This window comes from Gopherus flavomarginatus, chromosome 4 (genome assembly GCF_025201925.1).
Source record: "Gopherus flavomarginatus isolate rGopFla2 chromosome 4, rGopFla2.mat.asm, whole genome shotgun sequence".
NCBI classification, from domain to species: Eukaryota; Metazoa; Chordata; order Testudines; family Testudinidae; genus Gopherus; species Gopherus flavomarginatus.
Window position 1 is genome coordinate 216,167,217 of NC_066620.1, and position 566,394 is coordinate 216,733,610.

At 54.8% G+C, this 566,394-nt stretch overlaps 2 protein-coding genes and 2 long non-coding RNA genes across 12 annotated transcripts; 2 read left to right on the forward strand and 2 right to left on the reverse strand.

Moving 5' to 3' along the window:
* The first annotated feature begins 13,545 nt into the window (after positions 1 to 13,545).
* On the forward strand, positions 13,546 to 297,866 carry DNMT3A (DNA methyltransferase 3 alpha). Of its 6 annotated transcripts, none has more exons than XM_050948759.1 (24): positions 13,546 to 13,606; positions 26,099 to 26,330; positions 66,903 to 67,010; positions 125,941 to 126,280; positions 150,647 to 150,693; positions 151,893 to 152,039; positions 156,460 to 156,492; positions 239,103 to 239,315; positions 247,138 to 247,296; positions 247,403 to 247,510; positions 247,982 to 248,138; positions 249,999 to 250,148; positions 251,381 to 251,425; positions 253,214 to 253,293; positions 262,446 to 262,558; positions 263,050 to 263,233; positions 266,792 to 266,876; positions 267,665 to 267,810; positions 269,233 to 269,323; positions 269,427 to 269,575; positions 292,068 to 292,168; positions 296,018 to 296,087; positions 296,928 to 297,046; positions 297,635 to 297,866. In XM_050948759.1, exons 2-24 carry the CDS (start codon positions 26,262 to 26,264, stop codon positions 297,774 to 297,776), a joined length of 2,856 nt encoding a protein of 951 aa, XP_050804716.1. In that variant the 5' UTR covers positions 13,546 to 13,606; positions 26,099 to 26,261; the 3' UTR covers positions 297,777 to 297,866. The 6 variants fall into 6 exon arrangements, with proteins under 6 accessions (XP_050804716.1, XP_050804718.1, XP_050804719.1 ...); XM_050948761.1 differs by having other exon boundaries at positions 292,068 to 292,153; XM_050948762.1 differs by lacking the exon at positions 156,460 to 156,492 and having other exon boundaries at positions 292,068 to 292,153.
* On the reverse strand, positions 113,999 to 115,357 carry LOC127048900 (uncharacterized). Its single transcript, XR_007773799.1, has 5 exons — positions 115,274 to 115,357; positions 115,128 to 115,200; positions 114,678 to 114,975; positions 114,532 to 114,604; positions 113,999 to 114,452 (listed from the first exon to the last, which is right to left on the reverse strand). It is a non-coding gene; the product is annotated as an uncharacterized LOC127048900 (long non-coding RNA).
* Positions 254,108 to 262,536, reverse strand: LOC127048899 (uncharacterized). The gene is made up of 2 exons (XR_007773798.1): positions 261,384 to 262,536; positions 254,108 to 261,282 (listed from the first exon to the last, which is right to left on the reverse strand). It is a non-coding gene; the product is annotated as an uncharacterized LOC127048899 (long non-coding RNA).
* A 48,165-nt stretch (positions 297,867 to 346,031) lies between the features above and the next one.
* On the forward strand, positions 346,032 to 456,004 carry DPYSL5 (dihydropyrimidinase like 5). 4 transcript variants are annotated; one of them, XM_050948830.1, is made up of 13 exons: positions 346,032 to 346,078; positions 380,170 to 380,434; positions 405,989 to 406,147; positions 408,241 to 408,420; positions 408,835 to 408,903; positions 409,884 to 409,928; positions 413,596 to 413,671; positions 421,777 to 421,933; positions 422,175 to 422,316; positions 422,937 to 423,079; positions 424,178 to 424,385; positions 441,817 to 441,985; positions 455,499 to 456,004. In XM_050948830.1, exons 2-13 carry the CDS (start codon positions 380,174 to 380,176, stop codon positions 455,582 to 455,584), a joined length of 1,695 nt encoding a protein of 564 aa, XP_050804787.1. In that variant the 5' UTR covers positions 346,032 to 346,078; positions 380,170 to 380,173; the 3' UTR covers positions 455,585 to 456,004. The 4 variants fall into 4 exon arrangements, with proteins under 4 accessions (XP_050804787.1, XP_050804785.1, XP_050804788.1 ...); XM_050948828.1 differs by lacking the exon at positions 346,032 to 346,078 and adding an exon at positions 346,091 to 346,143; XM_050948827.1 differs by lacking the exon at positions 346,032 to 346,078 and adding an exon at positions 367,630 to 367,804.
* The last annotated feature ends 110,390 nt before the right edge of the window (positions 456,005 to 566,394 follow it).

Sequence of the window (566,394 nt, forward strand, 5' to 3'; positions counted from 1 at the left end):
ATACCTCACAAGACCGGACATACTTGGCAACGTCCTTGCCCATCCCCTCCCAGTGGAAGGACTTCCCCAACCGGTCCTTGGTTCTGTTCACCCCAGCATGGCCACTGGGATGATCATGGGCTAAGCTTAAGAGCTTCCCCCGGTACTTAGTTGGAACCACCAACTGTTTTTGCGGCTGCCATTCTTCCCGGTGTCCACCAGAAAGAATTTCCTTGTATAAAAGTCCTTGGTCTATAACAAACCGGGATCGATTAGAAGAGCTGAGAGGCGGTGGGGTGCTCCGTGCCGCCGCCCAAGCTTTCTGAAGGCTGTCATCCGCTTCCTGCTCAGCCTGGAACTGTTCCCTTGAGGCTGGGGTCACCAGTTCTTCCTCAGACTGTGGACTTGGGCTTGGTCCCTCTGGAAGCGATGTAGGTGATGGGGTTGTTTCCGTTGTTGGTGAACCGCTCTCCGCTGGTGCACCTGAGGGTATTTCAGGCTCTGGCTGAGCCTTTTGGGTATGGCTGTCTGTTGCTTCTGCCAGTTTTGGCTCGCTGGCGCCCTCTGGCGTTGAGTTTGAAGATGTAGTTGCACTTGCTGGTGCTGGTTGCTGTTCCAGTTCCGGGCCTGGGACTGGAGATGCTGTGGCTGTTTCAGTGGTAGGCATGGAATCTGGGTCCACTACCTCTGTCTGGGTCTCTGGTAACACAGACGGGGCCTCTGTGGACGGTTCAGGAACAGGAATGGGTCTGGAAGCTTGCCTGGTTTGGCTACGTGTAACCATTCCCACTCTCTTGGCCCGCCTCACCTGGTTGGCCAAGTCTTCCCCCAGTAGCATGGGGATAGGATAATTGTCATAGACTGCAAAAGTCCACATTCCTGACCAGCCTTTGTACTGGACAGGCAGTTGAGCTGTAGGCAAGTCTACAGCTTGTGACATGAAGGGGTAAATTGTAACTTTGGCCTTTGGGTTGATGAATTTGGGGTCAACGAAGGATTGGTGGATAGCTGACACTTGTGCCCCCGTGTCTCTCCACGCAGTAACCTTCTTTCCGCCCACTCTCAAATTTTCCCTTCGCTCCAAGGGTATTTGAGAGGCATCCGGGCCTGGGGATCTTTGGTGTGATGGTGGTGTAATGAATTGCACTCGCATGGTGTTCTTGGGACACTTGGCCTTGATATGTCCCAGTTCATTACACTTAAAGCATCTTCCATCTGATGGGTCACTGGGCCGAGGTGAGTTACTGGAGATTGGTGAGGTTGAAGGGTAGGGTATCTGTGGCTTTACTTGGGTGGTATGTGGGGTCTTTGGCTGTCCTCGGTTGTAGGGTTTATGGTCTGTGTGCCCCCTGGGGTAATCGTTCCCCTTGACAGTAGCTTTCTTGCTTTCTGCCAGTTCCATCCATTTGGCTCCAATCTCCCCCGCCTCAGCGATATTCTTGGGGTTTCCATCTTGTATGTACCGTGTGATGTCTTCAGGAACACCATCCAAGAACTGCTCCATTTGTATGAGGAGGTTCAGTTCTTTCAAGGTTTGAATGTTGTTTCCTGTTAGCCAGGCCTCATAGTTTTTTGCAATGTAGTAGGCGTGTTTGGGAAATGACACCTCTGGTTTCCACTTTTGGGTTCTGAAGCGCCGACGGGCATGATCTGGGGTTATCCCCATCCTGTATCTGGCCTTGGTTAGAAAAAGTTTATAGTCATTCATTTGGTGCTTAGGCATTTCAGCTGCCACCTCTGCTAAAGGTCCACTGAGCTGTGACCTCAATTCTACCATGTACTGGTCTTCGGGAATGCTGTACCCAAGACAGGCTCTTTCAAAATTTTCCAAGAAGGCCTCGGTGTCATCACCTGCCTTGTAGGTGGGAAATTTCCTGGGCTGTGGAGCAATATTTGGCGCCGGGTTGTTAGGGTTGGCTGGCACAGGCAGCCCAGCTTTTGCCAACTCCAGTTCATGTTTTCTCTGTTTTTCCTTCTCTTCATTCTCTTTTTGTTGTTTTTCCATTTCTCGGTGGTGAGCCGACTCTTCTTCTGCTTGTTTCCTTCGGTAGGCCACCTCTTCTTCTTCTTGCTTCCTTCTGTGGGCCAACTCTTCTTCTGCTTGTTTCCTTCGGTAGGCCACCTCTTCTTCTTCTAGTTTTCTTTTGTGTTCTGCCTCCTTGGCTGCCTCTTTGGCTGCCTGTTCTCTTTGGTAGGCTGCCTGTTCTCTTTGGTAGGCTGCCTCTTTGATCTGTTCTTCTCTTTCTTTCATCTCCATCTCTTTTTGTTTTATTTCCAGTTGTCGCCTGTGTTCAGCTTCTTTGATTTGTTCTTCGGCGTCAATTTTTGCCTTAGAAGTCATGGTTCCTGTTTTCTTGTGTTGGGGTGCCCTCCGGTGTTTATCTTCTGAACTGCAGGCTCTGTTCCCTCCTGGAGTCTGCCTAGCAACAGTGCTTTTTTCTTTTTCTCTCTCTAGCTAATGTTCAATGAAGGGAAACCAGAAAAACCACTTTATTTGCATGCATATAAGTGCCGGTACTTGCCTCCTAATGGGAGGGCTATTGCATGACAAAAGACCCTTAACAGGTTCTTAATGGCTTCTCGCTTAACATGCAAGCCACAAACTGCGAGAGAGAGCAGAAAAAAAAAAAATTCTCTCTGGTTCCCTTTTAAAACCAACTGTTTCTCTCTGCTAAAAAGCCCTTAGCAGAGAAAAGAAAAATATAATATTCCTACTGGCTTCTGGATTCTAGTCCCACCAGCTGCACACCATGTAATAACCTTAGTCCCAGATTTGGACCTTAGCGTCCAAAATATGGAGGTTTTCATGCTAACCCCCATATTTTGGACGCTAAGGTCCAAATCTGGGACTAAGGTTATTACAGCACCAATATTTGTGTCCTCCACAAACAATATCCACAGAGATTTTATATTTACTTCTAGGCCATTGATGAGCATGGTATGTAGAATCAAGACAAATAGTGATCCCTATGGGACCCCAGCAGATACACCCCAGGTGATGATGATTCTGCACTGAGAGCTGCTTCTCATAGACTCATAGAAGATTAGAGTTGGAAGGGACCTCAGGAGGTATCTAGTCCAACCCCCTGCTCAAAGCAGGACCAACCCCAACTAAATCATCCCAGCCAGGGCTTTCTCAAGCCAGGCCTTAAAAACCTCTAAGGAAGGAGATTCCACCACCTCCCTAAGGAACCCATTCCAGTGCTTCACCACCCTCCTAGTCCTTGAGTGGGTCGGAGGGACCTGACGCTGGATGTTCCTCTTTGGGGGAGGTTCTCCATAGGCCCCTTTGGGAGGTCCCATGATGACTCTCTCTCTGCGTTAAGGCAGGCCTGCTCCTTCGAGACTCCTCCCTGGCATCCCCTGCCCAACTGTCCACAAATTGGTCCAGCCAGCTGGCCTGCGTGCTGTGGGTTCTCCGGCTTCTGGTCCATCAACCACAGCCTCAGGTCGGACGGGCACTGCTCGTACAGGTGCTCCAGTATGAATAGGTTAAGCAGGTCCTCTTTAGTTTGGACCCCAGCTGTCCACTTGCAGGCATACCCCTGCGCCCGGTTGACCAGTTGTAGGTATGTGACCTCACGGGTTTTACGCTGGCTCCGGAACTTTTTCCGGTACATCTCAGGAGTCAGCCCAAACTCGCGGAGCAGGGCCTGTTTGAACAGTTCATAGTCCCCTGCCTCCGCCCCTTTCAGTCGGCTGTACACCTCCACGGCTGTGTAGTCCAGTAAGGGGGTGAGAACTGCGATCCTGTCTGCAGGGTCAACCCTGTGCAGCTTGCAGGCATTCTCAAAGGCCGTCAGGAAGGTATCTATGTCCTCCCCCTCCTTACGCCGGGGCAGCAAGTGCTTATCAAAGCTCTTTGTAGGCTTGGGTCCCCCCTCACTCACCGCAGCTGTGGCCTCACTGCTCCTCAGCTGGGCCAGCTCCAGCTCATGTTTACGCTGTTTCTCCTTCTCCTCCCGCTCATGTTTACACTGTTTCTCCTTCTCCTCCTGCTCATGTTTACGCTGTTTCACCTTCTCCTCCAGCTCTTGCCTCTTTAACTCGAGCTCCTCCCGTTTCAACTCCCTTTCATATTTCAGCCGCGTCCGCTCCACGGATGCCGAGCGTCACCGGGAGGATCCCCTGCTGGCTGGGGGGGTCACGGTGCCCTCAGTATTCACTGGGCTCCTCCTCGCCCTTCCCCTAGGCCTAGGAAGGGGGGGTCTCGGGAAGCCCTCAGCCGCCAGCTGACCACTCCCAGCGGGGACAGACACTGGTGCCTGCGCTGCATCTGCCCGGCTGCTTCCCTCAGAGACAGGGCTCCGTTCATTCATGCGGTCTCCCTGCTCCAGCTGGGCAATCAGCTGGTCCTTGGTGAGCCTCCCCGGGCGCAGCCTCCTCTGCTTGCACAGCTCCAGCAGGTCACACTTGCGCAGCTTGGCATACATCTTCCTGCTGGCCACTCACAGGCCGGGGTGCTCGCCGCTCCCCACGGTTTCCAGGGGGACCCCTAGTGCACCAGCCCTTTTTGAGGTCACCACCTCTCTGCCAGGGTCGAGCTGCAGACTCCTCCGCCCCGGGACCGCTCGCTGCAATCCCCCGGGGGACTCTGTTACTGCAAAGTCCTTCTCACTGGGCACACACTCCCAGGGGTTAACCACCCCTTCGTTTTACTGCTCCCCAGTCACTTACTACAGGAAGCGTCGTCCACGGGGTGCAGTATATCCCACTGCTACCACCAGTTGTCACGGAGTGTGGGGAGTCCAGTCCTGCACCCCTCTTCCTGGGACCCACAGTGACTCTCAGCCAGCCAGTAAAACAGAAGATTTATTGGACAACAGGAACACAGGTTACAGCAGAGCTTGCAGGCACAGTCAGGACCCCTCCATCGAGTCCTTCTGGGCTTTCAGGGTGCTTGGATCCTAGCTAGGATACCCTGAAGTTTGCCCACACAGCCCCAAGCCCAAACTCAAAACTGCTTCCCTCTTGCCACTCCCTTCCTCTGTCCCCCTTCCCGGGCAAAGGTGTTCACCTCTCCCCTCCCTTACCTAGCTCAGGTTACAGCTCCGGTGTGGTCCATCCCCTAAAGTCCTCCCCTGCTCTCCCATTCCCCACACAGACAGCCCCTACTCCATCACACCTGGCCATGGTGCTTGAGGTACTGCGTGATGCCTTGGATCCCATTGCTACCGCAACACTGGAGGAAATGCCCTCGTGGAAAGGAGCAGTTAAAACAACAGGGTTGTGAATAGGGGGCCCACAGTGGTCACTGGGAACAAGCATAGAGGCCAGCACAAAGGGCTGGACTGTAGAGATTTCAGGGAGACCAGGTCCTATACTCTGCCACCTCTCTGCTGATCCAGGGGGACGCTAAGCCCTGGGTGATGGCTGAGTGCAGATACCCACCAGGATGCAGTGGGAGAGGGGAGTCTTGTCCATGGGTTTGGAATGAGCTGTGAGTGATGGAGAGCCCTGCAGAGAGGGAGAACAGAGGCTTCTGGTCACTATGGCGTACGTCACGACAACATCAGGGGCAGCCTGGGCTGTATTAAGCAACTGGAGAAATACATGGTACCAAGTGTGATACCAGACTCGCTATATAAAGGGCATGGGCAGAGCAATGCCACAATTCTCCACCTGACTTACCAGGCTTCTGCATTTCTAAGGGGGCAGATCTGTGCTGGTAGCGTGGATACATGCTGCTGGCAATACCATCATGGCCCTGCTCCACAGCTGCAAGGCCCAGGGAGCCAGCGAGATAGAGCTGAGTATGCCCTGCATCCCAAGGATACCACATCCCAAGGATACCATATTCCAGGCTTTGAAAGTGCTTTTCCAATGGGCCTCATCTACCTGGCCAACAACACAGGAGATAGGGTATATCCAAATACCCTGGAGAGGACACATGATTGTTCATCTCCAACTCGTTTCTTCTAGCAATAACTGGAACCATGAGAAGGGATTTCCAGGCACAAGAGTGACAGCCCCTAGTTGCTGAAGCAACGACTCCATGGTAATTTGTATCAGAAGCTGCTAAAAAGGCCAGACCCCACAAAGACATGTGCTAACTCGTCCCAGTTGATATAGACCCATAGATTCCAAGGCCAGAAGGGACCACTGTGATCATCTAGTCCACCCTTCTGTGTAACACAGGCCAGAGGACTTCCCTAGATTACTTCCTGTTTGAACTAGAGCATGTTTTTTAGAAAAACAGTCAATCAGCATTGATGGAGAATCCACCATGACCCTTGGTAAGTTGTTCCAATGGTTAGTTATTCTCACTATTAAACATTTCCAATCTGAATCTATCTAGCTTAATTACCAGTCCCTGGATCTTGTTCTAGCTGTCTCTGCTAGGCTGAAGAGCCTGTTATCAAGTTTTCATTCCCCATGTAGGTACTTCTAGATTATCATAGAAATATAAGGCTGGAAGTGACCTCGAGTGGTCATCTAGCCCATATCCCCATGCTGAGGCAGGACCTACACCATTCCCAACAGGTGTTTGTTTAGCCTGTTCTTAAAAACCTCCCTTGGTAACCTATTTGCAGTACTTAACTATCCATATACTGAGAAGGGTTTTCTGCATATCTAAGCTAAATCTTTCTTGCTGCAGATTAAGTCTGTTACTTCTTGTCCTATCTTTGGCGGACAGGGAAAACAACTGATCAGCATCTTCTTTAGAACAGCCCTTCATGGATTTGAAGACTGTTATCAGGTCGTCCCTCAGTCTTCTTTTCTCAAGACTAAACATGCCCAGCTTTTTAACCTTTACTCCCAGGTCAGGTCTTCTAAAGCTTTTTTTTTCTTTTAATTTATTTGCTCTCCTCTGGACACTCTCTCCAATTTGCCCACATTTTTCCGAAAATGTGGCACCCAAAACTGGACACAGTACTGCACCTAAGGCCTCCCCAGGGCCAAGCAGAGCAGGACAATTATTTCTTGTGTCTTAGATCTGTCACTCCTGTTAATACAGCCCAGAATTATATTTGTCTTTTTTGCAATTGCTTCATGTTGTTGCTCATATTCAGTTTATGATCCACTATCACCCCCAGTTCTTTTTAGTAGTACTATTGCCTAACCAGTTATCCCCCATTTTATAATTGTGCATTTGATTTTGCACTTGTCTCTATTGAATTTCATCTTGTTCATTTCAGATCAGGTCACTCCTTAACCTTCTCTTTGTTGAGCTAAACAGATTGGGCTCCTTGAGTCTGTCACTATAAGGCACATCTTCCAATCGTTGCATCATTGTCATGGCTCGTCTCTGACCCCTCTCCAATTTATTAACCTCTTTCTTGGATTGTGGACACCTGAACTGGACACAATATTCCAGTAGTGATTGCAGCAATGCCAAATACAGAGTATTATAACCCCCCTATTCCTACTCCAGAGTCCCCTGACAGCTGTATGGATGTTGAAGCCTCTGAGGGCTCACACTAGCATTGCTGAAATGACACCAGCTATGAGAAATCCACCCCGAGCTCCCCCATAGAACCTGGTGGTGTCTATGACAGCGGAATCATAAGCTGTATTGCCTTGGGAGGCAGGAAATGACCAGATATTTGAATAAACTCACCTCTAAGGTTGGCCGCATCATGTGCTGCAAGCAGAATGAAAATATCACAACTGTTTCCCCCTCCCCCCGGTTCTGTGTGAGGTAGGTGCATCACTGAGCGTGCAGGTGGCACCGGCAGCACAGGAACTGGGCTGCAGCACCCTCCAGTCTGGGTGTCAGTGAGATGCTAAATCTGGGTGTCAATCCAGTATAGAGTGGTGAAGAGTGTCAGGCTTATTCACAACAGAGAGCGCTAGCATTTCTAACGAGGAGAGGGAAATCAAAGGAACATGACTTGAAAGAGCCTGGTAATGCTGAGAACACCGTGGTAGCTGTTAAACAAACGGAGCTGGTGAAGCACCATCTCAGGCTTGTAGATTCATGCCAGGGTTGAAAAGACCCAGTAAACTAAAGGCTGCTCATCCTGAAATAGAGATCAGTTGGCACTTGAACTTGGGGAGCCTTATTATACAGGCAAAGGAAGTGCTGCGGCGGGAGATCAAAGCCTGCCCTAGCACCATCGCTACATGCTGACCTAATATGATGATCAGTTGAGACTCATAACAGAGCAGGAAAATGAGCATTAATCACAGTTACACAGCAGTAAATAGGAAGCAAGGCCCTGGCATCCCAGCATAGCCGGACCCAAGGGAAGGCAGTGAGAGAAAGCCAAGTAGCAGCCTGCTGAGATGTGGAAGCAACTAATCTCACGTCCTCATTCATGTCAACTGTATCATAGAATCTCAGGGCTGAAAGGGACCTCAGGAGATATCTAGTCCAACCCCCTGCTCAAAGCAGGACCAATCCCCAGACAGATTTTTACCCCAGATCCCTAAATGGCCCCCTCAAGGATTGAACTCATAACCCAGGGTTTAGTAGGCCAATGTTCAAACCATTGAGCTATCCCTCCCCCAAAAGCAGGAGGTGAAGTGGCCACAGGACTTTGGATGCACTTACTGGATGTTGGGCTTCAGAGTTCCCTCCTGGAAATGGTGCAGGACGAGAGGTGGCTTTCAGGGCACCGCAGCATGTCACTCTCAGGCCAGGCCTCGAGAAGGGTGATGGAGACCAAGGAGGAACTGGGGCAAGCAGAGGGGATAGCACTATGTACAAGGTCTCGAGTGGACAGTGCTGGACTGCATCCACTGTGAGCATTTCCTTCTTGGCTGAAAACACTGTGGGTTTAAAGGCACGTAGAAAGAGGAGTCATCTCCGTGTGAAAGAGGGAGAAGCTTTGCCCCTTCCTTACACAGCCTAATGGAGCAATTGGGTTTTTTGGCCAGCCCTGCTCATTGAGCAGTGTCGTCACTAAGCTGCCCCCAGCAACACCCATGTCCCTTCCCTGAGTGGAACTCAATCAGGTGTCTAAGTTGTTCACATTATTCCCTCTAATGTGGATTGTGTTGCATCTGTCAGCCCTGAATTCCCTTTCCCATCATGTTGTCCATCCCCTTGGCGTGGGTCAGTCCCTCTAAAGTTCCTCAGCGTCCAATAGCCTTGACAAACCTACAGAATTTAGTGTCATCTGCAAATATCGGCTTCCCCACCCTGTTCCAGCACTTTAATTATTGCATTCACCATCCTGCCCATGGTACTGAGTTGCCAAACTTATGCATTCTGGAAAGATAAGACCATTCAAAAAATATGGTTAAAAAATCATAATTGTTTAGAAGATAACAAAGGTTCAGTCCTTTGCTTTCTGATTTCTGAGCCTGTAAGGTGCACTTGGGTCTGGTTTGCAGCCTTTTCTCAACCACCCAGAAACTAGAAACTTAAGAATTCATCAGGTTCCTACATGGTCATATGCCACCTGGAGCCTTGTATTACCGGCTGGGAGCCTTTGGCCAAGAACAAAACGGACCCTTTATTCCTTTGTTCACTGTCTCGGCCACCACTCAGCTGGCTTGGACAGGGCGCCCTGTGTGTAGGGAGAGGGGTGGAGGGCACGTACGGGGAGAAGCAGCCAGTCCCTGGTGCAGTGGAGAGAGGATGCACCCTGAGAACAGGCATGGCAGGCTCTGCCGGCTGGGGTGGAGTTGGGTTGTGTCTGGAGCAGGCCCAGTAAACTCAGAGGGGTGGAGAGGGGGGATTTGGGAGATCTGGCTGGTCCGAGGAGGAGCGGGATGCTCTGGGTGCTGCCCCCAAAGCAGAGGGAGGGACGGAATGCTGGGACCGGAAGGTTCCATGGCAGTTGGGACTGGACCTACTTCCCCCCATCCCCCGCTTCCCTGGGAGGCCATCGTGACTAGACCCCCCCAGGTGGGGGGGCAGGTCCCCATGGAGGAGGTGATGGGTTCTAGTGCCCCCAAGTGGGGGGGGCAGGTCCCCACAGAGCAGGCGATGGGTCCTACTGCCCTGTGTGAGTAGGGCAGGTCCCCACGGAGCAGACGATGGGGCCGGTGCCCCTGAGTGAGGGGGGCAGGTGCCCACGGAGCAGACGATGGGGCTGATGGCCCCTGGGTGAGGGGGGGCAGTCCCCATGGAGGCAATGAGCCTTAGTGCCCCCGGGTGAGGGGGGCATGTCCCCACACAGGCAATGGGTCCTAGTGTCCCCGTGTGAGGGGGGGCAGGTCCCCATGGAGGAGGCAATGGGTCCTAGTGCCCTGTGTGAGGGGGGCAGGTCCCCACGGAGCAGATGATGGGGGCTGATGTCCCCTGGGTGAGGGGGGCAGGTCCCCACACAGGCAATGGGTCCTAGTGTCCCCGTGTGAGGGGGGGGCAGGTCCCCACAGAGCAGGCGATGGGGCCGGTGCCCCTGAGTGAGGGGGGCAGGTGCCCACGGAGCAGACGATGGGGCTGATGGCCCCTGGGTGAGGGGGGGCAGGTCCCCATGGAGGCAATGAGCCTTAGTGCCCCCGGGTGAGGGGGGCATGTCCCCACACAGGCAATGGGTCCTAGTGTCCCCGTGTGAGGGGGGGCAGGTCCCCATGGAGGAGGCAATGGGTCCTAGTGCCCTGTGTGAGGGGGGCAGGTCCCCACGGAGCAGATGATGGGGGCTGATGTCCCCTGGGTGAGGGGGGCAGGTCCCCACACAGGCAATGGGTCCTAGTGTCCCCGTGTGAGGGGGGGCAGGTCCCCACAAAGCAGGCGATGGGGGCTGGTGCCCCCGGGTGAGGGGGGCAGGTGCCCACGGAGGAGGCAATGGGTCCTAGTGCCCCCAGGTGAGGGGAGCCCGTCCCCACAGAGCAGGCGATGGGGCCGGTGCCCCGGGGTGAGGCAGTGGTACAAGGCTTTCCCCGTAGAAGGCAGATGACCAGAGGTGAGGGGCTGGGGCAGGCCCAGTGACAATGGCGGGGGTCCTCCAGGAAAGAGCCAAAGAGGGAGGTTGGCAGAGGGGTCTGGTAATGAGTGAGAACAACAGCGAGAGGCTGGAGCCAGAGGACCCTGGGAGGCTGTGAGAAGAGAGAGGACAGAGCAGTGCCTGTGAGTGGGAGCCCCTGACACGGAGGGGGGGAGGGCTCAAATGGCTGCCTAGGCCTGGCCTTGGCCTCTGCCCAGGGCTGAACCTCACCCTGTGCGCTGGCTTGTCTAGCTGTAGACACGTGTGGCGGGAAGGACTAGCTGGTGCTGCAGCGGGGCAGGGTGAGGTGCAGATTGGGTGCCCAGGGCCAGATGCACTGTAATGGGGGGTGTTGAAGGGGAGCCGGGCAGGACTGAGGGTTGGCCCGATGGGGGGAGAGAAGCTGAGCAGCTCTGGGCCAGGCGTATCCCTAGTGGAGAGCTGGGTGGGATGCATGCTGCTGAGGGGTTACTATGTGCATACCAGGGGGTGGAACAGGGGTCCCCATCTGGGGGCCGCGCAGGGCTCGGAGAGGGTGTCCCTGGGGGTCCCCATCTGGGGGCCACGTATGGCTGGGCATGGAGTCCGTAGCTGGGCTGGGGCGGGTGTGGGCTGGCGGGGTGGGTCCCCAGCCAGAGCCAGCGGGGCAGGCCAGTGGGGGTGGCCTAGCCATGGCCTGCGGAGGGGGGTCCCGAGCTAGGGCCGGCAGAGTGGGTCCCTAGCCAGGGTGGGTGCGGGCCAGCGGGGGGAGGTCCCTAGCCAGGGCCGGGACGCGGGGGGAGTCCCTAGCCAGGGTGGGTGGGGGCCGGCATGGGGGGTCCCTAGCCAGGGTCGGCGGGGGGGGTGTGGGCCAGTGGAGGGGGGGCTACCCCAGGCAGGTGCGGGTCGGTGGGGGGGGCCCTAGCCAGGGCGGGTATGGGCTGGCAGGGGGTGGGGTCCCTAGCCAGGATGGGTGCAGGCTGGCAGGGGGGGCAGCCTGGGTGGGTGTGGGCCAGTGGGGGGGATCCCTAGCCAGGTCTGGCAGGGGGGGGTCCCTAGCACGGGTGGGTGTGAGCTGGCGGGGGAGTCCCTAGCCAGGGCCAGCAGGGGGGGTCCCTAGCCCAGGTGGGTGTGGGCTGGCAGGGGGGGTCCCTAGCCTGGATGTTGCGGGCTGGCAGGGGGGTCCCTAGTCTGGGTGGGTGTGGGCTGGTGGGGGGGTCCCTAGGCAGGGCCGGCGGGGGGGGTACCTACCCCGGATGGGTGTGGGCCGGTGGGGGGGGTCCCTAGCCAGGGCTGGCTGGGGGGGAGTCCCTACCCTGGGTGGGTGTGTGCTGGTGGGGGGCGTCCCTAGCTAGGGCCGGCGGAGGGGTCCTTAGCCCGGGTGGGTGTGGGCTGGTGGGGCGGGCCGACGGGGGGGTCCCTAGCCAGGGTGGGGGTCCCTAGCCAGGGCCGGCGGGGGGGGGGGTCCCTAGCCTGGGTGGGTGTGGGTTGGCTGGGGGGTCCCTAGCCAGGGTGGGGGTCCCTAGCCAGGGACGGCGGGGGGAGTCCCTACCCCGGGTGGGTGCGGGCCGGCGGGGGGGGAGGTCCCTAGCCAGGGCCGGCGGGGGGGGTACCTACCCCGGATGGGCGTGGGCCGGTGGGGGGGTCCCTAACCAGGGCTGGCTGGGGGGGAGTCCCTACCCTGGGTGGGTGTGTGCTGGTGGGGGGCGTCCCTAGCTAGGGCCGGCGGAGGAGTCCTTAGCCCGGGTGGGTGTGGGTTGGTGGGGCGGGCCGACGAGGGGGTCCCTAGCCAGGGTGGGGGTCCCTATCCAGGGCCGGCGGGGGGGGTCCCTAGCCTGGGTGGGGGTCCCTATCCAGGGCCGGCGGGGGGAGTCCCTACCCTGGGTGGGTGCGGGCCGGCGGGGGGGGGTCCCTAGCCAGGGCCGGCGGGGGGGGAGGTCCCTACCCCGGGTGGGTGCGGGCCGGCGGGGGGGGGGTCCCTAGCCTGGGTGGGTGTGGGTTGGCAGGGGGGTCCCTAGCCAGGGTGGGGGTCCCTACCCAGGGCCGGCGGGGGGGGTCCCTAGCCTGGGTGGGGGTCCCTATCCAGGGCTGGCGGGGGGGGTCCCTACCCCGGGTGGGTGCGGGCCGGCGGGGGGGGGTCCCTAGCCAGGGCCGGCGGGGGGGGAGGTCCCTACCCCGGGTGGGTGCGGGCCGGCGGGGGGGGGTCCCTAGCCAGGGCCGGCGGGGGGGGTCCCTAGCCTGGGTGGGTGTGGGTTGGCAGGGGGGTCCCTAGCCAGGGACGGCGGGAGGGGTCCCTACCCCGGGTGGGTGCGGGCCGGCGGGGGGGCAGGTCCCTACCCCGGGTGGGTGCGGGCCGGCGGGGGGGGGTCCCTAGCCAGGGCCGGCGGGGGGGGGGGTCCCTAGCCTGGGTGGGTGTGGGTTGGCAGGGGGGTCCCTAGCCAGGGACGGCGGGGGGGGAGGTCCCTACCCCGGGTGGGTGCGGGCCGGCGGGGGGGGTCCCTAGCCAGGGCCGGCGGGGGGGGAGGTCCCTACCCCGGGTGGGTGCGGGCCGGCGGGGGGCTCCGTAGCTGGGCCGGGGGCCCGTGGCCGGCGCGGGCGGGTTTGGGCGACGCCGGGCGCTAGGACCGCGCGGGAGCCGCGCTCCCGCTCCCTCGCTCGGGCTCCGCTGGCTGGGCTGTGCGGCTCAGTGCTGCAGTGGAGGCGGCGGAGCTGCGGGAGGAGGCCTCGCCGGGCAGGGCAGGAGGCGGCGGCGGAGAGGGGGACCGCAGCGGAGGGAGCGGCGGCGGCGGCAGCTCCCGGGAGGAGGTCCAGGCCCGGGACTGGCCGAGGTAGCAGCGGGCCCAGGCGGCGGAGGGGGGCAGCTTCCCTAGGGCCGATCCTCCCCTTCTCCGCCTCCGGGGTGGGGGCGGTGCCATGGGGCAAGCGGGCACGGAGAGGGGGGGCTTGGCACCCGGGCATGGGGACGAGAAGCTGGCAGAGCCCCCCCTCCTCTGCACTAGCTGCAACCGCCCCCTCCCTGGGCTGCGTTTGCCATGCATCGCAAAGAGATCTGCCCTAGATGTTGCATTGATTCCCCCCCCCCTTGCTTTTTTTGGCAGTCGGTGCCTTCCTCCTTCCAAGTTCAGGTGCCCCCAATCCCACTGCACACAGATCGATGGGGGGAAGGGGGCGGTACTCAGGGGCTACCCCCTGCCTTGCACCCGGACTCCCCGATTTGAGTACATTGAGGGCGCACGAACTTGTGACACCCCCCCCGGGGGGCTGTGGGGGAAGATTGCCCCCCGATTAATTAATGAGCCGTCAACGCCATCCCCTGAGGTGGAGATACAGATTTTATGTTTAATGTTTTTTGGGGGGATTTTGGGGGGGGACCCAGATACCCCCTTCTGTGTGGGGGGGATTTCCTTTATTTCACGTACATGTTTGCAGGCGTGTCTCGGCTGCTTTGCATTGCTCCTGGCTATTATTTTTTTGCAGCCGTGCATTGGGTTTTGTAAAAAAAAATAAGGTGGGGGAGGAGAAGGGTGGGCACGGTTCCAGGGCAAGGAAATAATCCCCCTCCTCCTCCCTCAAATCCTTCTGTGAAGTGGAATGTAGAGCCGTGGTTGCAAGAGGGTGGTGGGGAGGGCAAAGCAGAGAAGCTGGAAAAATGGCAGCCTGGCATGACCCTTGTTCTCTCGCCATCCTCCCCCCTCTTCATTCCTATCCTGTGCCCTCCAGAGAAGGGGGCTTTAGGAGACAGGCTGCAGCCTGGGGGTTCCTGTCAGGGAGTCAGGATGGGAGGAGATAAGGCGGTTCTGCAGACAAGGGTAGGGTAGAGTAGGGATGGGGGAATTGCTCCGATCTGCTGGGAGAGGAGGCCATCCCTGGGGAGTGGGTCCCTGTGCACCCCCACCTGTGGCTTGGTCTGTTTGTGTGGAAGGTAGGAAACCCTTTGAGTTTGGGCAGGAGATGCTGCTCTGCCGTTGGATTGTGCCTGCCGAGGGCCAGGGTTGGGGTGCACGGAGGTGTAATTCCTAGGCTCTGCTAACAGCATCCTCTTGCCCTGAAGCTTTGCTGAGGGGATGGGACAAAACCTGCCCACTCTTCCCCACCAGACACTGAGTCCAGGCCAGGGAGGGTGTGGTGCACTGTAAAGAAGGTGCAGGATGGTGGTTGTTTTGGGGGGGAAGAGTGATGAGAAGGCAGGATTCTTCCCCCTCCATTCCATCATCAAACCCAAGCCCAGGGGAGTGTTAGTGGGACAGAGACCCTTCAAGGGGCAGAGGAAGCTGCTGCATAGCCGACTGGATTTGGAGGAGCCAGGGTGGTTCACAGCCCCCAATGAGGCTGGGTCTCTCCTCCTCCCTATGAGGAGCTGGGTGCAGACGTGTCCTTGAACGCTTTGCATCTGCACTGGTGAAGGGCAAGGCATCACAGCTGGGATTTGGGGGAAGGAGGGAGGCTGCATCATGGATCTGGCCCCCTCCCCAGCACATACACATTCACTGCAGGGAAATTGCCTCCATGGGGCCATTTAATCAGCCCCACAAATTAGCCCTGTAAAACTCCACTCCCTTCCCTCCTGCCTGTGCCTCTTTCTTCCCTGCATTGCCTGCTTGGCTGGTTTATCATCCTGGGCCTGGCAGAGGGCCAGGCCCCATTCCCCCCCCCCCCCCCGCTCTCTTTTCTCCAGCCTTTGGGCTGGGATCTGGCAGGCAGTGCGTGTGTGGTGGTAGTGGGGGGAGACACTTTGAAAATCTCTATTCCTCCCACCCCAAGGCCTCCTGTCTTTTTATTTGTAAATGGCCTCCCTCCCTCTTTTCCATCCTCAGCAGCAAGGCTGGGCTGCCTGTATTGTGACAAGGGCTTTGCAGCTCCCTCCAAACACAAGAAGCCTAGAGAGGTTTTGCAAGGCAGGCTGGCAACTGAGATGGGCATGTTACCCATTCTGTGCACACAAGTGTCATTGACTTAGCCTGCCCATCTGTGTGTGTGTATGTGTGTGCGCCCGTGCGTGTGTCTGTTTCTCTTGCGCTCTCATCTGTCACTTGGGAGTGACAAAGTCCTAGGGGATCTGCATGGAGATTCTTTTTCTTATACACAGTCATTTCAAAATGATCTTTATCAAACGCTTGCCCTGCTGAGGGAGGGAGCGCTGCTACCTTTAGCCTCTGAAAGCTCTCAGCCCAGGATTGGGGCAAAGGGGGGAAGTTGGCATGCTGTTTAATCTCTGGGAAACTTGTTTGACGGGGGTGCTGTTATACAGAAATATTGGGAAATGCACTAAAGATCCACTTTGAAGCCCCATCTGTAAATTCTGGGGTTTGAGTCTTTGCAGGACTGTGTGGTTTATTTTCTGCCTGATGATTTTGCTATTAAAGAATAGTCAGATGTCCAGCTAGAATGGGAAAGAATCAGATTGTAAGTCATTAGAGGCTGGGTAGTTTGGTCTCATACATACAGGAGCAAAGTTCATCTCTTGTATTGATTGTGCTAGTTTTCATCCATTGACCTGTTTCCTTCTGTAAGTACCATGCAAAAGTCTATATGGAGAAAGAAAGGCTTCTTCATGGCTTGGAATTGAGGCCTGAAAGATTTGTATCTGCTTATGACGTGTACAGTGATGCTCCTACTGTTACCACAGACTTCCCTAGCTGTCTCTTTTTATGTTTATTGATGAGATAAGTTCAAGTTAGTGACGCCTTTTTTTCAGTGTTCGAGTGTGTGTGTGTGTGTCTTTGAGCAAGTGAATTTTCCTCTTAGCCTAGTTCCTCTTTTTTTCTTCCCTTTGTGCTGTGTAGATGGCATCACAATGATTGGTTTTACTGTATTTGCATTGCTTTGCTAAGTGGATGATTGCAGAAATAAACCAAGAGGTAGGTCAGTGGCTATGTTTTGATAAACTGCTTGTAGCCCAGTAACCTCTGGAGAGCCTAGGCTTTGAAAACATACAGTGCTGTACATATATGTATATTTTTAACTCCGCTGCTTATATAGGCCTGGAGTACCACTTAGAGAGGTGAGGTTTCTGTCTGAAATCCTATGGAAGGAGAAGGCCTGGAAATTTGTAAGCAAATTCTTCAGATCTAGTGGCTGTGAAGTTCTTAACAATAATGGACGAGGAATTGACCTTTTTGTGTTAAGTAACTGCTCTCAATAACTCTTCACACACGCAATAGCCTTTCATGCTGAGTCAGCTCAAAACTTCCTAGCAGGAGGCTTTTTTCTTAAAATGAAATGTCCACAAACATCTCTAGGAAATAATGGATATCCATATATAACACTTGACTAAGGGCTTGCAGGCAGTTCTGTAGTAGAGTGGCAGTGGGATTAGAGTCTAAACAATGTTTCCTTAGCTGCTTAAATAATCTCTAAATTTATAAGTGTCTTAAAAACATCTCTCTGGGTTAGTTGGAATGAAAGCAGAGCAAAAATGATTTAGTTCCTAACTTCATTCTCAGAGAAACGGGCTGGGTAAAACCCTGGAGGGATGTTTGCATTTAAAAAGTTGGCAGAATCCACTAATTTGATCCTGCTTTGCAAAATATTTTCGAGGGTGGGCACCACCCCTTTCACCAAAGCACCTCCCATTGCTTACTGTAGTTTGTTTGTTTTTGGGATTTTATCCAACGGATACTTGAAGCTCTGCTTCTGGGCAGCAACTCTGGGCACCTCAGGTGATTTAATATTCATTCTGCATCATCCTAAAAATATCACTATGCAGTTGTGCATCACTGCTTAATTGCTTCCGTACTGGCATCTCCCCGCACTTATACCAAACCATGGGCTGGCTTTTTCCTTGCCCTTTGTTACAGTTGGGGTTCCTCTAACCTCCAGCATCCCTGCTTTGCTCCGTCTATGATTCTCCTAATCTTCTTAGTGTATGCTTGAGAACAGTTTGAGAGGTTTCACTTATAAATCCCTTGAGTGTCTCCGAACAGCTAAGGTCAATGGTAGAAAGTAGATTTGGCTGCAATTCTGATGTATTGGTGGTGACGTAACAGAAAGGGGTGCCCTGCTTTCTGCTCTAGGCTTCTTTGAGCCTGTGGCAGAACTGAAAAGGAAAACAAACTGGCACAGTGATGCTCTTTATTACCCTGATGAGTGTGTTTAATTTTCCATGTGGAATCGGCTGTTTTGATGTATGGCATGTGTTTCATGTGAGGGTTGTACAGAATTGGCTACACGTAAACAGTGAAATGTTTCATACTTCTGAGTGCAGTTTTCTAGAGAACAAATAGTAGAGTTTGGGACCAAGTTGTTCATGAATGTTCTTGTAGATTTTAGGCCGTTTAGTTTTGTAAATGACGGTCTTCTTGACCTACTAACTAGGAACTTCTCTAGCAGCCATTCCGTTAGTGTTGGGGTGGGTGGGGGAGGGCTGGGAGATTTCCAGGGACATGTAAAGCAAATGTTTCATAGATTCATAGAGTTTAAGGTCTGATCAACTAGTCTGGCCATTAACTTTTGCTCAGATACCTGTGTTCCTTGTTCCTAGATGTATAACTTTACATTGTTATGTTTACAGTGTAGGAGAGGATCTTGACTACTTTGGTTACAGTACAGGAGAAAAGAAAATCTTGTTGTGTAGAATAACTTTCCATCAGGCTAGTTTTGGGACTTTTCCCTTCTCCTCCTCCTTTCTGTCTAGTCTGTTGCTGAGAACCAGCCATTCTTCCCCCCAACATACCTGTTTTTCTGTGTATTTTCACCTGCAGTGTGTGCTATCACTGTCCCCAGCACTTGGCTGAGTTGATGATCTGTTTTTGCTGAAATTCACAGGGTATAGTATGTAGTTTTATATAGAACTCTGTGAAGGTAAAAGCCAAATACAAATCGAGATTTTGACTCCTTTGCCTAACACAGACATGTAATTTTGAATAATAAGCAAAATATTTGACCACAGAAGTTTATAATTAGCTAAGTGTGTTTAACTGGATCAAGCCAATACTTTTATTATCCATGACAATGAATTTATTACAGCCATCCGTCGGGAGTAGTAGCATAGGTGATGCTATCACTTCTGACCCATTAGTCCTGAACATTTTTGACAAATATGGCTATGATTTTTTCTGTACCTCTTTCTTTTATCAGCCTTGTTGTAATGAAAAGAGAGACTCTCTCTCCCAATTTCCTTCTTTTCTGAATGTCCAGAGTTGTGATTTGCAGCAGCGTTTAGTTGTTGATACCATTTTGGTATCTGTCTTTGGGTTTTAAGGAGGGATGGATTTGGTTGCTACTTGCCTGGGAGACCTACAAGGAGAGCTCAGGTGCAGTAGATGCTGACTCAGGGTAGGTACCACTCTTGCCTCTGAGTCAATACTCAGGGAACGCTACAGTGTCTTGCTGCTGGAGGGGGTGGTAGTGACTCGTCTCTCTGAATCAGTGCTGAGCTAATGCCCCAGTGTGATTTAGGATGGTTGTTGGTGGCTCAGTAGGTGTGTCTCAGTAGGGGAAGGAGGGACTGTGCTGTCAGAGGGGGTGTTGGTGACTCAGAGTAACAATAATCATTCTTTGCAGGACTTGTCATGTTTCAAATGCTTTGGACAAGTTCCCTAACGAATCCTCACAGCCCCCTGGAAAGCCCCCTAATTTTACAGGTGCAAAGTGCACCCGTCTAAGTGCTAGGTGGCCCTTACCCCCCATGTCTGTGCTGCACCACAGTGCCAGGTACATGTGACATGAACTGTGTTAGCAGAGGTGCTATCGTTCATATGAGGAGTGAAGCTCAGGTCTTAAGTATTTGCGGTCATTAAAGATCGCTGAGCACTTACTCCTAGAGGCAGGGTGTCATCTCTGTGTCATGACCAAGTGCCAGCTTGGGTAAGGGTAACTGCATGCTGGTGTACCTCAAATTCTGCATGTACTGTAGTGTCAGGACAAAGAAGAAGCTACCTGCAGCTGCTGGGGGGGCAGGGGAGGAGTGTGTGTGTGTATTTGTAAACGTAGACTGGAGGTGGCTGCATTTCAGTGATCTGTGCACACTGCATGTGTGTCTGTGAAAGAGCCTTGGGGTCTCAGTCTTTGGGATGAAGCTTGCCCTCATTATTAATAGCTGGGGCAGGAGGCTCATGAGCTCTCCTCTTTGAAATGACTTGAAATAGAATGCCTGTTATGTTTCTGAGAGTTCCCAGCATGTGACTGGGCTGAAGCATCCTGGCAGCAGGACTTGAGGAGTCCTTAATAAACCCTGGCTTGTTAGCACTGCGTGTATCATAGAAGGTAACCCACTTTAAACGCCTCTGCCGTTAGTGGGAGTGACTGGCAGGTCCCATACAAGCTCTGCCTTGTGGGAGAAGTGCCGTAAGTTTTCTTCCTCACTTGCCTTCAATTGTAAGGTCAGACTGAGCTGTTAAATACAGGAGCAGAGGAACGTGCAGACAGAGTCCTTCCCTGCACTTCAAAGTCAGGCGCTGGTGCGTGAGTGGGAGAGCCAAGCAGGTGGCAAGGAGAGGATTAATTTGAGATCAAGCTTTGAGACCTGCTGCATTAACTGGGTGAAACTCTTCCAGTTTGCAAGCTTCTGCCCAGCCTTTGCTATTAATGCACCAGTAATAACTCTGGGCATTAGTGCACAGGAGAAGGAGAGCGTGCTGCCATCAGGAGAACGAACACCTGTTGTGGGAGCAGTAGAGGAGCTCACTGACTTGGGTAAGGTTATTCAGAGAGCTTGGGACCAAGGCAAGGCTGCTATGAATGGGCACTGCTGAAGGCCCCACAGGTTCCACACTGAACGTATGTAGCCTGCTTCAGTCATGTTTCTTTGCAGACTCTTTCCAGCGATGTTTAGAGGTAAGGAACGTTGTGTGGACTGTGTCAAACCTCCTTTAGACAGAGAGGCAGGATCCCTCACTGGCTGGACAGGGAGTCCACTCCCTCAAGGGGCTCACAGCAGCAGTTTGTGGTTACTAGGGGAAAGGGGCGTTTACACTCCCTTGTAAGGGATGGACATGCTGCTTAAAGAGCTCACTTTGAAAAAGAGTGTTTGTCTTTATTTAAAGCTCAGCAGAGGGCAAAGGAGGAGGCTAGGTGATGAGGCTGTCGAGGGATGGGGGCAGGGAGGAGGCCTTCATTGCTGGTTGTTCCTGGTGCTCCCCCTTGCATATTCCCCATCTGCCTGGTGCTTCTTACGCAGCCTGACTATTTTTAGTGCATTTGGAGACCATGTTTGCTGGAAGCGAATCAAAGCCTGAGAACTGGTTATTTTTCAGAGTGGAGCTGCGTGCTGCTCTGAGCGAACCATTTCTCTGGGACATTGGGGATGACCTGGGGTGGGGGCTGGGTGGCTGTGCTGAGCTATTTGCTGGCCTTGTGTGTGTGTTGGAACGCCTTCCTAATGGCAGAGCTCCCTGCATCTGGGGGGAGAAGTGGCTGACAGAGCCGTTTCATATGGGTTTGGGGAGGCTTACTTAGAAATCCAGGCGAACGTTGCCAGCAGCTCAGCTGGGACCCACAGGGCGGGAGACCCACCAGAAGAGAATGTATTCTGTGGTGAGGGGCCCCAAGGAGCACAAGACCCCTGCAGTGGAGCTGGACTGCATGGAAATGGAGATCCAGAGGGGTTGTGAACCTGGCAAGGGAGTCAGATGGCATGGGGGGCAGGGCTTTCGGGATCATGAGACCCTGATCAAGGACCTGGGTTGCCTGGGGGTGCTAGGCCAGAGGCATGATGGAGGGTGGTGAAGCACTGGAATGGGTTACCTAGGGAGGTGGTGCAATCTCCTCCTTAGAGGTTTTTAAGGTCAGGCTTGACAAAGCCTTCGCTGGGATGATTTAGTTGGGTATTGGTCCTGCTTTGAGCATGGGTTTGGACTAGATGACCTCCTGAGATCCCTTCCAACCCTGGTATTCTATGATGAGACACCCTGACTAAGAAGCTGGATTGCATTGGGGGTGCAAGCCTGGAGGGTGTCCGCATCCAGCTGGTGCTGCTCAAAGCGAGCAGCAGGGGTGCTCCTTGCAGCTCGGAGAAGGAGTCTACAGTCTAGAGATACACTGAGTAGGGGGCAGGGCACAACACACGTGCAGTGTTGGGAGGTCTGAACAGTCCCCCGGGCACTCCTCTCGCACAATGTGTCGTCTACAGCTGGATTGCATTGGAGGTGCAAGCCTGGAGGGTGTCCGCATCCAGCTGGTGCTGCTCAAAGTGAGCAGCAGGGGTGTTCCTTGCCCCAAGGAGCCCACAGTCTAGAGATACACTGAGTAGGGGGCAGGGCACAACACATGTGCAGTGTTGGGAGGTCTGAACAGTCCCCCGGGCACTCCTCTAGCACAATGTGTCGTCTACAGGCAGCACAGCAGAGATGGAGCTTCAGAGTGAGGGCCTTGAAGCTGAGCTCGGGGAGGGTGCTCTAGGTAAGGGGCAGAGGTGTGGGGTACACTGAGAATGTGCATTGGAGGCTGACACCATTCGAGGAGGCAGAGAAGCACCTGGAATTTGGCAAGGGGAGGGAGTCATGCAGAGCTTGGAAGGGGATGACAAATAGCTGGCGAGAAGGGATCTTTGGTCTTGTCTGTGCTGGAGATGCTTACACCAGTTCTCCTGCCTCTCAGTTGGTTTAAAAACACCATGTCACACACATGAGTGTGTCACCCACTTGTCAAGGAGGCAACAGGCATTGCAGTTTCACCCAAAATGTACAGGGGTGTAGAAGGGTTCCTCCGTGGGGCTGTGGAGTATCCCACTGCCTCGCACTAGGTTGCTCTGGGCCCAAGCCCTGGGTCAGGGCACGCCAGTAAACAAACAGTTGGGAGCTTAGGCCCTTAGGCAGGGGCAGAGCCAATAGTTCAATGCAAGCCCAGGCCCTAGGTCAGGGTGGGGCAGCAAACACAGTCAGGAGCTCCGGCTTCTGAGTATCTGGTGCGAGGGGGAGACGGCCACCCGTGAGTGGGGTGTCAGGGGGGACGCAGAGCCACCCGCTACACTGCGTCCCAGCCTGGGGCCCTAGCAGCGGCAGAAGACTCGCTGCTGTGTCAGTGGGGATCCTGACCGCACCGCGCTGACATGGGCTCTGGGTGTGCTGCACCCAGACTGAAGTCAGCTGCCCTGGGCTAATTCCTACCTCCCCCTCGTAAGGTACCTGGGTTTGGCCGGCGTCCTTGGCAGTTCCCAGCGCCATCGGTTCCTCCGGGTAACTAGCAAGGGGCAGGCGCGGCTCCTCCTCGGGGTAGCTGGCGAGGGCCAGGCGCCGCTCCTCCTCGGGGTAGCTGGCGAGGGGCAGGCGCGGCTGGCCTGGCCAGTCGTTGGGTCGGCCATGGCCTGCCGGCGTCCCCCAACCCGGAGCTAGGCCACAGGCATCTGGCCTCTCCAGTGGCTGGCTTTCAACTGAGCTTTGCAGCGGGGCTTTTCTACTTCCTGTCCTGCACCGTGACTTCTGAGTGGCAGGGCAGGATCCACTGTCTCTGCCCACGTTGGTGCTAGGGGAGGCTTGTCCCTCATCGGGGCTGTGTGGATTATCCCACCACCTCGCTACAAGGGGTCACATCTCAGTTGGCTGAGGGCAGTTGTTGCACTGACCTCTTTGACAGCTCCCTTGCCTGGCCAAGCTCTCTAGCTCCCCAGCTGAGATCTCCCAAAGTGTCTCTGCCTCTCCCTTGGGCCATGACACCTTGGTTTCACAGAGCCCCAACCAGGAATCCAGGGGCTGATTCTGCACTCTTAGCCCAACTCCCTCCTGGTTTCCTCCCCTGCTGCTATCTTCCTTTCCAGCTCTGTTCCAGCATCCCAGAGGTACGCTGTGTGCTGAGCCTGCAGCAGGAGGAGCAAAGCTGGGAGCTAGTCCCTCAGCTCCCTCCAAACCCTGCAGGACTTGCAGTGCCATAGTGGGGGTGGGCAGAGCTGGGGAGGAAGGATACTGTGGGGGAGGGGCATGGCAGGGAGCAGAGTGCAGACTCAGCTGCTGAGCCACCTGGATCACCTGTGGGGAACCTGCAGCCCCAATAGGGAAGGCTATAGAAAGGAGTGCGTTTCCGGAGAGAAGGGGATTCTCTGGGGGGCATAGCGCAGGGGCAGGGAAGTCTCAGCCAATGGATGGCTAGGGAAGTGGTCTTTGTTGTCACAGTCACCCCATATCAATCAGCGTCACATGGGCGCAAAGGCAGCAGTGGAGTTGGTTAGGGTGGGTCTGTGCAGCCTTTTGGCCACAGTGTCCATGCTGACAGATGATGGGAGGGAGGAACTGGAGTCATGGTACGGTTGAGCTGACGTCAGGCTGGGGCGAAGGGAAACGGGTCAGGAGTGGAGAGGTGGCTCTTTGGGGTAAAGATGGTAGTTGAAGCTGTGTGGGTGGAAAGAGGCGAGAAAGGAGAAGAGGCAGGGGTCAAAGGCAGCACCTACGAGATGTGAGGGAGAGTGGAGACAGAGAGCCCCGAAACGATGGTCAGAGATGAGCCAGGAGAGGAGGGAGTAAGGTGTGTGCTCAGCAGTGTGAAAAGCAGCAGTGAGGGCAAGGCGGGTGAGGATGAGGCGGAGCTCTGGGAATGGACCAGAAGAGGAGCTTGAAGGAGACCCTGGTGAGACCTTTTGGTGAAGGGGAGGGGCTGGAAGCCCAGGGGAAATAGAGGAACTTGAGGTGGTGATTGTAGCTGGCATGTCCCATGAGTTTGGAAGTGATGGGGAGATGGGGCTGGGGCAGTGCTGGAGACACAGGGGAGACGGCTGTCTGCGGGTGGGGCAGCCCAGGAGAGGTGGGTCTGTTCCGGACTGTGCCCTGCTTGTTCAGGCTGTGGAGAATGTTCCGTGGTGCTCAAACCTCCCAGCAGAGGGGAGACAGCTCCCAAGTGTTGGATTCCTGCTAAGAACCAAGGGGCAGGGAGGGGAAGGCTGATTGCAGGGGACGTCCAGCCCCATGGCCTCTGCACAGTGGGTTGGGCGGGGCAGAGAGAGGGAGAAGATGGTTCCTGCCTACATCCAGCCCCCTGGCCTCTGCACAGAGTGGAGGTGGGGGGGGGGGCAGGGAGGAAGAGGCTGATTATGTGGGACACCCAGCCCCCTGGCCTCTGCACAGAGCAGAGGTGTGTGTGTGTGGGGGGTCATGGGGGAGGTTGGTTCCTGCCTCTAACCCAGCTCTGCACAGAGCAGAGGGGTGTGTGTGTGTGTGTGTGTGTGTGGGGCAGGGGAATAGGGAGGGAGAGGCTGAGTGCAGCGGACACCCAGGCTCTGGCCTTTGCAGGGTGGGGGGAGCACAGAGAGGGAGAGGCTGGTTCCTGCCTGCACCTAGCCCTCAGGCCTCTGCACAGAGCAGAGGTGTGTGTGTGTGAGGGAGGAACAAAGAGGCTGATTATGGGGGACACCCAGCCCCCTGGCCTCTGCACAGAGCAGAGGTGGGGGTGAGGCACGGAGGGAGAGGCTGATTGTGGGGGGCACCCAGCCCCCTGGCCTCTGCACAGAGCAGAGGTGTGTGGGGAGGGGGGTCATGGGGAAGGTTGGTTCCTGCCTCTAACCCAGCTCTGCACAGAGCAGAGGTGTGTGTGTGTGTGTGTGTGGGGCAGGGGAATAGGGAAGGAGAGGCTGAGTGCAGCGGACACCCAGGCTCTGGCCTTTGCACAGAGCAGAGGTGGGTGGGGGTGAGGCACGGAGGGAGAGGCTGATTGTGGGGGGCACCCAGCCCCCTGGCCTCTGCACAGAGCAGAGGTCGGAGGGAGGCAGGGAGGGAGAGGCTGATTGTGGGGAACACCCAGCCCCCTGGCCTCTGCACAGAGCAGAGATATGGGGAAGGGGGGAGGAAGAGGCTGCTCCCTGCAGCCCCCTCCCCCAGGCCACAGCCTACCTGTAGTGGGGCAGAGGAAGGAGAATTGTCTGGGTTTTAAGTTTCTGTTCTAGAAGCAGCAGCCCTGCCTGCCCATCAGCCCCCCACCCTCCTGGCTGGGAACGAGCTGCGGCTGGAAAGCTCTAGAAACAATTTGCAGCTCTGGTGCCAAAGGCAACAGCAGCCCCGGCCATGGCTAATGCAGGCAGCATTTTCCATAGCAACAGGTGCTTGGCTGCGGTGGGCAGCCCCTGCTGGGGGAGGGGGGAGCAGCATCTGTCTGGGACGGGGGGGACTCTGTGCCCCAAGACAGGAGTTTGGGATTGACGGGGGGGCCAGGGAGGGGCGAGGGGGCTCTCCATGGAGTCTGGAGGAGCTGGCTAGCATGGTGTCCGGGTGGCGGGGACCCTGGTGGGTGGGGGGCCAGCGGAGCTGGGGGAAAGGGGCCCCTGCACGGCTGAGTCAAGGCTGCGGCGTGTTAATAATTGTCCCTGGCTGGGGGCGAGGCCGCTTGAAGTTGGTGCCTGCGGGTGCCGTGTGCGATGGTGTTCCGGGCCTCACCCTGCGCCCTTCTCTGTGTTTCCTCCACAGGTGGCAGGAGGGGCCAGACAGACAGACGGACGGAAGGCTCAGGACATTGCTGCTGGGGCAGTTTTTAAACTTTCTTCTTGTTTTTAAAGTTTGAACTTTTAAATTTTATTTTATTTAAAAAAAAAAAAAAAGCAAAACCTCTCAGCCTACCCCTATCCCCACGATGCCGTCCAACGGGTCTATCGACACCAGCAGTGCTGCTCCAGACAGGGAGACACCCGACACTCACAAGGTAAGGAACACACGGGCAGTGCTGGCCTCTGAAGCCGGGCACCCCAACTCTGGAGGGGGGCACAGTCCTTCCCACTCTCTGATGGCCCACATGTGTGATGAATTTGGTGGGTCTCAGTCCAGTTTCCTGACCATGTCCAGTGCTGGTGTTAACTGGCAGAAGAGCCACTGGTGGGTGGGCAGGGCTGGTGTGAGGGGGAAGGGCTTGCCCGGCAGCTGCCTTGTCTCTGCTGCGGGGATGCTGAGAGTTCAGGCTCTGGGGCTGTCCATCTGGCCCCAATGTTTTCAAAGGCCCATGTCAAGTCTAACTGGCTGTCTGATTGTGAGGGGGAGGGGCTCAGGGGGAATGTTCTGGTGTCTAGCAGGCAGGGAGGAGAGTGGGGCCTGGCCAGAGGCTTGTGCTGGTGATCTGCACTGGGGGTGGGGGCAGGCGCTGAGAAGGCCTGAGCTGCAGAGTGGGATTAGAGTGGATTGAGCTATTTCTGGGCATTGCTGAATGGGGGCGAATGTGACGGTGCTGATGAGACCTGCTGTTACCCTCTCTGCTGTCACCTGCCAAGAGAGAGAAGCCTCTGGTAAGGCGGGGGAACAAGGGCAGCTGTCCTGTTGGTTGGGGTGGTCTTGGGAGGGCAGGGGGATGGCTGCTTTGCAGGCAAGGGCTGGTTCACCTGCCCTTCTGCTCCTGGGGGAGCTGTGACAGCAGGAACTGGGTCATTGCCCTCCATGTGGCCCTGGTCTGACTCTACATACCTGGGTGGGGGGGACTGCACAGCTCTGAACCAGGGTCACACGAATGGGGGAGGGGGGAGTGCACACCCCAGAACCTGGGACACGTGACAGGGGAGAGAGACACCCTGGGTGGAGAGAAAGCTGGCAGGGGGAGAGAGTGGCCGTGAAGAAAGGACAGATGTGCACAGATGCACAGGGGGAGTGGCGAGGGAGACGCACACACACATTGGGGGGTAGGGGTGGGACAAAGAGATACATCACTGGGGCTCTAGGATGCAGAGGCATGCATACACTGAGGGATGGGACAAGAGGCGTGGACACTGGGGGGGCAGGCCGAAGGGAGAGAGACATGCTGGGAGGCGGGGAGACACAGACCGGCTGGGGTGGGAAGGGGGCGTGGAGGAAGAGAGGGGGACGCACAAGTGTTCGTGTCAGAGCTGTGCTCATTTGCCAGCCAGAGCAGGGGGGTTCCAGCGCCATTGCTAATGCCAGGCTGGAGTGGGAGAGCTCAGGTAAGGCCCAGCTGGGGGAGGGACCTTGTGTAGCTACACACCTGCATGGCCAGGAGAGAGGAGCTAAGGAGAATGCGGCACAGCGGGCCCTTCTGAATGGAGTGAGTTGGAGGGGGAAAGGTTCCCCCACAGAGCAGAGGATCCAGGCACTGTGCTGGAGCTGGGCAGCAATGGGGCCCCTCACCTCACCTCCCTTCTTGGGTCCTGATAACTCACAAAGAGAGGGGTGTGCACGTCCAGTAACAGCAGCGTCTTTGTGAAAGTTTATTATCTTTAGGTTGAGAAAGGAACAAAAGAGTGCTCTCCGGCCCCAGACTCTCCTGGCATCTCAGCTCCTCCCAGCCCTTCCCAGCTGGGGGAACTCCCCAGCCTCTCAGTTTTCTCTGCAGGAGCCTCCCTTACTCCGTGCTGCCCTTTATCGGGGTGGCAGCTCCCATCCCCAGCTGTCCTCCCAGGTGTGGCAGGCAGAGCCAGCCAGCTCCAGACTCCAGTCCTTAAAGGGACAGGCCACCCCCTTACACAACCTCACCCTTGCCCAACCACAGGGCAAGTTTCTGCCATCTTTGTTTCTTCCGTCACTCCTTGCTGGCTTGTTTGGCGATAGCAATACCGCCAACTGGCTAAAGCCATGGAGCAACTGGCTCTTTCCCCCTTGATGTCCTCCGTCTCCCCTATTTGGAGATGAAGCCCACCTACTTGTCCACCAGCATTTCAATTTACCATGCTAAGCCCTGCTTATCTGTGGCTAGCTGGTTGCTTTCTTGCAGGGCCAGCTGCACGTCCTCCTTCAGAGCAGCATGTTTCCTCTGGTGTGTCTCCTTCAAAGAGAGCAAACCACTAATCTCCTCTCCCGCCAGTTCTGTGTTTATACCCCTTTGCCGACCAGCTGTCCTGTCCTGCCACTCCCAAGGCGCAGCCCTGCTCTGGTCCTGCCTCTCTCTGATTTAGCGTCCTTCTCCCACAGCCCCAAGTCCGTCTGCTCTTGAGCAGGAGGCGGGGCTACTACGTCCATCACCACCCCACTCACTCCTCTCGCCTCGGGCACAGAGGGCTGGCATGCTTCCGAGAACATGCTAGCAGCCTGCCAGATCTTTCCCGTCTTACAGACCCCCTCGTTTTCTTTGCCAAGGTCCTGGACCTAATTAAGACACATCTTCAGTGCCGGTCCTTCCTTCCCATGCCTGAAACACCTCTTAGAGGGAGCGTTTGTCTGGCTGTGTTCTAGTCAGCTATGTCTGGCATGCCACTTAGGGGGGACATGCTCCCCTTCTCCTCCCGCTTCTTTTTTTAACTGTTTTTAAAGGGACAGACCCTCCTCGTATCCCCCACCACTTGAAACATATGGCCAGGCCCTTCCACCTCCACACCATTTTTGGTGTGTCTCTTCCCCCAGCCCCTGCTGAGTGATCCCACTGCCAGCTGGGGCCCTCCACTCTTATGTCCAGGTTTCCCACATTAAAGCATAGCAGGATCTTCCTCACCTGCTGGCAGTGATCTCCCTGCCCTCCCTGCTGTGCCTGTGGCTGCACTGCCTGGGTTGCCAGATGATCCTGCAGAAGCTGCAGAAGGAACATTTGGATCCTGCTGCCTGTGCCACTGGCAACACCCCGGACACCCCTCATGGCCACAGGCTGACCCCTTGTCTCAGTTTCCCTTCTTGGTTTCTCACTAATTCACAAAAAGAGGCTTTTACAAGTCCAGTAACCGCAGCTCTCTTTAGGGTCTGGTTATTAGCTTAAAGTTCAGAAATGAATCCAAAAGTCTGCCCTCCAACCATAAACTGGGCCCAGCCCCAAGCTCCCCTGGTTTCTCAGGGTCTTCCCTGCTTCAGCTGGCTCCTTCCAGCCCTCCCTAACTGGGCAACTCCCCTAGTCCCTGAGTCTTTTCGGCAGGAGCCTCTCTTGTCTCTCCTGAGTTTCCTGAACTCTTCTCCCCCAGAGTCCTGCTGCCATTTTTAGGGGAGGCAGCTCCTCCATCCTCAGCCCTGCCCCCTACTTGCTGTATCTCTAGACTGCAGGCGCCTTGGGGGAGGGGAGGGGAACCCCCCTGCTACTCGGTTTGGAAGGAGCCCAGTGTATTATGGGCAATGATGAATAAATAATAATAATGAAAGACTTCCTGTGCAAGCAGTAACTAGGAAGGTTGTTAAACTGCAGCTATTACAGTTAAACATTTTTAAATCTGCAGGAGCAGATAACTTGTACCCAAGAATATTAAAAGAACTGGCTGAGAAATTCTCTGAACCATTAATGTTGATTTTAACAAGTTTAGGATAAGTGGGGAAGTGCACAAGGACTGTAAAAAAGCTGCTGATGTTGTACCAATATTTAAAAAGGATAAGTGGGATGACCATGGAAACTAGGCTGATTAGCCTGGCAGAATCCTGGAAAGGCTGATACAGGATGTGGTCAGTAAAGAATCACAGGAAAGGTAGAGTAATAAATGCCACTAAACATGGTTTTATGGAAAGTAAGACTTGCTAAACGAGCTTGGTATTGTTTTTTTGATGAGATCACAAGTTTAGTTGATGAAGGTAACTGTTGACACAATATACTTAGATTTCTGACTCTGTCCCTCATGATATTCTGATTAAAAATTACTATTATCTGAATCGATATCATCATCATCGTCATCATGGCGAATCGCAAAGGGACATAGCCTCCTTGCGGATTGAGTGTCACCCGGCCTGATCTCTGGCTAGGTCCTTAGGGTGGTCTGGCTGGGCATTCAGTTTATGTCCATCATTGGCAAACTTACCACTTTTGGTGACTGTGTGATTGCAGACTGTGTAACGTTGTTTCTTGGTAAATCAGCTTCCTAATCTGTTGGTCTTCCATTCTAATGATGTGTGTGTACCAAGAAAGCTGCTGAAACCAAAACCAAATGAGTGCTGATTTCCAGTTGCTGGGTCCAGCAACACATGTCCTCATTGCTCTGCCACTTGATATAGAGCAGTCGACAAAGACAACAAAAACTTCAGTCTGCTCTGTTCAGTCATCTTCAGCTCCCACGTTTCATGGCTGTACAATAGAGTTGGCAGAACCATGATGCTACGGATCCACAGCTTCATCGCAAGCTTAATGTCACAACATCCCCACAGAGGCTTCTGAAGGGCTCAAAAGACACAGCAGCTACTGCTGTGCAGGTGTTCACATTTCTCAGGCATCCTCTGGCCCTGTCCCAAGTCTCTGACAGCAGCCACCTGCCTGACATTCCATCTGGACAGGTTAATACTGAACTCATTGTAATCTGGAGCTGGAGGCTACTCGGTGGGAATGGCCAGGGTTTATCTGGATCAATGTGCACAAGCTTCTTGCCCAACCAGATTGGCATCAAGTTTCTGATAGCCGACTCTGTAATCTAGCAGAAAAGGACATAACAAGATCCAACATCTGGAAGCTGAAGTTAGACAAATTCAGACCAGAACTAAGGTGCAAATTTTTAACAGGGTAATTAAAAACTGGAGGAACTAACCAAGAGCTGTGGTGGATTCTCCATCCCTAGATAATTTGAAATCAAGACTGGATGTTTGTCTCAAAGACACACCAGAGAGTTCAGCTAGAAGTTATGGACTTTGTGCACAAATCACTGGGTGGAATTCTCAGACTAGAAGATCTCAGTGGTCCCAGCTGGGTGAGATCAGGCCGTGCAGAGGCCAGGGGAGAGCAGGCTGGCAGAGGGGAAATGGGGCAGAGAGCGGGGGAGAGTGGGCTGGGCTGGGCAGAGCAGGTTGGCTGGGAGGTGGTGTGGTGGGGCAGATTGGTAATGGTGTTGAGGCACACGTCAGCACAGATCCAGCCACAGCTTGACTTAGGAGGTTTAGCATCAACTAATGTACAGAGAAAAGATTTACCCTCCTGCTTTCTTAAACAGTGGAGCAGTCGGTGAGCGCTCTCTGCCAGCCAGGAGTGCTGGAAGTGAGGAGTGCTGCAATAAGGGACAGCTTGCTCTCCCTCCCACAGCGGGTGGTCTCCAGCCTCTCTCTAGAGCCAGTTTATTTCTGGGCCTCTTGTTACCAGACAGATACGGACAAAGTGGAGGAAGTGTTGAGAAGAGACACACAAATGTTCCGGGGGCTGAAGGATCTGACAGATAAGAAGTCATTACAGAGCTACGTGTGGCCACGCTAAACCACGGGAGGAAGAGGGATTGGTGAGAGTGGCCCAAGGGGTATAACTAGGAGATATGGGATGGAATTAAGAAAGGGCAAATGAGAGATTCCCTGGCAGGAAATGGATCAGGCTGGGGAATTTTCTGGGGAAGGACTGGAGCCCCTGTTGATCAGGTTAACACACGCATGACAAAATGCTAGAAAACATACAATTGGGAGCAACCTTTTCTGACCCTGGAGTGAACAGGAGCAACTGGGCCCTGACGGTGCTTTTCTGGTTCGGGGTGAGGCCAGCTCACAAGCTGAGGTTAGCATGTGGAGAATAAATCTCTGCAGAACTTTAAGGGGGAGTGGGTGACTTCCTCTGAGGCAGTGCTGACCTATGTGTCCCATTGCAGCAGTGGGGGATGCTTCGCTCTGGGAAGTGCCTCAGGCAGGTGAGATGTAAACCTGAGGTCCTTACCATCTGTGCACTGTTTCCCAAGAGTTAACTTGTTAGTCCCAGTGTCCTACCTACATCACCGCTCAAGTGATTCTGCTGTGCCTTCCTGTGATCCCAGGGCAGTTTCCACCAGGTACGGTGTTCTCCCCATCTTCATGGGGCAAAATTCAGACCTGGTGTAAGTACACAAGACTCCCAGTGTTTTCCCCTGGGTAGCTCTTAAATAGTTGCCAGGCCCAACCCCAGAGGCTGCTGCACTCCATATGAAAGGAGCAGCAGAGAGGTGAGCTGATGCCAGGGACCTAAGTGAGCTTTTCGGCTGCGGAGCCAATGCCTGCTTCATGTAGCAGCTCTCCTTGGAGGTAGTTTCCCTGTGGGTTGTTGCTTGGCAGCGGAAGGAGAGAGCTGTGCTTCGGGGACACTCCAGGCAGCCAGGCAGTTCATTAAACCTGAGGGGGAGGCGGAGCTGCGTGATTTATGGGGGGATGAGTCAGCTCAGAGCCAGCTTGAGGAAGCAGGGAGGCTATGGCACAGACACTTTGGAGATGCATCCTCTTGGCAGAGAGGAAGGGCTGTTCTCCTTCTCCTGCCAGATTTTGCCTCCTCTGCTGCCCTTCATCCATTCCCTGCATCCCTTGTGCCTCTCTGACCCCGTGGCTGCAGCCTGTGAGGATTCTCCTGTGATGGTGGGATGCTGTGATGCAGGTACTGTCCTGGAGAATGCTCCATGGGCTCTGGTTCTATGTTTTGCCAGCTAAACATACTCGGGGCTGAATGGGTTCTCTCCAGGGAAAATGTCGGTGCTGCAGGCCTGGTGCTAGTGATTCTGTGGGTGTTGTTCTTGCTCAGCCGGGCACTAAGGTGCCATCAGACTCAGGTTGCTGTGCTTCCGTGGGGAGGAAAGGCCTCCCGTATGCATAGTCAGGGGGCTGTTCTTCAGTGTAGCAGCAAGGAGCATGCAGGAGGGATCTGTTTGGCACTTTCAGTGCTTACTTTGCTGAGCCTATCTTGCATCTTGGGCCTGCTGCTCCTGCCGCCTTCTGCTCACAGCAGCCGCCAGGAAATTGTTTAGCCCTGTGGTTTGCTAGCCTTACACCTGGCTTTTGCAGACGTTGTTATGCTGTGCTTCCTGACCAGCACAACAGCAGTAATAGTAACCCTGAAGTGACCCAGGCTTAACAGGTTGAGTGGAGGCTGTGGCCTTGGCATGGCATTGTTCCATTGGCTCTCAGATAGGTTTGGCGTACGCTGAATTCCATCCCTGAGTCACAGATCACACCCCTGCCAAAGAGAGGAGGTATCTCCTTATTTCACAGCGAAGGCCCCCCATGTCAAGCTGCCTTCATACACCACCTGGTGCAGGACCAGAAACACTAGGCCCTGTCTTCCAAGAATCTGGCCCATTCATGTAAGCAGAAATCATGGAAGCACTGACTGCAGATGGAGCCACTGCCTGTGACTGCTCCATCTCTCCTGAGAGTAAGGGGTAGCAGAGAACACTTGGACCATTCCTAGCAGAGTCTGTCAGCATCTCCCAGCCAGGGGGAATATACCGGCTACATGAAAACATGATCAGCACTAAAGAGACCATCATCCTGCACCAAAGACCTCACAGACCACCAGATGGCCTCCTCTGGGCTGTAGGTAAGGAAATTCCATGGCCCAGGCTCTTCCTCCGGCCAAACCCAGATAATCATGATGGTTAGTCAGTCCTCCATTTCCGTAGCCTGACAAGATTCAGTCCTCTCCCCTGGACTATTCAAGCACAGTAAGTATGCAGCTGTTAGAAGAGCTGGTGACACAACAAGGGCTGAAGTGTCAGCAGCAGGCAGTTAACATCCAGTTCTACATCCGCCTTCACATGCATTGGAAAGAGCACCACCATTCAGCTTTCTGAGCCTGCCAAAAGCAGCACCTGGCTGCAGGGCAGCTGACTTGAGCTGAACCCAGGCAAGGCTGCGGTGATGTTGGTAGAGAAATGGAAACTGCTTTGTGGTGTCTGATTCCTCTTCAACACCACCACTATCTAGAGCATCAGCCCTTGGACTGATAAATTGATCCACATCATATGGCCCCTTCAGATGCCTCAGGGTACTGGGTGCCCAAATATAGTTATGGTGGCAAAACATGCTCACTTCCATTTGAGACTTATGAAAAGATAGACCTGGCCATGGAGATCCACACATTCATGGCCTCCAGGACTCAGTAGTGCAGCTCGTTCTGTCTTCCTCAGAAAGCTCCAACGAGGACAAAGTACAGCAGCTGTTCTGCTTAACCACACAGGTTGGATGGAAACATCATCCCATGCCCTGCTCCCCATTCGATCCAGGTCAAGGTCTCTGTCCTGATACTCAAAGCCTCAAAGATAATCCCTGGCCTCCTGAGAGACACCTCTTCCTCTGTGGCCAGGGCCTTCCACAACAGCTGCATTACGCTGGAGCAGTGAAATTATCCCCTACCAAGGGAAGAGAGAACTTTCCCACGTTCACTGGCCACGTTGCTTCATCAGTGTCTTTAGGGCAGAAAAAAGTTGCTGTACTTCCAACTTCTGCAGCTAGAGATCGCTGGGTGGGAAGCCACCTCATTGACCTCCTCCCAACTTTGTATATCTCGTGACATAGTATATCTTTTGGGAACCTCAGAATGTGCAGAAGAGCCTAGTGAAACAGCATTAACAACACTGATAGTACATGACCCAAAACTGCTTCAGCAAAAGCCTGCACTGCGGAACTCACTCCCAAAAGAGACGAGAGACCATGGGATCCACCAAGCCTAGGGCTGAATCAGAACTCAGCTCTTTGACGTAGCTTCCACTCTGTTGGTTCACAGACCGAGCACATTGTTTATTTCTAGCTCTGCCCTCCTCAAATCTGTAAACCAGTTTTTTTCAACCTTTCCAGATTATTGTACCCATCAGAAGGCTGATTTGTCTTGTGTACCACAAGTGTCACCTCAGTTAAAAACTACTTGCTTACAAAACGAGACATAAAAATACAAACGTGCCACAGCACGCTAGTACTGAAGAATTGCTTACATTCTCATTTTTACCCTATAATTATAAAATAAGTCGTGACCACCAGGCTGAGAAACACTGATATAGTATCTAGAGCAGTATAAACAAGTCATTGTCTGTATGAAATTCTCGTTTGTACTGAGTTCGCTAGTGCTTTTCACTCTTGTAAAACTAGATGAGTTAAGGTACCCCTGGAAGACCTCCATGTACCCCCAGGGGTACGGGTACCCCTGGGTTGAGAACTACTAAAGCATTGTCTCCTGTAGACTGACAAAGGAGCAGGGGGAGAATGTTGGTGTTTCCATATTAGCCGGGAGGTGCTTGGAAACTTTGGTGACAGGGAGTTGTCCAAAAGAGAGCTTCTGCGCTGCCGAAAGATAGAAGCAGCATAGAGAGAGATGAGTGGGAACATAAGAGACGACTCCAGGGGTGCTCCAGCCCTGGGGCATTCAGAAAAAAAAATAGTGGGTGTTCAGCACCCACTGTCAGCCAGCTCCCACACTCCCCCATCAGTGCCTTCCCCTCCCTCGCAGCGCATCCTGCCCGCTGCAGTCAGCTGTTCTGCAGCATGCAGGAGGTGCTAGGAGGAGCGGGGAGGGGATGGGAAGAGGGGGGTGGGCCTGGGGCCTGGGCAGAGCAGAGGCCGGGCAGTGGTGGGGTTTGGGGGAAGGGGTCGGGTGGGGGCAGATCTGGGGTGGAGCAGGGGGTTGAGCACCCCTGGGGCCTGGAGGATGCCGGTGCATGTGGGTGGGAAGAAGGCAGCTCTCTCTTTGCCTGAAATGGCCTTGCATTTGATTAGAGACCCAGGCAGCCTGAGTGACACCTGGCTGTTGTAACTGAGGCCTAGACAACCCAAATTGCTTGCTAACAGGGAGCAGGGATGTAAACCCTGGTCTCCCAGTCCCAGGCTAGCCCCCTCAACACTGGGCCATAATTCTTGTCTGTGACACAGCAGCCGTCCTCTCCACTCTGATTGCCCGAAGAGCCGTCACCCATGACCTGGGGTCACCCAAGAGCTCAGAGGATTATCTTTTAGTTGCTGTAGGTTCTATGATGGCAGCAGCCCCAGAGCCGGTTGTGCTGGTGTTGTGTGCGCAAACTCACAGAGGGAGACAGTCCCTGTCCCACAGCAGGCAGAGACACAGCAATAGGCATTGGCTGGAAGGGGCCCAGGGCTCTCGATGGAAGGGTTTATACCCCGCTGCCGGCTCTGAGCCCGCTCTCCATGCTGAGGCTGGAACACAGCTGTCTGGGCTGTGAGTACCCTTGTAATCAGTGACTGGTTCTGTGACCTCCTGGCGTGGGAGTGAGCAGGTTCCTCAGGTAGCTTCCAGGGGGAGACAGCAATGGGGTTCTACTGCCCTGGGCCGGGCCTGGCCTTCCCGGACTGCTCCCCAGAAGAGGCCCACAGCAGAAGTGGAGGGAGGGAGGAAGCCTAATGAAGTGGTTGCCCCTGGAGCCTGTTCTGAACTTGTGCTTGAGTCCTTAGTGTACAGGGAGCCGCATGCAGCAGGGGCTGGGGAGCCCTGCAGATATATGAGTGGAAGCCGTGCAGGCAGGGGGAGTCGTGCGGGGATCTGTAGAGGCAGGGGGAGCTGTGTGGGGATCTGTAGAGGTGGGGGAGTTGTGTGGGGAGCTGTGCAGGCAGCGGGAGTCGTACTGGGAGCTGCGCAAGCAGGGGGAGCTGTACAGGCGGGGGGGAGCTGTGTGGGGAGTTTTGCGGGGATCTGTAGAGGCAGGGGGAGCTGTACAGATGGGGGAGTTATGTAGGGAGCTGCGCAGGCAGAGGGAGCTGTGTGGGGAGCTGCGCAGGCGGGGGGAGCTGCACAGGCGGGGGAGCTGTGTGGGGAGCTGTGCAGGCAGAGGGAGCTGTGTGGGGAGCTATGTGGGGAGCTGCACAGGTGGGGGGAGCTGTAGAGGCGGGGGGAGCTGTGTGGGGAGCTGTGCAGGCAGGGGCAGCTGCGTAGGCGAGGGGAGCTGTGCGTGGAGCTGTAGAGGTGGGGGGAGCTCTGTGGGGAGCTGCGCAGGCAGGGGGAGCTGTACAGGCGGGGGGAGCTGCGCAGGCAGGGGGAGCTGTGTGGGGAGCTGGGCAGGCGGGGGCAGCTGCGCAGGCAGGGGGAGCTGTGTAGGGAGCTGCGCAGGCAGGGGGAGCTGTGTGGGGAGCTGTGCAGGCGGCGGGAGCTGTGTGGGGAACTGTGCAGGCAGGAGGAGCTGTGTGGGGAACTGTGCAGGCAGGAGGAGTGGTGCGGGGAGCTGCGCAGGCTGGGAGGAGCTGTGCGGGGAACTGTGCAGGTGGGGGGAACTGTGTGGGGAGCTGTACAGGAAGGAGGAGCTGTGCAGGGAGCTGTGCAGGTGGGGGAGCTGTGTGGGGAGCTGTATAGGTGGGGGAGCTGTTCAGGTAGTGGGGTTTAAGGGGGAGCGCTCCATGAGAGGGCACTCACCTCCTTGCCCCTGGCCTGCTGACCCGCCTGGGCCTGGGCCTGGGCCGGTCTTGCTCCCCTCCCTGGCCTTTGTGCTTGTGCCTGTCTGGAGTCAGCTCCTGCCTCTCTGGTCCCTCCTGGGCGGCTCCTCCTCACCTCACCTGCAGGGCTGTGTCTGGCCCCCACCTTCCCTGACAAAGCTCTGTCCCCTGGCCTGCCTCACAGCTGGGCTTGGGGTGGGGGGCTGTCAAGGTATTTTTCCACTTTGAACTTTAGTGTCCAAAAAGTGGGGACCTGCATGTACCCTTCTAAGCTTAATTCCTAGCTTAGATCTGATAGCGCCGCCACCAGCCAAAATATAGTGTTTGTCACTCTTTCTGTTCCCCTAAAACCTTCCCTGGGGAACCCAAGACCCAAACCTCTTGGGTCTTAAAACAAGGGGAAATAAACCATCCTCCCTCCTTTCCCCCTTCCAGACTTTTCCCTCCCTGGTCTACCCTGAGAGACTACAGTGATCCAAACTCCTTGGATCTTATAACAGAGAGGAATTAACCTTCCCCCCTTCTCCTTTCCCCCCACCAATCCCTAGTGAGTTCAGACCCAATCCCCTTAGGTCTTAAACAAGGGAAAAAATCAATCAGGTTCTTAAAAAAGAAAGCTTTTAATTAAAGAAAGAAAAAGTAAAAATTATCTCTGTAAAATTAGGATGGAAATTGTTTACAGGGTATTCAGTTCATATAGACTAGCCTGAGATTCAAGTTACAGCAAACAGAGGTAAAAATACTTCCAGGAAAATACACGTTCACAAGTTAAGAAACAAACATAAGACTAATCCGTCTTTTCTAGCTAGTACTTACTATTTTGAACATGAGAGACTGTTTCAGAAAGATTGGGGAAACCTGGGGTGCGCATCTGGTCCCTCTTAGCCGCAAGAGCGAACAACGAACAAAACAAACAGCACAAACCACAACTTCCCTCCACAGAGATTTGAAAGTATCTTGTCCCCCAATTGGTCCTCTGGTCAGGTGTCAGCCAGGTTCCCTGAGCTTCTTAACCCTTTACAGGTAAAAGAGACATTAACCCGTAACTATCTGTTTATGACAGGGGCAATGGGCAACAGCTCCAGCTCCCCGTGGCTCTCACTGAGTTCCTCCTCCCGTCCCTGCTGTCTCGCTCACTGCTGCTGACCGCTCTGCCTTCCCCACACCAAACCTCTGGTTGGGCCCTGGCTCCTCCCCCTCAGCCAGGCTGGCATCAGACTCTGCCCTTTCTTCTCCAGCCCCTCCTCTCCCTGCAGGCCCTGTCCCCTCCCTGCTTCAGCCTCCAGGGCACCCCCACTTGGATCAGTTGTAATGATTGCTCTCCCCCCACACAACATCAATTTCCAGTTCCTGTCCCCCCAAGGCCCTGCATAACACCACTTCCTCCCCGCCCCTTTGTGTCAGCCCTGGGCTTCGCACACAGAGCTGTGCTGATGCTTCTCAATCCTGACCCAAAGCCCTCTGCTTTTCTAGCCCCAGGCTTCCCATAGGCAGCTGTGCCACCGAGCCATCTGCACCGCTGAGCCTCCCCGCTCCGGGTGCAGCTCGCCTAGTGCGTAGAGATATGGCATACCTGGGGCTGTTTTCTCGCAGGAGCCCCACCCAGCACCACCTTATATTTCTGACAGCCTTTGTCTCCGGTTTCCTGCTCTAACATCTCCTTGTCTCTGACACATTCCGGCGGCCCTGTGCGGTGCAGGTGCCAGGAGGGGGAGAAGCAGGTTATGGTTGTGGGGGAGCGTGGAGGAATTCTAGTACAGCCCCAGCTGGGGATCACTGTAAGGGATTGGGGCCTGTTTTACAGCCCCCTCTTCCAGCTGGACCCTGGCTTGCGTTTGCAAAGCCAGCACCCTCCTGAGACAATTCTGCTGGCAGCCTTCTCACAGAGTCCAGGGAGGATCGTTCCCAGCAGGGTCAGTTGTTGTGGTTTCTTTTTCTTTTATTGCAAATCTCCTCAACAAAACAATGATCAAAACTTCACCAAGTCTGTGCCTCACCCCCTGTCAGTTCCCTGGCTCAAAAGTGCCTGGCTCTTACCTCATAGCCTTTTGTATAACAGGACTTCCCAGTCTCCCCTCTGTCCTTTTGGTTCTTGGGAGCAGTTCCTCCTAGCAATACCCCCAGCCACTCCCTCTATCCATTTCCTGCTCCTCCTCTTGAGGATCAGCCAGTTAAGCTGCAGGTCTTTTCCCAGGTGTAGTGGGTGGGTTAATCAGCCAGCTACTGGCCTCAGACCTCAGTGAAGCGGTAACCCGTATACCTTCACAGTCACGCTGGCTGGCCAGCCTGTCAACACAAGTGCTTTTGCAGCTGGAGCTGCACTGTGGAGAGAAGAGTCGGTTACTTCCTGGAACTGTGGTTCTTGAAGATGTGATGCAAACATATATTCCATGCAGACGTGTGCACGTTGGAGCAGGAGCCTTTTGCCTAGCAGTACCCGTAGGGGGCAGTGATTGCGCCTCATGCCCATAGTCCCTCTCCTGGCTATAAGAGGCGGGGCTGCCCCAATCTGCCCTTAGTTCCTTCACACTGAATGTCCAGGGGAAGACTCTGATGCAGAGGCTGGGTCGTGCAATATGTGTCTGCATCACATCTTGAGAAACCAGTTACAGTAAGTAACCTTTTCTTCTTTGAGTAGATGCGGATGTGTATTCCAAGTAGGTGACTAACAATCCTCATCTGTAGTGACAATGAGGTGTATATCTTCCTGCCTAGAAGGCCCAGGTGCTTAGAGTCTTTGTCTTTGGGGGCGGACTTGAACCTGCCCTGCCAGGCCTTGTCGTTCACTGCCGTGACCACCAGTGAGTTTGGGGCTGGATGGGAATAAAATCTTTGTATATCATACCAACACAAAATAGTGCTTCTCCAAGTGGTTGGCCACTGATGGTACCGAGGTCAGTGTACCCCAAAGAACCCTCAGCTGCTCAAGGAGCATCTCATTAATCAGGAAGGCCACTCTTCCAGGGACAGAAGGTTGGAGAATGTCCATGACTGTGAATGGCTAGCCAACTACAAAAGCAGTTTCTCCTCTCTTGATGTTCACAGCTCAGCTGCTAGAAGAGGGCCTCATCCTCCCTGATTGAACTAACCTTGTTATCTCTAGCCTGATTCTTGCCTGCATATTTATACCTGCCTCTGGAAATTTCCACTACATACATCCGACGAAGTGGGTATTCACCCACGAAAGCTCATGCTCCAATACGTCTGTTAGTCTATATGGTGCCACAGGACTCTTTGCTGCTTTTACAGATCCAGGCTAACATGGCTGCCCATCTGATACATGACTCCATGGGTATTCTCCTGGAGAGACTCCACCCGAATACCCCAGGGACAAGGCCACCTGATGTATAAGGTCCTGGAGTGCCTTGAAGTCCTTTGGAATGGAAGGAGAGGATGAACCACGCAACACCCCATCGTCCAGGGATGAGGACAAGACTGTTGGCTGGACTAGAGACAGATCCTGTTCCTGGGGCAGCATTTCCAGATGGGGAAACTGATGGCTGCACAGAAGGGGGAACTGTAGGCATCTGGACTTGCAGCTGATCCACAACATCAGTGCCACACAAGCAGGTGATCGCGCTCTTGGCTTGGATGATGAGCGAGACCTGTGGGGACGAGGAGCTTCCCACTGAGCCCAAGGCAGCTGCTGGCATGGGTAGGACATTGGTGGCCTGTAGGTGCCAGGCCAAGAGTCTCCATCTGGGCCTTGGGCCACATGCCAACCTTGGTAGCCATACTGCTCCATTGGTGGCCTCCAGACTCCCTCAGGTGAAGTGGAGTGGGATGACGAGGAGCCCAACTCTGAAGCAGAGGAGTCCCAGCACCTTGGAGACATGGGAGGGGCAACAAGAGGGAGCCAGGACTTTGATGGCATTCTCCAGCTGAGGGCCATCGGGGTCACCAGCCTTACTAAGTCTTGGGTCAGTGGCAAGGACGGGACTGAAAGGCAGAGTAGGTCCACCACAGCCTGGTACGCTGAAGCCAGTGTCTGGACTCGATGCGTGGAGGATGTAACCGGAGTCAACGGTACAGGGTGTTTGCCCTCCCTACTGTATACCGAGGGAAGGCCATGGCACCCATGCCATCCTGGGTACTGGAGCCTGCACCATGGAAGAGTTGCCCCAGGACCTCGAGTGCTCCTAGTTGGTCTTACGCAACCTCTTTAGTGCTGACGACAGAGAACAACTCCTACACATCTTTGGAGAGGTCCCTGCAGAACAGGAGGCAGCAGCACTCTGTGAGCCGGAGGGTGATCTGTGACCCAAGGCAGGCCTAGGTACTGCGTCATGCCTCGTCGCCTGTTCAAGCAGGGGCTGCTTAAGGCGAAGGTCCCATGCCATCTGGGTCCTTTGATTGAAGGATCTGCAGATCGCACAGCACTCCTTAAGGTGGGCTACGCTGAGGCAGAGCAAACGCCACGTGTAGGGGTCACTGATAGGAACTGCCCCTCCACATGAAGAGCAGTGCTGACCATGGTGAGGGCATCACTGTGGAGTGCCACCACTACCTATACATGGTAACTGTTACGTTTCAGAGTTGTAGCCGTGTTAGTCTGTATCAGCAAAAAGACCAGGAGTACTTGTGGCACCTTAGAGACTAACAAATTTATTTGGGCATAAGCTTTCGTGGGCTAAAACCACTTCGCTGGATGCAAGCAGTGGAAAATACAGTAGGAAGATATATGTACACAGAGAACATGAAAAAATGGGTATTGCCATACCAACTCTAACAAGACTAATCAATTAAGGTGGGCTATTATCAGCGAGAGAAAAAAAACTTTTGTAGTGATAATCAGGATGGCCCATTTCCAACAGTTGACAAGAAGGTGTTAGTAACAGTAGGGAAAACATTAGCATGGGGAAATAGTTTTTAGTTTGTATAATGACCCATCCACTCCCAGTCTTTATTCAAGCCTAATTTAATGATATCCAGTTTGCAAATTAATTCCAGTTCTGCAGTTTCTCTTTGGAGTCTGTTTTTGAAATTTTTCTTGTTGGAGAATTGCAACTTTTAGGTCCAGATGATGAAGATGTCATCCGTGTTGCGCAAGTAGAGTAGGGGTGTTAGGGGACGAGAGCTGAGGAAGTATTGTTCTAAGTCAACCATAAAAATGTTGGCATACTGTTGCCATCATCTGGACCCATGGAAAAGAAGCCCTTGAGGAATTCCACCATGATTTCAACAATTTCTGTCCCACCATCAACCTCAGCCTGGACCAGTCCACACAAGAGATCCACTTCCTGGATACTACAGTGCTAATAAGCAATGGTGATATAAACACCACCCTATACTGGAAACCTACTGACTGCTATACTTACATACATGCCTCCATCTTTCATCCAGATCACATCAAATGATCCATTGTCTACAGCCAAGCTCTAAGATACAACCGCATTTGCACCAATCCCTTAGACAGAGACAACACCTAGAGGATCTCTATCAAGTGTTCTTAAAACTACAGCACCCATCTGCTGAAGTGAAGAAACAGATTGACAGAGCCAGAAGAATACCCAGAACTCACCTAATCCAGGACAGGCCCAACAAAGAAAGTAACAGAACGCCACTAGCTATCACCTTCAGCCCCCAACTAAAACCTCTCGAGCGCATCATCAAGGATCTACAACCTATCCTGAAGGACGATCCCTAACTCTCACAGATCTTGGGAGACAGGCCCGTCCTCGCTTACAGACAGCCCCCCAGCCTGAAACAAATACTCACCAGCAACCACACACCACACAACAAAAACACTAACCCAGGAACTTATTCTTGCAACAATCCTCATTGCAACTCTGTCCGCATATCTATTCAAGGGACACCATCATAAGACCATCATCAGCCACAGCATCAGGGGCTTGTTCACCTGCACATCTACCAATGTGATATATGCCATCATGTGCCAGCAGTGCCCCTCTGCCATATACATTGGCCAAATCGGACAGTCTCTATGCAAAAGAATAAATGGACACAAATCAGACGTCAAGAATTATAACATTCAAAAACCCTTCGGAGAACACTTCAACCTCCCTGGTCACTCAATTACAGACCTAAAAGTTGTAATTGTCCAACAAAAAAACTTCAAAAACAGACTCCAATGAGAGACTGCTGATTGGAATTAATTTGCAAACTGGACACCATTAAATTAGGCTTGAATAAAGACGGAGTGGAAGAGTCATTACGCAAACTAAAAACTATTTCCCCATGCTAATTTCCCCCTACTGTTACTCGCACCTTCTTGTCAACTGTTGGAAATGGGCCATCCTGATTATCACTACAAAAGTTTTTTTTTCTCCTGCTGATAATAGCCCACCTTAATTGATTAGTCTCGTTAGAGTTGGTATGGCAACACCCATTTTTTCATGGCGCGCTTGTGTGTGTGTGTATATATATATATATAAAAATCTCTCTCTCTCTCTATATATATATATATATCTTCCTACTGTATTTTCCACTGCATGCATCCAATGAAGTGGGCTGTAGCCCATGAAAGCTTATGCCCAAATAATGTGTTAGTCTCTAAGGTGCCAGAAGGACTCCTCATTCTTTCTGGTAACTGTTAACTAGCTGGTAACTGTGTACAATAAAAACTAGGCTAAGAAGTAAAGCAATAACTCCACAGAGTTCCGACTCCAGCTGACTGGAGGTTAGAAGGAGCGAGGGGGGTTGGGGTGGTGCTGCCTCATACAGCTACGGGAGGAGCTACAGGTGCGAGCGCCGCCCTCTATGGGTACTGCTAGGCAACAGGCTCCAGCACATGCACGCACCTACTTGGATTATATGTCTGCATCTGCCTGAAGACAAACACCTTCAAATTCTCAGTGTAGCTAGGGGGAGGGCTAGCTCAGTGGTTTGAGCATTGGCCTGCTAAACCCAGGGTTGTGAGCTCAATCCTAGAGGGGGGCCACTTAGGGATCTGGGGCAAAATCAGTACTTGGTCCTGCTAGTGAAGGCAGGGGCTGGACTCAGTGACCTTTCAGGGTTCCTTCAGGGTTCTATGAGATAGGCATATCTCAAGTTATTGTTAAAACAGCCAGCTCCTCTCTGGGGACCAGAGGAGAAGAGAGGTGCTGCAGCCAGTTTTGTGGTGGAACCCTGAGTGGGAAGAGAGGGTCAGATGGGCAGCTGAGAAGGAAGGGAACCCTCAGTGAAAGCTGCAGCACCTGTACCAGAGCCCCCAGGTTCAGGGAGATGGCTCCTGAACACTGGTGCGTGAACAGGCACGGTATGGTGCATCCCATATATTCCAGAGAACACTGATGCTGAAAAGTGCTTTGGGAGTCATGGGCGATAACGAACTGAATGTGAGCTCCCAGTGCATTGCTGATGGTAAGAGGATGGATGCAAACCTTGGATGCATACGCAGTGGACTAGCTAATAAGAATAGTATCCGCTCTGGGGATTGCATTAGTGAGACTATTTCGGGAATACTGTGTCAATGCAAAAAAGGTGTTGAAAAATTGGAAAAGGTTCAGAAAAGAGCAAAGAGAATGATTCAAAATCTGGAAAACCTGCCTTACAGCGAGAGATTTAAGGAGCTCGATATATTTAGGTTATCAAAGGGAAAGTTAGGAGGTGTTTTGATCCCAGTCTATTTGTACCTACGTGAGGAAGATTTCTGACAGTGGATGGCTTTTTAATCTAAAAGCAAAAGGGATAACAAAATCCAGTGGCGGGAAGCTGAAGCTAGACACATTCTGACAAGCAGCAGGGCACACATTTTAACATAATTAACCATTGGAACAACTTCCTATGGGTGTGGTGGATCGTCATCTCTTGAAGTCTGTAAATAAGATGGTGGTGCTTTGGCCAAGGATAGTGTGATGTGTTTAATGCCGTGTGCAGCGTAGGGTGATTGTCTTCCGCTTCTTGCTCCATTCCCAGCTGCCAGCTAGCTTTGGCACAAGGAATACAGAGGACACTACTTAAGTCCTTCTTGCTGGTATGTGGCCTCTCCATGGTCAAGACTCTTGCAGTCCCTCCTCATGTCACCAGTTGGAAACTGCACCTTGTGGTTTCAGGCTGAATGTGAGGGATCTTGGAGCAGTATGGGTCCCAGAGGTGCAGAGTGCAAGGCCACTGGCATGTGGCTATACCTACCATGCCTAGCAATGGGCAAATAGTCCCAACCATGGATTAAACGGGGAAGGTAGTAGGAAGAGAGTCTGAGACATAAGCCCTTGTATTAGACGCCTGATATGAGGCAGGACCTGCTTATAGAATCTGGGAAGAACAGGGCTTGTATTGCAGAAATACACATTAACATTCCCCAAGGATAACAGGAGCACACTGATCCCTCCTAAAGGATAAGGTCAAGATGACAGTATGTAATCGAGATGTTTTGATCGAAGGTGATGGGTGATAACTAGCCACATCAGGGGGCAGTAACTAACTATGTCAGAAGCAGTACGTAACTCGTTCGTATCAGGGTATAAAGATGTATCTCAGAAGGAGTGTCTTTGGTCAGCCGAGGGGAGAATGGAAAGTCCGGCTGTTCACTGAGCTGCGTCCATTGTCACAGGCATACACGTCTTAGTCTCTTCGTAGAGTCTGCCAGGTGCCAATACCGTGCTTCGTCGACAACAAACCTGGCCTGGTGCCTTCATATCTTAACAGATCTTGTGGTCATTGGGCGGTTTGCTTGCGGTCTGCTGTGCTGGCTGTCTGCGCAGGTCTGGGGCAGCACAGGAAGAACAAACGCACGCAGCCAAACATCTAACACTGGTGGCCCATGACCACTAATCTGGTAAGTAAGCGAGCTGTCCTCTGTAGGAATTGTTATCTAATGTGACAGAAAACCATGAGCTAGGGAACCTCCTTATCCCCTCCCTGCAAGTCCCCCAAAAATTCCATCATCAGACAGCCCGGTTCTGCATGCTGAGCAGAACCCATCTCAATAGACCCCTCAGTTCTGCCAGTGACAGGCTAGGCTTTAGCACTAGGGAACATTCAGATTGGCTTACTGGCTTGGAGGCCATGTACGTACTTGACAGGCTGCATGCAGCACATAAAGCACGGTTATCTGACATGACTTCGACCGCTAAGTGAGGTGCCTATCTCAGCTTTCAGCAATCTATCCCATCTAAACTGCGTACATGGAAGATGATTGGAGGAAGCACACATCAGAAAACGGCCAGCAGGCTGCAGAGTAGAAAGACCTTAAATGCTTTTACAATCAATTGCCAGTGGGTTTTGGTTCCATGTCTTGTAGTAGCGTTCGCATCTGTAGCCCAGAGGGCAGGATGGTCCACGCAGACAGGAAAGCTATCAGCGATCGCTGGGCTGAACACTTTAATGGTCTCCTCGATCCTCCATCTGCAATTTTGGAAGCTGCTATTGATGGTATACCACAGTTCCCCGTACGTGAAGGATTCGCCAGACTGCCAAGTATTATCGAGACAGCAGCTGCTATCAAACAGTTGTCACAAGGAAAGGCACCTGGCTTAGATGCAATACCCCCAAAGTCTGTACGCTTGGTGGTTATTGTCAAACTGTCCTGAAGTGGTTCAAGGGCAAGAGTACCAACCTCAGGACAGACTGTTAAGAACCAGGGCTCAAAGCCTACATCAGTTGTGAGTTCTGTACTTAGATTTCACCAACCAATTTATCAAGTGTGAACTTCTCAGGTGCTACAACAACCTTACCTTCTTTGAGTGCTTGCTCATATCCATTCCAATTAGGTGTGTGTGCGCCATGTGCACGATTGTCGGAAGATTTTTACCCTAGCAACACTCGGTGGGTCGGCTGAGGCGCCCTCTGGAGTGGCGCCCTTATGGCGCCGGATATATGCCCCTGCCGGCCCAGTGCCCCCTGTGTTCCTTCTTACCACCTGTAACTGGAACTGTGGAGCACAGCTTAGCTGATCTCCACTCTCCCTAGCACTCACTTTAGTACCTGTTAATAGTTTCTGATTAGTTGTTAATAGTTGGTTATACTTGTTAATAGTTGTGAATTATTTAGTATAGTTAGAGTTAGCTTAACTAGTCGGGGGGAACGGGGTCTTCTCCCTTCTCCTGTATCCCGGTACCCAGGCCCATGCCTGGGTCTCTGGGCTTCAAACCCTGCTCGGCTTGCCAGAGGCCAATGCCAGTGGGAGACCCCCGCGACTCTTGTGTAAGGTGTCTGAGGAAATCCCACCAAGCAGACAAGTGCTGAATTTGCAAAGCCTTCAAGTCGAGGACCAGGAAGGAGCGGGACTTTAGACTGAAGCAGCTCCTTATGGAGACGGCACTTAGCCTGGTTCCTTCCTCTGTGCACCGAGACTCGGCACTGTTGTCCTCGGTGTGGAGTGCCCCTGCAGCACCGACTGGTCCAGCACTGCGTTCGGACTCTACCAAAGACTCGTGGCGTCAGATCTCCCCGGCACCTCCACCACCACGGTGCAGGTCTCTGTCTCTGAGCCAGAAGAAGCAGCATCCCAAGCAGGTGCTGGCCACTTCTTGTTTGTCAGTGCAGCAGCCACCAACGCTTCCCACACTTCAGCTGGAGCCGTGTCCATTGCCAGAGCACATAGGACAAATGTCAGCTCCTGCACCGTAGACTCCGGTGCTGCAAGAGCCGTCGAGTCCGGTACACGTAAGCTCCCTGGTGCACACCGTGGTTGAGCTGAGACTACCCTCCACACCGGAGATCTTTTCAATGGCGTGGGACTTGATCACACTCAGAGAGCCCACTTCTCTGTAGCTGGCAGCAACTCCGGCATGGACGGTGCTGTCGAGGGGAAAGCTGTCCCTCATGTGACCACTGTCGCCGAGCGAAGGACGACCCCGGTCCCAGTCTTCTCGGCATCCATCACGGCATCGCTTGCAGTCCCAGCACCGTTCTTGCTCTTGGCGCCCGTTGTACTCGCGACGCCGCTCCGACTCGTGCAGATACGAATTGTGTTATAGCTGGTACCGATTGGACTCCCGGCACCGCTCCCGGTACCGGTCAGAGCGGCACTCGACCCGGAGCCGATCCCAACACCAATCTCACTGGAGGTCGCCATCGAGATCCAGGCTCCCTGTACCAATACAACCGCAGGCACTGATCAATGTGTCGGTACCGTTCTGCCTCACGGCACTGGTCCCCGGCACCACGGCACCGTACAGCACTGGAGTACTCGGCACCGACGCGTACAGCACTGCCTTGGCCATCTCGCTTTGCCTCTGCGTCATCACACTCGCAAGGTGGCTGCCACGCTCAGGACAAGGGCGAGGGCGGTACAGGCCAGTGGCTAGAAGAAGGCCAGGACCTGAGCCACGAACCTCCACAGTGGTCCTTTTTGACCCCCTGGGCATACCATTAGACCTAGGGGGCTCCTTCGAAGGCTTCTCGTTCCGCCCCTTCGGAGCCCCGAGTACCAGAGGCCACTGTGTCTCACCCTCCTCCCCGGAGGCTCTGAGACAACTGCTCCAGCGCCAATGTAGGCCCACGCTCCTAGCGGGATGGACCTTGAGCAACAAGATCCTCCACAAGAGGACCTTGCGCAGGATCCCTTAGCCCCTGGGGGTATCTTCCTCGTCCTCACCTGATGAGGCAGTGGGGGGGACTATGGTTTCAGGCCCTCCTCCTATGGACCTCCGCACCCACCAGGGACTGCTCCGCAGAGTGGCATGCAATATGAACCTCCAGGTAGAGGAGTGTGGTGGAGGTAGAGGACCCTGTGGTGGACATTCTTTCCGCAGAGGCACTGTCCAGAGTTGCCCTCCCCATCATACGAACCATACTGGCCAATGCCAAGACAATCTAGCAATCGCCAGCCTCTATTCCACCTATGACCAAGGGGGTGGAAAGGAAGTACTTTGTCCACTCAAAGGACTACGATTACCTCTATACACACCTCCAACCGTGCTCCCTTGTTGTGGCTTCGGTTAATGAGAAGGAGCAGCATGGTCAGCAGGCCCCAGCACCTACATCAAAGGACGCTAGACACCTAGACTTGTTTGGGCGCAAGGTGTATTCGGCCGGAGGCTTGCAGCTCAGGGTGGCCAACAAGCAGGCACTCCTCAGCCAATATGACTATAATTCGTGGACTCTATGGAGAAATTCAAGGAGTTGGTTCCACAGGAGTCCAGAGAGGAATTTGGGGCTATAGTAGAGGAGAGCAAAACCTCTCTGTACATGGCAGACTCGGCAACTAGGACCCTGGCCTTGGGCATAGCCATGCGCCGCATCTTGTGGCTGCAGGTCTCTGGCTTACCACCAGAGTTGCAGCAGACCCACCAGGACCTACCCTTTGATGCCCAAGGCCTATTCTCCAAGAAGACAGACTCAAGGCTGCAGAGTCTGAAGGACTCGAGAATTATCATATGCTCTCTGGGAATGCATACCCCAGTAACTCAGAGAAGACCCTTCAGACCACAGCCTCAGAGGTCATACCCTTCTCCTCGGCTGAGACAGGACTTCTTTAGAAGAAGTGGCCAAGGTGGTAAAAGGAAACAAACTGGACACCAAGCCAGCCAAGGCCAGGGCCCTCCCAAGCCATCGGCAGGGCCTAAGCAGAATTTTTGAAGGTGCACCCGAGGTCGAAGCACCAGTCTCCATTCAGGATCCTTCCCCGCCTTTCCAAAATCGTCTCTTCCATTTCCTCCGTGCATGGTCCTACATAACATCGGACCGTTGGGTCCTATGCATGGTGGAAAGGGGATACACCCTCCAATTTGCTTCCCTGTCCCTCTTCAGGGACCCTTCTCATAAGCACCTCCTTCTACAGGAGGTCCAGTCACTCCTGGATTTGAAAGTGATAGAGGAGGTCCCGGGAGAGTCAAGGGGCAAGGGCTTTTATTCCCCCTACCTCCTAATTCCCATGGCCAGGGCAGGCTTCGGCCCATCCTGGTCCTATGCGGACTCAACAAATTTATGGTAAAGCTGAAGTTCCGTATGGTCTCACTAGGGACCATTATTCCTTCCCTAGATCCTGGAGACTGGTACGCTGCCCTCGACATGAAGGGCGCATACTTCCATATTGCGATCTACCCAGCGCACAGATGTTTTCTTCTCTTTGTGGTCAATCAACAGCACTTTCAATTCACCGTCCTTCCTTTCGGCCTGTCCACAGCCCCCAGGGTGTTTACCAAATGCATGGCTGTGGTGGCGGTCTCCTTTCATCGACAATGGGTCCAAGTGTTCCCATATCTCAATGACTGGCTTATTCAGGGTTGCTCCAGGGATCAGATGCAGTCTCATGCTCAGCTCACCATGAACATGTTCAATCGGCTGGGCCTCCTGCTCAATGTCGCGAAATCCACTCTGGTACCAACCCAGAAGATAGAATTCATAGAAGCAATATTAGACTCAGGCCTGGCCCGGGCAATTCTGCCGGAAGCACGCTTCCAATCCCTGGTGAACATCGTCCACAGCCTGCAAAGCTTCCCGACCTCGACTGTAAAAACATGCCTGTGCCTCTTGGGGCACATGGCCTCTTGCATGTTTGTGACCAGGCACGCCAGGCTGCGACTACGTCCACTCCAAGCCTGGCTATCGACAGTATACCGCCCAGGTCGGGACAGCTTGAGCACAGTGGTTACCATCCTGCCAGGGATATTAGCCTCTCTAGGCTGGTGGCTGGACCCCAAATCAGTTTGCAAAGGGGTGCCATTGCACGCCCCACAGCCCTCCATGTCCCTAGTCACGGATGCATCATCCCAGAGATGGGTAGCCCACCTTGGGAACCTCCGTACACAGTGGCTATGGTTGGCCGGAGAGTTATCCCTGCACATCAGCGTACGGGAACTCAGAGCAGTGCGCCTGGCGTGTCAGGCATTCCGAGAGCGCATTCAAGGCTGTTGTGTTGCAGTCCTCACAGACAACTCTACGGCCATGTTTTATATCAACAAGCAAGGGGAAGCCTGGTTGTCCCCTCCTGTCAGGAGGCCACTCGTCTGTGGGAATTCTGCGTAGCCCACTCGATCCATCTGGTGGTGTCGTTTCTCCCAGGAGTCCAGAGCACTTTAGCAGACCACCTCAGCAAATCATCCAGGCTCATGAGTGGTCTGTTCACCCGGACATCATCCACTCTGTCTTCCTGAAGTGAGACTTTCCCCTGATAATCGGAAATGCCAGGTGTTGTGTTCTCTCTTCAGGAGCGCTCTCTGGGTTCCCTGTCGGATGCCTTCCTAATTCAGTGAAGGATCACCTGTGCTACGCCTTTCCTCCATTCCCGCTAGTCCACAGGATCCTAATCAAGCTGCGCAGGGACAGCGTCCGTCTGATTCTGGTCACCCTGGCGTGGCCCAGAGAGCCCTGGTATACCATTCTCCTAGAGCTGTCAGTGGACACCCTGATTCCACTCCCGCTGTGGCCAGACCTGATCACTCAGGATCACAGTCAACTCTGTCATCCTGACCTGAAATCTCTCCACCTCACAGTATGGATGTTGCATGGCTAAATCAGTCTGAGCTGTGCTGTTCTCACTCGGTCCAGCAGATCCTTTTGGGTAGCCGGAAGCCCTCTACCAGGTCCACATACTTAGCCAAGTGGAAGTGGTTTTCCTGCTGGTGTGCCTGGAATCGTACGACCGCCCTACAGGTGTCAGTACCTATCATCTTGGACTACCTCCTGTCCTTAAAGCAGGAGGGCTTGGCAATATCCCATCAATTCGACAACTGGTCCCTATGTGGGATCTTAACCTGGTACTATCCAGAGTCATAGGTGCCCCGTTCAAGCCGATGGCCACCTGCTCACTCCTGTACCTTTCCTGGAAGACAGCCTTCCTCGTAGCTGTCACCTTGGCGAGGCGTGTGTCTGAGCTCCGGGCATTCACATCGAAACCACCATTTACGGTGTTCCACAAGGATAAGGTACAGTTGCGACCCCACCCGGCCTTCCTCCCTAAGATGGTGTCTGCCTTCCATGTCAACCAGGTCATATTCCTCCCTGTCTTCTACCCAAGGCCACATGCCTCTTGACAGGGGCAACAGCTGCACTCCCTAGACATTTGCAGGGCCTGACCCTCTACATTGAGCGAACGAAACCCTTCAGGAAAACGTCACAGCTGTTTGTTGCTGTGGCAGACCAGATGAAGGGCCTTCTGGTCTTCTCCCAGCGCATCTTGTTGTGGATCACATCATGCATCTGTGCGTGCTATGACTTGGCTGGTGTCCCATCTACACACCTTACTGCCCACTCCACGTGGGCTCAGGCTTCATCCTCTGCTTTCCTGGCGCATGTGCCGATTCAGGAGATATGTAGGGCAGCGACTTGGTCATTGGTGCATACCTTCATCACCCACTATGTGATAGTGCAGTCCAGAGGTGATGCTGTATTTGGTTCAGCAGTCCTTCACTCGGTGACATCTCACTCTGACCCCACCGTCTAGGTAAGGCTTGGGAATCACCTAATTGGAATCGACATGAGCAAGCACTTGAAGAAGAAAAGACAGTTACTCACCTTTGTAACTGTTGTTCTTCGAGATTTGTTACTCATATTCATTCCATACCTGCCCTCCTTCCCCTCTGTTGGAGTAGCTGGCAAGAAGGAACTGGGGGGTTGTTGGGTCAGCTGGGGCATATATCTGGCGCCATAAGGGTGCCACTCCAGGGGATCCCTCAGCCGAACCACCGACTGTTGCTAGGGTAAAAATCTTCTGATGATCGTGCACATGGTGCGCGCGCACCTAATTGGAATGGCTATGAGCAACACATCTCGAAGAACAACAGTTTCAAAGGTGAGTAATCGTCTTTTACTATAGTCCCTTTGGGTACTCCAATCTGTCCTGCCTCCTCAGTGAGCCTGTCTTTGTGATAGATGGTCCCTTACACCCAGTCCCAAAGGATCAGTCACTCACCCCAGGTTAGTTGCACTTTAGATCTCACAGCAAAGACAACTTGTAGCCAATCCTGTAATAAACTACATACAGATTTGTTGTATAGGGAAAGGAAGCGAGGGTTATTTACAAGGTTAAAGCAGGTAAATGTGCATAGACCCAAATGAGTTCCAAGGTTAAGTTTCAAACAGTAGTGGAAGGTTCTATAATAAGCAAGCCCTATATGTCCTTTCGGGTAAGCCAGGCTAAGCACTGGGGATCTTTTGCTCTTGCCTAGTAATTCTTGCCCCCCACAGCCCAAGCAACAAGAAGGAACTGTATCTCATCGCTAATGGTGTTTCTTCCCTTCCCCCTTGTGCTCGGAATGGCAAATTCAGCTGGTGGGAGGAATTCACTGACACGGTTCGTCTTTGCGGCAGGGGGAGCAAACAACAAAGTGTTTTGTCCTCTTTAATGTTCCGCAATAGTTTGTCTGATGTTGATGGGCCTCCCTTGTTGGCCAGGATGTGCAACACCATCTGTTGGAGATCAGCACTTTACGCTAGTTAAGGTCTCCCTCCTGTCTGGTGATTTATGCAGTTACAAAGGCTTACAATGCAAACCCTTAAATGTTACCTTATAATATGGGATACAGATAACAGAAGTGAGACTAACGCAGGCAGCAATTTACAAGCATTCCATAAAATTTAAACACTAAACACATTCTTTTAATTCTAATACCTATTTTAACAATCCTAACACACAGGTGAGCCAGACTGGTCCCAGCTAGAGATTTGTCAGTGTTCAGTTGAGGCAGGGGAATCTGGGCATGACCTGCCACCTGGTATGCCAGCGTTACAGTTATAATATATGCCTTGAATGCTCACATGGCTCTTCAGTGTCATCTGGGAGCAGGTGACAATGCTTCAAGACTTCAAGGATGCTGCTATATGTATAGTTATAGTTTAGTTATATATCATAGAATCATAGAAGATTGGGGTTGGAAGAGACCTCAGGAGGTATCTAGTCTAACCCCCTGTTCAAAGCAGGACCAATCCCAACTAAATCATCCCAGCCAGGGCTTTGTCAAGCTGGGCCTTTAAAGCCTCTAAGGATGGAGATTTCACCACTTCCCTAGGGAACCCATTCCAGTGCTTCACCGCCCTCCTAGTGAAATAGTTTTTCCTAATATCCAACCTAGACCTCCCACACTGTTACTTGAGACCATTAATCCTTGTTCTGTCATCTGGTACCACTGAGAACAGCTGAGCTCCATCCTCTTTGGATCCCCCCCTTCAGGTAGTTGAAGGCTGTTATCAAATCCCCCCTCACTCTTCTCTTCTGCAGACCTAATAAGCCCAGTTCCCTCAACCGCTCCTCGTAAGTCATGTGCACCTTGATGTGCTGGCATTGCTCCTACGAATGCAGCCAATATGCCGTTAGCCTTCTTGGCAACAAGGGCACACTGCTGACTCATATCCAACTTCTTGTCCACTGTAATCCCCAGGTTCTTTTCTGCAGAACTGCCACTTAGCCAGTTGGTCCCCAGCCTATAGGGGTGCATGGGATTCTTCTGTCCTAAGTGCAGGACTCTGCACTTGTCCTTGTTGAACCTCATCAGATTTCTTTTGGCATAATCCTCTAATTTGTTTAGGTTCCTATGTATCCTGTCCCTACTCTCCAGTGTAAATGTACCACTCCTCCCAGCTTAGGGTCATCCGCAAACTTGCTGAGGGTGCAGTCCACGCCATCGTCCAGATCATTAATGAAGATGTTGAATAAAACTGGCCCCGGGACCAACCCCTGGGGCGTTCGGCTTGATACTGGCTGCCAACTAGACATGGAGCCTTTGATTACTACCCATTGAGCCTGATGATCTAGCCAGCTTTCTATCCACCTTATAGTCCATTCATCCAGCCCATACTACTTTAATTTGCTGGCAAGAATACTGTGGGAGACTGTATTAAAAGCTTTGGTAAAGTCAGGGTATATCACGTCCATTGCTTTCCCCATATCCACAGAGCCAGTTATCTCATCACAGAAGACAATCAGGTTGGTCATATGCAAAGATGATTGAGCAGTCTGCCATAGCCATCTTGGTATCTTGCTTCTTTCCATTGTTGGGGAGATTTTGGCATGTCTTGCTCAATAGACTCTCCATCATCACTGATAACATCGGTTGTGGCTTTCATGTGGGATGTGGAACAGCGGATATGATTTTTGCTGCTCACCAAATACAGGAAAAGTGCTGGGCACAAAACAGTGATCTCTGTATGGTGTTTGTAGACCTGACGAAGGCCTTCAGCGCTATTAGGTCATGGATCTTATATAAAGTTGGTTGTCTGCACAGATTCGTCACCAGTGGTGCACTTGTGCTGTGCTGGCATGCAGGCTAGAGTGCTGGCAAATTGTGCTTTATGAGAGCCTTTCTTTGTCATAAGTGGCATTAAGCAGCTCTGTGTGCTTGACTGGGTATTTACATGCAGTCGTGCACAGATGGCATCTCCAATCTCCAGCATCCCTGTGCTCACATTAAAGTGATCGACTTGCTCATCAGACAGTTCCTCTTCACTGATGACTGTACATACTGTGGCAAATTGCCAGTACTGTTATGCTGGGTCTCACCCTTTCTCTTCTTTGGGGAAGGTTCAGGGCACCATTGCTTGCCTCTGAACCAGTATTTTAATTACCCCACTAGTGTCCTTGAGGAGGGGAGTGGAGAGGGAGGGACCTGAACCCGCCCTCTTCTCCAGGTCCCAACCCAGGGCCCCTGAGGTTTGTGGTGAACCGCTTGAACTAGCGGTTCCTTCCCCTGGGCTTCTTCCCTCTCCTGCTCTTCAGCTTGTGAAGGGGCTTTTTGCCCTCCTTCTACACAAGCCAGGTGCCCCTTACCTAGGGTTTCTTTTGGATTTCTCAGCCCACCGCAGCACTGTCATAACTTTCCTACTCAGATCTGAACCTTAGAGTTCAGAACATGAGAAGCTAGCATGAAACTTCCAAACTTAATTACCAGCTTGGATCTGATATCGCTGCCACCAGCCAGAAAAATTCCAGTGTCTGGCTCACTCTGGTCTCCCCAAAACCTTCCCTGGGGAACCCCCAAGACTCAGATGCCCTGAGTCTCACCACAAAGGGAAATAACCCACTTCCCTTCTCCTTCTTCCCCTCCAGGTGTTCCCTCCCTGGGTTCCTGGAGAGATATACAGATTCAAGCTCCGTGAATCTAAACAAAGGGATTCCACCCACTTTACCTCCTCCCAGATTTCCCCGCCCTGGGTACTCTGGGAGATTCCCTGCTTCAAGTCCTTGAAACACAAGTACCGAGAGATCTAATCTCTCTCCCCCCTCACCCAGAGGGTATGCAAAGTCAGGCTTAGTAAATCTAACACAAAGAGATTTTCCCCCTCCCTTCGTTTCTTAGCCTTAACCAGTGAAAAACACTCAAACAGGTCTTAAAAAGTTAGCTTTATATAAAAAGAAAGAAAAAGGACATTAAATGGTCTCTGTATCAAGGTGACAATATACAGGGTCAATTGCTTAAAAGAAAAAATGAATAAACAGCCTTATCTAAAAAGAATACATTCCAGCAACTACACACATGTAATACAAAAAAAAAAAAAAACAATATAAACCTATTGTCTTACTATCCTTGTACTTACAACTTGGAAACAGAAGATTAGAAAGCCTGGAGATAGAAAGATCACTCTCAGAGCCGAGAGGGTCACCGAACCAAGACAAAGAACAAAAGAACTCACACCCAAAACTTCCCTCCACCCAGATTTGAAAAAGTCTTGTTTCCTGATTGGTCCTCTGGTCAGGTGTTTGGTTCCCTTTGTTAACCCTTTACAGGCAAAAGAACATTAACCCTTAGATATCTGTTTATGACACGCCCCCCAAATTGCAGTCAGTGGGGAACCTCACTGGCGGTGATTTCCTCCTAGAACTTTAAAATAAACAGATTAATACAACACATGCACCTTTACATATACCACTAAGTATATAACTAACAGTACATTTTAAGAACACTTTTTAACTACTGGATTCTGGGAAAGTTTCACGAGAGAGTGCATCAGCTACTTTGTTAGAAGCTCCTGAGATGTGCTGAATTTCAAAATCAAAATCTTGGAGAGCTAAACTCCAACGAAGAAGTTTCTTGTTGTTCCCCTTGGCAGTATGAAGCCACTTTAGCGCAGCATGGTCAGTTTGTAGCTGGAACCGCCGTCCCCAAACATATGGGCGTAGCTTTTCCAGGGCGTACACAATGGCGTAGCATTCCTTTTCACAGACTGACCAGTGATGTTCCCTCTCAGACAGTTTCTTGCTGAGAAACACGACAGGATGGAAGTTGTGATCCATTGCTTCCTGCATGAGAACTGCTCCTATACCACGCTCAGATGCATCTGTGGTGACTAGGAATGGCTTGTCAAAATCCGGGGCCCTGAGCACAGGGTCAGACATGAGCGTCGCCTTAAGTTGGGTAAAGGCCTTTTGACACTCATCAGTCCACTTAACTGCATTTGGCTGGGTCTTTTTGGTCAGGTCGGTCAGTGGGGCAGTGATTTGGCTGTAGTGTGGTACAAATCGCCTGTAGTACCCGGCCAAGCCTAAGAAGGATTGAACCTGTTTCTTTGACTTTGGGACAAGCCACTTTTGGATAGCATCTACCTTGGCCTGTAGGGGGTTTATGGTTCCTCGACCCACCTGGTGTCCCAGGTAAGTCACTCTGTTTTGGCCTGTTTGACACTTTTTGGCCTTAACAGTTAGTCCGGCCTGCCTGATGCGCTCAAAGACCTTTTCCAGGTGTAGTAGGTGTTCGGGCCAGGAGTCAGAAAAAATGGCCACATCATCGAGGTAGGCAACTGAATATTCTCCTAGTCCTGCTAGTAGACCATCTACCAGCCTCTGGAAGGTGGCGGGTGCATTTCGCAGCCCGAAAGGAAGTACATTAAATTCATATACCCCCGCCTGGGTGACGAATGCTGACCTTTCCTTGGCAGGTTCATCCAGTGGTACTTGCCAGTACCCCTTGGTTAAGTCTATTGTAGAGATGAACTGGGCACGTCCCAACTTTTCCAATAGCTCATCGGTGCGTGGCATTGGATAGTTGTCCGGACGAGTTACTGCATTTAGCTTACAGTAGTCCACGCAAAAGCGTATTTCCCCATCTGGTTTGGGTACCAGAACCACTGGAGATGCCCATGCACTGGTAGATGAGCGTATTATACCCATCTGTAGCATGTTCTGGATCTCCTGTTCTATAGCAGCTTGGGCGTGAGGAGACACCCGGTAGGGTGGGGTTCTAATTGGGTGAGCATTACCTGTGTCAATGGAGTGCCCGTTCAGTCCGTCCTGGTGTGGCTGAGAACAATGGGGCGAAGCTAGTGCACAGCTCCTTGATTTGTTGCCGCTGCAGACGTTCCAGGGTTGTGGAGAGGTTCACCTCTTCCACGCCACCGTCTTTTTTCCCTTTGTAGTAGACACCTTCAGGCCACTCAGCATCATCTCCCTGGACTGTAAACTGACAAACCTCTAAGTCTCTGGAATAGAAAGGCTTGAGAGAATTAACATGGTACACTCTGGGTTTTAGAGAGGAATTGGGAAATGCTATGAGGTAGATAACAGCTCCCAGGCGCTCTTGGACCGTGAATGGCCCTTCCCATGATGCTTCCATCTTATGGGCCTGTTGCGCCTTCAAGACCATAACCTGGTCTCCTACCTTGAAGGAATGTTCTCTGGTATGTTTGTCATACCAGGCCTTTTGCTCTTCCTGAGAATTTTTTAGGTTTTCTTTAGCAAGCACTAAAGAGTGTCGGAGGGTGCTTTGTAGGTTGCTTACAAAGTCCAGAATGTTAGTTCCTGGAGAAGGCGTAAACCCCTCCCATTGCTGCTTCACCAACTGTAATGGCCCCTTAACCTCGTGACCATACACAAGTTCAAACGGTGAAAACCCTAAACTGGGATGTGGTACAGCCCTGTAGGCAAAAAGCAACTGCTGCAACATTAGATCCCAATTATTGGAGTGTTTGTTGATGAATTTACGTATCATGGCCCCCAAAGTTCCATTAAACCTTTCAACCAGGCCATTGGTTTGATGGTGGTATGGGGTGGCAACCAAGTGGTTCACCCCATGAATTTCCCATAGTTCTTTCATGGTCCCTGCCAGGAAATTAGATCCTGAATCTGTAAGGATGTCGGAGGGCCAACCTACCCTGGCAAAAATGTCAGTTAGTGCCTGGCACACAGCTTTAGCCCTGGTGTTGCCCAGAGCTACTGCTTCCGGCCATCGGGTAGCAAAGTCCACGAAAGTCAGTACGTACTGCTTTCCTCTGGGTGTCTTTTTTGGGAAAGGACCCAGAATATCCACAGCTACTTGCTGAAATGGGACCTCAATTATGGGGAGTGGCTGGAGGGGGCCTTGACCTGGTCTTGGGGTTTTCCCACTCTTTGGCATACCTCACAAGACTAGACATACTTGGCAACGTCCTTGCCCATCCCCTCCCAGTGGAAGGACTTCCCCAACTGGTCCTTGGTTCTGTTCACCCCATTATGGCCACTGGGATGATCATGGGCTAAGCTTAAGAGCTTTTCCCTGTACTTAGTTGGAACCACCAACTGTTTTTGTGAATGCCATTCTTCCTGGTGTCCACCAGAAAGAGTCTCCTTGTATAAAAGTCCTTGTTCTACAACAAACCGGGATCGGTGAGCAGAGCTGAGAGGCGGTGGGGTGCTCTGTGCCGCCGCCCAAGCTTTCTGAAGGCTGTCATCTGCTTCCTGCTCCGTCTGGAACTGGTCCCTTGAAGCTGGAGACACCAGTTCTCCCTTAGACTGTGGACTTGGGCTTGGTCCCTCTGGAAGCGATGTTGGTGATGGGGTTGTTTCCGTTGCTGGTGAACCACTCTCCGCTTTTGCACCAGGTGGTATTTCAGGCTCTGGCTGAGCCTCTTGGGTGTGGTTGTCTGCTGCTTCTGCCAGTTCAGGGTCGCTGGCGCCCTCTGGCATTGGGGTTGAAGGTGTGGTTGCGATTGCTGGCACTGGTGTTGGTTTTGGGGGCTGTTCCAGTTCCGGGCCTGGGACTGGAGGTGCTGTGGCTGTTTTCGTTGTTGGCAGGGAATGCTGGTCCACTACCTCTGTCTGGGTCTCTGGTAGCACAGACGGGTTTCCTGTGGACGGCTCAGGAACAGGAATGGGTCTGGAAGCTTGCCTGGTTTGGCTACGTGTAACCATTCCCACTCTCTTGGCCTGCTTCACCTGGTTGGCCAAATCTTCCCCCAGTAGCATGGGGATGGAATAATTGTCATAGACTGCAAAAGTCCACATTCCTGACCGGCCTTTGTACTGGACAGGCAGTTCAGCTGTAGGCAAGTCTACAGCTTGCGACATGAAGGGGTAAATTGTCACTTGGGCCTTTGGGTTGATGAATTTGGGGTCGACAAAAGATTGGTGGATAGCTGACACTTGTGCCCTCGTGTCTCTCCACGCAGTAACCTTCTTTCCGCCCACTCTCAAAATTTCCCTTCGCTCCAAGGGTATTTGAGAGGCATCTGGGCCTGGGGATCTTTGGTGTGATGGTGGTGTAATGAACTGCACTTGGTTGGGGTTCTTTGGGCAGTTGGCCTTTATATGTCCCAGTTCATTACACTTGAAGCATCTTCCAGCTGACTGGTCACTGGGTTGAGGTGGGTTACTGGAGACTGGTGAGGTGGAAAAATAGGGTGTCTGTGGCTTTCCTTGGGTTGTAGAAGGGGTCTTGGGTTGCCCTCGGTTGTAGGATTTATTGTCGGTGTGCCCCCTGAGGTATTCATTCCCCTTGACAGTAGCTTTCTTGCTTTCTGCCACTTCCATCCATTTGGCTCCAATCTCCCCCGCCTCAGTGAGATTTTTGGGTTTTCCATCTTGTATCTACCGTGTTATGTCCTCAGGAACACCATCCAAGAACTGCTCCATTTGTATGAGGAGGTGCAGTTCGTCCAAGGATTTAACATTGTTTCCTGATATCCAGGCCTCATAATTTTTCCCAACGTAGTAGGCGTGTCTGGGAATTGACACATCTGGTTTCCACTTTTGGGTTCTGAAACGCCGATGGGCATGATCCGGGGTTATCCCCATTCTGAATCTGGCCTTGGTTTGAAATAATTTATAATCGTTCATTCTGTTCTTTGGCATTTCAGCCGCCACCTCTGCTAAGGGTCCACTGAGCTGTGACCTCAGCTCTACTATGTACTGGTCTTCAGGGATGCTGTACCCAAGACAGGCCCTTTCAAAATTTTCTAAGAAGGCCTCAGTGTCATCACCTGCCTTGTAGGTGGGAAATTTCCTGCGATGTGGAACAATCATTGGCGCAGGGTTGTTAGGACTGGCTGGAGCGTCCTGCCTCGCCCGCGCCAAGTCCATTTCATGCTTTCTCTCTTTTTCCCTCTCTTCACTCTGTTTTTGTTGTTTTTCCAGTTCTTTTTGTTGTTTTTCCATCTCTCGTTGGTGGCCTGCCTCTTTGGCTTCTTGTTCTCTTTTATGGGCTGCAAGTTTGACGTTTTCTTCCTTTTCTTTCAGCTCCGCCTCTTTTTCTCTTTTTTCCATTTGTCGCCTGTGGTCTGCTTCTTTGATTTGTCTCTCTGCCTCCATTTTTGCCTTGGAAGTCATGGTTCCTGTTTTCTTGTGTTGGGGTGCCCTCTGGTGTTTATTGTTTGAACTGCTGGCTCTCTGTTGTCTCCTGAGGTTTGCCTAGCCAACAGTGCCTTTTTTTTTCTAGCTAATCTTTTAAATGTAAAGTAAACCAGAAAAACCACTTTATTTGCATGTGTGTTGTGCTGGGTACTTGACTCTCAATCGGAGTGCTATAGTTTAACAAAAGACCCTTTGTCAACCTTAATAGTTCCTTGCTTAATATGCAAGCCAAACTGCAACCAGAGAACAGAAAAAAAAAATTCTCGCTGGCTCTTTTTAAAACCACCCTTTCTCTCTGCATAAAAGCCCTAGCAGAGAAAAAGAAAATAATATTCCTACTGGCTTGTGGATTCTTATCTTATCCCACACCACTGCCACTCATGTCATAACTGTCCTACTCAGATCTGAACCTTAGAGTTCAGAACATGAGAAGCTAGTATGAAACCTCCAAACTTAACTACCAGCTTGGATCTGATATCGCTGCCACCAGCCAGAAAAATTCCAGTGTCTGGCTCACTCTGGTCTCCCCAAAACCTTCCCTGGGGAACCCCCAAGACTCAGATGCCCTGAGTCTCACCACAAAGGGAAATAACCCACTTCCCTTCTCCCTCTTCCCCTCCAGGTGTTCCCTCCCTGGGTTCCTGGAGAGATATACAGATTCAAGCTCCGTGAATTTAAACAAAGGGATTCCATCCTCTTTACCTCCTCCCAGATTTCCCCGCCCTGGGTACTCTGGGAGATTCCCTGCTTCAAGTCCTTGAAACACAAGTACCGAGAGATCTAATCTCTCTCCCCCCTCACCCAGAGGGTATGCAAAGTCAGGCTTAGTAAATCTAACACAAAGAGATTTTCCCCCTCCCTTCGTTTCTTAACCAGGGAAAAACACTCAAACAGGTCTTAAAAAGAAAGCTTTATATTAAAAGAAAGAAAAAGGACATTAAATGGTCTCTGTATCAAGGTGACAATATACAGGGTTAATTGCTTAAAAGAAAAAATGAATAAACAGCCTTATCCAAAAAGAATACATTCCAGCAACTACACACATGTAAATACAAAAAAAAACCAATATAAACCTATTGTCTTACTATCCTTGTACTTACAACTTGGAAACAGAAGATTAGAAAGCCTGGAGATAGAAAGATCACTCTCAGAGCCGAGAGGGTCACTGAACCAAGACAAAGAACAAAAGAACTCACACCCAAAACTTCCCTCCACCCAGATTTGAAAAAGTCTTGTTTCCTGATTGGTCCTCTGGTCAGATGTTTGGTTCCCTTTGTTAACCCTTTATAGGTAAAAGAACATTAACCCTTAGCTATCTGTTTATGACAAGCACTCCTCCAAACTTTCCTTTTGTCTGTCTTCAAAACTGTTCTCGTCTCCAACTCCTTCAAACTGCTCTCTGCTCCAGCCAAACCTTCCTGCTCCAACTCCCACACTGTCTGACTGAAGCAGGGGTTTTTATCACATGACTGACTGCTGGTGCTCTAATTGGCTTCAGGTGCTCTAGTTAGTCTATAGCAAACCTTCCTCCCCTTGCAGGGAATAAGGCTCCCTGCTAACACTCTCCTGCTACCCTCTGGCCATGCTGTATCACAGTACATATCAGAGGGGTGGCCGTGTTAGTCCGGGTCTGTAAAAAGCGACAGTGTCCTGTGGCACCTGATAGACTAACGGACGTATTGGAGCATGAGCTTTCGTGGGTGAGTACCCACTTCGTCAGACGCATGTGGTGGAAATGTCCAAGAATGCCAAGAATTCTTGCCTGCATATTTATACCTGCCTCTGGAAATTTCCACCACGTGCGTCTGACGAAGTGGGTATTCACCCACGAAAGCTCATGCTCCAATACATTTGTTAGTCTATAAGGTGCCACAAGACTCTTTGTCGCTTTGTACATACGTAGCACGTACCGTCGTAGACATGCAGCATCTTATGTAGCGCTTTTCTAGATCAGTAAAGCGATTCAGACTCTGTTCGCCTCAAGAAAACCGAATTGCTTTACCAGCCTTTGCCAGGAAAATAAGAGTCTGCCCCTGAAATCACAGCTGAGGGCACGCTGCTTAATGCAGTACAGCAATGTTGCTATCTCGGGAGTGATTTACCTAAAAATGCCGTGATGAATGGTGAAATCCCACAGTGTGTTTCAAAAGCCAGGGCTGCTTAGGGTTGACTTTGTCGCCACCTGTGGAATGTGAGAGGCCTTTGCCTTCACCCCAAGCTCCATGTATCTCAGCTAAGGACTCTTCTCTACGGCCGTGAGACATGGATGCTCGATAGCAGGCACTTGAAGCAACGAGCGTGTTTTCATATGCGCGGTCTGCGTCTCATCTCCGACGTCAAATGGTTGCACAGGACACCAGGCATCCAAGTTCTGGCCCGTGCTGCATGACTAGCTTTGAATCCCTCATCTTACAGGAGCAGCTTTGCTGGGCTGTTGACCTCGTATATATGGGTGATAAGCGACTCCCCAAAGCAATATTTTCTGGACAGCTGAAAATGGGAGCGTGTACGCTGGGAGACCCATGGAAACGATATAAGGATACTCTGAAAGCTCACCTAAAACCTGGCAGAGCTTGGGAAGCAGCTACTGTGAACACATCAGGGTGGCAGCAGGCCTCATGGGCTGCAGTTAAAGCCACTGAGAACAGCAGAACAGAAAAAGCCAAAGGGGCACGTGAGTGAAGTAAGCAGCTGTGGAAAAACCAGGTCGCCGCGTCTGTCCAGCATGTGGCATCTTCAGATTCCTTAATGGCTTCTGACACACTGAAGTCAACCAACTCCTACATCGGCCTTGACGGGAGACTGCAGCAACGTGAGGTTCTCTGGCCTGTATTCTGTAGGGTGTCAGATTAGATGATTCAAATGGTCCCTTCTGGCCATACCATCTGAATCGGTGTGCGCCTGGCCACTCTCCCCCAGGGCACAGCTGGGTGTGGGCATGAGAATGGCAGTCGGGCTGTGTGCTCCATGTTTCAGAACTTCATCAGGACAGCTCGTGGGGCCAGGAGAACCGCCTCGGCTCTGAGGAGAGGCCCCTGCTCTGAGAGCAGGCAGCGGAGTGGGGAGACACAGAGAGGGTGCCCCCAGAGGAAGCAAGCACAGGAGCCGCTGCAGGGGGAGCTGTTCCATTAGCGTGTGCTTCCCAAACTGCAGCAATAGTGGGAAAGCCCTTCTCCCTGCAGCCACCCCTAGGGCTTGGGGTCACCTCCTCCAGAAGGAAAGGCCCCCAGCCAATCCCCCAAATGACAGCCACTCCGGAGCCGGGGGACTGCAGCAGGGCACCCGCACAGTGTCCCTGTCCCCCCCAGGGGAACCCTCCCAGCTGGAACACACAGGGCCTGTGGTGCTGGGGCATGGAGGAACCGCTCTTGACTTACTCGTAGAGTGTGGGGGGCATTGGTTGCATTGTGAGGGGGAGGACTCCAGGGCTGGAGAGTGGGGGGCTGCAGGTGGGGGTTACAGATGAGCACAGTCCTGGCTGGTTGGCACCCCTGCTCTTGGAGCTCCGTGGTGGTTCTCTCCTTATCGGGCTCTGAGCTACCCAGGCAGCTGGTGGCAGCCCTGTACTGTTCAGGTGGGACAGGAATGTGGCTGGGGCTCGTGCCTGAGATGTCAGGAGACTGGGAGCTGTTGAGGCACAGCTGGATCTCGGGAGCTGTCTGTCTGCCAGCTCGCATCGCCTCCCCAACCCCGGCCTCTCCCTATTCCAGTGCCCCCCCCCTTTTCCTTCCACTTCTCCCCCGTCTGCTGGCCTCTTCCTGCCTTGGCTGGGGCTGCGATCTTAGAGGCTCAAGTGAAATGCATCCCTGCCACTGGAAGCTGGCTTGTTTTCCTCTCCCAGGGTGACCCTCAGGCACATGGCTGGCTGCAATCCCTGAGTGGCCTGTCATTGCCCATGGCACACAGCCACCAAGGAGGAGCTAGAGAATGACTTGAGGGCTGCACTCTCATCCCACCCTGTGCTGCCCCTTGCTGGGGCATGGGAAATGGAGCCAGCCAGGCCTGCTGGGAGGGACCAGAAGGTCTGTATAGCAGCCCACGCAGCACACCCTCAGCCCAGCCCCTGTGCCCCTGGCTGGCAGGTTCTGCAGAGAGGCTGAGGGGCCAGTGTGGTTCCAGGAAGCTGGCCCTACCGCAGCCTGTGCTGAATCCATTCCCAACAGCCTGTGGGCAGAGCAGCTTGCACCCTGTGTGACTGGACTGGCAGTGGGGCCAGGGCCTCCCCCAGGGAACATGAGCTGCTGCTCTGGGAATGTGACACAGGTTCCTCTCCTTGGGACATGTTCACATTCCTCCACCCATGCCAAGTGCCAGCGTCGCATCAGCTTGCTGGGGCTGGGACATGGGGCTGCCTGTGCCAGTGCTCCAGGCCCTGGAGGGGAGGAGATGAAGCTGCACCCTGGGGCTCAGCACGCCAAACTCCAGGGACAGCTGAACCCTCCCTTTGAACGCATCCACCTCAAACCCTGGAGCTGCTTCCTGTCATGTCAATGTCCGCTCCGCCCTCACTGGCTGCAGCCAGCCCACCAGGGGCTGGGAACTAGTCAGATTCCAGTCCCGCTGGCTGGTCAGCTTGGGTATTGCAGGAAGTGGGGCTGGTGGCTCAGAAGGAGGCACAGTGCCCCCGATGCAGCGCTAGGAGACACGGGGCTGCTTTGGTGCCAGCTTTTAGCTGAGCTGTCAATCTGGGCAATCTGAGCCGATATCCAAAGGGTGGAAATCTCTTCCTCCTGTGCCAGGACCCTTCCTGACCTAACCCGCCAGGTCGTGTTACTGCGTGCTGCTTTCCACCCCCTGTCCATAGCCTGGGCCGTGCTTTGGGATGACAGGCAATGTAGAAATGTAAAATATGCTGGAGTTGAGGGAGCAGCTGTCTAGCCCCTGCTGTGATCTACTGCACTGACTCTGCACTCTCTCTTCGCCTAGCAGAGGGAAGAGGAGCTGGAGGAGAACCGGAGCAAGGATGAGAAGCAGGAATCAGGGACAGCCACGAGGAAAGCGGGGCGGCCTGGCAGGAAGCGCAAACACGCCCTGGTGAGTCTGAGAATGTGAGGCGGCTCAGAGTCCTGCCAGCGGGGTTCTGTCTGGGCTGACAGTGCTGGAGACAGGGGTGGTGGGCTGAAGGCACTGAACCGGAGCAGAGAGCCTGGCTCATTGGCACGGCTTGTGGCAGAGTGGGAGTGTGGCTCCTGTATGTCTTGGGCTCGTGGCACGTCATGTGGTGCTTTGCACTCCATGGGCTGCAGCAGCTCAAGGGCAGGGCTTGCTTGGATGCTGTGAAGAGTGAGAAAGGGAACCCTGGAGCCCATGGCCTACAAGAAGGAACGTCCCACTTGTATGGGATTCTGTCACCGTCTGCCTTGGAGGGAGGGAGTCAGGAGAGCCATTCAGGAGCAGAGATGCTGTGGGAGAGGCTAAGGTAGGAGCGCCTGATCCGGTTTGACACTGCAGCTCACAGTTTCTGTGGAGAGGTGGCATCTCCAGAGACTACATTTCCCATCATTCAGTGGGTCCATGCTGCTTGGCTGGGACCTAAGCTGCACCTCCACTGAACAGATGAAAGTGCCTGTGACTTGCTCTGTTCTGTGATGGTCCTTTGGGCTCCTAGCAATTTGCCAATGTAGTTCTCGCTCAGGGAAAGTCAAAAGGGCTGAGTGTAAATGCACCAGAGCAGTGCTGCAGACGGCCTTCCCACAGGGTCCCTGCCATACCTCGGGCTGTGCTAGTGCCAGGAGACTTGCGGATCCCTCTGGGAAGGCACAGTGATGGAGGATGAGCTGGACGGTAATGCTAACAGCCAGCGGGCAGGAAGCTGCTGAAATGCAGGTGCAGGGTTCACCCCATCGCACCCAGCAATACCTGGCCTTAGCTCCTTACCCCTCTGTAGCATGGGGGCGGGTCAGGCCCTTTATTGCTCCATTATAGAGGTGGAAACTGAGGAACAGAGCCGTTCTGACTTGCCCAAGGCCAAGAGGCGAACCGGTGGCAGGCCAGAGACTAGCACCTGGGCACCTCGCTTCCTGCTGTCTAGCCTGGCCAGTGCAGGATGCTCTCTTTCTCCCTCTGTCAGTGCTTCGCCTTTCCCTGCCTCCCCTAACAAAGAGACGTGATCCCTCTGCTTCTGCTTTGGAGCATACAGGCTGTCAGCCCACTGTGGGGCCCAAGCGTACCCAGGACACTCCGATGGTCTCTAGGGTTGGCTAGAGCAGCTGCAATAACAAGGCATATTGGACTTCTCAGTTTACATAGCAACTGTGGGTTCCCTCCCCAAGAAACCTTCCTGCTGTGCTGCTGATGCCAGTGTCCCATGCTCCCCATTCAGGGTGCCTGTCCCAGAGCTCCCCGTTCCCAGCCCTCCCCCATTTCCATTTAAAAACCCTCCCCAAGCCAGAGCCTCCATTTAGAAGGTGGCTGGAAGCAGAAACGTCTTCCCAGCAGCCACTTCCGGGGCCAATATGCGACAGGGGTCCCCGCAGTGCCCTCTGTTGGGGAGCTCATTGCATGCTCCCTGGGGGCTCATGCAGCGTGATGTACAGCTCTGCTTTTCAGGAGGCCACCAGGCCAGTCGCCAACCCCACCCACCCCAATACCACAACCACCCTGGCTGGGGGCATGTTTTTCAAACACTGTTCGAACCTTGTGCAGAGATTACAAATGCAAACACAAGGCACAAGGCACTGCCCCCTTGGTGGCTAGTGCCCCCCGCCCCCCCTGTCCTGGATTGGGCCTGGGAGCACGTCTCCCTTGGAAAGCTGGACCTGCTGCAGCCTGTGCCACTCTCCAGCAGCTTCGTGCTGTGCCCTGCAGGTCCAAGATTTGGTCTGTGTCACACCAGGGTAGGCAGGCAAGTTCCTCGCAGATGGTGCCCTGCCACCGCTCCCCTCCCCACCGCTCAAGAAACCAGGAGGCTGCTAGCTTGAGCAGCCCTTGTATCACCTGGGCAGAGAAGCAACTGGAGTGGGTCTGAGAGCTGCAATCCTCCATAGGGCCTGGGAGGCCAGGTGGCCCCGAAGTGCTGACCTGGGGTGGAGCTGGGCTGCAGCAGGAACACTTCCCCTGGCTGGCTCCCATAGCTTTCACACCAGCCCATCTGCCCAGCTGGCTCCCGTAGCTTTCACACCAGCCCATCTGCCCAGCATCTGATGCTGGCCAGCTCCTGGCCCTTTGGGAGCAGCTGTGACGGCTCTCGATCTGCTGACACTTGGGTGATAATTACCCTGCGGAGGGCCATGCTGCTGGGAGAAGACTCTCCCTAAAAAACATCTGGTATGTGCCCTGAGCCAAATGCTGCTGCATGCTTCACCTCTCTGGCTGGGGAGGGGTTGGCAGGTTGTGGGGGTGTTGTCAACTTCCTGCTCGTCCTGCCCATAGACTGGCTGTGCAGATGTCCCTCTGCCCCTTCCTGAGATCAAGTGCTCTGCCCTGTCCTTGGAGCTCAGACCTTACCTTAGTCTGACAGGAGCTGTCCCCATCTCTGCTGGGGCAGGGCTTCAGACTTGACCCTGGTAACCCAGTGTGTCTCTGCTTGGCATGTTGAGTATGTGAGCCACTGCCCAAGGAACAGGGAGCAAAAAGACATCAGCGTCCTGCTCAGAGAGAGCGTTCTGGGGGAATTCTCAGGGGAAGCTTAGAATGGTGCTAGTTACTGTGTCCTGGGGATCTCCGGCCAGGTGTGAGAGCTGGTTGTGTATCTGGGGTACCTGGGGGAGTCAGGTGGGGGGGACGGGTCAGTGCCCTCAGCCCCATAGAGGTTTCTGCCCACAGTGGCTGGAGCAGAGCAGAGTGAGAGTGAGATCAGTTTTATACATGTGCACTTGCAATCTCTGCAGCTAGTGCCCTGATTAAAGCGCGGCTTTCCTCAAAGTGATTGGTAGCTGAGTTCCATAGATCCCAGAGCGAGGGGTGCGGGGGTGGGCGGAATTGGGATGGTCTAGTCTGATCTGGAGCATAGCACAGGCCAGAGACCTGCCCCACAGTAATAGCTAGAGCCCATCTTTTAGAAAACCTGCCGGTCTTGATTGGAATGCTGTCAGCGATGGAGAGTCCACTGTGGCCCTTGGGAAATGGTTCCAGTGGTTAATTACTCTCCCTGTTAAACATTCGTGCCTTATTTGTTTAGATTTAACTTCCTGCTGTTGGATCACATTAGACCTTTCTCTGTTAGATTGAAGAGCCTCGTATTAAACGTTTGTTCCTCAGGCAGGTACTTAGACTGATCAAGTCACTCCTTAACCTGCTGTTTGCTAAACTAAACACATTGAGCTCTTGGAGTCTGTCACTGCGAGGCAGGTTTTCTAACTCTTTATTCATCGCCGTGGCTCTTCGCTGACCCCTCTCCAGTTTATCAACATCTTTCTTGGCCTGTGGCTCCAAACACGGACAAAGGATTCCAGCAGTGGTCACACCAGTGCAAAATCCAGAGGTTAAATAACCTCTCGACTCCTACTCGAGATTCCCATTGATACCTCACAATTGCATTAGCTCTTTTGGCCAACAGGCTGTTGGCCCAAGAGGATGTAGCGCAAGGTGGCATGGGCTGGGTGACACATCAGCGGCTGGGTCCAGATTGCATGAGCAGACATAAGGGCTATGGGCTAGGTGGTCTGCGGCTTAGAGGTTGAACTGGAAGAAAAAAGGTAGTGGTGCTCTTCCAAGCTCCATCCACATGGGGCACCGCTCGAAACAGATTGTGCAGATGTTCCTTGGTGGTGCAGAGGCCTGGAGCTTGACTCCTTTTTGCCTGCAGAAAAAAATAAATGAGGTTATCTTCCAAGCCCACCCACTCATGGTGCCAAAAAGAACCATCATTAAAGCGTATGGGCAGATCTGTTTGGGTAGGATCCTCTCCTTATATATATCATCCGACAAGCAGTGACCTAGTTAACATTTAACTCAGCTCATGCTGCTCTAACACCCAGGAATGTGAATGGGGTGTTCACTCCTCTGCCGCCCACAGACTTGACAGGTGTCACTGCCTCAGTTATGCTCACATCACATTTTCAAGGTTTCATTGCAGCTGTAACAGCTAGAGACTTCCCTTTTGTTAATGAAAGCCAAGATTTTGGAGGACAAATAGCAGCTTGGGAATGGTGCTAGCACACCATCCCGCCACGTACCATGCCTATTCAGGCTGTAGAGAGGCAGGCATGAATGGCACAGGCTGGGTAGTGCTGAAGGCTTGCTGCTTCTGCGTTTGGAACTGGAGAGTGCAAAGCTGTCCCTTGAGCACAGAGAGGTCAGTTGCCCGGCAGAGCTGAGAGTGCAAGAGGAACAGTAGCAGAGCTGCCTGGAGGGATCTATACCGCATGGCAAGGTGCTTGCAAAGCTCCCTGGAGAGGCTGACGACTACAGACTGGTCACCATAGAATGGAGCAGTGTCATGGAGCAGTCTCTGGCTGGCTGAGAGAGAGAAATCAGTAGGGATAAAGGGTCAGCTCTCCGAGCGGGTAACACAAATCTCTGTCCTAGGATGAGGACTGTGAATGTAGGGCACATCTACACTTAAAGTGCTACAGTGGTGCATCGTAGACACTACCTACATGCACGGGAGGGCTTCTCCCATCACCGTAGACAATCCATCTCCCCGAGAGGCAGTTGTTAAGTCAACGGGAGAATTCTTCTGTTGACTTAGTGCTTTCTACCCTGGGAGCTAGGTCAGTTTAGCTCTGTCTCTCTGATGGTGGATTTTCTGATGTAAATTCTTGTGCTGACCAGGCCTTGGACACTTCATTGGGTTCCTTCCGGCAAAAACCTGGGCATCGCTGTGGACAGCTTAGTGTGCATTAGTGGTCAAACCAGCAAGCAGGCTGCATAAAGACCAGGAGGGAGAATAATATTCCAGTGCCCTCATTTGACTGACTACCGGTATAGAGGAGGTGGGTGGGGTGCTGCCATTCATTCTTTCCCACATACAACAATGAGGGGAAAACTGGAAGGAGGCAGAATTAGCAATGATAAAGGGAATGTATTCACAGTGTATCACTAACCTGTGGAACTCACTGCCACAGGCTATTAATGATCCAAGAGCTTAGTAAGATTCCTGTAAGGATTGGACATGTATATGGATAATGAAAAAAACCAGTTACATTAAGCCCAGATGTACAAGGCACATGAGGCCTCTTGTTTGAGGGCCTGAACCAACCATAAGGAGTGGGGAGTTTAGCAAGAAACTTCCCTCATGGGCAGGGTATCTGCTACTTGTCTGTAATTGCTCCTTTCCCTGTGACAGGAGGTGAGTGTGTCTGTGAGTTTAATGAAGGGTGAGTGGAAGCAGAGTGCTGATGGCATCTTGCACGTGGGGGTGAACTGACTAAGGGAGTTGCAGAGGGGCTGATCTTTCTTTGGAGTAGGCTAGGCCGGTTGAGCACTGGGAGCTCCTGGTCAATGCACTGCAAAGACAGAGTGCTATGTTAGTGTGTTTTACGGGTGTAATTGGGCATCTCTAGAGCTCTGGTTGCGTGGATGTTTACAATAGCTCAATATTCCTTTTGCTTTTCACAAGTTGGAGTTTTGCTCAACCTGGTGTTCTTGAAGGGCCCGAGACATCACTGAGTAACATTAGCTCTGGGTTAATAACAGTGTTTGCCATTTAATTTCCTGTTTGTTTGTTTTTTTTAACAGAAAAAGAAATGATGGTAAGAGTCTGGTCATTAGGTGGTTGTAGTCATGTAAGTGTCCAGTTCAGATACTGCTCCTGCCAGATAATGATGATAATGTCTAGCTCTATATAGTGCTTTTCATCTGTAGGTCGCAAGGAGGGAAACGTCATTATCTCTATTGTACAGATAGGGAAACTGAGGCACAGAGTGATTAAAGTGACTTGGCCAAAGTCATTCCACTGGCAGAGCTGAGAATAGAGCCCAGGTTTCCTGAGTCCCACTCCACAGTTCTCTCTGCTAGACCATGCGGTTGTTATGTGATTCCTAAATACCCCCGCCCCCAAAATATACTTTGTTATAGTGGAATGGGAATAATGGTTGTGCTTTGAAATGTTTAGCTTGTGTAGTGGCTTTTAGGGCTGGTGAAAGAAAGACGTTATATTGTGTCCCAAACACTTGACAACTTTATTACAAGGTGGTTACAGGAACGTAAAACCTGTGAGAGAAGACTGGTGTCTCTCTCCTCCCTTTAGAATCTGTGAACTTTATTAAATGCTGTTTTTTCCCAGGAGTCTGTATTTCAGGAACCCCTTGGTCAGAAGGCGCCACATTAGGGTCACTAACTGTACTATCAGCCCCCGTGAGAGATAGTAGATTTCAAGGTAACCCAAGTAACGGTGCAGATTTTAGAACGCTTCGAAGAGTTGAGCTTTAACAGATAAGTGGCTTCTACCTTAACAATTGTAGGCTGTCAGTCCACACTCCTGCTGAAAGGGGGGCCATTTAGGGAGGGTGGAGGGAAGGGGCTCTACACATTCCTCTGCAGCATAGAGAAGTCAGAGAGGTGTGAGGTGTCTCCATTCAGCTGGGAATACCCCAGGGAGATGAATACAGCCTGAAATGATAGCTCTGGGATGTGTGAGCCACTCCATTCGGTCTGCAGGTGTTTCCATTTCCACTCCCCGGTGCTGGAAAGCCTGTAGTATGCATCAGGCACACCTGTTCCCAGGGTCAGCAGTGTTGCCTTGGTGCATGTTCCCAGGAGGCATGTGTCCAGCTTCACACCTGGGGGGCAGGGCTTCCACAGATCCTGGCACACACAGGATCATAGCAACGTGGGGCTGGAAGGGACCTCAAGAGGTTGTCTCCTCGTGCCCCCTGCACTGAGCAGGACCAAGTGAACTTAGACTAGCTATGAGAGGGGTTTGTCCAACCTGTTCTTATAAACTTCCAGTGATGTGATTCCACAACCTCCCTTGGAAGCAGGTCCCCAGACCTTAATTGCCCTTAGAGTTAGACAGTTCTTCCTAGTTGCTAACCTCAATCTCCCTGCTGCAGATTTAGCCCATTTCTTCTTGTCCTACCTGCAGGGAACATGGAGAACAACGAATCACCATCCTCTTTAGAGCAGCCCTGAACAGATTTGAAGGTTATCAGGTTCGCCCTCAGGCTGCCACATGGGGGACAGGGAGGGAGGCTCAGATTTCCCCGAGAGGCACAGGACCTTTCAGATCTCAGCTCACGTGAGGGGAGGCTGGAGGAGGGGCTCAGGCACCCTCCCCCAAGCTGATTTGGGGGGGATCAGACTTCCATAGATGGGCAGGGTCCCCCCTGCTCCTGGTGCATCCTGGGGAGGGGCAGGCAGAGGGGCTTGGCATCCCTAGAGGAGCTAGGTCTCTTGGATTCCAGCACTCGTGTGAAGGTAGGAAGAAGGAGGTAGCCCCCACAAGAGAGCCCATCAGATCCTGGCACACACCGGGAGGGAAGAATGTGAGACTGACAGGTACTTCTACCCCTATCTGCTACTCATCTCCATGTCCCCCTTCCCAATATCAGTCCCCACTCACTCCCCCTAATCCCCATTGCCTCACTTGAGTCCTCCAACCCCTCACTCCTATTCCCCTGAACCCCCTCCCCTGCCAGCAAAGAGTTTTATGTCTGTTCCACACACAAATCCTTTCATTATGTTCTCCCAATACAGACACTCTCCTGAGAGAGGCGGATTTTACCCTTCAGAACCTGTGGTCAGACTTCAATTAACACTGGCTGGGAGGGCCTGGATCAGGGGCTTGCTGCTTATCTCTGTGAGCTAAGCACGAATCGCCATCCTCTTTAGAGCAGCCCTGAACAGATTTGAAAGTTATCAGTTTAATGCTTCCGGCCTACAAACCCCGTAGGCTCCTCTATCTTCCTCTTGTTTTCATTTTTCCTCCTCCAAAGGGCTAGTGGGTGCTGTGCACTCTCTGGGGGTGACCATTCAGCGAGCAAGATCCCTGTGCTAGGAGCAGAGGTAGGGTTTCATTCCCAAGGCTGGGTTAAAAAAAATGTTGCAAAAATGTCACTCTTTAGCACAACTGGTTTTTTTCGTGGTCAGCATCTGGAGAACCCCATGGTCACATGACCCCAAATTTGGCTCACTCACCATACCCACCTTCCCAGGAGGCACCCCACATTTCAGATGTTAGAGCACTGAGAAGAGTTGAGCTATACGTAAAAAGGTGTAGTGGTGTCACTGTTGGCTAGAGCTGGGATTTTATAACAATACAGGCCAGGCTTGGGCTCCACAGTTCTGCCGGTGAAATGTTCCTCATATCAACGTATCTCATGCCTACGCTGCTGTCGGGTGATTACGGCACATGTGGCAATCTACGCTGACTTCCCTACAAATCACGGTGCAGCCACGTATCTTGGGTGGTGGCACAGGCTAACTGCCTGAGGACAGGCCTGCCCAGGCCCCTGGGTACGTACTTGGGTGGCTAATGGGCACTGCCGCGGCTTCACTGCTCCATTTAGCGAGCTGTCCCAGTAAAAGCTAGCTCAGGTATCCCTCTCCACTGCAGTGTAGACATACCCTTTGTGTGGATCCACAGTCGACTTGCAGTCCTGCTGGTAAAACCCCAGCTCTCCGTCAGTGGCTGAAAACCACCTCCCTGACTGGCATCAGTCCTCCCCTGGCTCTGTTCCACCAGTAGGCCACCTGTGCAGATGCTGTGGTATCTGTACCGGTAGAAGCAGTCCTCCATCAGCAGGTCCACAGTGACAGCAACTGCTCTGGTCAATTTTTGAACTCTGCTGCCTGGGGATTGCAGTGATTGGAAGCCTGACCTACCCCTTATTCCCAGTGTGATTTTGGAATGCCTCCCTTTCTGTTAGCCCACCTCTGCGACCAACCCCATGGGGCTGGCTCCACGTAAAGCTACAAGCTGCGTGCTGCTGCCTGGTCCAGGAATGAAGTCCCAATTTCCTCGGCCTGTGGGGAGCAAGAGCCGTGCAAGCTCAGCGGCAGAGTAGCTGCAGAAATAAAGGTGTCTCTTCAGACACTGCAGAGGGCGTGCAGCAGCTGGGGTATGACAGGGCCGAGCTGCAGTGCCCAGCCCAGGGGAAGGTGCTGCAGCAGTTGTACCATAACACAAGGGAGACCAACCAAAACGTTTGCCAGTACGAGTCCTAGTGTGAACCCGCTTCAACCAGGCACTCAGTGCTGGTATAGCGTATGAACCAGAATAAGCTGTGAGGGTATATCCTGATAGAACTGCATCTACTCTAGGGAGCTTTGCCACTGGTTTAACTACACTGGTAGTTAAATCAGCAAAACCATTAGGTTAAGGCAGGCGTAGGCAACCTATGGCACGCGTGCCGAAGGTAGCACGTGAGCTGATTTTCAGTGGCACTCACACTGCTCAGGTCCTGGCCACCGGTCTAGGGGGCTCTGCATTTTAATTTAATTTTAAATGAAGCTTCTTAAACATTTTAAAAACCTTATTTACTTTACATACAACAATAGTTTAGTTATATATTATAGACTTATAGAAAGAGACCTTCTAAAAAGGTTAAAATGTATTACTGGCACACGAAACCTTTAAATTAGAGTGAATAAAGGAAGACTCGGCACACCACTTCTGAAAGGTTGCCGACCCCTGGGTTAAGGCCTTACTAGCTAGCTTTCCTGGTTCCCCTGTGTTCCCCACGTACATTGTGCTCTGGGATCCCCTTTCTCACTGTACTGAAGCCATGTAGCTGGTGGCCACTAGTTCCAAGCTTCCATATTCTTCTCAATCATTCCCTCCCTACAGTAAGATACAGAGCTGGGGCGGGGCTCCGTACTTTCTGGATTCTAATGCCTACAGGCAGTAACCTAGTTTGGGCATCTCTGTTTGCCATCAGCTAGGCAGGTGATTAAATCCCTCAGGAGTGCAGGATCCTGCTCTTGGGAGCAGGTCTTGCTCGCCTCCTGCCTGACAGCCTGTAAGAGATGCCCTTTGTTTTCAATTCCGTAGACCTTCACTCCTATCCTCCTCGTTGTCAGATTGCGGCCCCAGCACTGCAGGTGTTTCTGGCCCACGTCATCCCACCCATCCACCTCTGCTCTCTGTCCATCTCAGAAGCTTGTCCCCCTCCAGCGCTGAAGAACCAGCCCACTGATTATTTGTGTTGCACTGCTGGACTGGGTGCAGGGCCATTGTACTAATAGCTGTGCAGTGTACACCCAGTGAAGGACAGTCTCTGCCTCAGAGAGCTTACAGTCTGACACAGACCAGGTGAGTGAGGCAGACAAGTGGATGAGGAGGAGAGAGGACGAGGGAACAGCACCGACGGGGTGTTTTAGCACAGGCCAGCTGCGTGCACAAGTTGTAGATGTGCCAAACCGGGTGCTGGCAACAATCAGTGAGTCACAGCAGTATTCTCTCAGCCTCATGGCAAGGTGGGCATAGGGAGGGACTGGAAGGAGGGTTGGGTGGTGGTCTTGGGAGTTTTGACCAGGGTGTTTTCCCACGTGGAGGGATGGCAGCGTGAACGTGGGAGAAGTAGGTGACTGCGGTTGGCGTCCCTGGCAGAGTTGAGGTGGAGCATGAAGGGCTCTGAAGGCGAGGACATGTAGTGTGTGTTTGAGGTGGTGGAGACGGGGAGGCCAGTGGATGGACACAAAGGACACCTGGTGTGGTCCCAGGGCCAGCAAGACGATCTTGCTGGCAGCGTTCGGAAGGAGGCTGAGTGAGGCAAGGTGGCAGCAGACAAGGAGGGAAGTCAAGACACAAGGTGATCAGGGCTTGGATGAGAGCTGTTAAATCACTGGCCTTTTAACCGCAGGCGCGCAAGTCTGTTAAGTGTGATCGTAGCCGTCTCTGCTTTCCGAGACCCTCTGCCCTCCAGTGTCCACTGCAAGGAAAGGCTGGAGTCTGCTTCTGTTTGCCCCTGCTGTAAATGCCACCTCACAAGGTCTGCCGAGTCAGCTGCATGACCAGCGACAGGAGCAGAGTCTTGGAGGGCTTGACCTGTGCCCAGACCTGGCACTGGGGCCATAGCTCCTGTACCTGGTGCTCCTGCACTGCTCCTGCTAAGCACAAGTTGAGAGTGAGCTGAAAGGCTGCCCTGCTGACAGTACAGTGCATTGTCTTCCTGTGCACACAGTATCCAGGCTGCCAAACGTGACTGAGCTGGCAAGCCTCGCAGCCCGTCAGCCGCTCGGGCACTGCCAGGAGAATGTCTCCATGCTTGTTTTCAAGGGGAAAGCCCCGGCCTAGTGTGGGTTACTATAAATAGTCCACACAGCTGGAGAGCCCTGCCGCGCTGGCTCCTCCAGGGGAGGCCAGAGGCTGTGGCCAAACCCATCTTCCTGGGGAATGGAGCTGGCTGCTGGAACCCCAAGTGGAGAGAAGCCAGGGGGCCTGTGGTGCAGACACTCCATGTGCATCTTGGTGGCTGCTGTTAACTGTTTGAGGGCTGTTGGGGGGAGGCCAGCCTCTCCCTGAGTCCTGGCTGGTGGGGACTATTTGCTGTCAGTCCATCTACTCTGGGAGCTCACCTGAGGCAGCTTCACAGTGCACTTGGCCATGGGAGTGGGAGTCCATCCTGGCCTCCTCATAGTCAAAAAGTCAAAGGCCAGAAGGGACCATCCAGTCTGACCTGCTGTCTAGCACAGGCCACCAACCCACCCGGTTACCCCTGCGTTAAGACCAATGACCGGGATTAAACTAAAGCATTCCAGCCCTCAGGAGACTGAACTGGTTTGTGTCACTGGCCGAAAACAGGAGGGAGTGACGTGCAGCACTGCCTGAGACTCCTGCAGCACCTGGGAATTTATAGGATGGGCTGCCCACACGATCCCTGTAGGTAACCCACGCCCTGTGCTGCAGAAGAAGGCAAACCTTCTCTCCCCCCCACCAGGTCCCTGCAACTCTGACCTGGGGAAAATTCCTTCCTCACACTCAATATGATGATCAGTATAAGAACGGCCACACTGGGTCAGACCAAAGGTCCATCTAGCCCAGTATTCTGTCTGCCAACAGTGGCCAATGCCAGGTGCCCCAAAGGGGGTGAACCTAACAGGTAATGATCAAGTGATCTCTCTCCTGCCATCCATCACCACCCTCTGACAAACAGAGGCTAGGGACACCATTCCTTACCCATCCTGGCTAATAGCCATTGATGGACCTGTCCTCCATGAACTTATCTAGTTCTTGTTTGAACCCTGTTATAGTCTTGGTCTTCACAACATCCTCTGGCAAGGAGTTCCACAGGTTCCCTGTGTGTTGTGTGAAGAAATACTTCCTTTTGTTTGTTTTAAACCTGCTGCCTATTAATTTCATTTGGTGGCCCTAGTTCTTGTGTTATGAGAAGCAGTGAATAACACTTCCTTATTTCCTGTCTCCACACTAGGCCTATTGATCTCACCTCATATGGAAGCTATTGCTCCTGAGCATGTGAGCAAGACCCACCAACCAAGCACTGGAGAAGGAGAATTCTCTGTACCCACCCCCTCCAGTGCCCCGTCTTCAGCTATGGCCATCTCTGATACTTCAGAGGAAGGAGGGGGGAAAAAACCCCAGAATACACTGGCAGGGAACGATTCCTTCCTGACCCTTGTGGATGACTAGCTGAAGCCCTGAGCCACGTCGGCTAGGCAGGGGGGTTAAACTCTGTAGGCTTGTTGGTATTGGGGCACAGGGGGGTGCTGGGATTTCTTGGGCTCTGTGCCCCATCCCAGTGGTGTCAGACTCTCTCCAGACAGGAGGCTGTGCTGGAAGGAGTGGTAAGGTCTCGGTTCTTCCATTGGGGGGTGGGTGTGTTAGGGAGTGTGAATGAGGGAAGTGGCACGTGAAGGGAGAAACCAAAGGAGGAAGTGGGAGAAGGGAAGGAGTCTGACTCAGCTTATGTGCGCTCTGAGAGGACTGTGCTGTCCTATGAGCACGGCCAGCTAACAGCATGTGGATGAGCGATCCTCTCATCCCCCTCCCTTCTTGTGGGAATGCAAGCCAAGGGGAAGAGTGTGGGGATGTGAGTGAGGCACCGCTCCTGGGGACGGGAGGAATTGCTGCTCACTCTCCTTTTGTGGCTGTAATGGGACCTCCTATTGTATCAGGTTTTCCTGGAGCAGGTGAGTGAGATCTGCGATGGTGAAATCCTGCCCTAGTATGTAGCATGTCACTCAGAGTGGCTCTGAGGGAATCTGCAGCTCCCATGCCCTGTGCTGCCACTTCTCCTCCCTCTTCTTAGGGAGTCATGGGCTTTGAATTGCTAGAGCTAGAAAAGCTCTGGTAAGGCCCCCACTTCAGGTGTCCCCTGGGACCCAAGCAAGAGCATGGTGGATCTGTTTGTGACAGGAGTCCGGGGCACATGCATGGGGGTGGGCGTGCAGAGGTGGGCTAGGGGGTTGCAGTGCTGTGCATTTTCCAGTGGCTTTTTCAGTCTCTCAGGGAGCAGTTTATGTTAGCGACATAAAGCGAGTGCCTCTCCTAAGTTCTCGGGAGTGCAGTACCATGCGGAGAGCCACTCTTGCAGTATTTCAGCAGAGCAATCTGAACATAGCTCCGAGCCCTGCCTGGCTCTCTCTAGCTGCAATCAGTGCAGCAGCTGAGCACCCCCTACCATAGAAACATGGAATATCAGGGTTGGAAGGGACCTCAGGAGGTATGTAGTCCAACCCCCTGCTCAAAGCAGGGCCAATCCCCAACTAAATCATCCCTGGGATAAAAGGGAAGGTCCTTTCATGGATTGAGAATTGGTTAAAAGACAGGGAACAAAGGGTAGGAATTAATGGTAAATTCTCAGAATGGAGAGGGGTAACTAGTGGTGTTCCCCAAGGTCAGTCCTAGGACCAATCCTATTCAATTTATTCATAAATGATCTGGAGAAAGGGGTAAACAGTGAGGTATCAAAGTTTGCAGAGGATACTAAACTACTCAAGATAGTTAAGACCAAAGCAGATTGTGAAGAACTTCAAAAAGACCTCACAAAACTAAGTGATTGGGCAACAAAATGGCAAATGAAATTTAATGTGGATAAATGTAAAGAAATGCACATTGGAAAAAACAACCCCAACTTATACATACAATATTATGGGGGCTAATTTAGCTACAATGAGTCAGGAAAAAGATCTTGAAGTCATCGTGGATAGTTCTCTGAAGATGTCCACGCAGTGCGCAGAGGCGGTCAAAAAAGCAAACAGGATGTTAGGAATCATTAAAAAGGGGATAGAGAATAAGACTGAGAATATCTTATTGCCCTTCTATAAATCCATGGTACGCCCACATCTCGAATACTGTGTACAGATGTGGTCTCCTCACCTCAAAAAAGATATTCTAGCACTAGAAAAGGTTCAGAAAAGGGCAACTAAAATGATTAGGGGTTTGGAGAGGGTCCCATATGAGGAAAGATTAAAGAGGCTAGGCCTCTTCAGCTTGGAAAAGAGGAGACTAAGGGGGTATATGATAGAGGTCTATAAAATCATGAGTGATGTGGAGAAAGTGGATAAGGAAAAGTTATTTACTTATTCCCATAACACAAGAACTAGGGGTCACCAAATGAAATTAATAGGCAGCAGGTTTAAAACAAATACAAGGAAGTTCTTCTTCACACAGCGCACAGTCAACTTGTGGAACTCCTTACCTGAGGAGGTTGTGAAGGCTGGGACTATAACAATGTTTAAAAGGGAACTGGATAAATTCATGGTGGCTAAGTCCATAAATGGCTATTAGCCAGAATGGGTAAAGAATGGTGTCCCTAGCCTCTGTTCATCAGAGGATGGAGATGGATGGCAGGAGAGAGATCACTTGATCATTGCCTGTTAGGTTCACTCCCTCTGGGGCACCTGGCATTGGCCACTGTCGGTAGACAGATCCTGGGCTAGATGGACCTTTGGTCTGACCCGGTACGGCTGTTCTTATGTTCTTATGTTCTTTCTCAAGCCTAACCTTAAAAACCTCTAAGAAAGGAGATTCCACCACCTCCCTAGGTAACCCATTCCAGTGCTTCACCATCCTCCTAGTGAAAACGTTTTTCCTAATATCCAACCTAAACCTCCCCCACTGCAACTTGAGACCATTGCTCCTTGTTCTGTCATCTGGTACGGAACAGTCTAGATCCATCCTTTTCGGAACCCCCTTTCAGGTAATTGAAAGGAGCTATCAAATCCCCCTTCATCTTCTCTTCTGCAGACTAAACAATCCCAGTTCTCTCAGCCTCTCCTCATAAGTCATGTGTTCCAGCCCCCGAATCATTTTTGTTGCCCTCCGTTGGACTCTTTCCAATTTTTCCACATCCTTCTTGTAGTGTGGGGCCCAAAACTGGACACAGTACTCTAGATGCGGCCTCACTGATGTTGAATAGAGGGGAATGATCATGTCCCTCGATCTGCTGGCAATGCTTCTACTTATACAGCCCAAAAGGTCATTAGCCTTCTTGGCAACAAGGGCACACTGTTGACTCATATCCAGCTACTCATCCATTGTAATCCCCAGGTCCTTTTCTGCAGAACTGCAGTTTAGCCAGTCAGTCCCCAGCCTGTCGGGGTGCATGGGATTCTTCTGTCCTAAGTGCGGGACTCTGCACTTTTTCCTTGTTGAACCTCATCAGATTTCTTTTGGCCCAATCCTCCAATTTGTCTAGGTCACTCTGGACCCTGTCCTTATCCTCCAGCATACCTCTCCCCTGAGCTTAGTGTCATCTGCGGACTTGCTGAGGGTTCAGTCCATCCCATCATCCAGATCATTAATAAATAATTTGAACAAAACCGATCCCTGGGGCACAGTGCTTGATACTAGCTGCCAACTAGACCTCAAGCCGTTGATCACTACCCGTTGAGCCCGACCATCTAGCCAGCTTTCTATCCATGTTATAGTCCATTCATCCAATCCATACTACTTTAACTTGTTGGCAAGAATACTATGGGAGACCATATCAAAAGCTTTGCTAAAGTCAAAATATATCACATCCACTGCTTTCCCCATATCCACAGAGCCAGTTATCTCATCATAGAAGGCAGTTAGGTTGGTCAGGCATGACTTGCCCTTGGTGAATCCATGCTGACTGTTCCTGATCACCTTCCTCTCCTCCAAGTGCTTCAAAATGGATTCCTTGAGGACCTGCTCCATGATTTTGCCGGGGATCGAAGAGAGGCTGACCGGTCTGTAGTTTCCCAGGTTCTCTTTCTTCCCTTTTTTAAAGCTGGGCACTATAATTGCCCTTTTCCAAGCGTCCTTGACCTCTCCCAATCGCTATGAATTTTCAAAGATAATGGCTAATGGCTCTGCAATCACATCGACCAATTCCCTCAGCATCCTTGGATGCATTAGATCCAGACCCATGGACTGGTGCATGTCCGGCTTTTCTAAATAGTCCTTAACCTGTTCTTTCATCACTGAGGGCTGATGACCTCCTCCCCGTACTGTGTTGCCCAGGACAGCAGTGTGGGAGCTGACCTTGTCTGTGAAAACAGAGGCAAAAAAAGCATTGAGTACTTCAGCTTTTTCCACATCATTTGTCACTATGTTGCCGCCCCCATTCAGTAAGGGTCTCAAACTTCCCTGATCACCTTCTTGTTGGTAACATACCTGTAGAAACCCTTCTTGTTACTCTCCACATCCCTTGCTAGGTGCAACTCCATGTGACGATGCGGTTCTGGCGGGACCCAACTGAGAGTGCCAATTCAGGATCAATTGCTCAAACAGGGCAGTCACAGCCTAAGGCTGGGGCTTTTCCACCTCTAAGGTAAACCAAACCAGCCAGACAAAAATGACTTCGGTTTCACCCCACTGGCCAACCACAAGTCACACAAGCAATTTCCTTAGACACTCCGGTCTCTCAGTATCAGCACCAGTCCCACACGTCCTGGGGAAGAATGGTTATGAAAACCAACGCCCCAACGAAAGAAAAAGGTTCTCTCTATCCCAAAGAATCAAGCCCCAGACCCAGGTCAATATACACATCAGATCTTACCCCCAAATCACGCTGTTGCCAATTCTTTAGAATCTAAAATCTAAAGGTTTATTCATAAAGGGGAAAAAGTAGAGTTGAGCGCTAGAATTGGTTAAATGGAATCAATTACATGCGGTAATTGCAAAGTTCTTAGTCCAGGCTGATAGCAGTGATGGAGTAAACTGCAGGTTCAAATCAAGTCTCTGGAACATCCCTTGCTGGGGTGAGTCATTCAGTCCTTTGTGTAGAGCTTCAGTTTGTAGCAAAGTCCCTCCAGAGGAAAGAAGCAGGATTGAAGACAAGATGGAGATGAGGCATCAGCCTTATATAGGCTCTTCCAGGTGTAAGAACACTTCTTTGTTCTTACTGTGGAAAATTACAAAATGGAGTCTGGAGTCAGATGGGCAAGTTCCTGCACACCCTGCTGAGTTACAAGGCGTATCTGCCTCCTCTCAATGGGTCAGTTGTGTAGCTGATGGTCCTTAATGGGCCATCAAGCAGGCTAGGCAGAGCTAACACCCACTTGTCTGGGATTTTTCTCTGAAATACAGACAGTATACAGTCAATACTCATAACTTCAACTACAAAATGATACAGACATACAGACAGCATAATCATAACCAGAAACCCATGACGTGGTCTTAGACACCTTATGTGACCCCCCTTTACATAAGATTTGGTGCCACTACAGGACCTTGGTTGCAAACCATGTTCTATATGGTCCCAGTTTATATCAATAACATCACACTCCATTTGTGTTTTGGCCTTCCTGATTACACCTCTGCATGCTCAAGCAATATTTTTGTACTCCTCCCTAGTCATCTGTCCAAGTTTCCATTTCTTGTAAGCTTCCTTTTTGTGTTTAAGCTCATCAAAGATTTCATTGTTAAGCCAAGCTGGTCGCCTGCCATATTTGCTATTCTTTCTGCACATCAGGATGGTTTGTTCCTGCGCCCTCAATAAGGCTTCTTTAAAATACAGCCACCTTTCCTGGACTCCTTGCCCCCTCATATTAGTCTCCCAGGGAATCCTGCCCACCAGTTCCCTGAGGGAGTCAAAGTCTGCTTTTCTGAAGTCCAGAGTCTTTATTTTGCTACTCTCCTTTCTTCCTTTTGTCAGGATTCTGAACTCAGGGTCACTGCTGCCTAGGTTGACAGTGTCAGGGTGACTCTCAGCCATCAGCTGTGACCCCAGGAACTTAATGGCCAGAGGCCATGCTCTATCGAATCGAGGGCTTGAAAGGGGCTAGACTCTCGGTGGGCTCAGGAGCACCTCTGGGGGCTGAGACCTGATGAACTATTGCCCTTCTGTGACCTGTTCTGGCTCTGCTGGGACTTGTTTCACTGTTTCCAGGGAGAAATACCGATTTAGATCTCTTTCCGTTGACCCCAGTCATTGCATGGCATGTGTCCTTTCGCCCTTGCTCAGGAGAACAGCTCAGGGAGGATGTCCCTTGTGCAGGGGGCAGCACAGAGACGGGCGGCTGAGGCTATGGGGGCAGTGTCGTAAGAGGTGCATGTGATGAACTAGGAATGTTCTTAATGTTTCTCTGAATACTGTGTTGGTGCCTCAGTGTCCCCATGGCAGTTCTTAAGTATCTGGCAGAGCAAAGGGCCAGTGCACCTAAATGCCTGACGCTCTGTCTCCTAGCAACTGATGGCCTGGGCCCCTCATCTGCCAACTGAAGGTGTTGGAGACAAAGGGATCAGGTGACCTCCTGGCCTGGGAAAGGAGCTGAGCAGAGGAGGAGGGGCTGGGGGGGTTTAGTCTAGAGCTGGCTGGGGACCAGGAGTGAAGTGCAGACGTGGGGGTCTGGCTCACTGCCTCCCCCCAGAATGGACCCGGCTGAGGGGTCCTGTTCACTGTATCTACAAGCTCTGTTTTAGACCCTGTTCCTGTCATCGAGTAAACCTCTGTTTTACTGGCTGGCTGAGAGTCACGTCTGACTGCAAAGTGGGGGTGCACGACCCTCTGGCTTCCCCAGGACCTCGCTGGGGCGGGCTCGCTGTGGGAAGCGCAGGGAGGGGCAGAGGATGCTGAATGCTCCAAGGAGAGACCCAGGAGGTGAAGACGTGTGAGCTTCTTGCCCTGAACAAGTCTGCTCCAGGGGAGAGGAGGCTCCCCAAAGTCCTGCCTGGCTTGGTGGGGAGCAGTTCCAGAGCATCGCCTGGTGACTCCGTGACAGTGCAGAGCTGGGGAGGGCCAGACGTGTGGCTATTGGCAGCCTGGAGCTGGTGGTGCTGATGAAACACTGGCTGGTTATGGCTCACTTCGCGCTCGGGGAGTGGGGGATGTTTGCTGAGCTCCTGTTGCCAGGCAAGTGTGTTTAGATCTGGGTTCCCAGCTGGGGAAGCCTGGATCCAAGGCTGGCAAAGCTGCCCTGCAAGGTGTGATTGTGTTCCAGGGACTCTCCTCTCCTCCCCTCCCGGGCCCAGGGCCATCCATGTGCACACAGGTGTCAATGAGCAGGGGAGAGCCCGTGCTTGATCTGCAGCTCACATGCTGCTCTCGGCACATCTTCACCCCGTACGCTCCATCCCGTATCCATGCAGACGCATGTCCCTGTGCACCTGCCCTGCCTCTGGGTGCCTGGGTGGGGCAAAGCACCAGTGCAGGGGCAGGATGGACAAGTTCCTCCTTGCCCAAGGAGATGGCACAAGCTGCGCTCTAAGCCAGCGGCTCTGCAGCATGAAACCCAAGCCTGGAACAAAGGCAGGCCTTGCAGGCCTGTGCACAGGACTCTGGGGTTCTGTTTATTTTAGACTCCCAGGGAGCGTTCCGAGGTCACTGATTTCTAAGAATAACCGAGGGCAGCCAAGTCCAAATGGAGAAGCCGCCAAATGCCTTTCACTGGAGAAGAAGCAAATAAACAGGCAGGGATCCGCTGGGCCAGGAAGTGACACACACACACACACACACACACACACGCTTCACTAATGATTCAATAGAATCTTGTTGGCATGCCGAGCTGAAGCGTCAAAGCGACCAAGCCCTCAGGTCCCTCTCAGCCGGCTGGGGTGACTCATAGACTTTAAGGTCAGAAGGGACCATTATGATCATCTAGTCTGATGACCTGCACGATGCAGGTCACAGAATCTCACCCACCCACTCTTGTAACAAACCCCTAACCTATGTCTGAGTTATTGAAGTCCTCAAATTGTGGTTTAAAGACCTCAATGTGCAGAGAATCCTCCAGCAAGTGACCCGTGCCCCACACTGCAGAGGAAGGCGAAAAATCTCCAGGGCCTCTGCCAATCTGCCCTGGAGGAAAATTCCTTCCTGACCCCAAATATGGCGATCAGCTAAACCCTGAGCATGTGGGCAAGACTCACCAGCCAGCACCCAGGAAAGAACTCTCTGTAGTAACTCAGATCCCACCTCATCTAATATCCCGTCACCGACCACTGGGCGTACTTATCTGCTGATAATCAAAGATCAATTAATTGCCAAAATCAGGCTATCCCGTATACCATTCCCTCCATAAACTTATCAAGCTTAATCTTGAAGCCAGAGATGTCTTTTGCCCCCACTACTCCCCTCGGAAGGCTATTCCAGAACTTCACTCCTCTAATGGTTAGAAACCTTAATCTAATTTCAAGTTTAAACTTCCTAATGTCCAGTTTATATCCATTTGTTCTTGTGTCCACATTGGTACTGAGCTTGAATAATTCCTCTCCCTCCCTGATATTTATCCCTCTGATATATTTATAGAGAGCAAGCATATCCCGCCTCAGCCTTCTTTTGTTAGACTAAACAAGCCAAGCTCTTTGAGTCTCCTTTCACATGACAGGTTTTCCATTCCTCGGATCATCCTAGTAGCCCATCTCTGAACCTGTTCCAGTTTGAATTCATCCTTCTTAAACATGGGAGACCAGAACTGCATACAATATTCCAGATGAGGTCTCACCAGTGCTTTGTGTAATGGTACTAACACCTCCTTATCTCTACTGGAAATACCTCGCCTGATGCATCCCAGGACCGCATTAGCTTTTTTGATGGCCCACCACGGCTGTGGTTTGACCGTGTTAGTCTGTGGTTCCTGGCCCGTAGGGATGTGGAGAGCACCTGAATGTGTAGCAGAGTGCAGGGTGATGAGCGCTTTGCACGTCTCAGACCACAGGTGAGCTCAGCCTGGCTCTGGCCCGCCTCGGGAGTTTTGAGTGAGTACTCAAAGCTCCTTGTCACCCCTGCGGCGGGGGGGAGGGCACTTTTCCCAGCCAGGCATTAGTGACGTGATCATGTCATGTGAGAAAATCTGAATCAAGTTAGAGATGTGGGGTTCGTTTCAAAATATCTTTAGGATAAGCCTTAGACGAGTAAGAGAGCCCAGTGTCCCTCATGGCTGGAGGTCTGGAGTGAACATTCAGGAGTTTGCGGCTTATTAAATGGAACTTCTGTTTTATGTCTGTTGTATCATACTCTTTCTGTCTGCCTAAGCTGGGGGGTGTTGTTTTGCTAGCGTGGCCCTGTCTGTCTGCCCCGAATGCTGCCCTGCTCAGAGACCCCTCCTGGCTCTGCTCGTGATGTGCTGAACACAAGGGGCTGCAGTCTGCCCTTAGGAGGGCTTCACGCAGTAGCATCCTTTCGTGAGTCAGTGGCAGGCTGCGGCGATGGTGTCTGTAGCATCTTTCTCCTTTCCTTCTGGCCCAGACCAGATTTCCTCTTCCTTTATGATCCCTGATAACTGGAGGGAATCTCTCCCTCACGATCCGCTGGAGGAGACAAGGCCTCTACCTCCAGACTGTCCCCCCTCAGGACTGGACAGGGCTTTGCATCAGTGGCCCCTCTTGGTTATGGCAGGTTTTGGTGGGAATTGGCCTGAGCTTTGCACATGGCCTGGGGGAATGTGTGTGTGAGTGTGACGCTCCGTGCAGGGATCTAGCTGGTTCTGGTGTGTGAGATGGATATTGGTGTGTCAGGACAGGTGGAACAGCGTGGCCAGTTCGGGATTAGCCGGGGCTGTTTGCTCAGGAGGGGAGAGCTGTTGAGATGGTCCCCTTGGGCAGCTGTTGGGTGAGGAAGGAAGGGGCCCTTCCCCTTGCCCTGCTAATGAGCTGAGCTCATTTCAAGCTCCTGCCCTGCAATCTCAGGAGCGAGCAGTGGAGGGCAGCTCTGTCTCAGCTGCACTTCCTGCCAGGCTGCAAAAAGAGTTACTTTGGTGCTGGGTCTCGGTACCTTCCGGGCTAGGAGGAGGTCCTGACCAGTGCCCCCTGCTGGCCTTGAGGCCTCTCTAGCTGCTACCCTGCGGGCCAGGCAGGCTCCAGACTAGCTTGGCTCTAACAAACACCCCTTGGAGTGACTGTTCCTGTCAGGCCCCCAGCAGCTGTGCCAGAGGAAGGGAAGCACCAAGGGACTGGGTGGCCCTTGGAGGAGAGGGGTGGGTTGGATTCCTGGTGTGGCCCAGGACTGAGGTGTGTCTGATCGGGTTAGGAAATGCCTGTTTCCACAGTGACCCCCAGCACTGTCCAGTGGGGATGGATGCTCCTGGGCTGTCTATAGGGGCTGGGCCAGCTGCAGACAAAGGGCATGGAGAGGTCCTGGCTGCATGGGGGTATCCAGCTACCCGGCATCTCCAGCGCTCTGGCTCCTACAGCAGTGGCTTCAACCTTCTTTCATTTGTGGACCCCTACAAGATTTCAGATGGAGGTGCAGACCCCTTTGGAAATCTTAGCCGTAGTCTGCAGGTTGAGACCCACTGCCCTACAGGTGGGAGGGAGGGTCTGTGCCCAGCCACAAAGAATCCTGGCATCATTCCACCTGATTCCCTTACAGGACTGACCACTCTGCTTGCATCTGAAAAGTACAGGTCGGGGAGAGGGGATCTAGGATGGGAATGAGGGACATTGCTGAGCTCTGTGTGTGCACAGCCCAGGCCTGGAAAAGCTGGGGTACTGCATGTCGGGATTGAGGGGCTTTGGTAGAGTTGGGGAGCAGATCCCTCGACTGGGATAGAGGGAGGGCTATGATTAGGATTGAATGATTGGATTGTGGGGGTGGAAAGACCAGGACTGGAATAGCTGGGGGTTGGGATGTGGGGACACTGGCAGAGGGGTCGAGGAGCCGGGGGTTGGTATGGGGGGACGCTGGCAGAGGGGGTGGGGAGCTGGGGGTTGGGATGGGGGGACACTAGCAAAGGGGGTGCGGAGCTGGGGTTTGGGATGGGGGGATGCTGGCAGAGGGCGTGCGGAGCCAGGGTTTGGGATGGGTGGACGCTGGCAGAGGGGTTGGGGAGCCGGGGGTTGAGATGGGGGGACGCTGGCAGAGGGGGTGGGGAGCCAGGGATTGGGATGGGGGGACGCTGGCAGAGGGGGTGAGGAGCCAGGGATTGGGATGGGGGGACGCTGGCAGAGGGGGTGCGGAGCCGGGTTTTGGGATGGGGGGTCGCTGGCAGAGGGGGTGCGGAGCCGGGAGTTGGGATGGGGGGGTCGCTGGCAGAGTGGGTGGGGAGCCGGGGGTTGGGATGGAGGGACGCTGGCAGAGGGGGTGGGGAGCCGGGGGTTGGGATGGAGGGACGCTGGCAGAGGGGTTGGGGAGCGGGGGGTTGGAATGGTGGGACGGTGGCAGAGGGGTCGGGGAGTTGGGATGGGGGAACGCTGGCAGAGGGGTTGCAGAGCCGGGGGTTGGGATGGAGGGACGCTGGCAGAGGGGTTGCAGAGCCGGGGGTTGGGATGAAGGGACTTTGGCAGAGGGTGTGCGGAGCCGGGGGTTGGGATGGAGGGATGCTGACAGAGGGGGTGGGGAGCCCCGCGGGGTTGAGATGGAGGGACGCTGGCAGAGGGGTCGGGGAGCCAGGGGTTGGGATGGGGGGACGCTGGCAGAGGGGTCGGGGAGCTGGGGATTGGGATGGAGGGACGCTGGCAGAGGGGGTGGGGAGAGGGGGTTGAGATGGGAGGACGCTGGCAGAGGGGTCGGGGAGCCGGGGGTTGGGATGGGGGGATGCTGGCAGAGGGGTCGGGGAGCCGGGGGTTGGGGTGAAGGGACGCTGGCAGAGGTGGTGGGTAGCCGGGGGTTGAGATGGAGGGACGCTGGCAGAGGGGGTGTGGAGCCGGGGGTTGGGATGGAGGGACGCTGGCAGAGGGGGTGGGGAGCCGGGGGTTGGGATGAAGGGACGCTGGCAGAGGGGGTGGGGAGCCCCGCGGGGTTGAGATGGAGGGACGCTGGCAGAGGGGTCGGGAAGCCGGGGGTTGGGATGTAGGGACGCTGGCAGAGGGGTCGGGGAGCCGGGGGTTGGGATGGGGGGACGCTGGCAGAGGGGTCGGGGAGCCGGGGGTTGGGATGGGGGGACGCTGGCAGAGGGGTCGGGGAGCTGGGGATTGGGATGGAGGGATGCTGGCAGAGGGGGTGGGGAGAGGGGGTTGAGATGGGGGGACGCTGGCAGAGGGGTCGGGGAGCCGGGGGTTGGGATGGGGGGATGCTGGCAGAGGGGTCGGGGAGCCGGGGGTTGGGATGGGGGGATGCTGGCAGAGGGGTCGGGGAGCCGGGGGTTGGGATGAAGGGACGCTGGCAGAGGTGGTGGGTAGCCGGGGGTTGAGATGGAGGGACGCTGGCAGAGGGGGTGTGGAGCCGGGGGTTGGGATGGAGGGACGCTGGCAGAGGGGGTGGGTAGCCGGGGGTTGAGATGGAGGGACGCTGGCAGAGGGGGTGTGGAGCCGGGGGTTGGGATGGAGGGACGCTGGCAGAGGGGGTGGGGAGCCCCGCGGGGTTGAGATGGAGGGACGCTGGCAGAGGGGTCGGGAAGCCGGGGGTTGGGATGTAGGGACGCTGGCAGGGGGCTGGGGAGCCGGGGGTTGGGATGGTGGGATGGTGGCAGAGGGGTTGGGGAGCTGGGGGTTGGGATGGAGGGATGCTGGCAGGGGGTTGGGGAGCCGGGGGTTGGGATGGGGGTACACTAGCAGAGGGGTGCAGAGCCGGGGGTTGGGATGGAGGGACGCTGGCAGAGGGGTCGGGGAGCCGGGGGTTGGGATGGTGGGATGGTGGCAGGGGGTTGGGGAGCCGGGGGTTGGGATGGAGGGACGCTGGCAGGGGGTTGGGGAGGCTAATGGACGCTGACAAGAGGCAGGGAGATGTTGACTTAGCTGTACCCTGCTGGCGCTAAGCCCACATTTCAGCACCATTGATTTCCCACTAATGTAGGTCCGAGTGTTGAGTGGGTTTGGCAATGGGGACCAGTGCATGCCTGCACCCTGGCAGGTTCAAACCCAGCCCCTCAGGAACGTCTGGGAGGCGGCGGGGATCGCGGGAGGTCCTTGCAAGGTCAGCGTGGGGCTGGAGGAGCTGGTAGCCGGGACCATGGGCGACGGGTAGCAAGGCAGGGGAAGGCTAAGTGTCACGGAGTGTGGGGAGTCCGGTCCTGCACCCCTCTTCCTGGGACCCACAGTGACTCTCAGCCAGCCGGTAAAACAGAAGGTTTATTGGACAACAGGAACACCGGTTACAGCAGAGCTTGTAGGCACAGTCAGGACCCCTCCACCGAGTCCTTCTGGGCTTTCAGGGTGCTTGGATCCTAGCTAGGATACCCTGAATTCCGCCCATCCAGCCCCAAGCCCAAACTCCAACTGCTTCCCTCCTGCCGCTCCCTTCCTTTGTTCCCCTTCCCGGGCCAAGGTGTTTGACCTTTCCCCTCCCTTACCTAGCTCAGGTTACAGGCCCTGGCATCGTCCATCCCTTAAAGTCCTCCCCTGCTCTCCCACTCCCCACACAGACAGTCCCTACTGCATCACATCTCTCCCCCCTTCGAGACTGAACTGAGCGGGGTCACTCTGCCCAGTGACCTGGGGAAGTTCAGGGTCCCCTCTCCGGGACAACGCATCCGCTGTCAGGTTGGCACTTCCCTTCACATGGACCACGTCCATGTCATAGTCCTGCAGGAGCAGGCTCCACCTCAGGAGCTTGGCGTTGGCTCCTTTCATCTGGTGCAGCCAGGTCAGGGGAGAGTGGTCGGTGTACACGGTGAAGTGTCGCCCAAAGAGATATGGCTCTAGCTTCTTAAGGGCCCACACCATGGCCAGGCATTCCTTCTCGATGGCCGCGTAGCTTTGTTCCCGGGGTAGCAGCTTCTTACTCAGGTACACGATAGGGTGTCTCTCCCCTTTTCATCCTCCTGCATTAACACCGCCCCCAGTCCCGTGTCTGAGGCATCGGTGAACACCATAAAGGGCTTGTCAAAATCTGGGTTTGCCAGAACTGGGTCGCTAACCAGAGCCTCCTTCAGCGCCCGGAAAGCCTCCTGGCACTGCTCAGTCCAGATCACCTTGTCTGGCTTCCCCTTTTTGCACAGTTCAGTGATGGGGCCGGCTATGGCACTGAAGTGGGGCACGAACCTTCGATAGTACCCCGCCATCCCAATAAAGGCCTGGACCTGCTTTTTGGTTTGGGGAGCAGGCCAGTCTCTGATCACCTCCACCTTGGCTGGTTCCGGCTTCAGGCAGCCGCTCCCCACCCGATGGCCCAGGTAAGATACTTCAGCCATCCCCACCTTGCACTTCTCAGCCTTTACTGTTAACCCAGCCTTCCGGAGTCGGTCCAGGACTTGTTTAACCTGGGACACGTGGTCCTCCCAGGTCTGGCTGAAGACGCAGATGTCGTCAATATACGCCACGGCAAAACTCTCCATCCCCCTCAGTAGCTGATCCACCAGGCGCTGGAAGGTGGCCGGCGCTCCCTTGAGGCCGAAGGGCAGGGTCAAAAACTCATAGAGCCCCAGAGGGGTGGTAAAGGCCGATTTCAGCCTGGCATCGTCCATCCCTTAAAGTCCTCCCCTGCTCTCCCAATTCCGCCCACACAGCCCCAAGCCCAAACTCAAACTGCTTCCCTCCTGCCACTCCCCTCCTTTGTCCCCTTCCCGGGCAAAGGTGTTGACCTTTCCCCTCCCTTACCTAGCTCAGGTTACAGGCTCTGGCATCGTCCATCTCCTAAAGTCCTCCCCTGCTCTCCCACTCCCCACACAGACAGTCCCTACTGCATCACATCTCTCCCCCCTTCGAGACTGAACTGAGCGGGGTCACTCTGCCCAGTGACCTGGGGAAGTTCAGGGTCCCCTCTCCGGGACAACGCATCCGCTGTCAGGTTGGCACTTCCCTTCACATGGACCACGTCCATGTCATAGTCCTGCAGGAGCAGGCTCCACCTCAGGAGCTTGGCGTTGGCTCCTTTCATCTGGTGCAGCCAGGTCAGGGGAGAGTGGTCGGTGTACACGGTGAAGTGTCGCCCAAAGAGATATGGCTCTAGCTTCTTAAGGGCCCACACCATGGCCAGGCATTCCTTCTCGATGGCCGCGTAGCTTTGTTCCCGGGGTAGCAGCTTCTTACTCAGGTACACGATAGGGTGTCTCTCCCCCTTTTCATCCTCCTGCATTAACACCGCCCCCAGTCCCGTGTCTGAGGCATCGGTGAACACCATAAAGGGTTTGTCAAAATCTGGGTTTGCCAGAACTGGGTCGCTAACCAGAGCCTCCTTCAGCGCCCGGAAAGCCTCCTGGCACTGCTCAGTCCAGATCACCTTGTCTGGCTTCCCCTTTTTGCACAGTTCAGTGATGGGGCCGGCTATGGCACTGAAGTGGGGCACGAACCTTCGATAGTACCCCGCCATCCCAATAAAGGCCTGGACCTGCTTTTTGGTTTGGGGAGCAGGCCAGTCTCTGATCACCTCCACCTTGGCTGGTTCCGGCTTCAGGCAGCCGCTCCCCACCCGATGGCCCAGGTAAGATACTTCAGCCATCCCCACCTTGCACTTCTCAGCCTTTACTGTTAACCCAGCCTTCCGGAGTCGGTCCAGGACTTGTTTAACCTGGGACACGTGGTCCTCCCAGGTCTGGCTGAAGACGCAGATGTCGTCAATATACGCCACGGCAAAACTCTCCATCCCCCTCAGTAGCTGATCCACCAGGCGCTGGAAGGTGGCCGGCGCTCCCTTGAGGCCGAAGGGCAGGGTCAAAAACTCATAGAGCCCCAGAGGGGTGATAAAGGCCGATTTCAGCCTGGCATCTGCATCCAGCGGCAGGTCCCTCCGACCCACTCAAGGGGACCCACGAGATATGGGCTGCTATCGCTGTGGCCAACGAAACTCATAGAGCCCCAGAGGGGTGGTAAAGGCCGATTTCAGCCTGGCATCTGCGTCCAGCGGCACTTGCCAGTAGCCTTTGGTAAGATCCATAGTGGTGAGGTACCGTGCACCTCCCAGCTTGTCTAGGAGCTCGTCAGGCCTGGGCATAGGGTAGGCATCAGATACGGTGATGGCATTGAGCTTTCGATAGTCCACACAGAACCGGATTGACCCATCCTTCTTGGGAACCAGCACTACTGGCGAGGCCCAAGGGCTGGAAGACGGCTGGATCACCCCCAAAGCCAGCATGTCCCTGACCTCTCTTTCAAGATCCTGGGCAGTTTTACCAGTGACCCGAAAAGGGGAGCATCTTATAGGGGGGTGTGACCCCGTCTCCACCCGGTGGACAGTCAAATTAGTGCGTCCAGGCTGGTTGGAAAACAGCTGTCGGTACAGATGCAGCACCCCTCTGATCTCAGCGTGCTGGCCCGGGGTCAGTTGCTCAGAGAGGGGAATCGCCTCCAGGGGGGAACCAGCTTTTGTCCCAGGGAATAGATCCACTAAGGGGTCATCTCCCTGCCCCTCCCAATGTCCACACACGGCCAACACCACATTCCCCCTGTCATAGTATGGTTTCATCATGTTCACATGGTACACCCGACGGTGATGTGCCCGGTTTGACAGCTCCACCACATAGTTTACCTCATTCAGTTGCTTGATAACCTTGAAGGGCCCTTCCCAGGCGGCCTGGAGTTTGTTTCTCCTCACGGGGATAAGAACCATCACCTGATCCCCGGTGGCGAAGGCACGGGCTCGTGCTGTGCGGTCATACCAGACCTTCTGCCTCCTCTGGGCTCGGGCCAGATTCTCCCTGGCCAGGCCCATGAGCTCGGCCAGTCTTTCCCGGAAGGTCAGGACATACTCCACCACTGACTCTCCCTCGGGAGAGGCCTTCCCCTCCCATTCGTCCCTCATCAGGTCTAGGGGCCCCCTCACCCGCCTTCCATACAACAGTTCGAAAGGTGAAAACCCGGTAGATTCCTGGGGTACCTCCCTGTATGCAAACAGCAGGTGAGGTAAGTACTTGTCCCAATCTTGCGGATGCTGGTTCATAAATGTTTTTAGCATCATCTTCAGCGTCCCGTTGAACCTTTCTACCAGCCCGTTGGACTGGGGGTGATACGCTGAGGCCCAGTTGTGCTGGACCCCACATTTCTGCCATAAGGACCGGAGCAGGGCCGACATGAAGTTGGACCCCTGGTCCGTTAAGACCTCCTTGGGGAACCCCACCCGGCTGAAAATTGTCAGCAGCGCATCTGCCACTGTGTCTGCTTCGATAGAGGACAAGGCCACCGCCTCGGGGTAGCGAGTGGCAAAATCCACCACCACCAGGATATATTTCTTCCCTGACCGGGTCGTCTTACTGAGGGGTCCCACTATGTCCATGGCCACCTTCTGGAAAGGTTCTTCTATGATGGGTAAAGGCCTCAAAGCCGCTTTCCCCTTGTCCCGGGCCTTCCCCACCCTCTGGCAGGGGTCACAGGATTGGCAGTACTGTCGGACATGGGTAAAGACCCCAGGCCAGTAAAAGTTCTGTAGCAGCCTCTGCCTGGTGCGCCGGATTCCCTGGTGCCCTGCGAGAGGGATGTCATGGGCCAGGTACAACAGCTTGTGACGGAACTTCTGGGGAACCACCAGCTGCCTCCTGATCCCCCATGACTCTACTTCCCCTGGGGGAGCCCATTCTCGGTACAGGAACCCCTTCTCCCACAGGAACCTCTCCTTGCAACCTCTCCTCATGGTCTGTACCGCACTAAGGTCAGCCCGGTCCCTGTGCTTCCGCAAGGAGGGATCTTTCTGCAACTCGGCCTGGAACTCAGCAGCTGGGACAGGAATGGGGACCGGCTCTCTCTTGCTGGCTGGGTCTGAGGCCGCAGCCTCTCTGCACCGTGCCCCTGGGCGTTCCCCGCTCCCTGAGTTAGGGTCCTGCACCTCAGGTCGAGTACCTTCCCCGTTGTCGGGGAGCAGTGCCATTTGCCGACTCTGACTACGAGTCACGACCAGGGCACTCTGGGTGTTACTAGGCCAGTCCTCAAGGTCCCCTCCCATTAACACGTCAGTGGGCAAATATTGGTGTACCCCCACATCCTTGGGGCCCTCCTTGGCCCCCCATTTCAGGTGTACCCTTGCCACGGGTACCTTGAATGGGGTCCCGCCCACGCCCATCAGGGTCAGGTAGGTGTCGGGCACCATCCGATCTGAGGCCACCACCTCGGGCCGGGCCAGCGTCACCTCTGCGCCCGTGTCCCAGTACCCAGTGACCTTCCTCCCATCCACTTCCAGGGAAACAATGCACTCCTTCCGGAGGGGTAGCCCCGCGCCCACCCGGTAAACCAAAAACCCGGAACCGGGAGCATCCACAGGTGGTATGTTGCCAGCCCCCCTTTCCTGGGAATGTAGCCCCTCCTCCGATTGGGTTTTTACCCAGTCCACCCTCTGCGGGTTGGGTCTGCTTGGTCTGTCCCTGAGCTTGGGGCACTGGGCCCGTATGTGACCTCGTTGGCCACAGCGATAGCAGCCCATATCTCGTGGGTCCCCTTGAGTGGGTCGGAGGGACCTGCCGCTGGATGTTCCCCTTTTGGGGGGGTTCTCCATAGGCCCCCTTTGGGAGGTCCCATGATGACTCTCTCTCTGCGTTGAGGCAGGCCTGCTCCTTCGAGACTCCTCCCTGCCATCCCCTGCCCGACTGTCCACAAATTGGTCGGCCAGCTGGCCTGCGTGCTGCGGGTTCTCCGGCTTCTGGTCCATCAACCACAGCCTCAGGTCGGACGGGCACTGCTCGTACAGGTGCTCCAGTATGAATAGGTCAAGCAGGTCCTCTTTAGTTTGGGCCCCAGCTGTCCACTTGCGGGCATACCCCTGCGCCCGGTTGACCAGTTGTAGGTATGTGACCTCACGGGTTTTACGCTGGCTCCGGAACTTTTTCCGGTACATCTCAGGAGTCAGCCCAAACTCGCGGAGCAGGGCCTGTTTGAACAGTTCGTAGTCCCCTGCCTCCGCCCCTTTCAGTCGGCTGTACACCTCCACGGCTGTGGAGTCCAGTAAGGGGGTGAGAACTGCGATCCTGTCTGCAGGGTCAACCCTGTGCAGCTCGCAGGCATTCTCAAAGGCCGTCAGGAAGGTATCTATGTCCTCCCCCTCCTTACGCCGGGGCAGCAAGTGCTTATCAAAGCTCTTTGTAGGCTTGGGTCCCCCCTCACTCACTGCAGCCGGAGCCTCACTGCTCCTCAGCCGGGCCAGGTCCAGCTCATGTTTACGCTGTTTCTCCTTCTCCTCCCACTCTCGCTGGCGCTGGTTCTCCTCATGTTTACGCTGGTTCTCCTCATGTGTACGCTGGTTCTCCTCATGTTTACGCTGGTTCTCCTCATGTTCACGCTGTTTCGCCTTCTCCTCCAGCTCTCGCCTCTTTAACTCGAGCTCTTCCCGTCTCAGCTCCCTTTCATATTCCAGCCGCATCCGCTCCACGGATGCCGAGCGTTGCCGGGAGGATCCCCTGCTGGCCGGGGGGGTCACGGTGCCCTCGGTATACACTGGGCTCCTCCCCGCCCTTCCTCTACGCCTAGGAAGGGGGGGTCTCGGGAAGCCCTCGTCTGCCGGCTGACCACTCCCAGCAGGGACAGTCACTGGTGCCTGCGCTGCATCTGCTCGGCTGCTTCCCTCAGAGACAGGGCTCCGTTCATTCATGCGGTCTCCCTGCTCCAGCTGGGCAATCAGCTGGTCCTTGGTGCGTCTCCCCGGGTGCAGCCCCCTCTGCTTACACAGCTCCAGCAGGTCACACTTGCGCCGCTTGGCATACATCTTCCTGCTGACCACTCACAGGCCGGGGTGCTCACCGCTCCCCACGGTTTCCAGGGGGACCCCTAGTGCACCAGCCCTTCTTGAGGTCACCAACTCTCTGCCAGGGTCGAGCTGCAGACTCCTCCGCCCCGGGACCGCTCGCTGCAATCCCCCGGGGGACCCTGTTACTGCAAAGTCCTTCTCACTGGGCACACACTCCCAGGGGTTAACCACCCCTTCGTTTTACTGCTCCCCAGTCACTTACTGCAGGAAGTGCCGTCCACGGGGTGCAGTATCTCCCGCCGCTGCCACCAGTTGTCACGGAGTGTGGGGAGTCCGGTCCTGCACCCCTCTTCCTGGGACCCACAGTGACTCTCAGCCAGCCGGTAAAACAGAAGGTTTATTGGACAACAGGAACACCGGTTACAGCAGAGCTTGTAGGCACAGTCAGGACCCCTCCACCGAGTCCTTCTGGGCTTTCAGGGTGCTTGGATCCTAGCTAGGATACCCTGAATTCCGCCCATCCAGCCCCAAGCCCAAACTCCAACTGCTTCCCTCCTGCCGCTCCCTTCCTTTGTTCCCCTTCCCGGGCCAAGGTGTTTGACCTTTCCCCTCCCTTACCTAGCTCAGGTTACAGGCCCTGGCATCGTCCATCCCTTAAAGTCCTCCCCTGCTCTCCCACTCCCCACACAGACAGTCCCTACTGCATCACACTAAGCCTATGCAAACTGCCCGTGGCCCACTGTCCACCCCCTGGCCCCTCCTGCTTCCTGCCACGCTCTGCTGCGGCTCCTCCTTCCCATGTGGGCGCCTGGGACACAGGAGGGGGCTGCTTTCACCTGCACCTTGGGTGGGGCCCCCGGCACCCCCACTTTTGGGAGGGCTTCAGCGCCCCTGCTGGGGCAGGCCTGCAGCCAGGGACTCTGGGCAGTTGGCGCCAGTGCTCACGCTGCCCGCCCAGCCAGTGTGGGGAGTGGGGGGCATGCTGCCTGCCTGCCCAGTGTGCTGGGGGCCATGGTCAGCGGCCTGCCTGCCTGCCCACCCGCCGGCCGCTCTGGGACTGCGGGAAAGGCTGGGTGCTCGGGCAGGCCTGGGGTTCTGGGCTCACGGGGAGGAGGGGAGCCTGGGCAGAAGGGGCAGGTCAGCTGGGAGCTAGCCTCCCCAGCCCGTGGTTCAGCCCCCACCCATGGCTGGGTCTCCCACATCTCTGCTGGCGCCAGAGCTGGCATCCCCCTGGCTGGAGAGGGCTGCGCTGGCAGCTCCCTGCTGAACAGACCGCCTCCCAGCCAGGTGCCACACCTAAGTGTGGCCCACAGAAACTACAGCTCCCATCATGCAGTGCAGCCCAGCCTGTGTGAGCCAGATGATGGCGCAGTGCATGCTGGGGAGCTGTCCTGTGCTGTGCTGCTGGGTCTGTGCAGTGTCTCCTGTGTTTGGTTCACCGTGGGCCTGGGGTGGCAGCTCGTAGGGTGGGAGGGGCTCCTGTGTAGGAGGGCTTCTCTGCTTGATGCCCCCCACTCTGGGTGTTTGTACCAGGGGATCAGCCTCCCCTCTGAGACTTTGTTTCCTACATTGTCAGTTGTGATCTCTGAGTCCTGGCTGCTTTTCCTCCAGCTGGGGCAGACTGCCCATGGCTCCTCCGGGACCACTGATCTGGGCAGTGCATCTTCCCAAGGGGCCAGCACAGAGAGCCCCACAGGGTGCTCCTCAGCTCCAGGGGCCCATGTGCGCTGCCTGACCCACCCCTCCATGCTCTGTGGCACTGCTTGTCTATGGTGGGAGCAGGGGGCTGGGAGCCAGGTCTCCTGAGTTGCATTCTCAGCTCTGTCCCTGACTGGGTCACTTCTACACTCTGTGTGCCTTCCCTCTTCGTAAAGTGGGGTGATACTATTTACCCCACCCAGGAGTGAGTAGGAGGCTAAATGAATGGCTGTGTTGGGTTCCTTAGGTGAGAAGAATGCAAAGGCTGGATCATACCATTGTCGTCCCCCAGCCTCCTGGTCCAGGTACTTCAGAGGGAGGTGCAAGACACCCCATGGTGGAGGCCCCGTGTGCTCTGTGCTACACTGGAGCTGAATCATGTTGCAAGGTCTCTGATCCTGCTCTGCTCTGCTGCAGTAGCATGGGATACATGGCAGCTATTGAGTTCAATCTGGATCTGACTCGCACAGTCCATGTGGCAGCCCCGGGCGACTTGTTCTGAGATTAAATTAATTGATTTCATGTTGCCCCCATGCGTTCTGTGCTCAGCGTGCCACAGATGCTGTGCTTCGATAGCTGGGACTTCTGGCACCTGGAGGGGCAGCAGAGGCAGTTTGGGATTAGCTGGATGGTTGTAGTGAAGCAACCAACAGCAAAATCATTACAGCACTGGCATTTATGGAGCCATCTTTAGGTTCCAGAGTTAACAACCCATTATGATGAATGATGCTGTTCATGCCTCCCAGAGCTATTGTTTCAAGGTGTCAGCAGCCTAGGGATGCCTGCCATACTGACTCTGCTGCCCCGAGCCCTTTAGTGCCATTCTTTCCCTACAGCGTGGTCCCTGGGCAGCAGCATCACTGCACATTAGCCTTGGTATGGGCATAATACTAGGGAATTAGCATTCCATCTGAAAGCTCCTCTGTCCTGCTGTAGGATTAATTTTCTAGCAGGCTGCTTTGTATCCTGCCTTCACAGTGGTCTGAGAGCAAGGCCTCTCTGCTGCCTGCGGTGCTGACACACAGCTCCTCCCCACCAGCACTCGTTTGTGATGAGGGTTCGGGAACGGTATGTACGGCACCTTGCACTGTCTGCGGGCACCGTGCGGCCTGCTGGAGACCCCAGAGGCAGCTCTGTCCAGCTGTAACCTGGTCCCTTCCTCTGGTGCCAGGGGAAAGGGGCAGAACTGGCACCGAGGCAGTGCATGCTAGAGGCTGGTGTTGCAGCCTGGAGCAGCGCTGCTTACGTGGAATGACGGCTGTTTCCTGAAACCAGATCGGGCCTGGAAAGAGCTGGCTGTGCCCATCAGAAGGTCTGCAGCCCGGCTGGGAAGGGGCTGCCAAAGGGAAGAGCTGGAGGGAAGCCAGGGTTCTGTCTCTGTACTGTAAAGGCACAAAGCAGAACAACTACATCTGCTTGGCTTGGCTGGAGCCCTATGTCGGAGGGGGTGGGGGCACTTAAAGGCACAGCCTGCTGAATTCTGAACACAGGAGGAGGAGTGTGGGATTGGCATGCCAGCAGGGTGGGTACTGTACCCAGGCTTTATGGGGCACAGTGTAAATCACTCTGGGGGTGGGTGCCCGCTGGGTGGGGTGAACTGAGATCAGTGAAGGACAGAGGGGGGAAATGTCAGGTCTGAGGAGCGATCAGCTGAGGAGAAGGGAATTGAATGCCCCCATGTGATCCCCTGGTCGCTCAGTGTGTGATACTGAGAGAGCAGCCACATTCCTGCATCCACCGAGTCCCAGAAGCTGAATGGTGCCTTGTCTGCCTAGGAGGTGCCCAGCCCAGCTCAGCTCTGCAGCATTGTTCCTCCAGCAGTGCTGTCCCTTGGCCAGAATGGGCTGAGCCCTGTGCAGCCACATTTCCCAGGAGCCCTTGCAGCAGCCTGCGGGCTAATCCAAACCACATGGGTTGGTTTCCCGTTTCCTCCCTGGGAAGTGCACAGAATCATTGTTATTGTTTATAATGGAGCTTTCAGGATGCAGCTTGGAACGTGGTGTGAGCAGAGCTGCACGAGGAAGCCGGGGGAGGAGACTGCACTGGGACCAGTTGCTGTGATCCCATTTCTGGGAGTGCTGTCTTTAGGCTCGAGAAGGCTGTCAGTGAGCTGGGGCTGTGCTGAGCAGCGTGCTTGCAAGATGATTAGCTGCCCTTGTGCTTAACGCTGAAGGGACAGGCAGCGAGGTGGAGTGTGGCAAGTGGAAAGGTGACTGGGTGAGATCTAATTGCCCAGGCCATGCGCCAAAGGAGAGCAGGAACTATATCTGGTCACGGGCAGGAATGGAGTCCGGCTGCCATGGGAGAGAGACATAGGCCAGCGTGTTAGCACGCAGAGCACTGAGCGGATGGGAGCAGCCCAGCCCAAAGGCAGCTTGGCCTTATTCTTTTGCACCCGAAGCAGCTGTCCTGGCAAGGGTCTGGGCTGGGACTCCTGGGCAACAGAACTGCTCTGTCTCCTTCAGCTCATAAACTCTGGATGTTGCCTATTGTAGTGATGGAAACATTCAGCCCGTTTGCTTGGACCAGTGCAGGATTGTCCCCTACAGTCTGTTCCCTCTGGTTTTATACAGTGTGAAATGTTCCCAGCAATGGAGTCTCACTCCTGCTTGGGACATGCCCCTCAGCTGGACCATCTCCCCTGCCGCAAAGCTCTTAATCAGAATCAGTGTCCGTGGTGCGAGGCACTGGCCAAACACAGAACAAAGAGATGGTCCTGGCCCCACAGAGCTCACAGTCTGTCGAAGCCAAAAGCCAGCAGATGGATACAGTCAGGCTGTGTGTGCTCTTTGGAGTCTCTTCCAGATCCTGAAGGCAGCTATTAAATAAGAGCAGACCTCACCACTCCCTGCTTAGCTTCCAAGCCCCCTCACTGCTGTATAGCATTAGCCTATTATTCCATTTCATTTGTGGTCCCTCGCCCAGCGTCTGGTCTGTTTGACAAGGTTCTTATCCAAGCCAGTCCGAATTAGTATGGAGAGGGAGGTTGCAGGATATTTTGTAACATCCCAATACGTTCTACTACTCCCCCTGTGCTTCTGAATTCGGTCAGATAAACCCACAATGTCTTGTCCAGGGTTGTTCTTTAAAATACTCCGCAGCTAGTTATCACTCATAATTCTGTTAGTGCGGGGACGCTGTGTGTCTTTACATACAGTTCTTTGTGTACCTGAGGCTGTTAGTATCATGCAGTGGTCATTTCCCGCATCACACTCCTTTTTCTTTGGGAGTGTTGGGACCAGATTTGCTTTTATTCAGACCATTCGGATCTCTGTAGCTCTTCAGAAACCGTTCTCTGTGCTTGTGGCGGTTGGTAGTGCCAGTGGCTATTCCCTGACTGATTTGTAGGTGCTCCCCACAGCTTGTTGTCTGAAGGTCTGCATTACTTGCTGAGGGGCCAGAGGGTTTCCTGGGGTTTGGTGGAGATGGGTTTGGAAAAGCCGCTTGATATCTCCCTGCCTGGCTTACAAAGGGGCCTGCTCTTTCTTTAGTGTTTCTTCATGCTTTGATGAATTCCTCACCGCCGCTCTTAGCTGTGTCTGCACTACTGGGGCCCAGCTAGAGCGTTGCAGCTGTAGTGTGGCCACTTCCTGCCGTGACGGAAGGAGTTGTTCTGCTGAGGCCATGTCTACAGTAGTCGCAGGATCGGTGGGTAGTAATCGATCTATCGGGGATCCCCGATTCGACGCCCTTACTCCACCTTGGCAGGAGGAGTAAGTGGAGTTGACGGGGGAGCTGCGGCAGTCGACTTGCTACATGAATAGCATAGCTGAAGTTGCATATCTTAGATCGATCCCCCCAGCAGTGTAGACCAGCCCTGAGGCAGTTAATCCACCTTCCCAAGAGGCAGTAACTAGGGCGAAGGAAGAGTTCCTCCATAGACCTGGCTGCATTGACAGCAGCTCAGCCTTGCTCAGGCAGGACATTTTTCACAGCCTTGAGCAGCATAGCTAGGTTGAGCTAAGTTTTAAGTGTAGACCTGACCTAATTCCACAGATCCCTTTGGGCCTTCACCAGTTCCAGTCCAGGTTAACTTTTGAAACCTCCGTTCTTGTTCTTTGCATTCTTGTGTTTTGGAGGAACTCTAGTCTGTTGCACCTTAATATAGAGTGTCCGTAGTCCCTGCCCTCCTGCTGCCCATCAGTTCTGCTCAGTGCATTTCCTAATTCCTCTCACTTTGCTGTCCTGAAGTCAGATCCCCTCACGCTGCTGAGTTTAGGGAATCTTCTTCTGCCTGTGGGGAATTCAAGGAGCTTGTGGCACGTAACAGGCTTTTCCTAGTAGTCTTATTCTCCATCCTGCTCTCTCTATTGCCATGGGCTTCACTTAGGTGCCTCTTCACATCCTGGCCTGGGTCTGTTTCCCTGCAGAGGTGTGGGTGACACAGGCCCCTTGTGATAGTTCGACATCCTTGAAAATGACTGCTTCAATGTGAGAATTCTCTAGACAGTCCTGATATCAGAGCTTCCTAGATCCCCACACCAGAAGGGACCATTGTGATCACCTGGTCTGATCTCCTGCATAGCACAGGCCAGGGACTGGCCCCACAACAATTCCCAGAGCACATCAGCAAGCTCCCACCTCCCGTCTCAGACAGAATGTTACTGCTATTTATGTGAGTGCTGGGTGCTGTCAGGGCCAGTAGGAAGCATGGTCCCTGCCCCACAATCCTAGGAGCAGGAGTAGCAAACAGTGTGGGTGTGAGGGCAGGGGAGTGACTTGGTTTTGGCCTGGTGGGGAGAAGGCTAATAATGAACAAGACTCTGTGTTGTAGGAGAGGAGTTTGGCTGTGGGGAGGATGGTGGTTTGATGGGCTGGAAGTCAGCAGGACATCCATGGGAAGGAGAAGCTGATGAACAGGGTATCAAGGCTGGTGTCATTGGGAGAGGGGCCCCAGGGCCGTGCTGTGAGAAACCAGGCAGGGGTAGGGGCCAGTGGCCAGGAAGGTTAAGCATGCCCTACAGGGGAGCTGAGGTGGCTGCCCTATAGAGAAAGGCCTGCTCCGGCCTGCCCATCAACCTTCCTGGGCTCCTCCCAGGGAAGATCTGCTGACCTCTCCTCACAAATAAATGGGGTCTTTTCCCATATTCTGCATAGCAGCAACTCCTGCAGCCCAGCCTCTGTGGCCTGTCCATGGGTGGGATGGCCGCCGCGACCCATCACGCCTGTTTCCTGAGTTTTGGCAACGTACAGTCTAATTTATCCCTTGAAGGGGGCTCTCTCCTGGGGACCGATGGCACTGTTCTTCTTCGAGTGCTTGCTCATATCCATTCCAGTTAGGTGTGCGCGCGCCGCGTGCATGTTTGTCGGAAGATTTTTACCCTAGCAACACTTGGTGGGTCGGCTGCGCGCCCCCTGGAGTGGCGCCGCTATGGTGCCGGATATATACCCCTGCCGACCCAGCCACCCTTCAGTTCCTTCTTACCACCCGTGTCGGTCGTTGGAACAGTGGAGCTCGGCTTAGCTGACCTCCACTCCCCTAGCTACTCGTAGTTCTCGTGTATATAGTTATATAGTTATAATCCTTTTATATATATATTTATATAGTTATACATTTTTTCTTTACTAGCATAGTTAGTTTAGTAATAGTTAGAGGGGTTCAGGGAGTAGCCCCTTCCCCGCACCCGGTGCCGGAGCCCATGCCCGGCTCACCGGGTTTTAAACCGTGCTCTGCCTGCCACAAGTCGATGCCGACAGGAGATCCTTACGACTCCTGTTTGAAGTGCCTCGGGGAATCGCACTTGACAGCTAAGTGCCCCATTTGCAAGGCTTTTAAGCCAAGAACAAAAAGGAGCGGGACTTTCACTTACCGCTCCGCCTTTGGCACCGAGCGATGATCAATCGGTGGGCAGAAGCGCTTCCTTGGCACCGGACCCCGCCGGTACTGCCAAGGCCTTTCGGCACCGGCCGTCGCCGGCACCGAAGTCGACTCAGCACCGCTCCCTTTCTCCGAGGTCGAGAGAGCCTACGACTCCTCCTGCCAGTGCCTGACAGCTCCCCAGCACGCGCCGCCGTGGTTGAGCTCCCCGCTCCTGCTGCTTCCGTGCCACCTGCACTGCAGCCAGAGAGCTTGTCTAAGTCGGATCGCCCGGCACTGACACCTGCCGAGACACTGACAACGTCGGCACCGTTGATCCCGGTCCCACGAGGGCCGTCGAATCCAGTGCCTGACAGCTCCCCGGTACGCACTGTGGTTGAGCCTACTGTTCCCTCCACGCCGGAGACATTCCCAACAGCGAGGGATCTCATTGCCATGACAGAGTCGATGCTGCCTGACCCCGGCACCGCTGGTGCGGGTAATACAGTCTCTTGGCAAGCCTCCCTTGATATGAGCATCCTCTGTCGGCACAGCAGAGCGGCACCATTCATGATCACGGTCCCGCAGATGCTCCAGGTCCCGTCAGCACTCCCGCTCCCGACACCACTTGCAGTCCCGGTGCTGTTCTCCTCCTCGGTACCGGTTGCACTCACCACACCGGTCGGTATCCTGTTCGCCGACCTGCTACTCTCGGCACCGTTCTAGCTCCCGGCACTGCTACAGGCACCGTGACTCCTGTAGCCACTCCCGACGTCGAGTCTCGAGATCTCGGTCGACCTCCCGGCACCGCTCTGGTCGCAGGTCTGGATCTCGTTCCAGGTACCGGTACACCTCCCGGTACCGGTTCCCGGTGCCGAGTTGGGCAAGGTCTGATAGAGTCAGAGACTCTGCCCATGGTTTTTCAGCGCCTCCATGGCCATCCAGACACGCATCAATGTCATCCCACGCGGACAGCTCTTACGCTCAGGACCGTGATTCTGATGTGCCCACCAACAACCTGAGAGTCCATCAGGACCTCCTAAGGAGGGTAGCACTCCATATGGACCTCCTGGTGGAGGAGGTCCCGGAGGTAGAGGACCTGGTAGTGGGCACTCTATCGGCGGTTGCCCCACTAGAGGGGCCCTACCCGTTTATTCGGACCATCCAGGCGAATGCTGATACTATGTGGCAGTCCCCAGCCTCTATTCCTCCTGCGGCCAGGGGAGTCGAGCGTAAATATATGGTGCCCTCTAAGGGGTACGACTACTTGTATATCCGTCCTCCTCCCTGCTCACTAGTCGTTCAGTCCATTAAGGAGAGGGAATGGCATGGCCAGCAGGTGCCAGCCCCGAAATCGAAGGAGGCTAGGCGAATGACACTACTCGACCACAAGGTGTACTCTGCAGGGGCCTCACAGCTCTGGGTAGCAAATCAACAAGCCTTGCTTAGCCGCTATAATTATAACACCTGGGAGGCAGTAGTTAAGTTTATGGAGCTTCTCCCTCAAGACTCCCGCCAAGAGTTCGCTGCCCTCTTGGAGGAAGGGAAAAAGGTGGCCAGAGCTTCCCTCCAGGCCTCGTTGGATGCAGCAGACTCAGTAGCCAGGACTCTGGCCTCAGGTGTTGCCATGAGGCGCATCTCATGGCTTCAGGTTTCAAACCTCCGGCCGGAGCTGCAGTATACAATTCAGGACTTACCATTTGATGGTAAAGACCTCTTCGCGGCAAAGACAGCCCCAGGCTGCAGAGCCTGAAGGACAACACGGCCCTCTTGGGACCGGGATCGACGGTGCCGACGTCGTCAGTGCCTCTCTCAGCATGCATACGCCAGTGACCAAATGCAGGCCTTTCCATCCCCAGCCACACCGCCGTACTCTGTGCCTAGCCAGAGACAGGACTTTGGCAGACGGCGCGGCCGAGATGGTCGCAGATGACCGTCAGGACCCCTAGAGGGCCAAGGTCAAGGTCCCTCGCAATCACCACCGGGACCAAAGACGAACTTTCGAAGGTGCGCCCGAGGGTGGCGTACCAGTTACAGGCCGGGATCCCACTCCTACTTTTTCCTGGCATGGTCCCAGTTAACTTCAGATCGCTGGGTCCTACGCACGGTGGAGTATGGATACCACCTCCAATTTGTTCCAACCCTTTCCCCCTTCAGGGACCCCTCTCACGAGCAATTCCTCTTACAAGAGGTGCAGACGCCGATGGACGAAAGGGGCAAGGGGTTTTACTCTGGTTATTCCCTAATCCTCAACTCGAACGGAGGTCTCAGACCTATCCTAGCGCTGCGAGGACTCAACCAGTTTATGATAAGGTTGAAGTTCCGCATGGTATCCCTGGGAACCATTATCCGATCCTTGGATCCTGGAGACTGGTATGCCGGCCTCGATATGAAGGACGCGTACTTTCACATCGCCATCTTCCCTCTGCACGGGAGATACCTCCGCTTTCTAGCCAACCGTCAGTACTCACAGTTTACAGTCCTGCTGTTTGGCCTTTCTACAGCCCCACGGGTATTGACCAAGCGTATGGCCGTAGTTGCCACCTACCTTCGCCGACGTCGGATATGCGGTTTTCCGTATCTGGATGATTGGCTTATCCGAGGAGACTCCAAGACACAAATCACTCAGCATGTGGGCATCGTCAAGGACCTATTCGCTCGTCTAGGCCTGATGATTACTATAGAACAATCCACTCTGGTTCCCACGCAGAGGTTAGACTTCCTAGGGGCTATCCTGGACTCCGACCTAGCCGGAGCCTGCTTACCCCAGCCGCGGTTTCAGGCGATGGCAACAATCATCGGAGGTCTGCAGACTTTCCCAACGACCTCGGCTTGCACTTGTCTCGGTCTCCTGGGTCCCATGGCTGCCTGCAAGTTTGTAACCAAACATGCCAAGCTCCGCCTCCGTCCTCTCCAAGTTTGGCTCAACTCGGCGTACCGCCCGGACAGGGACCCAATGATCACAATAGTCACCATTCCCTTGAGCACCCTAGGCTCCCAAGAATGGTGGCTAACTCCCTCCCTGATGTGGGCAGGGATGCCGTTCCATCCGCCCCAGCCCTCACTGTCCCTGACAATGGACGCGTCATCTCTTGGCTCAGGTGCTCACCTCGGTCACCTTTGAGCTTAAGGCCTTTGGTCTTCTCAGGAGCTGGCATTCCACATCAATGTCCAAAAATGAGAGCAGTCCGCCTGGGGTGCCAGGGGTTCCAGCAGCAGCTGCGAGGCCGTGGTGTCTCAGTGTTTACAGCCAACACAATGGCCATGTGCTACATAAACAACCAGGGAGGGACATGATCCTCCCCCTTTTGTCAGGAGGCCATCCATCTCTGGGACTTTTGCATAACCCACTCGATAAATCTGGTAGCGTCCTTTCTCCCAGGCGTTCGGAACGCCTTGGCGCTTCGACTCAGCAGGTCTTTCCTGTCTCACGAGTGGTCGCTCTGCCCCGATGTGATGCATTCTGTTTTCCAGAAGTCGAGACTTTTCCCCACATAGACCTGTTCGCTTACCGCGAGAGCAGGAAGTGCCAGATGTTCTGCTCCTTCCAAGGTCTCTCCCCGGGATCGATCTCTGACGCTTTCCTGATGCTGTGGAAGGGCCAACTCCTTTATGCCTTCCCACCGTTCCTGCTGGTTCATTGGGTCCTGCTCAAACTCCACAGGGGCAGAGCGCGCATCATCATGATCACTCCAGCGTGGTCCAGGCAGGAAGTTGCTCGACCTGTCAATAGCCAGCCCAATTACCCTGCCACTCCCCCAGACCTCGTACCTCAGGACCACAGCAGGCTTTGCCACCCGGACCTGCAGTCTCTTCACCTCACGGTGTGGCTGCTGCGTGACTAAACCGGGGTAGCAGGAAGCCTTCCAACTGGTCAACGTACCTGGCCGAGTGGAAGCGTTTCTCCTACAGGTGCGAAACGCTTGATCTTACTTCTACTGAGGTCTTGATCCCCGCTATTTGGCCTACCTCTGGCCTACGACGGCAGGGCCTAGCGGTGTCATCGCTGAGGGTACACTTGGCAGCCATCTCTACCTTCCACCCAGGCTAAGGTGGTCATTCCGTGTTCTCACATTCTATGGGTTCGAGGTTCCTCAAGGGCTTGGAGCGCTTATACCCTCAAGTACACTGCCCAGCCCCAACCTGGGACCTCAACTTGGTTTTAACCAGACTTATGTCTCCCCCATTCGAGCCGTTAGCGACCTGCTCACTGCTATACCTGTCTTGGAAGACAGCTTTCCTCGTAGCCATTACATATGTTTCACAAAGACAAGGTGCAGTTACGACCACACCCGGCTTTCCTCCCTAAGGTGGTTTCGGCCTTTCATGTTACCCACACTCAACGCAATGGGAGCAACAATTGCTCTCCCTGGACGTCTGTAGAGTGCTCGCATTTATATTACGTGGACAGAACCATTTCATAAAACGCCCCAACTCTCTGTCGCGGTAGCAGACTGAAGGAAAGGCCTACCTGTTTCCTCTCAGAGGATCTCATCTTGGGTGATGGCGTGCATCCGCACTTGTTATGATTTGGCTCATATTTCCCCAAGCCACATCACCGTGCATTCTACCAGGGCCCAGGCTTCATCTGCTGCCTTGCTGGCTTGTGTACCTACCCACTAGATCTGTCACGCAGCTCCATCGTCCTCGGTCCATACCTTTGCTTTGCATTATGCTCTGGTTCAACAGTCAAGAGATGCTGCAGCCTCTGGCTCAGCAGTTTTACATTCTGCCACATTTCACTCCGACCCCACCGCCTACGTAAGGCTTGGGAATCACCTAACTGGAATGGATATGAGCAAGCACTCAAAGAAGAAAAGACTGTTACTCACCTTTGTAACTGTTGTTCTTCGAGATGTGTTGCTCATATCCATTCCAAACCCGCCCTCCTTCCCCTCTGTCGGAGTAGCCGGCAAGAAGGAACTGAAGGGTGGCCGGGTCGGCAGGTGTATATATCTGGCACCATAGCGACTCCACTCCAGGGGGTGCCCAGCTGACCCACCGAGTGTTGCTAGAGTAAAAATCTTCCGACAAACATGCACGCGGCGTGCGCACACCTAACTGGAATGGATATGAGCAACACATCTCGAAGAACAACAGTTACAAAGGTGAGTAACCATCTTTTCCTGTGAGCAGGCGCCATCCCCAGTAGCCCCATCTTGATTGGAGCCCTGAGCTCCCCTATCTCTGGTGGTGGTTTTTATTAAGGACCAAATCAGCAGAAAAAGCACTCTAGGCCTAGCATAATCCTGCTCCCCAGGCTGGGCTGAGCACTGGGCATGTCCTCAGGACTGCTCACCTGCCCCGTGCCTCCCCTTTCCTCCCCCGAGCCCAACAGATATACCAGATTAAATACGGGGCCTGTCTACACTTACAGATGAGGTCACCCTAGAGACGGTGCTCTGTGCCCTGAAGGCCATGGTTAGGTCGACCTAGCCCCCAGCAGAGATGCAGTTGGCTCAATGGAAGAGCTACCCTCTCCAGGAGCTGGCTTGGCGATGGTGACAGACAGACCCCTTCCATCCGTGTCTCCCTACGGCAGTAGAGTGGTGCAGCTGCAGAGCCCTGCTTGTGCCTCTGCAGAGTAAGCATGGCCAGGGACAGAGCGGTCACATGCTAGTCCTTGCTGGCCCACTCACCGGAGTCGCTCTTATCTCGTTCAGGGAGCTCTCCCAGGCTCCAAATGCCCAGCACAGGCAGCATAGCAGTGGGCTGAGCTCCAAGTGGGAGGATCAGCTGCAGGATCCCCAGCGGGTTGTGCAACAGCTACTTAAGCCCTGGCAATTGGGCGTCGCAGCCCTGAGTGCACCTCTTGAGCCGTGTATCATCGGCTTGTCCAGGGAAAGTGCAGAGATGACCTGAAGTCAGCGGCTGCTTGCACCTGGTGCTAAGGGATGACAGACGCCCTGTGCCCCAGGTGAGTGCTGAGTGATTGTGCTGTGTTAGAGAGAGATCACAGCTTGGCATCAGATGGCTTCAGGGCACTGGGATTCCCAGAGTGAAGCCGAGTCCCTTGGCCTGGGCAGTACAGGACTGACAGATTCCAGGGTTGATCCCTTCTGTCATGGTCTGGGGGTTCAGTTCAGACCACAAAGGGGTTGTGTTACTGCTCCCCTTGGGCACCTCGCAACACTTTGCGGCCATAGCTCCCTGCGTGGGGATGTACAGGCCAGCCTACCATCCTGCAGGTCACACACCAAGTGTGTGCGTGCTACACAGGCCTGAGCCAACCGCTCGGAGCCTGGCTGCCACCCTACTCTGACTTCCACCAGCCTTGGGTACCACCGGCCAGCTGGCCCCTGTACACTCCCAGTCCTGAATGTCCCTAAAACCATGTGCCCTGCAGCGCCCGGCCCTCCCCTGCACATTCAGAGCAATAATATGGCTCCTTGCTCCTTTAGAGAGACCAAAGTTTCCCATCTCCTGATGGAAATGGGGCTTCCAGGTTGTGATTCTGCCACGCTTAATGGCTGTAGGAGACAGGGACAGCGGTGGCGTTCCCTGCTGGTGGGGAAGGACCTGTTTCTCCTTTGCTAGGACACTCTAAAGCGCAATGTCCCATTGTTCCTGATGGGGTGTCACTGCTGTGCAGACATTTGGTAGTGCTGTTAATCACCAGCGTGTGTCAGGCCTTCACTAAACACCTCATTCTCTACACGGTTATAACCCAGAAGTGTTGGACACAATCCGATTATCCAATTGCTTAGCACCTGAGGTTCACAGAATCATAGAATCTCAGGATTGGAAGAGACCTCAGGAGGTATCTAGTCCGACCCCTTTCTCAAAGCAAGACCAATCCCAACTAAATCATCCCACCCAGGGCTTTGTCAAGCCTGGTCTTAAAAACCTCTAAGGAAGGAGATTCCACCACCTCCCTAGGGAACCCATTCCAGTGCTTCACCACCCTCCTAGTGAAATAGTTTTTCCTAATCTCCAACCTGAACCTCCCCCACTGCAACTTGAGACCATTCCTCCTTGTTCTGTCATCTGCTACCACTGAGAACAGTCTAGATCCATCCTCTTTGGAACGCCCTTTCAGGTTGTTGAAAGCAGCTATCAAGTCCCCCTTCATTCTTCTGCAGACTAAACAATCCCAGTTCCCTCAGCCTCTCCTCATAAGTCATGTGCCCCAGCCCTCTAATCATTTTTGTTGCCCTTCGCTGGACTCTTTCCAATTTTTCCACAACCTCCTTGTAGTGTGGGGCCCAAAACTGGACACAGTACTGCAGATGAGGCCTCACCAATGCCGAATAGAGGGGAATGATCTTGTCCCTCGATCTGCTGGCAATGCCCCTACTTATACAGCCCAAAATGTTATTAGCCTTCTTGGCAACAAGGGCACACTGTCGACTCACATCCAGCTTCTTGTCCACTGTAACCCCTAGGTCCTTTTCTGCAGAACTGCTGCCTAGCCACTCAGTCCCTAATCTGTAACAGCGAATGGGATTCTTCCGTCCTAAGTGCAGGACTCTGCACTTGTCCTTCTTGAACCTCATCAGATTTCTTTTGGCCCAATCCTCTAATTTCTAAGAGGAAAACCTGAAAGACAGGTTCAGACCCCCTGTCTTTATAGCCCAGATAAAGTTTCTCTTCCCTACTGGAAACTTTCTCCTGCCTCACTTGATAGCATGGGGCTTCGTTTGCCTGGCACATAAATGGACCTGCATTGTCTCTGCTTGACTCTGGGCTGGGCATAGAAGCAAAGACGCCCTCCTTTGTCTAGGGCAGACCTGTTTACCAACTCCCCTGACATGCCTGGTTTAAACACCCATTAGTGGAATTCCAGTGTGTATCCATAACTCTTACTACACACTGCACGGACATCATGCAAGAACATGAATGACCAGCGAGGCATTAGTTTCCCAGTGACATATGACATGAGACCTGGTAGATACAGGTTAGAGGCACAGTGAGCTGGGGTGCATGGAGCTGGTCTCCTCAGCTGATCTGGGGGAGCCCCTTGCCGTCTGGCACTGGGATCACTTAGGGTCACCCTTTCCCACAAAGTTTCATCTGAGTGGAGTACTACCTCTGATCTCTGGTCTCTGACCCCAACCTGACTCTGACCCCGACTCCTGCCTCTTGGTTCTAACGCAGTGCTGCCTGATCTCTGGTCTCTGACTTCGGCCTGACTCTGACTCCGACTCCTGCCTCTTGGTTCTAACCCAGTGCTGCCTGATCTCTGGTCTCTGACCCCGGCCTGACTCTGACCCCGACTCCTGCCTCTCGGTTTTAACCTGGTACTGCCCAGATCTCTGGTCTCTGACCCCAGCCTGACTCTGACCCCGACTCCTGCCTCTCGGTTCTAACCTGGTACTGCCCTGATCTCTGGTCTCTGACCCCGGCCTGACACTGACCCCGACCCTGACTCCTGCCTCTCGGTTCTAACCTGGTACTGCCCCGATCTCTGGTCTCTGACCCCAGCCTGACTCTGATCCCGACTCCTGCCTCTTGGTTCTAACCTGGTACTGCCTCGATCTCTGGTCTCTGACCCCAGCCTGACTCTGATCCCGACTTCTGCCTCTTGGTTCTAACCCGGTAATGCCCCGATCTCTGGTCTCTGACCCCGGCCTGACTCTGACCCCGACTTCTGCCTCTCGGTTCTAACCCAGTACTGCTCCGATCTCTGGTCTCTGACCCCAGCCTGACTCTGACCCCGACTCCTGCCTCTCGGTTCTAACCTGGTAATGCCCCGATCTCTGGTCTCTGACCCCAGCCTGACTCTGACCCCGACTCCTGCCTCTCGGTTCTAACCTGGTACTGCCCTGATCTCTGGTCTCTGACCCCGGCCTGACACTGACCCCGACCCCGACTCCTGCCTCTCGGTTCTAACCTGGTACTGTCCTGATCTCTGGTCTCTGACCCCGGCCTGACACTGACCCCGACCCCGACTCCTGCCTCTCGGTTCTAACCCGGTACTGCCCCGATCTCTGGTCTCTGACCCCAGCCTGACTCTGATCCTGACTCCTGCCTCTCGGTTCTAACCCGGTACTGCCCCGATCTCTGGTCTCTGACCCCAGCCTGACTCTGACCCCGACTCCTGCCTCTTGGTTCTAACCTGGTACTGCCTCGATCTCTGGTCTCTGACCCCAGCCTGACTCTGATCCCGACTCCTGCCTCTCGGTTCTAACCCGGTACTGCCCTGATCTCTGGTCTCTGACCCCGGCCTGACTCTGATCCCGACTCCTGCCTCTTGGTTCTAACCTGGTACTGCCTCGATATCTGGTCTCTGACCCCGGCCTGACACTGACCCCGACCCCGACTCCTGCCTCTCAGTTCTAACCCGGTACTGTCCCAGTCTGTGGTCTTTGACCCTGGCTTGCCTTTGACCCCGACTCTTGTTTCTGGGACCTCGTCTTGCAGTTCCTCCCACTCCTGCCCAATGGCTCCTGTCCCTGGTGGACAGACTTCAGCCCAGCTGTGACTGCTAGGCCAGACCACCTATATCATGGTCCATTACAGCATGTACATTTGTGCCAACTCATAGAGCATTTGTGTAGGGGTAGGTTTGTGCCATGTGTGACGAGTTGTTTGTATGGCTTCCAAACAGTCCACACAATTTGCAGCAGCTCAAAACTTCTCCCTTTCCAACAGTTTGGTTTTATTCAATTGAGGAACTTGCAGTGAAGCTAGCCAAGCCCTAGCCCTGGCTTCTCTCCAGGCTGGGCTGCTCCCAGGGTTCCTCTCTGAGCTCAGCTCTGCCCACACCCTATGTTCTCTCCCAAAAGATCCGACCCCACCTCCCCTGTATTTGGATGGTTTCAATAAGTTACAAGAATCAGCATCTGCCACTAGGCTTGGGGGTTTCAGGCAAACATTGGCATCCTGATACAGTACAGAGATAGAGAGCGAGAGACTGTGTGTGTGTGTGAGCATGTTCATGCGTCCACAGACCGCTGAGCATACTGGAGTGTGGCTGAAGTTACTCCATTCCCTCCACTTCATATCTGTGCAATAAAGGAAAGCCCTGGAGCCAAGGGGCAGGGCAGGGCAGGCACTAAAGCAAACACAGCCGTGGTGGTTCAGCAGTGTAGTGGCTGGGATAGTAACACACAGCATTGCTTCAGGCAGATGCTCTCCCCAGGGGATTTCAGGGCAGCCGGGGTTGCTCTGGGGAGGGGTGTGTGTGCAGGTGTCCTGGCGTGGAAAAGGTGAGAGAGACAGACCGGGAACAGGCTGTGTCACCAGTGTCCTGCAGTTCCTAAGGCAGTCTTGCTGTGTGGTGGGGTGTTAAAGTTTCCTTGGGCAGGGGGCTGGGCACCCAAGGTCCTCTCCATTTCCCCAGAGGATGGGAGGATGGGATGTCAGTCACAGAGGTTGGGAATTGTTCGGTCTCTCAAGGGCTGCCCCAATGTGCTTTGGGCTGCTTTGTGACTGCCCCCCCCCCCCCGGCCCCCGGCCTCCTCAGGCAGTCAGGGCTCTGGGCTAGACTTGCCGGCCATCATCTGCCAGTTCCAAATATCACTTGCCACTTCCCCTTCCCCTCCAGGGGCATCCCGGGGTCCGTGCCTGGAGACCCCTCCCACTCTCATGGCTTCGCTTGCCCTCCTGACACCAGTAAGCCCCAGATGCGCCTCAGCCACCAGCTCCAGCTGCACACACTGAGGCTGGGCTCCTTAGCTTTCCCCTCCCCAGCTCCAGGCTGTTGCTATCTCTTCACCATCCCCACTGCAAAACCTCCCCTCCGCTTCTTAACCCCCCTGCTGGTGTGTGTGTCTCTTGGCTGTGCCCAGCTCTGCCTTTCCCTGCTCCTCCTCTCCCCCAGTGCACAGCCAACTGCTTGGGCCTCCTCCCCAGCGGGTCTTCAGCTCCTGCCTTTTTCTGCCCTGCACCCTGGCACATCCTGCCCATCTCTCTGCAGTTTCACATTCCTCCTGTGTGGCCAGGCCTTGGGTGAGCAGAGGTGCTGAGTCCCCAGGGCGCTCGGAGCAGGCAAGTAGCTGGGGGCGAGGGGAGGCTGGCCTGTGACTGGAGGAAGTGACTGTGAGCGAGGCAGCGTCAGGACCAGAGCTCAGCAGGAAGCGTCTGCTGCAGGCGCTGAGAAAGAGAAACAAGTGTGGGGAGGAGTCTCCTGGGACGCAGGAGGCGGCAACTGTCTTCGGGGGGCTCTGTTCGGGGATGCGGTGGGGTCTGCACCATGGTAAGAGGCAGCCGCCCCTTGTGACCTTGGATGTGCTGTTGGCATGTGGGGTATCCGTCAGCACATGGCTGAGTGGGTGGGTGGGGGGGTTCCATGGTGACACCTTCCTCCCCTCTCCTGAGGACTCAGTGCAGTGGGGTCCATCCCTGGCGGACAGTGAGGGACTCCAGGCAGCAGCAGGGCGGGGGGATCTCTCCAGGCTCAGTGCCAGGGATTTGTGAGTTAGTGGTGGGAGAATTGCAGTTTCTGTGAAAGGGAAGGATATGGAGAGCTCTTGAGAGCGACCGTTGAGCCTCACCTGCAGCCCCCCTCATTTTAATCCTTAGTTCAGACCCCCTAAGCCCAAGCCCCTTGATCCTCACTGCAGCCCCCCAGTCCCTCTCAGCTATTCCAGCCGATGGAGCACAGGCAGAGCAGAGGCAGAGCCAAGCCGTGTGCTGACAGATTCTCTGTGCCATTGTGCCCTGTGGCCCCCTGCCAGTGTGCATTGCATCCTGGGACATGTAGTTTCCACAGGGCACGATGCTGGCATCGGCACCGTTCTGCATCAGCCGGGCACAGTGCCTGGCTCCACTGATCGCTGCCAGAGACACGGCCCTGTTTCCCTTTTCACTTATCTGTGAAGACCGACTGAGCAGCAAGTGGCCAGCCAGTGCCAGGGGCTTTAGGGGGGAGGGGGGGCGATGTCTGTGTGGCACTGGCATGGCACCAGGACAAGGCTGCCTGGTAGGAGAGAGATGAGGGGCAAGGGAGAGGCTCCCTTGGGTCCATTTCAGCTTGACTGAAGGGGTTCCTGCTGCCCACCTATGCCCTGCAGCACAGATGGGGCTGGGCTGAGAGCAAGTCACGTTTGGGGCATGGGGACTGGTATTCCAGGCTCCTCCCTGCCTTAGAGACAAGCCTCTTTCTTCAAACCCAGGCTTCCCTGCAGGGCCTGGGCTGAGGACAGGCTGGCACAGTGGGAAGGCTGAGGTCCCGCCAGGGCAGGGTGGTGCAGGTGGCCGAGAAGTCTGGCACTACAGGAAAGCACCTCCTCTCTGCTGCTCCCTCCGTGTTTGGCTTGGCTCCAAGCAGGCCTGCCTTGGTCCACGGGGAGAGTCCCAGCCCCTCGGTTCTGCGGTGCTCCTGGTGTCTTTTTCCTCCTGAGAGGCAGGCTGAGCTAGGCCCCAGGTCCAGGCCTGTTCCTGCTGCCTTGCTTGTGGGAGGAGGTGCAGAGGCAGAGGGAGCTGATTGCTGGGTTTGGAGAACAGGAAACTGAGCGAAGTGTTCAATACCTCGTGCTTTCTAATGGAGCATGTAATGTGCCTGGTGAGCTCATGGCCAGAGCCCTGGCGCCCCGCCGACATGGGGCCTCTGGGGCTGGGAGTCTGAGCTACTGCAGCAGCTGAGCAAATGGCTGCTTCAGAGATGGTGCCCTGTTTAGCCGTCGTGGTGCAGGGTGGCCATGTGAGACAGGCACTCTGCTGAGGGACTGATTGGGGCGGTTGGGGGACCGGCAGAGGGGACTCAGGTGCAGCCCAGAGCAGTGTAACTCAGGGAAGCACTCTCCCCTTTGAGTGCAGATCTCAGTGCTCCAGCATTGTGCTAGGGGGTTCTGCTGCAGAAGGCAGGGCGAGTGTCTGAGCAGGGATGTTGTGGCTAGTCGGCCAGCTGGGTGGCCCCCATCAGTGGAGTAGCAGAACACGTCTCAGTTTAGTAATACCCAGGCTCTGCCCTCCCCACCTGCAGTAGCAGCATGGAAGGTAGCATCAGCCAAAAGACCTGAGTTCTGATTCAGCCTGGGGCTCGGCGTCTCTCCCCTCTCGTGGGAGTGAGTTCCGTAGGCCAGGCCCAGCTCCCGGGCAAGTTCTGTCTCCCCCACTGGTGGATAGTTTCTTTGCTCTGGAGGAAGGTAGGCCCTGGACACAGGGAGCCAGGGCCATTTCCTGGGGCTTTGAGTATCAGGACAGAGACCTTGCCCTGGCTCGAGTGGGGAGCTGCAGGAGAGAGGAGGGTATGAGTGATGTGTCCATGTGTTGCTAAGCAGAATGGCGCTGCATTGTGTCCCAGGGGGAGGGTTTTGTGGGTCTGACGTCATTCCTAGATCAAATGAATTGCAGTAATCAGTCCTGGAGGTGGAGCTTTGTGGCCAGGTCTGTCATAGGGCCAAGGGTGGCCCTGGGGGAAGAGAATGGGGGCCCAGTGGTGGGGAATGGGGGCCCTAAGGCTGCCTGGAAAGAAGAGCCCCCAGTGCTGCCCCATTGGATTTGTTGCTGCTTTGTGTGTGTGCCCAGTGCCCAGATATCCCAGGGGGCTGTGGCCTGACCCCAATCCTGCAGCTGTTATGGAAAGAACCAAAGCACCCCCCAGCACAGCCCCCTGCAGCCAGCGCTGCCTGCATGCGTCCCTGCTGGGGTTTGCAGAGCACACTTACACTTTCACTCTCCCTTGCCACAGAAACCACTGAGCCAGGCTGGGCCTTTCACTCGTAACTCCTCACCCTTTCCCTCGCAGCTGCTCTGCTGTCCAGGGTCTTCCTGCAGCCCCTGGCCAATGGCACCCGAGCGCCGTTGCTGAGCAGGGTGGGAGTCCTGGCCCCCCAGGCCTGGGAGGATGAGCCTGCTGCACTGCTCTTTGCTGCCCGTGCAGGGCTGCTCGCCCCTGACTCCCAGGAGCAGGAAGCAGAGGGGGGATCAAGGCTGGAGTGGAGCTCACTTGGCTGGCTCTCCCACCATCAGCCGGGCTCCCAGGCTGCCAGCCCTGCCCTTCTCCCCCTAGCCAGGAGCCCCTGCCGTTTGTGTCCTGGGCTGCGTGGCTATGGGCAGGGGTTGGCCTTGACTGTGTACCCGGCTTGCCTGGACCTGGGGCTGGGGCTGGCGCTGGCGCTCTCCCTCGCTGTTCCCCCAGCCCAGGGCTGGACTGCAGCTCGTGCTCCTGCCCAGAACCGCCTGCCCACCTGGGTTCCCCAGTGCGGGGGGGGCAGAGCTGGTGGGGGGGGGTGTTAAACAATCGTTGCGAACTGTTGCCTGGATGGCACAGCACTGCTGAGTGAGAGCCCCTGACCGTGCCACCAGGGCAGGCCAAGCCTGCAGGTCAGCCCTAGAGGAAATAGGCTGGCTGCTAGTGCATGCAGGCCCCGCAGCTCAGGAGCCAGCAGTGAGGATGCTCCAGGAGGCACACACCAGTCCGTGCAGCTGGCAGGGGCTAGGGAGAGTGATTGAGCAGCTGGCTTCACTAGTGTAGACAGGGTCTGTCTCTCACCCTCCAGTCCATGTTGCCATGTGCCTTGTGCCAGCGCTGGCTCTGACTCTGCCTGTCATACACACACTTGTTTCACTTTCCCCAGTGGAGGCAGCTGGGTAGAGACGCCAGCGCAGGCCGGCTCCTCTCCACTATTAATCGGCTGTGAATAGTGCAGGTGCCCAGCTGCTGGGAGGAATCCATGTCCCTGGGTCTTCCTTCTCTTTGGGGTTACATGACTAATGAAAAGTGCTGCGAGAAGCCACAGGCCCTCCCTCCCCCGCCCTGCTGCATGCTGTTCAGCAGAGACCTGCCCCAGCCATGCGGCACAATGTGGGGAAGCCTGATGCTCCAGAGACTTGCCATGTTCTGGCTACTCACTGGCTGGCTTTGGCAGGAGGGTCTATCCTGCTGCTGCAGAGCTCTCCTGGGGCCCTGGGAGGTGTGTCTGCCCCACACTCAGCGCCTAGAGCTTTACCCCTGCCCTCCGTGTGGCTCTGTGCCGCAGGCCAGGAGCTCTGAGTGCAGAATGGGCCAGCCTGGCCCGGGGGGGGGTGAGATGGGCAATGGGATCTCGAAGATAAAAAGAGTGCACTAGGCGCAGCTAGACAGTTCTGGTATCAGGCCTCAGCCAGCCTGGCCCCACCTCTGGGGCTTTGCCTATGCTCTCCCCAGAGGCACCATGGCTAGCAGTGCAGCAGAGATACCCAGCGGGTGGCAGATCTCTCAGGGAGGGCCGATCGCCAGTGCCCTGGCACAGCTGTCCCAGAAGGAACCGCTCTGGGATCCCATTGCATGGCCTGGCCTGTCACTCTCCGGATGAGAAGGGGGCCTCCCTTGGTGCCACCCACTTGGGACAGCCCTGGTCCCTGAGGGAGGCTCCTGGGTCAAGGGATGTGAGGAACCGGCCTGGGTGTAGCCCTGGGGCCCAGCTAGCTCAGCATTAGGTGTCACCTTGATGCAGTGCGGTGGATTAACAGCTACTCCTCAGGCCAGGCCAGGAGCAGAGAGCACTTTGTGGGGAGCTGGGGTGGCTGGATCTGCTCCTGGGCCCCGGTGTCAGGAGTGGGGGGGATGGGGAGCTGGGCTCCGTGCAAAGCTGTGACTGGCTGGGGGACGCCGAGTCTCCTGGGCTACCTGGGGCTGGGGCTGGGGCTGCGGCAGGGTGTTGGGACAGAAGTGCCTAGTCCTACCTTCTAGCCCCTGGAGGTGCAGGCCGATGCAGCATGCTTGGCGGGCTCCCAGCATGAGAGGGGGAATCGGGGGTAGTTTGGTTGGGGGAGATGGGTGCAGCTCATCCCTGCAGGCCTGCGGTGTGCAGGGGGCTGTTCGCATGGCTCAGGCCCACAGCTACCCTGCCCTGATGGGACAGGCCGGCGTTACCGAGCAAGGCAGCCTGCTGGGGAGCAGAGTGGCAGATTTGCCAGGGCCGCCAGGCTGTGCAGAGATCCCCTCTGGCCTGCGCTGCTGGAGGGAGCTCAGAGTTAATGAGCGCTGCAGACCAGCTGGGGGTACGAGTCTGTGAGTTCAGGGCACGGGGCTGCATGCGCATATCTCGCTCTGGAGTTCCATGGTTCAGGGCCAGGCTGAGACCAAACTGCCCTTGTCATGGTGCTCGTTCTGGGTGAGGACGGGGAGTTGCAGACACAACCGAGGTGTGTGGGTCAGAGGAAGCCAAGATTCAGGCTTGAGCAGCAGCAAGGCTGGTGGTGCCATTCTCCGTGCTAGAGGAGGCAGAGGAGGGTGTCGGGAGAGATCAGGAGCTTTGCTGTGGCTGAGTTAAGTTTCAGCGGCAGCTGGACACCCGTGGGAGGACATTCAAGAGACAGGCTGAGATCTTAGGGCAGAGGGAGGGAGACAGGGCTGGAACGGCCATGAATTGGTGAGTCATCAGTTTAAAGATAGGTGTTAAAGCCAAAGCCATGTTTGTGGCTGAGCTTGCCCAGGGTGTCTGCGCAGCCCACAGAAGTGAGCTTGTCAGCCTGGGTCAGGCTCGGGCTAGCAGGGCATGGGCTCGTGCACTCAAAAGAGCTGTGTAGACAGAGCTTTGATGCTATGGCTTGGGCTGGAGCTCAGGCTCTGTAGCCCTGTTTTTAGTGCGCCCGCGTGAGCCCCACAGGTCCAAGTCTCCTGAGCTGGGCTGGCAGGCTTCCTTCTGCATGCTGCATAGACACCCCCCCAGAGACAGTGTAGAGCAGGGGTCAGCAACCTTTCAGAAGTGCTGTGCCGAGTCTTCGTTCATTCACTCTAATTTAAGGTTTCCCGTGCCAGTCATACATTTTAACCTTTTTAGAAGGTCTCTTCCTAGAAGTCTATAATATATAACTAAACTATTGTTGTATGTAAAGTAAATAAGGTTTTTAAAATGTTTAAGAAACTTCATTTAAAATTAAATTAAAATGCAGAGCCCCCTAGACCGGTGGCCAGGACCTGAGCAGTGTGAGTGCCACTGAAAATCAGCTCACTTGCCACCTTCCGCACACGTGCCATAGGTTGCCTACCCCTGGTGTAGAGGGAGAAGAGGAGGGGGCAAGAATGGAGCCCTGAGGGGACCCTCCCCATAAGAGGAGAGTGGAGCAAGACCACCCCCAGATGAGACACCGAAGGGAGGAGGGCAGGCTCGCGGAAGCCCAGGGACTGCAGGTTGGTCAGCCGCGTTAAAGGCAGCCAGCCATGGCCTGGAGGGGCTGGGGCTGGAGCCCTGGCTGTGAAGTTGGTCTCAGAAGAGGTCATTAGAGATCCTTGGTGGTGGGGGGAGTCAGTGGAGGGCATGGGTCAGAAGCCAAGTTGGACTGGGGCTGGGATGGAGTTTGAGCAGAGGGCTTGAAGCCAGCAGCTGTAGACGGCTCACGCTCAGTGAGCCTGGAGGTAAGGGGCTGGGCCAAGGATGGTTTTTACGATGGGAGAAAACAAATCACAGGCCTTTTGTGAAGGGAGTAAAATAATGGGGCAGACTCCTGGAACATCTCCAGGGAGATGGAGTCGTGTGCACGAGGCAGCGGGGGATGAGGAAGGGCTGGGCGTGTGTCTCCAGACAGCACAATCTGTGCCTGGAGCCCAAGGGTTTGCTGGCTGGATTTCAGGGCAGCCCTGCACGCTGTGTCTGACAAAATCTCACCTTCCAAGTGAGGTCAATTGCCTGGCACATGGGGCTTTTTGAGAGGGGTGCAGGGGGCGTAACTGGGCTGGGGGGGTGGGGATTTGATCTTAGCCTGGGCTCAGAAGAGATGCCAGGCTGGGAAATGGGCCTGGCTGGGGGCTGTCTCCTGGGGAAAGGCTGGGAGCCCTGGTGGCTGAATGGAGCCCTAGAGAACAGACTGGACGATCCTGGCCTGAAGAGCCTTTCCCAGCTCTGATCCCATTAGCCATTTGAGCAGCTCTCCTTCCAGGTGGGGCTGGGTCTGCGGGTCCTGCGTGGCCCTGATTTGTAAGGCCTAGCAGAGCTGGAAGGAGTACAGGCTGGGGTGCACTATCAGAAGGGTTCAGTGAGCTCTGGGTGTGTGCACCCTCCCAGCCCTGCTGGGGTGTCACACAGCCGTGTTGCAGAGTGGAGGGTGCTGGTGTATTTACAGACCTGGCAGCCTGCACCTGCCCTTCCCCCGGTGTCCCAGCAGGTGAATAATAGTTGGGTGCGGTGTCCCAGGCATGGGCTAGGCTGGGCTGTATTTATGAGCGTGGTATTTATGAGCCTGGTCTTCCCAAGCCTGACCTTTTCCTGCACAAGATGGGAAATGGGGAGGGGAACAGGGTCTGCAACACACTCTGCAGGCTGGTGTCGGGTGGTCCCAGCACGCAGAGGCACAGATGCTTCAGAATGGGGCAGAGGGCATGCCTCCCCGCACTGCCTGCTCCCTTTGCCAGTGCCCCCCTCTGCATGTCACTGGAGGCCTCCTGCCTGCGCCCCATGTGACCAGCTTCAGGCTGGGGTGATACCTGGATCCCAAGGCCAGAAGGGACCATGGTGATCATCTAGTCTGACTCCCATTGTAACAGCCGGAGACCAGCCCAGAACCATTCCCAGAGCGCATCTTTTAGAAAAACAGCCACGTGGTCAGTGATGGAGAGTGGCCCTTTCGTAAATTGTTCCAGTGGATAATTACTCTCACCTTCAAAAATGTGCTCCTTATTTCCAGTCTGAATTCGTCAGTTTCAGCTACCAGCCCTTGGATCCTGGTAGACATTTCTCTGCTAGGTTGAAGAGCCTGTTATCAAATATTTGTTCCCCGTGTAGGTACCATAGACTAGGATGAAGACATCCCTTAACTTTCTCTTTCTTAGGCTAAATAGACTAAGCTCCTTGAATCAATCACTATAAAGCTTTTTTTCTAGCCCTTAAATTATTCTTGTGGTCTTTTCTGACCCCTCTCCAATTTACCAGCATCCTTCTTGATGTGGGCACCAGAGCTGGGCACAGGATTCCAGCAGTGGTCGCACAGCTCCAAAGACAGGTAAAATCACCACTCTACCCCTACTGGAGGTTCCCCTCTTTATGCATCCAAGGATCACACTCTCCCTTTTGGTCACAGCCCACGATTGATGCCAGGATAACAGGGCTATAATTTCCTGGGTCGTCCCATTTATCTTTGTAGTAGGAAAAGAGCCTGACGCATATGGTGACGATAACATTCTTTCCATTCCAATAGTATCTCTGGAGGATGTGAAACAGAAGCTACTAAAGTTAGGCATTTTAAACCAGCAGGCCCAGATTACTTTCATTCAAGAGTTTTAAAAGAGCTGGCTGGGGATCACTGAACTGTTAATGTTGATTTTCAGTAAGTCTTGGAGCACTGGGAAGGATTTCACGCAGGCCCCAGGAGATATCTCTGGGGTGCAGTGTGTGTGTATGTGGGAGGTCGATAGTCTATTGACCTGCTGCCTCTAGCTAGGAGTAGTCCTGTCCCCCAGGCTCGGTACAGTGCAGGGGGCTCACTGTTGGGAGAGTGCCTTTCACCCCTGCAGCACTGGGTTCTCTGACACTCTTGGAGCTCTACAGCACTCGAGGGCACTGACTGGCCCTTTCTGGTGCAGTATGTGCCGCTGTGGGGCAGGACTGTGATGCACTGTGCAGTGGCTGCACCAGGGCTCAGCCCTCCCACAAGGTAGGTGACTTATGCAGAGTGCCAGTGAACGGGGCAGCCCCCCGAAGGAGGAGCCAGGGGCAGGTGTACACGTGGCAGAGAGGACTGGGCATATGCCAGCTCTAGCACAAGGGTGTAGACTGGGGGCTGGATCAAGGGGGCTCCTTGGGGATCTTTCGGGGGTCATATTAGGTGAGGGCACGTGGGACATGGATCAAGGGGCACATTGGGGCCAGATTGGGGAGCACCGAGGGCAGATGAGGCTGGGTGACGGCGCTGGCGAAGGTGGCCCGAGGGCCTATGCAGCCCAGAGCTGGGCAGGAGCTGGCCTCTCAGCCTCTCCCTTTCTCTGTCTCTGCAGGTGGAAAGTAGTGAAGCATCCAAAGACACTGCCTCAGTCCCAAAGTGCCACCCCCCCTGCCAGGATGCTGTCTCCACGGAGCAGGTGCTCAATGGAGACCTGGAGACAGACAGTGCCCAGTGGAAAGGCCTGGAGGACAGCGACGGGACCCCGAAGGGCGGGCAGCATGGCGAGGACGAGACAGACAGCCTCCCAGACAGCGAGACGGGCCAGGCCCTGGAGAACGGGCGCTGCACCCCGAAGGACAGCCCGGATCCCCCGGCCGATGAGGGTGAGCTGGCCCCTTCCGCCCCCCAGAAGAAGAGAGGCAAGAGGAAACTCTTGGAGACAGCTGGGAAAAGTAAGACCTTAGCGTTTAGGGCTCCCATCTATGGGGCTGGCAGGATCCAGGAGCGCGGGTAATGTGACCTCTGACCTGCCCGTGGTCCTGTTGTCTCCTACCTGTGCCTCTGTGATGCCACCATCCAACTGATGTGCCCTGTGTGGGAGGTCTGCTATGGAGAGCAGGGCCAGGAGCAGGCTTGAGAGGTACTGCTGGAGTCCTGGGCACCAGATGGCTGGCTGGTTGCTCAGGGACACAGTACGGGAGTAGTTTCTTTTGGCCCAATCCTCTAATTTGTCTAGGTCCCTCTGTATCCTATCCCTACCCTCCCAGTTTAGTGTATCTACCACTCCTCCCAGTTTAGTGTCATTTGCAAACTTGCTGAGGGTGCAGTCCATCCCATCCTCCAGATCATTAATGAAGATATTGAACAAAACCGGCCCCAGGACTGACCCTTGGGGCACTCTGCTTGATTCCAGCTGCCAAGTAGACATGGAGCTGTTGATCACTACCCTTTGAGCCCGACGATCTAGCCAGCTTTCTATCCCCTTTACAGTCCATTCACCCAGCCCATACTTCTTTAACTTGCTGGCAAGAATACTGTGGGAGACCGTATCAAAAGCTTTGCTAAAGTCAAGGAATAACACATCCACTGCTTTGCCCTCATCCACAGACCCAGTGATCTCCCCATAGAAGGCAGTTAGGTTGGTCAGGCATGACTTGCCCTTGGTGAATCCATGCTGACTGTTCCTGATCACTTTCCTCTCCTCTAAGTGCTTCAGAATTGATTCCCTGTGCGTGTTCCCAGCTTCCCAGTGACCACCCCCACCCCGTGAGCTCTGTGCTCCCAGCTGCCTCGCTGCTTCTAGATCAGGGGAGACCGAACCTTTGGCGGGGTCCACTCTCCAGTACGGGGAGAAAGTAGGGATGCACTAGAAAGCGGACGGGGAGGCACTAGTGCCGGACTGCCAGCTCTGGGCTCAGCCCTGAGTGCCCCCCTGCCCGGGGCATGGGCTCTGCATTGCTGAGCTCTGGGAAAGGAAGAACCTGGAGCGGGTCCCTGGGTGGGGCTGTTGGGAATAAATGCTGGGTGCAGCTAGTGGACATAGCTCTTGTGCGCCCCCAGTGTTTGTGCTGTACTCAGTCATGTCAGTCATTGCTAATCCGGTTACTCCCCTTTGGCTCAGCTCTGAGATCCCAGTCACCGTCTGGTGGCCCGCAGGGAACGGGGAGAGGCAGGCCACTGTCTTCTCTTGTTCTTCTTCGAGTGATTGCTCATATCCATTCCAGTTAGGTGTGTGCGCTGCGCGTGCACATTCGTCGGAAAACTTTTACCCTAGCAACTCAGTGGGCCGGCAGGTCGCCCCCTAGAGTGGCGCTGTCATGGTGCTCGATATATACCCCTGCCGGCCCACCCGCTCCTCAGTTCCTTCTTACCGCCCGTGTCGGTCGTTGGAACAGTGGAGCGCGGCTTAGCTGACCTCCACTTCCCTAGCTACTCGTAGTTCTCGTATATAGATATGCAGTTATAATCCTTTTATATATATATTTGTATAGTTATACGTTTTTTCTTTGCTAACATAGTTAGTTTAGTAATAGTTAGCGGGGTTCAGGAAGTAGCCCCTTCCCTGCATCCGGTGCCGGAGCCCATGCACGGCTCACCGGGTTTTAAAATGGGCTCGGCCTGCCAGAAGCCGATGCCGAAGGGAGATCCACACGACTCCTGTTTGAAGTGCCTCAGGGAATCACACTTGACAGCTAAGTGGCCCATTTGCAAGGCTTTTAAGCCGAGAACAAAAAGGAGCGGGACTTTCACTTACCCCTCCACCTTTGGCACCGAGCGAGGATCAAGCGGCTGGCAGAAGCACCTCCTCGGCATCGGACCCCGCCGGTACTGCCAAGGCCTTTCGGCACCGGCCGTCGCCAGCACCGAAGTCGACTCGGCACCGCTCCCTTCCTCCGAGGTCGAGAAAGCCTACAATTCCTGCTGGTGCCTGACGGCTCCCCGGCACGCGCCGTGGTTGAGCCCCCTGCTCCTGCTGCTTCCGTGCCACCTGCATCACAGCCAGAGAGCTCGTCTAAGTTGGATTGCCCGGCACCGACACCTGCAGAGGCACTGATGACATCGGCACCGTCGATTCCAGTCCCCCAGGGCCATTGAATCCAGTGCCTGACAGCTCCCCGGCACGCGCCGTGGTAGAGCTTACTGCTCCCGCTGCTTCTGTGCCAACTGCACCGCAGCCAGAGAGCTCGTCTAAGTCGGATCGCCCGGCACCGATACCTGCTGAGGCACCGACGACGTCGGCACCGTCGATCCCGGTCCCACAAGGGCCGTCAAATCCGGTGCCTGACGGCTCCCCGGCACACGCCGTGGTTGAGCTTACTGCTCCTGCTGCTTCCGTGCCAACTGCACCGCTGCCAGAGAGCTCGTCTAAGTCGGATCGCCCGGCACCGACACCTACCGAAGCTCTGACGACCTCGGTACCGTCGATCCCGGTCCCACGAGGGCCGTCGAATCCGGTGCCTGACAGCTCCCCAGTATGCACTGTGGTTGAGCCTGCTGTTCCCTCCACGCCGGAGACATTACCAACGATGAGGGATCTCATTGCCATGACAGAGTCGATGCTGCCTGACCCCGGCACCACCGGTGCGGGTAATACAGTCTCTTCATATGACCGTCCTCTGTCAGCACAGCAGAGCGGCACCGTTCATGATCATGGTCCCGCAGACGCTCCAGGTCCCGTCGGCACACCCGACACCACTTGCAGTCCCGGTGCTGTTTTGCTCATCGGTACTGGTCGCACTCGCCGCACCGGTCGGTATCCCGTTCGCCGACCCGCTACTATCGGCACCGTTCCGACTCCCGGCACCGCGACAGGTACCGTGACTCCCGTAGCCTCTCCCTGAGCCTCGAGATCTCGGTCGACCTCCCGGCACCGTTCTGGTTGCAGGTCTGGATCTCGTTCCAGGTACCGGTACGCCTCCTGGTGCCGGTCCCCGGTGCCGAGTGGGGCAAGGTCCGATAGAGTCAGAGACTCTGCCCATGCCTTTTTTTAGTACCTCCATGGCCATCCGGACACGCATCCGTGTCATCCCACATGCGCAGATCTTATACTCAGGACCACGATTCTGATACGCCCCCCGACAACCTGAGGTGGAGGAGGTCCCAGAGATAGAGGACCCGGTATGGGGCCCTTTAAGGGGTACAACTACTCGTCTGTCCGCTCTCCTCTCTGCTCACTAGTCTTTCAGTCTGTTAAGGAGAGGTATTGCCCTGGCCAGCGGGTACCAGCCCCGAAACCGAAGGAGGCTTGGCGAATGAACCAACTTGGCTGCCAGGTGTACTCTGCAGAGGCCCTGCAGCTCTGGGTAGCAAAGCAACAAGCCTTGCTTAGCTGCTATAATTATAGCACCTGGGTGAAGGTAGTTTAGTTTATGGAGTTTCTCCCTCAAAACTCCCGCCAAGAGTTCGCTGCCGTCTTGGAGGACGGGGGAAAAAGGTACCCAGAGTGTCCCTCCAGGCCTCGTTGGACGCAGCAGACTCAGCAGCCAGGACTCTGGCCTTTGGTGTCGCCATGAGGTGCATCTCATGGCTTCAGGTTTCAAACCTCCGGCCGGAGCTGCAGTATGCCATTCAGGATTTACCCTTTGTTGGTAAAGGCCTCTTCGCGGCAAAGACAGCCCCAGGCTGCGAAGCCTGATGGACAATAGGGTCCTAATGCGCTCTCTCAGCATGCATATGCCAGCGACCAAACGCAGGCCTTTCTGTCCCCAGCCGCCATACTCTGTGCCTAGCCAGAGACAGAACTTTGGCAAACGGCGAGGCCAAGGTGGTCGCAGACGAACGTCAGGACCCCTAAAGAGCCAAGGTCAAGGTCCCTCGCAATTACCACTGGGACCAAAGACGAACCCTCCAAGGTGCGCCTGAGGGTGGTGTACCAGTCACAGGCCGGGATCCCAATCCCGCTTTCTCCTGGCGTGGCCCCAGTTAATTTCAGATCGCTGGGTCCTGCGCACGGTGGAGCATAGGTACCACCTCTAATTTGTTCCAGCCCTGTCCCCCTTCAGGGACCCCTCTCACGAGCAATTCCTCGTACAAGAGGTGCAGACACCGACTGACGAAAGGGGCAAGGGAGTCTACTCCCGTTATGCCCTAGTCCCCCACTCGAACGGAGGTCTCAGACCTTCCTAGTCCTGCGCGGACTCAACCAGTTTAGGATAAGGTTGAAGTTCCGTATGGTATCCCTGGGAACCATTATTCCATCCTTGCCTCCTGGGGGCTACTATGCCGCCCTCGATATGAAGGACGCGTACTTTCGCAACGCCATCTTCCCTCTGCACAGGAGATACCTCCGCTTTCTAGCCAACTGTCAGTACTTCTGGTTTACGGCCATAGTCGCCGCCTACCTTCGCTGATGTCGGATATGCGTTTTTCCGTATCTGGACGATTCGCTTATCTGAGGAGACTCCGAGACACAAACCACTCAGCACGTGGGCATCGTCACGGTCTTATTCACAGTTCTAGGCCTGATGATTACTATAGAGCAATCCACTCTGGTTCCCACGCAGAGGTTGGACTTCCTAGGGGCTATCCTGGTCTCCGACCTAGCCGGAGCCTGCTTATCACAACTGCGGTTTTAGGCGATGGCAACAATCATCCGAGGTCCGCAGACTTTCCCAACGACCTCGGCTCGCACTTGTCTCAGTCTCCTGGATCCATGGCTGCCCGCAAGTTTGTAACCAAACACGCCAAGCTCCGCCTCCGTCCTCTCCAAGTCCGGCTCACCTCGGCGTACCACCCGGACAGGGAGCCAATGGTCATGGTAGTCACCGTTCCCTCGAGCACCTTAGGCTCCCTAGAGTGGTGGCTAACTCCCTCCCTGGTGTGGGCAGGGATGCGGTTCCATCCGCCCCAGCCCTCACTGCCCCTGACGACGGACGCGTCATCTCTCTGCTCGAGTGCTCATGGTCACCTCCGAGCTTAAGGCTTTTGGTCTTCTCGGGAGCTGGCATTCCACATCAATGCCCCAAAAATGAGAGTAGTCCGCCTGGCGTGCCAGGGGTTCCAGCGGCAGCTGCGAGGCCGTGGTATCTCGGTGTTTACAGCCAACACAACGGCCATGTGCTTCATAAATAACTAGGGAGGGACATGATCCTCCCCCCTTTTGTCAGGAGGCCATCCATTTCTGGGACTTTTGTGTGGCCCACTCGATGGAGCTGGTGACGTCCTTTCTCCCAGGCGTTCGGAACGCCTTGGCGCTTTGACTCAGCAGGTCTTTCCTGTCTTACGAGTGGTCACTCTGCCCCATGTGAGGCGTTCTGCTTTCCAGAAGTGGAGATTTTTCCTCACATAGACCTGTTCGCTCACCGCGAGAGCAGAAAATGCCAGATGTTCTGCTCCTTCCAAGGTCTCTCCTCGGGATCGATCTTGGACGCATTCCTGATGCCATGGAAAGGCCAACTCCTTTACGCCTTACCACTGTTCCCACTGGTTCATTAGGTCCTACTCAAACTCCGCAGGGGCAGAGCGTGCATCATCATGATCACTCCAGCGTGGTCCAGGCAGCACTGATATACCACGTTGCTCGGCCTGTCAATAACCAACCCAATTACCCTGCCACCCCACCCAGACCTCATCACTCAGGGCCACGACAGGCTTCGTCACCCGGACCTGCAGCCTCTTCGCCTCACGGTGTGGCTGCTGCGTAACTGAGCCAGGGTGACAGGAAGCCTTCCACCTGGTCAACGTACCGGGCCGAGTGGAAGCGTTTCTTCTACAGGTGCAATATGCTCGATCTTGCTCGTACTGAGGTCTCGATCCCCTCTATTTGGCCTGCCTCTGGCCTTCAGCGGCAGGACCTGGCGGTATCATCGCTGAGGGTACACTCGGCAGCCATCTCTACCTTCCAGCCAGGCTAAGGTGGACGTTCCGTGTTCTCACACTCTATGGGTTCGAGGTCCCTCAAGGGCTTGGAGCGCTTGCACCCTCGGGTGCGCCGCCCAGCCCCATCCTGGGACCTCAACCTAGTTTTAACCAGACTTATGTCTCCCCCATTCGAGCCGTTCGCGACCGGCCCTCTGCTATACCTGTCTTGGATGACAACTTTCCTCGTAGCTGTTACATCGGCCAGACGAGTCTCCGAGCTCAGAGCTCTTACGGTGGTTCCGCCGTACACTAGGTTTCACAAAGACAAGGTGCAGTTATGACCGCACCCGGCTTTCCTCCCTAAGGTGGTTTCTGCCTTTCATGTTACCCACAGCTCAACGCAATGGGCGCAACAATTGCACTCCCTGGACATCTGTAGAGTGCTCGCATTTATATTGCGCTGACAGAACCATTTCGTAAGGTGCCCCAGCTCTGTCACGGTAGCAGACCAAAGGGAAGGCTTGCTTGTTTTCCTCTCGGAGGATCTCATCCTGGGTGATGGCGTACATCCGCACTTGTTATGATTTGGCTCATATTTCCCCAAGCCACATCTCCGTGCATTCTACCAGGGCTCAGGCTTCATCTGCCGCCTTGCTGGCTCGTGTTCCTACCCACGAGATCTGTCGCGCAGCTCCATCGTCCTCGGTCCATACCTTTGCTTTGCAGTATGCCCTGGTTCAACAGTCAAGACATGCTGTAGCCTCTGGCTCAGCAGTTTTCATTCTGCCACATTTCACTCCGACCCCACCGCCTACGTAAGGCTTGGGATTCACCTAACTGGAATGGATATGAGCAATCACTCGAAGAAGAAAAGACTGTTACTCACCTTGTAACTGTTGTTCTTCGAGATGTGTTGCTCATATCCATTCCACACCCGCCCTCCTTCCCCACTGTCGGAGTAGCCGGCAAGAAGGAACTGAGGAGCGGGTGGGCCGGCAGGGGTATATATCAGGTGCCATGGCGGCGCCACTCTAGGGGGCTACCTGCTGGCCCACTGAGTTGCTAGGGTAAAAGTTTTCTGACGAATGTGCACGCGCGGCGCACGCACCTAACTGGAATGGATATGAGCAACACATCTCGAAGAACAACAGTTACAAAGGTGAGTAACCGTCTTTTCCCTGTCCCCGAAGGCAGGCGAGTGCATGGCTCCCAGAGCACTGCACAGAAAGAGAGAGACCGGCTCCGATGCTCAGCTGGGGGCACAGAAAAGCCAGCTGCAGCACGTTGAGTGTGGGACAGTTCTACACCAGCCCCGACCCAGTGTCTGTTGTGTTGCCTGAGAGGTTCTTGGAAGTGCACTCCATGGCCTCATGGGGCCATCTGCCAGCAGACCATCACCACAGTCCAGTACCACGTCCCTTCCTGCCCCTGGCCTGCCTCGGGGGAACTCCCCTACGCCAGAGGAAAGATCTCGCTGCTTTCTGCCCCCATGCCCAGCCACAAAGTGCCAAGAGGCTGGATTGCAATAGAGAGCCTGACCCTCACCAGGAGACAGACACGCGCACGTGCAGTGCAGTTCAGTGGGGCTCGCTGGTATGAGACGCCCTACAGGTGCTGCCAGAGTGCAGCGGAGACAGAACTGCCATGGGGCTGGTATTAACCCCTGCAGCCAGCCCCTTATTGCTGTCTGGTGCTGACCCCTCGCTGCCAGCTCCGCCCTCTCTCCCCTCCGGGAACCGGTTTTCCTGCTTGCGCTCCATAGCAGAGCCTTTGCTCATTTCTGGCCACGTGAGGGAGTCTCTTTCTCCTCCTGCCCTGGGTTTGGAGCTCGCCCTGGGCCTGAGCCGTCTGTTGCTTCTGTTGGCGTAAGTCAGATGTCACTCTGTGTAAGTCCTGGAGGGGGAATTTGGTGCAGACAAGAGAAGACTCAGGCCTTCTGCTGTGCTGGCTGCAGTCCCCTCCTATTGAGTGGGAAACTGCTTTGCATCAGCTTCCACCTCCAGATCATGGCCCCTGACTGGGTTCAGTGAGCACTGGCCTCAGCTTTGCACGTTCCCCGTGGGGAGGTAAGGGCACTGCCGCTGATTGCAGGTTTTGGTACGATCTCTCAGAGCCCAGGCCAGCGTGCTGGGCACCTTTCATGTTGCATGGAGTGGATGGTGCCAGCTTTCCTCAGGCGGAACGGGCCTAGTTCTGCTGTGCTGCCCCTGGGGCTTCCGTTGCTGTGATTGGCTGGTGAAGTGAAGTGCCAGACGTGGGTGCCAGGCAGTTGAATGGGTGGGGCTGGACTGTTGGGGCTGTATCTAGCCCGTGGTTTCTCTGTGGCAGAGAGGCCTGCAGAGTTTTTTCTTGCAGTGCAGCTCCCTGCGGCTCTCCTGAGGCTCTGGTGTGCTCAGTCACTGGTCTGCAATCTCTCCGATCTCTGGTGCCCTGCAGCACCCATGTAGCACTGCAGGTTTCTAGGAGGGGCCAGTTCTTGTGGAGACCAGCTTGCCCAGGTCAGTCACACACACACAGGCTTCTTGTCCCGTGAGCCAAGAAAGCTCCTGCACTCGTAGAGCAAGTTTGTCTACAGAGGCATCAGGAGTGAGAGGAAGGTCAGATGTGCCCCCTGTATCCCACCTCCTGCCCTCTCCCAGCACCAGCCACGGCTCTGCTTTCTGTGGCTTGTGTTCCCCAGCCAGCTCCTAAACCCCTTAGGAAACAGCCAGCTCCCAGTAGTAAACCCCTTTCCCTCTCTGCCCACGGGGATGTCTTAGCCGCGAGATGGGTCATACTGGGCTCCCCGCTGGGAGAGCGTCCGACTTCTCTCCTCCTGGGCCCTGCTGGTTGGGCTGGGATGTCTGAGGTTGCCCTGGCCTAGCCTGGTGCAATCTGACATGGCTTTATGGCCAAAGGGGAGTTGGCAGAGCTGCGCTGAGCTAGGCTCCCAGTGGCTGCCCTGTGAGCTTGCTGCATTTGTGCTAGTTCTCACTAATCATTATCCCGGTTATTAATGCTCCCCGGCAGAACTGCCTTGATTATCAGCCCGGGCCCAGCTAGCCTGAATCCTGCCTCTGGCTGTTCCCAGATCCCCAGGCCAGAAGGGACCACAGTGATCAACTGGCCTGACCTCCTGCATAGCACTGACCAGACACCTGCCGTACAATAATTACCCAGAGCAGATCCATTAGGGCTTTCGAATGGCCAGGGAGGGAGCATCCCTCATGGCCCTGGGGAAATTGTTTCCGTGGTTAAGGCGTGTCAGAGGAGGGTGTTCCCCTTGCTGGGCAGTACTGGGCTGTGCAGGGCATGGCATGGTAGAGGTGCCAGGCCTGTAGTTAGGGCTCCCTTTGCCCAGCTCCACTTTCAGTGGTGCCTCTGCTACTGGTGTGTGGCTGCTTTGAGCTGAGAGGTGGGGTGTGTGTGTGTGTGTGCTGGGGGTTGTAGCTTTTATGAGGTGCCTGCGTAGAGCTCCATGTGGGGCTAACGGGGGACTAGAAACCCTTTGTCAGACTGCTGCCCAAGCCCTAGAGAATCGTTGCCTTCCCTGGCCCAGTAGGGGGTGCTGTTAACCCAGCCAGGGGCTCCCTGCTCCTGGCATTCATTGCCAGGGATCCTAGAAATCTGTTTGCTGCAGAAAAATGTGGAATTTGCATTTGTGAAAAAATAAACCCCTGTACGGTGGATCTCATGGGGACTGAGGCCAGATCGCATCACCAGAAATTGGGGTAATCAGGAGAACTGGCAAAGATCTTTCTGTCCCTTATTTTCCGATGTCGTGGGGCTCAGGCAGCCAGTCCTACATAGCTGGGACTGACCACCTCAGCCCCTGCTGCTGTCAGACCTGGGCAGCTGGGAGTTCAGTTAATACGGAGAACCAGATAGTGGTGGCTCAGCTAAACAGAGTTCTGCTGTATAGATTACAAGCATGGAAGTATTTGGTGTATGTAAGAAATACAAATAGCAATGCTATGAATTGTATTTTATTGTAATGATTGATAGGCATTGAACATTGTGTTCAGCTGACACCTGTGTATATTGCTGCTAGGGAAGTTAAATTCAGTGCTTCATTTTCATTGTGGAAAAACGCCAATTTTTGTTGGTTTTATCAGAGAATTTTGGGTTTTTATCACGGAAAACGGGGATCCCTGCTCAAGGCTCTCCCTAGCCTGTAATGCAGTAGAGGTGTGGCTCAAGGAGAGTCCCACGCAGGGAGGCAGAGTGGAGGACCCCCAGCAGGGATGCAGAAACCAGGATCTCTCAGGAGTCTGCCCCAGTGCTCTTCAGGGGCACGAATAGCCAGGGTTGCAGTTTCCTCGCCAGCAGCAAGGCCTTGGTATTGGACATGGGGAGGTTTCGGGGTCTGGAAATGAGCTCAGTCCTGGCAGACCAGAGAGACAGGCTGCTGCACCCATGGCACAAGGCCCCCACATGACAGGAGGCCAACTGCACCTGAATAATCCTGGGAGGGGCGGGTCAGCATCAGGCAGGCTGGGGGCCCGTTGTGTTGGGCACTGCACAGACACATGGAGGCACAGTGCCTGCCCCAGGAGCTTGGGGTTGGGGCAGGGAGATGGCTGCAACATACAAGCAAAGGGGGTCAGCCAGCGTTCGCACTCCAGTGATCATGGGGATGGAGGTGGGAAGAGCAGGCTGTGGTTCCTGCGTCCCAGTGAGGTGCTAGAGATTTTCCCCCATCAGTGCTTCCCCTGCAGAGGTGGGGAGGGGGCAGCCAAGGCTTCATGGAGCCGCATGTCAGGTTGTAGCCTCAGGAGCCCGTAAACCCTGGTGGCCTGAGCTGCTCTGCTCGGTGGGGAAAGTGGGGCAACAGGCAAGGCCTGGCTGCCCCTTTCCCAGGCTGCCCTGCTTGTGCCGTGGCTGGGAAGGGGAAGCCTTGTGCTCGTCCCTAGCCCGTGTCACTGGGCAGACTCTTCCCTGCTCCCCTTCCCTTCCATGGCTTGTTAACTGCTCTAGCAGGATCTGAGCCTTCATTAGCCTGAGAGCTGCCTCTGCTGCCCTGGGGTCCCTGCTTCTGGTCTGGGCCTCAGGCCCAACGGCAGTAAGAGTTCCAGTCACAGCAGCACTGCCCAGCGGCCTAGGGACAAGCCTGTCTCCTGTGGCAGCTGCAGGGAGATGCTTTAACAAGGCAGATGGCACCAGCCCGGTTCGAGTTTGGCCTTTTCTCTTGCGGAAGACGTTTACCAGCCCTCAGTTCTGGTCTCAGCTGGAGGCCAGGACCCCTAGCCACACAGTGCCCCTTCCTGCCACCCTGGGGTCAATATTGACTCGCAGGGAAGAGTGGCTTTTCCTGGCCTCCCTCCCCTGCCATCCACCTGTTCCCAGGGCCTCAGCTGTGACGGGAAACAGACGTTCCCCCATTGACTCGTTAGCTGCAGAGAGTAGCCCTAGGAAATCTGGTTCTTCCCCAGGATTTCTGAGCAGCGTGTTCTGGTTACTGCAGAGAGAGGCAGCAGGGCGGGGCAAGTTCTCTTTTGCAAGCTGGCCTCAGCCATGTACTCCCAGGCCAGGCAGCGCAACACTCGGGAACATCTCCACAGCAGCACCTGCTGTGCATCTCAGGGCTTAGATGTAACTCCCAGCTCCAGCTGATGCTCACAGGGACGTTTCCCTCCCCACGCTGGTTCTCGGCCTTGCAGTGAAGCTCTTCCGAGCTTCGATCTGCAGGGTTCTGTGGGGTGTCACGCAGCCTCCAGGCTGTAGCTGGCCTGGGCTGAAGGGGGTAGTACAGACCATCACCCACACCAGGACATTAGCAGCTATGATTGAGTCTGCAGCTTGAACTGCCTTGTGCTGTGACCATTCAGTGGGTTTGGTGTCACCCGCACTCTAGCCCCAGCAGCACCTTCTCGGTCACTCTCCGTACATCACTCCCTTCTCCTGAGATGCTCACCGTGGTCTGTGGACACCAGGGCGGGTGTGCAGGGGCTGACCCATGGGTCGAAGTCAGAGCTGGTTGTTGGTTCATCTCCTGAGCATCTGAACGGCCTCTGGGCCCATTCCCTTCTCAATGTGATTTCAGGGGCCACATGGGTTGTAGGTAGGTGCCAGGCCCTGCGTTCTAGCCCATCTCTGCCCCAGCTGCCTGCCTTTCTAGAGCTTCCTCAGATCAGCTTCCCCGTCAGGAAAGGCAGGATAATGCTATGGGTTGGGGTGAGTTGTGGGTGGGTGCTCTGCTCTGTGCTCTTGTACCTTACAGCTGCACCATCCATTTGGGCAAACTAATCCCCTCCTCAAGCCGTGATGCCTTCCTGCTGCGCTGTCGGATCATCCACAGCCGACCCAAAGAGCTGGGCACTGGGAGTGCATCAGCACACCCCAAGCCAGTGGCCACGCAGGGCTCTCCAGGAGGACCTGCCTGGGAAAGGTGTGACTCTTCTGAGAATTCAAAGGGGGCTCAGCTGGGATAGGCCTCCGGAGGATGATTTAACTGGGGATTGGTCCTGCTTTGAGGAGGGGGTTGGATTAGATACCTCCTGAGGTCCCTTCCAACCCTGAGATTCTGTGATTCCCAGCAGAGAGACCACTTGGGGCTTCTTCAGTACAGAGATGGGGTTCTCATCCCACCCACTGGTCCCTGCAGAGATCTGGAAGGCATCCAGAATACTTGGACCTGTATCATCAGTGCTTTCCCTGCAGAGTGGCCCAGGGCTTGGGGGAGGAGCTCTGCAAGGGACTCTCATCCCTGGGAATGCTGCTGCATTGGGGCAAGATATCTGAGCTGCAGGCCCTGCTGTGTGGGGGGTGAGTGGAAGGCTTCTGCCATGCAGCCCACAGGAGCCACTGCTCTTGCACAGCTGAGCAGGGTCTGCTATGGGTCCCAGCCTTGAGGAGGGGCGGAGGGGTGCAACAGGGGCAGAGGTCTGACCTACTCCCTCGCCTGGCTCCCTGGCTCACTCTGGCAATGGGAGCCAGGCCAGTCTAGGCTGGAAGAGGTGTCAGAGTGCTGGCGGTGCTGATGCTATGGGACCACTCTGCCCACTTGGGGGTGGAGGCCCAGGGAAGGCAGGGAGGCTGGTATGCAGCCACGGAGCAGAAAGGAACCAGCTCAGACTCCTTCAGCCCCCCTCAAATGGCTGAAAGCTCCTTCTAAGGGTCGTCTTTCACTCGGGGCTGGGGAGTCCCCTCCTCCCTTCAGAGGAACAGATTTCAAAGCCAACAGGGACCACTATTGTCATGTCATCTGACCTGTGTAGCTAAGGCCAGTGAAATTTCATCCAGTTACCCCTGTATTGAGCCCTGTAACTCGGGTTTGGCTAAAGCAGCTTCCAGAAAAACAGCCAGTCTTGGTCTGGAGAAATGGAGACTCCACCACTGCCCTTGGTTAATCACCCTCATTGTTACACCTCACTGTTTCTAATTAGCATGGGCCTGGCTTTAGCCTCTCTGCACTAGCCCAGAGAGCCCTCCAGTACCCACACCCTGTAATCAGCTCACATCTCAGTCTTCCTTTTGATAAGCTAAAGTGGGAGCTCTATGGTCTGCACTTAAAATTTAGATTGACTGAGTTATGATGAGCACCAGAGTTAAACCAAACTGAGCCCTGGGGCAGGCACGGCTGGGTTGGTGGGAGAATTCTTCTGTCCACTAACCCCGCCTCCTGGGGAAGGGGATCACCCCTTTCCGGCGCTGGAGGGAGTGTCTGCGCTGTCGGCATGGACCATTGCCTCATCTCTCACCATAAGGCATTTTCTCCAGCCGTCGAATCGTTGTGTGATCCACATGCATTCACGATGCCATGTTCTCCATAACTCTAAGCCTTTACTCCCCTTCCTCTCTGTGGCCAAGTATAGAGCCGCAGGAATCGCAATGCCACATCAGACCCCAGGTCCCTCTAGTCCAGTGGCCCATCTCCAGCAGTAGCCAGAACCAGAGGAAGCACAGCTCAAATAACCTGTCCCCCACATTAGGTCTCATTCTGGTCTCTGTGACGAAGTGGGACTGTTCTTGCTGTGTTATTTGAATGCTGAGTGGGGAGTATGGACCTGGGAAGGTTTCAGCGGAGTTTGGCTGGGACTGTCTGCATCGGGGAAGGGAGGACACCTGAGCATGTAACAGGAGAACCCAGGAGGGGGGTTGGAGGCCAGGTAACACCTCTACCCTGGACAAAGGACACAAAGGCTAGGGGAGGAGCCGGGAGGAGGCTGAGTGAGAGGCTGGAGGGAGTTTCAGTTTGAAGCTGGCTGGGAAATGGAGGGGAGCCCTGACGGGGCTTGGGCTTCCCAACAGGGCTGTGGCCTTCCTGGGGCCTCCAGATGGACCTAACTAAAGCGGGTCCTGTTGTCTGTACCGGCAAGACCTGTCTTGGACTATGTTCTTGTCGTCTAAATAAACCTTCTGTTTTACTGGCTGGCTGAGAGTCACGGTGAATCGCAGGAAGCCGGGGGTGCAGGGCCTTGTCTCCCCCACACTCCATGACAGTCTCTCTATGACTAGAGATTGGCATAAGCTCTGAAGCATGATCTTTAATGGCCCTTCCCAAATGACTGGTGATATTAGTTAGGATAACTGCATGGCCTTGTTATCCAGAGAAACGCCCAGGCCCCCTTTGAGTCTTGGTAAGTTCTTGGACTCAGTGTCTTCCCTGAGGCAGTGAGCTCCACGGGCTAAGTACCTGCTGTGTGACAAAGTACTTCTGGTGGTGGATTTTGAGCCCTGCCCCTCCTTTTACTGTATGTACTGTACCCTCACTCTTGTGTTATAAGGCAGGGAAAAAAGATGCTCCTGATCTCTTCTCTGCATACATGCATTCTCTCATAGAGCAGAACACCATAGCGTCACATCAAAATGAACAGTAAACACGACACACGAGAGTTGCAGTGCTCCTCCACATCTTGCCTTGAGAAGTGCACCATACTTGCTGGTCATTTCTTGCTTCACAGTTTGGTCTTTATGTTGGCTATTACTAAGTTCTGATTGGATCTTCTGTTGGCCTTCTTGAAGGCTCTGCTCCCCCATCACACCAGAATGCCTCCTCTCCAACATCATGATGAAGTCAATATGGTTCTGAGTCCACAAATCTGGCCATGTCCAAGTCCACTGCCTTGATGGTTTTTGCTTTAACGAGTATTTGTTAATACTAAATAATTTCCAGTCGCAAATTGCATGAATCACAGTCCTCTGCTGTTTGTCTTGCCGTACCCAAACTTCCCATCCCAGCTGAACCATTTTGGATAACTCTTGGGCCAAATGAGACCATCCAGTGCCCTTGTGCAGTCAAGCTGTCTCTACCGTGAACAGCTGCTAACTCCTTGATGTCACCCTAGAATTCCTCAACCTGTCCATTATCACAGTCAATCATCGGGGCATGGCACTGGGAAACAGCTACATTCTAAGGCTGCCAAACAGAGTCCTCAGCTTGCTGCTGACCAGTGTGTAGGCCGTGTAGGGGCTGATCTACTTCCTGAACAGCACAACCCCATGCTGCCTGAGCCTGTCACCACATGTCTCCTTCCACAGGGATTATCCCAGCCCATCCGGACTCACACAACCGGCTCACGTCCCGCCTATACAAAAAGACCTCATTTTGTGTTAGCTGGAAGTAACTTGCTTTCATGGTGTGAATGTTCCATATGCCAGTGGAAACAACTCACTTGGCTAATTTAATTCTGTACTTATCAGTATTCTGTAGACTTTGGTCATGTGCCCTCACATTTGTTTCCTGTCTAAGGTCATCATCCCAGGCTTTTCAGTCTCTCTTTGGGCTTTCCCATGTCCCTGATCATTCTCGTTGCTCTTCTTTGAACCCCCTCTAGTTCTGCATGATCTGGCGTGAAATGGGCTGACCTGTCCTGCACACACTATCCAGATGGGACAACACCATTGCGTTACAGAAAAGCATTCATAGATTCTTTGTATTTCTCTCCAGCCCATTCCTCATGCATCCAAACATCTGGTTTGCTTCCTTGACCACAGCTGCGCATTGAGACACAATCTCACAGAGCTGTCCGCACTAGTGTGCCGTCCTTTCCTGAATTCATGCAGAACCCTGGAAGCTAGGCAAGTAGTTTGTGTCCCCTCTAACGAGCATGAGTCTGTTTTTATCAACATTGACGTTCATTTGCTGTTGTGTTGCCCATTCATCCCCCTAAAGCTCCTCACAGCCCTCTCTGGTCCGGACTAACCTAAATAATTGGTGTCAGCTGCAGATTTGGTATCTTTCTGTATCACCCCCTTTCCAGATCATTGATAAATACAGTCAGTAACACCGGACCTCGAGGCTCCCACTGTTACCTTTTTGACACGATGGAAATTCACTATTTCATCCTTGCCCTTTACTTTCTGTCCCCTAGCCAGGTTTTGACCCATGACAATACTGTTAGGAGCTGGGGGAAGCGTTGTTATGGGTTGAGTTAAACCCTGTTGAGGTTAATAGATGTGAACACACCCTTCAGTTAACATCACTGCAAGCATAAGCCCCACCTGGGCCAGGGGCTTTTGCTAAATATTGTTTTGGAAAGATGTGTGGGTGGGAAGGTAGAATAGAACAGAGGGGGAAAAACCAACAGTAACAGCTGGGAAAGACTGCGCCGAGAGACAGCCTGAAAGAGCAGCTGAAAACGCCAGGGCTGATCCTTCAAGACACCTCAGGAGAGGTTTTTGGGTCTGTGGTTCAAGCTAAAAAGGGGGTTCTTGGTGTTGTGAGCAAAAGAAGCTGTTTCCTGCTAGTTGATTCCTTCCATTTTCAGAGACGCAGGGCTTTGTATGTTCTCAGATTCGGGGGCAGCCATCCTGAAATCCCATCTCGTGAAACGGTCTTTGATGGTCATTAGTGCTAAGTTTGGGTTTCGTCCTGGGATCCAAGTGGATCCCAGACACCATTTTGTGTATTTGACTCAGTACTGCATGAGGTCCCTCCCATTGCTCGCACCCTTCTTGGTTCTAGGATTGTGGGCCTGATCAGGTCCCCTCTTTTACAAGTTCCACCAGATGACTTTGCAGCAGGCAGTCTTTTCACTGGATCTGAGGCTGTCCTCCAGTCTTCTCTAGCAATTGATGAGCTTTGCCAGTTTGGGATTGGTGAGTTTTTGCATGCCCCAGAGGACCCCTTTGCTCCTCTTCAGGAACTCCAGACGAGAGGTTTGCTGGGTCCTTTGCTCATGCCCAGACATGAGTGATGGGGTCCACTTTGTGCTCTCATTGACTATTCTCTAAGCCATTGAAAGGCCTGAGATATGCTGACCCCAGTCCTTTTGGTGCTGTTCTACAAAGGGAGCCAGCTGAGCCCCCCTTTGACCCTTGCCACCATCCCATCAGACTGTGGCTGTGGCATGTCTGGTGAGTGCCAAGAATCTCTCAAACCGTTGACACATTTTGGATGCAAATGTTCTCACTTGTTCTGTGTAAGTCACCCAGGACCCCAAACTGGGGGAAGAATTCATTCCCTAGGACTCCTGCTTCTGTTACAGCCTCTTGATTTCTTATTGGATAAGCCTCAGGCATTTTGTGATGTAGTCCATAGCTACCAGCAAATCCTTCTTGCCAACCTGTCTCCGGCCAGGGCCTGAGAACATCCGTGACAATGCACTCCACAGGTGCACCCGCAAGATATCCAACAGACATTTTCTCTTTGCTTGGCTGAGGTTTTCTCCATCCCAAAATATCCAGTAGTTTTAAGATCATGACATCCATTGAAAAAGGAAGTTCTGAGGGGATCTAGTACACCCAGTTGCCCACTGGCTTCTCCCATGTCCTATACAAGATTTCATCTTCAAATTCCAAGCTTTCCCACAATGACCAGAAAGCTTTTACTGTGGTAGCATAAGAACTGCTATACTGGGTCAGACCAGTGGTCCATCTAATCCAGTGTACTGTCTCTGGTTGTGGCCAGTGCCAGGTGCTTCAGAGGGAATGAACAGAACAGGGCAGTTTTGAGTGATCCACCCCTGTCATCCAGTTCCATTATCTGGCAGTCAGAGGTTTAGGGATTCCTGGAGCATGGGGTTGCATCTCTGACCATCTTTGCTAATAGCCAGTAACATACCTATTTCTCCATGAACTTCAGTAATTCATTTCTGAACACCATTATACTTTTGGCCTTCACAACATCCCCTGGCAATGAGTTCCACAGGTTGACTCTGGGTTGTGTAAAAAAGTACTTCCTTGTGTTTGTATTAAACTTGATGCCTGTTAATTTCAGTGGGTAGCCCCTGGTTCTTGTGTTATGTGAAGAGGTAAATAACACGTCTCTATTCACTTTCTCCACATTGCTCATGATTGTATAGACCTCTATCATATCCCCCCTTAGGTATCTCTTTTCTAACCTGAAAAGTCCCAGTCTTATTAATCTCTCCTCATACGGAAGCTGTTCCAGACCCCTGATAATTTTTGTTTCCCTTTTCTGAACTTTCCATTTCTAATTTATCTTTTTTGAGCTGGGGTGGCCAGAAATGCGCACAGTATTCAAGGTGTGAGTGTATAATTGATTTATACAGAGGCATTCTGGTATTTTGTGTCTAATTATCTATCCCTCTCCTAATGGTTCCCAACATTCTGTTCACTTTTGTGACTGCCGCTGCACACTGAGTGGATGTTTTCAGAGAACTATCTGTGACTCCAAGATCTCTTTCTTGAGTGGTAACAGCTGATTTAGACCCCCATCATTTTATATGTAGAATTGGGATGATGTTTTCCAATGTGCATTACTTTGCATTGATCAACGCTGAATTTCATCTGCCATTTTGTTGCCCAGTCACCCAGTTTCATGAGATCTTTTTGTAGCTCTTCACAGTCTGGTTTGGACTTAACCATCTTGAGTAGTTTTGTATCATCTGTAAATTTTGCCACCTCGGTGTTTACCCCTTTTCCAGATCATTTACGAATGTGTTGAACAGCACTGGGCCCAGTATAGAGCCCTGGGGACACCACTATTTACTGCTCTCCATTCTGAAAACTGACCATTTATTCCTACCCTTTGTTTCCTGTATTTTAACCAGTTACCAACCCATGAGCGAACCTTCCCTCTTATCCCATGACTGCTTATTTTGCTCAAGAGCCTTTGGTGAGGGACCTTGTCAAAGGCTTTCTGAAAATCTAAGTGTGTTATATCCACTGGATCCCCCCCCTTGTCCACATGCTTGTTGACCTCCTCAAAGAATTCTAGTAGATTGGTGAGACATGATTTCCCTTTACAAAAACCGTGTTGACTCTTCTCCATGTTGTTTTCATGTATGTGATAATTCTGTGCTTTACTGTAGTTTCAGCTAGTATGTCTGGTGCTGAAGTTAGGCTTTCTGGCCTGGAATTGCCAGGATCGCCTCTGAAGCTTTTTTTAAAAATTGGTGTTAAATTAGCTGTCCTCCAGTCAGTTGGTACTAAGGGTGATTTAAGCGGTAGGTTACGTGCCACAATTAGTAGTTCTGCAATTTCATATTAGAGTTCCTTCAGAACTCTTGGGTGATGCCACCTGGTCCTGGTGACTTATTACTGTTTAGTTTATCCATTTGTTCCAAAACCTCTTATAATGACACCTCAATCTGGGACAGTTCCTCAGATTTGTTACCTAAAAAGAATGTATGGAGATCTCCCCCATGTCCTCTGCAGTGAAGATCGATGGTGGTGTGAGAGAACACCACGTTCCAGGATGGCTGCATTTGCCAGTTGATTTTCCAGTCAGATGCTCTCCTGATACCAGCATCCTCTCTCTGGGACGTCTTTAATTGCTTTTGGGTCCATTCCTGCAACCCCCTTCCCTCTGTTGTTCCAGTGGATGAACTGGGGACATGGGCGCTTCTGCAAATTAGGGGAAGAGAGGCACACCCATTCTCCTGGGGAACTCATGCCTTGCTCTCCTGCGTGGGGCAGTGTTTGCCATCAGCCTCCCACCAAGGCCATCAAGACCCTGCTTAGGGCCTGGCCTGTGTGTGAGTGTGAAATCGTAGCACTGCAATTTCTCCAGCTGCCTGGCACGCTGTGCCTCCGGATTGCTGGCTCTAAAGTGCCATTGCAGGGAAGCAGGGTGCGTCCTGGCCATAAACGTCAATACTTTGCCTCTCACCCCATATTGACTTAGTTTCATGTGCTGGCCCTTGTCAAAGGCCTTTTGACAGTCCAGTCATAGAGTTTAAGGCCAGAAGGGGCCACCTGACCACACAGTCTGACCTCCTGTGTAGCACAGGCCAGGAACACCACCCAGCCTCCACACACTAATCCAGCAACCGTGTTCCACCGAAGGGCTGTAGCCCACAGGAGACAAGGCTGTTACGTGCCACTGGGAGAGACTAGGAGGGAGCCAGGTGCACTAGTGCCTGCAGCCTCCAACATGGCAAGGGAATAGGGTGAGAGACACCCGGACAATCCTGGCAAGTGACCTGCACCCACACACTGCAGAGGAAGGCAAAAAAAAACCCCAAGGTCTCTGCCAATCTGCTCTGGGGAAGAATTCCTTCCCGACCCTGCATATGGTGATCAGCTGGACCCTGAGCACATGAACAAGAACCATCCAGCCAAGCATCTGAGAGAGAGAACGCTCAGAGCCCTGACTCACCCCGCCCAGTGTCCCATCTCCAGCCACGGCCATCCCTGATGCGTCAGAGGATGGAGATAAAACACCAGAACAAACCCCGAATACAGCAGGGAGCAAAAAATCCATTCCTGACTCCTACCGGGTTGAAACCCTGAAGCATGAGCTTTAGGAATAACACAAACTGGGCTGTTCAGCCCTGCCCCCTACCACCGCAAACAACGCCATCATATAATCACACTCAGAAACGTGCCCAGCCTGCTCTTCAGACTAGTTACGCTGTTTGCCCCCAGGACTCCTACTCACCCCTCTGATGGTTAGAAACCACCTAATTTCCAGCTGGAATTTGTTCCTGGCCAGTTTAGCCCCATTTGTTCTTGTGCCAGCATTGTCCTGTAGTGTCAATAGCTCTTCCCCTCCCTGGAGTGTGCCCCCTACTGCGTTCATGGTGTGCAATGAGATCCCTCCCAGCCTTCTTCTGCTGGACTGAACAAGCCAGGCTCTGCCAGGCTCCTCTCAGATGACAGACCCTCCTGGGCAGTGGTATAATAGACCAGGGGAGCTAAGCCTCCCAAAACCCAGGCCGTGGCCCCGCCAACACTCTGCCCTGAGGCCCCGCCCTTGGTCCGCCTCTCCCCTGAAGCTCGCAGGGGCTTGACTTGGGCCCAGGGCTTGGGCCAGGCAGCAGCCCAGAGTGGCTCGGCCTGGCCAGTGGCTTCGGCTGGCAGGCGGCTCAGGGTCTAGTGGGGCTTAGGCTGCGGTGGGGATCTCGGGCTACTCTGGCTCCAGCAGGCGAAGTGTGGGGGGGGCCTTGGCTGGGGTAGGGGGCACTGTAGGCCCTGCATTCCCCTGATCATCCTAGCAGCTCTTCTCTGCAGCTGTTTCAGTGTAAGTTCATCTTTCTTGAACATGGGTGTCCAGAACTGTCCCCAGGATTCCAAACGAGGGCTTCCCAGTGCTGTGTACAATGGCGTTAATACTTCCCTAGCTCTGCTGGAAATGCCTCTGCTGATCCAGCCTAGGAGCCATGTGCCTTTTTCATAGACACCTCACACTGGTGGCTCATAGTCATCCTGTGATGGACCCACACACCCAGGTCTCTCTCCTTCCTGTTGCTTCTTCTTTAGCCGCTGCTTCATTATCATGTGTAAATATTTGTAAGAGATCAGAGACACCCCTTTCCTTTGCAGAATCCATGCTGGGTAGATCCCCTCAGACCTGGACCTTCCAGGCATTTGGTGATTCTGTTTTCAATTATTGTTTCAACCCAATTCGCCTGGTAGGAATTCCCTGGATTACGCCTAAAGCCTCTTTTAGCATCTTGGTGATGGTCTCTCAACCCCTGATTAGCTGGATATGGGCTAGTCAGAGGCCAGTGGTGCCTTTCCTGTGCCAAAGGGGCAGCATGAGACACGTCTCCCTCGGCGTTAGGCCCACAGCTCTGGGCACTGCCTCCAGCCATGCTCTGTGCTGGACTCTGCACCCATGTTCTTGGTGTGTCTCCCGCTTGACAGAGAAAAAGGCAGGATTCTCCCAGGGAGTGGAGCCCCAAGGACTCAGTGTCAGCTGCTCAGAGCTAACCACTGGGCTGGCCAGGGCTTGTTTTATTAACCAAACCCCATCAGAGCATTCTCTGTGTTCTGGCTGTGATAGCATCTTCCAGCAAGCTCTTCCTGCCAGCTGCAGCCACAGCTCAGGAGCTAGCAGTGAGGTGCCCTGGGCGGCCTGCGGGGAGTGTACACTGGACGGCTGGGATTAATTCTTCTGCGGTTTGGATCGCCTGCCAACTTCTCTCCCTTCTGGGACGTTGCCAGTGTGTGTAACTGCTGCCCTGCGTCCCACACCCTCCCCATCACACCTCGGGGGCTGCTCTTCCTGCAGCTCCCCGGAAGTGGCTCCTCTCTTCCTGGCAGGAACCCTGCATGTTGGGAGCCAGTCCCTCTGGGTCCTAGATGGCTGTGTCTCTTCTGCAGCGAGTGCAGGAGCAGAGATGCCCAGCAGGGCTGCAAGTGACCCAAGGGGTCAGGACTATGGAGAGGGGGTAGCTCATTCCCAGGGCTTTTGATTTCCTGTTGGCCAGGAGCCAGAAGTGGGAGTGTGCATGATGAGGGGAGCTACTCTGATCCCAGGCAGCGTTCCCAGCCCCTTAGCAGAGGCTTTTCTCCAGCTGCTGGATTCCAGCTCCTAGGATCGGCCCTTCCCCTGCCCAGGGCCTATTGCTGCTGTGCCGATCAGGGACTAGGGTTTGGGCTCTGCCCCACTGAGAACAGTTGCTCAGGGCAGCACTGCTGTCTTGGCACTACCACCTCCGGGGGGGTGCCTCTGCCCTGCTTGTTGCAGAGCTCTTTTTAAATATATATATATATATAGAGAGAGAGAGAGAGAGATGCCTATCTCATAGAGCTGGAAGGACCCTGAAAGGTCATCAAGTCAAGTCCAGCCTCCTGCCTTCACTAGCAGGACCAAGTACTGTTTTTGCCACAGATCCCTAAGTGGCCCCCTCAAGGATTGAGCTCACAACCCTGGGTTTAGCAGGCCAGTGCTCAAACCACTGAGCTATCCCTCCTCTCTCTAGGACCCAGACCATGGGGCTCCAGACCTGCCTAGAGCAGTGCCCAGCTCGTGGGGAGTGGCCGTGGAACGCCCTCCCTCACCTGGGCCCTGAGCCTCAGGAATCTGTTAGCGAGGTCCAGCCCCTGTCAGCGTTTGTGGCAGTGTGTGAGCAGGACTGCAAATCTGTCCGAGTGCATGCACTCAGCCTGGTAGCTCTTCTGCGCCCAGGAGCCTCCCTGCCTTCCCTGGCAGGATCCATCCCGGGGCAAACGGAGGAGTCACGAGGGACCCGGAGTTTGGCAGTGTCTCTCCCAGGCCTTATGGGAGTTTGTGTGCCAAGCCTAGTTCCCAGGCTGGGGCAGCGCAGCGTGCATGGCTTGCCTTTCCCAAGAGACGCCCCAGGCTGCAGTGGTGTCGCTCAGGCCGAGCGTGTAGCAGCAAAGCCAGGCTAGGCCAGGGCTGGAGTGTGGGGGATGCTTTGTGGGGCTGGAAGGGAATCAGCAGAGCTGGCTGGGGGTCACAGGACTGGAAGGAGAGGGTGGGCTTCCAGAGTAGGCTGAGGGGCTGCTTCAGAGCTGTCCTTGGGGAAACCAGGGCTGGAAGTTCAGGGGGGCTGTGGGTCAGGATCGAGGGACCCCAGCAGAGCTGTGGGAGTACAGTGCAGTGGTATCTTAGCCTTGCATTTATGAACACTAAAAATCCACTAAATACACCTTTACCGAAAGGCGGAGTCTCTCCCCCCCGCCCCCCCCCATGGTAACTCACACTCAGCCCCCCCTTGTGTTTGGCCTCAGAACATGGTCGCTTTGAATGTGTCAAGGGTTCGCAGCCTCAGAAACGGTTGGTTTTATTTTTAGCTGCTTTCCCAGCAGCAGCTCTGTACGTACCTGCAAGGCAGCGAGATGTACTGATAACACAGGAAACCAGAAACCTTTGCATAGTGCTGTGAACACTTCCCTTCTTGCCCTGCCCCCTAGCCGGTGTGTGCCCATTTCCAGGGGTCACCGCCACCCTGGCGGCATCCCGAGGCCTCCAGGCAACACTAGTCCCAGGTGCTGTGGGATAAGGCCGCTGGAGTTGGAGACTCTAATGTGGGAGCAGTTGTCCCCCCATTAGCCCAGCCCAGGGAAGGCGCGCCGGAGACCTCATTCCCTGGAGCCCTTGCCCTGATCCAGTGGGGAGAGAGGCAGTCAGAATTGTCAGGCAGGCATGGGAGGCCAAAGGCATAGGAGACTCCCCCCTTGGGGGCAGTGGGGAAAGGACCCACTGAGTCCCACCACTGGGACACAGTGTGGTAGCTGAGGGCTGGCACAGTGAACTGTGACTCCAGGGTAGATGCTCCCAGAGGCAGAGGGTTCCAGGAGGCCAGTGCAGTGGTATTGCCCAGCTGGCTTTTCTGCTCTGCACTGGCCTTTGTGTTCCTTGGGATCTGGCTCAGCCCCTCGTGTGCCAGGCTGCAGCTCCCGCCCGGCTGATGTGCAGTCTCTGTGTTCTGTGTTTGCAGGCAAAGAAGAGAAGGAAGAAGCTAACTATGACTCCTTGAAAATGGAGGCAAGTATGTGCCAGGGTTGCCACCCTGGGGACTCCACTGCCCTGCCTTGCCTAAGCCACCGAGCTAAGTCAGGCTGGGAGCTGCAACTCCTGCCCTCCAGAAGCAAGAGCACAGGCAGAATCAAGTGGCCACTGGGCCACATGGCCAAGTTCCTGTCAGGCTGCAGCCTGGCGTCTGGGGAGGGCATGTCCAACCCCCGGGCAATTGGAGAGGGGTACAGGAAGCTGCTGCATTGAGCATGAGAGGCTGGCTAGGCACAGTGCAGCACAATGGATGGTCTCTACAGGGTGTGGGTCAGCACATGGGGGCCTCGACACTAGGGTCCTCTATCGCCCCAGAAGGCCCCAGGCACTAGTGCCCTCTAGAGACCCAGGGGTCTCATTCCAGAGCCCATTAGCTCCAGAGTGAGGCCCTGATCCCAGAGCCTCTGCTACATATCGGGACATGATTGCAGATGTGTGTGCACAGATCAGACACACACACAGTGGTGTCTATGGTGGGCTCTGGCTAATGTAGGTTTAGCTCTGGCTCTGGGTATCCAGTAGGTCTCAGTGCTAACCATCTCTGTCTTCGTAATGCACTCCTGTAGGAGGCTGGCAGAGAAATTCTGATTGAATGGGTCTGACCCCCAGTTCCGCTACGGGCTCTGGGGTGAGCGCTGCTCCCCAGCCGCCTGGCATCTGGCATGGGCTGGGCTGGTGCTTCCCAGGTTAATTCCTGCAGCTTGGTCCTGCTCAGCCTCCCAGCCGCTGCGTTGCTATAACCCATCCTGGGAGAGGCTAATTTTTCTCTGGAGGGAAAAGTGGGAGCCGCAGAAGCAGTGGAGGGACTGAGGGGATTCAGGGGTCCTGGCACCCTGCTCTAGCCTCAGAGCTAGCATGCTTTTGAGTTGGTGTAGCCACAGGTAAAACTTGGCCTGGATTTGGGTGCCTCGCTCTCTGGCAGTGACATGGCCCTGCCCTGAGCACTGGCACTAGGAGTCAGGAGCCTGGGATCTAGTCCCTGCTCTGCTGCTTACTGACTACATGGCCCAGGGTGGTTGAGTCCCTTCCCTGCTCTGGCCCCTGTTCAATGGAATCATACTCCTCCCTCACTGCCTTGTTTCCCCAGCGAGCCCCAGACCCCATGTCCCCAGAGCTGTGAGCAGAGAAGCCAGCCCCTTTCAGCCTGTCTCTCCTCTCTCACTGCCTGCAAGCAGGGATCCCGAGGCCGTCTGCGTGGCGGGCTGGGCTGGGAGTCAAGCCTGCGTCAGAGGCCCATGCAGCGGCTCACCTTCCAGGCGGGAGACCCGTACTACATCAGCAAGAGGAAGCGAGACGAGTGGCTGGCCAGATGGAAAAGGGAGGTAAGGACACGGATTCTGCCTTGCCTGGGCGCAGGCCAGTTCACCCTGCGAGGGGTATGTTCTGCCAGCCATAGGTAGCAGTGACACAGTGCGCTTCGTCTCCGTGGGGCAGGGATGGGCAGGGGAGCGGCACCGAGTAGTCTGAGTATCGCCAAATCCCTGTGGGATTCAGCCCGGCCTCAGATTTCTCCCCCCAGGCTGTTTGATCCCCCACTCTTATGACAGCTTTCTCATGTTGGTGGCAACTCGGCTGAAGCTGACACCTCTCCCCATCACAGACGCAGGTTTCAGAGGAGCACCCGGCCTTCCATAGCAGGGAGAGCCTTCCAGTCGAGCTGTGCTGCTCTCTTGTTCAACGGAATAGGCGAGGAAATGGTTGGATGAGGCCTTTGTGTTTGAACCAGTCCCTTTAGATGGAGGGGCAGCAAATGGTTCTAGTAAGAAATCGGTGACTGTCCATCGATCACTGTAGCTCCTGGGGACAGCAGAAACGCAGACCTCTGTGCGCCAAAAGCACAGGCCCTCCCGCTTGAACTCAAGGAGACTCTGTTTGTGGTGAGCAGCTCAGGGCTTTTAGCGCACAGTTGGGCCGTTCACAGACAGGCTCGCCAGCTCCTGACAGCACCATTAATTGTCTCCGGATAGCCCTGTGAACACTCACGTGCTTTGCAGCCCTGTCAAGAGGAGTCTATAGCTGAGAGCAAAGCTTAGGGAGGTGTGGTGCACACTCAGGAGGTCAGGCCAGGATGTGGGTTATAGCAGGAAGGATCTGCCTCCTTTCTAGTCTCATTCTCTCTCTCCAAAGCCCCCCGCCCCCCTCCTCTGGCCTTGCCATCGTGAGCAGCAGGGGCTTCTGGGAACTCTGGGGGCAGCAGAGCCGAACACTAGACAGCATTCTTTGAAATGGTCCCCGCGCAGGAACTGTATCTCCATGGAAATATTTCTGTTAGGCCTTCAAGTAAGTCTGCCCAGGACAGGGGTAGGAGCGAAGGTCGAGAATATGGTTGGGATCTCCAGGGTGAGCCAGCGCAGGCAGTGGTGCATGAAGGTAACTGACAGGTTAGCATTTCTGTTTTCATTTTTTTGTTCTGTTTATTAAACACTGGACCATGTTCCCTGCTGTCCTTGCTGAGGTGCAGGGCTGGCTCGAGGGAGCTTACTCCCAATTTACAGCGGGGAGATGAGAGCAGAGCCTGGGCTGTTGTCTCTATGCCAGTGACCACACAAATTATGGAAACCAAGATTTCAGCTAAATGACTGTAACCTTTTCCCACTGAGGCTGTTTTCACTCACTGTGGTCAGTGAGACTAGAGCAGTCAGTGTAATTTCCTGTTTCTAGTCAGCTTCAGGTACATATTGTCCTGCCCCCCAGCCCAGCCTAGCCTTGTTGTGTTTGGGCTGTGGAGGCTGCCTGGGAATGCTCAAAACCGAACACCAGCTGTTTTGACAGAAGGAATCGTGTTGCTGAGCTGTGGCTCTGCGAGGCAGAAGTGGACGAAGCAGTGGCTCGGGGCCCCAAGCAGCTCATGGATCCTCGCTTAGTGTGGCTGTACTTACTGAACAAGTGCGGATTGGGTTGCTGTTGTTTTGGTTTGTGGAATAATGTAAGCAGTACTTTCGGGGGTGGATGAGGGGTAAGAGGGAGCCCCAAAATATCCTTGCTTAGGGCCCCACGGGCCAGCACCATGTGTGTTCATGAGACTGGATGTTATTTTCCAAAACCGGAATGTGGGGCCTCGGATGCCGCTGTCTTGTTAAGTAGCATTTTTCTCGTCCCCTCTGGTGGCGCTCCCCGGGCTGTGCTGGACTCTCAGGAACGCCCGGCTGCTGGGTTCTGCTAACCATCTCTGCTTTCAAGTGCAGGTCACGTGGCTGCAAGGGGATGGCTTCCCTGAGACCCTCCTTTGTGTGCTGCTCTTCTGCCCTTGCCCTCTGGCAGGGATCGGTGCTGGCAGCTGCCATTGCCAGCAGCCGATGGCCGAGGAGATCTGAGCTTGGACAGGGGGCACCAGGGGACAGTGGAGTCGTCTTTTCTGTCTGTGTGCTGGTGGCCCGGGGTCTCGTGTGGTTTTGGGTGGCTTTCCTTTCTGCATCAGGTTCTTTTCCTGTTTGTGTCTGTTCCTCTCACTCTCAGGCTGTTTTCTTGTCCCTAACCAGACCCCAGAGGACAGCTCCTCCAGGTTCACCATGTGATGATGTCACACAATGAATCCGTGCATCTCTGGTTCCTGGCATCTGCCACTGAACCCTTCCCCATTGGGTCCCTTCCCTCCCGTACCCCACTCCCCATGCACTGGGAATCCCGAGGGCTGCTGACAAACAGTGGGGAGGAACTGAGTAAGAAGCCTGGAGAAGGAAAGCCTTCCATTGAGTCACTGTCCCGCTGTCTTGGATCTGGGCAAGCAGCAGTGCACCTGAGCCGGCCAGAATGCAGCCAGGACTCCACTTCTTGCCTTGTGTTAGCAGGCAGAGGCCCTGTGGTTGGGCTAGGCACTGTGTGGACATAGAGTGAGACAGGCCGTGCCCTAGGAGCTGATAGTCAGTGTAGGCGAAGGGGAGAGGGGAAAGACGCACGAGGGGAACAGACTGGCCTAGGGCCCCACAGCTGCCAATATAAGCCAGGTTTCCTGCCTGCCCGCCTCTCGGGGCTAATTAAAGTGCTGGAGAGTCCCAGTAAGGTCCTTTGGCCTCTCACTCTGGCTGTGTCCTGGGGACTCCTGCACCCGAGGAGAGCATGCAGGAAGCTGCCTGGAGGGTGTCCGGACTGCAGGGCTAGTCCTAGATTCCACAGGGCAGAAAGAACCGCTGTGATCATCCTGTCATTCCGGTTTGAACTAGAGCAGATCTCCTAGAACCATCCAGTCTTGCTTTCACATTGTCAGGGCTGGAGAAGGGTAAGTTGTTCCCATGGTTAATTCTCCTCACTCTTAAACACTGGCACCTTCTTTCCAGTCTGAATGTGTCTAACTTCCACCTCCCCACCCTGCATCTTATTAGGCGGATCTCTGTTGGATTGAAGAGCTCGTTATTACACATTTGATCCCCATGCCCTTGCCTTTTCTCTGCTTCCCAATGGGATCATTCCTTTTCTCTTGGTTGCCAGGAGAACCAAGACAAACATAATGTGATTAAACTAAAAACAAACCAGAGTAAATAAATCCAGGCTGCAGGGGGCTTTGCCACAAGGCCAGGGCCTGCCTCTGTCCTGCATGGAGGAACCAGCTGCATCTTTGCTGTCTAGGAGCAAAGACTGCTCATCCCAGCATGCACTGCTCTGTTCTGACCCAACAGGCTTGGTCCCATTTCGTGCTGGGATGGGAATTCATTCCTCAGGCTGTTTGGAGCACTGGATGCTGTGGCCTGTAGTCCATGGGCTGAGAGCTGGTGTGTAGTACGCTGTGGATTTTCTTGGACTGCCCTTTGGTCCCCCTTTGACCTACAGCCTTCAGTTCTATCCCGAGGCCTCGAAGGGAGACAGTAGGTGATGGGTCTCCCCCAGAGGGAAGGACCCTCCATGTGTCAGCTGGTTGTAATGTGGAATGTCCACCTCTGTGTGTTCTTGGCCTCGGCCTCATCCTGTAGCAGCCAGTGCTACGGGACTGGCGCACTGCAAGGCATGAGAGCTGCACGGTAGTTGCATAGATCCTGGTGTGAGCCGTAGAAGAAGGGGAACGTTAGGACTGACTGCAGAGTGCACAGAGTTCTCCAGGAGAGCCAGGCCCCTGCCCTGAACAAACATGCCTGGGGAATGCAAAGCAGCTCCTTGTCTGAGTTCTTTGCAGGATGGTTGTCAGGGCTGGTATGAGCTGGGGTGGGGGCAACAGAGTCTGAGCGCTGCACAGCGTGGGAGGCATCAGCAGGAAATCCTTCTGTGGCAGGGATTGCAGACACCTGTCTCCACACTGGATGGCTGGCACAGACGCCGTGGAGACAGCATTCAGTCACAGTGAGGGAGCCTGCCCGAGGCCCACCTCTGCCACGTCCTTGTCCCCTTTCCAGCTATGGTGAAGGAGTGACAGACCTCTGGGCCACAATCTGGGGGATTATGGCTATTGGGCAAGCAGCAGAGAACAGACTAGAAGCCAGGGAGTGAGGGACACCGGCTTCTCACAAAAAACAAGTGGATAATTCCCCACCCCAAAATAACCCCCCTCCTCATCTGTACCTGCTCAGGTTCTGGTGGTGCAGCTGCCCTTGGCTGATGGGCACAAGCATCCATCATCTTCCATCTCACTGAGCAGAAGGGGGCTCCAAGGTGCAGGGCCCTTTCCTGAGGCCTCAGTATGTTGCAAAGGGGAAGGGGATTTCCCTGCTGCTGCAGCATCTGCTTCCCACATGGGGCGGCTGGCAGCTTCTGATGTACTGAATGATGTGGTTGTGTTTGCTAACACCCTCCTCTCCTTTACCTTTCTCCCCACAGAGTGATAATCCATCGGCATCCCAGCTTGACAAGGTTCGTGGCATGGGTGTAACTTCCTTCTGGGGGGCGGAGCGAGGGGCACGGACATGCTTTGCTTCTGGGCAGTGTTTACTGTGACATTGAAATGATGTGTGGGAGGCGCGGAGCCCCTGGGCTTTGTGCGGCTGGACATGTTACAGGGCGTGCCCAGACCTCAGACTCCCAGTCCCATGTTCTCAGACCCACTCGTTCATACCCACACTTCCATTCACCCCATCGCACAGCCACGCACTGGTGTACACACACTGGCAGATAGACATGCACACTTGGACACTTCTAACAACCCCTCAGAGAGTCACACACCCATGCACCGTCATGTTCACTCAGACAGCCCATGCCCCCATACAGTCTGTCCCTTTCTCTGCAGTGTTTGTCACACACACAACACCCTGGCCAGCCTTATAGGGCTAATGAAAAGCTAAGCCCTGGCTGAGATAGCGAGGTGCTGAGAGATCGAACGCTCTGTGTAGCTGCTGTGGACATTGCAGTGCAGACAGCACAGAGGAAAGGGAGGAAGAGATGGTCTCGGAGGAGATCTGAAAATAGACAGAGTCCATTAGACTCTAGCAGATAAATGCAGAAATCTTCTCCGAATGGCAGAAGCTGGAGAGGAGGAAGCCTTTGCGCCAGCACTGGGGGTCGTGTTGAACGGGCGAAGAGGAGGCTGGTGCAGGATGGGTGGTCTGTGAGAGGTCTGTGAAACAGGCTGGGGAAAGCCCGTGGTGTGGAGTGCCTGGGCAGCCAGCAGAGGTGTCCGAGTTTTGGGGGCATGTGTGTGTGGTCCGGGGAGAGCTAGGACTTAGGAGCTGGCTAGCACCCTGGGTGTGCATTGCACTTTGCAGGTAAAGGAAGTGACTCAGTTCCTGCCCTGAGGAGTTTACAGTGGAGATGAAATCAAAGTGATGGCAGCACAGCATGATGGGAAGAGGTTAGCCCAGGGAGCTGCAGTAGTCAAAGTGAGAGGGAATGGAGATTTCAACACAGGAGGAGGTGAAGCCGGGGCTGATTCTGGCAGAGAAGAGGGGACGGCAATAGGCAGGTTTCCAGGCGTAGGAAATGTGGGAGGAAAAAGAGGATTCGGGGGGCAGAGGAGGGCCCAGTGTAAAGGCAAACAGAAGTTTGATAGGGGATGAGTCCCCAAGCTTGGCAGGGCGTGCCCCGCTGACAGACACATCTAGTACCTGACACATATCGAATGTACAGCCAGTTCCTGCCTCAGAGAGTTTACAGGCCAAAGCCAGACAGGACTAGGACACAGCATGCAGCACCATTTTAAAACCGTCTCTGTCTAGATGTATTGTCCTTCTCTAGAGCCTAGGCCCTGAGCCGTAGGTTCTGACCTCTTGTCTGTTAAGCTTAGTTGGCTGTAATATAGCAGTGACAGCTCTACAACTACCGTCCAGACCAGCTTCCTTGTTTGAAGTTCGACTGTGCTAAGTGCTCTAAAATCAACATGGCTACTTGGATTTGCCATGTTGTGTCTCCTGGAGTGCAGGGTTCTGTAAATCCAGATTTGGGGCCATTTGACTAGTGATTCCCTGGATAGAACTCCCTGGGGAGAAAACAGCTTGTCTTATGGTGGCAGTCTGGTGACCTTTTTTTGCTCACAGGTAGAGCTCAGATCCTCACTCCAGCATGTCCAGCTTTCGAGGGTAACCCCAACAGAGGGCTTGGCACCCACCAGCCCTGGGGGGAATCAAATGAAAACATGATTTGAAAAAGCATTGCTTCATCAGTTAGACACGTCACAAGTATCACGTGCTTATCGACCCCCTTAATTAATTCCGCCGCACATGTCTGGAGAGAGGCTAGCATCTGGAAAAGTCACTGTGTGCCACAGGGCCTGAGTGGTTCTGAGGATGTGTTCTGCTCAGTGCCTCTGAGCACCAAGCCAGGTACTGCGAATTCAGATCCAACCCAGGGGAGGAACAGGCAGTTAAAAAAGCAAGCATGTTGCTCCAGTCAGCCTCTGTCCCAGGCAATCGTTAGGTTGGGGAAACAGCCGAGTATTCAGAAGGTGCTGAAACTAGAAAGAAAGTAAACTACACACGCTGAGGCTCCCTGGGAGGGGAGAGTTCTTTGGAGTGGAAGAATAGGAAGAGCAGGGTTGGAGGATCAAGGGATGGGGAGTGGGAGAGGAGAGGAGGAAGGGGTGGGACAATGGGAAACGAGATGTGGGGGTTGAGTAACAGGGAGACTGGGGGAGAGTAGGGGCAGAGGCACCTGGCAGCCCCACATTCCTCTCCTATGTGTGCGCCAGGATCTGGGGGCTTCCAGCCCATCTATGTGGGTGTGACTTCTCCTTCGCTGACCCCCTCAAATGAGACAGGAGCTGGAGGGGCTTGCCTATAGGGAGGTCTGAGTCCCTTTCCCTGCCCCGCCCCCCCATGTGAATTGGGATCTGAGGGTCCCTGCTTTCTCCAGTAGTGTCTGAGCTCCACTCCCTTCCCTCCATGTGTGTCAGGATCTGGGGGGACAGCTCATCTATGTGGGTGTGACCCCCTATTTCCTTGCCCCCTCATGTGACCCAGGTTTTGGAAGGGTCTTACCATTCTGGGAGTGTCTGCACCCCCCTCCTAAATTCAGTCATGTGATCTGGGGGTCACTGCTCCTGTGTGGGTATCTGAACCCTGCTTCCGACCCCCTCATGTGAGCTAGAGGATCTGGGGAAGCCCTGTCCCTCTGGCATGAGGCTCAGAGGGCACCAAGAAAGCACACACTGACACACTGTTGAGGCTGGCTGGGGAGAGGAGCTGAGGACAGGTGTGCTAGGCTCCAATCAAACTCTCTAGAACTATAGTGCAGAGATGGGAACACCCAATGCCAGGAATGGAGCAGTTCCTGTGTCTCAGGGCTGCTGTTTCAGAGTGTATTCATCTCCATGGGGTGTTCCCTTTCATCTGAGAACATCGCATTGAGATAAATGGGCCACTTACCACTGCTCTGAGCCTCTAATTGTGACGTCTGGAACCCACCTGGGCAGAAATCTGAAAGAATTGTGAACATTTGGAGGAAATCTGCCTGTCAAGGTGGTGGGGATCTGATTTGGGTTTTTTTAAGAAATATAATCTGAGTACAGCAGAATACTCAGATGTGCTGAATGTATTTTTGAGAAGAAAATGAATTACACATGCGATGCTCACTAGGAGGGGGAGCAGTGATTAGAGGTGCAAGAGAAGGTGGTAATAGAGGTCTGCAGTGAGGGATGGGGGTGTTCTAGGGAGGGGGATAAATGGGAATGGGCGGTAGGGGAAGGAAGAAGAGTTGCAGGGCTCTGTTAAGGGAGAAGGGGTGGGAGGGGAGAAGATGGGAGGGGTTGCAAACATTTCAGAGCATGACTATGATCCTCTTTCCACTATGCCAGGAGAGAGGAGGAGCCCTAAGGAGTCACAGAGAACCCTGTGTCCTAATAGACAGATCACTGGACTAGGACTATTCCTAGCTCTGCCACTGGCCTGCTGGGTGACCTTGTGCATGTCACTTCACCTCTCTGTGCCTCAGTTTCCCATTGTAAAATGAGCTCTTTGAGCATATGAGCTGCAAATGCAAGTGAGAACTACAGCTGTCTAAATGACCAGTAACTCTTACCAACAAACATTTCTCTTTCTGTTTAAAAAACTAGGAAGTTAAATGGCAAAAACTTAGTTAACGCAGAGTTCATGTTGCTGGTGCTGGATCACACCCTTCCAGAATGCTGAATTGGCAAAACTCCACCTCTAAAACCCAGGAAATACTGAGTTAAGGTAAACACCCAGGCAGCCTTAACTATGGCCTCTTTGAGCCATGCCCCGATACACCCATAACACACAGTCCAACTCTGCCTTGTCCTGTGATGGACAGGCACTGTCTGCACAAGCCCTGTGCTCATACACTGAGCCTATCCCCCCTACAGAGTACCACACTTGTAACATTTAACAACCACTTCATTACCCTTTTACAATCCCTTCCCACTTGCACCCAGGCTACCACCTAACCCTTTACTTTTCCCTCCCCAACATTAAAGCCACAGACACTCATGTCCCACCTCGCTCCTGACAGTACCTATGACAAGAAAACCCCAGTGCCCCACTACTGACAGCCTGCACAATTCTGTGTTGAAGTGGTGCAGATGGGAGCCTCAAGGTACACATGCATCTCTTGTCTGTGGTAGCAGGGCTCAGTCCCAGATCCTCCTGTCACAGTCACAGCTCTGCCAAGCCACTACACCATATTGCTCCACCACTGCAGCGAATGAGGCTGCAGTGCATGCAGAGAATTGCCCATGGCTGCTGCCAGCTCCAGGGGGCAGAGTGAAGGTTGAGTGGCCATGCACCACAAGTCGGTATTTCATGGTTTTCAGAAGTTTGAGTTTTGCTGAACCTTAACCCAGCGTTAACAAAGGTTTTTGCATTTAATTTTGACTGAAAGCCTCTCTTACTTTGTATTCTTAGACTGAACACTCTATGGGGCAGGGCCTGAGCCTCCCACTGTACAGTGGAGACCTGATCCTGAGCAGGGACCCTACAGTAGACATAGTGTGGGTTACTAGGGCTGTATTGTCCCTTTACGGTTGTCCATTTCCAAATCTGTTTTGCTGTGCTTGAAGCAGCCCCCATTACAAAGGGAAGCGCTTCTCTTTGGCCCTGAGGGAAGCAGAGCTGTTTATTTGATCAGTCAGGCATGGAAGGTTCATTCAAAGTGTTAAATGTTCTGTACAGTCACATATCATTTGAACAAAAATAGCAGCTAGTGATTAGAGGGAGAAGACGGTAAAGAGGCAAGGGCCGAGAATGGACTTCTTGGGGAAGAGCAGGAGCCCCTACAGGGATAGAGAACTAGCTGGTAGCTCAAGAGCAATTTCAAGAGGGGAATGGAGATCCCAGCTTAGCTGTGAAGTGGGCCAGAGAACAGTGGCTGCTGTGGGGTCACCAAGAAGGAGCCTTTGTCAGCTCAGGAGAGGAGACGGTTAACTCCGTGGAGGAGAGAGCTTCCATGCTGCAGGAGGGAAGCCCAGGCTGACCTGGATCCAGGACACTGTGTGAGAGGGGCTGGGGAGATGAGGGGTCGTGACTCTCTCAGGCACTTTGCTGAGACAGGGAAGGTCAGAGATGGGGGCGACTGAGAGAGGGCCCTGGGGTGAAAAGTGGCAGATAAAGAGATGGTGAAAGCACCGCAGGTGTAGTAAGTACCACTGATAACTTCCAGACGGAGCCAGGTGGCCAATCAGAGATGTAGTCATGGAAGGAAGGAAAGAGCTTTAAGAGTCTGTATGCCATTAGAAAGACCCAGGAGGGACAATGGAGGGATGCGGGACATAGAGTATGGTGGACAGGCAGGGCCATTTCATAGGGACTGTGATCCAGACCCACTGTCCTTTGTAAAGCATCTGAACAGTGCCTCAGCAAGTGATGCCAAAGCCATGTTAGCTGGAGAGGGAAATGGCCACCATGCTTTGGCCAGATTGGGGGGGTCCGGAGAGATGATGAGGCAGAGAGCCACAGGGACATCAAGACCAGCAGGGAGAAGGCCCTTGCCCAGTGGTGAGGTGGGAATGGACAGAGGGGTTTTGTGAGTGAGGAGTGTAATTTGGAAGTGGATGGGGAGGCAGTGGAGGGGCTTTGAGATGCCGGGCCGGTCGACTGCTTTGTGAGAAAAGGCTCACTGTGAGCAGATGGTGATCGTCACGCTTGGCTGGAATGGGGTGAGCTTGGGGCCTGGAGAAGAGGTGAATGATGCAGAGATGGAAATGAAGATGACAAGTGCCCAGGGGACTGAGGGAAAGGGAAGGGGAAATGAAATGGCATCCGGGCCCTCGTCGCCAGTCTGAGGAGATGGGGGGGGTTGTCCAGGCCCCCATCGCCTGTCTGAGGAAATGAGGGGCATCCGGGCTCCCGTGGCCTTTCTGAGGAGATGGGGGGGGCATTGGGGCTCCTGTCGCCAGTCTGAGGAGATGGGGGGGCATCCAGGCTTCCGTCGTCAGTCTGAGGAGATGGGGGGCATCTGGGCCCCCGTCGTCTGTCTGGAGAGATGGGGGGCATCCGGGCTCCCGTTGCCTGTCTGAGGAGATGGGGGGGCATTGGGACTCCTGTCACCTGTCTGAGGAGCTGGGGGGGCATCCGGGCTCCTGTCGCCAATCTGAGGAGATGGGGGCTTCCGTCACCAGTCTGAGGAGATGGGGGGGCATCCGGGCTCCCGTCACCTGTCTGAGGAGATGGAGGGCATCCGGGCTTCCGTCACCAGTCTGAGGAGATGGGGGGGCATCCGGGCTCCCGTCGCCTGTCTGAGGAGATGGGGGGGCATCTGGGCTCCCGTCGCCTGTCTGAGGAGATGGGGGGCATCCGGCCCACCGTCATCTGTCTGGGGAGATGGGGGGGCATCGGGACTTCTGTTGCCAGTCTGAGGAGATGGGGGGCATCCAGGCTCCTGTCGCCTGTCTGAGGAGATGGGGGGGGCATTCGGGCTCCCGTCGCCATTCTGAGGAGATGGGGGGCATCTGGGCCCCCGTAATCTGTCTGGCGAGATGGGGGGCATCCGGGCTCCCGTCACCTGTCTGAGGAGATGGGGGGCATCCAGGCCCCCATCGTCTGTCTGAGGAGATGGGGGGCATCCGGGCTCCCGTCGCCTGTCTGAGGAGATGGGGGGGGCATCGGGACTCCCGTTGCCAGTCTGAGGAGATGGGGGGCATCCGGGCTCCCGTCACCTTTCTGAGGAGATGGGGGGACATCCAGGCCCCCGTCGCCTTTCTGAGGAGATGGGTGGCATCCGGGCTTCCATCAATGGCCTGAGGAGATGCAGGGGCATCTGGGCTCCCGTTGCCAGTCTGAGGAGATTGGGGGGCATCTGGGCTCCCGTTGCCAGTCTGAGGAGATGGGGGGTCATCCGGGCACCCGTCGCAAGTCTGAGGAGATGGGGGGCATCTGGGCTCCCATCGCCAGTCTGAGGAGATGGGGGGTCATCCGGGCGCCCGTCGCCAGTCTGAGGAGATGGGGGGTCATCCGGGCGCCCGTCGCCAGTCTGAGGAGATGGGGGGCATCTAGGCTCCCGTCGCCAGTCTGAGGAGATGGGGGGCATCTAGGCTCCCGTCGCCTTTCTGAGGAGATGGGGAGCATCCGGGCGCCCGTCGCCTGTCTGAGGAGATGGGGGGGCATCTGGGCCCCCGTTGCCTTTCTGAGGAGATGGGGGGCATCTGGTCTCCCGTCTCCTGTCTGAGGAGATGGGGTAGATCTCAGCCAGTGGAGTGTGTGTCTGAGCGGTCAGTGGGGAAAAGGGGTTGACTAGGCTCCTGGAGCATATGTGAGGAAATGGGAAGGCACCTGGCCTGCTGTCGCCTATCTGAGGAGATGGAGGGAGCATCTGTTGCCCCTCCCCTGGTGCCTGTTTTGAGGAGATGGGGGTGCAGCTCGGCCATTGGAATGCATGTCTGAGGGATGGGCAGGGTTCAGGTCTGAGATGTCTGAGGGGATGAGAGGGCATCTGAGGGGTGAGCAGGGGGCATCTTAGAGATGGGTGGGAAGCAGGGGCATCTGAGGGGGGAGCAGGGGTCCTTTTAGGGGTGGGTGGGAAGCAGGGTTGTCTGAGGTGGCGAGCAGGGAGCAGTGGGGGTCTGAGGGGAGGAAGGGGCATCTCAGCCCCACAGATCTGGTTTGAGAGGTCGGGTCGCAGTCCTTACTGCGTGATTGGGAGAGGACAAGGGCGTGCTGGCCCCCGCAGCCTGGCGGAGATGGCAGAGGAAGGGACCGTCTCTTCCCCATGACTTGTCTTTGGGAACTGAGGCCTCAGGCTCTGTCGTGCGATTCAGGGTGTCTTGGCCTGTTTCACAATTGGAGAATCCCCCAGCTCCCTGCACAGGGACGGGGGCAGGAGCTGCTGAGGGAAGAGGTTGGGGTCTGTTTGCCCTTTAGAAGTGTTAACCAGCTGTGTGCCATAGCCAGATGCTGCTTCTGGGCTAGGGAAGCAAGCAGCAGATGTATCCAGCCCACCCCAAACACCCTTCCTACCTCTGCCCATCTCTGCGTTGGGCTGATTGCAAGAGCTTTTCCTCTAGCATGCTCTTCCTGCCTCCCTCGTTCATCCTGTCCTCTCATTCTCTCACTGGCCGTGTCAGCTGTGTCTCCCTAGCAACAGGTCCTCTCCCAGCTGCAGACGGTGTGGCTATTTATAGACCCTGCCTGCCAAGCGGCTGCTCTGGGCAGTTGCTTTCCATCAGTACAGGGCTGGGGAATGGGGCCCGGGGCCTGGATTGCCAGGGTGGCTCTTCTCTCCCTCCTGCTGCTGACCCCCCAGGATAGTTCAGCGGCGACCTGCAAGCCACAGCAGGGGGCTGAATGCAAGAGGAGGAGCTGCATCGGGGTAGCGACAGTGGGGAAGTCTTGGGGGGCGGAATTTGAGTTCAGCTACAGCCTAAGAGGGGAGGCCCTGAGTTCCAGACGCTCATTGTACCAGTCCTGTGCACCTCACAGGCAGGCAGGGCGCTGCGAGCTCTGACAAAGGCTTTGAAATCAGGGAGGCTGCCTACAGAGAGAAGCCTGGTTGCTGCAGTTTGAAGTCTGCAGGACTTTTGCTTGCACATAGTTCAGTCTTTTCACTTACTCATTGGTTTGAGGTCTGACCCTGTGCAAAGCAGATGGATTCAAAGGACAAGTCTGATGAGGAATAGCCCTGCTGTCTGCAGGTCAGGCCTGTGACTTCCGTCCTGGCACTGCTCTTCCCTCCCTCTGGGACCTGGGTTAGCCAACTTCCTGTGCTCTCATAGAGCTCAGCCCTGTGCCTGGAGCAAGCTTGCCAGAGACTTGCAGAGCTGCAAGAGCCCATGGGTTTGATTTAGTTGGGGTTGGTCCTGCTTTGAATAGGGGGTTGGACTGGATGACCTCCTGAGGTCCCTTCCAACCCTGGTATTCTATGATTCTATGGGGACAGGGAGCCCCTGGCAACAAAGGCTCTGACTGATGTCACCTGTTCTGTCTGTGTCCATGTGATTTCCTGAGCTGAATCTCTCCATCCCAGATCCATGCCCCTTACCCATGGCACATGTTGGTGTTCTGCCACCCAGGCCCGACAGAGAGAGGCAAACACATGAGAAGCGACAGAGGAAGGGCTACTAGATAGATGTGGAGAAAGGGTGCCAAATTCAGCCCTAGGAGCAGGGGCTTACACCACTGGGAATCAGTCCATCAGGGTAGATGGAGCTCTAGCGAGGAAGAGATGGAGAAATGCCATGTTTGGGGAGATGGAGAGAGACTGAGGATGAGAGGTGGGCCTTCACCTCAGGTCATGGGTTCTGGTGCACCTTTCCTTCTTCGCACCTGCGGGCGTTCAGTGGGGCTGGAGTGTAGCGAGCTGGGAGACTCGGCAGTTGTGTGTGGACAAATATCCGCATCACAAAGCCACCAGCACAGTTTCCTGCATTGCTGGCAGCGAAGTCCTGGAGACTGATCTGCAGCCTCACCTCAGAGGGGATCACACTAGTTCAGGCTCAGGTATGCTGCTTTGGGGTTGTATGGGGGGTGCTTGCCCTCCTGTTGCCCAGGCTGTGCCTTTTTTGTGGCTGCATAGAGACTTCAGTCTGGTGCCTGCTGATTTAGAGCCATGTGCAGCCCTGGCACCACTTCCACAAAGCCCAGTGGGTGTGGTGTGCAGGCGGGAGGGCAGGAGTTCCCTTCAGGAGGAGATTCTGACAGAACAGGGATCCAGAGGGGGCTGTAGCTTTCTTGCACACTGGAAGCTGCAGCAGATGGATCTTGGTTTTGATGGTAAGGATTGTGCCCTAGTCTCCTACATTAGTAAGAATGGAAATGGCCCCGCGCCAAAACTCCAGCTTGGGAGTCAGATCCAAGCTCTCAGCTGGAACCTTTCTCTGGAATGGCCCGAACTTTGAGAAAGTCTGGATCCCAACCTGGGCTTTGGGTTGGTCCTGTTGTAGAAAGACGAAATTAGCATCTGCATCTGAGATTTTGTTCTGGGATAAGTTTTTCTTAGGACAGGCTTCACTGGATTCTACCCTGCAGCCCATGGCACCTGGGGCTCTGCCAGGTTGAAAACCTGGCCTGACCTTGATTACCCTTTAAAGAGTGGAGCAGGCGACACTGGGAAACCCATGCTGAAGGGACGTTAATGTGTCATGGCAAAGTGTGCCTACATTTACCAGCAGCTCAGGGAATACTGAAAATGAGAGGCAAAACGTTGTGCAGCTGCCACTTTAAAATAATAACAAAATGCCAGATGCTGCCTGGATTCTGACTCTACAGAGCCCCTCGTGACAGTGGGGGTCAAAGTGATACTCAGAGGCCAAGCACTGGGGACGGTGAGGCCACACAGGTGTGACCCATGGCAACTAGCTATCTTCTCTGTTAGCTACGTGCTTACGTTACCCCATCACTTTAGCAGCTGCACACCTCTATTCGAGGATGTCTGTGGATCCACACATGCGCCTCAGACACACAAGTTTAGAGTCTTTGCGTCAGTGTTCCTTGGGCTGCACATGCGCTCTGTGCCTCCTCATGCTCCCATATGAGGGCATAAAAGGTGGAACAGCCACAGCCCTCCCTCAGTTCCCCTTTACCCTTGTGGCTGCAGGACAGAACCTGGGCAGTAAAAGCAGCAAAGACCTGGGCAGTGTCCAACCTGTTTCTGTGGTTTCTAACTCGTGAAGAAATCTCTCTCCACCCTTTTTTCTGTTTTTGATTAAGAATTTGTTAGTTGTATGTTCAAAAGAAAGGAAAAGGACAAGCAGAGAACCTCCCATCCTCCGCTGTACATCCCTTATACAGCAGAGTGAAAGCACTTCATGCCAGCCGTTAGCAGTGACGGATGCTAAACCTTGTCTTTGCTGCAATGGTCTGATGCCCTTAGTCAGTAGACACAGCAGATGCCTCAGGGTAGAACACATCCCTGACAAATGTTCCCTCTGCCGCTCCTCCTTGTTTCGCACCCAAAATTCTTGTGATGGGAGTCTCAAACTACACTTATAGACTCATAGACTCATAGACTCATAGGTCAGAAGGGACCAATCTGATCATCTAGTCTGACCTCCTGCACAAGGCAGGCCACAGAACCCCACCCATCCATTTTTATAACAACCCCTATTCCAGGACCGAGTTATTGAAATCCTCAAAAATGGTTTGAAGACCTCAAGCTGCAGAGAAACCACCAGCAAGTGACCCGTGCCCCACGCTGCAGGGGAAGGCGAAAAACCTCCAGGGCACCTGCCAGTCCGCCTTCTTGGAGTAAACATGATCCTGGAGAGAAGACGTTTTCCAAGATGGATCTGAGGAGACCCTGGCTATCAGGCGCCACACGTCTGGCTCCAGCAGGGAGAAAAAACCTGAAAGTGGACCAAGATGATCAGCCTCAGCACCAGCTGCATCAGCATCTGCATCGGTGAAGACAGCTTGAGAGACTGTCACGCCAGTACCCGTTGACACCAAGATCTACACCAGTACCAGCTCTGACCAGTGAGCCCTTCTGAGGAGCAACCTTTACCCCTCCTCTCAGCACTGGAGCCAGCACTGACTTCAGCACCAGCACCAGTACTGCATCCAACAGCACTACTGATCTCTGAGAAGTACTTCTCCTTGCAGTTCCCAGGCCAGTCCTCCTCTCCCCTTCAAGCTCGGAGCACTCTCCTGAGAGACCGGAACAATACCCAAAAGGGTATTCCAGAAGAGCCCTGTTCCGGGCTCTGACACATGACTGGCAGTGGATGACCAATACTAGTATAATGTGCTGTCATGGCCATACTAGCTTTATTGGGGCCCTCCTTGCCACAGGCCCCAGAGTAAAGCCCCATCACAAGGTAGCTTGGGAGACACTCCAACTGTCCTCCTCACCTGAATGAATCCTTGTCATCCCCCAACAAGGTTGTCACCTCATCCCTAACACTGGCTGTTGATTTTCAGGCCTTCCAAGACTGGCTCTCAAGGAGAGCTGAAACTTTATACATCGAAACAATGGTGACCCAAAACAATACACATAAGCTGTTCAACACATTCAGCTCCTCGGTCCTACAAGACTTGCCCTTCCAATTAATGAGGACATATTGGACCCAGCAAGGGGTCTGCAGCAGACCCCAGCCTCACTTCCCTGACTTCAAAGCAAGTAGAAAAGTGCTACTTAGTCCCTCCTAAGGGCCTTGAACATTTCTACACATAGCTAACACCACAGTCCAAGAGAAGAGCTGATCCAAAGAGGAGACTCCAAAAGATAAAAAACCTGAGAAACTGAGCCACGGACTGAAAAGCTTATTTGTCTGCCTGACTCCAGTTTTGCATTGTCAATTGCCAGGCCTTGTTCATGGGAATGCGTGACCCCCTCCGTCCCCCTTTCCTTTCCAGGCTCCAGCAGGAGAAATCTTCGGTGAACTTAAACACAAAAAGGAAGCTTACAAGAAGTGGAAACTTGGATAGATGACTAGGGAGGAGTATAAAAATATTCCTCGAGCACACAGGGGTGTAATCAGGAAGGCCAAGGCACAATTGGAGTTCCAGCTAGCAAGGAATGTGAAGGGTAACAAGAAGGGTTTCTACAGGTATGTTTACAACAAGAAGGTGGTCAGGGAAGTGTGAGACCCTTACTGAATGGGGGCGACAACATAGTGACAAATGATGTGGAAAAAGCTGAAGTACTCAATGCTTTTTTTGCCTCGGTCTTCACAGACAAGGTCAGCTCCCAGACTGCTGCACTGGGCAACACAGTATGGGGAGGAGGTGAGCAGCCCTCAGTGGTGAAAGAACAGGTTCAGGACTGTTTAGAAAAGCTGGACATGCACGAGTCCATGGGCCCGGATGTAATGCATCCGAGGGTGCTGAGGGAGTCGGCTGATGTGATTGCAGAGTCATTGGCCATGATCTCTGAAAACTCATGGCAATTGTGGGAGGTCCCGGACAATTGGAAAAAGGCAAATATAGTGCCCGGCTTTAAAAAAGGGAAGAAGGAGAATCTGGGGAACTACAGACCGGTCAGCCTGACTTCAGTCCCTTGAAAAATCATGGAACAGGTCCTCAAGGAATCCATTGTGAAGCAGTTGGAGGAGAGGAAGGTGATCAGGAGCAGTCAATATGGATTCACCAAGGACAAGTCATGCCTGACCAACCTGATTGCCTTCTATTATGAGATAACTGGCTCTGTGGAGATGGGAAAGCAGTTGACGTGATATATCTTGACTTTAGCAAAGCTTTTAATACGGTCTCCCACAGTATTCTTGCCAACAAGTTAAAAAAGTATTGGATGAATGAACTATGAGGTGGGTAGAAAGCTGGTTGGATCTTCGGGCTCAATGGGTAGTGATCAACGGCTCAATGTCTAGTTGGCAGCCAGTATCAAGCAGAGTGCCCCAGGGGTCAGTCCTGGGGCCAGTTTTGTTCAACATCTTCATTAATGATCTGGATGATGGGATGGATTGAACCCTCATCAAATTTGCAGATGACACTAAGCTGGGGGGAGAGGTAGATACGCTGGAGGGTAGGGATAGGGTCCAGAGTGACCTAGACAAGTTGGAGGATTGGGCCAAAAGAAATCTGATGAGGTTCAACAAGGACAAGTGCAGAGTCCTGCACTTAGGACGGAAGAATCCCATGCACCGCTACAGGCTGGGGACTGACTGGCTAAGCAGCAGTTCTGCAGAAAAGGACCTGGGGATTATGGTGGATGAGAAGCTGGATATGAGTCAACAGTTTGCCCTTGTTGCCAAGAAGGCTAATGGCATATTTGGCTGCATTAGTAGGAGCATTGCCAGCAGATCAAGGGAAGTGAATATTCCCCTCTATTCAGCACTGGTGAGGCCACATCTGGAGTATTGCGTCCAGTTTTGGGCCTCCCACTATCGAAAGGATGTGGACAAATTGGAGAGAGTCCAGCGGAGGGCAATGAAAATGATTAGGGGGTTGGGGCACATGACTTATGAGGAGAGGTTGAAGGAACTGGGCTTATTTAGTCTGCAGAAGAGAAGAGTGAGGGGGGATTTGATAGCAGCCTTCAACTACCTGAAAGGAGGTTCCAAAGAGGATGGAGCTTGGCTGTTCTCAGTGGTACCAGATGACAGAACAAGGAGCAATGGTCTCAAGTTGCAGTGGAGCGGGTTTCAGTTGGATATCAGGAAACACTATTTCACTGGGAGGGTGGTGAAGCACTGGAATGGGTTACCTAGGGAGGTGGTGGAATCTCCCTCCTTAGAGGTTTTTAAGGTCAGGCTTGACAAAGCCCTGGCTGGGATGATTTAGTTGGGGTTGGTCCTGCTTTGAGCAGGGCTTTGAGCAGGGAGTTGGAGTAGGTCACCTCCTGAGGAGGTCTCTTCCAACCCTAATCTTCTATGATTCTTTGATTCTGTGAGTGAAGAGAGCCCATCAAGGAAGGTCAGTTGGTAGCCAGAACAGTACTACAAGTAGCAATGCACATATTCAATATAGCCACTTAATCCATGGCCACAGCAGTGACAATGTGCCAGGCCTTGTGGTTACAAGAGTCTGGGATTCTGAAAGGAGTCCAGGTGACAATAGACACTTGGATGGGCAGCACACTCTATTCCCCCAGGGATCTGAGGGTGACACTGAGATCTTTGGGCACTTTACAACCCACTGCCATACCCGCAAGCCCTTCCTGTACCAGCCTGCTCAAAGACAGGGAACGCTGCCTGATCTCATGGTCATCAACCGGAATACCCTCCCAGGAGATACCTGTCTTCCCCCTTCATCACACTCCAGGGTCCCTCCCAGAGGCAGCAGATTTGATGAGATAAGCAAGAGTCCCACTAAAACCATCCCAGAGATGACCTTCAGAAACCACCTCAACTGCTTCCATCAGAGGTGGTTGGAGATTAATAGATGCTGGATATCATCACCCATGTATGTGGCTCTTCACTCACAGAATGCGTAATTCCACTTAAGTTCCTCTTGGGGTGCCCCATTTACCATCTTACACTTAAGATGGACTTTCTGGTAGCCATCACTTAGCCAGGAGAGTGAGTCAGTTTCAGGCATTCATGGCAGAACCTGCATGCACCTTGCTTCATACAGACAGAGTGGTACTGAAAGCTCATGCAGAGTTCATCCCCAAGGTGGTTTCTGAGTTCCACTTCGATCAATCAATCAACATACCTGGATTCATCCCGAAGCCATATTCCACACACACAGAAGAAGCGCCACTCCTGGACATATCCAGCACCCTTTGATGCTACATTGTACAAATCATTCAGACTGTCTCCATGCCTGTTTGTGGCTATTGCTGGCCATGCCAACGGTTAGGCCATTTCGTCAGAAAGACTATGAAAATTGATAATGTATTTCACTATGCTTCCAACCGGCTTGCATGCATCTCCCAACGACTCTCTCCCAGAGCGCAAGCCACATCCTTGGCCTGTTTCCAAAACATACCGATAGCAGAATTCTGCAAGGCAGCTACATGGATCGATCCACTCACGTACGTCAAGCATTAGGCACTGGATGTACCTGCTAGGTCAGATGCCATTTTTGGGAGAGCAGGACTCCAATCTCTGTTAGATGCACTGATACTCCTCATTCCCACCCAACCTGAAGGAGATTATTTCTTGCCAGTCACTTACAATGAGATCTAGGCTGACACATACTTGAAGGAGAGAGAACAGTTACTTGCCCTACGCAATGGCTCTCAAACTTTTTTACTGTTGACCCCTTTGACATAACAAGTCTCTGAGTGTGACCCCCCCCTTATAAATTAAAAACACTTTTTAATATATTTAACACCATTATAAATGCTGGAGGCAAAGTGGGGTTTAGGGTGGAGGTTGACAGCTCGGGACCTCCCATGTAATAACCTCACGACCTCCTGAGGGGTCCCAACCCCTGCCCTACAGTAAGTGTGATACTTCCAGATGTTTCAGTCAATGTGGATCCCATGTGCAACCCTCCATGCCCACCTTTGGAGTTCTCAGCAGACATAGGCTTCAGATTTCACGAGATCTGAGGAAGGGTTGCAGCTGATCTACCCTTCATGCCCTTGCATGGGAGCATGAGAAGGCAGAGGAGGGGTGCAAGGCCCCAGCAGACACAGCTGTTCAGAAGATTCTGTCTCACACGTGTGAGGCTCATGCATGCCTAGAGTGGGATCCGCACAGACGATAACATCTCAATGCACCACAGTTACTGTAGGGAAAGTAACCATTCTTCCGTAATCCTGATAGCTCAGTTGAGTCCCCTCGTAACTCTTCTCCTTCCAAAGCTGAATAATCTGACAATGGAATCCTTGCAAAGTTCCATATTTTCTTCAGGAGCTATGCAAATTCACTAGTGATGTTAACTTTTGTCATTTAAACATATTTCTGTGTCAGTGAAGCTTATCCTACTCCTCCCAGACGTTGTCTGGGAGCCTTGGCAATCTGTAGAGGCACTTGGTAGAAGAGGGGACCATTTGAGAAGTAGGCAGAGAGTGTTTGAGACATCTCACTAATCCTTGCTGGGGAAGAGTTTTCTCTGAATGCATGTTTGGAATGGGCCAGGATCCAAGAGTTTTCGGGAGTAGGCCAGGCTGGTGATTTCTTCTTCCCTGACAATGGGGAAGTTTTATTATTTTGGCCAGGAGGAGGAAATGGTCTGATGAGGAGAGGGGTGGTTGCATGTTTCTTATGGCGACACTCAGCCCGAGGATCCAATCCAGGGTATGGCTATCTGTGTGCACATGTCCGGAGAGTAACTGTGAGAACCCTATGGTAGAGGAGGTTTGGGGCTGCTCTACCAGAGGTGTTGTGTGTGTGGATGTTGAACTTCATCACCGTGTCCGACAGCGTCTCTGTCAGCTCTGCTGGGAAACCTTATGTGTCTGGCCACTGTGGGGTTACCGGTTAGCAGTCTTCACTCTGGGTTCACAGATTAAGTAGATACACTCAAAGGATTCATATTGAAGTGAACTTTTCCTGTATTTTTCCTGGAAGGGAAAAGAGCGGCTATTCTGGCCTCTGCATTTGTCTTCCTTGTGTTTGGGCCTGTGGGGGAGAAGAGCTAACACCAGGTCTATATTGTCAGTCGGGTAGGTTTTTGTGATACAGACCAGGCCAGGTGACAAGATCATGAATGGTGAAGGGCTTATTGGGCACAGATTTAGCATTGATCAGCATAAGTCTGAGGTTGTGGGGCTTGTCTGTTTCAGATTCACGTGAAGGAGCTGTTCACACCAGACGGGATGTAGCTCTAGTGATCTCTGCGGGTCCCAGCTTGCAGTCCCACTCAGATCAGGATAGAGCATGGCATGCCAGTACCCAGAGGTTCACTTTAACCCTCTGGTCAGTGTGCTGGTACACGGATCTAACGATTGATCCCCTGGTTCCATTTTGTGGTTCCTTAAGGTTCAGTCCCGGGTGCTAGACTGAGTCCCAGGCATTTTTGAAGTCTCTAAAGCCAATGAAGATCTTCACATTAGCTAATCAGCCTCCACGGGGTAACGATGTGGCTCGTTGTCATAACTTTTCTACTCAGATCTGAACCTTAGAGTTCAGAACATGAGAAGCTAGCATGAAACCTCCAAACTTAATTACCAGCTTGGATCTGATATCGCTGCCACCAGCCAGAATTCCAGTGTCTGGCTCACTCTGGTTTCCCCAAAACGTTCCCTGGGGAACCTCAAGACTCAGATGCCCTGAGTCTCACCACAAAGGGAAATAACCCACTTCCCTTCCCCCTCTTTACCTCCTCTCAGATTTCCCTGCCCTGGGTACTCTAGGAGATTCCCTGCTTCAAGTCCTTGAAACACAAGTACCGAGAGATCAAATCTCTCTCTCCCCTCACCCAGAGGGTATGCAAAGTCAGGCTTAGTAAATCTAACACAAAGAGATTTTCTCCTTCCCTTCGTTTCTTAGCCTTAACCAGTGAAAAAACTCAAACAGGTCTTAAAAAGAAAGAAAAAAACATAAAAATGGTCTCTGTATCAAGGTGACAATATACAGGGTCAATTGCTTAAAAGAAAAAATGAATAAACAGCCTTATCCAAAAAGAATACAATTTAAAACATTCCAGCAACTACACACATGTAAATACAAAAAAACAATATAAACCTATTGTCTTACTATCCTTGTACTTACAACTTGGAAACAGAAGATTAGAAAGCTTGGAGATAGAGAGATCACTTTCAGAGCCGAGAAAGGGAACAGACCAAGAACAAAGGACTCACACCCAAAACTTCTCTCCCCCCAGATTTGAAAAAGTCTTGTTTCCTGATTGGTCCTCTGGTCAGGTGTTTCAGGTCACTGTTTGTTAACCCTTTTATAGGTGAAAGAGACATTAATCCTTAGCTATCTGTTTATGACACGCCCCCCAAATTGCAGACAGTGGGGAACCTCACTGGCGGCGATTTCCTCCTAGAACTTTAAAATAAACAGATTAATACAACACATGCACCTTTACATATACCACTAAGTATATAACTAACAGACTTTTACATTTTAAGAACACTTTTTAACTACTGGATTCTGAGAAACTCTCACGGGAGAGTGCATCAGCTACTTTGTTAGAAGCTCCTGAAATGTGCTGAATTTCAAAATCAAAATCTTGGAGAGCTAAACTCCAACGAAGAAGTTTCTTGTTGTTCCCCTTGGCAGTATGAAGCCACTTTAGCGCAGCATGGTCAGTTTGTAGCTGGAACCGCCGTCCCCAAACATATGGGCGTAACTTTTCCAGGGCATACACAATGGCGTAGCATTCCTTTTCACTGACTGACCAGTGGCTTTCTCTCTCAGACAGTTTCTTGCTGAGAAACACGACAGGATGGAAGTTGTGACCCGGTCCCTCCTGCATGAGAACTGCTCCTATACCACGCTCAGATGCATCCATGGTTACTAGGAATGGCTTGTCAAAGTCCAGGGCCCTGAGCACAGGGTCAGACATGAGTGTCGCCTTAAGTTGGGTAAAGGCCTTTTGACACTCATCAGTCCACTTAACTGCATTTGGCTGGGTCTTTTTGGTCAGGTCGGTCAGTGGGGCAGTGATTTGGCTGTAGTGTGGTACATATCGCCTGTAGTATCCGGCCAAGCCTAAGAAGGATTGAACCTGTTTCTTTGACTTTGGGACAGGCCACTTTTGCATAGCATCCACCTTGGCCTGTAGGGGGTTTATGGTTCCTCGACCCACCTGGTGTCCCAGTTACTCTGTTTTGGCCTATTGGACATTTTTTGGCCTTAACAGTTAGTCCGGCCTGCCTGATGCACTCAAAGACCTTTTCTAGGTGTTCGGGCCAGGAGTCAGAAAAAATGGCCACATCATCGAGGTAGGCAACTGCATATTCGCCCAGTCCTGCTAGTAGACCATCTACCAGCCTCTGGAAGGTGGCGGGTGCATTTCGCAACCCGAAAGGAAGTACATTAAATTCATACACCCCCGCATGGGTGACGAATGCTGACCTTTCCTTGGCAGGTTCGTCTAGCGGTACTTGCCAGTACCCCTTGGTTAAGTCTATTGTAGAGATGAACTGGGCACGTCCCAACTTTTCCAATAGCTCATCGGTGCGTGGCATTGGATAGTTGTCCGGACGAGTTACTGCATTTAGCTTACGGTAGTCCACACAAAAGCGTATTTCCCCATCTGGTTTGGGTACCAGAACCACGGGAGATGCCCATGCACTGGTAGATGAGCGTATTATACCCATCTGTAGCATGTTCTGGATCTCCCGTTCTATAGCAGCTTGGGCGTGAGGAGATACCCGGTAGGGTGGGGTTCTAATTGGGTGAGCATTACCTGTGTCAATGGAGTGGTATGCCCGTTCAGTCCATCCTGGTGTGGCTGAGAACAATGGGGCGAAGCTAGTGCACAGCTCCTTGATTTGTTGCCGCTGCAGACGTTCCAGGGTTGTGGAGAGGTTCACCTCTTCCATGCCACCGTCTTTTTTCCCGTCGTAGTAGACACCGTCAGGCCACTCAGCATCATCTCCCTGGACTGTAAACTGACAAACCTCTAAGTCTCTGGAATAGAAAGGCTTGAGAGAATTAACATGGTACACTCTGGGTTTTAGAGAGGAATTGGGAAATGCTATGAGGTAGTTAACAGCTCCCAGGTGCTCTTGGACCGTGAATGGCCCTTCCCATGATGCTTCCATCTTATGGGCCTGTTGCGCCTTCAAGACCATAACCTGGTCTCCTACCTTGAAGGAACGTTCTCTTGTATGTTTGTCATTCCAGGCCTTTTGCTCTTCCTGAGCATTTTTTAGGTTTTCTTTAGCAAGCACTAAAGAGTGTCGGAGGGTGCTTTGTAGGTTGCTTACAAAGTCCAGAATGTTAGTTCCTGGAGAAGGCGTAAACCCCTCCCATTGCTGCTTCACCAACTGTAATGGCCCCTTAACCTCGTGACCATACACAAGTTCAAACGGTGAAAACCCTAAACTGGGATGTGGTACAGCCCTGTAGGCAAAAAGTAACTGTTGCAACACTAGGTCCAAGTCATTGGAGTGTTCGTTGACGAATTTACGTATCATGGCCCCCAAAGTTCCATTAAACCTTTCGACCAGGCCATTGGTTTGATGGTGGTATGGGGTGGCAACCAAGTGGTTCACCCCATGAGTTTCCCACAGTTTTTTCATGGTCCCTGCCAGGAAATTAGATCCTGAATCTGTAAGGATGTCGGAGGGCCAACCTTCCCTGGCAAAAATGTCAGTTAGTGCCTGGCACACAGCTTTAGCCCTGGTGTTGCCTAGAGCTACTGCTTCCAGCCATCAGGTAGCAAAGTCCATGAAAGTCAGTACGTACTGCTTTCCTCTCGGTGTCTTTTTTGGGAAAGGACCCAGAATATCCACAGCTACTTGCTGAAATGGGACCTCAATTATGGGGAGTGGCTGGAGAGGGGCCTTGACCTGGTCTTGGGGCTTTCCCACCCTTTGGCATACCTCACAAGACCGGACATACTTGGCAACATCCTTGCCCATCCCCTCCCAGCGGAAGGACTTCCCCAGTCTGTCTTTGGTTCTGTTCACCCCAGCATGGCCACTGGGATGATCATGGGCTAAGCTTAAGAGCTTTCCCTGGTACTTTTTTGGAACCACCAACTGTTTTTGCGGCTGCCATTCTTCCCGGTGTCCACCAGAAAGAATTTCCTTGTATAAAAGTCCTTGGTCTATCACAAACCGGGATCGGTGAGCAGAGCTGAGAGGCGGTGGGGTGCTCCGTGCCGCCGCCCAAGCTTTTTGAAGGCTGTCATCTGCTTCCTGCTCAGTCTGGAACTGTTTCCTTGAAGCTGGAGACACCAGTTCTCCCTTAGACTGTGGACTTGGGCTTGGTCCCTCTGGAAGCGATGTAGGTAATGGGGTTGTTTCCGTTGCTGGTGAACCGCTCTTTGCTGGTGCACCAGGGGTTATTTCAGGGTCTGGCTGAGCCTCTTGGGTATGGTTGTCTGCTGCTTCTGCCAGTTCAGGGTCGCTGGCGCCCTCTGGCGTTGGGGTTGAAGATGGATTTGCAAGCTCTGTCGTCAGTGCTGGCACCGGTTCTGGTGCTGGCTGCTTTTCCAGTTCCTGATCTGGGACTGGAAGCACTGTGGCTGTTTCCGTTGTTGGCATGGGATCCGGTCCACTACCTCTCTCTGAGTCTTTGGTAACACAGACGGGGCCTCAGTGGACGGCTCAGGAACAGGAATGGGTCGGGAAGCTTGTCTGGTTTGGCTGCGTGTAACCATTCCCACTCTCTTGGCGCGCTTCACCTGGTTGGCCAAGTCTTCCCCCAGTAGCATGGGGATGGAATAATTGTCATAGACTGCAAAAGTCCACATTCCTGACCAGCCTTTGTACTGGACAGGCAGTTCAGCTGTAGGGAAGTCTACAGCTTGCAACATGAAGGGGTAAATTGTCACTTGGGCCTTTGGGTTGATGAATTTGGGGTCGACGAAGGATTGGTGGATGGCTGACACTTGTGCCCCCGTGTTTCTCCACGCAGTAACCTTCTTTCCGCCCACTCTCAAAGTTTTCCTTCGCTCCAAGGGTATTTGAGAGGCATCTGGGCCTGGGGATCTTTTGGGTGATGGTGGTGTAATGACTTGCACCCGGTTGGGGTTCTTTGGGCAGTTGGCCTTTATATGTCCCAGTTCATTACACTTGAAGCATCTTCCAGCTGACTGGTCACTGGGTCGAGGTGAGTTACTGGAGACTGGTGAGGTGGAAGAATAGGGTGTCTGTGGCTTTCCTTGGGTTGTAGGTGGGGTCTTTGGCTGCCCTCGGTTGTAGGGTTTATTGTCGGTGTGCCCCCTGAGGTATTCATTCCCTTTGACTGTAGCTTTCTTGCTTTCTGCCACTTCCATCCATTTGGCTCCAATCTCCCCCACCTCGGTGAGATTTTTGGGTTTTCCATCTTGTATCTACCGTGTTATGTCCTCAGGAACACCATCCAAGAACTGCTCCATTTGTATGAGGAGGTGCAGTTTGTCCAAGGATTTAACATTGTTTCCTGATATCCAGGCCTCATAATTTTTCCCAACGTAGTAGGCGTGTCTGGGAAATGACACATCTGGTTTCCACTTTTGGGTTCTGAAACGCCGACGGGCATGATCCGGGGTTATCCCCATTCTGAATCTGGCCTTGGTTTGAAATAATTTATAATAGTTCATTCTGTCCTTTGGCATTTCAGCTGCCACCTCTGCTAAGGGTCCACTGAGCTGTGACCTCAGCTCTACCATGTACTGGTCTTCAGGGATGCTGTACCCAGGACAGGCCCTTTCAAAATTTTCTAAGAAGGCCTCAGTGTCATCACCTGCCTTGTAGGTGGGAAATTTCCTGCGATGTGGAACAATCATTGGCGCAGGGTTGTTAGGACTGGCTGGAGCGTCCTGCCTCGCCCGCGCCAAGTCCATTTCATGCTTTCTCTCTTTTTCCCTCTCTTCACTCTGTTTTTGTTGTTTTTCCAGTTCTTTTTGTTGTTTTTCCATCTCTCGTTGGTGGCCTGCCTCTTTGGCTTCTTGTTCTCTTTTATGGGCTGCAAGTTTGACGTTTTCTTCCTTTTCTTTCAGCTCCGCCTCTTTTTCTCTTTTTTCCATTTGTCGCCTGTGGTCTGCTTCTTTGATTTGTCTCTCTGCCTCCATTTTTGCCTTGGAAGTCATGGTTCCTGTTTTCTTGTGTTGGGGTGCCCTCTGGTGTTTATTGTTTGAACTGCTGGCTCTCTGTTGTCTCCTGGGTTTTGCCTAGCAACAGTGCCTTTTTTTTTCTTCTTCTTCTAGCTAATCTTTTAAATGTAAAGTAAACCAGAAAAACCACTTTATTTGCATGTGTGTTGTGCTGGGTACTTGACTCTCAATCGGAGTGCTATAGTTTAACAAAAGATCCTTTGTCAACCTTAATAGTTCCTTGCTTAATATGCAAGCCAAACTGCAACCAGAGAACCGAAAAAAAAAAATTCTCGCTGGCTCTTTTTAAAACCACCCTTTCTCTCTGCATAAAAGCCCTAGCAGAGAAAAAGAAAATAATATTCCTACTGGTTTCTGGATCTTATCTTTCCACACCGCTGCCATTGATGTCATAACTTTCCTACTCAGGTCTGAACCTTAGAGTTCAGAACATGAGAAGCTAGCATGAAACCTCCAAACTTAATTACCAGCTTGGATCTGATATCACTGCCACCAGCCAGAATTCCAGTGTCTGGCTCACTCTGGTTTCCCCAAAACGTTCCCTGGGGAACCCCAAGACTTAGATGCCCTGAGTCTCACCACAAAGGAAAATAACCCACTTCCCTTCCCCCTCTTTACCTCCTCCCAGATTTCCCCGCCCTGGGTACTCTAGAAGATTCCCTGCTTCAAGTCCTTGAAACACAAGTACCGAGAGATCAAATCTCTCTCTCCCCTCACCCAGAGGGTATGCAAAGTCAGGCTTAGTAAATCAAACACAAAGAGATTTTCCCCCTCCCTTCGTTTCTTAGCCTTAACCAGTGAAAAAACTCAAACAGGTCTTAAAAAGAAAGCTTTATATAAAAAGAAAGAAAAAGACATAAAAATGGTCTCTGTATCAAGGTGACAATATACAGGGTCAATTGCTTAAAAGAAAAAATGAATAAACAGTCTTATCCAAAAAGAATACAATTTAAAACATTCCAGCAGCTACACACATGTAAATACAAAAAAAACAATATAAACCTATTGTCTTACTATCCTTGTACTTACAACTTGGAAACAGAAGATTAGAAAGCTTGGAGATAGAGAGATCACTTTCAGAGCCGAGAAATGGAACAGACCAAGAACAAAGGACTCACACCCAAAACTTCCCTCCCCCCAGATTTGAAAAAGTCTTGTTTCCTGATTGGTCCTCTGGTCAGGTGTTTCAGGTCACTGTTTGTTAACCCTTTTATAGGTGAAAGAGACATTAACCCTTAGCTATCTGTTTATGACACTCGTTCCTCATGGAGGGCTCCAGTCTGACCTGGCCTGGGTGTAACCCTGGTGGGGGTGGTCAGTTCTGCTGGCTTTGGCAGGGCAGAATTGTATCCTAGGAAGGGGTGTTGGAGACAGAGACACTCAGGGTAGTTCCTGCTCCAGTTTGATTCAGTCTCTGCCCAAGTCCTGTTCACCTGGAAAAGTGATGGCAACAGCTCCCACCAGGCTGCCCAAGGCAATGCTGTGTTCACACCAGTAGCTGGGTTCCTTCTCTGAGTCTTGTTCTCCTTCCAGCGCCCAGCACACTGCTCTGGTGCCCTGCCTGCACCCTGGGCAGCCCCTCAGCCCTGAGGGAGGCCATTGTTCTCAACAGGAAACAGAGGCTCATTCCAATGGGCCCCAGGGGTTTACTCTGTTTTGGCCGGCTGCTCTGCAGCAGAAAGGAGCATCTCAGATAGGTTGAATGGTCCACAGGAGCTAGCCTCTCTGCCCGTCCATGTCCAGACAGAGTGTTTACTGTCCTGTTAACCACTCTCCAGGTGCCCCAGCCTTGTGGGCCTTTGTGCAGGGCCCGTTCCATGTAACACTTTCTATGTAACGTTTCCCCAGTTCAGAGCTTCCTTTGCCATGGCGGGATGCTATTGTATTGAGGGTGCTGCAGACGAGGTCGCTGCTGCTGACAATGGTGTCTCTTGAGTTTTTTGGGCATCTTGGCTTTTGAGTCTAGCAAAGAGTCAAGCGGACCACATCTCAAGGCAGTGTCTGAGCAGGGGCTTTGGGGCAATAAAGCTGTGTCTATCTTAACAAGGTGCACTGGGTTTTACATTCAAGTACAGGCCCCTGTGTGAATGCTCCTCTTTCAGGTTAAAACATTTAGTTTATATCAAGTTACCTTTATTTGGTAAGGATTGACCTAAGACTCACTTGATATAGAAGAGGTTGAAGTCAATTTAATTGTGTCCACAAAGGGGTTTGTACGAGTTTAATTAAATCAGTTTTAAAACACACCCTTAGTTAAACCAGCGTAACTTGTAATACAGACACAACCTGAGAATGGAAGGGCTTCATGAAATGTCGAACTCGGGACTGTGTTTCAGCATTGCATTGGCTATAATATCAGAGTCTCCTGAATTTGAGTTTCGCAGATGCTCTGACATCAGTCGACACACAGGGACAAGCTGACACATGGGTACAGATAACCGCCTGATACTGTCCCATAGGTACTGGGAACAGGCATGGGTAGCCACATGGGCACACGCTGACACAAAGGTACAGGGAACTGTGTACTTGCTCACATTGGCACACATGCACTGATAACCACGCATGCACACATGCTAATGTTTTAACTCCCCCTCCATCAATAGAGTCTCACTTCCCGGGCACCAGTTTGGGGCAGTCAGGAGACTGTGCACACACGACTTGATACAATAATTCTTTATTGACATAACAAGCTATACAGGTACTGTCAAAGTGTACAGCCCCAGGTACTGTATCTGTCAGAGCCAGCCAGTCCCATGAACCCGTGTCCTCCGGTTCCCAACTTAAAGGAATTAGAACGTCTTCGTTGGCATTAGAGAAACACGACATGTCCGGCCTTTTCACTTGGGAAGAACCTTTTGAATGAAACCACCAGCAGTCCTTAGGCGTGGAAGAAACAAGCAGCTGGGCTCCCATTCTCCAGCAGGTGGCTGAAGACCTACAGCTGCTCTGCACAGACACTTCCTCTGCCGTCACTGGATGGGGCAGTTCCTATGGGGCTCGCACAAGGCTGTTCATGGCTCAATGCTGGTGAAATGTACAGATGACAGAGATTGGTGGAGTGGTAAATGGTGATGAGGCAGGTCAGTTATAGCACATGAGCTGGATCACTTGGTAAACTGGGCTCCCTGGAACAACATGAATTTTAAGAGCCAAATGTAAAGCCCTGTATATAAACATTGAGAACTTAGGTCTTATTTACAGGATGTGGGACTGTATCTTGGACCCCCTTGACTCTGAAAAGGTTTTAAGGGTTCTGATGGCTAACCAGCTGCGCAAGTGCTTCCCGTGCTATGCTGGGGCTGAGAGGGCTAGCATGAGCACTAGATGGATAAACAGACGCCTATGGAGCAGAAGTACTGAACTGGTGCATGTTGGCATCCTTTCGTCTGTGAGAGACGGTGGGAATTGCAGCCTGTGAGGTAGATGGTTTGCAATGTCTCACGTGACTGAATAGTCCAATCCGAGATTTGCATGATCTTTGGCATTTATTGCAAGTGTCTGTATCTTGCCTGGGAACGGCTTGCTTCCTACAGAGCAGAAGAGGGGACAGGTGTTATTACCATTATAGACAGTATTGGCAAGGTCGTTACTGGAATAGTGCCCAGTTCTGGTGTCCATGTTTTAAAAAGGTTGTTGAAAACACGGAAGGGGTTCAGAAAAGAGCTGCAGAAGTTATTTGAGGTCTATTTGGCGTATCACAGGGAAGCTGAAGAGGTCACATGATCACAGTTCATAAATATCTACACATGAAGATTTCCGATAGCAGAGGACTCTCTAATTTAGCTGACAAAGGCAGAGTGAAATCCAATGGCTGGAAATTTAAACTAGGCAAATTCAGACTGTGAATAAGGTGCAGATGTTTACCATTGAGGGTAATTAACCACTAGCACAATTTACTAGGAGTGTGATAGATTCTCCATCAGTTGCTTGAGGCAGGAATCACATGGTTATACAGGAGTGCAGACTAGACAGTCGTAACAGTCCCTTCTGGTATTAAAATGTGTGACTCTGTGACCATTCCCCAGATCCTCAGGTTGGCATTGTGCATGGTGCGATGATTACTGGGGCTGGCTGGGCTCCGAATTTGCTTCCATGACACTTTGTCACTACTTGCTGTTCCTGATCTGCTGGCAAGTTGCTCTGTAGCCTGACACCATCTCTGTCAAATCTCTCCCTGTTCTCCTTGGGCAGGGCAGGGGAGAGACAGAACAGCCATATAAATTCAGGACTTTATACTCCCCTAAATCCTCAGTGGACCCCCATTGGTGTCAGTGTCACAGAGATCAAGGAAAAGATACAGCTGTGTGCTGGAACTCACCTTTGATTTTTTCTTCAGTGTCTGTATCAAGCTCAGTATCACTGAGTGAAGGACTATGCTCCCATTTGGGCCACTTCTACCTCTGCCCTTTGTCTCTATTCTTCTCTTTTCCGCTGCTATCTAGTGAGTACTGATATGGCCCCGTCATTGGGGTATCTGAGAACCTCACAGTCCGTAAGGCCTTTATCCTCGCAGCCCTCCCCAGGAGTCAGGGCAACTGGAGAACTGACACACAGAGTGACTTGCCAAGGTCATATGGGAAGTCTGTGATGGAGCAAGGGATTGTATATGGTTCTCCTAAGGGCCAGGACAGTGCTCTAACCACTAGACCACCCTTCCTCTGGTCTCTGTCTCTGCAGGTCTCCTCTCTTCTTACCTCTACATTTCCTTCTCTGCAGCATCTCACAGTTCCCATTCCCTGAGAGCTGCACCCCCCTCCCCGTTACATCTGCTAAAGTGATCAATCGTGGAGCAATTAATGTTGACACTCACGTGACTTCCTTTGGAGCTGATGCCCTCATGAGAGTAATGGCAGATAGGGGAGTTCCGCCTGTTCTTCTTCGAGTGCTTGCTCATATTGATTCCAATTAGGTGTGCACGCACTGCGTGCATGTTTGTCGGAAGATTTTTACCCTAGCAATACTCGGTGGGTCGGCTGGGTCGCCCCCTGGAGTGGCGTCGTTATGGCGCCGGATATATACCCCTGCCGACCCAACGGCCCTTCAGTTCCTTCTTACCACCCATGACGGTCACTGGAACTGTGTAGCGCAGCTTTGCTGATCTCCACTTCCCTAGCTTACTCGTTGTTCTTTACTGTTAATTGTATTTATAGCTTGAGTTTTACAGTTGTAGTTAGTGTTAGTTGTTGTGTATGTGTATAATTAGTGTATTTAGTTAAGGGGGGATCGGGATTAGCCCCTATCCTCCACCCCAGTGCCGGGCTCATGCCCAGGTCATCGGGATTCAAACTGTGCTCAGCGTGCCAAAAAACGATGCCAATAGGGGATCCCCACGACCGCTGCCTCAAGTGCCTAGGGGAATCCCAACTTCCTGAAAAGTGCCGCATCTGTAAGTCATTTAAACCGAGGACAAAGAAGGAGCGGGACTTTTGACTGAAACAGCTTTGCAACGTCGGTACCGAGCGCTCAACCTGCATCTGTGAGGAGCTCTCCTTCGGCTCTGGACCGCTCCGGTACCGCGAAGGAGCCACAGCACCGACCCTCACCAGCACCGACGTCTGCTCAGCACCGCTCCCTGTCCCCACAGCCCAGGAAGCAACACAGTGCTCTGGTTGCTTTGGCACCACTCGCACCACAGAAGGAGCGCCCGTCGATGACGGATCACCTGGCACCGTCATCTGCCACGGCACCGCCGAGTGCAGCACTGTTGATTCCGGTCCCGCACGGGCCGTTGAGTCCGGTGCCCGAAAGCTCCCCGGCTCAAGCCGTGGTCGAGCTCGCTCTCCCATACACGCCGGAGACCTTCTCCACGGCACGGGAGTTGATCGCGATGATGGAGACTGCGCTGCCTCAATCCCCGGCACCGCCGGTGCGGGGAATACAATCTATTGGCAAGCCTGCCTTGCTAAGGCCGCCCTCTGTGGGAGCCGCCAAGAGGCATTGTTCAAGATCTCGGTCCCGCCGACGATCTCGGTCCTGCCGACGATCCCGGTCCCGACGCTGCTCGCAGTCCCAGCACCACTCTCCATCGCGGTACTGGTCGCACTTGCGGCACCGCTCGGCCTCCCATTCACCTGCCAGATACTCACAGTACCAATCCGACTCCCGGCACCGTTCACGGCACCGCGCATCTCGCAGCTGCTCCAGGTGAAGGGACTTGAGATCCTAGTCGACCTCCAAGCACCGCTTCGGTCGTAGGTCCCGGTCTCCCTCTCGGTACCGTTACAGCTCCCAGTACCACTCCCCGGTGCCGTCCCGGGAAAGACCAACCCGAGACGTGGCTCCCTCTCAGGGTCTATCAGCACCGCCTTGGCCGTCGAGACACACCTCAGTGTCATCACAGGCTGGTAGCATTTCCTATCCACAGGATCGTGACTTGGATGTCCCCAGCCATATGTTTCCTGAGAGCCAGAGCCAAGAGCAAGGACGCCATCAGTGGTCTTTCTGGACATCGTGGGCATACCACCAAGCCCAAGGTGTTCCCTCAGTTGCACCACAGTCTGCCCCGTCACAACACCGGGCACCAGAGGCAACCGTAAACCCCCCTACCCCTCATGGGTACAGATGAGGCTTTGGTACCGCCTGCAGACACCTAGGTCCCACCGGAGTCTGACGCCGCTCCTCAAGAACAGGAGCCCCCACACGACCCGCTTGTCCCTGGCCTCTCCTCTTCCTCCTCACCAGACGAGGCTGTGGCAGGAATATCCTCCTCCGGCCCTCGTCCAGCTGACCTAAGGGCACATCAAGACCTCTTGAGATGGGTGGCGCAGAATATGAATCTGCAGGTGGAGGAGGTCCCTGAAATAGAGGACCCTGTAGTGGACATCCTGTCTGCAGATGCACCTACTAGAGTGGCCCTGCTGTTTATCCGCAGTATTCAAGCAAACGCAGACACCATTTGGCAATCCCCAACCTCAATCCCCCCCACAGCCAGGGGAGTAGAGAGAAAATACATGGTACCCTCCAAGGGGTACGAGTACCTCTACATACACCCACCTCCTTGCTCCCTAGTAGTTCAGTCGGTAAATGAGAGGGAGCTTCATGGCCAGCAAGCTCCTGCTCCCAAGGAGGCTTGGCACATGGACCTCCAAGGCCGCAAAATATATTCGGCTGGGGGCCTTCAACTTAAGGTGGCGAACCAGCAAGCCCTCCTAAGTAGGTATAACTATACAACGTGGACATTCTTGGGGAAGTTTACGGAGTTTCTTCCCCAGGAGTCCCACCAGGAATTTAGGCCCTACTTGAGGAGGGTAAGAAGGCAGCGAGAACCTCCCTCCAAGCTTCTCTGGACGCAGCAGACTCTGCAGCCAGGACTCTGGCGTCAGGAGTGATGATGAGGCGTATCTCCTGGCTCCAGGTATCAGGCCTTCCTCCTGAATTACAACAAACTATTCAGGACTTGCCCTTTGAAGGCCAGGGGCTCTTCTCAGACAAGACTGATCCCAGATTACAAAGTCTGAAGGACAGTCACGTAATAATGCACTCGCTGGGGATGCACACACCAGTGACCCAACGCAGGACATTCCGGCCCCAGCCTCACCGTACTTACCCCCCAGCTAGGCCACGAGAGGACTTCAGCAGAAGACATGGCCGAGGGAATCGACGGAGGCAGTCTGGCCCCCAAGCGGGGCAAAATCAGCCCCCCCCCAACCACCGGCAGGGCCCAAACAGAACTTTTGATGGGACACCCGAGGACGGCCCACCAGTTGTTTTCCCGGATCCTTCTCCTCCCTTTTACAACCGCCTCTCCCATTTCCTCCCTGCATGGTCCCACCTAACTTCGGATCGTTGGGTCCTGCGCACGGTGGAGTTGGGATACCACCTTCAGTTTATTTCAACCCCACCTTCCCACCCTCCCTCCTCGTCCCTCTTCAGGAACCCCTCTCACGAGCAATTCCTCGTACATGAGGTCCAGTCGCTCCTAACCATTGGAGCCATAGAGGAGGTACCAAAAGACCTGAGGGGCAAGGGGTTTTATTCCAGATACTTCCTAATCCCCAAGGCAAAGGGAGGTCTACAACCGATCCTAGATCTGTGAGGGCTCAACAAATTCATGATAAAGTTGAAGTTCCGCATGGTATCCTTGGGGACCATTATCCCGTCTTTGGATCCCGGAGACTGGCACGCCTCCCTCGATATGAAGGATGCGTATTTCCACATTGCGATTTACCCACCACACAGACGGTACCTCCGTTTTGTGGTCAATCATCAACATTTTCAGTTCACGGTCCTTCCATTTGGCCTTTCTACCGCTCCGCGAGTATTCACAAAATGCATGGCCATAGTTGCCGCCTCCCTCCGGCATCGTCGGGTGCATGTTTACCGGTATCTCAGCGATTGGCTCATTCGAGGGACCTCCGAGTCACAAGTGAGACATCACCTGTCTGTCATCAAAGACCTCTTTAGGAGCATAGGCCTGATGATCAACATAGAGAAGTCTACTCTGATACCCACGCAGAGAATAGATTTCATCAGGGCGATTCTGGACTCCACTCTGGCCAGAGACTGCCTGCCGCAGCCTCGTTTTCAGGCGATGGCTACAATTATTCAAGGCCTCCAAACCTTCCCGACAACATCGGCTCGCGCTTGTCCCAGCCTACTCGGTCACATGGCCGCCTGCATCTTTGTGACCAAACACGCCAGGCTACGCCTCTGTCCATTTCAGACCTGGCTTGCCTCAGTATACTGGCCGGGCCGGGACAGCCTGGACTCGATACTCACTGTTCCCCCGAATGTTTTAGGCTTTCTAACCTGGTGGCTGACTACCACCCTAGTTTGTGCAGGGATGCCATTCCACCCACCGCAACCTTCGATGGCCCTAACCACAGATGCGTCATCTCTGGGTTGGGGTGCCCACCTCGAGGGCCTATGCACTCAAGGCCTCTGGTCAGCTCAAGAACTAACCTTACACATCAATGTGTGGGAGCTGAGGGCAGTTCGTCTAGCGTGCCAGGTGTTTCAAGAGCATCTCCAAGGCCGTTGTGTATCAGTGTTCACGGACAACACAACGGCCATGTTTTACACAAACAAGCAGGGCGGCGCACGCTTCTCCCTCCTTTGTCAGGAAGCTATTCAGCTCTGGGACTTTTGCATAGCCCACTCGCTCGATCTGGTAGTGTCCTTTCTCCCAGGAGTTCAGAACACTCTGGCAAATCACCTCAGCAGATCCTTCCTGTCTCACGAGTGGTCGATTCGGCCGGACGTCATCCATTCTGTTTTCCTGAAGTGGGGTTTTCCCCACATAGACCTCTTCGCCTCTCGCAAGAACAGGAAATGCCATGTGTTCTGCTCCTTCCAGGGGCACTCCCCGGGCTCCCTCTCAGACACATTCCTGATGCCGTGGACCAACCGTCTACGCCTTTCCGCTGTTCCCGCTGGTCCACAGGGTCCTTCTCAAGCTCCGCAGGGACAGCGCCCACCTGATCATGATCGCTCCAGCGTGCCCGAGGCAGCACTGGTACACCATGTTGTTCGACCTCTCAGTGGCAGACCCAGTTCCCCTACCACTCTGGCCGGATCTCATAACTCAGGACTTCGGCAGACTTCACCATCCAGACCTACAGTCTCCTCACCTCACAGCGTGGCTGCTGCGTGGTTAAGTCGGTCCGAGTTACGCTGCTCTGTCTCAGTCCCACAGGTGCTCCTGGGCAGTGGGAAACCTTCCACTAGCTTGACGTATCTGGCCAAGTGGAAGCGTTTCTCCTGCTGGTGCGCTCAGCGTAACACTGTCCCCACGCAGGTACCAGTCCCTACTGTCCTGCACTGCCTTTGGTCCCTGAAAGAACACGGCCTAGCGGTCTCTTCCATAAAAGTGCATCTGGCAGCCATCTCCGCCTCCCACCCAGGGGAGGACGGGCGATCAGTCTTCTCTCACCCCATGGTTTCGAGGTTCCTCAAGGGCTTGGAACGTTTGTACCTGCAGGTTAGACGCCCTACCCCTACCTGGGACCTCAGTCTGGTTCTAGCCAAGCTTATGGGTCCTCCTTTTGAACCGCTAGCCACCTACTCGCTGCTGTATCTCTCCTGGAAGATGGCCTTCCTCATCGCTATTACTTTGGCAAGGCGAGTATCCAAGCTTCAGTCTTTGACAGTGGACCTCCCGTATACGGTGTTTCATTAGGACAAGGTACAGCTGCGACCACACCCTGCCTTCCTCCCTAAGGTAGTGTCTGCCTTTCATGTCAATCAAGACATCTTCCTTCCGGTCTTCTTCCCGAAGCCCCACTCATTGCGTCGGGAACAACAGCTGCACTCCCTAGACGTCTGCAGGGCTCTCGCTTATATCGAAAAAACAAAACCCTTTCAAAAGTTGCCTCAGCTCTTTGTAGCGGTGGCAGACCGGATGAAGGGCCTGCCGGTTTCCTCCCAGTGAATTTCATCTTGGGTGACGTCTTGCATCCATGCCTGCTTTGATTTGGCTCAAGTTCCGGCTAGCCACCCTGCTGCCCATTCTACTCGGGCTCAAGCTTCATCTGCTGCCTTCCTGGCCTATGTTCCCATCCAGGAAATATGTCGGGCAGCTACCTGATCATCGATTCACACCTTTGCCTCACATTACGCATTGGTTCAACAGTCCAGAGTGGATGCAGCTTTTGGCTCAGCAGTTTTGCATTCTGCAACATCTCACTCCGACCCCACCGCCTAGATAAGGCTTGGGAATCACCTAATTGGAATGGATATGAGCAAGCACTCGAAGAAGAAAAGACAGTTACTCACCTTTGTAACTGTTGTTCTTCCAGATGTGTTGCTCACATCCATTCCAAACCCGCCCTCCTTCCCCTCTGTCGGAGTAGCCAGCAAGAAGGAACTGAAGGACCATTGGGTTGGCAGGGGTATATATCCGGCGCCATAGCAGCGCCACTCCAGGGGGCGACCCAGCCAACTCACCGAGTGATGCCAGGGTAAAAATCTTCCAACGAACGTGCACGCAGCATGTGCACACCTAATTGGAATGGATATGAGCAACACATCTCGAAGAACAACAGTTACAAAGGTGAGTAATTGTCTTTTTCAGGCTGTTTGCAGACTCAGGCAGATACCATGCCACTTCACATTTGGAAGGTTATCTCTGCAGCCACTAGGGCCAGAAACTTTTTTAAATGAAAGCTGAGATTCTGTACAATCTGGTAGTGCGATGCAGGCCACATAAATAGACCATGCAGGCTGAATTTGACCCACGGGCCATACATTTGAAACCCCTGCCCAGGGGAACATCTGTGAGATCTGACTTTCTGTACATCTACACCACTAAAACTCTCACCCAGGCCCTTTTTATCTCCGACTTCACAACTGTTGCCAACTTCCCTGTAGTTTTCCTGATAGCCGCTTCACCCCACCCCTCATAATCATTCAGAATGCTGCCCCAGAGATGATAAGAATGGTCATACGGGGTCAGACCAATGGTCCATCCAGCCCAGTGTCCTGTCTTCCCACAGTGGCCAATGCCAGGTGCCCCAGAGGGAATGAACAGAACAGGGAATCAGCAAGTCACCCTCTCACCCATTTCCAGCTTCCGGCAAACAGAGGCTGGGGATGCTTCAGAGCATGGTTTTGCATCTTTGCCCAGCCTGGCTAATAGCCATTGATGGACCTGTCTTCCATGAATTTATCTGGTTCTTTTTTGAACACTGTTATGGTCTTGGCCTTCATAACATCCTCTGGAAAGGAGTTCCGCGGGTTATCTGTATGCTGTGTGAAGAAATACTTCCTTTTGTTTGTTTTAAACCTGCTGCCTATTAATTTCATTTGGTGACCCCTAGTTCTTGTGTTCTGAGAAGGAGTAAAGAACACTTCCTTATTTACTTTTTCCACACCAGCTATGATTTTATAGACCTCTATCATATCCCCCCTTAGTCGTCTCTTTTCCAAGCTGAAAAGTCCCAATCTTATTATTCTTCTTCGAGTGCTTGCTCATATCCATTCCAAGTAGGTGTGTGTGCACCGCGTGCACGTCCATCGGAAGATTTTTACCCTAGCAACACTCGGTGGGTCGGCTGGGCGCCCCTGGCGTGGCACCGCTATGGCACTGAATATATACCCCTGCAGACCCGTCCGCTCCTCAGTTCCTTCTTACCGCCCGTGTCAGTCGTTGGAACAGTGGAGCGCAGCTTAGCTGATCTCCACCTCCCTAGGTTTTCGCTCGTTCTAATACTTAACTGTGTATATAGTTTTTTTTCTGTAGTTCTAGTTAATAGATTTTTGTAAACGTACTTAGTGTATATAGTTCAGAGGGTCAGGGATTAGCCCTTTCCCTCTCCTGGTGCCCAGGCCCATGCCTGGCTCACCGGGTTTCAAACCGTGCTCGGCCTGCCGCCGGCCAATGCCCACAGGAGACCCCCACGACTCTTGCCTCAAGTGCTTGGGGGAATCCCACCTTGCAGACAAGTGCCGGATCTGCAAATCGTTCAAGCCGCGGACGAAAAAGGAGTGGGACTTTCGCCTTAAGCAGCTCCTAATGGAGGCAGCCCTCATTCCTCCACCTTCAGCACCGCCTGCCGGACAGTCCACGCTGGGGAGAAGTTCCTTATCGGCACTGGAGAGCGCTGGCACCGCGAAGACAGCTCGGCATCAGCCGTCACCAGCACAGAAACCAGCCCGGCACCGCTCCCTCTCCCCATGTGCCAAGAAGCTTAAAGCTCCTGCGGCCTCACTATCTGCACTGCAGTCCGAGCAACAATCTAAGTCGAGCCGCCCGGCACCACCACCTGCCGCGGCACCGACAATCTCTGCACCGTTGATTCCGGCAGTGCAAGAGCCGTCAAGTCCAGTGCATGACAGCTCCCTGGCACATGCCTCGGTAGAGCATCTCGTTCCCACTTCGCCAGAGACATTTGCTACGGCGAGGGAACTTATTGCCTTAACGGAGCCCGCTCTGCCTCAACCCCCGGTACCGCCGGTGCGGGTTATTCAATCGACAGGCAAGCCGTCCATGGTAAGACCACCTTCCATCGGCACCTCGGGCAGACAGCACTCAAGATCGAGGTCCCGTCAGCGCTCTCGATCTCGCCATCGCTCCAGATCCAGGCGCCGCTCGCAGTCCCAGTACCGATCTCTCCCTGGTACCGGTCGCACTCGCGGCACCACTCGAAGTCCTGCTCTCCGGACCGATATTCCAGGCACTGGTCCAGCTCCCGGCACCGTTCGCACCGCAGCCGCTCTCATCACAGAGCGTCCAGATCCCAGTCGACCTCCCGGCACCGCGCCAGTTGCAGGTCCCGATCACTCTCTCGGTACCAACACGGATCCCGGTACCGCTCCCCGGTGCGGCACGACATACGGTACCCTAGAGACAGGGCTTACCCTTAAACAGCCTCCACTCCGCCATGGCCATCGAGGCACGCGTCTGAGTCATCGCACGCGGATAGTGCTGCCTATCCTGATTCAGAGGCGTACAGCCTGGTTCTCCATGAGGCTCAAGGTCCAGACCAAGATCCTCATCAGTGGTCCTTTTGGACGCCTTGGGCATATCACCAGGCCCAAGGTACCATCACGTTCTGCCGTGTCGGAACATCGCGCACCAGAGGCCACTGTTAGCCGCCCCCCTCCAGCAGGTACCGATCACTCCCCTTAGGTACCAGATCCTCAGGCCCTCCCGGACCCTGACATACCTCCGGACCAAGAGTCCCTCCAGGAACCACTGGTACTGGGTCTGTCGTCCTCCTCTTCACCCGACGAGGTAGTGGCTGGTACATCCTCCTCGGGCCTGCCCCCTATCGACCTCCGAGCTCACCAGGATCTTTTGCAGCGAGTCGCCTTAAATATCAATCTCCAGGTGGAGGAGGTCCCTGAGGTTGAGGACCCAGTGATAGACATACTGTCGGCGGATGCCCCAACCCGCGTAGCTTTGCCATTTATATGCTCTATCCAAGCCAAAGCAGACATAATCTGGCAATCCCCAACGTCTATCCCTCCTACGGCCAGAGGGGTGGAAAGAAAGTATATGGTACCCTCCAAAGGTACCCATCCTCCTCCATATTCCCTGGTGGTTCAATCCGTCAATGAGCGAGAACGCCATGGCGAGCAAGCCCCCGCCCCAAAATCATGGGAGGCGAGGCGGATGGACCTGTTGGGACGTAAAGTCTACTCTGCGAGTGGCCTCCAACTCAGGGTGGCGAACCAACAGGCCCTGCTCAGCAGATATAACTATAACACCTGGCAGTCGGTGGGTAAGTTCACTGAGCTGGTCCCACCAGAATCCTGCCAGGAATTCCAAGCCCTTCTCGAGGAAGGAAAGAAGGTGGCGCGAACGTCCCTGCAGGCCTCCCTTGATGCTGCGGATTCGGCGGCCAGAACCGTGGCCTCGGGAATTACTATGAGGAGGATCTCGTGGCTGAAAGTGTCAGGTCTACCTCCTGAACTGCAACACACCATCCAGGACCTGCCGTTTGAAGGCCAGGGCCTTTTCTCCCAGAAAACGGACCTCAAGCTACAGAGTCTTAAAGACAATCGGGTGATCATGCATTCCCTCGTATGCACACCCTGCAGACCCAGCGCAGGTCCTTCTGTAGCCAACCCCAGCGCCCTTACCCCCTGCCCAGACCGCGTCAAGACTTTGGCAGGAGGCGCAGTCGTGGGAACCACAGGCGACAATCTGGGTCCCAAGGCGGACACAATACCGATCCCGCCAAACCAGCGCCGGGCCCGAAAGCAAACTTTTGAAGGTGCGCCCGAGAGCAGAGCACCAGTCCTTTCCCAGGATCCCCTTCAGTTTTCCAACCGCCTTTCCTCCTTCTTCCCTGCGTGGTCCCAGTTAACCTCGGATCGCTGGGTCCTACGCACAGTGGAATTTGGATACCACCTCCAATTTATTTCGCCCCTTCCCTCTCACCCCCCTTCCCCGTCCCTCTTCAGGGACCCCTCTCACAAGCAATTCCTCTAGCAAGAGGTTCGCATGCTTCTCTCGATCGGAGCTATAGAGGAGGTACCGGAGAAATTAAGGGGCAGGGGATTTTACTCCCGATATTTCCTAATCCCCAAAGCAAAGAGAGGTCTTCGACCCATCCTGGACCTGCAAGGACTCAACATGTTTCTGAAGAAGTTGAAGTTCCGCATGGTATCCCTGGGGACCATTATCCCTTCCTTGGATCCCGGAGACTGGTACGCTGCTCTCGACATGAAGGACGCATATTTCCTATCACTATTTACCCCCCGCACAGACGGTACCTACGGTTTATGGTGCACCGCCAACATTTCCAGTTTGCGGTCCTTCCGTTTGGCCTCTCCACGGCCCCTCGTGTCTTTACAAAGTGCATGGCGGTAGTGGCCACCTTCCTCTGTCGTCGGCAAATACATGTGTTTCCTTTCCTAGACGACTGGCTTATTCAAGGGACCTCCAAGGCCCAGGTCACCCGGCACGTAGCCGTCATCACGGACCTATTCGAGAGACTGGACCTGATGATCAATCGAGAGAAGTCCACTCTCATACCCACTCAAAGAATAGAATTCATTGGGGCCATTCTGGACTCCAAACTCGCAAGAGCCTGCCTGCCACCGCTCCGGTTTCAGGCACTAGTCTCCATTATAAAAAGCCTCCAAACCTTTCCGACGACCTCGGCTCGCACCTCTCTGAGCCTCCTTGGTCACATGGCCACGTTCCGTTGTAACCAAGCACGCAAAACTACGCATGCCTCCCCTTCAAACCTGGCTCACCTCAGTGTACCGTCCAGCCAGAGATACCATAGACATGGTGGTCACCATTCCTCAGAGCATCTTAGACTCCCTCAACTGGTGGCTGACACCCTCCCTGGTTTGTGCGGGACTGCCGTTCCATCCGAGGCAGCCCTCAGTGTCCCTAACAACGGACGCGTCATCTCTCGGCTGGGGGGCTCATCTAGACCATCGTCGCACACAAGGCCTCTGGTCACCTCAAGAGCTAGCGTTGCACATAAACGTCCGGGAGCTGAGAGCAATCCTCCTGGCATGCCAGACATTCCTACAACACCTGCAAGGTCATTTTGTTTTGGTGCTTACCGACAACATAACAACCATGCACTACATCAACAAGCAGGGCGGGACTCAATCCTCCCCCCTTTGTCAGGAGGCGATCCAATTGTGGGAATTTTGCATAGCCCACTCGATAGACCTTGTAGCATCGTTCCTCCCAGGAGTTCGGAACACCCTGGCAGACCATCTCAGCAGATCCTTTCGGTCTCACGAGTGGTCGCTTCGCCTGGACGTCCTATATTCCATCTTTCAGAAGTGGGGCTTTCCTCATATAGACCTCTTCGCTTCCCGTGACAACAGGAAGTGCCAGAAGTTCTGCTCCTTCCAAGGTCTCACCCCGTGTTCGATATCGGACGCCTTCCTAATCTCATGGAAGGACCAGCTGCTGTACGCCTTTCCACCTTTCCTACTGGTGCACAAGGTTCTTTTAAAGCTCCGCAGGGACAGGGCTCGCCTGATCCTGATCACCCCTGCGTGGCCCCGACAGCACTGGTACACCACGTTGCTGGACCACTCGATAGCCAACCCGATCCCTCTGCCCCCGCATCAGGATCTTATAACGCAGGACCATGGCAGGCTTCACCACCCGGACCTGCAATCCCTCCATCTCACAGCGTGGTTCCTGCATGGTTAACCCAGTCAGAGTTACGTTGCTCTGCCCCAGTGCAAGAAGTACTCCTGGGCAGCAGAAAACCTTCCACCCGATCTACGTACTTGGCCAAGTGGAAGCGTTTTTCTTGCTGGTGTCAAGCACAAAGTACATCTCCCATGGAGGTCCCATTCCCACTATATTGGACTACCTCTGGTACCTTAAACAACAAGGCCTCGCTATCTCATCATTGCGAGTGCACTTGGCGGCTATTTCTACTTTCCATCCCGGAGAAGGTACTTACTCTGCCTTCTCCCACCCTATGGTCTCGAGGTTCCTCAAAGGTTTGGAGCGTCTATACCCCCTAGTACGACACCCTGCCCCTTCCTGGGACCTCAACTTGGTCCTGATGAGACTTATGACTCCTCCATTCGAGCCACTGGCGACCTGCTCGCTCCTGTATTTGTCTTGGAAAACAGCCTTCCTTGTAGCCATCACGTCGGCTGGGAAAGTCTCTGAGCTTTGGGCTCTGATGGCGGACCCGCCATACACGATGTTCCACAAAGAGAAGGTGCAGTTACGTCCGCATCCAGCGTTCCTCCCTAAAGTAGTCTCAGCCTTCCATCTGAACCAGGACATATTCCTCCCGGTCTTCTTTCCCAAACCGCATACATCTCGTAGAGAACAGCAGTTGCATTCCCTCGACATCCGTAGGGCGCTCGCCTTCTACATTGACCAGATGAGACCCTTCCGCAAAATGCCCCAACTTTTTGTGGCAGTGGCAGATCGGATGAAAGGCCTACCTGTCTCTTCTCAGAGAATTTCGTCATGGGTAGCGGCATGCATCCGTACTTGCTATGACCTAGCTCATGCCTCTCTGGGGCATATTATTGCCCATTCCACCAAGGCTCAGGCCTCTTCAGCCGCCTTCCTAGCTTGAGTTCCCATCCAGGAGATATGTCGAGCAGCTACGTGGTCTTCAGTGCATACCTTCACTTCCCATTATGTCCTGGTGCAACAATGCAGAGAGGATGCAGCCTTCAGCTCTGCAGTTCTACACGCTGCAGTATCTCACTCCGACCTCACCACCTTGGTAAGGCTTGGGATTCACCTACTTGGAATAGATATGAGCAAGCACTCGAAGAAGAAAAGACAGTTACTCACCTTTGTAACTGTTGTTCTTCGAGATGTGTTGCTCATATCCATTCCAAAACCCGCCCTCCTTCCCCACTGTCGGAGTAGCCAGCAAGAAGGAACTGAGGAGCGGACGGGTCGGCAGGGGTATATATTCAGTGCCATAGCGGCGCCACGCCAGGGGGCGCCCAGCCGACCCACCGAGTGTTGCTAGGGTAAAAATCTTCTGACGGACATGCACGCGGCGTACACACACCTACTTGGAATGGATATGAGCAACACATCTCGAAGAACAACAGTTACAAAGGTGAGTAACTGTCTTATCTCTCCTCATATGGAAGCTGTTCTATTCCCCTAATCATTTTTGTTGCCTTTTTCTGTACATTTTCCAATTCCAATAGATCTTTTTTGAGATGGGGCAACCACATCTGCACGCAGTATTCAAGCTGTGGCCATACCATGGATTTATATAGAGGCAATATGATATTTTCTGTCTTATTATCTATCCCTTTCTTAATGATTCCCAACATCCTGTTCACTTTTTTGACTGCCGCTGCATATGGAGTAGATGTTTTCAGAGAACTATCTATGATTCCAAGATCTTTCTTGAGTGGTAACAGTTAATTTAGCCCCCATCATTTTATATGTATAATTGGGATTATGTTTTCCAATGTGAGTTACTTTGCATTTATCAACACTGAAGTTCATCTGCCATTTTGTTGCCCAGTCATCCCCTACTTCTTAATCCCCAAGGCAAAGGGAGGTCTATGACCGATCCTAGACCTACGAGAACTCAACAAATTCATGATAAAGCTGAAGTTCCGCATGGTATCCTTGGGGACCATTATCCCATCCCTGGATCCGGGAGACTGGTATGCCGTCCTTAATATGAAGGACGCGTATTTCCACATCGCAGTTTACCCACCACATAGACGGTACCTCCGTTTTCTGGTCAGCCACCAACACTTCCAGTTTACTGTACTTCCGTTTGGCCTTTCTGCAGCTCCACGTGTCTTCACAAAGTGCATGGCTGTAGTCGCCGTCTCCCTCCGCCGTCATCGAGTACACGTCTGCCCGTATCTCGACAATTGGCTGATTCGAGGGACTTCCCAATGACAAGTATTACAGCACCTGCACATCGTCAGAGACCTCTTCAGGAGCCTAGGTCTCATGATCAACACGGAAAAGTCTACTCTCATGCCCTCGCAGAGAATAGACTTCATTGGAGCGGTTCTGGACTCCAGTCTGGCCAGAGCCTGCCTCCCGCAGTCGCGTTTTCAGACAATGGCTTCATTAATCGAAGTCTTCAAACCTTCCCGACAACATCGGTGCACACCTGCCTCAGCCTAGTAGGTCACATGGCCTCCTGCACCTTCGTGACCAAGCACGTCAGACTACGCCTCCGTCCCTTCCAGGCCTAACTTGCTTCAATGTACCAACCACACAGAGACAGCCTGGACTCGGTGCTCACTATCCCCAGCAAGGTTCTGGGGTCCCTAACCTGGTGGCTAGACCCCACTCTAGTCTGTGCAGGGATACCATTCCACCCACCTCAACCCTCGATGGCCCTAACCACAATCTCTGGGTTGGGGTTCCCACCTCGGGGGACTCCACACTCAAGGCCTCTGGTTGCCTCAAGAACTGGCTTTACACATCAATGTGCGGGAGCTGAGAGAAGTCCGCCTAGCATGCCAGGTGTTTCAAGAGCATCTCCAAGGCCGTTGTGTATCAGTGTTCACGGACAACACAACAGCCATGTTTTACATAAACAAGCAGGGCGGAGCACGCTCCTCCCTCCTTTGCCAAGAAGCCATCCACCGTTGGAACTTTTGCATAGCCCACTTGATCGAATTGGTAACGTCTTTTCTCCCAGGAGTCCAGAACACCCTGGCAGATCACCTCAGCAGATCCTTCCTGTCTCACGAGTGGTCGATTCGCCCAGACATCATCCATTCTGTTTTCCGGAAGTGGGGTTTTCCCCACATAGACCTCTTTGCCTTCCGAGAGAACAGGAAATGCAAGGTGTTCTGCTCCTTCCAGGGACGCTCCCCAGGCTCCCTCTCAGACACATTCCTGATCCCGTGGAAGAGGCATCTACTTTATGCCTTCCCACCGTTTCCACTCATCCACAGAGTCCTACTCAAGCTCAGCAGGGACAGTGCCCACCTGATCCTGATTGCTCCAGTGTGGCCGAGGCAGCACTGGAACACCACGTTGTTCGTCCTCTCAGTGGCAGATCCGATTTCCCTGCCACTCTGGCCGGACCTCATAATACAGGACTTCGGCAGGCTTCACCATCTGGACCTGCAGTCCCTTCATCTCACAGCTTGGTTGCTGTGTGATTGAACCAGTCTGAATTGCGTTGCTCTGCCTCGGTCCAACAGGTGCTCTTGGGCAGTAGGAAGCCTTCCACTAGGATGACATATCTCGCCAACTGGAAGCGTTTCTCCTGTTGGTGCACTCAGCGTAACTTAGTCCCCAGACAGGTGTCTGTTCCCACTGTCCTGGACTACCTCTGGTCCCTAAAAGAGCAGGGCCTAGCGGTCTCTTCCATAAAGGTGCGTCTGGCAGCCATTTCCGCCTTCCATCCGGGGGAAAATGACCGATCAATCTTCTCTCACCCTATAGTCTAAAGGTTCCTCAAAGGATTGGAACGTTTGTATCCTCAAGTTAGACGCCCAACCCCTACCTGGGATCTAAACCTGGTGCTAGCCAGGCTTATGGGTGCTCCTTTCGAACCACTGGCTACCTGCTCGCTGCTGTACCTTTCCTGGAAGACAGCCTTACTCGTCGCTATTACTTCGGCGAGATGAGTATCTGAGCTTCAGGCTTTGACAGCAGACCCCCCGTACACTGTATTCCATAAGGACAAGGTACAGCTGTGACCGCACCCCTCTTTCCTCCCTAAGGTGGTGTCCACCTTTTATGTCAACCAAAACATCTTCCTCCCAGTCTTCTTCCCAAAGCCGCACTCATCGCGTCGGGAACAACAGCTACACAGGGCTCTCTGTCCGCAGGGCTCTCACCTTTTATATTGAGAGAACCAAACCCTTCCGAAGGTCACCTCAGCTCTTTGTAGCTGTCGTGGAATGGATGAAAGGCTTACCAGTCTCTTCCCAATGGATTTCATCTTGGGTAACATCCTGCATCCGCACATGCTATGACTTGGCTCACGTTCCGGCTAGCCACCTCACCGCCCACTCTACTCAGGTGCAGGCTTCATCTGCTGCCTTCCTGGCCCACGTCCCCATCCAGGAAATATGTCGGGCAGCTACCTGGTCATCGATTCACACCTTTGCTGCACATTACGCATTGGTTCAACAGTCCAGAGATGATGTAGCATTTGGCTCAGCAGTTTGCATTCTGCAACATCTCACTCCGACCCCACTGCCTAGATAAGGCTTGGGAATCACCTAATTGGAATGGATATGAGCAAGCACTCGAAGAAGAAAAGACAGTTACTCACCTTTGTAACTGTTGTTCTTCGAGATGTGTTGCTTATATCCATTCCAAACCCGCCTTCCTTCCCCTCTGTCGGAGTAGCCGGCAAGAAGGAACTGAAGGGCTATTGGGTTGGCAGGGGTATATATCCGGCGCCATAGCGGCGCCACTCCAGGGGGCGCCCAGCCAACCCACTGAGTGTTGCTAGGGTAAAAATCTTCCAACAAGCGTGCACGCAGCATGTGCACACCTAATTGGAATGGATATGAGCAACACATCTCAAAGAACAAGTTACAAAAGTGAGTAACCATCTTTTTCTAACCTTTGTTTCCCATCTTTTAACCAGTCATGAAAAGACCTTCCCTCTTATCCGATGACAGTTTACTTTGCTTAAGAGCCTTTGGTTGGTGAGGGACCTTGTCAAAGGCTTTCTGGAAATCTAAGTACACTATATCCACTGGATGCCCCCCTTGTCCACATGCTTGTTGACCTCCTCAAAGAATTCTAGTAGATTCGTGAGGCATGATTTCCCTTTACAAAAACCACGTTGACTCTTGCCCAACAAATCATGTTCATCTCTGTGTCTGATAATTCTGTTCTTTACTGTAGTTTCAACCAATGTGCCTGGTACTGAAGTCAGGCTTACTGGCCTGTAATTGCCGGGATCACCTCTGGAGCCTCTTTTAAAAATTGGCGTCACATTAGCTATCCTCCACTCATCTGGTACAGAAGCTGATTTAAATGATAGGTTGCATACCACAGTTAGTAGTACTGCAATTTCATATCTGAATTCCTTCAGAACTCTTGGGTGAATATCATCTGGTCCTGGTGACTTATTACTGTTTAGTTTATCAACTTGTTCCAAAACCTCCTCTAATGACACCTCATCTTCCTAGCCTCTTACTTTCACCAGGTCACTTTCCATTTTGGGTCTCTGTGCTGGCTTCCCTTGCCTGGCATCAAATGCAACCTCCACAATTGTGCTCCAACCTGCATAGCTCTACCCCTCTCCATTTCCTCTCCCCCACGATGCCCGCCTCCGTTGTCTGTCAGCTTCACCCATGGGTGCTTCACGTTTTCTCCAGACTGTCCCTGTGCTTGAAACCTCTACCTTGAACTAATTTGTAAGGACACTGCACTGTCTCCCTGCAAATCCCTCCTGAAGTAGATGTTATACCACCATGCCTATAGGATATGGTCAGTGATAGCAGCTAGCCGGGGGCAGCAGACCCTAACCAAAGCAAAGTGTTATATTAATGTTGAGTGCCTTGAAGCCAGGTGAATTCTGTCCATAGCTTATCTGTGTAACCATATGCTCCTATCATTGTCACCCTCCTCTCTCCCTTCATTGGACTGGTGAAGTCACGTTTTACCTCCTCTTGCATTGGAGTGTAGGCTCATCAGGGCAACCACAGCATCTCCACCTTGGTCTGTGCAGTGCCCCACATAGTGGTGCCCTGATTGTGGTTGGGGCCTCTGGGTGCTAATGAGATGTAACAAGGAAAATAACATGTGTTGCCTAGAGTTTCCCTCCTCCCTTTTTCAGGTGGGGAGCTCACTTCCTGGTGCTCCTTCGCAGTGTCTCTGTCTCTGGACAGATTTCCCCAGGGGCTGGAAGTGTCATTTCCAGCTTGTGGAGGCATACCTGCACTAGCTCTGACCAAGGTACAGCACTAACAGTGGAGGGTCGCCATGATGCCTTGAGAGGCGGGACGGGCTGGGGTCTGGGACAGGATTGTACGCGGAGTAGCTAGCTGGTGCTGCCACTTGCACTGCCATAGCTGCGCAGTCTGTTGGTAGCATGCTAGCTCCATCCGGGTGTGTCTGCCCAAGCTGGAAAGTACCCCTCCAGCTCCAGTGCAACCATCTCCTCTACTTGCACAATCGCTCCACTCTGGGGTGGGAGTGTGCTTTGTGCCTCCTAGTTTCCACCTCCACTTTGTGGTCACTGATTATGTATCCGTTGTAGCTTTGTGCTGAGATAACTGCGAGTGACGGGGCTGTGCAGGGATCTGTCGAGTGGATCACGTTCTCATTTAGACTCCTTTTTGGATCCTCTCGCTGTGCAGCGGAGGGAGTGTTTGCTGCTTTGGTTGAGGTGGCACCGGGATCTGAGTGCTCCTTCCTGACTGGCAGGGGGAGGGGCCCAATTCTGCTCCACAGCCAGCCTTGCTGTGGTTCCTGAGCACACTGCGTATTTGTTTGAGACTGAACAGTTGGGGTTTGTCCCATTGGTGTAATTGGCTGTTAAAGTGGATCCCAAGGCTTAGATCCCAGACAGTTGAATGGGTTGGATTGTGCTGTCAGAGGCTGTATGTAGTAGTTTCTCCGTGGCACAGTTCACTTTAACCCTCTGGTCAGTGTGCTAGTACATGGATATAACAGTTGCTCCCCTGGTTCTATTTTGTGGTTCCTTAAGGTTCAGTCCCGGGTGCTAGACTGAGTCCCAGGCATTTTTCAAGTCTCTAAAGCCAATGAAGATCTTCACATTAGCTAATCAGCCTCCACGGGGTAACGATGTGGCTCGTTCCTCAAGGAGGGCTCTAGTCTGACCTGCCTGGGTGTAACCCTGGTGGAGGTGGTCAGTTCTGCTGGCTTTGGCGGGGCAGAATTGTATCCTTGGAAGGGATGTTGGAGACAGACACACTCAGGGTAGTTCCTGCTCCAGTTTGATTCACAGTCTCTGCCCAAGTCCTGTTCACCTGGAAAAGTGATGGCAACAGCTCCCACCAGGCTGCCCAAGGCAACGCCGTGTTCACACCAGTAGCTGGCTTCCTTCTCTGAGCCTTGTTCTCCTTCCAGCGCCCAGCACACTGCGCTGGTGCCCTGCCTGCACCCTGGGCAGCCCCTCAGCCCAAAATGATCCACTGACCTTTGCTGTCTGTCTCCTGCTCCCAGCACTCTGACCGTGTGTGCAAGAGAGAAATGGACAGCTGTATGAAGAGCTCTGTCTCCTTGTGGAGAGCTCAGCTCTGCACACTGACATGCTGGAACCAGTGTACAAATGACTAACTGGTTAGAGCGGACTGGGCTCAGCGGCAATAAGAATTGGCTGAGAACGGTCACAAGCTGAACCGGCGCAGTGCCAGTGTGTAAGTACACAGGCTGAACCGGCGGGGTGCCAGTGTGTAAGTACACACGCTGGACCGGTTCAACTAGTCTTCCTCCTACTATCCCAGAGTACAGCAGTGGCCTTGGAAAATCTTGCAGAATCCTTCTGGGGGCTGTGCTGGGACTGTACCCACAGGTCATTGTAACTGAAACTGTTGAGAAGTCTGTCTCTAGAGTGGATGCTGGGCACAAGCACGTGGGTTTTTACAGGGGTTTACTATGACTAGTGGTTCAGTCTTCTACTGTCAGCACGGTTGGTGCATTGTGGTGTCCTGACTCTCACCTGGCGAGCTCACAGGCACACAGCTGCACCAATGGGCCAGGACTGTTCTCATCACAGCGGCTCTATGCATTTGCCCCCTTTTGTCCAGCTGCTTTGCAACACAAAGATTCAGTGTCCCACAGCAGCCATCTTCTCTGCCAGTCCACATCCAGACAAAGGAGAGGGCTTACCCTACACTGTCCCCTTAACCACTGCCCCAGTGCAGTGGGTGTGACTGGCCTTTGGGGGGAGGGCCTTTGGGCAAGGCCCTCTCCATTTAACCCTTTCCATGGAGAGTTTCACCAATCCATAGTCTGCATTCCATGGCAGGTGTGTTCTTCTATTGAGGATGCTGCAGACAAGCTTGCAGCTCCTGACACAGGTGCCTCTCAGACACATGGCTGCAGAGCATCTTGGTTTGTGAGTGTGGAGCAGAGTGTCCATTTGCCCACATCTCAGGGAGGTGTCTGAGCTGGAGCTTTAGGGTAAAATAACAGCTGAAGGGCTTCCTGGATGTGGTAAAGTTCAGGGCTGTTTAAGCATCACATTTGCTATAGTATCAAGAGCCACATGATTACCTGACTGAACTACACACACACAGAGATGCACAGCGACAGGTAACACACGGTGCAAACACACAGCAATAGGTAACGTATACCTAGGTATACAGTGGAACAGGTGCCTAGGGAGGTTGTGGAAGCTCCTTCCCTGGAGGTTTTGAAAAGGAGGCTGGAGCCATCTGTCTGGGATGTTTAGATGCATCAAATCCTGTGTCTTGGCTCGGGGGTTAGAGTAGATGACTCTTGCAGTCCCTTCTAGCCCCCTGGTTCTATCACACCAGCACGGGTAGCACAGGCGCGCTCATGTTGACACAGAAGTGACTGGGTGCAAGTGCTCACATGCTGGCATAGTCACCCCCTTTCCTTCTCCCAGCTCTTCCACTGGTCCCTGTCTTGGGCTGGGGGAATGAGAGCACGTGTGTGTAAACACACACACACACGCTAGTCTGCATTCCATTTGATTGTATCTGAGACACTGGTGCAGAATCAGGCTAGCTGGTGCTGGTGGGGAGACCAGAGCGAACCATGCTCAGCAGTGTCCTCTCTTCTGACTGTACCCTTGGGCTTGAACACAGTCCAGTTACGTGTGTAGACAAGCTTTCATGCACCAGTAACGCTGTAACGTTTCTCTAGCGGATCTGGACTCCTTACAGCCCTTGCTGCCTGCTGTCCCCATCTGAGATGGGCCACCCACGCCCTAGCCTGGTTCAGCCACTCGCCCGTGCTCACACAGGGAGTCGGGAAGAGCGAAGGGCAGAACCCAGCGGTTCTAACCTCCAGGCCCATCCTGCAGCACCTGTCTGCCCTTGTCTCGCACCAGGCAGTCTGCCCCCCTGCTGTGTCACTACGGCGGGTGCAGTTTGTGAGCTTGGTGTTGGCGGGAGGGGTACTGGCATGGCCTTGAGAAGTGGCTCCCCTTAGCAGCCCGTGGCCCTTGTAATCTTTCTCGGGAGGGGTCAGGCTATTGCTGGCAGAACTGGCCTAACACCACGGGCCGGCCTACCCGGGGGAACTTCCTCCCCGGTGCTCCAGACGCGCTGGAGCCGGAGCCGGAGCCAGCGCCAGGCAGCCCGGCTGGAAGCGATGCTGCGCCGCTCTCGGGCTCGGCTCCGGCCTGGGCTCGCCGGCGAACCCCGCCCGAGCCCAGCCTCTCCCCGCAGGGGGCCCCGGGCCGGGCCCCCGGTGCAGCAGCCAGGCCTGGCTCCCCGCCAGCGTGTGCGAGACCACCCTCCCCCCGCCCTCAGCCAACCAGTCAATCCAGCGGGGATCATGTGACCCGCAGTCCCAGACAAAGACCCTGTGCAGCGTGGCCCCCGCTCGCCCCCGGCCCCGGCCCCGGCCCGCCGGCCCCGCGCGCACCTGCCCGGCCGCGCACCTGGCCGCACGGGTAGGTCCCTCCGGAGCGGGGCGGGCGAGCGGGGCGGGGCGGGCGCCGCGCTCCCACCGGAAGGCTCTGCCCGCCGCACTTGCCGGGGGAGCGGCGCCGTCCCGCGGGGCTCCGGGCAGGGCGGCTGCGCTGGCGCCGGGCCAGGCTCGCCGCAAAGTTCGCCCTGCGCAGAGCAGAGTTAGCGCGGCAGGAGAGCCGGGGGGTCCCTGGCGGAGCGGCGCGGCGGTGACGGGGCCAATCCCCGGGGGCTGTGCCTGGGGGAAGGGGAAGGGAAAGGCTCCCGGGGCGGGGGGCTGTGCCCCGGGAGCGTGGAGAGGATCCCGCGGCTTGTCCAGGGGCTGGGGGTGTGTGTGCTTGGCGGGGCAGGGCTGGGACTAGCCCCTGGGGAGGGGCGCGTGTGTGCTTTTTGGGGGGTGCAGATCCCCTGCTGGGGGCTTTTTGAGGGGCTGCGAGTGTGTGTTCTTGGCGGGGCAGGGCTGGGACTAGCCCCCGAGCAGGGGCGCGTGTGTGCTTTTTGGGGGGTGCAGATCCCCTGCTGGGGGTGCACGTGTTCTTGGGGGGAGGGCCAGCGCATAGTCAGATTCCAAGGCCAGAAGGGACCATTGTGATTCTTTGAGCTACATAGTACAGGCCAGAGACCAGCCCATAATAATTCCTAGAACAGCTTCTACAGAAACATTGTCGTGATTTAAACGTTTGTCAGTGATGGAGAATCCACCAAGGTGGGAAATTGTTCCTCTGGTTAATTACTCTCCCTGTTAATCATTTACACCTTATTTCCAGTCTGAATTTGTTTAGCTTCAACTTCCAGCCATTGGATGGTATTAGACCTTCCTCTGCTAGATTGCACAGCTCAATATCAAACAGTTGTTCCTGTGTAGGTACTTCTAGACTGTGCTCAAGTCACCTCTTCACCGTCTCTTTGTTAAACTCGATGGCTTGAGCTACTTTGGTCATCACAATAAGGCAGGTTTTCTAATCCTTTAACAGACTTTAGCAACCTGAGGACCCACCCCCCCTTTCATTTACACTTTTCATGGACTCCCAGGCCGGATTTTAATTTTCCCTGGGAGTGCTCAACCCTCACTCAGCCCCAGGCCCCACCCCCATTCCATCCCTTCTCCAAAGGCCCCACCCCTACTCTTCCCACTCTCTCCCAGCACCTCCTGCATGCCACTGAACAGCTCTTCCACAGTGCACAGGAGGCGCAGGAGTTGATAAGCAGCCCCAGACATGACTCTCAGATCCCTGGAGTACCCTCCTGGACCCCAGTGAGAACGGCTGCTTTAAGCAATTTCGTGGCTCTTCTCAGACCACTTGCCAGTTTATCAGCATCTATGTTGGATTGTGGGCACCAGAACTGGACACAGGATTCCAGCAGTGGCCGCATCAGTGCCAAATGCAGAAGTGTAAAAACCTCCCTGCTCCTACTTGAGATTCCTCTTTTTATGAATCCAAGGATCACATTTGCTCTTTTGGCTACAGCATCATGCCAAGAGCACCTCCTTCCCCCCCCCTCCCCAAAACTTTTTTACTGTCATTGCTTTCTACGATAAGAGTGTCCATCCTGCAAGCTTGGCCCTGGTTCTTTGTATGGATGTAGACGTTTCCATGTAGCCACATTAAATGACATTGTTTGCTTGCACCCAGCTTACCAAGTGATCCAGAATGTTCTGTGTCAGTGACCCATCCTCTTTGTTGTTTTCTGCTCCCCCAGTTTTTGTGTCATCTGTGAGCTTTGTGATGTTTACTTTCAGGTCATTGATAAAAATGTTAAATAACATAAGGCCAGAAATCCCTTCCTCTGGGACCCCCGCTAGAAACACACCCGACTGATGATAGTTCTCCATTTACAGTTACATTTTGAGGCCTGTCAGTTAACCAACTTTTGCTCCAAAGAATGTGTGCCATGTTAATTTTATATCATTTTAGTTTTTTAATCAAAATGTCATACAGTACCAAGTTAAATGCCTTACAGAAATCTGTATATTACATCAACATTAACTTTATCAACCAAACTTGTAATCTCATCAAAAAGATATTGTTAGTTTAATGTAAATCCATGTTGATTGGTATTAATTATGTTACCCTCCTTTAATTCTTTCAAGTCCCTTCATCAGTCGCTCCATTTTCTTTCCCAGAATCAATGTTAGGCTGACAAGCCTATAATTTTCCAGATGTCACATTTAGCCTTTAAAATATTGGTACAACACTAGACTGGAACATCCCCAGGGTTCTAAGACTTATTAAAAATCAGTGGTCCAGCGATTTCCTTAGCCAGTTCCTTTAAAACTCTTGGATGCAAGTTATCTTGACCTGCTAGCTTAAAAATGTCGAAGTTTTTAGTAGCTGCTGTATAACATTCTCCAGGGATAGTAGTGGAACAAATGTTGTCATCATGATATGATGAGACTTCATCATCTTGTTTTTCCAAATACAGAACAGAAATATTTATTGAACACTTGTGCCTTTTTTTTGCATTATTATTGATAATTAAGGCTGCGAGTTTGTCATGGAGGTCATGGATTCCTTGACTTTCTGTGACTTCTGCAGCAGCTGTGCTGAGGCAGTCTTGGGCCACAGTGCCCCCAGCAGCAGAGTTTGGATGTGGGGTTGGGGTCTGTGATGGGGTGAAGTGGGATTTGGGGGGTGCTTAGCTGGGGGGCTCCCTGGAAGCAGTGACATCCCCCTCTCTCAGCTGCTGTGCAGAGGCGTGACCAGGCAGCTCTGCGCCCTGCCTCCGGCCAGAGCACTGGCTTTGCAGCTCCCATTGGTTGGGAACCATGACCAATGGGAGCCACGGGGGCGGTGCCTGCAGGGGGGAATGTTGCTGCTTCTGGGGAGCCCCCAGATAAGCGCTGCCCAGAGCTTACCTCACCCCATCCTGTGCCCCAACCCCCTCCCACACCCAAACTCTTCTGCTGCTGGGAGGGGGGGAGAGGCACCAAGGCAGGTTTGGAGCTTGCTGTCCCAGCCAACCCCCTCCCCCCTACAGCACCAGTGGGGGTCCCAGACCAAGCACCACTGCCTCCTCCCCCCACCCCAGCTCCAGCAGGGGTCCCAGGCTGTGTGCTGCTGCCCTCCCCCAGCACCCAAAGGGGCCACGGGCAATCCTATCCCCAACTTTTAGTCACAAGTATTTTTAGTAAAATTCAGGGACAGGTCATGGGCCATGAATTTCTGTCTACTGTCCGTGACCTGTCCCTGACTTTTACTAAAAATACCTGTGATTAAAACGTAGCCTTATTGATAATTCTACCATTTCAATCTAGTAATGGACCAATGCCAGCGTCAGGATTCTGTTTTCATAGCTGCCTTCACTTCCCCTGTAAAGATATGTTTCCCCCTCAACCACCAGGGATACACACACGCACACACCTCCCCCCATGCTGGCCCCCAGGGGATCATATTTCCTTTAGTTCAGTGACACTCAGACTGAGGCTTCGAGTCACAAGTGGCTCTTTGCAGCACATGATATTAAAACAGAGTGTGACTTAATTATTAACCAATCAGGATGCTTTTACTGTGTTACTACCCAATTGTAGCTGATAAAATAATAATGGTAGAGTGGGAGGCCTAGCTCAGTGGTTTGAGCATTGGCCTGCTAAACCCAGGGTTGTGAGCTCAGTCCTTGAGGGGGCCATTTAGGGATCTGGAGCAAAATCAGTACTTGCTCCTGCTAGTGAAGGCAGGGGCTGGACTCAATGACCTTTCAGGGTCCCTTCCAGTTCTAGGCAGTAGGTGTATCTCCATATATTAATACTTGGTCAGTCATTTTGCTGGGAGACTAATAGACGCACACACAAATATTTCCCATCGTACTATTTAAATATGAATGTATAGAACTATAGTAAATGAAGCAATGAATTCAGCAAATCACTAATTTGGCTCCTGAACCACTGAGTATCACTGCTTTAGTTGTTCTTGGCCACCCCTGCCTGCAGTCCTGCCTTGTGCTTGCTGAGGGATTCATTTAAACAATTTGTTCAGATTCCTAGTAAGTGTATTGGCTGCCTAGACTGGGGAGGTGGAAGGAGAAAAGTCAGGTCTGACTGATAGGTGTGTGCAGAGGAGCAGGGGTTGATGGAGAATGACTGGGTCTGACTGATGAGTATAACAGGGGAGCCTGATAGAGAACAGCTGGATCTAACTGACTGATGGGTGTGAGCAGGAGAGCCTAAAGGAGAACAGCCGGGCGTGGGCAGTAAGGAGGGAGGGAGAGCCTGAAGAGAAATGGCTGGGTGTGGGCGGGAAGGAGAGCGAGAGAGCCTGAAGGAGAATGGACGGGTGTGGGTGGGAAGGAGGGCGGGAGAGCCTGAAGGGAAATGGCTGGGTGTGGGCGGGAAGGAGAGCCTGAAGGGAAATGGCTGGCTATGGGCAGGAAGGAGAGCGGGAGAGCCTGAAGGGAAATGGCTGGGTGTGGGCGGGAAGGAGAGCCTGAAGGGAAATGGCTGGCTGTGGACAGGAAGGAGAGTGGGAGAGCCTGAAGGGAAATGGCTGGGTGTGGGTGGGAAGGAGGGCGGGAGAGCCTGAAGGAGAACGGCCGGGTGTAGGTGGGAAGGAGGGTGGGAGAGCCTGAAGGGAAATGGCTGGGTGTGGGCGGGAAGGAGGGCGGGAGAGCCTGAAGGAGAACGGCCGGGTGTAGGTGGGAAGGAGGGTGGGAGAGCCTGAAGGGAAATGGCTGGGTGTGGGCGGGAAGGAGGGCGGGAGAGCCTGAAGGAGAACGGCCGGGTGTAGGTGGGAAGGAGGGCGGGGGAGCCTGAAGGAGAATGGCCAGGTGTGGGCAGGAAGGAGAGTGAGATAGCCTGAAGAAGAACTGCAGCATGTTGGGAGGGGCAGCTGGAGCGCTAACTACCCAACCGCCCTTGGTAGCAAACCCAGAGGGGCCAGGGAGGAGTGGGGCTCTGAGGAACTCCAGGAGGGAAAGACAGATGCTAGTGGAGCCAAGGTGTTGGGTTCTCCATGTTCATGAGCCATTGGTGCTGCCCTACTCCTGGGGGGCACTAGCCATGGGTCTGCAGGTCGGTCACCTCCTGGCCAGTGCCAGGGGTGGGAGAGGAAAGGAATGCCCTGCTCCCTCTGTGTGGAGGGATGAGGAGGAGGGTTGTCACTTTGCGATATACGTGCATGCCTGATCCCTGCTAGGCATCTCCAGCCACAAGCGCGGTGCATGCCACGGGGTATGGCTGGCAGTGTGTCCTGGAAGAGGGGGGCTGTGTGGAGTGAGGGGAGGGCAGGGGCTGGCGGGAGAGAGCAGCAAGGGCCTGCCCTGCATGGCGGTGGGGAGCGGATGAAAGGGACACTGCATCGCTGGCGGACGCTGAGGGAATGCAGAAGAGTCGAGACCCTGTTGAATAAGCAGCGGGACCTGAGGTGGAGTGGGAGCCAGTGAAGGGTTTGGAGGGGGTGAAGAGGCAAGAGCAGCAGACGAGCTCTCTGGCTGATCTGGGTGAGGGCGCCATGGAGGGAGAGGAGGGGCTGGAGCCTGTGGCAGGGTCTGATGCCACCCTGGGTGAGGTCAAGGAGTCGGGGCTGAGCCCCCCACCCTGGGCATGGAGGAGGGGCTGGGACCCAGCCACAGGCCTAGTGTGGGGAAGGCAGAGGTGTCAGCAGCAGTGATGGAGACAGCAGAGGATGGGAGGAGGAGCTCAGTGTGAGCCCTGAGGGGTTGGGGGGAGGGAGCTTTGTCAGGGAAGGTGGGGGTCAGACACAGCCCTGCAGGTGAAAGGAGGAGGAGCCACCCAGGAGGGACCAGAGAGGCAGGAGCTGACTCCAGACAGGCCCAAGCACAAAGCCCAGGAGAAGGATCAGTGGACCGGGGCGAGGAGGCTTTGAGGCCAGTGGTAGAGGGCAGCTGGTGGGCAGCAGACTGATGTGAGCGAGGGAGGTGGTGAGATTGGAGGGGGATCCCCATGCAGGCCTGGATTGGGGAAGGAGCCGGAGGGAGGGACCTGGAGAAAAGTGAGCCCTAGTGCAGGGGCAGTTGTGGCAAGGTGCCCCGTGTCTCTGGAGACCAGGCCTGGCATGACAAGGAGCCGCTGGGCAGCTGAGCCCTTGACAGCCGGTTAAGTGCACCCACCTCCATGACCCTCCCCAGAAGTGGCCTGCAAACTTGGCACATGGAGTCAGACAGCTCACTGGGGTGCCTGGCCCACTGCCGCTGTCCCGACAGGGCACGGGGCGGACAAAGGCCTGGGGGCCTGGGCAGCCAGGGTGGGGGAAGAGGGAGAGGGAAATGGGAGGGGAAGGGAGGAGAAAAAGGAAGGATGGCAGCCTGGCCTCCTGCCACCTCCCCCACTCCATCAAAGCCATCTGCCTGGCCCTGCTGACACCCCCCCAACCCTCCTGTGCCTGCCCCACTGATCTCCCACCAAACCCCTTGTGACTGTCCGTCCCCCCCCCCATCTTCCCCAGGATAGCAGGGGGCTATGGGTTGGGATTGGGGCACTGGCAGGGCTGTGTGTGGGGAGCTCAGAGCTGTGCTGGCAAGGAATTGTGGGTTGGGATTGGGGGCACTGGCAGAGCTGTGTATGGGGAGCCCAGGGCTGGGCTGGCAGGAGGCTGTGGGGCAGGATGGGGGCAGTGGCAGAGCTCTGTGTGGGGACCTCAGGGCAGGCAGGGGGCTGTGGGTTGGGATTGGGGGCACTGGCAGAGCTGTGTATAGGGAGCTCAGGGCTGGCAGGGAGCTGTGGGGCCGGATTGGGGCACTGGCAGAGCTCTGTGTGGGGAGCTCAGGGCTGTGGGTTGGGATTGGGGCACTGGCAGAGCTGTGTGTGGGGAACCCAGGGCTGGTTGGGGGCTGCAGACCAGGAAATAACATTAGCAGAATTCGAGGCGGACTGCATGCCTAACTGTGCTGCTCTCTGTCGGTAGGGGCTGGGAGAGATCAGAGCACGCTGGCCCTGCAGGCTTCTCACCTCCCGGCTTGTCTCTGATGGGGAAGCACCAAGCTGGTTTGCTGCTGGCTGAGTCACCTGTGGGTTTTGACAGTTGTTCGGAGTCCTTCTCTCATGCACGACAAGGGGCTTGGGGCTGAGGTGAGCAACTCCTCTTGTCCCAAAGCCTCACGAGTGACTGTCCAAACCCGAGATACAGCCATGCGGGGGCACTGGGCCCAGTGACGTTCCACCCAGCTGCTTTCCAGTCTGGGTGTTGCTCAGAAGGCAGGTATGTGGCGTGACCGGGCCGCTGGCTTGGACTGGGCTTCACGCTGCGGGCAGTTCTGAGAATTGGGTCAAGGGGGCTCAGGCTGCCCTAGTTTGCAGGTCAGTGAGCACACGATAACCAGAAATCCCCAGTCAACTCTCAGCCCAGGTAGGGCTCAGATCCCAGTCCTGCTCCGAATCCATTTGTGCTGACTGGAATCAAAGGCCAGCTCCAGGCTCTGTCAGCCCTTTCCATGACAAAGGGCTGGACATGTGTCGTGGGCACACGCTGACTAGATCCCCTGTTGCAGTCAGGAACCATGGGGCAGGCCTGCTGCTCTGTAAAGAAAGCCAATAGCCGTATTTGAAAAAGGGAAAAAAGAGAACCCAGGGAACTACAGACCAGTCAGCCTCACTTCAGTCCCTGGCAAAATCATGGAGCAGGTCCTCAAGGAATCCATTGTGAAGCAGTTGGAGGAGAAGAAGGTGATCAGGAACAGTCAAAATGGATTCACAAAGGGCAAGTCATGCCTGACCAACCTGATTGCATTCTGTGATGAGATGACTGGCTCTGTGGAGATGGGGAAAGCAGTGGATGTGATATATCTTGACTTTAGCAAAGCTCTTGATCAGTCTCCCACAGTATTTTTGCCAGCAAGTTAAAGTAGTATGGGCTGGATGAATAGACTATAAGGTGGATAGAAAGCTGGTTAGATCATTGGGTTTAATAGGTAGCGATCAACAGCTCAATGTCTAGTTGGCAGCTGGTATCAAGCGGAGTGCCCCAAGGGTCGGTCCGGGGGCCAGTTTTGTTCAACATCTTCATTAATGATCTGGACGATGGGATGGATTGCACTCTCAGCAAGTTTGCAGATGACAATAAGCTGTGGTGAGAGGTAGATACACTAGAGGCTAGGGATAGGGTCCAGAGTGATCTAGACAGATTGGAGGATTGGGCCAAAATAAATCTAGTGAGGTTAAACAAGGACAAGTGCAGAGTCCTGCACTTAGGACAGAAGAATCCCATGCACGGCTACAGGCTGGGGACCAACTGGCTAAGCAACAGTTCTGCAGAAAAGGACCCGGGAATTACAGTGAACAAGAAGCTGGATGAAAATCAGCAGTGTGCCCTTGTTGCCAAGAAGTCTAAAGGCATATTGGTCTGTATTAGTAGGAGCATTGCCAGCAGATTGAGGGAAGTGATTATTCCCCTCTATTCGGCACTGGTGAGTCCACACTGGGAGTATTGTATCCAGTTTTGTTCCCCCCACTACAGAAGGGATGTGGACAAATTGGAGAGAGTCCAGCGCAGGGCAGCGAAAATTATTAGGGACTTGGGGCACATGACTTATGAGGAGAGGCTGAGGGAACTGGGATTGTTTAGTCTGCAGAAGAGAAGAGTGATGGGGAAATTTGATAGCTGCCTTCAACTACCTGAAGTGGGGTTCCAAAGAGGATGGAGCTTGGCTGTTTTCAGTGGTACCTGATGACAGAACAAGGAGCAATGGTCTCAAGTTGCAGTGGGGGAGGTTTAGGTTGGATATTAGGAAACACTATTTCACTAGGAGGGTGGTGAAGCACTGGAATGGGTTACCTAGGGAGGGGGTGGAATCTCCTTCCTTAGAGGTTTTTAAGGTCAGGCTTGACAAAGCCCTGGCTGGGATGATTTAGTTGAGGATTGATCCTGCTTTGAGCAGGGGGTTGGACTAGATGACCTCCTGAGGTCTCTTCCAACCCTAATCTTCTATGATTCTAAGGGTTCTTGGGACAGGACCTGCATAGGAAGAGATGGAAAAGGCTAAGGATCAGCATGTAGGAGAGGGGGGAGAATGTGGGTGCAAGGAGACAGCCCTGCTGCGGGTTTCTGGTTGTCTGAAGGAGCAGGGTGCTGTCTGAAGGACATGGCCTGGTGGTGAACAGAGATAGAGGCTCTGTCTGCCTTCAGAGAGCTGCTGAACGCCTGGAAGTAATCGTGTGCTGAGTTGGGGAAGGGGGCCAGTAGCTGGGGCCCTCAGTCCAGCCCTCTGATTGAACTTCCTCTTTAATGCTCTAGAAGAGGAAACAGCATGTGACTAAAACAGGCTGATGTGATTAAACGGAGAGGAACAACAAAGCCTGGTGAGGCCAGAGCAAGAGAATCCAGCGAGATGTGAGGAAGTTCAAATCATAGCTACGCAGGGCTGGAAGGGCCTCCTGAGGTCGTCTACTCCAGTTCCCTGGGCTGAGGCAGGACCAAGTAAACCTTGACCGGCCCTGACGGGTTTGCCCAACCGGTGGCGAGGTTTCTGCAGCCTCCCAGAGCTTAAACACCCTGACAGTTTTTCCTAATATCTAACTGTAGTGCGGCTCCGCCGCGGTTTGTCCCTCAGCGAGGCTGTGGGGTATCCCACCGCCTCGCTCTAGTCCGCCGGCTGGTGGCTCCGCTATCCTGGGGAATAATTCACATTCTGTTAGTGGGGTTCAGACGCCGGGGTGGGGCTGAGTCAGTAGTCTGAACCGGCTCAGGCCCTAGGTCAGGGCGGGATAACAAACACTGAGGCTGAATGCTCAGACCCTCAGGCAGGGCTGAGCAATACTCATAGGCTTCGGCCTCCTCAGGCCAGGGGAAGGGGGAGTCTGCCACCCTCGAGTGGGGTGGCGGGGGGACGCAGGCCGTCCCACTCCACTGCGTCCCAGCCCGGGCCCTAGCAGCGGCAGAGACTCGCTGCTGTCAGTGGGGATCCTGGATGCAACACACTGACGTTGGCTCTGGTAGTGTTGCAGCCAGACTGGGGTCGGCTGCTGCCGGGCTACTTCCACACTCCCCCTCGTAGGGTACCTGAGTCATCATAGCGTCACTGACGGTCTCAAACACCATCAGTTCCTCTGGGTAGGTAGCCGATGCTAGGTTCAGCTGCTCCTCGGGGTAGCTGGCAAGAGGCAGGCTCAGCCCTTCCTTGGGGTAGCTGGAGCTGGGTGGTCCCGGCCAGCCCTCCTCGGGGTAGCGGGCGCGAGGCAGGCTCGGCCAGTCTTCCTCGGGGTAGCTGGCATGGGGCAGGCTCGGCCAGTCCTCCTCGGGGTAGTGGGCGCGAGGCAGGCTCGGCTGGCCAGGCGTGAGCTCCGGCTGGCAGCGGCCACAGACGTCTGGCCCCGGCGGTGGCTGGGCCTCGACTGAGCCCTGCAGGCGAGCTTTTATACTTCTGGGTCTGCTCCGTGACCTCTATGGGGCAGGCGCAGGACCCAGCAGCTCCTCCCACGGTGCTGGTAGAGAAGGTTCGTCCCTCAGCGGGGCCATGGGGTATCTCACTGCACACACCCGCCCTCAAGGCTGGCTCCCATCTGTCGGGGTTAGACCCATCCACTTCCCCCAGGCGGGACAAGAAGTCCACGTTGGCATGGTCCTTACCGGCCCTATGGCAGACAGTAAAAGCATACGGCTGTAGTGCCAGATACCACCATGTGAGCCGCATATTATTATTTTTCATTTGAGCCAGCCATCGAAGCGCGGCGTGGTTGGTGACAAGTACAAAGGGGGCTGCCTGGAGGTAATACCACAGGGCATCACTGGCCCATTTTACCGCCAAGGCCTCCTTCTCTATTACGGCGTAGTGCCGTTCTTGCGGAAACAATTTCCGACTAAGATATATAATGGGATATTCCTCACCATCCACTTCCTTGGACAGGACCGCTCCCAGTCCCACCTCTGAGGCGTCTGTTTGGAGGATGAACCCTCGGGAAAAGTCAGGACTGTACAAGACGGGTGTGCGGCAGAGGCAGTCTTTGAGGGCCCAGAAGACACGGTCACACTCGGGGGTCCAGTCCACCCGGCGGGGACTGGTTTTAATCAAGAGGCTGCAATGGAGGCGAAGTCAGGGATGAACCTCCGGAAGTAGCCCACCAGTCCGAGGAATTGGCTGAACTGACGCTTCGTAGTGGGGGGTGGACATGTGGCTAGAGCTTGGACCTTTCCCATGAGCGGTCTCACTTGTCCCTTCCCAATAGTGTACCCCAGGTAGGTGGTCTCCTGCCACCCGATACGGCACTTCTTCGGATTGGTGGTCAATCCTGCGGCCCACAGGGATCGCAGGACTGCCGCCACTCGCTCCAGGTAGTTCTCCCAGCGGTTGCTGTAAATGACGACATCGTCCAGGTACACGGCCGCGTACTCTTGATGAGGACGAAGGAGGCGATCCATGAGCCGCTGGAACGTTGCAGGGGCCCCATGGAGACCGAAGGGCATCCGGGTGAACTGGTAGAGGCCCGAGGCTGTGGCAAATGCAGTCTTTTCCCATGATGCGGGGTCGAGGGGGATTTGCCAGTATCCTTTGCTTAGGTCGAAGGTCGTGAGAAAGCGGGACTTGCCTAAACGATCCAGCAGCTCATCTACCTGTGGCATCAGGTATGCGTCGAACTTCGAGATAGAATTGACATGGCGGAAGTCGATGCAGAAGCGCTGGGTACCGTCCGGTTTGGGAACTAGGACTATGGGGCTGCACCACTCACTCTGTGACAGTTCGATAGCGCCCAACTCTAGCATCACCCAAACTTCGTCCTCGGTGACCTGCCACGTCCGATATGGTAAGAGTCTAGCTGACTCTCGGATCACCACCCCCGGCTCAGTCTGAATGGTATGGTACTCGAGGGCAGTGAACGTCCTACGGAATGCCTGCAGGAGGCATCTGGTCTGTTTTTGTTGCTCCTCAGTTAGCGATTCCCTGAGCTGAGGTGTCGCGGGGTCCTCGGGCGGGGTAGCCCGGGGCCCTAACTCAGGTTCTAGTGGACAAGGATTGATCAAGAGGCCTTCTCATTTGCGCCAGGGTTTCAAGAGGTTGATATGGTACCTCTGGGTTTTCCTCCGGCGGTCGGGCTGGTTAATCTCATAGGTGACTGGCCCGACCTTCCGAACCACCTCATAGGGCCCCTGCCACCGGTCTAGTAGCTTGGACTTGTCGGAGGACAAGAGAAGCAGCACCCAGGTTGGAACTCGGGGGCCCGGGCCCCTCGGTTATAGGTCTGGGCCTGAGCTTCCTGCACCACCTTCAGATTCTCTCGGGCGAGCGTTCCGGCTCAGGTGAGACAGTCCTGAAGCTGGAGAACATACTGTAGAAGGCCCTGAGCGGGTGATGGAGTCTGCTCCCAGGTCTCCCTCATGAGGTCCAGGAGCCCCCTCGGATGCTGGCCATACAACAACTCGAAGGGAGAGAATTTGTTGGAGGCTTGGGGTACCTCTCGGATGGCCAGGAGCGACAGTGGGATCAACTGGTCCTATCGGCGCAGGTCCTCGAGAGAGAACTTGCATAGCATGTCTTTCAGGGTGCGGTTGAACCACTCCACCAGGCCATCAGTTTGCGGGTGGTACGCTGAGGTGCACAGCTGCTTAATCTCGAGGAGTTCACAGACATGCCGCAGCAACCGGGAAGTAAAATTGGTACCCTGGTCAGTAAGGATTTCCCGGGGCAGGCCCACGCGGGCAAAGACCTTGGCTAGTTCATCGGCAATGGTCCTCGCCGTGATGCCCCGGAGCGGGACAGCTTCGGGGAAGCGGGTGGCATAGTCCACAATGACCAGGATGTAGAGAAACCCAGCCCAGCTTCTCGGGAGGGGTCCCACCAAGTCCATCGCCACCCACTCAAACGGCGTCTCCACGACAGGCATGGGTATTAGGGGGGCTGGGGCCATCCGTGAGAGAGCGGCCAGCTGGCACTCCGAACAGGCGCTACAATAGTTCTGTACGTGCTGGTGCACCCCGGGCCAGAAAAACCGGGACAGAATTCAAGCAAGGGTCTTTTCCTCGCCCAAGTGCCCGGCCGTTGGGATGTCGTGGACAAGCCTCATTACTGCTCGTCGGTGGCACTGAGGGACCAACAGTTGTGTCTGGATTTCCCCAGTGCGGGAATCTCGATCTACCCAATAGAGGCAGTCACAACGTAGCTCGAAATGGGGCCAGCTCTTAGCGCGGGCTGGATCAATCAGGGCACCGTCAACCGCCGAGAGCTGTTCATACGCCCGGCCCAGGGTGGGGTCCTCCCTCGGGTCCTGGCGGAAATCTGCGTCAATCGTGGGGTCGTCAGTGGGCGTCAGCAGGAGGTCATCCGACGCGCCGTCCTGGCTCTTAGGCCCCGCCTCTTCAGCCTCCTCTGTTGGGTCCTTGTGACAGTCCCCTTCCAAGGCGGTGGTGACCTCAGGGCTTTCCTGCGTGTGTGACCTCAGAATGCCCAGAAACTCTGGCTAGTTCCGCCCCAAGATCATGGGGTAGGCAAGCCGTGGGGCCAGGCTGACCACGATGGTTCACGTGACTCCATCCACGGTAAGGGGGACTCGGGCACTAGCATAAGGTTGAACGTCGCCATGAATACACTGTAACCGGATAGTTCCCAGGCGGGGGTCTTCGGGGCAGCCGAGGCTTCGGCGGACTAGTGTCTGCCCACAGCCAGAGTCAAGCAGGGCCCGCATCTGGCAGTCCCCGACAACTACAGGCACGGTGACTTTAGCAGCCTGCGGCAGTTGGGCACAGTTTTCTCCGGTGCAGATGTGCCCAAAGCTGCAATCCCTCTCCATGCAGTCCTGTTGGAAGTGCCCATGCTTCCCACAGGAGAAACAGGGCCCAACTTCGGATCGTCCGGGTCAGTCAACCCAGCCTCCTGGCTCGTAGCGGGATTCCCTGGGGTGCGGCCAGACCTGGTCTCGGGGCCTGTAGGGGTTTGCCACGGGGAGCCCTCGGGACGTCTAGACTGGGGTTCCTGACTCAGCGGAGGAGTCTGTGGCTCAGCGCAGATGCTCACCCGTCTTTCGGGGTTGGGGCGCTCGAGCCCTGGAGGGTGATCCCGCATATCCGGCCTGCCCGGGGTTTCTGCCTCAAGGAAGTTCTCCATAAGGGTGGCGGCAGCCGCCATGGTCGGGGGCCAGTGACAGAGAACCCAGGCCCTGCCCCGCGACGGGAGGATGTGGAGGAACTGCTCCAGGACAGTTTGCTCCATGAGCTCTTTGGGATTGCGCCTGTCGAGCTGCAGCCACCGCTTACACAGGTCTCTCAGCTCCTGGGCCACCAACCTGGGGCGGGCGCCTGCGTTGTAGGTCAGGCTCCGGAACCGCTGCTGAAAGGTTTCCGGGCTGACGTCTAAGGCGTCCAAAATTGCCACCTTCACCTGGGTATAGTCCCTGGCATCCTCCGTGGATAAACCCCTGTACGCTGTTTGCGCCGTCCCCGTCAAGTATGGGGCCAGGAGGGTGGCCCACTGGTCGGGGGCCCACCCGGCAACCTGAGTCACCTTTTCGAAAGTCACCAAAAAGGCCTCGAGGTCATCCAGTGGGCCCATCTTAGTCAGTCTTACGGGCGGGGTTAGCCAAGGGGTCCCGTCCGTGCCTCCCGGCTGGAGATCCGGGCGCCAGGGCAGCGCCGTCGCTAGCTGCTGCAGACGTTGTCGCTGGAACTCTTGGTTCTGTACCATCAGGTCCTGGATCAACTGCTGCTGTTGTGCTCCCAGCTGCTCGACAGGCTGTTGTTGCTTCTGGAGCTGGGCGGCCTGTTGCTGCTGCTGCTGCACCTGGGCTGCCTTCTGTCAGTCCTGGCTCTCAGTTAGAAAGGTGAAGAGCTTGGCCAAACCTATGTCTCTTGTGGGGGATCGCTCTTCCCTAGACCCTTACTCACAGGGGTCAAGGGCTCGTGCCCACATTCTGGGCAGAGTCCCACTTCTGGTACCACATGTAGTGCTGTTCGGCCGCAGTTTGTCCCTCAGCGAGGCTGTGGGGTGTCCCACCGCCTCGCTCTAGTCTGCCGGCTGGTGGCTCCGCTATCCTGGGAAATAGTGCACACTCGGTTAGGGGGGTTCAGACCCTGGGGCGGAGCTGAGTCAATAGTCTGAACCGGCTCAGGCCCTAGGTCAGGGCGGGACAACAAACACTGAGTCAGAATGCTCAGGCAGGGCTGAGCAATGCTCATAGGCTTCGGCCTCCTCAGGCCAGGGGAAGGGGGAGTCTGCCACCCTCGAGTGGGGTGGCGGGGGGACGCAGGCCGTCCCACTCCACTGCATCCCAGCCCGGGCCCTAGCAGCGGCAGAGACTCGCTGCTGTCAGTGGGGATCCTGGCTGCAACACACTGACGTTGGCTCTGGCAGTGTTGCAGCCAGACTGGGGTCAGCTGCTGCCGGGCTACTTCCACACTCCCCCTCGTAGGGTACCTGAGGGTATGGCTACATCTGGAATTTCAAAGCGCTGCCCCGGCAGCGCTGCGGGAGCGCTGCCGCGGCAGCGCTTTGAAGTGTGAGTGTAGTCAGAGCAGCAGCGCTGGGAGAGAGCTCTCCCAGCGCTGCATGTAAACCACATCCCTTACGGGTGTAGCGTGCAGCGCTGGGAGCCGCGCTCCCAGCGCTGCTGCCCTGATTACACTGACGCTTTACAGCGCTGTATCTTGCAGCGCCCAGGGGGGTGTTTTTTCACACCCCAGTTGCAGCGCTGTAAAGTGTGAGTGTAGCCAAGGCCTGAGTCGCCGTAGCGTCACTGACGGTCTCAAACACCATCAGTTCCTCTGGGTAAGTAGCCGATGCTAGGTTCAGCGGCTCCTCGGGTTAGCTGGCAAGAGGCAGGCTCAGCCCTTCCTTGGGGTAGCTGGAGCTGGGTGGTCCCGGCTAGCCCTCCTCGGGGTAGCTGGCGCGGGGCAGGCTCGGCTGGCCAGGTGTGAGCTCCAGCTGGCAGCGGCCGCAGACGTCTGGCCTCTGCGGTGGCTGGGCCTCGACTGAGCTCTGCAGGCGAGCTTTTATACTTCCGGGTCTGCGCCGTGACCTCTGAGGGGTGGGCGCAGGACCCAGCGGCTCCGCCCACGTTGGTGATAGAGAAGGTTCGTCCCTCAGCGGGGCCGTGGGGTATCCCACCGCCTCGCTACACTAACCTAATTCTTCCTTGCTACAGATTAAGCCCATTTCTTCATGTAAATAATTTCAGGGGACATGGAGAGCAACTGATCACCGTTCTCTGTAGAACAGCCCTGAACAGATTTGAAGACTGTTAATAGGTCCCCCTCAGTCGTCTTTTCTCAAGACGGAACATGCCCAGGCTTTGTAACCATTCCCCATAGGCAGGATTAATCATTTGTGTTACTCTCCCCTGGACTGTCCAATTTGTCCACATCTTTCCCAATGTGCAGCATCCAGAACTGGGCACAGTGCTCAGTGCTGAGTAGAGCGGGACAATTACCTCCCGTGTTTCACTCATGACACTTCTGTTAGTGCACCCCAGGAGGTGTTAGGCTTTTTCGCAGCTGCATCACATTGTTGAGTCATATTCAATTTGTGATCCATTATAACCCCCAGATTATTCTCTGCAGTTCTACCGCCTAGCCAGTAATTTCCCATTTGTAATTGTGCATTTGCTTTTGCCTTTCTAAGTGCAGTACTTCACACTTGTCTGTATTGAATATAATCTTGTTGATTTTACACCAATTCTCCAATTTATCATGGTCATTTTGAATTTTGATCAGAGTACTTGGAGCCCCGCTCAGGTTGGTGTTATCTGAAAATACTAAATAGTACCAGACCCAAGACTGACCCCTGCAGGACTCCACTAGATACGTCCTCCCAGTTTGACAGCAAACCATTAATAACTACTGCTTTGAGTAACATCTTTCAACCCGTTGTGTAACCACTTTATAGTAATTTCATCTAGACCACATTTCCCTACTTGCTTATGAGGCTGTCACATGGGAATGGGGCAGAAGCCTTGCTGAAATCAAGATAGCATGTGTACCGCATCCCCCATCCTTGCTTGGTATCACTCATTTTGTGCCTTAACCATTCTGATTTTGTCCCTTCATGCCTGTGCTGTTCCTTTGTACTCCTTAGTAATTCATCCATGTTTCCATTTTAATAGGATTCCTTTTTGATTTTCAGGTCGTTAAAGCGCTCCTATTGGAGTAATAGTGTCTCTTTACTCTTTCTATAATTCCTTCGCATTGGGATAGTTTGCAGTTGAGCTTTTAATATTGTCTCCTTGAGAAACTGCCAGCTCTCCTGAACTCCTTCAGCCCAGGGAATTTTAGCTGTCAGTTCTCGGGTGTGCTAAAGCCTGTTTTTTTCAAAGTCCATTCTTATTCCATTGCTTTCAGTTCTTTCTGTCCTTAGGACAGATTTCATGATTCTTTCTTGATCACTTTCACCCAAAGGGCCTTCCACCTTCAGATTCACAACCAACTCCTCCCTGTTGGTCAGATTCAGGTCTAAAATGGCTGCCGCCCATCTCCACTTTCTGAAACAAAAAGTTGTCTCTAATCCATTCCAAGAACTTACTGGAAACGTGTTCTTCTTCGAGTGCTTGCTCATACCAATTCCAATTAGGTATGCGCGCGCCGCGTGCACGTTCGCCGGAAGATTTTTACCCTAGCAACGCTCGGTGGGTCGGCTGGGCGCCCCCTGGAGTGGTGCCGCCATGGCGCCGGATATATACCCCTGCCGACCCATCCGCTCCTCAGTTCCTTCTTACTGCCTGTGTCAGTCGTTGGAACAGTGGAGTGCAGTTTTACTGACCTCCATCTCCCTAGCTACTCATAGTTCTCTAGTTATTTTTGTGAATATAGTTCAAAGTTATATAGTTATAGTTAATTTTCATCGTTCATAGTTAGTGTTATAGTTAAGAGGGGTTCAGGGATTAGCCCCTTCACCGTACCCGGTGCCGGGGCCCATGCCCGGTTCGCCGGGATTCAACCCGTGCTCGGCCTGTCACAAGCCGATGCCGACAGGAGATCCACACGACTCCTGTCTTAAGTGCCTCAGGGAATCTCACCCGGCAGATAAGTGTCGCATTTGCAAGGCTTTCAAGCCGAGAACAAAAAAGGAGAAGGACTTTCGGCTAAAACAGCTCCTCATGGAGGTGGCTTTTATCCCTCCGCCTTCGGCACCGAGCGCTGGTCAATCGGCGGGCAGAAGTGCCTCCTCGGCACCGGACCGTGCCGGTACTGCCAAGGCCTCTCGGCACCGGCCATCGTCGGCACCGAAGTTGACTCAGCACCGCTCCCTCTCCCCGAGGTCAAGAAAGCCTAAGACTCCTGCTGCTTCCGTGCCACCTGCATCACAGCCAGAGAGCTCATCTAAGTCGGATCGCCCGGCACCGACACCTGCCATGGCACCGACGACGTCAGCACCGTCGATTCCGGTCCCACAAGGGCCTTCGAGTCCGGTGCCTGTCAGCTTCCCGGCGCGAGCAGTGGTTGAGCTTACTATTCCATCCACGCCGGAGACATTCTCAATGGCGAGGGATCTGATTGCCATGACAGAGTCAACGCTGCCTCAAACCCCGGCACCGCCGGTGCGGGTAATACAGTCTATCGGCAAGCCTGCCTTGATAAGACCATCCTCTGTCGGCACAGCAGAGCGGCACCATTCACGATCACGGTCCCACAGACGTTCTAGGTCCCGTCGGCGCTCCCGCTCCCGACGCCGCTCGCAGTCCTGGCACTGTTCTCCTCCTCGGTACCGGTTGCACTCACGGCACCGTTCGGTATCCTGTTCGCTGGCCCGCTACTCTCGGCACCACTCCAGCTCCCAGCACCGCTCCTGGCACCGTGACTCCCGTAGCCGCTCCCAGCCTTGAGATCTCGGTCGACTTCCCGGCACCGCTCCGGTCACAGGTCCCAATCTCATTGCAAGTACCGGTATGCCTTCTGGTACCGGTCCCCGGTGCCGAGTAGAGCAAGGTCTGCTAGACACAGAGACTCTGCCCAGGGCTTTTCAGCCCCTCCTTGGCCATCCAGACACGCATCAGTGTCGTCCCACGCGGACAGCTCTTATGCACAGGACCGCGATTCCCATGTGCCCACCAGAGTCTTCCAAGAGACCCAGGACCAGGACCAAGGCCCCTATCAGTGGTCTTTCTGGACACCTTGGGCGTACCACCAGGCCCAAGGTGTTATCAGTAGTTCCGTCCCGCTCTGTCCCATCAGAGCACCGAGTGCCAGAGGCTACAGTTAGCCGTCCTCCTCTGACTGCTACGGAGGAAGCCCCAGTTCACCCACTGGACTCCCAGGTTCCACTGGAGCAGGAGGTCGCCCAAGAGCAAGAGGCCACACAGGACCTGCTCGTCCCCGGCATCTCCTCTTCCTCCTCTCCAGATGAGGCAGTGGCAGGAACATCCTCCTCGGGCCCTCCTCCAATCGAACTGAGAGCCCATCAGGACCTCCTGAGGAGGGTAGCACTCAATATGAACCTCCAGGTGGAGGAGGTCCTGGAGGTAGAGGACCCAGTAGTGGACATTCTGTCAGCAGATGCCCCCACCAGAGTGGCCCTACCGTTTATTCAGACCATCCAGGCCAATGCCGATTCTATATGGCAGTCTCCAGCCTCTATCCCTCCTGCGGCCAGGGGAGTCCAGCGTAAATACATGGTGCCCTCTAAAGGGTACGAGTACTTGTATGTCCATCCTCCTGTCTGCTCACTAGTTGTCCAATCTGTTAATGAGAGAGAACGCCATGGCCAGCAGGCACTAGCCCCGAAATTGAAGGAGGCTAAGTGAATGGACTTACTCGGCCGTAAAGTGTACTCGGCAGGTGCCCTACAGCTCCGGGTGGCAAATCAACAAGCCTTGCTTAACCGCTATAATTATAACACCTGGGCGGCGGTGGGTAAGTTTACAGAGCTACTCCCTCAAGACTCCTGCTAAGAGTTCGCTGCCCTCTTGGAGGAAGGGAAAAAGGTGGCCAGAACTTCCCTCCAGGCCTCGTTGGATGCAGCAGACTCAGCAGCCAGGACTCTGGCCTCAGGTGTTGCCATGAGGCGCATCTCATGGCTTCAGGTTTCAAGCCTCCCACCGGAGCTACAGTATACCATTCAGGACTTGCCATTTGATGGTAAAGGTCTCTTCTCAGAAAAGACTGACCCCAGGCTGCAAAGCCTGAAGGACAACAGGGTCATAATGCGCTCTCTCGGCATGCATACACCGGTGACCCAACATAGGCCTTTCCATCCCCAGCCTCACCGCCCATACTCTGCGCCTAGACAAAGACAGGACTTTGGCAGGTGGCGTAGCCGAGGTGGTCGTAGATGACAATCAGGACCCCAAGGGGGCCAAAATCAAGGTCCCTCAAAACCACCAGCCGGACCAAAGATGAACTTTTGAAGGTGCGCCTGAGAGCGGCGTACCAGTTACAGGCCAGGATCCTTCTCCTCCCTTCTCCAGCCGTCTCTCCTACTTCCTCCCGGCTTGGTCCCAGTTAACTTCAGATCACTGGGTCCTATGCACAGTGGAGTATGGGTACCACTTCCAATTTATTTCAACCCCACCCTCCAACCCCGTCCCTCTTCAGGGACCCCTCTCACGAGCAGTTCCTCTTGCAAGAGGTGTGGATGCTCCTTGCCATGGGAGCTATAGAGGAGGTACCAAAGGATGAAAGGGCAAGGGGTTTTACTCCCGTTATTTCCTACTCCCCAAGTCGAAGGAAGGTCTCAGACCTATCCTAGAGCTATGAGGACTCAACCAGTTTATGACAAAGTTGAAGTTCCGCATGGTATCCCTGGGGACCATTATCCCATCCTTGGATCCTGGAGACTGGTATGCCGCTCTCGATATGAAGGACGCATACTTTCACATCGCCATTTTTCCTCCACACAGGAGGTACCTCTGCTTCGTAGCCAATCGTCAGCACTTCCAGTTTACGGTCCTGCTGTTCGGCCTTTCTAGAGCCCCAAAGGTGTTTACAAAGTGTATGGCCGTAGTTGCCGCCTATCTCCGCCGACGTGGGATACACGTTTTTTCATATCTGGACGATTGGCTCATCCGAGGGGCCTCCGAGACACAAATCACCCAGCATGTGGGCATCGTCAAGGACCTATTCACACGTCTAGGCCTGATGATCAATATAGAAAAATCCACTCTGGTTCCCACGCAGAGATTAGACTTCATAGGAGCTATCCTGGACTCCAATCTAGCCAGAGTCTGCTTACCGCAGCCGCAGTTTCAGGCGATGGCAACCATCATCCGAGGTCTACAGAATTTCCCGACGACCTCGGCTCGCACTTGTCTCGGTTTCCTGGGTCACGTGGCTGCCTGCACATTCATAACCAAATACGCCAGACTCCACCTCTGTCCTCTCTAAGCTTGGCTCAGCTCGGTATACCGCCCGGGCAGGGACCCAATAGACACTATAGTCACCATTCCCCCGAGCACCCTAGGCTCCCTAGACTGGTGGCTAACTCCCTCCCTGGTGTGTAGAGGGCTGCTGTTCCATCTGCCCCAGCCCTCAAGGTCCCTGACGACGGATGCATCCTCTCTCGGCTGGGGTGCTCACCTCGGACACTTTCGTACTCAAGGCCTCTGGTCATCTCAGGAGCTGGCATTACACATAAATGTCCGAGAATTGAGAGCAGTCCGCCTGGCGTGCTAGGCGTTCTAGCAACATTTACAAGGCCGTTGTGTCTCAGTGTTTACAGACAACACAACGGCCATGTACTACATAAACAAGCAGGGAGGGACATGATTTTCCCCCCTTTGTCAGGAGGCCATCCATATCTGGGACTTTTGCATAGCCCACTCGATAGACCTGGTAGCGTCCTTTCTCCCAGGGGTTCAGAACACTCTGGCAGATCGACTCAGCAGGTCCTTCCTGTCTCACGAGTGGTCGATCCGCCCAGATGTTATTCATTCTGTTTTCCAGAAGTGGGGATTTCCCCACATAGACCTGTTCACTTCCTGCGCGAACAGGAAATGCCAGATGCTCTGCTCCTTCCAAGGTCTCTCCCTGGGATCGATCTGGGACGCTATCCTGATGCCGTGGAAGAGCCAGCTGCTTTATGCCTTCCCACCGGTCCCGCTGGTTCGCAAGGTCCTGCTAAAACTCTGCAGGGACAGAGTGCACCTAATCATGAGCGCTCCAGCGTGGCCCAGGCAGCACTGGTACACCACGTTGCTCAACCTCTCGATAGCCAACCCAGTTACTCTGCCACACCACCCAAACCTCATAACTCAGGACCACGGCAGGCTTTGCCACCCAGACCTGCAGGCCCTTCACCTCACGGCATGGCTGTTGCGTGGCTAAACCAGTCAGAGTTATTGTTGCTGTGCATCAGTACGACAAGTTCTCCTGGGTAGCAGGAAACCTTCCATCCGGTCAACATATCTGGCCAAGTGGAAACGTTTCTCCTGCTGGTGTGAAACGCATAATCTTACTCCCACTGAGGTCTCGATTCCCTCTATTTTGATCTACCTCTGGTCTCTCAAACAGCAGGGCCTAGCAGTATCCTCACTGAGGGAACACTTGGCAGCCATCTCTACCTTCTACCCAGGGGAAGATGGCCGTTCCGTGTTCTCACACCCTATTGTTTCGAGGTTCCTCAAGGGCTTGGAGCACTTATACCCCCAAGTACACCACCCAGCCCCGACCTGGGACCTCAACCTGGTTTTAACCAGGCTTATGTCTTCCCCCATTGGAGCCGTTAGCAACCTGCTCGCTACAATACCTGTCTTGGAAGACAGCTTTCCTCGTAGCCAGTCTCCGAGGTTAGGGCTCTTATGGTGGATCCGCCGTACACTGTGTTCCACAGGGACAAGGTGCAGCTGCGGCCACACCTGGCATTCCTCCCTAAGGTGGTTTCGGCCTTCCATGTTAACCAGGACATCTTTCTCCCAGTCTTCTTCCCGAAGCCACACTCAACGCAATGGGAGCAACAGTTGCACTCCCTGGACATCCATAGAGCACTCCCATTTTATATTGAACGGACAAAACCCTTTCGTAAAATGCCCCAACTCTTTGTTGTGGTAGCAGACCAAATGAAAGGCCTACCTGTTTCCTCTCATAGGATCTCATCTTGGGTGACGGCTTGCATCCGCACTTGTTATGATTTGGCTCATATTTCCCCATGCCACATCACCGCGCATTCTACCAGGGCTCAGGCTTCATCTGCCGCCTTCCTGGCTCGTGTACCTATCCAGGAGATCTGTCGCGCAGCTACCTGGTCTTCAGTCCACACCTTTGCTTCACATTATGCTCTGGTTCAACAGTCCAGAGATGATGCAGCCTTTGGGTCAGCAGTTTTGCATTCTGCAACATCTCACTCAGACCCCACCACCTAGGTAAGGCTTGGGAATCACCTAACTGGAATGGATATGAGCAAGCACTCGAAGAAGAAAAGATGGTTACTCACCTTTGTAACTGTTGTTCTTCGAGATGTGTTGCTTATATCCATTCCAAACCCGCCCTCCTTCCCCACTGTCGGAGTAGCCGGCAAGAAGGAACAGAGGGGTGGTTGGGTCAGCAAGGGTATATATCCGACGCCATAGCAGCGCCACTCCAGGGGGCGCCTAGCCGACCCACCGAGTGTTGCTAGGGTAAAAATCTTCTGACAAGCGTGCATGCGTCGCATGCACACCTAATTGGAATGGATATGAGCAATGCATCTCGAAGAACAACAGTTACAAAGGTGAGTAACCGTCTTTTTTGCTGTATCACTTTTCCAGCAGATGTCTCAGTAGTGATAGTCCCCTGTTGCTTCCAGGGCTTGGCTTTGGATATTTCTCTTATTTGTTCTAGAAATGCCTCATCCACCTCTTTCTGATGTGGTGTCTGTAGTAGACCTTTCTCTGATGTTGTCCCTGTTTGATTCCCCCTTTTGTCTGTAGCCAGAGGCTTTTAGCTGGTCTGCCTCTGACAGCCGTCTGGACCTCAGAACAAGGATAGATATTCTTGATATATAATGCAGCATCACCTCCGTTCTTCCCCTGCCTGTCCCTCCTGCACAAGCTGTATTGCTCTGTACATCAGAGTTCTCCCACCAAGTCTCAGCGATGCCAGCTAAGTCATTATTTAGTTCAGACACTAAGACTGCCAGTCCTTCCTGTCTATGCGTCGTACCCCTTGCATGTGGGTATTGACATCTAAGCTGTTGAGCAGATTCCTTCACTGGTTTCCCTCTTGTTGCTCCTACAACCCTAGTGTAATTTTCCATCCCACTTCCACAGTTCCCTTTTGTGCACCTACCCATAGGCATTGGCGACCTGCCCCTCTGAACCTAGTTTAAAGCCTGTCTCACTAGGGTGGCGAGTCAGGGCCTGGAGATGCGCTTCCCCTTATTGGTCTCTTCCCAGGGGCGGGGCAGGGCAGGGCAGGGGGACCCCTGGGGCTACCCAAAACCCAGCTGCTCTGGAGCTGAGATAGGCCAAGGGGGGAGGGGCAGCAATGGGGCTAGAGACCCAGAGAAGCCTGGATGAGACTGAGCAGCAGAAAGACTGCCAGGGAGCCGCTGGGAGTGACCCCCGCCCGGCGTAAGGCATGGCCCCCGCCTGGTGCAGGGCATGGCCAGCTGCAACCTGGAGGCGAGGACGGTGGTTGGTTGTCTAGAGTGGGGTAGTGTTGGGTGCTCTCGGAGGCTGTGAAATCTAGGACAATGGGTGAAGGAAGGGGCATTCGCTGCTGTGCAGAGGAGCTAGGCAGCACTAATCCCTAAGGGGTGGGGGGACGTTCCCCACAGCAATGGGGGTGGCTGACCAGCTTTCGTAGTGTAATTCTAATGACACAACTCACCCTGTCCCCTCACCTCAGCAGGACCCAGCTCCAGTGTCCTGACCCCTCCCTCCCCAAACCACACCTCTCTGCAGGGAAAGGGACAGACTCCACCAGGAGAGGCTCAGGCAGCTGGACTGTAGGGGTCCTGGCAGAGGGTGGGGTTGGGGCAGGATTCGAGAGGAGAGGGTGGAGTTGCCCTGTGGGCCAGCCAAGGCAGTGTTGTCCCCGCAGAGGGGACAGTGTAGTGCCATAAGAGAGACAGTCCGATAAGGAACGAGGGGCAGAGTTATCCCCGCTGTAGCAGCTCCTCTGCATGGGAGGAGCGGCTGAGGTGGGTGCTAAGGAGGCTGGAGCAGCGGATGGGTGGGCAGGGATGTGAGATGGGAGGGAAAAGCAGCAGCCTGGCTGGCAGGAGCAAGGGAGGAGCACTGCTCCTGGGGGAAGGGGGAGGAGAGCTTGGGGGATCCCTGTGAGCCATACAGAGTTTGCGTGGGTGGGGGCAGGTGCCAGAGACACTGGCTGAGCTGGAGGGAGATGGGCTGACGGTGCAGAGGTGGATTTGGCCATTGTCAGCGGAGATGGGGGCTGAAGCTACATCAGCAGCTGATGTCCCTAGAGAGCCTGCAAAGGGAGGGGTGACTCTTGGGAGTGTTCGAGGGGTCCAGGGAGAGGGAGCCACAGAGCAAAGGATGATTTTGGCTGACTCAGGAGAGCTCTGGGACTGTGGCCTCATTTCCAGAGCGGAGGGCTGGGAGCCTGAAGGCCTTGGAGAATAGACTCCAGTAGCCAGTGTTCACGGGCTGGGGAGATGCAGAGAGGCACCAGCAGGCCTGGCGAGTTTGCGTTCTGTGCTAGGCTCTCTCGGGCTGTTGGCAGTAGCTGGGCAGGATGCCATGGCAAAGGGAAGGATAACCGTGCAGGACAGGGAAGGAGCAGCATCCCGGGGGCGAAGGGGCCTGGTGGCTGAGGAGATGCCCTCTGGCTCCCTAGGCCCAGGCTAAAAGGCGCTGGTGCATCTGTGGCACACAGCGGATGCTAGCAGAGCTGGCTGCCTGTTACAGGGGCTGTGGCAAAGGGGAGGAAAGGCTGGGAGTTCTGGGAGCAGCTGCTGCTTTCCCCTCCCAAGTCATGAGGAGCTGTAGACATCCAGGCAGTCGGCTCATGGAGCCTGCAGAGAGGGGCCTGAGGCAGAACTGAGACCGAGGTGGGGAGCCATGGAAACCTCAGGCTGGAGAGACCCATCTCCGCCCCGCGCTATGGGCCCTCGCCTGTCTGTTCTGCAGGGCAGGTGCAGTCTGGTTTCAAACTTCCCTTGTGATGGGGCTCTCAGCCCTTCCCCAGCAGATAACTCCCACCCCACGGTGGACCCGTGCCCCTGCCAGCACTCTCAGCCCTTCTGCCGGAGACGCCCTGTGTCTGTTCCACTGCCAGTGCGCGCTCACCTCATGCACAGTTTTTGGAGAATGTTTTCCCCTCTGCAGTACCCGTCAGCCCTCTCTGCTGTCTGACACTGCTGCATGTGGGTGTAAGGGAGCAGCGCCAACCCCTCGTGGTGCCGTCATAGTGTCATGGATAGTTGGTGTGATCTTAGAATGCTCATTTGAGGGAGCTTCCCGCAACTCTCACTGTTCAGAATTAGTGAGTTCGATACGTTAGATTTGCTCGTTGTGCTGGTAGGTTAGTCTTAGGCTTTTGAATTTCCCTTTTCAGTACTGGGCTTGGTACCAGAACGATGCCACACTCCCTGGGGTGTAAGTGCTGCTGCACTGCCGGTAACCCAGGCCAGGTAGCACTGCAGCCCCAGCCTGTGTAACGCGCTGGGGAGAGTCCCACGTCGGTGTCACACCTCCAAGGGGTTTAAGCCGTGCTGGAAAAAGGCGAGTGGCAAGTGTTTACTCCTGGAGGCAGCCCACATCAGCCCCCATTCCTGCTGACAGCGCCCCGAATACACTGCCTTGCCACAGAGAACACCAGAGTCGTCCCTGGCTCCTCAGTCTCGTGTCCCAGGACCAAGAAACAGCTTAGCGTTCCGCAGGCTCGGTCCTGCGCTTGTGCATGTCTGTGCCTGCGGCTAGTAACGGCAGAGACCCCAAGGAACAGACTGGAGAGTGTGTCTCTGGGGAGCCGTCTTCAGCTGGATCAGAACATAAGAATTGCCACACTGGGTCAGCCAATGGTCCATCTAGCCATGTCCTGTCACCCCACAGTGGCCAATGTCAGGTGCTTCAGTGGGAATGAACAGAACAGGGCAACTTATTGAGTGATCCATCCTGTCACCTAGTCCCAGCTTCGGGCAGTCAGAGGTTCAGGGACACCCAGAGGATGGGCCTGCATCCCTGACCATGTTTCTCCATCCGCCTGGATCCTTAACAAGAACATTCAGTCAGAGCAGCCCTGCTGTAACTGCCAGAGCAGGGCCAGTGCCCCCTCACCATTCCCATGCCCCTCTCTGGGGGGCAGCTCTGCAGGGCCCACATGGCTCCGGCTGCGTCTGCGCAGCCTCGTTCAGGGGCTCTCTCTCATCCGAGACGCAGATTTCAGCCGCTTCCCTGGCTGCAGCAGCTCTGTCCTGCCAGCGCCTGGCAGGAGCCTGTGCGCAGCGCGAGGGGCATTGTCATTCTCTCTTCAAAGCCTCTCTTTGCTTTGGGCCATTTTCCCAGGGTTCTTGAAGTACTTTTCCTGGTTCATGCCTTCCCCCAGCCCTTCTCCTGCTGATAGCCAGGGATCTGCCTTTCCCTCTGGGGCTCCTTCCCCTGAGCACCAGGGCCCCAGCCCTCCAGAGGTGAACACTCTGCCTGTGGCTAGCCTGGGGGAAGATGGGGGTGCAATCCCAGGAGGTGCTGACTGTGGTGGGGGGAACGCTGGCAGAGGGCTGTGGGGCCAATGGCCTCTGGCTCAGTCACCTCCCAGCAGTTGGTGGCTGGTGCCTTTTTACTGCCGTGCTCTTCCCCTGCTGGCCCGGGGTAGCAGGGCGCCTCCTTCCAAGGCGTTTTGGCAGCTTACTTGCTGCAGGATGAACTGTAAACATCTAATTAGGAGGTGTCATGTATCAGGCAAGAGCCGTGACAGTCCCGGGCCTGCACACACCCCCACCAGCTGCCAGCTTCTCCAGCACCTGGCCTGGCAGCAGGGTCTGCCCAGCTGCACCCCTTCTCTGGGTGGTAGCCACAGGGCTCCTTGCAGAGCCCTGTGCAAACACCCCAGCCCAGCTCTGTCCCATTGTCCGGGGGGGAGCACAGAGGAGGGAAGAGACTTGCCCCAGGCCACAGTGAGGCACCCATCCACTAGGTCACGCTGCCTGAGAGGGGGCGTGGCACTGATAGTGGACAGAGGAGTGAGTAGGCTGTTACCGGGGGGCTGATATGGGAGGTAGGTTGTTGCCATGGAAATAATCGAAGGGGGTGAGTAGGCTGTTGTGGGAGGGTAGGCCCTTTCCGTGGCGATGATACAAGGGAGAGTGGGCTGTTCCTGAGGAGGAGTACTGGTAGGCGGGGCACCCCGTGGGTTCTCAAGTTTGGGGTGGGAGAGTTGTGAAGTCTAAAAAACTTGTCAGCCATTTCCTGAGCTTACCCTGAATGGTGTCAGCTGGCGAGTGAGTGGGAGCAGCTTGCGGAGAACCAACAGAACTAGACACAATATTTACTTGGGGTGTTGACTGAGAAGCTGTTAATGGAGGGAATTTTCCACACTCGTTGGTCATTCATCGGTTTCTCACCTGAGGAAAAAGGACTTGCCTTGCAGCTGGTCTCCGTTCCTTGCCACAGGCCATTCCCACTAACGTCAATCACAGAAATGAAGCTGGGAGATGGGGTGTAACAGGAATCCTAGGGGGCGGTGTGCATTGCCGACTGAAACACAGGGTGCGGTGTAGCTCACCTGGCCTTCCGTTCTCACCAGCCTGCCCTTGCCGTGTCAGAGCCACACCTGCTCAGTGCAGGGGATTTTCCAAACCATTACAACAGGCTTCGCTGGCTTGGCACCCTCCAAACTTTGGCAGTGTTACATGGTAACAATTTCTCCACTGTTGCCAGAGAACAGGGGCCTGGAAATCTGGCAGCTGCACCCAGCCTATGCTGTTCAGCTAATAACTGTTCATCATACCCCCAGGGAGATCCTTTCCATCGCTAGCTCCACTCATACCCGCAGGGAGCTTGTGGGGTGAGTGGAGCTAGCGATGGAAATGAGCCAGAGGGAGGTGGGTCCTGGGACAGGCAAGCGGTGGTATGGTTGAGGAGGCCAAAGAGGGGGCCAGAACTGTGTGTGTGGGACTGGGGTGAGCAGTGGGATGGGGGCTGTTACAAGAGCAGTGTTGCTGGGACAGGGTATGATTAGAGTCAGGGGCTGGCCTGGAGGCCAAGGTGGGGCCAAGAGGTGGGGTTGGTGCTGGGAAGCTGGGGGTGTGGAGTGGAATTGCCAGGGTCACCTCCCCCCTAGCCTCACAACCGTTTAGGGGCTGGAGTCGGTGCAGGGAGGATGGGCCTTGCCAGATCTGATCCTGGACCACAAAGTTGAATTGTGGGGCAGGATTGGTGCTTTTCTGTGCTTCCAAGCACATGCACCAACTCCAGTAGCTCCCTGGCTGCAGCGCTGGGCTCTTCGCTTCGGCCCGATACCTGGGCTGTGCCAGGCTGGCCCCATGCTGCCTCTGGCAGCAGTTTGGCTGGCTGGCTGCGCAGTAAGAAAGACCTGGCAGTGTGGCAACACTGTTCTCCCGGCCACCCCCACTCCTCCTCTCCGGCATCGGGGAGAAACGTTCCCTCTACGTTTTTCCATCCATGTGCGGAATAAGTTTTGTTACGTTCCTCGAGGTATGTGCGGACGTGTCCCACCAGTAGAACAAAAGACCTAGATATAATACAGATTTTTTTTTAAGTTACCATAGGGATAATTACTCCAGCCAGGACAGATTCGGCATTTTAGAATTCACTAGTCAAAGAATTAAATCTAAGTGTAAGAAAGAAGTAAAAATTATGAAATGCATAGACCAGAATAGCACACTTGAAAGATTCAAATGACAGAGAATATATGTGCATTGCAGGAAGTACTTCTTGGTACTTCGTGCAATGCACATATATTCTCTGTCATTTGATTCTTTCAAGGGTGCTGCTGGGGAAGTCTCAGAGACCGTGCGCTGTCTCTTTAAGGCACACACTCACCCGAAGGCTCGTTCAGACCTCAGAGCTGCTGCAAGTCCTGAGCCCTGTCCCTTCTACCCTGCTCTGTGCAGCTGGGTACAGGGGCTGGGGGGGAGACAGGGACATCCTGACACCAGCACCCTCCTTTCTCCCCCTGCCCCACTCTGCACAGCCAGCAGGAGGGTCCCAGGAGCAATGAGGCTGCAGAGTGGGGTGTGGGGTGGCACCTGACTACATGCTGCCGCTGGTGTGGCTCTGCTAATTCACTGCATGGCACTGTGCAGCTTACAGGGAACGCAGCCGCCTAGCCAGCTCCTTCACATCCCCTGTGCTGCTGGCCAGGGACAACATTCACCGCAGGGGGTGGCTGGGGGTGTCCCCTCTCAGCTCCCTTGGGGCCCTCTGCTGATAGGAGTGGGGCAGCACCAGTTCCTGGGGGTGGGATCCCAGCCACACGCCTGCCATTGCTGGCCAGATCACCCTCCTGCTGTATCCATGCCAGGCTCCCTGGCTTTGTGCAGCCGCGTGGAACGGGGTCCGCACAGCCCGTAGGCTTGGGAGCCTGCAGGGGCCCCCCAGCTTTGCCGGCTCTGGGCTAGCCCCTCGCTGTTCCACTGCCATCCCCCTCTCAGGAACACACGAGTCCCAGCAGCATCTACTACCTGAAGCTTTAGGTTTGGGGGAAGGCCCATAATGCACCTGGCCAGGATTCCTCCCTGACCCTCCCCTGCCAGGCCATAAGCTTGAGGGTTGCTTAGCCAGCTCCCTGGCCCAGGTAAGAACATAAGATCAGCCATACTGGGTCAGACCAAGGGTCCATCTAGCCCAATGTCCTGTCTTCCCACAGTGGCCAATGCCAGTGCCCTCGAGGGAGTGAACAGGACAGGGAATCAAATGATCCATCCCTGTTGCCAGAAGCTGGGAATGGGCAAACACTGCATGACTGTGAGCATTACTGGCCATGAACCATCCCACCAGTGAGAATCCCACATCTGAGCTGTGGCCCCAGTGTGTCCGCACGTGAACCATCCTGCCCAGAGCCTTTGCCTCCAGCCTGGTCCCAGGGCTGGGCAAGGTACGAAGCAGCCACTCACCGTGCTCCGGCTCTTAAACGCCTCTAATTCCTCGTCCCAGGTTCAATGACTGCAGCTGGCAGGGGGATGCTCTGGGCGACAGCTGGGCTGCAATTCACAGTGCCCTGCCCCACCCTGCTCTCGAGGGCCCCAGGATCTGCAATCTACTTACAAATCTCCCTGATCACTTTGGACCTTTGAGCCCCACATGTTCATAGCTCTACCTCTTCTAAGGCACTGGCTGCGGAGAGCCCGCCCTGTAGTCAGATTGGTGCCTCCCAGGGCCACCCGGGGGGGCGGGGGCAATATGCCCTGAGCCCTGCAGGGGCCCCCATGAGACTTTTTCAGGGCCCTTGGAGTGGGGTCCTTCACTCTCTCCGGGGGCCAGGGCCCATGGAGCTTCTTCCACTCCAGGGCAGAAGGACCCCCCGCTGCTGAATTACCGCCGAAGCGGGACCCGCCGCGAAGTGCTGGGTCTTTGGCAGTAATTCGGTGGCAGGGGGCCCCCGCCGTGGGTCTTCAGGGCAATTCGGCAGTGGGTCCCAGAGCAGAAGTACCCCCCCGCCGCCGAAGACCCCAGGCCCCCTGAATCCTCTGGGCTGTCCTAGTGCCTGGGTGAGGCGGGCGAGCTCCCAGAGCGTGGGACTCACCATGTGCCTCCCTTGTTACATCCAAGCTGCGGCTGGTTAGTGAGGCAGGAAGTGCCGTGAGGATGGCGGTGTTTAGGGCTGGAGTGTGAGAAGCCAGGGCTTGGTGGGCTCCCCATTACTCTGCAGGTTGTGGAGAACGCAGCCCCGTTGTGCTCAGGTGTGCGGCTAGGGCAGGGGGAGGGTAGAAAGCAGAGGTGGCTGGGAGGGTTTCGGGTAGGCTTGTCCCAGGGGTGGGGAGTAGTCCCTTGGTAAATGCTGATGCTGTTACTGCTCCGGATGACAGGGGTCTCTCCCTCTCCAATCCCTGCATCCCAGGGCCGGGAGCTCGCCCAGCTGTTCCCTGCGCACCTGATTGCAGGGTTGGTTTGTGTGGAGTGCGGCCCCCAGAGCCCCTCTCCATCCTCCCAGTCCAGCTCTGAGGGGTCCCAGCTCTGCCCTCTCCCAGGCTGCGCCCCACACCACATGGGAGGGGAAGGGGGGCGGCAGTCACTGCTCAGGGCACCATCAGTTGGCTGGGGCTCTGCAGGGGGGGCCAGTTGTTTTGCATAGTGGCTGATGAGAGCAGACCTAGCTCCTGGCAGGCCTGGTGCCCCTCAGTACCATTGGCACAGCATTCCTGGGCCCAGTCAGCGCAGCCAGTGCTGCACACCGTTCGCACGGTGTTTGGGGAAGGAGGTCGCTGATTTGATTCCCAGGGAGCCGCTGGGACACCTACTCTGTGTCTCCAGGAGTCTGGCACTTCCTTTAGGGTGGGGAAAGCCATCCCTGGGCTCCTCGGCCTGGCATTGCCACCACTGTCAGGAACGGCTCCGGCCTGGGCCACCTGCTCCGGGGAGCAGTCTGGGGCAGGGTGTTCCTGACCCCGACAGGTGATGGTGGCTGTGCTCATGCAGTGCTGGTCTGAGTGGGGGCCTGGCCCTTTGGCTGGGCATCCCTCATTTCCCGCTGCCCTGGGGACTGTCTCCCCTCCCAGGAAAGGACTTTCGGGGCCCTCCCCCTCTCTCACACCTGAGCCCTCTGTCTCCCTCCACTCCAGCCATAGCAGGCTGGGGAGATTCCCTGCCGGGCAGCACAGGGCACCGGGCAGCATGCTGCACTGTGCTCTCCCCCACCCACCCGGGCAGCGCTGTGGCCCTGGGACTGAAGGGCTGGGTCCAGACCCTGCCTCCCTTGGCAAGTGATCTGGCCCCTCTGATCGCAGAACGGGACACGTCCAGTCATACATTGTCCTCCTGGAGCCACCACAAGGTGCCTGACTGACCTGGCTGTCTCCTCCAAGAGGGGAGCCCCCCCCGTTCCCTAGAGGGCTCCACAGAGTGCCCCACCATGGGCACCCCCCCAGGCCGAGCATTGCAGCCTGCCATGCCAGGCTGAGTCCCCGACACCACATGCTCTTACGAGTGTGCACTGCTGTCTGGTTGGGTAGAGCCCAGGATCATGCTGGGCCCCCAAGGGGCCTTTCCCAAACTGAGCCCCATGGCGGGAGAGTCCAGGACAGAGCTTCATTGGTGCTGGCCACTGGGGGCCCTGGGCCCTGCCAGCCCCAACAGGGCCCAGCTGAGAGCTGGCTGAGCCAAGCAGTCCCTAAGGGGGATCTGGCACTTGGTGGCCCCTTCCCTGCCCGCTGCTGGCTTTTGGGGGATCCCTCCTCTCCAGGACGCGGCAGGCAGCCCTAACTCCCAGTCTGCTCTCTCTGCAGGCTGAGAAGAAGGCCAAAGTCATTGCTGTCATGAACGTGGTGGAGGAGAGCCCACGGGCAGAGCCTCAGAAGGAGGAGGAGGCCAGCCCGCCCGCCTCGCAGCAGCCTACAGACCCCGCCTCGCCCAACGTGGCCACCACGCCTGAGCCAGTGGTGGCCGACGCCCTGGACAAGAACATGTCCAAGTCGGCTGATGACGAGCCGGAGTACGAGGTGAGCTCAGCCACATACAGCAGGGGCCAGGGGCCTTCAGGCCAGCATTGCTGGGGGCAGATGTGGGACGCACCATCTGTTGGGAACCCAACCACACCAGAGCACCCATGCCACGCTCTGGGACCTTAGCCACCCCAGATCCCTGCCGCCACCCAGCCTTCTCCCCTGCACCTCCGCTCCCCCGTCCTTCCCTGCTCCTCCCCTCCTCTACGCTTCCCTGCGCACCTCCACCCTGCACCTCCCCTCCCCTGTCCACCCCTGCTCCTCCCCTCCTCTACCCTTCTCTGTGCGCCTCCCCTCCTCCACCCTGCACCTCCCTTCCGCCGTCCTCCCCTGCTCCTCCCCTCCTCTACCCCTCTCTGTGCGCCTCCCCTCCTCCACCATGCACCTCCCCTCCCCGTTCTCCCCTGCTCCTCCCCTCCTCTACCCTTCTCTGTGCACCTCCCCTCCTCCACCCTGCACCTCCCTTCCGCCGTCCTCCCCTGCTCCTCCCCTCCTCTACCCCTCTCTGCGTGCCTCCCCTCCTCCACCCTGCACCTCCCCTCCCCGTCCTCCCCTGCTCCTCCCCTCCTCTACCCCTCTCTGCGCGCCTCCCCTCCTCCACCCTGCACCTCCCCTCCCCGTCCTCCCCTGCTCCTCCCCTCCTCTACCCCTCTCTGTGCGCCTCCCCTCCTCCACCCTGCACCTCCCCTCCCCGTCCTCCCCTGCTCCTCCCCTCCTCTACCCCTCTCTGCGCGCCTCCCCTCCTCCACCCTGCACCTCCCCTCCCCGTCCTCCCCTGCTCCTCCCCTCCTCTACCCTTCTCTGCGCGCCTCCCCTCCTCCACCCTGCACCTCCCTTCTGCCGTCCTCCCCTGCTCCTCCCCTCCTCTACCCTTCTCTGTGCGCCTCCCCTCCTCCACCCTGCACCTCCCTTCCGCCGTCCTCCCCTGCTCCTCCCCTCCTCTACCTTTCTCTGTGCGCCTCCCCTCCTCCACCCTGCACCTCCCCTCCCCGTCCTCCCCTGCTCCTCCCCTCCTCTACCCTTCTCTGTGCGCCTCCCCTCCTCCACCCTGCACCTCCCTTCTGCCGTCCTCCCCTGCTCCTCCCCTCCTCTACCCTTCTCTGCACGCCTCCCCTCCTCCACCCTGCACCTCCCCTCCCCGTCCTCCCCTGCTCCTCCCCTCCTCTACCCTTCTCTGCGCGCCTCCACCCTGCACCTCCCCTCCCCGTCCTCCCCTGCTCCTCCCCTCCTCTACCCTTCTCTGCGCGCCTCCACCCTGCTCCTCCCCTCCCCGTCCTCCCCTGCTCCTCCCCTCCTCTACCCTTCTCTGCGCGCCTCCCCTCCTCCACCCTGCACCTCCCTTCCGCCGTCCTCCCCTGCCCCTCCCCTCCTCTACCCTTCTCTGTGCGCCTCCCCTCCTCCACCCTGCACCTCCCCTCCCCTGTCCACCCCTGCTCCTCCCCTCCTCTACCTTTCTCTGCGCGCCTCCCCTCCTCCACCCTGCACCTCCCCTCCCCGTCCTCCCCTGCTCCTCCCCTCCTCTACCTTTCTCTGTGCGCCTCCCCTCCTCCACCCTGCTCCTCCTTCCGCCGTCCTCCCCTGCTCCTCCCCTCCTCTACCCTTCTCTGTGCGCCTCCCCTCCTCCACCCTGCACCTCCCTTCCGCCGTCCTCCCCTGCTCCTCCCCTCCTCTACCCTTCTCTGCGCGCCTCCCCTCCTCCACCATGCACCTCCTCTCCCCGTCCTCCCCTGCTCCTCCCCTCCTCTACCTTTCTCTGTGCGCCTCCCCTCCTCCACCCTGCACCTCCCCTCCCGCATCCTTCCCTGCTCCTCCCCTCCTCTACCCTTCTCTGTGCGCCTCCCCTCCTCCACCCTGCACCTCCCTTCCGCCGTCCTCCCCTGCTCCTCCCCTCCTCTACCCTTCTCTGCGCGCCTCCCCTCCTCCACCCTGCACCTCCCTTCCGCCGTCCTCCCCTGCCCCTCCCCTCCTCTACCCTTCTCTGTGCGCCTCCCCTCCTCCACCCTGCACCTCCCCTCCCCTGTCCACCCCTGCTCCTCCCCTCCTCTACCTTTCTCTGCGCGCCTCCCCTCCTCCACCCTGCACCTCCCCTCCCCGTCCTCCCCTGCTCCTCCCCTCCTCTACCTTTCTCTGTGCGCCTCCCCTCCTCCACCCTGCTCCTCCCTTCCGCCGTCCTCCCCTGCTCCTCCCCTCCTCTACCCTTCTCTGCGCGCCTCCCCTCCTCCACCCTGCACCTCCCTTCCGCCGTCCTCCCCTGCTCCTCCCCTCCTCTACCCTTCTCTGCGCGCCTCCCCTCCTCCACCATGCACCTCCTCTCCCCGTCCTCCCCTGCTCCTCCCCTCCTCTACCTTTCTCTGTGCGCCTCCCCTCCTCCACCCTGCTCCTCCCCTCCCCGTCCTCCCCTGCTCCTCCCCTCCTCTACCTTTCTCTGCGCGCCTCCCCTCCTCCACCCTGCACCTCCCCTCCCCATCCTTCCCTGCTCCTCCCCTCCTCTACCCTTCTCTGCGCGCCTCCCCTCCTCCACCCTGCACCTCCCTTCTGCCGTCCTCCCCTGCTCCTCCCCTCCTCTACCCTTCTCTGTGCGCCTCCCCTCCTCCACCCTGCACCTCCCCTCCCCGTCCTCCCCTGCTCCTCCCCTCCTCTACCTTTCTCTGTGCGCCTCCCCTCCTCCACCCTGCACCTCCCCTCCCGCATCCTTCCCTGCTCCTCCCCTCCTCTACCCTTCTCTGTGCGCCTCCCCTCCTCCACCCTGCACCTCCCTTCCGCCGTCCTCCCCTGCTCCTCCCCTCCTCTACCCTTCTCTGCGCGCCTCCCCTCCTCCACCCTGCACCTCCCCTCCCCGTCCACCCTGCTCCTCCCCTCCTCTACCCTTCTCTGCGCGCCTCCCCTCCTCCACCCTGCACCTCCCTTCCGCCGTCCTCCCCTGCTCCTCCCCTCCTCTACCCTTCTCTGTGCGCCTCCCCTCCTCCACCCTGCTCCTCCCCTCCCCGTCCTCCCCTGCCCCTCTCCTCCTCTACCCTTCTCTGTGCGCCTCCCCTCCTCCACCCTGCACCTCCCCTCCCCATCCTCCCCTGCTCCTCCCCTCCTCTACCCCTCTCTGCGCGCCTCCCCTCCTCCACCCTGCACCTCCCTTCCCCGTCCTCCCCTGCTCCTCCCCTCCTCTACCCCTCTCTGCGCGCCTCCCCTCCTCCACCCTGCACCTCCCTTCCGCCGTCCTCCCCTGCTCCTCCCCTCCTCTACCCCTCTCTGCGCGCCTCCCCTCCTCCACCCTGCACCTCCCTTCTGCCGTCCTCCCCTGCTCCTCCCCTCCTCTACCCTTCTCTGTGCGCCTCCCCTCCTCCACCCTGCACCTCCCCTCCCGCATCCTTCCCTGCTCCTCCCCTCCTCTACCCTGCACCTCCCCTCCCCGTCCTCCCCTGCTCCTCCCCTCCTCTACCCTTCTCTGCGCGCCTCCACCCTGCTCCTCCCCTCCCCGTCCTCCCCTGCTCCTCCCCTCCTCTACCCTTCTCTGCGCGCCTCCCCTCCTCCACCCTGCACCTCCCTTCCGCCGTCCTCCCCTGCCCCTCCCCTCCTCTACCCTTCTCTGTGCGCCTCCCCTCCTCCACCCTGCACCTCCCTTCCGCCGTCCTCCCCTGCCCCTCCCCTCCTCTACCCTTCTCTGTGCGCCTCCCCTCCTCTACCCTGCACCTCCCCTCCCCGTCCTCCCCTGCTCCTCCCCTCCTCTACCCTTCTCTGCGCGCCTCCACCCTGCTCCTCCCCTCCCCGTCCTCCCCTGCCCCTCCCCTCCTCTACCCTTCTCTGTGCGCCTCCCCTCCTCCACCCTGCACCTCCTCTCCCCGTCCTCCCCTGCTCCTCCCCTCCTCTACCCTTCTCTGCGCGCCTCCCCTCCTCCACCCTGCACCTCCCTTCCGCCGTCCTCCCCTGCTCCTCCCCTCCTCTACCCTTCTCTGTGCGCCTCCCCTCCTCCACCCTGCACCTCCCTTCCGCCGTCCTCCCCTGCTCCTCCCCTCCTCTACCCTTCTCTGCGCGCCTCCCCGTCCACCCCTGCACCTCCCCTCCCCGTCCACCCCTGCTCCTCCCCTCCTCTACCCTTCTCTGCGCGCCTCCCCTCCTCCACCCTGCACCTCCCTTCCGCCGTCCTCCCCTGCTCCTCCCCTCCTCTACCCTTCTCTGCGCGCCTCCACCCTGCACCTCCCCTCCCCGTCCTCCCCTGCTCCTCCCCTCCTCTACCCTTCTCTGCGCGCCTCCCCTCCTCCACCCTGCACCTCCCTTCCGCCGTCCTCCCCTGCTCCTCCCCTCCTCTACCCTTCTCTGTGCGCCTCCCCTCCTCCACCCTGCACCTCCCCTCCCGCATCCTTCCCTGCTCCTCCCCTCCTCTACCCTTCTCTGCGCGCCTCCCCTCCTCCACCCTGCACCTCCCCTCCCCTGTCCACCACTACTCCTCCCCTCCTCTACCCTTCTCTGCGCGCCTCCCCTCCTCCACCCTGCACCTCCCCTCCCCGTCCTCCCCTGCTCCTCCCCTCCTCTACCCTTCTCTGCGCGCCTCCCCTCCTCCACCCTGCACCTCCCTTCCGCCGTCCTCCCCTGCTCCTCCCCTCCTCTACCCTTCTCTGCACGCCTCCCCTCCTCCACCCTGCTCCTCCCTTCTGCCGTCCTCCCCTGCTCCTCCCCTCCTCTACCCTTCTCTGTGCGCCTCCCCTCCTCCACCCTGCACCTCCCCTCCCCGTCCTCCCCTGCTCCTCCCCTCCTCTACCCTTCTCTGCGCGCCTCCCCTCCTCCACCCTGCACCTCCCCTCCCCATCCTTCCCTGCCCCTCTCCTCCTCTACCCTTCTCTGCGCGCCTCCCCTCCTCCACCCTGCACCTCCCTTCCGCCGTCCTCCCCTGCTCCTCCCCTCCTCTACCCTTCTCTGTGCGCCTCCCCTCCTCCACCCTGCACCTCCCCTCCCCGTCCACCCCTGCTCCTCCCCTCCTCTACCCTTCTCTGCGCGCCTCCCCTCCTCCACCCTGCACCTCCCCTCCCCGTCCACCCCTGCTCCTCCCCTCCTCTACCCTTCTCTGCGCGCCTCCACCCTGCACCTCCCCTCCCCGTCCTCCCCTGCTCCTCCCCTCCTCTACCCTTCTCTGCGCGCCTCCCCTCCTCCACCCTGCACCTCCCTTCCGCCGTCCTCCCCTGCTCCTCCCCTCCTCTACCCTTCTCTGTGCGCCTCCCCTCCTCCACCCTGCACCTCCCTTGCACCGTCCTCCCCTGCTCCTCCCCTCCTCTACCCTTCTCTGCGCGCCTCCCCTCCTCCACCCTGCACCTCCCTTCCGCCGTCCTCCCCTGCTCCTCCCCTCCTCTACCCTTCTCTGCGCGCCTCCCCTCCTCCACCCTGCACCTCCCCTCCCCGTCCTCCCCTGCTCCTCCCCTCCTCTACCCTTCTCTGCGCGCCTCCCCTCCTCCACCCTGCACCTCCCTTCCGCCGTCCTCCCCTGCTCCTCCCCTCCTCTACCCTTCTTAGCGCGCCTCCCCTCCTCCACCCTGCACCTCCCTTCCCCGTCCTCCCCTGCTCCTCCCCTCCTCTACCCTTCTCTGTGCGCCTCCCCTCCTCCACCCTGCACCTCCCCTCCCCATCCTTCCCTGCCCCTCTCCTCCTCTACCCTTCTCTGCGCGCCTCCCCTCCTCCACCCTGCACCTCCCTTCCGCCGTCCTCCCCTGCTCCTCCCCTCCTCTACCCTTCTCTGCGCGCCTCCCCTCCTCCACCCTGCACCTCCCTTCCGCCGTCCTCCCCTGCTCCTCCCCTCCTCTACCCTTCTTAGCGCGCCTCCCCTCCTCCACCCTGCACCTCCCTTCCCCATCCTTCCCTGCCCCTCTCCTCCTCTACCCTTCTCTGCGCGCCTCCCCTCCTCCACCCTGCACCTCCCTTCCGCCGTCCTCCCCTGCTCCTCCCCTCCTCTACCCTTCTCTGCGCGCCTCCCCTCCTCCACCCTGCACCTCCCTTCCGCCGTCCTCCCCTGCTCCTCCCCTCCTCTACCCTTCTCTGCGCGCCTCCCCTCCTCCACCCTGCACCTCCCTTCCCCATCCTTCCCTGCCCCTCTCCTCCTCTACCCTTCTCTGTGCGCCTCCCCTCCTCCACCCTGCACCTCCCCTCCCGCATCCTTCCCTGCACCCTCCCTCCCCTGCTCCTCCCCGCCCCCACCCTTATCTGCGCACCTCCCCTCCCCCATCCTTATCTGCATGCCTCCCCTCCCTCCCCTGCACCTCCCCTCCCCCGCCCTTCTCTGCACACCCCTCCCCCGTCCTTCTCTGCACGCCTCCCCTCCTCCACCCTGCACCTCCCCTCCCCGTCCTTCCCTGCTCCTCCCCTCCTCTACCCTTCTCTGCGCGCCTCCACCCTGCTCCTCCCCTCCCCGTCCTCCCCTGCTCCTCCCCTCCTCTACCCTTCTCTGCGCGCCTCCCCTCCTCCACCCTGCACCTCCCCTCCCCGTCCTCCCCTGCTCCTCCCCTCCTCTACCCTTCTCTGCACGCCTCCCCTCCTCCACCCTGCACCTCCCCTCCTGCATCCTTCCCTGCACCCTCCCTCCCCTGCTCCTCCCCGCCCCCACCCTTATCTGCACACCTCCCGTCCCCTGTCCTTCTCTACATGCCTCCCCTCCTCCACCATGCGCTTCCCCTCCCCTGGCCTTCTCTGCACCCCTCCCTCCCCTGCTCCTCCCCTTCCCCTCCCTTCTCTGCACACCTCCCTTCCTCCACCCTGCACCTCTCTTCCAGCATCCTTCCCTGCACCCCTCCCTCCCCTGCTCCTTCCCGCCCCCACCCTTCTCTGCGCACCTCCCCTCCCCCATCCTTATCTGCATGCCTCCCCTCCTCCACCCTGCACTTCCCATCCGCCATCCTTCCCTGCATGCCTCCTCTCCCCCCCTGCTCCTCCCCTCCCCCACCTTTCTCTGCACACCTCCTCTCTACCCTACCCTACCCTATATCTCCTCTCCCCTGTCCTTCTCTGCACCCCCCCTCTCTTCTCCCCTCCCCCATCCTTCTCTGTACACCTCCCCTCCCTCACCCGGCATATTTCCCCTCCCCGTCCTTCCCTGTACCCCTCCCTCCCCCTGCTCCTCCCTTCCCTGCACACTTCCCCTCCCCCCTGCCACCCTGCATGTTTCCCCTCCCTCAGCCTTCTCTGCACACCACCACTCCCCAACCCTACACACCTCCCCTCCTCCACCCTGTGCCTCTTTCCTGTCCTTCCCTCCATACGTCCCCTCACCCCCACCCATGCCTCCTCATTCTCTCCTGCACACCTCCCCTTCCCATCCTCCATCCTTCTATGCACGCCTGCCTCCCCATCGTTTCCTGCACATCACTTCTCCCCCACCCTCTGCCTCCCCTCTCCCAACTTGCTCTGCATACCTCCCCTCCCCCACTCTGTGCCTCTTCTCTGTCCTTCCCTCCATACCTCTTCCTCTCCACTATCTTGTGCCTCCCCTCCCCTGTCCTCTCCTGCACACCTCCCCCCCAGCCTCTGCCCCCCCCTGCACACCTCTCTCCCTCCACTATCTTGTGCTTCCCCTCCCCCGTCCTCCCTTACACACCTTCCTTCTGGCCGCTCTGCATCCCCGCACTCCTCTCCTGACCTCGCCTGCCCCCAGCTCTCTCTACTGGCCTACACGTGTATATCTCATCCTGCCCATTCCTGTCCCCCCCCCCGCCTGACCCCCCCATCCTCACTGTTCCCCTTTCCCCATGTCCAGCCCCCTGCTTTACCCCTCCCTGGGCAGGCCCAGCTCTGTTTCTGACTGGGGGGGCCCACTCGCTGACGCTCCATCTGCTCCCCGGGCTGGCAGGATGGCCGAGGCTTCGGGATCGGCGAGCTGGTGTGGGGGAAGCTGCGTGGATTCTCCTGGTGGCCTGGCCGGATTGTGTCCTGGTGGATGACTGGGCGGAGCCGAGCAGCTGAGGGCACCCGCTGGGTCATGTGGTTTGGAGATGGCAAGTTTTCCGTGGTAAGTGGCAGCACCAGGCGCTGTCTGGGCTGCAGGCTGGCAATTCTCAGGCCTGCCCTGGCGGAGGGGTGTTCTCCTCTCACAGCCCCATCTCTGCTTCCCACAGGTCTGCGTGGAGAAGCTCCTGCCACTGAGCTCCTTCTCCAATGCCTTCCACCAGGCCACGTACAACAAGCAGCCAATGTACCGCAAAGCCATCTACGAGGTCCTGCAGGTAAGAGCGGCCGGAGAGGGGGCCCCTTGCAGTCCCTATGCCCATCCACCCATGAGCCTTGGATTGGCCCAGGCCGCAGAAGACTGACCACGGGCAGCCGAGGGGGGTGAACGTGTTACGGAGGGCGAGGTGCTCAGACGCTCGGCGATGGGGCCGGAGAGAGACTCCTTGGCAGGGAGGGGCTGGAAGGGAAGGGCCCTCAGGCCTCGGTCCCATCCATTCGGCTAGGCAGTGCTATGAGTCCTGGAGTTAGACCAGCAGTCATCTGCTTGGGCAACCTCCTGCGCTGCTCATCGGGGCGCCTGCAGCCCACTCAGCCCATGCCTGAATGATGTGGGCTGGGTTGGGGCCAGAAAGGCAGGGGCCCTGTGTCCTGACTGCACCCACAGCAGGGCAGAGCCCTGCCATGGGGCAAGGGAGACTCCTTTTGGGCTGTGGGCAACTGGCCTGACCCTGGGGCTCGCTGCACAGGTGGCCAGCAGCAGAGCAGGGAAGATCTTCCCAGCATGCCCCGAGAACGACGAGACAGACACTTCCAAAGCGGTGGAGATCCAGAACAAGCAGATGATCGAGTGGGCCCTGGGGGGCTTCCAGCCATCTGGTCCCAAAGGCCTGGAGCCACCAGAAGGTAATGGGCTTGTGGGATGGGGAGGGCGCAGCTCCAGGCAGGGGGAGCCAGGCTGCGGAATGGGCACTGCGCCACGGGGAGGGGCACTGGGACTTGCCTGCATATCCATGGCACCTGGCACATCAGCTCCCGAGCATGGCAGCGAGATGCTGTATTCCCCTTCCCCTGGCTTAGGCTGACTTACCACAGCCATCTTGTCCCTGGCTCAGTTATCACCAGAAGCTCTGTCCTCACCAGGTCTAGCCACTGCGGTCCTTCTCTGCAGCCTCAAAGGCCAGGTTCGGGGCAGCACAGAGGGGCTGGCCGGCCTTGCCAGCCTGCCCGTCTCCTTGATCTCGACTCGTCAGCCTTGACCTGCCTCTCCAGGAGCGGTCCTGGCCGCTGGGAGCAATTTTCCAGTCCCAGCTCCCCACTGTCGGCACCTACCTGTGATCTGCCAGCCTCCCCTCCCAACCACAGCTCGTGGGGTTGCTGCTGGCATGGTAGCCGAGAAGCCCCAGGTAGGGATTAGGGCCCTGCTGTGCAGCAAAATCAGCCAGCTCCTGCCCCAAGGAGTGCCCGGTCCAACCTTGGCAGGTGTGACGGTGCTGCCCGTGGGAGCCAGCTGAGGTCACTCAATTAGGGTGAATTGCAAACAAAACAGGGCAGACAAACCCCGGAAGCTGGTGGATATTCCAGTACTTAGATTTACCAGCCAGAACAAAACAGCTTCTGTAGCACCTCACTGGTTATTCAGAAGTCCAAACAACACAGTTCCCTTAAAGTACTCAGCCTCAGGCCTCCATCCAGACACACACCTCAGATATGATGATGATTCCTGAAAATCTTATCTCATCATTATAAAAGAAAAGGTTCTTCCAACCCGAAAGGATCAGCCACACACCCAGGTCCAATTATAACTTAGATCTTACCCAAATTACATGCTATAACCAGTTCTTATTAACTAAGCTAACATTTATTTAAAAAGAAAAGAGAGAGAATGTTGGTTAAAAGATCAATATACGGACAGACTTGAATTCAGTTCTTGAGGTTCAGACACGGCAGAGATGAGCTTGTAGTTTCCAAAAGTCCTTTTAAAAATAGACCATATGTTATAGTCCAGTGCCCATATTCAGGGTGACTCCAGTCAGTGACTGGGGATCTCAATCCTTATGGCTTAAGGTTTCCCCCTCTTGAAACCCAAAGCAGATCTGAGATGAAGCAGGATTGTGTCCCAGGGTTTTTATACATTTCCAGCAGCCTTTTGGCCTGAGAAAACAATAGGCTTAACTCCTTCTCCCAAACATCCTGGCAATTAGCACAGGGTAATTTATCCATTAAACAGTTCAGATACAGGTTACCACAACCTTCAAAGAGACACAGAGACAATAATACTATTTCCCTCAAGTGTCTTCCTAATTGTTAATATTCCTTTTTTGAGCTTTGAATCAAAGCTCTAGCAATAGACAAGCCTTGTTTGCTGACATCCCAAGCCCTGAGCAAACACCTCCCCTTCTACCTCTAACAATGCAGACTAGCATTTCAAAGCTCTGTTCATTTACAGATCTTCCTAACCAGTTTCTAAAGTTTGGTCCTGGGTCAGGTCAGTCTGGGAGGTAATTAACTCTGTCTGGCTCTGTCACCTTCAGTGAGATATTAGATCAGATTCATCACATTGATGGCAGAGAGAGGCAGGCGGCAGGGAGGAAGGGTGAGGGAGCAGTGAAAGGCTCGGGGCCAGCTGCATATGCTGCCACAGGTGTTGCTGGGAAATGCCTGGCAGCCGACTGCCTTGCCCAGCTCCCCTGTGCCCACTGCGAGGAGCTGGTCCATGCTGCTCTCCTGCGCCCGCTCTGACCACGTCCCTGTCCATTTGCGCAGAGGAACGGAATCCCTACAAAGAAGTTTACACGGAGATGTGGGTGGAGCCAGAAGCAGCCGCTTACCCCCCGCCTCCGCCAGCCAAAAAACCAAGGAAAAGCACAACGGAGAAGCCCAAGGTCAAGGAGATCATAGACGAGCGCACCCGAGGTAGCCGCCCGCCCGCTGAGGGAGGGCCTCTGGGGAGGGGTGGGTAGCTGGCTGGCCCCAGACAGGTCCACTCACCCCCACTGGCACCAAGCTCCGCTGGCCACCACTGCAGCTCCAGAACAGCATTTCCCATGGTGCTGCTGGCATCATGAGAGCAGAGACACCCCGCTGACCCAGGGAGGCTGCAGGGCTCTGTCTGCTGGCCCTGGGAGCACTAGTACCACCCCCCAGCCAGCCTGAGAACTATTGCTGCCCAAGCCTACCTCCCAAATTCCCCTTCTTGAGCTGCGGAGAGCCCCTTGAGCCAGGCCGCTGTGGGCCCCACCCCTGCCCCTTCGGGCAGTTGGAATCTGGTTTTTAACCCCGAGCCCAGGGCAGCTCCAGCTTGTCCTGGACAGGGGCTGCCTCTAGACTTGAGTTTAACCCCACTCGAGACCTTCCCAGGCCTGGGAGCTCATTTGCCATCCTCCTTCTCACTGGCCGGGCAAGGGAAGGGTGAGGAGAGAAGTGGGGGCTGCCACCCCACTGCAGAGTAATGGACCCCCAAAGTAGCTCCCCTCTCCCCTCAGCCACCCAGAGGAGAGGAGACAGACAGAACCGGCCACCGTGTCTGTGCTCACACACTGCCCTGCCTCTGGGGGGCAGCACAGGCTCTGTGTAGTGCTAGCGATTGGTGCCCAACGGCCCCGGGCACTAAACCTCCTACCCAGAGGGAAGGTGTAGCCTGGGCCTGGCCAGTGCCTGGCCAGCATCTCACCCCCGATCGTTGGCCGAGTGCCATCTTCACTTCCATTCCACCCCTCGTGTCTCTGTGAGACTGTCAGCAAGGGGGATTGCTCTAAGACCCCTGATCTCCCATGGGCCCTGGAGCAGACCCGTACGAGGGCCCGGATCCCACTTCTGCTGTTCCTGGCTCCTCCCTGGGCAGCAGGGTCCCTGTCTCCCTCGCACTGCCTCATCTCTGGGGACACTGTCATTTCCTCTGCATCCAGGACTCCGTGCCCCCAGGGGCAGTACAAGAAGGGGCTGGAATCCCCCCCCGCCCCATGGCAGGGTTGAGTGGCCGAGTCCTGGCTAGGGAAAGACCCTTCTCTTGGGCCCTGTAGAAACTCCCGCTCTTTCCTTACGAGCTGCCCCCGGGCCGGCGCAGAGCATCCTGTGCCATTGTGTGTAACCCAGCCGCCCTCCAGGCCCCCCTGTGACCTGCCTGACTTCTTCTTTCATTTTCCCAGAGCGGCTTGTTTATGAGGTTCGCCAGAAATGCAGGAACATTGAAGGTGAGTATGTGAGCAGGGAGGTGCCTAGCGCCCGCGGCCACTGCTAGACATCCCTAGAGAGGGGACGTCGATCAGCCTCAGCCTCCCCCTTGCCCACACATCGTCCTGCCACATAGAGAGGGACTGTGGTAGCGGAGAGGCAGGAAGGGAGCCAGTTGGCAGAGACACCTCCTGGTTTGCACCTGACTGGCAGGCAGCGGTGAGACTGCGGCCATCCTGGCGGGTGGAAGGGCTGTCCTGGGGACACCGCATGGGCCACTACCAGGAGAGGTCATGGGTGTTGCATTCCCACACTGCTGGGATCATCAGGGGAGCAGTGCTGAGGCAGGTGGCACAGAGATGTGGTTAGAGATGGGAGACTGGACTAGAATGTAGTTGGCTCCATGCTGCTCAGTGTCTTCAGCACTGGTCTGAATGAAAATCTCAGGTCCTTGCTGGTGAAGTTAGGGGATGGCGCAGCCATTGGCAGGGGGTAACTAGCAAGCGGGTAAGCTGGGCCCGTTCAAACACAACGTGTGCAATACAGGCAATGCCAGGTTCTCCGGGTAGGAGCCAGGGGCGCAGGCCATGTGCACAGAGTGGGGGGCCATCAGGGCCTGGAAGTGATACAAAGTCACAGTGCACATTATGAGCGTTAGCAAGCCTTGGCTGTGTAACCAGGGGAGTAGCAAGGAGGAGCCCAGGGATCTTCCTTCTGTACACGACGTTGGTGAGATGCTGCTGGAATTTGGTGTCCCGTTCTGGGGGTCACACTTTTAAAAGGGTGCAGAAAAGAGCCATCCAAAGCAGGCGGACGGGGCTGGAGTAAATGCTTGGAGCACTGTCTGTTTAGCTGACCAGGGAGAAGATTGAGAGGTGTCTTGGTTACAGTGTGTAAGTGCTTTCCCAGGGAGAACTCACCATGTCCTAGAGGGCTTTCCGCTAGTGGAGACAGGCAGCTGAGAGCCAGAGGCTGGGAGCTGGAGCCAGACCATTCAAACAAGAAATAAGGTGCAGATCTGTAAAAATGTGTGGGATTAACCCGGGGGTGGGGGGGACACAACACTCCCAAGGGCAGTGGGGGATTCTCTACCACTTGGCATTTCTAAATGCAGACTGACTGCCTTGCTGGCACACACACATTACAGGGGGAACTGGCTGGCGTACAGTGGCCTTGGATACGCACCCACCAGGCGGGGTGATGGAACCGTCCTTTCTGGCCTTGCACCCTGCAACTCTCATTTAGTTGACCTGAGGGAAGGGTACGAGCCTTGCTTCTGGCTCTGCATGGGGCTGATGGCTCATTCTCTCCAGGCAGAACAAGACCCAGTAGCTGGAATCTGAAGTTAGACAAATCCAGGCTAGGAATAAGGAGCAGTTTTAACAGGGAGAGGAGGGTAACGCCCCACTGGAGCAAGCACTAGCGGCTGTGGGGAATCTTTAGCTTAGGCCCAGGGGTCTGTGGAACGGATGTGCTCTAACTCCTCTGGAGCTTGTGGGCTGGAGGCAGGAATTGCTGGCTGGAGTCTCTGCCTGGTGTGCTGCAGGATATCGAATGACTCTTCCGAGCCTTAACGTGTGTGGCCGTCCAGACTCCTCTTGTGGCTAGTGGGTGTGGGGTCTGCTGGGGCTCCCACTGACTCAGTTGGGAAGCCAGGCTGGCAGTGCAGCATGGGATGGTTCCTGGGAGCTTGGGGTGCTCTGGGCCAGGTAGTTGGGGCACAGAGTGAGGGGGAGGGGGTGGAGGTGAGGCTGAGAAGCCCCCATTGTATGTAAGACACTTGCTTTTTCTACTCTCCCCCTCGTCAGATATCTGCATTTCTTGTGGAAGCCTCAACGTTACCCTGGAACACCCTCTATTTATCGGCGGAATGTGCCAAAACTGCAAGGTATGGAGTGGGGGGAGCCTTCTTGTCTCTGTAGGCTGGCCTGGCCCCCAGCCTCCCTGGATATTCCAGGCCAGACACGAGCAAAGCCGCATGTGCACTTTGATTGTCCAGTTCTGCACTGCAGAGGGGCGAAACCCGAGCTTCAGGCCTCAGCTGCAGTGAGGCCAGTGCCACCTGGGCCTCCCAAGCTAACATGAGGCCTCTCTCCCCCGATGTGGGCACCTTCTTCGAGTGATGGTCCCTACTGCATTCCGCTGAGGTGTCACACGTGTGCCATGTGCAAGTAGAAGTGTCTGTTGGTCAGTGCATGCGCCCTGGCTTCACCTCATGAGTTCATCCGAGGCGATAAAGGGTGGGGCGGACCAACCACGTCTCCAGTTCCTTCTCACCGCTGCATGGTCCCAGCCCGAGCTGCTAGTGTCGTCTTGTCTCTGACCTACTGGAAAATAACAGTTCAGGATTATAGAGCGTTTTCTTCCAGTTTTTGCTGTTTTTACCATAGTGTCATTTTTAGGAATAATTTTAGTAAAACTGTCAAGTATCAGAGGGGTAGCCGTGTGTCACGGAGTCACCAGGCGATGCTCTGGAACAGCTCCCCACCAAGCCAGGCAGGACTTTGGGGAGCCTCCTCTCCCTTGGAGCAGACTTGTTCAGGGCAAGAAGCTCACACGGCTTCACCTCCTCGGTCTCTCCTTGGAGCATTCAGCATCCTCTGCCCCTCCGTGCGCTTCCCACAGCGAGCCCGCCCCAGCGGGGTCCTGGGGAAGCCACAGGGTCCTGCACCCCCACTTCGCAGTCAGACGTGACTCTCAGCCAGCCAGTAAAACAGAGGTTTATTTGATGACAGGAACAGGGTCTAAAACAGAGCTTATAGGTACCGCGAGCCGGACCCCTCGGCCGGGTCCATTCTGGGGGGCAGTGAGCCAGACCCCCATGTCTGCACTTCACTCCTCGTCCCCAGCCAGCTCCAGACTCACAACCCCCTCCAGCCCCTCCTCTCTGCTCAGCTCCTTTCCCGGGCCAGGAGGTCACCTGATCCCTTTGTCTCCAACACCTTCAGCTGGCACCTTTGCAGGGGAGGGGCCCAGGCCATCAGTTGCTAGGAGACAGAGTGCCAGGCATTTAAGTGCATTGGCCCTTTGCTCTGCCAGATACTTCAGAACTGCCTAGGGGACACCGAGGCACCAACACAGTATTCAGAGAAAACATTAAGAACATTCCTAGTTCATCACACCATGTTAGTCTGGATCTGTAAAAGCAGCAAAGAATCCTGTGGCACCTTATAGACTAACATTTGTTAGTCTGTAAGATGCCACAGGATTCCTTGCTGCTTTAGTAGAACTGAGGCCTTTGTGGAATCTGTTTACCGGTTCTCCCACCCCAGCACCCACACGCAGAAAGTGGATTGTAACAAAGATGCCAGGATTCAAGATCTGCACCTCCTGCCTGTGTTCCTTCTCGGTCAGTGACAAGCAGCAGTGGTGCCGCTGCTGCTTGGGAGAGGCCCACATTGTATCCAGGAGCCGTATCTGCCAGTCCTTCCAATGCCGTATCCGAGAAGGCCAGGCTCTCTGCCTCAAGAAGGTCACCATGAGTCCTTAATTGGAACCAGGCCAGAGAACTGCTCCGTACATTGGCCTGAGAAACCCAGGAGTGCGCCTCCCGCTATGGAGACATAGTCCTGGTCCACTGGCACCACTGCTACGGACCATGTGCCAGGGCCTAGTTGGGAGGCAGGGAACCATGGTCCTGCTTTGAGCAGGGGGTTGCACTAGATGACGACCTGAGATCTCTTCCAACCCTAATCTTCTGTGATAAGCATGACAGTAATTCTTCCTCCAAGCCTAAGAATGATGACATCCCTTCCACATGTACCAGCCACGGAGAAGCGGGGCGTTCCAAGGTGCACAAGCATGACAAAAAATCATGCAGACCAGCAGCTCCACCGGCACCGAGCAGCCAGTCATGCACACTCTGTCAGCCTCCCTTAAAACAAGGGCTCCATCAACTCCGGGACAGTCCTCCACTGCAGTGCCGGTTCTGGCTGCGGAATGAGTACCGTTAACACTAGGTGGATTGGAGGAAGCACCAGAACCACATGAATTGTTTGCCCTAGGAGAACTGAGATCTCAATGCCTTCCTCTACCCTCCGCACCTAGGGAGGTCCAATCTCCTATCCAGGACTTACCGCAATCAAGTCATGCTGCAACTCATCCTTCTACGGTTTTCACACTTCCACCGGCTCCAACGGTACCACCATTGGAACCAAGATCTGAGTTCTCATCATGGGAGGATTCCAACAGAGCACAAGGGCTTCACCCCCTCCCTGCTCAGGGGGCCCTCGGGCACGTACTCCAACCTGTGCAGTCCGGTTCCACCAGTACTGCCAGAGCAAGAGCATTTCCCATCGTCCTCTCCAGCCGCTGCAGTAACCTTACTCCACCTCATCTCCAGATGACTTTTGGCAGTTCCCAGAACTCCTGTGAAGTGGCGGATGGCCTTCATATTCCACTGGAGGGAGTACGAGACGAGCAGCACCAGGTCCTTGACACCCTTCATTCCTTGGTGCCGATCAATGGTGCCATTCTCAAACCAGCTCATATGGTTTGGCCTACCCTGCCCACTTGCACAGCTACCTCCCAGGGGGCAGGGAAGAGATGCTACGTACCGGCCAAGGGGTCGAAGTTCCTTTTCTCACACCCCCACCCAGTTCCCTCTTGGTGCAAGCAGCAACAGAACAGTCCAGACAGCAACACTCATGCTCCACCCCGTCGGATAAGGAGGGCAAATGCTTAGACCTTCTGAGGCTCCAGGTCTTCTCTTGAGCTAGCCTCCAATTTCAAACTACCAGGCCTTGCTGGCCAAATCTGACTTCCTCAACTACGGAAAGTTGGAGGACTTCACTGAAAGGTGCCTCAGCAAAGTCGAGTATGGTTCCAGTCTGTCCTGCAGGAGGGCAAACAGCGCTACAGTCAGCTCAAGACCCTGCGGATCCTCTTCACGGGCACGGGCTTTGTCATGCGGAGGGAATCATGGCTCCACAAATCGGTTTCCCCAGGGAGGTGCAAAATACCATCGAGGAGCTCTCGTTCGATGAGTTGCACTGGTTGAATCTGAAGACTGACTATTCCCTCCACTCCCTCAAGGATTCTAGAGTCACACTTCGATCGCTGGGTATCTGGTAACTTCTACCACCCAGCACCTACTCAGGACTCCTCATTCTTCCACCAGAGACCATATGAACCTCCTCGGAAGTGTCAGAAGACCCAGCGATCCCGCCCTCCAGGCCTCCTTCCCAGACTTCAGCATCTCACATTCAGATCTCTCAGAAACAATATTTCTGAGTGTCAACCACCGTTCCAACTGCCATGCAACTAGAGCGTCCCCTTCAGGTGAATCTAGCATTCTTCTTACCAGCTTGGAGTGCAATAACTACAGACAAGTGGGTCCTGGATGCCATCAGCTATGGCTACACAATCGAGTTCAGCACACTACCTCATCCACATCGCCCACCCCAATCCCTCTTCAGGGACCACTCTCACAACAGCATCCTTGCCTTAGAAATGGCCACTTACTGCAAAGGGGAGTGAGAGAGCACGTTCCCCCGAGCTATCGGGGCACGGGGTTCTATTCCACTTACTTACTGGTACGCAAGAAGAATGGCAGATGGAGACCAATCCTGGATCTCCGTTGCCTCAACCGCTTCACCTGCCAGCCAAGTTTCGTATGGTCGCTTTAGCGGCCATCATGCTGTTACTAGGAAAGGCATGTGCTTTATGGCTCTCAATATGCAGAACACCTATTGTCACATAGACATTCATCCAACTCACAGAAAATTCCTGAGGTTCATGGTAGGCCTTCAGCATTTTCAGTACAGAGTTCTGCCATTTGGGCTCACCACTGCTCCCCAGGTCTTCACCAAAGTTTTCTGTATCATAGCGGCCCACCTCTGGAGTCCTGATATTCCCCATCTTGACTAGCGGCGCAATCCAGAGACGAGGCTTGAATCTCGACCTCCGTGTTGCTCAGACTCCTTTCCTCCCTGGGAGTCAATGTCAACATCGAAAAATCAATTTTGATTCCCACACAGCCCCAAGTCTTCATAGGGGTCTCCATCAGCTTGGTCACAGCCAGAGCTTACCTAGCAAGGGACAGGTTCCAGCCTCTACAGGAACTCATTGACTGGATAGTCAACAGTCCATCTGTCCCGGTCAGGACTTGCTTATCCCTCCTTGGCCACATGGCATCCTCTACATATATCACTGCCTTCGCTCACCTCCACCTTCGCTGTCTGCAGATGTCGCTCCAGAGGGTTTACTCACTATGATGGGGTGTACCTAACACATCCTGGCTCAGAAAGGGTTAACTGCGCATTGCAGGATGAGAAGGCCATGCCCCTCCACCTCTGTTGGGCATGCTCAGCCTGTAGGCAAGATATTAAAGAAGCAGCTCTGCTCAGTCCAGGCTGCTGAACAGGAAGGGTGCAGATTGCAGGCTGTCTCCCGGGAGCTGCTACCAGCCCAAACCACAGAGCCAACGCACCCCGAGCCCCAGACGGATTCTAGGGTGTTTGTGGAATCCAGAGAAGGGAGTCATCAGGAGGTGCACCGGCCGAGGACCCCAGAGACCATGGGGACACCTCTGAAGAAGACAGGGTAGGAAGCAGCCCAGGGGGCGAGAACTGGAGAACAGGTCAGTGTGTTTCGGGGGGATCCCCACTGACTCAGTGGTGAGCACCCTCGCCACTGACAGGGCCCTGGGCTGGGACTCAGAGGAGCAGGGAGGGCCCAGGTCCCCCTACCCCAGGCACCACACACTCCTAGGCGGCGCTCCACTTCCCCAGTGGGCCAAAAGGCCACACAACCCCTCAGATGTGGACAGTTTTATTGACTCCAGCCAGTAGGCTACACAGCCCTGTAAGGAAGGGTCACTCAATTGACGCTGGCCACTGAGCCATACAGCCCCATGAGGAGGGGCGACTCCAGCCACTAGGCCGTACTACCACACTTTATGGTCAGGGTCACCAGCGTAGGACCTATCCGGCTGTGGCACTGCCTTTCCTTTTCTTCTGACTATATGTGACCTGACACCCCATGACAGGTTGTACCTACCCCATGAAACTCTCACACTCTATGTGCCACAGGCTTTATGTTGTCAGTCCCCCCCAAGGTGTTCTCTTCCCTCCAGTGGTGAATGGACCCGCAGCAGGTCTGTACAGGGATCCCCATCCTCCCTGGACAGGACACATCCCTCACAGGATGGGGAGCACACATGGCCCATCACATGATGCAAGGGACATGGACCCCTCGGGAATTCAGGATGCACCTCAACCTTCTGGAACTCCGGGCAGTACGGCAAGCGTGTCAAGCATTTCTCCCATCCATTCGCTCGCATCATGTTCTCGTCGTGTTGGACACCACCATCTATTACATCACAGACCAGGGGGCAGGAGGTCTGTGTGCAGAAGTGGTCAGTCTGCGGGATTGGTGCATTGCCCACAAGAGCCTGTTGTTGGCAGTCTATCTTCTGGGGATTCTGAACGTGAGTGCAGACTCTTAGCCGAAGATTCATCTCCAGTCACGAGTGGGAGATGCACGACTCTGTAGTAAACAACATCTTCAGCCAGTGGGGGACTCCCACCAGAAACCTCTTTGCCTTCCACAGCAACAACGACATGCAGCATGTACTGCTCAAGGCGATGCCTCTTCCTCCACTGGTCAGACCAGATCAACTACTTCTTCCCCTCCTCCTCTCCTCCCACCAGTCCTCCAAAAGATCAGGCAGGAGAGGGCCCCGGTCTGGCCACCCCAGTTTTGGTTTCCCAACCATCTTCTTCTGTCAGCCTGTCCCTCACTTCCCCTACCCGCAACACAACAGCAGGATCAGACATCCCAATCCACAGACACTTCACCTCAAAGCTTGGTATTTGGATGGGCATCTTCTCTAGAACGAGAATGTTCGTCGGTGGGGCATGATAGCCTTTCGAGCAGCAGGAGGGAGTCCACGAGGCGTTCCTGTTGAGCCAAGGAGAATCACTTGGCCTTTGGTCCCAGCAAAAGGGCTTTCCCCTAAGGAAGTGGGCATTTCTCTTCTTTTGACAGCCTCTTGCCCTTGAAGACATCAGGGCTCGCCCTCAGTTCTCTCAAGGTTCATGTAGTGGCAATCAGTACCTTCCACCGCCCCATGGAAGCACACTCCATATTTACACATCCATTGACTACCAGGTTTTGGAAAGGTCTCTTCAGGACTTTCCCACCCATCCAGCCTATCACTCCCCAGTGGGACCTCAACCTCGTTCTAGCGGCGTTAATGAAACCGCCCTTCGAGCCTCTGGCTTTATGCTCTATGTCCCTCCTTTCCATGAAAGTCTCCTTCCTAGTGGCTGTCACTTCGGCGAGAAGGGAAGGCGAACTGGGGGCCATGATGGAGGGCCCCCTCTTTCACCACGTTCCATAAGGATAAAGTCTTCCTGCGCCTGCACTCCCAAGTTTCTACCAAAGGTCATAGCTCAGTTTCATCTCAACCACCCCGTACACTCATCTGCTTTCTTCCCAAAGCCTCACGCCTCGGCAGAGGAGCAGCACCTTCACTCCTTCGACGTCCGCAGGGCTCTGACCTTCTACATGCCAAGGACGAGACCTATCAGGAGGTCCCCAGCGTTTCTCAAACTGGGATCCAGGGAGTCCGCAGGCCCTGCTGATCAACTCCTCCCCCTCCCTCCCAGCGCATTGGGGGCCCGGGGCTAAGGCAGGTTCCCTACCTGCCTGGAAGTGGCCACCAGCTCCTTGCGGCCCTTAGGCTCATGGGTGGCCAGGGAGGCTCCGCACGCTGCCCCCGCCCAAGTGCCGGCTCCGCAGCTCCCATAAACCAGGAACCGTGACCAATGGGAGCTGTGGGGACGGCGTATGTGGTCACAAGGGCAGCGCACAGAGCCTCCCTGGCCGCCCATGCGTCTAGGGCAGCGGTTCCCAAACTTTAACATCCTGTGAACCCCTTTCATTAAAATGTCAAGTCTCAAGAACCTTCTCCTAAAAACGAATATTTCCAGGGATTTTTTCCTTTATCTGAGTATAAATTATAAAAGCAGTGATCTTGGAAATATACCATTTGTTATTATGACATGTTTATTACACACTATTTATTATTAATTATTATTTATCATTGCAGTATTTTTATTACATTATGAAAACGGCAACACTCTGACAAGATCTCACGTTCGTAGCTTGTATCACTTTGAATAAGCCTGTTACAAGACAAGGCTCCTGTGTTTCATCAAGGAGTATCAGATGTGAAACAGCAGGAAGGGATTTAAGAAGCCAACTCAGAGTTCCTCCTACACAAGCATTCAGGGCTTGAGCAGTCCAGGCAAACAACGCACCTTACAACAAAGCTTAAACTTGTTCTTCATAATAATTTAAAAACAATCCTAGCTGCCTGTTTCATTTTAAAAACAGCAACAACAAAAAATCCACCTCCCTTTCCATTTCTTATAAGGAGTCTTGAAGTTTAACTCTCCTCAGTGGGGTAGAGATGCTCGCTTTGATATGCTTAGCTCTTGGAAGTCCAGGGGCTCCGGGCTGCTGGCCCCGTGCTGTCTGGGATCCCTAGGGACAGCTCTGTCCGCCATAGGGAATTTTTTCCCGAGAACCCCCTGTAACATTTTTGGGAACCACTGGTCTAGGGGCTGCAGGGACCTGGCAGCTGCTTCCTAGGAGCTGTGGTAAGTGCTACCAGGCCCCCGCACCCCAAACGCTCTCCCGCACCCCAACCCCCTTCCCCAGCCCAGAGTCCCCTCCCGCACCCAAACTCCTTCCCAGAGCCCACACTCTGCACCCCCCACACCCAACCTCCTGCCCCAGCCCTGAGCCCCCATCTGCACCCCAGCCCCCTTCCCCAGCCCAGAGTCCCCTCCTGCACCCAAACTGCTTCCCAGAGCCCGCACTCCGCACCCCCTACACCCAACCCTCTGCCCCACCCCTGAGTCCCCACCTGCACCCCAGCCCAGAGTCCCCTCCTGCACCCAAACTGCTTCCCAGAGCCCGCACTCTGCACCCCCCACACCCAACCCCATGCCCCACCCGAGTCCCCACCTGCACCCCAGCCCAGAGTCCCCTCCTGCACCCAAACTCCTTCCCAGAGCCTGCACTCTGCACCCCCCCACACCCAACCCCCTTCCCCACCCCTGGGCCCCAACCTGCACCCCAACCCATGCCTCAGCCTGGTGAAAGTGGGTGAGGGTGGGGGAGAGCAAACAACAGAGGGAAGGGGAATGGAGCGAGTGGGGGTGGGGCCTCAGTGAACAGACAGGGCAGGGGGTCTCAAAAATTTTTAAATCAAACTGAGGGTCCTGGGGTTGCTAATCTTTGAGAACCGCTGCCCTAGACCGTTTATTGCAATAGCTGCAAGGCTTAAGGAGCAGGCAGGATTGTCAAGCAGTTTTTGGGTTGTATTACACTCTGCTCTCCATTGACGGGACTTGGAGTGAGAGCCCACACGTCGACTGCAGCACTCTCCCCGATGTGTCGCTTCCAGACATACGTGGAGTTGGCCGCACCTTGGTGCGGGACTCTGCACGGCTGTCCTCCGTTCCTCCCTCCCCTCGGGATTCCACTGCCCGCCCTCCAGCCCCTCTGCTGCACATCTGGTGGAGGAACAGAGGGCGTGGTCACTCTGCCCCACCCGTTATCACCTCAGACAAAACCATGAGGTGACGCAAGGGCGCATGCACCAACAGACACGCCTGCTTCCAAATGCTCCAGCTCCAGGCGCATGCCGCATGCATAACCCCTCAGTGAATGCAGGTAGGGACCACCTGTCTCGAAGAACCTCCAGTTACAGGTGAGTAACCTCCTCTTCTCCTGGGGTTCCATCCCTTTGCTGTCTTGAAGCATTTCCAGGTCCTTTTATCCCTCTGCTCGAAGAATTTCCCCTCGAGGCAGGCTCCCGCAGCAGGCCAGCCCGGGCCGCAGAAGCCCAGCGCGTCAGCTGCAGGGGTTCTGCTCCCTAGCCCAGCAGGGCAGCCCGAGGGTGGAGTACTCTGGGCAGCGTCCCCATGGCCAGGTGCAGAGCCCTGCGTCTGTGCTGTGGGCCGTCCCCTGGGGTGGAGGGGTGTGGAGGGGATGTAGTGTTCACGCCCCTCTCACTGCCCCCAGAACTGCTTCCTGGAGTGCGCGTACCAATATGACGACGATGGATATCAGTCATATTGTACAATCTGCTGCGGCGGCCGTGAGGTGCTCATGTGTGGAAACAACAACTGCTGCAGGTGGGTGTGAGACCCCAGGGCGCTCGGCCAGCTGCACCGGCTCTGCGCTTCCATCTGGGCTTGGGCAGGAACATCAGCTAGCCACTGCCCTGGGAAGGAAGGGTTGAGACCTGCAGCCGGTTCTCCAGGGCCCCTGCACCCAGGCCAGTCAGGAATGAGGGGACCGGAGAGGCCTTGGGGACATGTGGGATGGTGATGCCGGACCCCCTCCCAGCCCTCCGGCTGTGTGCCAGCTGGCGTGGGCCCTGAGCCCCAGTGGGCTCAGACTGGGACCTGTGGGTTGCCTTCCCAGCTCAGCATGGTCCTGCCCCCTGCAGTTAGGGGACCGCAAGGGAGGGAGCGGGGAGGGGTCGCCCCTGGCCCCCGCTGGTGACCTGTGTTTCTGCAGGCCATGGAGGTGAGGAGTGCCCCCCCCCCACACACACACCTCCCTGGAACAGGGGCAGGGAGTAAATGGGCTGAAGTGTCTTCCCTTCCCCCCTGGCTCTCAGGTGCTTCTGTGTGGAGTGCGTGGACCTGCTGGTGGGACCAGGTGCAGCCCAGGCAGCTATCAAAGAGGACCCCTGGAACTGCTACATGTGCGGCCACAAGGGCATCTATGGGCTGCTGAGGCGAAGAGATGACTGGCCCTCACGCCTCCAGATGTTCTTCGCCAATAACCATGACCAAGAATTTGTGAGTATGTGGCAGCGCTGCCCGGTTCCCCCGGGGGCTCAGCATGGCAGCTCCAGAGTCACAGCAGTGCCTCGCTTCTTGGGCAGCAGAGCAGAGCCTCCCCCAGCCCTGCGCCTGCTGCAGCTTGGTTCCCAGGGGCCGGGGCTGAATGCATCCAGCAGGGCTGCCTGTGCTGTCGCTGGGCTGCCGGCCTTTGTATCCTTGGGTCCCAGATCATCCCAGGAATGCAGGATTAATGGGGACCTCCTGGGTCCTTGAGTCCAGGCCCTGCTGTCGCAGGTAGCACCTCACGTCTGTCGTTTCCTGAGCTCTCCAGAGTCCTTCAGCAAGCGTCTTTGCCCTCCACTCCTCCTGCTGGGAGGCTGCTCAGCTTTTACTGTCAATCCCACCGCCTTGAGGCAGCCCAGCCCCATCTTCACCTGGGTCACCTGTTCCTCCCAGGTCTGGCTAAAGATGCACATGTTATCAGTGTCTGCCAGGGCCAAGTTCTCCATCCCCCTCAGCTTGTCTAGAATCTCCCCAGGCCTAGGCATGGGGTCGGCATCAGACACTGTGACGGCTTTAAGCTTCCGATAGCCCCCACAAAACCAGATCATCCTGTCTCCCTTGGGGATCAGCCCCATGGGTGAGGCCCATGGGCTGTAAAACGGCTGGATCACATGTAAAGCCAGCATGTCCTTGACCTCTCTCTCCAGGATCTGGGCTGCTTTCCCAGTGCCTCTGAACGGGGAACACCTGATGGGGAGATTGGCTCCCACCTCAGGGAAGAGATCCCCCAGGGGGCCTTCCCCCTTCTCCTCCCAGTCCTCCCCTTACGGGTCCAGGGGTCGCCTCACTCTCCTCACATCCAACAGCTCAAGAGGGAAGAACTCTGGATTCCTGGGGCACCACCAGCTGCCTCCTGATTCCCCCCAGTTCTGCTTCCCCTTGGGGAGCCCATTCCCGGTACAGGAATCCCTTCTCCTACAGGACTCTGTCCCTGCAGCCTTCCCTAAGGGGGTTTGCAGTGCTGTGGCCAGCAAGTTCCCTCAGCTTCTCCAAGGAGGGATCCCTCTGCAGCTCGGTCTGGGATTCAGCTGCTGGGGCAGGGAGTGGGACCTGTTCCCTCTTGCTGGCTGGGCCTGGGGTCACAGCCCCCCTGAGCCCTGTCCCTGGTAGCTCCCTCCCTGCTGTGCAATCACTTCCCAGCAGCACGTCTGGACCAGGCAAACCTGGTTGGCACCCAACCTGCCCTGCCTGGGTGTCCCCCCCTCAGCTGGGGTCACAGCTCCCCCCCTGCTCAGCACTGCCCTGGCTGTCCCAGTAGGGGCAGGCAGCAAGCTCTCTGCTCTGGTCACAGCATCAGAGCCAGCGTCAGCTCCGGTGTGCAGGGGGGCGGTGAGCATCTCTCCCTCCCACTCAGCCCCAGGGGGCTGGTTACAGGTAGGCAGGTATCCTGAGCCCAGCAGCCCCTCCCCACTGCCAGCCAGGTCATTTGCATTTTCACTGACCATTTCCATCCTAGCCAATTAGTTCCCTGGATTTGAATTCAAACCTCGGCTGTTACAGAAGCAGGGCCTGGATCCTGTCCCAAAGAGACACAGTCACCCCCCAACAGGACCTCCCAGCTGATATCCTGGAGAACCCCAACTACTAGCCAGCCTGACTCCTCCTGGGTCTGCACAGGGATCCAGGCCATAGGTAGGGCGAGGGGCTTCACCCAGGTCCCACAGCCCCTCAGCATCTGTGGCTGCACCACCACAGTTCTCTCTGTCCCAGGGTCTTGCCTCCCCAGGCTTGTTTCCCCACTGACCCCTGGGCAGCCCCCTATGTCTCTCCGCTCCACCATCGCCAGTCCATGCTGCTGCTGCTTCTCCTGCAGCTTTTCCTCAGGCTCTTGCTCTCTCTCACAGTCCTCTCGCTCTCTCGGGCTCTGCTCCAATCCCATCCGTCTCCAATCTCCTGATGGGGAACCCGATCGTGAAGACCCTTGTCTGGTTGGGGACCAGACTCTCAGGGATGCCTGGCTGCTGTTCCAGCTGCTCCCAGATCCTCTTGTAGCCCCATCTGGATCAGGAATCTGCTCCTCAGAGCGGTCCTCCTCCTCCAAGTGCACGATTTACTGTGCCTGGGTGAACTTTCCGATACGTAACCCTCTCTTTGTGCACAGGATCACAATGTCCTTCTTAAAGAGATGGTGATAGGCCATCACTTCACCATTCCCAAGTGGCTCTGGACTCACTGGCCTGCGTGCTCTTGACTCCCCCATGGTTTCTAGGAAGAACCCCTGGTGTGCCAGTCCTTCTCCTGGTCACCACCTCTTTGCTAGGGTCGAGCTGCAAACTCCTCCGCCCGTGGGACTGCTCCTGCAATCCCCAGGGGAACCCTGCTACTGCAAAAATCCTTCTCTCTTCCAGGGTCGAGCGGCAAGCTCCTCCGCTCCTGAGACTGCTCGCTGCAGTCCTCAGGGGAACCCCGTTACTCTAACAGTCCTTCTCGCTGGTCACACACTCCCAGAGGTTATCCGCTCCCTGAAACCGTCCCTCTCTGAGCCTTCAGCATGCCTGGTCCTCATCATCCCTCCTTTGTTTTACTGCTCCCCAGTCACTTACTGCAAGAATCACCATTCACGGGGTGCAGTACGTCCCACCGTTGCCACCAGTTGTCACGGAGTCACCGGGCATTGCTCTGGAACTGGTCCCCACCAAGCCAGGCAGGACTTTGGGGAGCCTCCTCTCCCTTGGAGCAGATTTGTTCAGGGCAAGAAGCTCACACGTCTTCACCTCCTGGGTCTCTCCTTGGAGCATTCAGCATCCTCTGCCCCTCCCTGCGCTTCCCATGGCGAGTCCGCCCCAGCGGGGTCCTGGGGAAGCCAGAGGGTCCTGCACCCCCACTTTGCAGTCAGACGTGACTCTCAGCCAGCCAGTAAAACAGAGGTTTATTCGATGACAGGAACAGGGTCTAACACAAAGCTTGTAGATACAGCGAACCGGACCCCTCGGCTGGGTTCATTCTGGGGGGCAGTGAGCCAGACCCCCACATCTGCACTTCACTCCTCGTCCCCAGCCAGTTCCAGACTAAACCCCCTCCAGCCCCTCCTCTCTGCTCAGCCCCTTTCCCAGCCAGGAGGTCACCTGACCTCTTTGTCTCCAACACCTTCAGCTGGCACCTTTGCAGGGGAGGGGCCCAGGCCATCAGTTGCTAGGAGACAGAGTGTCAGGCATTTAGGTGCACTGGCCTTTTGCTCTGCCAGATACTTAAGAACTGCCTAGGGGACACTGAGGCACCAAGTCAGTATTCAGAGAAAACATTAAGAACATTCCTAGTTCATCACAGTGTGTATAGCCAGTAGTCAGGTCCCCACTCAGCAAGCCCAGCCCCTAGCTTCTCTGCTCCTAGGGGAGCGCATCGGGGAGGTCCCCGTGTCACATGGAGCTCCAACCGCGGTTAGCTCCCCCCATAAGAGCTGGGATGGGACCCATCTGGGAGTTGGGAGCCCAGTTCATGTCGGAGGAGACTGTCTAGGGGAGTATTCCTTGTGCCCCCGTCTCTCATGATGCGCTGTGTGTGTGTTTTAAGGACCCACCAAAGGTTTATCCACCGGTCCCAGCTGAGAAGAGGAAGCCCATCCGAGTGCTCTCTCTCTTCGACGGAATTGCCACAGGTGGGCTAACAAGAGGTAGCTGAGCGGCACTAGGGTTCTGCTGGCCGCCTCTATGCTTACCACACCCTACTACAGCCCCTCAGCAGCCGTGACCCGCCAGCACGGCCCAGCTCCCTTCACAGCACGCAGAGGGCACGGGGGAGCAGATACGCTCTGGTTTAGCATCAGGGCAGTGCATGACCCAGCTGGAAGGTTCTCAGTAGCACAGTGCAATCCTAGGTTCTGAACCTAGTGTGCAGGGCAGGTGTTTGGCCGAGTGCAGGATATTGCTCCACCTGTCTCTCGCAACTCTGCTGGGCCCCGCAGCCCCCGAGATCGTAGAACATCTTGCATCAACTGTGGCCAACAGTTTCAAACTAAGTCCCTGATTTTGGGTGCTCCCAACTCGAGACACCTTTGGCCTGGTTATTTGGAGGTGGCCCATTGTCCTGCCGGCCATATTTCAAAGAGAGATGAGCCCAGGTCACCAGCAGGGGGCTGTGTAATTAGATTTGGGCTCTCCGCACCCTTGGGAGTAAGGAGCAAACTCGGCAGGGGTCCCCTGAATCCGTGGCCTCTGTAGTTCCCCATAGGGATGCTACGAGTGTCCTGACTGCAGCAGGTAGCTTCAATAAGCAGCTGCTTGCGTTCCTCTGTTTTGTGTCAGAGGGGCCGGTGGTCCTGCATCGCTGCTGAGCGCTGAGGGGTCTCCTGGTGTGTCTGGTTTGGTTTGGGCGAGTGCTCCCTGGGGTGCTGTCCCCAGGGCCATCCTGCATTCCGGACCTGACCCCCGCTCTGTATCCTGGCAGGTCTGCTGGTGCTGAAGGACCTGGGCATTCAGGTCGACCGCTACATTGCTTCTGAGGTTTGCGAAGACTCTATCACTGTGGGGATGGTGAGACACCAGGGCAAGATCATGTACGTCGGTGACGTCCGGAATGTCACCCAGAAACATGTACGTGAGGCTGCCATCTGCCTGCCCCGCTCACCTCCCTACCCCGGCACAGCAGCTGTGTCTCACGGGGGGCAGCAGGCTGAACCCTTTCGAGATTCACAGAGTTTAAGGTCTGAAGGGACATGTGGCGGTGTATGCCCACCCCACTCCTTTTGGGGTGGAACATGGGCATGGTGACACCGCAGTTACAGTCTGTTATACTGTCCTGGGACTCAAGACAGTGCTGCTCAATGGCCAGAGTCAAAGTGGCTGTCCTCGAGCGCAGGGCTGTGTGGCCTAGTGGCCAGTCAGGAGAGCAGCCCTGAGGTTCCCAGCATCATGGACTAATCACCAAATCTGGGGTATGCCACTGAAGTGGGGGTGGTGGCTGGGGTAGGGGGACCCGGGTCCACTCAACTCCACCAGGTCCCAGCCCAGGGCCCTAACAGGTGGAGTGGTCCACCACTGGGTCAGCAGGAAATCCAGCCTCAACACTCTGATCTTACACAGGTGGGAGATACCAGTCACTCCACCTCCCTTGGCCGCTTCCTGCCAAGCTTCCTGAAGCTGCAGTCCATATGCATCGGGGTCTCCGGGCTCCTCGGCGCAGGGGACTCTGACACCCACCAGTCGGCTGGGTCTCAGGATCTCCAGCTCCCACAGGCAAGGGCTGTAATGGCTCCTGGGCTGGAGCCTCCACCAAGCGTCCTCCTTGGCGCTTGCAGTCAGCCTAGACGGCAACCTGGGCGCTCTCCTTTATACTGGCACAGCCATTGGAGCGTGCCTAACAGGGTCTAAGGGGCGGGACTTCCTCCACCCATAGTGTGTGATTAACCCTTTCTCACCTAGTGGGGGGTATGCACACCCCATCACAGGACCATTCGATGATGTAGTCTGGCCTCCTGTGTGTCACCAGCCGTTCAGTTTCACCCAGTTACCCCTGTACTGAGCTAACGCATCTCCCAGAAAGGCAGCCAGGCTGTGTCTGAATTCACCAAGTGGTGGAGAATCCACCACTTCCCTTGGGAGTTTCCCGCAATGGTTAGTCACCTGCACCGTTAACAAAAGGTGAGCGGTTTCTCATTGAATTTGTCTGGCGTCAGCTTCTAGCCATTGGTTCTTGTTCTGCCTGTCTCTGCTAAAGGAAAGAGCCCTCTGGTACCTCCTATCATCTCCCTGGGACAGTCCTTAGACACTGAGATCAGGTTACCTCTCAGGCTCCCTTGGGCTCTAAATCACGCACTATGGGGTGTTTTCTCCAGCCCTGGAATCATTTTTGTGGCTCTTTTCTGTCCCCTCTGCAGTTTTTCAACATCTTTGTAAAATGTGGCCCCCAGAACTGGAGTCCATATTCCAGCGTCGGTTTCCCCACCACTGCATACCAAGGGAGACTCGCCCCCTTTGCCCCCCATAACCTCTCACTGGCGTGTCTCTGTGTTGCAGATACAGGAATGGGGCCCTTTTGACCTGGTGATTGGAGGGAGCCCATGTAATGACCTCTCCATTGTCAACCCTGCCAGGAAGGGTCTTTACGGTAGGTGTCCGAGCCGGCCACGCCTTCTCTCCTGCAGTCCCATCTAGGCTGAGGCGGGCTGTCAGCAGCTCACCCATGTCTCTTCTCTCTTCCTGCTGCCCAGAGGGCACTGGACGGCTCTTCTTTGAGTTCTACCGCCTTCTCCACGAAGCTCGGCCCAAGGAGGGTGACGACCGGCCCTTCTTCTGGCTCTTCGAGAACGTGGTGGCCATGGGGGTGAGCGACAAGCGGGACATTTCACGCTTCCTAGAGGTGAGCACTGCCGTGGAAACCTGCTGGCTCTCCCCAGTGCACATGAGGGTCGCCAGAGAGTCCTGAGCTGCCAGCAGGGTCTGGCTTTGGGTCTGGGGGGGCTTCCATAGGCTGGTACCTGTCCAACAAGTCCTCAGTGCCCAAGTGGGTGACTGAACCCTGGCATGAGGGGCAAAGAGCCTGGGCCAGCCATGTGCCCACGTGCCCTGGAGTGGTTAGCTGGGTGGGGCTCACTGAAACGTGACACCCGCCACCGAGATGGGTGGCAAAGAACCACAATGGGCAGGGGAGGGTAGATGAGCCAGGAGGATATGTCACCTCTGTTTGGCTCTGGTGCGACCTCTGCTTGACTCCCATGTCCAGTTCTGGTGCCCACAGATCCCGGGACTGTGGCGACATTGGTGAGGGGTCCGAGAAGAGCCATGAGAATGATGAAAGGGTTAGAAAAGCTGCTGCATGGAGACATTGAACTCACTAGAGCAGGTTCAGGGGTGCCTGGGTCCCGGATACCTACATGGGGACCAGTGTTTGGGAACAGGCCCATCAGGCTGGCAGAGGAAGGGCTAACAGGAGCCAGGGGCTGGCAGCTGAAGCCAGACAGATCCAGACTGGCAGTAAGGTTACGTTTTTGGCAGTGAGGGTAAATAAGCACTGGAATAATTTCCCAGGGCCGTGAGGGATTCTCCAGCAGTGGTGATTATCACTCAGTCGGGATGTTTTTCTGAACTCCCGGCTGTAGTTCTGTAAGCAACTGTGTTGGGGACGTTCTCTGACCTGTGCTGTACGGCGGTGTCAGAAATGCTGAGCCCAATAGTCCTGTCTGGCCTGAGGACTTGTGAACACCTGGGCTGGCCTGCACTTTGTAGTGGTTTGTCAAAACTTTCAGGAGTCACTGGTGGGGCAAGGAAGGAGGGGGCAACCCTATCCCCACCTGTGCCCCTTGTGGGGGTTGGCTGGATAGAAAGCGGGCTCAGTCAGGGCCACCCCTGGCCCCAGAGCTGCAAGGGAGCCACCCCCCTCCCACTCTAGGAGCCAGAGGATGCTGGAGGGAAGAGAAGTTGCCAAAGCAGGGACCTGTGGCCCTCTGGCCATTCCGAGAGCTTTCTGGACTTCCCTGCCCTCCAACCCGCCTCCTTGCCTCAGCTTCACTCCATCCATACCTGTCCCCCCTGCTGCCCTCCCCTCCGCCCTGTCCCCTTCCCTTCGCATCCAGCTAACCCCACCACCACCACCTCCGCGGCACCCGCAGGCTGTCACTGGGCTCTGTCTTCTCTGCCTAGCGTGTCTGGCAGCGCAGAGCCAGCTGGCAGAGCACCCCCACGTGTCTGGCACTGGCTGGGTCAGCTCTGCCCCGGGGTTTGGTTTAGAGGAGAAGGGGGCGGGGGCAGCTGCAGGACTGGAACCTGAACCAGCTTTTCGTCTGCTCCACTGCTGCGAGCGTTGGGTGGCTGACCCCAAGCAGTGGGGCTGGAGTTCCTGGCACCGCGTGCACCGGAGAGCTGCGGGTGATGGGCATGGTGGCGTCCGAGCCCTGGCCCTGCAGGCCGTGAGCAGTCAGCGCAGAACCTCTCTCCAGTGCCTTGCCCTGTCCCAGAGCAGGGCTGCTGAGCGCAGTGCGTGCAATGACCCGGTGTAACCACCAGAGGGCACTGGGCTCTGAACAGGAGCCTCGCTGGGAGAGGGAGGAGCGGGCAGAGCTCGGGGGAGACGCTTCCAGTAGGGAGCTCCCCCCACACACACACGCAGACTCAGGCAGGCTTCCTCCTTCCTCAGTTTCATCCCATGACCCCTAGTTCCACCCTTCCCCCTCGGCTTAACGCCCTGCCCTGCTTTTAGTCAGCGGGTCCCTGCTGCCCCGAGCCAAGGCTGACAGGTTTAGCCCTTACGCTCACCCCCGCGCCAGCCCTTGGCCCAGTTCTCTGGTTCTTCTCTGAGCTCTCTCCAGGTGGTCACTGGCTGGCTGGTAATATGCTGCGTGGAACTGAATACAGTGTCTGGAGCTCGCGATGCCTCTGTGAGTGCAGCTCTGGATTCTGTTGGCCAGATCCGCTGTGTGACTGCATAGCCAGCTCCTGCTTAATTCGCTGTCTGCTGTCAGCCCTGACTGAGAACATGGCACTCCTGATGCACAGACTCCCCCTCCCAGCTAAAGCTCTCCTGGGATATTTGCTCCTCAGACAGGCAGGTTCTTAGATCCTTGCATGTTTAAAGAGCAGTTTGTGTCCTTGCAGCACGGTTGTGTTGCAGAGCTGTCGCACCACTGCTTTGCATCACATTTCGGTTCTTACAGTGCAGTGCAGTGGCATTAGGATGCAGTGTTACAGCACTGTCATAAAGCTCCGTTAGGGGCTGTGTTACCTGTGTTGGGGGTTGCAGTGCAGGGTTACAGCACTGTTATGGAGCTATGTTCCGCTGTGATGCAGTGTTGCAATACTGTTATAGAGCTGTGTTACCTCAGTGTCATGGAACTGCTGGGAGGATGCAGTGTTACATCATTCTCTTGAAGCAGTTTTCAGGGGCTGGGATGCAATTTTACAGCACTGTCATGGAGCTCTGTTTGGATACGTGATGCAGTGTTGCAGTAATCGTATATCTTTGTTGGGTTGTGTGGTGCAGTGTGATAGCACAGTTGTAGAGCTGTGTTCGGATCTTCTATACAGTGTTGCAGCACAGTCCTGGAGCTGTGTTGGGGGCTAGGATGCAATGTTCTTTTTTGAGTGTTTGCTCGTGTCCATTCCAATATAGTTGTTTGCATGTCACGGGCACCGTTGCCAGAAGTTTTTCCTCTAGTGATATCCGTCAGGTCGACTCTGGTGGCGCCTTCCTGGCACAGTATATAGGGCCCTGCCAATCCACGGCTTCCTCAGGTCCCTCTTCTCGTCCATGAAGGTCCCTGGAATGGCTTTGTTCTTGTGCTCTGCAAGTGATACTCCTTAGTGCTTTCCTGGAAATAGATTGTAAACAAAGTGTAAAGCATTCAATTACTCGCGGTTAGCAAATAATTGGTTAGATTTGGGTACTTGTGAGCTCCCACCCTGTGGAGCTTACCACTGGGGCCCCAGGGCATGCCTCGGACCCAGGGCTTCAAACGGCCCGGCAGCTGCCTGAACTGCCTGGGAGGGGCCACGTTGCGGATAAGTGCCGGACCTGTAAGAACTTTAAAGCCCAGGATTAAGAATGAAAGAGACACTGGACTCAAATTTCTCCTAATGGAGGTGGCACTTTGCCCTTCTTCAGAGCCCAACCCGGCATCGAGCCCCTCCTCCATCAGGAGTGCCCCAGCCTCATTTAGAGAGTCTCAGCAGGGTCTGGGATCCCCAGCACCAACTATATGGCACCAACAAACTGCTCCGGCCACCAAGAAGTCAACTCTGGCCAGTTGGCACCGCTCCCCATCACTGGTGCCGAAGAAAAAGAAAAAAGTCAGACTGGGGACGATCCCCCCCTGAGGAGAGCCACAGAGAGAGAGACCCGTGCCGGCCCACTCTCAGACGCTGTTGACTGCAGCCCCAGAAAGGGGCCTATCGAGTCTGGTGCGTATGGATGCCATAAGAACGGTCGTACTGGGTCAGACCAAAGGTCCATATAGCCCAGTATCTGTCTACCAACAGTGGCCAATGCCAGGTGCCCCAGAGGGAGTGAAGCTAACAGGCAATGATCAAGTGATCTCTCTCCTGCCATCCATCTCCATCCTCTGACAAACAGAGGCTAGGGACACCATTCCTTGCCCATCCTGGCTAATAGCCATTTATGGACTTAGCCACCATGAATTTATCCAGTTCCATTTTAAACATTGTTATAGTCCTAGCCTTCACAACCTCCTCAGGTAAGGAGTTCCACAAGTTGACTGTGCGCTGCGTGAAGAAGAACTTCCTTTTATTTGTTTTAAACCTGCTGCCAATTAATGTCATTTGGTGGCACCTAGTTCTTGTATTATGGGAATAAGTAAATAACTTTTCCTTATCCACTTTCTCCACATCACTCATGATTTTATATACTTCTATCATATCCCCCCTTAGTCTCCTCTTTTCCAAGCTGAAGAGGCCTAGCCTCTTCAATCTTTCCTCATATGGGACCCTCTCCAAACCCCTAATCATTTTAGTTGCCCTTTTCTGAACCTTTTCTAGTGCCAGTATGTCTTTTTTGAGGTGAGGAGACCACATCTGTACACAGTATTTGAGATGTGGGCGTACCATGGATTTATAGAAGGGCAATAAGATATTCTCAGTCTTATTCTCTATCCCCTTTTTAATGATTCCTAACATCCTATTTGCTTATTTGACCGCCTCTGCGCACTGCATGGACATCTTCAGAGAACTATCCACGATGACTCCAAGATCTTTTTCCTGACTCATTGTAGCTAAATTAGTCCCCATCATATTGTATGTATAGTTGGGGTTATTTTTTCCAACGTGCGTTACTTTACATTTATCCACATTAAATTTCGTTTGCCATTTTGTTGCCCAATCACTTAGTTTTGTGAGATCTTTTTGAAGTTCTTCACAATCTGCTTTGGTCTTAACTATCTTGAGTAGTTTAGTATCCTCTGCAAACTTTGCCACCTCACTGTTTACCCCTTTCTCCAGATCATTTATGAATAAGTTGAATAGGATTGATCCTAGGACTGACCCTTGGGGAACACCACTAGTTACCCCTCTCCATTCTGAGAATTTACCATTAATTCCTACCCTTTGTTCCCTGTCTTTTAACCAGTTCTCAGTCCATGAAAGGACCTTCCCTTTTATCCCATGACAGCTTAATTTACGTAAGAGCCTTTGGTGAGGGACCTTGTCAAAGGCTTTCTGGAAATCTAAGTATACTATATCCACTGGATCCCCCTTGTCCACGTTTGTTGACCCTTCAAAGAACTCTAATAGATTAGTAAGACACGATTTCCCTTTACAGAAACCATGTGGACTATTGCTCAACAGTTTATGTTTTTCTATGTATCTGACAATTTTATTCTTAACTATGGTTTCGACTAATTTGCCCGGTACCGATGTTAGACTTACCGGTCTGTAATTGCCGGGATCACCTCTAGAGCCCTTTTTAAATATTGGTGTTACATTAGCTAACTTCCAGTCATTGGGTACCGGAGCCGATTTAAAGAACAGGTTACAAACCGTACTTAATAGTTCGGCAACTTCACATTTGAGTTCTTTCAGAACTCTTGGGTGAATGCCATCTAGTCCCGGTGACTTGTTAATGTTGAGTTTATCAGTTAATTCCAACACCTCCTCTAGTGACACTTCAATCTGTGACAATTCCTCAGATTTGTCACGTACAAAGGATGGCTCAGGTTTGGGAATCTCCCTAAATCCTCAGCCGTGAAGACTGAAGCAAAGAATCCATTTAGTTTCTCCACAATGACTTTATCATCTTTAAGCGCTCCTTTTGTATCTCGATCATCAAGGGGCCCCACTGGTTGTTTAGCAGGCTTCCTGCTTCTGATGTACTTAAAAAACATTTTGTTATTACCTTTGGAGTTTTTGGCTAGCCTTTCTTCAAACTCCTCTTTGGCTTTTCTCATTACACTCTTGCACTTAAGTTGGCAGTGTTTGTGCTCCTTTCTATTTGCCTCACTAGGATTTGACTTCCACTTTCTAAAGGAAGTCTTTTTATCTCTCACTGCTTCTTTTACGTGGTTGTTAAGCCATGGTGGCTCTTTTTTAGTTCTTTTACTGTGTTTCTTAATTTGGGGTATACATTGAAGTTGGGCCTCTATTATGGTGTCTTTAAAAAGGGCCCATGCAACTTACAGGGGTTTCAGTTTAGTCACTGTATCTTTTAACTTTTGTTTAACTAACCCCCTCATTTTTGTATAGTTCCGTCTTTTGAAATTAAATGCCACAGTGTTGGGCTGTTGAGATGTTCTTCCCCCCACAGGGATGTTGAATGCTATTGTATTATGGTCACTATTTCCAAGTGGTCCTGCTATAGTTACCTCTTGGACCAGCTCCTGTGCTCCACTCAGGGTTAAATCTAGAATTGCCTCTCCCCTTGCGGGTTCCCGTACCAGCTGCTCCATGAAGCAGTCATTTAAAGTATCGAGAAATTTTATCTCTGCATTTTGTCCTGAAGTGAAATGTTCCCAGTCAATATGGGGATAATTGAAATCCCCCACTATTATTGAGTTCTTAATTTTGATAGCCTCTCTAATTTCCCTTAGCATTTCATCATCACTATTACTGTCCTGGTAAAATTCAAAATGATCTGGACAAATTGGAGAAATGGTCTGAGGTAAACCAGATGAAGTTCAATAAAGACAAATGCAAAGTGCTCCACTTAGGAAGGAACAATCAGTTTCACACATACAGAATGGGAGGAGACTGTCTAGGAAGGAGTATGGCAGAAAGAGATCTAGGGGTCATAGTGGACCACAAGCTAAATATGAGTCAACAGTGTGATACTGTTGCAAAAAAAGCAAACGTGATTCTGGGATGCATTAACAGGTGTGTTGTAAACAAGACACGTGAAGTCCTTCCGCTTTACTCTGTGCTGGTTAGGCCTCAACTGGAGTATTGTGTCCAGTTCTGGGCACCGCATTTCAAGAAAGATGTGGAGAAATTGGAGAGGGTCCGGAGAAGAGAAACAAGAATGATTAAAGGTCTTGAGAACATGACCTATGAAGGAAGGCTGAAGGAATTGGGTTTGTTTAGTTTGGAAAAGAGAAGACTGAGAGGGGACATGATAGCAGTTTTCAGGTATCTAAAAGGGTGTCATCAGGAGGAGGGAAAAAACTTGTTCACCTTAGCCTCCAATGATAGAACAAGAAGCAATGGGCTTAAACTGCAGCAAGGGAGATTTAGGTTGGACATTAGGAAAAAGTTCCTAACTGTCAGGGTAGTTAAACACTGGAATAGATTGCCTAGGGAAGTTGTGGAATCTCCATCTCTGGAGATATTTAAGAGTAGGTTAGATAAATGTCTATTAGGGATGTCTAGACAGTATTTGGTCCTGCCATGAGGGCAGGGGACTGGACTCGATGACCTCTCGAGGTCCCTTCCAGTCCTAGAGTCTATGAATCTATGGTCAGGTGGTCGATAATAGATCCCTAATGTTACATTTTTATTAGAGCATGAAATTTCTATCCATAGCGATTCTATGGAACGTGGATTCGCTTAAGATTTTTACTTCATTTGAATCTACATTTTCTTTCACATATAGTGCCACTCCCCCTCCTGCATGACCTGTTCTGTCCTTCCTATATATTTTGTACCTCGGAATGATTGTATCCCATTGATTGCTCTCAGTCCACCAGGTTTCTGTGATGCCTGTTGTATCAATATCCTCCTTTATCACAAGGCACTCTAGTTCACCCATCTTATTATTTAGACTTCTAGCATTTGTGTACAAGCACTTTAAAAACTTGTCCCTGTTTATTTGTCTGCCCTTTTCTGATGTGCCAGATTCTTTTTTATGTGACTGTTTATCATCTGATCCAGCCCTTACATTATCCTCTTCCATCCTCTGCTCCTGACTAAAACCTGGAGATTCTCTATCATTAGACTCTCTCCTAAGAGAAGTCTCTGTCTGATCCACATGCTCCTCTGCAGCAGTCGGCTTTCCCCCATCTCCTAGTTTAAAAACTGCTCTACAACCTTTTTAATGTGTAGTGCCAGCAGTCTGGTTCCACTTTGGTTTAGGTGGAGCCCATCTCTCCTGTATAGGCTCCCCCCGATCCCAAAAGTTTCCCCAATTCCTAATTAACGTAAACCCCTTCTCTCTACACCATTGTCTCATCCACGCATTGAGACTCTGAAGCTCTGCCTGTCTACCTGGCCCTGCACATGGAGCTGGGAGCATTTCTGCGAATGCCACCATAGAGGTCCTGGATTTCAGTCTCTTCCCTAGCAGCTTAAATTTGGCTTCCAGGACATCTCTCCTACCCTTCCCTATGTTATTGGTCCCTACATGTACCACGACCACCGGCTCCTCCCCAGCACTACACGTAAGTCGGTCTAGATGCCTCAAGAGATCCGCAACCTTCGCACCAGGCAGGCAACATACCATATGGTTCTCTCGGTCATCACAAACCCAGCTATCTACGTTTCTAATGATCAAATCTCCCATTACTAACACCTGCCTTTCCTAGCAACTGGAGTTCCTTGCCCCGGAGAGGTAACCTCAGTGCGAGAGGCAACCCCAGCACCATCTGGAAGGAGGGTCCCAACTATGGGAAGGTTTCCCTCCGCTCCCGTTGACTGCTCTGCTTCCCTAGGCCTTTCATCCTCCTCAACAGCACAGGGGCTGTCTGACCGGAGGTGGGACAATTCTACAGTGTCCCAGAAAGCCTCATCAACATACCTCTCTGCCTCTCTTAGCTCCTCCAGTTCTGTCACCCTGGCCTCCAAAGTCCATACGTGGTCTCTGAGGGCCAGGAGTGTCTTGCACCGACTGCACACATACGCCACCCGCCTTCGGTGAGCCATAGAGGGGACTCAGCCCTGGCCATGCCAACTACACCAGAGGTATATGAAGCATCAAGAAGCCACTGTCCCTTCTAATGCCTTCCCTGAGCCAAGGCCCATCAGGGACAGCCCCGGTACCGCAGAACCCGTCCTGTGGAGGCAAGTGCCCATCTTGGGCAAGCTGACAGTGCTGGAGAGATACTGCCCAGCATCTCGCTCATCCTCTTGGGGCTCCTCTCCCCGCTGATAGCAGTCCTAACACGGATCCCAATCCCTCGACAGCGCACTCCACGAGATCGCAAGCCTCTTCAGCGGCATTCGTGGCTCCAGTCCCAATCCTGGGCAGTGACCTGGTCTTCTGTCCACACGCTCACCGTGCACTATACCATCACTCAGCAGGCCAGACATGATGCAGCTTTTCGTACAGCAGAGTCCAATCTGTCTGAGCAAAACGCCAGTCCCACCAGTTGACTGATTGCTTGGGAATCACCATGTCAATCATCATGGAATGGACATGAGCAAGCACTTGAAGAAGAAAGAAGAGTTACCTGCCTCTTGTAACAGCTGTTCTTCGAGGTGTGTTGCTCATGTTCATTCCAAGACCCACCTGCCTGCCCCCTGTCACAGTTCCGGCAAGAAACAACCGAGGAGGAAGCGGGTCGACAGGTCATAGAATAGCAGGGGTGGAAGGGACCTCAGGAGGTATCTAGTCCAACCCCCTGCTCAAAGCAGGACCAGTCCCCAACTAAATCATCCCAGCCAGCTCCCTATGTGCCATGAAGGTGCTGCTCCAGGGGCACCAGAGTCAACCCAATGGATACCACTGAGGAAAAACTTCCAGCGATGGTGCACGCAATGTGCACAACTATATTGGAATGGACCTGAGCAACACATCTCAAAGAACAACTTTTACAGAAAGGTTAGGAACTGTTTTTTACAGCATTATCACGGAGCTGGGATGCAGGGTTGCAGCATTGTCATAGCACTCTGTTCGGGTCTGTAATGCAGTACTGCAGCAATCTTGTGTAGCCTTGTTGGGGTCTGTGATCAGTGTTGCAGCACTGTCATAGAGCTGTGATGTGGGGCTAAGATGCAGTGTTAGAGCACTCCTTGTGTTTGGGGCTGGGATGCTGTGTTATAGCACTGTCATGGAGCTGTGTGTGGTTGGGGTGCAGTGTGGCAATACTGTCATGGAGCTGTGTTTGTGGCTGGGGTGCAGTGTCACAGCACTGTCAAGGAGCTGTGTTGGGGTCTGTGATGCAGTGTTTCAGCATTGTCATGGAGCTGTGTTTGTGGCTGGGATGCAGTGTCACAGCACTGTCAAGGAGCTGTGTTGGGGTCTGTGATGCAGTGTTTCAGCATTGTCATGGAGCTGTGTTTGTGGCTGGGGTGCAGTGTCACAGCACTGTCATGGAGCTGTGTTGGGGTCTGTGATGCAGTGTTTCAGCATTGTCATGAAGCTGTGTTTGTGGCTGGGGTGCAGTGTCACAGCACTGTCAAGGAGCTGTGTTGGGGTCTGTGATGCAGTGTTTCAGCATTGTCATGGAGCTGTGTTTGTGGCTGGGGTGCAGTGTCACAGCACTGTCATGGAGCTGTGTTGGGGTCTGTGATGCAGTGTTTCAGCATTGTCATGGAGCTGTGTTTGTGGCTGGGGTGCAGTGTCACAGCACTGTCATGGAGCTGTGTTGGGGTCTGTGATGCAGTGTTTCAGCCCGGTCATGGAGCTGTGTTTGTGGCTGGGTCACAGCACTGTCATGGAGCTCTGCTGAGGGCTGTGATGTAGTTTTGCAGCACTATCATAGAGGTGTGTTGGGAGCTGTTGTGCGTGGTACAGCAGTAAAAGTCATGCAGTTTTGTTGGATTTTGTGATGCACTGTTGCAGCACTATCATGGAGGTGCGTTGTGGGCTGGGATGCAGTGCTAGAGCAGTATCGTTGAGCTGTGTTGGGGATTAGGGTGCAGGTTTGCAGCACCATTGTGGAGTTGTGTTGGGCTGATGCTGTGTTGCACCACTGTCATGTGGGTGTGTTCAGGAGCTGGGATCGGGGCCAGCTCCAGACACCAGCCTACCAACCACGTGCTTGCGGTGGCACCTTGGGACGGGGCGGCACTCGGGGTTTGTTTTTGTTTTTTTTTTGGTTCTGCTGGGCGGCGCTGGGGGGAGGCAAGGCTTGGGAGGCGTGGCGCCGTGCGGGGGGGGCAGGGACTTCGGCAGTGCGGCGCTTGGCGGGGGCAGGCTTAAGCGGCACGGCACTCGGGGGGGCAGGGACTTGGGCGGCGCAACGCTTGGGGGGGCGGGGGACTTGGGCAGCGTGACACAACGCTAGGGGCTGGGACGGCGCGATGCGACACTCGGGGGGGCGGGGACTTGGGCGGCGCAGTGCGGTGCTTGGGAGGGGCAGGGACTTGGGCAGCGTGACACGACGCTTGGGGGGGACGTGGGCGATGCGACGCTCAGTGGCTGGGACAATGTGACGCGATGCTTGGGGGGCGGGGACTTGGGCGACGCGATGCTCAGGGGCTGGGGCGACGCGACGCGACACTTGGGGGCACAGGGGCTGGGGCGGCGTGACGCGACACTTGCGGGGGCTGGGGCGGCACAACGCGACATTGGGGGGGCGGGGGCTGGGGCGGCGCGACGCGACACTTGGGGAGCGGGGACTTGGGCGGTGCGATACAACACTTGGGGGGCGGGGACTTGGGTGGCGCAGTGCGGTGCTCGGGAGGGGCAGGGCCTTGGGCGGCGCGACACGACGCTTGCGGGGGACTTGGGCGATGCGACGCTTGGGGGCTGGGACAATGTGACGCGATGCTCGGGGGGCGGGGACTTGGGCGACGTGACACTCAGGAGGCGGCGCTCTTTGTTTTCACTTGGGGTGGCAAAAATGTTAGAACCAGCCCTGGCTGGGATGCAGAATTGCAGCACTGTTGTGGAGCTGCATTGCAGTCTGGGGTGCAGTCTTGATGGGTTCCCCCCAGGGTGCCATCTGGAACTGGGGTACCACTGAGCCCCCCGACCCACCAGCCAGGGTTCCCTTTGTACTGTGTGGCTGTAAGCAGCCTGCCAAGCCCTCGCCCAGGTAGGGACACACCCAGCTGCAGTACACACAGACACTGTGATCAGCTCTGCATGGGGAGGCTCAGCTAAGGAACTACCCCGCTGCTCAAGTGCACAAACCCCTCTGGAGTGTAAACCCAAAATGACACCATCTCGTGCTGCACAGGGAACTGTACAGTGTAAGCTCCTGAAATTCACCCCCTCCCTCAATGTGGAGAGAGAATATACAGCAGCTTTTGCCCCAAGTTATGACTCCCACACACTGGTGTGGGATAAAGCAAAAACTAGTTTATTAACTACAAAAGATAGATTTTAAATGGTTATAAGGGATAGCAAACAGATCAAAGCAGGTTGCCTAGCAAATAAACAAAGACACAATCTAAGCTTAATATACTAAAGAGGTTGAATATGAGTAGCAAATTCTCCCCCTAAATGATGATTCAGGCAGGCTGCAGAGATTCTTAAGGGGCCAGCTGCACTTGCTTACAGCTTAGAAACTGGAGATGTTCCTTTCACTAGCTAAAAATTCCTTCAGCCTGGGTCCAGCACTTCCCCCAGTTCAGTCCTTGTTCCGCGGGTGTTTTCAGGAGTCTTCGCTGGGTGGGGAGTCAGTGAAGAATCCCCATGATACCACTCCCCTGCCTTATGTAGCTTTTGTGTACTGCGCACGGAAACCATTTGTCTTCAAGCTTCACTCCCACGCCAGTCAATGGAAAAATACTGGTATTCCAACATGGGGGTCTAGTACCAGATGACCTGGTCACATGACCCTGTGGGGTCCTAGCAGCCATGAGCCAGAGGCTGTTTACAGCACCTGGTGGGAGATAAGCTTTTCCTAAGACCTGTTGTTTTCTCCTAATGGCCCTTTAACCTGAATGGGCCCTTCCCAGCCAGCCATCTGGACTGAGTGCATTCTGCATAGTGAGCGTTCCCCAGGAGTGAACACATTTGTAACAGATGCAGAGACAATATTCCTAACTTCAGATACAGAACTGATACACGCATACAAATAGGATAAGCACATTCAGTAAATCAGAACCTTTCCAGTGATATCTCACATGACCCATCTTGCATAAAACACATTGTAGTTGTGCCATAATCATATCCTGGTAAGATCTCTCTGAAGAAGATGAGGTGCAGTGTCACATCTCCCCCCTTAGATTCCTGCCGGAGGGTTGGTCACCGGAGGGACAAAGCGAAGGCAGTGTGCCTAATATCCTCTTTAGGTTTTGGTTGTACAACTCCCAAGTGTTCCCAAACATTGCAGTGTTCTCCGCAGGCATTTTTCCAAGGTTCTGTGCTTCCTTTTCCAGGTTGCCTGAAAACATTCTTGTGTGTAGGGTTGTTAACATAATGCAAATATCCATATATTTTAGAGTGTAGGTGTCTTGGCATTCAGCCACCAATGTCATGAGGTGATGTGCCTCAGTTTCCCCTTCCACACAGCAGTCAAAGTTTGTCATGCTTTTTCTGCTGTGCCAAGCCCTAAGCCTGTCTTCAGGCACTAGCTGAGAAACAGTATTCTTAGAGGACTTCCTTGTTACCACTCCTACCATCTTTAATTTTTTTCCCCAAAAATCATGCATGTTACACATTTTTAAAGGATTTATCATCAGCACCAAATTCTTTGTCATGACCAACAGACTGTGTATTATGAAACTTAACAGTACCAGCAAATTGGCGGCGTTTCCAAGTATGTTTATCATACCACGCCTTCCGTTCAGACTGTCTGCTTTGTTTAGTATTAATGGAGTTTTTCAACTTCTTCCTGAACCAGAGCATGTGTTCAGTCCTGCTCTTTCTTCCCTTGCAGTGATTTGGCCAGTATCCACCTCAGTAAAGGTTCTCCAAAAATGTATGTCGGAGCACTGTCATGCAGGGGCTGTGATGCAGTGTTACAGCACTGTCATGGAGCTGTGTTGGGGGCTGTGATGCAGTGTCGGAGCACTGTCATGGAGCTGTGTTGGGGGCTGTGATGCAGTGTCGGAGCACTGTCATGGAGCTGTGTTCGGGGCTGTGATGCAGTGTTACAGCACTGTCATGCAGCTGTGTTGGGGTCTGTGATGCAGTGTTACAGCACTGTCATGCAGCTGTGTTGGGGTCTGTGATGCAGTGTTACAGCACTGTCATGGAGCTGTGTTGGGGGCTGTGATGCAGTGTCGGAGCACTGTTGTGGAGCTGTGTTGGGGGCTGTGATGCAGTGTCGGAGCACTGTCGTGCAGCTGTGCTGGGGGCTGTGATGCAGTGTCGGAGCACTGTAATGGAGTTGTGTTGGGGGCTGTGATGCAGTGTCGGAGCACTGTTATGGAGCAGTGCTGAGGGTTGTGATGAAGTTCTGGAGCACTGTCATGGAGCTGTGTTGGGGGCTGTGATGCAGTGTCAGAGCACTGTCATGCAGCTGTGTTGGGAGTTGTGATGCAGTGTTACAGCACTGTCATGGAGCTGTGCTGAGGGTTGTGATGCAGTGTCAGAGCACTGTCATGCAGCTGTGTTGGGGGTTGTGATGCAGTGTTACAGCACTGTCATGGAGCTGTGCTGAGGGTTGTGATGCAGTGTCAGAGCACTGTCATGGAGTTGTGTTGGGGGCTGTGATGCAGTGTCGGAGCACTGTCATGGAGCTGTGTTGGGGGTTGGGATGCAGTGTCGGAGCACTGTCATGCAGCTGTGTTGGGGGCTGTGATGCAGTGTCGGAGCACTGTCATGCAGCTGTGTTGGGGGCTGTGATGCAGTGTCGGAGCACTGTCATGGAGCTGTGTTGGGGGTTGGGATGCAGTGTCGGAGCACTGTCATGCAGCTGTGCTGAGGGTTGTGATGCAGTGTCGGAGCACTGTCATGGAGCTGTGTTGGGGGCTGTGATGCAGTGTCGGAGCACTGTCATGGAGCTGTGTTGGGGGTTGGGATGCAGTGTCGGAGCACTGTCATGCAGCTGTGTTGGGGGCTGTGATGCAGTGTCGGAGCACTGTCATGCAGCTGTGCTGAGGGTTGTGATGCAGTGTTACAGCACTGTCATGGAGCTGTGTTGGGGGCTGTGATGCGGCGTTGGAGCACTGTTGTGGAGGTTTGTTGGGAACTGGGATTCAGGGTTACACCAAAGTCATGAAGCTGTGTTGGGAGCTGCCATGCAGTGTTCCAGCACTCACATGAAGCTGTGTTCAGTGCTTGGATGCAATGTTAGAGCATTGTTGGAGGACTGGGATGCAGTGTTACAGCAGTGTCATGCAGCTGTGTTGGGGTTTGTGATGCTGTGTTACAACACTGTCGTGGAGGTTGGAGAGGACTGGGCTGCAGTGTTACAGCACCGCTGTGGAGTGTTTGGCATGCTGTTATGGAGTGTTGCAGTGTTGTCATGGATTTGTGCAGGTGGCTGAGCTGCAGTGTTGCAACACTTGTGGAGCTATGTAGGCGGCTATGATGCAGTGTTGCTGTGGTGTCATGGAGCTTTATTGGTGGCTGGTCTGCAGTGTTACAGTACTGTCATGTAGCTGTGTTGTGGACCGTGATGCAGTGTTGCAGCACTGTCATGGATCTCTATAAGGGGCTGGGATGCACTGTTGCAGTGCCGTCATGGAGCTGTGTTGGGGGCTGGCATGCAGGACTTGGTGGTGATGGGGGACTTCAACTCTCCAAACATCTGTTGGGAAGATAACACAGCAGGGCACAGATTATCCAACAAGTTCTTGGAATGTATTGGAGACCATGTTTTATTTCAGAAGGTGAAGAAAGCTACCGGGGGAGAGGCTGTTCTAGATTTGATTTCGACAAATAGGGAGGAACTGGTTGAGAATTGGAAAGTGGAAGGCAGCTTGGGTGGGAGTGATCATGAAATGGTAGAGTTCATGATTCTAAGGAATGGTAGGAAGGAGAACAGCATAATAAGACCATGGATATCAAGAAGGCGACTTCAGCAAACTCAGGGAGTTGGTAGGTAAGATCTCATGGGAAACAAGTCTAAGGGTATGTCTGCACTATGAAATTAGGTTGGATTTATAGAAGTTGATTTTTTGGGAAGCGATTTTATACAATCGATTGTGTGTGTCTCCACTAAGTGCATTAAGTCGGTGGTGTGTGTCCACAGTACCAAGGCTAGCGTTGACTTTCAGAGTGTTGCACTGTGGGTAGCTATCCTACAGTTACTGCAGTCTCCACCACCCATTGGAATTCTGGGTTGAGCTCCCACTGCCTGATGGGGCAAAAACATTGTCTCGGATGGTTTGGGGTACATGTCGTCAGTCACCCCTCCCTCCGTGACAGCAATGGCAGACAATTGTTTCACACCTTTTTTTCCGCGCAGACGCTATACCATGGCAAGCATGCAGCCCGCTCAGCTCAGCCACCACTGTTGTGTCCTGGGTGCTGCTGGCAGCAGACGGTGCAGTAGGGCTGCAGACCATTGTCATGCTTCTGCTGCCACTCTGCTCTTCTGCGGACGCCATACCATGGCAAGCATGGAGCCCGCTCAGGTCACCGCAGCAGTTATGAGCACCGTAAACACCTCGCGCATTATCCTGCAGTATATGCAGCACCCAGAACCTGCAAAAGTAGACGAGGAGGTGAATGCAACATGGTGACGAGAGTGATGAGGACCTGGACACAGACTTCTCTCTAAGTACGGTCCCTGGCAATTTGGACATCGTGGTGGTAATGGGGCAAGTTCATGCCGTGGAACACCGATTTGGGGCCCAGGAAACAAGCACAGACTGGTGGGACCGCATAGTGTTGCAGGTCTGGGATGATTCCCAGTGGCTGCGAAACTTTCACATGTGTAAGGGCGCTTTCATGGAACTTTGTGACTTGCTTTCCCCTGCCCTGAAGCACAAGAATACTAAGATGAGCGCAGCCCTCACAGTTCACAAGCGAGTGGCGATAGCCCTGTGGAAGCTTGCAACGCCAGACAGCTACTGGTCAGTCGGGAATCAATTTGGAGTGGGCAAATCTACTGTGGGGGCTGCTGTGATCCAAGTAGCCAACGCAATCACTGAGCTGCTGCTGTCAAGGGTAGTGACACTGGGAAATGTGCAGGTCATAGTGGATGGCTTTGCTGCACTGGGATTCCCTAACTGTGGTGGGGCAGTAGACGGAACGCATATCCCTGTCTTGGGACCGGACCACCTTGGCAGCCAGTACATAAACTGAAAGGGGTACTTTTCAGTGGTGCTGCAAGCACTGGTGGATCACAAGGGACGTTTCACCAACATCAACGTGGGATGGCCGGGAAAGGTACATGATGCTCGCATCTTCAGGAACTCTGGTCTGTCTGAACGGCTGCAGCAAGGGACTTACTTTCCAAACCAGAAGATAACCATTGGGGATGTTGAAATGCCTATAGTTATCCTTGGGGACCCAGCCTACCCCTTAATACCATGGCTCATGAAGCCATACACAGGCACCCTGGACAGTAGTCAAGAGCTGTTCAATTATAGGCTGAGCAAGTGCAGAATGGTGGTAAAATGTGCATTTGGACGTTTAAAAGGGCGCTGGTGCAGTTTACTGACTCAGTTAGACCTCAGCTAAACCAATATTCCCATCTTTATTACTGCTTGCTGTGCTTTCCACAATATCTGTGAGAGTAAGGGGGAGACGTTTATGGCGGGGTGGGAGGTTGAGGCAAATCGCCTGGTCGCTGATTACATGCAGCCCGACTCCAGGGCAGTTAGAAGAGCACAGCAGGGTGTGCTGCGCATCAGAGAAGCTTTGAAAACCAGTTTCATGACTGGCCAGGCTACTGTGTGAAAGTTCTGTTTGCTTCTCCTTGCTGAAAACCCACCCCCTTTGTTCATTCTACTTCCCTGTAAGCCAACCACCCTCTCCTCCCCCCTTCGATCACCACTTGCAGTGGCAATAAAGTCGTTGTTTCAAATTCGTGCATTCTTTATTAATTAGTCACAGAAATAGGGAGATAACTGCCAAGGTAGCCCGGGAGGGGTGGTGGAGGCAGGGAGCACCAGTTAGGGTGATGAAGGAGGGGAGAAGGGAAGGAGAAGGCCACACTGCACTTCAAAACTTATTGAATGCCAGCCTTCTGTTGCTTGGGCAGTCCTCTGGGGTGGAGTGGTTGGGTGGCAGGAACCCCCCGTGTTCTTGGGTGTCTGGGTGAGGAGGCTATGGAACTTGGGGAGGAGGGCGGTTGGTTACACAGGGGCTGCAGCGGCTGTCTGTGCTCCTGCTGCCTATCCTGTACCTCAGCCATACTCCGGAGCATATCAGTTTGATCCTCCAGTTGCCTCAGCATTGCATCCTGCCTGCTCTCATCACGCTGCCACCACCGCTCCTTCTGCTCCAGCCATCTATCCTCTCGCGCATCTCTCCTGTTCTCACATTCATTTTGTGCTTTCCTGCACTCTGACATTGTCTGCCTCCACGCATTCTGCTGGGCTCTTTCAGTGCAGGAGGATTGCATGAGCTCAGAGAACATTTCATCACAAGCGCATTTTTTTCACCTTCTTATCTGCGCTAGCCTCTGGGACAGAGACAACAGGAGGAGTGTTGAAACATTTGCAGCTGTGGGAGGGAAAAAAGGGAGAGTTGGGCTGACCATTTAAAACGGGTTGGCCATTTAAAAGGAGGGACTGTGGTTTTCAGTTTAATGTACAGTACAAACCCAACTAAACCCTCTCTCATACCCAATTCTCTGGGATGATTGCTTCATTCCTTCCCTCTCTCCCCCCCACCCCCCGTGGCTAACAGCAGGGATGGTTTCTGTTCAGCCCCAGGCACACAGCCCAGCAGGAACAGCCACCTCTGAATGTCCCCTTAATAAAATTCCCCTATTTCAACCAGGTAACCATGACTGATATCACTCTCCTGAGGATAACACAGAGAGATAAAGAACGGATGTTGCTTGACTGCATTCCAGTAGCTGTACTGGCCATGAATACATCCCAAGTATTCAGGTCAAATTAATCATTAAACACGCTTGCTTTTAAACCATGTATTATATTTACAAAGGTACACTCATCACAGGTGCCTTCTCCGTCTTTAAGGTCCGGGAGCCCAGGTTGGGAGGGTATTGTCTCCAGGGTGATAAACAGTTCCTGGCTGTCGGGGAGAACGGTTTCTCTGCTTGCCTGCTGTGTGCTATCTTCAACCTCATCATCCCCAAAATCCTCGTCCCTGTTGCGTGAGACTCCCTTGCAGGAGTCCATGTACAGGGGTGGGGTAGTTGTAGGGGCACCCTCTAGAATTGCATGCAGCTCATGTGAAGTGGCATGTCTGGGGGTCTGACCCGGAGCGGCCATTTGCCTCTTTGGTTTTTTGGTAGGCTTTCCTGAGCTCCTTAAGTTTCACGCAGCACTGCTGCGGGTCCCTGTTATAGCCTCTGCCCTTCATGCCCTTGGAGATTTTTTTCAAATATTTTGGCATTTTGTCTTTTGGAATGGAGTTCTGATTCATCTCCCCATACAGCGATCAGATCCAGTACCTCCCGTTCAGTCCATGCTGGAGCTCTTTTGCAATTCTGAGACTCCATGGTCACCTCTGCTGATGAGCTCTGCATGGTCACCTGTGATGATCAGCTCGCCGCGCTGGCCAAACAGGAAATGAAATTCAAAAGTTCACGGAGCTTTTCCTGTCTACCTGGCCAGTGCATCTGAGTTGAGAGCGCTGTCCAGAGCAGTCACAGTGCAGCACTCTGAGATAGCTCCCGGAGGCCAATACCGTCAAATTGCGTCCACACTACCCCCAAATTTGACCCAGCGATGTCTATTTCAGTGCTAATCCCCTCATCGGGGAGGACTATGGAAATCGATTTTAAGACCCCTTTAAGTCGACTAAAATGGCTTCGTCGTGTGGACAGGTGCAGGGTTAAATCCATCTATTGTTGCTAAACTTGACCTAAACTTGTAGTGTAGACCAGGGCTAAGGGGAAAAACAATAGAAGACATTTGGCCTTTTTTGAAAGAAACATTATTAAGAGCACAAGAGCAAAGTATCCCCCTGCATAGGAAAGATAGGAAGTATGGTGAGAGACCACCCTGGCTTAACCGGGAGATCTTCAATGATCTACAAATCAAGAAAGAGTCCTACAAAAAGTGAAAACCAGGTCAAATTACAAAAGATTAATATAAACAATTAACACAAGGACGTAGGGACAAAATTAGAAAGGCCAAGGCACAAAACGAGATCAAACTAGCCAGAGAGATAAAGGGTAACAAGAAAACATTCTGCAAATATATTAGAAGCAAGAGGAAGACCAAGGACAGGGTAGGCCTGTTATTCAGTTGTAGGGGAAACAATAACAGGAAATGTGGAAATGGCAGAGGTGCTTAATGACTTGTTTGTTTCGGTTTTCACCAAGAAGGTTGGTGGCGATTGGACGTCTATCGTAGTGAATGCCAGTGAAAATGAGGTAGGATCAGAAGAGGCTAGAATAGGGAAAGAACAAGTCAAAAATTACAAATTAGATGTCTTCGGGGCACCAAGCCCTGATGAAATGCATCCTAGAATACTCAAGGAGCTGACTGAGGAGGTATCTGAGCCATTAGCAATTATCTTTGAGAAGTCATGGAAGACGGGAGAGATTCCATAAGACTGGAAAAGGGCAAATCTAGTGCCCATCTATGAAAAGGGAAATAAGGACAACCTAGGGAATTACAGACCAGTCAGCTTAACTTCTGTACCTGAAAAGATAATGGAGCAAATAATGAAGCAAACAATTTGCAAACATCTAGAAAAGAGGGGAGGGATGGCTCAGTGGTTTGAGCATTGACCTGCTAAACCCAGGGTTGTGAATTCAATCCCTGAGAGGGCCTCTTAGGGATCTGTGGGGAGTGGTCCTGCTTTGAGCAGGGGGTTGGATTAGATGACCTCCTGCAGTCCCTTCCAACCCTGGTATTCTATTCTGTGATAAGTAACAGTCAGTATGGATTTGTCAAAAACAAATCCTATCAAACCAACCTGATAGCTTTCTTTGACAGGGTAACAAGCCTTGTGGGTGGGGGGAAGTGGTAGACGTGGTCTGTCTTGACTTCAGTAAAGCTTTTGATATTGTTTCACATGACCTTCTCATAAACAAACTAGGGAAATGCAACCTAGATGGAGCTACTATAAGGTGGATGGAAAACTGGTCCCAGAGAGTAGTTATCGGTGGTTCACAGTCAGACTGGAAGGACATAAGTTGGATCCCACAGGGATCAGTTCTGGATCCAGTTCTGTTCAATATCTTCATCAATGATTTAGATCGGGGTAGGCAACCTATGGTACAGATGCTGAAGGCGGCACACGAGCTGCTTTTCAGTGGCACTCCCACTGCCTGGGTCCTGGCTACCAGTCTAGGGGGCTCTGCATTTTAATTTAATTTAAAATGAAGCTTCTTAAACATTTTGAAACATTATTAACTTTACATACAACAATAGTTTAGCTATATATTATAGACTTCTAGAAAGAGACCTTCTAAAAACATTAAAATGTATTACTGGCATGTGAAACCTTAAATCAGAGTGAATAAATGAAGACTCAGCCCAGCACTTCTGAAAGGTTGCTGACCCCTGGTTTAGATAATGGCATAGAGAGTATACTTACAAAGTTTGTGGACGATACCCAGCTGGGGCAAGGGGGGGTTGCGAGCGATTGGGGGATGAAATTCAACAAGGACAAATGCAAAGTACTCCCCTCGGGAAGGAACAATCAGTTGCACACATAAAAACTGGGAAATGACTGCCTAGGAAGGATACTGCGGAAAGGGAACTGGGGGTCATAGTGGATCACAAGCTAAATATGGGTCAACAGTGTAACGCTGTTGCAGAAAAAGCGAACATCACTCTGGGCTGTATTAGCAGGAGTGCTGTAAGCAAGACATGAGAAATAATTCTTCTGCTCTACTCCATGCTGATTAGGCCTCAACTGGAGTATTGTGTCCAGTTCTGCTTGCCACATTTCAGGAAAGATGTGGACAAATTAGAGAGACTCCAGAGAAGAGCAACAAAAATGATTAAAGGTCTAGAAAACATGATCTGTGAGGGAAGATTGAAAAAATTGGGCTTGTTTAATCTGGAGAAAAGAAGACTGAGAGGGGACATGATAACAATTTTCAAGTACATAAAAGTTTGTTACAAGGAGGAGGGAGAAGAATTGTTGTTGTTAGCCTCTGAGGACAGAACAAGAAGCAATGGGCTTAAATTACAGCAAGGGAGGTCTAGGTTGGACATTAGGAAAAACTTCCTAACTGTCAGGGTAGTTAAGCACTGGAATAAATTGCCTAGAGAGGTGGTGGAATCTCCATCATTGGGGATTTTTAAGAACAGGTTAGACAAACACCTGTCAGGGATGGTCTAGACAATACTTAGTCCTGCCAGGAGTGCAGGGGACTGGGCTAGATGACCTCTGGAGGTCCCTTCCAGTGCTATGATTCTGTGCAGTATTACAGCAATATCGTGGAGCTGTGTTGGGGGGCTGGAATACAGTGTGTCATGGAGCTGTATTGCCGGCTGTGATGCAGTATGACAGGACTGTCATGGGGCTCTGTTGGGGTTGGGATGCCGTATTGCAGCACTGTCATGGATCTGTGTTTGTGTCTGGGATGCAGTGTCCTGCAGCTGATTGGGGGCTGGGATGCAGTTTTCAGCACTATCTCAGAAGTGTGTTAGGAAGTGGGATGCTGTGTTGCAGTTGTGTTTTTGGGCTGCAATGCAAAGTGATAGAACTATCATACAGCTGTGTTAGGGGGCTGGTATTTAGTGTTCCAGCACAGTCATGGATCTCTCCTGGGGGCTGGGCTGCAGTGTTGCTGTGATGTCATGGAGCTGTGTTGGCAGGGTGGGATACAGTGTGACAGCACTGTTGTGGGGCGATGTTTGGGGGCTGGGATGCAGTCTTACAGGACAGTCATGGAGCTGTGTTGGGTGGCTGGGACGCAGTGTTTATAGCACTGTTGTGGAACTATGTTGGGGTGATGCAGTGTTGCAGCACTGTCATGGTGCTGTGTTAGGGATTGTGATGCAGTATTACAGCATGTCACAGAGCTGTGTTGCAGCACACTTGTGCTGTGGGCATGTTGTGTTACTTTACTGCTTTTTTTCCTTGTTTACAGTCCAACCCAGTGATGATTGATGCCAAAGAGGTGTCTGCAGCGCACAGGGCCCGGTACTTCTGGGGTAACCTTCCCGGTATGAACAGGTTGGTGAGAGCATGGTGAGAGAACCCCGAGTTTTGGGCCGTTTGCTTCTTGCATGATAGCGGAGCAGGGGCCGGGGGATTGCCAGCATAACTCATGTTAATCGTGCCTCTTCAAACCAGCCTTTGGGGCCCTTCAGCCCCTTAGCAATCAGCCTGTTGCCTGTTGTTCAATGCTACTGAAGGCATGAAGGGGCCAGGTCACCCTTGCATGCTGGAAGCAGGGCAGCCCCAGGCCATGAGGGGTGCACGTAATCGGGTTGTAGATTTCACCCCCAGCTGTTTGCCCTGTACTCTGCAAAGCAGCCTTTGGGGGTACATGGGAGCTCAGAGCTCCTGATTTCTATCCTGAGCACATTCCCAGAAGGAGGCAGAGTCCCAGCTCCTCTCCCCACCAGGAATCCTGGCATGGCTCCCACCAGCCCAGCCCTTTCAGTTCGAGGAACGTTTGTCATGTGTTCCCATGGCCCTCGGCACCTGACTCATTGCATAGGCAGGCTGAGAGCCCAGGCCAGGGAGCCAGGACTCCTGCGTTCTCTTCCAGGCTCTGACATCAGCTTCCTCCTTGACCCTTGTCGAGTCCTTTCCCCTTGCGTGCCTCAGTTTCCTCCTGTGTAAGATGAGGGTGAGACTTCAGGCAGCGCAGAGGGGGGCAGATGCGTTGTGAGTGTTTGTCAAGTGTGGGGTGGTGGCGTTTGTGGTCCATTCTAGCATAGCCAGAGTCAGCTGGGGAGAGGCAGGGAGCATGTCCCTGCAGCAGCAATGTGATCAGAGGGGCGCAAGTGACTCCATCCAGCGAGAGGTTGTAACTGGCTCTCCTGGCTCTGGAGGAGGAAGTGGCAGTTCTCCAGATTGGGCCAGGAGTTGCTTTCTCCCCCCCCTCTTCCCCATTGCTAATGGATCTGTCCAGGACCCGCTCTGCTTCCTCAGTTCATTGCCAGTCCCAAGCTGCTCTGCCTCCTCCCCCCATCCATGGCTAATAGATCTGCCCATGAGCTGCTCCGCCGCCTCCCCTCATTGTAATGGATTAGTCCACAAGCTGCTTTCTCCTCCCCACCTCCACTGCTAATGGATCAGTGCACCCCACCCCCGCCCCGATTGACCCAGGGGCTGCTCCATTCTGAACAGATCAGTTCATGAGCTACGGCACCTGCTTTCTCCCACCCATTGCTGATGGATCAGTCCAGGAGCTGCTTTCGCTTCCCCATGAGCCTCTCTGCTTCTTCCTCTATTGCTTAGGCATCGGTCCACGAGCTGCTGTACCTCCTGCTGCCATGGCTAATGCATTGATCCATGACTTACTCTACCTCCGTCCCCATTGCTAATGGATCACTCCACAAGCTGCTCCCCCTCCCTCATGGGTAATGGATCAGCCCGCGACCTGCTCCCCCTCCTCCACCCGGGTTACGGATCAGCCCGCAAGCTGCACTCCCCCCTGCCATGGGTAACGGCTCTGCCCATAAGCTGCTCCCCCTCTCCCCAAGGGTAATGGATCTGCCCATGAGCTGCCCCCCCCACACAATGGGTAATGGGTCTGCCCATGAGCTGCCCCCCTCTCCCCAAGGGTAATGGATCTGCCCATGAGCTGCTCCCCTCCCACCATGGGTAACGGCTGTGCCCATAAGCTGCTCCCCCTCTCCCCAAGGGTAATGGATCTGCCCACGACCTGCCCCCCCACACAATGGGTAATGGATCTGCCCACGAGCTGCCTCCCCTCTCCCCAAGGGTAATGGATCTGCCCACGAGCTGCTCCCCTCCCGCCATGGGTAACGGCTGTGCCCATAAGCTGCTCCCCCTCTCCCCAAGGGTAATGGATCTGCCCACGAGCTGCCCCCCCCCACGCCAATGGGTAATGGATCCACCCACAAGGCTGCCTGGGGGCAATTATGGGGTGAGTGGGTGGTCAGTGGGACTGTGTGCCTGGGAGCCCTGCACAGCCCTGGACTGTTAGCACTGTCAGCGGGCCCTTGCCTGCCCTGCTGCACAGCCAGCCCACGGAGGGGGTACAGGCGCCCTGCGCACGGCCAGTCCCTGGAGGGGGTACAGGCGCCCTGCGCACGGCCAGCCCTTGGAGGGGATACAGGCGCCATGTGCGCGGCCAGTTCCCGGAGGGGGTACAGCCAGCCCCTGGAGGGGATACAGGTACTGTGTGCAGCCAGTCCCCGGAGGGGATACAGGCGCCGTGTGCGCGGCCAGTCCCCGGAGGGGGTACAGCCAGCCCCCGGAGGGGATACAGGCGCCGTGTGCGGGGCCAGCCCCCAGGGGATACAGGCGCCATGTGCGCAGCCAGTCCCCAGGGGGGATACAGGCGCCATGTGTGCGGCCAGTCCCCGGAGGGGGTACAGCCAGCCCCTGGAGGGGATACAGGCGCCCTGTGCGCGGCCAGTCCCTGGAGGGTGTACAGCCAGCCCCCGGAGGGGATACAGGCGCCGTGTGCGCGGCCAGCCCCCGGAGGGGATACAGGCGCCATGTGCTCGGCCAGCCCCCGGAGGTGGATACAGCCAGCCTCCGGAGGGGATACAGGCGCCATGTGCGCGGCCAGCCCCTGGAGGGGATACAGGCGCTGTGTGCGCGGCCAGTCCCCGGAGGGGGTACAGACACCGTGTGCGCAGCCAGACCCCGGAGGGGATATAGGCACCGTGTGCACAGCCAGCCCCAGAGAGGTATACAGCCAGCCCCTGGAGGGGATACAGGTGCCGTGTGGACGGCGAGCCCCCGGAGGGGGTACAGGCGCCGTGTGCGCAGCCAACCCCCGGAGGGGGTACAGGCGCTGTGTGCGCAGCCAGTCCCCTGAGGGAGTACAGGCGCCGTGTGCATGGCCAGCCCCGGAGGGGTATACAGCCAGCCCCTGGAGGGGATACAGGTGCCATGTGGACGGCGAGCCCCCGGAGGGGGTACAGGCGCCGTATGCGCAGCCAACCCCCGGAGGGGATACAGGTGCCGTGTGCGCGGCCAGTCCCCGGAGGGAGTACAGGCGCCGTGTGCATGGCCAGCCCCCGGAGGGGATACAGGTGTCGTGTGCGCCGCCAGTCCCCCTCAGGGAGTACAGGCGCCGTGTGCGCGGCCAGCCCCCGGAGGGGATACAGGCGCCGTGTGCGCGGCCAGCCCCCGGAGGGGATACAGGCGCCGTGTGTGTGGCCAGCCCCCGGAGGGGATACAGGTGTGTGTGCGCGGCCAGTCCCTGGAGGGGGTACAGCTAGCCCCTACAGGGGGTACAGGCGCCGTGTGTGCGGCCAGCCCCTGGAGGGGATACAGGTGCCTTGTGCGCGGCCAGCCCCCGGAGAGGATACAGGCGCCGTGTGCGCGGCCAGTCCCCCTCAGGGAGTACAGGCGCCGTGTGCGTGGCCAGCCCCCGGAGGGGATACAGGCGCGTCTGCGCAGCCAGGCCCTGGAGGGGGTACAGGCGCCGTGTGCGTGGCCAGCCCCCGGAGGGGATACAGGCACCATGTGCGTGGCCAGCCCCCGGAGGGGATACAGGTGCCGTGTGTGCAGCCAGCCCCCGGAGGGGATACGGGCGCCGTGTGCGCGGCCAGTCCCCCTCAGGGAGTACAGGCGCCGTGTGTGTGGCCAGCCCCCAGAGGGGATACAGGCGCGTGTGCGCGGCCAGTCCCCGGAGGAGGTACGGCCAGTCCCCGGAGGAGGTACAGCCAGCCCCTAGAGAGGGTACAGGCGCCGTGTGCGCAGCCAGCCCCCGGAGCGGATACAGGCGCAGTGTGCGCGGCCAGCCCCCGGAGGGGCGTACAGGCACCCTGGGTAAGGGGCACGGGTGGGAACCCAGCCCCCCGGAAGGCACACCTGGCAAGTGGCAGCAGGACTGAATGCAGAGCTAATGCCCATTCTCAAGCTCCCCACTTTTTTGTCTCCTAGGCCGTTGGCATCTACAGTGAACGATAAGCTGGAACTTCAGGAGTGCCTGGAGCACGGCAGGATAGCAAAGGTCAGCGTCTGAGCCCCCTTGGGGCAGCCAGGGCCAGGAGGCACTGGAGCGTAGCCCTGGGAGTTGGGCTGTGTCCCGACACAGGACGGCATCAGCCCCTGCGCTGAAGTGGGAGGGGGCACGCACTGCACTGTATCGCTTTGGGATTTAGGCCGAGGTGGGGCCATGGCCAATGGGGCAGACCACAGCAGATCCCAGCCAGCCAGTGAGACAGGCAGAGGGGGCCAGACATGGGGCACAATTCGGGAGCGGTTGGGAATCCCTTCATGAGGAGACTGGGTCTGTGACATTTGTGCAGCTCTTGGCAGTAGGGAGAAGGCGCCTGCTTTGGCCCTGTTGGACGTCTGAGAAGGATGCTCAGCTCGCTCCCCAGGGAGCTTGGAGGGGCTGTGCCATTGCTGAAGAAGGGCTGACCCCCCTTCCTGTGGGCTCACTTGAGACAGAATCCCTGGTCTGCGCTGTCATGGCCGCGCAGCCACCGCAGCGGGGCGCCAGAGTGCAGCAAGGGGCTTGGGGGGATGCTGGCGATTCCAGCCTGGCTGCAGGCGGGACCTAGTGACCAGGAGAGGGGAGCGACAGACTAGCCTAGTTGCTGCCAAGGGACCAGGCCGGATGTGGGAACTCCACCCTCCCTCCAGAGCAAGTCTGGAGCCGGCAGAGGTTGGGGATAAATGAGAATAATCCATAAAGGTCTGGGCCAGCGAGAAACCTGAGACTGCTCTGAGCAGCCAGGCTCCCTCGGAGCAGCTCTTGGGGGCTGCCCAGCTGGGCCCCCATCTAGGCCATGTTAGCTGGGCAGGGGAGTGGTTTGCTCAGAGCGTTTTGCTTTGTCCTTTCCAGTTCAGCAAAGTGCGAACTATCACCACTCGCTCCAACTCCATCAAGCAGGGCAAGGACCAGCATTTCCCCGTCTTCATGAACGAGAAGGAGGACATCCTGTGGTGCACGGAGATGGAGAGGTACTGCTGGCCTGAGGGGGTGGGGCGACTGCCTGGGTTTGCACCGTCTCTGGGCTGAGCTCCCAGGGCGGATGGGCCCTGTCAGCACCGGTAGCCTGGGAAGGGAGGCCTGGGGATGCGTACTGCTCGTCTGCTGGTTGTGCCGGAGGACTGGATGGCTCTGAATGCATCAGGGGAGCTCTGTCGTTAAGGGCCGAGGGGGAGCTGCATCTCAGAGCAGGAGCTCGTTTGTTGGCTTGAAGCAAACCAAGTTCTCTTAGCCCGACTGACTCCACCTCGCTCACCCCTCCATGAGTCAAGCTTCATGTCCTTCACCTGCCACTTCTCCAGCGGGCAGCGCAGCCCTGGACGCACACCTGAGCCCCTCTGCAGTTCTGCTTTGCCCTTTGCGAGCCCGGCTGTCTGCCCAGGTTTCCTCACCGAGCCCGTCACCTGGGGTCTGAGCACCTTTACAGTGCACCGACGTGGACCCGAGAAGGTTACCGTCAAGCCCGGATCCTGCCAGCTGCTAAGTGGCTCCAAAAGGAGGATTCCTGTGGCAGGAAATCAGCTAACCTGTGCTCTTCCTGTCCCCTCCTTTCCATGCAGGGTCTTTGGCTTCCCGGTTCATTACACAGATGTCTCCAACATGAGCCGCCTGGCCCGGCAGAGACTGCTAGGCAGATCTTGGAGCGTGCCGGTGATCCGCCATCTCTTTGCTCCCCTGAAGGAATACTTTGCCTGCATTTAAGACACACAGGAACTAGTGAAGTGGAACAAATCAGAAATAAAACCACCCATGAGAAGAGAAGTGAAAATGTGGAACAAGAGAAAAATCAGCACCCAGAAGAGAGAAAGGATTAAACCCGATGGGAATCCACCGCGTCTCCCCAAGCGAAAGGGTTCGGTGTCCTCTCCTGAATTTTCAATGTTCAGCTTTTAGCCTATTTAAAAAAAAACAAAAACCGTTTTTTTTTTTGGTAACCTTTTAATTTTCCGCTCTTTTCTGGATGGGTTTTTCTGTTAGTTTGGTTTCTGCTTCTCGAAGCTGCGAGCGAGGCAAGAGGCTTTCCCGAGCTTGTGAGCAAGCATTGTCGTAGCAGGAGGGCAAAGCCAGCAGGAAACGCTAGCAGAAACCCAAGCCTAGAGAGGGGAACGCGAAAGCAAGGTTCTGTCGGCCTGTCGCTCTGAGCTCGAGTTTTGTCTCTGGTCTGGTGAGCGTAGGAGCACAAAGCAGGGAGTGCTCAGCCTGCGCCGTAACTTCCAGCACTGAGCCTTACTTACTTCTACCAGCACCATCACTGGTGATGCAAAGCAAAACCTACTAGCAGGGAAGCCAAGAACATGCACCACACCACACACTTTTCTACAGTATTTCGGGTGCCTACCACACAGGAAACCTTGAAGAAAGCAGTTCCTAGATGCCGCTGTTACCTCTTGTTTACAGTTTATATATATATGATAGATATGAGAGATAGATAGATATATATATAAAAGGTACTGTTACTACTGTACAACCTGACTTCATAATGGTGCTTTTAAACAGTGGGGTGAGTCAAAACATCAGCTTCCATGTTGCCTTACGTGCCAGGGCTTTCCAGAGAGCTGCGCAGGAGGGGAACCAGTGCAGACTCAGTGCCGGGGGCAGGGGAGGTACTGGTCCCCCGCCCCCGCGGGCAGTGCGGGGGAGGGACGAGAGGCAGTCTCCGTCCCATGTCATGCAATAACCTTTTTATTTTCTAAAAGGAAGGCCCCCCTCCCATGCACTGGGAAGAAGCAGGTTTGGGGCTGCCCCCGCATGCCCGCCCGCCCGCCCGTTGGGGCCAGGGGGAGAGAAAGCCCTCGCCAGAGAATAACAACACACAAACGTACTGGTGCTTTTCTGTGTACGTCGCCTTTGGGTGCTCTTTTCTGAGGGGCTCCCCTCCCCCAGCCCCTGGGCTGGGGTTCAGCACCGGGCAAAGCGATGCTTTGGGTCACCTCCGAATTCACAGGCTGCAGTTTTATACTGAGAAGCTGATGCCATCTTTGATTCTTCTTGTCTCTTTGTTGTAGAATGAAGAACTTGACTGTAGGTTCATGCCGAGGTGGGGAGGAGGGCCGGGCAGATGCCCCCCATTGCTCATCCAGGCCCAGGGGCGTAGGGCAGAGCTCCGGCTGCCCTGTGGGGTGCTCCTGGCCCGGCAGGGAGGCTGGTTCTCTCTTTCTGTGGACGCTGTGAATTCTGTTTCTTTTAGTACTTGATTGAACTGCAGCTGTGCTGTCCCTTCCCACCAGCCATCAGCACACTGCCCCTCGTGGCCTGGGTGGAGGGCACATGCTCTGCGGGGCAGGAGGCGAAGGGCCGGCCTGGGGCGAGGGCTAGACGAGGAATTACATTGGCAGGCCCCCCTGAGGGAGACTCTCCAGCAGAGCCAGAAGAGCAGCATCTTCAGATGGGGGGATTTCAGGGGCTGGTGGCCCAGCACGAGCCTGACAGCCTGGGCAGGCAGAGCAGAGGCAACTTCCCCTGGGCACCTGCCTATGCAGCACGCTGGGGGAAAGCCAGCAGGTGCCGCGGGCACTTCGGGCACAAGCATCCGCTGCAGAGCGGCACCAGCTGGGCAGGGTGAGATTCCAGAGAGAACCTTAGGACAGCCTCGAGGGGTGGTACATTCAGGTGGGCACATGGCCAAAGCTAACCGGTCCAGGCCACGTGCCCAGCCACAGCCAGTTGGCACCAGTGGAGGATCTGGTCCTCCAGGGGCATTTGCCAGTGTGCCCTGGAACAGCAGGCCCGGGAGGAGCCTGGTGTCTGTCTTGGCCTCTCTGCTGAGTCTGCCAAGGGGAGAGCAGCTTGGAGGGGGCTTTCCCAACACCCATGGGTGTCGTCCCGCGGGCAGACGCCCCAGCCTGAGTCTTGTTACAAGGGCACTGATCAGCCACCATCTCGATAACTTCCCTGGGCTGCCATTGGCCAGCCCCTCTTAGCCGTGCCCAGGGCTGTCTGCCGCTGTCCACCCCCTCGGTAACACCCACCCCATCCCACCCATTGCCTCACCCCCTCAGTAACACCCACCCCACCCTGCCCATTTCCCCACCCCCTCGGTAACACCCACCCCACCCTGCCCATTTCCCCACCCCCTCGGTAACACCCACCCCAGCCTGCCCATTGCCCCACCCCCTCGGTAACACCCACCCCACCCTGCCCATTTCCCCACCCCCTCGGTAACACCCACCCCAGCCTGCCCATTGCCCCACCCCCTCGGTAACACCCACCCCACCCATTGCCCCGCCTCCTCGGTAACACCCACCCCGCCCATTGCCTCACCCCCTCAGTAACACCCACCCCACCCTGCCCATTGCCCCGCCCCCTCAGTAACACCCACCCTGCCCATTGCCCCGCCCCCTCGGTATCACCCACCCCACCCTGCCCATTGCCCCGCCCCCTTCATAATTGTCACCCCACCCAGCCCATTGCCCCACCCCCTCGATAACAGCCTCTCCACCCTGCTCATTGCCCCACCCCCTTGGTAACACCCACCCCACCCCGCCCATTGGCCAGCCCCCTAGGTAATGCCCATCCCCCTCTGCCCATTGGCCAGCCCCCTTGGTAATGCCCACCCCACCCTTCCCATTGCCCCGCCCCCTCAGTAACACCCGCCCCACGCTGCCCGTTTGGAAACACCCAGGGCTTGTCTCCTTAGCTAATTACTGCCCAGCGTGTGACTACAGCGCCCCAGCTGGCCAGGCAGTGGCAGCACCATCCTGTGTGGGCACTGCCCCAGCACAGGATTTCCCTATTGGGATCCAGGAGCTGGGCAGGTAGAGCCCAGCCACTGCTAAAGGACCCTGCCCCCCTGCCTAAGGGGAGGATCCACTGGGCCTGGAAACCAAATGTTTCCGGGGGACAACTAATGAGCTAACAGCGACAGGAGCTGCCGGGCAGGGACTTGCCATGGAGACAAGCCTGAGGCTCATTTTGAAAATATTTGTAAAGGAATTTTAGAAACAGGCTAAGGAGATTCCCTCCCTCCTGCCCGTGCCGGAGCATGAGGCCCCACTGCGCCCTGGCCCAGCTCGGCAACCCGCTGTGGAGCTGTGTGACGGGACCGTGCGGTGGGCAGCACACGGCCCCTCAGGGCCAGACCCACCAGTGACCCAAGCCAGGTCCAGCTCCCTGCCCAGAGAGTGATTCCACGGCACTTGGCACTGCCCTTCCTCTCCTGGGGAGGCAGCAGTGAGACTCCCAGAGCCAGGCCAACGTCCAGCGCTGCAGAATCCTCCCTCTGTGTGCCAGGAGGGGCTGGGCAGTGATTGCACATGCACCCCCAGACACACATGGACAGAGGGACACTGGCCACCCCCGACAGACAGTCAAAACCGCACTCACGTACCCACGCGAATGATGGAACCTTGCCTTCCCACCCTGTAACAGCCCCCCCCAGTGAAACATGTACACACACAGACAATGGAACACACACACTCCATGCACACACAGACAATGAAAGACACCCCATGTGCGCACACACAGAATGGAACACACCCCCATGCACGCACACACAATGAAACACACACACCCCATGCACACACACAGACAATGGAACACACACACACCCATGCGCACACATAGTGGAACACACACACCTCCATGCGCGCACACACAATGGAACACACACACCCCATACACACACACAAACAATGGAACACACACACACCCATGCGCACACACACAATGAAACACACACACCCCATGCACACACACAGACAATGGAACACACACACACCCATGCGCACACATAGTGGAACACACACACCTCCATGCGCGCACACACAATGGAACACACACACCCCATACACACACACAAACAATGGAACACACACACACCCATGCGCACACAGACAATGGAACACACACACCCCATGCACACACATAGACAATGGAACACACACACCCCCATGCGCACACACAGACAATGGAACACCTCCTCCCCATGTGCACACACAGACAATGGAACACACACATCCCCAGGCGCGCACACAGACAATGGAACACCTCCTCCCCATGCGCAGACACAGACCATGGAATACACACACTCCGTGCACACACACACAGTGGAACACACACACACCCCATGCACACACAGACAATGGAACGCACACACCCCCATGCGCACATACAGACAATGGAACACCTCCTCCCCATGCGCACACACAGACAATGGAACACACACACCCATGCGCACACACAGACAATGGAACACACACACTCCATGCACACACAGACAATGGAACACACACCCCATGCGCACAGATACAGATAATGGAGCACACCCCATGCGCACACACGGACAGTGGGAATGAACACACACATCTGAGCACACACTCACAGTGGCACACGTACCCTCAGAGGAGCATGCGTGTGCACATGCAGACTGGGGAACGCTCCACCCCATATGCACACAAAGACAAAGGAACACGCGTACATGGCCAGTGGCAGCCCCTGTCCTTGTACATACAGACCATGGCAGTCCTAGATTATCAGGATTGGAAGGGACCTCAGGAGGTATCTAGTCCAACCCCCTGCTCAAAGCAGGACCAATCCCCAACTAAATCATCCCAGGGAGGGCTTTGTCAAGCCGGGCCTTAAAAATCTCTAAGGATGGAGATTCCACCACCTCCCTAGGGAACCCATTCCAGTGCTTCACCACCCGCCTAGTGAAATAGTGTTTCCTAATATCCAACCTAAACCTCCCCCACTGCAACTTGAGACCATTACTCCTTGTTCTGTCATCTGCCACCACTGAGAACAGCCGAGCTCCAACCTCTTTGGAACCCCACTTCAGGTGGTTGAAAGCAGCTATCAAATCCCCCCCCCCCATTCTTCTCTTCTGCAGACTAAATAATCCCAGTTCCCTCAGCCTCTCCTCATAAGTCATGTGCCCCAGCCCCTTGATCATTCCCTGCCCCCATATGTCCACATGAGGACAGTGCCTCCCCCCCAGCGCACACTCGGCTGGCCTCCCATGCCCACGGGAATGGTGGCGCACACACCTGGACAGCGGCACACACAGCCAGGCCATATGCGTGCAGGCTGTGTGCACGGCCAGGGAACCGGAACGGCTCCTAGTGTGCTCGCATGCGCACACTGGCAGGCTCTGTTAGTGCAAGAACTTGGGAGGGCTCTGGGACGGGGCTGGCCATGCCTAGCCCTATGGGTCACCACTCAACCCTGGGCCAGGCGAGGGTCACAGATCCCTACCCTGAATTCTTGCATTCCCTTTAAGGGCTGTTCTACACCCACCGGCATGGGGCTGCTGACCCCACTGCGCCAGCCAACTGCTATTGGCTTGGTGAGAAGTGGCTGGGTCATATCTGCATACGGGCCTGGGGCACCCCCCTGAGAGTAGCTCTGTGCCCAGCCTGGTGGGAGTGGGGTAGGAGCCCTGCCTTGCCCAGCACCTGAGCACACTGCCTGTACCAGGCATCGCAGCCCCTGCCTGGGGCAGACCATCCCAGGTACTGTGGCCCCTGTTTGCAGCAGGGACAGCCTCGCCCCCATGTCACTGGGGCCGGGGCCCACTCCATTTCAGACATAGGGCCTCTGGTGGCACTAAATCGCTGGGTGGGAGAGAATGGCTCTTGCTGTGCTGGGCATGGCTATGGGAGCTGCCCCTGCTTTCACGCCAAGTACCAGAGACGAGCCAAAAGAGCCAATGAGTGCACACGCCCCGCAGCACGGGGGGCAGCCCCCTTCAAAGCCATAGATGCAGGGATCTGCTGAGGGAAACCGAGCGGGGTCCTGGGCACAGGGGGATCCTGCCTGCCGGGTCTGCGTCCCTCCCCCAGACACACGGGGCTGTGGGAAGAGCCAGTGCACCTAGGCTCACTCGCAGGAGTTCTAACGCCCTGGGTGAGGTGCCAGGGGAGCTGCCCTCACTCCCTGCCAGCGCATGGAAAGGTGAGGAGCACTGGGCCGTCAGCCATCCCCGCCTCCGCTCCAGCAGCCCTAAACCTGCCCCTGGAAGCAGGCTCCCTGCCTCCCCAGCCCCCTCAGCCTCCCCATGGCGGGTCCAGCTCCAGCAGGATGGTGGCCCTAAAGGTCTCTTCCTCCTCGGTTCCCATCCCCGGCGGCCTGAGAGCTGCAGGCAGCGGTCAGGGCAGAGCCACGCTGGCAGAGCCGGCAGGTTGAGGGCTTAGCCCTGCCCGTTGTGGCGGCACTGGCCCGTGGGAAGGGCCCTGCCGCTCCGTGCGCAGGACGAGGACGGGCTTGGACCAGCCTGAGGGTTCTAAGGCCTGGGGTCTCAGCAGGTGTCAATGCCATGGCAGCCGTTCCCCACCACGCCCACTGGGGCTGCGCCAGCCTGCAGCACCAGCTGTGTGGCCAAGGCCTCTGGCTGGGAGGAGCCTGGGCCGAGCGCTCCCAGGGTCCCCTGAGGAGGGTGGGGGCCGTGCGGCGCAGGCCCCTTGGCACTCGGGGCTGGTTCTTAAAGGAAAACTGCAGGGCTTGGTGCTAAAGCGCAGGGGGTCGAGCGGCTCGCCGCCATCCCTGTCACTGTCTCGCTCCCCATAACTGTGAATGGTGCCGGGGTCTCTCAGGGCCTGACACTTCTCTCTGCTGGGCAGGGCAGGGCACCGTGGGTGGAAGGGAGGCTACCGGGGCCTGCCTGTGGGTGCTTGCTAATTTCACAGCAGGTCCATCTCCAATGGAGGGTAGCACGTCCCTTCCAGCAGCTGGCCCTGCCGGCCGGCCCCTCCGCTCCCTGCCCTGCCTCTCAGGCGCTCCCATGGCAGCTTCCCGGGGGACTGGGGTCTCTCTCATGGTTTGCTCTTCTCTGCAACTCGCTGGGGAGGGAGTTTGAGTCTCTTATTCATATTGCAGTTTTCCTTTAAGGGGGGGCAGGGGCTGCCCCCCCCAAGAGGCAGCAGGGGCCTGTCACGGCCCAGCATGCACGACTCATGAGGGGAGATGGCCCGGGGGGTGGGGGTCAGCCATGGGTGCCTCTGCCCTCCTATCTCTCTACTATGTGACTGGTGCTAAGTGGGGAATCTGTGAACCCCCAATAACTGTGCATGAACTGGGGGGAGGCTGCGGAAGGTCGCGGAGGGAGGGTGGGCGCATTTGGAGTGGCAGGCGCTGCAGGCCAAGCAGAGCCACGTTAGCAGCACCGGTTCTTTCATCTTTACATTTTGGTAAAGGTGGCAGGACGGGGGTCCCAGGCTCCCACCCTCCTGCCTGGGTCTCAGCAGAGACCTGTGGAGCCATTGCTTCTCTGACCTCTTGTTCAGCTGTGAGCCTGGCAATGCTATACCTGGGGAGGCCTGGGGCCCAGCACCACCCTCCCACCAGCTTTCCACCAGGAGCCACCACTGGCTGCAAGGGAACAGGTCCTGCGTGAGGCTGGTGTGAATGTGGGGGGACCAGGCCTGCAGGGGGGTGCAGGGACCCCCCCCCATGGCAGAGCCCAGTGGGAAAAGCAGGTTCCTGTTGCTCCACAAACTGGAAACTCTGGGAATGGCCCTTTGGCAGCGTTTTCAGGCAGTTTGTTTTTCAGATTCCCCAGTCTCTGTCTCCGGGAGCATGTGACATAAGCCACCCGCATCCCAGCCTGTAGCCTCGGGACACAGACAGGGAGAATTGAGATTTTTTTTTTTTAAATACCCAACACTTTTTTTTTTTCAAAAAGCAAAAAGCAAATTTTGTTGCACAGCCCTATATCGAAAACAAAAAAGCCTAAATTCCTTAACAATCCGCCGAGGGAGTAGGTGACAAACAAGGTGCTAAAACATTTTATTAAAAATCTATATTGTTAAATGAAGTCTGCTGTCTGGACAATGACTGTTTGTTTTGTTTTCTTGTGGAGTTTCAAAGAGCACTATTATTATTTTACTCTTCTATATTATTATTAAAAAAACAAAAGGCATTTTAACTTTGTACTTGAAACTGAAATGAGAGATTTCATGTGTTTTAGCCTAGGCATTGAAGTAGCTGATGCTTAACTATTTGTGGGAAATCATTTATTCATCCTGAAGAATAAACTCTTCTGTAGAGACGTTGGTAATAACGTTGCCTGTTCCCTATGATTTGGCTTGAGTCCCCAGCACTAGGGCCTCTCTAGTGTACATTCCATGCAGCTGACACCCACCTCTCCCCACCTTTTCATTTTCTTTCTTTCCTTTTTTTATGATTAGGGTTATTTGGTTTCTGGTTCCAGCATCCTTCAGCCGCTATGTTTTGGTTTTTTTAGGGTCGCTTCTATATTTATTGACAATAAATAATGTACATTTCACAGTATGGTTCTGCAACCTGGCAGGAAGGGGCCCCTCGGCCTCTCCCCGCCCCGGTGTTCTGTTGTATCTCTGTGTAAGTATTGCTCGTGACATAGCTGTTATGAACTAATTAAAAAGGTCAATGCGTGCAGCAGATGTAGGAAGTCTGTCCGTTTCGCCTTCATCCATTTCTTTTTCCTTTGGTGCCCAGAAGAATATACAAAAGAAAAGCTCCTTTCTAATGTACTTGTGCTGGAGAACACTTGAATAAATGTACTGTTTTTGTGCAAAAAAAGGAAAAAAAAAAAAAGAAAAAAGTCCCACGGTCATGTGCTTTGTGTCGCCTCCTCTTGTCTCGGTGTGTGGGGTCCTTGGCATTGTGGGTGCCCATCGGTCCCATCTGTGTTGCTGTCAGATCTCACTAGTGGGAACCGGCCCCTGGGCATGGAGGCGTCTGTGGGGACATTACAGCCGGCCAACCCCAGTGTGACATGAGTGTTGGGACATTGATGCTGCTCCTCTGCCTGCATTATGGTCCAGGCCCTGCTCGTGGCAGCACCGAGTCCAGCAGAGCCATTGCAGATCGGCATGTAATGCACTCCCAGTGTGCTGGGGGTGCACCTCGCACCATCAGCTCCTGGGCACGTGCCTACTGAGGGAAACGGGCCTTGGCCTCAAAGCGTCAGTCAGGGTCAGATGGCCAGGGCCTCTCCTGGCAAATACCCCTGAGCACCTCCTCCTACCCCCAGCGCTGAATCCTAGGGTGAATTCTTGCTGCAGACCCTTGTGTGAGAAGTGGCGCTCCAGGTTATTAGACTAGGAGAACTTGGCAACCTGAGTTCATCCACTGCGGCAAAGCCTGGCCCAGGGAGGCCTGCCTCGTGTAGCCAGCTAGCTGGCCTATCATCTGTGCTTGTCACAAAGCAGCATCTTTTCCATCCCATGCCGGGCTAGCAGCGCCCTGCCGAGCGCTGCATCCGGTACCTGCCCCGGTCCCTCCACTCTGCCCCCGCACAGCAGGGCTGGCACTCCGTACGCTTGATTCTTGTTCTGTTACAGACCCCAATTCCAGCTCCTGTTCCATCTCTGCCCTCCCAGGTCCTGGCCCTTTGCTATCTCTGCCGGCACACCTGAGCTCCACTTACTGGCACACACCCGGGATTCGGTGAGGGGCACAAACCTGTAGGTGTAGCCATGCTGAAAAGGGGCTGCCACGGTGCAGGATCCCGAATCTGCCCTCTGCAGCGTGAGACCCAGGTCACTGTGTGGCGCAATAGGCCAGGAGCTGTGAGAGCAGGAGGAGGCCTTGGCCGGTGAGAATTGGCAGCTCCCGCTGCGCCGGCCTAGTCTCCTGGCAGGCACTCTCTGGAATGTGGGCTAGGCACAGGGTGGCAGACAGGCATGGCAGTCCCATGCCAGTAAATGGGGAGGTGTCCTGGCACTGGCTGGAGAAGGCCCCTGGGGGAACACAGTGCAGGGGCGCTGCATGCCGAGCGACTTGGCTCCAGCCGTTCTCAGCCTGGTGTCCGGGTTCTACCATCACTCCACAGCTGAGGGCAGACAGGTCCCAGTGCCGAGCATGGGGCACCCTGGCAGGGCCTGGCACTGATCCCAGCTCAGAGCCTTCCAGCCAGCTGGCAGGCCCTGGGCCAAGGCTGCTGCATCTGCAGGTGCCAGTGCCATAGGCACAGGGTGCTGACCGCTCCGCTGCACTTGGGCCGTGGCCTCTGGGGAGCCCAGAGAAGCCAGGGAGTGATTGTCCCTCCAGACCCAGTGGGGCCGTGTCTGCACCCAGCTGCCCTGTGCCCCCAACCCGAGCAAAAAGGGCACAGCAGGCCCCGTTGCCCCTCCGTGCCTTCTAGCCGCCCATGGCAATGAGCCCACACCCGGCAGCATCTCCGTGTCCTGGGAGTTCCCCGTGTCATAGCACCCCCGCCGGCCAGAGACCTGCCCCACACTGAGCCGCACGGGAGGGCAGGGTCCCTGACGGGGCATCCAGCCTAGGCTTGGGCCAGCTCTTCCAGGGGCTAGTTACCCTCCCCACCAACAACGTGCATCTTTGTCGCGCTTCCAGTGCCAGCCCCTACTTGGTGTTGGCCCTTCCTCTGCGAGCTGCCAAGCTCATTGGTAGGTCTCTGTGCCCCACGCAGGGGCTTAGCGCCGGGGCTCACGTCACCTCCTACCTTAGTGTAGAGTCTGCAGTGGCTACACCTGAACAGCCAAACGTTGCTCAGTGCTAGCGCCTCCCCAGGCCAGACCACGGCCGTGCTGGCCTTGGCCCACCTATGTGGGTGAGGGGCGATGTGCCTGGTGCTGGGCCTGCGAGGGGTTGGGTTTGCCTTGGAGACTGGCACGGCCCTGCTGGCTGCGCTGCCTGGTGCCCCTTTGCTCAGAGGACGCGGACGGTGAGGCCTGTCTAAGCGCCGTCTCCTAGAGATGTGACCAGAGTCTCCTCAGAGCCGGGGGGAGGCTCAGTCGGCCTGGCCAGGCGTCCTGGATTACAGCTCCTGCCAGCAGCGTCTCCACCCCACGTGCTGCAGTAGGGTGCAGATCTGTCACGGCACAGCCTGGCTTCCGTGGGATCCGGCCGGTAGTCACGGGAACACCCCTTAAAATGGGGGGGGCCCATGTGGATGGGTCAGTTCCAGCCCCTGGAGTGGGAGGAATGGGGGGATGAGATTGCTGGGGGGGGAGAGGAGGCCCTGGGTGGATTTGGGGCCTGCCCAGGGGAGGTTCGGGGGAGGGGGAGAGCAAAGCATTGACTCTTGTCCCACAGGACTGGCCCAGCTCCCTGCAAGGGGGACCATGCCCCCACCCCGCCCCGCCATCTCGCCTGTGCACAGACCCATCGAGGACGGTGTCAGTTTTACTGCAGCGAGATGCAGCACTGAGGGGCTCTGACCCGTCCCCCTTCAGCAGACCAGCGCGACCCCCTGTGCCCAGACACAGGGCAGAACACGGCTCCCAGCACGTGCATCGGCTCTGGGCCCCGCGCTGCTCTGATGCCTCGGACATGGCAGCCCACACTCCACCCGGTACCGACCTCGCTGCACCAGGATTGCCGCCCTCGCCTGCAGGCCGCCGGGCCGAGGACACCGCGGTGCCTGGCATCAGTTGTTTTCGGTAGCACATGATCTTGTGTCCACACCCAGCCCCTGCCCCAGCGATGGGCCCAGTCGGCTCGCTGGGGTGGGTATTGGCACGCAGTGAGCACAGGCAGCCCCACATGCTAGGCCGGTCATGGGGGGTCAGGCCTGTAGCAAGGGGCTGAGAGGGGGAGACATGCGCTCGGCTGTGGCTGGCAGGGAAGGAGAGCAGGGCCACGCCCATGGCGGCCAATGCCTGGCTGAAGCCAGGACCTGAGGAGGACCTGGAGGAAAGGCTGGCCTGGCCCCAGGCAAGCTGCCAGTGGTTGGTAGGCCTGGACATGGGAGGGGGCGCCCTGCTGGAGGGGACAGGTGGGTGCTGAGAGTGGAGTCCAGCTGGGAGAAAGACTCCTTTATGGCAGCTTTGTTTTGGGACTCTGACTCTGGACCCTGCTGCCCTGGAGGGAGGGGGAGGGGGAGGAGTTGAACTTTTTGGTGACTTGGCCAGACAGCTGAGCCACATGCCACCAGCGTGTGCTGGGCGTCCTATCAGGGAAACTGAGGCAGAGCAACTGCAGCACCACGGAAAAGGTGCAGAGAAGAGCAATGAAAATGATTAGGGGGCTGGACCAGCTGCCAGGTGAGGCCAGATTAAAAAGACAGGAACTGTTCAGCTAGGAAAGCACCACCTAAGTGGGAGGTATGAGTAAGGTTGGTACAAGCATGACTGGTGCGGAGAATGTGACTATTTACCCCTTCTCATAACACAAGAACTAGGGTCACCCAATGACATTAATAGGCAGCAGGTTTAAAACAAACTCAAGGAAGTTCTTCTTCACATAGTGCACAGTCAGGCTGTGGAACTCCTTATCAGGGGATGTCAGCTCCCCAGACATCTGTTGGGAAGATAACACAGCAGGGCACAGATTATCCAACAAGTTCTTGGACTGTATCGGAGACCATGTTTTATTTCAGAAGGTGGAGACAGCTAGTAGGGGGAGGCTGTTCTAGGTTTGATTTCGACAAATAGGAGCTGGGTGAGAATTGGAAAGTGGAAGGCAGCTTGGGTGAAAGTGATTGTGAAATGATAGAGTTCATGATTCTAAGGAATGGTAGGAAGGAGAACAGCACAATAAGACCATGGATATCAAGAAGGCAACTTCAGGAAACTCAGGGAGTTGGTAGGTAAGATCCCATGGGAAGCAATTCTATGGGGAAAAACAATAGAAGACAGTTGGCAGTTTTTCAAAGAGACGTTATTAAGAGCATAAGAGCAAACTACCCCACTGTGTAGGGAAGATAGGATGTATGGCAAGAGACCACCCTGGCTTAACCAGGAGATCTTCAGTGATCTAAAAATCAGAAAAGAGTCCTACAACAAGTGGAAACTAAGTCAAATTACAAAAGATGAATATAAACAAATAACACAAGGATGTAGGGACAAAATTAGAAAGGCCACGGCACATAACGAGATCAAACTAGCTAGAGACATAAAGGGTAACTAGAAAACATTCTGCAAATAGATTAGAAGCAAGAAAAAGACCAGGGACAGGGCAGGCCCATTACTCAATTGTGGGGGAAACAATAAGAGAAAATGTGGAAATGGCAGAGGTGCTTAATAACGTTTTTGTTTCGGTTTTCACCAAGAAGGTTGGGGGTAATTGGACATTTAATGTAGTGAATGCTGGTGAAAATTAGGTTGGATCAGAGTCTAAAATAGGGAAATAACAAGTCAAAAATTGTTTAGACAAGTTGCAGAGTGGTAGCCATGTTAGTCTGTATCAGCAAAAAGGACAAGGAGTACTTGTGGCACGTTGTGGTACATGCATCTGACGAAGTGGGTATTCACCCACGAAAGCTCATGCTCCAATACATCTGTTAGTCTATAAGGTGCCACAGGACTCTTTGCTGCTTTTACAGATCCAGACTAACGTGTGATGGGGCAAGGCCAGATGGCTACAGTAAAGTACTGAGGAACAGGTATGTTAGCCCCAGGCTATACAAATCCCTAGTACCCTGGTAACCAAATGGCAGTTGCTCCAGGTTAATCAAGGCACCTGGGACCAATTAAGATCTTTCTAGAAGGCAGTGGAGATAGCTACATTGATTAGAACACCTGCAGCCAATCAAGGCAGGCTAATCAGGGCACCTGGGTTTAAAAAGGAGCTCACTGCAGTCAGGCGGGAAGGAGCCAGAGGAGAGGAAGTGCGTGTGAGGAGCTGGGAGCAAGAGGCACAAGGAGCTGAGACAGAGGGTGTGCTGCTGGAGGATTGAGGAATTATCAGACAATCAAGCATTATCAGACACCAGGAGGAAGGTCCTGTGGTGAGGATAAAGAAGGTGTTTGGAGGAGGCCCTGGGGAAGTAGCCCAGGGAGGTGTAGCTGTCATGCAGCTGTTACAGGAGGCACTATAGACAGCTGTGATCCACATGGCCCTGGGCTGGAACCCGGAGTAGAGGGTGGGCCTGGGTTCCCCCCAAACCTCCCAACTCCTGATCAGACACAGGAGGAGTTGACCCAGACTGTGGGTTCCACCAGAGGGGAAGATCACTGAGGTGGGCAAATCTGCCAATAAGCGCAGGACCTACCAAGGTAAAGGAGAAACATTGTCACACATGGCTACCCCTCTGATACTTGTGGTACCTTAGAGACTGACAAATTTATTTGAGCATAAGCTTTTGTGGGCTAAAATCCACTTCATCGGGTTTTAGCCCACAAAAGCTTATGCTCAAATAAATTTGTCAGTCTCTAAAGTGCCACAAATACTCCTTGTTCTTTAGACAAGTTAGATGTCTTCAAGTGACCAGGACCTGATGAAATGCATCCTAGAATACTCAAGGAGTTGACTGATGAGCTATCTGAAACATTAGTGATTATCTTTGAAAAGTCATGGAAGACGGGAGAGATGTGACGTTATTAACATAAACTGTGACCATATAGATCATTGTTCCAACCACTGTTATATATTTGCAGCAACTATTGTACAAAGCTTGTCGTATGAGGTGTCTATGAAGAGGTTCTGATTTGCTGGTTGTAACTATGCTGTCTGTATGTGTGTATCAGTTTTGTAGTTGAAGTTATGAATATTGGCTCTGTACTTGTATCTCAATGTGTTTGATTCTAGATAGCATTAGTGAAGTATTTGGTCAGCTTCCTGAGAAAGGAATTTGCAAATTAAGTGCCCAATCAAGAAACACTTAACTGACAATGGACCTTGAGAGATTCCAATCCACATAAGAAGTCTTCCTGGGCCGTTCAAGGGAGCATGTGACCAATGGCTGCCACCTGCAAACTGAGTCATGGATGGACATGTGACTTGCCCATGTGACTCCAAACTCCATCTTGCTGCTGTGATTTTCCACAGTAAGAACGGAGGGGTGTCCTTCCACAGGGCAGAGAATATAAAAGGCCCTGGAAACCCCTCCATTTTGTCTTCAATCCTGCTTCTTACTTTGGGAGGAACCTTGCTACAAACGGAAGCTCTGAACAAAGGACTGAATGACCCAGCCCAGTTGTGGATGTTCCAGAGACTTGATTTAAACCTGCAGTTTATTCCATCGCTGCTACAAGCCTGAACCAAGAACTTTGCCATTACTGTATGGAATTGATTCCATTTAACCAATTCTAGCTCTCAGCTCTATTTCTTTCTTTTTATGAATAAACCTTTAGATTTTAGATTTTAAAGGATTGGCAACAGCGTGATTTGTGGGTAAGATCTGACTTGTATATTGATCTGAGTCTGGGGCTTGATTCTTTGGGATCGAGAGAACCTTTTTTCTTTTACTGGGATATTGGTTCTCATAACCATTCATCCCCAGGACAAGTGGCACTGGTGGTGATACTGGGAAACTGGAGTGTCTAAGGGAATTGCTTGTGTGACTTGTGGTTACCAGTGGGGTGAGACCAAAGTCCTCTTTGTCTGGCTGGTTTGGTGCCTTAATAGGACCCCCAGCTTTGGGCTGTGACTGCCCTGCTCTAAGCAGTTTGTCCTGAATTGATGCTCTCAGTTGTGTCCCGCCAGAGCAGCATCGTTACACTGGAAAAGGGCAAATCTAGCGCCAGTCTATAAAAAGGGAAATGAGGACAACCCGGGGGATTACAGACCAGTCAGCTTATCTTCTGTACCTGGAAAGATAATGGAGCAAATAATTAAGCAATTGATTTGCAAACATCTACATAAGAACCTAAGAACAGCGCATAGTCAACTTGTGGAACGCCTTGCCTGAGGAGGTTGTGAAGGCTGGGACTATAACAGGGTTTAAAAGAGAACTGGATAAATTCATGGTGGTTAAGTCCGTTAATGGCTATTAGCCAGGATGGGTAAGGAATGGTGCCCCTAGCCTCTGTTTGTCAGAGGGTGGAGATGGATGGCAGGAGAGAGATCACTTGATCATTGCCTGTTAGGTTCACTCCCTCTGGGGCACCTGGCATTGGCCACTGTCGGTAGACAGATCCTGGGCTAGATGGACCTTTGGTCTGACCCAGTGTGGCCGTTCTTATGTTCTTCTTCAAATACTTGCTCATATCCATTCCAGTTAGGTGTGTGTGCGCCGCGTGCACGTTTGTCGGAGATTTTTACCCTAGCAACACTCAGCGGGTCAGCTGGGCGCCCCCTGGAGTGACGCCACCATGGCGCCTGATATATACCCCTGCCGACCCGTCCGCTGCTCAGTTCCTTCTTACCTCTCGTGTCAGTCGTTGGAACAGTGGAGCGCGGCTTAGCTGATCTCCACTTCCCTAGCTCTTCGCTCGTTTATATAGTTATTGTGTACATAGTTCGTTTTCTATAGTTCTAGTTAGCATTTAGATTAGTAGTTCTTATAGTAGTTGTGTATATAGTTAGAGGGGATCGGGGGCTAGCCCCTTCTCCTCCCCCGGTACCGGGGCCCATGCCCGGTTCACCAGGCTTCAAACCCTGCACGGCCTGTCATCGGCCGATGCCCACAGGAGACCCACACGACTCCTGTTTAAAGTGCCTGGGCGAATCCCACCTTGCGGACAAGTGCCGAATCTGCAAGGCTTTCAAGCCCCAGACAAAGAAAGAGCAGGACATTCGCCTCAAGCAACTTTTGATGGAGGCAGCTCTAACTCCTCCATCCTCGGCACCGACTCCGGCATTGGGGCGAGTGGCCCCTCCGCACCGGAACACATGCAAAGGCTCCTCGGCACCAGCCTTCACCAGCTCAGCCTTCTGGCCAGCACTGATCCCTCTCCCTGAGGAGCAAGAGGCACAAGGCTCCTGCGGCACCTGTATCTACGCCGCAGTCGGAGTGTACATCCAAGGCGGACCGCCCGGCACTGTCAACTGCCGCGGCACTGCTTACCTCCGCACCGTTGATTCCGGTCTCTCAGGAGCCGTCGAGTCCGGTGCCTACCAGCTCCTCGGTGCACGCTGTGGTCGAGCTCGTCGTGCCCTCGATGCTGGAGACTTTCTCCACGGCTCAGGAACTAATTGCTTTGACGGAGCCTGAGCTGCCCCAACCCCCGGCACTGCCGGTGCGGGTTGTTCAGTCATTGGGCAAGCCCGCCATGATGAGGCCATCTTCGCCGGGCACTATCAAACGCCGCCGGTCCCGATCCAGGTCCCTCGGACACTCTCGGTCCCGCCATCGCTCCCGATCCCGGCACCGCTCACAGTCCCAGTACCACTCTCCATCCCAGTACCGGTCATACTCGCGGCACCACTCGAGATCCCGGTCTCCATCGCGGTACTCTCGGCACCGGTCCAGATCCCGGCACCGCCGTACCTCTCGCAGCCGAACTCGACATGGAGACGTGAGGCACCGGTTGACCTCCTGGCACCGCGCTGGTCGCAGGTCCCGGTCCCGTTCCCGGCACCGCTATGACTCTCTCGGTACCGTTCGCTGGTACCGCACAGACAGGAGTCCAATGGACGCAGAGACCTGGTCCAATCGACTTCAGCTCCTCTGTGGCCTTCGCGTCATCCATCTGTCTCCTCCCATGCAGACAGTGCCTCCTACGGGGATTCGGATACGCATGCCCATGGCCCATGCGCCAGGCACTGATGAGGTCTGTGGTCCTTTTGGACACCTTGGGCATATCATCAAGGCCAGGGCGAACCGACTGGCCCATCACGCTCCAGTCACTCAGAGCACCGCGTGCCCAAGGCCACCGTCAGCCGACCTCCCCCCGCTGGCACATAGGAAACCAGTGCACACGCACTGGACCCACAGGATCTTCTGGAGACAGAGGTCCCCCCGGACCAGGCGTCAGTGCAGGACCCAATCATCCCGGGGCTGTCATCCTCTTCTTCCCCGGATGAGGCAGTAGCGGGGACATCATCATCGGGGCCACCTCCGATTGACCTCCGGTCACACCAGGACCTTCTGCGGCGTGTCGCCCAGAATATCAACCTACCGGTAGAGGAGGTTCCAGAGGTGGAGGGCCCAGTGATTAGCATCTTGTCCACAGAGACACCCACCAGACTGGCTCTCCCCTTCATCTGTTCGATCCAGGCTAGAGCAGACACTATCTGGCAATCCCTGGCTTCCATCCCACCCACAGCCAAGGGGGTTGAACGGAAGTACATGGTGCCTATCAAGGGGTATGAGTACCTCTACGTGCACCCCGCTCCCTGTTCATTGGTGGTACAGTCCGTCAACGAACAGGAGCGCCACGGCCAACAAGCCCCTGCGCCTAAATCTAGGGAGGCCCGGCGCATGGATTTGTTGGGACAGAAAATCTATTCCGTGGGAGGCCTCCAACTCCGCACAGTGAACCAACAATCCCTCCTGAGCAGATACAATTACAATACCTGGGAGGCGGTTGGGAAGTTTACTGAGTTGGTCCCGCAGGATTCCCGCCAGGAATTTGCAGCACTCCTGGAGGAGGGGAAGAGGGTCCTGAGGACCTCCTTACAAGCCTCACTAGACGCCGCCAATTCGGCAGCTAGAACGGTCACCTCTGGCATAGCCATGCGCCGTATATCGTGGTTGCAAGTGTCCGGCCTGCCACCTGAGCTGCAGCATACCATACAAGACTTGCCATTTGATGGACAAGGCTTGTTCTCGCAAAAGACGGACCCCAGACTGCAGAGTCTAAAGGACAACCGAGTAATTATGCGTTCGTTGGGAATGCATACGCCTCAGACTCAAAGACGGTCCTTCCACTCCCAACCTCAGCGCCCTTACCCCCGCCTCGGCCAAGGCAAGCCTTTGCCAGAAGACGAGGTCGTACCAATCGCAGACGTCAGTCTGGACCTCAAGGGGGTAACAATTCCGGTCCCACCAAACCAACACCGGGACCCAAATCAAACTTTTGAGGGTGCGCCCGAGAGGAGTGCACCAATTGTGCTTAGCGAACAGGAGCTGCTAACAGGGAGTTTTGCAAGGGAGTTCTCCAGGTGAAGGAGGAGCACATACAGCATCTGTGGGGTAAGTGACTGTCTGCAGTGTTTGGGTTTGTGTGTGTGTTTGGGGGTTACTTGCTGTGTGCTGAGCTTGTGTTTGTCAGTCTGTGTGGTTTGTTTGTTTGAAGGACCGTGTGCTGTAGCTGGCAGTTGGAGGTGGAGCTACTAGGAAGGTTTGAAAGCTAGAAGCCTCTGGTAATTGGCTGAGCCTTAACCAGTGGGCGGGGCATTCACTCAGGCCAGGGCTTTATAAAGCTGCGCACAAGCGACCAGGGAGCTTAGCGAACAGGAGCTGCTAACGGAGTTTTGCAAGGGAGTTTGGAAGGGGAGTAGGAAGGGAGGGGGCGTCCCTTGTCGGTCTCATCTGTGACCCATTGGTCCCCTGAACCCATAACCTGAGCCACATCGAAAACCTTTCTGTTTACAGCAAAGAGGAGTGGACAGAGAGCTGTAGACGGGAATTTGAGAGTTTGACAGAGGGAGGCTTACAAAGGTGAGGAGGACCCGCAACACCTGTGCCAGCACTGCTTCTGTCTCCTCCACCTGCGCCTGTAGCCAGACAGAGCACCAAAGCATGGATGCTTTTACCCAGATTCTGGTGTGGGCTTGCAAAGACTGTAATTTGCAATTTCCACTTACTGATATCCAGGCTGGGGGTGGCATCCAATGTGAAAGGTGCCTACTGGTGGAATCTCTCAGGCAGCAGGTGGGAGAGCTACAGGAGGAGGTGGCCAGGCTGAGGAACATCCATGTCCATGAGCAATTCCTGGACAGTATCCATGTGGAGACAGCTGATGGTGCTGTCCCAGTTGACAGGACTACTGACACTCCAGTGGAGGAGGAGATGCCTCAGGGTGTATCTGACACACCAGTGGAGGAGGAGGCTCAGGGTGGACACAGCCAGCTGGTTACTTCTAGCAGCGGGCAGTGCTCCACCGCTGCTGCAAACCCTCCTGTTGTGGTAAAAGATACAGGAGAGAAGAAATCACCCCCAACAGTTAAGGGGGTGAAGCCTCGTACCCCTAAGGCTGGGAGGTCTGCTGCCACCACTGATAAGAAACGTAGGGTAGTGGTGGTTGGAGACTCTCTGCTGAGGGGGACGGAGACACCCATCTGTCGCCCTGACCGTTCATCCCGGGAGGTATGCTGCCTGCCAGGGGCCCGTATCCGAGATGTTACAGAGGCTTTGTCGAGGATTATCCGGCCTTCTGACTACTATCCCATGCTACTCATCCATGTGGGCACAAATGATACTGCGAGGTGTGACGCTGAGCAGATCAAGAGTGACTACAGGGCTCTGGGAGTACGGGTTAAGGAGTTTGGAGCACAGGTGGTATTCTCTTCGATTCTTCCTGTTGAAGGTAGGGGTCCGGGCAGAGACAGATGCATCATGGAGGTGAATGCCTGGCTGCGAAGATGGTGTCGCCAAGAGGGCTTTGGCTTCCTCGACCACGGGATGCTACTTGAGGAAGGACTGCTAGGAACAGATGGCGTTCACCTTTCGAAGAGGGGAAAGGCCTTATTTGCGCACAGACTGGCTAACCTGGTAAGGAGGGCTTTAAACTAGGTTCGACGGGGACAGGTGAGCAAAGCCCACAGGTAAGTGGGGAACAAGACCTGGGAGATGGGTTGGAAACAGGAGGGAGCACGGGCTATAATGGCAGAGAGGAAGGAGGGTCAGGGCAAAGCTGGGAGGCAAAATCAAACCAGTATCTTAGATGCCTTTATACAAATGCAAGAAGTATGAGTAATAAGCAGGAAGAACTGGAAGTGCTAATAAATAAATACAACTATGACATTATTGGCATTACTGAAACTTGGTGGGATAATACACACGACTGGAATGTTGGTGTGGATGGGTATAGTTTGCTCAGGAAGGATAGACAGGGGAAAAAGGGAGGAGGTGTTGCCTTATATATTAAAAATGTACACACTTGGACTGAGGTGGAGATGGACATAGGAGATGGAAGGGTGGAGAGTCTCTGGGTTAGGCTAAAAGGGGTAAAAAACACAGGTGATGTCGTGCTGGGAGTCTACTACAGGCCACCTAATCAGGCGGAAGAGGTGGATGAGGCTTTTTTCAAACAACTAACAAAATCATCCAAAGCCCAAGATTTGGTGGTGATGGGGGACTTCAACTATCCAGATATATGTTGGGACAATAACACCGCGGGGCACAGACTATCCAATAAGTTCCTGGACTGCATTGCAGACAACTTTTTATTTCAGAAAGTTGAAAAAGCTACTAGGGGGGAAGCTGTTCTAGACTTGATTTTAACAAATAGGGAGGAACTTGTTGAGAATTTGAAAGTAGAAGGAAGCTTGGGTGAAAGTGATCATGAAATCATAGAATTTGCAATTCTAAGGAAGGGTAGAAGGGAGTACAGCAGAATAGAGACAATGGATTTCAGGAAGGCGGATTTTGGTAAGCTCAGAGAGCTGATAGGCAAGGTCCCATGGGAATTAAGACTGAGGGGAAAAACAACTGAGGAAAGTTGGCAGTTTTTCAAAGGGACGCTATTAAGGGCCCAAAAGCAAGTTATTCCGATGGTTAGGAAAGATAGAAAATGTGGCAAAAGACCACCTTGGCTTACCCTTGAGATCTTGCGTGACCTACAAAATAAAAAGGCGTCATATAAAAAATGGAAACTAGGTCAGATCACGAAGGATGAATATAGGCAAATAACACAGGAATGCAGAGGCAAGATTAGAAAAGCAAAGGCACAAAATGAACTCAAACTAGCTATGGGAATAAAGGGAAACAAGAAGACTTTTTATCAATACATTAGAAGCAAGAGGAAGACCAAGGACAGGGTAGGCCCACGGGAGACTTGGAAATGGCAGAGATGCTTAATGACTTCTTTGTTTCGGTCTTCACTGAGAAGTCTGAAGGAATGTCTAGTATAGTGAATGCTTACGGGAAGAGGGTAGATTTAGAAGAGAAAATAAGGAAAGAGCAAGTTAAAAATCACTTAGAAAAGTTAGATGCCTGCAAGTCACCAGGGCCTGATGAAATGCATCCTAGAATACTCAAGGAGTTAATAGAAGAGGTATCTGAGCCTCTAGCTATTATCTTTGGGAAATCATGGGAGACGGGGGAGATTCCAGAAGACTGGAAGGGGGCAAATATAGTGCCCATCTATAAAAAGGGAAATAAAAACAACCCAGGAAACTACAGACCAGTTAGTTTAACTTCTGTGCCAGGGAAGATAATGGAGCAGGTAATCAAAGAAATCATCTGCAAACACTTGGAAGGTGGTAAGGTGATAGGGAATAGCCAGCATGGATTTGTAAAGAACAAATCGTGTCAAACTAATCTGATAACATTCTTTGATAGGATAACGAGCCTTGTGGATAAGGGAGAAGCGGTGGATGTGATATATCTAGACTTCAGTAAGGCATTTGATACAGTCTCGCATGATATTCTTATAGATAAGCTAGGAAAGTACAATTTAGATGGGGCTACTATAAGGTGGGTGCATAACTGGCTGGATAACCGTACTCAGAGAGTAGTTGTTAATGGCTCCCAATCCTGCTGGAAAGGTATAACAAGTGGGGGTTCCGCAGGGTTCTGTTTTGGGACCGGTTCTGTTCAATATCTTCATCAACCATTTAGATGTTGGCATAGAAAGTACGCTTATTAAGTTTGCGGACGATACCAAACTGGGAGGGATTGCAACTGCTTTGGAGGACAGGGTCAAAATTCAAAATGATCTGGACAAGTTGGAGAAATGGTCTGAGGTAAACAGGATGAAGTTCAAAAAAGATAAATGCAAAGTGCTCCACTTAGGAAGGAACAATCAGTTTCACACATACAGAATGGGAAGAGACTGTCTAGGAAGGAGTATGGCAGAAAGAGATCTAGGGGTTGTAGTGGACCACAAGCTTAATATGAGTCAACAGTGTGATACTGTTGCAAAAAAAGCAAACGTGATTCTGGGATGCATTAACAGGTGTGTTGTAAACAAGACACGAGAAGTCATTCTTCCGCTTTACTCTGCGCTGGTTAGGCCTCAACTGGAGTATTGTGTCCAGTTCTGGGCACCGCATTTCAAGAAAGATGTGGAGAAATTGGAGAGGGTCCAGAGAAGAGCAACAAGAATGATTAAGGGTCTTGAGAACATGACCTATGAAGGAAGGCTGAAGGAATTGGGTTTGTTTAGTTTGGAAAAGAGAAGACTGAGAGGGGACATGATAGCAGTTTTCAGGTATCTAAAAGGGTGTCATCAGGAGGAGGGAGAAAACTTGTTCACCTTAGCCTCCAATGATAGAACAAGAAGCAATGGGCTTAAACTGCAGCAAGGGAGATTTAGGTTGGACATTAGGAAAAAGTTCCTAACTGTCAGGGTAGTTAAACACTGGAATAGATTGCCTAGGGAAGTTGTGGAATCTCCATCTCTGGAGATATTTAAGAGTAGGTTAGATAAATGTCTATCAGGGATGGTCTAGACAGTATTTGGTCCTGCCATGATGGCAGGGGACTGGACTCGATGACCTCTCGAGGTCCCTTCCAGTCCTAGAGTCTATGAGTCTGAGTCTATAATTGCCTCTCCAGATCCCTTTCAGTTCTACAACCGCCCTTTCCCCATTCCTTCCTGTGTGGTCCCAGTTGACATCAGATCGCTGGGTCCTACGTACGGTGGAGTTTGGATACCATCTTCAGTTTGTTTCACCCCCTCCCTTCCATCCCCCCTCCTCATCCCTCTTCAGAGACCCCTCTCACGAGCAACTCCTCATTCAAGAGGTCCACAGGCTCCTCTCAATCGGAGCTATGGAGGAGGTACCGGAGGAGTTAAGGGGCAAGAGGTTTTATTCCCGATACTTCCTAATCCCCAAGGCGAAAGGGAGCCTCCGGCCTATCCTAGACCTGCGAGGACTGAACAAATTCATCAAAAAGTTCAAGTTCCGCATGGTATCCCTGAGGGCCATCATTCCTTCCCTGGATCCCGGAGATTGGTACGCCGCTCTCGACATGCAGGATGCATATTTCCACATTGCAATTTATCCCCCTCACAGGAGGTATCTGCGCTTTGTGGTAAATCATCGACACTATCAGTTTACTGTCCTCCTCTTTGGCCTCTCCTCGACCCCTCGTGTCTTCACAAGTGTATGGTGGTTGTCGCTGCTTCCCTACGCTGTCGTCGAATACACATCTTCCCTTACCTCAACGACTGGCTTATCCGAGGGCCCTCCAAGGCACAAGTCATCAGACATGTGACCATTATCAAGGACCTGTTTGTGCGTCTAGGCCTGATCATCAGTTTAGACAAGTCCACTCTGGTGCCTACGCAGAGGATAGAGTTTATCGGGGCAATGCTGGACTCCAACCTTGCAACGGCCAGTTTACGCCCCCCTCCCACCAGTTTAAGGCCATAGACTCCCTTGTCCAAAGTCTTCAGAGTTTTCCAACAACCTCTGCCCGCACTTGCCTTGGTCTCCTTGGTCACATGGCTGCATGCACATTCATGACAAAGCACGCCAGGCTGCAAATGCGTCCTCTCCAAATCTGGCTCGCCTCCGTCTATCGGCCAGGCAGAGACGCCATAGACATCATTCTGAGAGCTCCGCCAAGCGTTCTCGGCTCCCTCGACTGGTGGCGAACGTCCTCCCGGGTGTGTGCAGGTCGGCCGTTCCATCCTCCCCAGCCCTCCATGTCCCTAACAACGGACGCGTCCTCCCTGGGCTGGGGTGCTCACCTAGGGCACCTGCGCACCCAAGGCCTTTGGTCGTCCCAGGAGTTGACACTACACATCAATGTCTGGGAGCTGAGAGCAGTCCAGCTGGCATGCCAAGCATTCCAGCACCATCTGCAGGGCCGTTGTGTTGCAGTATTCACGGACAACACAACGGCCATGTATTATATAAACAAACAGGGAGGGACACGGTCCTCCTCCTTGTGTCAGGAAGTGATCCAACTGTGGGACTTCTGCATAGGCCACTCCATAGACCTAGTAGCCTCCTTCCTCCCAGGAGTCCGGAACACGGTTGCAGATTATCTGAGTAGGTCCTTCCTGGCGCACGAGTGGTCCATCCGTCCGGACATTCTCCATTCAGTTTTCCAGAGGTCGGGCTTTCCCCACATAGACGTCTTTGCCTCCCAGGAGAACAGGAAATGCCAGGAGTTCTGCTCCCTACAAGGTCGCTCCCCGGGCTCCCTGTTGGACGCGTTCCTCATTCCGTGGACGGGCCACCTCTGTTATGCCTTCCCACCGTTTCCTCTCATCCACCGAGTTCTGCTCAAGCTCCGCAGGGACAAAGCCCGTCTTATCTTGATCGTTCCGGCTTGGCCGAGGCAGCACTGGTGCACCATGCTGCTAGACCTGTCTCTGTCAGACCCGATTCCCCTGCCACTCTGCCTGGATCTGATCACGCAGGACTTCGGCAGGCTGCACCACCCGGACCTGCAGTCCCTTCATCTGACAGCATGGCTGCTGGCTGGTTGAGCCAATCGGAGTTGCGTTGTTCCGCCGCAGTGCAACAGGTGCTGCTGGGAAGCAGAAAGCGAGGTATGTTGATCGCGTGGAGGGCTAAATGGCAGCGCTTCTGTCACTGGTGCGCCCAGCAGGACCTTTCTCCGCAGTCTGTATTAGTCCCCACCATCTTGGACTATTTATGGTCTCTCAAAGAGCAAGGTCTAGCGATCTCTTCTCTAAGGGTGCACCTTGCAGCTATTTCCACCTTCCATCCTGAGGAGGCTGGCAGTTCCGTTTTTTCCCATCCTATAGTTTCCAGATTCCTCAAGGGTTTGGAGCGACTCTATCCCCAGGTCAAACTCCCAATCCCTACCTGGGACCTGAACCTCGTCTTAACCAGGCTCATGGGGCCCCCCTTTGAGCCTTTAGCCACATGCTCGCTGCTGTACCTGTCCTGGAAGACAGCGTTCCTAGTCGCTGTCACATCGGCTCTACGAGTCTCAGAACTTAGAGCTTTGACTGTGGATCCTCCGTATACGGTGTTCCATAAGGACAAGGTACAGCTGTGACCACACCCGGCGTTCCTCCCTAAGGTCGTCTCTGCCTTTCACGTTAATCAGGACATCTTCCTGCCGGTCTCTTTTCCAAAGCCGCACTCATCGCGATGGGAACAGCAGCTGCATACTCTGGATGTCTGCAGGGCTCTCGCCTTTTACATCGAGAGGACCAAACCCTTCCGGCGCTCACCTCAGCTATTTGTAGCGGTGGCAGAACGTATGAAGGGCATGGCAATCTCTTCCCAACAGATTGCATCTTGGGTGACATCCTGTATCCGGGCATGCTATGACTTGGCTCACATCCCGACTGGCCATCTCACCGCCCACTCTACTCAGGCTCAAGCCTCATCTGCCACGTTCTTGGCCCATGTTCCCATACAGGAAATCTGCCGCGCGGCCACATGGTCTTCTATCCACACCTTTGCATCACACTATGCATTGGTCCAACAGTCCAGACATGATGCTGCCTTCAGCTCAGCGGTCTTACATTCCGCAACGTCTCGCTCCGACCCCACCACCTAGGTAAGGCTTGGGAATCACCTAACTGGAATGGATATGAGCAAGCACTCGGAGAAGAAAAGACCGTTACTCACCTTTGTAACTGTTGTTCTTCGAGATGTGTTGCTCATATCCATTCCACACCCGCCCTCCTTCCCCACTGTCGGAGTAGCCGGCAAGAAGGAACTGAAGGGCCATTGGGTCAGCAGGGGTGTATATCCAGCGCCATAGCAGCGCCACTCCAGGGAGCACCCTGCTGGCCCACCGAGTGTTGCTAGGGTAAAAATCTCCGAACGTGCATGCGGCGCGCACACCTAACTGGAATGGATATGAGCAACACATCTCAAAGAACAACAGTTACAAAGGTGAGTAACCGTCTTTTCTTATGTTCTTATTACGAACAGCCACACTGGGTCAGACCAAAGGTCCATCTAGCCCAGTATCCAGTCTTCCGACAGTGGCCAATGCCAGGTGCCCTAGAGGGAATGAACAGAACAGGGAATCATCAAGTGATCCATCCCCTGTCGCTCATTCCCAGCTTCTGGCAAACAGAGGCTATGGACACCATTCTTGCCCAGCCTGGCTAATAGCCATTGATGGACTTGTGATGTTGCACCCCATAAGGCTTTATGGAAATATGCTTATAAATGTATATATGACATTACATATGCCATGTAACATATCTCTGTAAAGGTTATGATCAACTGAATCTATTCCTCCTATTTGTATTCATGCCTCATTTTTGTGTTCAAAGTTATGAATATTGGCTGTGTACTTGCTTGATTTCTAAGTAGCCTTAGTTAAGCGTTTGGGCAGCTTCTTGAGAAAGGAATGTGCAAGTTAAGTGCCCCAATCAAGAAGCACTTAATGGACAATGGATCTTGGAAGGCTCCAATCCACATAAGAAGTCTACTTGAGGACGTTCCAGGCAACATGTGAACCATGGCTGCTACCTGTAATTTCTGAGTCATGCATGGACAAGTGACTTGCCCATGTGACTCCAAAACTCCATCTTGTAGCTGGACTTTGCATAGGAGAGAGGAGGGGGTCTCCATCCACAAGAGAAAGTCTATTTAAACCGCTGGGAGACCCCTCCATTTTGTCTTCAGCTGGCACAAGAGAGAGCCTCTCCACCCCCAAGGATACCTGAAAGAAACTGGAACAAAGGACAGTAACTACAGGGGGTGTGAGTGATTGCTGGACCCAGACTAGAAGGAGACTAGTCTGTAAAAGGAAGCTCACTGGAACTCCTCTGAGGGTGAGGTTTTATCTGTATTCAGTTTTATTACTGTATTAGACATAGACGTGCGTGTTTTATTTTATTTTGCTTGGTAATTCACTTTGTTCCGTTTGCTATGTAGCCTATAGGACTAACATGCTTGCTTGTATGTATATCTTTCTATCTATTTCTTATGGTTTAAGTATTTGGTTTATTGTAATAGGTTTATAAATTTATATTCAAGTAAGTTTGGCTGTAATGCAAGAGACTTACAGGCCATATCCTGTATGTTAAGCTAAAGCAAAGTTAGCATATCTATATTGGGCCCTTTTACCCAGAAAGTAAAGTTGACCTTTATCTTGTTTTTCTTATGCCTAAATAGATGAGTACCCACGCCTATGTCTGTGACCTTTTATCTAGACCCATAGACAATGGAGAATGGCATGGGGGGGGTGGTTCAGTGTTGTACCCACAGACTTAACAGGTACACCCCAAGGCAACATATGTGTGTAGGTACATGTCATCAATACGCACATACATGCTAGCTTATGGGGTAAGAGTACCCTAACATTTTGTGGGTGAGGAATGAAATTTGGGCATGGGAGTAAGGATTTCCGACACTTTGCCCTATAAAAGAGGTGACCCACCTCGATAGAGTACTCCATTCTCACTTTAGTCTATTCTCACTTACTTCCTCCACTCTATCTATTCTATCGATTGACGATGACTGCTATGATTAGTAGGCTATATTTGTTCTTCTTAAACTTTAAGTTTCCAAGGAACTAGGCTAAGCTCAGTTTCCCTAAGTTTTATTCCTTGTTTATTAGGTTTTGATTTTAAGTTTGTGAGTCAAGTAAACCCTGAGTTTGCTTTAATAGCTCGAGCATTAGTTTTGTCTAAGCACTGCATCCCTCACTCAGAAACTGAGAAAGCAGAACTGCAAGGCTGATCCTGTGTCTCTTACCACCAGGTTATCAAGGAAGGGTGTGAGTGTATTAACCAAAGCTTTGTGGCATATAATACTATATTATCATGTATCTTTTGAATAGCAGTAATGCAATTGTAAATCTGGTTATTTTACCATTTACTTACTATTATTGATTTTAACAAAAAATCTTTAAGGCTATATGTGTCTCAGTGTGAGCTTCCTGTCATACCCCCGAGGGTCCTTTGTAAATTCTGTGGAGCCTAATTTGGGACAAGAACTTTTATCTTCTGATCAAACAGATTGGCGAACCTAAACTCATACTAATTAATATAAATGATTCATTATTATTAATATTATTAATTAATTCAATAAAATAAAATAAAAATTAAATTAACATTATCAGTAACCCTAAATCAGGCTACAGCTATTACTTGGAACCACTTAAATCAGGGGTTCTCAGACTTTTGTACTGGTGACCCCTTTTACATAGCAAGCCTCTTAAGTGCGACCCCCCCCTTATATATTAAAAATACCTTTTTATATATTTAACACCATTATAAATGCTGGAGGTGAAGCGGGGTTTGGGGTGGAGGCTGACAGCTCACGACTCCCCATGTAATAACTTCGCGACCCCCTGAAGGGTCCTGCTCCCCAGTTTGAGAACCCTTGACTTAAATCCTACTTTCTGTATTTAATAAAATCACTTTTTACTTATTAATTAACCCAGAGTATGTATTAATACCTGAGGGAAATGCATATCTCTCTATCAATGTTATAGAGCGCAAACAATTTGTGAGTTTACCCTGTATAAGCTTTATATACAGGGTAAAACTGATTTATTTGGAGTTTGGACCCCATGGGGAGTTGGGTCCGGTCTACAGTAAATGGCTATTTTGTAATTAGCTGAGTTAATTCAAAATAAAACTGATTCTGTCCACGACTAAACAGTTTTTTTTTTTTTTTTATTTAAAGGGCCCTTTAAGCCGATTTCTGTTCTCCACCTCAGCAAGTGGAGTCGTGCTAAAATTGAGATCGGAGTTCCGGGTTACAGGTACTGTCAATGCAATTCGATGTTATTTGCCTCCGGGAGCTATCCCAGAATGTTCCCTCATGATCACTCTGGACAACACTCTCAACTCCGATGCACTAGCCAAGTAGGCAGTAAAAGTCCCAGGAACTTTTGAATTTCATTTCCTGTTTGGTCACCATCAGCACAGGTGACCATCAGCGCAGTCCACCATCACAGGTGACCATGCGGAGTCCACCATCACAAGAGACCACACAGTCCTGGATTCGCAGACGAGCTCCAGCATGGAGGTACTGGATCTCATTGCATGCTGGGGAGACAAATCTGTTATGGCAGAACTATGTTCCAAAAAAAGAAATGCAAATATGCACGCTAAAGTCTCCAGGGCCGTGACGGAAAGAGGCTACTCCAGGGACACAGACCAGTGTTGTTCAAAAATCAAGGAGCTCAGGCAAGCGTACCAAAAAGCCAGGGAGGCGAATGGGCACTGTGGGTCACAGCCCCATACATGCCACTTCTACCATGAGCTGCATGCAATTATGGGGGGTGACGCCACCACTACCCTACCACTGTCTGTGGACACCTGCAAGGAGGGAGTTGCACGGAGCGAGGAAGAAGAGACATTGGAGGAGGAGGAGGAGGACCATGCATAGGCGGCAAGTGGGGAATTCGTTTCCCAACCTAGCCGGGCACTACTCTTAATGCTGGAGCCAATAGCCTCCCCTCACTCCCAAGGCAGGCTCCCGGACCATGACCCTGGAGAAGGCATGTCTGGTGAGTGAGAGCCTGATTGAAGCCACATGGTGGGGGGCAGGGGGTGAAACCCAGCCACACTGGGCTGTTCGCGTTTAGTTTAAAGGGCTCATTCCTGCTCAGAGCCTCATTGGAGCCACGCGGTGAGTGTGGGGTGTTGTGTGAAGTGATCATCCCAGAGAGCCCGGAGGACCACCTTTTCTATGGCAAACCCACCAGGCATTGCTTGCTATAGGAAAGGGGGCCCAGCAGTTTGAAAGCCTTGAAATGAATGCAGAAGAAGCAGAACCCTGCATGCTCTTAGGGCTTACCATGTCTGCCTGCAAGCTGAATTCTGTTGCCCAGCTGTTTGTGATGGGTTACTCACACCAAGGTGGCAGGCACTTCAGTATGAGAGGCAAAATGTGACCTTGTACAGAAAGAACATGTGCTGTGCACTATGAATTGCCTGTTTCACTGAGAAGGAGTGTCCCCTTTGTTCTATGAAATGAATCTTTTAAAATACTACCCTCCCTTTTTCTCCTCCCACAGGCGCAAATGTTTCAACGCGGCCCCTATCTACTCCGTCCCAAAGGCTGGTCTAGATTAGAAGGTGGAAAAAACAAACTCAGGACGTCATGTTTGCCGAGCTCATGCAGTCCTCTCGCACTGACAGGGCCCAGCTGAATGTGTGGAGGCGAACAATTGCAAGAGTCCCGTAAAGCATTACAGCAACACGAAGAGAGGAGGGACGCGCGCTATGAGAGCAGGCAGGATGCTATGGTCAAGCTCATAGGGGAGCAAACTGACATGCTCTGCTGTATGGTGGATCTAACGTGGGAAAGGCAGCAAGACCACAGACTGCTGCTGCAGCCCCTGTATAACTGCTCTCCCTCCTCCCCAAGTTCCATGGCCTCCTCACCCAGACGCCCAAGAACATGCTGGGCGGGGGAGGAGGCTACGGAGACCCACACACCAACCCCAGAGGATTGCACAAGCAGCAGAAAGCTGGCATATTCAAAATTTTGATTTGGTTTCTGGACTTGTCCTTTCCTCCTCCTCCTCCACCCCTCTAACCTAATACCCCTGCCCTCCCCCGGTCTACCTTCTGATTTTTCTCAATGTGTTGTTCAACAAATAATAAATGTTTTTTAAACAACTGGGACTTTATTTCCTTTCATTTATATAGGGGATGGGTAACTTCAAGAGAAACAAACACAACTGTTGCACCGTACCCTGGCCAGTCATGAAACTGGCTTTGAAAGCTTCTCTGATGCACAGTGTGCCTTGCTGCGCTCTTCTAATCGCCCTGTTGTCTGGCTTTGTGAAATTGACTGCCAGGTGAGTTGCCTCAACCTCCCACCCCACCATAAACGTCTTCCCCTTACTCTCACAGATATTGTGGAGCACAAACAAGCAGCAATTGCAATTGGAATATTGGTTGTGCTGAGATCTAACCAAGTCAGTAAACTGCACCAGCGCACTTTTACACATCCAAAAACACATTCTACCACAATTCTGCACTTGCTTAGCCTATAGTTAAACTGCTCCTTACTACTGTCCAGGGTGCCTGTGTCTGGCTTCATGAGTCATGGTATTAAGGGGTAGGCTGGGTCCTGAGGATAACTATAGGCATTTCAACATCCCCAACAGAAATTTTCTGGTCTGGGAAGTAAGTCCCTTCCTGCAGCTGTTCAAACAGACCAGAGTTCCTGAGATGCGAGCGTCATGCACCTCTCCTGGCCATCCCATGTTGATGTCAGTGAAACGTCCCATGTGATCCACCAGTGCTTGCAGCACCAGGGAAAAGTGCCCTTTGTGCTTTATGTACTGGCCGCCCCAGTGTGCCGGGTCCAAGATAGGGATATGTGTTCCGTCTATCGCCCCACCACAGTAAGGGAACCCCAGCGCATTAACGGCCTCCACGATGGTCTGCACATTTCCCAGAGTCACTACCCTTGATAGCAGCTGGTCAATGATTGCGCTGGCTACTTGCAGCACTTCAGCCCCACTCCAAACTGATTCCCGACTGACCAGTAGCTGTTGGGCATTGCAGGCTTCCACAGTGCTATGGCCACTTGCTTCTCAACAGTGAGGGCTGCTCTCATTCTGGTGTCTTTGCACTTCAGGGCAGGGGACAGCAAGTCACAGAGTTCCATGAAAGTGGCCCCACGCATACGAAAGTTTCACAGCCACTGGGAATCATCCCGGACCTGCAACACTACGTGGTCCCACCAGTTCGTGCTTGTTTTCCAGGCCCAGAATCGGTGTTCCACGGCATGAACCTGGCCCAATGCCACCATGATCTCCCAATCGCCACATGCCGTGCTTCTAGGAGCGTCTGTGTCCATGTCCTCATCAGTATAGTAATCGCACTGTCGTCGCTTCCTCATCCGCTTTTGAAGGTACTGCACATACTGCTGGATAATGCATGAGATATTTACAATGGTCAAAAGTGCAGCGGCGATCTGAGCGGGCTCCTTGCTTCCTGCGCTATGATGCCTGCATGGGTAATCCTGGAAAAAGGGCGCAAAACATAGGAGAGCAGAGTGGCAGCGGAAGAGGTGCTGTTCGGTCCACGATAGCCGAAAAAAGGTGGGAAATGGTTGTCTTGTGTAGCTTTCATGGAGGCGGGAGCCCAGGACAGACAACACGGAGAAGTGGTGGTGCTTGGTTCACGGTGGCTGAGCAGAGTTGGCAGCGGAAGTGGTCGATGAGGAAGAGAGAGAGTAGATCCTTACAGAGATTACATTGAAAGATGAGAGGAAATGCGAGGTGGATTCATAGTACCAGGAGAGAAGCAGTGCACCGCACTGCACTGTCTGCTGAAAGCTGTATGGCATCTGCACACCAAAAAGGCGCAGCCATAGCTTTCATGGAGAGAGGAACGACTGACAACAGACACCCAGAAACACCCGCGAGAATGTTTTTGCCCCATCATGCACTGGGAGCTTAACCCAGAATTCCAATGGGTGGCGGGGACTGCGGGAACTGTGGGCTAGCTACCCACAGGGCACCGCTCCAACTTTCAATGCCAGCCTTGATACTGTGGATGCACTCCGCTGAATTCACGCGCTTTAGTGGGGACACACAAGACCAAATGTATAAAATTGCTTTAGAACATTTGAATAGAATAATTTCAAAATAATTTTGTACTGTAGACGTACCCTGAGTGTTAAAGACAGGAACACTTCTTAAGCTGCTTTCAGTTTAAGCCTACAGCTGTTAGGTGACGTGGTTCAGGCCTGGTTCTGGTTTTGCAGCAGGCCATCGGGTCTGGCACAAACAAGGCAGGGCACTGAAGTCCCAAGCTGCCAGGGCAAGAAAGCAGGGGCAGAAGTAGTCTTGGCACAACAGTTGGCAGCCCCAAGGGGGTTCTGTGATCCAACCTGTCACAGGACCTATCTTCATGAATTTATCTAGTTCTTTTTGAACCCTGTTATGGTCTTGACCTTCACAGCATCCTCCAGCAAGGAGTTCCACAGGTTGACTGTGTGTTGTGTGAAGAAATACTTCCTTTTGTTTGTTTTTAAACCTGCTGCGTATTGATTTCATTTGGTGACCCCTAGTTCTTGTGTTATGAGGAGTAAATAACACTTCCTTATTTACTTTCTCTACACCAGTCATAGACCTCAATCATATCCCCCCTTAGCCATCTCTTTTCTAACCTGAAAAGTTCCAGTCTTATTAATCTCTCCTCATACGGAAGCTGTTCTAGACCCCTAATAATTTTTGTTGCCCTTTTCTGAACCTTTTCCAATTCCAATAGATATTTTTTGAGATGGGGAGACCACGTCCGCACACAGTATTCAAGATGTGGGCGTACTATGGATTTATATAGAGGCAATATGATATTTTCTGTCTCGTTATCTATCCCTTTCCTAATGATTCCCAACATTCTGTTTGCTTTTTTGGCTGCTGCTGCACATTGAGTGGATGTTTTCAGAGAACTCACCAAAGTGACTCCATAATCTTTCCTGAGTGGTTGTGATGGTGCTGCCCGTGGGAGCCAGCTGAGGTCACTCAATCAGGGTGAACTGCAAACAAAACTGGGCAGACAAACCCCAAACGCTGGTGGTTATTCCAATACTTAGATTTACCAAGCCAGCACAAAACAGTTTCTATAGTACCTCACTGGTTACTTAGAAGTCCAAACAACACAGTTCCCTTAAAGTGCCCAGCCTCATGCCTCCATCCAGACACACCTGTCAGACATGATGATGATTTCTGAATAATTTTACTTCATCATATAAAAGAAAAGGTTCTTCCAATCCCAAAGGATCAGCCACACACCCAGGTCCAATTATAACTTAGATCTTACCCAAAATACACACCACAGCCAGTTCTTATTAACTAAGCTAAAATTTATTAGAAAAGAAAAGAGAGAGAGAGTTGGTTAAAAGATCAATATACATATAGACTTGAATTCAATTCTTGAGGTTCAGATACATAGTAGAGATGAGCTTGTAGTTGCCAAAAGTCCTTTTTGAAATAGTCCATAGGTTATAGTCCAATTTCCATATTCAGGGTGACTCCAGTCAGTGACTGGGGATCTCAATCCTTGTGGCTTAAGGTTTCCCCCTCTTGAAACCCAAAGTAGATCTGAGATGAAGAAGGATCGTGTCCTAGGCTTCTTATACATTTCCAGCAGCCTTTTGGCCTGAGAAAACAATAGGCTTAATTCCTTCTCCCAAACATCCTGGCAATTAGCACAGAGTAATTTATCCATTAACCAGTTCAGATACAGGTTACCACAATCTTCAAAGAGACACATAGACAATGAGACTATTTCACTCAAGTATCATCTTAAATGCTAATATTCCTTTTTTGATCTTTGAATTAAAACTATAGCAATAGACAAGACTTGTTTGCTGACATCCCAAGCCCTGAGCAAACATCTCCCCTTTTACCTCTAACAATGCAGACTTGCATTTCAAAGCTCTATTCATTTACAGAAGCAGAAAAGAATCCTGTGGCACCTTATAGACTAACAGACGTTTTGGAGCATGAGCTTTCGTGGGTGAATACCCACTTCCTCAGATGCATGTAATGGAAATATCCAGGGGCAGGTATATATATGTGTGCTAGCAAGCAAGCTAGAGATAACGAGGTCAGTTCAATCAGGGAGGATGAGGCCCTGTTCTAGCAGTTGAGGTGTGAAAACCAAGAGAGGAGAAACTGGTTCTGTAATTGGCAAGCCATTCATTTACAGATCTTCCTAACCAGTTCTTAAGGTTCACCCATGGGTCAGGTCAATCGGTGAGGTGAGTTAATTAACTCTTTCTGGCCCTGTCACCTTTCAATGAGATATTATATTATACTCATAACATCACAGTGGTAACAGCTAATTTAGACCCCACCATTGTATATGTAGCACTGGGATTGTGTTTACAGCAGCTGCATCCCGTGTGGTGCGGTGATGGCTAAGCTGGTGCATTCTGAGCATGTGACTTCCCAGCCAGGAGAGAGATGGTGACCGGTGTGACCTGCTAGGTGCCAGTAGAGGTTGTTCTGTCCTGCTCACCATAGCAAGCCCAGTGAGCAGGACAGAAGTAGGATAGAAGATTTTGTTGTCACTCTCCCCACACAGCTGAGCCTAGCTGGTGCGTTCCTCCCACTCGCTGAGTTTGCAGCTCAGGGCAGAAGGAGGGGAAGAGAATAGAGACACTGTCCCCCATTGCTGCAGCTTTGGGGGCCAGGCTGCTTTGCCTGGCTTAGCCCTAAAGGCCATACAGAGCGTGCTGGTTAGAGCCGCTCTCACTGTTTGAAACGGAAGTGTGTAACTCATTGGTGTACGTACGTTTGCCCACGTTAACCTTGTAGGTAATGCTCGTCCTCCTTTTTCCTACCGATAATGTGGTGTGGAGTTTATTATATGATTGGCTCTTTGCTGCGAGATCTGAGGTGCAACTGACCTGGGGTAAGTGACTTATCCTTGGCAGGAATCTGCCTATTGCTGCAATTCTTGGTGTAAGGGACCATCTAGCACAAAGACAGGCTCACCTGGGTGGCAGGACAGATTGGAGAACCCAAGGGGACTGTCTGGGACTCCATGCTAAGGCAGTTATAGCTTCTGAGGAGTTCACCCTTGATAACTGGTTGGTGAATTCAAAGTCCAGAGCTCACAACCAATGTGGGGTTTGTGCCCTGGTTCGTCGCAGTCTGCCCTGAGCTTGGTCCCCCCACTCTAAAGTCACCACAGGGCCGCTGGCACCAGGACGCTGGGCTAGCTGGACCATTGGGCTGACCCAGTGTGGCTGTTCCTACATTCATGCCGCGCCAAAAGGAGGCGCATGGGGGCAGCTGCCTGAAACCAGTCAGAAAGACCAGGGGAATGAGGAAGAACGTCTGCAGCCAGAGGAGCCCTTTGTCCCAGCAGTGACGTCCTCCTCCTCACCAGCCGAGGCTGGGGTGCCCCCTCCTGCCACTCGAGCTGGGCACACTGGAACCTTTCAGGGATGTCTGGTGCGTGCAGACACATGGGTGATCCCTGTGCAGGTGGCGCCGGGAAATGGCCTAAGTTCTAGACATGATTCTGCTGTGGCGTGCCCAGTACCGAGCAGCTGTCGGAACCGGCAAGCAACGTATGATGGAACCCAATGTCTGCGGCACTGGCCCCTCCCAGGGCAGATAGGTGCTCTCAGAACCTGCCGGCTGGGTTTTTACACCCCTTCCCCGGTGCCCGGATCTCTCAGAGTGGCTGTGGGTCCAGACAGCCAGGACCCCCACAGTGATTCCTAGAGATAAAGAGCTGAAATAACGAGATGTATGTGGCAGGACGAGCTACGGATCCTCAGGTCTCCAGGCTCATCCTGCAGATGACCAGGCACACCGTCACAGGGCAGCTCCTTCCTGGTTTATGGAGAAACTCGCTGAGTCACACGGAACCACTGCCGGCTGTTGTAGCTGAGGCCAATTGGTGGCTCATTCATCCCTGCAGGCGACGGTGGATGCATCAGACACTGGTGTGTGCAGCGCTCCATGGCCACCAGCACCAGAGACACGGGAAGAGGGCCAGACAAGGCCCGAGGAGCTGCCTTTGAAGGCTGTGAACCAACTCAACCCTGCCCTCTCTGAAAGACGCAGAGCAACGATCCATTGCCAGTCCTGGAAAGAAAGCCGGTCAGGTCCCAATGCAGCTCTGAACGAAGCTCCTCCCGCTGGTATTGCAGCCCACTAAGATCAGCAGAGCCGCTGAAGAAGAAACAGAGGTTCTGCTGCTGCCTCTTTCTTCTGCGCTGCGGCCCCCGCAGCAGCGTCATGCAGCCAGCTTGAGGCCGTCGCCCAGAGCCAGTCGGAGCCAGTGGAAGCTCTGGACTCCTTTGCCCTCCTCCTTTTTTGGTAATCCCCTTTTCATTTTTGGGAGGCCTGGAATCAAATTGCCTCAGACCACGGGCAGCAGGTATCGTAGGCAGGGGTAGGCTGAGCCTTTCCAAACAGCCTAGCACAGCCCCATCCACGGCCCACCCCCAGGCCAGGCCTCCTCCTGCGGTTCCCAGCGCTCGGCCTTGGCTGGCCCAGGTGGGGTGACCAGACGTCCCGATTTTATCAGAACTGTCCCAATATTTACTTGTTTGTCCCATGTCCCGACCGACGTTTGGCTGGGATGCGAATTGTCCTGATATTTTGCCCTCTGGCGCACAGACGGAGGGGGTTCACGCTCCCGCCCTGGCCCTGCCCTGACTCTGCCCCTCCCTTCTCCATTGGCTCCCTCCCCAAATCCTCGCCCTGGCCCCACCTTTTCCCCAAGCATTCCTCCTCCTCACCCCTCCCTCCCAGGCTTGCGCTAATCAGCTGTCTGGCGGTGCAAGGGGAGAAGCAGGACGTGGCAGCCAGCTCAGGGGAGGTGGAGGGAGAGTGAAGGTGAGCTGGGGCGGGGGGGCAGGGCATGGAGCTGCCAGTCGGTGCTCAGCCCCCAATTTTTCCTATGCTCCGGTGGCTCTTTCTTTTTTGTTTTTTGTTTTTTCCTCCGCCACCCGCTTGTTGTGTTTGTTGTTGTTGCTGCTCCGGTGGGGTGCTCTGGGTTCCTGTGGGGGAAGGAGGGGGCAGATAGGGAGGAGCAGGGCCTTGGCCATAAGGGGAAGGGCCAGGGCCTAGCTTCCCCCAATGGCCAGGTCACCGGCCGCCCATGCCTCAGACCACGAGAAATCAGGAACAGGGGATAGTCCATTCAATTGGAGTCACCCTCTGCTGCCGCCCCCCCGTCCCTTTTCAGGGACCCCTCTCAGGAGAGACGGTGACAGCAATAGTGACTTCCCTGCTAAAGCCCAGAGCACTGAAAGAGCTGAGAATGCCTCTGGGATTCACAAGGAAAGGGGCTGGCACCCAATCCTAGAAATGTCTCAGTAAGTTCATCTGCTGTTTCACATTCAGGATGGTCACTTTAGCCTCCATAATCACCCATCATTAGAGCCCTTCGCAGCTCTTGACCTACAAGGTCGACATCTGGTACACAGGAAATACCTCAGATTTCAAGTGGAAACGTTCCCCTTCCAGTACAGACCCAGCCCTTTGATCTTCCAGCAGCACCAAGTGCTTGGCAGCTGTAGCAGCTCACCTGAGGAGAGAAGGGATTCAGGTTTGTCCATGCTTCGATCATTGGGTCTGTCATAAACTGATGGCTAAGGGTTAATGTCTCTTTTACCTGTAAAAGGTTAAGAAGCTCAGGGAACCTGGCTGACACCTGACCAGAGGACCAATGGGGGGACAAGATACTTTCAGATCTTGGTGGAGGGAAGTCTTTGTTTGTGCTGTTTGTTTTGTTCGTTGTTCGCTCTTGGGGCTAAGAGGGACCAGACGTACACCCAGGTTTTCTCCAATCTTTCTGAATCAGTCTCTCATGTTTCAAAATAGTAAGTACTAGCCAGGAAAGGCGGATTAGTCTTATGTTTGTTTTCTTAACTTGTGAATGTGTATTTTGCTGGAAGGATTTTTACCTCTGTTTGCTGTAACTTTGAATCTCAGGCTCGGGGTGTGGGGGGAAGTCCCTCTAGTCTATACAAATTTGAATACCCTGTAAGCATTTACCATCCTGATTTTACAGAGATAATTTTTACTTTTTTCTTTCTTTTATTAAAAGCGTTCTTTTTTAAGAACCTGAGTGATTTTTTTTTCTTGTTTTAAGACCCAAGGGGATTGGGTCTGAACTCACCAGGGATTCGTGGGGGGAAAAGGAGGAAGGGAATGGTTAATTCCTCTTTGTTTTAAGATCCAAGGAGTTTGGATCTGTATAGCTTCCCAAGGCAACCCAGGGAGGGGAAAGTCTGGGGGGGGGGGAAGGAGGGGGAATGGTTTATTTCCCCTTGTTTTAAGACCCAAGGGGTTTGGGTCTTGGGTTCCCCAGGGAAGGTTTTGGGGGAACAGGCAGTGTGCCAAACAGTATATTTTTGGCTGGTGGCAGCGTTATCAGATCTAAGCTAGTAATTAAGCTTAGAAGGGTCCACGCAGGTCCCCACTTTTTGGACGCTAAAGTTCAAAGTGGGGAAGAGACCTTGACAGGGTCGTTCAAGGAAGATCTGCACAGACACAGACGATTTAGTTCACCTAAATTCTACCTCTTTTCCCCATACTGGGTCCCAAGGTCGACAAAGAGAAGCTGTCACTCTTGCAACCTTAAAGAATAGAATTCATGGGGCTGTGTTAGATTCCACATCACCATGAGCTTACCTACCCCAGGAGATGCCAGACCATGTTACAGACCTCAGTGGCCATCTGTAGTCTGTACAATTCCTCAGATTCCTGGGTCCTATGGCCTCCTGCACTTATGTCACACAGCAGGCCAGACTTTGCCTGTGCTCCATGCCAGGGTGGCTGAAATTGGTATCTCTGTCCAACAGACTTCACATGCAGGTTCCCCAGAAAGTCTTCTCCTCACTTGATTGATGCAATGACCCTCTCTCCAGGCCTGCAAAGGCGCGTCATTTTTCCTTGTTGTCTGCCAAGGAGCTGGTGACGGCACAATCTGCCACAGTCAGTGGGGAGCTCACTCAGCCCTAAGGCCTCTGGACTGCCAAAAAGCCTCAGCGCCATGGAAACATTGGAGAACTCAGAGCGCTCCATCCCGTGTGCTCAGCAGTCCTTCCCTTGTTGTGCAGATGAACAAGTCAGGGAATGACGGACAACACAGCAGCAATGTCTTAGGTCAGCAGACAGAGGGCTGGTCCAGACTAGGGGGGGGGAAATCGATCTTAGATACGCAACTTCAGCTACGTCAATAACGTAGCTGAAGTCGAATATCTAAGATCGGATTACTCACCCCTCCTCACCGCGCGGGATCGATGTCCGCGGCTCCCCCTGTCGATTCCGGAACTCCGTTGGGGTTGATGGAGTTCCGGAATCGATATAAGTGCGCTCGGGGATCGATATATCGCCTCTAGATTAGACGCGATATATCGATCCCCGAGCAATCGATTTTAAGCCGCCGATACGGCGGGTAGTCTGGACATACCCGGAGAGCAGCATGGTCAGTGTCCCTCTGCCAAAGTGTTCGTCCCAGGACCGGGTGCATTTGTCACACCAGTGGGTCTGCATCTGCTGCCTGTACAGACTAGCTCAATGGGCCAGTGTGGGGTTTAGATGTTGCTTGTGATTATTAGAACTGGGAGTGCTGGCTGTTGGGAGTCTGAATGGACAGGAAACAGGAAGGAGGGGGGAGGAGCTGAGGAGGCAGAGTGAGAGTTACAGAGGGTGCAGCAGCAGCTAGGTAAAGAGGTTTCCACTCCCAGCGAAACCTTGATCCAGGGCTCCGAGGGGGCGGTGCTCTGCCTACACCCCACCCCCAGGGCTCCGAGGGGGCGGTGCTCTGCCTACACCCCACCCCCAGGGCTCCGAGGGGGCGGTGCTCTGCCTACACCCCACCCCCAGGGCTCCGAGGGGGCGATGCTCTGCCTACACCCCACCCCCAGAGCTCCGAGGGGGCGGTGCTCTGCCTACACCCCACCCCCAGGGCTCCGAGGGGGCGGAGTTCTACTGAGACCCTGCCCCCAGGGCTCCGAGGGGGCGGTGCTCTGCCTACACCCCACCCCCAGGGCTCCGAGGGGGCGGTGCTCTGCCTACACCCCACCCCCAGGGCTCCGAGGGGGCGGAGTTCTACTGAGACCCTGCCCCCAGGGCTCCGAGGGGGCGGTGCTCTGCCTACACCCCACCCCCAGGGCTCCGAGGGGGCGGTGCTCTGCCTACACCCCACCCCCAGGGCTCCGAGGGGGCGGTGCTCTGCCTACACCCCACCCCCAGAGCTCCGAGGGGGCGGTGCTCTGCCTACACCCCACCCCCAGGGCTCCGAGGGGGCGGAGTTCTACTGAGACCCTGCCCCCAGGGCTCCGAGGGGGCGGTGCTCTGCCTACACCCCACCCCCAGGGCTCCGAGGGGGCGGTGCTCTGCCTACACCCCACCCCCAGGGCTCCGAGGGGGCGGAGTTCTACTGAGACCCTGCCCCCAGGGCTCAGCTTGAGGGATATGGTGGGGTGATCTACCTACACTCTGTCTCCAGGGCTCCGAGGGGGGGAGCTCTACCGAGACCCCCACCCCCAGGGCTCCGATTCAGGGTGCAGGGGTGGTGATCTACCAGGCCCCTTCCCCCACGGTTCAGAATGGGGGGGTGAAGGGGAGTCTGTCTTGACTCTGCCCCCCAGTCTTGGGGGGGGGCAGGGCTTCCTGCCAGTTGACAGTGGAGGACTGAATAAAGGGGGGAAGATTTAGGAAAACCTAAGCTCTCATTTCCCCCGTGTAAAATAGTCTGGCCCTGGCATCCCGCGCTAAGCTGAGGCCCATACTCCCAGGCCTGTGGCCCATGGGCACTAGGAGCAGTTCCTGGGAGCCGCAGAGAGGTGGCGGCAGCAGCTGCTGGATGGTGAAAGCCGAGCTGCATGGCAGCACCTCCCCTGCCCTTGCATGGCAGATGTTGCCATTTCCAAGAGCTGGGGGGCATGTGGCCCATTGTGAACAGAGGAGGGGCGTGTATGTGGGGGAGGGGGATGTGGGCCTGAGAGCACCCCCTAGTCTCTAGGCTAAGCCCTGGTGCAGTTCCACCATTGCCCCTGCTCTGCGGATGGCTGGACCCCTGGCTGGCACGGTCCAGTAGCTGCTGCGGTGTTAGGGTGACCAAATGTCCTGACTTTATAGGGACAGTCCTGATTTGTGGGTCTTTTTCTTATATAGGCTCCTATTACCCCCCCACCCCAGCCTGATTTTTCACATTTGCTGTCTAGTCACCCTATGCGGTGTTGGGAACGGCCCCTGCCGTGCCATGGGATGAACCTTTGCAATCCTGGACCGGGTCTGGTGTGTCAGTGTCTTCGCATGTCACATCCAGCCCCTAGGGGTGGGACGGAGGAAACAAAACCCAGGGGGCTGCAGCCTGAGGGTGCCCCGAATGCTGCCAGGAGCCGCATGCCCACCCGTCACCCATGCGAACCTACAGGAGCAACAAGCGCAGGCTGTAGGGACAGCTGCACTGGGCTGCTACCAGAGCTCTGCAGGAGGGGCTGCCCGGAGCATGCTGCGGGAGAACCCCCAGGTGCCAGGTGCCAGTCCAGGGATACAGGTGAGACCCTGTGGCCTGGGACAGGGTTCTACAAATCAGTGCTGTTTGATGTGTGGTGTGCTAGCACAGCGGCGACTGAGGGTATGGCTACACTTGCACCTGTACAGCGCTGCCGCGGCAGCGCTTTGAAGTGCGAGTGTGGTCGCGGTGCCAGCACTGGGAGAGAGCTCTCCCAGCACTGCAGGTACTCCACCTGCCCGTGGGGATTAGCTCCCAGCGCCGGCAGAGAGCTCTCCCAGCGCTGCAGGTACTCCACCTCCCCGTGGGGATTAGCTCCCAGCGCCGGCAGAGAGCTCGCCCAGCGCTGCAGGTACTCCACCTGCCCGTGGGGATTAGCTCCCAGCGCCGGCAGAGAGCTCTCCCAGCGCTGCAGGTACTCCACCTGCCCGTGGGGATTAGCTCCCAGCGCCGGCAGAGAGCTCGCCCAGCGCTGCAGGTACTCCACCTGCCCGTGGGGATTAGCTCCCAACGCCGGCAGAGAGCTCTCCCAGCGCTGCAGGTACTCCACCTCCCCGTGGGGATTAGCTCCCAGCGCCGGCAGAGAGCTCTCCCAGCGCTGCAGGTACTCCACCTCCCCGTGGGGATTAGCTCCCAGCGCCGGCAGAGAGCTCTCCCAGCGCTGCAGGTACTCCACCTGCCCGTGGGGATTAGCTCCCAGCGCCGGCAGAGAGCTCTCCCAGCGCTGCAGGTACTCCACCTCCCCGTGGGGATTAGCTCCCAGCGCCGGCAGAGAGCTCTCCCAGCGCTGCAGGTACTCCACCTCCCCGTGGGGATTAGCTCCCAGCGCCGGCAGAGAGCTCTCCCAGCGCTGCAGGTACTCCACCTCCCCGTGGGGATTAGCTCCCAGCGCCGGCAGAGAGCTCTCCCAGCGCTGCAGGTACTCCACCTCCCCGTGGGGATTAGCTCCCAGCGCCGGCAGAGAGCTCTCCCAGCGCTGCAGGTACTCCACCTGCCCGTGGGGATTAGCTCCCAGCGCCGGCAGAGAGCTCTCCCAGCACTGCAGGTACTCCACCTGCCCGTGGGGATTAGCTCCCAGCGCCGGCAGAGAGCTCTCCCAGCGCTGCAGGTACTCCACCTGCCCGTGGGGATTAGTTTGCAGTGCTGGGAGCCGGGCTCTCAGTGCTGGGGCACTGTTTACACTGGCACTTTGCAGCACTGTATCTTGCAGCGCTCAGGGGGGTGTTTTTTCACACCCCTGAGCGAGAAAGTTGCAGCGCTGTAAAGTGCCAGAGTAGCCAAGGCCTGACCCTTCTCAGGTGCTGGTGGGCACATAACCTTTTAACACCAATCTTGTGGTAATTCAGCCCATAACACCAGGCTTTTCTCTAGCTTTCATCAGTAGATTCATCAGTTCACCAGTAGATCGTCAAGCCCTTTATAAGGGAGCGCAGCATCGTTATCCCCATTTTACAGATGGGGACACTGAGGCAAGAGTCGTTTGCCTAGGGCCACCCAGCATGCCTGTAGCAGAAGCACATAGAAACACAGCTAAGTGCTCCACCCACTAGGCCACACTGCCTCCTCTACGCAAACAAGCAGTCCCTGAGCAACACCCCTGCACCACACATTCATCCCGGGCAGGCCTTTGTGGGGGGTGGGGGGGCAAGTTGCTGTGTGCTGGGGGTGGGAGGGGCTTGAGAAAATTTCCCCTTTGGAATAAACACCCACTAGGATTGCGTTCTAAAGTGGGAACAGTGCAGCAATGGGTGAGGCAAAGGGGTGATTTGGGGGGATGGAGCTGTTTCTTGGGACACAACAGGACGGAGTGGGAGATTTGGGGCATAAGGAGGAGGTTCCTGAAGACACAGTGGGGTGAAGGAGGAGGTGTGGGGTAAAGAAGAAAAGCGTTGTGGCAGAGCAGGGTGAAGGGGAGTTTTGGGGTGAAGGGGAGGTGCTTTGGGGCAGAGTGGGGTGAAGGGGGAGGTTTGGGGTGAAGGGGCAGTGCTTTGTGGCACAGTGGGGTGAAGGGGAGGTTTGGGGTGAAGGGGAGGTGCTTTGAGGCACTGTGGGGTGAAGGGGAGGTTTGGGATGAAGGGGATGAGCTTTGGGGCACTGTGGGGTGAAGTAGGAGGTTTGGGGTGAAGGGGAGGTGGTTTAGGACACAGTGGGGTGAAGGGGGAGGTTTGGGGTGAAGAGGTGGTGATTTGGGGCACAGTGGGGTGAAGGGGGAGGTTTGGGGTGATGGAGAGGTGCTTTGGGGCACAGTGGGGAGGAGGGGGAAGTTTGGGGTGAAGGGGCGGTGCTTTGGGGCACAGTGGGGTGAAGGGGGAGGTTTGGGGTGAAGGGGCGGTGATTTGGGGCACAGCGGGGTGAAGGGGGAGGTTTGGGGTGAAGGGGAGGTACTTTGGGGCAGAGTGGGGTGAAGGGGGAGTTTTGGGGTGAAGGGGAGGTACTTTGGGGTAGAGTGGGGTGAAGGGGAAGTTTGAGGTGACGGGGAGGTACTTTGGGGCAGAGTGGGGTGAAGGGGGAGGGTTGGGGTGATGGAGAGGTGCTTTGGGGCACAGTGGGGTGAAGGGGGAGGTTTGGGGTGATGGAGAGGTGCTTTGGGGCACAGTGGGGTGAAGGGGGAGGTTTGGGGTGAAGGGGAGGTGATTTAGGGCAGAGTGGGGTGAAGGGGGAGGTTTGGGGTGATGGAGAGGTGCTTTGGGGCAGAGTGGGCTGAAGGGGGAGGTTTGGGGCACAGTGGGCTGAAGGGGGAGGTTTGGGGTGATGGAGAGGTGCTTTGGGGCACAGTGGGGTGAAGGGGGAGGTTTGGGGTGAAGGGGCGGTGATTTGGGGCACAGTGGGGTGAAAGGGGAGGTTTGGGGCACAGTGGGGTGAAGGGGGAGGTTTGGGGTGATGGAGAGGTGATTTGGGGCACAGTGGGGTGAAGGGGAGGTTTGGGGTGAAGGGGCGGTGATTTGGGGCACAGTGGGGAGGAGGGGGAGGTTTGGGGTGATGGAGAGGTGCTTTGGGGCACAGTGGGGAGGAGGGGGAGGTTTGGGGTGAAGGGGCGGTGCTTTGGGGCACAGTGGGGTGAAGGGGAGGTTGGGGTGATGGAGAGGTGCTTTGGGGCACAGTGGGGTGAAGGGGAGGTTTGGGGTGAAGGGGAGGTACTTTGGGGCACAGTGGGGTGAAGGGGAGGTTTGGGGTGAAGGGGCGGTGATTTGGGGCACAGTGGGGTGAAGGGGAGGTTTGGGGTGATGGGGAGGTGCTTTGGGGCACAGTGGGGTGATGGAGAGGTGCTTTGGGGCAGAGTGGGCTGAAGGGGGAGGTTTGGGGTACAGTGGGGTGAAGGGGGAGGTTTGGGGTGATGGAGAGGTGATTTGGGGCACAGTGGGGTGAAGGGGGAGGTTTGAGGTGAAGGGGAGGTACTTTGGGGCAGAGTGGGCTGAAGGGGGAGGTTTGGGGCACAATGGGGTGAAGGGGGAGGTTTGGGGTGATGGAGAGGTGATTTGGGGCACAGTGGGGTGAAGGGGAGGTGCTTTGGGGCACAGTGGGGTGAAGGGGGAGGTTTGGGCTGAAGGGGCGGTGATTTGGGGCACAGTGGGGTGAAGGGGCGGTGATTTGGGGCACAGTGGGGTGAAGGGGAGGTTTGGGGTGAAGGGGCGGTGATTTGGGGCACAGTGGGGTGAAGGGGAGGTTTGGGGTGAAGGGGCGGTGATTTGGGGCACAGTGGGGTGAAGGGGAGGTGATTTGGGGCACAGTGGGGTGAAGGGGCGGTGATTTGGGGCACAGTGGGGTGAAGGGGCGGTGATTTGGGGCACAGTGGGGTGAAGGGGAGGTTTGGGGTGAAGGGGCGGTGATTTGGGGCACAGTGGGGTGAAGGGGAGGTTTGGGGTGAAGGGGCGGTGATTTGGGGCACAGTGGGGTGAAGGGGAGGTGATTTGGGGCACAGTGGGGTGAAGGGGAGGTTTGGGGTGAAGGGGCGGTGATTTGGGGCACAGTGGGGTGAAGGGGAGGTTTGAGGTGATGGAGAGGTGCTTTGGGGCAGAGTGGGGTGAAGGGGAGGTTTGGGGTGAAGGGGAGGTGATTTGGGGCACAGTGGGGTGAAGGGGAGGTTTGGGGTGAAGGGGAGGTTTGAGGTGATGGAGAGGTGCTTTGGGGCAGAGTGGGGTGAAGGGGAGGTTTGGGGTGAAGGGGAGGTGATTTGGGGCACAGTGGGGTGAAGGGGGAGGTTTGAGGTGATGGAGAGGTGCTTTGGGGCAGAGTGGGGTGAAGGGGAGGTTTGGGGTGAAGGGGCGGTGATTTGGGGCACAGTGGGGAGGAGGGGGAGGTTTGGGGTGAAGGGGCGGTGCTTTGGGGCACAGTGGGGTGAAGGGGAGGTTTGGGGTGAAGGGGAGGTACTTTGGGGCAGAGTGGGGTGAAGGGGAGGTTTGGGGTGAAGGGGCGGTGCTTTGGGGCACAGTGGGGTGAAGGGGCGGTGATTTGGGGCACAGTGGGGAGGAGGGGGAGGTTTGGGGTGAAGGGGCGGTGCTTTGGGGCACAGTGGGGTGAAGGGGGAGGTTTGAGGTGATGGAGAGGTGCTTTGCGGCAGAGTGGGGAGGAGGGGGAGGTTTGGGGTGAAGGGGAGGTTTGGGGTGAAGGGGGAGGTTTGGGGCACAGTGGGGTGAAGGGGGAGGTTTGGGGCACAGTGGGTGAAGGGGAGGTTTGGGGTGAAGGGGAGGTACTTTGGGGCACAGTGGGGTGAAGGGGAGGTTTGGGGCACAGTGGGGTGAAGGGGAGGTTTGGGGTGAAGGGGCGGTGCTTTGGGGCACAGTGGGGAGGAGGGGGAGGTTTGGGGTGAAGGGGCGGTGCTTTGGGGCACAGTGGGGAGGAGGGGGAGGTTTGGGGCAGAGTGGGGTGAAGGGGGAGGTTTGGGGTGATGGAGAGGTGATTTGGGGCACAGTGGGGTGAAGGGGAGGTTTGGGGTGAAGGGGGAGGTTTGGGGCACAGTGGGGTGAAGGGGAGGTTTGGGGTGAAGGGGCGGTGATTTGGGGCACAGTGGGGAGGAGGGGGAGGTTTGGGGTGAAGGGGCGGTGATTTGGGGCACAGTGGGGAGGAGGGGGAGGTTTGGGGTGAAGGGGCGGTGCTTTGGGGCACAGTGGGGGGGAGGCTCTGGGGGTCCATGAATGGGGTCCTGCTGGCCCCTGTGGGGGCCCCTCCCTTTCCCAGCCTTGGGACAGGCCTTTGTGAAGGCTCCCTGGTCACCATGGCAACCCCAGAAGGAGCAGGTGGAAGGGGTGGGCGTGTCCGGAGCACTCGGCCCCGCCCTTTGCGAGCCACGCCCCCTGGTGTCTATGGCGTTGGGTCTGTCGGGAGCCGCTGTCCCCCAGCCGAGCGAGGGAGGAGGCGGAGCCTTCCCGAGACTGCTGGGGGAGGAGGCCCCGCCCAACTGGGGCCGGGATCGGGCTGTGATTGGCTAAAGGGCCGTGTCTCGGCCCCGCCCCCTCGCCGGCCCGCAGAGCGGCGCAGGTTGGTGGGAGAGGCGGGGTGCGGACAGGCGCGAGGGGAGCAGCGGAGCCGCCGCGGAGCGCAGGGTGAGGGGGGGCAAGGGCCGGGGGGGGCAGGTGCGAGGAGGGGACAGAGCGGGGAGCTGGTGCCGGGGGGGCAGAGCGGGGCCCTGGGGGGGCAGGTGCCGGGGGAGGGCAGAGCGGGGCCCTGGGGGGGCCAGGTGCCGGGGGGGCAGGTGCTGGGGGGGGGCAGAGCGGGGCGCTGGGGGGGCCAGGTGCCGGGGGGGACAGAGCGGGGCGCTGGGGGGGCAGGTGCCCGTGGGGGGGACAGAGCGGGGCGCTGGGGGGGCAGAGCGGGGCCCTGGGGGGGCAGGTGCCGGGGGGGCAGAGCGGGGCGCTGGGGGGCCAGGTGCCGGGGGGGCAGAGCGGGGCCTGGGGGGGCAGGTGCCGGGGGGGCAGAGCGGGGCCTGGGGGGGCAGAGCGGGGCGCTGGGGGGGGCCAGGTGCCGGGGGGGCAGAGCGGGGCGCTGGGGGGGGCCAGGTGCCGGGGGGGCAGAGCGGGGTGCCGGGGGGGCCAGGTGCCGGGGGGGCAGAGCGGGGCGCTGGGGGGGCAGGTGCCGGGGGGGAGACGCTGGGGGGGGCAAGTGCCCGGGGGGGGACAGATCGTTGCGCTGGGGGGGGCCAGGTGCCGGGGGGGCAGAGCGGGGCGCTGGGGGGGCCAGGTGCCGGGGGGGCAGAGCGGGGCGCTGGGGGGGCAGAGCGGGGCTTGGGGGGCGGGCGGCTCCCGACGCGCCGCGCTGCTGCAGGTGCGGGCGGGGCTGGGGCCGGGGTGTCCCGGGGCGGGGGCGGCTCCTCCCTTTGTCTCGGCGCTGGGGGGTGACGGGCTGGGGCGGGAGACGGGCCGGCTGGGGACGAGCTTTCGTTGTCTTGGGGCCAGGCCGGTCCCGCGGGCCCCGCCCCGCGAACGGTGCATCCGCGGGGCTCCCCTTTGTGTCCGGCGGGCGGGGCCGGGCTTTGTCTGCCGGGCCCCACGGGGAGGGCGGCAGGGCGGTAGGCGCGGCCCCTGCAGCCCGCCCGCTCGCTGCGCTGGGTCCCTTCCCCGCCTGGGCAGGGAGCGGGGCCGGGCCCGGAGGCTGCCGTGAGACCCGTTCCCATCAGGGCTGGGTGGGCGGCCCCTCCTCTGCAGGTAGGGGGACCAGATGTCACGATTTTGTAGGGACAGTCCCTATTTTGGGGTCTTTTTCTTATATAGGCTCCAGTTACCCCCCACCCCCCCCGTCCCGATTTTTCACATCTGCTGTCTGGTCACCCTATCTGCAGATGCTGTCCAGCTTCCCAGCCTGGACATTGCTCTTGCCTCTCCCTGCTCTTAAAGCCGGGGGCTGCCAGGCTCCAAAACGGCAGCTCCCACAGATCCACCTGTGCTTCATGGCAGGGCTGACATGGCCAGTCCTTCCCTAGTACTTCCAAGGGCTGTGCGGGCACCAGTCCCCCTGCGAGGGAGGTGCTATCTCCATTTTACTGGGGGGAGGCAGGGAATGCAGGCGGTGCGGAGGTTGTGACTGGCTCGTTTCACACAAGTCGTTGCACACACCCTGGGAGTTTCTGGTGCTCATTCCTCTGCGTTCACTGTGTTGTATTGTACTCAGAAGCATAGCTCTCTGAGACGCAGACAGGCTGCATAAGGAGAAAGGGGGTGAAGATAGCTGGGTAGTGTGTATCCCCCTTTCTCTATCTACTTTCTGCTGAACTGCTTAAGCGGCAGCTGTGAGATGGTGGGGTAGTCCTGGGGGGCGGGGGTGTCAGAATCTCAGTCCCTGCAGCTCTTTGAGATTAGACCAAGTCCTAGAGAATACCTTGTAGTTTAGCCCCAGGGAGGGACTCTTACAGGTAGATGTGAAGGACACCTCCCTGCCTGGGGTGTTCGGTCTCTCATGCACAGGTGGTAAATCTGGAACAACTCCTGACTTCAGTGGAGTGATTTCAGGTGTATACTAAGGGAACTGAGGTGTCAACAGTGCCTCTCACGCTGTGGGTACATCTTCACTACCCGCTGTTTCAGCGGGTTACAATCGATTGCTCGGGGATCAATATATCGCATCTCATCTAGACGCGATATATTGATCCCTGAACGCGCTTATATCGATTCCGTAACTCCACCAACCCGAATGGAGTTGCGGAATCGACAGGGGGAGCCGCGGACATCGATCCCGCACCGTGAGGACGGTGTGTAATTCGATCTTAGATACTTCGACTTCAGCTACGTTATTCACGTAGCTGAAGTTGCGTATCTAAGATCGATTTTCCCCCGTAGTGTAAACCAGCCCACAGATCCTAAACCCTGATTGGAGCCCAAGTCACTAATGCAAGCCATAATGAAGCAGTACAAGAAAAGGGAGTGGCTAGAGAGCGAGAGAACCAAAGCAGTTTCAAGACCCTCTCCTCTCCCACACACCTGCACCTTGGAGGAGGTGTGGCTGCTTGTTTGCTCATGCAGGCAGATGCTTAAATGGCAAGGTGAAGGGTACACTACTGTGGGAAGCTAGGGACCCCAAACCAAAGATGGGAAAGGGGCATGTATGGAAGAAAGGTTACAGTGGAGAGATCATGAGGGATCAGTGTTGCCTACACACCTATTTAGCTCCTTTCTGGAGCTAAAAAGTAAAGACTAGTATTTGAGGATGTTGTCCTGGAGGACAGGATCAGAATTCAAAATTACCTTGACAAACTGGAGAATTGGTCTGAAATCAACCAGATGACCTTCAGTGAAGACAATGCAAAGTACTGCACATAATCAAATGCACAACTACTAAATGGAGAATGACTGGCTAGGCTGGGAACTGCTGAAAAGGATCTGGGGTCTTAGTGAATCACAAAGTGAATGGGTCGTCAATGTGATGCAGTTGTGAAAAAGGCTAATATTCTGGAATTTATTAATGGGAGTGTCATTTGTAAGAAAGACCAGGGAGGTAATTGTCCTACTCTTGTTGGCACTGGTGAGGCCTCAGCTGGAGTATTGTGTCCAGTTCTGGGGGTCATACTTTAAGAAGGATGTGGACAAATTGGAGACAGTCCAGAGGAGAGCAACAACAATTATTAGAAAGTTTAAAAAAAATCTGACCTACAAGGAAAAGTCAAACAAACAAAAAAACCGGCATGCTTAGTCTTGAGAGAAGAAGAGTGAGGGGGACCTGATAAGTCTTGAAATATATATTAAGGGCTGTTATAAGGAGGATGGTGATCAGTTGTTCTGTGTCCATTGAAGGTAGGATAAGAAGTAATGGATTTAACTTGGAGCAAGGGAGATATAGGTTAAATATTAGGAAAAACATTGTAACTGTAAGGGTGGTTATGCTGTAGCATAGTCTTCCAAGGGAAGTTGTGGGGTTGCGTTGTCAGAGGTTTTAAAGAACAGGTTGGACAAACACTTGTCAGGGATGATCTAGATTTATTTGGTCCTGCCTCAGCCCAAGGGGTTGGACTAGATGACGAGAGGGCCCGCGGTCCCTTACAGCCCTACATTGCTATAAATCTGAGTGATGCCTGGTGTGGGACCTAATACTAGGCCGCCTTCTCTCCAGGGTCACTGCGGGTAGAGGTGCATGGTATCTAATTATTTCCAGTTTGAAAGAAGCAAAGGGAAGTAGCGTGGTATTGAGGTGTGAAAATTAGCCATTGTTCATGCTAATTAAATTCTCCCCATAAAACTTTCCTGGGGGCTTTTTAGTGGGTTGGATTTAGTGTATCTGGGGTGGAGGCCAGACTGACATGATGGAATGTAACGGCTCTTCCCTCAGGTCAATAGTCCTGGTGTGCAGTAGTTTATGACTGATCTGTAATGGATCTGCTGGATCAATAATGGCTATGCTAGGGGCGGGAGTGGGTTTTTGTTACTGGGGTGTGTAGTGCCTCAGCGTGCATTGTTGTCATGTGTCCGCTGTTTCATGGGTAGCATTGGTTGGAAAGGATTTTGTGCTGTTAGGGTATGTACAGTCATAATAACAAATTTTAAAAAGTGCTTGGCACTTAGCCCCAAGTCTGGAGAGTCAAAGGAATAAATACCAGACCCAGGGATGACTTCTGGTCTGTTATTGGGAGATGTGAGAACTCCAAACTCTCATTGTAGTGGCTGTAAACTGGCAGTATTTAACACCTCCCTGGGTCAGGCCCTTGATGGAATGGTTCAGAGAAAGGCAGTTCTAAATGTTTTCTCTGCAGAAATTGTTGTTTTTTTTTTTAAATAAGCAAGGATGAAAAATGAATGTGCTCTCTGCAGGTCTGTTGTGACAAACTGGAGACTAAAGAGTGTGAAACAGTGAAATTTCAATCCTGATATTGTCAACATCTCCCTAACAAAGGAGGACCTCTGATCCTGGCAGAAAACAATGAATGGAGTTCTGTGGCTATTTGCAGAGGCAGAGTTCTTCCTTCCCAGCCAGGGAGAACTGAAAAGGCTAATCCATAAAGGGTTAGTTCTGATGAGAATGGAGGGGTGGCGGTCTGTGCTTAGATCCCCTGAAGATGGAGACATCTGCAGCAGGCAGTCTCCAGGGTGTAACATCCAGTTGCTCACTCATCTATGTACTGAGCTATTTGCATATTGATGGTCTCTTTAGGATGGCTACCTGGGAAATGCTGCATTTCATCTTAAGGGCTTGGTGAGCACAAGGTGCCAACCCATCCCTTCTCCCTGCCTTACGCAGCAAATGGCATAGACTGGCTGAAAGAGGAATGTAAAATGAGGGGAGGCTCTGGCTGTTGCAGTGGATGAGAGCTGCTGGCGTGATGGCTGTAGCATAGCTTGGGATGCTGGGGGTGTATATCACAGTGTCAGGACTTGAGCTGGTACTCCCTTATTTGCTTGCTGTTCCCTCCCTCTGTCTGACTGTCCTGTCTCTCTAAGAGTGTAAGCTCTTTGGGACACGGACTCTTCTGCCTTCTGTTTGTATCATGCCTAACACACTGCAGCTCCCCCTCCCTCCCCCCCCCGCCGCGAAACAACAGCCCCCAGACTGCTGGGGGCCTGGGATTTCTTAGAAGTGGCATTCACTGAGTGTTTTGTCCTGGTCTGAGGACGTGGGGCCCCTTGCCATTCAGCATGGCTGGTCTGAGGAGAGGCAGCACAGGACTCTCTGGCCAAATAGGTGCGATTGGGGAGTGGTTGAAGTAGCAGAAGTGTGGGTGCTCCAGGAGGAGTCTTGGTACTTGGCTCCATCATGCACGTGCTGCCACCCAGGGAGAGGATGGCAGCTGCTCATTAGCATGACAGGGAGCATGTGATGCGAGTGGAGGACCTCAGGAATGGCAGAAAATGTTGTTTGGCCAACAGAATGGTCCAGGCGATTTTTCACTCTAATTACAACACAATGCAGCCCTGTCTGAAAGGGACTGTGCAAAACAACCTGTCCCCAAATGCACGGAGAACTCCAGAATACAATGAGGAAGCCAGGCAGCAACCCGTGGGTGGGCAGGGGAGGGGAGAGAGGCACCAGGAGGGAGAGGCAGGAAAGGACGTACACATTCTTAGTGGAGACCTGGAGTGAGATGGAGAATCAGGAGCTGCAGAGGAGATTCTAGCACACTCATGAAGAGAGAACAGAGGAGGCCAGTGCTACAGGAGATGAGCAGAGGGAGGGGAAAGAAGAGAGAGGAGGTCTGTGATAGGTTGGAGGGGTTTACAGTCTTTTACCTTCCCGTCACACTGTGTGTGATGGTGTGGTCCTCTCCCGCAGGGCCCCGTGCGGGTGTGTCTTCCTGACCCCTCCATGCACAGCTCTCCCGGGGCTGCTTTCTCCCATGTCTGTTTCCATGCCCCTTAGGTCTGGAATAATCTGATCTTGATCACCCCATCTTGGTACAAATCTGATCTCCACTCACTGCTTTCACAAGGCCTGTCAAGTCTAACCCTCTGCTGAGACACACCCCTCCCTTAACAAACACACAGACTGACAAAGCACCTCCTAATGCATCCCCCGCCCTTCACCCTGCAGGGGAATTGTCCACCCAAGGGCCTGTACCCTTCCCTCCTCAGTTCACCTCAGTCCTCCCAGACCATCCATATCCTTGTTACATGTCTAGTGTTGATTTAGGCCGCACCCAGACACTGAAGAATGATGGACACGTTAGCAGTACCTGAAAGGGACCTGCTCTGTCAGCAGAGGGCAGGGAGCTTGGGAGTGTATTTGGATGAAGTACCCATTGGGCTATGGAAACAGTAACCTGGAGCTGGATTGTGAAATGAGTGGGGAGCTCATGGAGTCATTGAGGGTATGAGAGACACAGCTGCCTTGTTTTGCATGCATGACAAGATGGCAACAGGATTCTGCTCATGCGGGAGGCTGGAGAGCTGGGATTTGGGAAGCCTGAGCATTACCTGGATCATTGTTACTACCAGGAGTAAAGCTTGGCCTTTGCCTAGACTGAGACCAGGGTCTGGTTTACAAAATGGGTCCAGGGTAGGACATTGTCCCCTCCAGTGGCAGACTTTCTGAGCAGAGGTGGTAGCTCTGCCTAGCTAGCACAAGCCAGTAACTCTTATAGGCAGTTTCTTAAGAGAAGAGGAAACGTCCACTCCAGACCAGTGTGCTTGCTGGGCTGGGAAATCTTCCTGCAGGCTCCTGGCTGCCACTCCCAGTGCTGGGCCAGCCCACCCACTACCTAGCTGTCTCCAGGACAGTGGTTCTGGCTCTAGTTGTCTCTGGCGCCTAGGCAAGAAGCTGTAATGCCAGTATCTCTGTCTACTAACAGGGCTTTTGGTGCTGCTCATCCTCTGGTGAGGAAGGTCCATCAGTGCTAACCACTGCTGACACACTGACTGAGATTGGCTCTGTCTGGGTTAATTTGTTCCCTAGTCGAACCTGGTGTTTCCCAGTAATTTTCTTTCCAAACCAGTGAACTGTGGCTTTAGCCATTTGATGCCTGCTGGCTGTACCTATAGTCTCTCATGGGTCCATTGACGCCAGCTGAATGTTAGCAGATACAGTGGAGGAACCAGCAGGAAAATGGTAAAAGCAGTACTGGCAAGTCTTGCTTTTATGGGGTGTCTGCACCTGCAGTGTTGTGGCCGTGTCATTACCCACGGGATCCTGACAGACTGAAGGGAATTCCAAGATGAACAGCACAAATGCGAGGGGGGCAGAAGGTGTGAAGGCAGACACAGAAGAAGTAGAGAGTGTGAGAAGTGCCCCAGTGCCAGGAAGACTCCTCAGCAGTGAGATAAGGACGGCCGTACCGGGTCAGACCAAAGGTCCATCCAGCCCAGTATCCTGTCTACCGACAGTGGCCAGTGCCAGGTGCCCAAGAGGGAGTGAACCTAACAGGCAATGATCAAGTGATCTCTCTCCTGCCTGACAAACAGAGGCTAGGGACACCATTCCTTACCCATCCTGGCTAATAGCCATTGATGGACTTAATCTCCATGAATTTATCCAGTTCTACTTTAAATGCTGTTGTAGTCCCAGCCTTCACATCCTCCTCAGGTAAGGAGTTTCACAAGTTGACTGTGCGCTGCGTGAAGAAGAACTTCCTTTCATGTGCATTGAGCTGGGGACTAACCCCTAAAGGTTGTGACTAGCTGTGTCTATGCTGCACTGGGGAGCATGCCTCCCAGCCTGGGGAGACAGCCTCACAGTAGATGGGGTCAAGCTAGTGCACTAAAAATAACAGTGTGGGACGTTGTGCCTCAGGTGGAGCTTCAGGCTAGCACCCCCACCCTCAGACCCAGCGGATCAGGTGGGCTGCAGAACCTGAGCTGCAGCATCCATGCTGCTATTGTTAGGGTGCTGGCTTGAGCCCCGCTAGGGGCCTGTCTGCTCAGTCCCTGCTGCAGTGTTGATCTAGGAGGCCCTGTCTCTTAGGAAAGACTGCACAGAGTGCTAGAAACCATCCCTCTGGGGCAACCCTGCATTGGCTGTGAGCAAAGGGTCAGAGGAGTTAACAGCACAGGGCCAAATCCCATTTGCCGGTGATGAGCAGAATAATATTTTGGATGGGTGCTGGAAGGAACTGTAATGGTTTTATTGTTATGGTGATATGGGGGGTGGGCAGGCAGGCTTTGTGCCTGGGCTGGCAGCTCTCACCAGATTGGCCTGGCTGATTGAAAAAAGCCTGACACAATCTCTAATTTTTGGCTCTTTGAAGCTGTCTGAGGAGAGGAGAATATCTGCTGATTTCTTTGGGGAAGAAACCCAGGACCAAGGACGAGCTCGCAGTACAGCTCTGGGCAGCCAAAATGGGTGAGATCACCCTTAAAAATCACTCGAGCATCAGTCATGACATCCCTCACATCTTCTCACACGCTTTCATTGCAGCTGGGTCTCCTGGTGGGGCGTGTGGGTACCACGGGACAATAGCCTAGTTCAGAAATTGTCTAGATTCTCTCATTTCCCTTCATGTCTTTACTATTCTGCTTGGACTGTTTTCTTAAGGTGAGAGGAAGACCCTGCCTGTTGCTGTGCGCAGGAAGATGGTTACTGACTGACAATGGTGCAATCATTCAGCTAGCTGGGGGAGAAGATGCTTGGTGGGGTGGAAGCATCCCCTTGGGATGGGAGGTATGCCTAGCTGCTGTTGCATTAGGAGAAGAAAGCTCTTGTATTTCAGAAACGGGCCATCACCTGCTTGCACATGTTGCAAAGAGAATTATTGCAGGGGCAGTCTTGGGAAGGGGTTGTCAGGCCACCCTCCTGTTATAAATTGTCCTGAACTTCCTGTTAATAAGCCAGGCTGCATAACCCTGGGTTTTCTTATTGTCCTTCTGTGATGTCACAGCTCCCAAAGAGACACAGCTCAGCAGCTCCCTTCAGTGACAAAGATGCATCTAATTTAGATTATCCCTTCCTCCCACTCCCGTTTCATCTTTGGAGTGATGATTCCTGGGCTTGCTCTGTGCTGCATGGAACTGCAGTGGTTCTGGGCTGGTGCTCTCCTGAATGAACGTCTCTGGGGATGGGACCAATGTGGCATGACATAGAATGGGGCATGGTGATGTCACAAGAGCTAAGGTGGGAGCACCAGGCTCACAGACACTGGAGTCTCCCTGTGCAGGGGTGTGCACACAAGGGGGGCAAGCAGAGGCATGCCCCTCCCCCCCCAATCAGGGAAGGCACAGAACTCCTCTGGGCCTGGGGCAGGGAGAGTGAGCTCCTCCGGCCTAGGGCCGCAGAGGGAGAGCTAGCTCCCTCAGCCACCAGAGGAGAGGCAGCCCCTCCAGCTGCAGAGGGCACAAAATGCCCCTCCAAAAGTGGCCAAATATTTATTCCTGTGCATGTCCTTCTGGCTATGGGAGCTGTGGGGGAGCTACACTCAGGTGATTTTGCCACACACATTGGAACAGCCCATTAGCAACGTTTTCTAGCTAGGCAGGGAAAGTGTCCCAGTCTTCTCCACTGAAATCTGCAAATGAATTTGTGTTGCCGGTCACATGGGAGGAAGGCTTGGAGGTGGCTTGAATGGAATTGGGGAAAGGAGCATGAGCATTCTTGGCGCGCTGTCTGGAGAGCTGAGGATAATCCGCAGAAAAGAGACTGTGAAGGCCTTGCCGGTCCAGGCTGATATCCTACATTGTGTACGTTGAGGTAGCACCTAGAGGCTAACCTGCTCCAGCCCCCTTGTGTTAGGCACTGGGTGTGTATAGCAAGAGAGAGTCCCTGCTGCAAAGGGCATTATTCTTTGTGTTGCGGTAGCCCTTAGGGTCCCTAGGTGCAGATCAGGACCCCATAGTGCCAGGCACTATACAAACAGAGCAAAAAGACAGACCCTGCGCCAAGGAGCTGATGTTTGAGGTGAGGCAAAATACTGGTCAGCAGGATGGGCAGTGGGCTCAACGCACTGCCAGTCTAACGGGCATCAGACAATGCCTTCCCTTGGGGCACCAATCTGGGGGCTAACAGATCTGTTAGGAAACTTTGCAGCGATGTAGCCAAAATTAGACCACCTCAAGTCCCTCCTAACAGGGTTGCAGGAGAAGAGGTTGGATTTGAATAGAGAGGAAACTGAAAGGAGGATTGGACTCTGATGTCATGACTAAGAGGATGTGGTGGAGGTTGCCTTCAGCATTCAGTAAGTGCGTCGCTCTGAGACTGGGACTACGGCTCCCAAACCAGCAAAGTGGCTTGAATTGATTTGCAAGAGCATGGCAGGTTGCTTGGGTTAGAAACAAGGGAGCTGTTTTGTACCTAGTTCCTCAAGAGTCTAGGGGCTGGGATAGACTCGGCGATGTGTGCTAATAGATCAGAGAAAGGCAGGGGCTGCACCAGCTGGTGGGTTGGGGATTCAGAACAACACTTGCCAAGGGGCTTTTAGATGTTGCTCTGAGTGTCCCAAACCAGTCCCATTTCCTGAAAAACCACATGCCAGGTTTTAAGCCCATAAAAAGGAGGGTTTTGGGTTCTTAACCCAAACTGGAGGCGACACATACCAAATGTCAAACGTTGCATGACTGCGGCATGCAGACGGCCCTTTCTGGGAATGCTGTGCACACGCATGCTCTGGACCGAGATGTATCCTGAGCAAAGTGGGAGGCCTGGAGCGTGAGGCTTTGGGGAATTGTTTGTCAGGCTCCTGTCTGGGTCGTGTGGAGAACCTGTTCCTGAAATGCTCATTCTGTGAGCATGTTTTGCATGCGGGACCCTAGAGTCTCTGTCCCTGATCTCTCTCTGCGGGTCACACGTTTAACTGCACAACAGAACCTCTGAAAAGTCTGAGCTATCCATGCCTTCTGTCTGCCTGCCATCTTGGGTCGCCATCTGTCTGCCACTTTGGGCCAAGTCTCCCATTTTGTCCTCTGGCCTATCAGAGCAAAATTGGTCTCTTTCTCTTCTGATTGCAGCCACTAATCTTGATGTTTTCCTAATTCATGGAATTCAGTGTTGACCAGGTGGAGGAGGTGTCTTAGTGGCCTAGGATTTAGGTTTCAGATAGCCAGAGTTCCAGGACACGTTCAAATGCCACAGGGTCCGTTCAATTGTCCAAACGTCTGCCACGACAGACTGAGGTCCAAGCACTTTACTCTGGCGGGATCTCTACATCTGTACTGCATAGGCATAGAGATTCATAATCCTCTCCTCGTGCCGTGTAATGTGTTGTGTGCAAGTCCAGCTGGGTACCATTTCACACTCCAGACATGGCTGCATTTCACACGCTAAGGCATCATGATCAGCTAGTCTGGCCTCCTGCATATAACAAGCCATAGGACGTTGGATCTTGTTCTGCCTTTCACTGCTAAATTAAAGGCTACTATCAGAAATCTTCTTCCAAAGTAGGTACTTATGGATTTTGATCAAGTCATCTCTTAACCTTCTCTTAGATCAGGGAGTCTCAAATTGGGGGTCGTGACCCCTCAGGGTGTTGCAAGTTTATTAGATGGGGGGGTCATGAGGTGTCAGCCTCCATCCAAACCCTGCTTTACCTCCAGCATTTATAAAAGTATTAAATATAAAAATGTGTTCTTAATTTATAGCAGGGGTTCACACTCATAGACTTGCTGTGTGAAAGGGGTCACTAGTACCAAAGTTCGAGAACCTCTGTCTTAGGTAAACCTAAATAGCTTCTTTAGTCTCTCAGTGGAAAGAATCTCTTCCAGATCTCAAAAATATTCTTGTAGGTATTTTTTAATCTCTTTACATTTAGTCCACATCTGTTGTGAAGTGTGGAGACCAGAACTGGAAATGTAATTCCAGTACTGGTTTCTCTAATACTCTACAGAGGTGTCCTACTTGATATTCCCCTGTTTGTGTATCCAGGGATCCACACTAGTTCTGAGCCATGTTGTGTCACTGAGAGCTCATGTTCAGTTGGCTGCCCACCGTGACCCCAAGTCTCTTTCAGGGGCATTGCTTTGCAAAGCAGTGTCCCATCCTCACTCTTGGTTTCTAGATGGTGATCTTGCATTTGGCATGTTGTGTAATGCATGTCTAGATTTCAGGGGTGGGGAAAGGTAATTCCTGTATATATAAAGTTCTCTGAGATGCTTTGGGTTGAAAGGTGCTGTAGTCTTATTTATTTATAAATCTAGCCATGGCACTTAAAATCTGGGAAGCCCATGACATGCCTGGAAGTACCTGTAACTCTTATTAGTTCATTCTGCAGATGCCTGTAATCTCTGTAATGACTCCCATATCCAGCAGATTGTCAGCACTTGATACAAAACACAATGCTTGATGATAGTTTTTCTCCGCTGATGTGTCATCTCTTGGAATCTGTACAGGATCCTTCACTTGTTTCAGAATCCAGTGCCATCGTTAAAAATAACCCTCTTTCATCTCTGTGCTGCAATGCACCAATTTTTTATCAAAAATAGTAAACGTTTTCTGGGGAGTGCAGCCTGTGACAGTGTACCCCATAAGGCTTTATGCGGGGGGGTACTTATAAATGTAGGTATGATATAACTGGAGTAGGGTTTTGCTACATGTGCCATGTAACACATCTATGTAAAGGTTATGATCTACTGGTTATGTTCATCCCAGTTGTATGCAGGTACCATTTGTGTGTTCAGAGTTATGAACATTGGCTGTATACTTGCTTGATTTCTAAGTAGCCTTAGTTAGAACATTTGGTAACTTCTTGGGAAAGGAATGTGCAAGTTCAGTGCTCAGTCAGGAAGCAATCTATGTTGAAGATGTCGTCATTGTAGCGCAAGTAGAGTAGGGGCGTTAGGGAAGGAGAGCTAAGGAAGCGTTGTTCTAAGTCGGCCATAAAAATGTTGGAAGCACTTAACAGACGAGCTTGGAAGACTCCAATCCACATAAGAAGTCTACCTGAGGACGTTCAAAGTAGCATATGGGTAATGGCGGCTACCTGCAAGTCCTGAGTCATGCATGAGCATGTGACTTGCCCATGTGATTCCGAATCTCCATTTTGTGACTGGATTTTACACAGGGGGAGGGAGAGGTGTCTACCCAAAAGAGAGAGTCTCTTTAAACCCTTGGGAGACCCTTCCATTTTGTCTTCAGCTGGCCAAAGAGGGAGCCTCTCCACCTCCCAGCATACTCGAAAGAAACTGGAACAAAGGACAGTAACTACAGGGGGTGTGAGTGATTGCTGGACCCAGGCTAAAAGGAGATTAGCCTGTAAAAGGGAGTGTTCTGGAACTGATGAGGAACTTACCTGTATTCAGTTTGATTAGACATAGATTTGCGCATTTTATTTTATTTTGCTTCGTAACTTGTTTTGTTCTATCTGTTACTATTTGGAACCACTTAAATCCTACTTTCAGTATTTAATCACTTTTTACTTATTAATATACCTGGGGGAGCAAACAACCGTGCATCTCTCTCTATCAGTGTTATAGAGGGGGAACAATTTATGCGTTTACCCTGTATAAGCTTTATACAGGGTAAAACGGATTTATTTGGGTTTAGACTCCATTGGGAGTTGGGCATCTGGGTGTTAAAAGACAAGCACAGTTCTGTTAGCTGCTTTCAGGTAAACCTGCAGCATTGAGGCAAGTAATTCAGACCCTGGGTCTTTGCTGGAGCAGACAGGAATGTCTGGCTCAGCAGGACAGGGTGCTGGGTTCCCGAGCTGGCAGGGAAAGCAGGAGCAGAGGTAGCCTTGGCACATCTGGTGGCAGCTCCCAAGGGAGGTTCTGTGATCCAACCTGTCACAGGGCCCTCCCCCAATTTCAGTTTCTTTTTTTGCCCCCCTTGCTATAGAACAATCCAGCATGTTTTTTAAACCAAAAAATTACAAATTACTTCCTCCCCCTCCGACCAATGTTGGACTGCAAAGCCGCACTCAAATTCAGTTCATTATCAGCCCATTTTAGAGCTATAATTCCATGTGTGTGAATGGTCTGACTGGGACTGCCAGGCCTGCTGTGTGTTGCTGGAGAGGACTTCTGTAGATTCAACTTTTGCAGTAGACTCCTCGAGGTCAAGCAAGTCTGCTAGGAGTCCTGTCTAGGCCTGACTTCCGTGGCTCTGTTCGGTGGATGTTTGACTAGGTTTGGACTCATCCCAGGAGATGACCTGCTATCACTCCCTCTCCTGCCCCAATGTGTGTCTTGAAACAGTGTGTGGAAAATCTATAGCCATGTAAACAAATAAACTTCAGCTGGCCAGGATGACCGATGGATGGCGGCAAGTCATCGGTACCCCCTAGTGAGCCCGATAGGCGCTCGTGTCTGTGCAGAGATGGAGAGATCTGCTAGTGCCGGCTGGAACAGGATTGGTGAAGTGGTTTAGGGAGGATGGAGCGGAGCTTAGTGGGAAGGCAGCGTCCGTGGAGTAGCGTGTCCCGTGAGTGCAGTATGTGACTGCATAAAGATGTTTGCAAACCCCACCCCTCCTGCTAGCTGCTCTTTCTGCCTGAAGGAAACCATAGGCCGCTCCAGCCATTTCAGCTGCCCTGGGCTAATGCGCCAGGTCATATAAAAAAAACCTTCGTGGCAGGGTTTGCTCGTGTCAGGTGATGGCTGGAATGTAGTTGTATGATGATTTTCTGCCCTTAGGGAGTAACGCTGGCTTTGAACCTCCATTCTGTCCTGTGGCTTGCGGGTCCCAGGGTGGTGGCTGTGCTCGGCCTGTCTCCAGTTGCTCTGCTTGTACTGCACTCTGGGAGCAGGAGCTGTTGGAATCCCGCTGGCCTCAGGCATCACCACTGTGCCAGTCTGGGGGTGCTGCATGGGAGTCCCCCGCTCACGGAGAAGGTTTGCACATGGCTTTGTAACACAGGCCTAGTGCTCCCCTCGGTCCTATCTGCTGCTCTGCTCCACCTTGTCCTTGGCCTCTACGCCTGGAATGGCCACCTCCTTAATTCCCCCTTGAAGTGCTGCGTTTTGGGCTGGTGCCCTGCACTGCCTCTCCCCCACCGACTAGGCTAGGCTTGTCAATCAAACAGCCCACTGCCCTCATCCTGGTGAGCGCCACCACTCTAGTCATAGGTTATAACCCACGTGCACAAATACCCCCTGCTTTGCCTAAGAGTCCCCTAGTTACCTTGTCTGGCAGCTCCCTCCCCATTCATGTTACCTGCACAGGTTGGGTTGGGAGCTCCTTGGAATGGAGACCTTGTCTGATCTGTGTCCCCCACGCTGAAGGACTTGCTAGCTTCGATCCTGGTCTCTTAGATGGAAAAGGCAGCGGAGTCATGTCAGTCTGGGTGATGCAGGTCTGTGCAATGTGATGTATCAGCATGAAGCTGGAATAGTTACATGGGTCCTCTTCTGTGATGTAAACAGGGCAAAGCCCCATAGAACTTACTCTAGGGAGCAGTCCTGCCCGGGGGGATGGATGGGCCACAACTTAATAGCTCTCATCTATAACTGTCCTCTTCCTAGGATGTGTCCCCCACAAACAGGTGCTCGCTGAACTGGGAGAACCATGTGCTCCCCATGTGTGATCAGATGATGTGCTCACCACACTCTCTCTGCACGGCCGTTCATGCACAGGTGCCCATGGCAGGGAGTTATGCCTGCTGCAGTGAGATTCCCCTCTGTACCCCTTGTGACACAGTGGGAATTTTCTGTAGTATGTTTTGAGTCCTGTGTGCTTCAGTTTCCCCTATAATTTGCATGGCTACCCAGTTGGGTTGGAGGAGGGAAGGCCTGCATTGGCTCTCAAGGAAGACTAAAGGCTTTTGTACACTTGACATGCTGCAGTGGCAGCCTTTCAGTATAGACGCTTCCTATGGCACCCATCAGTGTAGGTAACCCATCTTCGCCAGAGGGAGTAGCTAAGTTAGTGGAAGAATTCTTCTGTTGACCTAGGGCCGTCCACGCCTGGGTGTGGATTCTTCATACTCGTGAGAGAGCTGGGTCAGCCTCATTTGTTAGTGTAGACCAGGCCTAAGAAACCTAGGTGTGCATGCGTCACCAAGCGATCTAGGCATGGTGAATGGGTTTTGAAAAAGGACTGGCCGAGGCTGACCCATGCCAATGGAAGATCTGAGAAGGCAGTGGAAAGCCCACTTGCCGGGATACTGACACCTAGCAACCAGTGGCCCTGAGGGAGGAGGGTTTCCCCATCTCTCAGCTGGGAGGCTGAGCTAAGGCCCCAGCTCAGAACAAAGGACTGGAAGGTGTGTGGGAGGCAGTAAAGGAGGACTTGTGGAAGAAACTTGTCGCTCTCCTGCTTGGGAACTGATGGAGGGAAGTCAGAGACAGAGCCTGAAAATAGAGTTCACTGCAGGTTGGTTGGGCTCTGGGCTGACCAGAATGGTTGATGGTTTCACCTTCATCTCTGTGCTAACCTGAGGACAGCCTGTGCTGTGTTCCAGCTGATTAATAAACCTGGCTGTTTTATACTGGCTAGAGTGCATTGGCCCCTGCAGAGTGGACAAGTCTCTCTCACAGGCGTCTGGCTCAGTTGCTCACTTTGGGAAGCAGGAGGGCTGAAGTCCCAGAGAGGAGGTGAGGCTGCGTGGCTGATCCTGAAGGAAGAACGAGACCCTTGGAGCTCTAGCACATCAAAGGGGTTCCTCCTGGGGACTGTTCAAAGTGGGGGCCTAACACCAGTCCTGTGGAGCTGTGACACTCCTGTTAGGGGACAAGTCAGGGGACTTTCTGCCTTTTCTACTTGTCTTCCCCAGAGTCCCTTTGACAGATCAGGAAATACTGAGAGTTCTGAGTGAAAACAGGGCTCGGATAGAGCTCTGTCTCCCCCAGGTCGGTAAGTTTTGTTCCTTTATCAGCCTAGTGGCCATTGGAAAAATGTACTGCTGTCAGCCAGCCCGCCGGTCTGCTGCTCATGCTGTCAGGCACGTAGAGTAGGAAGCGCCTGGAGCAAGTCCACAGAGCTGAACTTGCTGCTCTGACTCTCCTGGGTGTTGGGATGGTGAAGTGAGCGGCTGTGAAAAGCAGAGAGAATAATGTGCTGACAGAGAATAGCTACAGCCTAGCAGTCTCTCTGCTCCCCTAGATGGGCCTTGGAAAGGTGTTCTTCCCCCAGCAAAAACATCCTCAGGCTGGCCTGGGAGGGCGCCAGGAAAGCAGTCCCATTTCCTCTCCCGTGCTTTGAGCATGTGCAGCCATTTGCTGAGGCAGTGTCAGCCCTGGTGGGCATGAGGAATGCAATATGCCAGCCACACACGGTCTTGCTCGTCCCTCTCCCAGGCTAGACTTTTCTGGAGAGGGGCAGGGGAGCTGACTTGGATCCTTGCTGGGACCGGTGAACGTCCGTTTTGCCAGGCTCAGCTGGCACATCCCTGTTGTTGCACACGGCTTTACAGAAGTGCTGCCGGCACATTTTCTTACCCAGTGTTGGTGGGGGGGTTGGATCTACAGGCAAGACAGTGTGGAGGCAGCATACAGGGTCCCATCATGAGTATTGCTCATAAGTCATATGCATGAGGGTTAGTTCAGTCTTGCCTTGGTAGCTCAGTTGCTAATCGAATCCAGCCCGAAAGACATTGGCTTTTTCTTCTGTCAGCCATGTTTTTGCAATGCCTAGGAATAGTGACTCCGTAACAAGGGTTGTAAGCAGGCATCTACCCATGTCTGTAACTCCAGTATATCAGGACAGTTTCCTAACCGTATCCCCTGGGATATGTCTCCAAAAGAGCTAGCGGTGGATTTGGCAAAGCATAGGGCATTATCTGATTCCTTTGTGAGGTTGTCCTTGAAGTGGGATCCCTAGACCTGGCCAGGAGCAGCACAGTATATACGCAGAGCACATGGGCTCGCAAAGCTGCAGCAAAGAATGGAGAGGAACAATAGCTCATCAAGTGGGGAGGAGGGACTTGCACTGACTGGAATTGTTCAGTCTTACAAATCCCCCGTATGGTGAGGCAAGCAGCATGCTGATCCAGTTTGCAGATGGTATCCAGCTCCCGCTGTACTGCAAGCACAGGCTGTCCCCACACTAATGAGTCAAGGGATTTCCCTGTGGGCCTGGCCTCATGGCTAGGGATGGTGGGAGTGCTGGGGGAGACTGGCTGCAAGCATTTTACCACCTTGTTGGCCAGACCTGTCCTGAGGAGGGTTAGACAGCACGGTGGTTAGACCTGCCTGTGGCCAGTATACGCTAGTGCTAGCCCTAGTGAACTGCCCCAGTGCTAGACACTGGGGAGAGAATTCCCTGAAGGGATCTGTGCATGTACATACAGCCAGAGAAGGCAACTGAATAATAGACATGGTAACCAATAAGCAAGTGTCTGGTGCTTGTCTTTGGGCTCCCGGAGAGTGCTGTACACACAAAGGTCTGTCTATGCTGCTGCTCTGGAAGGAAGATCACTACTTGCACTGTGCTGGTCACATGATGTGAACACCCATCATCCCTTCCTCTCTGGGGAGGACCATGACACCACTGGGAACGGTCCCAGATAAAACAGTCAAACCCCAGCTCTGCGTAGGCCTGATATATGCTGGAAAGCAACATGGCGTCAAAATGTGTATTAACCATGACTTAGCACTCAGATGTGCTGGTTCGTGGTTCTGTGGCCCTCATGCCAGCTAGGGTCGATTGTAGGGTTAACCCCGGCCAGCTGGGCTGATCCACTGTCCAGCGTGACTGCACTCCTCTCTAGGGAGCACAGCACTGTGCAGGTTGACATGATTTTTAACCCTGAGCGTTCCCAGCGTTGCCAACCCCTGAGAGGGGACCGAAGCACATCCTGACCTCTGCAGCCTGTCGGAGCTACTCCGTGATGTCAGTGTGCTAGCCATGACGGCATGGAATGAGTCGTGGAGGCGGCTTGCTTGGAGGGAGGATGGCTCCCTAAGATCCGTGCAGGCATCCTGGGGCTTGACAATCGTAGGTGTGAACCCCTCTTGGTGGATCTTGTGGGAGGTTGCTGCTGAGCCCCAGCGTCTGTCGACCTCTACCTCCTGAGAGGAAACGGTTGCTCAGCAACTTCTTCTCAACCAGCTGTCGCATGCTCCCCTTTGTCACGTCCTGAAACATGCCGCTGCTCAGAGGGGGGTGTATACAGTCAGCTGTATTTGGGTTGGGGCGGTTTCAATCTCCCAGTCCAGGGCTTTGGGGCCATGCAGCAAATGCCTGCAGACCCCTCTGTGCGCATGCCGGCTGGCTGCTGGACATGGCAGGAGTAGTACAGTCACACACACCCTGCTTTCAGCTTAGCAGCTGCCATGGCAGAGTCTGCAGCTCCCTCCCAACAGGGCTCGGTGGGCAAAACATTGGGAAGCCCTCTGCTGTTGCTGCTGATCCCTCCAGGACTGGGGGCTTGGTCTGTTCTATGGCTGCGAATAGTTGGCATGACCTTGACTCTTCCCCCTGTTCAGATTGGGCAGTGGGCTTGCTGAGCTGGAATAATGGGGGTTGTGCTGCAATTCTCAGTCACCCATGAAAGAATTTGCCCGAGTCAGCGACAGCCCCTGCTCACTCAGTATTAAGAGACCATGTGCCCAGTGCATAGAGCAGCAGACTTGTGTGCAGGCTTCACTGGCAGCCCAAACCCCTGTGCGGCCCTGGACCTGCCACTCAACCTCTTTGTCCATCCGCTAACTCTGCTGTAAAACTGCAGGAAGCAGCGAGACCTCGGTGGGCAGCAGACACTGCCTCTGCTGTGAGCTTTCCTGGCGAGTGTAGTTAATCACCTGGAAAACAACCGCAGCACAGGCCCTGGTGCGGGGATAAATCAGAGAACTTGTACAGGTGAAATAATACATCAGCCACCAGTGTGTCAATAATTCATTGCACTTAAAATCCATCACTGCCTGCAGCAGGTGTAGCCCTGCTCCCAGACAGCACAGAGCAGGCTGCCTTGAATTCCTGATTTACCTGCATGTCAAACTGCAACAGGCAGTGCAGGGAGGATGGGGCCACTCCCTGGGGCCCTTCAGTGCGGGACCTTCAGCCCTCTTTTCTAGATGGGCTCTGCTGTTGAAGCTGCTGCCCCGGCATGGGTGTGTTTGGGGTCTTGAGGGGGTTAACTCCCGCTGTGGATTCCCTCTTTCCTAGAGTGTGTGGGGTGGCTGGTTCTTGGGCTCATGCATGGGAGCCCTTTGAAGGCAGGTGCAGCGTGGGGTTCCCCAGGGGACCATGCTCCCTGAAGAGGAGAAGTTATCCATTCTCCCTGGCTCAGGCCCCTTCCAGGCAGCTGCTGCTTCAGAGCTGTGATTTTGGGGAGGTTTCCATCTCCCAAACTTCAGCTGAGCCCCTTGTGGTTCCTGGCCTGAAGGGCGGCAGGGATGGTACTAAATTCCCTGTGGGCGTGTTGCTTGTAAGCAACAGCTCCCTTGTGTTAGGAACCTTTGCAGCGAGGCTGAGTAGGAGGGCTCCCGTCTGTACACAGACACGTCTCAGCCTTTGGGTGTGTAAGGGAGGCAGACAAACTGCTCCGCAGGCACTGGGCTGCTCCGATGGCCGCTCTGGCATGACAGCAAATCAACTGCAATAGAATTTTTGCAGCTGGAAACAGCCAGGACTCCATTGCGTGAGCCACTTAGAGGTGGACTGGCTGAAGTGTGAGCGAATAACAGCGTGGAGCAATGCTGTGCTGGTCCCAGGAGAGGGACTGGGCTTCTCCAGCTCTGGTTCTGCATGTCTGAACATCGTTTTGGAATCAGCTTCTGGCCTTGCCTCTCGGAATGAGGGCCCTGGGTTTTGGCAGGCTCCTGTGTCCGCCCTGCTTCCTGTGAGACTGGCCCTGCCTCTAAACTGCCTGCTTCGGAAAGGCACCTTGCTGAGCGTGGCTCTTGACCCTGCGGCTTCTGTGCCTCTCGCACCAGAGCAAGTACAGATCAATGTATGTAACCATCAGCTACTGAATAAATATAGATCTTCCATGTTGATGCGGTGAGACTCTAGTTCTCCGTCTGTAGCCGACGGAGTGTGGAGGGCAGGCAGAGCTGAGCAGTGCAGTGCTGCAGGGCAAAGGCAGTCGGGAAGCAGCCTTTCCTAAGGGTATATTGAGGGGCTGGCTTTTGGCATGTGCCTCTTCCTTTATCTGGTGCATTGCCTGGCCCTGTGTGTGTTCCTGGCTGGTACAAATGTCTCTTATTATTGTGCTCCCCTCTCTCCCCTGAACATGTCAGTCCGTTGGGCCGTTCCCCTGCTTGGCAGCTGGTTTGTAGGCTGAACTAGAACATAAGCCTAGGAGCGTGTGTGTGTGCGTGCTGCAAGGGCATCCATTGCCTGGGCTCTGCTCCCATCAGCCTGCAATACCTGCACTGCTCCCATCAGCTCACCCCTCTGTCTCCCAGCTGTCTACGCTGCCTTCTGCTTCTGGCTCACTTGGTGCTTTCCCCGTGTCCCCACCTGCCGCAGGGGCTGAACCGGGGGTCAGCTCTTGCTGCTCCATGCCGATTAGGAAGCGGGCTATGCAGAGAGGAGCTGGAGTGTCTGCTGTTCTGTATGGGGTAGTCCCAAATCCTCTCCCAGGTTTGCACTGCAGTGTCTGGTGCCAGAACCATGCACCCCCTCCCTGGTCAGCTCTTCAGGGACTGCTCCCCATACATCTGAATTAATCAGTCCTTCAGAATTAGAAGCCTGAGTCCCTCCTTGGCAGACAATGGCGGTTGGCTAGCTGATGACTGCAGACGTGTGGAAGATGACTGTGAATGGGTTAGAGAGACTTGTGGGCAGATGTGGTCTGTTTTGTAATTGACTATGTTAGTCGTGGCAAATGGCGTCTGCTCCCGAACAATAGATTGAATTCGTTAGCTTCCCAGCCAGGGAGGCAGCGCAAGGGAACCTGCTTTGTGCAGACAGTAGCTATGACAGTAAAGCTCTTTTTGGGAGGAGAACGGAGCTCAGCTCAGCTCCTTGGTAATGTGATTCTTCAGCTGCCAGGAGAAAGGGAGGCCGCCTGCCCGGTGATTGGGAAGAAATCTCGTTGTCTTTGTGACTGTGAGTAGCTCTGGTAGTCAGCCGACAGTGCCTGCTTCTTTCATCTGGCACTCTGCACGAACAGATGTTTCGTTTGGAGAGCCAGTGTGATGCGGCAGTGTGCATGGAAGATGCTGTGTAAGGTTGTGTTCAGATGTGCTCTGAGATGCAGGACTGAGCTGTTGGCTTGTGTAGCCTTGGGTCTGGTTAAAGGTTCGTTTTCCTGGTGCTTTAGGTCCCCTTATGTGTCTCATGGGGTGTACGTCATTCCCTCAGGGGTTCGCCGTGAAGCAGGCAGCTGGAAGTAAGATTGTGGCCCGATGTTTGCTGCTTGCCCGATTCACTGTCTGTCAGACGCTGAGGCCACAAGCTCAGCTGGAGCTCTAGTCGGATCTAGGCAGTGCTAGGGAAGATGCCATATAGCGTCCCAGAGTGAAGTCCAGCTGTAAATAAGCTGGGAGAAGTGTGGGTGGGTGGGGAGTTTTCCTACCAGGCCCCTCATCTCTGGGCAGTGGACCTTGATCCCTGGGTTGTCCTGCCAGCAAACTAGAGTCCAGCATGCTCTAGGGCTGGAAAGCTGCTGGTTTCGTGCAAAGCAGACCCTTAATTTTCCACAAGGATGAGGAAAAATGTAGCTTATAGAGAGAGAATTCTGTAGCCTGTCGCACATGATTTGAGCCAGTGCTCTCCCCGTCTTCCTTCATGCTGGCGTCCATCTCCTTGCTGATGGGAGGTGGGGAAGAGAGGTGCCCATTCAGGATATTTTTCTTCTGTAGTCTCTCCCCGAGCTGCTGCCTTGTCTAATTGTCTCTGCTCAGGCCTTAGTCAAAGCAACAGCCGCGTTGCTCTTGCTGCTGCAGGCAGCCCTGTGTGCAGTGCTAACAGGACTGCATTGTGGTGTACACTGAATGAGGCAAGCACGGGGATGGGGGCGTGTGCGCAGAGGGACCTCTCCTGAGGCTTGTGACTTGTCCTTGGAGCAGATGGTGCTGGTGGGATAAGGGGCCTTTTCCTCCTAGGCCGTTGGCTTGCCACCAGTCCAGGTGCATAGTTCCCTCAGCTCTTTACCAGTCCCTAGGCAGAGCTGGGCTGGGAAGAGTTAACTGCAGGGAGGGTGCTGATCTGGTCCCTGACTGGCTTGGGTTCAGGGAGGTCTCATCCTGCTGCACTGTCGGGAGGGCACTCACTGGCAGTCCCAATCCTGGGCCCTTCAGCGTGAGGCCCATGACTCTGACTTACCCAGGGTGCTTGGCTGCACCTCTGTATGTGGGCTTGGCAGAGTTTCTGGGGTTTTTAAGCTTTTTTATATTTTTAGCCATTCAGATTTTCAGTTGTGGGAAATTATGGGGGGGGGAGCAAACAGCAGGGGAGACGATGATTTAATGACTGTGCTCTTTAAGACTAAAGAAGTTAAAGCTCCGTAACCGTTAAACGAACGGTCAAAACCCTATGTCCGAATAGCCATTAAATGGCCTTAAATGAACCTCTGCATTCTCAGGCAGCACTCTTCTTTCTCGGCCTCGCTGGCCATGTCCATTATCACTGGAAGCATTTTTGTGTCTATTTGTCTGGTGAAGTGGCTGTTTGTTGACCTTTGCTGATAATCTGAGCCTACTAAACCTGTTTATGTTGCAGTAGTGCAGAGTGGGGGCTGGGGGCTGCACACACCCAGGGAGAGGCAGTCTCGGCCCTAAAGAGCCCCCCGAATCCATCCAGAGAGAGCAGGGAAGGGAGGCCCAGAGCTGTGGGGTGATGGACCGGGGGGCACGGCCTGTGGAGGGGATGAACTGGCAAGTTCAGATTGGCGAGCAGCCTGGTGCCATCCCTGGAGGTGTTGGGGATTGGAGACAGGACCTGGCTGACACCCCTGTCCTGCTTGCTGCTCCCAGGGTCTGGCTCCACCTGGGTTGTCCTAGGCCTCTCCCAGGGCTCAGGGCTGGGGCCTGGTCCTCAGGTCCATTCACACCCTTGCCTGATTGGGGAAGTTCATGCTCCAGGGTCTCCTGTCTGTTCCCAAGATGGTTCATCTTGCGCAAATGGAGCGAGCCAGCTCGGGGGCCTGGGGAAGGCGACTATCCAGCTTCCCCGTTGGCCCCACTGGTGCTCCTGTGGGCAGTCTGCAGATGGGAGCATGCCTCCCAGAGGTGGCTGCAGTAGGCCAGGCCTGAGGCACACTGGCGGAGGTGGTGTGTGCTCTGTGATGCTGCCCATCCTGCACCTGTCCTGTGGTTCTGGGGAAGCACTTCAGTGGCTGTTCTCTCCGTGTTACCCTCCGTCCCAGAGCCTGTGCCCGGGATTGCCCGCTGCAAAGAGCTGCGTGCTGGTGCTTAGCAACAGGTAGGGCCAGTTATCTTGGGAGTGGCTGGGGGAATACTGGACAGTAACCAAGGGCGCAGGCTGTACCGGGCCCCGTCTGACCGGAGCCATGCTGCGCAGGTGCCCCATGCCACAGCTTGGCGTTGGAGGCTCTGTCACCTTTCTGTGTCGCTTTCTGTCTGAAAACACCCTGGCCATGGTGGGTGGTGATGCTAGCCGGAGTGAGGGCAGGGGGTGCTGCCTTGACAGGGTGTGCTGTACAGAAGCATGGATTTCTCAGGGCCTGGCAGAGAAGGGGATGTGGGGAGAATGAGTCCTGTGATGAGTGAGGATGGTACCGCAGGAGAAGCAGCCAGGCTGGTGCCCTGTTGCCTGCCTGTGCTCAGCGTGGTTGCGGAGTGGCAGCCCTGGAGGGATCCGAGGGTGGCAACGGTGGAGACAATTCGTGAGATGAACTGAAGGCTCAGGACTGCTCAGCCTGTCTCTCGCTGGGGACCCTTCCGTGCCCATGATGGGAGCGAGGGCTTCCCCCTCTGTGCCCCTATTGCCAGTGCCACCTCCAGCAGGATCTGATGCTGCTCCTCGGCCCGTGGTCAGGGCGGTTGATCTTGACCAGCGTGAGGTGCTGAACCAGGGCCCCGAACCTCCTGTGCCTTGGCCTTCGTACAATAGATCACTGACTCTCACTGGCCTAGAGCATCCTGGGGCCATGTCTCGCCGTTCTGCCCCCTCTGCCCAGCCTCAGCTGGTTGGTAAGTCAGTCCCCTCCCACCGCAGAGACCTGGTCTTGTAGCATCCCCCCACAGTCATTCCCTCTGCGTGAGGGCAGGGATTGAGGCAGCTCCTTGGCTCCAGTGGGCGGAAGCGGCCTTCTGCTGGCTGGCCAGGACTGCAGTGCTGGGCCTGTGGCTAGGCTCCCACTACTGGGCACCCAACTAATTCTCCGCATCCCGTCTTCCCTTGCAGCAGTGTCGGGAGGTAGCACATCTGCCAGTCAGGGCTGTGCCTTGTGCGGGGAGTGAGGCCCCTTAACAGGAGGGTAGCTGGTAGCTAGCCGCCAGGCTGCCCAGCGATGTACAAAGAGAGTGGGTCATGTGGTGCCGAGCCTGACGTGCTTGGTCTGCTGGCTCTCAGAGGAGGAGATCCAGGGGTGGCAGAGCAGGTAGGCTGCCCTCGGCAGATGGACGGGACCCGTGGGCAGCCCGCTACTGGGGGGAAGCATGGCCGGGGTGAGGGAGGGACAGAGCTGTTGTCAGGGCTGCGTCAGTTCTCAGCCCTGCCTTGCACAGCACCGGGCCCTTCCTATACTACACACATGCAGACGCTTGGTGCTTTTCAGAACCTCCAACACCCCCCACGCCAGGCATGGTTGCTCCTGGGACCTAGACCTAGACCCTGCCTTGGCAGCTGCGGATCGAGGGCACAGCCCTAGCTGAATGTGACTGGTCTCCCTCAGTCAGAGCTGAGCTGTCCCCAGGGGGGCGCTGTGCGAACACTAGAGGAGGGAGCAGGAGGAAGCATGCTGTGGGTCGCAGGGGAGCTGCGCAGGGGGCTGCCCCAGGTTGTGCTCTGCTAAGGATTAGTGCCTGTGTGACTTGCTGTTAGGAGCAGAAGCCAACATCCTCCACAGTCCAGGACTTCTTGGCAGAGAATGGCTCTGGGGCTGGGGGAGAGCCCCCAGAGACGCCCAAGCTGTGTGATCTGGGCTTGGGTTTAACACCCAAACAAGGGAAGCTTCTCCCCAGGCAGGGTGCACCCTGCGATGAGTCCAGTGTCCTCCGTATCCACCTGGCAGCACTTCCAGGAGGGTGGGGCACATGGGCCTGACTCTGTGGGGGCCCCTCTGTCAGTCACTGGCCCTTCCTTTAGCCCTACCCTGGTGGAGACGGAGCTGGCCAAAGGTCACTCTCTAATGGCCCTGTCTGAATGGGTCGGGTCACCACTAATGCGGGGTGGAAGATTGCGCCCAGGGGCCCAGAGCTGAGGGGTCTGTCTCATTGTCACCACTTCCACCCCGGCAGGGAAACACAGGCCTTCGACCGTGCTCCAGACTCGTTCATTGGAGCAGCTCAGGCCTGGTGCTAGAAGCCCCATCTTGAGAGGCCAGAGACTTGGCGGTGCTGCTGCCTGTTCCGTTGCAGCAACCTGCTTCCCCAGGCTCCGCTCAAGGGCTTGCTTGTGGCACCTACAAATCTAGGGCAAGGCTCAGAGCTGAGTGGCTGGGTAAAGGTCTCTGCCACTTCCCGCAGAGAGGGTACAGCGCCCACCCTAGGGATGGTGCAGGTAACTCAGGCTAATGGCTGGGAGGTTCTCGCCTGACATCCTTTCCTGTCACCTGTAAGGGAAGGTTGGCAGCAGCTGTGCAGGCCTCTCTTGCAAGATGGTGCCTGCAGACTGGAGAGGGAAAGTAGCTTGCCCACCTGTCCTGTTTGCTGAGCTGGCACCAGGGGACTCTCCATATGGCGTGCTGTAACAGCAGTGGTGAAGTGCAGGGCGTAACAGAAACCCAGGCCAGGGTCCCTCCAGGTCTCCTTGGAGATCTGTCTGCTCTGAATCCCTTTCCTAGGTCATGTATTCCTTTGCAAACAGGGTACGGCAGGGCCAGCCCCAGTAGTGTCACTGATACTCTGGGGGTGAGCAGCCAGCCCACAGACGCTCCTTGCATCGCTTGGTAGCGAGGAAACCTCTGGGCGTGGACGTAGAGGAGCCAGCGGGTTTGTGGCAGCACGTCTGGTACGTTTGCTGTCAGGGGCTCCTCCGCATTGCTGCTGACCAGAGGATGCCCACGCTGGCTTCGATGTCGAGAAAATCCCGAGGCACTGGCTGCGCTCAGGGAGCAGGAAAGGAGGCAGGTGAGTGGATGTTGGTGAGAACGAGGCAGGAGGGACTCCACTGACATACTCATGAGAATGGTTTGAGTTCGTAGCTGTGATCCCTGGGCTGGTGGGGATCCTGGAGAGCTGCCAGGTCCCGCGGTACCTCTCTCCTTCCAGCTTTGTCTGTGGGTGGCCGCGCTCGTCATGGCGAAGACAGGAAGCCTCTAAACTCTCGGCAGCAGGGCTAGAGAGCTGTGGATGACGGGAAGCCCTGTGAGCGATTGCGGCCCTCGTGGATCTGCATGTGGCTGTTCGTGTATGTGGGGTCAGAGGAGATGATCCCAATGGTCTCTTCTGGCCTTGGTCTGTCAGTCCCTGGGGACGGACTGTGAGCTCCAGCAGGGGGGATGGACTCTCTTCCCGAATTGGGGCTGGCGTCTCCAGAAGGCCAGGTGGAAGGGTTCGAGGGTAGCGAAGGAGCTGGGAGCCAGACCTGCCACAGCTTGGCCGAGGGACTCTTTGGATGCCAAGTGCTGTGACCAGTAAAGCTGGATTGGGACTTTCCAGAATTGGAGCCTCCCTGAGGGCTCCTTAGTTGCACTCGGGGAATGTCCTCACAGCGAGCGGCTGTGAGTCTCAGCGCCTGGGCTGACCACGCTAAAACCAGCTAGATAGACGCGACAGGATGGGCTCTGGAGCCTAGGCTGGGAGTGGGTTCAGAGCCTAAGTTGCCATGACCACACTGCTATTTGTAGCATGGTGACTCGCTCCCATGGGCTGTGTAGACATACCCTTGTTTGGGTCCCAAGCCTATGTCTGTCCCCACATAAATCAGGTCAGCAAGCACTCAGGGCCCGAGTCCTAGGGATGTGTTCTGGGAGCGGGTCAGGGACCCAGTCCTGCTCTGACTGGGCCAAGGCCAGTCACTTTGCAGTGTGGACGCAGGGCAAGCCACAGGCCTGTGTCAGAAGGTCAGTGTGGTGCAGAATGGATGTGTTAGCATGGCTGAGAGCCAGGTCCACAATCCAGTGTGGACACTCAAGTACAGGCTTGGAAACCCAGACCCACAGGTGTGGGTCCCACCAAGCCAGGCTTAGTGTGTAGTGTCACCATACCCCTAGTGTCTGACTCCCTGACCGCTCCCCTTGCGTGGGGCAGCCCAGCCCTCGTGTAAGTGTCTGGAGGGTTGATATTTTAGACTAAGCTCCTAAGGGGTCTGTCTCCCAGCACATCTTGGGCCCCTCTGTAATTATGTCCCTTCGGTGCGACAAGGGACAAAGTGCAGCCCTTCGGCACAAAGCAATTTCCTGTCCCGAGCCCTGGCACTAACGCAGCACCGTGGGCTACGAACAAGTGGCAGTGTCCCTGCCACAGAGCTGCAGCAGGCTGTGCCCAGCTGAAGGGAGGGGCTGGGGCGATTGGCCTGGCGTCAGCGCACTGCCCCTGGTCTGAAGGATGCTCCACTTCCCGGAAGCACAGGGGATTGGCTTGCAGGCCAATAGAAAGGGGCTTGGAGGAGGATGAGGAGGCGAGCTCACAGGCGCGGGAAGAGATGTGGAAACACCAGTGAGAGAAGGATGCGAAGGGAGTGGTGAGGCAGGAGCAGCTGGCGATGGGTGGGGGAGACAAGGGAGCAGCACTGATGACTGACTGGGAAGGGATTCTTGTGGGGGTGAGAGTTGTGCTGGCAGCAGACAGCGAGGAGGGGTAGCTGCAGCCTGCTGTGAAGAGGAGGCTGCGTTTGTGCCAGTAACAGCCATGAGCGTGCGGGAGAAACGATGCTGGGCTGCTGAAGGAGCTGAGGGTGGAAGCTGAGCTGCACTTTGAGCATGTGGCTTGCAAGAGGGTCTCTCGGGGAGAACGAGCAGCCAGCGTTCGGCCTGTTGAGCTGATGGCAAAGCCATCTGTCCGCAGGCAGGTGGGCAGCGATGCAGGTGCTTAGGATAGGGGTGAAGCCTGGGCATAAAGGTGAGAGTAGGGGCTCAAGAATGGATTTGAGGTCCCTGCGGAGGCGCCTCTGTGCCTTAGCCTCTGTTTGCCAGAAGCTGGGAATGGGCGCAGGGGATGGATCACTGGACGATTTCCTGTTCTGTTCATTCCCTCTGGGGCACGTGGCATTGGCCACTGTCAGAGAATAGGATATTGGGCTAGATGGACCTTTGGTCTGACCCAGTGTGGCCATTCATATGCTCAGGGTGCAGAGCAGCTGCTCGGGAGTGATGGTGGGAAGTGAAATTGTTTGGTGGGGAACAGGGCCCAGCTGAGAGGGTAACTCTGAGAAGTATCTTAGCTCAGCACGGCACCTGCCCTAGCGCCAGCATGGAGGTGTAGGGGAGCCGTGGGGAAGGGGTGGTGGCTGTGGAGCCTGCAGTGGGCCAGGAGAGGATTGAAAGCAGCAGGGGTGGGGGAGGCTGGTTGCACAGGCCTGCTCCTGGCAAGCTGGCCAGCATCTCAGGGGCAGGCGGGCATTGTAGGAGAGGCACCTGAGGACTAATGTGGCTCAGAGGGTCGCTGAGCAATACCCTGGCCACCCTGGCACTGCCCATTCTCTGTGGTCACCAGGTGCACGTGCTCCATCATGAACCATCCCATGGAGCAAAGAGCAGTTGCTGGCAGGAAAAGGGGTGCAGGACACCACTCAGGGCAGAGCTGCAGCCCAACCGCACCCCCTCACTCCTGGGCCAGGGCTCTGTGCTGCTGCGTTCTTGTCTGACCTCTCTTAGAAGCCTTTTGCTAATAGCCCCAATGCTCCCTGCTGGAGTCCCCAGCGGCTGCTTGATGTGGGCTGGCTTAGTGCTGAGCGATGGTGGGGGTGGGCGTTTGGGGCTCAGCCAGGATAACCTGGGGTGCCCCATATACAGCCCCACCGGCCTTGCCGAACTGGGGATTGGGAGTGTAACTCCTCCACCCCAGCAGAAGGTGCTAGCCTTTGGGAAAACATGTCTCCCTCCACCTTCCCCGCCCCCCCCCCCATGGCTCTGTTTGCTGGGCTGGGGGGCGTTCCCTTGGGTCACGCTCTGGCTGTGGTGCAGCCGCTGTTCTGCCTTGTGCCCCAGGGAGGGAGCAGCCGTGGTGGACTCTGAGCTTTCAGGGGGTCATGGCCTGGTGTCCTTTCTCTGCTTGAAACAAAGCCAGTTTGGACATCGTGAAGCAAGTGCCCCCGTTGCCGGTCATTTCCCTGCCCCTAGCCCGGTTCTGCTGCTGACTGGGAAAGGCAGCATCAGAGTACAGCATCCCAGCTCTCTGCATAGCCGGGAGGCTTCCAGGAGCCCTGCTGTCCTTGGCCCTCGGGTGACCCCCAGCTGCTGAACAGCCCTCCCCTTCAGTCTGCATTTGCTTTTACAATTTCCCCAGGTGCAGGCTAGACAGGCAGCTGCTGCCAGTTCTGTTCCACAGCCCTGGCAGGAGGAAGCAGCATGGGGACAGTGCGTGATGTTTAGTGAACTGGATACAAGTGGCTGCTCTGTCTCCAAGGGCCCCTATGGCCTTTGCTGCCACCCTAGTGAACAGAGTGGGCTCCTGCCACGCGGGTCCCACCCTCTGGCTTGTCTCTGCTCAGTGCCTGGGCTGTGGACTCCTAGCACGCAGCAGGAGCTCAGTGCAAGGTGGGACTAGGGGGGATGAGGTTCTCCATGGGTGTTAGCACTACTTGCCTGCCTTGGGGCAGAGCCCAGAGGCCAGGGAGCTGCTGGGTTGGGTGCTGGCACAGATAGTCCAGGGGCCACAGGGCTGTCCTGAGTAAAATGAAAAGTTGAATTAAAAACTGGCTAACTGTTAGGTCTCAAAATGTAATTATAAATGGGGAATTGTCATCAAGTGGGTGTTTCCACCCGCAAAGATCAGTTCTAGGCCCTAGTCTATTTAACACCTTATCAATGATCTGGAAGAAAATATAAACTCATCACTGATTTGCTGATGACACAAACATTGGGATGCGATAAATAGCGACGAGGACAGATCTGATACAGAGAGTTGTGGATCACTTGGTAAATTGGGCACAAATAAACAAAATGCCTTTTCGCATGGCTACATGTAAATGTGTACATCCAGGAGCAAAGAGTGCAGACCATACTTACAGGCTGGGGGCCTAGACCCTGGGCAGCAGGGACTCTTCAAAAAGTTTTGGGGGTTGTGATAGATAATCAGCTGAACAGGAGCTCCCAGCGTGATGCTGTGGCTAAAAGACATCCCATCTTGTGCTGCATAAACGGGAATCTTGAGTAGGAGTTGAAAGGTTATTTTACCTCTGCGTGGTACTGGCGTGACCACTGCTGGACTCCCGTGTCCAGTTCTGGTGCCCACAATTCAAGGAGGACATGAATAAATTGGAGACAGGTCAGAGAAGAGCCACGTGATTAGAAAACCTGCTTCATAATGGCAGACTCAAGGTGTTCAGTCTATTTAGCCTGACAAAGAGAAGGTTAAGGGGTGACTTGATCCATGTCTAAAAGTATTACTGTAGGGAACAAATATTTAATACTGGGCTCCTCAGTCCAGAAGAGGAAGGTCTAACCCCAGTCAGGGGGCTGAAGTTTGAAGCGAGACAAATTCAGACTGGAAATAAGGCCTAAGTGTTTAACAGTGAGAAAAATTAACCATTTCCCAAGGGCCATGGCAGGTTCTCCAGCACTGGTAAGACTAGAAGTTTTTCTAAGAGATCTGCTGTAGGAATGATTTAATATAAGAATGGCCATGCTGGGGCAGACCAATGGTCCATCTAGCCCAGTGTCCTGTCTTCCGACAGCGGCCAATGCCAGGTGCCCTGGAGGGAATGAACAGAGCAAGACAACGGAGTGATCCAGCCCCATCGTCTGCTCCCAGCTTCTAGCAAACAGAGGCTTGGGACACTCAAGAGTGTGGGATGGCATCCAGCAGGCTTTCCAACCATACCCCTCTTGGACTTCCTGCACCTGTCTCCAGGGTTGTGTGGCTGCTCTCTGCCCCTCCAGTTGGGCCTGAGCGCCAGGTGTCTGAACACCAAGAGAATGAGGCCGCTCATGTGCCTAGAGCCCAGGATCTGGCACTGCATGCAGCTTGGAAACCCGAGCATGCGCCCAGCTGGGGAGCAAATGACTACCTGGAAGGGGGGTCCGGGGGCAGCTTCTGGCCTGCTTCTACCCTCTTCTTGTCCTCCTCTGAGGGCTTTGTTCTGATGTGGCCCCTGTGATGGTCACAGCCTGCTGATCTTCTAGGTTTGCCTTGGGATAATCTGCTGTTTACATACACCAGGGGCTGGCGGGTGTTCGGCACCTCCTGGGTAATCCCTGCCAGCCTGGGCCCCATGCTCCCCTCCCCCCATCAGGCCCGAAGGCTGGCTTAGCCTGCACAGTGCCTTTCCCACTGAGAGCCCCAGCACCCGCTTGCTCTGGCTGAGTGCGCCCATGGGAGACTAACGGGCTCCCAGAGCATCTGCTATTAAAGGGATGGGCACCCTGCCCTACCCAACCCTTCTGCCCTCTGCACACCATTACAGAATGTCCCCGTGAGCCAGGGGTGGGCCAGTGGGAGTCACGGGCTGGCACAGGCCTGATGCCAGTGTTCCCCCTACTTGCCAGGGGCTCCACCGTTACTGTGAGCAGTGTGCATTTGGCCTGGTGTGAGAGTCCAGCCAGGCCTTCTGCACCCACACCCTGCTAAGCCGTGGGGAGATGCAGCCATGCCTGCCTCGCTCAGTCCCCGCTGTGGTCTCTCCCTGGCTCCTGGCAGCCACTGGCATCCCCAGCTCGTGCTGGGCAGTGAGCACCTGCTCGCCTGAAGTGCTGCCTGGGTCACAAGCCCCTCGTGCTGTGTCCATGGCAGCAGAGGAGAGGCTGCCCCCATGGTCAAAGCCAGCAAAGCTCCATGGGGCAGGGCATGGGCACTCCTATGGGGCCAGGTATCTGAGACACACACACACACTCCTCCCCGAACAGCCCAGGCTGGCCCTGAGTGCGCTGCTGGAGGGAGGGAGGTGGCGGCTAACAGCTCCTTCAGGGCTGCAGCTGCGCTACGTTCTTTCCCTTCCAGCCCCAGGACAGAGTAGCTCTTTGCAGGGACCCTGCATTGCCCTTGTTCCTGGCATCATGCTGGGACAGTGCTAACAAGGGCTCCCTCCAAAGCTCTGCCCCCTCAGTCAATACAAAAATCCACCAGCCCCTGAAGCTCACCCTTCCCGAATCTGTCCAGCTGCCCCCCTTCTGACACATGGCCGCTTGACGCCACGTCTCTCTCCCAGGCTCCTTCCACCTGCCCTCTGTTCCTCCAGCTGCTGCGGCTGTGGGGGGGAAGTAGACCCCCTCTGGGCTAGGCGGTTAGTTGTCCATCGCTGCAGTGACCAGTTGTCATGGAGTCCCTGGATGATGCTCTGGAACTGCTCCATACAAAGCCAGGCAGGGCTGTGGGGAGCCTCTCCTCCCTCGGAGCAGACTGTCTGCAGGGCAGGAAGCTCACACGGCTTCACCTCCTGGGTCTGACCTTGGAGCATTCAGCATCCTCTGCCCCTCCGTGCGCTTCCCACAGCGAGTCCACCCAGGCCGGGTCCTGGGGAAGCCAGAGGGTCCTGCACCCCCACTTCACAGTCAGATGTTGATGCTCAGCCAGCCAGTAAAACAGAGGTTTATTAGATGACAGGAACACGGTCCAAAACAGAGCTTGTAGGTACAGCGAACGGGACCCCTCAGCTGGGTCCATTTTGAGGGGCAGTGAGCCAAATCCCCACGTCTGCAATTCACTCCTCGTCCCCAGCCAGCTGCAAACTGACTCATCCTCCAGCCCCTCCTCCTCTGGGCTTTGTCCCTTTCCCGGGCCAGGAGGTCACCTGATCTTTGTTCTCCAACACCTTCAGCTGGCACCTTTGTAGAGGAGGGGATCAGGTCATTAGTTGCCAGGAGACAGACTGTTGGCCATTTTCTGTCCAGCCAGCATCACATCTGCCCTCTAGGGCTCTGCAACAATCACACCCCCTTCTCCCACCACCTAGATACTTAAGAACTGCATGGGGGAAACTGAGGCACCCATACAGTATTCAGAGAAAACATGAACATTCCCACTTCGTCACACCAGGTCTCACCTGAGTGCCAGCCATCTCGCTAGCTGCTGGGGATGGAAGTAGTGGGTCTGGCCAGGCTGGGGTGGGGGTTCCTGTAGGTGCTGCAGGGCAGGAAAATGGGACTCCTGACTCCCCCCAGCTCTAGTGGTGCCAAGCAGGCAGTGGCATGGCGGGGGGCTGCAGGGTCCTGTGGGTGGCTTACCCTAACCTGCTGTCTCCCCTTTCAGAGCCATGCTTGCCAACTCGGCCACGATGCGGATCCTCATCAAGGGGGGGAAGGTGGTGAATGACGACTGCACCCTGGAGGCTGATGTCTACATTGAGAATGGCATCATCCAGCAAGTGGGCCGGGAGCTCATGATCCCGGGAGGGGCCAAGGTCATCGACGCCACCGGGAAGCTGGTGATCCCAGGCGGCATCGACACCAGCACTCACTTCCACCAAACCTTCATGAACGCCACCTGTGTGGACGACTTCTACCACGGCACCAAGGTACCTGCGGCCCGGTGGGTTAGTGATGCCTCTGGAGAGTGGGCCTGGCATGTGCCTTCCTCCCTGGGCAGGTGGGGCGAGGAACCTGACCTGGGTCCCCGTGGGTTGCTGCTGGGGGATGAAGGTGAAAGGCCTTTCATTCAAGGCAGCAGCTTAGCTCTGGCTCAGGTGATTCGTAGACCATTGTGCTCATCCTTTCCGACCCCCTGGATAGCACAGCCCAGAGGGCTTCCTGACGGATCCAGAGCAGATCTTCTGGAAAAACATCTGGGCTTGACTGAAACACGGTCAATGATGGGGAATCCACCATGGCCCTTGGGAAATTGTTCCACTGGTTACTTCCTCTCCCTGTTAATAACTTACTCCTTACTGCCAATCTGGATCTGTCTGGCTTCAGCTGCCAGGCCTTGGCTCGAGTTACCCCTTCCTCTGCCAGCCTGACAAGCCCATTACTAAACATTCCTTCCCCCTGTAGGTTCTGTAACCAAGTCCCCCCACCCCGAACCCTTGTGTAGCAGGGTGCTGCTGCAAGGGCACCTAATTAGCCCCTGCTCAGCCAGCCCCAATCAGGGGAAATAGATTGGGGCTGGGGAGAAGTCTGGTGCCTGGCCTCTGGAACTGGCTGCACCTGTGGGCCTGCAGGTTGACAGGCCATAAAGGCTGGCTAACAGCCAGAGAATGGGGGGAATGGCCAGAGAAAGGACGGTCTCCAGGTTGGGGTAGACTCCTGGTAAAAGAGGAGACAGTAAGACCTGTAAAGCTCTGTAAATAGTATCACTGGTGATGGGAACTTTGTGTGAATAAAAGCCATGGGTGCTGCATCAAGAAGAGGCTCATTGTGCTGTATTGGGACAGCAAAGAGCTTCAGCAAGGGGGGCCGAGGAAAGGGCCGGTTACACCTTGTTAGACCCCAAGTTCAGTCAAAATAGCTTATCACTATCAGGCAGGTTTTCTAACCCTTTAATCATTCTCGTGGCTCTTCTCGGACCCCTCCCCAATTTAGCAGCATCCTTCTTGAATTGTGGGCACCGGAGCTGGACACAGGATTCCAGCAGCGGTCGCACCAGTGCCAAATAGAGGTAAAAGAACCGCTCTGCTCCTGCTTTCTCAGGTCGCACTAGCACTTTTGGCCACAGCGTCTTGCTGAGAGCTCGGGTTCAGCTGATTCTCTGCCCCAACATCTTGGAGTCACCGCTGGTCGGATGGAGGCTTCTTAGGCTAACTGGGAGGAGGGAGGGTCTCAGCGAAGCAGTTAGTAGGGTGAGAGCATTCTCCTGGGGCGGGCAGAGCCCTGTGGGATAGCAATTCTTACCTTGCTGGGCAGCATCCTTTCCTTGAGGGGTGCCCATGTGCAGCTGCTCGCTCTGTCCCCATCCTGGGTAGTCACCAGCCCGACCCAGTTCTGTGTGTGTGATTTCCAGGCTTTGCAAAGAGCAGCCGTAGTGCGGCTGTACCTGGCTCTAACCGAAACCCTACATCCCTGCTGGGGGAGTGTGTCTGGGGACAGCGACAGGCTCCTCTGGGCCTGCTCCCTCCAGACCCATCTGTACCAGTGGGTGGATCTTGCGCTTGCTGCATGGAAGCCTGCAGTTTGGTTTGCTGTGGGGTCCCCTTTGGCCATACTGGGGAACGTCCAGGCTGCTGGGTCTGTGCAGCCGGCTCCCCTGCCCTGCTTTCCCGGGCCTGCCTCCTCGTGTGTGCTCAGGGATGGCAGCTGCTCCTCAGCCCTGTAGGCATTTGCTCCAGTGGCCTGTTCCTACCCCAGCCAGGAGACGGGAGCAAGCTCTGCTCATGCGGCTTGGTGGCCAGGCTTCCTGAGTTGTTTGCCCTGGCAGGAGGGAGCAGAGCGGGTCTGACAAGGCCAACTACAAGGAGTTGTCCAGGCATTGGCACTGACTGCGTGGGTGCTCTGGGGCTGGGGGAAAGATGGTGGGTTCTGAGCACTCACCGGCAGCTCCCCTATTAACTCCTCCCTCCCACCCCCAGTGCCTCTTGTCTGCCTGCAGGCCCGGCCAATCAGCGCCTCCTCTCAGCTCACACCCACCGCGATCAGCTGGTACACGGTGTGCAGGAGGTGCTGAGGGTAGGGGTGGGGCCTGGGGCAGAGCTGTGTGTCAAGCACTGCCTGGCATGTTGGAATGTTGGCGTCTGTGCATCCAGCAATGGCTTCTGGGCCCAGGAGCTCAGCAGTCGCACTGACCTCGTCAAGCACCATGTACCAAAGCGCGACGCTGCGGGAGAATCGCGTCTCTTGCACTGGCCCCGAGTAGACGCGCCATGCTGCGGGGACATGGCATGCCCACTCCAGGCGCCCGCTCTTGCGCTGGGAGGGAGCGTGGCCAAGCAGGTGCCTGCCTGTGGCACTGTATTGTGGCATCTGGCTTGAAGCTTCATTTGACTACAGCATGGGAATTGGGGGCCTGCACTGTTTGGCACCATGGATCCCCCCCTCCTCAGCTCAGAGCACGGCTCAGGCCCAAGGAACGTGTCACGCTCTGCACTAGGGAAGGGGGTGCACGTTTCTCTCTAACGTGGGCATGTGCCAAGCAGTGCAGATTTGCCCAGCACAACTGACTGATCACTCACACCATGCAGTCTGTCTCAAGGGAGCACGAATGTTCTCGCCGAGTCCCAGGAGCAATGAGTAGGCGCTGAAGACGGGACTTAGCAGTTCCCGGGCAGCTGGATAAGAACCTGAGAGCGGCCATCCTGAGTCAGACCAAAGATCCATCTAGACCAGTGTCCTGTCTTCCCACAGTGGCTATAAGAAGGGAATCCCAATGGGAATACTGTGTTGTGTCGGTCCAGGCACGGTATTCCCATTGGGATCTGCCATCCCTGGGGCTCACGGTTCTCATCTGGTGGTTAATGGGCTGAATTCCTTGAATTGAACCTCGTGCACAGTCTGTAACTCGGGCCGTGCTCCGAGGGCGCCTTCTGCGGGCGGGAGCTGAATGGAGAGACGTCATTGCGCCATGGACCATCTCTAGGCAGGGCCTGGCTGCTTGACTCATTAGGGCAGCAGTGCTGGCCCTTCGACTTCTTGGCCAGGTTTAACTGAAATGCCCAGACACAGGAAGCTGTTCTCAGCAGATTAGCCTCTCCTCTAGTGGAGCCTAGAAATCCTCCTTTAGCTGGCCGGGCATGGACTCTGTCTCAGAGGGCAGGAGGACAGCCACAGTGCCGAGGCCGCTCCCTGCGTGGGGAACGGCCGCTCGTGGCTTCGTGGACCTGTGACTGGACACCTCCTCCCAGCAAGCCCCCAGTCCCCCTCCCCCTACTGGAAGGCAGTGCCCTGAGGAGCCTGTGGTGGGAAGGGCAGGTATGGATGTTCTTCTTCGAGATGTGTTGCTCATATCCATTCCAAGTAGGTGTGTGCGCGCCGCGTGCACGTCCATCGGAAGATTTTTACCCTAGCAACACTCGGTGGGTCGGCTGGGCGCCCCCTGGCGTGGCGCCGCTATGGCACTGAATATATACCCCTGCCGACTCGTCTGCTCTTCAGTTCCTTCTTACCGCCCGTGTCTGTCGTTGGAACAGTGGAGCGCAGCTTAGCTGATCTCCACCTCCCTAGCTTTTCACTCATTCTAATACTTATTGTGTATATAATTTATTCTCTGTAGTTCTAGTTAATAGATTTTTGTAAACGTAGTTAGTGTATATAGTTCAGAGGGTCAGGGATTAGCCCTTTCCCTCTCCCAGTGCCCAGGCCCATGCCTGGCTCACTGGGTTTCAAACTGTGCTCTGCCTGCCGCCGGCCGATGCCCACGGGAGACCCCCAAGACTCCTGCCTCAAGTGCTTGGGAGAATCCCACCTTGCAGACAAGTGCCGGATCTGCAAATCGTTCAAGCCGCGGACGAAAAAGGAGCGGGACTTTCGCCTTAAGCAGCTCCTAATGGAGGCAGCCCTCACTCCTCCACCTTCGGCACCGGCTGCCGGACAGTCCGCGCCGGGGAGAAGCGCCTCATCGGCACTGGAGAGCGCCGGCACCGCGAAGACAGCTCGGCACCAACTGTCACCGGCACAGAAACCGGCCTGGCACCGCTCCCTCTCCCCGTGTGCCAAGAAGCTTAAAGCTCCTGCGGCCCCACTATCTGCACTGCAGTCTGAGCAACAATCTAAGTCGAGCCGCCCGGCACTACTAACTGCCGCGGCACCGACAATCTCTGCACCGTTGATTCCGGCAGTGCAAGAGCCGTCGAGTCCAGTGCATGACAGCTCCCCGGCACATGCCTCGGTAGAGCTTCTCGTTCCCACTACGCCAGAGACATTTGCTACGGCGAGGGAACTTATTGCCTTAATGGAGCCCGCTCTGTCTCAACCCCCGGTACCGCTGGTGCGGGTTATTCAATCGACAGGCAAGCCGTCCATGGTAAGACTGCCTTCCATCGGCACCTCGGGCAGACAGCACTCAAGATCGAGGTCCCGTCAGCGCTCTCGATCTCGCCATCGCTCCAGATCCAGGCGCCGCTCGCAGTCCCAGAACTGATCTCCTCCTCGGTACCGGTCGCACTCGCGGCACCACTCGAGATCCCGCTCACCAGACCGATACTCCAGGCACTGGTCCAGCTCCCGGCACCATTCACACCGCAGCCGCTCTCATCATAGGGCGTCAAGATCCTGGTCGACCTCCCGGCACCGCGCCGGTTGCAGGTCCCGATTACGCTCTCGGTACCTGTACGGATCCCGGTACCGCTCTCCGGTGTGGCACAAAATACGGTACACTAGAGACAGGGCTTACCCTTAAACAGCCTCCGCTCCGCCATGGCCATCGAGGCACGCATCTGAGTCATCGCACGCTGATAGTGCCGCCTATCCCGATTCAGAGACACACAGCCGGGTTCTCCATGAGGCTCAAGGTCCAGACCAAGATCCTCATCAGTGGTCCTTTTGGATGCCTTGGGCATATCACCAGGCCCAAGGCGAGCCCATGGTACCATCACGTTCTGCCCCGTCAGAACATCACGCACCGGAGGCCACTGTTAGCTGCCCCCCTCCAGCAGGTACTGTCATAACCTAGTCCCAGATTTGGAGCTTAGCATCCAAAATATGGGGGTTAGCATGAAAACCTCCAAGCTTAGTTACCAGCTTGGACCTGCTAAAGCTGCCACCACCCAAAAAATTAGTGTTTTGGGGCACTCTGGTCCCCCCAAAAACCTTCCCTGGGGACCCCAAGACCCAAATCCCTTGAGTCTCACAACAAAGGGAAATAAACCTTTTCCCTTTCCCCCTCCAGGTGTTCCTGGAGAGATATACAGAAGCAAGCTCCGTGAATCTAAACAGAGGGATTCCACCCTCTCTATTTCCAGTCCTGGAAACAGAAGTACTTCCCTCTTCACCTAGAGGGTATGCAAAGTCAGGCTAGTAAATCTAACGCACCCAGATTTCCCCCTGACTTCTTCCTCCCACCAATTCCCTGGTGAGCACAGACTCAATTCCCTGGAGTTCCCCACTAAAGAAAAACTCCAACAGGTCTTAAAAAGAAAGCTTTATACAAAAAGAAAGAAAAAATACATAAAAATGGTCTCTCTGTATTAAGGTAACAAATACAGGGTCAATTGCTTAAAAGAAATATGAATAAACAGCCTTATTCAAAAAGAATACAATTTAACACATTCCAGCAACTACACACGTGTAAATACAAAAAAACCATATAAATCACTATCTGATCTTTTGTACTTACAACTGGGAAACAGAAGATTAGAAAGGCAGGAGATAGAAATCCTCTCATAGCCAAGAGAGCGTACAGGCAGAAGACCAAAGAACAAAGGACTCACACACAAACTTCCCTCCACCCAGATTTGAAAAAGTCTTGTTTCCTGATTGGTCCTCTGGTCAGATGTTCCAGGTGAAAGAGACATTAACCCTTAGCTAATCACGTTCCGCCCCGTCAGAACATCGCGCACCGGAGGCCACTGTTAGCTGCCCCCCTCCAGCAGGTACAGATCACTCTCCTCAGGCACCGGACCCTCAGGTCCTCCCGGACCCTGATGTGCCTCCGGACCAAGAGTCCCTACAGGAACCACTGGTACTGGGTCTGTCGTCCTCCTCTTCACCCAATGAGGCAGTGGCCGGTACATCCTCATCGGGCCCACCCCCTATCGACCTCCAAGCTCACCAGGACCTTCTGAGGCGAGTCACCGTAAATATCAATCTCCAGGCGGAGGAGGTCCCTGAGGTTGAGGACCCGGTGATAGACATACTGTCGGCGGATGCCCCAACCCGCGTAGCTTTGCCGTTTATATGCTCTATCCAAGCCAAAGCGGACACAATCTGGCAATCCCCGGCGTCTATCCCTCCTACGGCCAGAGGGATGGAAAGAAAGTATATGGTACCCTCCAAAGGGTACGAATACCTATATACCCACCCTCCTCCATGCTCCCTGGTGGTTCAATCCGTCAATGAGCGAGAGCGCCATGGCCAGCAAGCCCCCACCCCAGAATCGCGGGAGGCTAGACGGATGGACCTGTTGGGACGTAAAGTCTACTCTGCAGGGGGCCTCCAACTCAGGGTGGCGAACCAACAGGCCCTGCTCAGCAGATATAACTATAACACCTGGCAGTCAGTGGGTAAGTTCACTGAGCTGGTCCCACCAGACTCCCGCCAGGAATTCCAAGCCCTTCTCGAGGAAGGAAAGAAAGTGGCGCAGACGTCCCCGCAGGCCTCCCTCGACGCTGTGGATTCGGCAGCCAGAACCGTGGCCTCGGGAATTACGATGAGGAGGATCTCGTGGCTGCAAGTGTCAGGTCTTCCTCTTGAACTGCAACGCACCATCCAGGACCTGCCGTTTGAAGGCCAGGGCCTTTTCTCCCAGAAAACGGACCCCAGGCTACAGAGTCTTAAGGACAATCGGGTGATCATGCGTTCCCTTGGGATGCACACCCCACAAACCCAACGGAGGTCCTTCCGTAGCCAACCTCAGCGCCCTTACCCCCTGCCCAGACTGCGACAAGACTTTGGCAGAAGGCGCGGTTGCGGGAACCACAGACGACAATCTGGGTCCCAAGGCAGACACAATACCGGTCCCGCCAAACCAGCGACGGGCCCGAAAGCGAACTTTTGAAGGTGCGCCCGAGAGCAGAGCACCAGTCCTTCCCCAGGATCCCCTTCAGTTTTCCAACCGCCTTTCCTCCTTCCTCCCTGCGTGGTCCCAATTAACCTCGGATCGTTGGGTCCTACGCACGATGGAATTTGGATACCACCTCCAATTTATTTTGCCCCCTCCCTCTCCACCCCTCCTCCCCGTCCCTCTTCAGGGACCCCTCTCACGAGCAATTCCTCTGGCAAGAAGTTTGCATGCTCCTCTCGATTGGAGCTATAAAGGAGGTACCGGAGGAATTAAGGGGCAGGGGATTTTACTCCCGATATTTTCTAATCCCCAAAGCAAAATGAGGTCTTCGACCCATCCTGGACCTGCGAGGACTCAACATGTTTTTAAAGAAGTTGAAGTTCTGCATGGTATCCTTGGGGACCATTATCCCTTCCTTGGATCCCGGAAACTGGTACGATGCTCTCGACATGAAGGACGCATATTTCCATATCGCTATTTATCCCCCGCACAGACGGTACCTACGGTTTACGGTGCACCGCCAACATTTCCAATTTGTGGTCCTTCCGTTTGGCCTCTCTACGGCCCCTCGTGTCTTTACAAAGTGCATGGCGGTAGTGGCCACCTTCCTCCGTTGTCAGCGAATACGTGTTTCCTTACCTAGATGACTGGCTTATTCGAGGGACCTCTGAGGCCCAGGTCACCCAGCACGTAGCCATCATCACGGACCTATTTGAGAGACTGGGCCTGATGATCAATGTAGAGAAGTCTACTCTCGTGCCCACTCAAAGAATAGAATTCATTGGGGCCATTCTGGACTCCAAACTCGCAAAAGCCTGCCTGCCACTGCCCCGGTTTCAGGCACTAGTCTCCGTTATAAAAAGCCTCCAAACCTTTCTGATGACCTTGGCTTGCACCTGTCTGAGCCTCCTCGGTCACATGGCCGCATGTACCTTTGTAACCAAGCACGCAAAACTACGCATGCGTCCCCTTAAAACCTGGCTCGCCTCAGTGTACCGTCCAGCCAGAGATACCATAGACATGGTGGTCACCATTCCTCAGAGCATCTTAGACTCCCTCAGCTGGTGGCTGACACCCTCCCTGGTTTGTGCAGGACTGCTGTTCCATCCGAGGCAGCCCTCGGTGTCCCTAACGACAGACGCGTCGTCTCTCGGCTGGGGGGCTCATCTAGACCATCGTCACACACAAGGCCTCTGGTCATCTCAAGAGCTAGCATTGCACATAAAGGTGCTTACCAACAACACAACGGCCATGCACTACATAAACAAGCAGGGCGGGACTCGATCCTCCCCCCTTTGTCAGGAGGCGATCCAATTGTGGGAATTTTGCATAGCCCACTCGATAAACCTTGTAGCATCGTTCCTCCCGGGAGTCCGGAACACCCTGGCAGACCATCTCAGCAGATCTTTTCGGTCTCACGAGTTGTCGCTTCGCCCGGACGTTTTGCACTCCATCTTCCAGAAGTGGGGCTTTCCCCACATAGACCTCTTCGCTTCCCGCGACAACAGGAAGTGCCAGAGGTTCTGCTCCTTCCAAGGTCTCGCCCCGGGCTTGATATCGGACGCCTTCCTAATCTCATGGAAGGACCAGCTGCTGTACGCCTTTCCACTCTTCCCATTGGTGCACAGGGTTCTCTTAAAGCTCCACAGGGACAGGGTTCGCCTGATCCTGATCGCCCCTGCGTGGCCCCGACAGCACTGGTACACCACATTGCTGGACCACTCGATAGCCAACCCAATCCCTCTGCCCCCGCATCAGGATCTTATAACGCAGGACCACAGCAGGCTTCACCACCCGGACCTGCAATCCCTCCATCTCACAGCGTGGCTGCTGCATGGTTAACCCAGTTGGAGTTATGCTGCTTTACCCCAGTGCAAGGGATACTCCTGGGTAGCAGGAAACCTTCCACCCGGTCTACGTACTTGGCCAAGTGGAAGCGATTTTCTTGCTGGTGTCAAACACTAAATGTAACACCCACGGAGGTTCCCATTCCCACTATATTGGACTACCTCTGGTATCTTAAACAGCAGGGCCTCACTACCTCATCATTGCGAGTGCACTTGGCGGCTATTTCTACTTTCCACCCCGGAGAAGGTACTTACTCCGTCTTCTCCCACCCTATGGTCTCGAGGTTCCTCAAAGGCCTGGAGCATCTATACCCCTTAGTACGACGCCCTGCCCCTTCCTGGGACCTCAACTTGGTCCTGACAAGACTTACCACTCCTCCATTCGAGCCATTGGCGACCTGCTTGCTCCTGTATTTGTCATGGAAAACAGCCTTCCTTGTGGCCATCACATCGGCTAGGAGAGTCTCTGAGCTTCGGGCTCTGATGGTGGACCCACCATACACGGTGTTCCACAAAGACAAGGTGCAGTTACATCCCCATCCAGTGTTCCTCCCTAAAGTAGTCTCGGCCTTCCATCTCAACCAGAACATATTCGTCCCGGTCTTCTTTCCCAAACAGCATACATCTCATAGAGAACAGCGGTTGCATTCCCTCGACATCCGTAGGGCACTCGCCTTCTACATTGACCGGATGAGACCCTTCCGCAAAATGCCCCAACTTTTTTTGGCAGTGGCAGATCGGATGAAAGGCCTACCCGTCTCTTCTCAGAGAATTTCATCATGGGTAACAGCGTGCATCCGTACTTGCTATGACCTAACTCATGCCTCTCCGGGGCATATTACTGCCCATTCCACCAGGGCTCAGGCCTCTTCAGCCGCCTTCCTAGCTCGAGTTCCCATCCAGGAGATATGTCGAGCAGCTACATGGTCTTCAGTGCATACCTTCACTTCCCATTATGCCCTGGTGCAACAATCCAGAGAGGACGCAGCCTTCGGCTCTGCGGTTCTACACGCTGCAGTATCTCACTCCGACCCCACCGCCTAGGTAAGGCTTGGGATTCACCTAATTGGAATGGATATGAGCAAGCACTCGAAGAAGAAAAGACGGTTACTCACCTTTGTAACTAACTGCTCTTTGAGATGTGTTGCTCATATCCATTCCAAAACCCGCCCTCCTTCCCCACTGTCGGAGTAGCCGGCAAGAAGGAACTGAGGAGCGGACGGGTCGGCAGGGGTATATATTCAGTGCCATAGCGGTGCCATGCCAGGGGGCGCCCAGCTGACCCACCGAGTGTTGCTAGGGTAAAAATCTTCCGACGGACGTGCACGCAGCGCGCACACACCTACTTGGAATGGATATGAGCAACACATCTCGAAGAACAACAGTTACAAAGGTGAGTAACCGCCTTTTCCTGGAACGGAGGCTGTTCATGCTCGTGTGCTGCTTCCAGGCTCCCTGCCTGCTGGTCTCCAGGGAGCTGGCTCCAAGCCAGTGGCCAGGACTCATTGGGAGGGTCCTGCTACTGTTGGACATTGGCCTGCCTGCTTGCAGGGGCATCATGGGCAAACTGCTAGGGGCCACGCTCAGCCATCCGACCCGCATGTTCTCCAGAGGTGGTGCAGGAGCCGCACCTCTTCCCCGCTTGCGTGAGCGACTCTCCAGCCCAGGGAGATGGGCGCAGCATCAGAACCCAGAGCGCAGGTCTCTCCTTTTCTCTTGGCTCCAGGGAAGCCATCACGCTGCCCTGCTCCTACCTCTGCTGTGCTGCCTGCCCCATGCTGTTCTCCTGGCTGGCATGGCAAGCTGACAGTTCTGTCTTGGCTGGCAGCAGCAATAGGAGAGACGCGTCTGACATCTCTGCAGCCTGGCAGCGGCGCCTGGAGGGGCAATGTGCCCGCAGAGACAGGTGATCTCTGCGCTGGGGTCCCAGCTGCTACCCAGCAGGCCCAGCTGGGAGGGCTCCAGTTCTTAGGCTCACCCTGGGGTTTCATAACAAAGCTCAGCACTGCGAGCGGGCGAGGTATGAGTGGCTCACTGGAGCCCTCCAGCTGCGTGGCCAGTCTCTCTTGCCCCCCCGCCCCCCAGTTGCAGGGTGTCGGCTGCTCTCCCGTTTGCAGGGTGGCTGATTTGATAACCTTGGCTTGGCTCTGGCCTCAGTTGGAATTGGAGAAGTGGTGAGGACTGGCAAAGAGCTGGGTTGCTGGGATCCACCTCCCCAGCCCTGCGCACATTGTAGGGAGCAGGAAGGTAAAACTGCCCAGCCTGCTGTACTGCTCCAGCCCCTTGGTGCAGGAATGCTGGGTGGCAGCCTCCTTTGCAGCCAGGACCACAGCCCTGGAGTGGGGAGAGCTGGAATTCACCCCTCGATTTCAGGCATTTCCATCATACAAGGCAGGGGAAACTGCTCTCTGGTTTGTAGGATGTCTCCGTCCAGGCACCTTGGGATCCTCCACAGGTAGTAACAGTGCCACAGTCTCACCAGCCTTGCCTCCTCCCTCTGAGGTAGCTAAAGGATATGCCCCCGCCCCCCACAATGCAGCCACCTCTGGGGTGGATGTGGCAGGTGCGTAACAGCCACACTACACAAGCACCGAGAAGGGGAAGTGAAGACTCTCATATCCCAGTTGAGTCACAGCCCAGTCCGGCCTAGCTAAGGTACGCCCCTGTCTCTCCCTGTCCGTTAGATTAGGTCTTATCTGCATCCACCCCACAGCAGAATTCAGGCTTTAATTCCAGAGCCATGAGCTGCAAAGGAGCCTGGGCCTGTTGGGATGGTTAACGATGCATAACACCTGCCTGGGGCCTGCAGCCGGCGCGTGTGAACTGCCCTCTTCATCTCAATGAGGCGCTGACTCTAAAGCCTCACCCTGGTACTTCTGAGCGGGACTCGTCAGGTCCATAAGTGCCCTGGCCCGGCGACTGCATGTGCCAAGAGCAGGAGTGGGGCTGGCCCCAGCTCGTCCCCCCCATGCAGGGCTGCTGAATGGGGCAGGAACTCTGCTTTGCGAGCTGCCTGCCCTCGCCACTGCTCTCCGCCTGCAAGCGGCCATGGAGCCGTCTGCCTGCCTGCCTGGGCTGTGGGTGCCTCCTGGCAAGCAGGGTTGTGCTCAGCAGGGCTATCTGCAAGCTCTTCCTGCTGGGGCTGCCAGATGGGCCTCCCTCAGCAAGCAGCAGTGGGTGCAGGAAGGGAAAGGGTGTGGGGCTGGTGCTGGGAGGAGGAGGTGGTGCTCTGCAGGGCCTGGGGCTGGAGCTACGAGCCCCTTGCTCGCTTGGCTTGTGCCAGCGTGCGCTGGGTGTCCCCAGAAGGGGTGGGGCAGGGGCTGGCGCAGCCTGGTTAGCCGGGCGGTGTCTGCCACCTCCTACCCTGCTCAGGGTGCAGCTCGGTGCTGCGACCCTGTCCCTAGAGAGTCCTAGACCTCTCTCCAGGCAGCCTCTGCTCCCTGCTGCGGCACAGACATCTGCTGGGGGGCGCAGATGTGACGAACTGGGAATGTTCTTAATGTTTTCTCTGAATACTCTCTTGGTGCCTCAGTGTCCCCATGGCAGTTCTTAAGTATCTGGCAGAGCAAAGGGCCAGTGCACCTAAATGCCTGACCCTCTGTCTCCTAGCAACTGATGGCCTGGGCCCTCCCCTGCAAAGGTGCCAGCTGAAGGTGTTGGAGACAAAGGGATCAGGTGACCTCCTGGCCCGGGAAAAGGGCTGAGCAGAGAGAAGGGGCTGGAGGGGGTTGTTAATCTGGAGCTCGCTGGGGACAAGGAGTGAAGTGTAGATGTGGGGGTCAGGCTCACTGCCCCCAGAATGGATCCAGCTGAGGGGTCCGGTTCGCTGTATCAATAAGCTCTGTGTTAGACCGTGTTCCTGTCATCGAGTAAACCTCTGTGTTACTGGCTGGCTGAGAGTCACGTCTGACTGCGAAGTGGGGGTGCAGGACCCTGTGGCTTCCCCAGGACCCCGCTGGGTGGGCTCGCTGTGGGAAGTGCACGGAGGGGCAGAGGATGCTGAATGCTCCAAGGAGAGACCCAGGAGGTGAAGCCGTGTGAGCTTCTTGCCCTGAACAAGTCTGCTCCAAGGGAGAGGAGGCTCCCCAGAGTCCTGCCTGGCTTAGTGGGGAGCAGTTCCAGAGCATCGCCTGGGGACTCCATGACGGCAGAGCCTGGTGCCAATTGCTCCCTGTGATGGGCCTGCTGCACCTGTGCCCAGTAACTAAGCTCCTCTGGCAGCAAAGCACGGGCTGCCGCTGCAGGGGGCTGGGCACAGGGAACTCTGGTGCTTCTGCTGCCCAGGGACTGCAAACGCAGCCTGGAGCACAAGGCCTCCCTCCCAGCCCTCGGCTCCCCTTCTTCTGCTCTGGTTTGCACTGGCTGCTTCCCCCTCCCAGCCCCTAGGCTCAAGCTTCACTGAACTGGCAGCTCGGAGCTCAGCAGAACCGACCCTGTGGGCAGCTGGGCCTGAGGGGCTGCCCGTGGGGGTACTGCCCCGTTTGTGACCCGAGCTCTGGTTCCATGGGGTGGGGGCTGGGGCCGGCCTTTCGGTGTAGCCTGGCTGGGCTGGAGGGACCTGGCAGCTGGTACGTAATGGGAAGGGAGGGGCTGGAGCCCGAGTCACTCCCCTGCCCTGCCCTGAGCTGGCCCTGTTCCTAGTCTTGTGTCCCCCACATCCCATTTCTGCTGCTGCCCCTTGATCCAGGGGCGCAGTGCCGGTAGAAGCGTGGACTGCTGCCCAGTGGGGTAACCGGCTCGCTCGCCCAGGCCCTGCTGCGTTAAAGCTGAACTCGGCTCCAGGGGGAAAGGCTCAATAGGGCGCTGCCTAGGCTGGGACCCATCTAGTGCGACTTGGGGCAAAGCAAGTGGGCAGAGGTGGGGCCAGAGGCCCTGCCCTTCCCTGCCCTGGGGCTGCTGCACCCGCCATGTGTGCAGAGCAAAGCTGCCTCTTTGTCTGGTGGCTGGGTAGTGTGTGTTGTGCCTGCAGCTGGTTTGCTTTGTTCCTCCTCGGCCTGTCCTGCTGCCCATCTCCCCCATGTGGTGCTTCTGCTGGCTTGCTGGGCGGCTGAATGCCTCAAGTCCTTGGAGGCTGAGCAACAAAGAGCCCGTCTACAGGCACCTCCCTGCCCTGGCTCTGGTGGGGAGCTTGGGCCAAGGGCAGGGCTGCAGCCCCTCCTGCTGTGGGAGCAGAGCGGGAACAGTGGCTGGCTTGGTACTGCTGCTGGGCGGGGCAGCATGCAGGAGTCAGGCACCTTGGACCCCTTCTCGGGGTTTGCGCCTCTCCCCTGTACCTGCCTTGCCTGCTGCCCTTTGTGCTGGCCGGGCTGCTGCTGGGGGAGGGACCCAGAGAGGGGTCCCCTCGGATCAACCGGGGCCTCCGCCTGCTGCAGTCTGTCTGCACCAGCCCCTCGCCATAGTAACCGTGCATCTGGGGCCAGGCTGCTTTGTGCTCAACACAATGAGTGTGTGTCACATCGCAGGCTGTGTGCTGCAGATCCTGCGTAGCGGCTGGCTTGGGATGTCTGCCCCAGAGCAGGGAGCCTGCCCTCTGCCAGGTGGGCAGCACCAGGGCTAGGACAGGGGAGCTGCCAGCCCCTAGTGCAGCTTCTGGCCAGGATCTCACAGCTCAGCCCCTTTCCCCAGGCCCCAGCCCTGCGGCTTGTGCTGGGGTGGGGTGGGGTCCAGGCTCACAGTAATGTGCCTTTCAGGTGCAGATGATTCATGCAGGGCTGGTGGTACAGAGTCCTGCTGAGACGTCTACAGCTGTGATGACATGCACCTGGCTTAGTGGCCTGTAGCATTCATGTCCTGTCCTAAAGGCGCATGTGCTGGGGCCTGAGTGCAGGAGCCCTAATGCCAGGCCCAGGCAGCCCCCCCTCTGCCCCATGCGGTGCTGCTGTCTCTCAAGCCTGATCCATAGCCCCTTGTTCTTCCAGCCCTGCCAGTACCCATCTGCCCTGCCCTCGGTCGTTGCAGAGCTGAGGCAGCCAGTGAGCTAGCTGGGCAGGGGAGGAGGGCAGCAGGCCTCACCCCCTAGAGCAGGGGTGGGCAAACTACGGGCTGCATCCAGCCCACCAGCTGTCTTAAACTGGCCCTCAAGCTCCCGCTGGGGAGTGGGGTCTGGGGCTGCTCCATATGGCTCCCAGAAGCAGCGGCATGTCCCCCTCCTCCTCCTCCTATGCATGGGGCAGCCAAGGGGCTCCACTCCTCAGACTGCCCCCCCAAGCGCCACCCTGCAGCTCCCATTGGCCAGGAACTGTGGCTAATGGGGGCAGCAGTTCGCAGCAGAGCCGCCTGGCTGTGCTTTCGCAGAGGAGCTGGAGGGGGGACATGCCGCTGCTTACGAGAGGCACTTGAGGTAAGCACCGCCAGGAGCCTGCACCCCTGAGCCACCATCACTCCCTATGCCCCAGCCCTGATCCCCCTCCTGCCCTCCAACCCCCTCAGTCCCAGCCTGGAGCACCCTCCCACATCCCAGAGCCCCCACTCCTGGCTGGAGCCCTCATCCATCTCCCTGCCCTAGCCCAGAGCCCCCTCCCACCCCCAACCCCCATTTCGTGAGCATTCATGGCCCGCCATACAATTTCCATACCCAGGTGTGGCCCTCAGGCCAGCCCCCCCCCCCAGCATGTTTGAGGGGTGGGTGATGGGTTCTGACATGGCTCAGATACCGGAACCCTGTGTCCCTGTCCCCAGCCCCCTATGGGTGGGGAGCTGAGCTTCCCTTAGCCTGGGGCCAGGCAGAGCTCAGCTAAGCACTCTGAGCTGTTGTTACGCAGGCAGGGCTCTTCCCTCCGGGCTGGGCTGGCTCCTTGCGGGGGTGGGATACATGTGCCACCAGAGTCCCTGCCGCGCAGCTGCAAAGGGATGAGAAGGAGCAGACCCCAAATTAGTCCAGATTAAGGACTTAGCAGGCACAGCAGCAGCAGGAGAGCTGTGAGCTGGGGTTGGGGCTGCTAGCACCTCGGCCTGCAGGAACTGGAGGAGACGCTGAGGGGGGTTGAAATCCAGCACTCCCCCTGTCCCCCGGAGAATGACTTTCCTGCCAGCTGCTGCCAAGTCAGGGAGGTGGGTCCCTACCTATGAGAATGCCCCTTCCCTGACGGTGTGGCCAAGGTTCCCTCCCCCTGTCCCTTACTCACATGCACACTCGGGGGGAGAGGGGGAGTTTAAATCCAGATCAGTAACGGACTAGCCAGGGAGACCTGTGAATGGCTTTGCCTGCTCCTGCCATCTGCCCCTTCCTCTCTGTGGGGCTGTGTGCCTTGGGGGTGGAGCCCCTCTCCTGCCCTGCCACAGGCTGCTGCCAGGGGTCATTCCCTGCACAGGCAGGTACTAGCTCCGATTGCAGCGTGGCTGTGGCAATCCAGCCCGGTCCCCTGGGTTCATAGCTGCGGCCTGGGACCTTGTGCCACCTTGCTGCACGCTTGGTGTGCTCTTCTGCAGCTGCCTGCGAGCCTGGCCCAGTCTCCCCCTACCTCTCCAGGCAGAGCCTGGCTCTGGGAGTGCTGGCCAGGGGAGCTCTCTGCTCCCGGCGGTGCTGAAATGGAGCAGGGCTGCCAGCTGCAGTGCAGCCCGAGGGAGTTCCCGGAGTGGGCCAAGGCTAACCCATTTCCCTGGCCCCGGTGTCCCAGCTGGCCCCACCCAGCCCTGGGCTGGGAGCGGTGATTGTCAGGGCCCTTGCGCCCCGTTTCTCCTGCCTGGAATCCTAATGATGTCAAACTATTGCTAAGGAACTGATGATGTCATTTGTATGACGTCACTGCATGGGCTAATGGGAGGAGACGAGGCTGGGACAGGCAGCTTGCTCAGAACGAGCAGGTGTGTTGGGAGCACTGAAGGCAGCTAGGTGCCAGAGCTTCAGCTGCTGGAATTGGGGTAGCTCCATTGAAGTCAGCAGAGCTGGGCTTGTCCTCCCAGGCAGTAGGCTGGTCCCTGTGAATTCAGCTGTCAGTGCATCATCTAGGGCCAGCTGCAAGAGCGCGGGACTCCATTAATAGCGGGAGGGCAGGATGGAGACTTGGAACTGGGGTAGTAGGGCATGTGCTGGTGTAGGACTGCCAGGCCCCATTCAATGGCCCAAGCAGGGGGCCTGGACAAAGTGGCACTGGCCTGGGCTCTGCGAGGGTCCCTGCACTACAATGCTGTAGTGTTCACGTGCTGCTGAAATGCAGGCGCTGGGGGACTGGACCTTGGCAGCGGTTCCCAACACACCTCGCCGTTGGGCGCTTCCCACCTTACGGGAGGTGGAAGACGGCAGATCTTGTTGGACCTGTGGAGGGACACAGGGAGGCGGGAGAGCTGCATGGGTGGAACGTGCCTGGGGCCCAGTGCAGCACAGCCTGCCAAGGGTGAGCGAGCTACCCAGGAGCAGGCAGCCTTAGCTAACATCTCATATGAGAGGTGGCCCTTTCCACCCGCAGGGCGCCCCAGCACCCTGGGAGGACCTTGGGAACAAGGGATTGCAGCTCAGACCCCCGCTGTCCCTTGGCTGAGTGGTGCCCTGGGTTGATCTCTTTCTCCTGCCTCCCTGAGACCTATCAGCGCCAGCCAAGCAGCTCAGGATCAGCCAGGGAGCTTTGGGGATTAGTGCAGGGCTGGGCGAGGACACAGCTAGGCGTTTGGGAGCTGAGCTATGGGTGAGGAGTGGGCTGGGCAGGATTTTCCCCCAGCCCATCACACATGCATGCAAAGCCTCCTGCTGTGCCCACAGGACAGGCCCCAGACAGTCCCCCCATGTGCTGTTCCCCTAAGCACCAGGGGATGGGCTAATGGGTATCAGGTGCCAGGGCATCGGGCTAGCAGACACTTGACCAAACGGGTACTGGGCACCAGGGGTGTGGGCTAACAGGTGCCAAGGTGCCGGGCTAATAGGGAACAAGGCATTGGGCTAATGGGTGCCAGGCACTAACGGGCACCAGGGCATCAGGCTAATGGGTGCCACAGCTAATGGGCATAGGGCTAACGGACACCTGCTATGCCCTTCCTGGGTTCCCTCCCAGCTCTGCCAGTGCCCCTCAGTTCGGATGCGGGTCCTTACGTTGGTTCTAGCCCTGCCTCCCTGGGCATTTCCCGTGGGGTGGGAGCCTCAGAAAGCGATAGGGCCTGTCCCCCTGCTAAGCCCCAGGGCAGGGTGGGTCTTCCAGGCACACTCATCAGGAACTCACTGCCCACCCTGCCGAATCGACATGGCACTCGGCTCACCTGCCTGCTACAGCTGAGCAGAGGCACAGCCCTGCTGGGCTTGGGGAAGGCTCGGGGGGCCTGTAGTCCCTGTTCCTGGCCCCTGGGGCTGTCTGTCTCAGCTGGTGTCCGTGCAGCCTGGCTGGGGGTGGGGCAGTGCTGCTAGTCAGTGGAGGAGGATCCCCGCATACAACACTGCGAGGCTGAGGCTGGGAGGAGCAGACATGAGGGGTCTCTGATGTCACTGGGGAGTAGGGGGCTGCTCCGCTGTGGCTGCAGGGGGATCCCGGGCATGCAGAGGCCTTGGGACATGTCGACCCAGACAGAAGCCGAGGGTGTGGGAATGGTGCTGGGGGGCAGGGAGTGATGCACAAGGAGGGAGGCATGCGGTGACCCACGGGGTCTGGCACTAGCTGGCAGACAGACCCAGGCGGGGGCCTGCCCTGGTGAATCGTCCGCCTGCCCAAGAGGAATAAGTTGCAGGGAGCCATCTGGGAGGAGATGGGCAGGGAGCCAGGCCCCTGCTGCTCTGCCCCCCGCTGCCCCCGCACTGCTTGGGGCCGTGGCTCAGGCACAGGGTGGCAGCAGGGTGGGGCTGTAGGGAGCACACATGGCACGGGGAGGCAGGGTGCAGCCCCTTCTCTCTGAGCAGATGGGGTGTGTGTGTGTGTGTATTCCTCAGTCCTTGGGGTGGGAGCCGGGCAGCGCTTTGGGCCTGTTCCAATGTTGTTCCTGGTCCATGCCCTGCCTGGCACCTGTTCGCTGCTCCAGCAACCATGCAGGGCCTGAGGTTCCCCGGCCCTCCCCATGTGGCAGGTGGGACCCAGGAAGGTGGCTGAGCTGTTCCCAGGGTCCCCTCCGGTGGGCATGACTCTGTATTTGGCAGCACTGGCTTCCCTCTTCCCATCTGGTGCCTGTTCCCCTGGTTTGGCCGGTTCCAAAGTCCCTCCACCATCTCCAGCCTTGACTGACCTGCAGTGACGCCATTCGCAGTCGGGCTGCTGGGCACGCTGGCCAGACTGTGGTGGGGTTTGGAGCAGAGCCCCACAATGGTGCTGTGTGGGGCGGGGGCAGGCAGGGGCCCTTCATTGCTCCCTCCCAGCGGGGGCATGGTGAGGTCCCCCGCCCCGGCTGCAGGGCAAGAGGGCTCTTTCCATGTGCACCCGCCCAGTGGGGTGTGTCCGTCACCCTGAGCCGGGGCTCCAAGCTAGCCTGCCTCCCTCTGGACAGGGCGAGGGCAGGCAAATCCATTGGCAAGCTGAAGCTCCAGCCGGCTGTGGAGCATCATGAGCAGCGCCTGGTACTGGTGCCCCGGAACTGCCCCAGCTGCCATCCCCGGGGAGGTGACAGACTTGGTTCTGACCTGAAAGCCCTACATGGACTGGTCCCCTTTCCCCCTGCCCCCGTGACAAGCAGCAGAGCGCCCTGGGCAGGAGAGGGAGCTGGTGGCAGGGCCTCCTCTGGGCTCCCTCCCCAGCCTGCCAGCCACCAGAGCCCGAGCGGCTCTGGGCCAGGCTGAGCTGGCTAGGCAGGGTTCTGGCCTGTGAACCGGGGGGCTTCCTTCAGGTGGTGACGTGTAGTGCACTGCCTGCAGGCTTGGGGGAGGGTGCTGCTGGTGGGGGGTTTGTAGACTAGCAGGATGAGGCTGGTGTTGGATACCAGGGAGGTGGGGGGCTCGGTGCCTGTGCATTGGGGCTGCTGAGATGTGTGAGGGTGTCTCTGTATGTGTGCATGTGCGCACACGTTCAGGGTGTTTTGCACAGGACTTAGGCCTGGCACTTCCTGGGAGTGGCAATGGGAAACTGTCTGGGGGTTCACTCCCTCCCCTCCCCGTGACTTCCCTGGTGCTGCTGGAGCACAAACTGCCTGTGCCGTGCGTGTGGGCTTCTGCTAGCTGGGCACACGTGGCCGACAGGTCTGGCGGCTCCCAGTTCCTGTGGAAGGCTTACTCCGTGGCCCACTGGGCCTCTTAGCAGCTGGGAGCAGGTTTGTCATAGAATATCAGGATTGGAAGAGACCTCAGAAAGTCATCTAGTCCGACCCCCTGCTCAATGCAGGACCAATCCTCAACTAAATCATCCCAGCCAGGGCTTTGTCAAACCTGACCTTAAAAACTTCTAACGAAGGAGACTCCATCACCTCCCTAGAGAACCCATTCCAGAGCTTCACCACGCTCCTAGTGAAAAAGTGTTTCCTAATATCCAACCTAAACCTCCCCCAGTGCAACTTGAGACCATTGCTCCTTCTTCTGTCATCTGCCACCACTCAGAACAGCTGAGCTCCATCCTCTTTGGAGAACCTCCCTTCGGGTAGTTGAAGGTGTGACGATGCGGTTCTGGCGGGACCCAGCTGAGAGTGCCAATTCAGGACCAATTGCTCAAACAGGGCAGTTACAGCCCTAGGCTGGGGTTTTCCCACCTCTAAGGCAAACCAAACCAGCCAGACAAAAATGACTTCGGTTTCACCCCACTGGCTAACCACAAGTCACACAAGCAATTTCCTTAGACACTCCCAGTCTCCCAGTGTCACCACCAGTCCCACTCGTCCTGGGGATGAATGGTTATGAAAACCAACACCCCAGTAAAAGAAAAGGTTCTCTCGATCCCAAAGGGCCAAGCCCCAGACCCAGGTCAATATACACATTAGATCTTACTCACAAATCATGCTGTTGCCAATCCTTTAGAATCTAAAATCTAAAGGTTTATTCATAAAGGGAAAAAGGTAGAGATGAGAGCTAGAATTGGTTAAATGGAATCAATTCCATACAGTAATGGCAAAGTTCTTAGTTCAGGCTTGTAGCAGTGATGGAGTAAACTGCAGGTTCAAATCAAGTCTCTGGAGAACATCCCCCACTGGGATGGGTCATTCAGTCCTTTGTGCAGAGCTTCAGCTTGTAGCAAAGTCCCTCCAGAGGTCAGAAGCAGGATTGAAGACAAGATGGAGATGAGGCATCAGCCTTATATAGGCACTTCCAGGTGTAAGAACACTTCTTTGTTCTTACTGTGAAAAATTACAGCAAAATGGAGTTTGCAGTCACATGGGCAAGTTCCTGCACACCCTGCTGAGTCACAAGACGTATCTGCCTCCTCTCAATGGGTCAGTTGTGTAGCTGATGGTCCTTAATGGGCCATCAAGCAGGCTAAGCAGAGCTAACACCCACTTGTCTGGGATCTCTCCCAGTAACACAGCACAAGTTTGAAATATAGACAGTATACAGCCAATATTCATAACTTCAACTACAAAATGGTACAGACATACAGACAGCATAATCATAATCAGTAACTCATAACTTGGTCTTGGACACCTTATATGACCCCCATTTACATAAGATTTGGTGCCACTACAGGACCTTGGTTGCAACCCATGTTCTATATGGTCCCAGTTCATGTTCTATATGGTCCCAGTTTATATCGATAACGTCACAGAAGGCTACTATCAAATCCTCCCTCACTCTTCTCTTCTGCAGACTAAACAAGCCCAGTTCTTTCAGCCTCTCCTCATAAGTCATGTGCCTCAGCCCCCTAATCCTTTTTGTTGCCCTCCGCTGGACTCTCTCCAATTTGTCCACATCCTTTTTGTGGTGAGGGGACCAAGACTGGACGCAATACTCAAGATGTGGCCTCACCAGTGCCAAATACAGGGGAATAATCACTTCCCTCGATCTGCTGGCAGTGCTCCTACTAATACAGCCCAAAATGCCGTTAACCTTGGCAACAAGGGCACACTGTTGACTAATATCCAGCTTCTCGTCCACTGTAATCCCCAGGTCCTTTTCTGCAGAACTGCTGCTTAGCCAGATGGTCCCTAGCCTGTAGCGGTGCATGGGATTCTTCTATCCTAAGTGCAGGACTCTGCACTTTGTCCTTGTTGAACCTCATCAGGTTTCTTTTGGCCCAGTCCTGCAATCTGTCTAGGTCATTCTGGACCCTCTCCCTACCCTCCAGCATTTAACTCTCCCCCGCAGCTTAGTATCATCCGCGAACTTGCCGAGGGTGCAATCCAGCCCATTGTTCAGATCATTAATGAACAAAAGCCATTGAACAAAACTGGCCCCGGGACCGACCCCTGGGACACTCCGCTTGATACCAGCTGCCAACTAGACATCGAGCTGTTGATCACTACCCGTTGAGCCTGACGATCTAGCCAGCTTTCTATCCACCTTACAGTCCATTCATTCAATCCATACTTTTTTAACTTGCTGGCAAGAATTCTGTGGGAGACCGTATCAAACCCTTTGCAAAAATCAAGATACATCATGTCCACCGCTTCCCCCATATTCACAGAGCCAGTTATCTCATCATAGAAGGCAATCAGGTTGGTCAAACATGACTTGCCCTTGGTGAATCCATGTTGACTCTTCCTGATCACCTTCCTCTCCTCCAAGTGCTTCAGAATTGATTCCTTGAGGACCTGCTCCATGATTTTTCCAGGGACTGAGATAAGGCTGACTGGCCTGTAGTTCCCCGGATTCTCCTTTTTCCCTTTTTTAAAGCCAGGCATTATATTTGCCTTTTTCCAATCGTCCGGGACCTCCCCCAATCACCACGAGTTTCAAAGATTATGGCCAATGGCTCTGCAATCACATCAACCAACTCCCTCAGCACCCTCGGATGAAGTGCATCTGGCCCCATGGACTTGTGCATGTCCAGCTTTTCTAAATACTCCTTAACCTGGCCTTTCAGCACTGAGGGCTGCTCACCTCCTCCCCACACTGTGCTGCCCAGTGCAGCAGTCTGGGAGCTGCACTTGTCTGTGAAGACTGAGGCAAAAAAAGCATTGAGTACTTCAGCTTTTTCCACATCACCTGTCACTGTTGTCTCCCCCATTCAGTAAGGGTCCCACACTTCCCCTGGCTGTCTTCTTGTTGCTAACATACCTGTAGAAACCCTTCTTGTTACTCTTCACATCCCTTGCTAGGTGCAAATCCAATTGTGCCTTGGCCTTCCTGATTACACCCCTGCATGCTCAAGCAATATTTTTATACTCCTCCCTAGTCATCTGTCCAAGTTTCCACTTCTTGTAAGCTTCCTTTTTGTGCTTATGCTCACTAAAGATTTCATTGTTAAACCTGCCATATTTGCTATTATTTCTGCACATCGGGTTGGCTTGTTCCTCTGCCCTCAATAAGGCTTTTTAAAAATACAGCCAGCCCTCCTGGACTCCTTGCCCCCTCATATTAGCCTCCCAGGGGATCCTGCCCATCAGTTCCCTGAGGGAGTCAGTCTGCTTTTCTGAATTCCGTTTTCTGCTGCTCTCCTTTCTTCCTGTTGTCAGGATCCTGAACTCAACCATCTCATGGTCACTGCTGCCCAGGTTGCCACCCACTTCTACTTCCTCTACTAACTCTTCTCTGTTTGTGAGCAGCAGGTCAAGAGGAACACAGCCCCTAGTTCGTTCCTCCAGCACTTGCACCAGGAAGTTGTCCCCAGCACTCTCCAAAAACTTCCCGGATTGTCTGTGCACCGCTGCATTGCTCTCCCAGCAGATATCAGGGTGATTGAAGTCCTGCATGAGAACCAGGATCTGCAATCTGGAAACTTCTGTTAGTTGTCTGAAGAAAGCCTCATCCACCTCATCCCCCTGGTCTGGAGGTCTATAGCACATGCCCACCATGACATCACCCTTGTTGCTCTGACCTCTAAACTTTAACCCAAAGACTCTCCGCAGGCTTTTCTGCAGTTCCATACTGGAGCTCTGAATAATCATACTGCTGTTTTACATACAGTGCAACTCCTCCACCTTTTCGCCCGTGCCTGTCCTTCCTGAACCGTTCATACCCATCCAGGACAGTACTCCAGTCATGTGAGTTACCCAACCAAGTCTCAGTTATTCCAATCACATCATAGTTCCTTGACTGTGCCAGGACTGCCAGTTCTTCCTGTTTGTTTCCCAGGCTTCTTGCATTCATGTACAGGCACCTAAGATAACTAGCCGATTGCCCTGCTTTCTCATTATGAATCATGAGGCCTCCACTCTTGCACTCTCCTGCTCGTGCTTCCTCCCAGTATCCCATTTCCCCACTTACCTCAGGGCTTTGGTCTCCTTCCGCCAGTGAACCTAGTTTAAAGCCCTCCTCACTAGGTTAGCCAGCCTGCTTGCGGAGATGCTCTTCCCTCTCTTCGTTAGGTGGAGCCCGTCTCTGCCTAGCACTCCTTGGAACAGCATCCCATGGTCGAAGAATCCAAAGCCTTCTCTCCGACACCACCTGCGTAGCCACGCATTCACCTCCACAATTCTATGGCCCCTACCTGGGTCTTTTCCTTCAACTTTATTATAAAGAAACAAGTAAAAGAAGCACCTCTGTAAAATCAGGATGGAAGGTAATTTTACAGGGTAATAAGATTTAAAACACAGAGGATTCCCCTCTAGGCAAAACTTCAAAGTTACAAAAAAACAGGAATAAACCTCCCTCTTAGTATAGGGAAAATTCACAAGCTAAAACAAAAGATAACCTAACACGTTTCCTTGCTATTACTTACTATTTTTGTAAGCTTGGATGCTTATTTCAGGTAGGGTTTTAGGAGATGTTTTTTCCTGCCCTGGTCCCACTCTGTCCGAGAGAGGACACAAAGAAAGAGAGCACAGAAACCTCCCCCCACAGATTTGAAAGGATCTTCTTCCCTTATTGGTCCTTTTGGTCAGGTGCCAAACAGGTTATTTGAGTTTCTTAACCCCTTACAGGTAAAGGAGGGATTTTATGGTACCCTTAGCTGTATGGTTATGACAGGGAGTCCAGCTGCTCTCGGGCCATCTTTGCAGCCCCTACCTCTAGCTGTGCAGGGAGCCAGCCAGATGACACCTCCTGGCCTGGCCATGCTTGTGTGTGTGTGGGGGGGGGGGAGCAGTGTTCCCCACTCTGCCTGGGCTTCAGCCAGTGCCTGTGGCCTGCTCCAGCTTGCTTGGCCCTGTCCTGGCTGAAATGGGTGCAGCAGGCTGGCCCCTCGCTGGGCTGACTAGCCAGAACCCCCTGCTGCGTTGCAGAGACAGACCCACTCCTGGGTAAGGCACTAGCCTATAACTCAGGAGAGCAGGATTCAATCCCCAGCTGTCCAGGCCCTGCCCTACCCTGCCGCACAGGGGCTGTGAGGAGAAGGACATTGCAGACTGAGCGATGCTCAGGTACTGCAGTGCTGGGGGCCATAGATGTGCCTAGATTCATAGGACAAGACAGAACAACCCAGAGCCACTTACTGTAGGTCCTTGAAAAAACTCGTTTTTCCTTCCCTCCTGTCTGGCCATTGACCCCATGCCCATCACCTGGGTGTCTGAGCACCTTCGCACTGCCTCTCCCCAGAGCAGTGCCCGGATTGGGGTGAGCAGGTGATCAAACAAGCCCCACAGAGCCACAGGCTGCGACCTGGGGCCCAAGCGGGTTTGCCGAGGGCAGGACAATGCCCATTGCTCAGCCCAATGTTAAACGCCCTGCCGCTCTGACCAGCGTGACTCAGAAGCCCTTCTCCTGTCCCCCACAGGCTGCTCTGGTCGGAGGGACGACCATGGTCATTGGCCACGTGCTGCCTGACAGGGAGACCTCCCTCCTGGACGCCTACGAGAAGTGCCGGAGCCTGGCCGACCCCAAGGTCTGCTGTGACTACGCCCTGCACATGGGCATCACCTGGTGGGCCCCGAAGGTAAGCAGGGACCCTGGCGCTTGGGCTGGGGAGGGGCCAGTGGCCAGGCTGCAGGGGCTTGTGCTGCATGCCTGCACCTCCCCTTCTGTCCCATCCCTGTTACTGTCTGCATTGCACTGGCAGCTCCTGGCCAGCCGTTCACAGTGACAGGAACCCTGAAAACATGCCCAGGGGCTTACTCCAAACGGCTGAGTTCTTTCCTCCAGTTGGCACGGGACCCCGGCTGCCTCGCGACTGCCCCACCGAGATCCCCCGCTGGGGACGGGCACTGTGGCAGTGGCTGCTGGCTCTGCAGAGCTGGGCTGGGGATAACTTCTGGATGGGCCAATGCATTTGGACAGAGGCTGGTTCATGGGTGGCCACAAGCTGGGACAGCCCAGGCCTGAGCTGTGGCACGTGTCCCAGGGCCAGAGCGACCCCCTGGCAGTCCCAAGGTGAGCAGCTCCTCCGCCAGGACCCTGCCTAACAGCAAGGGGGCTGCTGTGCCCCCGATGCCACTGGGGGAGGGTGTGCAGGGGGCCGGCTGGGGAGTCCCAGACCCCGTGGGAGGGTGTGCCAAGGTGTATGAGCAAGTGAGGCACTGAGCGAGGAGAACAGCTGCTGGAGCCAGTGCTGCCTGCCGCCCTGACCAGCCTGCTGTGTGGGTTGTTTTGTATGCGCCCCCTGCCCCTCCTCCAGCCCCGGCTCTGCTCTGAGCTGTCTGTACCCGCTGCTAACCTCACCCAGCAGCAGCCGCTAACGCAGCAGCCATGGGCTGCTCAGCTGGCCCCAGCGTCGCAAGTGGACGTGGGCTGTGCCCTCCACACCCTGCTGGCCCCAGCACAGGCGGCAGGACGCTGACCGCAGGCCCCGTGTGCTCCTGGCATCAGTGGAGTCTGGGAATGCCCAGCATGGAGTGACCCAGTGAGCCCTGGACCTGAGGTAGAACCATGCGCCCACATGTTGGTGCTGCCAGGCTGCAGCCTGGCCTTCGCCAGCTCCCTCCAGCCCCAGATTCCCAGTCCTTCGTCTGCCCCTCTGTGCTGGGTGGCTGCTGGATCTCCCATGGGCCTTTGCATGAGCTGGGTTTGAGGTGCAGTCTGTTTTCCTCTGCCCCAGAGCAGGCTGCATGCCAGGGCTGCCCCAGCGCTGGGCCTTCCTGTTTAGGACCTTCTCCAGCCATAGCTCTCAGCTGCTCTGTCACTGCGCCTCCCTCTCTGCCCCTAGGTAGCTGGCACAGTGCTCACGGGCATTGCCGATATGCCAGCCCCAGCTGGGGGTGCCCCAGCCGCAGCTCCCCCAGCATGGGAGCATAGGGTTCTCGGGGGGCAGGCCTGTCCCCTGGGCTGCTGCTCAGGGCCCCAGCAGTTCTGCACTTGCGATCACAAGGCCAGGGCTCCTGCTTCCCCGCCCAGGCCGGAGCCCGCGCTGACATGCCCTAGCTCAGAGGTTCTCAACCTTTTTCTTTCTGAGGCCTCCCTAACATGCTATAAAAACTCCACGGCCCCCCTGTGCCACAACAGCTGGTTTTCTGTATATAAAACCCAGGGCTGGCATTAGGGGGTAGCAAACAGGGCAGTTGCCTGGGGCCCCATGCCACAGTGGCCCCCATGAAGCTACGTTGCTCAGGCTTCAGCTTCAGCCCCAGGTAGGGGGGCTCAGGGCCCTGGGCTTCAGCTTTCTGCCCTGGGCCCCAGCGAATCTAATGCTGGCCCTGCTTGGAGGCCCCCATGAAACCTGCTCGAGGCCCCCTAGGGGACCCCAGGCCCTGGTTGTGAACCACTGCCCGATGTCCTCCTGTGACAGCTGCTGGAGCGGCTTGCTGCTGGCGCTGGGCCTGAGTTGGTTGGTTTGTCTGTGTGCCAGTCTGCGTACGACTGGCTCTCCCGCACACCCTAGGTCCTCCTGTGGCAGCTGCTGGAGCAGCTTGCTGCCGGCGCTGGGCCCGGGCACGGCCAGTGTCTGGCCCCCCTAGCCTGGTGGCACATTTGATCTTGCTAGGGGGCATGTGGAGGGATGGGTTATGCTCTGCATGTGGGGCCCAGTCCTGTGGGAGCGTGCCCAGCCCCACGGCACAGGCGCTGGCCTGGCCATGCCTGTCCTTCACCCGGCAGGTGAAGTCGGAGATGGAGAGCCTGGTGCGGGAGAAGGGGGTGAACTCCTTTCAGATGTTCATGACCTACAAGGACGTGTACATGCTGCGGGACAGCGAGCTCTACCAAGTCTTCCTCGCCTGCAGGGACATTGGCGCCATTGCCCGGGTGCACGCTGAGAACGGGGAGCTGGTGGCAGAGGTGAGCATACGTGGGCTGCGCCGGGGCAGATGCCGCCGAGGACTGGGGCTGGAGAGCTGGGGGCTCTTGATGAGCTTGTGCTGAGAAATGTACCTGGGACAGGCAGAGCCCTTCACCCAGGGACGGGTCCCCTGCGCGAGGAAGCCGTGCAGCAGGGACGTTGGAGAGCCGGGCAGCCCAGGGACCAGATGAATGTGGTGGAGAGCCCAGCTAGCATGGGGCTGCCCATAACAGTCCTGCCAGGCATAGGGGAGCCAGCTCCCAGCCAGCCCCCCATTGTCTGAAAGCAGCCCAGGCTGCCTGTGGGGCCAGGTAGGACATTGTTGGGGTGGGGGTGGGGGCTGTGGTTCAAGGCAGCCTGTGCCCACTCAGACTGGCCTGGGCCCTTCTCACTAACCTCCTGTTCCCACCCAGGGTGCGAAGGAGGCGCTGGATTTGGGCATCACGGGACCAGAGGGAATCGAGATCAGCCGACCGGAGGAGGTGAGGCCTGATCTGGGCTCCCCTGCCCTCTCTGTGGGAGGCAGCAGGCAGGACCCTTAGCTAGGGGTTCCCATTGCTCCCCCTGGGGCCCCATCCTGGCTAGACCAGCCCTTCTGGGTTTGCTGGCAGCTCTCCGCTCTCCCAGCCACCCCTCAGCGCTCAGCTCCCGCTGGGCACTGCCATGGAGTGTGCCGGCGCGCTAGCCCAAAGGCCACCCGAGCGCAGGCTCCCCACGGCCTGGGACGCTCCAGCTAACGTGGCCCCATGTGGTACCGTTCCAGCCACACCACTTCTGGTAGCGGGCCCTGGCGGCCCACCCCTCCTGTGCCTGGATGAGCTACGTCCATGAGCTGCAGCACGGCTCAGTGAGCGCTGGCCAGGGGGTTCTCCACCCCAGCCCCCCTCCCAGCCACATGGTGGGGAGCATTGGCTGCCCCAGCCCCCTCCCAGCAGCCGGCGGGAATGGCCATCCTGCTCCTTTGCCTTCCCACCCTTGTGCTCTGTCCCTGCCCTACAAACTGCCCTGCCCCTCCCTGCCCTGGGGGTGAGCGCTCAGCTGGGCACTGAGCTTCTGGATCCCTCCAGCAGCTCCACGGTCCAGCCATCGCCTGGCTGGGCAGGCATCTAGCCTGCCTGTCCGCTGAACACTCGCCCTCGGGTGAGCCCAGCCCTGCGGGCTGCTGCCTCCTTTGCTGGGGGCTGAGCAGGAAGCCAGGCCCTCCGGCCGTGGGACAGGCTGTTTGTTTGGGAACTGCACCGACAAGGGGCTGTGTAGGCTCCTCACGAGAGAGGGGCGATTCCCCATCACACCAAGCTCCGGGACCAGCTTTGGGGGAATGGTCTCCAGGCCCTACCCCACACCTTGCACTGGGAGCCACAGTGCAGGGTTCTCTGGACGAGGGGCCATGCAGATCCCCCAGAGGTGGGGCTGTCGGGGTGGTCTGCACTTAGAAGAGTGTCACCAACTTTTCTGTCCCCAGCTGGAGGCTGAAGCCACGCACCGTGTGATCACCATCGCCAACCGAGTGAGTGCCCCCAGCTGCCCCAGGACCTGACACATGCACACACAGCGCCCCCAGGCTGGGCATGGTCAGAGTCCCCAGCCGCCCGCCCGAGTCTCCCCACATGCGCGCGCACTGTCACGGAGTTCCCGGGCGATGCTCTGGAACTGCTCCCCACCAAGCCAGGCAGGAGTTTGGGGAGCCTCCTCTCCCTTGGAGCAGACTTTTTCAGGGCAAGAAGCTCACACGGCTTCACCTCCTGGGTCTCTCCTTGGAGCATTCAGCATCCTCTGCCCCTCCGTGCGCTTCCCACAGTGAGTCCGCCCAGGCAGGGTCCTGGGGAAACCACAGGATCCTGCACCCCCACTTTGCAGTCAGACGTGACTCTCAGCCAGCCAGTAAAACAGAGGTTTATTTGATGACAGGAACACGGTCTAAAACAGAGCTTGTAGGTACAGAGAACCGGACCCCTCGGCCGGGTCCATTCTGGGGCCCAGTGAGGCAGACCCCCACATCTGCCCTCACTCCTCGTCCCCAGCCAGATGGGGATCAATATGAAAATTGAAAGGTGGATAAGGAACTGGTTAAAGGAGAGACTACAATGGGTCGTACTGAAAGGTGAACTGTCAGGGTGGAAGGAGGTTACTAGTGGAGTTCGTCAGGGATCGGTTTTGGGACCAATCTTATTTAATCTTTTTATGACTGACCTTGGCACAAAAAGTGGGAACGTGCTAATAAAGTTTGCAGATGACATGAAGCTGGGAGGTATTGCCAATACAGAGAAGGACCGGGATATCATACAGGAAGATCTGGATGACCTTGTAAACTGGAGTAATAGTAATAGGATGAAATTTAATAGTGAAAAGTGCAAAGGTCATGGGTTTAGGGATTAATAACAAGAATTATCGTTATAAGCTGGGGAGGCATCAGTTGGAAGTAACAGAGGAGGAGAAGGACCTCGGAGTATTGGTTAATCACAGGATGACTGTGAGCCGCCAATGTGATATGGCCGTTAAAAAAGCTAATGCGGTCTTGGAATGCATCAGGCGAGGTATTTCCAGCAGAGATAAGGAGGTGTTAGTACCATTGCACAAGGCACTGCTGAGACCTCATCTGGAATATTGTATGCAGTTCTGGTCTCCCATGTTTAAGAAGGATGAATTCAAACTGGATCAGGTACAGAGAAGGGCTACTAGGATGATCGGAGGAATGGAAAACCTGCCTTATGAAAGGAGACTCCAAGAGCTTGGCTTGTTTAGCCTAACAAAAGAAGGCTGAAGGGGGATATGATTGCTCTTTATAAATGTATCAGAGGGATAAATATCAGGGAGGGAGTGGAATTATTTAAGCTCAGTATCAATGTGGATACAAGAACAAATGGGTATAAACTGGCTATCAGGAAATTTAGACTTGAAATTAGACGAAGGTTTCTAACCATTAGAGGAGTGAAGTTCTGGAACAGCCTTCCGAGGGGAGTAGTGGGGGCAAAAGACATACCTGGCTTCAAGACTAAGCTTGATAAGTTTATGGAGGGGATGGTATGATGGGATAGTCTAATTTTGGCAATTAATTTGCCAATTGATCTTTGATTATCAGCAGGTAAGTACGCCCAGTGGTCGGTGATGGGATGTTAGATGGGGTGGGATCTGAGTTACTACAGAGAATTCTTTCCTGGGTGCTGGCTGGTGAGTCTTGCCCACATGCTCAGGGTTTAGCTGATCGCCATATTTGGGGTCGGGAAGGAATTTTCCTCCAGGGCAGACTGGCAGAGGCCCTGGAGGTTTTTCGCCTTCCCCTGCAGCGTGGGGCATGGGTCACTTGCTGGTGGATTCTCTGCAGCTTGAGGTCTTTAAACGACAATTTGAGGACTTCAATAACTCAGACATAGGTTAGGGGTTTGTTACAGAAGTGGATGGGTGAGATTCTGTGGCCTGCATTGTGCAGGAGGTCAGACTAGATGATCATAGTGATCCCTTCTGACCTTAAAGTCTATGAGTTTGAGCTCCCAAACTGAAAACCCCTCCAGCCTCTCCTCCTCTGCTGAGTTCCTTTCCTGGGCCAGGAGGTCACCTGACCTCTGTTCTCCCACACCTTTAGCATCCCCTTGCAGGAGGGAAGGGCCCAGGCCATTAGTTGCCAGGCGACAGAGGGTCAGCCAGGAACTGAGGCACCCACACAGTATTCAGGGGAAACATTAAGAACAGTCCCACTTCGTCATGCACACACACACATAGCACCCCCAAGCTGGGCATAGTCAGAGCCCCCAGCCCGAGTCTTTCAAACCCCACGCACAGCGCCCCCAGGCTGGGCGTGGTCAGAGCCCCCAGCCCCCCCGCCTGAGTCTACACACACACACACACACGCACACACACAGTGCCCCCAGTGCCCCCAGGCTGGGCATGGCCAGAGCTCCCTGCCCCGAGTCTCTCACACACACAGAGCGCTCTCGAGCTGGGCACGATCAGAGCCCAAGCCCCCTGGACGCGGCCTGTCCATCCCTGGAGCCCCGGCCCCCCGGCCACCCCCTGGACGCAGCCTGTCTGTCCCTGGAGCCCCAGCCCCCCGGCCGCCCCCTGGACGCGGCCTGTCTGTCCCTGGAGCCCCGGCCCCCAGGCTGCCCCCTGGACGTGGCCTGTCCGTCCCTGGAGCCCCAGCCCCCTGGCCGCCCCTGGACGCGGCCTGTCCATCCCAGGAGCCCCGGCCCACCCCCGACCGCCCCCTGGAAGCAGCCTGTCTGTCCCTGGAGCCCCAGCCCCCAGGCTGCCCCCTGGACGCGGCCTGTCTGTCCCTGGAGCCCCGGCCCCCCGGCCACCCCCTGGACGCAGCCTGTCTGTCCCTGGAGCCCCAGCCCCCCGGCCGCCCCCTGGACGCGGCCTGTCTGTCCCTGGAGCCCCGGCCCCCAGGCTGCCCCCAGGACGTGGCCTGTCCGTCCCTGGAGCCCCAGCCCCCTGGCCGCCCCTGGACGCGGCCTGTCCATCCCAGGAGCCCCGGCCCCCTGGACGCCCCTGGACGCGGCCTGTCCATCCCAGGAGCCCCGGCCCACCCCCGACCGCCCCCTGGAAGCAGCCTGTCTGTCCCTGGAGCCCCGGCCCCCTGGCCGCCCCTGGACGCGGCCTGTCCATCCCAGGAGCCCCGGCCCCCCCCAACCGCCCCCTGGAAGTGGCCTGTCCGTCCCTGGAGCCCCAGACCCCAGGCTGCCCCCTGGATGCGGCCTGTCTGTCCCTGGAGCCCCGGCCCCCTGGCCGCCCCCTGGAAGTGGCCTGTCCGTCCCTGGAGCCCCAGACCCCAGGCTGCCCCCTGGAAGTGGCCTGTCCGTCCCTGGAGCCCCGGCCACCAGGCTGCCCCCTGGACACGACCTGTCCGTCCCTGGAGCCCCGGCCCCCCGGTCGCCCCCTGGACGCAGCCTGTCCGTCCCTGGAGCCCTTGGTGATGTGGTCTGTGGGCGCAGGGCCATGGCGGCTCCCAGCACCGCGTGCCCCCTGCATGGCTCCCCGGGCAGCGCCCCTGCCCCGAGGGATTGCTGTGCTCTGCTGGGGGGTGCAGGGGCAGAGGTGAGCTGGGCTCTTACCTGCCCAAGGCCTGGAGCCCTCGGTGTGAGCCGGGCGGGCATGCGGGGGGCGGTGCGCACTTGCTGGGGGCGCCTGGACCGGGCAGGCTGAGCCGGTGCTGAGACCTACCCTGTCCCTCTCAGACTCACTGCCCTGTCTACCTGGTCAACGTGTCCAGCGTGTCTGCCGGCGACGTCGTGGCTGCCGCTAAGATGCAAGGTAAGGCTGGGCGCTGCGCTTGGCCCGGGCAACTCCGTTCAGCAGCCTCGGCCTGGCATTGGGCCACGTTTCGGGGGGAGCCAGGCTGGCCACGCGTCATTGTCTTAATGGAAGTATCCACAGGGCTGGGCCGTAGCCGGGTGCCCACAGCGTCTTGTTCTTCTTCAAGTGCTTGCTCATATCCATTCCAATTAGGTGTGCGCGCTCCACGTGCACGTTCATCGGAAGATTTTTAGCCTAGCAACACGTGGTGGGTCGGCGGGGCACCCCCTGGCGTGGCGCCGCTATGGCACCGGATATATACCCCTGCCGACCTGTCCGCTCCTAGTTCCTTCTTACCGCCCGTGTCTGTCGTTGGAACAGTGGAGCGCGGCTTAGCTGATCTCCACTTCCCTAGCTGTTCACCGTTCTAGTACTTATTGTGTATATAGTTGTATAGTTATAGTTGTAGTTTATACTTTATTAACCTTTGTTAACGTAGTTAGTGTATATATTTAGAGGGTTGGGGATTAGCCCCTTCCCCTCTCCCGGTGCCCAGGCCCATGCCTGGTTCACCGGACTTCAAACTGTGCTCGGCCTCCCACCGGCCGATGCCCATGGGAGACCCCCACGACTCCTGCCTAAAGTGCCTGGGGGAATCCCATCTCACAGATAAGTGCCGGATTTGCAAATCATTTAAGCCACGGACAAAAAAGGAGCGAGACTTTCGCCTTAAGCAGCTCCTAATGGAGGTGGCCCTCACTCCTCCAGCCTCGGCACCGAGTGCCGCACAGTCCGCGCCGGGGAGAAGTGCCTCGTCAGCACCGGAGAGCGCCGGCACCGCCAAGATGCCCCGGCACCAGCCGTCACCGGCACAGAAGACAGCCCGGCACTGCTCCCTCTCCCTGCGTGCCAAGAAGGCCAAGGCTCCTGCAGCTCCAATACCTGCGCCGCAGTCAGAGCATCAGCCAAGACCAAGTCGCCCAGCACCAACAACTGCCGCGGCACTGGCGATCTCGGCACCGTTGATTCCGGGCGTGCAAGAGCCGTCGAGTCCGGTGCGTGACAGCTCCCCGGCACGTGCCTCGGTAGAGCTTCTCGTTCCCACCACGCCAGAGACCTTTTCGACGGCGAGGGAACTCATTGCTCTAATGGAGCCCACCCTCCCTCAACCCCCGGCACTGCCGGTGCGGGTTATTGCGTCAGCAGGGAAGCCGCCCTGGTCAGGCCACCTTCCATCGACGCCGCAGGCAGGCACCACTCGAGGTCGAGGTCTCGCCAGCGCTCCCGATCTCGCCGCGGGTCCTAGTCCAGGCGCCACTCGCAGTCCCGGTGCCGGTCCCCTTCTCGGTACTGGTCGTACTCGCGGCACCACTGAAGATCCCGCTCTCCGGACCGGTACTCCAGACGGCGGTCCAGCTCCCTGCACTGTTCTCGCCGCAGCCACTCTCACCACCGAGCTTCACGATCCCGGTCGACTTCCCGGCACCATGCTGGTCGCAGGTCCCGGTCAACCTCTCGGCACTGGTACGACTCCCGGTACCGCTCTCCAGCACGGCACGACGTACGGTACCCTGCGCACGGGGCCCCTCCTCACGTGCACTCTGCTCCGCCATGGCCATCACGGCACCCATCTGAGTCTTCACACGCTGACAGCACCATGTATGGGGACTCAGAACCGCAGAGCCGTCTCCTTCAGGAGGCTCAGGGTACGTAACAAGCGCCTCAGTGGTCCTTCTGGATGCCTTGGGCGTATCATCAGGCCCAAGGCGAGCCTACAGTACCATCTCGTTCCGCCCCGTCGGAACACCGTGCACCAGAGGCCACTGTTAGCCACCCTCCTCCAGCGGGTATAGACGACTCAGCTCTGGTGCCGGATCCTCAGGTGTTCCCGGACCCTGATGTTCCTCAAGAACAGGAGTCATTGCATGATCCAGTCGTGCCGGGCCTGTCCTCATCACCAGACGAGGCAGTGGCTGGTACCACCTCATCGGGCCCTCCCCCGATTGACCTCCGAGCCCACCAGGACCTTCTAAGGTGAGTCGCCTTAAATATTCAACCTCCAGGTGGAGTAGGTCCCGGAGGTGGAAAACCCAGTCATAGACATATTGTCGGCAGATGCACCAACTCGCGTGGCTCTGCCATTCATCCGTTCTGTCCAAGCCAAAGCAGACACCATTTGGCAATCTCCGGCGTCTATCCCTCCTGCGGCCAGAGGCATGGAAAGGAAATACATGGTACCCTCTAAAGGGTACAAATATTTATATATCCATCCTCCTCCATGCTCTCTGGTCGTTCAATCTGTAAATGTGAGAGAGCGCCATGGCCAGCAAGCTCCTGCCCCAAAATCGCGGGAGGCTAGAAGGATGGATCTATTGGGGCGTAAAGTTTACTCCGCCAGAGGCCTCCAACTGCGAGTGGCCAACCAACAGGCCCTACTCAGCAGATACAATTATAACACCTGGCAGTCGGTGGGTAAGTTTGCTGAACTAGTCCCACAGGACTCCTGCCCGGAATTCCAAGCCCTTCTGGAGGAAGGGAAGGAAGTGGCACAGACTTCCCTGCGGGCCTCGCTCGACGCTGCTGATTCGGCTTCCAGAACCGTGGCCTCGGGCATTACAATGAGGAGAATATCGTGGTTGCAGGTCTCAGGTCTACCTCCCGAACAGCAACACACTATTCAGGACCTTCCGTTTGAGGGACAGGGCCTTTTCTCTGAGAAAACAGACCCTAGACTCCAGAGTCTCAAAGACAATCGCATCATCATGCGTTTCCGTGGGATGCATACTCCGCAAACCCAACGACGGTCCTTCCGTACCCAGCCTCAGCGCCCTTATCCCCCGCCCAGGCCACGACAAGACTTTAGCAGGAGGCGTGGTCGCGGGAACAGCAGGAGACAGTCGGGTTCCCAAGGGGGCCAGAATAACGCTCCTGCCAAACCATCAGCGGGACCAAAATCGAACTTTTGAAGGTGCGCCCGAGAGCAGAGCACCAGTCCTTCCCCAGGATCCTCTCCAGTTTTCCAACCGCCTTTTCTCCTTCCTCCCTGCATGGGCCCAATTAACCTCAGACCGTTGGGTCCTACGCACGGTGGAATTTGGATACCACCTCCAATTTCTTTCGCCCCCTCCCTCCCTCCCACCCTCCCAGTCCCTCTTCAGGGACCCCTCTCACGAGCAATTTCTCTGGCAAGGGGTTCGTACGCTCCTCTCAATCGGAGCTATAGAGGAGGTGCCGGAGGAGTTCAGGGGCAAGGGATTTATTCTCAATATTTCCTAATTCCCAAAGCAAAAGGAGGTCTCTGTCCCATCCTAGACCTGCGCGGTCTCAACGTCTTTCTGAAGAAGTTGAAGTTCTGCATGGTGTCACTGGGGACCATCATCCCATCCTTGGATCCCGGAGACTGGTACGCTGCTCTCGACATGAAGGACGCATACTTTCACATCTCAATTTACCCTCCGCACAGACGGTACCTACGGTTTATGGTGCACCACCAGCATTTTCAATTTGCAGTCCTTCCATTTGGCCTCTCCACCCCCCGCGCGTGTTTACAAAGTGCATGGTGGTAGTGGCCGCCTTTCTCCGTCATCGGTGCTTAAGCGTCTTTCCTTACCTAGACGACTGGCTGGTTCGCAGGACATCCGAGGCCCAAGTCACCAGGGATATAGCCACCATCACGAACCTATTCGAGCGGTTGGGCCTGATGATCAATCTAGAGAAGTCTACTCTAGTGCCCACTCAAAGAATAGAATTCATTGGGGCCATTCTAGACTCCAAGCTCACAACAGTCTGCCTTCCATTACCCCGGTTTCGGACGCTAGTCTCGGCCACAGAAAGCCTTCAAACTTTCCCGACGACCTCGGCCCGTACCTGCCTCAGCCTTCTCGATCACATGGCTGCGTGCACTTTTGTAACCAAGCACGCCAAACTACACCTGCGTCCCCTCCAAGCCTGGCTTGCCTCAATTTACCGCCCAGGCAGGGACTCCATAGACATGGTTGTCACTGTTCCTCAAGCTATCTTAGGCTCCCTCAGCTGGTGGCTAACGCCTTCCCTGGTGTGTGCAGGGATGCTGTTCCAACCGAGACAACCTTCAGTGTCCCTAACAATGGACGCCTCGTCTCTTGGCTGGGGGGCACACCTAGGCCATCGCCGCATGCAAGGCCTCTGGTCAGCTCAAGAGCTGTCCTTGCACATAAACCTCCGGGAGCTGAGAGCAGTCCGCCTCACCTGCCAGACGTTCCAACATCATCTCCAGGCCCATTGTGTTCTAGTGCTTACAGACAACACAACAGCAATGCACTACATCAACAAGCAGGGCGGGACTCGATCCTCCCCCCTTTGTCAGGAGGCGATCTAATTGTGGGAATTTTGTATAGCCCACTCTATAGACCTTGTAGCGTCCTTCCTCCCAGGAGTCCGGAATACTCTGGCAGACCATCTCAGCAGATCCTTTCTCGCCCACGAGTGGTCGCTTCGCCCGGACATTGTACATTCCATCTTCCAGAAGTGGGGCTTTCCCCACATAGACCTATTCGCTTCCCGCAACAACCGGAAGTGTCAGAGGTTCTGCTCCTTCCAGGGTCTCGCCCCGGGCTCAATACCGGACGCCTTCCTAATCTCTTGGGTGAACCACCTGCTTTACGCCTTTCCACCCTTCCCGATGGTGCACAGGGTTCTCGTAAAGCTTCGCAGGGACAGGGCTCGACTGATTTTGATAGCCCCTGCATGGCCCCAGCAACACTGGTACACCACGTTACTGGGCCACTCGATAGCCAACCCGATCCCCCTACCCCTCCATCAGGACCTGATAACGCAGGACCACGGCAGGCTTCTCCACCCAGACCTGCAATCCCTCCACTTGATGGCATGGCTCCTGCATGGTTAACCCGATCGGAATTACGCTGCTCTGCCACAGTACAAGGGATACTCCTGGGTAGCAGGAAACCTTCTACTCGGTCTACATACTTAGCCAAGTGGAAACGGTTTTCTTGCTGGTGTCACACGTGGGATGTTGCACTTATGGAGGTTTCCATCCCCACTATTTTGGATTACCTCTGGCATCTCAAACAACAGGGCCTCGCACTCTCATCCTTGCGAGTACACTTAGCAGCTGTCTCTACTTTCCACCCCAGCGAAGGCGTTTACTCCGTCTTCTCCCACCCTATGGTTTCGAGGTTCCTCAAAGGCCTGGAGCGTGTATTTCCTCTTGTGCGATGCCCCGCCCCTTCCTGGGACCTCAATTTAGTTCTAATGAAACTTACGTCCCCCCCGTTCGAGCCATTGGCAACCTGCTCGCTCTTATATTTGTCATGGAAGACTGCCTTCCTTGTAGCCATTACATCAGCTAGGAGAGTCTCTGAACTTCGGGCTCTGATGGTGGACCCACCATACACGGTGTTCCACAAGGACAAGATGCAGCTACGCCCACATCCGGCATTCCTCCCTAAAGTAGTCTCGGCCTTTCATCTCAACCAGGACATACTCCTCCCGGTCTTCTTCCCCAAACCGCATGCATCACGTACAGAGCAGAAGTTACATTCGCTTGACGTCCGTAGGGCGCTCACCTTCTATATTGACTGTACGAGGCCCTTCTGCAAAATGCCCCAACTCTTTGTTGCAGTGGCGGACTGGATGAAAGGCCAGGCCGTCTCTACCCAGAGGATTTTGTCCTGGGTTACAGCGTGCATCCGGGCGTGCTGCGATCTAGCTCGTGCCTCTCCGGGTCGTATTACTGCACATTCGACCAGGGCTCAGGCCTCGTCGGCTGCCTTCTTAGCTCGAGTGCCTATTCAGGAGATATGCCGAGCAGCTACATGGTCTTCGGTACACACCATTACCTCCCATTATGCCCTGGTGCAACAATCCAGAGACGATGCAGCCTTCGGCTCAGCAATCTTGCATTCTGCAGTTTCTCACTCCGACCCCACCGCCTAGGTAAGGCTTGGGATTCACCTAACTGGAATGGATATGAGCAACACATCTCGAAGAACAACAGTTACAAAGGTGAGTAACCGTCTTTTTCCATGGGCCGGGGGGGCCCTTAGCTGAGTGGGGGGACTGTAAGTCTGCCCCCAGGCAGTGGTGCCTCCCCCAACAGCCACAGCTCCCCCCGCCCCATGATGTTCCCTGTGGGGCTGAGGCCGGTGCCTGTCCAGCCCCTGCCACTCAGCTCCCTTGGCACCAAGCGCCTTAGAGCCCAGCAGCTGCTGGGACCCTGTTCGGCTCCAGGGCCTGGGGAGGGCGGCAGGGGCTGCCCTGAGCAGCCAGGCCAGCGCGGGTAGAGCGAGCAGCAGCCAGAACGGCAGAGAGGCTCCAGCAGCCGCCCGGCCTCGCCCCCGCAGCCCCTCTCCCCAGCCGCACCTCCCTACGCGGCCCCCCCGCCCGGCCTCGCCCCTGCGGCCCCTCGCCCCAGCCGCACCTCCCCACGCGGCCCCCCGCCCGGCCTCCCCCCTGCGGCCCCTCGCCCCAGCCGCACCTCCCCGCCCGGCCTCCCCCCTGCGGCCCCTCGCCCCAGCCGCACCTCCCCACGCGGCCTCCCCCCTGCGGCCCCTCGCCCCAGCCGCACCTCCCCACGCGGCCCCCCGCCCGGCCTCCCCCCTGCGGCCCCTCGTCCCAGCCGCACCTCCCCACGCGGCCTCCCCCCTGCGGCCCCTCGCCCCAGCCGCACCTCCCCACGCGGCCCCCGCCCGGCCTCCCCCCTGCGGCCCCTCGCCCCAGCCGCACCTCCCCACGCGGCCCCCCGCCCGGCCTCCCCCCTGCGGCCCCTCGCCCCAGCCGCACCTCCCCACGCGGCCCCCCGCCCGGCCTCCCCCCTGCGGCCCCTCGCCCCAGCCGCACCTCCCCACGCGGCCCCCCGCCCGGCCTCCCCCCTGCTGCCCCTCGCCCCAGCCGCACCTCCCCACGCGGCCCCCCGCCCGGCCTCCCCCCTGCGGCCCCTCGCCCCAGCCGCACCTCCCCACGCGGCCCCCCGCCCGGCCTCCCCCCTGCGGCCCCTCGCCCCAGCCGCACCTCCCCACGCGGCCCCCCGCCCGGCCTCCCCCCTGCGGCCCCTCGCCCCAGCCGCACCTCCCCACGCGGCCCCTCGCCCGGCCTCCCCCCTGCGGCCCCTCGCCCCAGCCGCACCTCCCCACGCGGCCCCCCGCCCGGCCTCCCCCCTGCGGCCCCTCGCCCCAGCCGCACCTCCCCACGCGGCCCCCCGCCCGGCCTCCCCCCTGCGGCCCCTCGCCCCAGCTGCACCTCCCCACGCGGCCTCCCGCCCGGCCTCGCCCCTGCGGCCCCTCGCCCCAGACGCACCTCCCCACACGGCCCCCACCCAGCCTTGTGCCTCCAGGGCCTGCAGACACTAGCCCCCCCCCAGCCACACCTCCCCACATGGCCCCACCCCCTGCCAAGCCTTGCAGCTCCAGGGCCTGCTGCCCCCAGCCCCTCAACCCAGCCACGCCTCCCCACATGGTCGCTGCCCGGCTTCACCCCTCAACACAACCCCACCTCTCCACACGGCTCCCAACATGACCCCCAGCAACACTGCAGCCCTCCACCCCCAACCCAGCCCCACCTCTCCACATGGCTCCCACACACCCCCAAGGGGGCTGGCCAAGCCCCAGCCACGTTGCTGCCCTGCCGTGATGGCACACGGGCCAGGCAGAGGCTCTGTGGCTCTGAGAGCCCCAGGGTCCAGTAGACGCAGCACAGGCCTGGGGGTGAGGGCCCCAAGCCCTAGCCCCTACCTAGCTCTGCTGATGTGTGACCCAGGCGAGTCCCTGCCTGTCCCCCGCCTCAGTTTCCCCCATACCATCAGGGTAACGCTGTGCCCAGGCGGCTGGTGCCAGCCCATCAGATGGCTCCCCAGGGCCCGTCTCAGGGTCCCTGTGCCCAGGCGGCTGGTGCCAGCCCATCAGGCGGCCCCCCAGGGTCCCTGTGCCCAGGCAGCTGGTGCCTGCCCATCAGATGGCTCCGCAAACCATCTCTTCCTTGGGGCAGGGATCCGCATGCTGCCTTGCCATGAGGCTGGCAGGGTGGGGGGAGAAACACTCCTGCCCTCAGGTGATCCACATACTGCCCTCGGGCACACCCCAGCACCAGAGCCCGTCCCCCTGACACCCGTGTCCCCTCTCTCTTTGCAGGGAAGGTGGTGTATGCAGAGACCACCACGGCGCATGCCACGCTGACGGGCCTGCACTATTATCACCAGGACTGGTCCCACGCTGCTGCCTACGTCACCGTGCCGCCCCTGCGGCTGGACACCAACACCTCCACCTACCTCATGAGCCTGCTAGCCAAGTAGGGGCCGCCGGGCACTGCTGGGGGAGGGGCTAATCCTGCAGCTCTGGCGCTGCCTGACCCCTGGGTCCTGTTAGAGCCCCAGGCAGGGCACTCTCTGCCCCACTGCTGGGCACTAGGGAGGCCCCAGCCATGGGCCCGTGGTCTGTAATCAATGTGCCAGGGCCCTCAGGGTGCCAGGCGTGGAGAGCAGCACCACGGCTGCCGGGCCGGTAACCCCTGCTCCCCTCTCTCCCGGCAGCGACACCCTGAATGTCGTGGCTTCGGACCACCGGCCTTTCACCAGCAAGCAGAAAGCCATGGGCAAGGAGGACTTCACCAAGATCCCGCACGGCGTGAGCGGAGTGCAAGACCGCATGAGCGTCATCTGGGAGCGGGGTGTGGTATGTGGCACCGCACCAGGCATGGCACAGCTGCACGGCCGCGGGTCGACCATGAGGAGCCTAGCACGCGCTGGGCCGGGATCCAGGACTTGGCCACCTTCAGTGCCGTGGGGAGCCGTCCTAGCGGATGGCACTCTCAGGACCGCCATGCCCTGCTAGCGGAGACGGACCACTGAGGCCCAGATCGCTCATGGGCGCTACGTCCTGTCACCTCTACCGACAAGAGCCCATCCTCCCTGTGCACCGGGGTGGAGCAACACCGCTACTCTGCTGCCCACCAGAGCGGGCTGCATTCCAGTGGGGTGTGACCTGGCACTCTGGGGCTGTGGTAACATAGGGAGTGGGAGTTCAGTGTGCATCTGTTCCTGCCCACCCCACGAGGCCTCCCCTGGCTGGTGCTGGATCCCCGGCTCAGCCCTGCGGCATGGGGCTAGGATGAGCTAGGAGTGACCTGGGGCAATTGCAGCTTCCTCCCACTCGGGGGAGGAGAGATGAGGGGACCCTCGGGAGCCAGGAACTCTTGGGCAAGCCCCCTCTGACCCCTGGGCTGCCCAGCCCTCCTGGAGGGGCCATAGCAGAACATCCCCGCTGCACCGTCTCAACCCCTGCTGTGTTTGCAGGTCGGGGGGAAGATGGACGAGAACCGCTTTGTAGCCGTGACCAGCTCAAATGCAGCCAAGATCCTCAACCTGTACCCACGGAAGGGCCGCATCATCCCTGGGGCCGACGCAGACATTGTGGTGTGGGACCCTGAAGCCGCCAGGTAGGAATGGGGCCAAGGGGGAGGGGCAGAGCGTCTTTTCCCAGTGCCAGGAGGTGCCTGACAGGCCCAGAACAGACCGGGGGGGGAGCGATCTGTGTCCCGGTGCCACTTGGTGCCCAACAGGCCCAGAACAGATGCTAGGGGGGCGGGGTGGGGGCAGCGAGCCATGTCCCAGTCCTGGTTGGTGCCCAACAGGCCCAGAACAGATGCTGGTTGCGGGGGCAGCGATCCCTGTGCTGGTCCCTGTTGGTGCCCAACTGGCCCAGGACAGACACTGGTCAGGGGGGCAGCAAGCCGTGTCCCAGTTCCAGGAGGTGCCCAACAGGCCCGAAACAGACACTGGTCAGGGGGGCAGTGAGCCGTGTGCTGGTCCCGGTTGGTGTCCGACGGGCCCAGAACTGACACTGGTTGGGTGAGGGGGGGCAGTGAGCCGTGTGCTGGTCCCGGTTGGTGTCCGACGGGCCCAGAACTGACACTGGTTGGGTGAGGGGGGGCAGCGAGCTGTGTCCTGGTGCCTGTTGGTGCCCGACGGGCCCAGAACAGACACTGGTTGGGTGAGGGGGCACAGCGAGCTGTGTCCTGATGCCTGTTGGTGCCCGACGGGCCCAGAACAGACACTGGTCGGGGGGGGGGGGGGGCAGCGAGCTGTATCCGAGTGCCGGTTGGTGCCCAACGGGCCCAGAACAGACGCTGGTCAAGGGAGGAGGGGCAGTGAGCTGTATCCCAGTCCCGGTTGGTGCACAACGGGCCCAGAACAAATGCTGGTCGGGGGTGGGGGGGCAGCAAGCTGTATCCCGGTGCCGATTGGTGCCCGACAGGCCCAGAAGAGACGCTGGTCGGGGGGTGGGGGGGGCAGCGAGCTGTATCCCGGTGCCGGTTGGTGCCCGACAGGCCCAGAACAGACGCTGGTCGGGGGGCAACGATCCATATCCCAGTGCCGGGAGGTGCTGCTCATTGCTCTGGGGGCTCCTGGCTGCGCTGTGCCTGGGCCCTGGCAGGGGGTACTGCTGGATCTTAGCACAGGACTCCCCCAGTGCAGTGAGCCGCCTCCTCCCTGGGCCGGCCTGTAACCAGCTGCTCTTGCTGTGCCACCCTCAGGACCATCTCTGCCAGCACCCAGGTGCAGGGGGGAGACATCAGCCTGTACGAGAACATGCGCTGCCACGGGGTGCCGCTGGTCACCATCAGCCGCGGGCGCGTGGTCTACGAGAACGGCGTCTTCATGTGCGCTGAGGGCACTGGCAAGTTCTGCCCGCTCCGCTCCTTCCCCGACTCCGTCTACAAGAAGCTTGTCCAACGGGAGAAGGTAGGAGGGTGGGGCAGGGTGTCCCGTCCGCTGCGGTGCTGTGCATGGCTTCAGGGTGACCCGCGTGCCTGGCTGCCCCTGCACGTCCCCACACGGCCAGAGCGGGACCAGGATCATGGTGCAGGGTGGAGTGGTGCAATGTCTGAGCCCGGGATCCTGCCGCTAGGCCATCTCAGCAGCAAGATGGGCCGGTTGGTTGTGTAGGAAGCTGTTGGCCACTCCCACTCTTCTCAACTGCAGGGGACCGCGTGTGGCAGCCTGGGCAGGCGCTGCGCAGGGGCCCTGCTGGCAGGAGACAGCCCAGGGCAGCCTGGGGTGGGTTTCCTCTGCCCACAGGCTCAGCAACAGCTGTGGGGCCCAGCCTCCGAGAGGAGACAATCCAGGAGCAGACCCCCAACTCCCTCCCTTCCTCCTCCTCTAGCGGGGTATCCCACAAGGCAAAGAGCCTGCAGGTGGGCGGAGGGCAAAGGGTTCTACCCAGGGTGCCCTGCGGGTGTGCACTGGGGAAGCCGGCTGGTGTGATCCTCCACTGGCAGCACTGCACCTCTCGCTTTGGACTGGCACAGCTGGTTAAGAGCAGCCTTTGCCCGGCAAGCCTGAGCACCAGGCCAGGCCGTCTCCCATTGTGTAGCACCTCGGCCGGCAGAGAGCTGAGCCGGAGGCTCTGCCCCAGCGGGGTGGGGAATAGAAAGGAGCCCAGCTGCTGCCCCTTCCCACACTCTACTCACTGGCATTGGCAAAAGGGGCTGTGCTCCCAGTAGGGGAGAGCACTGCCGTCTTCTGCAGTCCGCTGGGGTCAGCAGTGAAATGCCAGCTACGTTGGCATCGGCATCATTAGGGTTCAGAGTCAACACCCAGCCGCCCCGCTGCGGAGTGATTGTCTGAGTCCACTGCCCACACTGCTGGGCTTTGCGGCTGCTCTGCAGCCAGCAGAGTGGTGGGAGCGGTTGGGCTAGAGAACGTGATGCAGCGGGCACTGAGGAGTGCCTGCCCCCCGCTGCCGTGAGCTGGCTCCATGTGATGCCCGCAGAGGAAGCCGGTATGTGAGCTGGGGCAAGGCCGGCAGATAAGCAGGCTTTGTTCAGCTGGCGGGCTGCTGGGGTGGCTGGGGAAGTCACGCAGCAACCTCAGCATGTCTCTCTGCCCGCTCTGTATGGGGGGGAGCTGGGACTGGGGAGGGGAAAGAGGAGGTGGGAGCAGGCTGGGGATTTGAGAGTAGGGTTGTTGCCCGGGGGGGTTATGGGGTTGAGGGGAGGGGCATTGGCTGATGGAATGAGGTTGAGGGGAGGAGTGTTGGCTCAAAGCGTGGTAATCAGGGCAGCAGTGAAGGAGGCTTGGGGCCAGCCCCGGGCCCTGGGAGGGAGGGAGGGAGGCAGGGGAAGCACTGGGGGCTGTAGTGCCTGGGGGTCTTGGCTCCTTCCTGGGTAGCAGGGGGCTGTCCTCACACCTCTCTGGAGAAGGGGAACTTGGACCCGTCGTGCACCTGGGGTGGGGCTGTCTCTCCATCCTGAGTCCGAGTGGGGGGATCACACTGTGTCAGCCTATCATGTGTCTGGGATCCCCCAGCTCCCTTTGAGGCTGGGTGTGGTTCTCTTGGGGCTGAGAGCTGGCCCGTGAGTGGGGGTGTGGTGAGGGACAGGGCTGCTCTGCAGGGGTCCACACGAAGTCTGGCTGGGACCTGGGCTCTGTGTTCAAGGTCCAGGAGCTCACAGCTCTGAGGAGCCCTCCACCCCTCACCCCAGCATGACAGGCTCTGGCATTCTTCTAGTGACCCTGGCACGCTGGGTCCTGCCGGCTCAGCCGGCTCTGACTCTGAGTGGGGAGGGATGGGAAAGGAGAAGCTCCTCCTTCCCATCAAAGCATCTGAGCCCAGAGCCCCTTGCTTGGCTAGGAAAGCCCTGGGCTCCTGGATCTGCTTCCCCAACAGTGGCCAGGGATTCATTTCACCCAGAACAATCCCAGTCACCGGCCCCGGCCTGAGTTCAGACATTCAGAGATCCCCAGGCGAGCAGCGATCAGATCAGCTAGTCTGAGACCTGCCCTAAGTAACTGCCGGACCAGATGTGTTAGAAAAACAGCCAGTCTGAACTGACACGTGAGTGTTGGAGAATCCACCACATCTCTTGGGGAAATGGGGCACCAGGACCCAGGACTCCAGCAGTGGTTGCACCACTTCCACACAGAGTAAAATAACCTCTCAACTCCTCCTCAAGACCCCTGCTTATATATTAGCCCTTTTGGCCACAGCATCACTTGGGGAGCTCAATTGATTGTCCAGGCCACCCCTCAAAATCTTTTTCAGAGTTGGTGCCTTCCAGGGTAAAGCCCCCCAGCCTGGAAGTCTGGCCTGCATTCTTTGTTCCTTTGTGTAACCGTATTAAACACACATTGGTTGCTTGCCCCCAGTTTACCAAGTGAGCCACATGAGTGGATTTTATAGAGACAGTCCTGATTTTGGGGGCTTTTTCTTATATAGCCACCTATTACCCCCATCCCAATTTTTTACACTTGCTATCTGGTCACCCTACATCAGTGTGAGTCAGTGACCTGTCCTCTTCATTATTTACCACTCTCCCAGTTTTTGTGTCATCTGCAAGCTGTATCAGTGGTGGTTTTGTTTTTTTCCAGGTCATCAATACAAATGTTAAATAACGTAGGGCCGAGAGCCGAACGCCGCAGGACCCCGCTAGAAACATCCCGTTTGATGATGACTCCCCATGTACAATTACATGTTGAGATCTATCAGTTAGCCAGTTTTGAATCCATTTACTGTGGGCCAGATTTATTTCCAACATTCTAGTTTTTTAATCACAATGTCATGCGGTACCATGTCAAATGACTTAGAGAAATCTGAGTATATTATATCAACACTGTTACCTTGATCAACCAGACTTGAAATCTCATAAAAAATATATCAGGTTAGTTTGACAGGATCCATTCCCCATAAACCCATGTGTGACAAAGCAGGAATTTTCTTAATATTTTTGAAAGTCCTGTGTGTGCCTCAGTTTCTCCTATATTGTGCATGGATACCAGGCCAAAGGGAGGATGAAAGGACTAAGTTTGCTCTCAGGGAAAGCTGAGAGAGAGAAGTGGATGGATGTAGCTGTGACTGGGGTTCCAGGGAGCCACACTGGAGTTACTCTATTTTGGGTGAACTGCAAAGAATGGGGCAGACAATCCCCAAAGCTGGTGGAATTCCAATACTTAGATTTACCAAGCCAGCCCAAAACAGCTTCTGCAATACCTTACTGGTTACCTAGAAGGCAACAACACAGTTCCCTTAAAGCAACCCAGCCTTAGGCCTCCTCCCAGACACCCACGTCAAGTATGATGAGGATTACTGAAAATCTTATTCATCATATAAGGAAGTGCTACCAATCCCAAAGGGTCGGACACATTCCAGATCTTACCCAAATACATGCTTACAGCCAGTTCTTATTAACTAAACTAACATTTATTTGAAAAGAAAAGGGAGAGAGAGTTGGTTGAAAGATCACTATACAGACAACCTTGAGTACAGTTCTAAGATAAGGTTCATAGTAGAGATGGTGAGTTTGTAGTTGCAAAGAGTTCTCTCAGAATTGGTCCATAAATTATAGTCCAATGTCCATATTCAGGGTGATCCAGATTAGGACTGGAGATCTCAGGCTTACGGCTTACGCTTCCCCTGCTTGAAGCATCAAGCAGATCTGAGATAAAAAGGTTCAGGACCCCAGACATTCTTATACAGTTCCAGGCCTTCTTTGACAGCTGAATCCTTAGGCGAACAATAGGCAATTATGGGGACTCCTAATAGACCTATTTCCTAAGCATCTCCTAACAGACCTATTTCCTAAGCATCACCGATAATTAGCTGTGACGATGCTGCCTCTGGTGGGACCCAACTGAGAGTATCAATTCAGGACAAATTGCTCAGAGCAGGGCAGTTACAGCCCAAGGCTGGGGTCCTTTACCATTAAGGCAACCAAACCAGCCAAACAGAGAGGACTTTGGTCTCACCCCACTGGCTAACCACAAGTCACGCAAGCAATTCCCTTAGACACTCCAGTTTCCGAGTATCACCACCAGTGCTACTCATCATGGGGACAAATTGTTATGAAAACCAACACCCTAGAAAGAGAAAAAAGGTTCTCTCGATCCCAAAGGACCAAGCCCCAGACCTAGGTCAACATACAAATCAGATCTTACCCACAAATCACGCTGCTGCCAATCCTTTAGAATCTAAAATCTAAAGATTTATTTATAGAAAGAAAGAAATATAGATGAGAGCTAGAATTGATCAAATGGAATCAATTCCATACAGTGATGGCAAAGTTCTTGGTTCAGGCTTGTAGCAGTGATGGAGTAAACTGCAGGTTCAAATCAAGTCTCTGGAGTACATCCACTGCTGGGATGGGTCATCAGTCCTTTGTTCAGAGCTTCAGTTTGTAGCACATAAGAAGAACATAAGAACATAGCAAGGTTCCTCCAGAAGTAAGAAGCAGGACCAAAGACAAAATGGAGGGGTTTCCAGGCCCTTTGTTCTCCTGTGCAAAATCACAGCAACAAGATGGAGTGTGTAGGCACATGGGCAAGTCACATGTCCATGCATGACTAAGTTCTTTTACAGCAGGGGTTCTCAAACTGGGGGTCGGAACCTCTCAGGTGGTCGCAAGGTCATTACATGGGGATCGTGAGCTGTTAACCTCCACACCAAACCCCGCTTGCCCTCCAGCATTTATATGGTGTTAAATGTATTTAAATTGGGTGTTTAATTTATTTTGAGGGTCGTACTCAGAGGCTTGTGATGTGAAAGGGGTCGCCAGTAAAACGTTTGAGACCCACTGTTTTACAGGGAGATCAGTCATTGCTTACATGCTCCCTTGAAGGTCCCAGGAAGACTTTTCAAGTAGAGTGGAGTCTCCCAAGGTCCATTGTCAGTTAAGTGTTTCTTGTTTCGGCACTTAATCTACAAATTCCTTTCTCAAGAGGCTGATCAAATTCTTCACTAATGCTGCACATTGAGATACAAGCACAGAGCCAATAGTCATAACTTCAACTTCAAAAATGAGGCGCATGTACAGATAGCATAATCATAACCAGCAAATTATAACCTTTTCTTAGATACCTCACTCAACAACCTTTGTGTAATATTTCCTGTAAATATATAACAGATTTCAGAGTGGTAGCCGTGTTAGTCTGTATCAGCAAAATACAGCAAAAGAGGAATTCCACCAAGATTTCAACAATTTGCATCCCACCATCAACCTCAGCCTGGACCAGTCCACACAAGAGATCCACTTCCTGGATACTACAGTGCTAATAAGCGATGGTCACATAAACACTACCCTATACTGGAAACCTATTGACCGCTATACTTACCTACACGCCTCCAGCTTTCATCCAGACTACATCACATGATCCATTGTCTACAGCCAGGCTCTAAGATACAACCGCATTTGCTCCAATCTCTCAGACAGACAAACACCTACAGGATCTCTATCAAGCATTCTTAAAACTACAGCACCCATCTGCTGAAGTGAAGAAACAGACTGACAGAGCCAGAAGGGTACCCAGATGTCACCTACTACAAGACAGGCCCGGTAAAGAAATTAACAGAATACCACTGGCTGTCATCTACAGCCCCCAACTAAAACTTCTCCAGCCCATCATCAGGGATCTACATCCTATCCTGAAGGATGATCCCTAACTCACACAGATCTTGGGAGACAGGCCAGTCCTCGCTTACAGACAGCCCCCCAACCTGAAGCAAATAGTCACCAGCAACCACACACCACACAACAAAAACACCAACCCAGGAACCTATTATTACAACAAACCCCAGTGCCAACTCTGTCCACATATCTGTCACGGAGTGTGGGGGAGTCCGGCCCTGCACCCCTCTTCGTGGGACCCACAGTGACTCTCAGCCAGCCAGTAAAACAGAAGGTTTATTGGACAACAGGAACACAGGTTACAGCAGAGCTTGCAGGCACAGTCAGGACCCCTCCACCGAGTCCTTCTGGGCTTTCAGGGTGCTTGGATCCTAGCTAGGATACCCTGAATTCCGCCCACACAGCCCCAAGCCCAAACTCAAACTGCTTCCCTCCTGCCACTCCCTTCCTTTGTCCCCTTCCCGGGCAAAGGTGTTGACCTTTCCCCTCCCTTACCTAGCTCAGGTTACAGGCTCTGGCATCGTCCATCTCCTAAAGTCCTCCCCTGCTCTCCCACTCCCCACACAGACAGTCCCTACTGCATCACAATATCTATTCAAGGGACACCATCATAGAACCTAATCACATCAGCCACGCCGTCAGGAACTCGTTCACCTGCACATCTGCCAATGTGATTTATGCCATCATGTGCTAGCAATACCCCTCTGCCATGTACATTGGCCAAACCAGACAGTCTCTACGCAAAAGAATAAATGGACTAGAATCATAGAATATCAGGGTTGGAAGGGACCTCAGGAGGTCATCTAGTCCAACCCCCTGCTCAAAGCAGGACCAATCCCCAACTAAATCATCCCAACCAGGTCTTTGTCAAGCCTGACCTTAAAAACCTCTAAGGAAGGAGATTCCACCACCTCCCTAGGGAACCCATTCCAGTTCACCACCCTCTGTCACGGAGTGTGGGGGAGTCCAGCCCTGCACCCCTCTTCCTGGGACTCACAGTGACTCTCAGCCAGCCAGTAAAACAGAAGGTTTATTGGACAACAGGAACACAGGTTACAGCAGAGCTTGCAGGCACAGTCAGGACCCCTCCACCGAGTCCTTCTGGGCTTTCAGGGTGCTTGGATCCTAGCTAGGATACCCTGAATTCCGCCCACACAGCCCCAAGCCCAAACTCAAACTGCTTCCCTCCTGCCACTCCCTTCCTTTGTCCCCTTCCTGGGCAAAGGTGTTGACCTTTCCCCTCCCTTACCTAGCTCAGGTTACAGGCCCTGGCATCGTCCATCCCCTAAAGTCCTCCCCTGCTCTCCCACTCCCCACACAGACAGTCCCTACTGCATCACACCCTCCTTGTGAAAAAGTTTTTTCTAATATTCCTAATCTGACATCAGGAATCATAACATTCAAAAACCAGTAGGAGAACACTTCAGTCTCCTTGGTCACTCAATAACAGACCTCAAAGTGGCAATTCTTCAACAAAAAAACTTCAAAAACAGACTCCAATGTGATACTGCAGAACTGGAATTAATTTGCAAACTGGACACCATCAGATTAGGCCTGAATAAAGACTGGGAGTGGTTGGGTCATTACAAAACCTAAACTTAATTTCCCCAATACTAATTTCCACCTACTGTTACTCACACTTTCTTGCCAGCTGTCTGAAATCGACCACTCTCATTACCACTTTAGAAGTTATTTTTCCTCCCTTGGTATCCTGCTGTCAATTGAATTGTCTCGTTAGACTGACCTCACACATAGTAAGGCAAATCACATCTTTTCATGTATTTATACCTGCTCCTGTATTTTCCACTTCATGCATCTGATGAAGTCGGTTCTAGCCCATGAAAGCTTATGCCCAAATATATAACAGTGGTTGCAACAATGATCTATACGGTCACAGTTGATGTCAATAACATGACATTAGCTATACATGTATCAGAGGGGTAGCTGTGTTAGTCTGGATCTGTAAAAGCAGCAAAGAATCCTGTGGCACCTTATAGACTAACAGACGTTTTGGAGCATGAGCTTTCGTGGGTGAATACCCACTTCGTCAGATGCGTGTAATGGAAATTTCCAGGGGCAGGTATATATAAGCAGGCAAGCTAGAGATAATGAGGTAGTTCAATCAGGGAGGATGAGGCCCTGTTCTAGCAGTTGAGGTGTGAAAACCAAGGGAGGAGAAACTGGTTCTGTAATTGGCAAGCCATTCACAGTCTTTGTTTAATCCTGAGCTGATGGTGTCAAATTTGCAGATGAACTGAAGCTCCGCAGACAAACCCAAGAAAGAAACCAACAGGACTCCACTGGCCATCACATACAGTCCCCAGCTAAAACCCCTCCAACGCATCATCAGGGATCTACAACACATCCTGGACAACGATCCCACACTTTCACAGGCCTTGGGTGGCAGGCCAGTCCTCGCCCACAGGCAACCTGCCAACCTGAAACATATTCTCACCAGCAACTGCACACCGCACCATAGTAACTCTAGCTCAGGAACCAATCCATGCAACAAACCTCGATGCCAACTCTGCCCACATATCTGCACCAGCGACACCATCACAGGACCTAACCAGATCAGCCACACCGTCACCGGTTCATTCACCTGCACGTCCACCAATGTAATATATGCCATCATATGCCAGCAATGCCCCTCTGCTATGTACATCGGCCAAACTGGACAGTCTCTACGGAAAAGGATAAACACACAAATCAGACATTAGAAATGGCAATATACAAAAACCTGTAGGAGAACACTTCAACCTCCCTGGCCACACTATAGCAGACCTTAAGGTGGCCATCCTGCAGCAACCAGACTTCAGGACCAGACTTCAAAGAGAAACTGCTGAGCTTCAGTTCATCTGCAAATTTGACACCATCAGCTCAGGATTAAACAAAGACTGTGAACGGCTTGCCAGCTACAGAACCAGTTTCTCCTCCCTTGGTTTTCACACCTCAACTGCTAGAACAGGGCCTCATTCTCCCTGATTGAACTAACCTCATTATCTCTAGCTTGCTTGCATATATATACCTGCCCCTGGAAATTTCCACTACATGCATCTGACGAAGTGGGTATTCACCCACGAAAGCTCATGCTCCAAAACGTCTGTTAGTCTATAAGGTGCCACAGGATTCATTAGCTATACAAATTAACATAAGGCAGTTGCCCATTAGGGTTAGATATTGTCCTTATCTCTGCTGGCCGTAGATCTATTATTGTGTCTCTTTGCATCCCTTATGAATTTTCTACAATTCCTAGCTTCTGATTTATATTTATTACTATTAACTTCCCTTTCTTCCATTTGTGGTTTATATATTTTTATAGCTGTCTTCACTTTTCTAAACCAGGTCAGTTTTTGAATCAGAATGGCCTTCTTCTTCAATTGTGCAGTTGTGGCTTTTGGGGCATCTAATGAATTGTTCCTGAACAATTCCCAATCTTCATTTGCATTTTATGGCTCAGTTCTTCCTTCCAGCTGATTTGGTTCATAATTGTTTTCAGCTTTTGTGAAATTGGCCCTGTTAAAACACCAAGTGTGTATATTACTGGTCTGGACTTTAAAACTGCTTGCACTTTATAAATGTGATCAAGTCATGATCACTTGTACCCAGGGCTGGCTTTAGGAAGTGCGGGGCCTGATTCAAATAGTTTCGACGGGGTCCCGGCAGGGATGACTCACCCAGCGGCTCTCCACGTCTTCGGCGGCACTGAAGGAGCTGCCACCGAAATGCCGGCGAAGACCCGGAGTGAGTGAAGGACCCCCTGCCGAAGACCCGGACTGCCGCCGGGTGAGTAAAAATTAAAAAGGCACCTAAGTTAGACAGTCGTCTTTAGGGCGTGGGGCCCGATTCGGGAGAATCGGCCTAAAGTCAGCCCTGCTTGTACCTAAAGTTACCACTAATTTTTAGTTCTGTGATCAGTTCCGCTCTGTTAGGATGAGGTCTAATACAGAATTCCCCTGTCTTGGCTGCCACACAGTAAGAGTTAGGAGATTGTCATCTGTACAGTTGAAATGTCCTAGGGATGTTTGAGCACTGGCAGCGCGAGACCTGCAGCACGTTGCTCAGGTTGAAGGCCCCTGTCATCACACAGCATTTTTTCCCTACACGTTATGGATGGGTGCATAGGGAGGCCGTTGTCCAGTTCCTTAGCATGATGTGGTTAGAGCTGCCAGGCGCTCTGGCATGTGTGATCCTGCAGGGCCCTCTCCACACACCCTCCCTCAGCAGGGCCTAGCAGGTAGCTGCTCACCCAGCGGCAGTTCTCTGCCCACTGTCAGGCCACATTGCGCTGCTCCCTAGCCTGGTGCCTCCCCACTCGGAGGCCTCCACCCTTCATGCTTTCACTGGGATAACTGGTTGGAAAGCCGTTCCCAGAGAGTAGTTATCAGTGGTTCACAGTCAGGCTGGAAGGACCTAACGAGGGAGGTTGCGCAGGGATTGGTTCTGGGTCCGGTTCTGTTCAATATCTTCATTGATGATTTAGATAATGGCATAGAGAGCACACTTATAAAGTTTGCCGATGTTACCAAGCTGGGAGGGGTTGCAAGTGCTTTGGAGGACAGGATTAAAATTCAAAGTGATCTGAACAAACTGGAGAATGGATCTGAAGTAAATAGGATGAAATTTAATAAGGACAAGTGCAAAATCCTCCACTCAGGAAGGAACAATCACTTGCACACATACAAACTGGGCAATAACTGCCTAGGAAGGATACTGCTGAAAGGGATCTGGGGGTCATAGTTCATCACAAGCTAAATATGGGTCAACAGTGGAACGCTGTTGCAAAAAAAGCAAACATCATTCTGGGAAGTATTAGCAGGAGTGCTGAAGCAAGACACGAGAAGTAATTCTTCCGCTCTACTCCGTGCTGATTAGGCCTCTGGATGCTACATTTCAGGAAGGATGTGGACTAATTGGACAAAGTCCAGAGAAGAGCAACAACAATGATTGAAGGTCTAGAAAACATGCATGACTGACTGAGAGAAGATTGAGAAAATTGGGTTTGTTTAGGCTGGGGAAGAGAAGACTGAGAGGGGCGTGATAAGTTTTCAAGTACATAAAAGTTTGTTACAAGGAGGAGGGAGAAGAATTGTTCTTAGCCTCTGAGGACAGGACAAGAAGCAATGGGCTTAAATTGCAGTAAGGAAGGTCTAGGTTGAACATGAGGAAAAACTTCCTACCTGTCAGGGTGGTTAAGCCCTGGAATAAATTGCCCAGGGAGGTGGTGGAATCTCCATTATTGGAGATTTTTAAGAGCAGGTTAGACAAACACCTGTCAGGGATGGGCTGGACAATACTCAGACCTGCCATGAGTGCAGGGGACAGGACTAGATGACCTCTGGAGGTCCCTACAGTCTTATGATTCTGTGTGAGTCCAGTCAGGAGCAATGAGCTGAGTGCAGGCCTCATGGGGGGTACCCTGACTGGTGGTGACTCAGAGATCGGTGAGCAGCTAGTTCCCTGTGGGCCTATTGTGGCACAGGCGGGTCCGGGGGGGTCGTGGAGGCGGCTGTGAAGGAAGCGAGCCTGGGAGCTCGTGGTCACCGATCTTGTCCTTTGCCCTGATGCTCTGCTCCAGCCCTGCTGTCCTTGCACAGTGTCACTCCTGCTCCATGCGTGCCCTTCCCCTCCGCCCCCGGGTATTCCTCTTTGGCTGCCTCTCAGCAGCACCCTTGTACCCGCCCTCCCAGTGAGATCAGCTCCCTGGATCCTTTCACCCTCCGATTGCTTCCCTAGTGCCTCTCCCTCTACTCTTGGGCCTGTACACCCCCCCAGCCCTCTCCCTCCAGTTCAAGGGCTGCAGATCGCCATCTTGGTGAGTGGGTCCAGGTGCTGGCTTCCCCTCCTAGCCACTGTGGGTCCAGGACCTGCCAGCCACAGCCCTAGAGAGCTGCAACATGGGGCTGGAAGGGACCTTGCGTGGGCACCACGTCCAGCCCCCGTGCTGAGGCAGGGCCGGGTGAACCTGGACCAGCCCTGACGGGTTTGTCCAATGTGTCCTTAAACCTCCAGTGGTGGGATCCCACAGCCTCCCTGGGGAGCGGGTCCCCACCGTCACTCCCCAGCCATTGGACAGGTCTTCCTAGGCGCCAGCCTCAGTCTCCCTGCTGCAGATTTAGCCCATTGCTTCTCGTCCTACCTGCCGGGGACCTGGAGAACAAGTGATGATTCCTCCCCCACAGCCCCCCCCCGGTAGAACAGCCCTGAGCAGCTCTGCAGACTGTTACCAGGTCCCCCCTCAGTCCCTTCTCTCAGCACTAACCAGGCCCCGGCTTTGTGACTGTTCCTCACAGGTCAGGTTTACTAAACCTTTCATCGGTCCTCTGAACTGCCCCCAGTTTGTCCACATCTCCATGTGGCAGTAAGGATTAGACCCAGAGCTCCAGCTGAGACCCCCCCAGTGCCGAACACAGCAGAATAGTGACCTTGGACACTCCTGTTCATATGCCTGGGACAGAGTGGGACTATTTTGCACTATTTTGGTGGATCCTGTGTGTGGCTCAGATTCTCCAGTGGGTGGAAAGGGAGCGGTTGCTCTCCTGGCGGGCTAAGAGACACAGCTCGGGGTGTCACCGAGCTGTCTGGGCCTGGTCCCCAGAGCAGTGCAGATTCGAGAAGACGACAGCAAATCCAATTGCGCAGACATTGAAACCGCCCCACCCTGGCCCTCAAGGCAGATGGATTTCTCCACTGCTCAGCAGGGAGGCCGGGCCATGCCCCCAGCTGGGGAACAGGGGCTGGGAGGTGCAAGGGGGGGATAAGATCTGGGGGCTGGAAAGAGTCGGGGGCAGGGCTCTCACCTGGAGTCTGACCAAGGTCAGACAGTGAGACAGCCAGAGCGTGATCCATGGGGGGTCACTGCAGCTGGGCTGGGCAGCAGGGTGGGAAGTGCTGGAGATAGATGGAGGTGTGGGGATGCGGCGCGCTCAGGGGAGGAGGTGGGCCGCGGGAGGGGGAGCTTGGCTGCACCCACTAGTTTTTCCCTGTGGGTGCTCCAGCCCCAAATTCAGCACCTGTGCCCCAGGGTCTTTCCCAGCTGAACTTGGTGCCTGGAGCTGCCAGGGTGGAGCAGGGGGGCTGGAGCCCAGAGGTCAAGTCTAAAGAGGCGGTGAAGCCCTGTGGCTTACCTTGAAGGAAGAGTGGGACCCGTAGGGGGTCTGGCTCACTGAAGGGCTGCTCCCAGAGACTGTTCCAAAGCTGGGCCATAGCCTGGCCCTGTGGATCTGTGACAACACCCTAGAATATTGGCCTTTTTTGCAACTGACTCATATTCACTTTGTGAGCCGCTGTAAGCCAGCAGACCCTTTTAGCAGTACTGCCACCTCGCCAGTTAGTCTCCACTGGAGTTGGGTGTTGGATTTTTACCTCCTAGCTCAGGTATGTTGCGCTCATCTGTATTGAATTACAGCTGGTTGAATTCAGACCAATTTGTTAAGGTCATCTTGAATTCTGACCCTGCCTCCAAAGTGGTCGCCGCCCCTCCCAGCTTGGTGTCATCCGCAGATTTTATAAGCCTCCTCTCCACTCCATTAGCCAAGTCCATGAAAATATTGAACAGTGGCAGACCAAGGACAGACCCTGGCAGGATCCTAGTCGATATGACCTCCCAGTTGGACAGTGAACCATTGAAACTACTCCTTGAGTACGGTCTTTCAACCAGTTGTGCACCCACCTCATGGTAATTCCATCCAGACCGCATTTCCCTAGTTTGCTTGTGAGAATGGCACATGGGAATGTGTCAAAAGCCTTACGAAAATCAAGACATATCCCACCTACAGCTTCCCCCAGCCACTAGGCTAATAACTGTCAGAGAAGGAAATGAGGTTCGTTAGGCAGGATTTGTTCTTGATAAATCCATGCTGGCTGTTCCTTATAACCCTCTTATCCTCTTACAAACTGATTGATGAATGATTTGTCCCAGTGTCTTTCCAGGTATTGAAGCGAGGCTGACGGGTCTGTAATTCCCTGGGTCCTCCTTGTTCCCCTTTTGAAAGACAGTCCTGTGTTTGCCCTTCTCTGGGACTTCACCCGTCCTCCGGGAATTCTCAAAGACCGTTGCTAATGGTTCCGAGATCGTGTCCGCCATTTCCTTAGTACCCCAGGTTGAGTTTCATGAGGTCTTGCTGACTTGAATACGTCTAACTAGTCTTTAGCCTGTTCTCTCCCTGTTTCAGTTTTCCTCCCCCCTTGGGGTTAGTATGGGTTGTGTTGAGGATCTGGTGACCATTAAACTTTTAGTGAAATAGGCATTGACCACCTCAGCCTTTCGATGATGTCAGTTATTAACTCTCCTTCCTCTTGCTCTTAATGTATCTCTAGACTCTCTTCTTGCTGCCTTTTGTGGCCCTTGCTCAGTGTGACTTGGTGCCTTCACCCCTACACGCCGGTGCAGTTCTCTTGTACTCCTCCTTAGCAATTCGGCCCTCTTCCCACTTCCGCAGGATTCCCCACTCGCCTGCAGCAGCCTGTGATTGCACCGTACTTGTGCAGGGCAGCGACATCCCCTTGGCAGCAGGGGGCGCCCCACCGTGGGCGGAGTGGGGAGGGGGACCTGCCCGAGGCCACCCAGAGCCAGGGTTGGACCCCAGAGTTCTGGTTCCCAGCCTGCTGCTGTGGCCGCTGGCGCTTGCTGCTGTCTGTGCATGATCCTTGCATGGCACTAGGGGGCATCACTTGTCTTCGTGGGACTGATCTTTAACACCTGTGGTTACTTGCCTGGGGGCGGGGAGGTGGGGGCTTATTGCACTGGAGAGACTGGGCAGGGGGTGGAATCGGCTTTGCGTTGGTGCAGTGAGGCGGCGTGCCAGCAGGGGGCAGCGCACTGCAGGCCTTAGGGGGACGCACTCCACCCTCTCTTGGCATGGGGTTTATCTAGCACCCCAGCTCTGTGCTCCCTTCAAGTGGGGGTTGTCCTCCCCCTAGCTGCCCCACATGGCACCAGCTCACAGCTCGGGGCATCACTTGGCCTCTGCCTGCAGGGGGGCCTGCTCCTGGGAGAGACACAGCAGCCAGCCTTGGCCCGACAGTGCCCCTCCACCAGCGCATGACACCAGCTGCCATACCCAGGGCGCAGCTCTGCCAGACGGAGCCAGGCCTGAGTGGGGAGGAAGGGGGGCTGCAATAGCAGAGACCCTGCCCCACACTGCACCCCTTCGCCATGCGGTACCCCCCTACCCCTGCACTGCACCCCTACCCCATGTGGTTCCCTTCCCGCCCCTGCACTGCACCCCTACCCCCTGCGGTACCCCCGCACTGCTCCCCTACCCCATGTGGTACCCGCCCACCCCCGCACTGCACCCCTCCCCATGCAGTACCCCTGCACTGCATCCCTACCCCATGCTGTACCCTTGCACTGCACCCCTTCCCTATGTGGTACCCCCCCACTCCCTGCACTGCACCCCTTCCCCAAGCGGTACCCCCCATGTGCTACCCCTGCACTGCACCCCTTCTCCATGCTGTACCCCCGCACTGCACCCCTTCCCTATGCAGTACCCCCCATGCAGTACCCCTGCACTGCGCCCCTTCCCCATGCTGTAGCCCCTGCCCCCGCACTGCCCTCCTCTCTATGCAGTACCCCTGCACTGTGCCCCTACCCCATGTGGTACCCCGCACTCCCGCACTGCACCCCTTCCCCATGCAGTACCCCCTGCCCCCGCACTGCGCCCCTTCCCTATGCGGTACCCCTCATGCGGTACCCCCGCACTGCGCCCCTTCCCCATGCTGTAGCCCCTACCCCCACACTGCCCTCTTCTTTATGCAGTACCCCTGCACTGTGCCCCTACCCCATATGGTACCCCCCACCCCTGCACTATACCCCTTCCCCATGCGGTACCCTCCACCCCAGCACTTCCCTCTTCCCTATGCAGTACCCCCGCACTGCACCCCTACTCCCATGCTTCACACCTTCCTCATGCCGTATCCCCACACTGCACCCCTTCCCCACACTGCACCCCTTCCTCATGCAGTCCCCCCTGCCCTTTTCCCTGCACTGCACCCCTTCCCCATGCTGTACCCCCACACTTCACCTCCTCCCTGTGCAGTCCCCCCTTCCCCAACACACACTGCACCCATTCCCCACATTATATCCCCTACCCCACACTGCACCCCTAGCCCTATGCTGTCCCCCTACCCTACACTGTGTCTTCTCCCAACACTGCACCCACCCCCCAGGCTGTACCCTTCTCCCCCCCCAGCCCCAGACCTTGGTGTCTCATAAGAACAGCCACACGGGGGGCAGACTAAAGGTCCATCTAGCCCAGTATCCTGTCCTCTAACAGCAGCCAATGCTGGGTGCCCCAGAGGGAATGAACAGAGCAGGGAATCGTCCAGTGATCCATCCCCTGTCGCCCATTCCCAGCTCCTGGCAAACAGAGGCTGGGACACCATCCCTGCCCAGCCTGGCTAACAGGACCTTTACCAGTGGATGACGCCTCTGGAAGTTCAGTGTCCCAGCTGGGGAAGCTGCAGTGATGGGGCTGGAGTGTCCTGAGAAACCCCCGTCCTTCCCCTGCTTTCAGCTGAGTTCTCCCCCAAAGTGACCCCTGGGGCAGGGGCTGGGTAGGGCCGGGGAGCAAGCTCAGTCACAGGCCAGCCCCATATGAGGTGGGGATCCCATCTCAGCCCCGCTCCATGTCCCTGCCCCAGATCGTCCAGGCTCCCCAGCCTGGCTGCTGGCTGCTGTCCCCCAGGGCCAGCCACAGCGGGAAACCTAAGGTCCAGTCTGGCGGTGCCAGGCCGGCCACGGGGCTTGGGTAGCGTAGGGATGGGGCAGGGCCGGCCACGAGGAAAGGGCAGTGTAGGGATGGGGCAGGGCCGGCCACGTGGATCAGGCAGTGTAGGGATGGGGCAGGGCCGGCCACGGGGATTGGGCAGTGTAGGGATGGGGCAGGGCCGGCCACGGGGATTGGGCAATGTAGGAACGGGACTGGCCACAGGGCTTGGGCAGCGTAGGGATGTGGCGGGGCTGGCCATGGGGATCGGGCAGCTTAGGGACGGGGATCAGGCAGCATAGGGGCGGGGCAGGGACGGCCACAGGGATCAGGCAGCGTAGGGACGGGGCGGGGCCAGCCATGGGGATCAGGCAGCATAGGGACGGGGCAGGGATGGCCACGGGGATCAGGCAGCACAGGGATGGGGCGGGGCCGGCCACGGGGATCAGGCAGCGTAGGGACGGGGATCAGGCAGCACAGGGATGGGGCAGGGATGGCCACGGGGATCAGGCAGCACAGGGATGGGGCAGGGATGGCCATGGGGATCAGGCAGCGTAGGGATGGGGCGGAGCCAGCCATGGGGATCAGGCAGCGTAGGGACGGGGCAGGGATGGCCACGGGGATCAGGCAGAGCGGGGCCAGCCATGGGGATCAGGCAGCATAGGGACAGGGATCAGGCAGCGTAGGGGCGGGGCGGGGCCGGCCACGGGGATCAGGCAGTGCAGGGACGGGGATCAGGCAGCATAGGGACGGGGCGGGGCCAGCCACGGGGATCAGGTAGTGCAGGGATGGGGATCAGACAGCGTAGGGGCGGGGTGGGGCCGGCCACGGGGTTCAGGCAGTGCAGGGACTGGGATCAGGCAGCATAGGGGCGGGGCAGGGCCGGCCACGGGGATCAGGCAGTGCAGGGATGGGGATCAGGCAGCGTAGGGGCGGGGCAGGGCGGGGCCGGCCACAGGGATCAGGCAGCGCAGGGACGGGGATCAGGCAGCGTAGGGGCAGGGCGGGGCTCTGCTCTAACTGTGCGGCCAGCGCTCATGGGTGTTTCTTTTCTCCCTCCATTAGAGTATAAAGCTTAGGGGCGTGGAGCGCAGCCCCTACCTGGGGGACGTGGCTGTGGTTGTGCATGCTGGGAAAAAGGAGACGGGGACTCCACTTGCAGATACCCCCACCCGACCTGCCACTCGACACGGGGGCATGAGGGACCTTCACGAGTCCGGCTTCAGCCTATCCGGTAAGAGCGGGGCCGGAGCATGTGCTAGCGCCCCTGGAGGGAGGGACTTCAGCAAGGAAACCAGCCTGCCCCCCCCCGCCCCCGTCTGTGTGAGGTAGGGGCTGGCTGGTCGAGAGCAGGGCAGGTCAGGGCACGTGGGCCTCTTGCTCCAGGTCTGGCTGCCAGTGGCTGTGTCGACCAGGCAGAGGGAGGCCATGTGTCGATGTCACAGACAGGCGCCCAGCAGCGTTCATTGGCCGTGCTCTAAGCCCTGGCAGGGGATCTCTCAGGCAGGGACACAGCGTGGGCTGCCCCAGTCCAGACTCTCCGGCAGGCTCTCCCCACCTCCCTGTTCTACCAGCGTGCAAGTGGCATGTGGACGAGATGCTCCCTGCTGCCCCTATGCTGAGCTCGCTGCCTAGCCAGACAGAGCGCTGTCGGCGCCATCCACACGCTGCGAGCACTACCGGAGGCCATGCAGACGTCAACCCTGCTGCACAGATGGGGAAACTGAGGCACTGTGTTAATTCGTACTATGGGAGCACCCCTGGGTCCCAACCAGGACCTGTGTCCCCTCGCCCTGGGTGCTGCAGACATTCCCCCGTCCTGCAGAGCTCCTGGGCAGTGCCTGAGGTCAGCCCTCCTGGTCTTGGCAGAGCAGGGAGAAGCCAGGAGTCCTGGCTCCCAGCTCTCCTTCTGAGTCAGCCTGGCAATGCTGCTATTCCTGTGTGCCGTCCATTCCAGCCCCTGTTCCCGTGGCTGAATCTCAGCAAAGCGAGCGCTGGGCAATCAGTCAGGGGGTTGGCCATTGTTCACCAGACATTTGGCGTCGCCTGGCAGGGCTTTCCCTACACCCCCACAACAGGGGTGTTACCTCCCCCCCAAATTTCCCCAAACCCCCCCCACAAGTAGTCAACTAGTTACATGCAGTGTTTCCTATTTTGTCATTGGTTGGAAATTTGAATTGAAATTGAAACATTAATACACATTTTAAAAGCAGATACAGTGCATGATGAAATACTTGTACCTGGAAAAGTATAATAGCTTTGAAAAGCGTGAACAAAGACTAGCTTCTTCACACAGCTGTTGTTTTTCTGACAATGTCGGCACATTCGTTTTGGCAACGTTGGCCAACCTTAGAAGTTAAAATTATGATTTGTAAGCAAGGTGTGACTGAGCTCTCCCCTGACAGCTAGTGGTGAGCCAGGGGAGAGGGGACAGGCTTCAGGACCAGACTGTATTTCCATGAACTCACCTACTCTGCCGAGGTGTCAGCAGACAGAGCTGTGCTGCACAAGGGATCAATTCTGGCTGATGTTGGGTTACAAATCACTTTAGTATTGAATGTGGGGGTCGTGAAATGTTGTTCTCATTGTATGAGTAAAGGGCAGCAGAACTGTGCTTGGCCTGACTGAATGAGGAGGTCGCCCTCAGTGCTTAATTTTTGCCAGAGCTGAGCCCCAGGCACCTCCAGGCTCGGCAGTTCAGAGCCCTGGGCTTGCCACATCAGTTATGAAAGTAAAACCTTGCTTGAGCCCTGGCACCTCTTTCATTACAAATTAAGCCCTGGTCACCCTCAAATGAACTGTACTTGCTAAGCAAGGGGTTTGGACGGCAGATCCCAGTGGAGGGTGGGGGGGGGAGAGATGGGACAGAGGTTTTGCATGGTGGTGTGGGCTGTGCCTAAGAGTCACAGGCACTATTTGACCTGCCCTTCTACCCTGTTTAGAGAGAGCTCATCAGAGAATCCTAAAATGTCAGGGTTGGAAGGGACCTAAGGAGGTATCTAAGCAGGACCAGTCCCCAACTAAATCATCCCAGCCAGGGCTTTGTCAAGCCTGACCTTAAAAACCTCTAAGGAGGGAGATTCCACCACCTCCCTAGGGACCCATTCCAGTGCTTCACCACCCTCCTAGTGAAATAGTGTTTCCTAATATCCAACCTAAACCTCCCCCACTGCAACTTGAGACCATTGCTCCTTGTTCTGTCATCTGCTACCACTGAGAACAGCCAAGCTCCAACCTCTTTGGAACCCCCTTCAGGTAGTTGAAAGCAGCTATCAAATCCCCCCTCACTCTTCTCTTCTGCAGACTAAACAAGCCCAGTTCCCTCAGCCTCTCCTCATAAGTCATGTGCTCCAGCCCCCTAATCATTTTTGTTGCCCTCCGCTGGACTCTCTCTTATTAGGCTCCACTGAGAGTCTTTTTTGTTTTGTTAAGTGGTCACTAGAGCTGAAGTCACTGACAGTCAGGTCTAAGTTCTTAGACCTACTGCAGGACAGTGTTTCTGTGGAGGGGACTGCCCAGGCTGCACTCGCTGTGAGCTTCCCCCACTGGGAGCTGAGTGGAACCTCAAGAGACCGACTCGCAGAGGTCACAGTGGCAGGTGGCAGCAGAAAGTGATGGCGCAGGACCATCAGCAATGGAGTGGTGGAGTGAATGATGGCATGACGAACAGCAGCAGCGGGAGGAACGAGCAAGATGCCTTCTCCCATGCACCCCACCCCCCAGGCTGGGAGGTGAACTCATGCGAAAGCACCTCTGAACTCTGGGTCTTCACTGACCAAGGCCACGAACTCTGAGTGGGGTGCGGTGGAAGAGAAGGGTAGGGACACGTTAAAGGGCTACATTTTAGTGACTTTGCTCCCCAGAATGCTAGATTTCTGACTAAGAAACTTACATAAATATACATTTCCTAGTAGGCCAAGGGTTTTTTTTTTTAAACGCATTATTTGCCAAAGTCATTCTCTCACATTGTTGCTATCTCGAGAGGTTGTTATCTTGGGGGAGTTTCTGTACTAAACATTTTTATTATATTATAATTATTTTTTACATAACATAAGAATGGTTATATTGGGTCAGATCAATGGTCCAGCTAGCCCAGGACCTTATTTTCTGTCAGTGGCCAATGGCAGGTGCTTCAAAGGGAATTAACAGAAATGGGCAATTATCCAGTGATCCATCCCCTGCGTCCACTCCCAGTTTCTGGCAAACAGAGGCTCTCAGAGCATGGTGTTGCATCCCTGCCCATCCTGGCTAATAGCCATCGATGGATAGATCCTCCATGAACTTATCTAGTTCTTTTTTGAGCCATGTTATAGTCTTGGCCTTCACAACATCCTCTGGCAAGGAGTTCCACAGGTTGGCTGTGCGTTGTGTGAAAGAATACTTCCTGTTGTTTGTTTTAAACCTGCTGCCTGTTCATTTCATTTGGTGACCCCTAGTTCTTGTGTTATGAGGAGGAGTTTCTCACCAGTCAAGATTTTATAGATCTCTATCATATCCCCTCTTAGTCCTCTCTTTTCCAAGCTGAAAAGTCCTAGTCTTTTTAATCTCTCCTCATATGGAAGCTGTTCATTATTGTTGCCTTTCTCTGTACCTTTTCCAACTCCAATAGATCTTTTTTGAGATGGGGCAACCAGAACTGCACGCAGTATTCAAGACGTGGGCGTACCATGGATTTATATAATAAAAGTGGAGGAGCTTGGTTTGTCAGACCGATCAGCAAAGCCAATGCTGAAAAACTATGTGAAAAGGCTGCAAAACACCTGAACTGCATCAACATGCAGAAAGCCTTATAAGCCAGTGTGACCGTGCTGCCCATGGGAGCAGCTGAGGTCACTCAATCAGGATGAACTGCAAACAAAATGGGGCAGGCAAACCCCAGAAGCTGGTGGATATTCCAATACTTAGATTTCCCAAGCCAGCCCAGAACAGCCTCTGTAGCACCTCACTGCCTCCGTCCAGACACACACCTCAGATATGCTGATGATTACTGAAAATCTTATCTCATCGTATAAAAGGTTCTTCCAACCCCAAAGGATCAGCCACACACCTAGGTTCAATTATAACTTAGATCTTACCCAAAATACCCGCTTATAATCCGTTCTTATTAACTAAGCTAAAATTTATTAAAAAAGAAGAGAGAGAGAGTTGATTAAAAGATCAATATACAGACAGACTTGAATTCAATTCTTGAGGTTCAGACACAGCAGAGATGAGCTTGTAGTTGACAAAAGTCCTTTTAGAAATAGTCCATAGGTTACAGTCCAATGTCCATATTCAGGGTGGCTCCAGTCAGTGACTGGGGATCTCAATCCTTATGGCTTAAGGTTTCCACCTCTTGAAACCCAAAGCAGATCTGAGATGAAGCAGGATCGTGTCCCAGGGTTTTTATACGTTTCCAGCAGCCTTTTGGCCTGAGAAAACAATAGGCTTAATTCCTTCTCCCAAACATCCTGGCAATTAGCACAGGGTAATTTATCCATTAAACAGTTCAGATACAGGTTACCACAACCTTCAAAGAGACACATAGACAATAATACTATTTCCCTCAAGTGTCTTCCTAATTGTTAATATTCCTTTTTTGATCTTTGAATCAAAGCTCTAGCAATAGACAAGACTTGTTTGCTGACATCACAAGATCTGAGCAAGTATCTACCCTTCTACCTTTAACAATGCAGACTTGCATTTCAAAGCTCTATTCATTTACATATCTGGCCCTGTCACCTTTCAATGAGATATTATATTACACTCATAATGTCACAGCCAGTCATTGTCAAAGCCAATTTTAGAAGTGCTTAACGAGGGTGTTAAAAATGCTGGAGACAGCTTATTCAAACATGGCTGCTACACCATACTTTCTCTTTAAGCAAGAGATACCACACACTACAAACTGGAGGCCAATGTTATGTGCACTGTAATTTGTTAATCCTGAAGTTGGACGCTGGTTTTGACCAAGATCAGCAAATGCTCATTGTCTTTCTGCAAGAAACTCAACTGACTGGCTAGAAGCATGTGGTGCAACAGTGAAAGACTCAGCTGTGACAAAGTGAAGAACTCTCTCGCAGCATTCAGACAATGTGCGTACATGGCTGATGAGTGAACCAATGCAAATGCTTGTCAATTGAACCCCAAAGAGATGGCTGCTTGTCCATTTGGTGGTGCTGCAAACGTCTCTGGAAGACATGGTGGAGTCCAGGCTTTGCTCAGAGAAAATCATAACTCGAATCCCTGCTATACAGACTGCAGAGGCCATCTCCAACTAGTGCTAGTACAAGCTGCAGAATCTTCAAAAGACATTAAAAAGCTATACATTTAATGTCTTCATTATACTATTTTTTTCAGCAAGAGTCCAAAAGGACTGAGCGTCTTGGAAAATATAGAAGACACACTGGGACTGAAGTTCAAATTAGTCCAACCTGGGAAAACCCGCTGGCTTTCTCATGAGCAATCCTTGGCTGTTGTCTTAAAATTACTGTTGGCTCACTACAAAAGCAACTTTCCCTCTCTTGGTATTGACACCTCCTCATCAATTATTCGGAGTGGACCACATCCACCCTGATTGTATTGGCCCTGTCAACACTGGTTTTCCACTTGTAAGGTAAGTCCCTTCTCTTCATGTATAATAATGTCTGCATCTGTAATTTTCACTCCATGCATCTGAAGAAGTAGGTTTTTTACCCACGAAAGCTTATGCCCAAATAAATCTGTTAGTCTTTACGGTGCCACCGGACTCCTTGTTGTTTTTGTGGATACAGACTAACACGGCCACCCCCGATACTTAAAATTACTGCAACCATTATTATTAGCCTTGAAAAATATCTACCGAGATGCGGTGGATTTAAGTAGTGAACTACTTTTGCTACTAAGTTTGGAGAACACAATTGCCATTCTCTCTTGTAAGTGTACTGTTGAAACCACTTGGGTCATTCAACAATGTCATCCAGGCATCTGCTAGAACAGTAGTAGATCTCTGTCCAGCAATGGGAGCTACTCTTGGATCAATCAGAGAGCTATCCATTGAAAACGTATAGGAAGAAGCAAAGACTTCAGTTCAGAAGTGACTAATTAGGGCACTTTTATTGATGCCTTAAATGAAGAGGACAAAAAGTGTTTGTTAGGACAGCTGAAAAAGTGAAGTACACAGACTTGGTTCTTACATCTCTACAACAACAATTTCTGGATTCTATCAGTCTCTACATAGCTTGTACAGATGCCTGTCTTATAAAACACTGACAGCTGAGTGGAGCGAGGCACTGCCAGCAATGGGGCTGCCATGGGCTCAGGACAGAAGAGAGAATTTGAACACAGAGTGGAATATCATACGATGAACAAATGTAGATTTGACTTCAACTTCTTCTTTATCATCATTAGTGGTTTGACCCAATTTTTGTGCTGTGTTTCCCGAGATGAAAGAAGTAGGAATTCATTTCTTTCTACTCCCCAATCACAGCGGCTACAGCTGAGCGTTCTTTTTCCTCGTTGAATAGAATTTTGTGTTCTGAAAGAAGTCGCCTTCTGCCTGGTCATGAGCATGTCATGAAGGACTGGAAGTACCGAACACACGAGAAGCCACCAAAAATGAACGCATTGCATTTGAGAAGTTCATTAACAGAGTTGGGCAAATTATAACAAGAAACCAAGAAGCATGTAGATGTCGTGCTTCACAGAATGCTTGTGTTGCCAATTTTAATTTGTGTGATGATTTAAAAACATGAGTTAAATCGAATGAAATGGTCCTGAAACACTTTTCAGTTGTTACTATGGTGCCATACAGCCCCCCTTCACCCTCATGGTCTCACCCCTCATTGACCTTGACCCCCCTGTACTTTTGAGCACCCCGCCCCCGCCCCGCCCGCCATTTCAATTCCTGGGGAAAGCACTGTCTGATTAGGATACGCTGGGCTTTGGACCAGGGCCCCACTAATCGCTGAGTTTGAAATGTGCTCTGGAGAGCTTTAAGGGTTAGAGGACATGAGAGAGAGTGGGTGAAGCAGTCACATGCTGAAGGGAAGGGAAACAATGCTGTGAAGAAAGAAGAATGGCCCTTGGAGGGGACGACTCAGTCAGAGGTGGGAGGTTTGCTCCTGCGCTGGGATCAAACAGCCGAGGCCAGTGAAGCTGACAGGATCCGGTTACAAATAATGGCCAGGTTGGGCTGACGATGAAGTGAAGCTGGCTGGCATCCAGGTAACGAGAAATCAGCGTTAGCTGAGGAAGGGGCAAAGCTGCTGTCCTGTGGCAAGAGCAGGAGCGAGAAGCTGAAGAAAAAGCCCACCAGAGACAGAAGGAAACGGCCACATTTCAATGCCAAGTCCTGGGAGGAGCAGAGAATCTGCGCAGTCTGGAATTCCATCTGCGCCCAGCCACAGAGACTGGGCTAGAGTCTGCTCAGTGTATAAAGAGCCTGGGCCATGGGGAGTCTCTGTCCAGCTTGGAGCGTGTGTGACAGGCCCAGGAATCGCTGGTGCGTCCCTGAGAACGGAACTAGTGAAAAGCGCAAGCCCCCTAGGAGAAGGAATCGCTGCACCCCAGTTTAACAGCGAGGATGGGGGAACCATCGTGTGACGCCAGTGTGGGGGGCCCAAATTGTCCAAACCGTAGAAACACCCCAAACCCCACAATAAATTCTCATGGGCTGACGCCGAATATAGAGGCTAAGCAGATATGCCCCAGCACAGCCATCTGGTGTCCCGAGGCAGCCCCTGCGAGTGTTATTGCTACCGCCTTGATCTCAGGTAAGTTTGGGGAAGGAATTAGCCCTGGCTCAGGCCCCTGGCAGCCAGCTGGGAGCTGCCTGGAGTGAGTGGGTGGGGGTAATCTGGAGCTGGCAGGGGGCTGCAACAGAAGAGGGAGCAGGTTCTGCTGGGCCTAGGCGCTAGCAGGATCCATGATGCACTAGCAGTCCCAGGGCAAGCCCAGCCACTGTGGGATAAGCAGGCTGCACCCAGCGAGGGCAGGAAGGAAACACCGCTGCCTGGCACAGCGATCTCCTGTCTGTAGGGCTGGCAAAGCCCCCAGAGAAGCACGCAGAGGCTTTTTGCACCACTAACAATTCCACTGTATGTGGAGAGCCCCAGCTGGTGTGACTCAGCCATCGCTCCTCTGAGTCAATGGGCCAGATCCCCAGCTGACATCAATCAGCCTTCGCTCCTCTGAGACAATGGGCCAGATCCTAGCTGGTATGAATTGGCCATGGCTCTGTTGCCTTGGCCCCACTACGGGCCTGGCTCCCTAGCTCAGTGCCCTGAGAAGATCATAAACAGGGATGCATAAATAGAGGAATCTTGAGTAGGGGTCCAGAGGGTTCTTTTACCTTTGGCACTGGTGCAACCACTGCTGGAATCCTGTGCCCAGTTCTTGTGCCCCTAGGTCAAGGAGGATGTTGATAAATTGGAGAAGGATCAGAGAAGACCCACGAGAATGACTGGAGGATTGGAAAACCTGCCTGATTATGAGAGACTCCAGGAGCTCTGTCTTTTTTTAGCTTAATAAAGAAAAGCTTAAGGGGTGACTTGATCAGTAGACTTGGGGAACAAATCCTTGGTACGGGGCTCTTCTGTCTAGCGGAGACAGGGCTAACACCAGCCAGTGGCTGGAGGATGAAGCCAGACAAACTCAGACTGAAAATAGATGTAAATTATTAACAGGGAGAGTAATTAACCCCGGTAACCATTTCCCAAGGCTCGTGGTGGATTCTTCATCACTGGCAATGCTTAAACGATCTGCTCTGTGAGTTACTGTGGGGCTGGTCTCTGGCCTCTGCTAAGCAGGCAGTCAGACCAGATGATCACAATGGTCCCTTCTGGCCTAGGGATCTCAGAATCTATGAATCACTTTCCTACTTCTACATGTTAGCCTCATTTTTATATATCCTGGGGTCCCTGAGCCTTTTGCCACAGTAGTGCACAGACAACTCGTGTTGAGGTGATTGTCTGTGATGATCCCTAAATCTCTCTGGGTACGTCTACACTTGGAGTTGGAGGTGCAGCCTACCAAACTGAGATGCCGAGTCTGGACTCGGGATGGCTAGCCCATCCCTCTGCTCACAGCACTGCAGCTACACTGTTCTTAGCGCATTCACGTGATCAGTGCTAGCTCAGGTACATCTAGATCATAGAACCAGAGGGTTGGTAGAGACATCAAGGGTCATCTAGTCTAACCCGCAGCCCAGATGCAGGATTTGTTGTGTCTAAACCATCCCAGACAGATGGCTCCAGCCTCCTTTTGAAAACACCCAGGGAAGGCGCTTCCACGACCTCCCTGGGAATCTGTTCCACTGTCCCACTGTTCTTACAGTTCGGGAGTTTTTCCTGGGGTTAATCTAAATCTGCTGTGCGTTAGTATGAACCCCTGGCCTCTTGTCCTGCCCTTCTATGGCAAGAGAGAACAACTTTTCTCCATCTGTTTTGTGGCAGCCTTTCCAGTATTTGAAGACCATTATCGTATCCCCTCTTAATCTCCTCTTTTCCAAACTAAGCATACCCACTTCCTTCAGCCTTTGCTCGTATGGCTGCATTCCATCCCTTTGATCATCTTTGTCACTCTCCTCTGGGTCCTTTCCAGTTTCTCTACATCCTTTCGATACATTGGTGACCCGAACTGGACACTGGTCCAGCTGGCCGAGTAGATCAGTACTAGCACTTCCAGTGATTTGCATGCTGTGCCTTTGTTAGTGCAACCTAACATTGCATTTGCTCTTTTTGCATCACAACAGCATCACATTGTTGACTCATGCTGAGGCTGGGATCCACCACAACTCCCAGATCCTTCTCAGCACTGCTGCTGTCTAGCCAGTTAGCCCCCAGCCTGTATTTGTGTATCTGGTTTTTCTTCCCTCAGTGCAGCACCTCACATTTGTCTTTGCTGAATTTCATTTTGTTGTCTATAGCCCAATTCTCCAGTTTATCAAGATCCCTCTGAATTTTAGCTTTAAACTCGACAGAGTTTGCAGCTCCCCCCATCTTTGTGTCATCTGCAAACGTGATCAGTCTGCTCTTGATTCCTACATCCAGGGCATTAATAAAGGTTCCACAACACCCGGCCCAGAAATGATCCCTGTGGGACCCCGCTTGAGACCACCCTCCAATCCAACACCAGTCCATTAATACTCTTTGTTCACTGTTGTTTAACAAATTATGTATCCACTTAATGGTAGTTCTGTTGAGTCTGCATTTCTCCAGCTTACTTATGAGACTGTCATGTGGGACTCTGTCAGAAACCTGGCTGAAATCCAGGTATATTATGTTTGCTGCATTCCCTCACCCGCCGAATCAGTTACCCTGTCAGAGAAAGAAATCCAGCTGGTTTGGTGTGATTTGTTCTTGGTGAAGCCATACTGGCTGCTAGTGATCACCCCGCCATCCTCCCGGTATTTGCAGATGGAATGTTTTATACATAGCTCTAGCAGCTTCCCGGGTATCGAAGCCAGGCTGAGTGGTCTGTAGTTCCCCGGCTCCTCCTTTCCCCCCTTGTTAAAGATGGGCCCTACGTCAGACCTTCTTCAGTCTTCCAGGACCTCACCTGTCATCCGGAAGTTTGCAAATATTAATGCCAGTAGTGCTGAGATTTCTTCAGCACCCCAGGTTGACTAACATCCAGCCCCACCAACCTGAATTCATCCAGACTGGTCAGAAGATCTGTGACATGTTCTTTACTTAGCCCGATGTGCAGCCCTCCCTCTTTATTGTCTATAGTAACTTCGCTAGTTGTCCAGTCACATGTTATTTTTTGTGAAAAGACTGAAGCAAAGTAGGCACTGAGCAGCTCTGCTTTCCTAGCATCTTCCATTATCAGCTCACCACCTCCACTGAGCCATGGGCCCACGCTGTCCTTCATCTTTCTGTTTTGTCCAATATAGTCGTAGAACCTCTTGTTGTCTCGACCATTCCTTGCCAGCTGTGACTCATTCTTTACCTTGGCTCTCCTGATGTTGTCCCTACACACTTGTGCTATTCCCATGTATCCTTCCTTGATGACATGTCCTTCCATTTCCTGTATGGATCCCTTTTGGGTTTTAGACAGCAAAAAAGCTCCTTATGCAGCCACATTGGCCTCATGTAGCTCTTCTTCTCTTTCCTCTGCCTAAATCTCTGAGCTGAAATCTACACTTCCAGCTCCGGGCTATAGATGTGTCGCGGCTTTCCAAGATCGTCTCCCCCGCCATGTAGATAGAATCTGTGTTCTTGGTCTTACCTGGCGTTGGCTGTATTAAAACCCGTCTTGTTGTATTGTGACCATTTAACCAGGCAGCTCGGCTCGCTCTGTAGCAGGATCCTGTCCTTCTTATGTACTGCCCCATCCATCTGTGTCATCTGCCAACTTTAACAGCAAAAATTTATCTCCTGTGTGAGCCAGCGATAAATATATTAACTCATGCTGGACCAAGAACTGATCGCAGTGGGACTTCGCTAGAAACAGCCTCGCTCGCCGATGAGTCTCCATTAATAACTCCAGTCTGAGGTCTGTCGGCCAGCCAGTCTGTAATCCATCTGCTCATTCCATAGAGGGCAGGGTACTGAGTCCGATGTCATGGTGAAACCCAGTGAAATTAACCAAGCCGTTGTTGTGCCCAGGATCGATGGCATAGTAAACAGGCTGTGCTTCTCGGGCAGTCCCTTGTGCCATTTTCTAATACCACAACTACACTGGCAGCCCCCCAATCCTCTGCGGTGTCCCAGCTTTCTCAAGAACCCCACTGGTTCAGAGAGCTCTTCAGCTGGTTTCTTTCACACTCTGGGATGTCGCTTATCCAGGCCCATTGGTTTGAAAGTGTTTAACTGGAGCAGGTGCTGCCCACATCCTCCTTTGTTACAATGGTAACGTTATGTCCCACCTACAACATCATCTGGGATGGACACATCTTCCTGCTTCGTCCCGAAGACAGCCCAGAACCAGCCTTTTACACATTGCTCTTCAAGGTTTTACCCTCTAGCTCTGTATCTGTGCCTGACATAAGGGTTTCAATTACAAGATGCCTTCTTATTCTCTTTAACCCTGTTTGACCATTGATATTCCATTGATTCCTTTGGCTTCCCTTACCAGTCACCTACAATGTTGAACATGTAATTTACATTCACTGCCATTTACTTTCCCTTTCCCCACCCTTTAGCTGTGGGATTTTTGTTTTAGCGCCGCATCCACATTTCTGGGTGGTTTTTTCCCCACATAATTTCTTTGTGGAATCCTGGCGTTTTGGGGCATCCAGGAGGACGTCCCTAACCAACTCCCTGATTTTGTTAACGCTTCCTGAGCCAGGAAAGTTGCCAGAGCCAGTCCTGAGCTCCCACTGTCCTTGCTTGGTGTGATGGGAGAGGCCTGGCCACCCCAGACATAGCTCCAGGGAGCTCCATTGCCAATTCTGCCCCGGCCTTCCAGACCTAGCCCAGTGGGACTCTGCTCTTAGGACTATGCTTAGTTCCTGGCGTGGCGCAGGCAGGTGCCCAGCTCCGGGCAGCATGGGGCCCTTGGGACCTGCCCTGGATTCCCATCCTGTCCCCTTAATGCCTCAAGGGAATTGGTGCCAGATCAGAGCTGAGACACTGGGAAAGCAAGAGCTTGGTAACAGCTTCAAGTGCCCACCCTCAGCGCAAAGCTCATGTACACATGGGGGAGGCTTTGGTGGGGGCGTCAGTGTGGGAGTGGTGCCAGCCAGGAGCCCTGGATTGGGTGGGTGGGCACGGTGGTGTGGGAGCAGTGCCGTCCCAGGGCCCTGGACTGGGTGAGCGTTGGTGTGGCTGCTGTGCTGGGCAGGTGGACAAGGGCATTGGTGTGGGAGTGGCGCCGGGTGGGGACCCTGGACTGGGTGGGTGGGCATGGCAGTGTGGGAGCAGTGCCATCCCAGGGCCCTGGACTGGGTGAGCGTGGGCATCAGTGGAGGTGCTGTGCCGAGTGGTGGCCCTGGACTGGGTAGGTGAGGCATTGGTGGGAACGGTGCTGGGCGGGAGCCCTGGACTGGATGGGTGGGGGCATCAGTGTGGGAATGGTGCTAGGTGGGAGCCCTGGAATAGTGGGCAGGGGTGTTGGTGTGGGAGCAGTGCCAGGCGGCAGCCCTGGACTGGGTGGGTGGGGGCTGTGGTACGGGAGTGGTGCTGGCCCGGGGCTCTGAACTGCATGGGCGGAGGTGTCAGTACGGGAGTGGTGCTGGGCGGGGATCCAGGGTGGGCAGGGACAGCGGTATGGGAGTGATGCCATCCTGGGACCCTGGAGTGGATAGGCGGGGGCGTCAGTGTGGGAGCGGTGTCGGGTGGGCAGGGGCATTGGTGCAGCAGTGGTGCCGGCCCAGTACCCTGGGGTGTCAGTATGGGAGCAGTGCCAGGCGGGACCCTGGACTGGGTGGGCGGGGGCGTTGGTGTGGGAGAAGTGCCAGGTGGAGCCCTGGACTGGGTGGGCGGGGGCATCAGTGTGGGAGCGGTGTCGGGTGGGCAGTGGCATTGGTGCGGCAGTGGTGCCAGCCCAGGACCCTGGGGTGTCAGTATGGGAGCAGTGCCAGGCAGGACCCTGGACTGGGTGGGCGGGGGCATTGGTGTGAGAGTGGTGTCAGGTGGGCAGGGGCATTGGTGTGGCAGTGATGCCGGCCCAGGACCCTGGACTGGGTGGGCATCGGCATCGGTGTGGGAGCAGTGCCAGGCGGCACCCTGGACCGGGTGGGTGGGGGCGTCAGTGTGGGAGCGGTGTCGGCCGGGGGCTCCGGCAGGGGTGGGATCTCTCTCCCTCCCTCTCCTTGTGGTGCTGACCCGCTTCCCCTCTTGCAGGTTCTCAGATCGATGACCACGTTCCAAAGCGAGCTTCGGCCCGGATTCTCGCTCCCCCCGGAGGCAGGTCTAGCGGCATTTGGTAAAACCAGCGACCTGTCCCCAAACTAAGGACGCAGCAGCAGCACCCCACTCCTCCTGCCGGCCCCGCCCCCACCAGAAGACCTGGCCGTGCCACCTCCACGCCCACCCGGGCACCGAGACACCACAGTGCTGTCCTGCGAGCCGTGCCCTCCTGTGGGTGGGCCATGGCAGGGACTGCCCTCAATGTGTGGCCATGCACCCGCATTCAGCTGCAGCCGCTTTCTGTGGGATAACGTTTGCTTTGCAGGCTGCGCAGCTGGGCTCCTGGGCCCACGGCGTGCAGCGGGGGGCAGGTGGGGCGCTGGTGCGGGCCGGGCCAGGCCGGGGGAGGGAGGGAGGGCGGCCTCTACGTTCCATTTTCTGTTTGCACGTTGGATTTGGATCAGTGAGTTTTGACTTGTTTGTGCATCACGTGAAAATAATCCCAGGTGGTTTGTGTCATTAGCGTTAGGGGAGAAGCGGGAGAAGGGCCGGGCCCCACGGCAGGAAGGGGGCGCAGGACCTCCCCCATCAGGCTGCTGATTCCGTGCTATGGACAGCAGGCTCAGCAAGGAGGGTGAGGCCCCCCTCCCTGGTACACACGGAGCAAGGCCCTCGACTATGGCCAGATGTGCTACCCTCCCGCCTCCGGCAGGGCCAGTGGGCTGGCCCTGTTCCCCCTCCCGCCTCCGGCAGTGCCAGTGGGCTGGCCCTGTTCCCCCTCCCCCCTCCGGCAGTGCCAGTGGGCTGGCCCTGTTCCCCCTCCCCCCTCCGGCAGTGCCAGTGAGCTGGCCCTGTTCCCCCTTCGGCAGTGCCAGTGGGCTGGCCTAACTCCCCCACCACCGGCAGTGCCAGTGGGCTGGCCCTGTTCCCCCTCCCGCCTCCGGCAGTGCCAGTGGGCTGGCCCTGTTCCCCCTCCCGCCTCCGGCAGTGCCAGTGGGCTGGCCCTGTTCCCCCTCCCCCCTCCGGCAGTGCCAGTGATCTGGCCCTGTTCCCCCTTCGGCAGTGCCAGTGGGCTGGCCTAACTCCCCCACCACCGGCAGTGCCAGTGGACTGCCCATGTTCCCACCCTCCCTGTAACAGTGTCATTCGGCTGCTCCATCAGCTGGGGCACCATGGTGGGAGGGGACACTCCCTGCTCCCCAGAGACCTGTTAGTGGGGCCGCTCGCAGTGAAATCAGACTGGCCCTGAGCCCCAGCTGGCGGGATGGGATGCTCCTGAGCCAACCCTGCCTTCTCCCAGCTCCAGGGGAGCCCCTTGCTAGCCCTGCAGGGTCAGCTCTGGGATCCTCTCGGGGCACATGAGAGCCGGCACCCCAGAGCACAGCCAGTCCCTGCCTCGAGGCTCTCACAACCCAAGAGCTAGGGAGATTTCTGGTGCCAGAGGCCAGCTGTTGGGGCATGGGGGTCCCCTGGAGCCAGAGGCCGGCTATTGGGGCATGGGGTGGCCCCTGGTGACAGAGGATTGCATTGAGGGTGGGGGCCCCCTCAAGCCAGAGGATGGCTGTTGGGGGCTGGGGGTATCCCTGGAGCCAGAGGCCAGCTGTTGAGGGTGGGGGTCCCCTGGTGACAGAGGATGGCTGTTGAGGGTGAGGGTCCCTTGAGCCAGTGGCTGGCTCTTGGGAGGTGGGAGATCCCCTGGAGCCAGAGACCGGCCGTTAGGGGATGGGGGGTCCCCCTGAGCCCATTGTTCTTTTCCCAACCCTGTGACATCCTTGCTGTCTGAACCTGCCACAGCCTCCAGGAGGCTCTGGCCCCCCAGCCACTGTGCTGCTGATACACAAGGCCCCACGCGTCCCCTCATATCTTCTGCTTGGCTGCCATCTCTCCCTGAGGCCAGAGCGAGCCACTGGGACATCCTCCTGGCTGCGGTGGCCGTCTTCCCTTTGCAGAGACCCAGGAGCAGCTGAGGCCCAGTGGCCGTCTGCTGGGCCTGGCTGAGGTGAGCAGGGTCTCTGCCTGGACGGCTGCCGCTCTGGGGGCTCAGGACTTGGCAGGAGTGACCCCTCCCAGTCTGGCTGCTCGCGGGTCGTAGTTCAGCCCTGCATGCTGGGCAGAGGCTGTGCCAGGCGGTCATGGACTGGGGCATCCGGACACCACAGTGAACCCCAACTCATCCATCAGTGGAAGCAGCAAGGAATCCGGCTCCCGGGCGTGTGCTGGCCACGGGAGTCCCAGCCACGAGCCACGCCTCTCACATAATGGTGCTAAACCGTGTTGGCCGCGAGGCTGCACACTCCTGTGCTTTAACCATCTGCGTCTGGCAGAACAAGAACAAGCAGCAGCCCTGAGCCCGGGGGCCCAGGGCTGGTTCTCAGTGGACTCGAGCGACTTCTCCTGTGTTTCTCCTCCATGTTCCTTTGGGGTAGCGTGAAATGTGAAATGTAACTTGTGCACTTTTTCCACTAGCTGGTACCTGTAGGTGTGGGAGCGGCCGGACGGGGGGCGCTGGCTCCCGGGCCCGGGGGTGTGGGAGCGGCCGGACGGGGGGCGCTGGCTCCCGGGCCCGGGGGTGTGGGAGCGGCCGGACGGGGGGCGCTGGCTCCCGGGCCCGGGGGTGTGGGAGCGGCCGGACGGGGGGGCGCTGGCTCCCGGGCCCGGGGGTGTGGGAGCGGCCGGACGGGGGGCGCTGGCTCCCGGGCCCGGGGGTGTGGGAGCGGCCGGACGGGGGGCGCTGGCTCCCGGGCCCGGGGGTGTGGGAGCGGCCGGACGGGGGGCGCTGGCTCCCGGGCCCGGGGGTGTGGGAGCGGCCGGACGGGGGGGCGCTGGCTCCCGGGCCCGGGGGTGTGGGAGCGGCCGGACGGGGGGCGCTGGCTCCCGGGCCCGGGGGTGTGGGAGCGGCCGGACGGGGGGCGCTGGCTCCCGGGCCCGGGGGTGTGGGAGCGGCCGGGCGAGGGATGCTGGTGGCCGGACAGGAGCGCTGGCTCCCGGGCCCGTGGCAGAGACTTGGCTCTGGGCAGCCCTGGCCCCTTCCCTGTTGGATAGTCTGTATTGGCCGGTTTTAGAGACATGCCATATGGTTCTGTTTGCTCATTAAAGATCGTTCTCACAGTCAGCTCAGCACCTGGTCTGCCCAGCTCCTCACCGATGGGCCCCGCCCCCACAGAGGAACCCTACCCACTCGAGCCCATACCGCACTGCTGGGGGGTGGGGTCTGCCAGGCGCATAACGACACCAGTGCTCCCCATTACACCTCCTGTCATGCAGGGCAGACCCAGCGGGGTCACACTTGCTGGCTGCCTTAGCCAAGGGGCCCGTGACCCTACTTTACTGGGGGAGTCTTGCCAACCTCAAGTATTTGAAATCACTCAGGGCCCCCACAATCCTTAGATTAGCTTAAAACTTGATTTTGACCCAGATAAGTGTTGTGGCCTGCTGCTTCCCATGCTGGAGCCTGACTGAGCACACTGCGGGGAGCTGCCTGCACTTGGGAAGGGGGCTCAGCTCACCCGGGGGAGCTGATGGGGGTTTCGGCTCACTGCAGGGGGAGCCACGTGGGCTTGGGGGGGGTCAGTTCTCTGCGGGGGAGGGAGCTGCATGCACTTGGGGAGGGGGTTCACTCAGGGTTTTTCTGAACCCAAAGCTCTAGGTAACTTTACTCTGAATGGGGGGGGACACGGTGTGTCCATCTGATAGATGGCTGGCACAAGCAGTACAACACACAAGGATTTTCACTGTCTCCAACCCAGACACACAAAGGGACTAGGTTAGACAGCATCTCAAACAGACAGTTACCCCAAAAGTCTGGAGAGGTCTTCAAGTGGGTCAGCAACAGATGTCCTGTCTCACGAGAGGTGACCATGCAGAGTCTGCCAAGCTCAGACCGTCCCCCTGGTTGTACCTGGTCATATGACAGCTTGGCTCTCAAGCCGCTATGCACGTGTTCTTCTCTGAGTGCTGGTCTCTGTGTGGATCCCAAGTGTGGGCGCACCAGAGCCGGAACCGTTCAGAGTAGTGTCTGTTGGCCCGTGTCGTGCTTCGACCATGTGGTGGGCACAAGGCTTTGAGGGTCGACGCCCTCTTACCGCTGCATGGCCTGAGTTGTCCTTCCATGCTCTGAATCACCTAAGAGTACTGTGTTCAACCTTGTTCACTCATAGTTTCCTTGTTTTAGTTAGTTATCCATTCTTTCATCCGTAGTTAGGTTCTTTGTTGGACTTTCCCCTTTGGGGGCGTCTCCTCTCCCCAGCCAGGGGATTGTGCCCCATCAAGCCGACTTTAAGAATTGTGCCTCGTGCCCTGGCTCCTTTTCAGTGAGCGATGAGCACGCCCACTGCCTATACTGTCTGGGCAGAGCCCACATAGTCTCTCATTGCTCCATTTGCTACTCTTTTCCATTGTAGACCTGGGCAGGGTTTCCCGACAGGGACCACCTCAAAATGCAGCATTTCCTCCCCAAGCCGGGATCAGTCGGGCGAGACGTTGCATGCAATGGCTGATGGTCTGGCTTCAACATCAGCACTGGCCTCAAAGAAAGCACACAGAGCATTGCTCTAAACGCCGCCGCTCTCAAATGGTCCCACTGATTCCGGCCCTGGGATCCACTTCATCGCTCCTGGCAGCGTTGACCCCACAGACTCTGTCCAGTGCGGTGCTCCCAGTCCCGTGCACTCCAAACCACTTATTACCTGAAACAGCACCGGCAGAACCTACATTACCCTTCGCTGGTTCTCCGCCACGTTCCAGACCGCCAGCAGGCGATAGGCTCCCTACTCCGGCCGATGAACCCCGCATCCTCTCTCCCTCTCCACCAGCACTGATGACAACCAAGTCCCCTCTCCTGGTTGACCATCCTCCAACATCACTGGCACCGCTTGCACCATCGGCTCCCCCCTTCCCAGAGCAGTAGGAGTGCAACTGATCTTCTGAACCAGACACAGCTCTCTCCCCTTATCACTCCTATAGTTCTGACCCTCAGCACCATGAGTACGGTCATGCCACTGACCTCTCAGTTCCGGTACCTGCGGGCACCGCCCATGCATGGCAACCCCCACTCATGGCCATATTGGCCCTCATGGGACCCTTACCATCCTCACAGTGCACATCACGCACACCCGCACATCTCCAGTGCATATGGACACCCTCCAGGGTCAACCCGTGGATGCTCCAGGACCATCGGTACCAACAGTCCCACTCCTATCGCCAGAACCACCCAACCCTATGAGTGTTTCGTCATCACCGGCCGATACCCTTATCCCAGTTTCCCTCTCCCCACCGGATGATCATACACAATATCAGACCCTGTTCCATCGCATGGCTATGGCCTTCAACCTCCTGGTAGAGGATGTTCAGGACCCCCAAGACCAATTCCTCACAGCGACCGGCAGGCCGCCCCCCGCGGCTTGCCGCCCCAGGCACGCACTTGCTGCGCTGGTGCCTGGAGCTGCCCCTGACTTTCATGTAGACATCCACCCTGCTCATCGCAAATTCCTGTGCTTTGTGGTAGGCAATGCCCATTAACAGTTCCACATCCTTCCCCGCACAGTCTACAATCCACAGGTAGACTCGCTCACCAAACCGCTGGTCCTCCCCTCCTATGTACTGACCTCCCTCTCCTGGTGGTGCAACCCCTCCATGGTCCTAGTGGTCATGCCATTCACGCCTCCCACACCCACTGCCACCCTCACCACAGATGCATCCTTAGGGAGCCGGGGCGCCGACCTCAACAACCGCACAGTTCAGGGCCTCTGGTCCATGCAAGAAGCATGGGTGCACATCAACATCCTCACACTCTGAGCAGTCTGGCCTGCCAAGTCTTTCTGGACTTCCTCCACTCCCACCATGTCCAAGTCCTATCAGACAACATGACACCACTCATCTATATAAACAAACAGGTCCCCCTCTCTGTCTGGTCCCCCTCTCTGTGTGCGGAAGCTGTATGCCTATGGAACTGGTGCCTCCGATACCAAATCACCCCACATGCCACGGAAGTGTTATTTACTCCTTCTCATAACACGAGAACTAGGGGCCACCAAATGAAATTAAGAGGCAGCAGGTTGAAAACAAACAAAAGGAAGTACTTTTTTCACACAATGCACAGTCGACCTGTTGAACTCTTTGCCAGAGGATGTTGTGAAGGCCAAAATTATAACAGGATTCAAACAAGAACTAGATAAGTTCATGGAGGACAGGTCCCTCAATGGCTATTAGCCAGGCTGGGCAGGGATGGTGTCTCTAATCTCCGTTTGCAGGAGCTGGGAATGGGCGACGGGATGGAGCATTGGACCATTCCCTGTTCTGTTCATTCTCTCTGGGGCACCTGACATTGGCCACTGTTGGAAGAGAGGATACTGGGCTAGATGGACCATTCTTGTGTTCTCTATGCCTTTCCTCCCATTCCCCTCCTCCCCTATGTCCTGTGCAAAATATGCAAGAACCGAGTGACGTGATCCTTATAGCCCCCTCCTGGCCTCGCCAGTGCTGGTACACCGAACTCACCTCCCCACTCGCCCTCCCCAACATTCAAATCTTCTAACGCAGAACCACAGCCATCTGCAACATCCGCTCTCCATGCCTTCCTTCCTCCCATGGATGGCTTCGCTGTGTTCACTCATCTAATGACCTCCAAATTTCTCCAGGGACTCCTCAATGTCCTTCCTCCTGTGAAAAAGCCCATCCCCGCTTGGAACCTCAGCCTGGTCCTCCTCTCAGCCTTTACCAAACCCCTTTTTGTGCCCTTTGCCACCTGTTCGCTCACCCACCTCTCTATGAAGGTGATCCTTCTGGTGGCCATCACCTCAGCACGTCCTGTCAGCGAGCTAGTGGCCATGATGGCAGACCCCCCATTCCATAAAGACAAAGTCTTACTGTGTCTCCACCCCAAATTTCTTCCCAAGGGAGCTTCCTCCTTTCACCTCAACCAAAGTACACACCTCCTAGTCTTTTATCCCAAACCCCATGCCTCCTTCCTGGAGCATGCCATCTGCTCCCTTGGCATTCGGCCGGCACTGGCCTTTTACCTCCACCGAACCCAGGTCTTCTGCATGTCTCTGCCGCTCTTTGTTGCCATTGCTGAGCATTGCCAAGACTCAGCCTTATCTTTGCAACGCCTCTCCAAGTGGATCTCCCGCTGCACTGAAACATGCTACAAACTATCAGGTGCCACACTTCATGTCAGGATCACGAAGGATCACCTTCATAGAGAGGTGGGTGAGCGAACAGGTGGCAAAGGGCACAAAAAGGGGTTTGGTAAAGGCTGAGAGGAGGACCAGGCTGAGGTTCCAAGCGGGGATGGGCTTTTTCACAGGAGGAAGGACATTGAGGAGTCCCTGGAGAAAATTTGGAGGTCATTAGATGAGTGAACACAGCGAAGCCATCCATGGGAGGAAGGAAGGCATGGAGAGCGGATGTTGCAGATGGCTGTGGTTCTGCGTTAGAAGATTTGAATGTTGGGGAGGGCGAGTGGGGAGGTGAGTTCGGTGTACCAGCACTGGCGAGGCCAGGAGGGGGCTATAAGGATCACGTCACTCGGTTCTTGCATATTTTGCACAGGACATAGGGGAGGAGGGGAATGGGAGGAAAGGCATAGAGAACACAAGAATGGTCCATCTAGCCCAGTATCCTCTCTTCCAACAGTGGCCAATGTCAGGTGCCCCAGAGAGAATGAACAGAACAGGGAATGGGTCCAATGCTCCATCCCGTCGCCCATTCCCAGCTCCTGCAAACGGAGATTAGAGACACCATCCCTGCCCAGCCTGCTAATAGCCATTGAGGGACCTGTCCTCCATGAACTTATCTAGTTCTTGTTTGAATCCTGTTATAATTTTGGCCTTCACAACATCCTCTGGCAAAGAGTTCAACAGGTCGACTGTGCATTGTGTGAAAAAAGTACTTCCTTTTGTTTGTTTTCAACCTGCTGCCTCTTAATTTCATTTGGTGGCCCCTAGTTCTCGTGTTATGAGAAGGAGTAAATAACACTTCCGTGGCATGTGGGGTGATTTGGTATCGGAGGCACCAGTTCCATAGGCATACAGCTTCCGCACACAGAGAGGGGGACCAGACAGAGAGGGGGAACCTGTTTGTTTATATAGATGAGTGGTGTCATGTTGTCTGATAGGACTTGGACATGGTGGGAGTGGAGGAAGTCCAGAAAGACTTGGCAGGCCAGACTGCTCAGAGTGTGAGGATGTTGATGTGCACCCATGCTTCTTGCATGGACCAGAGGCCCTGAACTGTGCGGTTGTTGAGGTCGGCGCCCCGGCTCCCTAAGGATGCATCTGTGGTGAGGGTGGCAGTGGGTGTGGGAGGCGTGAATGGCATGACCACTAGGACCATGGAGGGGTTGCACCACCAGGAGAGGGAGGTCAGTACATAGGAGGGGAGGACCAGCGGTTTGGTGAGCGAGTCTACCTGTGGATTGTAGACTGTGCGGGGAAGGATGTGGAACTGTTAATGGGCATTGCCTACCACAAAGCACAGGAATTTGCGATGAGGCAGGGTGGATGTCTACATGAAAGTCAGGGGCAGCTCCAGGCACCAGCGCAGCAAGTGCGTGCCTGGGGCGGCAAGCCGCGGGGGGCGGCCTGCCGGTCGCTGTGAGGAATTGGTCTTGGGGGTCCTGAACATCCTCTACCAGGAGGTTGAAGGCCATAGCCATGCGATGGAACAGGGTCTGATATTGTGTATGATCATCCGGTGGGGAGAGGGAAACTGGGATAAGGGTATCGGCCGGTGATGACGAAACACTCATAGGGTTGGGTGGTTCTGGCGATAGGAGTGGGACTGTTGGTACCGATGGTCCTGGAGCATCCACGGGTTGACCCTGGAGGGTGTCCATATGCACTGGAGATGTGCGGGTGTGCGTGATGTGCACTGTGAGGATGGTAAGGGTCCCATGAGGGCCAATATGGCCATGAGTGGGGGTTGCCATGCATGGGCGGTGCCCGCAGGTACCGGAACTGAGAGGTCAGTGGCATGACCGTACTCATGGTGGCTGAGGGTCAGAACTATAGGAGTGATAAGGGGAGAGAGCTGTGTCTGGTTCAGAAGATCAGTTGCACTCCTACTGCTCTGGGAAGGGGGGAGCCGATGGTGCAAGCGGTGCCAGTGATGTTGGAGGATGGTCAACCAGGAGAGGGGACTTGGTTGTCATCAGTGCTGGTGGAGAGGGAGAGAGGATGCGGGGTTCATCGGCCGGAGTAGGGAGCCTATCGCCTGCTGGCGTCTGGAACGGGCGGAGAACCAGCGAAGGGTAATGTAGGTTCTGCCGGTGCTGTTTCAGGTAATAAGTGGTTTGGAGTGCACGGGACTGGGAGCACCGCACTGGACAGAGTCTGTGGGGTCAACGCTGCCAGGAGCGATGAAGTGGATCCCAGGGCCGGAATCAGTGGGACCATTTGAGAGCGGCGGCGTTTAGAGGCAATGCTCTGTGTGCTTTCTTTGAGGCCAGTGCTGATGTTGAAGCCAGACCATCAGCCATTGCATGCAACGTCTCGCCCGACTGATCCCGGCTTGGGGAGGAAATGCTGCATTTTGAGGTGGTCCCTGTCGGGAAACCCTGCCCAGGTCTACAATGGAAAAGAGTAGCAAATGGAGCAATGAGAGACTATGTGGGCTCTGCCCAGACAGTATAGGCAGTGGGCGTGCTCATCGCTCACTGAAAAGGAGCCAGGGCACGAGGCACAATTCTTAAAGTCGGCTTGATGGGGCACAATCCCCTGGCTGGGGAGAGGAGACGCCCCCAAAGGGGAAAGTCCAGACAAAGAACCTAACTACGGATGAAAGAATGGATAACTAACTAAAACAAGGAAACTATGAGTGAACAAGGTTGAACACAGTACTCTTAGGTGATTCAGAGCATGGAAGGACAACTCAGGCCATGCAGCGGTAAGAGGGCGTCGACCCTCAAAGCCTTGTGCCCACCACATGGTCGAAGCACGACACGGGCCAACAGACACTACTCTGAACGGTTCCGGCTCTGGTGCGCCCACACTTGGGATCCACACAGAGACCAGCACTCAGAGAAGAAACACGTGCATAGCGGCTTGAGAGCCAAGCTGTCATATGACCAGGTAACAACCAGGGGGACGGTCTGAGCTTGGCAGACTCTGCATGGTCACCTCTCGTGAGACAGGACATCTGTTGCTGACCCACTTGAAGACCTCTCCAGACTTTTGGGGTAACTGTCTGTTTGAGATGGCTGTCTAACCTAGTCCCTTTGTGTGTCTGGGTTGGAGACAGTGAAAATCCTTGTGTGTTGTACTGCTTGTGCCAGCCATCTATCAGATGGACACACCGTGTCCCCCCCCATTCAGAGTAAAGTTACCTAGAGCTTTGGGTTCAGAAAAAACCCTGAGTGAACCCCCTCCCCAAGTGCATGCAGCTCCCTCCCCCGCAGAGAACTGACCCCCCCCAAGCCCACGTGGCTCCCCCTGCAGTGAGCCGAAACCCCCATCAGCTCCCCCGGGTGAGCTGAGCCCCCTTCCCAAGTGCAGGCAGCTCCCCGCAGTGTGCTCAGTCAGGCTCCAGCATGGGAAGCAGCAGGCCACAACACTTATCTGGGTCAAAATCAAGTTTTAAGCTAATCTAAGGATTGTGGGGGCCCTGAGTGATTTCAAATACTTGAGGTTGGCAAGACTCCCCCAGTAAAGTAGGGTCACGGGCCCCTTGGCTAAGGCAGCCAGCAAGTGTGACCCCGCTGGGTCTGCCCTGCATGACAGGAGGTGTAATGGGGAGCACTGGTGTCGTTATGCGCCTGGCAGACCCCACCCCCCAGCAGTGCGGTATGGGCTCGAGTGGGTAGGGTTCCTCTGTGGGGGCGGGGCCCATCGGTGAGGAGCTGGGCAGACCAGGTGCTGAGCTGACTGTGAGAACGATCTTTAATGAGCAAACAGAACCATATGGCATGTCTCTAAAACCGGCCAATACAGACTATCCAACAGGGAAGGGGCCAGGGCTGCCCAGAGCCAAGTCTCTGCCACGGGCCCGGGAGCCAGCGCTCCTGTCCGGCCACCAGCATCCCTCGCCCGGCCGCTCCCACACCCCCGGGCCCGGGAGCCAGCGCCCCCCGTCCGGCCGCTCCCACACCCCCGGGCCCGGGAGCCAGCGCCCCCCGTCCGGCCGCTCCCACACCCCCGGGCCCGGGAGCCAGCGCCCCCCCGTCCGGCCGCTCCCACACCCCGGGCCCGGGAGCCAACCCACACAACACAGGCTGATGCCACCACAGCCACCTTTCTCGCAGATGTATCCTGGCAGGACATATGCTGGGCAGTGACATTGTCCTTTGTACACACTATTGCTCCCTCCATGACGACAGATCCTGCCGGCGGTCCCGCTGTCCTCTCGAGAGCCCTCACACCCACCTTCTTCCTGAGCGCTGCTCGCTACTCTCCCACGCTCGGTACCCACATAGGGACCAGCACTCGAAGAGGAAGAGAATGTTACTTACTGGAGGTTCTTCGAGATGTGTGATCCCACTCTGGATTCAAGTCCTGCCCTCCTTCCCCTCTGCTCTGGGCTCCTGCTGCCTGGTAAGAGGGAATTGGAGTGGTGTTGAGCCTCTTAAAGCCTTGGACGCACCACGTGGTCAACGCACAACACACGCGCATGCAGCTCTATGGACACAGCACAGCTCGGTGCATGACCCGCACATGCATCCAAGTTTGAAATCCAGCCAGGGACCAGCACTCAAAGAACCTCCAGTCACAATAAGTAACTTTCTCTTTCCAAGCCGCTCATTGTACAAAGTTGTGTGCGCGAAGGCTGCAGTCTTGCAGTGCCAGAGACACGCTCCAGAAGTCGAGATAGACATCCTGGCTTTCCACACCACCTCCGTCAGCGCTTTGCAAGGAGCAAGACAGGCTGGTGCAGGGCCATGCTCTCGTCTCGTGGTCAGCCCCTCCCGCACTCCCTCCGGCATGCCTTGTTATGCTACGGCTGTACAAAGGTTTGACAGCTGCTTTGGCAATAAGCATGAGAATCAATAGGCCAGTGACGGGCAGGGGCCGAGGCTTTTTGCTGGGCTGCCAAGATCTGTACAGCTGGGGGGTTGGGCTTTGGGGCTTTTCTCTGCAAACACATGCTAGAAATGGATCAGGGGGCTTATGCAAGCCGAGCCGCTCACACAATCAGGGCCCCGCCACCCCCAGGCACTGGGGCATTGAGCCGAGATGGTCACACAGAACGCGCCTGCTCCCCAGCGGGGGCACCAGCATCTGCCGAGTGCCCGGCGGCTGCTGAAGGCTGCTCTCCCACGGAGGAGAGTTACGGCGCAGTGTTAGCACAGACGAGGCCAATGTGCCGCCTGCCCAGGCCAAACCAGGGCTGGGCAGGAGCCCCTGCGCCTGCCCCTCTGGGCCTGTGCACAGCCCAGCACGACCAAGCATGGAGCTGTGTCCCACATAGCGGACACTGATGTGCCCTTCGACAGCCGGTGGGAGCGACACAAGGGGCTACGATGGGCAGGGCTGCCTGCCCGCTGGGGCAGAGGGAGCGGGCAGAGCAGCGCCAGGCCGGCTGTTGCTGAAGCCAGCGAGGTGGCTACATCTTCCCAAACCCCCCCGGCCCCACCTCCATGCTCAGGTTGGCTGGGAAGGGAGGTGGAGCAGGCCTCCAACTGGAGGCAGAGGCCGGCTGCCTTCTCCGCCAGGGGTCAGAGGCGACTGCTTTGCACTCAGCCTTGCCGCGCGCCAGGCCAGAGCACTGCCCAGAGATGCCTGGGGTCTGGTTCCAGCCACGCCCAGCGGGGCACTGCTGATCTCCAAGCACAACACCTGCCCTGGCGCTGCCCTGCCCAGGCTCATGGGAGCTTCGGGAGCCAGGGCTGTCCCCGCTGGATGGAGCAAGAGGGAGGAAGAAGCCTGAGCCATGGAGGACCGGGGGATGGAAATGAGCGGGGGCTATGGTGAGAGCCAAAGGGAGGCCAGTGAGGGGGGCAGAGGGACGCTCACAGCTTAGGGATCTACATGGCACCAGTGTGGAGCTGAGCTGGGGCCTGCCAGTACAGTCCCTGTTGTACTTGGGGCCCCATCTGAGACGGGCCCTAGGTCAGAGAGTGGCTAGGGGCAGGACTTGGGGCACCTGGGTTCTGTGGCCACGGGGTGGGGGGTGGCGGCTGGCGGGTGGTGGGCCTGCCCGGGGCAGGAGGCGACAGGAGCTGATGATGGGATGGGTCCCTAGAGCCGACCAGAGGGGTCGCTGGAGCCGGCTGTGGCCCCAACAGCCCTGATGAGCCTGCCAGGGCCCTTGCTCGCCAGGGCCCTCAGCCAGGCACTGACCTGCTGGGTGCAGTACCGCCCGCTGCCACTGGGGGTCCTGGAGCCCCTGCAGCCAGGGAGCAGGCCCAGAGCCAGCCAGCCAGATCCCACCCACCAGCCTACGGACTCAGGGCCTGTGCCCTGCGGCAGAGTGTGCTCAGCCTGGGGGCAGGGGGGCTGAGCCGGGAGGTGGATGATGGCTCAGAGCTGGCGCGGGTTGGGGGGGGTGGAGGATGACAGGGCAGGGTAGTTTTCTTGGCCTGGGACTAGTCAGGCAGGAGGCAATAATGGCCTGGGGGCAGGGGAAGGGGTCTGCACAGGGAGTTTCATGAGGGAGGGGACCCAGCCCTTCCTGGGAGCCCCCATCCCCCTGCCTGGCTGGTCACCTCACATTTTGTCTCTTCTGGCTCTGCCTGTGAGAGAGAGAGAGAGAGAGAGAGAGAGAGACACACACACCTGCCCCCCCCCCAGTGGCCCCCCCCAGTGGCCATAGCCTGTCCACGTCTCCACCCCTGCAGCGATTCTGCCTCGAACTCAATGCTGGTCACCAGTGCTGCTCCTCTCCGAGCGCCCCCAGCTCTCATATGTTTGGGTAACACGGCGTGGCTAGCGAGCTTTGGGTTCAGCCCCTCCTGGCCTGCGGCTGCTTCTCGGCCTCTCCGCAGAGGGGTTGGACTCCTTCCAGCCCCCAGATCAAATCCCCCGCCACACACACAGCTCCCAATTCTTTGTTCCCCAGCTGGGGGCATGACCCGGCCTCCCTGCTGAGCAGTGGAGAAATCCATCTGCCTCGGGGGCCAGGGTGGGGCGGTTTCAATGTCTGCGCAATTAGATTTGCTGTCATCTTCTCAAATCTGCACTGATAGGGGGACCAGGCCCAGACAGCTCGGTGACACCCAGAGCTGTGTCTCTTAGCCTGCCCAGAAAGCCACCGCTCCCTTTCCACCCACTGGGGAAACTGAGTCACACAAAGGACCCATCAAAATAGTGCAAAATAGTCCCACTTTGTCACACCAGCATCCTGCCCGGTGCTCCCCAGCCCAGATGCTGTCCCACCCTGTGTTCCGCTCACCACCTGTGTGCTTGCTTTACACCGAACAGCTCTACAGGTAAGGAAAATCTGACCCTTCATTAGGCTTCAGAGTAACCCAGCACTGAGCTGAACAGGGCACGTCGGTCAGGCCTCGCTGGGCCAGCACAGCAGGGAGTCCCCCGGGAAGGCTTGCTCTGCAAGTGCGACAGTTAGCAGCACACATGGGTTTCTCTTTACTCCCAGGTTCGTCTCAGCAGCATTGTGTCCCTGGCCGCCTGGCCCGGCCCTGGGCCACGGATTGGTTCCCTAGAATAGAACTAGAATAGACAGTAGCTGCAAAGATCATCCCCTCCCCTCTGCCCCCCAGGTCTCCGTGGCTCAGACAGCTCTGGTTCCCAGACACCCTCCACATGTGTCTGGACCCAAGCTCGGACAGGCACAGCTCCTGCCTGCCCCCCAGACTGTCAGGGAGTGTCCCCGGGAAACTTAAGGCACCCACATTTTCTATAGGCTGTGTAAGTTCCCTTTGTTCTCATTAGCATTGACACAACCTGTAGCCCATGGTTACAACACATGTTGGAGACAGAGGCGCCTTTACAGTATTTTTATGATCTGATATTAATCTTTTGGGTAATTTTGCACAATATTACCACTTGGTACTTCTTTTCCCATAATCTTAGGGCATCAGGTTATTTTCTGGTCACTTATGTCACCATTTCTTGACTCCAAGGCCTAAAGTCTTCCAGGCCTCAGCCTACAGGTTCTTGAGTTTCAGCTTGTCTTACTCATGTCTAGTACTTGGTTCCTCTAAATACTGATCAATCTTATACTTCATAATCCTACAAATTAACTCTAATTAACATACAATGAATATATGTAATATAACATATTAATCATAACATCACACAATGAATGGATAATAAACTAAAATCATTGGCTACATTCCCCCACTTGACAGGGAGAGTGTTATGTCATTATCAGATAATAAGAGCCTTGACACAGAGATATGACATGACAGTATCCAGCAATGATTAATACAATAGTTCACATAGTGAGAATACTGTTACCTGAAATTGGGCCAGCTAGTGAGCTTAGGGAGAACTAATGACCCACCAGAGTTTGGCAGAAAGCAGCACATTTATTATACTGATAGCTAAGCTCAAAGGAAGGGGGCGGCGTGGGGGGGGGGGCTCACATTCACACTCAGATACTCATGCTCCCAGGACAGGCACGGCACTGGAGATGTCAGGATCCTTCAAGGTAATTGTCCCCCTGCCAGTGATGGATGGTGCAATGAAGGTAACGATGGAATGCAACGCAGTGAACCACTGGCCAGGCGGTCGGGGCGAAGGGCCTTCATGAGAGGTACAATCTTGATGATGGATCACTGTACATAACACTATTAAGAAGTTTATGAAGGACTTATCTAAAGAGTATCCTCCTTTGTGAGAGATACTGTCCCTCCTGGGGATATCATAGACTTTAAGGTCAGAAGGGACCATTATGATCACCTAGTCTGACCTGCACAATGCAGATCACAGAATCTCACCCACCCACTCCTGTAACAAAGCCCTAATCTATGTCTGAGTTATAGAAGTCCTCAAATCGTGGTTTAAAGACTTCAAGGTGCAGAGAATCCTCCAGTAAGTGACCCGTGCCCCACGCTGTAAAGGAAGGTGAAAAACTTCCAGGGCCTCTGCCAATCTGCCTTGGAGGAAAATTCCTTCCTGACCCCAAATATGGCGATCAGCTAAACCCTGAGCATGTGGGCAAGACTCATGAGCCAGCACCCAGGAAAGAATTCTCTGTAGTGTAACTCAGATCCCACCCCAACTAACATCCCATCACAGCCCATTGGGCCTATTTACCTGCTAATAATCAAAGATTAATTAATTACCAAAACTAGGCTATCCCATCATACCATCCCCTCCATAAACTTTTTGAGCTTAATCTTGAAGCCAGAGATGTCTTTTGCCCCCACTGCTCCCGTTGGAAGGCTGTTCCAGAACTTCACTCCTCTAATGGTTAGAAACCTTCATCTAATTTCAAGTCTAAACTTCCTAGTGTCCAGTTTATATCCATTTGTTCTTGTGTCCACATTGGTACTGAGCTTAATTAATTCCTCTCCCTCCCTGATATTTATCCCTTTGATATATTTAAAGAGCAATCATATCTCCCCTCAGCCTTCTTTTGGTTAGGCTAAACAAGCCAAGCTCTTGGAGTTTCCTTTCATAAGGCAGGTTTTCCATTCCTTGGATCATCCTAGTAGCCCTTCTCTGAACCTTTTCCAGTTTGAATTCATCCTTCTTAAACATGGGAGACCAAAAGTGCACACGATATTCCGGATGAGGTCTCACCAGTGCCTTGTATAACGGTACTAACACCTCCTTCTCTCTACTGGAAATACCTCGCCTGATGCATCCCAAGACTGCATTAGCTTTTTTCACAGCCATATCACATTGGCAGCTCATAGTCATCCTGTGATCAACCAATACTCCGAGGTCCTTCTCCTTCTCTGTTACTTCCAACTGATGTGTCCCCAATTTATAACTAAAATTCTTATTAATCCCTAAATCCATGACCTTGCACTTTTCATTATTAAATTTCATCCTATTACTATTACTCCAGTTTACAAGGCCATCCAGATCTTCCTGTATGATATCCTGGTCCTTCTCTGTATTGGCAATAGCTCCCAGCTTTTTGTCAGCCGCAAACTTTATTAGCGCATTCCCACTTTTTGTGCCAAGGTCAGTCATAAAAAGATTAAATAAGATTGGTCCCAAAACTGATCCCTGAGTAACTCCACTAGTAACCTCCTTCCAGCCTGACAGTTCACCCTTCAGTACGACCTGTTGGAGTCTCCCCTTTAACCAGTTCCTTATCCACCTTTCAATTCTCATATTGATCCCCATCTTTTCCAATGTAGCTAATAATTCCCTATGTGGAACCGTATCAAATGCCTTACTGAAATTGAGGTAAATTAGATCCACTGCATTTCCTTTGTCTAAATAATCTGTCACCTTCTCAAAGAAGGAGATCAGGTTGGTTTGGCACAATCTACCTTTTGTAAAACCATGTTGTATTTTGTCCCAGTTACCAATGTCAGTTGGGTTCTAGCTATTGTGATGGAACCACCCTTTGAACTTTTTGCTGAGTGTTCTTTACATGATTTATCTATTCAAATGGCTTTTATCGTTTCTAAAACATCTGCCAGAAAGGTGAGTGAGCCAAATGCTCTTATGGCTGATGCACTGTTTACTATTGCCCATAAAGATAAGCTTGATCTCAGGTTTTTGCCAAAGGTGGCTTCTGATTTTCATGTCGATCAGTCCATTAATTTGCCATCCTGTGCACCCCGCCCCCCAACTACATCCTAACAATGTTGAATGGGCTTTACGTGCTTTGGATACAAGGAGGGTCCTTGCTTATAATTTAGACAGAACTGAAGGTTTTTGTAAATCATCCAGATTGTTTGTTTCTTATGCTAAAATATCACATGGGATATATGCTTTCTTTCCAGACCATTTCTGGATGGATTGAGCAATGTATTGTTGAATGTAATTCCCTAGCAGGGATCCCTGTACCTGGAACAATACATCCACATTTTACTAGAGTCACGGTAGCTTCTTTTGCTTGCCTTAAACAAGACCCTGTTGGGGACATTTGCAGAGCTGCTACCTGGAGTTCTGCTCACACTTGGACTAAGCATCATGCATTGGACTTGTCATCTAGGGCAGTTGCTGGATTTGGGAGAGCAATGCCGCAGGCCCTATTCAGTTAGGACTCTGTCCCCATGTCCGGGCAATTTTCAGCCCTGCTAATCAGTCTTTCCCAGAAGCGGGAACACACAGAGCCACTCCAAGAAGAAATGAAGGTTTACTTACTTGTAACAAGAGTTTTTTTGAGATGGCTCTGCAGAGTCACACTTCCCCTCTTTGTCAGAGTCCTGGTTGCTCATTATTCTCTGCTGTTGCCATGGAAGGGACTGAGGTGCTGGAGGGTGCTCCATCCCCTATATAGACTTGCTCTTGGGACATTCAGCAATCCTAAGGGTGCGAGAGCGCTCTAAGGCAGCGCCTCTCAACCTTTCCTGACGACTGTATCCCTCTAGTCTGATTTGGTCTCAGGTACCCCAAGTTTCACCTCACTTACAAACTACATGCTTACGAAATCCAATGTAAAAATACGAAAAATGTCACAATCACACTAGTAATGACAAATTACTTACTTCCTCATTGCTACCATAGAATTATAAACCAACTGAAATATAAATATCATACTTACATGTCAGTGTATAGTGTATCTAGAGCAGTAGAAACAAGCCATTGTCTGTAGGAATTTTTAGTTTGTACTGACTTTGCTAGTGGTTTTAATGTAGCCTGTTGAAAAATGAGGCAAATATCTAGATGATGTATTCCCTGGAAGACCTCTGCGTACCCCCCAGGGGTATGTACCCCTGGTTGAGAACCATTGCTGTAAGAAAACAAAGAGGAGTCCAGTAGCGCCTTAAAGACTAACAGATTTATTTGGGCATAAGCTTTCATGGGATGCATGGAGTGACAATTACAGAAACAGGCATAAATATATATTGGCACATGAAGAGAAGAGAGTTTTACCCACGAAAGCTTATACCCTAATAAATCTTTTAGTCTTTAAGGTGCCATCGGCCTCCTTGTTGTTTTTGCAGATACAGAGGAACACAGCTACCCGCCGACACATTGCTCTAAGGGACACGGCAGGGAGAAGGAGTTCCCGTAAGGCACCACATGGCAGCGCAGTATCCATGAGTGTGACTACGCAGCACCATCTCGAAGAACTCCAGTTACAAGAAAGTAAATTTCACTTCCCTGGCAGACAGTTTGTGGTCCTGGATTGAGGCAAGGCCTCCTAGGAGATAAGGCCGCTATAAACCAAGCCCTTTCCCTAGCCAAGGAGACAGGCTGGGCCTGACTCAGTGAGTTATGGGCAAAGATCCCACTTTTTCCAGTGGCATTTTGACTTGGGAAAGGCTTAGAGGTGGAGCCGATGTGAGATGCCCTCTTGGAGTGAACTGGGATGTCCAGAGCTAAAAGCACAAGCTGCTGCAGCTTGAGCGAGGCTAAGGCTCTGTGGGTGGGACAGTACTGACCCCTCGCCTCTGGCCTGGCAGGGAACGCACAATGGCCACTGGGTCACATCAGCTTCCGGAGGCTGCAGCTAAAGCCCCTGCAGAAAGGGTTTCATTTTTGTTGTGGTACATGTAGGTACCAATCGCATAGGGAAGGGTAGGAGAGATGTCCTGGAGGCCAAATTTAGGCTGCTAGGGAAGAGACTGAAATCCAGGACCTCTATGGTGGCATTCTCAGAAATGCTCCCAGTTCCACGTGCAGGGCCAGGTAGGCAGGCAGAGCTTCAGAGTCTCAATGCGTGGATGAGACAATGGTGTAGAGAGAAGGGGTTTACGTTAATTAGGAACTGGGGAAACTTTTGGGATGGGAGGAGCCTATACAGGAGAGATGGGCTCCACCTAAACCAAAGTGGAACCAGACTGCTGGCACTAAACATTAAAAAGGTTGTAGAGCAGTTTTTAAACTAGGAGATGGAGGAAAGCCGGCTGCTGCAGAGGAGAGTCTTAGGGGAGAGTCTAATGATAGAGAATCTCCAAGTTATAGTCAGGAGCAGAGGATGGAAGAGGATAATGTAAGGGCTGGATCAGATGATAAACAGTCACATAAAAAAGAATCTGGCATATCAGAAAAGGGCAGACAAGTAAACAGGGACAAGTTTTTAAAGTGCTTGTACACAAATGCTAGATGTCAAAATAATAAGCTGGGTGAACTAGAGTGCCTTGTGATAAAGGATGAGAGCAATCAATGGGATACAATCATTCCAGGGTACAAAATATATCAGAAGGACAGAAGAGGTCGTGCGGGGGAGAAGTGGCACTATATGTGAAAGAAAATGTAGAATCAATTGAAGTAAAAATCTTAAGTGAATTCACATGTTCCATAGAATCGCTATGGATAGAAATTTCATGCTCTAATAAGAATATAACATTAGGGATCTATTATCGACCACCTGACCAGGACAGTAATAGGGATGATGAAATGCTGAGGGAAATTAGAGAGGTTATCAAAATTAAGAACTCAATAATGGCAGGGGGGTTTCAATTATCCCCATATTGACTGGGAACATTTCACTTCAGGACGAAATGCAGAAATAAAATTTCTCAATACTTTAAATGATTGCTTCATGGAACAGCTGGTACAGGAACCCACAAGGGGAGAGGCAACTCTAGATTTAGTCCTGAGTGGAGCGCAGGAGCTGGTCCAAGAGGTAACTATAACAAGACCGCTTGGAAATAGTGACCATAATACAATAGCATTCAACATCCCTGTGGTGGGAAGAACATCTCAACAGCCCAACACTGTGGCATTTAATTTAAAAAGGGGGAACTGTGCAAAAATGAGGGGGTTAGTTAAACAGAAATTAAAAGGTACAGTGACTAAAGTGAAATCCCTGCAAGCTGCATGGGCGCTTTTTAAAGCCACCATAACAGAGGCCCAACTTCAATGTTGAAGAAACACAGTAAAAGAATTTAAAAAGAGCCACCGTGGCTTACCAACCACGTAAAAGAAGCAGTGAGAGATAAAAAGACTTCCTTTAGAAAGTGGAAGTCAAATCCTAGTGAGGCAAATAGAAAGGAACACAAACACTGCCAGCTTAAGTGCAGGAGTATAATAAGAAAAGCCAAAGAGGAGTTTGAAGGAAGGCTAGCCAAAAACTCCAAAGGTAATAACAATGTTTTTTACATCAAAAGCAGGAAGCCTGCTAAACAACCAGTGGAGCCCCTTGATGATCGAGATACAAAAGGAGCGCTTAAAGACGATAAAGTCATTGTGGAGAAACTAAATGGATTCTTTGCTTCAGTCTTCACGGCTGAGGATGTGAGGGAGATTCCCAAACTTGAGCTGGCTTTTGTAGGTGACAAATCTGAGGAACTGTCACAGATTGAAGTGTCACTAGAGGAGGTGTTGGAATTAACTGATAAACTCAACATTAACAAGTCACCGGGACCAGATGGCATTCACCCAAGAGTTCTGAAAGAACTCAAATGTGAAGTTGTGGAACTATTAACTATGATTTGTAACCTGTTCTTTAAATCAGCTTTGGTACCCAATGACTGGAAGTTAGCTAATGTAATGCCAATATTTAAAAAGGGCTCTAGAGGTGATCCCGGCAATTACAGACCGGGAAGTCTAACGTCGGTACCGGGCAAATTAGTCGAAACAATAGTTAAGAATAAAATTGTCAGACACATAGAAAAACATAAACTGTTGAGCAATAGTCAACATGGTTTCTGTAAAGGAAATTGTGTCTTACTAATCTATTAGAGTTCTTTGAAGGGGTCAACAACCATGTGGACAAGGGGGATCCAGTGGATATAGTATACTTAGATTTCCAGAAAGCCTTTGACAAGGTCCCTCACCAAAGGCTCTTACGTAAATTAAGCTGTCATGGAATAAAAGGGAAGGTCCTTTCATGGACTGACAACTGGTTAAAAGACAGGGAACAAAGGGTAGGAATTAATGGTAAATTCTCAGAATGGAGAAGGGTAACTAGTGGTGTTCCCCAAGGGTCAGTCCTAGGATCAATCCTATTCAACTTATTCATAAATGATCTGGAGAAAGGGGTAAACAGTGAGGTGGCAAAGTTTGCTGATGATATTAAACTGCTCAAGATAGTTAAGATCAAAGCAGACTGTGAAGAACTTCAAAAAGATCTCACAAAACTAAGTGATTGGGCAACAAAATGGCAAATGAAATTTAATGTGGATAAATGTAAAGTAACGCACATTGGAAAAAATAACCCCAACTATATATACAATATGATGGGGGCTAATTTAGCTACAACAAGTCAGGAAAAAGATCTTGGCATCATCATGGATAGTTCTCTGAAGATGTCCATGCAGTGCGCAGAGGCGGTCAAAAAAGCAAACGGGATGTTAGGAATCGTTAAAAAGGGGATAGAGAATAAGACTGAGAATATATTATTGCCCTTCTATAAATCCATGGTACGCCCACATAGATTCATAGACTCATAGACTCTAGGACTGGAAGGGACCTCGATAGGTCATCGAGTCCAGTCCCCTGCCCTCATGGCAGGACCAAATACTGTCTAGACCATCCCTAATAGACATTTACCTAACCTACTCTTAAATATCTCCAGAGATGGAGATTCCACAACTTCCCTAGGCAATCTATTCCAGTGTTTAACTACCCTGACAGTTAGGAACTTTTTCCTAATGTCCAACCTAAATCTCCCTTGCTGCAGTTTAAGCCTATTGCTTCTTGTTCTATCATTGGAGGCTAAGGTGAACAAGTTTTCTCCCTCCTCCTGATGACACCCTTTTAGATACCTGAAAACTGCTATCATGTCCCCTCTCAGTCTTCTCTTTTCCAAACTAAACAAACCCAATTCCTTCAGCCTTCCTTCATAGGTCATGTTCTCAAGACCTTTAATCATTCTTGTTGCTCTTCTCTGGACCCTCTCCAATTTCTCCACATCTTTCTTGAAATGCGGTGCCCAGAACTGGACACAATACTCCAGCTGAGGCCTAACCAGCGCAGAGTAGAGCGGAAGAATTACTTCTTGTGTCTTGTTTACAACACACCTGTTAATGCATCCCAGAATCACGTTTGCTTTTTTTGCAACAGTATCACACTGTTGACTCATATTAAGCTTGTGGTCTACTATGACCCCTAGATCTCTCTCTGCCATACTCCTTCCTAGACAGTCTCTTCCCGTTCTGTATGTGTGAAACTGATTGTTCCTTCCTAAGTGGAGCACTTTGCATTTATCTTTATTGAACTTCATCCTGTTTATCTCAGACCATTTCTCCAATTTGTCCAGATCATTTTGAATTTTGACCCTGTCCTCCAAAGCAGTTGCAATCCCTCCCAGTTTGGTATCGTCCGCAAACTTAATAAGCGTACTTTCTATGCCAACATCTAAATCGTTGATGAAGATATTGAACAGAGCCGGTCCCAAAACGGACCCCTGCGGAACCCCACTTGTTATACCTTTCCAGCAGGATTGGGAGCCATTAATAACTACTCTCTGAGTACGGTTATCCAGCCAGTTATGCACCCACCTTATAGTAGCCCCATCTAAATTGTACTTTCCTAGTTTATCTATAAGAATATCATGTGAGACCGTATCAAATGCCTTACTAAAGTCTAGGTATATCACATCCACCGCTTCTCCCTTATCCACAAGGCTTGTTATCCTATCAAAGAATGTTATCAGATTAGTTTGACACGATTTGTTCTTTACAAATCCATGCTGGCTATTCCCTATCACCTTACCACCTTCCAAGTGTTTGCAGATGATTTCTTTAATTACCTGCTCCATTATCTTCCCTGGCACAGAAGTTAAACTAACTGGTCTGTAGTTTCCTGGGTTGTTTTTATTTCCCTTTTTATAGATGGGCACTATATTTGCCCACTTCCAGTCTTCTGGAATCTCCCCCGTCTCCCATGATTTCCCAAAGATAATAGCGAGAGGCTCAGATACCTCCTCTATTAACTCCTTGAGTATTCTAGGATGCATTTCATCAGGCCCTGGTGACTTGCAGGCATCTAACTTTTCTAAGTGATTTTTTACTTGCTCTTTTTTTAATTTATCTTCTAAACCTACCCTCTTCCCGTAAGCATTCACTATATTAGACATTCCTTCAGACTTCTCAGTGAAGACTGAAACAAAGAAGTCATTAAGCATCTCTGCCATTTCCAAGTCTCCCGTTACTGTTTCCCCCTCCTCACTGAGCAGTGGGCCTACGCTGTCCTTGGTCTTCCTCTTGCTTCTAATGTATTGATAAAAAGTCTTCTTGTTTCCCTTTAATCCCATAGCTAGTTTGTGTTCATTCTGTACATCTCGAATACTGTGTACAGATGTGGTCTCCTCATCTCAAAAAGATATACTGGCACTAGAAAAGGTTCAGAAAAGGGCAACTAAAATGATTAGGGGTTTGGAGAGGGTCCCATATGAGGAAAGATTAAAGAGGTTAGGACTCTTCAGCTTGGAAAAGAGGAGACTAAGGGGGGTATGACAGAGGTCTATAAAATCATGAGTGGTGTGGAGAAAGTGGATAAGGAAAAGTTATTTACTTATTCCCATAATACAAGAAATAGGAGTCACCAAATGAAATTAATAGGCAGCAGGTTTAAAACAAATAAAAGGAAGTTCTTCTTCACGCAGTGCACAGTCAACTTGTGGAACTCCTTGCCTGAGGAGGTTGTGAAGGCTGGGACTATAACAGCGTTTAAAAGAGAACTGGATAAATTCATGGAGATTAAGTCCATCAATGACTATTAGGCAGGATGGGTAAGGAATGGTGTCCCTAGCCTCTGTTTGTCAGAGGGTGGAGATGGACGGCAGGAGAGAGATCACTTGATCATTGCCTGTTGGGTACATTCCCTCTGGGGCACCTGGCTTTGGCCACTGTTGGTAGACAGATACTGGGCTAGATGGACCTTTGGTCTGACCCAGTACGGCCATTCTTATGTTCTTTTGCCTCCTGTTTGGCCAGCCACACTCTCCTCTCCACATCCAGCTCTAGGGCACTCATCAGTCCTTTTGCTTCTTTCTCCTTCATATCCACCCTCTTCCCCCAGTTGCTTGGCCACATCCTGGTCAGCTCTTGCTCCCTCTGGCCATTCCTTTCTCTTCCCCTCCTTCTCTCCACGCTGCTGCAGATCTCTTTCCCCACCTCCACTGCTGCCTTGGCGGGGCTGGCAGGACCAAATACTGGGCGTTGGCTGCTTAGTGTGGGGCCTCTCCATGTGTTGACGAGTTATTGCAGGGGGGTCATGGTAGCTGTGACGAAGTAAGAATGTTCTTAATGTTTCTCCGAACACTGTGTGGGTCCCTCAGTTTCCCCTATGCCTTTCTTAAGGATCTAGGTGGTGGGATAAGAGTGTGTGATTGTTGCAGAGCCCTAGGCAGGTGTGCTGCTATCTGCACAGAGAATGGCCGACACCCTGTCTCTTGACAACTGATGGCCTGGGCTCCGCTCCAGCAAAGATGCCTATTGAAGGTGTTGGAAAACAAAGAGATCTGGTGGCCTCCTGGCCCGGGAAAGAGACAAAGGCCAGAGGAGGGGCTGGTGGGGAGTCATTTTGGAGCTGGCTCGGGAAATCGAGGGAGGTCCAGCATCAGGGTTTGGGCTCCCTGCCCCACAAGATGGACCTGAGGGGATCCTGTTGTCTGTACCTACAAGCTCTGTTTTGGGCTGTGTTCCTGTCATCTAATAAACCTTCTGTGTTACTGGCTGGCTGAGAGTCTCGGTGAATTGCAGGAAGAGGGGGGTGCAGGGCCCTGACTCCCTCACACTCTGTGACAACTGGTGGTAGTGGTGGGATGTACTGCACCCCGTAAGTGCTGCTTCCTGCAATAAATGACAGGGGATCAGTAAAACGAAGGAGTATTAACGAGGACCAGGCATACTGAAGGTTCAGAGAGGGGCGATTTCAGGGGGCGAAGGAGCTATGCTTACCCCCTGGGAGTGTGTGACCAGCGAGAAGGACTGTTGCAGTAACAGGGTCCCCCTGGGGACTGCAGTGAGCAGTTCCAGGGGTGAAGGAGTCTGCAGCTTGACCCTGGGAGAGAGGTGGTGACCTCGAGAAGGGCTGGCACACCAGGGGTTCTTCCTGGAAACTGGGGAGCTGAGAGCACACAGGCCTGCGAGTCCACAACAACTTGGGAACAGCGAAGTGATGGCCTATCACCATCTCCTTAAGAAGGACATTGTGATCCTGTGCAAAAAGAGAGGATTACGCATTGGAAAGTTCACCAAAGCACAATTAATCATGCAGATGGAGGATGATGACCGCACTAAGGAGCAGATTCCTGACCCAAATGGGGCTTCAGGAGGCTCTGGGAGCAGCTGGAGTGGTAGCCAGGTGTCCCCAAGACTCCTGTCCCTGACCAGATGGGGGTCTTCATGATCGGGGTTCCCACCAGGGGATCGGAGATGGATGGGATTGGAACTGAGTCTGAGAGAGCTGGAGGACAGTGAGAAGGAATAAGAGGACCATGAGAGACAGCGAAAGTCCAAGAAAGAGCTGCAGGAGAAGCAGCAGAAGCATGAACTGATGATGGTGGAGCAGAGAGGCATTGGGGACTTCCGAGGGGTGAGTGGGGATAGACCCCGGGGTGCCAGTTCTGCAGGGAACCTCGATACTAAATTGCTGCCCCTGGTGGTGGTGGGGCGGGATGTGGATGCCCACCACACTGCCTTTGAGCAGGCGGGTGATTTGAACTAGGGGGACCCTGCGGAAAAGCCCCGGTATCTAGTTCCCTTGCTGGGTCCCAAGGCCATACACGCTGTCAGCCAGATGGGTGAGGTGATGGACAGGCTCCCACTCCTGGCACTGGCCTGTATTTCTGCGTGGAGTCTCCTGGGCTCAGGCCCCTCGGACCCCCAGTGGGAGCAGAAGCTGGTGGTCAAAGGGAAGACATGCCTGGGGTGGTGAGACCCTGGGACAGACAGAACTGTTGTCAGGCCCCGGGTGGTGCAGCTGCAGATGCTGAGGGGCTGTGTGACCTGAGTGAAGGTCCCCGGGGTGAAGCCCCTCGCCCTGCCTATGGCCCAGATCCCTGTGCAGACCCAGGAGGGGTCGGGCTGGCTGGTCGTTGGGGTTCTCCAGGATATTGGCTGGGAGGCCCTGTTGTGGGGTGACTGTGTCTCTTTGGGACAGGATCCAGGCCCTGCTCCTTTAATGGCCAAGGGTTTGAATTCAAATCCAGGGAACCGATTGGCTAAGATGGACGTGGTCAGTGAAAATGCAAATAACCTGGCTGGCAGGGGGGAGGGGCTGCTGGGCTCAGGATACCTGCCTACCTGTAACCAGCCCCCTGGGGCTGAGTGGGAGGGAGAGATGCTCCTCACCCCACCTGCACACCAGAGAGGGGGCTCACGCTGGCTCTGATGCTGGGACCAGAGCAGAGAGCTCACTGCCTGCCCCCACTGGGACAGCAAGAGCAGTGCTGAGCAGGGTGGGAGCTGAGACCCCAGCTGAGCGGGGGGGTGACGTTATAAGTGTAATATAATATTTCAGTGGAAGGTGACAGGGCCAGACAGAGTTAATTAACTCACAGACTGGCCTGATCCAGGCTGAACTTTAGAAACTGGTTAGGAAGATCTGTAAATGAACAGAGCTTTGAAATGCAAGTCTGCATTGTTAGAGGTAGAAGGGGAGGTGTTTGTTCAGGGCTTGGGATGTCAGCAAACAAGGCTTGTCTATTGCTAGAGCTTTGATTCAAAGCTCAAAAAAGGAATATTAACAATTAGGAAGACACTTGAGGGAAACAGTATTATTGTCTCTGTGTCTCTTTGAAGGTTGTGGTAACCTGTATCTGAACTGTTTAATGGATAAATTACCCTGTGCTAATTGGCAGGATGTTTGGGAGAAGGAATTAAGCCTATTGTTTTCACAGGCCAAAAGGCTGCTGGAAATGTATAAAAACCCTGGGACACGATCCTGCTTCATCTCAGATCTGCTTTGGGTTTCAAGAGGGGGAAACCTTAAGCCATAAGGATTGAGATCCCCAGTCATTGACTGGAGCCACCCTGAATATGGACATTGGATATAACCTCTGGACTATTTCTAAAAGAACTTTTGGCAACTACAAGCTCATCTCTGCTATGTATCCAGGGCCGGCTCTTCCATTGAGGTGAACTAGGCAATCGCCTAGGGCGCCAGGATTTTCAGGGGGCAGCATTTTGCCGGGGGGGGGGGGGGCAGCAGGCGGCTTCAGTGGACATGCTGCAGTCGTGCCTGTGGAGGGTCCGTTGGTCTGCGGCTCCAGTGGAGCTGCCGCAGTCGTGCCTGTGGAGGGTCCGTTGGTCCGCAGCTCCGGTGGACCTCCCGCAGGCACAGCTGCAGCAGCTCCACCAGAGCCGCGGACCAACGGACCCTCCACAGAAATGGCTGCAGCAGCTCCACCCGAGCCATGGGAGCGGCGCGTGGGGCGGCGAAATGGCTGTGCGCCTAGGGCACGAAAAACTCTAGCGCCGGTCCTGTATGTATCTGAACCTCAAGAATTGAATTCAAGTCTGTCTGTATATTGATCTTTTAACCAACACTCTTTCTCTTTTCTTTTTTAATAAATTTTAGTTTAGTTAATAAGAATTGACTATAGCATGTATTTTGGGCAAGATCTAAGTTATAATTGGACCTGGGTGAGTGGCTGATCCTTTGGGATTGGAAGAACCTTTTCTTCTGTATGATGAGATAAGATTTTCAGGAATCATCATCATATGTTTGGTGTCTGGATGGAGGCCTGAGGCTGAGTACTTTAAGGGAACTGCGTTGTTTGGACTTCTGAGTAACCAGTGAGGTGCTACAGAAGCTGTTCTGTTCTGGTTGGTAAATCTAAGTATTGGAATATCCACCAGCTTCTGGGGTTTGTCTGCCCTGTTTTGTTTGCAATTCACCCGAATTGAGTGACCTCAGCTGGCTCCCATGGGCAGCACCATCACAGGGGGGACACACAGGCAGGGCAGGTCGGCTGCCAACCAGGTTTGCCTGGTCCAGACGTGCTGCTGGGAAGTGATTCCACGGCAGGGAGGGAGCTATCAGGGACAGGGCTCAGGGGGGCTGTGACCCCAGGCCCAGCAAGCGAGAAGGAGCAGATCCTACTTCCTTCCCCAGCAGCTGAATTCCAGATGGAGCTGCAGAAGGATCCCTCCCTCCTTGGAGAAGCTGAGGGAACTTGCTGGCCACAGCGCTGCAAACCCCCTTGGGGAAGGCTGCTGGGACAGACTCCTGCAAGAGAAGGGATTCCTGTACCTGGAATGGGCTCCCCAGGGTGAAGCAGAACTGTGGGGAATCAGGAGACAGCTGGTGGTGCCCCAGAAGTATCATCACGGGCTATTGTACCTGGCTCACGATGTCCATCTCTCAGGACACCAGGGGATCCAGTGCCCCAGGCAGCGACTGCTCCAGAAATTTTACTGGCCCGGTGTCTGTGACGCCGTCCAGGAGTACTGCAGTTCCTGCAACCCCTGCCAGATGGTCGGGGAAGGCCCGGGATAAGGGTGAAGTTCCCTTGAGACCCCTGCCCATCATAGAGGAACCTTTCTGAAGGTGGCGATGGACATAGTGGGGCCCCTCAGCAAGGCAACCCTGTCGGTGAAGAAATACATCCTGGTGGTGATGGTTTCTGCCACCCGCTACCCAGAGGCAGTGGCTCTGTCCTCCACTGAGGCAGAACTGACGGTAAAAGCTGGAAAGTGTACGGTGGAGATAGCAGAGGTGTTGTATCTGGGCCACAAGGTGGGGAGCGGCTGTCCAAGCCCAGAGCCGGACAAGGTGCAGATGATCAGAGATTGGCCCGTTCCCCAGACCTAGAAACACGTCTAGGCCTTTATCGGGATGGCCGGGTACTACCAGAGCTTTGTACCCCATGTTAGCCCCCTTGCTGCCCCCATCACTGAGCTATGTGAGAGGAGTAAGCCAGATGAGGTAGTCTGGACCAAGCAGTGCCAGAGGGCTCTCTGTGCGCTGAAGGAGACTCTAATCCAGGGCCCGGTAAATCTGGTAAACTGACTTTGCCATGCTCTGTACAGTGTTCACTGATGCTTCAGACGCAGGGCTGGGCACGGTGCTGATGCATGCTGACACTCAGGGGGAGACACCCCATCAGGTACCTGAGGAAGAAGCTGCTGCCCCGGGGGCAGAACTATTTGGCCATAGAGTAGAAATGCCCGGCCACGGTGCAGGCCTTTAAAAAGCTGCAGACGGATCTATTTGGGCGGCGCTTTTACTGCATATACTGACCACTCTGTCCTCATGTGGCTGCACCAAATGAATGGGTGCGGGCGACAGAGTCACCTGGTCAGAGGGTGGCCAAGATCAAGATGGGGCACTGTGAGAAAACCCAATCTCAGTTTGAACCCCAGGGGTTTTAGGGTGGCAAAAGGGCACAGGCCGCATAAACCTTCCCACATGTGGCCTGTGAATGCCATCAAGCACACCCGACCTCAGGGAGGGCGTGAGACTGAAGGGCCTGGTGTAACTCCCACCAAGGAATGGGAGAGATGCTGGGGCATCCATGGGAACGTTGGTGGATTCGAACTTCCACAGATCACTGGCTAAAGTGACCTCGCTTAGTTCGGTCTTGAAGAAGGGAGAGATGTGACAAAGTGGGAATGTTCATAATGTTTCTCTGAACAATGTGTGGGAGCCTCAGTTTCCCCTATGAGCTAGGTGATGGGTGATTGTTGCAGAGCCCTAGGCAGGTGTGATGCCGTCTGCACAGAGAATGGCTGACACCCTGTCTCCTGGCAACTGATGGCCCGGGCCCCTCCCCTGCAAGGTGCCAACTGAAGGTGTTGGAGAACAAAGAGATCAGGTGACCTCCTGGCCCAGGGAAAGAGACATAAGAATGGCCATACTGGTCAGACCAAAGGTCCATCCAGCCCAGTATCCTGCCTACCGACAGTGGCCAATGCCAGGTGCCCCAGAGGGAGTGAACCTAACAGGTAATAATCAAGTGATCTCTCTCCTGCCTGACAAACAGAGGCTAGGGACACCATTCCTTACCCATCCTGGCTAATAGCCATTAATGGACTTAACCTCCATGAATTTATCCAGTTCTCTTTTAAACGCTGTTATAGTCCCAGCCTTCACAACCTCCTCAGGCAAGGAGTTCCACAAGTTGACTGTGCACTGCGTGAAGAAGAACTTCCTTGTATTTGTTTTAAACTTGCCACCCATTAATTTCATTTGGTGGCCCCTAGTTCTTGTATTATAGGAACAAATAAATAACTTTTCCTTATTCAGTTTCTTCACGCCACTCATTATTTTATATACCTCTATCATATCCCCCTTATTCTTGCTTCTTTTCCAAGCTGAAAGGTCCTAGCCTTTTTAATCTCTCCTCATATGGGACCCGTTCCAAACCCCTAATCATTTTAGTTGCCCTTCTCTGAACCTTTTCTAGTGCTAGAATATCTTTTTTGAGATGAGGAGACCACATCTGTACGCAGTATTCAAGATGCGGGCGTACCATGAATTTATATAGAATCATAGACTTTAAGGTCAGAAGGGACCATTATGATCATCTAGTCTGACCTCCTGCACAACGCAGGCCACAGAATCTCACCCACCCACTCCTGTATCAAATCTGTGTCTGAGCCACTGAACTCCTCAAATCATGGTTTAAAGACTTCAAGGTGTAGAGAACCTTCCAGCAAGTGACCTGTGCCCCACGCTGCAGAGGAAGGTGAACCCCGCCCCCCAGGGCTTCTGCCAATCTGCCCTGAAGGAAAATTCTTTCCCAACCCCAAATATGGCGATCAGCTAAACCAGGGGTAGGCAACCTATGGCACCAGTGCCAAAGGCGGCACACAAGCTGATTTTCAGTGGCACTCACAGTGCCCAGATCCTGGCCACTGGTCTGGGAGGCTCTGCATTTTAATTTAATTTTAAATGAAGCTTCTTAAACATTTTGAAACCTTATTTCCTTTACATACAACAATAGTTTAGTTATATATTATAGACTTATAGAAAGAGACCTTCTAAAAAGGTTAAAATGTATTACTGGCACGTGAAACCTTAAATAACAGTGAATAAATGAAGACTCGGCACACCACTTCTGAAAGGTTGCTGACCCCTGAGCTAAACTCTGAGCATGTGGGCAAGACTCACCAGCCAGACACCCAGGAAAGAATTCTCTGCAGTAACTCAGATCCCACCCCATCTAACATCCCATCACAGGCCATTGGACATATTTACCACTAGTAGTCAAAGACCAATTGCCAAAATTAGGCTATTCCATTATACCATTCCCTCCATAAACTTATCAAGCTTAGTCTTGAAGCCAGATACGTCTTTTGCCCCCGTTGGAAGGCTGTTCCAGAACTTCACTCCTCTAATGGTTAAAAACCTTCATCTAATTTCAAGCCTAAACTTCCTGATAGCCAGTTTATATCCATTTGTTCTTGTATCCACATTGATACTGAGCTTAAATAATTCCTCTCCCTCCTTGGTATTTATTCCTCTGATATATTTATAGAGAACAATCATATCTTTCCTCAGCCTTCTTTTGTTAGGCTAAACAAGCCAAGCTCTTAAAGTCTTCTTTCACATGACAGGTTTTCCATTCCTCAGATCATCCTAGCAGCCCTTCTCTGAACCTGTTCCAGTTTGAATTCATTCTTCTTAAACATGGGAGACCAGAACTGCATACAATATTCCAGATGAGGTCTCACTAGTGCCTTGTATAATCCTTATCTCCAGTGGAAATACCTCGCCTGATGCATCCCAAGACCGCATTAGCTTTTTTCACAGCCATATCACATTGGCAGCTCATAGTCATCCTGTGATCAACCAATACTCCGAGATCCTTCTCCTCCTCTGTTACTTCCAACTGTGCCTCCCCAGCTTATAACAATAGTTCTTGTTATTAATACCTACATGCATGACCTTGCACTTTTCACTATTAAATTTCATCCTATTACTATTAGTCCAGTTTACAAAGTCATCCAGATCTTCTTGTATGATATCCTGGTCAGGGCCGGCGCTACCATTTAGGCAGCCTAGGCAATCACCTAGGGCGCCAGAATAAATGGTGGGCACCGTTTTGCCGGAGGGGGCGTCAGGCGGCTCCGGTGGAGCTGCCACAGTGGTGCCTGCGGATGGTCGTCTGCTCGCGCGGCTCTGGTGGACCTCCCGCAGGCACGAGTGCGGCAGCTCCACTGGAGCTGCGGAGCACCGGACCCTCCGCAGGCACCACTGCGTCAGCTCCACCAGAGCCGCGGGACCAGCGTGCGGGACAGTGAAAATGCCATCCGCCTAGGGCGCTCAAACCCCTAGTGCCGGTCCTGATCCCGGTCCTTCTCTGTATTGGCAATAGCTCCCAGCTTTGTGTCAGCAGCAAACTTTATTAGCACATTCCCACTTTTTGTGCCAAGGTCAATCATAAAAAGATTAAATAAGATTGGTCCCAAAACCGATCCCTGAGGAACTCCACTAGTACCCTCCTTCCAGCCTGACAGTTCACCTTTCAGTACGACCCATTGTAGTCTCCCCTTTAACCAGTTCCTTATCCACCTTTCAATTTTCATATTGATCCCCATCTTTTCCAATGTAGCTAATAATTCCCCATGTGGAATCGTATCAAATGCCTTACTGAAATTGAGGTAAATTAGATCCACTGTGTTTCCTTTGTCTAAAAAATCTGTTACCTTCTCAAAGAAGGAGATCAGGTTGGTTTGGCATGATCTACCTTTTGTAAAACCATGTTGTATTTTGTCTCAATTACCATTGACCTCAATGTCCTTGACTACTTTTTCCTTCAACATTTTTTCGAAGACCTTGCATACTACAGATGTCATAAGGGCAATAAAATATTCTCCATCTTATTCTCTATCCCTTTTTGAACAATTCCTAACATCCGGTTTGCTTTTTTGACTGCCGCTGCACACTGTGTGGACATCTTCAGAGAATTACTCACGATGACGCCAAGATCTCTTTCCTGATTAGCTGTAGCTAAATTAGCCCCCATCATATTGTATGTATAGTTGGGGTTATTTTTTCCAATGTGCGTTACTTTATATTTATCCATATTAAATTTCATTTGCCATTTTGTTGCCCAATCACTTAGTTTTGTGAGATCTTTTTGAAGTTCTTCACAGTCTGCTTTGGTCTTAACTATCTTGAGCAGTTTAGTATCCTCTGCAAACTTTGCCACCTCACTGTTTACCTCTTTCTCCAGATCATTTATGAATAAATTGAATAGGATTGGTCCTAGGACTGACCCTTGGGGAACACCACTAGTTACCCCTCTCCATTCTGAGAATTTACCATTAATTCCTACCCTTTGTTCCCTGTCTTTTAACCAGTTCTCAATCCATGAAAGGACCTTCCCTCTTATCCCATGACAGCTTAATTTACATAAAAGCCTTGCCAAAGGCTTTCTGGAAATCTAAGTACACTGTGTCCACTGGATCCCCCTTGTCCATGTTTGTTGACCCTTTCAGAGAATTCTAATAGATTAATAAGGTATGATTTCCCTTTACAGAAACTATGTTGACTTTTGCCCAACAATTTATGTTCATCTACATGTCTGACAATTTTATTCTAGCACCAGGGTCTGGGCTCTCTGCCCCGCAAAATGGACCTGACTGAGGGGTCCTGTTGTCTGTACCTACAAGCTCTGTTTCAGGCTGGGGGTGTGCAGGGCCCTGACTCCGTGACCGAAGCGTCTCTCCGCAGCCCCTTAGCTCCACTGGGGTTCTCTGGGTTGCCCCAGGAGCTCTCAAGGGAACATGCTGCCTTCTGAAGTCCCTACCGCCTGTCGCAGGTAGTTGTCTGTTTCACTGCCACCACCTTGCACCTTGATGACTAGCTATGTAGGGAGGAGGGGGTGCGAGGCTGTCAGGGATGGGGTAGGGCCAGGGGCTATGTAAGAAGGAATGGGGGTGCAGGGGCAGTGGAGGAGGGGGGCTATGAGAGGTGTGGGGTGATTGTGGGGGGATGGGGAGGTCTGTGGGGAGGGGGTGTGTGTGGGATGCAGTAGGGGACTATGTGGGGAGAGTTGGGTGCAGGGCTTGTGGGGGAAAGGGCAGGGGCTATGTGGAGAGGGCTGTGGGGGTTGTAGGTGGAGAGGGCTATGTGGGGAGGGGTGTGGGGGTTGTGGGGGCCGGGTCGTGGGGGATGGGGTAGGGGCTATGTGGGGAGGAGGGGGGGTACGGGTCTCTGGGGGATGGGGTAGGGGTGGGGGCTATGTAAGGAGGGTGGGAATGTGGGGGTTGTGGGGGGTGGGGGCTATGTGAGAGGTGCAGGGGGGCAGGGAGATGTGTGGGGAGGGGACTGTGGGGGATGGGTAGGAGTGGGGGCTATGTGAGGGGCGGGGGGGCAGGGAGGTGTGTGGGGAGGGGGCTGTGGGGGATGGGGTAGGGGTGGGGGCTTTGTGAGGGGCGGGGGGGCAGGGAGGTGTGTGGGGAGGGGGCTGTGGGGGGTGGGGGCTTTGTGAGGGGTGGGGGGGCAGGGAGGTTTGTGGGGAGGGGGTTGTGGGGCTGAGGTAGGGGTGGGGGCTATGGGAGAGGTGCGGGGGAGTAGGGAGGTGTGTGGGGAAGGGGCTGTGGGGGATGGAGTAGGGGTAGGGGTGGGGGCTATTTAAGGAGGGTGGGAGTGTGGGGGTTGTGGGGGGTGGGGGCTATGTGAGGGGAGGGCGAGCATGGAGGTGTGTGGGGAGGGGGCTGTGGGGGATGGGGTAGGGGTGGGGACTATGTGAGGGGCGGGGGGCAGGGAGGTGTGTGGGGAGGGGGCTCTGGGGGGTGGGGGCTTTGTGAGGGGCGGGGGGACAGGGAGGTGTGTGGGGAGGGGGTTGTGAGGGGCGGGGGGGCAGGGAGGTGTGTGGGGAGGGGGCTGTGGGGGGTGGGGGCTATGTGAGGGGCGGGAGGGGCAGGGAGGTGTGTGGGGAGGGGGCTGTGGGGGGTGGGGGCTATGTGAGGGGCGGGGGGGCAGGGAGGTGTGTGGGGAGGGGGCTGTGGGGAGTGGGGGCTATGTGAGGGGCGGGGGGCAGGGAGGTGTGTGGGGAGGGGGCTGTGGGGGGTGGGGGCTATGTGAGGGGCGGGGGGGCTGTGGGGGATGGGGCAGGGGTGGGGGCTATGTGAGGGGCGGGGGGGCAGGGAGGTGTGTGGGGAGGGGGCTGTGGGGGATGGGGTAGGGTGGGGGCTATGTGAGGGGCGGGGGGGCAAGGAGGTGTGTGGGGAGGGGGCTGTGGGGGGTGGGGGCTATGGGAGGGGCGGGGGGGCAGGGAGGTGTGTGGGGAGGGGGCTGTGGGGGGTGGGGTAGGGGTGGGGGCTTTGTGAGGGGCGAGGGGGCAGGGAGGTGTGTGGGGAGGGGGTTGTGGGGGGTGGGGGCTATGTGAGGGGCGAGGGGGCAGGGAGGTGTGTGGGGAGGGGGCTGTTGGGGATGGGGGCTATGGGAGGGGCGGGGGGGCAGGGAGGTGTGTGGGGAGGGGGCTGTGGGGGGTGGGGGCTATGTGAGGGGTGGAGGGCAGGGAGGTGTGTGGGGAGGGGGCTGTGGGGGGTGGGGGCTATGTGAGGGGCGGGGGGGGCAGGGAGGTGTGTGGGGAAGGGGCTGTGGGGGATGGGGGCTATGGGAGGGGCGGGGGGCAGGGAGGTGTGTGGGGAGGGGGCTGTGGGGGATGGGGTAGGGTGGGGGCTTTGTGAGGGGCGGGGGGGCAGGGAGGTGTGTGGGGAGGGGGCTGTGGGGGGTGGGGGCTATGTGAGGGGCGGGAGGGGCAGGGAGGTGTGTGGGGAGGGGGCTGTTGGGGGGTGGGGGCTATGGGAGGGGCGGGGGGGCAGGGAGGTGTGTGGGGAGGGGGCTGTGGGGGATGGGGGCTATGGGAGGGGCGGGGGGGCAGGGAGGTGTGTGGGGAGGGGGCTGTGGGGGATGGGGTAGGGTGGGGGCTATGTGAGGGGCGGGGGGGCAGGGAGGTGTGTGGGGAGGGGGCTGTGGGGGGTGGGGGCTATGGGAGGGGCGGGGGGGCAGGGCGGTGTGTGGGGAGGGGGCTGTGGGGGATGGGGGCTATGGGAGGGGCGGGGGGGCAGGGAGGTGTGTGGGGAGGGGGCTGTGGGGGATGGGGGCTATGGGAGGGGCGGGGGGGCAGGGAGGTGTGTGGGGAGGGGGCTGTGGGGGGTGGGGGCTATGGGAGGGGCGGGGGGGCAGGGAGGTGTGTGGGGAGGGGGCTGTGGGGGGTGGGGGCTATGTGAGGGGCGGGGGGGCAGGGCGGTGTGTGGGGAGGGGGCTGTGGGGGGTGGGGGCTATGGGAGGGGCGGGGGGGCAGGGCGGTGTGTGGGGAGGGGGCTGTGGGGGATGGGGGCTATGGGAGGGGCGGGGGGGCAGGGAGGTGTGTGGGGAGGGGGCTGTGGGGGGTGGGGGCTATGGGAGGGGCGGGGGGGCAGGGCGGTGTGTGGGGAGGGGGCTGTGGGGGGTGGGGGCTATGGGAGGGGCGGGGGGGCAGGGCGGTGTGTGGGGAGGGGGCTGTGGGGGATGGGGGCTATGGGAGGGGCGGGGGGGCAGGGAGGTGTGTGGGGAGGGGGCTGTGGGGGGTGGGGGCTATGGGAGGGGCGGGGGGGCAGGGAGGTGTGTGGGGAGGGGGCTGTGGGGGTGGGGGCTATGTGAGGGGCGGGGGGGCAGGGCGGTGTGTGGGGAGGGGGCTGTGGGGGATGGGGGCTATGGGAGGGGCGGGGGGGCAGGGCGGTGTGTGGGGAGGGGGCTGTGGGGGATGGGGGCTATGGGAGGGGCGGGGGGGCAGGGAGGTGTGTGGGGAGGGGGCTGTGGGGGACGGGGTAGGGGTGGGGGCTATGTAAGGAGGGTGGGAGTGTGGGGGTTGTGGGGGGTGGGGGCTATGTGAGGGGGGGCAGGGAGGTGTGTGGGGAGGGGGCTGTGGGGGGTGGGGGCTTTGTGAGGGGTGGGGGGTGGGGGCTATGGGAGGGGCGGGGGGCCCGGCGCTGCGGCGGTGGTTGCCATGGCTCCGGGATGGGGGGGCAGGCCGGTCCCCGCAGGGGGGCAGCGGCGCATGCGCGGTGCGGCTCCTCCCGCAGAGCCCGGCGCGGTGCAGACGCAGCGAGCAGCGGCCGGAGCGCGGTGAGTGCGGGGTCGGGCCCTGCCCCTCCCGAGCCGCGCTGGGTCCCACAGCCTCCGGGTGCCCCGTGGGCGAAGCTGGGGGTGCTGCCCGCACCGCTGGGGCCGGGGCAGACGCGGGGGGCCGGGGCCGGGGCCGGGGCAGGGGGAGACGCGGGGTGACGGGGCCGGGGGAGACGCGGGGGGCCGGGGCCGGGGCAGACGCGGGGTGACGGGGCCGGGGCCGGGGGAGACGCGGGGGGCCGGGGCCGGGGCCGGGGCCGGGGCAGACGCGGGGGGCCGGGGCCGGGGCCGGGCCGGGGGAGACGCGGGGTGACGGGGCCGGGGCAGACGCGGGGGGCCGGGGCCGGGGCCGGGGCCGGGCAGACGCGGGGTGACGGGGCCGGGGCCGGGCCGGGGGAGACGCGGGGTGACGGGGCCGGGCCGGGGCAGACGCGGGGTGACGGGGCCGGGGCAGACGCGGGGTGACGGGGCCGGGGCAGACGCGGGGGGCCGGGGCCGGGCCGGGGGAGACGCGGGGTGACGGGGCCGGGCCGGGGCAGACGCGGGGGGCCGGGGCCGGGGCCGGGCCGGGGGAGACGCGGGGGGCCGGGGCCGGGGCAGACGCGGTGCCAGGCTGGGCTGGCTGTGCGGTGGCTGGTGCTGGTGGCGGGGTGCAGGAACGTGCGTCTCTCTGCAGGCCGCGTGTGGTGTGAATTGCGGGCTGCCTGGCTCCGCACCCCAGGGTCGTTCCCTGCTCTGGGGTCAGTGCTCTTGCTGGTGCCCAGCTGAAGGGAGCGGTCTGAGCTGTGCCCGCAGCACACCTGTTCCAGCCCGTCACACCCTGGTGTTTGTAGTTTTGTGACAGAACTGAAGCGTCAATGTAGCTGTCGCTTTTTTGGTAGCTGTCCGTCAGCTGGGGGTGGATTAAATCCTTCCTTTTCCTGACATAAGTGCAGGCATCTGCCTCTGACCAGGCTGTCAGATACCTACATGCTCAGCGACAGAGCCAGAAATCACTTTAATGCTTTGGAGATTAGAGCCTTGCACTCCAAGACAGAGTGTAAACATATTCTGTGTCGTGTGCAGGAGTGGGAAAACCTCCTCCGAGAGAGCAATCGTCTAGACGCTCACTCCCCATGCAAAGGGCCTGCTGCTGCCAGTAGCTAGAGAGAGCTGAAAAGCCAGCGGCTGCCAGCCTCGTAGTTTCTGTGATATTTTACATAATATAAATTGCTTTGTATGCACATTTCCCATACACCAGGGATCCCCGACCCTTGTCCTACCAAGGGCTACCTCTGCAACTTGCCCAGAGCCCTAGAGCTGCGTGTAACCTGCAGATACCCTCACCTTTAATATGGAGGAGCAGACAACTAAGACCACATGTCCCAGCATGCTTGGGATTTTTTGTTCTTAGAGCTCATATGGGTGTGGGGCAATGCATACTGGGATCTGTAGTCTGTATGGCCACCAGCTAAAGATATTGAACGGACCACTTGGTCTGCCCCAGCTGAGGCAGATGGAGATCTGAATTCAGGGCTGTAGCCTTGCGGGGTTGGTGAAGCAGAAGGTGGTGGAAGTGTATCAGGAACCCTGAGGAATGACTTGGTGAGCACGGAGAAGAGACAGCTGGACAAGCAGCAGAAAGCGTCTCTTTGTGCTCTTGTCTTTGGAGAAGCACTGGTGGCTAGGGGAGAAATGCACAAAGTATGGGGCAGGTTAATCCTATGATGGGAAGTGCTAGAAGATGATTTTATAGAAGTGATAATTGTGGCCCCTTAAACTTGCCGTCACTCTGGCTGTTCAGGTGAACAGTGGCCTTAGAATATGAATGTATGCAATTAAAATCCACTCTTGAATCAGAGGCTTTTCTGAGACATGGCTGAAAGAGTAAAGAGCAGTTCCTAACTTAAACCAGCTGGGCTACTGCAGATGTTAGTGTATTTGGTGCAGTGGTTGTGCTTATGGGACTGTAGACAAAGATGCCAGCTCCCAGAGGAACTTACCGATATAACAGGGTTATGGTGGTAGGGATCAGCAGGGATAGAGGAGAGGGCATCAGTAAAGCTCAGGTTGCTGCATTTCTAATGTTGCCTTCACTGAAAGCACCTGGTCACCACATGCAAAATGAAGGATCACTCAGGAAAGGGACTAAACTCTTGTCCCCATTGTCAGGGTTCTGTCTCAGTGGGATCAGTCTTGGAGAAGCTTTGCTTGGCCCCTCTGTTAACTGAGCAGTTGCCTGCTTAGAGAAGTGTCTTGTGCTAGGCCTTAAAATGGTCAGATGCTGGCTTCCCCTGGTCCCTGAGGTTGGGGAATTCCACAGCCCTGTGCTGTGCCATCCTGACCCTGCAACAGTGTGCACGGAAGCATGGTCACAGAGGTAAAGAGGTCTGGAATTGGATGAGAGGAAGTCAGAGCAGCACCCTGGTGGGAAGTGCTCACCTCCACTCTTACCCAGTTCCTAGGGCTCAGGGTGTAATCTTCTGCAGGTTTGCGGGGCATTTTACCAGTGAAAGAGCCTTACACAGTAATATCCTTAACCTCTGTTAATTATCAGTTACCAGCACAGAATTTGCATGCTAAGCATACAATGCTTACCACTCCTCATAAGGCAGATGAACTTTTCCTGCTGGCCAGTCAGGATCAGGTCGTCCGCTCTGATCTTGGGACTGTGCCCTGGAGTTGTTCCCAAAGAACTTCCTTTTGGAACTTCCTTCCAATTTATGTAGTGAAACCTGAGTCTGCTTAGCTCTAACTTTACCAGTCACTGTAAAGTCCTGCCAAACAGTATTTTTCACCCATTATGAAACAGTTCTTTACCCAGTCAGACCCGCCACCTTAGCTGATTTACACCTTACAGAATTAGTTATGCAACAGGCAGAACCGTCAAAAGAACCAGACAGAGACCCTACAGATAAATAGAGAAGTAGGGACCATAAAGGCAAACAATAGAAGTAAAGATTTCACAATCACAGCTGTTAAGTGGTTCCTTGCCAGGCTGAATGCCATCAAACAAAGTTTTCTTTAACCAATTTAAGCTCTGTTTCTTTACCTGGTGGTGATGGGCGCTGTTAGGACAGGAGCCTTCTGAACAGCCCCATAGTACAGTTTTGGTGCAATAACTGGACGGTGAGGCTGGGACTCTCTGCAGCTTAGTTCATGGCTGCTCTCTCTCAAGCTGGCTGCTGTTTTTACTTCAGGAGAAGGCCTCCGACCTTACAGTGGGATGATTGCAAATCTCTGCCTGCCTATCTGTTTACCTGCTGTGCTGCCGAGTGTGTGTATGCTAAAGAGCCATTTGGATGACTGTCCATGAAGATTTTAGTTCAAGTAGTTATGCATTGATCCCATCCCAATGGGGGATTAGGGCCGACAGGTACTAGTTGAAGTGGTGGCTTGTGGCTGCCAATCTATTGGATATTCTCACCATGACAGGAAAAATCATAGCCAATGTTGTCTCACCATTTCCTTGTGCTCCCCCTTCTTAAAACATAGCCTAATGGCCTGCTTGGGCACCTCAGTCAGGGGCTTGGCTCCCAGAGTGCTGAGCACCCAGCAGCTCCCTGGCCATTTCACTGCCTGCATGGAGTACTGACAAACCAAGGGGAGACCTGAATAGGCTGCCCCTCTCCTTCCTCAGGGAGTTCTGCTGGTCCAAGCTCCGAGGAAGGTTCAGTGGGGCACTGTCTTGGTTTCAGTTCTCCCTCACAGGTCTGACAGCAAGGAACTTTACATATTGGCTGGTGTGGAGAAAGTAAATAAAAGAAGTGTTATTTACTCCTTCTCATAACATGAGAACCGGGGGTCACCAAATGAAATCAGTACGCAGCAGGTTTAAACAAACAGGAAGTATTTCTTCACACAACACACAGTTAACCTCTGGAACTCTTCGCCAGAGGATGTCATGAAGGCCAAGACCATAACAAGGTTCAAAAGAGAACTAGATAAGTTCATGGAGGATAGGTCCATCAATGGCTATTAGCCAGAATGGGCAGGAATAGTGTCTCTAGCTTCTGTTTGCCAGAAGCTGGGAATGAGCAACAGAGAATGGATCACTGGACAATTCCCTGTTCTGTTCATTCCCTCTGGGGCACCTGGCATTGGCCACTGTTGGAAGACAGGATCCTGGGCTAGATGGACCTTTGGTCTGATCCAGTCTGGCTGTTCTTATGGATTCAAATGGGAGCGCCATTCTATCTGAAGCCCATGAAAAATGACGAGATACCTGATGGGAATGTGAGATCCTGTGATTCAAAGCCAATGTGTGTGTAGGGAGGGGATGGGGGGAGTTTTGCTTCTGAGAGATTTCTCACCAGCTTCAGACTTCTGGCAAATCTGGCCAGTAAAGATGGAGGGGACTGACCATGCTCTGAAAGTGTGGCGGAATTACTCTACTTTGCAGCGATCTCTCTGCCTGCCCAAGTGGGATTGTTTCTTTCCTGTTACCCTCCATGCCCGGGCCAGTAAGCAGACTTTGCTGTCTCTTTTTCTGACTGCCCTGCAAGGCTGTGTTAGTCTGCTTCAGAACCAGTGGAAGGTAAGAGTGATGAGAATGCACTCGACATTAATATTTCAGAGGATATTGTATAGGGTAATTATGTCTGAGTAGGCGAGTCCAAGAACATAGTCACTAAATGAACCCTATGGGGTGTCGTCCAGAGTCATCAGTTTTCTGCATGGACTCTAATAGATACTAAATGCCACGTAGTTTACTCAAGACCAGAGGACTGTGAGTAACTCCAGTGATATCTAACCAGACTGCCAACCAGTCCTGGGGCTGGTTTTGTTCAACATCTTCATTAATGATCTGGATTGCATTCTCAGAAAGTTTGCAGATGACACTAAGCTGAGGGGAGAGGTAGGTACGCTGCGGGGGGGGGGGGGGTAGGGATGAGTCCAGAGTGACCTAGACAAACTGGAGGATTGGGCCAAAAGAAATCTGAGGTTCAACAAGGACAAGTGCAGAGTCCTGCTCTTTGGACGAAAGAATCCCATGCACTGCTACAGGCTGGGGAGCGACTGGCTAAGCAGCAGTTCTGCAGGAAAGGACCTAGGGGTTACAGTGGATGAGAAGCTGGATATGAGTCAGCAGTGTGCCCTTGCAGCTAAGAAGGCTAAAAGCATATTGGGCTGTATTAGTAGGAGCATTGCCAGCAGATTGAGGGAACTGATTATTCCCCTCGATTCAGCACTGGTGAGGCCACCTGGAGTATTGCGTCCAGTTTTGGTCCCTCCACTACAGCAGGGATGTGGACAAATTGGAGAGAGTCCAGCGGAGGGCAACGAAAATGATTAGGGGGTTGGAGCACATGACTTATGAGGAGAGGCTGAGGGAACTGGGCTTATTTAGTCTGCAGAAGAGAAGAGTGAGGGGGGATTTGATAGCAGCCTTCAACTTCCTGAAAGGGGGATCCAAAGAGGATGGAGCTCGGCTGTTCTCAGGGGTGGCAGATGACAGAACAAGGCGTAATGGTCTCAAGTTGCAGTGGGGGAGGTTTAGGTTGGATATTAGGAAACACTATTTCACTAGGAGGCTGGTGAAGCACTGGAATGGGTTCCTTAGGGAGGTGGTGGAATCTCCTTCCTTAGAGGTTTTTAAGGCCCAGCTTGACAAAGCTCTGGCTGGGATGATTTAGTTGGGGTTGGTCCTGCTTTGAGCAGGGGATTCATAGACTCTAGGACTGGAAGGGACCTAGAGAGGTCATCGAGTCCAGTCCCCTGCCCTCATGGCAGGACCAAATACTGTCTAGACCATCCCTGATAGACATTTATCTAACCTACTCTTAAATATCTCCAGAGATGGAGATTCCACAACCTCCCTAGGCAATTTATTCCAGTGTTTAACTACCCTGACAGTTAGGAACTTTTTCCTAACGTCCAACCTAAAGCTCCCTTGCTGCACTTCAAGCCCATTGCTTCTTGTTCTATCATTAGAGGCTAAGGCGAACAAGTTTTCTCCCTCCTCCTGATGACACCCTTTTAGATACCTGAAACCTGCTATCATGTCCCCTCTCAGTCTTCTCTTTTCCAAACTAAATAAACCCAATTCTTTCAGCCTTCCTTCATAGGTCATGTTCTCAAGACCTTTAATCATTCTTGTTGCTCTTCTCTGGACCCTCTCCAGTTTCTCCACATCTTTCTTGAAATGTGATGCCCAGAACTGGACACAATACTCCAGTTGAGGCCTAACCAGCGCAGAGTAAAGCGGAAGAATGACTTCTCGTGTCTTGTTTACAACACACCTGTTAATGCATCCCAGAATCACGTTTGCTTTTTTTTGCAACAGTATCACACTGTTGACTCATATTAAGCTTGTGGTCTACTATGACCCCTAGATCTCTTTCTGCCATACTCCTTCCTAGACAGTCTCTTCCCATTCTGTGTGTGTGAAACTGATTGCTAAGTGGAGCACTTTGCATTTGTCTTTATTGAACTTCATCCGGTTTACCTCAGACCATTTCGAATTTTGACCCTGTCCTCCAAAGCAGTTGCAATCCCTCCCAGTTTGGTATCGTCTGCAAACTTAATAAGCGTACTTTCTATGCCAACATCTAAGTCGTTGATGAAGATATTGAACAGAGCTGGTCCCAAAACGGACCCCTGCGGAACCCCACTTGTTATACCTTTCCAGCAGGATTGGGAGCCATTAATAACTACTCTCTGAGTACGGTTATCCAGCCAGTTATGCACCCACCTTATAGTAGCCCCATCTAAATTGTACTTTCCTAGTTTATCTATAAGAATATCATGCGAGACCGTATCAAATGCCTTACTAAAGTCTAGGTATATCACATCCACCGCTTCTCCCTTATCCACAAGGCTTGTTATCCTATCAAAGAATGTTATCAGATTAGTTTGACACGATTTGTTCTTTACAAATCCATGCTGGCTATTCCCTATCACCTTACCACCTTCCAAGTGTTTGCAGATGATTTCTTTAATTACCTGCTCCATTATCTTCCCTGGCACAGAAGTTAAACTAACTGGTCTGTAGTTTCCTGGGTTGTTTTTATTTCCCTTTTTATAGATGGGCACTATATTTGCCCTTTTGCAGTCTTCTGGAATCTCTCCTGTCTCCCATGATTTTTCAAAGATAATAGCTAGAGGCTCAGATACCTCCTCTGTTAGCTCTTTGAGTATTCTAGGATGCATTTCATCAGGCCGTGGTGACTTGCAGGCACTAGACTAGGTTGGACTAGATGACCTCCTGAGGTCCCTTCCACCCCTGATATTCTATGATTCTAGGTGAATGAGTAACATGATGGCAAATGCACTTCAATGAAGATTAATGCAAATAAATGCATAGAGAGAAACTGAAGCTGCTCATACATTATAGGGTTTTAAATTAACAATCAGCTCAGGAAAGGGACCTGGGCATCCCAGAAAACCTTTACTTAAATTGTGACTATGGGCAAAAGAGCACGCGAGGTGTCAGGTGGCATAAGGAACAGGATGGAGGATAATATAAGGCTATATTAATGGATTTTATTGTGTGTGCAGAACAGCCCTTCTCACACAGGGTCCTGCAGACTGGATGGGGCTCAGAGAAGAGTGATAAGAATGATGAAAGGCTTGAAAAAACCCTTGGGGATTGTTACCTTGGAAAGGAGACTAATGAGGGAGGATGTGATTACTGCTCGGCATGATACTTTTTTGTCTCACCGTTTCTTTGTGCTCCCCCATCTGTCTATGTGTCTCTCCCTCTGGTGTCTCTTATCTGCCACTTAGGCCCTGCCCCAAGGAGCTGACACTCTATCCTTGTTCTCTGTATTTGTCCAGCGCCTGGCGTGAAGGAGTCCTGCTCTGCAAGTAGGGTAGGGTGACCAGACAGCAAATGTGAAAAATCAGGATGGGGGGCAATAGGAGCCCATATAAGGAAGAGACCCAAAAATCGGGACTGTCCCTATAAAATTGGGACATATGGTCACCCTAGAGTAGGGTCCATAGGGGCTATAGCAGTACAAAACCACAGAGGTGCGATGACGATGACACTAATAATACGATGCATGGAGAAAGGGAAATCGGGAATTTCTGTCTGGCAACTCCTGTGTTCCTGGGGGAGACTTAATGTGGGGGCAGCTTATCCCACAGCTTACCACAGGGTTCTTACACCTTCCTCTGTAGCATCTGGTGCTGGCCACTGTCAAAGACGGACCTCGAGGCTGCTCCACTCTGGCAGTTCCTGTGCCCCTAGGATATATTCAGGTAGGGAAGGCTGATCTGAGACAGATCTATAAAGAAAACCCTCTGAACAAGAGCCTGTTGCCCAGGAGGGAAGACTGATGTCATGTGTTGATGTGTCCCGCTGGCACAGAACACAACCTTGTTGTTATGTACAGCATCTTCACACAAACATTGGAGTCATGTGGGAGGGAGGGGACTGAAGGGAGAAAAGGTTCTCAGCTGAGGGTTGAGGTGAGCAAGAAAATCTGTGGTGGGAGAGAGAAAGTGAGGCAGTTGAAGCCTTCAGAGAAGGCTCTTGCACCAGCAGTAGCTGGGTTGTGTGAAGAGCTGGAGGAGACAGCTGGTAGAAGAGTAGAGAGAAACAAGGAAGGCAAGTGTGAATGGGGAGCCAGTGGAGGCAGGTGGGGATGCACTTCTATATATTTGTGCTAGTGCTGTCTCATCTCAGTGGGAGCCTGGAGGTGCTTGGATACCTCGGTGCTACGCACCTTACCAGCAGTCTGGCAGGCAGGAGAGAGGACTCATTGGAATGAAATTGAGAGATCTGTGCAAGCCCTGGGACAGAATAAAGGAATTCTCAGCTCTGGCAGGTGAGCAGGGGTCTTGCCAATGGTTTAAGCATGTGGGCCTGAAAACAATTCCTCCTGGTTTTCTAGTCACTGTTCCACCCTGGTCTTACTCCTGGCCACACTAACTGTCAAGGCTAATTCATCTGACTTTCCAGTCTTTGTTTACTTGTAATTTTAAGAAGCATCAGAGATGGTCCTAGGACAGGGGTGGACAAACTAATGCCTGTGGGCCGGGTCCAGCCTGCAAGCCGTTTTAAGCCAGCCCGGGAGCTCCCCCTGAGGAGCAGAGTCTGGGGCTTGCCCCGTTCTGGTGCTCCAGCTGGGGCGCCGGGTCAGGGGCTGCACCACGCAGCTCCTGGAAGCAACTGCATGGCCCCACTCTGAGGGTCAGGGGCCACTCTACATGTAAGAGCTGGGGAAGGGACATGGCACTGCTTCCGGGAGCCACTTGAGGTAAGCGCTGCTTGGAGCCTGCACCCCCGAGCCTCTCCCCACCCCCAACCTTGATCCCCCCCCCAGTCTCCAAACCTCTTGATCCCAGCCTGGAGCACCCTCCTACACCCCAAACTCCTCATCCTCAGCCCCACCCCAGAGCCCACACCCCCTGCTTCACCTCCACCTCAATTTTGTGAGCATTCATGGCCCACCATGCAATTTCTGTTCCCTGCTGTGGCCCTCAGGTCAAAAAGTGTGCCCATCCCATCCTAGAATAGAAGACTTGCTGTAAGCCTTGGTAGTTAATGATTTCTCCCAGCAGGTGTTACTGCATGGTTACTCTGGAGTTGGAGGGAGCCAGCCCAGCTACTGTTTGTTTGTTCACCTCTATGACAGGTGTGGCAGAACTCTGACCTTGCCCCCATGGGTCCTGCGCTTCTAGGCAGTTTCACTAGCCTTAGTGGCTCACTGTGACCCTCCACGTAGCCCTTCTCTCTCTGGGGCCAGGGTTACAGTCTATAGAGCCCTTTTCATTATAGGCCTGCAAGGAGGTTGGTGAGAGAACTCCCACAGTCTCTGATGTCCCTAGGGGCTTATTCAAGAACAGTTTAGCCTCCTGTCCTGACAGGGGCCTGTCTTCCCCTCCCAGAAGATGTTCCTGTAGTGGTGAGTTGGGGGGAACCTGGGCCCACCCTCTACTCCAGTTTCCAGCCCAGGGACCCCTAATGGTAGCAGCTGTTGGCAGCTAGCCTTTCACTGCTAGAGTTGCTACATTTCCCTGGGCCACTTCCCCACAGCTCTCCTGCTGCTCCCTTACCTTAGGGCTCCCTTAACAATGGTTTGAGGGTGTCTTCATCAATCAACCAACCCTTCAGCCACACTTCCTCTCCCCTGCCTGACTGGAGTGAGCCCTTTTTATAGTATCAGCAGGGCCTTAATTAGAGTCAGGTGGTCACATTAGCTTAACGGCCTCACCTGACTCTTTGCAGGTTAATTAGAGTCAGGTGTTCTCATTAGCCTGGAGCAGCCCCTGCTCTGGTCAGTCAGGGAACAGAAAACTGCTGATCCAGTGGCCAGTATATCTGCCTTCTGCTATTCTGCTGTACCCAACTGGCCTGGGTCTATCACGCAGGTCAGGAGAAACGTGCAAAGTCAGTGAGATCACAACTTATTGGAGTGAGTTTGTTGGCAGGGCTAGGGCTGAATACGTGTCCCACTTATACATGCATAAGCAACCCTCCCGAAGCATTATTTTGCTCGGCTGTAATCTGTACTGCTTAGTTATGTTTGGGGCAGGTGGGAGGAGGATGTTGGCAGATTCTTCAGGTTTTTTCCTTGGTTAATTGCCACAGGTTATCCACTCGCTGATTGCCTGGCTTCTGGTGGAAAATAATTCAGAGCAACTAACAACCAGGATGAAAAGTTGGTAATGAAGTTTTGGCAGCAGTCCTGGCTGTTTTGCCTTTAACACTGAATAAACAAGTCCAACCTTGTGACTGATTTCATTCTCCTCCTGCCTTTTTTTTTTTTTTTTTTTTTTTGGCTAGACTCTGTTTGTTTAGAACTGCATGTCTAACATTTGTGACATTTGCGTTTATTATCCATGGGAGACGGGGGAGATTCCAGAAGACTGGAAGGGGGCAAATATAGTGCCCATCTATAAAAAGGGAAATAAAAACAACCCAGGAAACTACAGACCAGTTAGTTTAACTTCTGTGCCAGGGAAGATAATGGAGCAGGTAATCAAAGAAATCATCTGCAAACACTTGGAAGTTGGTAAGGTGATAGGGAATAGCCAGCATGGATTTGTAAAGAACAAATCGTGTCAAACTAATCTGATAACGTTCTTTGATAGGATAACGAGCCTTGTGGATAAGGGAGAAGCAGTGGATGTGATATATCTAGACTTCAGTAAGGCATTTGATACGGTCTCGCATGATATTCTTATAGATAAGCTAGGAAAGTACAATTTAGATGGGGCTACTATAAGGTGGGTGCATAACTGGCTGGATAACCGTACTCAGAGAGTAGTTGTTAATGGCTCCCAATCCTGCTGGAAAGGTATAACAAGTGGGGTTCCGCAGGGTTCTGTTTTGGGACCGGTTCTGTTCAATATCTTCATCAACGATTTAGATGTTGGCATAGAAAGTATGCTTATTAAGTTTGCGGACGATACCAAACTGGGAGGGATTGCAACTGCTTTGGAGGACAGGGTCAAAATTCAAAATGATCTGGACAAGTTGGAGAAATGGTCTGAGGTAAACAGGATGAAGTTCAATAAAGATAAATGCAAAGTGCTCCACTTAGGAAGGAACAATCAGTTTCACACATACAGAATGGGAAGAGACTGTCTAGGAAGGAGTATGGCAGAAAGAGATCTAGGGGTCGTAGTGGACCACAAGCTTAATATGAGTCAACAGTGTGATACTGTTGCAAAAAAAGCAAACGTGATTCTGGGATGCATTAACAGGTGTGTTGTAAACAAGACACGAGAAGTCATTCTTCCGCTTTACTCTGCGCTGGTTAGGCCTCAACTGGAGTATTGTGTCCAGTTCTGGGCACCGCATTTCAAGAAAGATGTGGAGAAACTGGAGAGGGTCCAGAGAAGAGCAACAAGAATGATTAAAGGTCTTGTAATAACCTCAGTCCCAGTTCTGGACCTTAGCGTCCAAAATATGGGGGTTAGCATGAAAACCTCCAAGCTTAGCCACCAGCCTGGACCTGGTACCTGCTGCCACCACCCAAAAAATTAGAGTGTTTTGGGGCACTCTGGTCCCTCTGAAAAACCTTCCCTGGGGACCCCAAGACCCAAATCCCTTGAGTCTCACAACAAAGGGAAATAATCCTTTTTCCCTTCCCCCCTCCAGGTGCTCCTGGAGAGATACACAGACACAAGCTCTGTGAATCCAAACAGAGTGAATCTCCCTCTCTGTTCCCAATCCTGGAAACAAAAAGTACTTTCCTCTTCACCCAGAGGGAATGCAAAGTCAGGCTAGCAATCCAACACACAAATCTCCCCTTGATTTCTTCCTCCCACCAATTCCCTGGTGAGTACAGACTCAATTTCCCTGAAGTAAAGAAAAACTCCAAAAGGTCTTAAAAGAAAGCTTTATATAAAAAAGAAAGAAAAAATACAAATAGTCTCTCTGTATCAAGATGACACAATACAGGGCAATTGCTTAAAAGAATATTGAATAAACAGCCTTATTCCAAAAGAATACAAATCAAAGCACTCCAGCACTTATATTCATGCAAATACCAAAGAAAAGAAACCATATAACTTACTAGCTGATCTCTTTGTCCTTACACTTAGAAACAGAAGACTAGAAAGTAGAACTACTTCTCCAAAGCTCAGAGCAAGCAGGCAGCCAGAAACAAAGACACAGAGACACAATTCCCTCCACCCAAAGTTGAAAAAATCCGGTTTCCTGATTGGTCCTCTGGTCAGGTGCTTCAGGTGAAAGAGACATTAACCCTTAGCTATCTGTTTATGACACGCCCCCCAAATTGCAGACAGTGGGGAAGCTCACTGGCGGCGATTTCCTTCTAGAACTTGAAAATAAACAGATTAATACAACACATACACCTTTACATATACTCCTAAGTATATAACTAACAGACTTCTACATTTTAAGAACACTTTTTAACTACTGAATTATGGGAAACTCTCACGGGAGAGTGCATCAGCTACTTTGTTAGAAGCTCCTGTGATGTGTTGAATTTCAAAATCAAAATCTTGGAGAGCTAAACTCCAACGAAGAAGTTTCTTGTTGTTCCCCTTGGCAGTATGAAGCCACTTTAGTGCAGCATGGTCAGTTTGTAGTTGGAACCACCGTCCCCAAACATATGGGCGTAGCTTTTCCAGGGCGTACACAATGGCATAGCATTCCTTTTCACTGACTGACCAGTGACTTTCCCTCTCAGACAGTTTCTTACTGAGAAACACGACAGGATGGAAGTTGTGATCTGTTGCTTCCTGCATGAGCACTGCTCCTATACCACGCTCAGATGCATCTGTGGTTACTAGGAATGGCTTGTCAAAATCCGGGGCCCTGAGCACAGGGTCCGACATGAGCGTCGCCTTAAGTTGGGTAAAGGCCTTTTGACACTCATTAGTCCACTTAACTGCATTTGGCTGGGTCTTTTTGGTCAGGTCGGTCAGTGGGGCAGCGATTTGGCTGTAGTGGGGTACAAATCGCCTGTAGTATCCGGCCAAGCCTAAGAAGGATTGGACCTGCTTCTTGGACCGTGGGACAGGCCACTTTTGGATAGCATCCACCTTGGCCTGTAGGGGGTTTATGGTTCCTCGACCCACCTGGTGCCCCAGGTAAGTCACTCTGTTTTGGCCTATTTGACACTTTTTGGCCTTAACAGTTAGTCCTGCCTGCCTGATGCGCTCAAAGACCTTTTCCAGGTGTAGTAGGTGTTCGGGCCAGGAGTCTGAAAAAATGGCCACATCATCGAGGTAGGCAACTGCAAATTCTCCCAGTCCAGCTAGTAGACCATCTACCAGCCTCTGGAAGGTGGCGGGTGCATTTCGAAGGCCGAAAGGAAGGACATTGAATTCATACACCCCCGCATGGGTGACGAATGCTGACCTCTCCTTGGCAGGTTCATCTAGCGGTACTTGCCAGTACCCCCTGGTTAAGTTTATTGTAGAGATGAACTGGGCACGTCCCAACTTCTCCAATAGCTCATCGGTACGTGGCATTGGATAGTTGTCCGGACGAGTTACAGCATTTAGCTTACGGTAGTCCACGCAAAAGCGTATTTCCCCATCTGGTTTGGGTACCAGAACCACTGGAGATGCCCATGCACTGGTAGATGAGCGGATTATACCCATCTGTAGCATGTTCTGGATCTCCCGTTCTATAGCAGCTTGGGCATGAGGAGACACTCGGTAGGGTGGGGTTCTGATTGGGTGAGCATTACCTGTATCAATGGAGTGGTATGCCCGTTCAGTCCGTCCTGGGGTGGCTGAGAACAATGGGGCGAAGCTAGTGCACAGCTCCTTGATTTGTTGCCGCTGCAGACGTTCCAGGGTGGTTGAGAGGTTGACCTCTTCCACGCCACCGTCTTTTTTCCCGTCGTAGTAGACACCGTCAGGCCACTCAGCATCCTCTCCCTGGACTGTAAACTGACAAACCTGTAAATCTCTGGAATAGAAAGGCTTGAGAGAATTAACATGGTACACTTTAGGCTTTAGTGAGGAATTGGGAAATGCTATGAGGTAGTTTACAGCTCCCAGGCGCTCTTGGACCGTGAATGGCCCTTCCCATGATGCGTCCATCTTATGGGCCTGTTGCGCCTTCAAGACCATAACCTGGTCTCCTACCTTGAAGGACCGATCTCTGGCATGTCTGTCATACCAGGCCTTTTGCTCTTCTTGAGCATCCTTTAGGTTCTCTCTAGCAAGGGCTAAAGAGTGTCGGAGGGTGCTTTGTAGGTTGCTTACAAAGTCCAGAATGTTAGTTCCTGGAGAAGGCGTAAACCCCTCCCATTGCTGCTTCACCAACTGTAATGGCCCCTTAACCTCGTGACCATACACAAGTTCAAATGGTGAAAACCCTAACCTGGGATGTGGTACAGCCCTGTAGGCAAACAGCAACTGCTGCAACACTAGGTCCCAATTATTGGAGAATTCGTTGATGAATTTTCGTATCATGGCCCCCAAAGTTCCATTGAACCTTTCCACCAGGCCATTGGTTTGATGGTGGTATGGGGTGGCAACCAAGTGATTCACCCCATGAGTTTCCCACAAGTTTTCCATGGTCCCTGCCAGGAAATTAGACCCTGAATCTGTAAGGATGTCGCAGGGCCAACCTACCCTGGCAAAGATGTCTGTTAGGGCCAGGCACACAGTGTTAGCCCTGGTGTTGCCTAGAGCGACTGCTTCTGGCCATCGGGTAGCAAAGTCCACTAAAGTCAGTACGTACTGCTTTCCTCTGGGCGTCTTTTTTGGGAAAGGGCCCAGAATATCCACAGCTACTCGCTGAAATGGGACCTCAATTATGGGGAGTGGCTGGAGAGGGGCCTTGACCTGGTCTTGAGGCTTTCCCACTCTTTGGCATACCTCACAAGACCGGACATACTTGGCAACGTCCTTGCCCATCCCCTCCCAGTGGAAGGACTTCCCCAACCGGTCCTTGGTTCTGTTCACCCCAGCATGGCCACTGGGATGATCATGGGCTAAGCTTAAGAGCTTCCCCCGGTACTTAGTTGGAACCACCAACTGTTTTTGCGGCTGCCATTCTTCCCGGTGTCCACCAGAAAGAATTTCCTTGTATAAAAGTCCTTGGTCTATAACAAACCGGGATCGATTAGAAGAGCTGAGAGGCGGTGGGGTGCTCCGTGCCGCCGCCCAAGCTTTCTGAAGGCTGTCATCCGCTTCCTGCTCAGTCTGGAACTGTTCCCTTGAGGCTGGGGTCAGCAGTTCTTCCTCAGACTGTGGACTTGGGCTTGGTCCCTCTGGAAGCGATGTAGGTGATGGGGTTGTTTCCGTTGCTGGTGAACCGCTCTCCGCTGGTGCACCTGAGGGTATTTCAGGCTCTGGCTGAGCCTTTTGGGTATGGCTGTCTTTTGCTTCTGCCAGTTCTGGCTCGCTGGCGCCCTCTGGCGTTGAGTTTGAAGATGTGGTTGCACTTGCTGGTGCTGGTTGCTGTTCCAGTTCCGGGCCTGGGACTGGAGATGCTGTGGCTGTTTCAGTGGTTGGCATGGAATCTGGGTCCACTACCTCTGTCTGGGTCTCTGGTAACACAGACGGGGCCTCTGTGGACGACTCAGGAACAGGAATGGGTCTGGAAGCTTGCCTGGTTTGGCTACGTGTAACCATTCCCACTCTCTTGGCCCGCCTCACCTGGTTGGCCAAGTCTTCCCCCAGTAGCATGGGGATAGGATAATTGTCATAGACTGCAAAAGTCCACATTCCTGACCAGCCTTTGTACTGGACAGGCAGTTGAGCTGTAGGCAAGTCTACAGCTTGTGACATGAAGGGGTAAATTGTAACTTTGGCCTTTGGGTTGATGAATTTGGGGTCAACGAAGGATTGGTGGATAGCTGACACTTGTGCCCCCGTGTCTCTCCACGCAGTAACCTTCTTTCCGCCCACTCTCAAATTTTCCCTTCGCTTCAAGGGTATTTGAGAGGCATCCGGGCCTGGGGATCTTTGGTGTGATGGTGGTGTAATGAATTGCACTCGCATGGTGTTCTTGGGACACTTGGCCTTGATATGTCCCAGTTCATTACACTTAAAGCATCTTCCATCTGATGGGTCACTGGGCCGAGGTGAGTTACTGGAGACTGGTGAGGTTGAAGGGTAGGGTATCTGTGGTTTTACTTGGGTGGTATGTGGGGTCTTTGGCTGTCCTCGGTTGTAGGGTTTATGGTCTGTGTGCCCCCTGGGGTAATCGTTCCCCTTGACAGTAGCTTTCTTGCTTTCTGCCAGTTCCATCCATTTGGCTCCAATCTCCCCCGCCTCAGCGATATTCTTGGGGTTTCCATCTTGTATGTACCGCGTGATGTCTTCAGGAACACCATCCAAGAACTGCTCCATTTGTATGAGGAGGTTCAGTTCTTCCAAGGTTTGAATGTTGTTTCCTGTTAGCCAGGCCTCATAGTTTTTTGCGATGTAGTAGGCGTGTTTGGGAAATGACTCCTCTGGTTTCCACTTTTGGTTTCTGAAACGCCGACGGGCATGATCTGGGGTTATCCCCATCCTGTATCTGGCCTTGGTTAGAAAAAGTTTATAGTCATTCATTTGGTGCTTAGGCATTTCAGCTGCCACCTCTGCTAAAGGTCCACTGAGCTGTGACCTCAATTCTACCATGTACTGGTCTTTGGGAATGCTGTACCCAAGACAGGCTCTTTCAAAATTTTCCAAGAAGGCCTCGGTGTCATCACCTGCCTTGTAGGTGGGAAATTTCCTGGGCTGTGGAGCAATATTTGGCGCCGGGTTGTTAGGGTTGGCTGGCACAGGCAACCCAGCTTTTGCCATTTCCAGTTCATGTTTTCTCTGTTTTTCCTTCTCTTCATTCTCTTTTTGTTGTTTTTCCATTTCTCGGTGGTGGGCCAACTCTTCTTCTTCTTGTTTCCTTCGGTGTGCTGCCTCTTGGGCTGCTTGTTCTCTTTGGTAGGCTGCCTGTTCTCTTTGGTAGGCTGCCTCTTTGATCTGTTCTTCTCTTTCTTTCATCTCCATCTCTTTTTGTTTTATTTCCAGTTGCTGTTTGTGTTTTTCCATCTCTCGCCTGTGTTCAGCTTCTTTGATTTGTTCTTCGGCGTCAATTTTTGCCTTAGAAGTCATGGTTCCTGTTTTCTTGTGTTGGGGTGCCCTCCGGTGTTTATCTTCTGAACTGCAGGTTCTCTGTTGCCTCCTGAAGTCTGCCTAGCAACAGTGCTTTTTGTCCTTTTCTCTCTCTAGCTAATGTTCAATGAAGGGAAACCAGAAAAACCACTTTATTTGCATGCATATAAGTGCTGGTATGACTCTCAATGGGAGTGCTATTGTGTGACAAAAGACTGTTAATAGTCCTTAACGACTTCTGCTTAACATGCAAGCCACAAACTGCGAGAGAGAGCAGAAAAAAAAATTCTCTCTGGTTCCCTTTTAAAACCAACTGCTTCTCTCTGCTAAAAAGCCCTTAGCAGAGAAAAGAAAAATATAATATTCCTACTGGCTTCTGGATTCTAATCCCACCGCTACCACCATGTAATAACCTCAGTCCCAGTTCTGGACCTTAGCGTCCAAAATATGGGGGTTAGCATGAAAACCTCCAAGCTTAGCCACCAGCCTGGACCTGGTACCTGCTGCCACCACCCAAAAAATTAGAGTGTTTTGGGGCACTCTGGTCCCTCTGAAAAACCTTCCCTGGGGACCCCAAGACCCAAATCCCTTGAGTCTCACAACAAAGGGAAATAATCCTTTTTCCCTTCCCCCCTCCAGGTGCTCCTGGAGAGATACACAGACACAAGCTCTGTGAATCCAAACAGAGTGAATCTCCCTCTCTGTTCCCAATCCTGGAAACAAAAAGTACTTTCCTCTTCACCCAGAGGGAATGCAAAGTCAGGCTAGCAATCCAACACACAAATCTCCCCTTGATTTCTTCCTCCCACCAATTCCCTGGTGAGTACAGACTCAATTTCCCTGAAGTAAAGAAAAACTCCAAAAGGTCTTAAAAGAAAGCTTTATATAAAAAAGAAAGAAAAAATACAAATAGTCTCTCTGTATCAAGATGACACAATACAGGGCAATTGCTTAAAAGAATATTGAATAAACAGCCTTATTCCAAAAGAATACAAATCAAAGCACTCCAGCACTTATATTCATGCAAATACCAAAGAAAAGAAACCATATAACTTACTAGCTGATCTCTTTGTCCTTACACTTAGAAACAGAAGACTAGAAAGTAGAACTACTTCTCCAAAGCTCAGAGCAAGCAGGCAGCCAGAAACAAAGACACAGAGACACAATTCCCTCCACCCAAAGTTGAAAAAATCTGGTTTCCTGATTGGTCCTCTGGTCAGGTGCTTCAGGTGAAAGAGACATTAACCCTTAGCTATCTGTTTATGACAGGTCTTGAGAACATGACCTATGAAGGAAGGCTGAAGGAATTGGGTTTGTTTAGTTTGGAAAAGAGAAGACTGAGAGGGGACATGATAGCAGTTTTCAGGTATCTAAAAGGGTGTCATCAGGAGGAGGGAGAATACTTGTTCACCTTAGCCTCCAATGATAGAACAAGAAGCAATGGGCTTAAACTGCAGCAAGGGAGATTTAGGTTGGACATTAGGAAAAAGTTCCTAACTGTCAGGGTAGTTAAACACTGGAATAGATTGCCTAGGGAAGTTGTGGAATCTCCATCTCTGGAGATATTTAAGAGTAGGTTAGATAAATGTCTATCAGGGATGGTCTAGACAGTATTTGGTCCTGCCATGATGGCAGGGGACTGGACTTGATGACCTCTCGAGGTCCCTTCCAGTCCTAGAGTCTATGAGTCTATGAGGTATTCACAGTTGTTTTGTCTTCTTCTGTGTCTAATTGGGGATCTTCATTAGGAGTTGGGCTAATAACCTCCTGAGACTCTTGTGGAAAGGACTGTGCAGTGATTCTCTGAATAAAAACATATCCAAGCATCGTTTAACAATTGGTCATTAATTAAACAGCATTCAGCAGTTCAACCATTAAAATGCCATGGAAGCTAAATTCCAGCTTTGCCTTGCAAGCATTTCTGGTGAGGAAGCGGGGAGGCTTCTGTGGAGAGTTTCAGAGTAGAGTGCTGGGAGTGAGAAGAGACTTGGGACATCTTTCCCTGATGGCCTTGGCAGCATGTCTGGGAAAATCCATCTTTGCTCTGAAAAGTGAAAGTGACCTTTGCAAATTCCCTCTACTCTTCACATTCTTCGACATTTGCTTTTCCTGCTGTTGCTGAATTCCCTTTGTCCTAGAGTGCTGATTTCCTTCAGGGCGGTTATGGACAGAGAAGTGGCTGTGGAAAAATAGCATGGAACCTGGCAGGCTTTGCACAGAGCTGCTCTTGCCTGTATCTCAGGTCTCGGTTCTTCCTTCGCCCCATCTCATGGTGGCAAGAGTGAGCTGGTGCTTGATACTTTACTGACCCAGCAAGTCCCTGCAGGTCTGAACGTTTAGTTGTGCTTGGCTTTGATCTAGAAATACCAAGTCTTGTCATCTGTCTGAGCCTGCAGTTGGAGGAGTGGGTGTATTGAATCTTTCACAAAATGCTCTTCTCTCCCAAGCATTTGGCAGGAGTTTGAGTTAAATAGGTGTTAACAAAAACAAACAAGCAAACAGTCTGACTAAATCTCTTCTCCTTTCCGCTGTTGGATTTCAGGCCCTGGGCATGTCACAGTTATACTAACTGACCAGCAAACTGGAGGTAGGTTCTGGGAGTTGCACCTTTTTAAAAAGCCAAAGAAGATATTTTTGAGGGAAAGAGGGAACTGGACTTTCAGGTCACGTTTGTCCATTGCGAGCACTTCCCTGTGTTTTCCTTTTCAGGTCGCTTTGCGGAGGTGGGGATTTGCCCATTCACATCAGTGAGGTGATGGCCCTAAAGCCAATTTAAATAAAAAGAACAGGAGTACTTGTTGCACATTAGAGACTAACAAATTTATTTGGGCATAAACTTTCGTGGGCTACAGCCCACTTCATTGGATGCACAGACTGGAACACACAGAAAGAAGATATTTATACATACAGAGAACATGAAAAGATGGGAGTTGCCCAACCAGCGCTAAGAGGCTAATTAATTAAGATGAACTGTTGTCAGCAGGAGGAAAAAAAAACTTCTGTAGTGTTAGTCAAGATAGCCCATTTAAGTCAGTTTGACAGGAAGGTGAGGATACTTAACATGGGAAATAGATTCAATGTGTGTAATGGCCCAGCCATTCCCAGTCTGGTTTGCATATCAATTCAAATTCAGCAGTTTCTTGTTGGAGTCCGTTTTTGAAGCTTTTCTGTTGCAGAATTGCCACCTTTTAAATCTGTTCCTGGATGGCCAGAGTGGTTGAAGTGTTCTCCTACTGGTTTTTGAATGTCACCTCCTAATGGTTTTGTTGGTAATCAGTTTCCCAGAATCATCTACTCTGGGACTGTGGCAGGAGCCGGAGTCTCGCCCTACCCTTGCTCAGTATGCCCCTGCCTCCCTCACTGCTGTGTGTCTTCCTCCAACTCTTGCCTTCACACCTTATTTCTGAGCTCTGGGAGGGTGTCAGCCAAACACCTTTCTTGCTTCAAACCACTTGTGTGACTCGCTTCTTCTGTGGTGTGTGCCTTCAGTAAGAGCTGTTGTCACACTGGTCCTCCAACCCAGGCCCATCCCCTGGCCCCAGCCTCTGGTCTCGATTGCTTTGTCTGTGAGCTCTTGGGGGCAGGGATTGTCACCGCCTCTATTTTGTACAGCACCAAGCACACAGGCAGTGGGGTTAGGAAGGCAAGGTGTAGCAGGGCTGAGACCCTACCTGGGAGATGGTGCTCAGTTCTGGGCACCACATTAATGGAAGACAGAGCCAAGCTCTAGCAAAACCTCTGATTTTGCAGAGTGTGAGGGGAGCTGGGGTGACTGCTGTGCCAGTGAATGGGGCTGCATGGGGAGGTGTGAGTTCCGGAGGAGACAAAGTGAGCAGTCGGGAGAGAAGTGCGTCAGAGGCACCAGGAGGAGGAGGATGGCAGAGGCAGGCAGAGCTGCCCTGTGGAGAACGCTGCAAGTGAGGAGAAACTCAAACCAAATGTGGTGTGAGCAGGGGCGCCAGTACGCAGACTGACTGGGGAGACGTGGTCAGAACAGCGCGTGCGGGGGAGGCTGGATCTTGGCAAATTCAGAGCAAGCCCAGCTCCAGAGGGCTCATTTCGCAAGAAGCTGCCTGGTATTGCTCTCACTGGACGTGGCACTTGGGAAAGGCTCCGCAGTGAGCATGGGGCTGTGAGTGCAGCCCAGGCAGCTGTGGTTCTGTACCAGGGGAATGCCGTCTCTCACTAGGACCAGGAGCCGAGCCGCTGGGCTGGGGAGGAGGCAGCAAGATGAGCATGGACAACTTAATGCTGGAATTCTGGGAACCTTCTGGGGCCCAAAGGGCTCGCGAGACACGGGATTGCTTGTAAATGCATCTGGCCTTACTCAGAGGGACTTTGGTAGTGTTGTGACTGACAGCCAGGCTCAGTCTGCCTGCGCTGGGCAAGGTCCGGCTCGTGCCAGCCAGGGCTGTAATAGTGGAGTTTTGAAAACATCCTGAGCATTTTAAAAAAGCCTGCAGTGACTGTTCGAGGGGAAGCCTTCAGTAAGAGTCGAAGCATCAGCTTCGCGTTGGGGCGGGGAAGGGCTGCCCGTCTCTGATCCTTTTGTAGGGAGAGTTCACACACAGCTTGTTTTACAAACGCTCTCATTTGGGATTGGTGCAGACTGTTTAGTTTTCTTCCATTAAATGCTAGCAGCGTGCCTAGTGTTGAAGTAGCCGCAGGTGTTACATACAGGCCTCAAGCTGTCTCTTGGCGGCGGAGAATTAACTTGAAGCCAAGTGATGGGTGCTATTGAAAAATGTTTTATAGCATGTTCTCTAAAATATTCCAGTTGCATGTGACTCTGCTGTCTACACTCAGTCAAACTGCCTTTGACCTTGGTTCTTTTTACAAGCTACGAGTCAGGGGAGACACTTATTTCCTGTGGTTGTTTCTCCAACGCTGGTAAGGGGAGTGTACGGAAAGGGGGGAATGTGGTGGGTTTGGGTACATTTGTCAGTTTCAGACACAGAGGTGAGTGAGAAATATTGCTTGTACAGGGAATGTTGGTGCTCATACGTGTGTTAACCATCTGTGTCTGGTTCCGTGGGTGGCAGAGAATGACGCTGGCTGGGCTAGCTTTCATTTCAGCTTGCCAGTCTGTGTGCTTTTCCCAGATTTGGATCAGTCTCCCTAAAGAGGAGTGTATTTTAAGTTTACTTAAGCAAGATTATCTCATTCCATGTTACAGGGAAAAATCCCAGCCATGTGGAATAATGCTAGGCAGGGCCATTACGGGATGGGTTTGTCTTGTGAGGGATGCAGATACGATCCTAAGTGCTGGCTGGATGGCAAGCAAGAAATAACTGAGTGGTTTTTTTGGTTGTACCTTTTACATCTGCAGAACAAGCTTGTCACCAGTTTAAGCCCCAGATTCATCCTACCTTGAAGCTCTTCCACTGTACTAGGCAGAATTCAGATTCATTGTCCTGATTTGGTTTTACTGGTTCCCACTCCCTGCACTTTTTTGTTGAAGGCACACACTTATAGAGCCCCATGAAGTGCTTTCTGCGGTGGCAGGTAACAAAAGTCTAACCAGCCCTGCCTGTGCAGGGAGGCTCTGCCGGATCTGGCCCAGATCCTGTAGTTTTGTGAAACATCAAGTTGTTCCTGAAGTGGCAGATTCTGGTTCGTGAGACAGTTTGGCCGTGGCTACACTGGAGAGTTGCAGCGCTGGTAGTGGCTTTACAGCGCTGCAACTTACTCCCTGTCCACACTGGCAAGGCACATACAGCGCTGTATCTCCCTGGCTACAGCGCTGGTTGTACTCCACATGGACGAGAGGAATAAAGAGAACAGCGCTGAGTGCCAGTGTACACAGTGATTAATCTTACAACGCTGTAACTGACCTCCGGAATTTTCCCATAATGCTTTTAACTAAAGAACTCTCTTTGTTTTGTTATCATGCCTCTCTTTGTTTGTGGGGCTCCCCGAGCTGCTTATCTAAAAAACAAAGACAGCTCCTGTTTGCTCGAGCAGAGGCAGGCAGGGAATGTCCACAGCTAGTGTTTGCTTGAGAAGAGAAGCAGCATGGTGGGGGGGGGGAGTCCGTAGGAGCAGCTGCTTATCTGGTCTGAAGGCTATTTGCAAAAAGAACAAGAGAACTAGTGGCACCTTTTTGCGGATACAGGCTGACACGGCTGCTACTCTGAAACCCGAAGGCTGTTTGCTAAATAGTGAATGAGAGGGTGGGGGAAGTGGTCGGAATTTGCAAGGCAGGGAGCTGACACAGTGTCGGCTCCAAAAATCCACTCTCTCTCCCTCCCCCACTCTCCCTGTCATGCTCCACGCCACCCTCCTCTTTTGAAAAGCACGTTGCAGCCACTTGAACGCTGGGATAGTTGCCCACAATGCACCACTCCCAACAGCGCTGCAAATGTGGCCACAGTGCAGCGCTGTTAGCTGTCAGTGTGGCCACACTGCATCGCTTTCCCTACACAGCTGTATGAAGATAGCTGTAACTCCCAGCCCTGTACAGCTGCAAGTGTAGCCAAACCCTTTGTGTCTCAGCCTCTGATATTGATTCTTGGCAGCTGGGAGCTGTTTCCGGGGACTTTGGGATCTGTGGCGGGATGCTGGGTTTGAAATGCCTAGACTTCCTGCCTTTCATTCCTCCAGAGGAAGATCAGTTGGAGCGTGTTATGTTCTACTGTGTGTGAGATTTTGAAGGCAACATTAAACCAAGGCCCTGCTCTGTGTGGATGTTGAGCTGCTCTCAGAAGGCATCCCCTGCAGTGTGGTGGGAGCTAGTGTCCTTGCCCTCCCCTGTTTTCCCTGCAGAACACTTGGCTTAGAGAAGGCAGGCTTGATTTCATGGAGACAAGATGGATGAGGTCAGAGTGTCACGCGAAGCACTTTTCCCAGACCTGAGGAAGAGCTCAGTGTTAGCTCAAAAGCTAAAAGATATTCCCTCCCCCACCTTGTCTGTCTAATATCCTAGGGCTGACCCGGCTACAACAACACTGCGTCCTCTATCTCATACTCGCCTGTACACAGTGCAAGTGCATGCTGGGAAACGTCATGAAAAACCCACTGCCGTAGCAAAACGCAGTAACTGCTTGTGCAAAGTGCATTTTAAACCTCTGTAATCTACCTAAGCCAAAGTCTCTCTTTGGGTGGCCAATCAATGACCGTCTCTGTAGCAAACTGCGGGTTCCTCTCGCTGCCTGCTGACAGGCTGCAGCTGGGTTGGTTTTTAAGTTGGCAATGCTTTTAACGTAATGGCCAGCGTATATCTGTCTCTTCCTGCTTGGAAATGGTGTAAGTTTCTTTTTAGATTTTCAAAAAAATATATTGTGCTCAACTGAAACCCGAGGTGGAAAATTTAATCTGGAAAGTTAAACGTTTGACAAAGTTATAAACTACTGAAAGAAGCTCTGTGGATTGTGTAGTCCTTGAGAAACTGATCTCCAGGTGTCACCACCTGTAACCAGAGCGAGAGACCCCCTCCAAGTTATCCCCACCACCTTCGGATTTCCCAGGTCCAGCCTGTCCTCTGTGTGTCTGTTCCTTATACACTGACCCTATGCTCGATCCCCTAGTGAGGAAGCTCTCCGCAGGGCTGGGGCTCTGACTGTGCACTCCTTAGATTCGGCACTGGCTGGTTTGGTTTTGTCGAATTTCAAGCAGGTCAGTGGTGCAGAATAGCAATGATGAATTTGAAACTAAGCCCCCAGTGTATAAAAGAAAACTGCAGCTCATGGCTGATAAAGGTATATTTTATTTTATCCTGAAGCACTTCAAAGCACTTAGATTTATGCTCCTACAGGTCCTCAGAAATGCAGCCACCTCTGGGGTGGAGAGAGCCATCCAGACGACAGCCAGCGTACGGAGGTAAAACTGAGCAAAGGATACCAGGCCACAAGACTCTTACGAAGAGAGCTTCGTTCCAATAACGATGTCACGTTTCTGTCTCATTGTGTTGTAATAACCCTCCGCTCTTACAACCATGGATCGCTGGGCGTTTTATTAATGTGACTACGTACAGCGCCTGATCTCACTTGGGGCCCTAGGGACTATCATCCTACAAATGACATGTCTTTGTTTTTTACTAGTAATGCGGAGTCTTCCTGCTGGGTGAGCCTGCTGCTCAAGGGACCTAGCGGGGCTCTGGTGTCAGTGTCGTAGGTGGGGTTTCTGTCTGAGTTGAGCAGTAAGCTGTCTGGGGAGGAGCAATAAGGCAGAGTGGGATGAGTGCTTCTCAAGCTCTGGAATAACCAGGGCATTCTCGGGGTGGCTATGGGTGAGGTTTGGGAATAGAGTAGGCCCCGCCCGGCTAATGAGGCTTCAGTGCAAGGACAGAGGCTGGTGTTCTGGGTTTCCTGCTCTGCTTTGGGAGGGGTTGAGCTGCTCTGGTATTTGCAGGGGTGACTCTCGAGGAGGGTTCTGCATGTGTTATGCAGTCTGCACTCTGTTGTCTGTGGTGGAAGTATCTGGCGATCATGGATCCTCAGCCATGCTAGCCTTCCATCCCGCTCCAGGGGTCTAGGCATTAAGGCATCAGATCCCTCGGTGGGTGTTAGCTGCAGGGAGCCAGGGCCGGCCTTAGGAAGTGCAGGGCCCAATTCGAACATTTTCGGCAGGGCCCCGGCAGGGATGACTTAAAAAAAAATAAATAAATAAAAGCCTTTTATTTCATAGCAACCGGTTCCCTATAAGAAGTTCTGATTTAAGGGATGTGCCACAGTATGTATGTTTTGTACCAATAGGGTTACTATATGTCCGTATTTTACTCCCAGATGGCGATTTAAGAACCAAAAAGCCTGACATGTCTGGGAAAATACGGATGTATGTTAACCCTACCTAAAGTTCTTTTTTAAAAAGATGGGCCTGAACTAGAAATGAGCTCCGTTTCACACATGTGGGTCCCTGCCACTCCCTAGGGGTGTGCTAGGGTGACCAGATGTCCCTATTTTATAGGGACAGGCCTGATTTTTGGATCCTATTACCCCCCACCCCCTGTCCTGATTTTTCACACTTGCTGTCTGGTCACCCTAGGGTGTGCACGTGTGTGGGCCCCAGCCTCTCCCGGCCCCCCCTCATTGAAGCAGGTGTGCAGGATTACTGTCCTGGGAACTGCAGGGCACCAGTGGACTTGGGGCTGGCTGGAGGCTGAGCAGGGGCTCACTGGAGGTAGGGTCTGGCTATAGGCAGGGCAAGGGGTGCGGGGCTGGCTGGAGACAGGGGTGTGTGGGGTGGACTGGCAGGCTTCAGGCAGAGCCACAGAGGGGTGTGGGGCATGGGTTGGCAGGGCTGGAGACAAAGGAGGGCAGGACTGGCTGGCTTCAGGCAGGGGGTGGGGCAGGGGTTGGCTGGAGACAGGGCAGGGGTGCGGATCTGGTGCGGGCAGGGCAGGGGATGTGGCAGGGGCTGGCTGGAGATGGGCTGGCTGCGGGCAGGGGGTATGGGGCTGGCTGGAGATAGGGCAGGGGGTGCGGGGCTGGCTGGAGACGGGCTGGTGTGGGCCGGGCAGGGGGTGTGACCCTGGCTGGAGACGGGCTGGCTGCAGGCAGAGGGTGCAGGGTTGGCTGCAGACAGGAACTGGTGCAGGCAGGGCTGGGTGTGGACGGGGGTGCAGGTACAGGGGGTACAGCCCACCCTGTACGGTGAGAGCCCCCTCCTCCTCCCTCCCTCCCCCACCCACCAGAGTAGCAGCAGCAGCCAGGGGCTCGGGGGCTATTTAAAGGGCCCAGGGCTCCCCTGCTTCTACCACCCCGGCCCTTTAAATAGCCAAGGGAGCCCTGGGGAAGTGGCTGGGCTCCGGGGCTATTTAAAGACCAGGGCGGCAGAGGCAGCTGGAGGACCCTCCCCCCACTACCCGAGGTCTCTGGGGGCTATTTAAAGGGCCAGGGGCTTCCCTGCTTCTACCGCCCCGTCCCTTTAAATAGCCACGGGAACCCTGGGGAAGTGGTGGGGCTCTGGTGGCTATTTAAAGAGCCGGCAGTAGAAGCAACGGGAGCCCCGGACTTTTTAAATAGCCTCCAGAGACCCGCAGCCCTACCCCAGGGCTCCAGCAGTGGGGCTCTGGTGGCAATTGAAAGGGCCTGGGCTCCAGCCCCTGCTGGGATCCCCAGGCCCTTTAAATTGCCCCTTGGGGAAGCTGGGCCATCCTGATACAGTGCACCAGCTCTTGCTGGTATGCCGTACTGGGGCTTGGGCGCGGGGCCCGATTCAGGGGAATTGGTTGAATTGGCCTAAAGCCGGCCCTACAGGGAGCCATGCTGGCATGTGAATGTGAGACTGCTGAGTTGGAGTAGACGGGCTGCCCACGCTCTGCAGGTCAGAGTCATGCGGAGCAGACATCAGGGTCTGCCGTTCTCAGCAGCTCCATTCTGTTTTGAGCTGCTCACCTTTAATATGGAGGGGTGGTCGGCTGCCACTACAAATCCCAGCATGCCATGCTCTGTCTTGAGCCAGGTGGTGGCTGCTTGGCTCGAGACGGAGCATGGCTTTCTGGGGCCTGTAGTCTCAGTGGGCAGCAAGCTGAGGGCTGGGAGCAGGATTTTATCCCTTGAGTAAATCATGTGTGTCGAGGGCATGTGAGGAGCTGCGGAACATATGGATTTGAGAGGTGCTTGTCTCCTGCTTGTGCACAAGTTCTAATAGCCGCTGAGCAGATCAGGCTGAATGGCTGTGATTAGCCTGAATGTCCCAGGTGGATTCTCTTTGCATCCTGAAGCTAACTGTTTGTGTTCAAAATAGGCAGGTCTGAGCACACCAGAGGGGTGGGATTATTACAGCGTCACGCACCTTGGGTGTAGCAAGGGGCATGAGGCCACAGCGTCTTTTGCAGCGGGTGAGCGACAACATCCTTTGCGTGGAGTTAGAACATTGTATTGGGTAATAAGCTCCGACCTGTGCGTCTGTGATCCTGGTTATGTAGCTCACAGTCCTCGTGAGCCAATCAGTGCACTCTGTTCTCAGTGTGTGTGCACAGAGACCTAATTACTCCTGCTTGTCTGATGAATGATGCATGGGCCGTGCCTGGAAATGCAGGTTTCTTTGGTGTTCTGGTTGTGTTCCAGCATGCGAGCAGCCTGTGCTGTCCTACCAGCACACACTGAGTTCCATTCTGAACTGCTAATAGGTCCGCCTGCTCCCTGCTTCCCATCCTAGCAACTTCGAGCACAGGAGGCGAGACGAGCTGCGTTCACCTTTGGGCTAGGTACCGTATTTGGAGGAGAACCAGGTGCCTGGGAGGCACGGCGGGGAGCCGTGGGCTACCTCGTGGAGAAGGCTCTTCACCCTCCAGGGGAGTGGCGGGGACCTGGGTAAGGCATCTTTGGGGAGAACTGGTGGCTGGCAGACGCTGGCAAAGCGTGGGGAGTTGTGCTTCAAGGATGCAACGGCCACAGAGAATGCTGAGGCCGTGGGTGGGAGTTCTGGGAGCGATATCCTAGGCTGAATATCAAGGGCGACGTTCAGAGTGAATGATCAGTGGTAGAGACTTAGTGGCTTGGTTGATTTGAGATTGGCCTGGACAGAGCCCTAGAGGACAGACTGTAGCCCATGACCCTGGCCTGCCCTGGGATGGGCTAGGTGAACACAGCATTCCCAGCACTGGCATGGCTGCTCTAGCTGGCTGAGCGTAGCCATAGACAGCTCCTCACAATGTGGTGGTGTCAAGTGCCTTCCTTGTGAGTTTATGGTGGTAGTCAATGTACAACCCTGTTGTTTCTCCAGGAGAGGTGCTGCTGTCTTGCTCCTAGCCAGCCAAGTGGGATGCTTTGGGTGCATTGGCAGATCCCTAGTCGCTGGGGTCACCTTTGAAACCTATCTTCTGGATTTGGCAGGTGCTTTTACCTGCTCTGGAATAGGCGCCCCTTTTCCAATAGCCCACAGAACTCCAGAAAGGGAGGCTAAATGAGCTAACTGTGAAAAAGATGTAGAAGCAGAAGGGACTTAGTCTAGGACACCCATCATGTGAGTGCAGAGGTTCCTGACCAGTTCCCGTCCTTCTCAAGATCTCCAGCAGCTCTGGATTGGTGGCTTCCTTGGGGACTTTGTAACGTTCCACTAGAACTGCCAAAAATAAACCTTCTGAATAGTCTGTGCTCCTGCCTGAGGGTTAGATGGATCAGGAGTCGGGACAGGAATCTGCCATCTTGTTAAACCAGGGCTTTCTTGGCTTGCTCACTGTGGGCGAGAGGGATAACGAGCACATGTCGTTTACTCACTCCGGGTCAGTGGGGAAGCATTGGTTAAGTCATGACTGCACGAAAAGAATAAATATCTGTCCCAACCTTAGGTTCAGACATGGGAACTGGGGTCTGGCTGTCTGAAGCAATAGTGTGGTGCCATATTTATCACCCTTACTCTGCAAAGAGGCACGACTCCCTGTTTTCCCCCTGCTGAGAGCAAATCTCCCTTCGTACTGCAGCAGCCCACAGGCCTGGCTGTCTCCCCTTCCCAGATATCTGGCAGGGCATGTTCTGCAATCCGCTGGGCAGCTGTTCCCTTCTCGATGACCAGTGCTCTGGATCTCCATCTCAGCCAGTCGGTCACAGAAAGGGATTTGTCAAACAGGTCGTTTTCCTTCTGTTTTACTTGTAACTGTTGTGCGTGACGCAGGGGCACGTGGCATGTCTCTGGTACACTGGAGCAGAGTGCATTTAGGGGCACAGTGCCCACCATGGGCCCCACGGGAGCCCATGGGCTGAGCCTCGCTTGCGTACAGAGGAGCAGACTGCTCCCACCCTCCTCTGTAGGATCTGTAGACACACAGCACAGTGCTCCTGTCTGATTCTAGTGGAGGCTGCAGAGATCAAGAGGGAGCCCGGCATGCTGGGAATTTTAGTCTCTGTATGTGGGGAGCCCATTTGTGGAACTCCTCTGGCTGCAGTTTGACCACAGGGTTCAGGGAAGGCAGAGGCTCATCAAGGTAGCGCTTGTGAGTGGTGGAAACCACTGGCTCCGTCCTCCCTGGGCCAGGCAGGACAGGTGGCTGCTCTCAGCCTGTGGACAAAAGGAGTTCTGAGCAGAGGGGAACGGGTACAACGTCGCGGCCTCTGCCTACTCATTCCAGGTCTTTGGCCCTGCTGCAGTGCTCCTCCCTCTGTGGTGTGCCTGACTCAGCAGGTGTCCTCCTCCATTAAACAAACCCTGGAGCTGGGCCAGTTGTTGATGGTTTTCTCATACACTTACAGCGCCCTCCCTCACTCTCTCTCAAGCGTCGGCACCCATTAACACAGCCTTGGCAGGACGGCGGCTGTCGGCTGGGTAAACTGGAACAGCAGAGTTGTAGGGTGGATGGATGGAGACGGATCTGCTGGCTCTGTGCTGGGGAGGGGAGGGATCGGTGGGGTCACTAGCATGTGAAAGAACTGGAGCAACACCGAGCTCTGTGCTGAGCCCTGTGCTGCTCTGTCCAGGCATCTCTTTTTGTCTGATTGCAGTGATGTGCTGCAGAAAGGGATTATCTGTGCTTGCAAAAGACCGTCGTAGCAGACACAGCAGGCGGCTTAATATACAGCAGGTGTCCGTCGGCGGGAGGATGGAATGCACCAAAGGGCTCTGGTTTTCTGGGGTGGCAAACAGCGAGGGTACGCAGAGAGCAAATCAGACGGGGATCTGCAGTGCAGCCCCTGGGGCCTCATCCATTGTGCATGCAGCTGGGCCTGAGCAGAGGCTGCAAACAGAGCTCGCTGCATCTCTCAGCCTAACAGAGTGTCGTAGCTCCCACATCCAGAAGGGACCATTGTGATCATCTTTGCAGCACCTTTCCGAAGTCCCCAGCCAGGATTGGGCTCCAATGGTGATGTACGCACTGGAGGCGAGACCTGGACGCTGCCCCAGAGTGCTCACTGTCTAGCTGGGAAGAGGCCCAGTTGAGTCTAACAGACAAGCTGGGAGGGGCAGGGGCTGTGACTGTGGGAGAAAGGCTCCACTCTCTGCTAGAGCCCAGCCTGCCGGGGGCGCTGGACCCCAGCCGGAGTCTGGAGCGCAGCCTGGAGGGTGGCCAGTGCTTCTGTGTACCTCGAAGAGGCCTCCTGTGCCCAGCTGCCCTGAGTCTCTGGGGCGGGTTATGGGGGACCTCACTCTATCCTGTTGCATCACACACTCCCTACCTGGTTAGTCCCGTTCCCCTGCAGCCAGCGCGGCTGCTCGCAGAGCTTAGGGAGAACACACCAGCCAGGAGATGGGCTGGAGGGATCAGACTGTCCCTCCCCTGAATGTGATCCCAGGGGCCGGGCACTGCTAAGCCCCGTGAGTAATAATTCCAGCAGTGCAAACCCCCGTGGCTGCTTACCCAGGAACCTCAGCAAGCAGCGTGGCTGCAAGCCCCACTTCACCTCAGTGCCTGTGTCTGTACGGGGGCTGCAGTGCTGGGACTGCGGGGGGCAGATGTAGTGGGGGCCTCCGGCTTTCACTCCTTGCAGCTCCCGCATCACCGCTGGGACGTGCTCTTCATTAGCCTCCCCTGGCACCCTGCAGGCTCCCGCAGTACGGTGGGTGCTGGCAGGCGTGAGCCCTTGTGTGTGGGGATGAGGGGAGAGCCATCTCGCCCCGTGTTCCCAGCCACCTCTGCCCCTGCAGTGTGACCCTTTGCTGCTCCAGCCTGCTGTCCAGCTGCTTTCTTGCCCCCAGTCCCGCAGCCGGTAGTACTGCCCAGGGGTTTCCATCCCCGTTTCCAGCTCCGGGCTCCCAAGCCTGAAACACCACTGCTGCCTCTTGGGGCCCTAGCCTCATTCCAGTGCACATACTGGAGCCTCACCCAGGCCACTTATCCTGCTGGCTCCCTATAAACTAGGTCAGGCTGCGCACCTCAGGCCAGCCAGGACCCTCGGCGTGTCCTCTCTGCCAGGCCCTCTGGACCAGAGGCTCTTCACTGCCTTGTCTCTGTGCTCTGCCGCCTGTAGCAAGGCCCCTTCCAAGTGCTGGCTTCAGAGCGGTAAGTGCCTGCGCCACAGGGCTGCGAGGAGGTTCTGGCCATGGTAAGGATGTTGCTGGTTATATACATATGTGCCCATGTGGACACAAGAACACGTGGCTAGAAACTGGCCATCAACAGGTTTAGACTTGAAATTAGATGAAGGTTTCTCACCACCAGAGGAGTGAAGCTCTGGAGCAGCCGCCCAAGGGGAGCAGTGGGGACAAAACCCCAAACTGCCTTCCAGCCTGAATGTGATCAGTTTATGGAGGGGATGGTGTGATGGGGCTGCCTACGATGGCATGGAGCCGATCTGTGACCGCTAGCAGCAAATCTCCCCAACGGCCGGTGATGGGACACTGCAGAGAATTCTTTCCCAGCTGTCTGGCTGGTGGGTCTCACTCACATGCCCAGGGTCTAACTGATCCCCAGATTTAGGGCAGGGAAGGAATTTCCCCCAACTCAAATTGGCAGAGACCCTGGATGGGGGTTTGCCTCCCTCTGCAGCCTGGGGCCAGGGTCACTTGCTAGTTTGAACTTGTGTGAATGGTGGAGTCTCTGTCATGTGAAGTCTTTAAATCATGATTTGAGGATGTCAGTGACTCAGCCAGAGGTTAGGGGTCTATCCCAGGGGTGGGTGAGTGAGGGTCTGTGGCCTGCCATGTGCAGGTCAGGCTAGATCATCATGATGGTCTCTGAGATCTGCCCCCTCTGCCCCACCAATTCTGCTGTCTGACCAGGTTCTGGGGTTTGGGCCAATGTTAAAAGCCACTTCAAATATCCTGTCAGAGTTTCTTACCGTAATTCTTTAGAGTCTTGAGCCACTTGGGTGGCTTTGATTTACGCAGTGCCCTAAGTGTACTTTGCTCTCTGCATAGCCCTGGTGTGAGCGGCCCTGCCTGATGCCGCCTGCAGTCGGTCATAAATCATCTGCCTGGTGCTAAGTCAAAGCTGTCAGTCCTAGTGGCAGCCGTTCCCTGCCACAGGTCAATGTTCCTACCCCTTGCATTGAGCTCTTGGGCAGGAATTGCTTCCCTCCACACGCTGTAGCAGAGGCCCCAAGAGGAGCAGGGTAGCAGCTGCTGAGAGGTTAGGGTAGGATGTGAAGGAAAATACTGTATCCATCTGAACGGTTTTGGAGACAGAAGGTAACCATAAGAGACCTTCGCCAGGGCTATTCTAAGTAGCACCTTGTTCTCGCAGTGACCTGGGGAGACCCCCCCCCCCCCGAGCAGAGCCTCTTAGCGTCATGCGTGGTATTGACTGTTGCTGAGTCTCACCCAGAGCTCTCCCATCCAAGCACTGACTAGGCCAACCCTGCTTAGCTAATAGGTTTGCTCTCTTCACCGTGGGTGTGAGTTGAGCTATTGGGTTCCTTGTTGATTTTTCATATAGGTATTTTACTGTAAACTGTAACTGCGCCATGAGGCTGCTGGGTGTACCTGGACAGTGCTCCCATCTGGAGGGGTGCTCCCTTCAGTCCCAGGCTGCCGGGTGTACCCGGACAGTGCTCCCATCTGGAGGGGTTCTCCCTTCAGTCCCAGGCTGCCGAGTGTACCCGGACAGTGCTCCCGTCCGGAGGGGTGCTCCCTTCAGTCCCAGGCTGCCGGGTGTACCCGGACAGTGCTCCTATCCGGAGGGGTGCTCCCTTCAGTCCCAGGCTGCCGGGTGTACCTGGACAGTGCTCCCGTCCGGAGGGGTGCTCCCTTCAGTCCCAGGCTGCCGGGTGTACCCGGACAGTGCTCCCGTCCGGAGGGGTGCTCCCTTCACTCCCAGGCTGCCGGGTGTACCCGGACAGTGCTCCCGTCCGGAGGGGTGCTCCTTTCAGTCCCAGGCTGCTGGGTGTACCCGGACAGTGCTCCTGTCGGAGGGGTGCTCCCTTCACTCCCAGGCTGCCGGGTGTACGCGGACAGCGCTCCCGTCCGGAGGGGTGCTCCTTTCAGTCCCAGGCTGCTGGGTGTACCCGGACAGTGCTCCTGTCGGAGGGGTGCTCCCTTCACTCCCAGGCTGCCGGGTGTACGCGGACAGCGCTCCCGTCCGGAGGGGTGTTCCCTTCAGTCCCAGGCTGCTGGGTGTACTTGGACAGCGGTCCCGTCCAGAGGGGTCCTCCTTTCAGTCTCAGGCTGCTGGATGTACCCAGACAGCAGTCCTGTATGGAGGGGTGCTCCATTCAGTCCCAGGCTGCCGGGTGTACCTGGACAGTGCTCCTGTCGGAGGGGTGCTCCCTTCAGTCCCAGGCTGCCGGGTGTACCTGGACAGCGGTCCCATCCAGAGGGGTGCTCCTTTCAGTCTCAGGCTGCCGGATGTACCCAGACAGCGGTCCTGTCTGGAGGGGTGCTCCGTTCAGTCCCAGGCTGCTGGGTGTACCTGGACAGTGCTCCTATCCAGAGGGGTGTTTCCTTCAGCCCCAGGCTGCCGGGTGTACCTGGACAGTGCTCCCATCGGAGGGGTGTTCCCTTCAGTCCCAAGCTGCCGGGTGTACCCGGACAGCTGTCCCGTCCAGAGGGGTGCTCCCTTCAGTTCCAGGTCAATAGCACAAGCCCTGTATGTCCTCTGAGGTTGAGAGCTTCACATCTGCAGTTTAAGCTACACCTGCAAGCACATTCTTGCTTGGGCTCCAGCTGGGAATTCCTCCCAGACTGGAGAGTCTGTCAGGGTGAACAAGAAAACTAATCTGCCAGCCAGCCCCTTCATGCCCATGTAGCAGCGGGGGCTTGCAGCACTGGGCTGGGGTGGGGGTAGCACGTGTCATTCGCTCTGGGCTGGTCGAGCTCAAGTCTTCCCTGAGAGCCAGATGCTGCTGGGGTTTTTCCTTTTGCATGTGAGCCCTGGAAAATACTTTGATGTGTCGACAAACACCTGCCAGGGATGGTCTAGTTATTATGTCGTCCTACCCCAGTGCCGCGGGCTGGGCTAGATGACCTGTCGAGGTCTCTTCCACTCCTGCACTTCTCTGATTTTGTCAGGTCCTGCTAAAACCAGCAGCAGCTGAGTCACCTTTTTTGCTGTGTAGTTTTACACACCAGAAGCTTAATGAAAGCTGGCAGAGTTCAGTCAGCACAGGGAAACCAGCCAGGGAAGGTTCCCCACCGGTTTGTCAGGCCCCAGAACACAGTCCGTTTGGCTAAGGCTCTCGTGGAGGCAGCTGTGTTAATTCTGGGAAGGCCACTTATGCCATGGGGCAGGCTGATATATTCAAACAGGCCTCGTGTTTCAGGACGTAAGTCGCAGAGTTTGTACAGCATGAGTTACATCCAAGCTGTCCCTGCCGTCAGCCACGTCAAGCTGGCCCAGCTGCCTTCTCACTTGCTTCATCACACTTGGGATTTTGCATTCCTGCTTTTCTCTGAATGTGAGTGGGTATCGGTTACTCGCCCATGTCTGGCATTTCCCTAAACTGGGATCTAAATTATTTTTACCTTCCCTGGACAAATGGTGGTGTGCATGTGTCAGAGTTCTGTATTGCAGGCCTGCTGCACTAGCCACGTGTTACATACCATCCCCGCTAGGGGGTTCGGAGGGGAATGTGGAGTGAAAATCATCCGTCCCTGGGATGTCACCTGTGCCCTGGAGCCCTTCTGAACTCTCCGAGCCCCGCTTTGGGGTCACATGCTCTAGGCATGGCATTTCAAAAGGAGACTAGACGCTTCTGGGCCGTCTCATGTAGCAAGCACACAGATGGCCTGGCTGGAGGGAGTCCTCAGCTGCTGTTCCCTTCCCCAGCTTGCTGTAGTTGCTGGAGGGAAGAGTTGGCTGTAAGAAGCCCCTTGGGTGCAGGTTCGTCAGTTTTCCTTTCTCCAGGATGAGTCTCCTTTCTCGGCTGCCCTGGAATCCTTACATCCCTCAGCTGGAACCAGATGTGTCTGTGCGTACAGCTGTTTGCTCTTCTTTTTAAAGCAGCCCAACGTTCTGGGGCCTGCTGGGACGCGGAGTTAGCGTGTGCACTTCAGGTCCCTGCGTGGAGGGAGCCTGCTTCTGGATCTGGGGCTGCTGCTCAGTCTCAATTGCTCCACTTCCACTGAGCGCCATAACACACACACACACACACACACACACACACCTGTGACAGCCCCATCCCGGTGCCGGTGCCACGTAAGCGCAGTGTTCACTGCCAGCCATTCAGCGCCGGCAGAGCTGTCCCCTCTCCTTGGGGCTGTGCGTCGACATCCCAGGGGCTGGCGGGCTCTAGGGCATTGCCACTGCGCTCTTGCTGGGCTGCTTGCTGAAGGCTGCAGTGTCCTGCTCTTGTCTGACCCCCCTTCCATAAAGTCTCAGTCTCAGGCAAGGGGAGCAGTGGGGCAAAACCTCTAACTGGCTTCAGGGCTGAGCTTGGTAAGTTCATGGAGGGGATAGTGTGATGCCTCAGATGGCTGATCTGCGACTGTTAGTAGCAAATATCCCCACCGGCGGGCGATGAGACATGGAGGGGTGGGGAGTGGCTCTGAGTTGCTGCAGAGAACTCTTACCCAGCTGTCTGGCTGGTGGGTCTCATCCACATGCTCAGGGTCTAACTGATCACCGGATTTGGGGCTCGGAAGGAATTTTCCCCAAGGCAGATTGGCAGAGACCATAGGGGGGTTTCACCCCCCTCTGCAGCCTGGGGCCTGGGTCACTCACTGGTTTAAACTTGTGTGAATGGTGGAGTCTCTGTCACGTGAAGTCTTTAAATCATGATTTGAGGATATCAGCAACTCAACCAGAAGTGAATGAGTGCGGTTTTCTGGCCTGCAATGACTAGATGATCATGATGATCCTTTCTGACCTTAAAGTCTATGAGTCTAAGAAAAGAATCTGGAATGCCTGTAGATCAATGTCCTAACATACAGAGCACAAGATGGGGCATTACTTGGTGTCTGCTACAGACCCCCAAATGACATGAGGGAACAGGAGGACCGGCTCCTTATGCCCCTATGTGTAATGTGTAGGAAATAGCTGCGTGATCATGGAGTAACAAGTGCAGGAGGTCTCATGCCGCCAGTAACTAAAACATCCCTGGAATTTCTGAACAGTACAGATGACAGTCTCCTAATTCAGTAAGCGTTGCAGTGAACATGGAGGAAGTCTGTATTAGACCTTGTCCTAGCTAGTAAAGAGGAACTAATTGCAGAACTAAAAGCTACTGGTAGCTTAGGTACAAGTGATCATGACTTGATCACATTTATAAAGTGCAAGCAGAATAAAGTCCAGACCAGTAATATACACACTTGGTGCTTTAACAGGGCCATTTTCACAGAGCTGAAAACAATTATGAGCCAAATCAGCTGGGAAGAAGAATTGAAGCAGAGAAATGTGAATAATTGGGAATTATTTAAGAGCACCTCACCAGATGCCTGCAAAGTCACAATCGAGGAAGAAGGCTGTATTGGTTAAAGAACTGACCTGATTTAGCAGGGAAGTGAAGGCAGCTATAAAAAATATATATATATCAAATGGAAGAAAGGGAAAGTTAGCAGTAATGAATAGAAGTCAGAAGTGAGGAATTGTAGAAAATTGACAGAAGAAGCAAAGGGACTCAAGAATAAATCAGTGACCTGCAGAGAGGAGGACAATAAGGTGGTTTTAAAATATATTAGAAACAAAAAGCATGGTGTTGGTTCATGACTAGATGGAAATGGAGGAATTATCAATAATAATGCAGAAAAGGCAGAAGTGTTCAACAGAGATTTCTGTTCTGTATTTGGGGAAAAAGCAGATGCTGTCTCTTTAGATGGTAAAGGTAACACTCTTCCCATTCCCCCAGTATTGCTCGGAGATGTTGAACAGAAGCGACAGAGGTCAGCAGGTCCAGATAACTTGCATCCAAGAATTTTAAAAAGAGCTGGCTGAGGAGCTCGCTGGACATTAGCGCTGATTTTCAGTAAGTCTTGGTGCGCAGGGAAGTTCCAGAGGACTGGAGGAGAGCTAATGTGCCAATTTTTAAAAAGGGTAACCAGGCCGACCCAGCTAATTAGAGGCTTGTCTGTCTGATGTTGATCCCAGGCAAGCTACCGGAGTGGTTGATATGGGGTTTGGTTAATAAAGAATTAGAGGAGGGTAATTTGACTAAGGCCAGTCAGCATGGGGGGTGTTTGGAAATAGATCCTGTCTACCTAACCGGGTGTCTTTTCTTTATGAGGTTACAGGTTTGGTTGATAAAAGTTCATAGTGTTGACGTAATGTACTTAGATGTGAGTAAGGTGTTTACTTCATGATGCGTTGATTAAAAAAGTAGAATGGTCTCAAGGGGTCAGAGAAGAGCCATGAGAATGATCGAAGGAGTAGAAAACCTGCTTTATAACGAGAGAGCCAAGGAGCTCAATCTATCTCACTTAACAAAGAGACGGGTAAGGGGTGACTTAATCCCAGTCTGTAAGTACCTGCATGGGAACAAATATTTAATACTGGGCTCTTCAGTCTAGCAGAGGAGGGTCTGTCAGGATCCAGTGGCTGGAAGTTGAAAAGCTTGACCCATTCAGCCTGGAAATGAGGTGTACGTTATTAACAGTGAGAGTCATTCACTATGAGAGCAATTTGCCAAGGGTCATGGTGGATTCTCTAGATGATGACTGACTGTTTCTCTAGGAGATTTGCTCTAGGAATTAGGGGGGCCGCTCTCTGGCCTGTGCTACGCAGGGACGCGATCCTCTGGCTCGGGGATCTATGCTTTGATGAAATCAACTGAAACAGTGCTTGGCTCTTTGGCTCGGGGCGAAGCTGCATGCCCAGAACGCGCTGCCCCCATTCATCCCAGAGGAGGTGAGTTTGAAAGGGGTTGATTCTCAGAGGGCCTGCGCAGCGCTCACCTTCCCCTGCAAGTGACTGACTCCCAGGCCTGCTGGAGTCACGAGGCGGGAATGTCCGCGCCAGGCTGGCAGAGTGCAGCCTTCCGGAGCAGCGCTGTCCCCGTGAGTGGGCCGCAGCCTGGGTGACTGGTTCGCACCGTTCCAGTAGCTCTGGGTGCTGCTGATTCCTATAAATAGGGACAGCTTTGCCATGAATTATTCACAAGGTGCCCTACATTCCCCGGCGCAGAGAACGTCACACCAGGCTGGGAAGTAGGTAACCCCTCCTTACATTGCCACTCAGATCTTCTCACACTGCCTGGCAGAGGGGCAGAGCTAGGTTCTCTCTGCCCCCTGGGCTGGCCTTGCCTCAGGGCTCCTCCACAGCCGGCGGGTGGGACCTGCTGGGGCTCTCGGTGACTGGCAGACCACCAGCAGCACCCGCAGTGCTGTGCGAGTGAGGGCTGCGGGCCCAGTGCAGGGATGACGGGGCATAGCAGGCTGGGCAGTGCCCTAGTCCTGTGTCCCTTTCCTGCCAGCAGCCTGTTTCGAGTCCTTCCCAGTGCTGCTGAGAGCCACAGAGCCGCTGACCTCAGTGTCTGGCCCTGGGCAGTGACAGAGCAGTCTGTGCTGTGGCTCCTGGCATCCGTGGTTGCTCCTTCACAAACCGGCTGGTTCCCGGGGCTGTCCCCTCTGGGTGGTGGTAGGAAGCTCAAGAGGGTGCTGTGGCAGGGGGCGTGTGGTCACTGGAGGAGGCAGGGCAGGGCAGATCCTTGCACTGCAGTGTCATGGGGAGGTGGAGCAGGATAGGAGCCCCGGGGCAGACATGCTGCTTTCCAGCTTCAAAGGTACAACCAGGGGTGTCTGCCAGACGCTCTCCAGCCTCCATGAGGTGACAACACCCCAAGGAGTCGTCCCCATCCCCTCCTGCTTGCCCATGTTTGACACACCTTCCCTGGGCGCTGGCCTGGCCTGGCCTGCCATACTGAAAGGAGCCCTGTTTGGTGGTCCTGTTTACTAACATTATCGTCCACTCATCTAAGGGAAACTGAGGCATGGAGGTGGGATGACTTGCCCAAGGGAATGCAGCAGAGCCAGCATTAGAATCCAGTACTGCCTGGACTCAGCCCTGGGGTCGCTCTGCTGGACTCTCATTGCAACCCGGGATGCAGCCAGCAGGAGCTCCAGCCATGGAAACTGGGCCAGCTGTGCAGATGCCGGAGCTCAGGCGCCGACGGCCAGCAGCGCTCTGGAGCTAGCTCTGTTAATGGAACGGGGGGCTGCTCAGCAGGCACCTCTGCTTAAGAGCAGTCAGGTTGGGTGCTCCTGCAGGACCAGCCTAGGCATTTCCTGGGTAGTGGGAGGCGGGACATGCCAGAAGCTCTGTGCTATCGCAAGGGGACTGAAGCCTCTGACACACCTTGATCCGGGACTGGGAGAGCGCTCTCATGCGGGGAAGACAGACAGCTCTGCCCAGGGTGCGGCCATCAGCCCTAGCTCAGCTCCCAGGCGACAGGTCGGAATGCAATGGTCTGCTCTGACCAGCGGCCTGTCTGCGTGGGATGCTGAGACATGTAGTCCCCACCTGACAGCTGGCTTGTTAACAGGAGGGCAGCAGCGGGGCGGGTGGGGATTCTCTGGACAGTGTGTGGCTGGGTGTCAGGCTGTGAGACTGATGCGGGATGGAGGTTACCAGACCACCTGGATCTCTCAGCTCCGCTCAGGGTTGTGGGGGTTGGCTCTAACCTTCTCCATCGTGGCCTCTCCCTGGAGCTCGCCCCATGGCACCGTCACGGGCACAGCCCCATGGGAGTGGCAGCGTCCACTGGGCAGAGTCACTGTGGTTGGACTCTGGGTGTGTGGAGGGACTGGCTGTGTGGTTCCTGCCCCCTCCTTGGAGCCCGCCCGATGGCACCATCGTGGACGCAGCCCCGTGGGAGTGGTAGCATCTGCTGGGCAGAGTCACTGCGGTTGGACTCTGTGTGTTTGTGGAGGGACTGGCCGTGCGGTTGCTGCCCCCTCCCTGGGAGGCCCCCCAATCTATGTGGGAGGGGGAGGGCAGAGCTGCAGCCAGACAGTGCGGGGGAGGGGGGGGACTAGCCCCGTGGGCCCGCCTTCAGGAAGTTTTAGACCCCTTTGGCCAGCATGTGAGTAATTCCCCCCCCCAAGCCTGTGTCTTCCTATGGGGGTGTGGAAGGTGAGTGTTGCGGGGCAGCAGTGCTGGAGCAGGTTGGCTGGGACCCCGGGGTGGAGAGTAGGGCTATTTGGGGAGATTATATATACCCAACAAGACAAGCCTATGTGCTGTCGGTCTGTCCTCCAAGGATGTACATGTCTGGGCTGGGCTTACCTGGGACTGAGCCCCATGGACAAGCACAGCACATGGTGACAGCTAGTCCTTGTTAACCCTCCATGCGCCACGGGGCTAAGCTGCACTGGGGGCTGAGCTGTGGCTAATGTCTCGTGACCCCAGGTTGCCTGCCCTGGGCACTCTGCACGATAGGGCCTGTCTGTGTCAGCAGCGTGAGAGCGCCGTGTGCGAGCCATGCCAGACTTCCGGGCCTGGCCGCAGGGTCTGTGCAGAGCCTTGGGGCTGCTGGCAAAAGCCTTCGTTGCTCACTTACGCTGCCCCATCTGTCCCTGAGTCCACTGAACCCCACCCCCCCGGCTGATCCAGACGGCCGCTCCCCTCCTCTTCCAGCCCTGTACCCACGCGGCTCTACACCTGTCTAGATCCGAGCACTGGGGCCCGCCCCCGGCTGCGGATTGTGCGTTGCTATGGCAGGGGTTGTGCTGCAACCTGTCGCTTGGGACTGTGTGTCTGGCAGTGGGACTTTCAGAGCCTTTGCCATGGCTGTTGTCTGTGCTAAGCAAGCTGGTGCTGCATCACTCCCCAGCCCCCACAGCATCCTGAGCCTGGCGCTGCGTTAGTGCTGGGGAGCCCCTGCTCGACCCAGCATCTCCCCCACTAGCTTCATCATGTTTCAAGGGAGCTGCAGTTAAATTAGGGCCTGCAATCGGCTCCAGGGACAGCCACAACCTTGCAAAGGACAGATGCTCACATCTGAGGACAGCTCCTGGGAAGTTGGTTCCCTCTTCCCAGCTGTGACTTGGGCTCCTGCAGCAACTCCTGATAGCCCTTTGCCATCCAGCCCAGGGCTCGTGGCAGGACGGGAGGACAGTAGAAGCTGGAGGCGGCAAACCAAACCCGCCGCAGTGCAAGCACGGTGAGGAGAGCCTCTTCCTCAAATGCTTTATATGCTAGATGGACAGTGATGCAAGGGGGAGCCAAGGCACAGGGAGGGAAGTGGTCGCCCAAGGCCACACTTATGTTAGGGAATTACCCCCTGGGGGGTTGAACTCTGCGTCCCTTGCTTCCATTGCAGGCCTGGGGAACTGAGAGCTGCAGAGGGGAGGTGATTTGCTCACAGCCGCACGGTCTGTCATCCAGTCTGACATGGAACCCAGATCCCGGGTCTCCTTCCCCAGCGAGGGCTGGCGAGGGACAGGACACTGCCAGACTGGCTCAGGCCCCTGTCCCATCTCTGCCAGTGGAGCACCAGCAGCTGCGGAGGAGGGTGCACAAACCCTGCAGTAGGGTAGTGTGAGGTAATTGCCCCCCAAGGTCTCCCTCTGAGCTCAGGATTAGGGGCTGGCTCAAGCCCCTTCCGTGCTCTGTTGGTAGGTCTGCACTGCAGCTGGGAGGTGGGATTGGCAGCGTGGGTAGCCAGACATAGCAGTGCGGCTGCAGGGACACGGGTGGTGGCGCCTTGAGAATGTACCTGGGACATCAGATGGGATTGTACTCAGGTGACTAGTCCAAGCCACCCCCTGTGCCTCTGTGGTTAGCCAGCCAGCTCGAGCAGAGCTGGAATTCCCGCACGGGCTGGGAATCACACCTCGCAGCCGGTGCTAGCGCTGCCTGGCCAACTAGCCATGGAAACTCGCAAGCAGTGCTGAACAAGCTTTGAGTTTTTCATAGGGGAGGGGAAGGCAGGACGTACCTTGAACGCAGGTCTGGGCAGACTGGTCGAGGAGGACCTGGTGTTCCTGGAGCCTTTCTGGTGACGGATTATCTGTTAGGCTGCACATGCTGTGTTGTTCTTGAGTCGGGAGTGTAATTCACAACAGCGTTTCCACTCACCTTCAAAGTACTGAGAGCTCTTGAGCTAGGTGACAGTTACTACACAGATCAAACAAGCCAGCCTGTCAGAGTGGCTCCCTTCCTTTTGTGAGGCTTGGAATGTGAAGTGTGCTGTGCTTATGCTTCCAAGGCACAGCAGCACCGTCTCTCCTTTGTAACCTTGCTGCTGAGCTGGCTCCACGTTTACTCCTGGCAGGGAACGCTGGCAGCGAGTGCAGCTCTGTCCCCAGAGCAGCCGCAGACTCCGGGCTGCTCTACACTACTGCTTAAATCACTGTCATTTACATCACTCGGGGTGTGAAAACAACACCCCTCAGAGCGATGTAAGTTACATCGGCGTAAAGCTCTGTCCTCACCGCGCTATGTCAGCGGGAGGCACGCTCCTGCTGACATCACTTCCGCCTCTCCCAGAGGTGGAGTAATGAGAACTCTCTCCTGTTGGCATAACGCGTCTCCAGCAGACTTGCTACAGCCGTGCTGATGTCACGCCGTAGTGTAGACGTGCCCAGTGGAAAGGATTGGCTGGCGCTGGGGTGTAGCGCTCTTGGGGATTATTGGGGATGGTGGGTTGGGATGACTTCTCTCAAGACCTGTATTGGTGCCAGACACGAGCCCAGAATGAAAGGGGGAGCACTAGCTCAGGATGGCCTGTGGCTTGAAAGAGACAATGGCAAAGGAGGAAGTGGAGACAGCGGTGATCGTGTAGACGTGTTCCATGCAGACTCCTCTTTCTAACCAGTCTGTCTGCATTTCTGTGGGGCCCATCACCATGGTATCTGACAGAGGCCAGGCTGTGTAGTCCCTGCTCCAAAGCAAATGCTGGTTGTTTCTATAGTTGCTTTTCTGTCGGTTTATCTAGCCTAGTTGTAAATATGCCCAGTGCTGGGGCCCCCAGCCCTTCCCTGGGTTAAGATTCCACATCGTGCTGCGTCGTAACGTAGGGGTGTCATCTGGGATCACATCTGGAAGACCTGTGGCAGTCTCATGCAGCTGGTAGTAGAACCTCAGGGGAGTTTCTAAACATAGACGATGATAATTTTCTACCACAAGGTAACTGTACTTGGGACTTCATGATGACAGAGAAATATGAAGTGATCACTGGATTGGAAGCTGGCAGCTGCCTTGGGCCCAGTGACCGGAACTGATTACATTCAGAATGGGCAAAGAGAGGACCGACCCAGTCAGTGATATATGTACTTGGTGCTTAGAAGTGGCTCATTCCCCACAGATGAGGGAAAGGATGAACAAAACTGATGTGTAGGAAAAATATGAATTAAACTTGGGAGTTGTTTAAAAAGAGGTTGAGATGGCCCCAAAGCCACAATTTCACAATCAAGAAGGAAAGAGGACAGTGGGCAAGTGAAGGCAGCAATTCAGACAAATAGTAAATAGTATCGGGGTGGCCGTGTTAGTCTGGATCTGCAAAAAGCGACAGAGTCCAGTGGCATCTTATAGACCTCAGCAGGTATCTAGTCCAACCCCCTGCTCAAAGCAGGGCCAATCCCCAGACAGATTTTTACCCTAGTTCCCTAAATCAGAGGTCTCCAAACTTTTTTGATCGCACACCCCTATCAGTAAAAAAATTTTGTGCACGGACCCCCTGCCACGCCGAAGCACAAAAAAAAAACAACGCTGGTCTGACTCCTGCCTGATGAAGCAAAAAAAAAAAAAAGTGCTTCTCCTGCTGCACACCCCCAAGGATCCTCTTGTGCACCCCACTTTGGAGACCACTGCCCTAAATGGCCCCCTCAAGGATTGAGCTCACAACCCTAGGTTTAGCAGGCTAATGTGCAAACCACTGACCTATCTCTCCCACCGTGAAAGCTTATGTTCTAGTACCTCTGTTAGTTTATAAGGTGCCACAGGACTCTTGCTTTTTACAAATAGTAGATAGTAACTGATATAAATTAAATGTTATGAAGTGTGGAAAATTGATGAGGGAAGCTAAAGAATTCAGGGACAAATCCATGGCTGGCAGGGCTAAGGATGACAAGAAGGCGTTTAAGTATATTAGGAACAAAAGAAACCCTAGCGTTGGTATAAGAACATAAGAGTTGCCATAATGGGTCAGATCAATGTCCATCTAGCCCAGTGTCGTAGATGGGACACTGGCCTGTACCAGAACATTAGGGGAGTGTACAGAACAGGGCAATTATGGAGTAATTCACCCCCTCGTCACTCCCCGCTTCTGACAGTCAGAGATTTAGGGCCTGTGCATGAGGCTGCATTCCTCACCATCTTGGCTAATAGCCATTGATGGACCTATCCTTCAGGAACTTATCCAGTACTTTTTTGAACCCAGTTATACTTTTGGCCTTCACAGCATTCCCTGGCAACGAGTTCCACAGAGTAGTTGTTCGTTGTGTGAAAATATACTTCCCCTTGTTTGTATAAAACCTGCTGCCTATTAATTTCATTGAGTGACCCCTGTTTTTTGTATTGTGTGAAAAGTAGGGCTCTCAAGCGATTAAAAAAATAATCGTGATTAATCGCACTGTTAAACCATAATATAGTATCATTTATTTAAATATTTTTGGATGTTTTCTACATTTTCAAATATGTTGATTTCAATTACAACACAGAATACAAAGTGTACAGAGCTCACTTTATATTATTTTTATTTCAAGTATTTGCACTGTAAAAAACAAAAGAAATAGTATTGTTCAGTTCACCTCATACAAGTACTGTAGTGCAATCTCTTTATCATGAAAATTGAACTTACATATGTAAAATTATGTACAAAAAAGTAACTGCATTCAAAAATAAAAAATGTAAAACTTAGAGCCTGCAAGTCCACTCAGTCCTACTTCTTGTTCAGCCAATCGCTCAGACAGACAAGGTTGGCTACATTTGTAGGACGTAATGCTGCCCGCGTCTTGTTTACAGTGTCACCTGAAAGTGAGAACAGGCGTTTGCATGGCACTGTTGTTGCCAGCGTCACAAGATATTTATGTGCCAGATGTGCTAAAGATTCATATGTCGCATCATGCTTCAACCACCATTCCAGAGGGCATGCGTCCATGCTGATAATGGGTTCTGCTCGATAATGATCCAGAGCAGAGCAGACTGACGCATGTTCATTTTCATCATCTGAGTCAGATGCCACCAGCAGAAGAGGTTCCGAGTCTGTAGTTTCCACATTGGAGTGTTGCTCTTTTAAGACTTTTGAAAGCATGCTGCACACCTCGTCCCTCTTAGATTCTGGACTGCACTTCAGCTTCTTAAACCTTGGGTCAAGTGCTGACTCCATCCTTAGAAATCTCACTTTGGTACCTTCTTTGCATTTTCTCAAATCTGCTGTGAAAGTGTTCTTAAAATGAACAACATAGAATGTCAGAGTTGGAAGGGACCTCAGGAGATCATCTAGTCCAACCCCCTGCTCAAAGCAGGGTAGATTCCCAGATCTCTTTTCTTTTTTTTCTGTTAAACCCACTTCCATAAATGGCCCCCTCAAGGATTGAAATCACAACCCTGGGTTTAGCAGGCCAATGCTCAAACCATTGAGCTATCCCTCCTCCCTGATATTACCCAACATATGCTGGGTCATCATCCGAGAGTGCTATAACATGAAATATATGGCAGAATGCGGGTAAAACAGAGAGGGGGACGTACAATTCTTCCCTCAAGGAGTTCTGTCACAGATGTAATTAATTTATTATTTTTTAATATCATCATCTGCATGGAAGCACGTCCTCTGGAATGGTGGCCGAAGCATGAAGGGGCCTACGAATGTTTAGCATATCTGGCATGTAAATACCTTACAAAAATGCCCTGTCAACACCTGTTCTCACTTTCTGGTGACATTATAAATAAGAAGCAGGCAGCTGTATCTCTCGGAAATGTAAACAAACTTGTTTGTCTGAGTGATTGGTTGAACAAGTAGGACCGAGTGGACTTGTAGTCTCTAAAATTTTACATTGTTGTATTTCTGAATGCAGTTTTTTTGTACATAATTCTACATTTGTAAGTTACACTTTCATGATAAAGAGAGTGCACTGCAGTACTTGTATGAGGTGAACTGAATACTATTTTTTATCATTTTTACAGTGCAAATATTTGTAATGATATAAAGTGAGCACTGTACACTTTGCATTCTGTGTTGTAATATAAATCAATGTATTTGAAAATGTAGAAAAACATCCAAATACATTTAATAAATTTCAATTGGTATTCTATTGTTTAACAGTGCGATTAATCTTGATTAATTTTTTTGAGTTAATCGCCTGAGGGCTTGTCTACATCAGAAAGTTGCAGCGCTGGTGAGGGAGTTACAGCGCTGCAACTTTGAAGGTGTACACATCTGCAGGGCACCACCAGCGCTGCAACTCCCTGTTTGCAGCGCTGGCCGTACTCCCGTTTTGTCTCGGGTGTAGAGGATCCAGCGCTGGTGATCCAGCGCTGGTAATCCAATGTAGACACTTACCAGCGCTTTTCTTGACCTCCGTGGAAGGAGGAAGCCTCTGGTAATCAAGCTGGTCTCCTTTCCCGGTTTGCTCTCTCGTTCCCGGAGCCCAGAGCAAGCAGGTCTCCTTCCCTGCGGTTTGCTGGGTGGCTCCGGGAACGAGAGAGCAAACCGCGGCGAAGCGGGTCTCCTTTCCCGGTTTGCTCTCTCGTTCCCGGAGCCCAGAGCAAGCAGGTCTCCTTCCCTGCGGTTTGCTGGGTGGCTCCGGGAACGAGAGAGCAAACCGCGGCGAAGCGGGTCTCCTTTCCCGGTTTGCTCTCGCGTTCCCGGAGCCCAGAGCAAGCAGGTCTCCTTCCCTGCGGTTTGCTGGGTGGCTCCGGGAACGAGAGAGCAAACCGCGGCGAAGCGGGTCTCCTTTCCCGGTTTGCTCTCTCGTTCCCGGAGCCCAGAGCAAGCAGGTCTCCTTCCCTGCGGTTTGCTGGGTGGCTCCGGGAACGCGAGAGCAAACCGGGAAAGGAGACCCGCTTCGCCGCGGTTTGCTCTCTCGTTCCCGGAGCCACCCAGCAAACCGCAGGGAAGGAGTCCTGCTTGCTCTGGGCTCCGGGAACGAGAGAGCAAACCGGGAAAGGAGACCCGCTTCGCCGCGGTTTGCTCTCGCGTTCCCGGAGCCACCCAGCAAACCGCAGGGAAGGAGACCTGCTTGCTCGGGGCTCCGGGAACGAGAGAGCAAACCGCGGCGAAGCGGGTCTCCTTTCCCGGTTTGCTCTCTCGTTCCCAGAGCCCAGAGCAAGCAGGTCTCCTTCCCTGCGGTTTGCTGGGTGGCTCCGGGAACGCGAGAGCAAACCGGGAAAGGAGACCCGCTTCGCCGCGGTTTGCTCTCTCGTTCCCGGAGCCACCCAGCAAACCGCAGGGAAGGAGACCTGCTTGCTCTGGGCTCCGGGAACGCGAGAGCAAACCGGGAAAGGAGACCCGCTTCGCCGCGGTTTGCTCTCTCGTTCCCGGAGCCACCCAGCAAACCGCAGGGAAGGAGTCCTGCTTGCTCTGGGCTCCGGGAACGAGAGAGCAAACCGGGAAAGGAGACCCGCTTCGCCGCGGTTTGCTCTCGCGTTCCCGGAGCCACCCAGCAAACCGCAGGGAAGGAGACCTGCTTGCTCGGGGCTCCGGGAACGAGAGAGCAAACCGCGGCGAAGCGGGTCTCCTTTCCCGGTTTGCTCTCTCGTTCCCAGAGCCCAGAGCAAGCAGGTCTCCTTCCCTGCGGTTTGCTGGGTGGCTCCGGGAACGCGAGAGCAAACCGGGAAAGGAGACCCGCTTCGCCGCGGTTTGCTCTCTCGTTCCCGGAGCCACCCAGCAAACCGCAGGGAAGGAGTCCTGCTTGCTCTGGGCTCCGGGAACGAGAGAGCAAACCGGGAAAGGAGACCCGCTTCGCCGCGGTTTGCTCTCTCGTTCCCGGAGCCACCCAGCAAACCGCAGGGAAGGAGACCTGCTTGCTCGGGGCTCCGGGAACGAGAGAGCAAACCGCGGCGAAGCGGGTCTCCTTTCCCGGTTTGCTCTCTCGTTCCCAGAGCCCAGAGCAAGCAGGTCTCCTTCCCTGCGGTTTGCTGGGTGGCTCCGGGAACGAGAGAGCAAACCGCGGCGAAGCTGGTCTCCTTTCCCGGTTTGCTCTCGCGTTCCCGGAACCCCCCTTGAAGCCGCCCAACAGCGCTGCAGTGTGGCCACATCTAACACCACTTGCAGCGCTGGTTGCTGTAAGTGTGGCCACTCTGCAGCGCTGGCCCTATACAGCTGTACTAATACAGCTGTAACAACCAGCGCTGCAAAACTTTAGATGTAGACATGGCCTGAGTTAACTGTGATTAATCAACAGGCCTAGTGAAAAGATAAATATACTTTGTCTGTTCACTTCTCCACACCAGTCAGGATTGTACAGACCTCTGTCATGTCTCTCTTTAGTCTTCTCTTTTCTAAACTGAATAGCCCTAAACTGTTTAATCTGTCCTCGTAAGGCAGTAGTTCCATACCCTTAATCCTCATTGCTGCCCTTCTCTGAATCTCTTCCAGTTGCACGCTATTGTTTTTGAGATGGGGTGCCCAGAGCTGGACGCAGTATTCAAGATGTGGGTGCACCATGGATTTATATAGTGGCATCACATTTTGTCTAATTTTCTATCCCTTTCAATAGTTCCTAGCATTCTGTTAGCCTTTTTGACCACTGCTGCCCATTGAGCTGAAGTTGTCAGAGAACTATCCACGGTGACTGTAAAATCTTCCTTGCATGGCACCAGCTAATTTAGAATCCATTTGTATTTTTTCCATGAGCATTTCTTTGCACTTGTGAACACCGAATTTCATCTGCCATTTTGTTGCCCAGTCACCCAGTTTTGTGAGATCCCTTTGTAGCTCTTCACAGTCTGCCTGGGACTTAATTATCTGGAGAGTTTTGTATCTTCTGCAAATTTTGCCACCTCCCTGTTTACCCCTTTTTCCAGACCATTTTTGAATGTGTTGAACAGCACTGGGCCTGGTAAAGATCCTTCTCTCCACTGTGAAATCCCACCATTTATTCCTACCCCTTGTTTCCTGTCTTTTAACCAGTTACTGATCAGTGAAAGGGCCTTCCCTCCTCTCTCATGGCTCTTCGGTTCCCTTGTAACCATGCTGCCTCTCGCGGGACACAACTGAGAGAGACAATTCAGGACAAATTGCTCAGAGCAGGGCAGTCACAGCCCAAAGTGGGGTGTCCTTTATTACTAAGGCACCAAACCAGCCACACAGAGAGGACTTTGGTCTTACCCCACTGGTTAACCATAAGTCACCCAAGCAATTCCCTTAGACACTCCAGTTTCCCAGTATCACCACCAGTGCCACTCGTTATGGGGACAGATGGTTATGAGAACCAGCTCCCCAATAAAAGAAAAAAGGTTCTCTAGATCCCAAAGGCCCAAGTCCCAGACCAACATACAAGTCAGATCTTACCCACAAATCACGCTATTGCCAATCCTTTAGAATCTAAAATCTAAGAGTTTATTCATAAAAAGAAAGAAATAGAGCTGAGAGCTAGAATTGGTTAAATGGAATCAATTCCATACAGTAATGGCAAAGTTCTTGGTTCTGGCTTGTAGTAGTGATGGAGTAAACTGCAGGTTCAAATCAAGTCTCTGGAACATCCCCAGCTGGGCTGGGTCATTCAGTCCTTTTTTCAAAGCTTCCGTTTGTAGCAGAGTCCCTCCAGAGGTAAGAAGCAGGATTGAAGACAAAATGGAGATTATGCAGCTGCCTTTTATATCATTTGTTAGTCACAAGGTGGATCTGCCTTCTCTCAATGGGTCAATTGTGTAGCTGATGGTCCTTAATGGGCCATCAAGCAGGCTAGGCAGAGCTGATGCCAAATTTTCTGAGGTGTCACCCAGAAGCACAGCACAAGTTTGAAATACAGACAGTACAGAGCCAATACTTGTAACTTGAAATACAAAAATAATACATGCATACTAGGGTGACCAGATGTCCTGATTTTATAGGGACAGTCCCAATTTTTGGGTCTTTTTCTTATACATGCTCCTATTACCCCCCACCAACTGTTCTGATTTTTCACATTTGCTGTCTGGTCACCCTAATGCATACAGGTAGCGTAATCGTAACCAGCAAATCATCAACTTTTCATAGACACGTTATGTGACCTCCTTTTGTACAAGATTTGGTGCCACTATAGGACATTGGTTGCAACAATGATTGATACGGTCCCAGTTCATATTAATAATGTCACAGATGCCCAGATGGTTGGTGCCTTGGGCCAGTGCAGAAAGGCTGTTGGTTCCTGTCTGCCCCTCGCAATGGGCTGCTCTCTGGAGGTGCAGGCAAGGAGCTTAACTGCATTGTATTTGTTTTGTGCGTAATAGTGACTCTGCTGATTCCCTGTGAGGAATAGCCCTCAGTTTCCGAGGACCTGGCCTCCACCTGCACCCTCTCCAGGTGTGCTATGGCTGGCTGCTTCTCCCCTGTGGCCTTTGCCCACCCTGGCACGACCTGTGCAGTGCTGGCGGTGGTGTATAAACATAGCATGGGCCCTGCTTTCCAGGAGTGAGACACCCCAACGTGGCAAGTGACAGTACTGGCTGAGGTGTGCAGAATCCGGGAGCCTGCAGGCAGCCCCTGCGGAGGTACGGGCAGCTGCATTCTGTTCTGTTTTGTGCAAATCGCATCCAAGCCATTGGCTGCTGGTAAACAACTAGCACCACGTGGCCGTGCCAGCAGGAAGTGTGTGGTTCCTTTGCAGGAAGCCTGGTGCATTGTGGGCTGCCTGGGCCCCGTGACACTGTTGGATTGTGTTGGAACAAGGGGGAGATTTGGTGTCAGCTCTCGTGGCACTGGAGCCAGGCTGCCCCAGACCATGGCCAGGCGGGTCAGAGCTGGGGGTCGGAAAGCTGCTCCATGTTACTCATCTGGTATTTCTCACTGTGCAGCACCATCTCCCCATGCCCTGATTTCCCAAGCCTGCCATACAGCGTCATTTCATCTGGTCTTATTTTGGTGCATGTCGTTTAATAATTAAGTGTGTCTTGCTGTGTGATGCTGTCACACAGCTCTGGGAACAGCGGAACTCGTCACTGTTTTAATCAGGGATCCTCTTTGTGCGCCGGGCCCCCAACGCCCTTGCTGGGCAGCGCAGTCCGCGCGGGACGATCCTGTTTGTACACCAAGCCCCCAACGCCCTCGCTGGACAGCGCAGTCTGCGCGGGACGCTCAGTCTCTCGTGGATGCCTGGAAGTGGGACATGCTTCCTTGTGACCTGCTTTTGCAAAGCAGCTAACCCTGGCAGGAGCAGTCTGGCGCACTATATTGCAGACTAGAGGAGCTTTGAATCCAACACGATGATTGTATCCGCTGCTCTGGGTGGTGACATTTTGTGTGTGGGTCTCATAGGTAATTGTGGGAGGGGTGGTTTCCTGCACTCCATCTCTGATCCCCCGTTCTGGGAGCAGGACACTGGGGGGCTGAGACAGGCCCGAATCCCCTCTGCATGCAGCAGGGTTTCAGCAGGGGCTGATAGCCCTGGCAGGAGGTGCCTGTGTCAGGACAGCAAGGGCCCAGGAGCCCTGACAGCTAACTGGAGGGTGAGCTGGCTGGGAATGGGGCCCTGTGCACTAATCAGGCAGATCTGTCACGACAGGGAGTCTCTGCATTAGGATTTCGGGAGATGAGGTGTTGGCGGGGGAAGGGAGAGGTCCCCAGGGCCTGGAGCTCACTCCCCCAAATCTCTTTCAGTCCATCTCCATATGTAAGGAAAGGCCAAAGCTTCTGAGCCCCACGCTGTGTGTAGGAACCTCTCCGGCTCCCCACCAGAGTGTTACCCGTACGTGATGAGTCTTGGGAACATGGGGCTTACCAGCCCAGTCAGCCATGGGCCACCTCGTCTGGATCCGGGGGGCCTGTGTGCAAGAAGGGTGCCGGGAGCCCCCCAGTGCACGGTTAGACTCTCTGTGAAGCCCCTGGACATTTGCAGCTGGTCTGGCAGGCCACCTGGGCGTGTAAGCTCTGTGGGCAGAAGTGCCAAGCATGCTTGAGGGTGCTAAAAATAAATAGCACAGCTACCACTGGAGCAGTTGCTGAGTGGAAATAGTTGCTTCTGTGACCCTGCTTCTCCTCCCCAAAATAATCTGCCCCTTGCAAACCCAGCCGGTCCCCCCCTCCCAGGCACCTGCTCCCGTTCCCTCTGCTTTCCAGGGCTGAGCGGCACCTCCTATCCATCACATGTCTCCCCCAGAACTCGTCCTGAGCGTCTGACTGCCCAACCTCGTGCCTTTCCCAGAGCCTAATGCCTGCACCGGTAGCACAGGCACTGCGGGCAGCTGGGTCTCCCTGGCTCTGAGCCCAAGTGCCCCTGTGTCATTGCTCTGCTTGTTGCTGGGCTCTGGTCTCACCGCTCGGCTGCGTCTGACGCGTCTCTGCCGTGACCGCCCTCGTGCGTCTCTGCACGCAAAGCCCAGAGATGGGGGGCAGAGCAGGAGAGCCTGGGAGTGAGCTGCATCGCCTCCACTCCCCTGTGAACGGGTGCTGGGCCTGCAGGCCAGCGCCCTCCACACTGCCTGGGCCTCACTGGCTTCCTCGCTCGGGGCCGGACCGACCCCCAGCACTGTCACTGGGAGGCCCCAGCTGGTGCAGTGTCTCTAGGGGGATGCGGTGCTGGCGCCAGGAACCTGCCCTCACTGCTGGTTTGTTTCCAGACACTGTCAAAGCGCTGTGTTTGATCTGCGGTGCAGGCTTGCTTGGGCCCTGGCTGTCCCAGAGAGCCATCTCTCTGCAGACGCCCTGCCTGGGCTGTGCGTGGCTGGCACACTCTGAGCTCAGGTACCCGTCCGTTTGATCTGCGGTGCAGGCTGGCTTGGGCCCTGGCTGTCCCAGAGAGCCATGTCTCTGCAGACGCCCTGCCCGGGCTGTGCGTGGCTGGCACACTCTGAGCTCAGGTACCCATCTGTCCCCACCTGACAGTATGGCAGCCAGTTCCCTCAACTCCCCTGCCCCATTCAGGGCCTGTGGCCTGCTAGGCCGAGCCTATCTCGCTCAGCCCACCCTCTTCCGGGGGCAGGGCAAAGGCACCCGTCTCCTTCATGGCACAGGTGGGGCCTTGCAGGAGTTTTTCAAGAAGCATGGGCCTGGTGTGGGCACCCTCCTGGCTGAACTGGGGGGCCAAGCAGGGCCCCTACTAATGCAAATAGAAAGAGGCGTGCGTGAGCTGCTATCTGCTGAGGGCTGCGTCAGGCGTGGAATGGGGTTTATGCTGTCTGTAAACCCAGCAGGGTGCTGGGGGCAGCAGGGAGGGAGAGAAGCGACTGAAGGACCGTGCTGGCATGAGTACAATGGGTGAACTGGCCAGGAAGAGCTTTTGACTGGGGGAGGAGAAGGGTTCAAATCATCCGAGGAGGGAGGGGCAGGACGTGGCAGAGCTTGGAGGGAGACCTCCAAGTAGGGTGACCAGACAGCAAGTGTGAAAAATCGGGACGGGGTTGGGGGTAATAGGTGCCTATATAAGACAAGCCCCCAAATATCAGGCCTGTCCTGATAAAATCGGGACATCCGGTCACCCTAGCTCCAAGGAGGGCTTGGGGCTGCGGGAAGCTCAGCAGGGGCTGCTCTCCTTTGGAGCCAGGCCTGAGCTGGTGTCCCAGCAGGCTGCGCTGTGTTGTCATTCACACACAGCCAGATCTGACTGCTTGTGGGCCTGGGGAAGGTAACATCTTCTGTTGCACCCTCTTCTGCTAGGGAGAGATGCTTTCGAGCCACACAAAGCTCATCTTCTGCTCGCGGGGCTCTGGGTGGCCCGGGCCAGCGCTTGTCTCTGCCCCAACAGAAGCTGTTACCTCCCCAACCTCGTTTCTCTGATATCCTGGGACCCACCCGGCTACAACAGCCCTGCAAAGAGCAGTGCTACTATCCCCTGACGCTTTCCTCCAGCCGCAGGACGAGGCAGCGGATGTGGTGTCTGCCCCAAACTGAATCGTAAGTTGTGGGACAGAGGTGGTGCTAGAGTGGTGCTTAGCAGGGCGTGAGCATTCAAAGCACCTGACAGTCCCTAACAAAGGAATGGGGTACTTATCGCCTGCTGGCCAGCAGAGGTGGCCGCGCTGCCCTGGCAGGTGAAGTGACATTGATGAAAACAGACTCAGGCCTTGGCTACACTGGTGCTTTACAGCGCTGCAACTTTCTTGCTCAGGGGAGTGAAAAAACACCCCCCTGAGCGCAGCAAGTTACAGCGCTGCAAAGCGCCTGTGTAAACAGTGCCCCCGGGCTGGGAGCACAGCTCCCAGCACTGCAAGCTAATCCCCACGGGGAGGTGGAGTACCTCTCTCCCAGCGCTGGCGCCGCGACCATGCTCGCACTTCAAAGCGCTGCCGCGGCAGCGCTCAGAGGTTTCGAGTGTAGCCAAGCCCTCAGCACTAAAGCAAGTGGAAGTCAGGCAGTGAGAGGTATTAGATGCAGCCCTAATTCTCCTCCCCAGTATGCAGCGTGCATGGAGGTACCACCTTCGTTATGTGCTGAGCATGCAGTGCTTCTCCAGTGAGGTAATCCACGGCTGACTGTGGCCTCGGAGCCTGTCTCAGCCAGTGGTACGGCCACAAAGACGCCCCGCTCATACGTCTGCACAAGGGCCAGAGCTCAAACTCAACTTTCCGCCTGTCCTGGCACGCCTCGCACCTGTCCTGGCACGCCTCGCACCTGTCCTGGCACGCCTCGCACCTGTCCTGGCACGCCTCGCACGTGTCCTGGCACGCCTCGCACCTGTCCTGGCACGCCTCGCACCTGTCCTGGCACGCCTCGCACATGGAGATGCCCTCTCTAAAGAGATCTGTAATTCCGCGAGAGCGCCCTCGGGCCAGCCCCAGCCATTGCAGGGGTGAGAGACAGCAGCTGAACCCTGCCAGCAGTGGCAGAGGGCAAGGGGGCACAAAACCCTCTCAGGAGTGGTGAGATCTCAGGGGCAGCCTGGGGACTCTGCTGTCAGCAGCCGGTGGTGCCCTTGGACCGAGGGCAAGTGTCCAGCTCTCCCCCAGGGCTCCTGGGTTTGCTTCCCTGGATAAGAGGGTTCTGGCGGTGGGGGGCTGGGGGCAGTGTTTGTTTATTTGCAGGAGCCTCTTCCAGCCCACTTCCCTTCTGGTGCTTCCCAGAGGGTGGGCAGGGCTCCAGGGGAGGCTGGTGGGCACAGGGCTGGACTCTGCTTGACTTGTGGCTAGGATGAGGGGGGCTGGGACATACTTCCTTACTCCTCCTGACCCAGACTCTGCCAGTGTGACACTGCCCTCCCCTTGCCCAGCTCCGCTGAGTTACCCATCCTGCATTGGGGAGACCGTTCGGGACCCTGCGCCTGGCTCTGGGGCCCACACTTGAGAACATGCTGGCTGACTGGAAAGAGCGACAGGGCCTAGCAGGGAGAGGCTAAAGAATCTGTGAGACAGCTGAGAGGTGCCTTGATCGGGACCAGCTGGACGGCATCTGTGTGGAGAGATTCCTGAGAGCAGGCGGCTCCTGAATCGCAGCCAAAGGCAGAAGCAGCCCGGGGCTGGTGAATGAAATGGGATAGATTCCAACAGGCTTTACACTGCAGGTTATTCATGGTGAGGGGAGTTAACCACTGGGTCTGCTGGCCAAGGTGCTGTGAATTCTCCACCACTTGGGGACTTCACATCAGAAATAGATTTCTTTCTAAAATGGTTATTTTTATTATTTGGGTTACCTTAGCACTTGGGCCCCCCATCGTGCCCGAGTCAGAGCCCCACCATCACGCTGGGTGCTGGGCAGACAGAGAGTGAACGGCCAGCCCTTGTCCCAGGGGGCTGACAAAGTTTAATAAAACAAGAGATCCCAGCTGCGGACAGACAGGCAGACGTGGGAGGACAGCAGCCTTCCCTGGGTCAGGTTTTGCAGGCAAAGGAGAGGTTTGCAGGAGAGCTGGAGTAGCTCTGCAGCTGTTCCCGGAAGGGAGCGGGGCCGGGGACTTGTGTGAGAGGTGTCACGGAGTCCCCAGGCAATGCTCTGGAACTGCTCCCCACCAAGCCAGGCAGGACTTTGGGGAGCCTCCTCTCCCTTGGACAGACTTGTTCAGGGCAAGAAGCTCACACAGCTTCACCTCCTGGGTCTCTCCTTGGAGCATTCAGCATCCTCTGCCCCTCCGTGCGCTTCCCACAGCGAGCCTGCCCCAGCGGGGTCCTGGGGAAGCCACAGGGTCCTGCACCCCCACTTTGCAGTCAGACATGACTCTCAGCCAGCCAGTAACACAGAGGTTTATTTGATGACAGGAACAGGGTCTAAAACAGAGCTTGTAGGTACAGCGAACCGGACCCCTCGGCCAGGTCCATTCTGGGGAGCAGTGAGCCAGACCCCCATGTCTGCCCTCATTCCTCGTCCCCAACCAGCTTCAGACTGACAACCCCCTCCAGCCCCTCCTCTCTGCTCAGCCCCTTTCCCGGGCCAGGAGTCGCCTGACCTCTTTGTCTCCAACACCTTCAGCTGGCACCTTTGCAGAGGAGGAGCCCAGGCCATCAGTTGCAAGGAGACAGAGTGTCAGGCATTTAGGTGCACTGGCCCTTTGCTCTGCCAGATACTTAAGAACTGCCATGGGGACACTGAGGCACCAACACGGTATCCAGAGAAAACATTAAGAACATTCCTAGTTCATCACAAAAGGTAAACGTGAGGGCAGTGGAGGCTGGCCCCATGAGCACGTGGGGGTGGGAGGCGACACTTCCGATCAGTGTGCTAGGTAGGTTGGGACAGGCCAGAAAGAGACTCGAGTGGAGCTTATGTTTGATAAGCTAGGGAAGAGGGAGGTGACATAAGAATGGCCATGCTGGGTGAGACCAACAGTCCATCCAGCCCAGTGTCCTGTCTTCCCACAGTGGCCAGTGCCAGGTGCCCCAGAAGGAATGAACAGAACAGGGAATCATCCAGTGATCCACCCCCTGTCACCCATTCCCAGCTTCTGGCAAACAGAGACTAGGGACACCATCTCTGCCCAGCCTGGCTAATAGCCATTGATGGACCTCTCCTCCATGAACTTATCTAGTTCTTTTTTGAATCCTGTTATAATTTTGGCCTTCATAACATCCTCCAGCAAGGAGTTCCACAGATTGACTGTGTGTTGTGTGAAGAAATACTTCCTTTTGTTTGTTTTCAACCTGCTGCCTAGTAATTCATTTGGTGACCCCTAGTTGTTGTATTTTGAGGAGGAGTAAAGAACACTTCCTTATTTGCTGTCTCCATACCAGTCATGATTTGATAGACCTCTGTCATATCCTCCCTTAGTCGTATCTTTTCCAAGCTGAAAAGTCCCAGTCTTATTAATCTCTCCCCATATGGAAACTGTTCCAGACCCCTGTTGCCCTTTTCTGAACCTTTTTTCCAATTTCAATAGATCTTTTTTGAGATGAGGAGACCACATCTGCACACAGTATTCAAGATGTGGACGTGCCATGGATTTATATAGCAGCAATATGATATTTTCTGTCTTATTATCTATCCCTTTCCTAATGATTCCCAACATTCTGTTCGCTTTTTTGGCTGCTGCGGCACATTGAGTGAATGTTTTCAGAGAACAATCCACAGTGACTCCAAGATCTTTCTTGAGTGGTAACAGCTAATTTAGACCCCATCATTGTACATGTAGCGTTGGGATTATGTTTTCCAATATGCATTACTTTGCATTTATCAACACTGAATTTTATCTGCCATTTTGTTGCCCAGTCACCTAGTTTTGCGAGATCCTTTTGGAGCTCTTCGCAGTCTGCCTGGGACTTAACTATCTGGAGTAGTTTTGTATCATCTGCAAATTTTGTCACCTCACTGTTTACCCCTTTTTCCAGATCATTTATGAATATGTTGAATAGGACTGGGCCCAGTACAGACTCCTGGGGGACCCCACTATTTACCTCTTTCCATTCTGAAAACTGACCATTTATTCCTACCCTTTATTTCCCATCTTTTAACCAGTTACTGACCCATGAGAGAACCTTCCCTCTTATCCCATGACAGCTTACTCTGCTTAAGAGCCTTTGGTTGGTGAGGGACCTTGTCAAAGGCTTTCTGAAAACCTAAGTACACTATGTCCACTGGATCCCCCCACCTTGTCCAGATGCTTGTTGACCCCATCCAAGAATTCTAGTAGATTGGTGAGGCATGATTTCCCTTTACAAAAACCATGTTGACTCTTCCCCAACAAATCAACAAAGGGGCTAGTTGTGTTTAATTCTGTCCGGCATGATAGTCGCTTTCCTGCTGTAGACAAGGCAGACGGGTGCAGAAGGAAGAGAAGAGGTAGGATAGTAAAGCTGGGGAAATGCTTTTCTTGATGTTTTTGAGTCCAGGGTGACTGGTCAGTCACAGATACTTTGGGCTGGAAGGTTGGGCAAACCAGCTATTGCTCTAGACTCCAGCTTGTCTTCCTGGTCAGGGACATCAACTGGTTGGCCTAGTCAGATCCTCTCCTTTACTGGTATTGCCCAGGCCCAGCTGAGTTGGACGGGCTGTCTCATCTCCGTGCAGTTGATTTGGGGATGCAGTGAAAAGCCAAGAGAGCAGAGGAAGATGCAGGCAGAGCGGGCAGCCGTGGGGAGAGGATCTCTCATGTATCAGGCTGGGGTTCATGCTGGAGTTTCAATGTTTGGTGTTTCGGCAACAGTCCTGCTACAGCCACAGGGCTGCTGAGCTTTGTACCTTTGTGGCCGCTGCACTGCCAGGGTGGTTGCTGTGACACCAAACCTGGCTACTTGCACCAGACAGACTCTCACATGGGGGGCGGGGGAAAAGGAACAACAGAGACAGAAAATGCAGCTTCTGCCGTTGGTGGTGACTGCCAGTGCAACCTCAGCATCAGAGAAACGCAGGCCCACCAGGCGGTTTTAGCAGCAACTCCGAGACCTGGCAAACTCGTGCCAGCATCAGCCAGGTCAGAGATTTGTTTGAGTTGCCTCAGTGGTCACAGGCTCACAGCAGTCTTGGCTGGCTCAGCCAGGCTCCTATTAGACAGGAGGAAAAGCAAGAGAGGAAAGAGCAGAATAAAGTGGGGAAGGCAAAGGATGCGGGGGTGGGCAGGGGGTGTAACAGTCTCACATCCCAGCTGCAGGGGGTTGAGCTGGAGATGGTTGAGGGGAGGGGGCGTGTGGCTCCCTGAGCTCAGGACGAGGATGGTGGAGGCCTGGATCCAGGTGATGGGGGTGACACTGGGGTGTGACTTGCCACAGGTTTCCCCCTTTGCCATTGGACTCCATGGCTGCTCGGTCTCCGGTGCCCCCTTTCTCCACCCCTCCCTGGAAATCCCGTGCCCCTCTCCCAGCACGGCGGTGCCCACGGCTCAGCCTGGCTGAGGCTGGCAGGGAGGGGATTCTGCAGGTCCCTGGCTCTTGCTGGCAGGGGGAGGGGATGACTCGCTGGGGAGCAGCTCGAAGCACTCTGCTTAACCCCTCAGTCGCTCTTGCTAGCATGTGCAGACCGTTGGGCTGGTGTGTGCCCAGGCCAGTGCGGGCGTGGCAAGGAGGTGGTTAATGTGGGCTTGCCAGCTGGAGTGCCTGACCCCGATAAACTCCTGGGCAGATGCTGCTGGCCTGAGCCTTTGTAACGTATCCTGTGGCCGATCTCAGGCCGGATTAGGAAGCAGGGGGACCCCCCTGTAAACAGCTCATCAGCTTAATGTTTCCCCAGGAACCCCCTGCACAGAGTGACTCCTGGCAGGGCAGCTCCACCCCGTGGGCTTGCTCAGGGCCGCTCCACCCTGGCTCCAGCCCTTCTGGATGGCAGCCCGTTTGCTGCAGCCAGCCAGGCTGCCAGCCGCCTCCTGGGCCTGGGCTGAGATCCTCCTTCCGGCACCGGGCAGGGCTCCCAGGGCTGCCCCCCGCTGGGTCCGAGCCTGTGTCCTGCGCAGGGGCAGCCGACCCGTCCCAGCACGGTGTGGCCAGTGCGTGCTGCAGGTGCCAGCGTGCTCCGGGGCTAGCTGGGCAGCAGGCTACAAGGGCTTCCCCTGTCTGGGGGTGGGGGGGAGGGAGCCAGCCTGCCCTCAGGCTCCCAGGCAGTGGCTAGCAGGGCCGTGCTGCCCCCCAGCCCACGTTGGCAAGAGCGGGCTGCTGAGCACTGCGCCCTGGGGACTGGCATAGCCCAGAGCCGGGGCAGGCCCCCAGAGGGAGCACCCGGCTTGGGTTGCGGGGACCAAGTAGGGATTGGTGCAGGGTAGTGGGGCATGCCCCCTGTCCTCCCCTCCCGTGGGGCTGGGACCCGCAGGGCAGCACAGCCGGATCCAGCTACAGCTAGTGCTGCCCACATGAGGAACCAGGCCCCAGGCCCCCCAGCAGCCCCCTGGCTCCGCCTCAGCCCCCCAGCCGCCCATGCCGGGGGGGGGGGGCACTATTACTGGCAGATCCCAGGGAATGGCTGCTCTGAGAGAGGCCATGGGCCAGCTGGAGGGCAAGCTCCCCTCCCCCCCAGCATCCCCCAAATCACATGGGTGAGCCTGGCTGGCTGGGCCCGGGGGTGGGGGGGCAGCTTGTCTGTCCCTCTAGGAGCCAGGCTGCATCACGAGATGTTTTCAGGTTGTGTCTGGTCTGGGCCTAAACATCCCAGCACAGGGCCCCCCTCCGGCCCCATCTCTTGGCTGGGAAGTGACGGAGCCCCCAGCTCTTCCCGGGGAGACCCCGCCTCTCCGGCCTCATCTCCCGGCTGGGGAGTGATGGAGCCCCCAGCCCTTCCCAGGGGATCCCCCCCACTGGACCCATCTCCTTGCTGGAGAGTGATGGAGCCCCTAGCTCTTCCCGGGAGGGGCCCCCCCTCCCAGAGGGTCTCTCCCAAGATCCAGTCGCACCCCATTCCTGTTTCCCCCTGGCCAGAAACCCTTCTCCCCCCACCCCCACCTAGACCTGTGCCCCGTCCCTCCAGCCTGTCCTGCCCTTTGTGTGTGCGTGGTGGGTGGTGAGGTGCCCCCAGCCCTGCCAGCTGATTGGCTGAGAAGGGGGGGCTCTGTGACACAGTGGCTCAGTGCCCGGGGGGGGGCAGCACCCTGTTGAGGTACTGGGGCCGCAGCAGGCCGGAGCCTTGTCCAGGTGACTCTGCTGGTGGCTGCCTCTCCCCAGGCTGGGGTGCCGGTGGGGGAGGGCATGGGCTGCCTGGCAGCCCCACCAGCGCCAGGGGCTGGGCACAGAGGGGCTGCGTGCAACAGGGCTGCCCTCTCCCCGCCCCCGTGGGCTGCTCGCTGCCTCTGCCTGGGGCTGCCTCCCCCCCTCCCCCTGTCTGGGGCTGCTCGCTTCACCTCCCCCCCCAGCTGTTCACTCCCCCCCTGGGCACCCCCATCTGGGGCTGCTCACTCTCACCTCCAGCTGTTCACTCCCCCCCCCGGGCTGCCCTTTCTACCCTCCCCCCATCTGGGGCTGTTCTCTTTGCCTCCCCCCCAGCTGTTCACTCCCCCCCCGGGCTGTCCTCTCCCCCCCCATCTGGGACTGCTCACTCTCACCCCCAGCTGTTCACTCCCCCCCAAGATGCCTTTTTCCCCCCTCCCTTTTCCCCCCTCCCCCTGTCTGGGGCTGTTCTCTTCTCCTCCCCCCCGTGGGCTGCCCTCCCCTTCCTCCATCTGGGGCTGCTCACTCTCTCCCCCAGCTGTTCACTCCCCCCCTGGGCTGCCTGCTTTGTCCTGCTGGCGGCAGGGAGCTCCCAGCCTGGGCGGAGAGACCGGCCCTAGTGGGGCTTGAGCTATTCCCCTCCCGTGTGGATGCAGTGGCCGGGCGGAGCTCCTGGCTGGCCACCCGTGCGCAGGCTGGAGGTGCGGGGGACTGTTTTAGCCATGGCACCCACACTGCCAGTTTTAGGCACTAGCCGGAGCCCCACTAGTGTCTGTCCGTCCGTCCAGCCTGGGTCCCGGCTGCAGTGTAGACAGCTGCCAGGCGCCGGGTTCTGCCTTACGAGGGGCTCCCCCTGGGGGTGAGATTGAAATGCACAGCACATTGCCAGGAAGCAGGAGCCGTGCAAATCCAGGCCAGGGCTTCCTCTGCCCCACGGCACATGGGGGTGGCTCTGCATTGGTCCCAGGAGGAGAGGGAACCCCTCCAGCCCCAGGGAGGAGGGGGCAGCTTGCCTGGCAGCATGACTGACAGCAGCCTCACCCCTGCTGGGTCCTGGCTGCTCCTGTGGTGGGACCTCCAGAGAAAGCTCAGGTGCTGGGGGGCGCAGAGTGGGGGCTCACCAGGGGCGCTGTGCTGGGGCGGTGCAGAGTGGGGGCTCACCAGGGGTGCTGTGCTGGGGGGGCGCAGAGTGGGGCTCACTGGGGGGGGCGCTGTGCTGGGGGTGTTGCAGTGGGGGCTCACCAGGGGCGCTGTGTTGGGGGAGTGCAGAGTGGGGCTCACTGGGGGGTGGTGTGCTGGGGGTGGTGGAGTGGGGGCTCACCAGGGGCGCTGTGCTGGGGGGGCACAGAGTGGGGCTCACTGGGGGGGCGCTGTGCTGGGGGTGGTGGAGTGGGGGCTCACCAGGGGCGCTGTGCTGGGGAGGCGCAGAGTGGGGGTCACTGGGGGGGCGCTGTGCTGGGGGTGGTGGAGTGGGGGCTCACTGCGGGGGTGCTGTGCTGGGGGGCGCAGAGTGAGGGTCACTGGGGGGGCGCTGTGCTGGGGGTGGTGGATTGGGGGCTCACCAGGGGCGCTGTGCTGGGGGGGCACAGAGTGGGGCTCACTGGGGGGGCGCTGTGCTGGGGGTGGTGGAGTGGGGGCTCACCAGGGGTGCTGTGCTGGGGGGGCACAGAGTGGGGCTCACTGGGGGGGCGCTGTGCTGGGGGTGGTGGAGTGGGGGCTCACTGGGGGGGCGCTGTGCTGGGGGGCGCAGAATGTGGCTCACTGGGGGCGCACTGTGCTGGGGGTGGTGGAGTGGGGGCTCACTGGGGGGGTGCTGTGCTGAGGGGCGCAGAGTGGGGCTCACTGGGGGGGCGCTGTGCTGGGGGTGGTGGAGTGGGGGCTCACTGGGGGGGCGCTGTGCTGGGGGGCGCAGAATGGGGCTCACTGGGGGGGGCGCTGTGCTGGGGGTGGTGGAGTGGGGGCTCACTGGGGGGGTGCTGTGCTGGGGGGCGCAGAGTGGGGCTCACTGGGGGGGGCGCTGTGCTGGGGGTGGTGGAGTGGGGGCTCACTGGGGGGGTGCTGTGCTGGGGGGCGCAGAGTGGGGGTCACTGGGGGGGTGCTGTGCTGGGGGTGGTGGAGTGGGGGCTCACCAGGGGCGCTGTGCTGGGGAGGCGCAGAGTGGGGGTCACTGGGGGGGCGCTGTGCTGGGGGTGGTGGAGTGGGGGCTCACCAGGGGCGCTGTGCTGGGGAGGCGCAGAGTGGGGGTCACTGGGGGGGCGCTGTGCTGGGGGTGGTGGAGTGGGGGCTTACTGGGGGGGTGCTGTGCTGGGGGGCGCAGAGTGGGGCTCACTGGGGGGGCGCTGTGCTGGGGGTGGTGGAGTGGGGGCTCACCAGGGGCGCTGTGCTGGGGGGGCGCAGAGTGGGGGTCACTGGGGGGGGCGCTGTGCTGGAGGTGGTGCAGTGGGGGCTCACCAGGGGCGCTGTGTTGGGGGGGTGCAGAGTGGGGCTTGCTGGGGGGGCGCAGAGTAGGGTTCACCAGGGGGACTATGCTGGGGGCTGCAGAGTGGAGGTCACCAGGGAGGCTGTACTGAGGGGTGCAGAGTGGGGGGGTCACTGGGGGGCTGTGCTGGGGGTGTAGGAGTAGTGGCTCACCGGAGAGGCTGTGCTGCAGGGCGCAGAGTGGGGCTCACTGGGGGCTTACTGGGGGTGAAGTGGGGGTCACTGGAGGGCTGTGCTCTGGGTGGAGGAGTGGGGGCTCACGGGGGGGCTGTGCTGTGGGGCGCAGAGTGGGGGTCGCCAGGGGGGCTGTGCTGTGGGGCGCAGAGTGGGGGTCACCAGGGGGGCTGTGCTGTGGGGCGCAGAGTGGGGGTCACCAGGGGGGCTGTGCTGTGGAGTGCAGAGTGGGAGTCACCAGGGGGCTGTGTTGGGGGGCACAGAGTGGGGGTCACTGGAGCAGCTGTGCTGGCGGGTGCAGAGTGGGGGTCACTGGGGGGGCGCTGTGCTGGAGGTGGTGCAGTGGGGGCTCACCAGGGGTGCTGTGTTGGGGGGGTGCAGAGTGGGGCTTGCTGAGGGGGCACAGAGTAGGGTTCACCAGGGGGGCTATGCTGGGGGGTGCAGAGTGGGGGTCACTGGGGGGCTGTGCTGCGGGGCACAGAGTGGGGGTCACTGTGGGGCTGTGCTAGGGTGGAGTAGTGGGGACTAACTGGGGATGTGTGCTGGGGGGTGCAGAGTGGGGCTCATGGGGGGGCTGTGCTGGGGGTTGAGGAGTGGGGGCTCACCGGGGGGGGCTGTGCTGTGGGGCACAGAGTGGGGGTCACTGGGGGGCTGTGCTGGGGGTTGAGGAGTGGGGGCTCACGGGGGGGCTGTGCTGTGGGGCGCAGAGTGGAGGTCACTGGGGGGCTGTGCTGGGGTTTGAGGAGTGGGGGCTCACGGGGGGGCTGTGCTGTGGGGCGCAGAGTGGGGGTCACTGGGGGGCTGTGCTGGGGGTTGAGGAGTGGGGGCTCACAGGGGGGCTGTGCTGTGGGGCGCAGAGTGGGGGTCACTGGGGGCTGTGCTGCGGGGTGCAGAGTGGGAGTCACTGGGGGGCTGTGCTGGGGTTTGAGGAGTGGGGGCTCACGAGGGGGCTGTGCTGTGGGGTGCAGAGTGGGGGTCACTGGGGGCTGTGCTGTGGGGCGCAGAGTGGGGATCACTGGGGGGCTGTGCTGGGGGTTGAGGAGTGGGGGCTCACGGGGGGGCTGTGCTGTGGGGCGCAGAGTGGAGGTCACTGGGGCAGAGCATGTGCAAGTGGTTTTGTTGCTATAGCCCGTTGGGTGCATGTGAAGCAGCTGAGAACTGCCCCCACCCTACAGCCAGCCGTGTTCTGGGGTGAATGGCTCCACTGACTTTCCTTTTGACAGACCCAGTGTGGGGAGCTCTGAGAAGGTCTCAGATGGAGGAGAAGCTGGTCAGAAAGCTGAGCAGCCCTATGAGCGCGTGGCTGTGTGTGGCCAGCTTGCTGGGAGGACAATGGTGTTGGGACAGGAATGTCTCCATGCTGATTCTGTGAGTGAGCAGCCTGTGCTTCAGGGTCTGAGGACAGACCGGGTTACTGGTGTGTTACTGGTGTGTCGGAGCAGAACAGTTTTATGGCTGAAGGCTTGAGGATGCCGGGGAGAGCAACCAAACGCCCACTCTCAGACCCTTTGGATTTGTGGGGTATCTCCCCCTCTGATACTTGGGGTATCTCTGTAAGACACAGTCCAGCCTTGGAACTGGGGACAGTTAAGGATCTGAAAAGCGGTGAACAGGCTCCTGTCTGCATTGATGCAAATGAGCTGGCTGACAGAGGGAGACAAGACTTGCTAATAGCTGTTAGCACAGGGAGCCCACCCCATCAGCCAGTGGATTCCCTTAAGCAAGAGAAATCAGGGTTTGATCATGTTCAGATGCAGACTTCAGCAGGGCCGCCCAGAGGGGGGGACAAGAGGGGCAATTTGCCCCATGCCCCGGGCTCCGCAGGGGCCCCCATGAGAGTTTTTCGGGGCCCCTGGAGCGGGGTCCTTCACTCGCTCGGGGGCCCCAGAAAACTCGGGGGCCCCGGAGCTTCCTCCGCTCCCGGTCTTCGCTGGCGGGGGAGTCCTTCCGCTCCGGGGCGGAAGGACCCCCCGCCATCGCATTACCACTGAAGCGGGACCTGCCGCCGAAGTGCAACCCGGTCTTCGGCGGTAATTCGGCGGTGGGGGGCCCTTCCATTCAGGGACCCACCGCCGAAGTGCCCCAAAGACCCGCAGCGGGGGCCCCCCGCCACCGAATTACCGCCGAAGAGCAGGCTGCACTTCGGCAGCGGGTCCCACTTCGGCAGTAATTCACCGGCGGGGGGCCCCCGCTGCCGGTCTTCGGGGCACTTCAGCGGCGGGTCCCAGAACGGAAGGGCCCCCCACCGCCGAACAGGGCCGGCTCTAGACATTTTGCCGCGCGGGGGGGCCCCCTGCCGCTTGCCGGTCCCACGGCTCCGGTGGACCTTCCGCAGGCGTGCCTGCGGATGCTCCATGGGAGCCGCAGGACCAGCGGACCCTCCGCCGGCACGCCTGCGGGAGGTCCACCGGAGCCGCCTGCCGCCGATGGCCCAAGGCCCCCGGAATCCTCTGGGCGGCCCTGGACTTCAGCCAGTTCCAGTGTCTGCGAGGTAGGCAAGTGTCACTCCTCGTCTGGGCAGAGAAGTGCCACGATCTTGGGCTTGTTCACAGAAAACACAGCAGCTCTGTGTGAACCTGCCATGAGCCAGCCAGCCAACCAACCCGCTGCCATAGGGAAAGGTCACCTGCCACCTCCTGCTCCTGGTGCTAACCGCGGCTCGGCAAAACGCAGCATTCAAAGGGCAAGACTTGGCAGAATTCACAACGGTCCCAGCTGGAATTCAGGTTCCATTCTCTTTGCTGCACGGGCCTGGGTGTGTTCGTCACCTGCGGGTTTCGGACGTGCATTCTTGCTCGACACCACTCCTGCGGCCTGTCATGGCAGCGGCACCGTCCATGCAAACCGCAGCACTTCTCCCAGTTCAGCGATTCAGCTGTCAGGAGCTCATCTGGTGAGCTGAACATTTCCTGACCTGTTGGCTGGTCCAGTAACTCCTGACAGAAAGGAAAATCTTCCAGAATTTCCCCCAACCAAACATAACGCCCAGGAACTCATTGCTCTGCACAGCTGGCTCCTCAAGTGGACAGAATTGCAAACCACTCACATGCACAGTCTCATCAGTCCTCCCACTAACAGTGTCCTTCGAAAGTGGCCTGGTCTTTCTCCTCTCTTCTTCGCTGCAGCTTTGTGTGCCAGCACTTCGCACATTTCTACAGCCGCGGGAATTCGTCTCCAGCAGCAGGGGAGTTTTCACTCTGCAAGCCGAAGCACTGGAAAGAAAGATGCTTTCAGAGCTTGCCGGGACTGGTGTTACGATGGTCATTTGTGTTTTCTGTGGATTGTTTCCCTTGCTCTTTCGTGGGAAAAAATCTCTGGATTTGTCTGTATACTCCAATGCCTTGCTGGGAGCTGTGGGTTCAGGTTCGCAGGTTTCACTGCTCAGTTTGATGGGATGTGTAAGCGTACAACTCGTCGCACTCGTCCATTGCTAAATTCCATAACACCAAACTCAGGGTCACTGTCCTCAAACTGTCTGTTCTTCACCTGTTCCCTCCTCGCTGACTGTGCATTGTCCTCTGCTTCACACAACGAGAATTAGGCCCTTTTAAAAAGTCTCTGTTTTAATGTAATTTGCTCACGACGTGGCACAAATATATTCCACTTCCACTGCCAGTCGTCTCAGCAAAAAATGGACATTGCTTCTGGTTTGCTGTCCCAGTCAGTGAGCGTCTTACGCTCACGCTTGTGCGGTGAACTCCACGGGGCTGTTCGTGCAACAGGGATTGTGCAGCGTGGTGAGCACCGTGGGGCTGTTTGTGCGACAGGGATCGTGCAGCGTGGTGAGCGCCGTGGGGCTGTTCATAAAACAGGGAACGTTCAGCATGGTGAGCGCCGCGGGTCTATTCGTGCGACAGGGAGTGTGCAACGCGATGAGTGCCGCGGGGCTGTTCCTGCGACAGGGATGGTGCAGCGTGGTGAGCGCCGCGGGGCTGTTCCTGCGACAGGGATGGTGCAGCGTGGTGAGCGCCGCGGGGCTGTTCCTGCGACAGGGAGTGTGCAACGCGATGAGTGCCGCGGGGTTGTTCCTGCGACAGGGAGTGTGCAACGCGATGAGTGCCGCGGGGCTGTTCCTGCGACAGGGATGGTGCAGCGTGGTGAGCGCCGCGGGGCTGTTCCTGCGACAGGGAAGATGCAGCGTGGTGAGCGCCGCGGGGCTGTTCGTGCAACAGGGAAGATGCAGCGTGGTGAGTGCCACGGAGCTGTTCGTGCGACAGGGAGCGTGCAGCATAGTGAGCACCCGCGGGGCTGTTCGTGCGACAGGGAGCGTGCAGCGTAGTGAGCGCCGCGGGGCTGTTCGTGCGACAGGGAGCGTGCAACACGGTGAGCGCCGCAGGACTGTTCATGCGACAGGGAAGGTGCAGCGTGGTGAGCGCTACGGGACTGTTCGTGCGATAGGGAGTGTGCGGCGCGGTGAGTGCCGCGGGCCTTTTCGTGCGACAGGGAAGGTGCAGCGCGGTGAGTGCCGCGGGGCTATTCGTGCGACAGGGAAGGTGCAGCTCAGTGAGTGCCACGGGGCTGTTCGTGCACTGGGAATGTGTCATGCAAACACAACTGGTGGGTGTGTCGGGTTCATTGGTAGGCAGTGCAGGCCCCCTGGGGTCCGCAGACCCTAGCTTGAGAACCACTGCACTAGGGGGCGCTGTCCCCGCAGACCCAGCGCTGAGAGTAGGGTGCTCGGGGGGAGCTGTGCTGTGGGGCAGGAGCTCAGTGGGGGGCTGCGCTGTGGGGGGGAGGGCTGAGGTTCAGTGAGGGGGGCTGTGCTGTGGGCAGTAGGGCAGAGGCTCAGTGGGGTGCTGGGCTGGGGGTGGGGGCTCCGTGGCGGGCTGTGCTGTGGGGCGAAGGCTCAGTAGGGGGCTGGGCTGCGGGTTGGGGGCTGAGTGGGGGGCTGTGCTGTGGGGTGGAGGCTCAGGGGGCTGGGCTGCGGGTTGGGGGCTGAGTGTGGGGCTGTGCTGTGGGGTGGAGGCTCAGTAGGGGGCTGGGCTGCGGGTTGGGGGCTGAGTGGGGGGCTGTGCTGTGGGGTGGAGGCTCAGTAGGGGGCTGGGCTGCGGGTTGGGGGCTGAGTGGGGGGCTGTGCTGTGGGGCGAAGGCTCAGTAGGGGGCTGGGCTGCGGGTTGGGGGCTGAGTGGGGGGCTGTGCTGTGGGGTGGAGGCTCAGGGGGCTGGGCTGCGGGTTGGGGGCTGAGTGGGGGGCTGTGCTGTGGGGTGGAGGCTCAGTAGGGGGCTGGGCTGCGGGTTGGGGGCTGAGTGGGGGGCTGTGCTGTGGGGTGGAGGCTCAGTAGGGGGCTGGGCTGCGGGTTGGGGGCTGAGTGGGGGGCTGTGCTGTGGGGTGGAGGCTCAGGGGGCTGGGCTGCGGGTTGGGGGCTGAGTGGGGGGCTGTGCTGTGGGGTGGAGGCTCAGTAGGGGGCTGGGCTGCAGGTTGGGGGCTGAGTGGGGGGCTGTGCTGTGGGGTGGAGGCTCAGGGGGCTGGGCTGCAGGTTGGGGGCTGAGTGGGGGGCTGTGCTGTGGGGTGGAGGCTCAGTAGGGGGCTGGGCTGTGGGTTGGGGGCTGTGCTGTGGGGTGGAGGCTCAGTAGGGGGCTGGGCTGCGGGTTGGGGGCTGAGTGGGGGGCTGTGCTGTGGGGTGGAGGCTCAGGGGGCTGGGCTGCGGGTTGGGGGCTGAGTGGGGGGGCTGTGCTGTGGGGTGGAGGCTCAGTAGGGGGCTGGGCTGTGGGTTGGGGGCTGTGCTGTGGGGTGGAGGCTCAGTAGGGGGCTGGGCTGCGGGTTGGGGGCTGAGTGGGGGGCTGTGCTGTGGGGTGGAGGCTCAGTAGGGGGCTGGGCTGCGGGTTGGGGGCTGAGTGGGGGGCTGTGCTGTGGGGCGAAGGCTCAGTAGGGGGCTGGGCTGCGGGTTGGGGGCTGAGTGGGGGGCTGTGCTGTGGGGTGGAGGCTCAGGGGGCTGGGCTGCGGGTTGGGGGCTGAGTGGGGGGCTGTGCTGTGGGGTGGAGGCTCAGGGGGCTGGGCTGCAGGTTGGGGGCTGAGTGGGGGGCTGTGCTGTGGGGTGGAGGCTCAGTAGGGGGCTGGGCTGCGGGTTGGGGGCTGAGTGTGGGGCTGTGCTGTGGGGCGAAGGCTCAGTAGGGGGCTGGGCTGCAGGTTGGGGGCTGAGTGGGGGGCTGTGCTGTGGGGTGGAGGCTCAGGGGGCTGGGCTGCGGGTTGGGGGCTGAGTGAGGGGCTGTGCTGTGGGGGGCTGTGCTGTGGGGTGGAGGCTCAGGGGGCTGGGCTGCGGGTTGGGGGCTGAGTGGGGGGCTGTGCTGTGGGGTGGAGGCTCAGGGGGCTGGGCTGCAGGTTGGGGGCTGAGTGGGGGGCTGTGCTGTGGGGTGGAGGCTCAGTAGGGGGCTGGGCTGCGGGTTGGGGGCTGAGTGTGGGGCTGTGCTGTGGGGCGAAGGCTCAGTAGGGGGCTGGGCTGCAGGTTGGGGGCTGAGTGGGGGGCTGTGCTGTGGGGTGGAGGCTCAGGGGGCTGCGGGTTGGGGGCTGAGTGAGGGGCTGTGCTGTGGGGGGCTGTGCTGTGGGGTGGAGGCTCAGTAGGGGGCTGGGCTGCGAGTTGGGGGCTGAGTGGGGGGCTGTGCTGTGGGGTGGAGGCTCAGTAGGGGGCTGGGCTGTGGGTTGGGGGCTGTGCTGTGGGGTGGAGGCTCAGTAGGGGGCTGGGCTGCGGGTTGGGGGCTGAGTGGGGGGCTGTGCTGTGGGGTGGAGGCTCAGGGGGCTGGGCTGCGGGTTGGGGGCTGAGTGGGGGGCTGTGCTGTGGGGTGGAGGCTCAGTAGGGGGCTGGGCTGTGGGTTGGGGGCTGTGCTGTGGGGTGGAGGCTCAGTAGGGGGCTGGGCTGCGGGTTGGGGGCTGAGTGGGGGGCTGTGCTGTGGGGTGGAGGCTCAGGGGGCTGGGCTGCGGGTTGGGGGCTGAGTGGGGGGCTGTGCTGTGGGGTGGAGGCTCAGGGGGCTGGGCTGCGGGTTGGGGGCTGAGTGGGGGGCTGTGCTGTGGGGTGGAGGCTCAGTAGGGGGCTGGGCTGTGGGTTGGGGGCTGTGCTGTGGGGTGGAGGCTCAGTAGGGGGCTGGGCTGCGGGTTGGGGGCTGAGTGGGGGGCTGTGCTGTGGGGCGAAGGCTCAGTAGGGGGCTGGGCTGCGGGTTGGGGGCTGAGTGGGGGGCTGTGCTGTGGGGTGGAGGCTCAGGGGGCTGGGCTGCGGGTTGGGGGCTGAGTGGGGGGGCTGTGCTGTGGGGTGGAGGCTCAGTAGGGGGCTGGGCTGCGGGTTGGGGGCTGAGTGGGGGGCTGTGCTGTGGGGTGGAGGCTCAGGGGGCTGGGCTGCGGGTTGGGGGCTGAGTGGGGGGGCTGTGCTGTGGGGTGGAGGCTCAGGGGGCTGGGCTGCAGGTTGGGGGCTGAGTGGGGGGCTGTGCTGTGGGGTGGAGGCTCAGTAGGGGGCTGGGCTGCGGGTTGGGGGCTGAGTGGGGGGCTGTGCTGTGGGGTGGAGGCTCAGTAGGGGGCTGGGCTGCGGGTTGGGGGCTGAGTGGGGGGCTGTGCTGTGGGGTGGAGGCTCAGGGGCCTGGGCTGCGAGTTGGGGGCTGAGTGGGGGGCTGTGCTGTGGGGTGGAGGCTCAGTAGGGGGCTGGGCTGTGGGTTGGGGGCTGTGCTATGGGGTGGAGGCTCAGTAGGGGGCTGGGCTGCGGGTTGGGGGCTGAGTGGGGGGCTGTGCTGTGGGTGGAGGCTCAGGGGGCTGGGCTGCGGGTTGGGAGCTGAGTGGGGGGCTGTGCTGTGGGGTGGAGGCTCAGTAGGGGGCTGGGCTGGGGTTGGGGGCTGTGCTGTGGGGTGGAGGCTCAGTAGGGGGCTGGGCTGCGGGTTGGGGGCTGAGTGGGGGGCTGTGCTGTGGGGTGGAGGCTCAGGGGGCTGGGCTGCGGGTTGGGGGCTGAGTGGGGGGGCTGTGCTGTGGGGTGGAGGCTCAGTAGGGGGCTGGGCTGCGGGTTGGGGGCTGAGTGGGGGGCTGTGCTGTGGGGTGGAGGCTCAGTAGGGGGCTGGGCTGTGGGTTGGGGGCTGAGTGGGGGGCTGTGCTGTGGAGTGGAGGCTCAGTAGGGGGCTGGGCTGTG

Excerpts from the sequence above, each read along its gene's own strand:
- DNMT3A (XM_050948759.1), top strand. The coding sequence starts at position 26,262 with ATGCCGTCCAACGGGTCTATCGACACCAGCAGTGCTGCTCCAGACAGG. Across the intron at positions 247,511-247,981 it reads CCATCTACGAGGTCCTGCAG|GTGGCCAGCAGCAGAGCAGG; the intron begins GTAAGAGCGGCC and ends CTCGCTGCACAG. Across the intron at positions 297,047-297,634 it reads TGGTGCACGGAGATGGAGAG|GGTCTTTGGCTTCCCGGTTC; the intron begins GTACTGCTGGCC and ends CTTTCCATGCAG.
- DPYSL5 (XM_050948830.1), top strand. The coding sequence starts at position 380,174 with ATGCTTGCCAACTCGGCCACGATGCGGATCCTCATCAAGGGGGGGAAG. Across the intron at positions 423,080-424,177 it reads TGGGACCCTGAAGCCGCCAG|GACCATCTCTGCCAGCACCC; the intron begins GTAGGAATGGGG and ends TGCCACCCTCAG. Across the intron at positions 424,386-441,816 it reads AGCTTGTCCAACGGGAGAAG|AGTATAAAGCTTAGGGGCGT; the intron begins GTAGGAGGGTGG and ends TCCCTCCATTAG.